This window comes from Staurois parvus, unplaced genomic scaffold (assembly GCF_062004578.1).
Source record: "Staurois parvus isolate SC_StPar_1 unplaced genomic scaffold, SC_StPar_1.0 ptg000092l, whole genome shotgun sequence".
In the NCBI taxonomy this organism is placed as follows: Eukaryota; Metazoa; Chordata; class Amphibia; order Anura; family Ranidae; genus Staurois; species Staurois parvus.
The window spans coordinates 2,119,943-2,544,981 of record NW_028317888.1 but is presented as its reverse complement, the minus strand read 5'-3'; the positions used below and the strand labels follow the sequence as shown (position 1 = coordinate 2,544,981).

At 46.8% G+C, this 425,039-nt stretch overlaps 6 protein-coding genes and 1 pseudogene across 6 annotated transcripts; 1 reads left to right on the top strand and 6 right to left on the bottom strand.

Annotated features, from left to right (window-relative positions):
• Positions 1-38,297: 38,297 nt before the first annotated feature.
• On the top strand, positions 38,298-406,353 carry LOC149468115 (uncharacterized). The gene is given in 6 exon segments (XM_089670677.1): positions 38,298-39,410; positions 98,564-99,777; positions 261,793-262,771; positions 305,304-305,828; positions 319,714-320,147; positions 405,157-406,353. Coding segments are annotated over 6 exon segments (5,424 nt in total). The 5' UTR covers positions 38,298-38,335.
• LOC149468121 (uncharacterized) lies at positions 58,000-59,275 on the bottom strand. The gene has a single exon (XM_089670616.1). The coding sequence runs from the start codon at positions 59,260-59,262 to the stop codon at positions 58,195-58,197; it is 1,068 nt and encodes a 355-aa protein (XP_089526742.1). The 5' UTR covers positions 59,263-59,275; the 3' UTR covers positions 58,000-58,194.
• LOC149468120 (uncharacterized) lies at positions 109,033-138,963 on the bottom strand. Its single transcript, XM_089670639.1, has 2 exons — positions 137,723-138,963; positions 109,033-111,331 (listed from the first exon to the last, which is right to left on the bottom strand). The coding sequence occupies exons 1-2, from the start codon at positions 138,931-138,933 to the stop codon at positions 110,266-110,268; spliced, it is 2,277 nt and encodes a 758-aa protein (XP_089526765.1). The 5' UTR covers positions 138,934-138,963; the 3' UTR covers positions 109,033-110,265.
• Positions 143,697-149,180, bottom strand: LOC149468119 (uncharacterized). The gene is made up of 3 exons (XM_089670646.1): positions 148,950-149,180; positions 148,664-148,870; positions 143,697-143,759 (listed from the first exon to the last, which is right to left on the bottom strand). The coding sequence occupies exons 1-3, from the start codon at positions 149,178-149,180 to the stop codon at positions 143,697-143,699; spliced, it is 501 nt and encodes a 166-aa protein (XP_089526772.1).
• LOC149468118 (uncharacterized) lies at positions 174,776-176,542 on the bottom strand. The gene has a single exon (XM_089670645.1). It carries the CDS (start codon positions 176,540-176,542, stop codon positions 175,310-175,312), a length of 1,233 nt encoding a protein of 410 aa, XP_089526771.1. The 3' UTR covers positions 174,776-175,309.
• On the bottom strand, positions 241,717-243,172 carry LOC149468117 (E3 ubiquitin/ISG15 ligase TRIM25-like; annotated as a pseudogene).
• On the bottom strand, positions 330,213-345,635 carry LOC149468116 (uncharacterized). The gene is made up of 2 exons (XM_089670644.1): positions 344,686-345,635; positions 330,213-332,760 (listed from the first exon to the last, which is right to left on the bottom strand). The coding sequence occupies exons 1-2, from the start codon at positions 345,574-345,576 to the stop codon at positions 331,183-331,185; spliced, it is 2,469 nt and encodes an 822-aa protein (XP_089526770.1). The 5' UTR covers positions 345,577-345,635; the 3' UTR covers positions 330,213-331,182.
• Positions 406,354-425,039: the final 18,686 nt, after the last annotated feature.

Here is a 425,039-nt window from a genome sequence, read left to right as displayed (position 1 = left end):
GCAGAGTCTGAAGACGGAGATGAAAGGTTTGGAGGACGTCATGAAGCAGCGGCAGAGTCTGAAGCCGAAGATGAAAGGTTTGGAGGACGCCATCAAGAAGCAGCATAATTTGGTGAAAGCGCTGAAGGAGAAGAGTGGAGCTTTCAAAGAAAAGTTCCGGAATGAGGAAAGGTTCCAGAAAATGAAGGGAGACACCAGTAAAGATCCAGCATTGGCGGTGGCAGTACGGGTGGAGAGCGAGGAGGGGGTCCTGGATGCTGCCCCTGCTATCCCATCCACCTCAGGATCTGCTTCACCAGAGGAAAGGTCAGCCTCTGCCTCCCTCCCTCCCCAGCAAGCTAGAGGAAGAGCACAGGAGGTAGAGGAAAATGGTGGAGGGCTGCTAAAATTTATTAATGAAATGGAGTCTCCCCTAAGTGGAAGAACCTTCTGGTTTTCCGAGGTTTCTGCGGATGAGGATGACGGTGAAGACTCTGTACCTGGTCCTGTAAAGGAGAAAAAAACAGAAAAGCCGCGCTTTATTAAAAGTGACAGTTTGGACTCCAGTATGGACAGCCATGTGCACAGCAGAGTTTTGGAGGGAAATCCTCCTGTGTCTGCACAGAGCTCTGCAGGGAAGATGGCTGCTGTGCCTGCAGGACTGCACTCTGCTGGGACTGGGAATTCAGTGACTGAGGACTCTGCTGGGGGGAAGGTAAAGGTGGGATCTGACATTATTTCTGGACAATCGTTGCTGACAGGGGCGGACTGACAACTCATGGGGCCCCCGGGCAATAGGGGATCATGGGGCCCCTGTGTCCTTGCCCAAACTTAAAAAAGCCTATGAAAAAGGTACCAGGGGCATCTCATGGGGCTCCCTACTGACCCCGGGCCCTCAGGCAGTGCCTGAGTTTTCAAATGGTCAGTCCGCCCCTGGTTGCTGTTGGCTGCAAATGCAGAAGAAAATGGTGGAGGGAAGTTGTCAGCTGCACTATGAAAGGTGTTGCTGAAACCCAGGGGAGAGTGATCAGGAGTGGAAGGCTTTGCCTAAGAGGAGTATGTTGGGGGAGATAGGAGCATCTGGTGTGAGTGGGTCTGCTGGGAGCAGTAGTGCCACGAGTGAAAGGAAACATGTAAATGATAAAAGTGCTTGCAATGCTGGAAAGGGGAATACATGTGTGTTGGTGGATGGAGTGACTGCTGCTGCCTCTGATGGTAGTTTGCAGAGCGGGGGTTCTGAGATTCCTGCAACCAAAGGGCAGGGTGAAGCTTTAAGGTCTGATACATCTAATGCTGCAAATAAAAATAAGCTCTGGCTGGGAGGAGGGGGTCACATCATTCTGTCAGCTCTGGGGGGAGGTCTGCTGCAGGTCTGCCATCTGCACCCCTATCCTTCAAGAGGCAGAATGTGGTACAGCTCAGGTGGGAAGGTGGGGGTGCTCCCCCAGTCAGGAAGTTGGTGGTGGACAGGATTTTGGTGATGGGTTTTAAGGCTGATGACATCTTTGCTTTGATCAGCCCTGTAGGATCCTATGAGTATGACCTGTCCTTTGTGTGCCCCGAGTCTCTGGATATATTCTGGGACAAGTTTGAACATGTATATAGGGGTCTGCCGGAGTGGAAGGGACTCATCCCAAAACTTGTCTCACGCCAACCTCTAGTTAAGACGGTCACCATCCTAGTACAGAATGAGTCGATTCCTTCTGCTGACTTGGCTGTCTGGCTGAGGAGATTTGGGGAGCTACTGACCCCTTTGAAGAAGATTGTGGATGAGAGGGGGATATGGACTGGTAGGTGGTCGGTGCAGATGACGTTGTACAGTTGTGACCAAAATTATTCAACCCCCACTGAAATTGAGTGTTTTGGCCAGTTTGACATTGCTTTTGATCATTCAGTCATCTTGCTTACATTTACATTAAAGAGGCACTTGTAGGTCAGACAAATATAACATAACAGTTATAATGAAATAACCACAAATGTCTTTTCTGTGCTCACAGCATTATCAGTTTTATTCAACCCCCAAGTGACATTCAATCTTAGTACTTAGTACAGCATCCTTTTACAGTTATAACAGCTTTTAAACGTGAAGCATAGCTTGACACAAGTGTCTTGCAGCGATCTACGGGTATCTTCGCCCATTCTTCATGGGCAAAGGCCTCCAGTTCAGTCACATTCTTAGGCTTGCGCACTGCAACTGCTTTCTTTAAGTCCCACCAGAGGTTCTCAATCGGATTTAAGTCTGGTGACTGCGATGGCCACTCCAAAATGTTCCAGCCTTTCCTCTGCAACCATGCTCTAGTGGACTTGGAGGTATGCTTGGGATCATTGTCCTGTTGAAAGGTCCAACGTCTCCCAAGCCTCAGGTGTGTGACGGACTGCATCACGTTTCCATCCAATATCTCCTGGTACTGAAGAGAATTCATGGTACCTTGCACACGCTGAAGCTTCCCTGTACCTGCAGAAGCAAAACAGCCCCAAAGCATGATTGACCCTCCACCATGCTTCACAGTAGGCAAGGTGTTCTTTTCATCATAGGCCTTGTTCTTCCTCCTCCAAACATAGCGTTGATCCATGGGCCCAAACAGTTCTAATTTTGTTTCATCAGTCCACAGAACACTATCCCACAACTTTTGTGGTTTGTCCACATGGCTTTTGGCATACTGCAGTCGACTCTTCTTATTCTTTGGAGACAGCAAGGGGGTACGCCTGGGAGTTCTGGCACGGAGGCCTTCATTACGCAGTGTGCGTCTTATTGTCTGGGCTGAAACTTCTGTACCCACATCTGACAAATCTTTTCTCAGTTCCTCAGCAGTCACACGGGGACTTCTCTCCACTCTACGCTTCAGGTAGCGCACAGCAGTCGAAGTCAGCATCTTCTTTCTGCCACGACCAGGTAGCGTTTCAACAGTGCCCTTTGCCTTGAATTTGCGAATGATGCTTCCTAAGGTGTCTCTTGGTATGTTTAACATCTTTGCAATCTTCTTATAGCCATTGCCCTTCCTGTGAAGAGAAATCACCTCTTCTCTTGTCTTCCTGGACCATTCTCTTGCCTTCACCATGTTTGTAACCACACCAGTAAATGTCTAGAAGGAGCTGAGTATCACAGTCATTTTAAAGCTGCCTAATTGGTGCTTATTATGCTTGATTGCTGCTCGGTGACATCCACAGGTGTTTTCAATACCTGATGGAAAGCACCTGTATGAACCTCTGTTCTTCAGAGTGGTAGTCTTTAAGGGGTTGAATAATTGTGGCAATGAAGAAACCACATAAGAACCATTTACTACTGTATTACATAAACAATTGATGTCATTTTAGTTGCATTTGGGTAGTTACAACGTCCTTGTAGGATTTGATTCTGAATACAATTCCAAATGTACACTATAGTCCCTAAACCCCTTTACAGCATTGGGGGTTGAATAATTTTGGTCACAACTGTATGTGTGTGGGAATGTGGTCCAGCATCTGCCCTCCTCAGCCTTCATTGTGAAGGAATAGTATTGTCATGTTCTACCCTGAACAGCTCAAGCTCTGTAATAAGTGTGGTTCTCGGGGTCACTTCGCCTCCTCATGTCCAGAGATGAAGTGCTCTCTATGTCAGGATCTGGGGCATCTGGTTCTGAGGGTCACTTTGCCTCCTCATGTCCAGAGATAAAGTGCTCTCTATGTCAGGATCTGGGGCATCTCTTTCTGAGGGTCACTTTGCCTCCTCATGTCCAGAGATGAAGTGCTCTCTATGTCAGGATCTGGGGCATCTGGCTAAGGATTGTAACATCATCAGGTGCAATCTGTGTGATAAGGTCGGCCATTTGTACAACCGGTGCCCTGAGGCCATGCATAACCAGTCAGCTTTGGTGGAATAATTATTTTGTCTGGACATGGAGGAGGCAGAGGAGAGGGGGTCCCCAATGTCTCTGTCCCTGTGGTCCCAGTGTCTGATGATCCATCTAATATGTCATCTCCTTGTGTTGTGCCCCCTGAGTCAGTGTCCATGGATGTTGTGTCTGATCCTCCTGTGTCAGTTTCCCCAGAGGTAGTGGGGGCTGTGGAGGAAGCTGGACCAAAGTGTATGGTTGCATCGACCCCCGCTTCCCGGCATCTGAGGGTCAGAGGGCATGAGGCGCTGGAGGGTGGAGTGGATGATGGTAGGGGTGTTGGGGTGAAGGTTGAGGTGAGTGGAGAGAGTGGAGAGAGTGGGGTGGATGATATTGTGGGTGATGGTGGAAGGAAAGGGGAGGGGGCTTTGCAGTGTGGGTTGTCAAATGATGATATGGAGTGGTTGGAGGTGAAAAGGAAGTCTGGGAAAAAGAAGCGGAAGAAGGATGTGCCTGTACCTTAACCTGGGAGGGTGGAGGTGTCAAATACATTTGATGTGTTATCTGAGGTGGAGGATGAGGGATCTTCGGGTAATGAGTCTCTGGTTTCTATTGAGGAGGAATCATAGAGGACACTGAAGCATGTAGGGTCTCCAACCAGGGAGGGGGTAAGAAGGCTAAGAATTGTATACCTAAATCATCAAGGAGTTCCTACTCCTTTGAAGGTGGCGACCATTAATGTCGCCAGCATAAAATCAGTAAGCGCTCGTAACATGGCCTTATTTTTGCTCAGCAGGTTTGATACTGATCTTTTCTTTTTGCAAGAGACCAGGTTGTCTAGTTTGGCAGATATTTATATGGTGAAAAATGAGTGGAAGCGTGGCCCCTCCTTCTGGTCTCTTGCGGCCGAGTCTTACACTGGAGCTATGGTACTTTTTTCCGGCATGGTAACCTGTCGGCGGATTATTGAGGTAGAAATGGGGAGATGCATGGTCTTAGACGTCTCCATGGGGGGGCAGGACCTGCGCCTGATTAACATCTATGGGCCCCAGACAAAATGAGACAGGAAATTCCTCTTCATGAAGATCAAGCCTTTCCTTTTTACAGCCCAGCAAGTTGTCTTCGGTGGTGACTTTAACACCGTCACTAGGACTAAGGACATGAAAGGTCCCGGAGTCAGGCTGGACTGTGACGGCTAGAGAGGCAGGTCTGGTTGATGTGCACATTCATTGCTTCCCAGGTGACATGGGATTCACTTTTCAGTGAGGTGCTAGTCAGAGTAGAATAGATAGGTTTTTTTAAAGGGGAACTCTGCCTTCTCTGCACCAGTGTGTCAGGCGGTGGAGTTTTCCGATCACTGTATTCTGTCTGTGACTCTGAGTGGCCCCGATGCACCACCTAGGGGGAGAGGTACCTGGAAGCTTAATTCGGCACTCCTGGGCGATGAAAAGGTTAGTCAACCCTTTGAGGATTTTTTTCAGGCAGAGGTATCAATCATGGACGTTTGCAGCAGTAAGTCCGAGTGGTGGGAGCTTACAAAACGAAGGATCGTTGGGTTTTTCAAGGCCATAGGAAGAAATAAACAGCTTGATAAGTATGTCACCTACCAGCGTCTGTGACGGAATCTCAATAGGCTTGTCTCAAATAATGGAGATCCAGAAGCGATCTCTGAGGTTAAACTCTTGCTCAGGCGGTGTCAATATGACAGGCATGCCTCTTTGGTTCTGGAAAGGGATTATGGGAAATATCACTCGCCCGACCCTTACCAGGACTGCAAACAAGGTAGAGCAGTTAAGTCAGTTGTAGGCCTGGTTGACAGTACGGGTTCCATGACAAAGTCCAAGTTGGGGATCCTGGAAACCTCCAGGTCATATTATGCTGACCTCCTGGGTAGGAGGGACCTCGATCGGGCGAGCATGTTGGGTTTTCTGGACTCTACTCCAGGACTGGGAAATGGAAGTTCTCTTGTGAGTTTGACAGAGGACATCACGGCAGATGAGTTGGTTAAAGCTATTGATCAGCTTGCCATTAAGAAGTTGCCTGGGCCAGACGGATTGACAGCCAAGTTTTATAAGCACTTGAAGGTTACTCTGGCCCCGTATTTGGTGGAAGTTTTTAATGGCTGTCTGAGAGAGGGTTCGCTCTCTCCCTCCATGCGACAATCTGCAGTGATTCTTCTGTCAAAGGGTAAGGATTCTTTGAGATTTGAGAATTGGCGGCCCATTAGCCTTCTCAATGTTGATAGGAAAATACTGGCAAAGATCGCTTTCAGGCTTTTATCGGCTGTTGCGGGCAATTTACTTTCTCGCCATCAGCACTGTTCGGTTCAGGGTACAAGCATTTTTTCAAGTTACAAGTTAGCTGTTCGGGAGGCCCTGGAGCGGTGCAGGGCTGCAGGCTGGGGAAAGTTCCTGCTGGCATCGGATCAAGCCAAAGCTTTTGATCAAGTCAATCATGAGTACCTTTGGCTGCTTCTTGGCAAGTATGGCCTGGAGGGGGGCTTTATTGATTGGCTATAGACTTTATACAGAGGGGCTGAAAGCTTCATGCTTGTAAATGGTTGGTTTAGATGGCCCTTTGAGGTTGGCTCAGGTGTGCGTCAGGGGAGTCCTTTGGGTCCTCTGCTATCTGCGTTCTCAATCGATCCCTTTGTTCGGAGGTAAGAGAGCAGACCGTTGTGTGGAGTTCCTTTGGGCATTCCTGGGGAGCCCCCTCTTAGGGTCTTGGCCTATGCTGATGACATGTCTGTTTTCATCTCTGGGATGCAGGAGGCAGAGGAGGTGGTCTCGGTGATGGAACAGTATGCTGAGGCATCTGGCTCAAAGATCAATCAGGATAAGAGTGAGGTTTTCTGGATGGGAGAGGAAGGCAAAGGCTTTATCCTTTCAGATGCCTTCCCAGAGCCCCAGCAGGAAATTAAAGTTTTAGGCATCAGATTTGGTCCCGGTGATTACGGCCTTGCAAATTGGGTAAGCAGGCTACAAGATGCCGATGCCAAGGTGGCCAGCTAGAAGGATTGGAAACTCTCTTACAGGGAAAGGATTGACCTGATTAAAACTTACCTGATCCCGGTATTTCTGTATGTCAGCTTTGTCTGTGTTTTGCCAGTGTCTCTCTATGCGAGGATCTACAGTTGTTTCTTCCAGCTGTTATGGGGGCACAAACTGAACCTCATTAAGAGGTCTGTAACCTACCTTCCCAGGTGGATGGGTGGCCTAGGTATGGTCAACCCAGTGGTTTTCTTTTCTCTGATGTTTTTGAAACATAATTTTGGTAGAATGCTGGCACAGGAACCACCTGGGTGGGTTGGTATTTTTCAGTCCTTGTTTAGGCCTTTTCTGTGGAGCTGGGAGAATGGTGGGCCAGTAAAAAGCCTGAGGGTCCAACATGGTAAGCTCCCGGCTTATGTTGCCCCATGCCTGAAAATGCTTCGGCAATGGCTAGTGACGGTGGAGAAAATTAAGTCTCTTCCTAGGAAGGTCCTGAAGAGGAGGATTGTTGAATCTGCTTTTAGCGAGCCAATGGCCTTGAGGGATTGCCCAGGCCCGGTTATGAGGGAGGGTCTGCATTTGATGAATCTGGAGAGAATCCCTTTAAAGTTTCAGGATTTGGCCTGGCTCTTGTTCCATGGCAGACTCTATGTGAAGGGCAACCTGAAGCATCACTCTTCGGAGAACCGTGGTTGTCCAAGAGTGGAGTGTGGTGGGTTTGAGGATACAATGGACCATTTCTTGCTTCAGTGCTTCTTTTTTCTTGCTTCAGTGCTTCTTTAACATAGAAGTCTACAAGCGGGTGGGGTCCTGGGGATCCCTTTCCTTTCCCTCTTGAGTTATGTGGAGTGGTCTTACAATGCCTTTCAAACTCACCAGGACTTTGATTTTGAGACACTTTTTCTAGTTAGCCTAGTAGTCCATTACATGTGGAATGCGCTGTGTCAGGTTTCATTTCGCAAAAAAGTCCTTCCTGTCGAGGGGGTGGTGAACAACATTCTGGGTGAGGTTGGGAGGATTTGGGGTCTTGAGAAGGACAGGTGGTGGCCGGGAGCCTGGACAAAGGTGTGAAGGAATGTCAGGTCCCCGTAGCTGCTGTCTGTCAGTCTCTGGGAGCGTGGCTTCTCTTTCTGTCCTTTCACGTCCCCTAGATTTTTGTAAGATCAGAGTTTTGAAAAAAGGCTGCATGCATGGGATCGATGTTTAATCGTTTCTTAGCCTGAGGGGGGGTTTAGATGATGGTCGGGTTTGTTAAGGTGCAATATAAAGATAATAATATTAATAATAATATTACAATTTGGTTCTGTTTTGTTTTTTTTTTACCGGCAAAAAACAATTTGTTTTCTTTGCTGAAGTAAGCTGTTTTTGTTTAAATATATATGTTTTTATTATGTTGTTTGTAAGATTTTTATTAAACAAAAATTGACACTCCAGCAGGTGATGCTGTTCTGCAAGGTGCTGCTGTTCTGCAAGGTGCTGCTGTTCTGCAAGGTGCTGCTGGCTCGCTCTGCTGTGGGGTCAGCCAGGACTGACTCCAATCCTGGGACTCTCCCTCTGGATTCTCCCCAGCCATGATGGAAGAAGCTGGGGAAGATCCAGAGGGACTGAGGCCTAAGCCGCATGGTCAAGTTGTCATGGATCCTGGGCTTGGCCCTATGCAGGGCAAGTCCTTACCAGCTTCCTAGGACAGAGTGGTGAACAAACTTCGCCATATTACTAAGGAGGAGCAGGCGCTTGCTGTCCTGAAAGCAGAATTCAGGAAAAGAAAACTCTGCATGGTAAGACCTGGAGCAGTAAGAGGCAAGACTCCAAGCTGAAGTCTCTGGAGGAGGCATTGATGAAGCAGGAGAATTTGGTGGCCTCTCTGACAGAAAGCAGCGGAGCATTCAGAGAGAAGTATGAGAATGAGGAAAGGTTCCAGCAGATGAAGGAGAGTGCTTGTGCCAGTACCAGCCAGGGGGTGGATACCACAGCAATGGTGATGGAATGGATGGGGGATAAGGAAGTGGTTTCACATGCTGTCCTCATTACTACCCCAGTCTCAGGATCCATCACATCTAAGTCTGAATCTGCCCCCTCCCTCCCCAGCAGCCTGGGTCATCTCAGGAGGAGGTTGAGGAAAATGGTGGATTGCTGCAAGTCATTGAAGAAATGGAATCTCCCTTGAGTGGCAGGAACTTCTGATTTTCCACTGACTTATCCGATGAGGAGGAGGATGTCGTCCCTCGGCCTGTAAGGGAGAAAGTTGTGGAGAAATGATAGTTTGTTAAGCCTGGTCAAGATGGCGGCAGGGCTACAGTGTCTGCTGATGGAGGACATGCTGGAACTCTTACAGGTCAGGAAAATGCTGCTGAGGAAGTGCCTATGGAGAGTCTCTCTCGGTGTGGTGGACTTTCCAGTGATTACTGCTACAGAGAAAGAGACTGTGTCTGCTGACAGACCCTTGTAATCAGCAAGGAAAGCAAGAGGAAGGCAGGAATCCTGATAAAGAGGTTCCTGCTGTCTGTGAGAACAAGGAGAAAGAGTCCCTCATGGACACTAAGTCTGCAGAGCAGCAGTGCCGTATGGACACTAAGACTGTGGAGCACTAATGCAGCAAGTGTTTTTTCTGGACAGAGGACTGCTGGTAATTGTGGTTCTTCTGGGAGTATGGTATGCAGGACTGCTGGAAGGGAGGAGGGAGGATCAGGTGGTGGGTAATCTGCTAGTAAATGTGCCTAAACCTGGCAATTCTGTGTCATCTGTCCTGGGTAGGAGCTATGCTAAGGCTGTGTCAGGACAAAGTCATGCTGTTGCTGGAAGGGAGCCAGTTGCAGGTCTGTCATCTAATGCACCCTCTTCTTTTGAACTGTTGAGTCAGTTAGGGGGACCCCAAACAAGACCTTTCAGATGAGATTGTGAGTTCAAAATGATAAAGAAAGGTGCAGTCCAATCAGATCCTTCTATGCTGCACAGCAAGCTTGGAGTTAAATGGATGTTATCATCATGTGACTCCTCCAAACTAGAACAAACAAGAGATCCCTGGGCTCAATCCCAACAGCTAGTGCATGCATTTATCAGGTGCTAAAGGGGTGTAACCACATATTAACACCAGAAATTCTGAGTGGCCCTCTGCACACTGCTATATACCCTTTCCAGCAAACTTTGCAAAATAGAGACTTGTGGTCATCCGCCATGACAGTTGCTGGTTCAGACTGGTTTGACCACAAGATGCTTTTCTTAGACTTGAAACAGGAAGGCAGACGGTTAGTTCCCCGAGTGAATGCTTACGTCACAGGCACAAACTTCAAACCACATTTCCTGCTGAAAGCAAACGGCAAAGTGCATTAAAAGCTCTTTTTTTAAAAAATGACAGTATATATGTTTACAAGAACCTTCATTGTTAGACCCCAATATTTCTAGTCAAAACGCAGGAATTTGGAACAGATCAGGTGGGAAGGAGAAGGTTTTCCACCTATCAGGAGGGCGGTTGTGGACAGGATCCTAGCCATGGAATCCTAGCCAGTCCAATGGGTTCCTATGAATATGATTTGTCATTTGTGTGTCCAGAATCACTCCATCTGTTTTGGGAACTATATGAGCACATGAATAGGGGTCAGCCGGACTGGAAGGGGCTTGTCTCCAAGGTGATATCATGGCAACCCTTGATTAAAAATGTGATTATTCTGACTAGGAATGGATCTATACCCCCGGAGGATTCATGGGTCTGGTTGACGAAGTTTGGGGAAATGTTGTGTCCCTTAAAAATGATTGTGGATGATAGAGGAATATGGACGGGTGGATGCTCGGTGTGGATGATAGAGGAATATGGATGTGTGGATGGTTGGTGTGGATGATAGAGAAATATGGACATGTGGATGATAGAGAAATATGGACAGGTGGATGATAGAGGAATATGGATGTGTGGATGATAGAGAAATATGGACGTGTGGATGATAGAGAAATATGGACGTGTGGATTAGAGATGAGCGAATTTTTCAAAAATTCGATTCGCCTGATTCGCCAAATTTTCCGAAAAAATTTGATTCGATTCGAATTTATTCGCTGCAAATTTAACTTATAAAAGGGTGTTTCTAGGCTTCAGAGAGCCTTTATATTAGTGCAGAACACTGTACCTGTAATTTAAATGCCCTTGGAGTCTGCTGGGGAAGAGAAATAATACTGTCACTCAGTATGACATGCAGATGAGTGCCGTCGATCTTAGAATCACCGCACACTTCACTCATTTGGGCAGTCACGGGGCCAAAGAAGAAGAAGGAGAAGAAGGAGAAAAAGAAGAAGAATGAAAAGAAGAAGAAGAAGAAGAATGAAAAGAATGAAAAGAAGAAGAAGAAGAAGAAGAAGAATGAAAAGAATGAAAAGAATGAGAAGAAGAAGAAGAAGAATGAAAAGAATGAAAAGAAGAAGAATGAAAAGAATGAAAAGAAGAATGAAAATAAGAAGAATGAAAAGAAGAAGAAGAATGAAAAGAAGAATGAAAAGAATGAAAAGAAGAATGAAAATAAGAAGAATGAAAAGAAGAATGAAAAGAATGAAAAGAAGAATGAAAAGAAGAATGAAAATAAGAAGAAGAATGAAAAGAATGAAAAGAAAAATGAAAATAAGAAGAATGAAAAGAAGAATGAAAAGAATGAAAAGAAGAATGAAAATAAGAAGAAGAATGAAAAGAAGAATGAAAAGAATGAAAAGAAGAATGAAAATAAGAAGAATGAAAAGAATGAAAAGAAGAATGAAAATAAGAAGAAGAATGAAAAGAAGAATGAAAAGAATGAAAAGAAGAATGAAAAGAAGAAGAAGAATGAAAATAAGAATGAAAAGAATGAAAAGAAGAATGAAAATAATAAGAAGAATGAAAATAAGAATGAAAAGAATGAAAAGAAGAATGAAAATAAGAAGAAGAATGAAAAGAAGAATGAAAAGAATGACAAGAAGAATGAAAAGAAGAATGAAAATAAGAAGAAGAATGAAAAGAAGAATGAAAAGAATGAAAAGAATGAAAATAAGAAGAAGAATGAAAAGAAGAATGAAAAGAATGAAAAGAAGAATGAAAAGAATGAAAAGAAGAATGAAAATAAGAAGAAGAAGAATGAAAATAAGAATAATTCCAGTAAAGCAAAAAGTGTTTCTGCAGAGTTCCTCTATTTCTGACAGTTCTCTGACAGTTCTTTCACATTTACAGCGATTGAAACATTGTATCTATTTGTTTCCTAATAAAAACATCTGTATCCTAAATGGAAACAAATACATACAATGTTTCAACCGCTGGAAATGTGAAAGAACTGTCGGACAGCTGTCAGAAATAGCGGAGCTCTCTGCAGGGACATCTTTGCCGGCTGTAGAAGGGATGAAAACGGCCGATCAGGAAAAATTCGATTCGACCATCCGAAGTTGGCAAAAATTCGGATTCGCTGCGAATCGAATTTTTCCTGAAATTCGAAACAAATTCCACTTCGCCTGATTCGATTCGCTCATCTGTAGTGTGGATGATAGAGGAATATGGACGGGTAAATGGTCGGTGTGGATGATAGAGGAATATGGAAAGGTGGATGCTCGGTGTGGATGATAGAGGAATATGGAAAGGTGGATGCTCGGTGTGGATGATAGAGGAATATGGATGGGTAAATGGTCGGTGTGGATGATGGAAGAATATAGACGGGTGGATGCTCGGTGTGGATTATGGAGGAATATAGACGGGTGGATGGTCGGTGTGGATGATGGAGGAATATAGACGGGTGGATGCTCGGTGTGGATGATGGAGGAATATGGACAGGTGGATGGTCAGTGTGGATGATAGAGGAATATGGACAGGTGGATGCTCGGTGTGGATGATAGAAGAATATGGATGTGTGGATGCTCGGTGTGGATGATAGAGGAATATGGACGAGTGGATGGTCAGTGTGGATGATAGAGGAATATGGATGGGTCGATGGTCGGTGTGGATGATGGAGGAATATAGATGGGTAAATGGTCGGTGTGGATGATGGAAGAATATGGAGGGGTGGATGGTTGGTGTGGATGATGGAGGAATATGGACGGGTGGATGGTCAGTGTGGAAGATAAAGGAATATGGAAGGGGAATGCTCGGTGTGGATGATAGAGGAATATGGGCGTGTGGATGGTTGGTGTGGATGATAGAGGAATATGGGCGTGTGGATGGTCGGTGTGGATGATAGAGGAATATGGAAGGGGAATGCTCGGTGTGGATGATAGAGGAATATGGGCGTGTGGATGGTTGGTGTGGATGATAGAGGAATATGGGCGTGTGGATGGTCGGTGTCGATGATAGAGGAATTTGTACAGGTGGATGGTTGGTGTGGATGATAGAGGAATATGGATGGGTAAATGGTTGGTGTGGATGATGGAAGAATATGGACGGGTGGATGGTCGGTGTGGATGATGGAGGAATATGGACGGGTGGATGGTCGGTGTGGAAGATCGAGGAATATGGAAGGGGGATGGTACGTGGCAATGAGGTTGAGAGTGTATGGGAATATGGTCCAGTATTTTCCCTCCTCTGCCCTTATTGGTAGAGATTGGATTACTGTCTTCTACCCTGGACAGTCTAATCTATGCCATAAACATGGAGCCAAAGGATATTTCTCCTCCTGTCCAGAGTAGAAGTGCTCTTTGTGTCAGGACCTGGGACATCTGCCAAGAGACTGTAAGATCATTAGATGTAACTTGTGTGATCAGATTGGTGACCCTTATAACCAGAGCCCCGAGGCTATGCACAATAAGCCACAGTTAGTGGAGGAGTTCTTCCACCTGGATAGGGAAGAGTCTTAGTTGGCTGAGGTTGTACCAGGGGACCCTAGTGTCTCTGTCCCATCAGAATCTGTGTGTGTGAGGCCATCTGAGGTGTCAGTGTCCCCCCAGTCTGTGGTTCCCCAGTCAGTGTCAGAAAGTGTGGTTGACAAGTCTGTCTAAACTTGTTGGTTCTCCTAGAATAGTGAAGGGTGCTGGACCAGCACGTATGGTGGCACCGACCCCTCTTCCTCGGCATGGCAGAAATGCAGCTGGAGGTCAGCAGATGCCGAGGGGTGGAGTGAGTGATGGAATTGATGATAGTGGTGGGAAGGGGATGAAGCTGGCTGGTGTAGAATGCTCGGTGAATGATGTGGAAGGTGCGGTCAATGATGTGGAAGGTGCGGTGAATGATGTGGAAGGTGCGGTGGGTGATGGGGGGGTTGACAGAGGATATCCTGAGGGGTGGGAGGGAAGGGGTACTGCCATCAGGACTGTCAAATGAGGATAAAGAATGGTTGGAGGCTAAAAGAAAAATGGGTAAGAAGCAGAGGAGGAGGAAAGATGTCAGTGTTCCGGAACCAATGAGGGTGGAGGTGTCAAATGCTTTTGAGGTGAAGGGTGAGGGTTCTTCAGTGATGAGTTGGTGGTTTCCATGGAGGAGGAATCACAGAGGACACTGAAGCGTGTCGGGTCTCCAGGTAGGGAAGGGGGTAAGCAGGCTAAGAAACGTGTACCTCAATCATCCTGATGGCGGTTCCTACTCCTTTGAAGGTGGTGACCATTAATGTCTCCAGCATAAAATCAGTAAGTGCTCATAACATGTTTTTTTCTGTTATTTGCTGATGTGAGCTTGTTTGTTTGTTTTTTTATATATGTATAGATTTATTTTATTTTTTTGTATATATGTAAGTACGGTTTTATTAACAAGCTTTATTTTGCAAGATTTTAAATTAAAAAAAATGTACACTCTAATTATTATTATTATACAGTATTTATAAAGCGCCAATAGTTCGCTCAGCGCTGTACATTACAATGGGAGACAATACATGAGACAGTACAGTAACAATACAATATGATACACGAGGGGTTCGAGGGCCCTGCTCCTTGGAGCTTACAATCTAGGACATTGTAATGTCCCCCCCAGTCACACACTATTGTTACACATTTATATAGCTCTGACATATACTGTAGTGCTGCACATTGCTGTATGTAGATTGCTGGAGAAGACCGGTGCAGAGTTCATTGTGTGAGTCAGTGATCTCCAGCTAAAGGATGTCACTCAGCCAATGTCACCACTAACAGCTATGTATAGGGCAGCCATAAGAAATTTTGAGGCCCCTTACACAGCTTTAGACCTGGGTCTCCCCAGGCCTGACCACCAACATTCCCCAGGGCTCACCCACTGGCCATCCCACCCAAGTCCTTCTGTGCACCCACTTTTATTTTACCACTCTTACAACCTAATATATCCTCCTTTCCATGTCCTTCTTCTTCTCTACTCCCATCTCCTCTTCCTCTACTCCCATCTCCTCTTCCTCTAGTCCCATCTCCTCCTGCTTCAGTCCCAACTCCCCTAATCCATGTCCTCCTCCTTCTCCATCCCATGTCCTCCCCCTCCTCCTCCTCTTCCAGTCTCATCTCCCATATCCCATGTCCTCCTCCTCCTTCTCTACTCCCATCTCCTCTTCCTCTAGTCCCATCTTCTCCTGCTCCAGTCCCGAATCCCCTATCCCATGTCCTCCTTCTTCTTCTCTACTTTCATCTCCTCTTCCTGTAGTCCCATCTCCTCCTGCTCCAGTCCTGACTCCCCTATCCCATGTCCTCCTCCTTCTCCTCTACTTCCATCTCCTCTTTCTGTAGTCCCATCTCCTCCTGCTCCAGTCCCAACTCTCCTAATCCATGTCCTCCTCCTTCTCCATCCCATGTCCTCCCCCTCCTCCTCCTCTTCCAGTCTCATCTCCCATATCCCATGTCCTCCTCCTTCTCTACTCCCATCTCCTCTTCCTCTAGTCCCATCTCCTCCTGCTCCAGTCCCGAATCCCCTATCCCATGTCCTCCTCCTTCTCTACTTTCATCTCCTCTTCCTGTAGTCCCATCTCCTCCTGCTCCAGTCCCAACTCCCCTAATCCATGTCCTCCTCCTTCTCCATCCCATATCCTCCTCCTCTTCCAGTCTCATCTTCCATATCCCATGTCCTCCTCCTCCTTCTCTACTCCCATCTCCTCTTCCTCTAGTCCCATCTCCTCCTGCTCCAGTCCCGAATCCCCTATCCCATGTCCTCCTTCTTCTCTACTCCCATCTCCTCTTCCTCTAGTCCCATCTCCTCCTGCTCCAGTCCCGAATCCCCTATCCCATGTCCTCCTCCTTCTTCTCTACTCCCATCTCCTCTTCCTGTAGTCCCATCTCCTCCTGCTCCAGTCCCGAATCCCCTATCCCATGTCCTCCTCCTACTTCTCTACTTTAATCTCCTGGGAGGCAGCACCTGTATGAACACAGCTGCCGCTCATTATTCTTGGATTCCTTTGTAGCCTCAGCTGCACTGCTGATGAATAAACAGGAGACAGAGGCTTTTGTTGATTCATAAATTGAAGCCTAGGAAATCCAGCTTACTATGCTCAGTTCTCAGTGAACACATGAGCAAACATTACCAATCACACACTGTGTCCATTCATTCACTAAAAGAAGGGGCTGGTAAAGGACATATTTAGCGGCCTTTACCACCGTTCTCCATCCTGACAGGTGCTCCTGTGTACCTGCAGCTGCTGGTGCGACAGGGAATGCAGAAGAGCTGCTGGGTGGGGGGTCACACAAAAGGGAATTTGAAGTGTGCAAGACAAGGGGGGGGGATCGGTGCAGAAGGAGGGGGCTACTATAGGAACTATGCCCTGTGTGTCTCTCCCTCCAGCAGCTGAAAGGGAGAGGGGGAGACACCAGCTTTCTGCTGCTGCAGAGAGCTGCACAGGGCATGGTTCCTGTAATGAACCCCCACTGAGCCGATCCTCCTCCCAGTTTGGACCCTCCTGTGTGCCCAGGTCCCCTACAGGTGGAGCAGTGGTACCCCCCTGGGTATGTAGTCTGGTGCAGGACAGCCCCCACAGCAACATTCCCCCCTCATACAAGTAGAGGTGTCAGGACTGTTCTACAGGAGATATGTATCTGGTATATATGTGGGATGACTGGAGGTGTAACAGACTCATATCCCAGGAGTATGATGGGACTAAAATGGGACAAAATTCTGGATCTTTTCTGGTCTGTCTCCCGTATTTCAGTACATATGATGATGGTTTGCCCGCCCCCGTAGCTCTTGCTGGCCATCTATTGGAGGACAAGGAGGAATTGTGAATCCCCAGAGCAGATCTTCCCTGAAATATCCCTCACAAGTCCATGTAAACCAGTGCTGAGCACTTTTAAAGGGGCACTCCAGAGCAAACATATGTGGTGGTTTGAAGTGGTGAAGAATTTGCACTTTACAGGCACCAGTGTTGATACAGCTTTGGGATGCATTTAAATATTGGACACTTCATTTTTTGGTGAATTTTTTGCTGGCATTGTTTATTGCTTTGTTTTATGAGTGACACGGACATTTCTTATTCTAGCACTTTTATTTGTAATTTTGTGATTAATCAAATTTACTACAGCACTACATATTCTACATTTCCACATTGGGGTGTATTTACTAAAGCTGCTTCACTCAGAAAGTCGTGCACTTCTGCACAGAAACCAATCAGCTTCCAGCTTTTTATTGCTAAAGCTTCAATGAACAAGCTGAAGGTAGAAGCTGATTGGCTGCCATGCACAGCACCACCAGATTCTGAGTGAATGGACTTTAGTAAATAAACCCCATTGAGCTGTGTGACCTTTCTGACGTCTTTGACATCACAGTATTGCATTTAGCACCTCTTTTATAATCAGCATATGGCCATGTTTGGTATATCGCCGATTGTTTACTGTGGAAGGATTTCTGAATATATTGACACTTTATAGGTGAAGTGCTGCACAACATTTGTTTTGGATTTCTAATCGTATGCTATTGGTCAGTCTGCCATCTACTAGGATTCCCTGACAGGGTTGTCACTCCATCTGTAAATACATGGACACTTTATAAAATCCATCATTGTTACATCTGTCTGTGACTGTCCAAGAGAAGTGATCCCACCACAAATATGCTGACGTTTGTCACTGACAGTAGATGCAGCAGGAAGGAAACAGCCGGAAACTGCCAATGTGACCAGGAAGGGGAGACCAAAGGGTTAACTAAGGTGACAGCTGAGCCGCCTCCTGCTGCCGACTGCCATTGGGTGCCACTGAAACGCAACCTTTCCCAAGACCACCACATTTGTCTGAGAAACAAATGTCGCAGCTGGGTGTAGAAGGAGCCAAGCTGGCCGGAGAAGCAAAGCAATTTGATTAGAAGGTAATCTGGAGAATGGTCACTGGGGAGGGATATTTGCAGCAAGGGCACCCCCACCTCTCCCAATTCTCTTTCCGCTCCCTCTCTTTCTTTATCGCTCTTCTCCTTTCTTCTCTCTCTTCTGTCATCTCTCTCCTCCATCTCCCTCCTCCATCTCTCTCCCTCCTCCTGCATCTCTCTCTCTCCCTCCTCCTACATCTCTCTCTCTCCCTCCTCCTACATCTCTCTCTCCCCCCCCCCTCTCTCTCTCTCTCTCCCTCCCTCTTCCATTTCTCTCTCTCGCCCTCCTCCATCTCTCTCTGCATCCCTCCTCCTCCATCTCGCTCTCATCCTCCCTTCTACATCTCGCTCTCACCCTCCATCCTCCTCCATCTCGCTCTCACCCTCCATCCTCCTCCATCTCGCTCTCATCGTCCCTCTTCCACCATCTCGCTCTCTCCATCCTCCATATCTCTCTATCTCCTTCCCTCCTTCTCCATCTCTCTCACTCCTTCCTTCCCTCCTTCTCCTCCATCTCTCTACCTCCCTCCTCCATCTATTACCCTCCCTCCTCTATCTCTCTCTCCCTCTCCTCTCCATTTCTCTCTCCCTCCCTTCTTCTCAATCTCTCTCTCCCTTTTTCTCCATCGCTCTCTCTTCCTCCTCTGTGGCTCTCTCTCTCTCTCCCTCCCTCCTCTGTCGCTCTCTCTCCCTCCCTCCTTCTCCATCTCTCTCCCTCCCTCCTCCCCCATCTCTCTCCCTCCCTCCTCCTCCACCTCTCTCCCTCCCTCCTCCTCCATCTCTCTCTCTCTCCCTCCCTCCATCTATCTCTCTCTTTTATTTCTCTCCATCTCCTTTCTCTCCTGTCTCTATCTCATAATTCTTTCTTCTCTCCTCCTCTATCTTCTGTCTTTCTCTATTTTGTCCTCTCGCTCTCCTTTCTCTTCTCTCCCCTCTCTCTTCTCTCTCCCCTCACTTTATTTCATATCTCTCATAATTCTCTCTCCCTATTTATTTTGTCTTTCTCTCCCTATCTTCTCTCTCTCCTCCCTCCTCCTCTCTCTTCTTTCTCTCTCTCTCTTTCTCTCTCTCTACCTCCCTTTTCCATCTTTCCTCTCTCCCCCCTCCATCTCTCTCCCTCCCTCCTCCTCCATCTCTCTCTCTCTCCCCCTCCCTCGCCCCTCGTCTCTCTGGCTCCCCCCTCTCCCTCTCTCTCTCCCTCTCTCTCCCCCCCATCTCTCTCTCCCCCCTCTCTCTCTCTCTCCCCCCTCCCTCCCTCCCTCCTCTATATCTCTCCCTCCTCTATATCTCTTCCTCCTCTATATCTCTCCCTCCTCCATAGCTCTCCCTTCCTCCTCCATAGCTCTCTTTCACCCTCCCTCCTCCTCCATCTATTACACAACCTCCCTCCTCCTCCATCTCTCTCTTCTCTCTCCCTTCCCCTCCATCTCTTCTCTCTCCATCCCATCTCCTCTATCTCTCTCACCCTCCTTCCTCATCATCTCTCGCTCTAACCCTTGCGCCTCTTCTCTCGCTCTCTCCCTCTCCTCCTCCATCTCTCTCTGTCCCTCCTCCTCCATCTTTCCCCCTCCCTCCTCCTCCATCTCTCTACCACAACCTCCGTCCTCCTCCATCTCTCTCCCTCTCTTCTCCTCCATCTCTCTCCCTCACCCTCCCCCCTCCTCCATCTCTCTCTCACTGTCCCTCCTCCTCCATGTTTCTCCCTCCCTCCTCCTCCATCTCTCACTCACACCCTCCCTCCTCCTCCATCTCTCTTTCACAACCCCCCTCCTCCTCCATCTCTCTCCCTCCCTCCTCCATCTCTCTCCCTCCCTCCTCCATCTCTCTCTCTCTCCCTCCCTCCTCCATCTCTCTCTCTCCCTCCCTCCTCCTCCATCTCTCTCCCTCCCTCCTCCTCCATCTCTCCCCCTCCCTCCTCCTCCATCTCTCCCCCTCCCTCCCCCTCCATCTCTCCCCCCTCCTCCTCCATCTCTCTACCACAACCTCCCTCCTCCTCCATCTCTCTCCCTCCCTTCTCCTCCATATCTCTCTCTCACCCTCCTCCATCTCTCTCTCTCTCACCCTCCCACCTCCTCTATGTCTCTCCCTCCCTCCTCCTCCATCTCTCACCCTCCCACCTCCTCCATGTCTCTCCCTCCCTCCTCCATCTCTCACCCTCCCTCCTCCTCCATCTCTCCCTCCCTCCTCCTCCATCTCTCTTTCACAACCCCCCTCCTCCCCCATCTCTCTCCCGCCCTCCTCTTCCATCTCTCTCTCGCTCTCCCTCCCCCCTCCTCCATCTCTCTCCCTCCCTCCTCCTCCATCTCCCTCCCTCCTCTTCCATCTCTCTCTCCCTCCCTCGTCCATCTCTCTCTCTCACCCTCCCTTCTCCTCCATCTCTTTCTCTCACCCTCTCTCCTCCTCCATCTCTCTCTCCCTCCCTTCTCCTCCATCTCTCTCCCTCCCTCCTCTTCCATCTCTCTCTCCCCCCCTCCCTCGTCCACCCCCCCTCTCTCTCTCTCTCTCCCCCCTCCATATCTCTCTTTCACCCTCCCTCCTCCTCCATCTATTGCACAACCTTCCTCCTCCCCCATCTCTCTCTTCTCTCTCCCTTCCCCTCCATCTCTTCTCTCTCCTTCCCATCTCCTTTTCTCTCTCTCTCACCCTCCCTCCTCTTCCATCTCTCTCTCTCTCTCTCTCACACCCTCCCTCCTCCTCCATCTCTCTTTCACAACCCCCATCCTCCTCCATCTCTCTCCCTCCATCCTCCTCCATCTCTCTCTCCCTCCCTCCTCCTCCATCTCTCTCTCTCCCTCCCTCCTCCTCCATCTCTCTCCCTCCCTCCTCCTCCATCTCTCTACCACAACCTCCCTCCTCCTCCATCTCTCTCTCTCACTCTCCCTCCTCCTCCATGTCTCTCCATCCCTTCTCATCCATCTCTCTCTCTCACCCTCCCTCCTCCTCCATCTCTCTCACCCTCCCTCCTCCTCCATCTCTCCCCCTCCGTCCTCCCCCATCTCTCTCTCACCCTCCCTCCTCCCTCATCTCTCTCTCTCACCCTCCCTTCTCCTCCATCTCTTTCTCTCACCCCCCCTTCCCCATTTCTCTCTCTCCCCCTCCCCCCTCCTCCATTTCTCTCTCCCTCTCTCACCCTCCCTCCTCCTCCACCTCGCTCTCTCTCACCCTCCCTCCTCCTCCATCTCGCTCTCTCTCATCCTCCCTCCTCCATCTCGCTCTCTCTCACCCTCCCTCCTCCTCCATCTCGCTCTCTCTCACCCTCCCTCCTCCTCCATCTCACTCTCTCTCACCCTCTCTGTTCTTTCTCTTTCTCCCTCTCTCTGTCTCCTCTCTCTATCTTGTAATTCTTTCTTTCTTTCTTTTTGTCCTCTCTCCTCTCTTTTTCTCCTCTCTCTTGTAATTCTCTCTTCTCGCGCCCTATTTCTTTTACCTTTTTCTCCCTATCTCCTCCCCCCCTTCTCTCTTTCTCACCCTCTCCCATGCCATTCAATCTCTTCTAATTTTCTTCTCTCCCCCTCTCTCTTCTCTCTCTCTCCCACCTCTCTCTTTCTCTCTCTTCCCCCTCTCCCCCCCCCCTCTTCTGTTTCTCTCTCCCCCTCTCTTGTCTTCTCTCTCACCCACTTTCTCTGGATCTCCTCTTCCCCCAACCTTCCTCTCTCTCTCCTCACTCTCTCTCCCTTGCCATTCACTCTGTCTTGAAATGTTCTCTTCTCTCCCCCCACCTCTCTTTCAATCTCCTCTCTCCTTCATTTTTAAATGAGCTTTATTGGCAGGACCAAATAACATTTTAACATTGCCAAAGCTGTTTGTATGGGAAGGGGGAGGGGATAAGGGGCAGTATAAGGAGGTATAGGGGAGGGGATAAGGGGCAATATAAGGGGGTATAGGGGAAGAGTCCACGTAAAGGATTTTTATGTCCTCAGTGTTTCCTGTCCCTCTCAGTCTATGGCATGCTGTCACATGTTGTGCTGCCATTTCCATCATTGGCTCCTCTTCTCCCGATAGAACTCTGGAAGTGAAGTCGGGGATGAGAGTGGAGAGTCTCTGGAAGTGAAGTCGGGGATGAGAACGGATAGTCTCTGGAAGTGAAGTTGGGGATGAGAGCGGATAGTCTCTGGAAGTGAAGTTGGGGATGAGAGCGGAGAGTCTCTGGAAGTGAAATCTGGGATGAGAGTGGAGAGTCTCTAGAAGTGAAGTCGGGGATGAGAGCAGAGAGTCTCTGGAAGTGAAGTCTGGGATGAGAGTGGAGAGTCTCTACAAGTGAAGTCGGGGATGAGAGTGGAGAGTCTCTAGAAGTGAAGTCGGAGATGAGAGCGTAGAGTCTCTGGAAGTGAAGTCGGGGATGAGAGCGTAGAGTCTCTGGAAGTGAAGTCGGGGATGAGAGCGGATAGTCTCTGGAAGTGAAGTCTGGGATGAGAGTAGAGAGTCTCTAGAATTGAAGTCGGGGATGAGAGTGGAGAGTCTCTAGAAGTGAAGTCGGGGATGAGAGCGGAGAGTCTCTGGAAGTGAGTGTCCCTCACTGATGAGTACTTGGAGCCCTGTAGCAGGGAATGGTCCTCGTCCTCTGGGACCCTCTGGTCACATGACTGGAAGAAGAGGTGATGGACCTTACACCATGAAAGAGTGTCCTGATCATGTCTATGTACAACCTTTCCCCGAGCCGTGCTGTGTAAGCTGGAACCAAAGCCATGTCTAAGGGCCAATTCACACCATTCCTCCTTCCTTCTTTGTTTTGTACTAGCTTTACTTGAAGTGTAAAAAATGTACAATTCATTCCCTGCAATGTCGGCGGATGCAATTTGGTGTGATTCCTGACATTGCAGTGCCATGTGGGATGGTGTACTGCGATAAATTGCAGAATGTCTACATTGTATGGCAGCACCTTGCAGAGCAGGCTTAGGCTGAACTTCAGTGTGAATGGGACAAATAGAAAACAGCTGTTCCTGTGTGTCCCTGTGGTGACAGCCATTTATAATTCAGTGTCACGGACCAAACACACACCCATGGCAACTAGATAACTGAGGCGTGGTCCGTGACTGAGATAAAGAGGGAATGAGGGGGACTTTGAGCATATAAGACTGGCTGTGATACGCTTTCACAGCCTGCACTACCCCTGATCACCACTAGAGGGAGACTACTTCAATCCAGCTGGCTGACCACACACAGGCAGATACAAATCTTTTATACAATCTGGTGGACTCTAAGGGTTGGGGAGCAGTCTAGCAATTAGCACACCCTTCCAGGATTCCTCCAGCTATCTTACAAGCTAGAACCCCGGTGTTAATCACTGTTCCACTGTCCACACCCCCCCACACCAGACACAAAACAAATGGTAACCCGCCATACTTATCCCCCTCACCCCTTTTGCAAGCTCATGTTTGCCCACTGTGGTGCACATGGAGTTTGGCATGGATGCAGCACAGGACGTACATATACATGATAGGTGGTACATACGTGTGACATATTTGATTCTACACATGCACATGTCTTCCCTGGCCACGGTGTACCGTTCACACAGATTTTATACCGTGTCCTTTGTGTGTTTCACTGTTTTGACAAAGACTTGTGTACGTGTATTGTCATCCATCGTTATCATTCATTCATAGACTTCTATGCTTGTTGTGGGTGGTACTCATTGATGCTGTCCCTGCCTCTGTGTGAGGAGGTGACAACCCGTCTGCAGCACTTTGACTCGATATCCGACCATTTATAAAGAGGTTACAGACACTGTGCAGGCAGGCTCTGAGGAAGGGGCAAGTCCCCGAAACGCGTTAGTCTATTGGAGGCCCAGGGATCCTGTGGGGATCACCACATTACTGGATATCACTGGATATTGCTTTTCTTTATTATGAGCTTTTACATCATTGTTGTCTGTGAGTATATCAGTATCTGCTACTTTTATTAAATGTCATTTAGGTAATGCACTAGGCCGGTGCACCCTCTGTATGTTTCTTTGTATCTGTCATTCTGCTATAGGCCGGGTGGGATGCAATTCATTACATGGGACACTGTACAGGTTCTATATGTAGTCTGGGGGTCCCTGTGGAAGTCCATGTGTGGACATGTCTACCTATGATAAATGACAGGCTAAACCCACCTGGAAACCTGGGGACACTGTACAAGTTCTATATGTAGTCTGGGGGTCCCTGTGGAAGTCCATGTGTGGACATGTCTACCTATGATAAATGACAGGCTAAACCCACCTGGAGACCCGGGGACACTGTGCAAGTTCTATATGTAGTCTCGGGGGTCCCTGTGGAAGTCCATGTGTGGACATTTCTACCTATGATAAATGACAGGCTAAACCCACCTGGAGACTTTCTCCACACCTGGAGTGTGCTGAGTTCTTGGAGAATGTCTACACAGTGTTTCCAGATTGGCTTTATCACCCCAACGAGCTCGCTCCAGTTCATGGATGTCATCATTATGTTTGGAGGATCTCACCAGTCAGGAGCCTTTCCTGTCATCCTACATGTTCCCTTCTGAGGATTGTTCTATCCTTCCAAACAAATGTATGAAATCATGGATGAGTCCTCCTTCTATGTGATCTAGAAGATCTTCAATCACAATGTCTTTATGGATGAAGTGGATGGCCCAGTTTATATATTATTTATTGCTTTACAGCTTTATTCCCTCCAGGATTCATTCTTTATTTATAGAACCATTCAAGGAAGTGTTCTTACTTTGAGAGATCTCCACCACCATTCCTCTGTGACCATTACATCCTTGTCATTTATGTCTAACATCTTCATTATGATGGATTGATAGATATTGTTATGCTTTAGAATGTATTTTTGCATTTTTTTTTACCCAAAGGATCAGTTTTGGAGGTCTCTGTTTTATTATGTATACCTTTGTTTTTATCTTGTGTTCTGTGTCTTTAAGACTTTTCTATATGTAAAAAATATCTTTGTTAAACATTTGGCTGCATAATAGTTTTATTTAATTTATTTATTTTTAATTTTGGAACTTCTGTGGTATCCCTGTAAGGTAGATACAATGCTGGAATGTTTATTATGGGACGTTTCTCGGGGCTGCGGTTACTCTAAACTCGACAAGATGGTGATCCCATTTCTATGGAATACAGACAGGAAGTGATGTCAGGTATAAACGGGAAGTTCCGGATGAGAGGTGAGGCAGGAGGAAGTAGAGAGGAGATGTTGCTGGAAGTGGCAGCAGAGGAGGTAATAAGAAGTTAATTTCTATTTACACCCAGTAACCCCCCTGTAACGGAAGCGTAGGCAGGACAGAGCACACGGGGAAGATGGGGAACACACAAAACTTTATTGAAGCAACAAATTGACAGACACTCAATAGGGAAATGGCAGGGAGGGTGATGTGTGCGCAAACCAGGGACGATTCCAGGCACGGGGGCTCTTCAGCGAAAGGCAGGCAATTTCCCCCCCTAGGCTTGGGGCCTCAGCCGGGCTCTCTCCGTGACTGGACAGCGGATTGGAGACTCGGGCAACAGGTGGCAACCTACCACTGGGCAGGGGCCTCAGGCAACATGCGGCAACCTACCACTGGGCAGGGGCCTCGGGCAACAGACGGCAACCTACCACTGGGCAGGGGCTTCGGGCAACATGCGGCAACCTACCACTGGGCAGGGGCCTCGGGCAACATGTGGCAATCTACCACTGGGCAGGGGCCTCGGGCAACATGCGGCAACCTACCACTGGGCAGGGGCCTCAGACAACAGACGGCAACCTACCTGTCAGGGCAGGGCTGTGGAACGGACAGGTAGGCCTAGTGGCAGGGTAACGCACTGGCTGACGACAACCACCATCAACAGACCGAAGTCCCTCAGGGCGCGGAGTCTAAGTCCCAGGCTGCCCTTCACCAGGGCCCCTGATGGTGGGGATGGACTTGATGCAGCCAGGAACCAGGTCGCGGCCCCTGAGACACCCCAGCTGCGGTAATGGCCGCCGCCAATGGCGTGTAGCTGGTGAGAATGACAATAGCGGAATCAGGCAAGCCGGGTCGACAACAACGGGACAAAACGGTACAGAACAGTAGACAGAGAATCACAGGTCACGGGCCGGGTTCAGCAACGGAAGGTCAGATCAAAGGAAAACACAGAGAATGGTCTTAATCACAAGCCGAGTCAGATACCAGAAGAGTCACGAGCGTATACACAGAGCTGTAGCAAGACAAAGACACAAGACACAAGTGCAAAGAGCATGTGCGGCCCACAGGCTTATATGTCATCAGCCACACCCCTCTGGGGGATGGACCTCAGAGACCTGAAGGCATAAAAGGATTCCCACCATGCACAGCAGAATCCAAGATGGACGCCAGCACATGGAGTAACATAACCTCAGGGAAAAGGTAGGACCTTGACACTACCACTGGGCAGGGGCCTCGGGCAACCTACCACTGGGCAGGGGCTTCAGGCAACAGGCGGCAACCTAATACTGGGCAGGGGCCTCGGGCAACATGCGGCAACCTACCACTGGGCAGGGGCCTCGGGGATTCAACGGGACTCTAGCTGTGGAGGCTGGCCACAGCACAGCTCCCACCCAGCTTTCTAGGGTCATTGGGTTCACAGGGACTCAACGGGTAGCGATGGCTCAAGTACTCAGGGGCACCACAGGTAGCTATACTCCGGGCATGCCATCAGGACACGGGTGGTCAGTGCACACACAGCGGGGCGGTTCGGAACACGGGTGGTCGGTGCACACACCAGGGACAGTTTGGAACATGGGTGGTCGGTGCACACAACAGGAACAGTTCAGGACACGGGTGGTCAGTGCATACAGCGGGGACAGTTCAGGACACAAGTGGTCAGTGCACACAACAGGAACAGTTCAGGACACGGGTGGTCAGTGCGCACAACGGGGACAGTTCAGGACATGAGTGGTTGGTGCACACAGCGGGAACAGTTCAAAACACAGGTGGTCGGTGCACACAGCGGGAACAGTTCAGGACACAGGTGGTCGGTGCACACAGCGGGAACAGTTCAGGACACAGGTGGTTGGTGCACACAGCGGGGACAGTTCAGGACACTCACGGTAAGCAGCTTGCAGACCCTCAGCGGCAGGCGGCTCCAGACAGGGACGACCAGCGGTCAGCGTTCCAGGGACAACCAGCGATCAGCAGACAGCAGCAACTCCCAGGGCACTCAGCAGCAGACAGCCTCCAGGGACACGCAGCCACGGATAGTATGCAGGCTCCCTCAGCAGCAGCTCCCAGGGTACTCAGCAGCAGACAGGGTGCCCAGTAGACAGGCTTACGGACTGGCAGGGTCTCAGCTGTGGGGTCTGACCTTTGAGGAGAAGGCTCATGCAGAGCTGTGGAGACTCCCAACCCTGGGGTATTGCAGAGGGCTACAGTCCTGACCTTTTGGGGGTCTGCAGAGTGTGCAGGGGGGATGGCTGGGCAGGCTCGGTCCCCCTCACCCGAGCCTCCCAACATCTTTCTGGGAGCAAGAAGATTCTAGCCGCATGGCCAGGAACAAAAGGGGAAGGCTGCTTCCTGTGTGGGTCTCTTGAAGATCATGTGGGACGCGGCTAGGTTGCCTCGGCAACGGCTGACCCAGCCCTGTCCATGGAAGCCCCACAGACCTTCTAATGTACAAGGGGGAAGGGAGGGGTGGAGGGATATGGCGGGGGATGGGAGAGGCACTGGCAGTCCGTGACACCCCGTCATGTCCATCCTCTTCCTCCATAGTCATGTCTGTCCTCTTCCTCCATAGTCATGTCTGTCCTCTTCCTCCATAGTCACGTCCGTCCTCTTCCTCCATAGTCACGTCCGTCCTCTTCCTCCATAGTCACGTCCGTCCTCTTCCTCCATAGTCACGTCCGTCCTCTTCCTCCATAGTCACTGTGACGTCTTTTATCTCCAGCAGATGATGATACACACATATATAGTGTGGGAACCCAGATGAACCCCTTCAGGGGCAGAACATTCCCCCACTTCCGGGGCCGGAACATTCTCCTCATTGTGGAGATAAATTCTAGTAATATGGTCCTCTAAACAAACAGCACTGACAATAAATAGACAAGACAAGGACCATCCTGACCATACATGGCCTACAAAGGGCAATGATGACACTACACAGGCAGCCAATGGGCAATCATTACACTATGCAGCCAACACAATGATGGAGTGCCGGGGTCAGGAGTATGGAGCATAGAGCCCCTTACATTGCTGGTCAGGAGGAAGGAAACATTCCCCAGCCTGCCATGAAGAATATGTTCAATCATTGGTGTCAGAGGGAGGGAAATACTGGGGGTTCTGAGAAAAGTAGAGGAGCTAAGAGGTCTCTCAGGGGATACTGAGGATGAGAGACTTTAGGGCCCCTAATGGGGCAGTGGAGCTCAAGGGCTTTGAGGGGGTAGAGTAGCTGAAGGAATCTGGGTGGATAGGGTTGGTGGGGAGAAGGGCTCTGAGGGAAGAAAAGGTTGTCAGGCTCAGGGGGACTCTGAGGTAGAGAGGGGGGCTCTTGGTGATTGCTCTCCCACCTGTATTTACTTTCCAGACCTCCTTACAGAACTCCTACCAGGAAAGGAAGGTGACCATCTCACTGGTAATATTTTCCAAGATACCAAGTGGAATGAAGGAGGGCAGTGCTTCACCCCTTGGTGAGCACTTGTTCCTACAGGAGGTCTGTTGGTACATTATTGACTAAAATGTAGTCAGGGGATCAGTTCTATACATATTCAGGAGACACTCCAATACCTTCCCATGACACAGGCTCTGGCAGTGCCCGGTGCTGGAATTCAGAGCTCCAGGAACCCACCACCACTTTGTACAATGTCCTGTGTACTACAGTATACTTGGCAATGAAGAGAACTAACCCCTCCCTTCTGCTATTCTCCTCCGACCCACACTGGGTTGTAATTGGAAGGAAGAGAACAGACTCCTCCCCCACAGCTATCTACTCCACCAGTAGCAACCTCCTGCTATCCAATCCAATCCCTTCTCTTATTGCAGAGAGTGACAGTGACCTCACTCCTGTCAGTCAGCAGGCTGCCAATTATCCTCATTAGCTGCTTCAGTGAAAAGTCAACAAATTCCCCTTCCTGGACATCATGATGACCAGACATTGATCTCATAGCACAGCACTGCCTCAGAGCAAGTCATAGGAAGGATCGTATTTATCATTCCTTGTCTGCAGATCTAAAACTCATCAAAACCAGTTCAGAGACCAAACAAACCCAACAGAGAAAAGGGGATTTCTGATATGGCAGAAAAATGGGGTCCCGGGACTTCCAAGATGTAGTAAATACTAAAATGTTCAGACTAAATGTTTTCCCATGGGGAGAGTAGTTCTGAAATGTCCAGCAACCCTCCTATTCCCCCCTCACATCCACATCCTATTATTGTGTGACCAATACCATCCAAATCATTCTTACTTTCATTTCCCAAAGTTATCCGTCTACAAGGAGACCTGTATAGATCACATGATGGCACCAATGAGGATGGAGGAGGACCGGAGTCACATGACTGAGAAGATACTAAACCTCACCCTGGAGATCATCTACCTGCTGACCGGAGAGGTGAGGAGGATTCTGGGAGGTCACATGACATCTCTCTCATCTCTATTAATAAAACACAGACCTGACCGGAGAGGTGAGGAGGATTCTGGGAGGTCACATGACATCTCTCTTATCTCTACTAATAACACAAAGACCTGACCGGAGAGGTGAGGAGGATTCTGGGAGGTCACGTGACATCACTCTGATCTCTATTAATAAAACACGGACCTGACCGGAGAGGTGAGGAGGATTCTGGGAGGTCACATGACATCACTTATCTCTATTAATAAAACACAGACCTGACCGGAGAGGTGAGGAGGATTCTGGGAGGTCACGTGACATCGCTCTCATCTCTACTAATAAAAAATGGACCTGACCGGAGAGGTGAGGAGGATTCTGGGAGGTCACGTGACATCACTCTGATCTCTATTAATAAAACACGGACCTGACCGGAGAGGTGAGGAGGATTCTGGGAGGTCACATGACATCACTCTGATCTCTATTAATAAAACACGGACCTGACCGGAGAGGTGAGGAGGATTCTGGGAGGTCACATGACAACACTCTGATCTCTATTAAAAAAAACACAGACCTGACCGGAGAGGTGAGGAGGATTCTGGGAGGTCACATGACATCACTCTTATCTCTATTAATAAAACACAGACCTGACCGGAGAGGTGAGGAGGATTCTGGGAGTCTAACATGATATTCCTATTGGTTCCTCAATACAGAGATTTCCTCTTCTGAAGTCAGGTGATCATATGACCATCACAGTGCCTCCATGTGACTCCCTAAACCCTGAGAGACACAACATGCAGAAGATTCTAGAAGTCACCAAGAAGATGATGGAGCTGCTGACAGGAGAGGTGAGCGGTGCCGGGAATTCTGGGACATTCTCCAGTAACAGACAAGGGATGTGTCTGGATGGTGACTGTATCATTGTGTGTGTCAGGTTCCTATAAGGTGTCAGGGTGTCACTGTCTATTTCTCCATGGAGGAGTGGGAGTATTTAGAAGGACACAAGGATCTCTACAAGGACGTCATGATGGACAATCAGCCGCCCCTCACATCACCGGGTAAGAGGAGACTTTATTGTAAAGGAGAGAGCAGTACGGAGGATCCACCTAGATCCCCCATCATCTGATAAACACATAGAAACAATGGATTCAGTCAGTGTGTGTGTTTCCTACAGATGGATCCAGTCATGGGAACCCACCAGAGAGATGTCCCCGTCCTCTGTATTCCCGGGATTCCACACAGGAAGGTCACACCATCCCTCACCATCATCAGGTAGATGATTGACAATTATTGGTAGTTGTGATTTATACACAGCATGTTTGTTACAATGAATGTTTTATTATATCTGTATTCCCGGGATTCCACACAGGAAGGTCACACCATCCCTCACTATTACAAGGTCGGTGGGATGGAGAATCTAGAACATGGACATGTGATGATGATGTGTGGATTTTTTATGTGGCCTTACATTTTACAGATGATATTTTCTTTCATTTCCTTGATTTAGAGTGGAGATCCAATCGATATAGAATTTGAGGTGAAAGCAGAAGAAGAAGAGGCGTATGTGAGGGATGATCAGCAGTCTATGGAGGAGGATGGAATAACGGGGACATTTATAGAGGAGGACACTCCTACAGAGATCAGCACAGGTGGGTCATGAACACTAAATCCATTCCTCCACCCATACTGCTCACTGATTGGTCCAGAGTAGGGCGGGGACTGGGTGATATCAGCCTGTAATCCCCTGGTCACTTTCCTGAGCTGTGTTCCCCGTCCTGTATTCCTGGATTTCTCTCGGATAATCTTCCTTCTCTGTGCTGCAGACACAATTTATGTCTCTAGACTGGATTTATGGAGGTTCTGGGGTTCAGCTGGCAGCAAAATGTTCATTTTTTCTATAAGCATTGCATAATGTAGGCACCCAGGACATGTGACTGGGGTCTCCTGCCTTGTGCCTGACTCCTCCAGGGGACCTTCTCTGTTATCTGCTGGCTGTGCCGGGTGGAGGGATATGTCTGTAGTGTCTCAGACCCAAGTCACTGAGTGCAGTCTCAGGAGATGGGAGACAAGCAACCCTTTAAGGACCTTTAATTAATGAATAACAATATTATGAGTCCTGACCCCTGCACTATATACTCTGTTGTACATTACATACTCCTGACCCCTGCACTATATACTGTATGTTGTACATTACATACGCCTGACCCCTGCACTATATACTCTATGTTGTACATTACATACTCCTGCCCCCGGCACTATATTCTCCCTGTTGTATATTACATACTCCTGACCCCTGCACTATATACTCTGTGTTGTACATTACATACTCCTGACCCCTGCACTATATACTCTATGTTGTACATTACATCATCCTGACCCCTGCACTATATACTCTGTTGTACATTACATACTCCTGACCCCTGCACTATATACTCCATGTTGTATATTACATACTCCTGATGTCTGCACTATATACTCTATGTTGTATATTACATACTCAAGACCCCTGCACTATATACTCTGTGTTGTACATTACATACTGCTGACCCCTGCACTATATACTCTATGTTGTACATTACATACTCCTGACCCCTGCACTATATACTCTATGTTGTACATTACATACTCCTGACCCCTGCACTATATACTCTATGTTGTACATTACATACTCCTGACCCCTGCACTATATACTCTATGTTGTACATTACATACTCCTGACCCCTGCACTATATACTCTATGTTGTACATTACATACTCCTGACCCCTGTACTATATACTCTATGTTGTACATTACATACTCAAGACCCCTGCACTATATACTCTGTTGTACATTACATACTCAAGACCCCTGCACTATATACTCTGTTGTACATTACATACTCCTGACCCCTGCACTATATACTCTATGGTGTACATTATATACTCCTGACCCCTGCACTATATACTCTATGTTGTACATTACATACTCCTGACCCCTGCACTATATACTCTATGTTGTACATTACATACTCCTGCCCCCGGCACTATATACTCCCTGTTGTATATTACATACTCCTGACCCCTGCACTATATACTCTGTGTTGTACATTACATCATCCTGACCCCTGCACTATATACTCTGTTGTACATTACATACTCCTGACCCCTGCACTATATACTCCATGTTGTATATTACATACTCCTGATGTCTGCACTATATACTCTATGTCAGGGGTGGGCAAACTTTTTGACTTGAGGGCCGCAATGGGTTCATATATTGGACCCGGGGGCCGGACCAAGAGTAGATGAATGATGTGTATGTGTCATCCATAGTAAGTATAGTAATATTCCCCCATAGTAAGCATAGTAATTAATCCCCCATATAGTAATTCATCCCCCATAGTAATTCATCCCCCATATAGTAATTCATCCCCCATATAGTAATTTGTCCCCCATATAGTAATTCGTCCCCCATATAGTAATTCGTCCCCCATAGTAATTCATCCCCCATATAGCAATTCATCCCCCATATAGTAATTCATCCCCCATATAGTAATTCATCCCCCATAGTAATTCATCCCCCATATAGTAATTCATCCCCCATATAGTAATTCATCCCCCATAGTAATTCATCCCCCACATAGTAATTCATCCCCCATATTAATTCATCCCCTATATTAATTCATCCCCCATACAGTAATTCATCCCCCATATAGTAATTCATTCCCCATATAGTAAGTCCCCCATATAGTAATTCATTCCCCATATAGTAAGTCCCCCATATAGTAATTCATTCCCCATATAGTAAGTCCCCCATATAGTAATTCATTCCCCATATAGTAAGTCCCCCATATAGTAATTCATTCCCCATATAGTAAGTCCTCCATATAGTAATTCATTCCCCATATAGTAAGTCCTCCATATAGTAATTCATTCCCCATATAGTAAGTCCTCCATATAGTAATTCATTCCCCATATAGTAAGTCCCCCATATAGTAATTCATTCCCCATATAGTAAGTCCTCCATATAGTAATTCATTCCCCATATAGTAAGTCCCCCATATAGTAATTCATTCCCCATATAGTAAGTTCTCCATATAGTAATTCATTCCCCATATAGTAAGTCCCCCATATAGTAATTCATTCCCCATATAGTAAGTCCTCCATATAGTAATTCATTCCCCATATAGTAAGTCCTCCATATAGTAATTCATTCCCCATATAGTAAGTCCCCCATATAGTAATTCATCCCCCATATAGTAAGTCCTCCATATAGTAATTCATCCCCCATATAGTAAGTCCTCCATATAGTAATTCATTCCCCATATAGTAAGTCCTCCATATAGTAATTCATTCCCCATATAGTAAGTCCCCCATATAGTAATTCATCCCCCATATAGTAAGTCCTCCATATAGTAATTCATTCCCCATATAGTAAGTCCTCCATATAGTAATTCATTCCCCATATAGTAAGTCCTCCATATAGTAATTCATTCCCCATATAGTAAGTCCTCCATATAGTAATTCATTCCCCATATAGTAAGTCCTCCATATAGTAATTCATTCCCCATATAGTAAGTCCTCCATATAGTAATTCATTCCCCATATAGTAAGTCCTCCATATAGTAATTCATTCCCCATATAGTAAGTCCTCCATATAGTAATTCATTCCCCATATAGTAAGTCCTCCATATAGTAATTCATTCCCCATATAGTAAGTCCTCCATATAGTAATTCATTCCCCATATAGTAAGTCCTCCATATAGTAATTCATTCCCCATATAGTAAGTCTCCCATATAGTAATTCATTCCCCATATAGTAAGTCCTCCATATAGTAATTCATTCCCCATATAGTAAGTCCTCCATATAGTAATTCATTCCCCATATAGTAAGTCCTCCATATAGTAATTCATTCCCCATATAGTAAGTCCTCCATATAGTAATTCATTCCCCATATAGTAAGTCCTCCATATAGTAATTCATTCCCCATATAGTAAGTCCTCCATATAGTAATTCATTCCCCATATAGTAAGTCCTCCATATAGTAATTCATTCCCCATATAGTAAGTCCCCCATATAGTAATTCATCCCCCATATAGTAAGTCCTCCATATAGTAATTCATCCCCCATATAGTAAGTCCTCCATATAGTAATTCATTCCCCATATAGTAAGTCCCCCATATAGTAATTCATTCCCCATATAGTAAGTCCCCCATATAGTAATTCATTCCCCATATAGTAAGTCCCCCATATAGTAATTCATTCCCCATATAGTAAGTCCCCCATATAGTAATTCATTCCCCATATAGTAAGTCCTCCATATTGTAATTCATTCCCCATATAGTAAGTCCTCCATATAGTAATTCATTCCCCATATAGTAAGTTCCCCATATAGTAATTCATTCCCCATATAGTAAGTCCCCCATATAGTAATTCATTCCCCATATAGTAAGTCCCCCATATAGTAATTCATTCCCCATATAGTAAGTCCCCCATATAGTAATTCATTCCCCATATAGTAAGTCCTCCATATAGTAATTCATTCCCCATATAGTAAGTCCCCCATATAGTAATTCATTCCCCATATAGTAAGTCCCCCATATAGTAATTCATTCCCCATATAGTAAGTCCTCCATATAGTAATTCATTCCCCATATAGTAAGTCCCCCATATAGTAATTCATCCCCCATATAGTAAGTCCTCCATATAGTAATTCATCCCCCATATAGTAAGTCCTCCATATAGTAATTCATTCCCCATATAGTAAGTCCCCCATATAGTAATTCATCCCCCATATAGTAAGTCCTCCATATAGTAATTCATCCCCCATATAGTAAGTCCTCCATATAGTAATTCATCCCCCATATAGTAAGTCCCCCATATAGTAATTCATCCCCCATATAGTAAGTCCTCCATATAGTAATTCATCCCCCATATAGTAATTCATCCCCCATATAGTAAGTCCTCCATATAGTAATTCATCCCCCATATAGTAAGTCCTCCATATAGTAATTCATTCCCCATATAGTAAGTCCTCCATATAGTAATTCATTCCCCATATAGTAAGTCCCCCATATAGTAATTCATCCCCCATATAGTAAGTCCTCCATATAGTAATTCATCCCCCATATAGTAAGTCCTCCATATAGTAATTCATCCCCCATATAGTAAGTCCTCCATATAGTAATTCATCCCCCATATAGTAATTCATCCCCCATATAGTAAGTCCTCCATATAGTAATTCATTCCCCATATAGTAAGTCCTCCATATAGTAATTCATTCCCCATATAGTAAGTCCCCCATATAGTAATTCATCCCCCATATAGTAAGTCCTCCATATAGTAATTCATCCCCCATATAGTAAGTCCTCCATATAGTAATTCATCCCCCATATAGTAAGTCCCCCATATAGTAATTCATCCCCCATATAGTAAGTCCTCCATATAGTAATTCATCCCCCATATAGTAATTCATCCCCCATATAGTAATTCATCCCCCATATAGTAAGTCCCCCATATAGTAATTCATCCCCCATATAGTAAGTCCTCCATATAGTAATTCATCCCCCATATAGTAAGTCCTCCATATAGTAATTCATCCCCCATATAGTAAGTCCTCCATATAGTAATTCATTCCCCATATAGTAAGTCCTCCATATAGTAATTCATTCCCCATATAGTAAGTCCCCCATATAGTAATTCATTCCCCATATAGTAAGTCCTCCATATAGTAATTCATCCCCCATATAGTAAGTTCCCCATATAGTAATTCATTCCCCATATAGTAAGTCCTCCATATAGTAATTCATTCCCCATATAGTAAGTCCCCCATATAGTAATTCATCCCCCATATAGTAAGTCCCCCCTGTGTCACTTACCTTTGCTCCGCGCGTTCCTCTCGTATTCCCGCGCCGTTCTGGTCTTCAGGGAGGACTGTGAGAGAAGAGTTCGTCACGCTGCCCCGCCTACATCCTGGCTGCCCCGCCTACATCCTGACAGCTGCAGAGTCCTGACGCCCGAGAGGAGGGAGGGGGCGGCCATCCGAGAGGGGGGGCGGCCATCCGACAGGAGGGGAGTGGGCGCCCGGCACACAGGAGACCCGCATCTAAGTTTGTAAAGAGCCGCGGCTTGCCGACCACTGGCCTTGCGGGAGCCTAGCTCCGCGGGCCGGATTAAAAGGTCCGCCGGGCCGTATACGGCCCGCGGGCCGTAGTTTGCCCATTGCTGCTCTATGTTGTATATTACATACTCAAGACCCCTGCACTATATACTCTGTGTTGTACATTACATACTCAAGATCCCTGCACTATATACTCTATGTTGTACATTACATACTCCTGATGCCTGCACTATATACTCTATGTTGTACATTACATACTCCTGACCCCTGCACTATATACTCTGTTGTACATTACATACTTCTGACCCCTGCACTATATACTCTATGTTATACATTACATACTCCTGACCCCTGCACTATATACTCTATGTTGTACATTACATACTCCTGACCCCTGCACTATATACTCTATGTTGTACATTACATCCTCCTGACCCCTGCACTATATACTCTATGTTGTACATTACATACTCCTGACCCCTGTACTATATACTCTATGTTGTACATTACATACTCAAGACCCCTGCACTATATACTCTGTTGTACATTACATACTCAAGACCCCTGCACTATATACTCTGTTGTACATTACATACTCCTGACCCCTGCACTATATACTCTATGGTGTACATTATATACTCCTGACCCCTGCACTATATACTCTATGTTGTACATTATATACTCCTGACCTCTGCACTATATACTCTATGGTGTACATTACATACTCCTGACCCCTGCACTATATACTCTATGTCTTACATTACATACTCCTGACCCCTGCACTATATACTCTGTCTTACATTACATACTCCCGACCCCTGCACTATATACTCTATGTCTTACATTACATACTCCTGACCCCTGCACTATATACTCTATTGTACATTACATTCTCCTGACCCCTGCACTATATACTTTATGTCTTACATTACATACTCCTGACCCCTGCACTATATACTCTATGTTGTACATTCCATACTCCTGACCCCTGCACTATATACTCTATGTTGTACATTTCATACTCCTGACCCCTGCACTATATACTCTGTTGTACATTACATACTCCTGACCCCTGCACTATATACTCTATGTTGTACATTACATACTCCTGACCCCTGCACTATGTACTCTGTTGTACATTACATACTCCTGACCCCTGCACTATATACTGTATGTTGTACATTACATACTCCTGACCCCTGCACTATATACTCCATGTTGTACATTACATAGTCGTGACTTCTGCTCTTCCCCTCCCCCCACTGCTATATATACACATAATATGCATTCTCTTTTGTTACACCCATTTCCTCCCAGCTGGACATTTTATATCGGATGATGTGATTGGAGCACAGACTTTTACATGGTGATAATAATGTGATAACATCATCCAACTTTGGACCCTTAAACAGAAAGTGATAATGAGGGAGGAGTCAATACCCCAATGATGGTGGTCTTCAGGATCAGTCCAGTCTTCATCTTGGTTGTTCTCCCCCCATCCTCACTCTCTGACCTCTGGTGGGGCTCAGCCCCGCTGTTCTTCATGACTAAATCATGGAATAAATAAGGAAGTGCAGTACTTCTTGTGTTGGGAAGATGGCGATGAGTGATAGAGGGGGTGGGGACCCTCGTCCTATAATCCCCTCATCACTGTCCCTCCTATAAAAGACAGTTCTGGTTGTTTCCTCACTCTCTGACTAAGGTCCATGAATAAAGAAATGACCTGGTAGGAGATCAGAGGAGCCATTTCCTAGTTCCCTTGAGGGTGGAATTGTAAGCTCCTCAGAGACCAAGCTGCCTGATGTGGGCGGAGTCCTGGTTTGGGGGAACCAATCAGCTCCTGTCTAGTAATCCTCTTTGTCTTTGTATTTTAGTCCATGGCCGGGAGATGAGGAAAACCTCCGAGGATTGTCTCACTTTGTCTCCAGACTGGAAAGTAGAAGATGAGGACATCACACAGTATAGTCCAGGAGAAAACCCGGCTCCCTCCAATGTCCATCTGGCACCACCCAGTGTAAATGGACCATCGGATTCCTCGTATCCTGAGGAACCTCAGAGTGTGCGGGACCGGACCGGCCTTCCAACAGAGAAGAAGTTTTCCTGTACTGAGTGCGGGAAGGGTTTTTGTTATAAATCCAGACTTAATGTGCATAAAAGATCTCACACAGGGGAGAAGTCGTATTCCTGTCCTGAGTGCGGGAAATGTTTTTCACGACTGTACTATCTTCACACACATCAGAGATTTCACACTGGGGAGAAGTCATACTCCTGTCCTGAGTGTGGGAAATGTTTTTCAGTGAAGTCCACACTTCATCAACATCAGAGATCTCACACGGGGGAGAAGCCATATTCTTGTCCTGAGTGTGGGAAATGTTTTTCCCTGAAGTCCAATCTTCATAAACATCAGAGATCTCACACGGGGGACAAGCCGTATTCCTGTTCTGAGTGTGGGAAATGTTTTTCAGTGAAGTCTAAACTTCATCAACATCAGAGATCTCACACGGGGGAGAAGCCATATTCCTGTCCTGAATGTGGGAAATGTTTTTCACAGCAGTTCAGTCTTCATCGACATCAGAGATCTCACACGGGGGAGAAGCCATATTCTTGTCCTGAGTGTGGGAAATGTTTTTCCCTGAATTCCAATCTTCATAAACATCAGAGATCTCACACGGGGGATAAGCCGTATTCCTGTCCTGAGTGTGGGAAATGTTTTTCACGGAAATCCAATCTTCACACACATCAAAGATCTCACACGGGGGAGAAGCCGTATTCCTGTCCTGAGTGTGGGATATGTTTTTCACAGAAGTCCCATCTTCACACACATCAGAGATCTCACACAGGAGAAAAGCCATATTCCTGTCCTGAGTGTGGGAAATGTTTTTCACGGAAATCCTATCTTCACACACATCAAAGATCTCACACAAGGGAGTAGCCGTATTCTTGTTCTGAGTGTGGAAAAGGTTTTTTAGAGATGTCCTGTCTTCATACAGATCAGAGATCTCACACGGGGGAGAAATCACTTTCCTGTCCTGAGTGAGGGAAATGTTCCTCACTGAAGTCCTGTCTTCCTGTACATCAGGGGTCCCACACAACCCTGGAGGTGTATTGGTGCCTTGAGTGCGGGAAATGTCTTCTAGATGAATGTTGCTGGACATCCCAGCTCTCATGTGGGGAAGAAGCACACCCTGATATACACCTCAGATATACTCCATGGCTGATCTTCATCATGGAAGAAACAGTTGATAAGGAGATGAGAGGCCCCCAAAGACATGGATGAAGTGTGGGACCGGGTTGGCCATTGATAGCAGGAGAAGAATAAAAATGTAGTCCTGACCTAGAGCACTGGGCTGACTTTTCATTGGGGTGCAGCCTACAGTGAAGGAAATGTGTATTTGCTCCCCTGCTGATGTTGAATGTTCGCCCCTCACAAAGAAATGATCGGTCTAACAATGGAATGTTCGGTGTAACACTGAGAGACAGAATAGCAACAAATTCAGCAGAAATGCGTCTAACAAATGATGACTGATCTGCATGTTCATGAGGGAAAGAAGGATTTGATCCCCTATCATTCAGCAGGATTTCTGGCTCCCAGGTGTCTTTCATACAGGTAACAAGCTGAGATTAGAAGCAGTCTCTTAAAGGGAGTGCTGCTAATCTCATTGTGTTACCTGTATAAAAGACACCTGTCCACAGGAGCAATCAGACCATCAGATTCCAAACTCTCCACCATGGCAAAGACCAAAGAGCTGTCCAAGGATGTCAGGGACAAGATGGTAGACCTACACAAGGCTGGACTGGGCTACCAAACTATGGCCAAGCAGCTTGGTGAGAAGGTGACAACAGTTGGTGCAATCATTCACAAATGGAAGAAACACAAAACAAGTGTCAGTCTCCCTAGGTCTGGTGCACCATGCAAGATCTCACCTCGTGGAGTGTCAATGATCATGAGAACAGTGAGGAATCATCCCAGAACTACACGTGAGGATCTTGTCAATGATCTCTAGGCAGCTGGGACCACAGTCACCAAGAAAACAATTGGTAACACACTACGCCGACAAGGACTGAAATCCTGCAGTGCCCACAAGGTCCCTCTGCTCAAGAAAGCACATGTCCAGGCCCATCTGAAGTCTGCCACTGAACATCTGAATGATGCAGAGGAGGACTGGTGGGAAGTGTTGTGGTCAGAGGAGACCAAAATCCAGCTCTTTGGCATCAACTCAACTCGCCGTGTTTGTAGGAGGAGGAATGATGCCTATGACCCCAAGAACACCATCCCAATTGTGAAACATGGTGGTTAAAACATTCTGCTTTGGGGGTGTTTTTCTGCTAAGGGGACAGGACAACTGCACCGCATCAGAGGGATGATGGACAGGGCAATGTACCATCTAATTTTGGGTGAGAACCATCTTCCCTCAGCCAGGGCATTGAAAATGGGTGCTGGATGGGTGTTCCAGCATGACAATGACCCAAAACACACGGCCAAGGCAACAAAGGAGCGGCTCAAGAAGGTCCTGGAGTGGCCTAGCCAGTCTCCAGACCCTAATTCGATTTAAAATCTGTGAAGGGGGATGAAAGTTTGAGTTGCCAAACATCAGTCACCAAACCTCTGCCAAGAAGAGTGGGCCAAAATCCCTCCTGAGATGTGTGCAAACCTGGGGGCCAACTCCAGGAAACGTCTGACCTCTGTGATTGCCAACAAGAAATTTGCCACCAAGTACTAAGTCATGTTTTGTGAAGCGGATCAAATCCTTATTTCCCTCATCAACATGCAGATCAGTCATCATTTGTTAGAATAGCAACAATAAATTCAGCAGAAATGCATCTGTCTCTCAGTGTTACAATACACCGAACATTCGATTTAGATCGATCATTTCTTTGTGAGGGGCAAACATTCAACATCAGCAGGGGAGCAAATACGCATTTCCTTCACCGTATGTCTACATATGGGGTCTGGGTAGAGGGGATCCACCGGAAAATATTTCTACTCTTTGATTTTCTGCAAATCGTTTCTGTTTTCACTTTGAAGGGCGATATTATGTGTGGTTTGTAAAAGGGATTGACCCAATAGTTACCACCCCACTTAGAGAATAGATGAACTAATATGACCAGCATTCATTCAGCCATGTCACATGTTGGGATCTTTTCATACAGTGATTTCCTATGATCATTGGCTCCATCTAGTGGCCATAATGTATTGGAATTGTTTTTTCTGATTGAGGCATTTTGGAACCAATACCTCACTATGGCCACTAGATGGAGCTGACGATTATCGGAAATCAGTGTTTATTAAAATATGGCCAGAATTTGTCACGGCTCCCCAAATGTATTTTTAGTTTACTATATTAGGGGTGGTGTCATACAAATGCTGGAGATCACACTCATACATTTATGAGCACAGTAGTTATTAATGAACATACATTGAATAAAACCTAAGGATTAAACCAACCATTGATTTTAAACAAAAAAAAACCCTATTTGTCCTTAGATGGTGCTAAAAATCAGTAATTAGCTCCACCTACTATATGAAAGGGTTAATAGTTCACTCACTTTTGCTTTGTGCCTACTAACTGGTTTGTTGTACATACAAGATGTTCCCGTGGGATGTGAATGCTGGTATCTATGCACACATTTCTTGTTTATAGAAATCACAGAAGTCACTATCCTGTTGTATTTTTGTTATGACGTGCCGTGGAGTAGTTTACTGAAATCTCTATTCTGTATTCTGATTGGTGCTTTATGGAAACCGCCTGAAATATGCCGCATTCTCATTTATTACTTAAAGCTTGATGAATAATAAAGAAGTCACATTTTGCATCACACATCTAGATGTCTGACTTGTATTATTCCCAAAGTACTTTGAACTGGATGTTTGTATGGAGGAGGAGGCCGGCATAAATTGATGTTCCTGACAGAAGTGGTGTCAGAAGTGGGATAGGATCGGCCATCGGAGGTAGGTGAGCATTTGTTGTCTTCCTTTCCCCTGATCGCCCCCTATCTCCACCAAGTTTCTGTGCTGCGGTAGCATGAGCAATTGTCCGCTGGAGCTTTGGGAGCTCGCGGGGTTAAACAGAACCTAGGTTGATGTATAAGAAATGTGTGTATGTCCTCCATACAATCATACAGAGTAGTGTGTTCAGTGATTATGTACGCTTGTAACTAGAGAAACTGTTCAGTAGATGTATTCTAAGTCTCTGTAGGACTGTGAGACGCCCCATCTACTCAGCGAGGAGATTTCTCCATTGACCTGGGATAGGTGAAAGCATGGTGACAGTCTGAAGGAGTCACAATAGGGGTGTACCTGTCCAGGTGATTTTCAGCCTTGAAGCACTTGTGCAGTTGAGGAGAATTTTGTCGGAGCTCTACGTGAGTTCAGTCCAGCTTCACCCGGCACAAAGAGTCATCACTGGGAGAGAAACACATAGGCCAGCTCACATAATATTGCTTCTTTGCTTTGCAGTGATGATGGGAAACTCCCAAGGTAAGGGGAAGTACCCAGACCCTCCAGAGCCACCGTGTAAAGTATTCAGAGGAAGAAAACTGTTAAAGAAATTTACTAAGGAAGACGGATCAGCTCTAGAAAAATCCCAACTACCAGCTAATGAGACATGTAAAGAATATGTTGCCAGAGTGTCACCTTGGGATTGTTGTCTTGTCCCATGAGTGGACAGCTTGGTGGGGTGGAGTTCAACCATGGGTAGTGCCAGTCCTTTTCCCAGAGATGGGGACAATGATGATTTTCACATGGATATGATAAAGGGGATATGTTTAGGGGATAAAACTGACTTTCCCTATTTTGGTCCAGATCCTGAGTGGGATATGAAATATATGAGAGGGGGAGCATTGAATTGGTTGAAGTATGCCCAGGATATAAGTACCCGACACCAATCCCTTCTGCCCCAGTAGCTAAACAGACTCATAATCCTTTTTTTGCCACTTCTTTGATGCCTGCCACTGCGCTTCCTGATTATATTCAGCTGTATCCTCTGTTCACTAAGGATGAGGATTATTTGTTGTCTCGGAGGAGAAACGCATTACATTCTGCCCCAGCCCAAGAGCCCCCACCGTCTCACACTGATGAAAGAGGCCATTTGGCAGTGATCAGTGGTGATGTGGAAGACTCTTAGGCCCTGATTTACTATTGTGCCTGGGTGCATATTCGTGGGCGAATGCCCAATTTTAATGAGCGACTGTCTACTTTTACCCCACAATGTGATTTACTATTGAGCAGCGTCCATAAGTAGACGCCAAATCGAATTTACTAACGAGACACACGCCCGGAATCAGACTCACAAAGCAGACTTGCTAAGAGGTATGTCTAACACCATGAAAAATCACTGCAGAGACGTTCACTTTGAAATTTGCTTTGCCAAATATCAGGACTTCACTTTAAACAATATCTGCCATTTCAAAAAAAAATTAAAATGTGTTAAAAGTAGTTTTTTTCAAGCAAATCAACACAGTAAAAAACTAGATGCCTGTGCAGTGTCTTTGTCTAATATAAATGCGCATGTGCAGAACACATTTTAGACGTCCTCTGTGGGCGCTTGCTTTTTAGCCACTGCTCAATAGTAAATCTCAGTGTGGATTCCTCTGACAGCCGGCACTCGGTCACGTCTCCTGTGTGTGGAGTCCTCTGACAGCCGGCACTCGGTCACGTCTCCTGTGTGTGGATTCCTCTGACAGCCGACACTCGGTCACGTCTCCTGTGTGTGGAGTCCTCTGACAGCCGGCACTCGGTCACATCTCCTGTGTGTGGAGTCCTCTGACAGCCGACACTCGGTCACGTCTCCTGTGTGTGGATTCCTCTGACAGCCGGCACTCGGTCACGTCTCCTGTGTGTGGAGTCCTCTGACAGCCGGCACTCGGTGGCGTCTCCTGTGTGTGGATTCCCCTGACAGCCGGCACTCGGTTGCGTCTCCTGTGTGTGGAGTCCTCTAACAGCCGGCACTCGGTCACGTCTCCTGTGTGTGGAGTCCTCTGACAGCCGGCACTCGGTCATGTCTCCTGTGTGTGGAGTCCTCTGACAGCCGGCACTCGGTCACGTCTCCTGTGTGTGGATTCCTCTGACAGCCGGCACTCGGTCACGTCTCCTGTGTGTGGAGTCCTCTGACAGCCGGCACTCGGTCATGTCTCCTGTGTGTGGAGTCCTCTGACAGCCGGCACTCGGTCATGTCTCCTGTGTGTGGAGTCCTCTGACAGCCGGCACTCGGTCACGTCTCCTGTGTGTGGAGTCCTCTGACAGCCGGCACTCGGTCACGTCTCCTGTGTGTGGAGTCCTCTGACAGCCGGCACTCGGTCATGTCTCCTGTGTGTGGAGTCCTCTGACAGCCGGCACTCGGTCACGTCTCCTGTGTGTGGAGTCCTCTGACAGCCGGCACTCGGTCACGTCTCCTGTGTGTGGAGTCCTCTGACAGCCGGAACTCGGTCACGTCTGGTATGGATATTAAGGGGGAACTCCATGCTGAAATTTAAAAAATAAAAAACAGCGGGGGTCCCCCTCAATATCCATACCAGACCCTTATCCGAGCATGCAGCCCGGCAGGTCAGGAAAGGGGGGGGATGAGCTAGCGCCCCCCCCTCCTGAACCATACCAGGCCACATGCCCTCAACATAGGGGGGGTGCTTTGGGGCAGGGGGGCTCCCCCCCAAAGCACCTTGTCCCCATGTCGATGAGGACAAGGGCCTCTTCCCCACAACCCTGGCCGGTGGTTGTGGGGGTCTGCGGGTGGGGGGCTTATCAGAATCTGGAAGCCCCCTTTAACAAGGGGGCCCCCAGATCCCGGCCCCCCCTATGTGAATGAGTCTGCGGTATATGGTCCCCCGACTCGTTCACAAAAAAACTAAGTGTGGTGTAAAAAAACACAGTACAGGGTCTTTGACAAGTCCTTTATTTAAACAATGTCCCCCGAAGTAGATCCAACGTCGATCACGGCGGCGACCCGAATAAAGAAAGAAAAAAGTTCCGCTCCCGTCGGAGGCTTCCAGCCTTGTGAAAAAAAGGCTAGCTGACAGTTCTTAAACAGGTTAGGGGCGGGGCCAGCCGGGCACATCATCCCCGCCCCTTACCTTTTTGAGAACTGTCACCCTGTCTCTCCACTGAGGCTAACTAGCTGAATGCAGGAGACAGTCTGACAGTTCTTATATATAGGTATGGGGCGGGGCCAGCCGGGGACATCATCCGAGTGACCCGCCCCATGTCACATGCTTGCTGTTCCCGACTGGCCCCGCCCCATACCTATATATAGGAACTGTCAGACTGTCTCCTGCATTCAGCTAGTTAGCCTCAGTGGAGAGACAGGGTGACAGTTCTCAAATAGGTGAGGGGCGGGGATGATGTCCATGGCTGGCCCCGCCCCTAACCTGTTTAACAACTGTCAGCCTTTTTTTCACAAGGCTGGAAGCCTCCGATGGGAGCAGAACTTTTTTTCTTTTTTCGGGTCGCCGCCGTGATTGACGCTGGATCTACTTTGGGGGGCATTGTTTTAATAAAGGACTTGTCAAAGACCCTGTACTGTGTTTTTTTTACACCACACTTTGTTTTTTTGTGAATGAGTCGCGGGACCATGTACCGCAGACTCATTCACGTAGGGGGGGGGGGGCGGGATCTGGGGGCCCCCTTGTTAAAGGGGGCTTCCAGATTCTGATAAGCCCCCCGCCCGCAGACCCCCACAACCACCGGCCAGGGTTGTGGGGAAGAGGCCCTTGTCCTCATCGACATGGGGACAAGGTGCTTTGGGAGGCCCCCCCTGCCCCAAAGCACCCCCATGTTAAGGGCATGTAGCCTGGTATTGGTTCAGGGGGGGGGGCGCTCGCTCGACCCCCCCCCCCTTTCCTGACCTGCTGGGCTGCATGCTCGGATAAGGGTCTGGTATGGATATTGAGGGGGTCCCCACGCTGTTTTTTTTTTACAATTTTGGCATTGAGTTCCCCCTTAATATCCATACCAGACCTGAAGGGCTTGGTATGGATGGGAGGGGGGACCCCACGCTGTTTTTTTTATTATTTATTTAATTCACAGAAACAATTTAAAATTCAGCTGTCAGTGGGAAACCCCGATGACAGCTGAAACATTCCTTCTGTCCCAGCAGAGAGCTCCGCTATTATATTTGACATTAAAAAGTATAGAGAATGCAACATTGTATCCATTTGTATCCATTCCGGATATAGATGTTTTTATTCGGATACATATAGATACAATGTTGAAACCTTTATACTTTTTAATGACAAATATAATAGCGCAGCTCTCTGCCGGCCATAGACGGGGCGAAAATCAAAAATTTTTTTTACCATTGGTGGTAACGTCGGCCCATTGAACAACCGATTTTTCATTTTTATTCTTTTTTTTAAAAAACGGTCAGTTTTCGCCCCATCTATGGCCTGCATTTTTCTTTTTCTTCTTTTTTTTTTTTTATTCTTTTTCATTTTCTTCTTCTTTTTCTTCTTTTTCTTGCAGGTCATGGCTCATGTGCAGATTTTTTATCTGTTAAAAGATCAGCCAATTTGCTGATCATTGCAGCTAAAATCGGCGGATCTGTAAAATTGGCCGATTTTTATCCAAATATACCAATTAAAAAAGTGGCAAAATCCCCAAAAATGGCTGACCAATTTACCCCAGTAACGGCCCGAAAATCACCCGATTTTTTTTTTGGACGATTTTAGACCCATCTAAAGCAGGCCATAGATGGGTCTAAAATCGGCAGATTTTTCTGCCGAAAAAAAAAACTAACGATTTTTGGGCTGTTAGTGGGATAATTGGTCAGCCATTTTTTGGGATTTTGGCACATTTTTTTTATCAGTAAATTTGGAAAAAAAATTTCCAACTTTACTGATAAACAAAATATGCTAAAATCCCGAAAAATGGCTGACCAATTATCCCACTAACGGAAGAGGCCCTTGTCCCCATTAACATGGGGACAAGGTGTTATGGATTTGGTAAAATGCCTATTTCGTTTCCTATTGAATATATATATATACGCTATTTCTATAAGTTTTATAAATATTTACTTTTATACTTTAATACTTTAATACTATTTCTTTTCACATATTTATAAATGTTTAGCATGAATATATATGCTGTGTGAATATTTTCTGCCTGCTGGGCTTTGTGGTACTTTAAGAAATCCTTGCTTAAGAAATATTTGCTCACAGGAACAGACCCCCTACCATCGTGTGATTTGGAAGACAAAAGAATGTTTTTCTCTTTTTAAGATAAGACTGAAGAAGATCACACCTATACCATGACGGAGATTGTTTTCGTGTAAAGTGACCAATCAAAGACTAATATAATGCTTATGCTGTTATCACGTGATGTTCGCATCATTTTTCATATATAAACTCACGGTTTTATTTCAATAAATTAGAGAGAAGTTTTCACAGACCAAACGTGTCAGTGTGAGTTTCTTCATGTGCGCACATTCCAAAAGCTGGCCAGCATCATAAATTAGGACAGGAACAGATAAGCACTGGACAATTTAAGTCCAATACTAAATCATCTGGTGCCGAGAAACCCGGGAATTCTGGGTAATGAACCTGCAGCCAGCCGACATCAAAAGGCATTAAGTGTCAGTCAAACTGGACAGACTGGAGATTGATCACCTCTGGTGCATGGTAAGATATATTTTGCTATCTTACCATTGCTTATCCTGTCTTTGTTGTTGATTCATACCTGTGCCTAGTACGGCTGCTAAAGGTCACTAAAAGCAGGTAACCTTGCTTGCCCGAAGTTTATTTAAATATACCTGCATGTGCTTATCTGTTACCTGGGTTTCTGTTGTGTGTGTTTTTTATGTATCAGTCTTGAGGTGGAAGAGGAGTGGACCTACTGAGGGTTTTGACACATAATTTCTCTGGGTGTGTGGTAACCTTGTGTGTTGACCACAAGAGAGGAGGTGTCGGGTTACGCGTCACTGTAGTGTGACGGCGGGTTGCCGTAACTGTTTGTGTGGGTTACGAAGAGTTACTCAGTGATCTGTACTCTAGCCCACCAAGATAGACTGATATGTCATGTCCTAAATGTGTGTCTGGTTTAATGTTTGCCATTCATGAAGACGGTTGGGGTTTGTTAAGGGTTAAAGAGAAAGGATATAGTCAGGAATTGTTAGGATGTCATCCTCTGTTTTCTGATTTGCCTGAAGTGTTAGTTTTCCACCTTAATGTGCATTACCCTGTAAGGGGGGGTATTGGGAAATCAATTCAGCAGATAGAAGCAGAGGCGAGAGAGGGGGGGCATAGTATAGAAAGGTGCCCCTGCCAATTAGAACAGCTGGAAGATTGTGAACAGAGTGAGCAGCAGCCTGTGAAGAGTCTTGGGTTTCTGTTAGGAAGGACCAGAGACAGGAGGAGATGGGTCAGAAGCTGATGAGACCCCTAGAAAGGAATGTTAGCACGTGACCTGGTTGCACAGAGGGAGGGGGAGCAGTATGTTAAGGAACTAGTTAAGTTAGAAAGTATATGGAATCAAAGATAAAGAATGGCGAAGAAAAAAAAAAAAGAAAAGAGGAGAAAGATGTCTTAGTTGACAAATATTTGCTGAAAACAGCAAGAAGCTTGGTATAATGTAGCCAAAGTTATCCACAAAGAGTAGTGGACAGAACAGGTATTGCTACAGGAAAAAAAAAACAAAAAAAACAAAAACTGTTTATGTGTACCATTAATGTGTTAAATATTGAAAAGGATTACTGGCATGTGATATTGTAAAGAAGGGAGAAGGAAGTGAAGCAGTTAAAAAGTTATCTAAAGTAGCAAAAGTTTGTAAGCTGAAGGTCAGGACTGGCATACATCATTGTAGGAACAGAGAGGAATGTTATGTGAAAAAGGTTTGCTGAACGTGACAGAAGCTTGGTAAAAAAAAAAAAACTGTAAAAGCGTTGCATAAAGGATAGTTGGAAGAAATTCAATAAAATGGCGATTGTATAATGTATCATAAAAGTGAAAATGGAATCCCTATGATGATAGAATTCAGGACAAAGGAGGGCAGGGACAGCCCTGCCCTTTTGTCTAACGCCTACTTTATTCCCATAATCCCAGCCCTGCCCAGTACACTTCCTGCTAGCAGCCATCTTGCTACACCTGTGTTGTCATTTCCTGCCCTGCCCAGTACACTTCCTGATGGCAGCCATCTTGCTACACCTGCTTTGTCCCTTCCTGCCCAGCCCAGTACACTTCCTGAAGGCAGCCATCTTGCTGCTCCTGCTTTGTCCCTTCCTGCCCAGCCCAGTACACTTCCTGGAGGCGGCCATATTGGTACACCAAATTAGACAAATGGAAGGCCAACGCCTCGAGTGAGCCGCCTCTACCCAGTGTGTCCGGTCTTACAAGTCAATGGTACATTCTACGTAGCACCGGATGTGCTGAGCAGAATCCAAAGTTGTTTATGGTCCACAGGACCCGAAGATATTGGACGTTTAAAAGGTACCCCCAATTATGGTGGAACTGAAGCCTGGAGCTCCCCTACCCAGGAAACCACAGTACCCACTGAAACCAGCGCAATCCAAGGCAATTTCGAAGCAGGTCAAGTCCCTTGTGGTAAACTGTGCACGCATACCTTGTACCTCTCCATGTAATACACTTTTGTTCCCGATAAGAAAAGAAGACACCCAAAGGAGAACCAGAGAAGTACAGGATGGTACAGGACCTCCGAGCAGTGAATGAAGCCACTGTCTTAGAGACACCTATCGTTCCAAATCCCCACACTTTACTCACAGGGGTACCTCCAACAGCAAAGTATTTCACCGTGTATCTTCCCTGCAGATATTTCTTCATTTTTTTATCCATGAGGGGCGGCAATACACCTGGGCAGTTATGCCACAAGGGGGCGCAAAATTTCCTGAGCCAGTTTGCCAAAGCCATGACCACCATACTGGGCACGTGGCAAAAGGAACATTCGGCAGTGGTCCTTCTTCAATATGTGGATGACTTTTCCTCTGTGCTGATGACCTGCCCACGGCTGAAGAAGCCTCAGAGAGTTTACTATGTTACTTGGCACACCAAGGCTGTAAGGCTTCTAAACCGAAGTTGTAATGGTGCTCTACAACAGTCGTGTTCTTGGGCCACTGCCTCTCACATGGAACAAGGCATCTTACGGAGGAAAGAGTTAAGGCCATCCAGAACTTGCCACTCCCTTTAGGCCAGAAGCCACTCCATGCCTTTCTTGACCTCATATCCTACTGTAGGTCATGGATTCCTGATGTTTCTTGGTTTATGCAACCACTCTACGATGCTCTCAAGTCTGAGCCCTTCCATCTGTCCGAAGAGGCCGCCTCCAACTTTTTGGCTCTAAAACGCTTACTTTCTTCAGCCCCAGCCCAAGGTCTACCAGACTACGAGAAACCTTTCAAACTGTTCGTGTCTGAACGCCAAGGCCATGGCACAGGAGTATTGGCCCAGACCCACGGAAACTGCCTACGACCTGTAGGCTACTACTCATGCCGTTTGGACCCAGTGGCTAGAGGAGCACCCTCGTGTCTGCGTGCAGTTTTTGCTGCTCCAGCTCTGCTGGATAAGACCTCTGATATCGTACTGGGACATGAACTTGTTCTTCTGGCACCGTATGCCATTGCTGCCATTTTAAACCAAGTCCAACCTAAACATTTCTCCACAACGAGGCATCTTAGACTACAGTGTTCCCTCCAATTTCCTGATAATGTCACTCTCCTGCGTTGCCAAACCCTGAATCCGGCCACTCTCCTCCCAATTGCTGAGGGGGGTAATGAAGGTAATGCAGAAAGTGGAGAGGATGATGGAGCCACTGAGCCTCATAATTTTCTTGAAGTGATGAAAATGGAAATCTTCCATCTCCCCACAGTGAGTGAAACACCACTGCAGGACCCAGACTTCACCTTTTTTGTTGATGGTTCCAGATATGCAGACGATGGAGGCAAATATTATACAGGATTTGTGGTCACTACTGCAGACACAGTCCTACAGGCAAGAGCCCTATCGCCAGCAATATCTGCACAGGGAGCTGAATTTCAAGCACTTACAACAGCATGCCAGATGGTGGAAGGAAATGGGCCAATATCTACACAGACTCCAGATATGCCTTTGGGGTGGCCCATGACTTTGGACCCACATGGAAGGCAAGAGGATTTATGACTGCGGCAGGTACGTCCAAAAGACATGGAGCAGCCATTGGACAACTGCTGGAAGCACTCCTTCTACCCATTCAAGTGGCTATTCTGAAGGTAAAAGCTCATGGGAAATTAAACTCTTCAGAAGCCAAAGGCAATAATCTGGCGGCAAAACGAGCGGCCATGGGATCACCAGAAATGGAAGGAGAGGTGACCGGAGAGTGGGAACCAATATTCACCTTACAGACCATACCTGTGGACAGAAGCTACCTCAAGGAATTCCAAGAAGCAGCAAGTTCAGAAGAAAAAGAAAGCTGGAGATGGAGAGGAGCTATTCTCAAAGACGGTCTGTTTGAGTGCAACAAGAGGCTTTGTTTACCCAAGAATATGTTTCCAGCTGTAGTCCAGTGGGCACACGGAGCAGCCCATCTGTCAAAGAGCCTCATGAACTCTTTTATCAACAAGTACGATATAGCGCCTGGAATCACCACATTGACGAACAATTTTTGCAGAACATGTGCCATCTGTCCAAAAATGCAATCCGGGACGCACAGAGAAGACACTACAGAAACACTTGGCCAAACCCCTATACCCTTTTCATAGGATACAAATTGACCATATCCAGATGCCAAAGAGTGGGTGGTTGAGTACACCCTAGTGGTGTTGGACATGTTTTCCAGTTGGCCAGAGGCCTTTGCTGTAACTAACATGACTGCTAAAACAACTGCGAAGAAACTCCTCACTGAGGTTGTATGCAGATATGGGCTTCCAAAGGTGATAGAGAGTGACCAGGGCCCCGCCTTCACAGCTTCAGTAAGCAATGAAATATGGGCGGCATTAGGAGTCACTCTGGCGTTCCATACCCCCTATCACCCCCAAAGTAGTGAAAAAATAGAAAGAATGCTAAAAAATGGCCCAAGAGACTGGCATGAGTTGGCCAGACAGTCTGTTTATTGCCCTATTTAGTGTCAGATACACACCAAGAGGAGAACACTCCCTATCCCCTTATGAGATTTTGTTTAGCTCAGCCCCCAGACTTGGTTGTTATTTTCCAGAACAGTTGCAATTACAATGTGATGTGTTAACTGATTATGTGACTGTATTATCACGTGAATTAACCCGTATCCATGTCCAAGTGTTTTCTCCATTCCAGATTCTGAGTCAGATACAGGAACTCACAGCCTATTACCCGGAGATTGGGTATTAGTAAAGACATTTATGAGGAAACATTCCCTTGAGCCAAGATATGATGGTCCATTCCAAGTTCTGCTGACCACAGCCCCTTCTGACAAGGTGGCCAGGAAGAACACTTGGATACACGCCTCCCACTGCAAGAAAGTCCCGAACCCTGAGGGAAAGGCGTCATCTACACCATGACAACTATGTTGTATATCCTTTTTCTAATGAGTCTGACAGAGGCTCAACAGGTGGATATCACCGAAATATAGGTGACACCACTATATTTTGGTACAACTCATCCAACACTCATGTAGCTATTTACACCTTTGATTTCTGTAGTATAGATCCCATGTGGTGCTATGACCATAATCTATATGATCTTGACACAACGAGCATGTTCCGATAGTAGTGACCAGGTATACATATGTGTCATGGATGATTACTGGGGACCAAAAGATTAGAATAAGATTGGAAGGGATTTGGACTGGTGAGTATGCCCTTGCAAAGGTCATTATGCCTCTCCACATCCTAGCAGAAAATACCCCTGACCCAACGCCTGGCCGTAGGAGGAAACGAAAAGCTCCTTCTGGTAGTTTTGACCCACATGTGTATATAGATGCCATTGGAGTCCCAAGGGGGGTGTCTAATAAATTTAAAGCCAGAGACCAAGTAAAGCAGGCTTCGAATCCCTGATTCCCATGATAACTGTTAATAAAAATGTAGATTAGATAAATTACATATACTACAACCAACAGAGGTTTGTGAATTACACCAGGGATGCCCTCCAAGGAATCGTTGACCAGTTAGCCCCTACATCCTACATGACATTCCAGAATAGAATGGCTCTGGACATGATTCTAGCAGAAAAAGGAGGTGTCTGTAAAATGATAGAAGGAACCGGAACATGTTGTACATATATTCCTGACAATGCTGGCTCGAATGGTAAGGTTACTCTGTCTATGAAGAAATTGGAAGATCTGTCAGTTGAGTTGAAAAAGAATTCAGGGATCACAGACTTGTGGGATCAATATTTCAGTTGGATGAGTGGGTGGCAAAAGATACTTGCCCAAATAGGGGTAACTGTACTAATAATTCTGATTCTCCTGGTCCTGGTTGTATGCTGTGTTATACCATGTGTGAGGAAATTGATGAGCAAAGCTGTAGACAACAGAACACCTACCTTCCTGAACCAAGAGCAAGAGGATCTCCATATGATAGATGAAGAAAAACCTTATACCCCATTACGGTCCCTCTCCGCCAATAGTAATCTCACAATTTTGTAGGGATAGCATCTGACTTCCTTATGTACAAAGTCTGTGGCAAGGGGGGTGATGAAATAGTCATCACCTGTCTAACGTGCAGCATAAAAGAGTTCCAAGGTACATAAGGACAGATGAGCGAGGTCTTATAGGGACAGATGAGCGAGGTCTTATAGGGACAGAGTAAAATAGTCATTTTAATTGGGGACTGTGATGGATTTGGTAAAATGCCTATTTCATTTCCTATTGAATATATATATATACGCTATTTCTATAAGTTTTATAAATATTTACTTTTATACTTTAATACATATGTTGTGTGAATATTTTCTGCCTGCTGGGCTTTGTGGTACTATAAGAAATCCTTGCTTAAGAAATGTCTGCTCACACACACAGACCCCCTCCCACCGTGTGATTTGGGAAACAAAGAATGTTTTTCTTCTCTATGAGATAAGACTGAAGAAGATCACACCTATACCATGACGGAGATTGTTTTCGTGTGGAAATGACCAATCAAAGACTAATATAATGCTTATGCTGTTGTCACATGACTCTCGCATCATTCTGCATATATAAGTTCACTTTCTCATTATAATAAACTAGAAGTATTCATAGACTGAACTTGTGTGTCAGCGTGAGTCCCTTCCAATGTGCGCACATTCCAAAAGCTAGCGTCATAAATTAGGACAGGAACAGATAAGCACTGGATGATTAAGTCCATGACTAAAACACTCGTATAGGGATTGCAGTGTTTGTATAGGGATTGCAATGCTCGTATAGGGATTGCAGTGTTTGTACAGGGATTGCAGTGCTCGTATAGGGATTGCAGTGCTCGTATAGGGATTGCAGTGCTCGTATAGGGATTGCAGTGCTTGTATAGGGAATGGGAATAAAGATATACATGCCACCATTTTTCCATATAGTAAGATGGCGGATTCGATTTCTTGCCCATGATGTGGGACAGAATATAAGGAACCACCTCTCAGACATCTTGATCCCGTGTGAAAAAGTCCAGGAAGTGACAAAACACATTGGGACACGCAATGTCTAACGCACTCACGCAAAACCGGAAGTGTGGTGGTGGCCATTTTGGAAGTGGGAACATGCGGTTCTCTATACATAGGACTACACCTGAGCTGTTCTGAATGCTGGAAGCTGATATTCTTCAATTGTAATGTAAGATATTCAATAAATATTGACTTCTGTTACTATATAGCGCTGATTGTCTCCTATCTCACCTGATGAGGAATATGGAAGAGTGCCAACAGGAACATTAGGAAGCCTGGAGAGTGCGACTATCCCCTGAAAGCCTGTGATTTATTTCCAGAGGGGAATGATCCATTGTTGCACCAGTTGGAGGAGAGCTTTTTAATTGTTCACTATTATTGAGTTTGTAGTGCTCACTATTAGAGATTTGGGTTATTCTCCATTCTCACTATTTGGAGGTGATCACGTTTCATGGTTTGGACTTGGAATGGTCACTCTTCTGATTCTTGTCACGAGTGTATTTACATATTCAGAGATTGATATATTGGTAGAGGAATTGTTTTTTCACGTGTGAGCTCACGGTATGCAGTTGGCATGATACACGGTTCTTTCACTATTTTACATGTATGTTCAGTATAAAGGTAATACACTATCAGAAGTTTATTTTTTTGAGGTTCATGAAGAATTTTGGAATTTCCATACTGGATGATTAAAGATGATACGAGTTTGCTTTGGAATTTGGAAAGACATCTTTACAGAGACATTTTGGACATTTATTTTTTGGGACATTTAGTTTGATATATAATTTTTTGGGATTTTTAATTTTATTTTACAATTTATTTTTTTATTTTATTGTATATTGGGATAGATTCATCTATGTTTAAAGAAGAGTTTAGTTACATGTTCATTCATGTACCGTATTGCATGACCGCGCAATTGTCAGTAACACAAGTGCAGCGCTGTATAGTAAAACAATGGTGTAAATTCCATTATCTCTCCCATAGTTTGTAGACGCTATAACTATCACACAAAGCAATCAATATACACTTATTGGGATTTTTTACCAAAAACATGGAGCAGAATACATTTTGGCCTAAATTTATAACTAACTTTAAGTTTACTATATATTTTTATAGCCAAAAGTAAAAAATTTTTTTTTTTTTCAAAATTTTTGGTCTTTTTTTGTTTATAGCGCAAAAAATAAAAAGCGCACAGGTCATCAAATACCTCCGACAGAAAGCTCTATTTGTGTGAAAAAAAGGACATAAATTTCGTTTGGGTGCAGCATTGCATGACCGCGCAATTATCAGTTGAACTAGTGCAGCGCCGAAAGCAAAAAGAGGTCTGGTCAGGAAGGGGGGTAAATCCTCAGGAGGGGGAGGGGTTAAACTCTCCGGTATCTTCCCAACTATAGAAGTTACACTAACAGCTCTATAATTACTTGGGAAAGATTTTGTCCCCTTTATAAATATTGGCCCCACATTGGCCTTACACCAATCCAGTGGTACTATGCCAGTCATTAAAGAGTCCCTAACAATGAGAAACAATGGCTGTGAGATGACAGAGCTGAATTCTGTAAGGCCCCGTGGGTGTCTGCCATCCGGTCCAGGGGCTTTATTCACCTTTATTCTGTATAAATATTTCTGGATCATATCAATTGTGAGCCAATGTGGATCATCTGGGGGGTGTCAGTACCACCCCCCATTATGGACAAGAGCCCCCCCATGCTCCTTTGTATACACAGAGCTGAAGAAGGGATTTCATACATTGTCCTTCTCTTTGTCCCCCCCCCCTCTAGATGGTTCTGTAAAGGGCCTACATGCTGGGACCGGACCTTTCTACTATTCATATATTGGAGGAATGTTTTGGGGTCGTCCTGATATCTTTCTGTCGTTTGTTTTCAGTTTTTGCCTTTATTTCCTTTTTGCATCTTCTGTTCTATTCTTTGTAATGTGTAAACGATGATCGCGTTCCTTCATTGTTATATTTAATAAAAGCTCTTTTCTTATTATCTATAACTTTTGTAACTTTGGCCGTAAGCCACATAGGTTGGATTTGTAGCCTTTTATACTTGTTGCCCATGGGAATATATTTTGCAGTGCAGTCACATACAGTCTTTTTGAAGAACTCCCATTTCTGTGTTGTGTTCATTGTGATGCCAATATTCCCTCCCAGGGATATTAGCTCTCTTAAAGTTGAGCGTTTTTATTTTCCCGTATGTGCTCGCTGTTTACAGCTAACAATAAATGAAATCATGTTATGGTCACTGCTACCCAGATGTTCTTTTATATGGACATTCGTAATAAGCTCTTCATGGTTTGAGATGACTATGTCCAGTAGAGCATCATTCCTAGTTGGGGCCTCTATGAACTGGACCATAAAATTGTCCTGTAGTAAGTTTATTTATTTTTGCCCTTTAACTGTTCCTGCAGTACCATTACTCCAGTCACTTTCTGGGTCGTTACCATCCCCCATTATTATCACTGTCCCAGCCCTTGCAGCCCTTTCCATCTGTGTGAGGAGCTGAGTCTCCACCTCCTCATTAACACTGGGAGGCCTATAACAAACTTCAATGATGACCTTTGTAGTACCGCCCCCCATGTGCAGTTCCACCCATAATCCTTCAGCCTCATCACACTCTCCATCAACTAGGTCCTCTTTCACACTCGCTCTGAGATCACTTCTCACATAGAGACAGACACCACCACCTTTCCTATTTCCCCCGTCTCTCCGAAAGAGAACCTAGCCAGGAATATGAATGGCCCAGTCATGTGAGGAATGAAGCCAAGATTCAGCAATACCAATTCAATCCTAGTTCTCTTCATGCACCAAACCTTCCAACTCACCTATTGTGCTGGGCACACTTCTGGTATTGGGGAACAAACACTTTCATTCACTGACACCTTATCCATTCACCGACACCTTGTCCATTCACTGACACCTTGTTCATTCACTGACACCATGTTCACACGGATTTTGTGTATCTTTTATTTTCCTACAAATGCTACCAATTCCACTGGTTGTTTGTAACATGGGAACCTTCTTATCATCTGCCATAGCCCTCCCCCCATTCCATCCCCTAGGGGTATTGACCCCTGTCTGATCTGTCTACCTCTTTATAATCCCAGATGTACAGGAAGACAGGACTTCAGTGAGGAACATTTCCCTCACTCTGGACAGGAAAGTGGCTTCACCCCCATGTGAGTTCTCTGATGTCTGTAAAGATTGGACTTATCTGAAAAACATTTTCCACACTCAGGACAAGAATATGGCTTTTCCCCCGTGTGAGATCTTTGATGTGTGTAAAGATGGGACTTCACTGAAAAACATTTCCCGCATTCAGGACAGGAATATGGCTTCTCTCCCATGTGAGATCTCTGATGTCTGTAAAGGCTGGACTTCAATGAAAAGCAATTGCCACACTCAGGACAGGAATACGGCTTCTCACCTGTATGAAATTGCTGATGTCTATAAAGATTGGACTTCTGTGAAAAACATTCCCCACACTCAGAACAGGAATACGGCTTCTCTCCCGTGTGAGATCTCTGATGTCTGTAAAGGCTGGACTTCAATGAAAAGCAATTGCCACACTCAGGACAGGAATACGGCTTCTCACCTGTATGAAATTGCTGATGTCTATAAAGATTGGACTTCTGTGAAAAACATTCCCCACACTCAGGACAGGAATACGGCTTCTCCCCCGTGTGAGATCTCTGATGTGTGTAAACATTACACTTCACTGAAAAACATTTCCCGCACTCAGGACAGGAATACGGCTTCTCCCCTGTGTGAGATCTCTGATGCTTGCAAAGGTAGGACATCAGTGAAAAACATTTCCCACACTCAGCACAGGAATATGGCTTCTCCCCCATGTGAGACCTTTTATGCACATTAAGACGGCATTCATAAAGGAAACCCTTCCCGCACTCAGTACAGGAGAATGTCTTCCCTGTTGGAAGGCCGGCCTGGTCCCGCACAGTCTGAGGTTCCTCAGGATATGAGGAATCCGATGGTCCATCTACACTGGGTGGTGCCGGATGGACATTGGAAGGAGTCGGGTTTTCTCCTGGACTATACTGTGTGATGTCCTCATCTTCTACTTTCCAGTCTGGAGACAAAGTGAGACAATCCTCGGAGGTTTTCCTCATCTCCCGGCCATGGACTAAAATACAAAGACAAAGAGGATTACTAGACAGGAGCTGATTGGTTCCCCCAAACCAGGACTCCACCCACATCAGGCAGCTTGGTCTTTGAGGAGCTTACAATTCCACCCTCAAGGGAACTAGGAAATGGCTCCTCTGATCTCCTACCAGGTCATTTCTTTATTCATGGACCTTAGTCACAGAGTGAGGAAACAACCAGAACTGTCTTTTATAGGAGGGACAGTGATGAGGGGATTATAGGACGAGGGTCCCCACCCCCTCTATCACTCATCGCCATCTTCCCAACACAAGAAGTACTGCACTTCCTTATTTAGTCCATGATTTAGTCATGAAGAACAGCGGGGCTGAGCCCCACCAGAGGTCAGAGAGTGAGGATGGGGGGAGAACAACCAAGATGAAGACTGGACTGATCCTGAAGACCACCATCATTGGGGTATTGACTCCTCCCTCATTATCACTGTTTAAGGGTCCAAAGTTGGAGGATGTTATCACATTATTATCACCATGTAAAAGTCTGTGCTCCAATCACATCATCCGATATAAAATGTCCAGCTGGGAGGAAATGGGGGGAACAAAAGAGAATCCATATTATGTGTATATATAGCAGTGGGGGCAGGGGGGAGAGCAGAAGTCATGACTATGGAATGTACAACACAGAGTATATAGTGCAGGGGTCAGGAGGATGTAATGTACAACATAGAGTATATAGTGCAGGGGTCAGGAGTATGTAATGTACAACATAGAGTATATAGTGCAGGGGTCAGGAGTATGTAATGTACACTATATAGTATATAGTGCAGAGGTCAGTAGCATGTAATGTACAACAAAGTATATAGTGCAGGGGTCAGGAGTATGTAATGTACAACATACAGTATATAGTGCAGGGGTCAGCGGTATGTAATGTACAACATAGAGTATACAGTGCAGGGGTCAGGAGTATGTAATGTACAACATAGAGTATACAGTGCAGGGGTTAGGAGGATGTAATGTACAACATAGAGTATATAGTGCAGGGGTCCGGAGTATGTAATGTACAACATAGAGTATATAGTGCAGGGGTCAGGAGGATGTAATGTACAACATAGAGTATATAATGCAGGGGTGAAGAGTATGTAATGCACAACAGAATATATAGTTCAGGTGTCAGGAAAATGTAATGTACAACATAAAATATATAGTGAAGGGGTCATGAGAATGTAATGTACAACATAGAGTATATAGTGCAGGGGTCAAGAGAATGTAATGTACATCATAGAATATACTGTGCAGGGGTCAGGAGTATGTAATGTACAACAGAGTATATAGTGCAGGGTCCAGGAGTATGTAATGTACAATATTGTGAGGGGAGTGACTTTGGGTGGGGGGCACAGCCTCCTTTGGAGTGGTGGGGAGACCCCTGCTGCAGCTCCCCATATCCCTCTTATGTGTAAATCACCCTGTGCCTGTTAGGCGTACAGGGTGGAATGTCCTAGTATTGTGTAGACATGTATAGGTGGGGTGTGGGGGTTGTTCATTGTTTACTGTCATGTGGTTTCTCCATTGTTCTATTGTGTCTTCCTTGACAGCAAACTATTATGGGATGTATGTGTTCCTGTATTGTCTATTGCCACATGGTGTATCCCATTTTTCTATTGTGTGTGTATTGTCTACTGCCACATGGTGTATCCCATTGTTCTATTGTGTGTGTATTGTCTACTGCCACTGGGAGTATCCCATTGTTCTATTGTGTGTGTATTGTCTACTGCCACTGGGAGTATCCCATTGTTCTATTGTGTGTGTATTGTCTACTGCCACTGGGAGTATCCCATTGTTCTATTGTGTGTGTATTGTCTACTGCCACATGGTGTATCTCATTGTTCTATGGTGTGTCTTGGTTTGGTGGGGGGTGTTTCCAGCAGCCCTTCCCCCTGATGGGATGGCCTGCTGATGTGTTTCCTGTTACTGGTTGTATTTCCCCGCCCTGTGTATATCTTGTGTTTGTGTTAAAATAAAGCAGTCTCACTTCCTGTCTTAAGAAGAGTCTGGTGCTGTCTATTTCCTGTATGGTCAGCGGTGGTGTCCATGGATAATGTTCGGACAGGGAAGCGAGAGTCTAACGGAAATACCTTAGCGCATTCAGGGTCCGGTTCCGTTACAAATATAAATTATACAGTATATATAAAGTGTAAATGTGAACGCAATATTAAAAGTGGAAAAAAAGCAGCCAGCATATAAAGGTAAAACCTCAACACCTTAAAATGATAAATAGAAATAAATATGCAGCGCTAAAAACATATATCTTATAAAGGTAAGGGGGGCGCATGCGTGACCAGGACAGGTGATGGCCGTGTTCCTCTGAGGCTCCCTGCTTCCCTGGCCTTAGCGACTCACCCATGGCTCAGCGTCGGCCTCCGAGCGTCCCTGGGTGAGTCACCTCAGCTTTGCACCCGGCCCCCACGATAAGGGAAGAGACAATGGGGAAGATCGGGCGCTGGAAGCCCCCCTCTCGCCGAGTGACCCGCGGCCATCCCTGCTGTAGCGGTTCCTCACCAGGCTGCAATCCCCGGCCTCTATTACAGCTGAGACCCGGAGAACGAGCTCCGGGCCCCCAGTGGTGGCCGGAGGTACTGCAGCCACCAGCTCTACAGTGCAGCCAGCATCCCCTGCATCCCCACGGTCCCCTAACCCCCAGATGAAGGATCCCGAGCCCCTGACACTGGTAGGGGGGGCAATAGAACACCCTTCGTTGAGCCATCCTCCCACTGTTCCTTCCACTCCTCACTCCTCATCTTCTCTCACGGTGTTTGCGTTGGAGGAAAAACGTCAAGTTTTTTTACGCAACATTACCGCCTCTATATCCACCGAAGTGGGCAAATTGGCTTTGGATCTTCGAGGGGAAATAGCTCAGATCGGTGAGCGTGCGGATCAATTGGAGAACAAATTTGATGAATTGGTGCAATATGTCCATGTCTGTCAGGGCAGGAACGATGGAATGGGCAGGCAGGCCTATGGTACGGTCACGCTGCGACTGACGACAGCCACTACCCACAGACCAGAGTCCCTCAGGGCGCGGAGTCTAAGCCCCAGGCTACCCTTCACCAGGGCCCCTGATGGTGGTGATGGACTTGACGCAGCCTGAGACCAGGTCGCGGCCCCCGAGTGACCCCAGCTGCGATAACGACTGCCGCCAATGGCGTACAGCTGGTGGGAGCTAGATGGGAACACGAGTAGAGTAGTCAGACAAGCCGGGTCAATAACAATGGAGCAGACAGTACTAGACGGTAGGCAAAGAAGACTCAGGTCACGGGCCGGGTTCAACAACGGGAGGTCAGATAAAGGGTTAACGCAGAGAGTAGTCTTGTCCAAGCCGAGTCGGTTACCAGGAGAGCAATGGGAACAACACAAGAGCTTGCAACAGGGCAACATACAGGACACAAGTGCAGAGCACACTTGCAGACAGCAGGTTTAAATGTGCTCAACCACACCCTTCTGAGGAGGAGCCGCAGAAGCCTGAAGGCATAAAGGTTCCCACCATGCTTTGCAGAAAACCAAGATGGAGGCCAGCTCATGGAGATGCACAGGCTCTGAAGAAAGGTAGGACCTTGGCAGTACCTCCTCCTCAAGGGCCCCTCCCCCTCCGTGGCTCCACAAAAGGTTTCTGAGGAAATCGGGCGTGAAAAGCGCGGAGGAGGGCAGGAGCATGAACATCCGCGGAAGGAACCCAGGAACGTTCCTCGGGACCATAACCATGCCAATGGACCAAAAACTGTACCCGACCGCGGACAAACCGAGAATCCAAGATGCGGCTCACCTCATACTCCTCATGACCGTCGACCCTGATAGGACGAGGACGAGGCAGAGAGGCAGTAAAGCGATTACAGATCAGAGGTTTCAACAGGGATACGTGGAAGACATTGGAGATGTGCATCCCAGGAGGAAGAGCAAGGGCATAGGCAACCGGGTTCACCCTGCGAAGAATGCGGAAAGGACCAACAAAACGGGGGGCCAGCTTTGGTGTGGGCACCCGAAGCTTGAGGTTGCGAGTGGACAACCACACCCGATCTCCGACCTGGTATGAGGGAGCGGGCAACCGTCTACGATCAGCCTGGAGCTTCTGGCGCTGTGCTGAGTCCTTCAAGGACCTCTGAATCTGCCCCCATGAGGAGCGCAGAGCAGCCAGGTGGTTATCCACAGCCGGAATGTCCTGTGGAGAGAACAACTCAGGCAATACAGCGGGTTGGAACCCATAGTTGGCCATGAAGGGGGACATCCCAGAGGAGGAGTTGACAGCCGAGTTTCTCGCAAACTCTGCCCATGGCAGGAGATCGGCCCAGTTGTCCTGATGATCCGATATATAGCAACGAAGGAATTGTTCCAGGGCCTGGTTGGAACGCTCCGCAGCCCCATTGGACTGAGGGTGGTAGGCCGAAGAGAAGGAAAGCTCGATACCCAACTGGGAGCAGAAGGCGCGCCAGAACCTGGACACAAACTGGCTCCCACGGTCCGAGACAATCACCTTGGGCAACCCGTGCAAGCGAAAGATCTCCTTGGCGAAAACCGTAGCCAGTTCCTGTGCAGTCGGCAATTTCTTGAATGGAACGCAATGGCACATCTTAGAAAAACGATCGATCACCATAAGAATGACCGTATGACCTTGAGACGCAGGAAGATCCACAATAAAATCCATTCCCAGGTGTGACCAGGGACGCTCCCCATTGGGAATGGGTTGCAGAAGGCCCAATGGAAGGTGCCGAGGAGATTTATTCTGGGCACAGACCGAACAAGCTGCTACATATGAGGCGATGTCGGAACGGAGAGATGGCCACCAGAATAACCGAGAAACGACCCAGGACAATTGGTTCCTACCAGGATGACCGGCAGTCTTGGCATTATGGTAGGTACGTAGCAAGCGGGTACGCAATCCCTCAGGTACAAAACATCTTCCAGCAGGTCTCTCAGGGGGAGCGTTAGTTTGAGCCGCCAAAATCTGCTCCCCAAGGGGAGAAGTCAGGTTGGTACGAATGGCAGCCAGGATCTGGTTTGGAGGAATGACCGAGGTCGGCTCAGTGTCCTCCCTGGACAGCTCAGAGTATTGCCGCGACAAGGCATCAGCCCTGACATTCTTGGAACCAGGCAAGTAAGAGACCACATAGTTAAAACGTGACAAAAACAGAGCCCACCTGGCCTGACGGGGTGTCAACCTCTTAGCCTCCGAGAGATATGTGAGGTTCTTGTGGTCAGTGAGAACTAGGACCGGGACCACAGAACCCTCAAGCAGGTGCCTCCATTCCTTGAGAGCCAGAATAATGGCCAACAACTCCCTGTCTCCAATCTGGTAGTTGCACTCTGCAGAGGAAAGCTTCTTGGAGTAGAACCCACAAGGAAGTAGGGGTCCCTCGGGTGACCGACGCTGGGACAAGAGGGTGCCTACTCCTGTCTCAGATGCATCAACCTCGAGAACAAAAGGCAACCCAGGATTGGGATGAGACAGAATTGGGGCCGAAGTGAAGGCGGCTTTCAGAGCCTTGAAAGCTGAGATGGCCTCGGGTGACCACTCGTGAGGATTACTGCCCTTCTTGGTCAGATCTGAGAGAGGCTTTGCCAATGTGGAAAAGTTCCTGATAAACTTCCGATAATAGTTGGCAAATCCCAAAAAGCGCTGAATGGACCGAAGACCACTGGGAAGAGGCCACTGCAGAACCGCTGAAACCTTCTCAGGGTCCATAGAAAAACCCATCGGGGAAATGATGTAGCCTAAAAAGGCAACCTGGGATTGGTGAAATTCACACTTCTCGAGCTTACAGAAAAGCTCGTTTTCACGTAACCGTTGCAGCACCCGCTTAACATCCTGGATATGAGTCTCCATAGACGCAGAGTAAACCAGGATGTCGTCCAAGTAAACCACCACGCACTGCTGCAACAAGTCACGTAAGACATCGTTAATAAACTCCTGAAAGACCGCGGGTGCGTTACACAACCCAAAGGGCATAACCAGGTATTCATAGTGGCCGGTTCTGGTGTTGAACGCGGTCTTCCACTCATCGCCCTCCTTGATCCGTACGAGGTTGTAGGCAGCCCTAAGGTCGAGCTTAGTAAAGACCGTTGCTCCCTTGAGGCGGTCAAACAACTCGGTGATCAACGGAATAGGATAAGCATTTTTAATCGTGATCCGATTGAGACCCCTAAAATCAATGCAGGGTCTCAGCTCACCTCCCTTCTTTTTCACAAAAAAAAACCCAGCTCCTGCTGGAGACGTAGACTTGCGAATGTGCCCCCGGGAAAGCGCATCCGCAACGTATTCCTCCATGGCCTGATTCTCTGCCACCGAAAGAGGATACACCCTGCCACGCGGAGGAGTAGCACCAGTTTGTAAGGTTATGGCACAATCGTATGGACAATGAGGAGGCAGAGCACCGGCGCGCACCTTGTCAAACACGTCCAGGTACTCCCCATATTCAGTGGGCAGCACAGAGTCCGAGGAGGTGCACAGCACCTTAACCGGACCACGGATGCAACCAGCCCCACACCGTGGTGACCATGAGAGAATCTCGGCCGATCGCCAATCAAAGGTCGGATTGTGCCTCTGAAGCCAGGGATAGCCCAAAACCACGGAGTAGTGCGGGGAAGAAATTACCTGGAAACAGGCCAATTCCCTGTGAACAGCCCCAATAGCTACCTCCACCGGCAGGGTCTCGTGGGTAACCTGCGATGGCTGCAAGGGCCTGCCATCTATTGCCTCGAGAACCAATGGAGTCTCTCGAGCCTGCAGAGGAATGGAGTACTGGGCCGCAAATGAACTGTCCATAAACAAACCGCCAGCCCCAGAGTCTACCAGCGCCTGGGCCGTCACCGAGCCTCCTGCCCAAGAGAGGACAACGGTGATAAGCGGTTTATCTTTACGGGAAACCGGGGACGAGGAAACTCCACCCAAGATCTGCCCCCGACAGGATCTCAGGTGCGGGCGTTTCCCGGACGGACCGGACAGGACTGCCGAAAATGCCCCCCGAGTCCACAGTACAGGCAGCGACCCTCCCGACGCCGAGAGGCCCGCTCCCCCTCGGAAAGGCGAGCAAACCCCAGCTGCATGGGCTCACTACCAGACAAACCATCCCCAGGAGGCGTGGGAGGAGAGGGAGGAACGGGTGGGACAGAAAACGTAGGCGCCAAACGGTTAGGAGGCCTCCGCAGCCGCTCCTTAAATGAAGGCCTCTCTCTGAGCCTGGTGTCAATCAAGATTAGGAAGGAGATGAGTGCCTCTAACTCCACAGGCAGTTCTTTGGCTGCGATCTCGTCCTTCAACGCATCAGAGAGACCATGAGAGAAAGCAGCCACTAGAGCCTCATTGTTCCAACCCACCTCTGCCGCCAAAGTACGAAATTCGATGGCGTACTCGGCAACGGTTCGTGAACCCTGATGCATGGACATGAGCAATTTGGCAGCAGAAGCGGAGCGAGCGGGTACGTCGAATACCGTACGGAAGGAGGCAACGAAACAGGTAAACACGTGAATCACCGGGTCATTCCTCTCCCATAAGGGATTAGCCCAGGCCAAGGCCCTATCAGAGAGCAGCGAGATTAGGAAGCCCACTTTTGCCCTCTCAGTAGGGAAAGCGTGAGGTATTAATTCAAAGTAAATCCCCACTTGGTTAAGAAAACCACGACACTGACTCGGTTCCCCCCCAAAGCGCTGAGGAAGAGGGGCAGAACCAGTCATACCTCTGGGTACCGCGGGTTCCGCAACAGATGCAGAGGTAGGTGCAACAACCGGAGCAACAGTGGGAGAGTCCACCGGAGTAACAACTGACCTAATAGCCCCAGGGGTAAGGTGCGCTGTGCATGCAAGCAGAGCCTGCAACGCCTGAGCGAACTGATCCAACAAGCGATCCTGTTGGTCAAGTCTGGCGAGTAACATAGGGATCGAAGGCGTACCTGCACCGTCAGGATTCATGGCACTTGTGTAATGTCAGGGCAGGAACGCTCGAATGGGCAGGCAGGCCTATGGTACGGTCACGCTGCGACTGACGACAGCCACTACCCACAGACCAGAGTCCCTCAGGGCGCGGAGTCTAAGCCCCAGGCTACCCTTCACCAGGGCCCCTGATGGTGGTGATGGACTTGACGCAGCCTGAGACCAGGTCGCGGCCCCCGAGTGACCCCAGCTGCGATAACGACTGCCGCCAATGGCGTACAGCTGATGGGAGCTAGATGGGATCACGAGTAGAGTAGTCAGACAAGCCGGGTCAATAACAACGGAGCAGACAGTACTAGACGGTAGGCAAAGAATACTCAGGTCACGGGCCGGGTTCAACAACGGGAGGTCAGATAAAGGGTTAACGCAGAGAGTAGTCTTGTCCAAGCCGAGTCGGTTACCAGGAGAGCAATGGGAACAACACAAGAGCTTGCAACAGGGCAACATACAGGACACAAGTGCAGAGCACACTTGCAGACAGCAGGTTTAAATGTGCTCAACCACACCCTTCTGAGGAGGAGCCGCAGAAGCCTGAAGGCATAAAGGTTCCCACAATGCTTTGCAGAAAACCAAGATGGAGGCCAGCTCATGGAGATGCACAAGCTCTGAAGAAAGGTAGGACCTTGACACCCCTGTACACTGCCCAACTGATTCCTTTACACTCTTCTGCTGACCTCCCATCCTGTGCCCTACTGACCCCTGTACACTGCCCAACTGATTCCTTTACACATTTCTGCTGACCTCCCATTCTGTGCCCTGCTGACCCCTGTACACTGCCCAACTGATTCCTTTACACTCTTCTGCTGACCTCCCATCCTGTGCCCTACTGACCCCTGTACACTGCCCAACTGATTCCTTTACGCTCTTCTGCCACCTTCTCATCCTGTGCCCTGCTGACCCCTGTACACTGCCCAACTATTGCCTTACACTCTTCTGCTGACCTCCCATCCTGTGCCCTGCTGACCCCTGTACACTGCCCAACTATTCCTTTACACATTTCTGCTGACCTCCCATCCTGTGCCCTGCTGACCCCTGTACACTGCCCAACCGATTCCTTTACACTCTTCTGCTGACCTCCCATCCTGTGCCCTGCTTACCCCTGTACACTGCCCATCTGATTCCTTTACACATTTCTGCTGACCTCCCATCCTGTGCCCTGCTGACCCCTGTACACTGCCCAACCGATTCCTTTACACTCTTCTGCGGACCTCCCATCCTGTGCCCTGCTTACCCCTGTACACTGCCCATCTGATTCCTTTACACATTTCTGCTGACCTCCCATCCTGTGTCCTGCTGACCCCTGTACACTGCCCAACTGATTCCTTTACACTCTTTTTCTGACCTCCCATCCTGTGCCCTGCTGACCCCTGTACACTGTCCATCTGATTCCTTTACACATTTCTGCTGACCTCCCATCCTGTGCCCTGCTGACCCCTGTACATTGCCCAACTGATTCCTTTACACTCTTCTGCTGACCTCCCATGCTGTGCCCTGCTGACCCCTGTACACTGCCCAACTGATTCCTTTACATTCTTCTGCCGACCTCCCATCCTGTGCCCTGCTGACCCCTGTACACTGCCCAACTGATTCCTTTACACTCTTCTGCCGACCTCCCATCCTATGCCCTGCTGACCCCTGTACACTGCCCAACTGATTCCTTTACAGTTTTCTGCTGACCTCCCATCCTGTGCCCTGCTGACCCCTGTACACTGCCCAACTGATTCCTTTACAGTTTTCTGCTGACCTCCCATCCTGTGCCCTGCTGACCCCTGTACACTGCCTGTAAGGAAATATGTCTTATTAACTGGCATACATTTTGTATAATGCCTCCATTTTTAGATGTGTGAACAGTTATTTTGTTTTTGTAACTTCTCTCTTGTTTCCTTAGATTAGTTTCATTTCTGTAAAAGGAACTACCTTATGCTGTATGGTATCCCTCAACTATTTGCACTTTCTGTTCTTCACGTAACTATATTGATAAGAATGGAATGTTTCATTGGTCATCCTGAGATTAAGCCACGCCTACTGAGTTCTGTATAACTGTTCTTGTCATGCATCAAACTTTCAGAGATTTAGCTTGCAGACTTCGGTGTCAGAGCTTTATTTCTCCTAGGCCTGGTGGGTAAAATAATGTGGACAGGGGGCTCAGACATAGGTTGAATCCTTGCAATCTGGTTTCGGGAAGTGGGATTAAAGGTGTGGATGGTCAGGTAAGCTGAGCCAGTCTTAGTTTTACCTGGATTGTCCCCCTTTAAAGACCCCGGGATAGTAGCCCAAGTTTCCATTTGAGATTGTTGGATCTCACGGAGGGTCTTTGAGGTGGGTCCTCAAAGGGAATTCAGAGATTTTGGAACCTATGGGGAAATATTTCCAAGGCAGGTATAATTGTGAATTCACAGGAGTCCTCATTTATTTTTGCCATTGTAGAAGTATAAGTGCTTATTTGCTGCATGTTAAGAAACTGTTAAGTAGTACTTTGTGTTACAGTACAGGGATATTACAAGGGCCGTACTTTTAAGTGTGAAATTCCTGAAATGTTGAGAAGGCTTTGTAGGTGTTACAGCCTCTCCACTTCAGAGAATAAGTACTGATACTGTAATATTTATTGCTTTGCCTAACCGCTGATTTTTGCTTTAAGCAGGTATATCTAAGGTGAGAGATCTACCCAAAGCTTGTGCATAAAGTGTTAAGTGATATTGCTGAAAAAAAAAAAAAAAGAAGAAAAAGACAAAATATCCTGAATTGTCTAGGATAACTTGTAAGGAGTATGTGATAACAGTATACGGGATGAAGTATCTGAAAGCAGCAGGTTTTCACTGGCTGAAATATGTGTCTGGTTACATTCCAGAGCACAGTAATTTGAATCTCCACTCTTAACCCCCCCACGGTCGGCTCCGACAAGTTATACAAAAGTATATTCAGCTTTGCCAAAAAGGGAGGATGATTTTTTTTTCTCCTCAGACCTTCAAGGACAGACCATCACAATCTCCCTTAGTTCAGGCAGAAAAACAGAGTCCTGATAGTACAGAAGTGAGGGGTATAGAAGGGAGGGGAAGAGAAGAGGGAGGAGGAGAAGAGAGCCATACCAGACAAAACATGAAATTAACCACATGCTGCCCAGCCACTGTAGAAATACAATGGCAGGGTGGCACAGCTGGGCAAAACCACATTTTAAAACCAGGTAGGGGCACGCGCGAGGCACGCCGCTGCCCTACCTGTCCCGCCGATCACAGCCGCAGTTGTCAGTCGCCGGGTCACAGCCGGTCATTACCGGCTATCTCCCGGCGATTAGCGGCAATCAGTGACAGAGAGCACAGCTGCAGTAGCTGTGCTTTCTGTCAGTTCCCTGACAGCTCCTGACACGCTGATCGGGACAGAAGAGTTTCTCTCTCTCGATCAGCGTGTCCTGTGCAGTACACACCCCGCCCCCTAGTAAAACACTCCCCTCACACAGTTAACCCTTTCACTGAATAATAAACTTAACCCCTTCCTCCCCAGTGCCATTAGTACAGTGTCAGTGGGTTTTTTTTTGCACTGATCACTGTATTAGTGTCACTGGGGATGTCAGTGACCCCAAGTCAGTTCCCCCCCAGTGTCAGAATGTCCGCAGTCCCGCCATAAGTCGCTGATCGCCGCCATAAGTCACTGATCGCCACCATAAGTCACTGATCACCACCATAAGTCACTGATCACCACCATAAGTCACTGATCACCACCATAAGTCACTGATCACCACCATAAGTCGCTGATCGCCGCCATAAGTCACTGATCGCCACCATAAGTCACTGATCACCACCATAAGTTGCTGATCGCCACCATAAGTCACTGATCACCACCATAAGTCACTGATCACCACCATAATTCGCTGATCGCCGCCATTATTAGTATTAAAAAAAATTAAAAATCCCAGTATTATTCCCGCCATTTGTAAACACTATAACTTTCACGTAAACCAATTAACCACTTGCCTACCAGGCACTTATACCCCCTTCCTTACCAGGCCAATTTTCAGCTTTCAGCGCTGCCGCACTTTGATTGACAATTGCGCGGTCATGCAACATTGTACCCATATGAAATTTTGATCATTTTTTTCTCACAAATAGAGCTTTCTTTTGGTGGTATTTAATCGCCACTGGGCGCTTTACTTTTTGCGCTATAAATTAAAAAATGTGCAAAAAATTTGAAAAAAAAAAAAAAGTTTATTTGTTTCTTTTATAAAATTTTTCAAACAGGTATTTTTTCTCCTTCACTGATTTGCGTTGATGAGGCGGCACTGATGGGCACTGATAGGCGGCACTGATGGGCACTGATAGGCAGCACTAAAGGGCACTGATAGGCAGTACTAATGAGGTGGCACGGATAGGCGGCACTGATAGACAGCACTAATTAGGGGTCACGGATAGGCGGCACTGATATGCAGCACTGATAGGCGGCACTGATAGGTGACACTGATGATGGGTACTGATAGACGGCACTGACTGGCATCACTTCTGGGCACTGACTGGCGGCACTGACTGGCACAACCCTTGGGCACTGACTGGTGGCACTGACTGGCAGCACTGCTGGGCTGCACTGGTGGGTGGCACTGGTGGGCAGCACTGGTGGGTGGGCACAGGTGGGTGGCACTGGTGGGCACAGGTGGGTGGCACTGGTGGGTGGGCACAGGTGGGTGGCACTGCTGGGCACATGTAGGTGGCACTTCTGGGCACAGGTAGGTGGCACTGCAGAGTGGCACAGGTGGGGGCACTGCTGGGCACAGGTGGGGGCACTGCTGGGAATGGGTGGGCGGGGCTAGTGGGCGCACTGCTGGGCGGAACTTGCGGGTGTCACTGCTGGGCACCGATCATCAGGGCACTGATCATCAGTGCCCTGATGATCGGTGCCGATCCCCGCTCTGACAACTGCCGGTTCTCGGCAGTACTTTCCTCACGATCTGACAGCGTGAGGAAAGTGCAGCCGAGAACCGGCACTTGCATTTCCCTGTGATCAGCGTGTCATTGGACACCGCTGATCACGTGGTAAAAGGCCGGTGGGATCGGCCTTTCACCACATCACGTGATCAGCTGTGTCCGTAGGACACAGCGATCACGGAGATCGCCGGGTGCGCGCCCCCTGGGGCGCGCAATAGAGCGCGTTCTGGGAGGACGTCATATGACGTCCACTCAGAACTGGCCGGCCGCGGTGAAGCCGTCATTCGGCTATGCGCGGTCGGCAAGAAGTTAATTTACACGTATTGGGTTTTTTTTTTAGCAAAGACATGTCGCAGAATGCATTTTGGCAGAAATTTATGACTAAATTTGATTTTTAAATTTTTTTTTACTGGACATGTTTTATAGCAAAAAGTCCAAAATATTGTTTTTTTTCCTCAAAATTGTCAGCTTTTTTTTATAGCGCAAAAAAAAAACGCACAGGCGATCAAATACCACCGAAAGAAAGCTCAATTTGTGTGAAAAAAAGGATGTAAATTTCATTTATGTACCGTATTGCATGACCGCACAATTGTCCATTAAACTAGCGAAGTGCTGTATAGCAAAAAAATGGCGTAAATTGCAGTATCTATCCCATAGTTTGTAGACGCTATAACTTCACACAAAGCAATCAATATACACCTATTGGGATTTTTTTTACCAAAAACATGGAGCAGAATACATTTTGGCCTAAATTTATAACTAACTTTGAGTTTACTATATATTTTTTATAGCTGAAAGTAAAAAATATTGTTTTTCTTCAAAATTTTTGGTCTTTTTTTGTTTATAGCATGAAAAATAAAAAGCGCACAAGTGATCAAATACCACCGAAAGAAAGCTCTATTGGTGTGAAAAAATGGATGCAAATTTTGTTTGGAAGCAGCATTGCATGACCGCGCAATTATCAGTTGAATTAGTGCAGCGCCGAGTAGCAAAAAGAGGCGTGGTCATTAAGGGGGGTAAATCCTCAGGAGGGCAAGTGGTTAATAATTGATGGAATTTTGGGATATGAAATGGACTCCGGGTTTGACTGGACAAAGGGGCCTAAAATATATGTTCTAGTTGATCCTGGAACCCAGGCAGCCACTCATGTATGGCTGAAGTAAGACATTAAGAGAAAGGTGTGATAGTAGGTGACAGCCGAGATGGACAGAATATGGAAGAGTAGGAAATTGTTAGCAATTGCTGTAGTTTGTAAGCAAGGGACAAAAGAGACGGTGACAGAGAATGGGAAAAGACTGAGGAATGTTTGGAAGGAAGAAGCTGGGATGGATATGGTTAGTGCAGAAATGGGCATTATATATCCAAACCTTGATGGCGGGATTTAGATTTGAAGTTTTGCTGTTGGTAAGACGGCCTATTTCAAACTGGACAGAGATGGATTCAGGTACATTTGAAAAACAAGTGATGGAGAAAGACGCCGCTGGATGTTTTGAGGTCTCCAAATTTACTAAAAAAGCACATTTTCAGGGGTTACAACATAGTTCTAATCCTATAGAATGAGGTAGCAACAGAAATAGGGGACAAGAGTAGAATGTGAACCTTCAGATGGTATCACTGGGACATGTGCCAAAACCTGGGAAACACCCCCTTTGAGTATTTCAGACTCTCACAGGAAAGGTTTCATAGTGAAACATTCTTTCAAAATCTTATCAGGATGCCCTATGAATTTGCTAGGCAGAGATCTGTTGGGAAAATTCAAGGCCACAATCAGAGTAAGTGAGAAGGGAGTGGTGCACATGGAGTCACCTCACTGTTTTGTGAGCATGGAAGATTTAGACAAAGTGAAGTCTGTGCCAACAGTAAACTAGATGTATATTAACTACAGTAAACTAGATGGTATATTCCCTGTACACCTTACAAGGCCAGACTCAAACCTGGAGTTGGTCCAGTATATCAAAAGCAGTATCCTTTGTCACAAGGAGATTGATGGTACTTACTGTTTAGTGCAAGATCTCAGGGCCATTAACAATCTCATTATTCCAATTGCACCCATCGTCCCAGATGTGCCTTCATGGATTACCTCTATTCCACACGATACACAATATTATACTGTGATCGATATAAGCAAAGTTTTTTTTATTCCGTCCAAGTTGACGAAGAGACACAACTACTGTTAAATTGTATTCTGGCCAACAGTTAACCTGGGCCAGATTACCCCAAGGCTACGTGAATTCTCCAGCTGTATATTCCATGGCCCTCCAAGAATCCTTAAAGGGTTGGGCACCCCACCATGGTTACACGTTGCTCAAGTACGTGGATGACATTATTTTGTTTATCCAACAGGGAGGCTTGTAGGCAGGACAGTATATCTCTGTTAAATTTTCTGGATACAAAGGGACACAAGGTGGCAAGGCATAAGGTACAATGTTGTCAAATTCAGTGGATTACTTGGGTTTCACTTTGTCACAAGGCACCAGAATGGTGAATCAGTCCAGGATCCTAGTCATTACAGGTCTGCCCCACCCAAAAACTAAAAAGGAAATGTTCTCCTTCCTTGGTATGGTCAACTATTGTTGCCAATGGATACCTGACTGCTCCCATTGTGACAACATACTCAGGCAGCACACTAAGGCTGAGGCTTCAGACCTTACTGAGTGGGACGAAGTATCCACCAATGCCTACCAAATCTTGAGGTCCTCGCTAGTTTCCTCTCCTGCTCTGGGTTTTGATGTTTAGTTTCATGTGTATGCTCATGATAATTGTAAAACCATGATGGTTGTGGTCACTCAGGATCATGGAGGACACATGAGGCAAGTAGCCCATTTTTCAAAAGTAGTGCCAAGTCCGGTACAAGGCATGTCGGCATGTCTGAGAGCCCTGGCCATCAGTGCCATGGCAGTAGAGGACTTAATGAGTGTGACTCTGGGACATAAAACCATCCTTCATATTGCACATCATGTTCTGCATGTCCTTAAGAACCTCACTACGCAGCACATGACAGCACAAAGGGAAAGTGGTTATGAAGTGATTTTGACATAAACTGCTAATTTGGAAGTGAAATATGCAGGTTCTAATTCTGGTCCCTTAGATATGCTATAGTTTGCTAGGGATAAAAGGTGAAACTGATAATCCCCCGAGGAACATGATTGTGTTCAGGTAATACATGAGGATACCACTCCCAGAATAGACATACAACAAAAAGGGTTGACAGTAGATGCAAATGATCTAATGCCAAAGGGAGGTATAACAGGACTCCCACGTCACAGTGCACAGTTCTGTGGCATAGGACATTGGGGTTGACAGGTAGTGAGAGATGAAATAAAGAAAAGATTTTTTGTAAAGGAAGTCATCCCTCGATGAGGATGTCTGGTAGGTATAGACTTGGACATAGGACCAACATTTATTTCAAAGGTTACACACAAGGTAACCAAACTGATGAGCATTGACTGGAAGTTCCACATACCCTACCATCCACAGAGTTCTGCTCAGGTAGAATGGGCAAATAGGACCCTGAAGGAGAAACTAAGGAAGGTAACAGGTGGGGCATTAAAGGGATGGGAGGTTTATCTGCCAGCTGTTCTGGTTGAGATGAGGATGACACCTAATAAAATCACCAAATTTTCCTTTTTGAAATTTTTTATGGGCTGCCATTCCCCCCCCCCCCCCCTTTGACAAGAGGTCCTTTGGTAGTTATGCCAGGAAATTTAGATATATCCAGGAATTGATTAGGGTGTCCAATGGTGTATACGGTGATGTCTCTCTTTTGTTCTCTTTTTTTTCCCACAGATAATCCAAACCACCCGTACAAGCCAGGAGATGGGGTAGTGGTTAAGGACCTTCACAGACACAAGACCACAGATCCACCATACGGAAAACCTATCATAGTGATGGCTGTGATGAGAACTGCAGTTCTGACTGCTGATCCAAAAGTCTGGATCCCAGAACCACCAAAGAACCAAGAGCAACAGATGGAGCAAGAAAAGGAGACAGACCTGTAAACACCCTCCAATTTTCAGGATGCTGCTTCATCCAGAGACAGCCTGGAAGAATTTTCTTTTGATTGGTTGTCTCTCAGTGATAACTTTTTCAGTGGCTTACTGGGCTAGTCACTGCTACTATCACCAAGATGAATGGCCACCAATCTGTGGCCACAACAGTAAGACTGTGAATGACAGCGGACTAATAAAAAAGAGCAGAAAAGATCATTGACTGAAAATATGTCACTATTGAAATGTAAGTATAGGTATGCCATGCTCTCGGGATTCGAGAGTTGTTGGGTTTGCAGTATACTCCACCCTGAAACTATGAACATTCCTTTGTATGCGGCACCAAAAAATGTGACGTCAATGTTTATTGGTAATTTGAGTATCATCCTCACAAATGTTACTACAAGGCCGAAATCTGAAGTGTTGGGAGTTATGATGGAACCTGAATGGTGTTTTTATTTAGGCAATTAATCAAATGAAGGAAATAATTTTGTAGTCAGTCTAAATTGAATGTCAATGGGAAGGAACCTGAGGACGGTGACTTTGTACAAGTAAACACTACTAAGAATAGATATCAAAAAAACTACATAGGAAACATAACTACAGGTGCTTCTTTAATGTTGAATTTGAATGACCAAGTTGTGTGAATCTGCTGCTGATTATGAGTGTTGTACATGGATACATAACACGTCTGCTGGGATCCCAGACTACTATGAAGTCATTGAGAATCATAGAGAACAGGTAAATGTTTTACAAGCTTGACGGTTTAAAAAAGTAGACATGCCGATTTTGTTATGTTTTTTACTAATATGTATGATGTTGCTAAATATTGCATGTGCATTTGTAACATGTTTTTAAAGAACTTGGATTAATATTGGAAACAATAACTGTGAAACTTGATGTGTTGTCACTATGGCCCTGATTCACTAAGACTTGAGTCTACTATCAGACTCTGACCATTCAGGCAGACTCAGTTCAATCAATCAAGACCTGTCAGTCGTCTGAGCGGCATCTAGCAATTCCATAGACGAACGTCTACTTTGCTATTAGTTAATGTGGAATTGCGTCTGGCACATATTAAGGTGCAATACCGGATATGTCCGCTAGATGGCGCACAAGCGCGGGCTTTGTAGCATTGGCGTTTTTGTGTTAGCAAAAGAGAATACTTAGAATAATATACAGTCATGGCCGAAATTGTTGGCACCCTTGATATTTCTCCAGGAAATCATGTATTTCTCACGAAACGTATTGCATTAACACATGTTTTGCTATACACATGTTTATTCCCTTTGTGTGTATTGGGACAAAACAAAAAAAGGGAGGAAAGAAAGCAAATTCGACATAATGTCACACAAACCTCCAAAAATGGGCTGGACAAAAGTATTGGCACCCTTTCACAACTGCGGATAAATAAGAATGTTACAAGCATGTGATGCTCCTGTAAACTCACCTGGGGCAAGTAACAGGTGTGGGCAATATAGAAATCACACCTGAAAGCAGATAAAAAGGAGAGACGTTCACTTAACCTTTGCATTGTGTGTCTGTCTGTGCCACACTAAGCATGGACAACAGAAAGAGGAGACGAGAACTGTCTGAGGACCTGAGAACCAAAATTGTGGCAAAATATCAACAATCTCAAGGTTACAAGTCCATCTCCAGAGAACTAGATTTGCCTTTGTCCACAGTGCGCAACATTATCAAGAAGTTTGCAACCCATGGCACTGTAGCTAATCTCCCTGGTCGTGGACGGATGAGGAAAATTGATGAAAGATTGCAACGCAGAATAGTCCGGATGGTGGATAAGCAGCCCCAAACATGTTCCAAAGACATTCAAGCTGTCCTGCAGGCTCAGGGAGCATCAGTGTCAGCGCGAACTATCCGTCGACATTTAAATGAAATGAAACGCTATGGCAGGAGACCCAGGAGGACCCCACTGCTGACACAGAGACATAAAAAAGCAAGACTACAGTTTGCCAAAATGTACTTGAGTAAGCCAAAAGCCTTCTGGGAAAACGTCTTGTGGACAGATGAGACCAAGATAGAGCTTTTCGGTAAAGCACATCATTCTACTGTTTACCGAAAACGGAATGAGGCCTACAAAGAACAAAACACAGTACCTACGGTAAAATATGGTGGAGGTTCAATGATGTTTTGGGGTTGTTTTGCTGCCTCTGGCACTGGGTGCCTTGACTGTGTGCAAGGCATCATGAAATCTGAGGATTACCAAAGGATTTTGGGTCGCACTGTAGGGCCCAGTGTCAGAAAGCTGGGTTTGCGTCCAAGATCCTGGGTCTTCCAGCAGGACAATGACCCCAAACATACGTCAAAAAGCACTCAGAAATGGATGGCAAAGAAGCGCTGGAGAGTTCTGAAGTGGCCAGCAATGAGCCCAGATCTAAATCCCATTGAACACCTGTGGAGAGATCTTAAAATTGCTGTTGGGAAAAGGTGTCCTTCCAATAAGAGAGACCTGGAGCTGTTTGCAAAGGAAGAGTGGTCCAAAATTCCGGGTGAGAGGTGTCAGAAGCTTATTGATGGTTATAGGAAGCGACTGATTTCAGTTATGTTTTCCAAAGGGTGTGCAACCAAATATTAAGTTAAGGGTGCCAATACTTTTGTCCAGCCCATTTTTGGGGTTTTGTGTGACATTATGTCATATTTGCTTTTCTGCCTCTGTTTTATATTTGTTCCAATACATACAAAGGGAATAAACATGTGTATAGCAAAACATGTGTTAATGCAATACCTTTTTTGTGTGAAATACTTGATTTTCAGGAAAAATATCAAGGGTGCCAACAATTTCGGCCATGACTGTAATTAGTGCATCTATATTATAATTTTTTTTTTTTTGCTGTTTCTCCAAAATGATCAGACAACTAATGCATTTACTAATGAATGTCATACATTCTATTTTTAAATGTTAAACATTTTCACCCTTATATCTCAAATAATTTGGAATGTTTTATAATTTTATAATAATAATGTGTAATAATTTGGAATAAGTTCCCAATATAATGATATAGTGTCAGGGCTCCGGGTATGACCAGAGGTATGTGAACTGACGCAGGGAAACGCAGGCTTCAGATATGTTATAACAATATAATTTATTGACACTAACAATACATAAATGCAGTGCAATACTAAAACATAACACAGTGTAAACAAACCAAACCACCCACAGATAACAATACATACAATGCAAGCGAAGTCAGGCAGGCCGGGTCAATAACAATCGGGCAGGTAGGAACAGGAGGAGCAGGCAGAGAGTAGTCAGGTCACGAGCCGGGTACAGCAACTAACGGGCAGGTAGGTACAGGGGGTCAGGCAGAGAATAGTCGGGGTCACAAGCCAGGGATCAAACAGGAGAAGTCAGCAGAGGTCCGGATCAGGCAGGGTCAGCAACAAATCAGTCAGACAGGGACAGGAACAGGAACAGGGATGCACGTAACAAGATCCAGGGGCCCAGGAAAAACACACACCAACGCACAGACTGCAGGTCTGGCCATCCCTTAAATACACCTGCATAATCAGCTTCAGGTGTTTGGCTGGCTGCAGGGTTGAGTCTCTGATTGCTGAGAGCACCCGCTGGCCAGCCCTGGTACTGCAGCCCACAAGGCAGGTGAGTCCCACCATTACTGGCAAGTCCATTCCTGACAGTACCCCCCCTCAAGGAGCGGCCTCAGGATGCTCCAAACAGTCCTAGCTGGGCAAAATGTTCCACCGCCCGGGTCTGGTAACTGGCGGGATATCAAAGACTGGCACATCGGGCTGGACTCCGGGCAGCGGCACATCGGGCTGGACTCTGGGCAGCGGCACATCGGGCTGGACTCCGGGTAGCGGCACATTGGAGCTGGACTCCGGGCAGAGGCACAACGAGCTGGACACCGGATCACCAGGCGGAGCAGCAGGCACCGGGCCACCAGGCGGAGCAGCAGGCACCGGGCCACCAGGCGGAGCAGCAGGCATCGGGCCACCAGGCGGAGCAGCAGGCACCGGGCCACCAGGCGGAGCGACAGGCATCGGGCCCCCAGGCGGGGCGGCGGGCGCCGGGCCCCCAGGCGGGGCGGCGGACGCCAGGCCCCCAGGCAGAGCGGTGGGCACCGGGCCCCCAGGAGGGGCAACAGGCATCGGGCCCCCAGGCAGGGCGATGGACCCCCCGGCGGGGCGACGGGCATTGGGCCCCCCAGCGGAGCGGCGGGCGCCGGGCCCCCAGGAGGGGCGGCAGGCACCGGGCCCCGAGCGGAGCGACAGGCACCGGGCCCCCGAACGGAGCAACAGGCATCGGGCCCCCAGGCGGGGCAGCGGGCCCCCAGGTGGAGTGGCGGGCGCCAGGCCCCCAGGAGGGGCGACAGGCATCGGGCCCCCAGGCGGGGCGACAGGCATCGGGCCCCCAGGCAGGGCGACGGGCGCCGGGCCCCCAGGCAGAGCGGCGGGCGCCGGACCCCCAGGAGGGATGGCAGGCACCGGGCCCCCAGGCGGAGCGGCGGGCACCGGGTCATCAGGCACGACAACGGGCATTGGGTCACCAGGCATCAGGTCATTTGGCTCGCCAGCGGGCACCGCGTCATCTGGCAAGGCAGTGGGCACCGAGTCACCAGGCACGACAGTGGGTTCCGAGTCAACTGGCATGACCACGGGCACTGGGTCAGACATTGGATCGTCTGGCTCGACAGCGGGCATTGGGTCACCAGGCATCAGGTCATTTGGCTCGACAGTGGGCACCGCGTCATCTGGCAAGGCAGTGGGCACCGAGTCACCAGGCATGACAGTGGGCTCTGAGTCAATTGCCATGACAGCGGGCACCAGGTCATCAGGTACCGGATCGTCTGGATCGACAGCGGGCACCGGGTCATCTGGCGTTGGATCGTCTGGCTCGACAGCGGGCATCGGGTCACCAGGCATGACAGCGGGCACTGGGTCACCAGGCATCAGGTCACTTGGCTCGCCAGCGGGCACTGCGTCATCTGGCAAGGCAGTGGGCACCGAGTCACTAGGCACAACAGTGGGCTCCGAGTCAACTGGCGTGACCGCGGGCACTGGGTCAGACATTGGATCATCTGGCCCGGCAGCGGGCATCGGGTCACCAGGCATGACAGCGGGCACCTGGTCATCTGGCGTTGGATCGTCTGGCTCGACAGCGGGCATCGGGTCACCAGGCATGACAGCGGGCACTGGGTCATCAGGTACCGGATCGTCTGGATCGACAGCGGGCATCGAGTCAACTGGCCTAATAGGATCATCAGGCTGGATCAGTTCATCAGGCTGAATGGAGGCATCAGGCTGAATGGAGGCATCAGGCTGAATGGAGGCATCAGGCTGGGTAGAGGCATCAGGCTGGGTAGAGGCATCAGGCTGGGTAGAGGCATCAGGCTGAATTGTGGGCGCTGAGGCACCAGGCTGCACCACGGAAGGCAGGTTCTCAGATGGGAGACTGACCGGTTTGGATACTTACAGGATGGTATTGGTTGGAAAGAACTTTCGCCTTTTCCTGGTTTTAGTTACCGGAGCACTGTAAGTAAGCGCAGGTTTGTAAACGGATGGAGCAGCTGGAGACAGAGAAGAGCTGGAGGATGGAACAGGGGAGGGAACAGTTGCTACAGAGGGCTTCTTTACAGGGTTAAAGGCAGGATAGGTGCAGCGAGTGGGAACAGAGGACTGATATGTGGTAGATAGCAGGGTATACTGGGCTGTAACTGGAGGTGCTGTTGGGAATGCAGGAATAGAGCTTTGAAGGAATAGGTTAGAAGCAGGACTGGGTCTTTGTAAGCTGACTGAGGCTGGGTGCAACAAGTCTGACCATGTCTGCAGTATGGGTTGAACAAAGCTCAGTTTACACAAAGCCTGTCTGACCAAAGACTGCACTGCGTTTATACAATCTCTTAGTACCTGTGGTGAACATGCAGAATAATGCTCCAGAAAGTAATCCACATCATCCTCTAATAACCACAACAGGGACTCTACCTGGTCTGCACTAAATGGTGGCAAAAATTCATCCCTGCATTCGGGGGAACCAGATGAAACCAACTCAGCACAAACCTGAATCAAAGGCTGCACCTCAGAGAACTCTGTGCCCTGATCTACTAGAACATGAGCGAGCCGTATACATTCTAGCAGTTCATCCCGGGGATACTCCTTCAGAGTCTGATAAGCATACTCTCTGTCATCAAAAACCAGCAAAGGGAGCCCCCTCTGCCCCAAAGCACTCCCCTATGTTGAGGGCATGTGGCCTGGTATGGTTCAGGAGGGGGGGGTGCTCATTTGTCCCCTCCCTTTCCTGACCTGCCAGGCTGCATGCTCAGATAAGGGTCTGGTATGGATATTGAGGGGGTCCCCATGCTGTTTTTTTTTTTTTATTTTGGCGTGGAGTTCCCCCTTAATATCCATACCAGAACTGAAGGGCTTGGTATGGATGAGAGGGGGGACCCACGCTGTTTTTTGTTTTTTTTTTATTGCGGACCTTTATTTTTACATTCAGCTGTCAAAATAAATATTATCTAGACCTTCGAAATAAGTAAAATCATTACAGAAATAATTATAAAGGATAAGAAACAAAAATAGAATCACTAGAACTAAGGAAATCTAATTAGATTACATGAAGATATGCCGAGTGCTGTTTATTAAACACAATAGATGCGACCGAGTGCCGGCTGTCAGAGGAATCCACACACAGGAGACGCGACCGAGTGCCGGCTGTCAGAGGACTCCACACACAGGAGACGTGACCGAGTGCCGGCTGTCAGAGGACTCCACACACAGGAGACGTGACCGAGTGCCGGCTGTCAGAGGACTCCACACACAGGAGACGTGACCGAGTGCCGGCTGTCAGAGGACTCCACACACAGGAGACGTGACCGAGTGCCGGCTGTCAGAGGACTCCACACACAGGAGACGTGACCGAGTGCCGGCTGTCAGAGGACTCCACACACAGGAGACGTGACCGAGTGCCGGCTGTCAGAGGACTCCACACACAGGAGACGTGACCGAGTGCCGGCTGTCAGAGGACTCCACACACAGGAGACGTGACCGAGTGCCGGCTGTCAGAGGACTCCACACACAGGAGACGCCACCGAGTGCCGGCTGTCAGAGGACTCCACACACAGGAGACGTGACCGAGTGCCGGCTGTCAGAGGACTCCACACACAGGAGATGCGACCGAGTGCCGGCTGTCAGAGGACTCCACACACAGGAGACGTGACCGAGTGCCGGCTGTCAGAGGACTCCACACACAGGAGACGTGACCGAGTGCCGGCTGTCAGAGGACTCCACACACAGGAGATGCGACCGAGTGCCGGCTGTCAGAGGACTCCACACACAGGAGACGCCACCGAGTGCCGGCTGTCAGAGGAATCAATACACAGGAGACGTGACCGAGTGTCGGCTGTCAGAGGACTCCACACACAGGAGACCCCACCGAGTGCCGGCTGTCAGAGGAATCAATACACAGGAGACGTGACCGAGTGTCGGCTGTCAGAGGAATCCACACACAGGAGACGCGACCGAGTGCCGGCTGTCAGAGGACTCCACACACAGGAGACGTGACCGAGTGTCGGCTGTCAGAGGACTCCACACACAGGAGACGTGACCGAGTGCCGGCTGTCAGAGGACTCCACACACAGGAGACGCGACCGAGTGCCGGCTGTCAGAGGAATCCACACACAGGAGACGCGACCGAGTGCCGGCTGTCAGAGGACTCCACACACAGGAGACGCGACCGAGTGCCGGCTGTCAGAGGAATCCACACACAGGAGACGCCACAGAGTACCGGCTGTCAGAGGAATCCACACACAGGAGACGCGACCAAGTTCCGGCTGTCAGAGGACTCCACACACAGGAGACGCCACCGAGTGCCGGCTGTCAGAGGACTCCACACACAGGAGACGAGACCGAGTGACGGCTGTCAGAGGAATCCACACACAGGAGACGCGACCGAGTGCCGGCTGTCAGAGGACTCCACACACAGGAGACGTGACCGAGTACCGGCTGTCAGAGGACTCCACACACAGGAGACGTGACCGAGTTCCGGCTGTCAGAGGACTCCACACACAGGAGACGCCACCGAGTGCCGTCTGTCAGAGGACTCCACACACAAGAGATGTGACCGAGTGCCGGCTGTCAGAGGACTCCACACACAGGAGACGTGACCGAGTGCCGGCTGTCAGAGGACTCCACACACAGGAGACGCCACCGAGTGCCGGCTGTCAGAGGAATCAATACACAGGAGACGTGACCGAGTGTCGGCTGTCAGAGGACTCCACACACAGGAGACGCCACCGAGTGCCGGCTGTCAGAGGAATCAATACACAGGAGACGTGACCGAGTGTCGGCTGTCAGAGGAATCCACACACAGGAGACACGACCGAGTGCCGGCTGTCAGAGGAATCCACACACAGGAGACGTGACCGAGTGTCGGCTGTCAGAGGACTCCACACACAGGAGACGTGACCGAGTGCCGGCTGTCAGAGGACTCCACACACAGGAGACGCGACCGAGTGCCGGCTGTCAGAGGAATCCACACACAGGAGACGCGACCGAGTGCCGGTTGTCAGAGGACTCCACACACAGGAGACGCGACCGAGTGCTGGCTGTCAGAGGAATCCACACACAGGAGACGCCACAGAGTACCGGCTGTCAGAGGAATCCACACACAGGAGACGCGACCGAGTTCCGGCTGTCAGAGGACTCCACACACAGGAGACGCCACCGAGTGTCGGCTGTCAGAGGACTCCACACACAGGAGACGCCACCGAGTGCCGGCTGTCAGAGGAATCAATACACAGGAGACGTGACCGAGTGTCGGCTGTCAGAGGACTCCACACACAGGAGACGCCACCGAGTGCCGGCTGTCAGAGGAATCAATACACAGGAGACGTGACCGAGTGTCGGCTGTCAGAGGAATCCACACACAGGAGACGCGACCGAGTGCCAGCTGTCAGAGGACTCCACACACAGGAGACGTGACCGAGTGTCGGCTGTCAGAGGACTCCACACACAGGAGACGTGACCGAGTGCCGGCTGTCAGAGGACTCCACACACAGGAGACGCGACCGAGTGCCGGCTGTCAGAGGAATCCACACACAGGAGACCCGACCGAGTGCCGGCTGTCAGAGGACTCCACACACAGGAGACGCGACCGAGTGCCGGCTGTCAGAGGAATCCACACACAGGAGACGCCACAGAGTACCGGCTGTCAGAGGACTCCACACACAGGAGACGCCACCGAGTGCCGGCTGTCAGAGGACTCCACACACAGGAGACGTGACCGAGTGCCGGCTGTCAGAGGAATCCACACACAGGAGACGTGACCGAGTGCCGGCTGTCAGAGGACTCCACACACAGGAGACGCGACCGAGTGCCGGCTGTCAGAGGAATCCACACACAGGAGACGCGACCGAGTGCCGGCTGTCAGAGGACTCCACACACAGGAGACGCGACCGAGTGCCGGCTGTCAGAGGAATCCACACACAGGAGACGCCACAGAGTGCCGGCTGTCAGAGGAATCAATACACAGGAGACGTGACCGAGTGTCGGCTGTCAGAGGACTCCACACACAGGAGACGTGACCGAGTGCCGGCTGTCAGAGGAATCCACACACAGGAGACGTGACCGAGTGCCGGCTGTCAGAGGACTCCACACACAGGAGACGCGACCGAGTGCCGGCTGTCAGAGGAATCCACACACAGGAGACGCGACCGAGTGCCGGCTGTCAGAGGACTCCACACACAGGAGACGCGACCGAGTGCCGGCTGTCAGAGGAATCCACACACAGGAGACGCCACAGAGTGCCGGCTATCAGAGGAATCAATACACAGGAGACGTGACCGAGTGTCGGCTGTCAGAGGAATCCACACACAGGAGACGCGACCGAGTGCCGGCTGTCAGAGGACTCCACACACAGGAGATGTGACCGAGTGTCGGCTGTCAGAGGACTCCACACACAGGAGACGTGACCGAGTGCCGGCTGTCAGAGGACTCCACACACAGGAGACGCGACCGAGTGCCGGCTGTCAGAGGACTCCACACACAGGAGACGCGACCGAGTGCCGGCTGTCAGAGGAATCCACACACAGGAGACGCGACCGAGTTCCGGCTGTCAGAGGACTCCACACACAGGAGACGCCACCGAGTGCCGGCTGTCAGAGGACTCCACACACAGGAGACGCGACCGAGTGCCGGCTGTCAGAGGACTCCACACACAGGAGATGTGACCGAGTGCCGGCTGTCAGAGGAATCCACACACAGGAGATGTGACCGAGTGCCGGCTGTCAGAGGACTCCACACACAGGAGACGTGACCGAGTTCCGGCTGTCAGAGGACTCCACACACAGGAGACGCCACCGAGTGCCGTCTGTCAGAGGACTCCACACACAAGAGATGTGACCGAGTGCCGGCTGTCAGAGGACTCCACACTGAGATTTACTATTGAGCAGTGGCTAAAAAGCAAGCGCCCACAGAGAACGTCTAAAATGTGTTCTGCACATGCGCATTTATATCAGCCAAATAAGCTGCACGGGCGTCTAGTTTTTTACTGTGTTGATTTGCTTTAAAAAAACTATTTTTAACACATTCTTAATTTTTTTTGAAATGGCAGATATTGTTTAAAGTGAAGTCCTGATATTTGGCAAAGCAAATTTCAAAGTGAACGTCTCTGCAGTGATTTTTCATGGTGTTAGACGTGCTTCTTAGCAAGTCTGCTTTGTGAGTCTGATTCCTGGCGTGTGTCTCGTTAGTAAATTAGATTGGGCGTCTACGTATGGACGCTGTTCAATAGTAAATTTTGTTGCGGGGTAAAAGTAGACGGTCGTTCGTAAAAATTAGATGTTCGCCCACGGATATGCACCCAGGCACAATAGTAAATCAGGGCCTCAACGTCTCCTATGATTGTTTGGGATGCTTTGAAAGCATATATTAGAGGCACGTGTATCAAAGACATTTCCAGAATGAAGACTAACTCCAGACAATGGGACGTTGAGGCCGGCCAATCTGTAACTAAGGCAGAACAAGCCTATCTTAGCAATACCAACCCTGATACAGAGAGGGGGTGCTTGCGGCACAACAGTTTTTACGCACTGTCCAACTTCAGCATGCTGAAAATAAAAATTTTTTCCTTCTCAAGCCTTGAGGAGGGGGAAAAGTCGGGTCATATTTTCGCAATCATTGCAAAAGCTCAGTAATCATCTTCTCATATCTTTTCTTTAAAACGCTCTACTCTCCCAAAATGTCTTCGGATGACTCTAGCATGCGGGAGTTTTTAACACTTCCTCAACTTACTATTCATCAAAGGCAAAAGCTTAATACACCACTCACTCCTGAAGACTTGCAGATGGCTGGAGCTTCATACCCCAATTCCAAGGCTTCCGGTGGAGATGGGCTGCTGATGGAAATTTACAAATCTTTTGGGGGAATACTTCTACCTGAACTACTTAAAATACTCCAGGTGGCATTGGAACAGAACTCCCTCCCCATGTATGAGGCAATAATAGTCGTACTTGAAGCTGGGGAGGGACCCAACCTTAGCAGAATCCTACCGGCCCATATCGCTATTGACCTCAGACCTCATAATTATTACTGAAGTACTGGTGACCAGACTGACTAGGGTTATCTCTACACTTATTCACCCGGATCAGTCGGGCGATTTTGTCTCCCGATGCTGCTAAGGTGTTTGGCAGTGTAGAATGGAGATACCGTTGGCAAGTCCTTGTGAAATGTAACCCTGGGGGACACTTTCATTTCGTGGATTCAATGATTCTATCGTGCCCCGTCGGCCCGCATTCGGGTTAACAATGCCCTGTCCATCTCATTCACACTAGGCAGAGGGACACGGCAGGGCTGTCCTCTCTCCCCGCTGTTATTCGCTATAGTGATAGAACCTCTGGTGGCTGCCATTGGAGAGGATCCGGGTAAATGGTTTTTGTAGAGGAGAGCAGATGGAGAAAGTAGCGTTCTATGACGATGACACCCTTCTGTTTTTGGGTGATACATTTGCGTGTCATTGACACACCTAATGACATTAATCAGTGAATTTGGCTCCTTCTCCGGCTTCTCAATAAATTGGGATAAGTCCACCCTTCTCCCACTGGACACCCTTACACATCCCATACCACCTGAAGCTGCGCAGATTGAAATAGTGGCCTCCTTTTATATATCTGGGTATTATCATTCACCCCACTCTATCGAATATACAGATCTAAACTGACCTCCATTAATTAAAACATTTCAACAGAAAACAACTAGCTGGACTAAACTCCCTCGATCCGTGGTAGGGAGGTGTAACTTCATCAGAATGATCTGGGCCCCTCAATGACTTTATATTCTGCACAATGCCCCTGTTTGGATTCCTATACGGATCTTTAGAAGATTTGATATGGTGTTTGGCTCCTTAATCTGGTGGATGCCACGCCTCGGAATAAACTAGAAACTCTACAGGAGGCTAAAAGATATGGGAGGCCCTGAGGTTCCCAATCCTTCTCTTTATTATATTGTGGCCCAGTTACAACACTTTCCAGCCTGGCAGGACAATCCACACCCAGACCCGGTCAGTTCACTTCTTCTAGGGATTGTGTCCACAGATCATTTAGTGGAATGCCTGGAAGCAGGTGAGTTCAAAGCCCTAGCACAGTTCCCCACTCTAGCACTGATTGACAGAATTTGGAGCAAGGCCAAATATTATTTCCAATCTCAAGGTTTTACCACATTCACACGTATCCTTAATAACCAGAACTACCCGGAGCTTCTTAAACTGGAGGGGGTGATCTCAGTGGAAAGAGTGTCTTGAGTGGGGGAGGGGTGACAACACTAAGGGAGAGAGTGTCTTCAGAAGGGGAAGGGTGTCCCCAGTGCAGGAAAGGAGGGGAAGGGGTGTCTTCAGAGGAAGAAAAGAGAGGAACGGAGTATCTTCAGTGGAGAGGGTGTCTTTAGTGGGGGAGAGGTGTCCTCTATGGGGGGAGAAAGGGGGTGTTCTTAGTGGAGGAGGGGGAAGGGTTTTTTGGGTAAATGACACCAGATCAAAGTCCTCCTGAGAAGTTCCTAAAAAGACAACTGTCTTGTCTATGTAAAAAGATAGCTTTAGCTGAATCTTAGAAAGCACAGCTTATTATGCGGGGGGGGGGGGGGGGTAGGAGGTAAACTGACCCCGGCTTTGTTTGTGGACAGGGAGGAGTTCAATGGTCTGTTTACACAAGTCCTAAACAAAAGCTCCATTGTTCTCGGAGTTTCATTTCTCCAGAAGGAAGAAGCTGCTCTGGCTGTACAGATCACACAGGTGGAGTCTACACTGCAGTCTGCATTGTCAGCCGAGCAGCTGAAGGAGTCCAACATCTAACCGTCTACTAATCAGGCGTACTCTTGGAGCACCACCTACACAAGACTCACCTCGTCCATCTAGACTGCTCACTAGAGCTTCTTCTACAGCCTCTGACCCATCACTTCCCTCCTCTGCTGGAGGCACATTATTAGAATCTATAGAAGGACAACACCGGCCTCGTATTGTCCATCAGAATCAAGGAAACAGCAGAGATCTGGCCACAGGGGAGGTAGGAAACATCAACGCTGCAACAACAAGGGATCTCCCACTCATCCAACCATCCCAACAGATGATTCATCATCAACAGAAATAGATGGAATTCTCACCTTCTCCTCAGCTGGACTGACATCGGGTAAGATGGACCTTCTGGGGAAAGGTTGGGGCTTCAGCCCTAAAGGTATCATGAAGAAGTTTTTGTTGGCTCAGGACTTGTATAGATGTCTCAGGAATATTAGATTGAAGGGACATTATTCTTGGAGAGGTGATATTGAGGGATCATCTGTAGTCACATCACTGAGTAGGTCTGTCTGAGGTTGACAGACAAAATGGAAGTTTCCACCACCCACTACATATGCAGCAGCAGAAATGTTTCTTCATTTGGATGATAAAGATAGTAAAGTATGACAGTCTATAATCAGGAACTCTGGGGTCATATCCTAATAATGGGACCATTGAGGAGAAAGGTGCATTGCCATCATTAGCAGCAAGGGGAGATATAACATTGAAGCCAGCTGATATGGGGGATGGGTGGTCATTATGGACACAGCATGTGATGACAATGAGACACTGGAGAGTGCAAAGTCTGGTGCAGCTCTGCATAGGAACCAATCAGCTTCCAGGTTTTATGTCAAAGCTTAATTGAACAAGCTGAAGTCAGAACCTGATTGGCCCCCATGCACAGCTGCCCCAGATTTTGCACACTCCAGTTTTAGTAAATCAGCCCCATTGTGTCCATCTGAGATGGTTTGTGCCAGATCCCGGGTTGTGGGTTCCATTCAGTACAATGTCTTTGAGTTCTCTTGCTAGTTGACTGCCCCCTTGTTAGTTGAGGTGTTTGTAGTCATAGAGGTGTTGGGTCATGATGGAATGATGTTGTGTCAGGTGAATGGTAGGCTCTGACCTGGTTTTATCTGCCAGCTCTGTGTTGATTCGCTGAGTTTTCTATTGTTTGTTATGTCCATCCTTGGAATTAGGGAGGACAGTATGATGTTGGAGTGAGGACATTTTTGTTGTGCGGTCTCTGTTAGTTGTAATAGTTTATTCTCAGAGGCTTCCTTTTGTCCCTGGAGGATGTTTGGGTCGGTGTGTATGATGATATGTTTGGGTCGGTGTGTATGATGATATGTTTGGGTCGGTGTGTATGATGATATGTTTGGGTCGGTGTGTATGATGATATGTTTGGGTCGGTGTGTATGATGATATGTTTGGGTCTGTGTGTATGATGATATGTTTGGGTCGGTGTGTATGATGATATGTTTGGGTCGGTGTGTATGATGATATGTTTGGGTCGGTGTGTATGATGATATGTTTGGGGTCGGTGTGTATGATGATATGTTTGGGTCGGTGTGTATGATGATACGTTTGGGTCGGTGTGTATGATGATATGTTTGGGTCGGTGTGTATGATGATATGTTGGGGTCGGTGTGTATGATGATATGTTTGGGTCTGTGTGTATGATGATATGTTTGGGTCGGTGTGTATGATGATACGTTTGGGTCGGTGTGTATGATGATATGTTTGGGTCGGTGTGTATGATGATATGTTTGGGTCGGTGTGTATGATGATATGTTTGGGGTCGGTGTGTATGATGATATGTTTGGGTCGGTGTGTATGATGATATGTTTGGGGTCGGTGTGTATGATGATATGTTTGGGTCGGTGTGTATGATGATATGTTTGGGTCGGTGTGTATGATGATATGTTTGGGGTCGGTGTGTATGATGATATGTTTGGGTCGGTGTGTATGATGATATGTTTGGGTCGGTGTGTATGATGATATGTTTGGGTCGGTGTGTATGATGATATGTTTGGGTCGGTGTGTATGATGATACGTTTGGGTCGGTGTGTATGATGATACGTTTGGGTCGGTGTGTATGATGATACGTTTGGGTCGGTGTGTATGATGATATGTTTGGGTCGGTGTGTATGATGATATGTTTGGGTCGGTGTGTATGATGATATGTTTGGGTCGGTGTGTATGATGATATGTTTGGGTCGGTGTGTATGATGATATGTTTGGGTCGGTGTGTATGATGATATGTTTGGGGTTGGTGAAATACGGATCATTGATGACTCCTATCGCTTGTTCAGTTGTTGAACTTGAATTTTGTTGTCTCTTGTTCCTGGGAAGAGCCGTTTGGTGTTTAGATATTTCCCATTTGAGTCTATTAATAACAATAAGAATCCGGAGTTTGTTGGCTGTTCTTGTGGTTTGATGATTGTTTGTTTGTAGGGATGGGCTTCATGTTCCAGTTGAACCTAAGTTTGATTTGAACATGGGCCGTTCGTGTGTTCGGCAAACACAAAAAGTACGGGTGTTCAGTGGGCTGTTTGCCCACCATGCCCCACAATGCAATGCGCCCTGACAGTGCATTGTGATTGGACAAAGCAATGCACCTAACCACAAGTCAGGTGCAATACTTTGACCAATCACAGTGTGTGGTGATGTCACAAGGGGGCGGGGTATATAAAAACTGTTGTCATGGCCCCAGCTGTCAGACAGCCAGGAGCCAGTGTCGCAAGCGGAGCTTTTTTTCCCCCTTTTTTGGGTAGCGGTGGTGGCGGCATCGTGATTGATGTTGCATCTACTTTGGGGGACATTTTGTTTTAAATGTTTATTTTTAATAAAGGACTGGTCAAAGACTTTGTCCTATCACTTTTTACACTACACTTTTTTTTGTGAATGGGTAGCAGTATCATATACTGCCAACTCCTTCACATAGGTGGGGGGGCAGGATCTTGGGGTCCCCTTGTTAAAGGGGGCTTTCAGATTCCAATAACCCCCAGGCTGCAGACCCCCACAACCACAGGACACGGTTGTGGGAAAGAGGCCCTTGTCCCCATCAATATGTGGACAAGGTGCTTTGTGGGGCTCCCAACCCAAAGCACCCCCCCATGTTGAGGGCATGTGTCCTGGTATGGTTCAGAAAGGGGGGCGCTCACCACCCCTTTCCTGACCTGCCAGGCTGCATACTCAGATAAGGGTCTGGTATGGATTTTGGGGGGACCCCCATGCCATTGTTAACCAATAGCCATCCGGCCAATAGCTGTTTGATGGCCAGGAAAAGGCTGTAGATTTCCAGGTGGAAGCCATATGGCGTCCTCCCACACATGCACAGTTTTCGCACTTGCAGAGCGCACAGCAGCGCAATCTTTCACTGGCTGTGTACCTCGAACATAGCCGATGACAGATCTGAGTACCAGCCCCCGTTGCTGATACCATGTGACCTGTTGTGACCAATCACAGCAGGTCACATGACAGTTGTATACAATGGATGGCTTCATTCATGCCATCCATTGTATACTAGTGTGTCTAGCTGTGAATGGTCACAGCTAATCACATGCACATATCATGTGATTAGCTGTGGCCAAATTACAGCTAAGCACAAAAAAAAAAAACCCTGAATGAATCGATGTCATTCAGGTAAATGCTTGTTTATAGCAAAGTAATTCTTTGCTATAAGCAAATTGTGTAAGAAAAAAAAAAATACTGATCACTTCCCCAAAGTAGTACAATGTTACTATAGTAACATTATACTACTTTGGACATAGTGAAATATAAAAAAAAAAATAATAAAAAAGAAAAAAATGTAATAAAAATTTAAAAATAATAATAAATATATATATATATATATTTTTTTTTTTTAATACTGTCACCAGTCAGTGTCCCTGATCACCGCCATGCCAGTTATATGATGACGCTGTACTGCACTGGTGACAGGATGTAAAAAAAAATAGTGAAAATCATTTTTTTAAATTTTTTCATTTTCCGAAAAATTCTGACAAAAAAAATACAACTTAAAAAAACTCGCCATGCCTCTTATGAAGTACATCGGACTGTCTACTCTGCAAAAAGGGGTCATTTGGGGGATATCTGTACTGTCCTGACATTTGGGGGATATCTGTACTGTCCTGACATTTGGGGGATATCTGTACCGTCCTGACATTTGGGGGATATCTGTACTTCCTGACATTTGGGGGATATCTGTACCGTCCTGACATTTGGGGGATATCTGTACTGTCCTGACATTTGGGGGATATCTGTACCGTCCTGACATTTGAGGGATATCTGTACTGTCCTGACATTTGGGGGATATCTGTACCGTCCTGACATTTGGGGGATATCTGTACTGTTCTGACATTTGGGGGATATCTGTACTGTCCTGACATTTGTGGGATATCTGTACCGTCCTGACATTTGAGGGATATCTGTACTGTCCTGACATTTGGGGGATATCTGTACCGTCCTGACATTTGGGGGATATCTGTACCATCCTGACATTTGGGGGATATCTGTACTGTCCTGAAAATTGGAGGATATCTGTCCTGTCCTGACATTTGGGGGATATCTGTACTGTCCTGACATTTGGGGGATATCTGTACTGTCCTGACATTTGGGGGATATCTGTACTGTCCTGACATTTGGGGGATATCTGTACCGTCCTGACATTTGGGGGATATCTGTACTTCCTGACATTTGGGGGATATCTGTACTGTCCTGATATTTGGGGGATATCTGTACTGTCCTGACATTTGGGGGATATCTGTACCATCCTGACATTTGGGGGATATCTGTACTGTTCTGACATTTGGGGGAATATCTGTACTGTCCTGACATTTGGGGGATACCTGTACCGTTCTGACATTCTTGGACCTCAAGAAATTAGATTGGCTGTCAGTACTTCAGGATTGATCAATATTCAGATCTATACCATAGTTTGTAAACTCTATAACTTTCCTACAAACTAAAAAATACATCCTAATTTGGGTTATTTTCACCAAAAACATGTAGCAGAATACATCTCGGCCTAAATTTATGAAGAACAATTATTTATTTGCAAACTTTTATAACAGAAACAAAGAAAAATGTGTTTTTTAAAAATGTTTGGTCTTTTTTTGTTAATTTAGCAAAAAAATAAAAACCCCAGCGGTGATTAAATACCACCAGAAGAAAGATCTAGTTGTGTGAAGAAAATGATAACATTTTAGTTTGGGTACAATGTTGTATGACAGCGCAATTGTCATTCAAAGTGTGAGAGCGCTGAAACCTGAAAATTGGCCTGGGCAGGAAGGGGGTAAAAGTGCCCGGTATGGAAATGGTTAAAAAAAAAAAATTGTCATGGAAGGTTCCTCTCAAATTCCATACCAGTCTCGATGGGCTTGTTTTTTTTTAATTGCTGGGCAGTGCTGACAATTCTTTTGACTTTCAGCTGCCATCGGGGAGCCCCACTGACACCAGGAACATGAATGAATGTCTCACTACTAAAATACTGCGTGACTTCATCATAGAACTCATGCCGGATATTAGTAACTGAGCGGTATCTTCATACTCAGATGCGGTAAGACACCTCTCAGTTCTTTGTGTTCGACATTTACTGTAGAACATTCTGTAGGTTCAGATGTTTGACCGCGACCTGAACAGGGGGGTGTTCGGCCATCACTATTTGTGGTCTCAGGATTAGTAGAGTTGTCTTGGCTATTGCTGGTCTTTGTCTTGTTACATTTCGGAAGCTGATTGGTCTCACCGGTCTGTTGTTCCTTGATGGGTACTTTGTGTAAATCATCCTCTTTGATTCTCTTTCCTGATTGTTGAGCTCCATTTGTATCTTTGGTGTCATTATCTCTTCCCTCAGTTGAGGGTTTTCTTGGTGTAATTGTTACATTTTAGACTGAATTTCTAGGATAGATCTGTGGGGGTATTTTTAGTGTTTTTAGCTCTTCTCTCAGCTTCTCATTTACATTTTTGTCACCTGTTTTTGAAGTTTTTCTTTTAATTGAACAAAGTCTCTCCCTAGCTGAGATTAAGCTTGCAATTTTTGGATCCTTAGATGTACTTTCTGAACGTACCTGCAAATCGAATCCAAGCATTCTGGTTATCAACTCATACTCCCACCAGGCATGGATTGAGCAGGTGAACTCCATAATAATACATGAAAACCTAACTTCTCCTAGGAGACTTATGGCTCTCTGGCAGAACTGGCTGGATACTCCGGTACTCACTCCCCATACTTCATTTGTCATAGGTTTTTATAGGTTTAACTTTTTTAGGCCCCTAAAAATGTACCCTACTAAATGGTAACTACATTGGAGGCCGATACTTGGTGTATGATCCTGTAGACACAGGCCTACTTGAACGGAGTCAGCTCTCTATGTATGTACTGGGGAGAGTTACTTGCCATGTACAGGTGAATTGTTCTACGTTGCTTCTTATTTCTCTTTTCATTTGTTTATAGAAAGTAAAAGTGACACCAGAGACAAAGCAAGTTATTGTTCTGTATGATCTGTAACATTGCCACAACTGCTTATACATTAGAATGTATGACTCCATTGTCTGGGCTGAATGTTGGATATACTGTGTGCACTTAAAAACTTAAATAATACAATTTAGTTGAATTAAAAAAAAAATTATATATATATATACAGTGGGGATCGAAAGTTTGGGCACCCCAGCTAAAAATTTGTATTAATGTGCATAAAGAAGCCAAGGAAAGATGGAAAAATCTCCAAAAGGCATCAAATTACAGATTAGACATTCTTATAATATGTCAACAAAAGTTAGATTTTATTTCCATCATTTACACTTTCAAAATAACAGAAAACTAAAAAATGTCGTCTGCAAAAGTTTGGGCACCCTGCAGAATTTATAGCATGCACTGCTCCCTTTGCCAAGCTGAGACCTGCCAGTGTCATGGATTGTTCTCAATCATCGTCTGGGAAGACCAGGTGATGTCAGTCTCAAAGGTTTTAAATGCCCAGACTCATCTGACCTTGCCCCAACAATCAGCACCATGGGTTCTTCTAAGCAGTTGTCTAGAAAACTGAAACTGAAAATAGTTGACTCTCACAAAGCTGGAGAAGGCTATAAGAAGATAGCAAAGCGTTTTCAGATGCCAATATCCTCTGTTCGAAATGTAATTAAGAAATGGCAGTCATCAGGAACAGTGGAAGTTAAAGCAAGATCTGGAAGACCAAGAAAAATATCAGACAGAACAGCTCGCAGGATTGTGAGAAAAACAATTCAAAACCCACGTTTGACTGCACGATCCCTCCAGAAAGATCTGGCAGACACTGGAGTTGTGGTACACTATTCCACTATAAAGAGATACTTGTACAAATATGGTCTTCATGGAAGAGTCATCAGAAGAAAACCTCTTCTACGTCCTCACCACAAAAATCATCGTTTGAACTTTACAAATGAACATATAGACAAGCCTGATGCATTTTGGAAACAAGTTCTGTGGACCGATGAGGTTAAAATTGAACTTTTTGGCCGGAATGAGCAAAGGTACGTTTGGAGAAGAAGGGGCACAGAATTTAATGAAAAGAACCTCTGTCCAACTGTTAAGCATGGGGTTGGATCAATCATGCTTTGGGGTTGTGTTGCAGCCAGTGGCACAGGGAACATCTCACGAGTAGAAGGAAAAATGGATTCAATGAAATTTCAGCAAATTTTGGATGGTAACTTGATGCCATCTGTGAAAAAGCTGAAGTTAAAGAGAGGATGGCTTCTACAAATGGATAATGATCCTAAAAACACCTCAAAATCCACGGGGGATTACATCAAGAGGCGTAAACTGAAGGTTTTGCCATGGCCTTCACAATCTCCTGACCTCAACATCATTGAAAATCTATGGATAGACCTTAAAAGAGCCGTGCGTGACAGACAGCCCAGAAATCTCAAAGAACTGGAAGACTTTTGTAAGGAAGAATGGGCAAAGATACCTCAAACAAGAATTGAAAGACTCTTGGCTGGCTACAAAAAGCGTTTACAAGCTGTGATACTTGCCAAAGGGGGCAGTACAAGATATTAACTCTGCAGGGTGCCCAAACTTTTTCAGATGCCATTTTTTAGTTTTCTGTTATTTTGAAAGTGTAAATGATGGAAATAAAATCTAACTTTTGTTGACATATTATAAGAATGTCTAATCTGTAATTTGATGCCTTTTGGAGATTTTTCCATCTTTCCTTGGCTCCTTTATGCACATTAATACAAATTTTTAGCTGGGGTGCCCAAACTTTCGATCCCCACTGTATATATACAAATGATGATGTACATATGCTTTCTATATATATAACACAGGTGTCAAACACCTGTATCCAGATCCTGCCCTCTAAGTTATTTCATGTGGCCCTTGCACCTCTCCTACAGGTACCCCCTTGTCTCCTCCCCCACCTTGTCTCAGGAGTCGGCAGCAGAGAGGAGAAAAGAACTCCTCTGCCAAATCCTGCACCTCTCAGTGCAGCTGCAGCATCCCCTCATCTCCACCTCCCTTGGTCTCAGCATTCAGCAGACTCTGGTAATTGAGTCAACTCCTCCTCTGGTCCTCCTCCAGACCCTGCACTTTCTGCTTTCCAGCTCTGCCCCCAAAGGATATGCACAGTGATGTTAGGGAGGGTGTGGGGTTCTTGGCATCTGATGTAATGGGGGGGTGAGGTGCTCGGACATCTAGTCTTAAAGTTACAACTGGCCCTTTGAGGACAACCATAATGCTGACACAGCCTGCGATGATATATAAGATATATTTAATAATGATCATTAAAAATAAAAACTAACTTTAGCCCTTTTATATAGAATTCTGATTTTTTTTTTTTTTTTTGTACAGGTGGATTGATGAACCACGTTTTTGGTCATGCTGGTCTTCGTGAATACAACTCAGTCACATGGGAAACCAAACGTCTGGGTGTCTTAATTGACTGAATGTTTTTATTGCAGTTCACTGGAGGAGTCACACAGGACACAAGTCATATCCGTGTTCTAAATGTCATAAGTGCTTTGGGTCCTCTTCAACACTGATCCAACCTCAGAGGACAACATGAGAAAAGTCATTTCAGTGTTCTGGAAGTGACAATTGCTTTACAGTAAAGTCCAACCCATTTATACATAAGAGGAGTCATTTCAAGCTATTTCTTGTTTGGAACGTAACAAAGATTTTACAATGGAGGCAAAACATATCACACACCAGAAGGTTCACACTGGAGAGAAGCCATATCAGTGTTCTGAATGTGACAAAGCTTTTACAAGGAAGTCACATCTTATCAGACACCAGAGGATTCACACTGGAGAGAAGCCATATCAGTGTTCTGAATGTGACAAAGCTTTTACATGGAAGTCACATCTTATCAGACACCAGAGGATTCACACTGGAGAGAAGCCATATCAGTGTTCTGAATGTGACAAAGCTTTTACATGGCAGTCACATCTTATCATACACCAGAGGGTTCACACTGGAGAGAAGTCATATCAGTGTTCTGAATGTGAAAAAGCTTTTAAAGGGAAGACAGATCTCGTCATACACCAGAGGGTCCACACTGGAGAGAAGCCATATCAGTGTTCTGAATGTGAAAAAGCTTTTAAAGGGAAGACAGATCTTGTCATACACCAGAGGGTTCACACTGGAGAGAAGCCATATCAGTGTTCTGAATGTGACAAAGCTTTTACATGGAAGTCACATCTTATCAGACACCAGAGGATTCACACTGGAGAGAAGCCATATCAGTGTTCTGAATGTGACAAAGCTTTTACATGGCAGTCACATCTTATCATACACCAGAGGGTTCACACTGGAGAGAAGTCATATCAGTGTTCTGAATGTGAAAAAGCTTTTAAAGGGAAGACAGATCTTGTCATACACCAGAGGGTCCACACTGGAGAGAAGCCATATCAGTGTTCTGAGTGTGACAAAGCCTTTACACAGAAGTCAAATCTTATCATACACCAGAGGATCCACACTGGAGAGAAACCATATCAGTGTTCTGAATGTGACAAAGCTTTTACAAGGAAGTCACATCTTATCAGACACCAGAGGATTCACACTGGAGAGAAGTCATATCAGTGTTCTGAATGTGACAAAACTTTTACACGGACATCAAGTCTTAACACACACCAGAGGATTCACACTGGAGAGAAGTCATATCAGTGTTCGGAATGTGACAAAGCTTTTACACAGAAGTCACATCTTATCAGACACCAGAGGATGCACACTGGAGAGAAACCATATCAATGTTCTGAATGTGACAAAGCTTTTTTAACCAAGAAAGAGCTTATCATACACCAGAGGGTTCACACTGGAGAGAAGTCATATCAGTGTTCTGAATGTGATAAAGCTTTTACATGGCAGTCATATCTTATCATACACCAGAGGATCCACACTGGAGAGAAACCACATCAGTGTTCTGAATGTGATAAAACTTTTACACAGAAGTCAATTCTCATAGCACACCAGAGGGTCCACACTGTAGAGCAGCCACATCAGTGTTCTGAATGTGATAAAACTTTTAAACGGAGAGGAAACCTTGTCATACATGAGAGGGTTCATACTGGAGAGAAGCCATATCAATGTTCAGAATGTGACAAAGCTTTTACAGGTAATGCCGGGCTAATCTATCACCAGAGGATTCACAAGCTTGAGCTGCATAGAGGAAACTCCAGAGAAAAAAGGGGCAATATTAAAAAAGTCACAGCTGTCCCATTAGGTTCACAGGCCCAATGTCTTCCCACAAACTAAGGAAGACATGATGCTACTTAAAAAAAAATCTTTGAACAAACAGGACTCTAATGATCAGATTCATTGGTTTTAGTGCTTATGTCCATCATAAACACAGCTAGAAGGCCTGTGAATATTTTACCTTTGGACATTTCTTCAGACAAGCAGCAATGACTGAACTGTATTCCTCATCTTTCTCATCTTTATCCTTTTTTATGGAGCATTGACTGAACATGTAATTCATTTTCATCATTCACTAACTGAGCTATGTTCCCATGTGTTTTCTTCATTGCCAGAATCTGACCAACCAATACATGACCAACAATGCCTCAGTACCAGAGTCTAGGATGGGGTCCAATGTCTTCTTGCCAAGCCTCTGAAACCTCATTAGGAGAGTCCATTCCAGGTTCTTTTGAGAACTGATACATCATAAGCTAGGCTTGAGGGCTCCAGCTAAGCCCACCTTGTCCACACCTCCCATTACATGTACCACCTCCTCTCCCATGATCAATGCCTCCTTTCCATGTTCCATCTCCTCTCATGGATGACATCTTTGCAGACAGGTCTGTAGCTGAGATACCAGCCAGATAGAGGTCTCTGTTTGGTTAGAGAGTAACTTCTTAAGCTGGTGTAGGCCTTCCAACACTGAGTTAATGCTGTTTTAGGGGATGTATTCAACAGTACCACCTACTCCCAGCTGGCCACTTATGTTTCATCTGGTTTTCTCAAAAGGGATTCTATCAGGTGAAGATTGGATGTCTTTGTTATCTTTTTTTTCTGTCCAGCTATTGCTCATCTCCATAAACTATTCACACGGTACAACTGCAAGAGATCTGAACTTACAAAGTGCTAAGTGTGCGGTCATATTCCTACCACTTCTTCTGGGAGACTGAAATTCCTCTTATTGGGGTTCACTTTAATGACTCTGAATGAACGGGTCCCTTTTTGGGGCAAAGTTTGCAAAGAGCGCTAATTATTCCTGGAAATGCTAAGACATCGGCACTAAAGTGTAACAATGGGCAAAATCAATAATTACATAAATGGTGCAATCTGTCATTAGCATAAACGTTTTATGTTTTTCCAAGTCTCCCCTTGTAACATTTTTATTACCTGTTGACCCTCCCAGTAGATCTGATTTTTTCTGCTTCCTGTAGAAGGCCAAGCTATTTGGCAAAAATGAAAGTTAGGGGGGTTGGGAAACACCATATAACACTGCTGGGGGTGCTTACAACTGTCATCTTCCATTCATATGGTGGGTTGAACCTAATAGAAATCCTGTTGCTGTAACTGCTGTAGAAGCGTTAGCTGAAGTTGGACTTTACTTGTGTATCTTACTTATAATCTATCTAAGACTTCCCTGTACAGGGTGACAACGCTGCTGTGTAATGTTCCTGCAGACTGATCAGGGTTTTCACCCTGTTACAGAAGGTGAGAAATAACAGATCTACAGACAGGACCAACAGATGATACAACTATGTTGCAGAGGGAACTCTGGGAATGCTAATGACAGATTGCATTACACATTCAGTTAGCAGACTTCCTGCTGTTGGTCTGATGTTTGAATTGTGTTCTGATATTTACTGTCCTGCTGTAAAAGGTGTAAATGATTGCCCACATGTTTCCTGTATAGCAGGGACTACAAACTCATATCAGGAATATTAGGATGGGTACTTACCCGAGGGGGTCACCTTTTTGGATTTGGAAGAAACATTTCACATGGTTTCTTTCCATTAATGACACTGACAAAGGGAGTTTCACTTACTTCACTAACAATAGGAGAGCCAATCACAGGCCAGTACCATTTCATGGTTTCTCAATGTAATTGCAGAATGTTTAATCCCCATTGGTCCAATGGATTCCTAGTCCTTCCAGATAACATTTGCTTCTTGTGTAGAAGGAGCACCCTAAAATGTCTTCCCTTCAATTCCACCCATAGCTTTACTTGAGGTTATGTTGCCCCTCCCCCCATATCTGTAAGGGAAAGCCTCAATTTCTCCCAATACTCCCCTGGCCTTCCAGTGAGAAGAAACATTTTCTATGGATTGGAGCTGCTTTATGCAGTGAGCCCTTCATAGACGGGATGGGGAATCTAAGATAAGTAAGATGGACCGGAGTACTGGAGTCATGGATCAGATAACCAATGACACCATTGATGTTATTGCAGAGCTGACAGCAGAAGTGGCTCCACCACCTAAGGTGGTGTCACAGGACTGCTTGGCAGCTGACTATCTCTTGGCAGACCAAGGTGGAGTCTACAAACTGGTGTCAGATAGAGAGTGTTGTACATTTATATTAGATAATGAGGATCTCAGAAGGGGATATCTACACAAGGTAAAGGAGTTCCAACAGGAACCTGGGTGGGAGGAGGTGGGATCCAATGTTTTGGATGGGTTTAGTTGGAACCTGGTTGAGTAATATGGTGGGTTTGCGTCTTAAGCCATTAGTCGCTATCATAGTTTTGATTTGGAAATGTTATATATTGCTGTATTTTCTTTCACTGCCAGAGTTTATTTTGCTTTTGTTTTTAGTTATATTCACATTTTAGGCCATATGATTAGTTAAACCCCAAACATTTCTTTTATTATCTGAAAGCAGAGACTCTGGAGAATATAATGGTGGTAGTTGCCATTTTTCATGTCACAGAATATTAGTACAGCTGTTTATCAAATACATATTTTCTGTAAAAAAGATAACGTTAGTGCACAAAGAACACAATATATGACCCAATTTGTTTGGTGAAATATAAAATATGGGTTTGGCATCAAGTATATAGATACCAAACATGTCAAACTTTACAAATTGTGCGTACTTGTGAAATGGTGACAAACTTCAGAACCAAAAATTGTTCAAAGATGACGCTTTAAGAGCCTTTATAGGTTATCAGTTCAGATAGTTATCCGTGAACGATGGCCTCAGAATGATTGTTCTCACTCTCGCTTGTGCAATGATATGTAAAATGTGTCGTGTGATTTGTTTTGTGGGTTTTTATTCTTATAGTGTTACTTAAATTTTTTTCATCTCTCTCTTCACTTAACATGGCTTCTATCAGATAGGGGGTTGATAGCTCCCCGTGATACATATTTCTGGTCACAGGTCCTCTTTAAAGAGACATCAGAACATTATTAGACCCCCAATGTCACCTCTGTACCCCAAGAAAGATGGTCAAGCACAGATCATGCCTAATCAGCTCCTTCCCAAACCATAGTGACTGGAGTATGACAGCGCTGAACCCAGAAGTGACATAATCTCCCACATCCAACATCCATTCACTGAAGGGGAGATCAGAGATCAGATGTTTGCTGATCTCCTCCTGCTCTCACCACTGACACCCACCATGCCTGTCTTGGGCTTGCAGGAGGGACAGCTGAGCCCAGTATACATGGCGGGGGGGGACCTTCAGTGCGGCTGAATCACTTCCACCAGAAAGCCGACAGTTGGCCTAACAAATGTAGACAACCCCCGGGTGCTGTAGCTATAAGGCCGTGCTGCTGCTGATGTAAACCTTACATTGGCCGGAGTGAAAGGGTTCCAGTAATGTACATCTGCCAAATCTGTATCTGAGGAGACCATAGAAGCAGCATTAGAAAGAAATGTGAGCATGGCTTCAGTCAGGCGATGGTCCTGGTGGTCATGGTCTTGTTCTCCATCAGGTCCTCTCACCTTGTAGATGGTGACATGGTCTTGTTCTGTGGGAATGAGTAGGAGGGGCTCGGGGTTCTCTTGTACCCAATCAGCTTGTTATGGATAAAAGATGAAAGTGTCTTCTGGGAATTTACAGGGATTTGGATGTTTAGAGGGTCACATAAGTGGGCGGGGCTGGTATTAATGAGGGGTGTGTCATATGTTAATCAGTTTCTTAGCAAATATTATATAAATGGTATAAATAGATCCTTGAAATGTAAACAATCTATCTCTTTTCTTCTGTTGTTAAAGTGTCACATATATATGATTAATAAAGTTGAATTATAATTTCATCACACAATACCGTGGTCTGGGTTCTTCTACAACACATCCCCCCAAACATGTCCTCTTCCAGTTATAGGGGTCTGGTGGAATAGGACACCAGCTGATGGTATCTCTTAGGCCCCTTGTACATGGGGGGTCCAGTCCCTGTGGGTGCAATGCTGGCATTATAATACACCTGGTAGGCACAGGTACAGCATCCAGCCCCGCTGCCTGCAGCCTGTCAAAGTCTACACTACAGCTGGACGGGGCTCAATGCTGCACCACGTTTACCTCGTGTTTAGGGCGCTCCATGTTCAGGGAGAAATGACCGCCATCCTGATCAGACAAAGCATAAAGAAGATGTAGGCAGGTGCAGTCTGCTTCTTCTACTGTAGGGGGCCCCCAACCAGGGTGACATCCCAGCCTGGAGAGGAAGTCGGGGGACACTTGGTTTCTCTGTGGTTTCCCGGTTCCTGGAGACTGTGTGGAATGAAGGGGTCCATGGAGTCCTGGAGACATTTTTAATTTTTTTGTTTACATGTTTTAAAAGCCATTTATACCTTAAAATTACTGAAAACCCCCAAATATTATATATATTTCTTCACAACAGCAGACACACTAGAGGATAAATTGTTAGTAGTTCTGGTGTTTTATGTGTTTTATTATTTTACACAATATTAGTGCAATGATTTATGAAAGGTACAATTTCAGTTAAAAATACAGCAGATGAGAATTCAGAGAAAGCTCCACCCTCATTCATTTTCCACCCATCAAGGCTCTCACTCCAGTTACCCAGTCATCGTGGGCATGATTTCCTTGACATCCATCATTGGTGTCACTGAGATAAAATAAGCCCCATTGTTGGTGTCAGTGAGATAAAATAAGCCCCATTGTTGGTGTCAGTGAGACAAAATAAGCTCCATTGTTGGTGTCAGTGAGATAAAATAAGCCCCATTGTTGGTGTCAGTGAGATAAATAAGCCCCATTGTTGGTGTCAGTGAGATAAAATAAGCCCCATTGTTGGTGTCAGTGAGATAAATAAGCCCCATTGTTGGTGTCAGTGAGATAAATAAGCCCCATTGTTGGTGTCAGTGAGATAAAATAAGCCCCATTGTTGGTGTCAGTGAGATAAATAAGCCCCATTGGTGTCAGTGAGATAAAATAGGTCCCATTGTTGGTGTCAGTGAGATAAAATAAGCCCCATTGTTATCAGTGAGATAAAATAAGCTTCATTGTTGGTGTCAGTGAGATAAATAAGCCCCATTGGTGTCAGTGAGATAAAATAAGCCCCATTGGTGTCAGTGAGATAAAATAAGCCCCATCGTTGGTGTCAGTTAGATAAAACAAATGCCATTGTTGGTGTCAGTGAGAATAAAGTTTACCCCCAGCCCAGCATTGGTGGTCAGTGGTGGTACTTACCTGATCCCACCCTCCCTCTGCCTCTCTGCTGATGTCACAATTATACTTTCACTGTAGGAAAGGAGATGCCGGCTCCCAGCAGTCGGGTATAATTGCAGTGCCTGGTGATGGAACCCAGAGAGTGTTCCGGAGTCATCACCTCACTGCCACTCTGAAGAGTCCTGGAACCAACAAGTCATGGACATGAACATTCCAGAACACTTGGAAACAACAACAAGGTTCAAACTATGAGACATTTCTTAGAGCTGCAGTTCCTCTGAGCTCCACCACATGGTGAGCACCCTTCTACCCAGACAGGAAGTGATACCAGTTACAGACAGAAAGTGATGACAGGTACAGATGGGAAGTGATGTCAGGCACAGATGGGAAGTGATGTCAGGTACAGATGGGAAGTGATGTCAGGTACAGACAGAAAGTGATGCCAGGTACACATGAGAAGTGATGTCAGGTACACATGAGAAGTGATGTCAGGTACACATGGGAAATTATGTTAGGTACATACAGGAAGTGATGTCAGGTACAGACAGGAAGTGATGTCAGGTACAGATGGTGATATAGGTATAGACAGGAAGTGATGTCAGGTACAGACAGGAAGCTCTGGGTGAGAGGTGATTCAGGAGGAAGTAGAGAGGAGACATTGCTTTGTCTCCCAACAGACAGAAGATGTCAGTAATGAGGCTCCACCTGATGCTGGCTGCTGGGAAGGTATATAATCCCCCCGTAGTTTTCATCAGTGCCTCAGTGTTCTGCCTGTGAGCCGCTTCCCTGCTGGATCCTGCGTCCTGTATCTTGTATACTTTCCCCTGATTCTGGTTTCCTGCATCCTGTTCCCCCGTCTCTACTCCCCTGATTACTAGTCCTGGGTCTGCCCGGTGTATGTCAGCTTCCCTCCATTGTACACAGTGTATTATAGTCAGGTTGTTGGGTTGGTTATTTGCTGTCACATTTATTTGTCACTTTTGCTTTGTTTATGGTCTGAGGGTGTCGTGTCCATTAGTAAACTCCTCTTAAAGCGATTGTAAAGGCAACATTTTTTTTCTTTTAAAACAAACATGTCATACTTACTGCTGTGTGTGATGGGTTTGCACAGAGCAGCCCGGATCCTCCTCTTCTCAGGTCCCCCACAGGCGCTCCTGGCCCCTCCCTCCTGTTGAGTGCCCCCACAGCAAGCAGCTTGTTATGGGAGCGATTTAGTCCGGACTAAGTGTCCGATGATTATCTGTTCCTGTCCTAATTAATCATGCTAGCTCTTTAGTGCACACATATGAAGAAAGCCACACTGACACACGTTTAGTCTGTGAAAACTTCTAGTTTATTGGAATGAAAAAGTGAGTTTATATATACAAGATAATGCAAGGGTGGTGAGCAGTGTTACTGGGCTACGTATACGCTTCTAATTGGTCATGTCCATACGAGGCAAACTTCCTTCACGGCTCGTGGGGATCTCCTCTTAGGTGTTATCTTGGAAAGAAAATATTTTTGTTCTTCAAGTTCACTCGATGGGAGGGGTTGCTGAGCAGCCACTTTTTGAGCAAGGATTTCTTAAAGTACCACAAAGCCCAGCAGGAAAAAGATATACACACAACATATATATATATTCATACAAAGCATTTAGAAAAATAAAAAGTATAAAAGTAGATATGTATAGAAAAATGTAATTATTCAACAGGAAACCAAATAGGCATTTTACCATATCCATCACAGGGGCATCCAAGCAGGCTCGAGAGCGAGCCACTGCTCTGTGTCCACAGAGTCCCCTCTCCCTCCTCCTTGGCTCACTGGATGTGATTGACAGCAGCAGGAGCCAATGGTCCCCAGACTGCTGAGGATCTTGTGCACATTGCTTGATCGGGATGGGGCTCAGGTGAGTATTGGGGGGGCTGCACAGAGAAGGGTATTTACCTTCATATATAGAATGCATGGAGGTAACAAACCTCCTGACTTTACACCCCCTGTAATCACACTCCTCCTACTCCGTATTATTCCACATTTCTTAGGCATAGCCCACCGATCTGGTCTTCCCGGCTGTCGCTGGATACCTGCATTCCTTACAAGGGTTTATATTCCTCACCAGTGTACTCTGTATACCGGGCTGTATACCACAAAATCCTGACCATTGTACTATGCATGCTGGGCTGTATATGACATACTCCTGACTACTGCACTCTGTACACAGGCCTAAGATATAATCCTGACCACTGCGCTCTGTACACAGGGCTGTATATGATATACTCCTGACCACTGCACTCTATACACAGGGCAGTTTATGACATGTTCCTATCCACTGCACTCTGTACACAGTGCTGTATATGATATATTCATGGCCACTGCACTCTGTACACAGGGCTGTATATGATATATTCATGGCCACTGTGCTCTGTACACAGGGCTGTATATGATATACTCCTGACCACTGCACTCTGTACACAGGGCTGTATATGACATACTCCTGACCACTGCACTCTATACACAGGCCTAAAATATAACACTGACCACTGCACTCTGTACACAGGGCTGTATATGATATACTCTTGACCACTGCACTCTGCACACAGGGCTGTATATTATATACTCCTGACCACTGCACTCTACACAGGGCTGTATATGATATAGTCCTGACCACTGCACTCTATACACAGGGCTGTATATGATATAGTCCTGACCACTGCACTCTATACACAGGGCTGTATATGATATACTCCTGAACATTGCACTCTATACACAGACCTAAGATATAAACCTGACCATTGCACTCTGTACAAAGAGCTGTACATGACAGGTTCCTGGCCTCTACACTCTGTACACGGGTCTAAGATGTACTCCTGACCACTGCACTCTGTACACAGAGCTGTATATTATGTGCTCCTGACCACTGAACTCTGTATGATGGGCTGTACATGACATGTTCCTAACCACTACATTCTTTTTTGCTGAGCCGTGTATGACATGTTCCTGACCGATGACCACTTCTAAATGCTGGGCTGTATAAGACATGATCTTACCCACTGTGCCCTGTACATGACATACTACTTCTGACTACTTCACTCTGTATAGGGACTGTATATCATATACTCCTGACCACTACATTCTGTATACTGGGATGTAAATCACATACTCCTGACCACTGCACTTTGTACTCTGGGATGGAAATCATATACTCCTGACCACTACACTCTGTACTCTGGGATGAAAATCACATACTCCTGACCACTACACTCTGTACTCTGGGATGGAAATCACATACTCCTGACCACTACACTCTGCACTCTGGGATGTAAATCACATACTCCTGACCACTACACTCTGCACTCTGGGGTGTAAATCACATACTCCTGACCACTACACTCTGTACTCTGGGATGTAAATCACATACTCCTGACCACTGCACTCTGTACTCTGGGATGGAAATCACATACTCCTGACCACTGCACTCTGTACTCTGGGATGGAAATCACATACTCCTGACCACTGCACTCTGTACTCTGGGATGGAAATCACATACTCCTGACCACTGGACTCTGTACTCTGGGATGTAAACCACATACTCCTGACCACTACACTCTGTACTCTGGGATGTAAATCACATACTCCTGACCACTACACTCTGTACTCTGGGATGTAAATCACATACTCCTGACCACTGCACTCTGTACTCTGGGATGTAACTCCTGACCACTGCACGTTGTTTGCAGGGCTGTATGAAGTAGTCTCCTGACCCCTGCACTCTGGGCCATTATTCATGGTGAACCAGAGACTGGATGACCTGTAAAGGCTTGTAAAGTGTCTCCTGTGAGAAATGTTTGGGCCCCAAAGATCCCCATCATGGCCCCGACACACACAATTCTTTTCACTCAATAAATTCTTTTTTATAGTTTTACTTCTAACAAGATTGTAATCATAGAATCAGGAAATAACAAAGGAAGGAATCTGATTGGTCGGGAAGATCCCTTGTCTGGAATGTGGGGGCGGAGTCATTATTATTGGTGTACAATACAATACACAACGTGTTCCATTATTATAACAAAGTATTGTAGAAAAGATCCCAACATGTGACATGGCTGAATGAATGCTGGTCATAGTAGTTCATCTATTCTCTAAGTGGGGCGGTATCTATTGGGCCAATCCCTTTTACAAACCACACATAATATCGCCCTTCAAAGTGAAAACAGAAACGATTTGCACAAAATCAAAGAGTAGAAATATTTTCCGTTGGATCCCCTCTACCCAGACCCCATATGTAGACATAGAACAACAAGCTGTGTTCCCTCTCGTGCCGCACTCCTCCAACCACCCAAACCCACACAGAAGCCAAGGGAAATAATGAGAGGAAAGTTCCCCCCTAGTTTGGGGCGGAGTTCTCCTTCCCTCCTGTTGGGGGATGGGAGAAGGATGGACTGAAGACAGAGAGACGCTTCGGGGTCACCACTGTTCTGTAGAGCCTTGAAATGAAGGACATCAACTTCAGAAGTTCTTGTTGTCTGTGTAAAGTTCCCCGATAACGAGATCTGGGCTCTCCCGGCTTCTAGCTCTGTAACCCGCTATATCAGTATCAGGAAACGCAACTCCGACACCCAAGAAGGGCTGAAGTTGTGTCCTTCATTTCCAGGATCTACTGACCACTCTGCACCCCGACATTTACTGCACTTTATCCATGTCTTTGGGGGCCTCTCATCTCCTTATCAACTGTTTCTTCCATGATGAAGATCAGCCATGGAGTATATCTGAGGTGTATATCAGGGTGTGCTTCTTCCCCACATGAGAGCTGGGATGTCCAGCAACATTCATCTAGAAGACATTTCCCACACTCAAGGCACTAATACACCTCCAGGGTTGTGTGGGACCCCTGATGTACAGGAAGACAGGACATCAGTGAGGAACACTTCGCTCACTCAGGACAGGAAAGTGGCTTCTCCCCATGTGAGATCTCTGATGTTTGGAAAGACTGGACCTCTGTGAAAAACATTTCCCACACTCTGGACAGGAATATGGCTTCTCCCCCGTGTGATATCTCTGATGTTTGTAAAGATCATACTTTCGTGAAAAGCATTTCCCGCACTCAGGACAGGAATACGGCTTCTCCCCTGTGTGACATCTCTGATGTGTGTGAAGACTAGACTTGTCTGAAAAACATTTCCCGCACTCAGGACAGGAATACGGCTTCTCCCCTGTGTGACATCTCTGATGTGTGTGAAGACTAGACTTGTCTGAAAAACATTTCCCACACTCAGGACAGGAATACGGCTTCTCCCCTGTGTGAGATCTCTGATGTGTGTGAAGACTAGACTTGTCTGAAAAACATTTCCCGCACTCAGGACAGGAATACGGCTTCTCCCCCGTGTGAGATCTCTGGTGTGTGTAAAGATTGGACTTCTCTGAAAAACATTTCCCACACTCAGGACAGGAATATGGCTTTTCCCTCGTGTGACATCGCTGATGTCTGTGAAGACTGGACTTATCTGAAAAACATTTTTCACACTCAGGACAAGAATACGGCTTCTCCCCCGTGTGAGATCTTTGATGTGTGTAAAGACTGGACTTCTGTGAAAAACATTTCCCACACACAGTACAGGAATATGGCTTCTCCCCTGTGTGAGATCTTTGATGTTTGTAAAGACTGGCCTTCTCTGAAAAACTTTTCCCGCACTCAGGACAGGAATACGGCTTCTCCCCCGTGTGAGATCTCTGATGTGTGTAAAGACTGGACTTCTGTGAAAAACTTTTCCCACACTCAGGACAGGAATATGGCTTCTCCCCCGTGTGAGATCTCTGATGTGTGTAAAGACTGGACTTCTGTGAAAAACTTTTCCCGCACTCAGGACAGGAATATGGCTTCTCCCCCGTGTGAGATCTCTGATGTATGTAAAGATAAGATTTTCGTGAAAAACATTTCCCACACACAGGACAGGAATATGGCTTCTCCCCCGTGTGAGATCTTTTATGCACATTAACATGGTATGTAGAACAGAACCTCTTCCCGCACTCAGTACAGGAGAAGCTCTTCTCTTTTGGAAGGCCGGCCCGGTCCTGCACAGTCTGAGGTTCCTCAGGATACAAGGAATCCGATGGTCCATCTACACTGGGTGGTGCCGGATGGACATTGGAGGGAGCCGGGTTTTCTCCTGGACTATACTGTGTGATGTCCTCATCTTCTACTTTCCCGTCTGGAGACAAAGTGAGACAATCCTCGGAGGTTTTCTTCATCTCCCGACCATTGGCTAAAATACAAAGAGGATTACTGACAGGAGCTAATTGGTTCCCCCAAACCAGGACTCCACCCACATCAGGCAGCTTGGTCTCTGAGGAGCTTACAATTCCACCCTCAAGGGAACTAGGAAATGGCTCCTCTGATCTCCTACCAGGTCATTTCTTTATTCATGGACCTTAGTCAGAGAGTGAGGAAACAACCAGAACTGTCTTTTATAGGAGGGACAGTGATGAGGGGATTATAGGACGAGGGTCCCCACCCCCTCTATCACTCATCACCATCTTCCCAACACAAGAAGTACTGCACTTCCTTATTTAGTCCATGATTTAGTCATGAAGAACAGCGGGGCTGAGCCCCACCAGAGGTCAGAGAGTGAGGATGGGGGGAGAACAACCAAGATGAAGACTGGATTGATCCTGAAGACCACCATCATTGGGGTATTGACTCCTCCCTCATTATCACTTTCTGTTTAAGGGTCCAAAGTTGGAGGATGTTATCACATTATTATCACCATGTAAAAGTCTGTGCTCCAATCACATCATCCGATATAAAATGTCCAGCTGGTAGGAAATAGATGTAACAAAAGAGAATCCATATTATGTGTATATATAGCAGTGGGGGGAGGAGGAGAGCAGAAGTCAGGAGTATGTAATGTACAACAAAGTATATAGTGCAGGGGTCAGGAGTATGTAATGTACAACATAGAGTATATAGTGCAGGGGTCAGGAGTATGTAATGTACAACATAGAGTATATAGTGCAGGAGTCAGGAGTATGTAATGTACAACATAGAGTATATAGTGCAGGGGTCAGGAGTATGTAATGTACAACAGAGTATATAGTGCAGGGGTGAGGAGTATGTAATGTACAACATAGAGTATATAGTGCAGGGGTCAGGAGTATGTAATGTACAACACAGAGTATATAGTGCAAGGGTCAGGAGTATGTAATGTACAACATAGAGTATATAGTGCAGGGGTCAGGAGTATGTAATGTACAACTTAGAGTATATAGTTCAGGGGTCAGGAGTATGTAATGTACAACATAGAGTATATAGTGCAGGGGTCAGGAGTATGTAATGTACAACATAGAGTATATAGTGCAGGGGTCAGGAGTATGTAATGTACAACATAGAGTATATAGTGCAGGGGTCAGGAGTATGTAATGCACAACATAGAGTATATAGTGCAGGGGTCAGGAGTATGTAATGTACAACATAGAGTATATAGTGCAGGGGTCAGGAGTATGTAATGTACAACAGAGTATATAGTGCAGGGGTCAGGAGGATGTAACGTACAATATAAATTAAACAGTGTAATGTTCATAACTCATAATATTGGTATTCAGTAATCAGTGGAAGATTAAATGTTTACTGTAGACAAGTTGCAGAGATCCCACACCGCTGCCTCCCATCTCCTGAGACTGCACTCAGTGACTTGGGTCTGAGACACTACAGACATATCCCTCCACCCGGCACAGCCAGGAAATAAAAGAGTAAGAAACCCTGGGAGAAATGTTCTGGCAGAGATTTTACTAGATCTGATACATGGTAGAAGACCCAATACACATGTCCCAGGTCATCCAACACATATGTTGAACATCAACATTTTTGCCTCCAGCTGAACCCCAGAACCTCCATAAATCCAGTCTAGAGACATAAATTGTGTCTGCAGCACAGAGAAGGAAGATTATCCGAGAGAAATCCAGGAATACAGGACGGGGAACACAGCTCAGGAAAGTGACCAGGGGATTACAGGCTGATATCACCCAGTCCCCGCCCTACTCTGGACCAATCAGTGAGCAGTATGGGTGGAGGAATGGATTTAGTGTTCATGACCCACCTGTGCTGATCTCTGTAGGAGTGTCCTCCTCTATAAATGTCCCCGTTATTCCATCCTCCTCCATAGACTGCTGATCATCCCTCACATACGCCTCTTCTTCTTCTGCTTTCACCTCAAATTCTATATCGATTGGATCTCCACTCTAAATCAAGAAAATGAGAGAAAATATCATGTGTAAAATGTAAGGTCACATAAACAATCCACACATCATCTTTACAAGTTCATGTTCTAAATGCTCCATCCCACCAACCTTGTAATAGTGAGGGATGGTGTGACCTTCCTGTGTGGAATCCCGGGAATACAGAGGACGGGGACATCTCTCTGGTGGGTTCCCATGACTGGATCCATCTGTAGGAAACACACACACTGACTGAATCCATTGTTTCTATGTGTTTATCAGATGATGGGGGATCTAGGTGGATCCTCTGTACTGCTCTCTCCTTTACAATAAAGTCTCCTCTTACCCGGTGATGTGAGGGGCGGCTGATTGTCCATCATGACGTCCTTGTAGAGATCCTTGTGTCCTTCTAAATACTCCCACTCCTCCATGGAGAAATAGACAGTGACACCCTGACACCTTATAGGAACCTGACACACACAATGATACAGTCACCATCCAGACACATCCCTTGTCTGTTACTGGAGAATGTCCCAGAATTCCCGGCACCGCTCACCTCTCCTGTCAGCAGCTCCATCATCTTCTTGGTGACTTCTAGAATCTTCTGCATGTTGTGTCTCTCAGGGTTTAGGGAGTCACATGGAGGCACTGTGATGGTCATATGATCACCTGACTTCAGAAGAGGAAATCTCTGTATTGAGGAACCAATAGGAATATCATGTTAGACTCCCAGAATCCTCCTCACCTCTCCAGTCAGGTCTGCGTTTTTATTAATAGAGATAAGAGTGATGTCATGTGACCTCCCAGAATCCTCCTCACCTCTCCGGTCAGGTCTGTGTTTTATTAATAGAGATAAGAGTGATGTCATGTGACCTCCCAGAATCCTCCTCACCTCTCCGGTCAGGTCCGTGTATTATAGAGATGAGAGTGATGTCATGTGACCTCCCAGAATCCTCCTCACCTCTCCGGTCAGCAGGTAGATGATCTCCAGGGTGAGGTTTAGTATCTTCTCAGTCATGTGACTCCGGTCCTCCTCCATCCTCATTGGTGCCATCATGTGATCTATACAGGTCTCCTTGTAGACGGATAACTTTGGGAAATGAAAGTAAGAATGATTTGGATGGTATTGGTCACACAATAATAGGATGTGGATGTGAGGGGGGAATAGGAGGGTTGCTGGACAGGGAAGAACTACTCCCCCCATGGGAAGACATTTAGTTTGGACTGTTTAGTGTTTGATGCATATTTGAGGTCCCGGGACCCTCTTGTCCATCCAGATCAGAAATCCCCTTTTCTCTGTTGGGTTTGTTTGGTCTCTGAACTGGTTTTGATGAGTATTAGATCTGCAGACAAGGAATGATAAATACGATCCTTCCTATGACTTGTTTGCTCTGAGGCAGTGCTGTGAGGTCAATGTCGGCTCATCATGATGTCCAGGAAGGGGAACGTGATGACTTTTCCTGGCTAATCAGGATAATTCTGTCTCTTCCCTCCAATGACAGCCTAGTGTGGGTAGAAGGAGGACAGCAGGTGGGAGGGGTTTGGTTACCAAATATACTGTAGTATCCAGGACATTGTACAGAGTGGTGGTGGGTTCCTGGGGCTCTGAATTCCAGCACCGGGCACTGCCAGAGCCTGTGTCATGGGAAGGTATTGGAGTGTCTCCTGAAGATGTTCAGCACTGATCCCTGACTACCTTTTAGTCAATAATGCACCAACAGACCTCTAACAATAAGTGCCCACCAAGGGGTGAAGGATTGTCCTTCTTCATTCCACTTGGTATCTTGGAAAATAATATATGACCGGTGAGATGGTAAGAAGGTGAAGGTTGTCTTCCTTTCCTGGTAGGAGTTCTGTAAGGAGGTCTGGAAAGTAAGTGCAGGTAAGAGGACAATCAGAGACCAGGAGCCCCCTCCCTACCTCAGAGTCCCCCTGAGCCTGACAAACCTTTCTTTCCTCAGAGCCCTGCTCCCCACCAACCCTATCAAAGACCCAGATTCCTTCAGCTACTCTACCCCCTAAAAGCCTTTGAACTCCACTACTCTCTCAGGGGCCCCAATGTTTTCCATCCTCAGTAACCCCTGAGAGACCCCTCAGCTCCTCTACTTCCATCAGAATTTCCCTCCCTCTGACACCAATGATGGAACATATTCATGGCAGGCTGGGGAATGTTTTCTTCCTCCTGACCAGCAATGTAAGGGGCTCTATGCTCCATACTCCTGACCCCGGCACTCCATCATTGTGCTGGCTGCATAGTGTAATGATTGCCCATTGGCTGCCTGTGTAGTGTACCAACTGTTCACTGTCTGCTACCCCTCTTTGCCAATCCCTCCACTGGCTTCCACTCACCCAACGAAATATACCCAAAATAATAACAACTTACAAAGCCATGCACAACTCTGCCCTCCGCTGCATCTCCAACCTGGCCTCAAAATATCAACCAAACCGCTCTCTTCAATCCTCCCAAGACCTTCTACTTTCTACTTACCGTGTCACCTCCTCCCATGCTCGCCTCCAGGACTTCTCCTGAGCTTCTCCAATCCTATGCAACTCCCTACCACAATCTGTCCGGCTGTCTCCCAATCTATCCACCTTTAGACGATCCCTGAAAACCTCTTTAAAGAAACCTATCCTGCTTCTTCTTAGTAAACTGCCATTTATTTCCTCCATCAGCTCCTCCCCCCACAGCTATTACCTTTTGTATCACTCAACCCTTCCTCCTAGATTGTAAGTTCTCAGGATCAGTTTCCTCTGGGACCAAATTGTATTGTAACTGTAATGTCTTCCTTCATTTTGTACAGCACTGCGCACACTGTTGGCGCCATATAAATCCTGTATAATAATAATGATTGCCCATTGGCTGCCTGTGTAGTGTCATCATTGCCCTTTGTAGGCCATGTATGGTCAGGATGGTCCTTGTCTTCTCAATTTATTGTCAGTGCTGTTTGTTTAGAGGACCATATTACTAGAATTTATCTCCACAATGAGGAAAATGTTCTGGCCCCGGAAGTGGGGGAATGTTCTGCCCCTGAAGGGGTTCATCTGGGTTCATGGAGGAAGAGGACGGACGTGACTATGGAGGAAGAGGACGGACGTGACTATGGAAGAAGAGGACGGACGTGACTATGGAGGAAGAGGACTGACGTGACTATGGAGGAAGAGGACGGACGTGACTATGGAGGAAGAGGACGGACGTGACTATGGAGGAAGAGGACGGACGTGACTATGGAGGAAGAGGACGGACAAGACTATGGAGGAAGAAGACAGACACGACTATGGAGGAAGAGGACGGACACGACTATGGAGGAAGAGGACGGACGTGACAATGGAGGAAGAGGACAGACATGATTATGGAGGAAGAGGATGGACATGACTATGGAGGAAGAGGACGGACATGATTGGGGGGTTACTGGGTGTAAATAGAACATAACAGCTTATTACCTCCTCTGCTGCCACTTCCACCGTCTACTCACCACTTCATATGGTATGGAACTTCTTGTCTTTATTCCAGATGACTTCCTGTCTCTGCCTGACATCACTTCCTGTCTCTGCCTGACATCACTTCCTGTCTGTGTTCTACAATAACTTCCTTTCTGGATAGAAGTGAGATCACCACCTTGTGGATCTCAGAGGAACTGCAGCCCCAAGAAACATTAAAATATCCATTCCTGTGGTTTCCATGAAAGATCAAAAATAACTAAAAAAAAAATCTGAGAAAAAAATAAATCTAGCTCTTATGCAACCAACTATTTATTTTCCAATATTTTTATTGAAGTTTTTTCAAGTTACAGAAAATGTAATAGACAAGTGTCATGTTATAAGGTATGAAATCTCCCCAACAAACAGGCGGATGAATAAACAACAGACATCCCGCAGGGAAGCAGGAAATGTGTGCAATAATGACTGGAGACGTCACATAGAACATTCCCAGCATTAAGTCCACCTTGTACAGGGGAAGCAATAATAGGAGACATATGGATCACACAGAGCATTCATCATACACACCACACATAGTGCACAACACATACAACATGGAACTACACTAGCACCAGAACATGGGAAATAAAAGAGACAGCAGAAAGGAAGAAAGGAGGGTAACAGTAATGAGAGGAGAGGGGAGGGGATGAGGAGGAGAGAGGAAGGGGGGAGGAGAGGGGAGGGGAGAGGAGGAGAGGAGAAGAGAAGAGAGAGGAGGAGAGGAGAGGAGAGGAGAGGGGAGGAGGAGGAGGAGAGGAGAGGGGAGGAGGAGGAGAGGAGAGGGGAGGGGAGGGGAGGGGAGGGGAGAGGAGAGGAGAAGAGAGGAGAGGAGAGGAGAGGGGAGGAGGAGGAGGAGAGGAGAGGGGAGGAGGAGGAGAGGAGAGGGGAGGGGAGGGGAGGGGAGAGGAGAGGAGAAGAGAGGAGAGGAGAGGAGAAGAGAGCCAAATCAGGAAGTACTAGGGCACGGAGATGTATGGAGTCCACGGATCCCATGTTTTATCACACATGTTGGTATTATGATGTAAAACACAGGTGAGTCTGTCGTTAATCAGGATCCAATCTCATTTGTTGTGAACATATTGAAGCGGAATAATTGATCTCTTCTAATATTCAGCAATAGTGATTCTCGCTGCTAACAGCATAGAAGTAAGATGCTTAACCCCTCGCCTACCGGGCACATATTCCCCCTTCCTGACCAGGCCAATTTTCAGCTTTCAGCACTGTCGCACTTTGAATGACAATTGCGCGGTCATGCAACATTGTACCCATATTAAACTTCTACCATTTTTTTCACACAAATAGAGTTTTCTTTTGATGTTATTTACTCACCGCTGGGGGTTTTATTTTTTGAGCTATAAACAAAAAAAGCACACATTTTGAAAAAAAAGGTTTTTTTTTGTTTCTATTATAAAATTTTGCAAACAGTTAATTTTTCTCCTTCACTGATGTGTGCTGATGACACTGCACTGATAGGCAGCACTGATGTGCAGCAATGATAGGCAGCACTGATGGACAGCACTGATGGGCACTGATGAGGTGGCACAGATAGGCAGAACTTATAGGCGGCACTGATGATGATGCACTGATATGCAACAATGTTGGGCACTGATAGGAAGCACTCATAGGCACTGAGAGGTGACACTGATGGGTGGCACTGACTGATGGCACTGCTGAGCACTGATGAGTGGCACTGCTGGGCATCAATGGTGGGCACTGATGGGCACAGGTGGCTAGCACTTCTGGGCACTTGTGGGCGGAACTGCAGGGCACAGGTGACTGGCACTGCTTGGCACTGATCATCAGGTCACTGATCATCAGTGCCCTGGTGATCGGTGCTGATCCCTCCTCTGACAATTGCTGGTTATCAGCAGTACTTTCCTCATGCTGTGACAGTGTGAGGAAAGTGCAGCCAATAACTAACAACTGCATTTCCCGGTGATCTGCTGTGTCATTGGACATGGCTGATCACGTGCTAAAAGGCCGCTGTGATTGGCCTTTTACCACATCATGTGATCAGCTGTGTCCATAGAACACAGCAATCATGGAGATCGCAGAGTGCGTGCTCCGGGGGCGAGTGGGAGGGCATCATATGATGCCCTTCCAGAACCGGCCGACTGAAGTAAAGCCGTCATTCGGCTATCTGCGATCAGCAAGTGGTTAAGGGTCTTTTTTGGTACTGTAAGTGGAAATTTATGGAAGAGGGCCATTTCCGGGGCCCTACCAACATTAACCCCCATCACCCTATAGATAAGGTTAAACATGCAGATCCAAAATCTAGTAACTATCAGACATTGCCACCTAACGTGGAACATGGAACCCATCTGGCTGCAACACTGAAAGCATATTGGTGAGGCAGAAGGATGGTCCTCGCCGTCTGAGTTGGGGCCCGGTACCATCACAATAGTTTTATAGTTTGCTTCAATTCAGGTAGTAATGATGGAATCTTTAGATAATTCCAGGGCTATGTCTTGCCAATCAGATAGATCATAACTAACATTCTGGTCCCGTTCCCATTGATCCATATAGGGGAGTTTACAGTTTGGATCAGCAAGAAGGGCGTACACCACAGAAATACGACCTCTAGAGAGATTTGTATGCTGACAGGAAAGTTCAAAACTGGTAAGAATGGGCGCTCCATCTAGTAAAACAATTTTCAAGTAGATAAAAGTGGCAATTTGATTATATCTGAAAATTTATGTATAATATCTTCTATCGTTCCACACAAAACGAAGCACCTCTGCCTGTAGGAGCCGCAGCTCGCGTCTCAGAATTGGTACCGATAAGGTCCAAAAGAAGTATAATATTCGAGTTAAAAAGGTCATTTTAATAGAGCTGATCCTGCCAAACCAAGATATAGAGTAAGCAGCCCAACGATGAAGATCTTCCCGAAGTCATTTGAAAAGAGGGGGATAGTTTGCTCGGTATAATAGGGTCTCAATTGAGGCCGTCAAATTAACCCCCAAATAGGGTAAGGAGTTGCTGAAAGTCATGTAGAGTTTGAAGCCGTTGCTCCATTGAAGAAGGTAACAAAACATTAAGGGCTATCGTTTTATGAGAATTTAGAGTCAGCCCAGAAAGTTCAGAGAAGTGACTCAAGAGAGACAATAGATTAGGTAAAGTGGCCAGAGGGGATGTAACATACATGAGAACATCATCAGCAAATAAAGAGCATTTATGTTTCTGATGACCACAGGGGACCCTGTGGATTCCGGCATGAAAGCAGATCGCCATAGCTAAGGGTTCTATTGTCAAAGCAAAAAGCAGTGGGGAGAGTGGGCAACCCTGTCTAGTGCCACGTCGAATTTGGAACACAGGGGATCTGTAACTTCTAATGGACACTTGACCTGAGGGGGTGTTATATAATGACTTCAAAAGCACAAGAAACGCAGCACAAAATCCAAAAGCTCGCAAAACAGTAAACAAATATTCTCAAGTTAAGCTATCAAAAGCTTTATGGAGTTCCAAAGAAAGAATCAGCAATTCCCAAGAAAGAGGGGCATCCCAATTAGAGCGAACAGCAGAAATCAAAGCTACGGACCTTCAAATCTGATCTAACATTTGGCAATCTGACCTGATTGGTCTTTGTGAACATACTGCGCCAAAAAGGAATTAAGATGCAGGGCCAAAAGTGTTGTCAATATTTTCAGGTCGCAATTTATTAGCAAAATAGGCTGATAACACTGTTAAACAGGTAAAAAGTTTTGGGCATAAAATTAGCTAATCTTACATAATTTTGGGGTGCTGAAAACGAAAATGACCCTAAAAAATGTTGATTGGCTCTAGTTTCCATGATATATTCACCCATCTAATGACGTAAGCCATTCAAAATTATGATGCAACTTCAGCTGCATATTGCGCAATTGATACTGGTGACCAATAGAAAATGTCATGTATACTGAGATGATGCAATATTAGCCTTTAATTGCATCACTTCACTGCATAAAAGCTGCAGTATCTGTAGCTGATTGTAGTTCGGCAGTGTCTTTACATTTCGTTTTATGTGTATATAGGCTACTCAGTAATGCCTCGAACTTGTGTGAATAAAGCAGATAATTTCTGCTATATCTGCGGTGAAATAACTTTTATCTCACAAAAAAGGAAGATAACAGGAATGATTAAGAAAGCCTACAACTTGTATTTTGGCTGCAAGATAGGAGACCAGGACAAGAGCTGGGCACCACATATATGCTGCAATTCTTGTGGGACGGCACTGGAGCAATGGTTGAATGGAAAAAAGGCATCTATGCCTTTCGCTGTGCCAATGATTTGGAGAGAGCCAACAGATCATGTTAGTAATTGTTACTTTTGTATGGTGCCTCCAATTGTAAAAGGGCTAAATAAGAAGAAAAAGTTATCTGTGCACTATCCAAATATTCCATCGGCAATACGTCCAGTTCCTCATGGAGAGGGGCTACCAATTCCTAAAGCACCAGAATCCTTCGTGGTTGAGTCAAGTGAGGAAGAACCTGAAGCGTGTCGTCACGTGCAGTTGTAAGAGATAGCCCTTTCCTCGAATACAAGAGAAAAGCCAAGAGAAGCAAAACCGACACAAACTGAAGACAAAACTAGTGAGAATCCTAAGTATTAAAATGATTCAACTTAGCTTATGGCTATAATTTTTCTTGGTAATCCTATGCAATATATTATGCCATTTAGGCTTTGTTATGTAGTCATATCACTTGCTTTATATTTGTGGAAAGACATCTATATAATTATTGTGCATTATGTAGTCATTACGCCTATAGTAGAAAACTTTCCGTTAACAGAAAAACTAGAGCCAATTGACAAATTTTATTGTTATATTTGAACTCAGAATGTGAAATTCATTAAGAAATGGATCCTTTTGTTTCCAAAACTGGCAAAAAATAAAAATTTGTTGAACAGTGATTAGTGACATCCAAATCTCAATTCAGTATTAGAGATGGATTACTGATAAGAACATCCAAAAATGGTGTCCAACAATGGGGGTCCCCACTATATGTAGAGGACTCAGGTTACAACATCTCATTACACAGAGCATTGAGGTCGGCTTGTAAGTTGGAGACATCCTGTAAGGACGTTATTCCCCGGCACAGCTTGGTGTCATCTGCAAAGACTGGAATGGGATTTATAATCTCACACCCCATATTGTTTATATATATATTAATAAGTAAGGGGCCCAACACTGATCCCTGGGGTACCCCACTAATAATACTGAGCCTTGGGGTACCCCACTAATAACTCCTGAACCTTGGGGTACCCCACTAACACTGAACCCTGGGGTACACCACTAATAACACTGAACCTTGGGGTACACCACTAATAACACTGAACCTTGGGGTACCCCACTAATGACACTGAGCCTTGGGGTACCCCACTAATAGCTCCTGAACCTTGGGGTACCCCACTAATAACACTGAACCTTGGGGTACCCCACTAATAACACTGAACCTTGGGGTACCCCACTAATGACACTGAGCCTTGGGGTACCCCACTAACACTGAACCCTGGGGTACCCCACTAATGACACTGAACCCTGGGGTACCCCACTAATCACACTGAACCTTGGGGTACACCACTAATAACACTGAACCCTGGGGTACCCCACTAATAACACTGAGCCTTGGGGTAAACCACTAATAACTCCTGAACCTTGGGGTACCCCACTAATAACACTGATCCTTGGGGTACCCCACTAATAACACTGACCCTTGGGGTACCCCACTAATAACACTGAACCCTTGGGTACACCACTAATAACACTGAGCCTTGGGGTACCCCACTAATAACACTGAACCCTGGGGTACACCACTAATAACACTGACCCTTGGGGTACCCCACTAATAACACTGACCCTTGGGGTACCCCACTAATAACACTGAACCCTTGGGTACACCACTAATAACACTGAGCCTTGGGGTACCTCACTAATAACACTGAACTTTGCGGTACCCCACTAATAACACTGAACCCTGGGGTACCCCACTAATAACACTGAGCCTTGGGGAACCCCACTAATAACACTGAACCCTTGGGGTACACCACTAATAACACTGACCCTTGGGGAACCCCACTAATAACACTGAACCCTTGGGTACACCACTAATAACACTGAACCCTGGGGTACACCACTAATAACACTGAGCCTTGGGGTACCCCACTAATAACACTGAACCTTGGGGTACCCCACTAATAACACTGAACTATGGGGTACCCTGCTAATAACACAGCCTTGGGGTACCCCACTAATAACACTTAACCTTGGGGTACCCCACTAATAACACTGAACCCTTGGGTACACCACTAATAACACTGATTCTTGGGGTACCCCACTAATAACACTGAACCCTGGGGTACACCACTAATAACACTGATCCCTGGGGTACCCCACTAATAACACTGAACCCTGGGGTACACCACTAATAACACTGAGCCTTGGGGTACCCCACTAATAACACTGAACCCTTGGGTACACCACTAATAACACTGATCCCTGGGGTACCCCACTAATAACACTGAACCCTGGGGTACACCACTAATAACACTGAGCCTTGGGGTACCCCACTAATAACACTGAATCCTGGGGTACCCCACTAATAACACTGAACCTTGGGGAACCCCACTAATAACACTGAACCTTGGGGTACCCCACTAATAACACTGACCCTTGGGGTCCCCCACTAATAACACTGAACCTTGGGGTACACCACTAATAACACTGAGCCTTGGGGTACCCCACTAATAACACTGACCCTTGGGGTACCCCACTAATAACACTGAACCCTTGGGTACACCACTAATAACACTGACCCTTGGGGTACCCCACTAATAACACTGAACCCTGGGGTACACCACTAATAACACTGAGCCTTGGGGTACCCCACTAATAACACTGTACCTTGGAGTACACCACTAATAACACTGAACCCTGGAGTACACCACTAATAACACTGAACCCTGGGGTACCCCACTAATAACACTGAACCCTGGGGTACACCACTAATAACACTGAGCCTTGGGGTACCCCACTAATAACACTGAACCCTTGGGTACACCACTAATAACACTGATCCCTGGGGTACCCCACTAATAACACTGAACCCTTGGGTACACCACTAATAACACTGATCCCTGGGGTACCCCACTAATAACACTGAACCCTGGGGTACACCACTAATAACACTGAGCCTTGGGGTACCCCACTAATAACACTGAATCCTGGGGTACCCCACTAATAACACTGAACCTTGGGGAACCCCACTAATAACACTGAACCTTGGGGTACCCCACTAATAACACTGACCCTTGGGGTCCCCCACTAATAACACTGAACCTTGGGGTACACCACTAATAACACTGAGCCTTGGGGTACCCCACTAATAACACTGACCCTTGGGGTACCCCACTAATAACACTGAACCCTGAGGTACACCACTAATAACACTGAGCCTTGGGGTACCCCACTAATAACACTGAACCCTGGGGTACACCACTAATAACACTGAACCCTGGGGTACCCCACTAATAACACTGAACCCTGGGGTACACCACTAATAACACTGAACCCTGGGGTACCCCACTAATAACACTGAACCCTTGGGTACACCACTAATAACACTGACCCTTGGGGTACCCCACTAACACTGAACCCTTGGGTACACCACTAATAACACTGAGCCTTGGGGTACCCCACTAATAACACTGAACTTTGGGGTACCCCACTAATAACACTGACCCTTGGGGTACCCCACTAATAACACTGAACCCTTGGGGTACCACACTAATAACACTGAACCCTTGGGTACACCACTAATAACACTGACCCTTGGGGTACCCCACTAACACTGAACCCTTGGGGTACACCACTAATAACACTGAGCCTTGGGGTACCCCACTAATAACACTGAACTTTGGGGTACCCCACTAATAACACTGACCCTTGGGGTACCCCACTAATAACACTGAACCCTTGGGTACACCACTAACACTGAACCCTGGGGTACACCACTAATAACACTGAGCCTTGGGGTACCCCACTAATAACACTGAACCTTGGGGTACCCCACTAATAACACTGAACCCTGAGGTACCCCACTAATAACACTGAACCTTGGGGTACACCACTAATAACACTGAACCTTGGGGTACCCCACTAATAACACTGAACCCTGGGGTACCTCACTAATAACACAGCCTTGGGGTACCCCACTAATAACACTTAACCTTGGGGTACCCCACTAATAACACTGAACCCTGGGGTACCTCACTAATAACACAGCCTTGGGGTACCCCACTAATAACACTTAACCTTGGGGTACCCCACTGATAACACTGAACTTTGGGGTACCCCACTAATATTGACCCTTGGGGTACCCCACTAATAACACTGAACCCTTGGGTACACCACTAATAACACTGAGCCTTGGGGTACCCCACTAATAACACTGAACCTTGGGGTACACCACTAATAACACTGAACCTTGGGCTACACCACTAATAACACTGATCCCTGGAGTACCCCACTAATAACACTGAACCCTGGGGTACCCCACTAATAACACAGCCTTGGGGTACCCCACTAATAACACTGTACCTTGGGGTACCCCACTAATAAAACTGAACATTGGGGAACCCCACTAATAACACTGAACCTTGGGGTACCCCACTAATAACACTGAACCTTGGAGTACCCCACTAATAACACTGAACCCTGGGGTACCCCACTAATAACACAGCCTTGGGGTACCCCACTAATAACACTTAACCTTGGGGTACCCCACTGATAACACTGAACTTTGGGGTACCCCACTAATATTGACCCTTGGGGTACCCCACTAATAACACTGAACCCTTGGGTACACCACTAATAACACTGAGCCTTGGGGTACACCACTAATAACACTGAACCTTGGGGTACACCACTAATAACACTGAACCTTGGGCTACACCACTAATAACACTGATCCCTGGAGTACCCCACTAATAACACTGAACCCTGGGGTACCCCACTAATAACACAGCCTTGGGGTACCCCACTAATAACACTGTACCTTGGGGTACCCCACTAATAAAACTGAACATTGGGGAACCCCAATAATAACACTGAACCTTGGGGTACCCCACTAATAACACTGAACCTTGGGGTACCCCACTAATAACACTGAGCCTTGGGGTACCCCACTAATAACACAGCCTTGGGGTACACCACTAATAACACTGAACCTTGGGGTACCCCACTAATAACACTGAACCATGGGGAACCCCACTAATAACACTGAACCTTGGGGAACCCCACTAATAACACTGAACCTCAGGGTACACCACTGACACCCCCAGACCATTCAGAGTATGAATCATTAACCACTACTCTCTGAATAAGATCTTTTAGTCAGTTTTCTATCCATTTACATTCAGATTTTTCCAGCCTGTAGACTTTACCTTACACATTAGCCGTGTGTGGGGAACTGTGTCCAAGTATACCACGTCCACCGCCACCCCTCTGTCTAAGTATACCACGTCCACCGCCACCCCTCTGTCCAAGTATACCACGTCCACCGCCACCCCTCTGTCCAAGTATACCACGTCCACTGCCATCCCTCTGTCCAAGTATACCACGTCCACCGCCACCCCTGTGTCCAAGTGTACCACGTCCACCGCCACCCCTCTGTCCAAGTGTACCACGTCCACCACCATCCCTCTGTCCAAGTGTACCACGTCCACCGCCACCCCTCTGTCCAAGTGTACCACGTCCACCGCCACCCCTCTGTCCAAGTATACCACGTCCACCGCCATCCCTCTGTCCAAGTATACCACATCCACCGCCAACCCTCTGTCCAAGTATACCATGTCCACCACCACCCCTCTGTCCAAGTATACCACGTCCACCGCCACCCCTCTGTCCAAGTATGCCACGTCCACCGCCACCCCTCTGTCCAAGTATACCACGTCCACCGCCACCCCTCTGTCCAAGTATACCACATCCACCGCCATCCCTCTGTCCAAGTATACCACATCCACCGCCAACCCTCTGTCCAAGTATGCCACGTCCACCGCCACCCCTCTGTCCAAGTACAGTTGTGTCCAAAATTATTCAACCCCCAATGCTGTAAAGGGGTTTAGGGACTATAGTGTACATTTGGAATTGTATTCAGAATCAAATCCTACAAGGACGTTGTAACTACCCAAATGCAACTAAAATGACATCAATTGTTTATGTAATACAGTAGTAAATGGTTCTTATGTGGTTTCTTCATTGCCACAATTATTCAACCCCTTAAAGACTACCACTCTGAAGAACAGAGGTTCATACAGGTGCTTTCCATCAGGTATTGAAAACACCTGTGGATGTCACCGAGCAGCAATCAAGCATAATAAGCACCAATTAGGCAGCTTTAAAATGACTGTGATACTCAGCTCCTTCTAGACATTTACTGGTGTGGTTACAAACATGGTGAAGGCAAGAGAATGGTCCAGGAAGACAAGAGAAGAGGTGATTTCTCTTCACAGGAAGGGCAATGGCTATAAGAAGATTGCAAAGATGTTAAACATACCAAGAGACACCTTAGGAAGCATCATTCGCAAATTCAAGGCAAAGGGCACTGTTGAAACGCTACCTGGTCGTGGCAGAAAGAAGATGCTGACTTCGACTGCTGTGCGCTACCTGAAGCGTAGAGTGGAGAGAAGTCCCCGTGTGACTGCTGAGGAACTGAGAAAAGATTTGTCAGATGTGGGTACAGAAGTTTCAGCCCAGACAATAAGACGCACACTGCGTAATGAAGGCCTCCGTGCCAGAACTCCCAGGCGTACCCCCTTGCTGTCTCCAAAGAATAAGAAGAGTCGACTGCAGTATGCCAAAAGCCATGTGGACAAACCACAAAAGTTGTGGGATAGTGTTCTGTGGACTGATGAAACAAAATTAGAACTGTTTGGGCCCATGGATCAACGCTATGTTTGGAGGAGGAAGAACAAGGCCTATGATGAAAAGAACACCTTGCCTACTGTGAAGCATGGTGGAGGGTCAATCATGCTTTGGGGCTGTTTTGCTTCTGCAGGTACAGGGAAGCTTCAGCGTGTGCAAGGTACCATGAATTCTCTTCAGTACCAGGAGATATTGGATGGAAACGTGATGCAGTCCGTCACACACCTGAGGCTTGGGAGACGTTGGACCTTTCAACAGGACAATGATCCCAAGCATACCTCCAAGTCCACTAGAGCATGGTTGCAGAGGAAAGGCTGGAACATTTTGGAGTGGCCATCGCAGTCACCAGACTTAAATCCGATTGAGAACCTCTGGTGGGACTTAAAGAAAGCAGTTGCAGTGCGCAAGCCTAAGAATGTGACTGAACTGGAGGCCTTTGCCCATGAAGAATGGGCGAAGATACCCGTAGATCGCTGCAAGACACTTGTGTCAAGCTATGCTTCACGTTTAAAAGCTGTTATAACTGTAAAAGGATGCTGTACTAAGTACTAAGATTGAATGTCACTTGGGGGTTGAATAAAACTGATAATGCTGTGAGCACAGAAAAGACATTTGTGGTTATTTCATTATAACTGTTATGTTATATTTGTCTGACCTACAAGTGCCTCTTTAATGTAAATGTAAGCAAGATGACTGAATGATCAAAAGCAATGTCAAACTGGCCAAAACACTCAATTTCAGTGGGGGTTGAATAATTTTGGACACAACTGTATACCATGTCCACTGCCACCCCTCTGTCCAAGTATACCATGTCCACCGCCACACCTCTGTCCAAGTATACCATGTCCACCGCCACCCCTCTGTCCAAGTATACCATGTCCACAGCCACCCCTCTGTCCAAGTATATCACATCAACCGCCACCCCTTTCTCCAAGTATACCACGTCCAAAACCACCCCTCTGTTCAAGTATACCACGTCTACCGCCACCCCTCTGTCCAATTACACCACATCTACCGCCACCCCTCTGTCCAAGTACACCAAGTCCACCGCCACTTATCTGCCCCAGTATACCATGTCCACCGCCACCCCTCTGTCTGAGTATACCACGTCCACTGCCACCTCTCTGTCTGAGTATACCACACCCACTGCCACCCCTCTGTCCAAGTATACCACGTCCAGCGCCACCCGTTTGTTCAAGTATACCACATCCACAGCCAGCCCTCTGTCCAAGTATACCACGTCCACAGTCAACCCTCTGTCCAAGTATACCACGTCCACCGCCAGCCCTCTGTCCGAGAATACCACGTCCACCGCCACCCATCTGTCCAAGTATACCACGTCCAGCACCACCCCTCTGTCCAAGTATACCACGTTCAGTGCCTCTCCTCTGTCCAAGTATACCAGGTCCACCGCCACCCCTTTTTCCAAGTATACCACATCCACCCCCACCCCTCTGTCCAAGTATACCAAGTCTACAGCCACCCCTCTGTCCAAGTATACCACGTCCACCGCCACCCCTCTGTCCAAGTATACCATGTCCACAGCCACCCCTCTGTCCAAGTATATCACATCCACCGCCACCCCTTTGTCCAAGTATACCACGTCCAAAACCACCCCTCTGTTCAAGTATACCACGTCTACCGCCACCCCTCTGTCCAATTACACCACGTCTACCGCCACCCCTCTGTCCAAGTACACCACGTCCACCGCCACTTCTCTGCCCCAGTATACCATGTCCAACGCCACCCCTCTGTCTGAGTATACCACGTCCACTGCCACCTCTCTGTCTGAGTATACCACACCCACTGCCACCCCTCTGTCCAAGTATACCACATCCAGCGCCACCCCTTTGTCCAAGTATACCACATCCACAGCCAGCCCTCTGTCCAAGTATACCACGTCCACAGTCTACCCTCTGTCCAAGTATACCACGTCCACCGCCAGCCCTCTGTCTGAGAATACCACGTCCACCGCCACCCCTCTGTCCAAGTATACCACGTCCAGCAGCACCCTTCTGTCCAAGTATACCACGTCCAGTGCCACTCCTCTGTCCAAGTATACCAGGTCCACCGCCACCCCTTTTTCCAAGTATACCACATCCACCCCCACCCCTCTGTCCAAGTGTACCAAGTCTACAGCCACCCCTCTGTCCAAGTATACCACGTCCACTGCCACCCCTCTTTCCAAGTATACCACGTCCACCGCCACCCTTCTAGCCAAGGTTTTGCTCACCTCCTCATAAAAAGAAATCAGATTTGTGTGAAAACTTCTGTCTTTCATGAATCCACTACAATCCACTACAATTTGGTAATGGATAAATGGGAGGAAGAGTGAATCTATGACAAATGGCCAGAGATGGCGCTGTACAGGCGATACATTGATGATATTATCATAATATTGAATGCCATCTATGAACATCTGAATAATTTTATTGAACAGATCAATAATAATATGTATGGTTTAACCGCATGCCACCCAGCCACTGTAGAAACAAGGTGGCAGGGCGACACGACTGGGCAAAACCACATTTTAAAACATGTGTTTTTAAAACAGGTAGGGGGTGCACGCGAGGCCGCAGATGTCAGTCGCCAGGTCACAGCCAGTCGTTACCGGCTATGTCCCGGCAATCGGCGGCAATCGCTGACAGAGAGCACAGCTGCAGTAGCTGTGCTTTCAGTCAGTTCCCTGACAGCTCCAGGACACGCTGATCAGACAGAAGAGTTTCTCTCTCCCAATCAGCAGCATTCCCTGCAGTACACACCCCCGCCCCCTAGTAAAACACTCCCCTCACACAGTTAACCCTTTCCCTGAATAATAAACTTAACCCCTTCCTCCCCAGTGCCATTAGTACAGTGTCAGTGATCACTGTATTGGTGTCACTGGGGATGTCAGTGACCCCAAGTCAGTATCCCCCAATGTCAGAATGTCCGCCGCAGTCCCGCCATAAGTCGCTGATCGCCGCCATAAGTCCCTGATCGCCGCCATAATTCGCTGATCGCCGCCATAAGTCGCTGATCGCCGCCATTATTAATATAAAAAAAATAAAAATCCCAGTATCTTTCCCGCCATTTGTAAACTCTATAACTTTCACGTAAACCAATTAATTTACACGTATTGGGTTTTTTTTTAGCAAAGACATGTCGCAGAATGCATTTTGGCAGAAATTTATGACGAAATTTGATTTTTACATTTTTTTTTACTGGACATGTTTTATAGCAAAAAGTCCAAAATATTGTTTTTTTTCCTCAAAATTGTCAGCCTTTTTTTATAGTGCAAAAAATAAAAACCGCACAGGCAATCAAATACCACCGAAAGAAAGCTCAATTTGTGGGGAAAAAAAGGATGTACATTTCATTTATGTACCGTATTGCATGACCGCGCAATTGTCCGTTAAACTAGCGCAGCGCTGTATAGCAAAAAAATGGTGTAAATTGCAGTATCTATACTACAGTTTGTAGACGCTATAACTTTCACACAAAGCAATCAATATACACTTATTGGGATTTTTTTTACCAAAAACATGGAGCAGAATACATTTTGGCCTAAATTTATAACTAACTTTGACTTTACTATATATTTTTTATAGCTGAAAGTAAAAAATATTGTTTTTCTTCAAAATTTTGGGCCTTTTTTTGTTTATAGCGTGAAAAATAAAAAGCGCACAGGTGATCAAATACCACCGAAAGAAAGCTCTATTTGTGTGAAAAAAAGGACGTAAATTTCATTTGGGTGCAGCATTGCATGACCGCGCAATTATCAGTTGAATAAGTGCAGCGCCGAGTAGCAAAAAGAGGCGTGGTCAGGAAGGGGGGTAAATCCTCTGGAGGGCGAGGGGTTAAGATTTACGGTAACTAGCGATCTGAATCAGATTCATTTCCTTGACCTCATATTATATAAAAGCGATGGTGAAATTTTGACTAAAACTTTTTTCAAGGAAGTTGATAAAAATAGCTATATTCCTGCAATTAGTGGACACCATCCTAGATGGCTTCACAATACACCTAGGAGCCAATTTATGAGAATGAAAAGAAGTTGTAGTGAAAACAGACTATATCAATCAAACAGATATTATTATTGACAGATTTGTGGAGAAGGGATATGAGAGGCCTTTTCTTCTTAAAGAAAGAAATTTAATTAATGAAAAAAATAGAGAGTCCCTTTTGAATAATAAGTTATCTAAGGAATTTGAGAACAATATCAGCTTTATTACCAATTTTAATATGCAATATCGTAAGGTTGAAAGAGGTTTTAAAAAATATTGGCCTATTTTGTGACAAGATGATACCTTAAAGAAAATTATTCCTAAAAAAACAATATTTGTCTATAGGAAAAATAGGTCATTAAGGACAAGAAGAGCCCAGAATGTTATAGACCCCCCTAAAAGAGTAGAGTTATTTCCAGATTTAAAAGGTTTCTTTTATTGCAACAACTGTATATGTTGCAGAACAGTACGCAGAGTCAAAGAAAAATCTTTAATTCGTTTTGTTCTAATAAAGAATATAAAATCAATTCCCTGATTCCTTGCAATTCAACCCATGTAGTTTATATCCCAGAATGTCCGTGCCACCTTCCATACGTGGGGCGGACAGGGAGATGTCTTAAAACTAGAATAGCTGAACATATTGCCAATATAAAAAAGGGTTTCGAAAAACACAGCGTTTTGAAGCATTTTAAGATGAAACATAATTGTGATCCGAGTTTATTAACCTTTTATGGTATTGATTTGGCTAAATCCCATTGGAGGGGCACGGATTTAATTAATAATATTTCCAAGAAAGAAACTTATTGGATTTATGAATTGAATGCTCTTAAACCCAATGGAATGAACGTTGATATTGATCTTAATTGTTTTCTCACTAATTTTTGACGTTTGTTTTTATTTTGATTTTTTTATGCCATTTTTTGCGATATTTTATATTAAGTTCCCCTAGTCCCCTTTCTTTTCTCTTTTCATAAGATATTTTTTCATGAGTTGTTCCCTTTATTTTAGTATTTTTATTTTATTTATTGTATTAGAGTTCCCCTTAATTATTATCTATCCTTGTTGAATAGTATTACAATCCTTTTCATTTTTGATCAGAATTCTCTTTTAGTATCTATTTGACACTGCCACGTTAAATGTTTTTTTTTTTTTTAATGTTTCTTTATCATGTTTATGTTTTGTATAGATATTTTTATATACATTCTTACGTTAGATATATTAGGTTTTTGTTTAGATAGGTGTGCAGAGACATCAACGTGCATTACAAGATACATGTGTTTATGTTGAATGAAGATTTTCCTTTAATGACACATGTATCTATTTTGTTACTGTCTCCCAAGATGTTTATGTCCCCAATGATCTTTTATCTGCTTATATTGAATTCATGTTTGTTATTTACCACATTGTTACATTTTACCCATCTATTGTATCCATTTGTTTACATGACAGATTGTTGTTTTGGGATAGGATTGCTTGCTCAGTCTGCTCTCATTAGTCACCAGCTGTCAGTCTGGTGCAGTGAATATTTAATGAACAGCTGACGTCTCACATCCATCCGCTCCGTGAGGACGTCGATGACGAAATGCGTAGGGTGGTGCCTTTGGATGTGATGTTCAGAACACTCCTGGTCTGTTTGCACGTTGCATGTGCATGTTTAGCTGGGTCTGAGTAGCTTGTATTCATCACACACGCTGTTTATACTGGTGTCAGTCTGGACACCTTGCTTGGAAGTGCATTTCTTCATTAAAGTTTGATGCCTTTTAAAACATACTGCACCGTGATTGGTCACTTTTTTCTTTCGAGTGACGGTCTGATCATCTCTCAGTTTGGATACTAAATCACCTTTGCAGTGGATTTTCAGCTTTGCAGCACATCATCTGTTGGAGTTCATCCCTCATTTCATCAGGGCTGCTGTCAACATAATATTTATTTCTCCCAGAGTAACAAGTACTATATGCTGGTTTTTCAACAATCAGCATATTACTCTGGGGAGTTCTATTTAACCATTTTTGGTGGTGGATTCATGCGGTGAATTATTATTTTGGACATTATTTATTATTTGAACTTTTGGAATTTTTTGTTTTTGCTGGATTTTATTTTGATTTAATATATTGTTTCTTATTGTTGTGTTAAATTTTTTGTATGTATTTAAGCGCAACCTATATTTTTTTGAAGTTCATGAATCCATGCTGTCTGTGGCTTACAATATTTGTTTCCAGCAAGAACTCCTCTCTGTGGTCTTTTATTAAACTCTCCAGTATCTTCCCAACTATAGAAGTTACACTAACAGGTCTATAATTACTTGGGAAAGATTTTGTCCCCTTTATAAATATTGGCCCCACATTGGCCTTACACCAATCCAGTGGTACTATGCCAGTCATTAACCCCTTCCATACCGGGCAATTTTACACCTTCCTGCCCAGGCCATTTTTCAGGTTTCAGCGCTCTCACACTTTGAATGACAATTGCGCGGTCATACAACATTGTACCCAAACTAAAATGTTATCATTTTCTTCACACAACTAGAGCTTTCTTTTGGTGGTATTTAATCACCGCTGGGATTTTTATTTTTTGCTAAATTAACAAAAAAAGACCAAAAATTTTGAAAAAAACCCACATTTTTCTTTGTTTCTGTTATAAAAGTTTACAAATAAATAATTGTTCTTCATAAATTTAGGCCGAGATGTATTCTGCTACATGTCTTTGGTGAAAATAACCCAAATTAGGATTTATTATTTAGTTTGTAGGAAAGTTATAGAGTTCACAAACTATGGTATAGATCTGAATATTGATCAATCCTGAAGTACTGACAGCCAATCTAATTTCTTGAGGTCCAAGAATGTCAGAATAGTACAAATATCCCCCAAATGACCCCTTTTTGCAGAGTAGACAGTCCGACGTACTTCATAAGAGGCATGGCAAGTTTTTTGAAGTTGTATTTTTATGTCATAATTTTTCGGAAAATGAAAAAATTTAACAAAATTTTTTCACTATTTTTTTTTTTACATACTGTCACCAGTGGAGTACAGCGTCATCATATAACTGGCATGGCGGTGATCAGGACACTGACTGGTGACAGTATGAAAAAAAAAAAAATATATATATTTTTTTAATTTTTTTTAATTTTTTTATTATATTTAATTTTTTATTACTTTTTTTTATTTTTTTAAGATTTTTTTTCATATTTTACTATGACCAAAATAGTACAATGTTACCATAGTAACACTGTACTACTTTGGGGAAGTGATCAGTATTTTTTTTTTTTTTACACAATTTGCTTATAGCAAAGAATTACCCTGCTATAAGCAAGCATTTACCTGAATGAAATCGATTCATTCAGTTTTTTTTTTTTTTGTGCTTAGCTGTGATTTGGTCACAGCTAATCACATGACATGTGCATGTGATTAGCTGTGACCATTCACAGCTAGGCACTAGTATACAATGGATGGCATCATGAATGAAGCCATCCATTGTATACAACTGTCATGTGACCTGCTGTGATTGGTCACAGCAGGTCACATGGTACCAGCAACGGGAGCCGGTACTTGGATCTGTCATCGGCCGTATCCGAGGTGCACGGCCGGTGACAGATCGCACTGCTGCGCCGCTCTGCATTACCGCAAACGGCGCATGTGCGGGAGCACGCCAAATGGCGTGCACCCGGAATGAAGAGGCACATCTGAAGCCGCCAAACGGCCATTGGCCGGGCGGCTAATGGTTAAAGAGTCCCTAACAATGAGAAACAATGGCTGTGAGATGACAGAGCTGAATTCTTTAAGGCCCCCGTGGGTGTCTGCCATCCGGTCCAGGGGCTTTATTCACCTTTATTCTGTCTAAATATTTCTGGATCATATCAATTGTGAGCCAATGTGGATCATCTGGGGGGTGTCAGTACCACCCCCCATTATGGACAAGAGCCCCCCCATGTTCCTTTGTATACGCAGAGCTGAAGAAGGGATTTCATACATTGTCCTTCTTTGTCCCCAGTCACCCCCTCTAGATGGTTCTGTAAAGGGCCTACATGCTGGGACCGGACCTTTCTACTATTCATATATTGGAGGAATGTTTTGGGGTCGTCCTGATATCTTTCTGTCGTTTGTTTTCAGTTTTTGCGCCTTTATTTCCTTTTTGCATATTCTGTTCTATTCTTTGTAATGTGTAAACGATGATCGCGTTCCTTCATTGTTATATTTAATAAAAGCTCTTTTCTTATTATCTATAGCTTTTGTAACTTTGGCCGTAAGCCACATAGGTTGGATTTTTAGCCTTTTATACTTGTTCCCATGGGAATATATTTTGCAGTGTGGTCACGTACAGTGTTTTTGAAGAACTCCCATTTCTGTGTTGTGTTCATCGATGCCAATATTCCCTCCCAGTCTAAGTCTTGGAGAGCGGCTCTCAGCCTTGGAATATTAGCTCTCTTAAAGTTGAGCATTTTTATTTTTCCTGTATGTGCTCACTGTTTACAGCTAACAATAAATGAAATCATGTTATGGTCACTGCTACCCAGATGTTCTTTTATATGGACATTCATAATAAGCTCTGCATGGTTGGAGATGACCAGGTCCAGCACAGCATCATTACTAGTTGGGGCCTCTATGAACTGGACCATAAAATTGTCCTGTAGTAGGTTTAAAAACTTTTGCCCTTTAACTGTTACTGCAGTACCATTACTCCAGTCACTTTCCGGGTAGTTACCTTCCCCCATTATTATCACTGTCCCAGCCCTTGCAATCTGTGGGAGGAGCTGAGTCTCCACCTCCTCATTAACACTGGGAGGCCTATAACAAACTCCAATGATGACCTTTGTAGTACCGCCCCCCATGTGCAGTTCCACCCATAATACTTCAGCCTCATCACACTCTCCATCAACTAGGTCCTCTTTCACACTCGCTCTGAGATCATTTCTCACACAGAGACAGGCAACACCCCCTTTCCTATTTCCCCCGTCTCTCCGAAAGAGAACCTAGCCAGGAATATGAATGGCCCAGTCATGTGAGGAATGAAGCCAAGATTCAGCAATACCAATTTAATCCTAGTTCTCTTCATGCACCAAACCTTCCAACTCACCTATTGTGCTGGGCACACTTCTGGCATTGGGGAACAAACACTTTCATTCACTGACACCTTGTTCATTCACTGACACCTTGTCCATTCACTGACACCTTGTTCACACGGATTTTGTGAATTTTTTATTTTCATACAAATGGTACCAATTCCACTTGTTGTTTGTAACATGGGAACTTTCTTATCATTTGCCATAGCCCTCCCCCCATCTTTCCCCATTCCACCCCCCAATAAGTACTGACCCCCGTGTGATCTGTCCACCCAGTTATAATTGAATTCTCCCTCCCCCCTCCATCCTAGATTATATACTCCTCCAGACTTCCCATAAACCCCTCCCCCAGCATAGCAGACCCCCTTCCATTTAGGTGCAGACCATCTCTAGTATATAGGCTGCACCCCAATGAAAAGTCAGCCCAGTGCTCTAGGTCAGGATTCCATTTTTATTCTTCTCCTGCTATCAATGGCCAACCCAGTCCCACACTTCATCCATGTCTTTGGTGACCTCTGATCTCCTTATGAACGGTTTCTTCCATGATGAAGATCAGCCATGGAGTATATCTGAGGTGTATATCAGGGTGTGCTTCTTCCCCACATGAGAGCTGGGATGTCCAGGAACATCCATTTACCGCACTCAAGACACTAATACACCTCCAGGGTTGTGTGGGGCCCCTGATGTACAGGAGGACAGGACTTCAGTGAGGAACATTTCCATCACTCAGGACAGGAATACGGCTACTCCCCCGTGTGAGATCTCTGATGTCTGTGAAGATGGGACTTATCTGAAAAACCTTTCCCGCACTCAGAACAGGAATACGGCTTCTCCCCTGTGTGAGATCTCTGATGAATGGAAAGATGGGACCTCACTGAAAAACATTTCCCGCACTCAGTACAGGAATACGGCTTCTCCCCCGTGTGAGATCGTTGATGTATGTAAAGAATGGACTTCACTGAAAAACATTTCCCACACTCATGACAGGAAAATGGCTTCTCCCCTGTGTGAGATCTTTGATGTGTGGAAAGATGGGCCTTCTGTGAAAAACATTTCCCGCACACAGGACAGGAATGTGGTTTCTCACCTGTGTGAGATCGCTGATGTGTGGAAAGATTGGATTTCTGTGAAAAACATCTCCCGCACTCATGACAGGAATACGGCTTCTCCCCCGCGTGGGATCGCTGATGTGTGTAAAGATCGGACTTCTGTGAAAAACATTTCCCGCACTCAGGACAAGAATACAGCTTCTCCCCTGTGTGTGATCTCTGATGTTTGTGCAGAATGAACTTCTGTGAAAAACATTTCCCACACTCAGGACAGAAATATGGCTTTTCACCCGTGTGAGATCTCTGATGTTTGTAAAGACTGGACTTCTGTGAAAAACATTTCCCACACTCAGGACAGGAATACGGCTTCTCCCCCGTATGAGATCTCTGATGTTTGTGAAGATCGGACTTAACTGAAAAACATTTCCCACACTCAGGACAGGAATATGGCTTCTCCCCTGTGTGAGATCTCTGATGTGTGTAAAGATGGTACTTTTGTGAAAAACATTTCCCACACTCAGGACAGGAATACGGCTTCTCCCCCGCGTGAGATCTTTTATGCCTATTAAGACGGGATTTATAACGGAAGCTCTTCCCGCACTCAGTACAGGAGAAGCTCTTCCCTGTAGGAAGGCCGGCTTGGTCCCGCACAGTCTGAGGGTCCTCAGGATACGAGGAATTTGATGGTCCATCTATACTGGGTGGTGCCGGATGGACATTGGAGGGAGCCGAGTTTTCTCCTGGACTATACTGTGTGATGTCCTCATCTTCTACTTTCCAGTCTGGAGACAAAGTGAGACAATCCTCGGAGGTTTTCCTCATCTCCCGGCCATGGACTAAAATACAAAGACAAAGAGGATTACTAGACAGGAGCTGACTGGTTCCCCCAAACCAGGACTCCGCCCACATTAGGCAGCTTGGTCTCTGAGGAGCTTACAATTCCACCCTCAAGGGAACTAGGAAATGGCTCCTCTGATCTCCTACCAGGTCATTTCTTTATTCATGGACCTTAGTCACAGAGTGAGGAAACAACCAGAACTGTCTTTTATAGGAGGGACAGTGATGAGGGGATTATAGGACGAGGGTCCCCACCCCCTCTATCACTCATCGCCATCTTTCCAACGCAAGAAGTACTGCACTTCCTTATTTAGTCCATGATTTAGTCATGAAGAACAGCGGGGCTGAGCCCCACCAGAGGTCAGAGAGTGAGGATGGGGGGAGAACAACCAAGATGAAGACTGGACTGATCCTGAAGACCACCATCATTGGGGTGTTGACTCCTCCCTCATTATCACTTTCTGTTTAAGGGTCCAAAGTTGGAGGATGTTATCATATTATTATCACCATGTAAAAGTCTGTGCTCCAATCACATCATCCGATATAAAATGTCCAGCTGGGAGGAAATGGGGGGAACAAAAGAGAATCCATATTATGTGTATATATAGCAGTGGGGGGAGGGGGGAGAGCAGAAGTCAAGAGTATGTAATGTACAACATAGAGTATATAGTGCAGGGGTATGGAGTATGTAATGTACAACATAGAGTATATAGTGCAGGGGTCAGGAGTATGTAATGTACAACATAGAGTATATAGTGCAGGGGTATGGAGTATGTAATGTACAACATAGAGTATATAGTGCAGGGGTCAGAAGAATTTAATATACAACACAAAGTATATAGTGCAGGGGTCAGGAGTATGTAATGTACAACATAGAGTATATAGTGCAGGGGTCAGAAGAATTTAATATACAACACAAAGTATATAGTGCAGGGGTCAGGAGTATGTAATGTACAACATAGAGTATATAGTGCAGGGGTCAGAAGAATTTAATATACAACACAAAGTATATAGTGCAGGGGTCAGGAGTATGTAATGTACAACATAGAGTATATAGTGCAGGGGTCAGGATAATGTAACGTACAATATAAAATATAAAGTGCAAGGGTCAGGAGGATGTAACGTACAACAGAGTATATAGTGCAGGGGTCAGGAGTATTTAATGTACAACAAAGTATATAGTGCAGGGGTCAGGAGTACATAATGTACAACAGAGTATATAGTGCAGGGGTCAGGACTCACAGTATTAGTATTCTGTAATCAGTGGAAGCTTAAATGTTTACTGTAGACAACATGTAGAGGTGATCTGGGATTAAACCATCATGAAACACATTAGATTGGAGGTGAGCAAATCCTTGGGCGGAGGGGTGGCGGTGGACGTGGTATACTTGGGCAGAGGGGTGGCGGAGGATGAGGCCTGCCTCACCACCAGCCCCCACACAACTCCTACGACCTCCCTCCTCCTCTATCCTACGCTCCCTCACCAACATCTTTAATCTTTCCCTCTCTACTGGTGCATTCCCCTCCCCTCTGAAACATGCACACATCACTCCCATACTCAAAAAGCCCTCCCTGGACAACCTTAGACCCATCTCCCTGCTGCCATTTACATCCAAACTCCTAGAGCGCTTAGTCTACAATCGCCTAAGCGCTCACCTCAATGATAACAACCTCCTCGATCCCCTACAGTCTGGCTTCTGTCCCCTACACTCCACTGAAACTGCCTTACTTAAACTCTCCAACGACCTGCTAACCGCCAAAGCTAATGGCCACTATTCAGTGCTCCTACTCCTTGACCTCTCTGCAGCTTTTGACACAGTCGACCACCCCCTCCTCCTTAATAAACTACACTCCCTTGGCATCAGAGACTCCGCTCTCTCCTGGCTCTCATCCTACCTATCACAGCGCTCCTTCAGCGTTACCTATAATGCTACCACCTCCCCCTCACTCCCCCTCTCTGTTGGGGTCTCAAGGCTCTGTCCTTGGACCCCTTCTCTTCTCCATCTACACCTCCTTCCTTGGCCAACTCATACACTCCCATGGATTCAACTACCACCTCTATGCTGACGACACACAAATCTCTCTCTTTACCTGTTGCCTCACCCCCTCGGTCTCCGCCCAAATCACCCACCTACTGAAAGACATATCAGACTGGATGTCACTCCACTTCCTTAAACTGAACCTTTCCAAAACAGTCTTCCCCCCAGCCCACACACCCCCCCCCCCCCACTGACTTCTCCATCACGTCCAACAATGCCACCATCAAACCCGCCCCGCAGGCCAGAGTACTTGGTTTTATTCTGGACTCCAACCTATCCTTCCAGCCCCAAGTCCAATCTTTAACAAACTCATGCAGACTCCACCTCCGCAACATCGCCAAAATCCTCACGTTCCTAACCTCAGAAACCACTAAACAGCTCATCCACTCCCTCATCATATCACGACTCGACTACTGTAACTCCCTCCTCACTGGCCTGCCTCACCACAGGCTATCCCCACTTCAATCAATCCTGAATACGGCAGCCAGACTCATTCACCTTACCAACCGCTCAGTATCCGCCATCCCCCTCTGCCAATCCCTCCACTGGCTTCCAATTGCCCAACGGATCAAATTCAAAATCCTAACACTGACGTACAAAGCTGTCCACCATACTGCCCCAAACTACATCACCAACCTAATATCCAAGTACCACCCAAAACGAACTCTCCGCTTCTCACAAGACCTCCTTCTCTCTAGTTCCCTGGTCTCCTCCTCCCATGCCCACCTCCAGGACTTCTCCAGGGCATCACCCATCCTCTGAAACTCCCTGCCCCAACCCATAAGCCTATCACCTACTCTCCTCTAGGCGCATCCTGAAAACCCACCTCTTCAGGGAAGCCTACCCTGCCCTCACCTAATTGCTGATCTCCTCCTCTCTTCCTACCACTCCAATACCCATAGCCACTTCCTCCTGTACCACTATCCCCTCCCTCCTAGATTGTAAGCTCCAAGGAGCAGAGCCCTCGAACCCCTCGTGTATCTCATTGTATTGTCGCATGTATTGTCTCCCATTGTAATGTACAGCGCTGAGCGAACTGTTGGCGCTATATAAATACTGTATAATAATAATACATGGACAGAGGAGTGGACGTGGTATACTTGGACAGAGGGATGGCTGTGGAATACTTGGGACAGAGGGGTGATGGTGGATGTGGTATACTTGGACAGAGGGGTGGCGGTAGACGTGGTATACATGGACAGAGGGGTGGCGGTGGATGTGGTATACGTGGATAGAGGGGTGGCGGTGGATGTGGTATACATGGACAGAGGGGTGGCGGTGGATGTGGTATACATGGACAGAGGGGTGATGGTGGATGTGGTATACATGGACAGAGGGGTGGCGGTAGACGTGGTATACATGGACAGAGGGGTGGTGGTAGACGTGGTATACTTGGATAGAGGGGTGGCGGTGGACGTGGTATACTTGGACAGAGGGGGGCGGTGGACGTGGTATACTTGGACAAAGGGGTGGCGGTGGACGTGGTATACTTGGACAGAAGGGTGGCGGTGGACGTGGTATACTTGGACAGAGGGGTGGCGGTGGACGTGGTATACTTGGACAGAGGGGTGGCGGTGGACGTGGTATACTTGGACACAGTTCCCCACACACGGCTAATGTGTAAGGTAAAGGAAAATCCGAATGTAAATGGATAGAAAACTGGCTAAAAGATTGTATTCAGAGAGTAGTGGTTAATGATTCATACTCTGAAGGGTCTGGGGTTGTCAGTGGGGTACCCCAAGGTTCAGTGTCATCAGTGGTATACCCCAAGGTTCAGTGGTATTAGTGGGGTACCCCAAGGTTCAGTGTCATCAGTGGTGTACCCCGAGGTTCAGCATCATTGGTGTACCCCAAGGTTCAGTGTTATTAGTGGTGTACCCCACAGTTCAGTGTGATTAGTGGGGTACCCCAAGGTTCAGTGATATTAATGGGGTACTCCAAGGTTCAGTGTCATCAGTGGTGTACCCCAAGGTTCCGTGTGATTAGCCGGTACCCGCCCGGCCTATGGCCAGATGGTGGCTGGGCGAGCACCTCGTTCCTCTGGGTGGAAGCCATATGGCATCCTTCCAGACATGCGCAGTTTGCATGCCCGCAGAGCCGCACTGTAAGCCATGTACCAGGGTGGGCTCCCCAGGATACAGTGAAGTCACGAACGAGGAAAGCAACCCCAACACCAGCTTTTGCCACAACAGAATTTTACTTAGATGTGGCAAATAAACACAACCACAAATGCTGGGAACATACAATAAATTTACATACACCCAGCCCAGAGGCTGAGACCCTTGTGCTGCACAGCACGGCGCCTCCTGATGGATGAAGGTAGAAAGTGTAGTAATTTACCTACTGGGGGCACAACTAAGCTGCCACACCTTACCTGTTATTACCCTACAGAGCAGGAATCAGTGTATGGGGGTACGGTATGGGCTAGCCTGCGGTGCAGCACAACAGCTTACAATCTTACACAAATCTACAGTATTCCCCCTCCCATAACTGGTCCTGTAGCACGTCCATGAGTATTCCTTCTGAGCAAAACACCAGTCTGGCTTGAGTTTGTAGGATTTTATCAGCTCGCCAATCTAAAATGTCACTTTAAGTTGTGGAGTCCTTCCAATGATCAATAACAACACTTGTAGCCTGACACAAACAGAGACCCTAACTTACTATAGGCCTGTCTCAGTCCTATAGGCGCCAACACTGAAATGAGATGCGTGCACAATCTTACCGACCCGGGTCTGCTTTGCATCCGCTGGTGACTCTGAACAGAACAAACGTCTCTTCAACAGGCATGCAATGTCATCAGCAGTACATGTTGCTTTGCTCCTCTGTCCTCATCAGCTTCCGGGCAGCAAATCTTTCTTTCTTTGAACAGGGTTAGCGTCTTCAACACCATCAGCTTCACTCAAGTGAATTTCTGATTACAGAGGGCCATCATCACAGCTGGATGGCAACGGATTCTCAAAGTCACTCAGCCATCTTCTCTCTCTCAAGCATGGCTGCTCTCCTCTCCTTCCCCTGCTCACTCTCCAAGTCCAAAACCCCACCCCTTCATGAACATAGAAGTCTCTATGCAGTCTGAGGCTGCTACAATAAACAGTGACATCTTGTGGCTCAACTGCAGAATGTCAGTCAGAACATTTTTAATTCACCTCAATCAGTGTTCAAACAATGAAAGCAGTTTCCCCATCTCACAGCGCAGCGGCACGATCTGTCACTGGCCGTGTACCTCGGACACAGCCGGTGACAGATCTGTGTAAGTACCATGTAAGTACCATCCGTTGTAAGTACCATGTGACCTGCTGTGACCAATCACTGCAGGTCACATGATAGTTGTATACAATGGATGGCTTCATTTTCTTCCCAAAAGAAGACCAAACATTTTGAAAAAAAAACACGTTTTTCTTTGTTTCTGTTATAAAAGTTTGCAAATAAATAATTGTTCTTCATAAATTTAGGCCGAGATGTATTCTGCTACATGTCTTTGGTGAAAATAACCCAAATTAGGATTTATGATTTAGTCTGAAGGGAAGTTATAGAGTTCACAAACTATGGTATAGATCTGAATATTGATCAATCCTGAAGTACTGACAGCCAGTCTATTTTATTAAGGACCAAGAATGTCAGAACGGTACAGATATCCCCTAAATGTCAGGACAGTACAGATATCCCCCCAAATGTCAGGACAGTACAGATATCCCCCAAATGTCAGGACAGTACAGAAATCCCCCAAATGCCAGGATGGTACCGATATCCCCCAAATGTCAGGACGGTACCGATATCCCCCAAATGTCAGGACGGTACCGATATCCCCCAAATGTCAGGACGGTACAGATATCCCCCAAATGTCAGAACAGGACAGATATCTCCCAAATTTTAATTTGGGTACAGTGTTGTATGATCGCGCAATTTCATTCAAAGTGTGAGAGCGCTGAAACCTAAAAATTGGCCTGGGCAGGAAGGGGGTAAAAGTGCCCAGTATGGAAGGGGTTAGTGGGGTACCCCAAGGTTCAGTGTTATTAGTGGGGAACCCCAATGTTCAGTATTATTGAGGTACCCCAAGGTTCAGTGTGATTAGCGTTGTACCCAAAGGTTCAGTTAGCGGGGTACCCCAGGGTTCAGTGTAATTAGTGGGGTTCACCAACGTTCAATGTCATTAGTGGGGTAACCTAAGGCTCAGTGTGATTAGTGGGGTACCCCAAGGCTCAGTGTGATTAGTGGGGTACCCCAAGGCTCAGTGTGATTAGTGGGGTACCCCAAGCTTCAGTGTTATTAGTGGAGTAACGCAAGCTTCAGTGTTATTAGTGGGGTACCCCAAGGGTCAGTGTTATTAGTGGGGTACCCCAAGGTTCAGTGTTATTAGTGGGGTACCCCAAGGCTCAGTGTTATTAGTGGGGTACCCCAAGGTTCAGTGTTATTAGTGGAGTACCCCAAGGTTCAGTGTTATTAGTGGGGTACCCCAAGGTTCAGTGTGATTAGCGTTGTACCCAAAGGTTCAGTTAGCGGGGTACCCCAGGGTTCAGTGTAATTAGTGGGGTTCACCAACGTTCAATGTCATTAGTGGGGTAACCTAAGGCTCAGTGTGATTAGTGGGGTACCCCAAGGCTCAGTGTGATTAGTGGGGTACCCCAAGGCTCAGTGTGATTAGTGGGGTACCCCAAGGCTCAGTGTTATTAGTGGAGTAACGCAAGCTTCAGTGTTATTAGTGGGGTACCCCAAGGTTCAGTGTTATTAGTGGGGTACCCCAAGGGTCAGTGTTATTAGTGGGGTACCCCAAGGTTCAGTGTTATTAGTGGGGTACCCCAAGGCTCAGTGTTATTAGTGGGGTACCCCAAGGCTCAGTGTTATTAGTGGGGTACCCCAAGGTTCAGTGTTATTAGTGGAGTACCCCAAGGTTCAGTGTTATTAGTGGGGTACCTCAAGGTTCAGTGTTATTAGTGGGGTACCCCAAGGTTCAGTGTTATTAGTGGGGTACCCCAGGGTTCAGTGTGATTAGCTGGTTCCCGCTCGGCCTATGGCCAGATGGTGGCCGAGCGAGCACCTCATCCCTCCGCGTGGAAGCCATATGGCATCCTTCCAGACATGCGCAGTTTGCATGACCGCAGAGCCATGCAGCGGCAGGATCTGTCACCGGCCATGTACCTCGGACACGGCCAATGACAGATCTGTGTAACGGTCCCGTTGTAGGTACCATGTGACCTGCTGTGACCAATCACTGCAGGTCACATGACAGTTGTATACAATGGATGGCTTCATTTTCTTCCCAAAAGAAGAACAAACATTTTGAAAATAAAACACGTTTTTCTTTGTTTCTGTTATAAAAGTTTGCAAATAAATAATTGTTCTTCATAAATTTATGCCGAGATGTATTCTGCTACATGTCTTTGGTGAAAATAACCCAAATTAGGATGTATTATTTAGTCTGAAGGGAAGTTATAGAGTTCACAAACTATGGTATAGATCTGAATATTGATCAATCCTGAAGTACTGACAGCCAATCTAATTTATTGAGGTCCAAGAATGTCAGGACGGTACAGATATCCCCCCAAATGTCAGGACGGCACAGATATCCCCCCAAATGTCAGAACAGTACAGATATCTCCCAAATGTCAGGACGGCACAGATATCCCCCAAAATTTTAATTTGGGTACAGTGTTGTATGATCGCGCAATTTCATTCAAAGTGTGAGAGCGCTGAAACCTAAAAATTGGCCTGGACAGGAAGGGGGTAAAAGTGCCTAGTATGGAAGGGGTTAGTGGGGTACCCTAAGGTTCAATGTCATTAGTGGGGTACCCCAAGGCCCAGTGTCATTAATGGGGTAGACCAAGGCTCAGTGTTATTAGTGGGGTACCCCAGGGTTCAGTGTTATTAGTGGGGTACCCCAAGGTTCAGTGTTATTAGTGGTGTACCCCAAGGTTCAGTGTTATTAGTGGTGTACCCCAAGGTTCAGTGTTATTAGTGGTGTACCCCAAGGTTCAGTGTTATTAGTGGGGTACCCCAAGGTTCAGTGTTATTAGTGGGGTACCCCAGGGTTCAGTGTTGGGCCCCTTACTTATTAATATATATATAAACAATATGGGGTGTGAGATTATAAATCCCATTCCAGTCTTTGCAGATGACACCAAGCTGTGCCGGGGAATAACGTCCTTACAGGATGTCTCCAACTTACAAGCCGACCTCAATGCTCTGTGTAATTGGGGGGCTATGGGGCCAATGAGGGCTAATGGTGATAAATGTAAGGTTCTGCACTTGGGGGGGCTAAGAATATACATCATACATACTAGGGGGGTACAACTGGGGGGGTCAATGGTGGAGAAGGATCTGGGGGTTCTGGCAGATCACATGCAATGCAAGCTGCGGTTTCAAAACTGAGCAAAATCCTCTCTTGTATTAGGAGAAGTATAGACTCCAGAGAGAGATATCACCCCCCTCCCCCACCCCGGTACAAATCATTAGTAAGACCTCATCTGGAATATGCAGTTCAGTTTTGGGCTGCAATTCACAAAAAGAACATTGGGGAACTGGAGGAAGTACAGAGAAGGACAACCAAACTGATACGAGGCATGGAGGAGATCAGCTATGAGGAAAGATTAGAGGAACTGAATGTATTCTCTACTGAGAAGAGGAGATTAAGGGGGGATATGATCTCCATGTATAATACATAAGGGGGGGGATATGATCTCCATGTATAATACATAAGGGGGGATATGATCTCCATGTATAATACATAAGGGGGATATGATCTCCATGTATAATACATAAGGGGGGGATATGATCTCCATGTATAATACATAAGGGGGATATGATCTCCATGTATAGTACATAAGGGGGGGTTGCTGTAGGAAAGTCCTGGATTCTTTCTTGGATACACAGAATATAACTGGATATAACATTTATAGGGAAAGTTGATCCAGGGAATATCCGATTGCCTCTCAGGGGGTCAGGAAGGATTTTTTTCCCCTGCAGGAGCAGATTGGATCGTGCTTTGCTGGGTTTTTGCCTTCTGGTGGATCAGCTGTGGGTGTCGGATTATAATTTTTAATGGTACAACTAGATGGATGTCTTTTTTCAGCCAGACTAACTATGTAGGTCCCACACCGCTGCCTCCCATCTCCTGAGACTGCACTCAGTGACTTGGGTCTGAGACACTACAGACATATCCCTCCACCCGGCACAGCCAGCAGATAACAGAGAAGGTCCCCTGGAGGAGTCAGGCACAAGGCAGGAGACCCCAGTCACATGTCCTGGGTGCCTACATTATGCAATGCTTAAAAATCAACATTTTGCTGCCAGCTGAGCCTCAGGACCTCCATAAATCCAGTCTAGATACATAAATTGTGTCTGCAGCACAGAGAAGGAAGATTATCCGAGAGAAATCCAGGAATACAGGACGGGGAACACAGCTCAGGAAAGTGACCAGGGGATTACAGGCTGATATCACCCAGTCCCCGCCCTACTCTGGACCAATCAGTGAGCAGTATGGGTGGAGGAATGGATTTAGTGTTCATGACCCACCTGTGCTGATCTCTGTAGGAGTGTCCTCCTCTATAAATGTCCCCGTTATTCCATCCTCCTCCATAGACTGCTGATCATCCCTCACATACACCTCTTCTTCTTCTGCTTTCACCTCAAATTCTATATTGATTGGATCTCCACTCTAAATCAAGGAAATGACAGAAAATATCATCTGTAAGATATAAGGTTACATAAAAAAAAACTCCACACATTGTCTCCATGAGTTCATGTTGTAGATGCTCCATCCCACCAACCTTGTAATGGTGAGGGATGGTGTGACCTTCCTGTGTGGAATCCCGGGAATAAAGAGGACGGGGACATCTCTCTGGGGGGTTCCTGGTATTAGGTGGCTCCATCATATCCTTGTGTCCTTCTGAAAACTCCTCCATCACTCCATACTCCTCATCCTCCTCTTTATACTCTTCTGTAACAACAATATTATAATCCTCAAGGATTCCACTCTGAAAGATATAATAAAACATTCATTGTAACAAACATGCTGTGTATAAATCACAACTACCAATAATTGTCATCATCTACCTGATGATGGTGAGGGATGGTGTGACCTTCCTGTGTGGAATCCCGAGAATACAGAGGACGGGGACATCTCTCTGGTGGGTTCCTGGTATTAGGTGGCTCCATCATATCCTTGTGTCCTTCTGGAAACTCCTCCATCACTCCATACTCCTCATCCTCCTCTTTTATCTCTTCTTTAACCTCAACTTTAGGATCTCTCAGGTTTCCACTCTGAATATATAATAAAAATGACATCAATGGTAACAATGCAGATAATGTACAGATCCTAATGATACTATCAGTGATTGTTCCTCATCTACCTGATGATGGTGAGGGATGGTGTGACCTTCCTGTGTGGAATCCCGGGAATACAGAGGACGGGGACATCTCTCTGGTGGGTTCCCATGACTGGATCCATCTGTAGGAAACACACACACTGACTGAATCCATTGTTTCTATGTGTTTATCAGATGATGGGGGATCTAGGTGGATCCTCCGTACTGCTCTCTCCTTTACAATAAAGTCTCCTCTTACCCGGTGATGTGAGGGGCGGCTGATTGTCCATCATGATGTCCTTGTAGAGATCCTTGTGTCCTTCTAAATATTGATATGTATCATCAACATGTGTGTATCATCATCTGCTGGAGATAAAAGACGTCACAATGACTATAGAGGAAGAGGACAGACATGACTATGGAGGAAGAATGTCAGGGAGCGTGGAGCCAGGCACACAAGGAGGTGCAATTAAAGGTAGGTTTATTATACAAACACAAGACAGAGTCTATGCAAGTCAAACAGCAACAGCGGATGACTTGATAGGACAGTAGCCAGGAAGGATGGTCGCCAGATCTGGGGTCAGAAGCCAGGAAGGATGGTCGCCAGAGCTGGGGTCAGAAGCCAGGAAGGATGGTCGCCAGAGCCGGGGTCAGAAGCCAGGAAGGAGTCTTGCCAAAGCAGAGTCGGTATCCGGGAGAGCAATGAGAAACAAAACAGGAGCTTGCTGCTGTGCAACAGACAGGACACGAATGCAATGGACAGCTACAAACAGCAGACTTAAATGTGATAAGCTGCCACCTCCTGGGAGGAGCCGAAGAGGGCTGAAAGCATAAAGGATCCCACAATGCTTTGCAGACACCTAAGATGGATGCCAGCACATGGAGCAGCACAAGCCCTGAGGAAAGGTAGGACCTTGACAGTAACTCCTCCTCAAGGGCCCTCCGTGGCTCAACATAAGGCTTCTGGGGAAAGCGGGCGTGAAAAGCGCGGAGGAGGGCAGGAGCATGAACATCCGCGGAAGGAACCCAGGAACGCTCCTCGGGACCATAACCACGCCAATGGACCAGGAACTTCACCCGACCGTGGACAAACCAAAAGTCCAGGATGCTCATACTCCTCATGACGGTCAACCCGGATAGGATGAGGACGAGTCGGAGAGGCAGTAAAGCGATTACAGACCAGAGGCTTCAACAGGGATACGTGGAAGATATTGGAGATACGCATCCCAGGAGGAAGAGCAAGGGCATAGGCAACCGGGTTCACCCTGCGGAGGATGCGGAAAGGACAAACAAAACGGGGAGCCAGTTTCGGTGTGGGCACCCAAAGATTGAGGTTACGAGTGGACAACCACACCCGATCTCCGACCTGGTATGAAGGAGCGGGCAACAGTCTATGATTAGCCTGGAGCTTCTGGCGCTGAGCTGAATCCTTCAAGGACCTCTGGATCTGCCCCCATGAGGCAGGCAGGGCAGCAAGATGGTTATCCACAGCCGGAATGTCCTGTGGCGAGAAAAACTCAGGCAATACAAAACGGGTTGGAACCCATAGTTGGCCATGAAGGGAGACATCCCGGAGGAGGAGTTGACAGCAGAGTTCCTCGCAAACTCTGCCCATGGCAGGAAATCAACCCAATTGTCTTGATGGTCTGAGATATAGCAGCGAAGGAATTGTTACAGGGCCTGGTTGGAACGCTCCGCAGCCCCATTGGACTGTGGGTGGTAGGCCGAAGAGAAGGAGTGCTTGATGCCCAACTGGGAGCAGAAGGCGCGCCAGAACCTTGACACAAACTGGCTCCCACGGTCCGAGACTATCACCTTAGGCAACCCATGCAAGCAAAAGATCTCCCTGGCAAAAACCATAGCCAGTTCTTGCGCAGTCATCAATTTTCTTGAACGGAACACAATGGCACATCTTGGAGAAACGATCAATGACCAAAAGAATGACCGTATGGCCTCAAGACGCAGGGAGGTCTACAATATAATCCATGCTTAGGTGTGACCAGGGATGCTTCCCATTGGGAATGGGTTGCAGAAGGCCCAATGGAAGATGCCGAGGAGATTTATTCTGGGCACAGACAGAACATGCCGCTACATATATGAGGAGATGTCGGAACGGAGAGATGGCCACCAGAATAAATGAGAAATGACCCAGGACAACTGGTTCCTCCCTGGATGACCGGCAGTCTTGGAGTTATGGTAGGTATGCAGCAAGCGGGTGCGCAATCCCTCAGGTACGAAACATTTACCAGCCGGTCTCTCAGAGGGAGCATCAGTTTTAGCCGCCAAAATCTGCTCCCCAAGTGGAGAAGTCAGGCTGGTACAAATGGCAGCCAGGATCTGATCCGGAGTTATCACCGAGGTCGGCTCAGGGTCCTCCCTGGACAGTTCAGAGTATTGCCGTGACAAGGTATCAGCCCTGACATTCTTGGAGCCAGGCAAATAGGAGACCACATAGTTAAAACGCGACAAGAACAGAGCCCATCTGGCCTGATAGGGCGTCAACCTCTTAGCTTCCGAGAGATACGTCAGGTTCTTGTGGTCAGTGAGAATAAGAACTGGAACCCAAGAACCCTCGAGCAGGTGCCTCCATTCCTTGAGAGCCTGAATAGCCAACAACTCCCTGTCTTCAATCTGGTAGTTGCATTCTGCAGAGGAAAGCTTCCTGGAGTAGAACCCACAGGGAAGTAGGGGTCCATCTGGTGACCAAACGTTGAGACAGGAGGGCGCCTACTCCCGTCTCAGATGCATCAACTTTGAGGACAAAAAGGCAACCCAGGATTGGGATGAGACAGTATCGGAGCCGAAGCGAAGGCGGATTTCAGAGCTTCGAAAGCGGATGACCACTCGTGGGGATTACTGCCTTTCTTGGTCAGATCTGAGAGAGGCTTGGCTAGCGTGGAGAAGTTTCTGATAAACCTCCGATAATAGTTGGCGAATCCCAAAAAGCACTGAATGGACCGAAGACTACTGGGACGAGGCCACTGCAGAACCGCCAAAACCTTCTGAGGGTCCATGGAAAAACCCACAGCGGAAATGATTTAGCCCAAAAAGGCAACCTGGGATCTGTGAAATTCACACTTCTTGAGCTTACAGAAAAGCTCCTTCTCACGTAACCGTTGCAGCACCCGCTTAACATCCTGGATATGAGACTCCATAGACGCAGAGTAAACCAGGATGTCGTCCAAGTAAGCCACCATGCACTGCTGCAACATGTCACGAAAGACATAATTAATGAACTCCTGAAAGACCGCGGGCATGTTACACAACCCGAAGGGCATCACCAGGGATTCACAGTGGCTGGTTCTGGTGTTGAACGCGGTCTTCCACTCTTCGCCCTCCTTGATCCGTACGAGGTTGTACGCAGCCCTAAGGTTGAGTTTAGTAAAGACCGTTGCTCCCTTGAGGCAGTTGAACAACTCGGTAATCAACGGAATTGGGTAAGCGTTCTTAATCGTGATTCAATTGAGACCCCTAAAATCGATGCAAGGCCTCAATTCACCGCCCTTCTTTTTCACGAAGAAAAAGCCAGCTCCTGCTGGAGAAGTAGACTTGCGAATGTGCCCCCGGGAAAACGCATCCGCAACGTACTCCTCCATGGCCTGATTCTCCGCAACTGAAAGAGGATACACCCTGCCATGAGGAGTGGCACCAGGTTGTAAGGTTATGCCACAATCGTATGGACGATGAGGAGGCAGAGCACCGGCACGCACCTTGTCAAACACATCCAGGTACTCCCCGTAGTCAGTGGGCAACACGGAGTCCGAGGAGGCACAAAACACCTTAAACAGGTCCACGGATGTAACGGGCCCCACACTGTGGAGACCACGAGAGAATCTTGGCCGACTGCCAATCAAAGGTTGGATTGTGCTTCTGAAGCCAGGGATATCCCAAAACCACTGAGTAGTGCAGGGAAGATATTACCTGGAAACAGGCCAGCTCCCTGTGAACAGCCCCAATAGCTACTTCAACCGGCAGGGTCTCGTGGGTAACCTGCGACGGTTGCAGGGGCCTGCCATCTATCGCCTCGAGGACCAATGGAGTAACTCGAGCCTGCAGAGGAATGGAATACTGAGCAGCAAATGAACTGTCCATAAAGAACCCGCCAGCACCAGAGTCTACCAACGCCTGGGCCATCACCGAGCCTTCTTCCCAATAGAGGACAACGGTGATTAGCGGTTTATCTTTGCGGGGAAACCGGGGACGAGGAAACTCCACCCAAGATCTGCCCCCGACAGGATCTCAGGTGCGAGCGTTTCCCAGAAGGACCGGACAGGACAGCCAAAAATGCCCACCGAGACCACAGTACAGGCAGCGACCCTCCCGACGCCGAAAGGCGAGCAAACCCCAGCTGCATGGGCTCACCGCCAGACAAGCCATCCCCAGGAGGCGTGGGAGGAGAGGGAGGAATGGGTGGGACAGAAAACATAGGTGCCAATCGGTTAGGAGGCCTCTGCAGATGCTCCTTAAAGTGAAGACCTCTCCCTGAGCCTGGTGTCAATCAGGATTAGGAAGGAAATGAGTGCTTCAAGCTCCACAGGCAGTTCTTTGGCTCCAATCTTGTCCTTCAATGCTTCTGAGAGACCATGAGAGAAAGCAGAGACCAGAGCCTCATTGTTCCAACCCACCTCTGCTGCCAGGGTACGAAATTCTATGGCGTACTCGGCAACGGTTCGTGATCCCAGATGCATGGACATGAGCAGCTTAGCAGCAGAGGCAGAGTGAGCAGGCACATCAAATACCTTACGGAAGGGGGCAACAAAACCGGCAAACTCGTGAATCACAGGGTTATTGTTCTCCCATACAGGATTTGCCCAGGCCAAGGCCTTGTCCGAGAGCAGCGAGATTAGGAAGCCCACCTTTGACCTCTCAGTAGGAAAAACGTGGGGTATCAATTCAAAATATATGCACACTTGGATAAGGAAACCCCGACACTGACTCGGCTCATCCCCAAAGCGATGTGGAAGGGGGGCTGAACCAGTCATACCTCTGGGCACCACAGGTGCGGAGGTAGGCGCAACAACCGGAGCAACAGCGGGAGTGACCACAGGAGTGACAACCGGCCTAATAGCACCAGGAGTAAGGTGCGCTGTGCGTGCAAGCAGCGTCTGCAAAGCCTGAGCGAACTGATCCAAAAAGAGATCCTGCTGATCAAGTCTGGCAACCAACATAGGGAGCGAGGATGTACCTGCACCGTCAGGATTCATGACATTTGTGCAGTGTCAGGGAGCGAGGAGCCAGACACAAGGAAGTGCAATTAAAGGTAGGTTTATTATACAAAAACAAGACAGAGTCTATGCAAGTCCAACAGCAACAGCGGATGACTTGATAGGACAGAAGCCAGGAAGAATGGTCACCAGAGACGGGGTCAGAAGCCAGGAAGGATGGTCGCCAGAGACGGGGTCAGAAGCCAGGAAGGATGGTCGCCAGAGCCGGGGTCAGAAGCCAGGAAGGATGGTCGCCAGAGCCGGGGTCAGAAGCCAGGAAGGATGGTCGCCAGAGCCGGGGTCAGAAGCCAGGAAGGATGGTCGCCAGAGCCGGGGTCAGAAGCCAGGAAGGATGGTCGCCAGAGCCGGGGTCAGAAGCCAGGAAGGATGGTCGCCAGAGCCGGGGTCAGAAGCCAGGAAGGATGGTCGCCAGAGCCGGGGTCAGAAGCCAGGAAGGATGGTCGCCAGAGCCGGGGTCAGAAGCCAGGAAGGATGGTCGCCAGAGCCGGGGTCAGAAGCCAGGAAGGATGGTCGCCAGAGCCGGGGTCAGAAGCCAGGAAGGATGGTCGCCAGAGCCGGGGTCAGAAGCCAGGAAGGATGGTCGCCAGAGCCGGGGTCAGAAGCCAGGAAGGATGGTCGCCAGAGCCGGGGTCAGAAGCCAGGAAGGATGGTCGCCAGAGCCGGGGTCAGAAGCCAGGAAGGATGGTCGCCAGAGCCGGGGTCAGAAGCCAGGAAGGATGGTCGCCAGAGCCGGGATCAGAAGCCAGGAAGGAGTCTTGCCAAAGCCGAGTTGTTATCCAGGAGAGCAATGAGAAACAAAACGAGCTTGCTGCTATGCAAAAGACAGGACACAAATGCAATGGACAGCTACAAACAGCAGACTTATATGTGATAAGCCGCCACCTCCTGGAGGAGGAGCCGCAGAGGGCTGAAAGCATAAAGGATCCCACAATGCTTTGCAGACACCTAAGATGGATGCCAGCACATGGAGAAGCACAAGCCCTGAGGAAAGGTAGGACCTTGACAAAGAGGACGGACATGACTATGGAGGAAGAGGACGGACATGACGGGGGGTTACTGGGTGTAAATAGAACATAACATCTTATTACCATTTTATGACTGTAGTCTCTGCCTGGTCTGTGCTTGAGAATCATCCCCCCCCATTCATGTGATCCTTATCAGTTCCTAATTGGGGCAGAGATGAGTGCTCATTTGGCCATCTCCCTAGAAATTTAGAACAGCTTATGGGGGGAGATCACTGATGGGGGGGGGGGGGGGACAGTCACTGATGGGGTGCTGCTTTTGAGTGAGTGCTGCGTTGATGGAGTACTAAGAAGCAGTTGAACTAAAGCAGAACTCATGCACTGAAACATAGATACAAGAAACTCTCCTGCATGCTGGACAGACTGCAAGCAAACACCCCGGGAAACATCTCCTACAAGTCTGAGTCCCACTCCGTGTACCTTTTATTATGTCCCCTCTACTCCTCCTTTCATATTACTTTCCTGCGTTCTCAAAATCTCACTTCTTTACCCCTCTGCTCCACCCCAAAACTTGTACATCTCCCCCTCACTGCTACCATCTCCCTACTACTGCTCTCATCACCTCCTGCTGATACTTCACTCACCTGCTGACCCAAACACCAGGACTGGAAGACATGTGCGCTCGTGTACATCCCGCTCCCATCTTACTTTCTGCACCCTCCTTCTCCTAACATCTGGGGATATCTCCCCAAACCCTGGTCCTCCAGTATCTCACCCCCACACCAGGCACCCTCCTTCTTCTCCTATCCTCTGGGGATATCTCCCCAAACCCTGGTCCTCCAGTATCTCACCCCCACACCAGGCACCCTCCTTCTCCTAACCTCTGGGGATATCTCCCCAAACCCTGGTCCTCCAGTATTTCACCCCCACACCAGACACCCTCCTTCTCCTAACCTCTGGGGATATCTCCCCAAACCCTGGTCCTCCAGTATCTCACCCCCACACCAGGCACCCGCTTTCCTCCAGGAATAGCCGCAATCCCCTCAATTTAATATCAGTCCCCCGTGCTCCCAAAAACCACCCTCCCTTTTTCTTGTGTGCTCTGGAATGCCCGCTCTGTCTGTAATAAGCTCACCTCTGTCCATGACCTTTTTGTCTCCCGCTCCCTTAACCTACTAACAATTACAGAAACCTGACTCCAAGCAGCAGATTCTGCTTCCTGTGATACATATGTGACATGAGTGTATAGGATGTATGGATGAGAAGTGATTGACACTCAACTGTCATAATGCTAACAATTATAACCATTAGATGGGTAACTGGAGTTCAAAATAACATGTTGGAAGTGTACATTAAACCAGTTAAAACCAGTTGAAACCAGAGATGTGGCTGATATTCACCAGATGTGCATTCCATCAAAATAGGTAACTACGCGTGATGGCACAGCCGATCACGCGTTGACTCTAACTACTCCGCAGAATCATACATGACGTTATATAACCAGGAGATACTGCGCATGGCAGTAGATAAAGTCATTCCAAACTATGTATATAAAAGACGGGGGATTCTAGGGGAATTTGGGACTCATTGAAGATGCGGCAGACGTGCCTTGCGGTGATTTCCCGGATTCCCCTTTGCTGACTGTTGGAGTCCCCCAGTCACTGGGCAGTGGGTGATGCTACAATATCCGGTGATGTATTGATGCTTTATTCTTGCTATAATATGATCTAAATATGATTTGCTATTCTGACAATTCTTATGTTATTATACTAACAGAACTTATTCAATAAATCATGTTTTGCTTTAATATTTATTAAACCTAATCCGTATATTAGTGAGCGATTGTAGTAGTGTTAAAAACACTTTGTTTTGAGGCAAAACACTTCCACCGCAGCACTTCCCTATGGAGGCCTCACCCGGACCCACTCACCCAGACCCAGTAGTCAGAAAGGTGGTGGGGTTGGTTTACTTCTATCCCCACTGAGCACCTTTCAAGTCCCCCCTAACCCTCCCTCTCTATCCTTCTCTTCTTTCCAGACTCACTGCATCCGGCTGTTTTCTCCCATTTCTCTGAGGATTGCAGTGATCTATCGGCCTCCTGGACCCGTGTCCCGCTTTCTTGATGATTTCTCCGCCTGGCTACCCTACTTTCTCTCCTCTGAAATACCCGCTATCATTCTCTGAGATTTTACCATCCCTGTTAATGTGAACAACCCGGCTACATCCCAACTCTTCAACATAACCTCATCTTTTGCATTAGCACAATGTATACCGTCCTCCACTCACTCTGATGGGAATACATTAGACCTTGTTTTCTCCCATCTTTGCACTCCCTACAACCTCACAAACACCCCCTTTCCTCTCTCTGATCACAATCTCATCACCTTCACAGTCTCCTCATCTTCAAACACCTATCCCTCCAAGCAGCCAACAATTACCCACAGAAACCTTCACAACTTGAACCCGGCTCCTTTCCACTCTGCAACTGACCAACTCTATGACAGAATCTCTCCCCTGTCCTGCCCTGACCTGGCCACTGCTGTCTATAACAGTTCTCTATCATCCGCACTGGACTCACTTGCTCCTCTAACAACACGAAGCATCAAGCCCATCAGACCATTACATCTGTGGCAGAATGACAACACCAGACATTTTAAACGACATAGTCGTGCATTGGAGCGATTGTGACATAAAACCAAATCCCAGCAAGCATTCACCTGATATAAATCTGCTTTCTTCACATACAATTCCTCCCTCCATGCTGCCAAACAAGACGACTGTCACTCTCATCAATACCTTGTCATCCAGTCCTCGTCGTCTCTTCTCTACTTTTAACTCTCTACTTTCTCCACCTCCACCCAGTACCTCACTCACTGCTCACGAGATTGCAAATAATTTCAAAAATAAGATTGATGCAATTTGTAGGGACATCACCACTGCACAGACATCCATCCCACTTAGCATACCTTATACTAAACCTCCCTCAACACTTTCCTCTTTTGACCTCGCTACTACTGAAGAGGTCACTAAGGTTTTCTCAGAAGTCTGTCTCACCACCTGCCCCCTGGATCCTGTCCCCTCACAACTACTGTGCTCACCCTCTTCTTCCATCCTATGCTCCCTAACTCACATTTTCAATCTTTCCCTCTCTACTGGTGCCTTCCCCTCCCCTCTAAAGCATGCACACATCACTCCCATACTTAACAAGCCCTCCCTGGACCCCACCAACCTGAACAACTTAAGACCCATCTCCCTGCTGCCATTTACCTCTAAACTCCTAGAATGCTTAGTCTACAATCGCCTGAGCTCCCACCTCACTGACAACAACCTTCTTCACCCTTTACAGTCTGGCTTTCGCTCACTACACTCCACTGAAACTGCCCTACTAAACCTCACTAATGATCTACTAACTGCTAAAACCAATGGCCACTACTCCATACTAATACCAACCAATGGCCACTACTCCGTACTCATCCCAACCAATGGCCACTACTCCGTACTCATCCCAACCAATGACCACTACTCCGTACTCATCCCAACCAATGGCCACTACTCCGTATTCATCCCAAACAATGGCCACTACTCCGTACTCATCCCAAACAACGGCCACTACTCCGTACTCATCCCAAACAACGGCCACTACTCCGTACTCATCCCAAACAACGGCCACTACTCCGTACTCATCCCAAACAACGGCCACTACTCCGTACTCATCCCAAACAACGGCCACTACTCCGTACTCATCCCAAACAATGGCCACTACTCATCCCAAACAATGGCCACTACTCCGTACTCATCCCAAACAATGGCCACTACTCCGTACTCATCCCAAACAATGGCCACTACTCCGTACTCATCCCAAACAATGGCCACTACTCCGTACTCATCCCAGCCAATGGCCACTACTCCGTACTCATCCCAGCCAATGGCCACTACTCCGTACTCATCCCAGCCAATGGCCACTACTCCGTACTCATCCCAGCCAATGGCCACTACTCCGTACTCATCCCAGCCAATGGCCACTACTCCGTACTCATCCCAGCCAATGGCCACTACTCCGTACTCATCCCAGCCAATGGCCACTACTCCGTACTCATCCCAGCCAATGGCCACTACTCCGTACTCATCCCAGCCAATGGCCACTACTCTGTACTCATCCCAGCCAATGGCCACTACTCCGTACTCATCCCAGCCAATGGCCACTACTCCGTACTCATCCCAGCCAATGGCCACTACTCTTACTACTTAACCTCTCTGCGGCTTTTGATATGGTTGACCATCCTCTCCTCCTCAAAAAACTACACTCTCTTGGCCTCTGCTCTCTCCTGGTTCTCCTCCTACCTATCGCAGCGCTCCTTCAGTGTTACCAGTAACTCTGCCTCTTCCGCTTCACTCCCTCTCTCTGTAGGGGTCCCTCAAGGTTCTGTCCTTGGACCCCTTCTCTTCTCCATCTACACCTCCTCCCTTGGTCACTTGATAAACTCCCATGGCTTTAAGTACCATCTCTATACTGATGACACACAAATCTATCTTTCTACCCCTCACCTCACCCCTTCAGTCTCCTCCTCACCTCACCCCTTCAGTCTCCTCCTCACCTCACCCCTTCAGTCTCCTCTCGCATTACTAACCTACTAAGTGACATATCATCATGGATATCACTCCACTTCCTCAAACTCAATCTTTCCAAAACTGAGCTCTTAGTATTCCCTCCAGCCCGTGACCCCCCCCCCCCCGACTTCTCCATCAATATCAATAACACAATCATCAGTCCCTCCCCTCATGCCAGGGTACTAGGTGTAATCCTAGACTCCCATCTGTCCTTTCAGTCCCAAATCCAATCACTGTCCAAATCTTGTAGACTTCACCTCCGCAACACCTCCAACCTCCACAACATCTCCAAGATATGGTGGTTCTTAACCTCAGAAACTACTAAGCAACTTATTCACTCCCTGGTTATCTCTCTCCTTGACTATTGTAACTCCCTCCTCATTGGCCAACTCATCACAGGCTATCCCCTCTTCAGTCTATTATGAATGCTGCTGCAGACTCATCCACCTTACTAACTGCTCCATATCTGCCACCCCTCTCAGCCAATCCCTCCGCTGACCTCCACTCAGTGTCCTCCACCCCCTCTGCCAATCCCTCCGCTGACCTCCACTCAGTGTCCTCCACCCCTCTCTGCCAATCCCTCCACTGGCCTCCACCCCTCTCTGCCAATCCCTCCACTGGCTTCCCATTGCCCAATGGATAGAATTCAAAACATTAACAATAACATATAAAGCCATTTATAACTCCACCCCAAATTACATCACCGATCTCATCTCTAAATATCACCCAAACCATCCTCTCAGCTCCTCGCAAGATCTCCTACTCTCTAGCTCCTTTGTCTCCTCCTCCCATACTCATCTCCAGGACTTGTCCAGAGCTTCCCCCATCCTCTGGAACTCTCTACCCCAATCTATCAGACTATCACCTACTCTGCTCACTTTTAGGCGATCTCTGAAAACCTATCTCTTCAGGGAAGCCTATCCTGCCCTCAGCTAATAATGGAATCTTCTACTCCTCCTACCAGTCCATCCCCCACAGTTACAACATTTTGTACTACTAGCCCCTCCCTCCTAGATTGTAAGCTCCCAGGATCAGGCCCTCCTAACTCTCTTGTATTGATCTGTATTGTTGCTGTATTGTCTCCCGTTATATTGTAAAGCGCTGAGAAAACTGTTAGCACCATAAATCCTGTATAATAATAATTACCTCCTCTACTGCCATGTCAAGCAACCTCTCCGATCTCCTTCAGACTGCACGGAACTTCTTCTCTTTATTCCAGATCACTTCCTGTCTGTTCCTGACATCACTTCCTATCAGTACCCGACATCACTTCCTGTCTGTATTCCATAGAGAAGTCCTGTCTGGGTAGTAGAAATGAGATCACCATCTTGTGGAGTTCAGAGGAACTGCAGCCCCAGAATGTCCCATCCTTCATATGAGAGAGAGAGAGAGCGAGAGAGAGAGAGAGAGACTACCCAGAATGTCCCATCCTTCATATCAGAGAGAGACAGACTACCCAGAATGTCCCGTCCTTCATATCAGAGAGAGACAGACTACCCAGAATGTCCCGTCCTTCATATCAGAGAGAGACAGACTACCCAGAATGTCCCGTCCTTCATATCAGAGATCAAGACAGACTACCCAGAATGTCCCGTCCTTCATATCAGAGATCAAGACAGACTACCCAGAATCTCCCATCCAGGGGCGGACTGACCATTTGGAAACTCAGGCACTGCCCGAGGGCCCAGGATCAGTAGGGGGCCCCATGAGATGCCCCTGGTACCTTTTTCATAGGCTTTTCTTAGTTTGGGCAAGGGCACAGGGGCCCCATGATCCCCTATTGCCCGGAGGCCCCATGAGTTGTCAGTCCGCTCCTGCTCCCATCCTTCCTATCAGAGAGAGACAGACTACCCAGAACGTCCCGTCCTTCCTATCAGAGAGAGACAGACTACCCAGAATGTCCCGTCCTTCATATCAGAGAGAGACAGACTACCCAGAACGTCCCGTCCTTCCTATCAGAGAGAGACAGACTACCCAGAATGTCCCGTCCTTCATATCAGAGAGAGACAGACTACCCAGAATGTCCCATTCTTCATATCAGAGACCGAGACAGACTACCCAGAATGTCCCATCCTTCATATCAGAGACCAAGACAGACTACACAGAATCTCCCATCCTTCCTGTCAGAGTGAGACAGACTACCCAGAATGTCCCGTCCTTCATATAAAAGAGAGAGAGTCAGACTACACAGAATGTCCCATCCTTCATATCAGACAGCCAGGCAGCTCTTGAAGGCTGGTAGGAAAGAACCCTAAGAGTACCTAAGGGTTTGACTAGAAGAGGAAAAAGTGCCAAGACACCTCCACAGGGGTAAGCAGAGAGAAGAAATATGGCACAACCCATATGGTGCACAAAACACCAGCAGGTCATAAGGATGCACAGGGACCCATGTGCCTAAACACCCATCGGTGCCTCTAAGCAAAACTGCCTACATCTAATCACAGAACATGGTCCAACAAAGCATCCTCAGCTGAGGAGAGGGGAATGGGGGGAAGGGATCCTAGATTGTCTACCTGATTAGGAACAGGAGCAAGGGAAGGAGTCTGGAGGAACTGCACATCGGTCATCAAATGAGAACTTACCCTCCAGTGACCAGGTCCCACAAAGGTCTCCAGGCAGACTCCCTACCTGCTGGGTGAATTAGCAGCAGGACCCAAGCATGATCTTCTTGCTGACAATGTGGAGAGCACAGGGCCATCCAGCAATTAAATCTTCCTGCCAGGTGGGAAATCAACAGCTTTTAGGTACTGAATCAGAAGAGAACCAGATGGCAAATTCTTATCTCCGAAGAGGACAGCATAGTGAAACGTAACACTCTCAGTGCAGTACAGCATAGGGACTAGGCCACTAGGCCTGCCACAGGGAAAACTCCCAGACCTTTCCATAGCGGAAGACTCTTCAACATGTGAGGGATTTCCAGTGGAGCTCAGGTCAGAGTACCAAGTCATGGAGGGGATGCTTGATGAGACGGGAACTGTTCTCAGGAAACAGATTGGAGCCCCAAGACTTTCATGGTGAAGGGAAGAAATACCCCTTTCATACAAAAAGGGAGACAGGTAATATCTAGAAGTACTTAGTCTAGAGAGACCATTTTTCATGTTTTGCCCCAAGTTCAGGCTCCCAGGCATGAGGGATTGATGACAAGGACCGAGTTACAATTGAAAAAGGGAGTCTAACTTATGAGCGTAATCCCTTGGCACCCTACACACCCTGAAAGATGAGGGAGGGAGAATGATCCTGACTTATAATGGGAGGAATTAGAACCCTAAAGCACAGGTGTCAAACTGATGACCCTCCAACTGTTGCCAAACTTCAAGTCTCATGAGACATTGCAAGATTGACAGTTACAAGCATGACTCCCAAAGGCAGAGGCATGATGGGACTTGCAGTTTTGCAACAGCTGGAGGGCCGCCAGTTTGACACCCCTGCCCTAAAGGAAATGAGCAACCTTGCCCAACAGTGACCTTTAAAAAACCCAAGGCCTGGAACAAAAGGCTGATTCTCCAGATGACGGGTAGTACATCTATAAGGTTTGAAACAACCACGTTAAATCTGTGTCCACTTCAGGAGACTGCAATGACCCCAACCAGAGGTAGACTGTTGGAATTCTCAGATACAGTGACAAGGTCAACATGGCCAACATGAATAGAAGTTTAAGGCCAATCACAGACATAATCTGCAGGGGACCATTTAGAGCCTTTCAGGGTAGAGTGCACCGATATCTGAGCAAAAACAGCCAGAAAGTCCAAAGGGGAGACTGAGGTCCCTGTGGACATGGGGGATACCTTGGCCACACACGAGAGAGCTTTGATAGACTTCAATAAAGATGATCCAGTGACAATAGGGGTCCAAGGTTCTGAATTACAGGTGACAATTCCTTCTGGGAAGGAAGCACTCTAGGACTATAAGCCGTGTTCATCCTTGGCAGTGGTACAGTCCTGGCTGTCTTAGTGAAGACATGGTGTGTTTGCACAGTGGTAATTCAACTAGGCCCAATGTGAGGCAAGGTTTTAAGTCTCATAAACCCAGGCAGCTTGGGCTGAGGGTTTCAGGTGGCCGGGGGTGACCAAGTCATTGTAGGCAGGGAGATCCATGTGATGCTTCAAGAGCAACGGCAGAATGATGCTTCCTCCAAGTTGAATAGAGAGAAAGAGAAGTCAGAGCTCCACCCAGTGAATGCCATCAGCACTTGATTCCTCATCCTTAACTCTTAGTGGTGGGAAATTTAAAAATGGTGGCCATCAATGAGGTAGCTCCCAGTGCTTTATCACAACTGGCTCTGCTCACTAAGTTATTCTTCAAAGACAGGATCAGACCTGTGACCGCAGCACAACTCTGGACCCGAAAGCACTCCTTAGCTAACTAAAACAGTACACCCTGGCCTGGAGAGCACCAGAATGAAAAGCCCAGTGCCCAATGGTTACATTCCAGGCTAGTCTCACATGTACAGTCCAGGAGGGTCTGGCCTCAAAAGCTAGTGCTGAGAAAACACTGATCAGGATAGCTGATCAAGATCATCTGAGTTCACCAAAGAACCTTGATAGATTGATTGATGTCACCAAGGAACCTTGATTGATTGAAATAACCAAGGAACCTTGATTGAGGTCACCAAGAAACCTTGATTGATTGAAGTCACTAAGGAACCTTGACTGAGGTCACAAAGAAACCTTGATTGATGTTACCAATGAACCTGCCACGGTCTGGGTCAGGTTCAGAGACCAGTTGCTACAGCAGTTGTAAGGCTTACCTGAAACCAGCAGGATTGGTACACCAGCGGCCCACCCTGGGCATGACAGAGGCTCACCTGAGGTGCGGGGTCTAAGCATCCACCGGTCTTCCCCAGAGCTCCTAATGGTGGAGATGGATTTGGCTGCGTGTGAATGCCAGGTCGCAGATCTCAGGATCACCCCACCAGGGAATGAATAGGCTGGAAACCAAAAGCGGATCAAACAGTTCAGGGATCAAAAAAGAAGCGGAGTCAGTCACAAGCCAAGGGTCGGTCACTAATGGTAGTAGATAGGATGAGGCAGAATCGTAGTCAGTAGCACGCCAAAGGTCGATAACGTAGATGAAGACGGCAGCAGGAACAGTAAGTGGGATATTGGCTGGGAAGGCACAATAATCTGGCAAAGAGGAAGTGCAGAGGAATGGCTTATATAGGAAGTTCATGGGAGGAGCAAGGAGTTAAAGGTTCAAGAGAAAACAGGGCCAAGGCAGGATCATCCAAAGAATTGTCAAGGGAGCTGTCCAGAATTCCAGGTGGCTCAGTGAGAAGAAACATTGTCTCTCACTGCAGAAGGCCCAGGTTCGATCCCAGGCTCTGACAGTACTCCCCAACTCACAGGACATCCCCTGGACGTCTTAGGACCAGGCTTGTGTGGAAACCTCTGGTGGAATTCTCTTGTTAGTCTAGGAGCATAAACATTTTCCTCAGGCTCCCAAGAATTTTCCTTTTGCCCATATCCTTCCCATTGGACAAGATATTGCAACTTTCCTCTAAACCACCTAGAATCAAGAATCTTCTCCACCACATATTCTTCTTCACCCTGTACCTCAACAGGTGGAGGAGGTAGAAGAATTCTTCCAGAGAAAAGGATTGTCGTGAAATGGTTTGAAAAGCGATACATGAAAAACCGGGTGAATCTTCATACTGTCGGGAAGTTTTAAGCGAAAGGTGACTGGGTTGATCTGAGCAGAAATCTGAAAAGGACCCACAAACTTTTGACCCAGCTTAGCAGATGGCACATGTACCTTCAATTTCTTTGTTGATAACCAAACTTTGTCACCCACATGAAACGGCAGTTCTCTCCGGTGTCTGTCAGCCGTCTTTTTGTAATATTCCTGAGCTTCCCTCAAAGTCTCAATCAATTTCTCCTGAATCTCCTGCAATGTAGTTAGTCTGTTGGTAACAGCAGGAATTGGAGTTGTGATAGGGAGATCAGGAATAAAAACTGGATGGTAACCGGTGTTTAAGTAAAAAGGGACTTTGAGAGGTGGAACTATGTTTAGAATTGTTGTATGCAAACTCTGCAGTGGGAAGACAGTCCACCCAGTCATCCTGAAGATAAGTGACAAAGCATCGAAGATACTGCTCCATTGTTTGATTAGTTCTCTCAGTCTGACCATTAGACTGGGGATGAAAAGCAGAGGACAGATTGATTGTAACACTCAAGGCTGAGCAAAAGCTTTTCCAAAATTTTGAAGTAAACTGCACAACTCTGTCAGACACCACATCATCAGGGATTCCATGCAGTTTAAATACTTCTCGAACCATTAGTTCTGCAGTCTGTTCAGCAGTGGGCACCCCCTTCACTGGAACAAAATGGGCCATTTTTGTGAGACGGTCAACCACCACCAAAATGGTGGTCTTTCCTTTTGAGGGAGGTAAATCCACCACAAAATCCATAGAAATAGACCCCCATGGTCTCGATGGAACAGGGAGTGGCTGAAGCAACCCCAAAGGAGAGGCTCGGGGAGTTTTATTGTGTGCAAAGGTCAAGCATGAGGCCACATAGCGTTTGACATCCTTCCTGTACCCCGGCCACCAAAAGGAACGTGACAACAGTTCTTCAGGTCTTAGTAACTCCAAAATGCCCAGCAAGTTTGGAATCATGAACCAACTTGAGAGCTTCCACCCGAACAGACTCAGGTACATAAAGATGATGTCCTTGAATCCAAAAGCCATTCTTGTACACCAGGTTCATGTCCCTAGGAGGATCATTGAGAAGTGGGTCATTCTCATACCCCTCTTTGAGAAGACTCAAGAATGTCTTTGCACTTGTGGCCCCTAGGAAGTTCTTTTGTGTTAGGATAGAACATTCGGAGTTGCCCTCCAGGGAAGGCTTGGACAGCATCCTTGATAAGGCATCAGCCTTACCATTCCTCGATCCCGGTCGATATGATATAATAAAATTAAATCTGAAAAAGAATAGAGACCAGCGAGCTTGTCTAGAAGACAATCTCTTGGCCGAACAAATAAATTCCAGATTTTTATGGTCAGAGCAGATGCCTCCATTCAGAAAAGGCTTCCTTAATTGCCAGTAACTCTTTATTCCCAATGTCGTAATTTCTTTCGGCTGAGGACATCAAACGGGAAAAGAAGGCACAAGGATGAAGCTGCATTTTTCCACCACTTCACTGAGACAGTATCGCTCCCACGGCAGAATTGGAGGCATCCACTTCCACTATAAAGGGTAGTTCAGGATCAGGATGTACCAAGATTGGTGCAGAAGTGAAAAGAGTTTTCAGTTTTTCAAACACAGCTTGTGCCTCAGAGGTCCACATGAAGGGTACCCCTTTCTTTGTAAGCTGTGTGATTGGAGCTATCACTCTAGAAAAGTTTCTTATAAATTTTCTGTAAAAGTTGGCAAACCCGATGAAACGATGAATTTCCTTAACATTTCCAATTGCTGACCAATCTACCACTGCTTTGATTTTCTCGGGATCCATGCTCACGCCCTCTGGAGAAACGATATAGCCTAAGAACTGGATCTGGGTCTGTTCAAACTCACATTTCTCCAATTTAATGTAAAGTCTATTTTTCCTTAATCTTTCAAAAACTGTGCAAACATGTGTGCGGTGCTCCTCCCAATTATCGTAAGAGATAAGGATATCATCCAGATAGGCAATCACAAATTGGTCCAACAGATCACGAAAAACATTGTTGATAAAATGCTGAAACGTTGCAAAGTCCAAGTGGCATTGTAGCAAACTTGCTCATCAGAGATGGACGTGGAGTTCCCCTGTTTTATTTGAAGTATTCCTCAATCCTTTATTCCCTACCCCCTCCCTTCATGAGAGGCACAGGGACAGATGTGTAAGTGTTAAAAGTTGCTGGCAGACTGGAGCAGCAGGGGGTCCAGCACTACAAAGCCGACAGCAGACTCTCTGTCCAAGGGACCTGTTTGATTTCACACCTCAGGGAAGGATGGCAGAACCTTCTCAAGAGTTCAAGGCGTTCCCCAGAAGCACAAACATGATAACATTTTTAACAGATCTGGTTTTCCCATTTCATATCATGGATTATGACAGATGTTGGTTCTAATTCAGAGTTCGCTCGACTGACCCCTCCCTAAACAGCGTATTGGTCAGTTACTCAGAGCCATTTCCCCTGCTGGGGGACTTTTAAAAACTCAGGCTAACAGGCCTAAAAAAAAAAAGCTAAAGAGATCTCCTAATTTTAACATCCTAACAGCAGGAGATCAAAGACCCTTCGCTCTGCAACTTAGATCTGCTTACCTTAAGGCTGAACATGACAAGTAACTTAACCTTTTAACTTCTCCCTGTTATCTCTTTGCTGTGCTACTTTCTATATATATACAGTTGCAAGAAAAAGTATGTGAACCCCTTGGGATTACGTGGAGTTTTGCATGAATTGGGCATAAAATGTGCTCTGAACGTCATCTAAGTCACAACAATAGAAGAACACAGTCTGCTGAACATAATACTACACAAACATTAGATGTTGCCATGGTTTAATTGCACATAACATGTAAACATTCACAGTGCAGGGAGTAAAAAGTATGTGAACCTTTGGACTTAATAACTGGTTGACCCTCCTTTGGCAGCAATAACCTCAACCAAACGTTTCCTGTAGTTGCAGATCAGACCTGCACAACAATCTGGAGTCATTTTGGACCACTCCTCTTCACAAAACTGTTTCAGTGTAGCAATATTCTTGGGATGTCTGGTGTGAATCGCTCTCTTAAGGTCATGCCACAGCATTTCCATCGGGTTGAGGTCAGGACTCTGACTGGGCCACTCCAGAAGGCGTATTCTGTGCTGTTGCAGCCATTGTTTTGTTGAATTACTTGTATGATTTGGGTCATTGTCCTGTTGCATCCCCCATCCTCTGCGGAGCTTCAGTTGGCGGACAGATGGTCATACGTTTTCCTGCAAAATGTCTTGATAAACTCTGAAATTCATTTTCCCATCAATGACAACAATCCGTCCAGGCCCTGAGGCAGCAAAGCAGCCCCAAACCATGATGCTCCCTCCGCCATGTTTCACAGTGGGGATGAGGTTTTGATGTTGGTGTGCTGTGCCTTTTTTCCTCCACACATAGTGTTGTGTGTTCTTCCCAAACAACTCAATCTTGGTTTCATCTGTCCACAGTATATTCTGCCAGTAGTGCTGTGGAACATCCAGGTGCTCTTTTGCAAACTTCAAACGTGCTGCAATCTTCTTTTTGGACAGCAATGGCTTCCTCCGTGGTGTCCTCCCATGTACTCCATTCTTGTTTAATGTTTTCCTTATTCATCTTACCGTTCGATCAACAACTGCTGCTAGACTCATACACCTTACCAACCGATCAACGACTGCTGCTAGACTCATACACCTTACCAACCAATCAGCGACTGCCGCTAGGCTCATACACCTTACCAACCGATCAGCGACTGCCGCTAGACTCATACACCTTACCAACCGATCAGCGACTGCTGCTAGACTCATACACCTTACCAACCGATAAGTGACTGCTGCTAGACTCATACACCTTACCAACCGATCAGTGACTGCCGCTAGACTCATACACCTTACCAACCGATCAGTGACTGCTGCTAGACTCATACACCTTACCAACTGATCAGTGACTACTGCTAGACTCATACACCTTACCAACTGATCAGTGACTACTGCTAGCCCCACCAACCGATCAGCGACTGCTGCCCCTCTCTGCCAATCCCTTCACTGGCTTCCACTAACCCAACATATAAAATTCAAAATACTAACCACAACTTACAAAGCCATCCACAACACTGCCCCCAGCTACATCACCAACCTCAGCCACAGATACCGCCCAAATCACCCACTCCGCTCCTCCCATGATATCCTCTTCTCTAGCTCCCTCATCACCTCCTCCCATGTTCTCCTCCAGAGCCTCTCCCATCCTATGGAACTCCCTACCACAGTATGTCTGGTCAGTCCCCACCCTGTCTGCCTTTAGGTGATCTTTGAAAACTCACTTCTTCAGGGAAGCCTACCCCACCTCCACCTAAGAACTGTACTTGAATCACCTCCACCAGATCATCCCTTCTGTATCACCTCCCCCTTCCTTCAGATTGTAAGCTCCTTGAGCCGGACCCTCCTATTCCTTCTGTACTGAAATGTATTGTAATTGTACCACCCCCCTTATATTGTACAGCGCTGAGCAGACTGTTGGCGTTATATAAATCCTGTATAATAATAATCATATACTCCTGACCACTACACTTAGTTTGCAGGGCTGTATATAATAGTCTCCTGAGCCCTGCACTCTGGGACATTATTCATGATTAACCGTAAACTGATGACCTGTAAAGGCTTTTGAAGTCACCTATGAGAAATGTTTCATCGTTACACCGACACACACAATTTTTTTTTCTACTCTTTATTATATTTTTACTTTTAACAAGATTGTAATCATAAAATCAGAAAATAGTAAAGGCAGAAATCCGATTGGTTAGGAAGATCCCTTGTCTGGAATGTGGGGGCGGAGTCATTATTATTGGTGTACAATACAATACACAACGTGTTCCATTATTATAACAAAGTATTGTAGAAAAGATCCCAACATAGAAAATGGGGGAAAGGAGGAAATAAAGGCGGATATGAAGGGGAATCTGTGTACGGGGAACACCTTAACAATCACCACCATTTTATTCTCCAGGGCCTCTGATGTCACAGAATAGATGTTTGGGGGTTTATCTCATCTTCAGGACCAAAATCTGCATTTTCCCATGTGTGCAAAATCATGCAAAAACAGCTCTGGCAGTGAGAGGGTTAATGTGGGCTAGATGGGATCCCTCTGCTGGGGTGACATTAGAGCTCCCCCTAGCTGAACCCGGCCCCCCTCCACTCAGCTGCCGACCGCCTACACGACAGAATCCTTCCACTGTCATGTCCTGACCTAGCCACTAACACGTACAACGACTCACTATCAGCTACCCTAGACTCTCTGGCACCCCTAACCACACGCTACATCAAACCCAGACCGCTCCAACCATGGCAGAACGACCACACTAAATGCCTCAAACGTCGCAGTCGTGCGCTGGAGAGACTATGGCGCAAAACCAGGTCCCCCCGTTCATTCTCCCTCTACAAATCTGCCTTCCTCACTTACACCTCCTCCCTCCACGCCGCCAAGCAGGCTTACTTCGTAAACCTGATTAACACCCTCTCCACCTGCCCTCGCCGACTCTTCTCCACCTTCAACTCCCTGCTCTCTCCCCCCCCTCCTCCACTCAGTACCTCACTCACCGCCCACGAGATTGCCACTCATTTCCACAATAAAATTGATGCTATCCGTCAGGACATAGTCAACTCGCAATCTACCTCCCCACCTAGCCTCCCCCCCCTATCTCCCCCTCATCTCTTCCCTCCTCTGACCTCGCAACCGCACTGCCCCCCTCCACACCCAAGACCCCGCTTACCGTAACCCCACCAGCTCTGCACTCCTTCAGCCCCGCTACCACTGAGGAAGTCACCAGGGTCTTCTCTGAAGCCCGCCTCACTACCTGCCCCCTAGACCCTATCCCCTCTCGACTCCTCCAGTCACCCCCCTCTTCCCTCATCTGCTCCCTCACCCACATCTTCAATCTCTCCCTCTCTACCGGCGTATTCCCCTCCCCCTAAAGCATGCGCACATCACCCCCATACTCAAAAAGCCCTCCCTGGACCCCTCTGACCCAAACAACCTCAGACCCATCTCCCTGCTGCCACTCACTTCCAAACTCCTGGAGCGCTTAGTCTACAACCGCCTAAGCGCCCACCTAACTGACAACAACCTCCTTGATCCACTACAGTCCGGCTTCCGTCCCCTACACTCCACCGAAACCGCCCTCCTCAAAATCACCAATGACCTACTTACCGCCAAAGCCAAAGGCGACTACTCTGTCCTCCTCCTCCTAGACCTCTCCGCGGCCTTCGACACAGTTGACCACCCCCTCCTCCTTAATAAACTATTCTCCCTTGGCGTCAGAGACACCGCTCTCTCCTGGTTCTCCTCTTACCTATCCCGACGCTCCTTCAGCGTTTCCTACAATGGTGCCACCTCCCCTTCCCTCCCCCTCTCTGTTGGGGTCCCCCAGGGCTCTGTCCTTGGACCCCTTCTCTTCTCCATCTACACCTCCTCCCTTGGCAAACTCATACACTCCCACGGCTTCAACTACCATCTCTATGCAGATGACACTCAAATTTACCTCTCCACCCCTCACCTCACCTCCACTTTCTCCGCCCGCATCACTCACCTCCTAAACGACATCTCTGACTGGATGTCGCTCCATTTCCTCAAACTCAACCTCTCCAAAACCGAGCTTCTCGTCTTCCCTCCTGCCCGCGCCCCCCCCCCCATCCTATCCATCACTACTAACATCACCACCATCAATCCCGCCCCGCAAGCCAAAGTCCTTGGGGTCATTCTGGACTCTAACCTCTCCTTCCAACCTCATGTCAAATCACTCACAAACACATGCAGGCTCCACCTCCGCAATATCGCCAAAATACGCACCTTCCTTACCCCAGACACCGCTAAACTACTTGTGCACTCCCTGATTATCTCACGCCTTGACTACTGCAACTCCCTCCTCACCGGCCTACCCCAGTGCAAACTCTCCCCGCTTCAGACCATCCTGAACTCAGCTGCCAGACTCATCCACCTCACCAGCCGCTCCACCTCTGCCACCCCCCTCTGCCTCTCCCTCCACTGGCTCCCTATCGCCCAACGCATCAAATTCAAACTACTCACTCTGACCTACAAAGCCATTCACAACACTGCCCCTAACTACCTCACCGACCTGATTCCCAAGTACCACCCTACCCGTACCCTTCGCTCTTCACAGGACCTCCTTCTATCTTGCTCCCTGGTCTCCTCCTCACACGCACGTCTGCAAGACTTCTCCAGGTCCTCCCCCATCCTCTGGAACTCACTACCCCAATCCATCAGACTGTCACCTTCCCTCCTCACCTTCAGGCGCTCCCTGAAAACCCACCTCTTCAGGGAAGCCTACTCCACCCTCACCTAACAGCCGTTCTTCATTCCTCCTACCACTCCATCCCCCACAGCCACTTCCTCCTGTACCACTACCCCCTCCCTCCCAGATTGTAAGCTCGAAAGAGTAGGGCCCTCTTACCCCTCGTGTGCTGTTCGTAGCTGCTGTAATGTTTCATGTACTGTCCCCCCTTCTATTGTACAGCGCTGAGCAAACCCTTTGGCGCTATATAAACTCAATGTAATGTAATAATAATGTAAGCTGCAGCCTGGTAATAACATTGCTGGGAGGTCTATTCATTTCTCTGCTCCATACTTCCCGTCTTTATAGAAACGTCTCCTGACATTTGGGGGTCTATTCATAGAATGTGTAGAACCATTCACCTGGTGAAAGTGCATGTCCATTCCTCCTGTGTGAATGGGGAATGGTGAATGTTAGGAGTCTATTTGCTGAGCGGGATGAATATTTCCCATTGATTTCAAATGAAACATGTTGCCCTTGTACACTAGGTGGTGCTGATTACTATGATACTTAGCGCCATCTAAAGGCCAAATGAGGAATTTTGGGTTTTCTATCAATGATTGGATTAATGATATGGTTTTATTTATTTATGTTCTTCAACTCATAAATGTATGAGAGTGATCTCCAGTATTTGTATGACACCCCCCCTCACATAGTACACTAATAATATGTTGGGGGTGTGATCTCCGGTATTTGTATGACACCGCCCCTCACATAGCACACTAATAATATGTTGGGGGGGTGTGATCTCCGGTATTTGTATGACACCGCCCCTCACATAGCACACTAATAATATGTTGGGGGGGTGATCTCCGGTATTTGTATGACACCGCCCCTCACATAGTACACTAATAATATGTTGGGGGTGTGATCTCCGGTATTTGTATGACACCGCCCCTCACATAGCACACTAATAATATGTTGGGGGGTGTGATCTCCGGTATTTGTATGACACCGCCCCTCACATAGTACACTAATAATATGTTGGGGGGTCTGATCTCCGGTATTTGTATGACACCGCCCCTCACATAGTACACTAATAATATGTTGGGGGGGTGTGATCTCCAGTATTTGTATGACACCCCCCCTCACATAGTACACTAATAATATGTTGGGGGTGTGATCTCCGGTATTTGTATGACACCGCCCCTCACATAGCACACTAATAATATGTTGGGGGGGTGTGATCTCCGGTATTTGTATGACACCGCCCCTCACATAGTACACTAATAATATGTTGGGGGGTGTGATCTCCGGTATTTGTATGACACCGCCCCTCACATAGCACACTAATAATATGTTGGGGGAGGTGACAAGCATGTGTCCAGCCGTGACAAATTATTGCCGTATTTAATAAACTCAGTGACTTCTTTATAATCGTCAGCTCCAACTCCAAAATGCCTCACTCAGGAAAAACAGTTCAATACCGCATTATGGCCACTAGATGGAGCCAATGATCATAGGAAATCACTGTATGAAAAGATCCCAACATGTGACATGGCTGAATGATTGCTGGTCATTTTAGTTAATCTATTCTCTAAGTGGGGTGGTATCTATTGGGCCAATCCCTTTTACAAACCACACATAATATCGCCCTTCAAAGTGAAAACAGAAACGATTTGCACAAAATCAAAGAGTAGAAATATTTTCCGGTGGATCCCCTCTACCCAGACACCATATGTAGACATAGAACAACAAGCTGTGTTCCCTCTCGTGCCGCACTCCTCCAACCACCCAAACCCACACAGAAGCAAAGGGAAATAATGAGAGGAAAGTTCCCCCCTAGTTTGGGGTGGAGTTCTCCTTCCCTCCTGTTGGGGGATGGGAGAAGGATGGACTGAAGACAGAGAGACGCTTCGGGGTCACCACTGTTCTGTAGAGCCTTGAAATGAAGGACATCAACTTCAGAAGTTCTTGTTGTCTGTGTAAAGTTCCCCGATAACGAGATCTGGGCTCTCCCGGCTTCTAGCTCTGTAACCCGCTATATCATTATCAGGAAACGCAACTCCGACACCCAAGAAGGGCTGAAGTTGTGTCCTTCATTTCCAGGATCTACTGACCACTCTGCACCCCGACATTTACTGCACTTCATCCATGTCTTTGGGGGCCTCTCATCTCCTTATCAACTGTTTCTTCCATGATGAAGATCAGCCATGGAGTATATCTGAGGTGTATATCAGGGTGTGCTTCTTCCCCACATGAGAGCTGGGATGTCCAGCAACATTCATCTAGAAGACATTTCCCACACTCAAGGCACTAATACACCTCCAGGGTTGTGTGGGACCCCTGATGTACAGGAAGACAGGACTTCAGTGAGGAACATTTCCCTCACTCAGGACAGGAAAGTGGCTTCTCCCCCGTGTGAGATCTCTGATGTTTGGAAAGATGGGACTTCTGTGAAAAACATTTTCCACACTCAGGACAGGAATATGGCTTCTCCCCCGTGTGAGATCTCTGATGTTTGTGAAGACTAGACTTGTCTATAAAACATTTCTTGCACTCTGTACAAGAATATGGCTTCTCCCCCGTATGAGATCTCTGATGTGTGTAAAGATTGGACTTCTGTGAAAAACATTTCCCGCACTCTGGACAGGAATACGGCTTCTCCCCTGTGTGAGATCTCTGATGTGTGTAAAGACTGGACTTCACTGAAAAACATTTCCCGCACTCAGAACAGGAATACGGCTTTTTCCCTGTGTGAGATCTCTGATGTGTATAAAGATTGGACTTCCATGAAAAACATTTTCCGCACTCAGAACAGGAATATAGCTTTGTCCCCATGTGAGATTTCTGATGTCTGGAAAGATTGGTCTTCTTTGAAAAACATTTCCCACACACAGGACAGGAATATGGCTTCTCCCCCGTGTGAGATCGCTGATGTGTGTAAAGACTGGACTTCACTGAAAAACATTTCCCGCACTCAGGACAGGAATACAGCTTCTCCCCCGTATGAGATCTCTGATGTGTGTAAAGATGGGATATCTGTGTAAAACGTTTCCCACACACATGACAAGAATATGGCTTCTCCCCCGTGTGATATCTCTGATGTGTGTGAAGACTGGACTTCCGTGAAAAACATTTCCCACACTCTGGACAGGAATACAGCTTCTCCCCCGTGTGAGATCTCTGATGTGTGTAAAGATTGGACATCTGTGAAAAACATTTCCCACACTCAGGACAGGAATACGGCTTCTTACCCGTGTGAGATCTCTGATGTCTGTAAAGATGGGACTTCACTGAAAAACATTTCCCGCACTCAGGACAGGAATATGGCTTCTCCCCCGTGTGAGATCTTTCATGCACATTAAGACCAGATTTAGAACAGAACCTCTTCCCGCACTCAGTACAGGAGAACCTCTTCCCTGTTGGATGGCCGGCCCGGTCCCGCACAGTCTGAGGTTCCTCAGGATACGAGGAATCCGATGGTCCATCTACACTGGGTGGTGCCGGATGGACATTGGAGGGAGCCGGGTTTTCTCCTGGACTATACTGTGTGATGTCCTCATCTTCTACTTTCCAGTCTGGAGACAAAGTGAGACAATCCTCGGAGGTTTTCCTCATCTCCCGGCCATGGACTAAAATACAAAGACAAAGAGGATTACTAGACAGGAGCTGATTGGTTCCTCCAAACCAGGACTCCGCCCACATCAGGCAGCTTGGTCTCTGGGGAGCTTACAATTCCACCCTCAAGGGAACTAGGAAATGGCTCCTCTGATCTCCTACCAGGTCATTTCTTTATTCATGGACCTTAGTCAGAGAGTGAGGACACAACCAGAACTGTCTTTTATAGGAGGGGCAGTGATGAGGGGATTATAGGACGAGGGTCCCCACCCCCTCTATCACTCATCGCCATCTTCCCAACATCATTGGGGTATTGACTCCTCCCTCATTATCACTTTCTGTTTAAGGGTCCAAAGTTGGAGGATGTTATCACATTATTATCACCATGTAAAAGTCTGTGCTCCAATCACATCATCCGATATAAAATGTCCAGCTGGGAGGAAATAAGTGTAACAAAAGAGAATCCATATTATGTGTATATATAGCAGTAGGGGGAGGGGGAGAGCAGAAGTCAGGACTATGGAATGTACAACATAGAGTATATAGTGCAGGGGTCAGGAGTATGTAATGTACAACATAGAGTATATAGTGCAGGGGTCAGGAGTATGTAATGTACAACATAGAGTATATAGTGCAGGGATCAGGAGTATGTAATGTACAACATACAGTATATAGTGCAGGGGTCAGGAGTATGTAATGTACAACACAGAGTATATAGTTCAGGGGTCAGGAGTATGTAATGTACAACATAGAGTATATAGTGCAGGGGTCAGGAGTATGTAATGTACAACAGAGTATATAGTGCAGGGGTCAGGAGTATGTAATGTACAACATGGAGTATATAGTGCAGGGGTCAGGAGTATGTAATGTACAACATAGAGTATATAGTGCAGGGGTCAGGAGTATGCAAAGTACAACACAGAGTATATAGTGCAGGGGTCAGGAGTATGCAACGTACAACACAGAGTATATAGTGCAGGGGTCAGGAGTATGCAACGTACAACACAGAGTATATAGTGCAGGGGTCAGGAGTATGTAATGTACAATATAGTGTATATAGTGCAGGGGTCAGGAGGATGTAATGTACAACATAGAGTATATAGTGCAGGGGTCAGGAGGATGTAATGTACAACATAGAGTATATAGTGCAGGGGTCAGGAGTATGTAATGTACAACATAGAGTATATAGTGCAGGGGTCAGGAGGATGTAATGTACAACATAGAGTATATAGTGCAGGGGTCAGGAGTATGTAATGTACAACACAGAGTATATAGTGCAGGGGTCAGGAGTATGTAATGTACAACATAGAGTATATAGTGCAGGGGTCAGGAGGATGTCATGTACAACATAGAGTATATAGTGCAGGGGTCAGGAGGATGTCATGTACAACATAGAGTATATAGTGCAGGGGTCAGGAGTATGTAATGTACAACATAGAGTATATAGTGCAGAGGTCAGGAGTATGTAATGTACAACATAGAGTATATAGTGCAGGGGTCAGGAGTATGTAATGTGCAACATAAAGTATATAGTTGGGCAAAAAAGTATTTAGTCAGCCACCAATTGTGCAAGTTCTCCCACTTATAAAGATTAGAGAGGCCTGTAATTGGCATCATAGGGAGACCTCAACTATGAGAGACAAAATGAGAAAACAAATCCAGACAATCACATTGGCTGATCTGGAAAGAATTTATTTGCAAATTATGGTGGTAAATAAGTATTTGATCACCTACAGGGGTCAGGAGTATGTAATGTACAACATAGAGTATACAGTGCAGGGCTCAGGAGGATGTAATGTACAACAGAGTATATAGTGCAGGGGTCAGGAGTATGTAATGTACAACATAGAGTATATAGTGCAGGGGTCAGGAGGATGTAATGTACAACATAGAGTATATAGTGCAGGGGTCAGGAGGATGTAATGTACAAGTTATATAGTATCAGGGTCAGGACTCTCAGTATTAGTATTCTGTAATCAGTGGAAGCTTAAATGTTTACTGTAGACAACATGTAGAGGTGAGCTGGTATTAAACCATCCTGAAACAGGTTAGGTTGGAGGTGAGCAAATCATTGGACAGAGCGGTGGTGGTGGCTGTGATATACGTGGACAGAGGGATGACTGTGGACGTGGTATACTTAGACAGAGGGGTGGCAGGGGATGTGGTATACTTGGACAGAGGATTGGCGGCGAAAGTGGTATACTTGGACAGAGGAGTTGCTGTGAACGTGGTATACTTGGACAGAGGAATGGCTGTGGATGTGGTATACTTGGACAGAGGGGTGGTGGTGGACGTGGTATACTTGGACAGAGGGGTGGCGGTGGACGTGGTATACTTGGACAGAGGGGTGACGGTGGACGTGGTATACTTGGACAGAGGGGTGGTTGTGAACGTGGTATACTTGGACAGAGGGGTGGCGGTGGACGTGGTATACTTGGACAGAGGGGTGGCGGTGGACATGGTATACTAGGACAGAGGGGTGGCGGTGGACGTGGTATACTTGGACAGAGGGGTGACTGTGGATGTGATATACTTGGACAGAGGGGTGACTGTCGACGTGGTATACTTGGACAAAGGGGTGGCTGTGGACAAGGTATACTTGGACAGAGGGGTGGTGGTGGACATGTTATAATTGGAGAGAGGAGTGGCTGTAGACATGGTATACTTGAACAGAGGGGTGGAGGTGAACATGGTATACTTGGATAGAGGGATGGCGGAGGACGTGGTATACTTGGATAGAGGGATGGCGGTGACCGTGGTATACTTGGACAGAGGGGTGGCGGTGAACGTGGTATAAATAAAAGTAAATAAAAGAAATGAGCGCTGCATTTCTTTTATTTATGTATTTTGGGACTTTTATGTGTTTTCCTATATGTTCAGCTGCTTTGCATTGTATATGAGCGCTTACTATATACTATTATTCCCGGTGAACGTGGTATACTTGGACAGAGGGGTGGTGGAGGATGCAGTATACTTGGACAAAGGGGTGGTGGTGGACGTGGCATACTTGGACAGAGGGGTGGCTGTGGATGCAGTATATGTGGACAAAAGGGTGGCGGTGGACGTGGTAAACTTGGACAGAGGATTGGCAGTGGACGTGGTATACTTGTACAGAGGGGTGGCTGTGGACGTGGTATACTTGGACAGAGGGGTGGTGGGGGGTGTGGTATACTTGGACAAAGGGGTGGCGGTAGACGCGGTATACTTGGACAGAGGGGTGGCTGTGAACGTGGTATACTTGGACAGAGGGGTGGTGGGGGGTGTGTTACACTTAGAGAGAGGGGTAGCGGTGGATGTGGTATACTTGGACAAAGGGGTGGCTGTGGATGCTCTATACTTGGACAGAGGGGTGGCTGTGGACGCGCTATACTTAGACAGAGGGGTGGTGGTGGATGTGGTATAATTGGACAGGGGGGTGGTGGAGGGTGTGGTATACTTTGACAGAGGAGTGGCTGTGGATGACGGTATACTTGGACAAGGGGTAGCGGTGGATGTGGTATACTTCGACAAATGGGTGGAGGTGGACATGGTATACTTGGACAGATGGGTAGCTGTGGATGCAGTATACTTGGACAGAGGGGTGGCAGTGGACGTGGTATACTTGGACAGAGGGGGGGTGGGGGGGGTGGTACACTTAGACAGAGGGGTGGCGGTGGACGTGGTATACTTGGACAAAGGGGTGGCAGTGGACGTGGTATACTTGGACAGAGGGGTGTATGTGAACATGGTATACTTGGACAGAGGGATGGCGGTGGATGTGGTATACTTAGACGGAGGGGTGGCGGTGGACGTGGTATACTTGGACAGAGGGGTGGCGGTGGACGTGGTATACTTGGACAGAGGGGTGGCGGTGGACGTGGTATACTTGGACAGAGGGGTGGCGGTGGACGTGGTATACTTGGACAGAGGGGTGGCGGTGGACGTGGTATACTTGGACAGAGGGGTGGCGGTGGACGTGGTATACTTGGACACAGTTCCCCACACACGGCTAATGGGGTGGAAAAATCTGAATGTAAATGGATAGAAAACTGGCTGAAAGATCATATTCAGAGAGTAGTGGTTAATGATTCATACTCTGAATGGTCTGGGGGTGTCAGTGGAGTACCCAAAAGTTCAATGTTATTAGTGGGGTACCCCAAGGTTCAGTGTTATTAGTGGGGTACCCCAAAGTTCAGTGTCAACATTGGTGTACCCCAAGGTTCAATGTTATTAGTGGGGTATTGCAAGGTTCAGTGTTATTAGTGTATTAGTAGTGTACCCCAAGGTTTAGTGTTATTAGTGGGGTACCCCAAGGTTTAGTGTTATTAGTGGGGTACCCCAAGGTTCAGTGTTATTAGTGGGGTACCTCAAGGTTCAGTGGGATTAGTGGGGTACCCCAAGGTTCAGTGTTATTAGTGGGGTACCCTATGGTTCAGTGTTATTAGTGGGGTACCCCAAGGGTCAGTGTTATTAATGGGGTACCCCAGGGTTCAGTGTTATTATTGAGGTACCCTATGGTTCAGTGTTATTAGTGGGGTTCCCCAGGGTTGAGTGTTATTAGTGGGGTTCCCCAAGGTTCAGTGTTATTAGTGGGGTTTCCCAAGGTTCAGTGTTATTAGTGGGGTACCCCAGCGTTCAGTGTTTTTAGTGGGGTACCCCAAGGTTCAGTATTAGTGGGGTAACCCAAGGTTCAGTGTTATTAGTGGGGTACCCCAAGGGTTCAGTGTTATTAGTGGTGTACCCCAAGGTTCAGTGTTATTAGTGGGGTACTCCAGGGTTCAGTGTTATTAGTGGGGTACCCCAAGGGTTCAGTGTTATTAGTGGGGTACCCCAAGGTTCAGTGTTATTAGTGGTGTACCCCAGGATTCAGTGTTATTAGTGGGGTACCCCAAGGTTCAGTGTTATTAGTGGGGTACCCCAGTGTTCAGTGTTTTTAGTGGGGTACCCCAAGGTTCAGTGTTATTAGTGGGGTACCCCAAGGGTTCAGTGTTATTAGTGGGGTACCCCAGGGTTCAGTGTTATTAGTGGGGTACCCCAAGGGTTCAGTGTTATTAGTGGGGTACCCCAGGGATCAGTGTTGGGCCCCTTACTTATTAATATATATATAAACAATATGGGGTGTGAGATTATAAATCCCATTCCAGTCTTTGCAGATGACACCAAGCTGTGCCGGGGAATAACGTCCTTACAGGATGTCTCCAACTTACAAGCCGACCTCAATGCTCTGTGTAATTGGGGGGCTATGGGGCCAATGAGATTTAATGTTGATAAATGTAAGGTTTTGCACTTGGGGGGGCTAAGAATATGCATCATACATACTAGGGGGGTACAACTGGGGGGAGTCAATGGTGGAGAACTATCTGGGGGGGGTCAATGGTGGAGAAGGATCTGGGGGGGTCAATGGTGGAGAAGGACCTGGAGGAGTCAATGGTGGAGCAGGATCTGTTGGGGTCAATGGTGGAGAAGGATCTGGGGGACAATGGTGGAGAAAGATGGGGGGTCAATGGTGGAAAAGGATCTGGGAGGGTCAATGGTGGAGAAGGATCTGGGGGGCAATTGTGGAGAAGGATCTGGAGGGGTAGGGGTCAGTGGTGGAGAAGGATCTGGGGGGGTCCATGGTGTAGAAGGATCTGGGAGGGTCAATGGTGGAGAAGGATCTGGGGGGCAATTGTGGAGAAGGATCTGGAGGGGTAGGGGTCAGTGGTGGAGAAGGATCTGGATGGGTCAATGGTGCAGAAGGATCTGGGGGTTCTAGTAGATCACAAGCTTAATAATGGCAGCAATGAAAAGCTGCGGGTTCTAAAGCGAGAAAAATCCTCTCTTGTATTAGGAGAGGTATAGACTCCAGAGAGAGAGATATCACCCCCCCTCCCCCCGGTACAAATCATTAGTAATACCTCATATGGAATATGCAGTTCAGTTTTGGGCTCCAATTCACAAAAAGAACATTGGGGAACTGGAGGAAGTACAGAGAAGGGCAACCAAACGGATACGAGGCATGGAGGAGATCAGCTATGAGGAGAAATTAGAGGAACTGAATGTATTCTCTACTGAAAAGAGGAGATTAAGGGGGGGATATGATCTCCATGTATAATACATAAGGGGGGATATGATCTCCATGTATAATACATAAGGGGGGATATGATCTCCATGTATAATACATAAGGGGGGATATGATCTCCATGTATAATACATAAGGGGGGATATGATCTCCATGTATAATACATAAGGGGGATATGATCTCCATGTATAATACATAAGGGGGGATATGATCTCCATGTATAATACATAAGGGGGGATATGATCTCCATGTATAATACATAAGGGGGGGATATGATCTCCATGTATAATACATAAGGGGGGATATGATCTCCATGTATAATACATAAGGGGGGATATGATCTCCATGTATAATACATAAGGGGGGATATGATCTCCATGTATAATACATAAGGGGGGATATGATCTCCATGTATAATACATAAGGGGGGATATGATCTCCATGTATAATACATAAGGGGGATATGATCTCCATGTATAATACATAAGGGGGGGATATGATCTCCATGTATAATACATAAGGGGGGATATGATCTCCATGTATAATACATAAGGGGGGGATATGATCTCCATGTATAATATATAAGGGGGGATATGATCTCCATGTATAATACATAAGGGGGGATATGATCTCCATGTATAATACATAAGGGGGATATGATCTCCATGTATAATACATAAGGGGGATATGATCACCATGTATAATACATAAGGGGGATATGATCTCCATGTATAATACATAAGGGGAGGATATGATATCCATGTATAATACATAAGGGGGGATATGATCTCCATGTATAATACATAAGGGGGGATATGATCACCATGTATAATACATAAGGGGGGATGTGATCTCCATGTATAATACATAAGGGGGGATATGATCTCCATGTATAATACATAAGGGGGGGGGGATATGATCTCCATGTATAATACATAAGGGGGGGGGGATATGATCTCCATGTATAATACATAAGGGGGGATATGATCTCCATGTATAATACATAAGGGGGATATGATCTCCATGTATAATACATAAGGGGGGATATGATCTCCATGTATAATACATAAGGGGGGATATGATCTCCATGTATAATACATAAGGGGGGGGGATATGATCTCCATGTATAATACATAAGGGGGGGGGATATGATCTCCATGTATAATACATAAGGGAGGGATATGATCTCCATGTATAATACATAAGGGTGGATATGATCTCCATGTATAATACATAAGGGGGATATGATCTCCATGTATAATACATAAGGGGGATATGATCTCCATGTATATTACATAAGGGGGGATATGATCTCCATGTATAATACATAAGGGGGGGATATGATCTCCATGTATAATACATAAGGGGGGATATGATCACCATGTATAATACATAAGGGGGATATGATCACCATGTATAATACATAAGGGGGGATATGATCTCCATGTATAATACATAAGGGGGGATATGATCACCATGTATAATACATAAGGGGGGATATGATCTCCATGTATAATACATAAGGGGGATATGATCACCATGTATAATACATAAGGGGGGATATGATCTCCATGTATAATACATAAGGGGGGATATGACCTTCATGTATAATACATAAGGGGGATATGATCTCCATGTATAATACATAAGGGGGATATGATCTCCATGTATAATACATAAGGGGGGGATATGATTACTATGTATAATACATAAGGGGGATATGATCTCCGTGTATAATACATAAGGGGGGATATGATCTCCATGTATAATACATAAGGGGGGATATGATCTCCATGTATAATACATAAGGGGGGGATATGATCTCCATGTATAATACATAAGGGGGGATATGATCACCATGTATAATACATAAGGGGGATATGATCTCCCTGTATAATACATAAGGGGGATATGATCTCCATGTATAATACATAAGGGGGGGATATGATCTCCATGTATAATACATAGGGGGGGGATATGATCTCCATGTATAATACATAAGGGGGATATGATCTCCATGTATAATACATAAGGGGGATATGATCTCCATGTATAATACATAAGGGGGATATGATCTCCATGTATAATACATAAGGGGGGATATGATCTCCATGTATAATATATAAGGGGTGGGGATATGATCTCCATGTATAATACATAAGGGGGGATATGATCTCCATGTATAATATATAAGGGGGATATGATCTCCATGTATAATACATAAGGGGGGATATGATCTCCATGTATAATACATAAGGGGGGATATGATCTCCATGTATAATACATAAGGGGGATATGATCTCCATGTATAATACATAAGGGGGATATGATCACCATGTATAATACATAAGGGGGATATGATCTCCATGTATAATACATAAGGGGGGGGGGATATGATCTCCATGTATAATACATAAGGGGGGATATGATCTCCATGTATAATACATAGGGGGGGATATGATCTCCATGTATAATACATAAGGGGGGGGATATGATCTCCATGTATAATACATAAGGGGGATATGATCTCCATGTATAATACATAAGGGGGGGATATGATCTCCATGTATAATACATAAGGGGGGGATTGCTGTAGGAAAGTCCTGGATTCTTTCTTGGATACACAGAATATAACTGGATATAACATTTATAGGGAAAGTTGATCCAGGGAATATCCGATTGCCTCTCAGGGGGATCAGGAAGGAATTTTTTCCCCTGCAGGAGCAGATTGGATCGCGCTTTGCTGGGTTTTTGCCTTCTGGTGGATCAGCTGTGGGTGTCGGATTATAACTTTTATTTTTAATGGTACAACTAGATGGATGTCTTTTTTCAGCCAGACTAACTATGTAACTATGTAGGTCCCACACCGCTGCCTCCCATCTCCTGAGACTGCACTCAGTGACTTGGGTCTGAGACACTACAGACATATCCCTCCACCCGGCACAGCCAGCAGATAACAGAGAAGGTCCCCTGGAGGAGTCAGGCACAAGGCAGGAGACCCCAGTCACATGTCCTGGGTGCCTACATTATGCAATGCTTAGAGTAAAAATCAACATTTTGCTGCCGGCTGAACCCCAGAACCTCCATAAATCCAGTCTAGATACATAAATTGTGTCTGCAGCACAGAGAAGGAAGATAATCCGAGAGAAATCCAGGAATACAGGACGGGGAACACAGCTCAGGAAAGTGACCAGGGGATTACAGGCTGATATCACCCAGTCCCCGCCCTACTCTGGACCAATCAGTGAGCAGTATGGGTGGAGGAATGGATTTAGTGTTCATGACCCACCTGTGCTGATCTCTGTAGGAGTGTCCTCCTCTATAAATGTCCCCGTTATTCCATCCTCCTCCATAGACTGCTGATCATCCCTCACATACGCCTCTTCTTCTTCTGCTTTCACCTCAAATTCTATATCGATTGGATCTCCACTCTAAATCAAGGAAATGAGAGAAAATATCATCTGTAAAATATCAGCTCACATAAAAATATCCACACATTGTGTCTATGAATCCATGTTCTAGATGCTCCATCCCACCAACCTTGTAATAGTGAGGGATGGTGTGACCTTCCTGTGTGGAATCCCGGGAATACAGAGGACGGGGACATCTCTCTGGTGGGTTCCTGGTATTAGGTGGCTCCATCATATCCTTGTGTCCTTCTGAAAACTCCTCCATCACTCCATACTCCTCATCCTCCTCTTTATACTCTTCTTTAACATCAATATTATCATCCCCGAGGATTCCACTCTGAAAGATATAATAAAACATTCATTGTAACAAACATGCTGTGTATAAATCACAACTACCAATAATTGTCATCATCTACCTGATGATGGTGAGGGATGGTGTGACCTTCCTGTGTGGAATCCCGGGAATACAGAGGACGGGGACATCTCTCTGGTGGGTTCCCATGACTGGATCCATCTGTAGGAAACACACACACTGACTGAATCCATTGTTTCTATGTGTTTATCAGATGATGGGGGATCTAGGTGGATCCTCCGTACTGCTCTCTCCTTTACAATAAAGTCTCCTCTTACCCGGTGATGTGAGGGGCGGCTGATTGTCCATCATGACGTCCTTGTAGAGATCCTTGTGTCCTTCTAAATACTCCCACTCCTCCATGGAGAAATAGACAGTGACACCCTGACACCTTATAGGAACCTGACACACACAATGATACAGTCACCATCCAGACACATCCCTTGTCTGTTACTGGAGAATGTCCCAGAATTCCCGGCACCGCTCACCTCTCCTGTCAGCAGCTCCATCATCTTCTTGGTGACTTCTAGAATCTTCTGCATGTTGTGTCTCTCAGGGTTTAGGGAGTCACATGGAGGCACTGTGATGGTCATATGATCACCTGACTTCAGAAGAGGAAATCTCTGTATTGGGGATCCAATAGGAATATCATGTTAGACTCCCAGAATCCTCCTCACCTCTCCGGTCAGGTCTGTGTTTTATTAACAGAGATAAGAGTGATGTCATGTGACCTCCCAGAATCCTCCTCACCTCTCCGGTCAGGTCTGTGTTTTATTAATAGAGATGAGAGTGATGTCATGTGACCTCCCAGAATCCTCCTCACCTCTCCGGTCAGCAGGTAGATGATCTCCAGGGTGAGGTTTAGTATCTTCTCAGTCATGTGACTCCGGTCCTCCTCAATCCTCATTGGTGCCATCATGTGATCTATACAGGTCTCCTTGTAGACGGATAACTTTGGGAAATGAAAGTAAGAATGATTTGGATGGTATTGGTCACACAATAATAGGATGTGAGGGGGGAATAGGAGGGTTGCTGGACATTGAAGAACTACCCCCCCCCCCATGGGAAGATATTTCATTTGAACTGTTTAGTATTTGCTACATCTTGGAGGTCCTGGGACAATCTTGACCTGCTGCATCAGAAATCCCCTTTTCTCTGTTGGGTTTGTTTGGTCTCTGAACTGGTTTTGATGAGTTTTAGATCTGCAGACAAGGAATGATAAATCTGATCCTTCCTATGACTTGTTTGCTCTGAGGCAGTGCTGTGAGATCAATGTCAGCTTATCATGATGTCCAGGAAGGGGAACTTGATGACTTTTACCCAGAGTTGCTGACTTTGATAGCCAGAACTCCAGCTGCAAGGCTCCAATCTCCAGCAGCCTGCTGACTGACAGGAGTGATGTCACTGTCACTCTCTGCAATAAGAGAAGGGATTGGATAGCAGGAGGATGGTGCTGGTGTAGTAGAGAGCTTTGGGGGAGGAGTCTGTTCTCTTCTCTCCAATGACAGCCCATTGTGGGTAGGAGGAGAACAACATAAGGAAGGGGTTAGAGCCATGGTTAGTTCTCTTTGTTGCCAAATATACTGTAGCATCCAGGACATTGTACAGAGTGGTGGTGGGTTCCTGGGGCTCTGAATTCCAGCACCGGGCACTGCCAGAGCCTGTGTCATGGGAGGTATTGGAGTGTCTCCTGAAGATGTATAGCACTGACCCCTGACTAATTTTTAGTTGATAATGCACCAACAGACCTCCTGTAGGAACAGGTGTCCACCAAAGAGGGAAAGACTGCCCTCCTTAATTCCACATGACCGGTGAAGGTTGTCTTCCTTTCCTGGTAGGAGTTCTGTAAGCAGGTCTGGAAAGTAAATGCAGGTGGGAGAGCAATCACCAAGAGCCCCCCTCCCTACCTCAGAGTCCCCCTAAGCCTGACAACCTTCTCTTCCCTCAGAGCTCTGCTCCCCACCAACACTATCAAACCAGATTCCTTCAGCTACTCTACCCCCTCAAAGCCCTTGAGCTCCACTACCCCTTAAAGGACCTAAAGTCCCTCATCCTCAGTAACCCCTGAGAGACCCCTCAGCTCCTCTACTTCCCTCAGACCCCTCAGTATTTCCCTCCCTCTGACACCAATGATGGAACATATTCTTCATGGCCGGCTGGGGAATGTTTTCCTCTCCTGAGCAGCAATGTAAGGGGCTCTATGCTCCATACTCCTGACCCCGGCACTCCATCATTGTGTTGGCTGCATAGTGTAATGATTGCCCATTGGCTGCCTGTGTAGTGTCATCATTGCCCTTTGTAGGCCATGTATGGTCAGGATGGTCCTTGTCTTGTCTATTTATTGTCAGTGCTGTTTGTTTAGAGGACCATATTACTAGAATTTATCTCCACAATGAGGAGAATGTTCCGGCCCCGGAAGTGGGGGAATGTTCTGCCCCTGAAGGGGTTCATCTGGGTTCCCACACTATATATGTGTGTATCATCATCTGCTGGAGATAAAAGACGTCACAGTGACTATGGAGGAAGAGGACGGACGTGACTATGGAGGAAGAGGATGGACATGACTATGGAGGAAGAGGACGGACGTGACTATGGAGGAAGAGGACAGACATGACTATGGAGGAAGAGGACAGACATGACTATGGAGGAAGAGGACGGACGTGACTATGGAGGAAGAGGAAGGCCATAACGGGTGGGTTACTGGGTGTAAATAGAACATAACATCTTCTGCTGACCTCCTATCCTGTGTCCTGATGGCCCCTGTACACTGTCCATCTGATTCCTTTACACTCTTCTGCTGACCTCCCATCCTGTGCCCTGCTGACCCCTGTACACTGCCCAACTGATTCCTTTACACTCTTCTGCTGACCTCCCATCCTGTGCCCTGCTGACCCCTATACACTGCCCAACTGATTACTTTACACTCTTCTGCTGACCTCCCATCCTGTGCCCTGCTGACCCCTGTACACTGCCAAACTGATTCCTTTACACTCTTCTGCTTACCTCCCATTCTGTGCCCTGCTGACCCCTGTACACTATCCAACCGATTCCTTTACACTCTTCTGCTGACCTCCCATCCTGTGCCCTGCTGACCCCTGTACACTGCCCAACTGATTCCTTTACACTCTTCTGCTGACCGCCCATGCTGTGCCCTGCTGACCCCTGTACACTATCCAACCGATTCCTTTACACTCTTCTGCTGACCTCCCATCCTGTGCCCTGCTGACCCCTGTACACTGCCCAACTGGTTCCTTTACACTCTTCTGCTGACCTCCCATCCTGTGTCCTGCTGACCCCTGTACACTGCCCAACTATTCCTTTACACTTCTGCCGACCTCCCATCCTGTGCCCTGCTGATCCCTTTACACTGCCAACTGATTCCTTTACACTCTTCTGCTGACCTCCCATCCTGTGCCCTGCTGACCCCTGTACACTGCCCAACTGATTCCTTTACACTCTTCTGCTGACCTCCCATCCTGTGCCCTGCTGACCCCTGTACACGCCCCTACTGATTCCTTTACACTCTTCTGCTGATCTCCCATCCTGTGCCCTGCTGACCCCTGTACACTGCCCAACTATTCATTTACACTATTCTAATGACCTCCCATCCTGTGCCCTGCTGATCCCTTTACACTGCCAACTGATTCCTTTACACTCTTCTGCTGACCTCCCATCCTGTGCCCTGCTGACCCCTGTACACTGCCCAACTGATTCCTTTACACTCTTCTGCTGACCTCCCATCCTGTGCCCTGCTGACCCCTGTACACTCCCCTACTGATTCCTTTACACTCTTCTGCTGATCTCCCATCCTGTGCCCTGCTGACCCCTGTACACTGCCCAACCTATTCCTTTACACTCTTCTGCTGACCTCCCATCCTGTGCCCTGCTGACCCCTGTACACTGCTCAACCGATTCCTTTACACTCTTCTGCTTACCTCCCATCCTGTACCCCGCTGAACCCTGTACACTGCCCAACTGGTTCCTTTACACTCTTCTGCTGACCTCCCATCCTGTGCCCTGCTGACCCCTGTACACTGCCCAACTGGTTCCTTTACACTCTTCTGCTGACCTCCCATCCTGTGCCCTGCTGACCCCTGTACACTGCCCAACTGACTCCTTTACACTCTTCTGCTGACCTTCCATGCTGTGCCCTGCTGACCCCTGTACACTGCCCAACTGATTCCTTTACACACTTCTGCTGACCTCCCATTCTGTGCCCTGCTGACCCCTGTACACTGCCCAACTGATTCCTTTACACTTCTGCCGACCTCCCATCCTGTGCCCTGCTGACCCCTTTACACTGCCCAACTGATTCCTTTACACTCTTCTGCTGACCTCCCATCCTGTACCCCGCTGACCCCTGTACACTGCCCAACTGGTTCCTTTACACTCTTCTGCTGACCTCCCATCCTGTGCCCTGCTGACCCCTGTACACTGCCCAACTGGTTCCTTTACACTCTTCTGCTGACCTCCCATCCTGTGCCCTGCTGACCCCTGTACACTGCCCAACTGACTCCTTTACACTCTTCTGCTGACCTCCCATCCTGTGCCCTGCTGACCCCTGTACACTGCCCAACTGATTCCTTTACACTCTTCTGCTGACCTCCCATCCTGTGCCCTGCTGACCCCTGTACACTGCCGAACTGATTCCTTTACACTTCTGCCGACCTCCCATCCTGTGCCCTGCTGACCCCTTTACACTGCCCAACTGATTCCTTTACACTCTTCTGCTGACCTCCCATCCTGTGCCCTGCTGACCCTTGTACACTGCCCAACTGATTCCTTTACACTCTTCTGCTGACCTCCCATCCTGTGCCCTGCTGACCCCTGTACACTGCCCAACTTATTCCTTTACACTGTTCTGCTGACCTCCCATCCTGTGCCCTGCTGACCGCTGTACACTGCCCAACTGATTCCTTTACACTCTTCTGCTGACCTCCCATCCTGTGCCCTGCTGACCCGTGAACACTGCCCAACTGATTCCTTTACACTCTTCTGCTTACCTTCCATCCTGTGCCCTGCTGACCCCTGTACACTGCCCAACTGATTCCTTTACACTCTTCTGCTGACCTCCCATCCTGTGCCCTGCTGACCCCTGTACACTATCCAACCGATTCCTTTACACTCTTCTGCTGACCTCCCATCCTGTGCCCTGCTGACCCTTGTACACTGCCCAACTGATTCCTTTACACTCTTCTGCTGACCTCCCATCCTGTGCCCTGCTGACCCCTTTACACTGCCCAACTGACTCCTTTACACTCTTCTGCTGACCTCCCATCCTGTGCCCTGCTGACCCCTGTACACTGCCCAACTGATTCCTTTACACTCTTCTGCTGACCTCCCATCCTGTGCCCTGCTGAACCCTGTACACTGCCCAACTGATTCCTTGACACTTCTGCCGACCTCCCATTCTGTGCCCTGCTGACCCCTTTACACTGCCCAACTGATTCCTTTACACTCTTCTGCTGACCTCCCATCCTGTGCCCTGCTGACCCCTGTACACTGCCCAACTTATTCCTTTACACTGTTATGCTGAACTCCCATCCTGTGCCCTGCTGACCCCTATACACTGCCCAACTGATTACTTTACACTCTTCTGCTGACCTCCCATCCTGTGCCCTGCTGACCCCTGTACACTGCCAAACTGATTCCTTTACACTCTTCTGCTTACCTCCCATTCTGTGCCCTGCTGACCCCTGTACACTATCCAACCGATTCCTTTACACTCTTCTGCTGACCTCCCATCCTGTGCCCTGCTGACCCCTGTACACTGCCCAACTGATTCCTTTACACTCTTCTGCTGACCGCCCATGCTGTGCCCTGCTGACCCCTGTACACTATCCAACCGATTCCTTTACACTCTTCTGCTGACCTCCCATCCTGTGCCCTGCTGACCCCTGTACACTGCCCAACTGGTTCCTTTACACTCTTCTGCTGACCTCCCATCCTGTGTCCTGCTGACCCCTGTACACTGCCCAACTATTCCTTTACACTTCTGCCGACCTCCCATCCTGTGCCCTGCTGATCCCTTTACACTGCCAACTGATTCCTTTACACTCTTCTGCTGACCTCCCATCCTGTGCCCTGCTGACCCCTGTACACTGCCCAACTGATTCCTTTACACTCTTCTGCTGACCTCCCATCCTGTGCCCTGCTGACCCCTGTACACGCCCCTACTGATTCCTTTACACTCTTCTGCTGATCTCCCATCCTGTGCCCTGCTGACCCCTGTACACTGCCCAACTATTCATTTACACTATTCTAATGACCTCCCATCCTGTGCCCTGCTGATCCCTTTACACTGCCAACTGATTCCTTTACACTCTTCTGCTGACCTCCCATCCTGTGCCCTGCTGACCCCTGTACACTGCCCAACTGATTCCTTTACACTCTTCTGCTGACCTCCCATCCTGTGCCCTGCTGACCCCTGTACACTCCCCTACTGATTCCTTTACACTCTTCTGCTGATCTCCCATCCTGTGCCCTGCTGACCCCTGTACACTGCCCAACCTATTCCTTTACACTCTTCTGCTGACCTCCCATCCTGTGCCCTGCTGACCCCTGTACACTGCTCAACCGATTCCTTTACACTCTTCTGCTTACCTCCCATCCTGTACCCCGCTGAACCCTGTACACTGCCCAACTGGTTCCTTTACACTCTTCTGCTGACCTCCCATCCTGTGCCCTGCTGACCCCTGTACACTGCCCAACTGGTTCCTTTACACTCTTCTGCTGACCTCCCATCCTGTGCCCTGCTGACCCCTGTACACTGCCCAACTGACTCCTTTACACTCTTCTGCTGACCTTCCATGCTGTGCCCTGCTGACCCCTGTACACTGCCCAACTGATTCCTTTACACACTTCTGCTGACCTCCCATTCTGTGCCCTGCTGACCCCTGTACACTGCCCAACTGATTCCTTTACACTTCTGCCGACCTCCCATCCTGTGCCCTGCTGACCCCTTTACACTGCCCAACTGATTCCTTTACACTCTTCTGCTGACCTCCCATCCTGTACCCCGCTGACCCCTGTACACTGCCCAACTGGTTCCTTTACACTCTTCTGCTGACCTCCCATCCTGTGCCCTGCTGACCCCTGTACACTGCCCAACTGGTTCCTTTACACTCTTCTGCTGACCTCCCATCCTGTGCCCTGCTGACCCCTGTACACTGCCCAACTGACTCCTTTACACTCTTCTGCTGACCTCCCATCCTGTGCCCTGCTGACCCCTGTACACTGCCCAACTGATTCCTTTACACTCTTCTGCTGACCTCCCATCCTGTGCCCTGCTGACCCCTGTACACTGCCGAACTGATTCCTTTACACTTCTGCCGACCTCCCATCCTGTGCCCTGCTGACCCCTTTACACTGCCCAACTGATTCCTTTACACTCTTCTGCTGACCTCCCATCCTGTGCCCTGCTGACCCTTGTACACTGCCCAACTGATTCCTTTACACTCTTCTGCTGACCTCCCATCCTGTGCCCTGCTGACCCCTGTACACTGCCCAACTTATTCCTTTACACTGTTCTGCTGACCTCCCATCCTGTGCCCTGCTGACCGCTGTACACTGCCCAACTGATTCCTTTACACTCTTCTGCTGACCTCCCATCCTGTGCCCTGCTGACCCGTGAACACTGCCCAACTGATTCCTTTACACTCTTCTGCTTACCTTCCATCCTGTGCCCTGCTGACCCCTGTACACTGCCCAACTGATTCCTTTACACTCTTCTGCTGACCTCCCATCCTGTGCCCTGCTGACCCCTGTACACTATCCAACCGATTCCTTTACACTCTTCTGCTGACCTCCCATCCTGTGCCCTGCTGACCCTTGTACACTGCCCAACTGATTCCTTTACACTCTTCTGCTGACCTCCCATCCTGTGCCCTGCTGACCCCTTTACACTGCCCAACTGACTCCTTTACACTCTTCTGCTGACCTCCCATCCTGTGCCCTGCTGACCCCTGTACACTGCCCAACTGATTCCTTTACACTCTTCTGCTGACCTCCCATCCTGTGCCCTGCTGAACCCTGTACACTGCCCAACTGATTCCTTGACACTTCTGCCGACCTCCCATTCTGTGCCCTGCTGACCCCTTTACACTGCCCAACTGATTCCTTTACACTCTTCTGCTGACCTCCCATCCTGTGCCCTGCTGACCCCTGTACACTGCCCAACTTATTCCTTTACACTGTTATGCTGAACTCCCATCCTGTGCCCTGCTGACCCCTGTACACTGCCCAACTGATTCCTTTACACTCTTCTGCTGACCTCCCATCCTGTGCCCTGCTGACCCGTGAACACTGCCCAACTGATTCCTTTACACTCTTCTGCTTTCCTTCCATCCTGTGCCCTGCTGACCCGTGAACAATGCCCAACTGATTCCTTTACACTCTTCTGCTTTCCTTCCATCCTGTGCCCTGCTGACCCCTTTACACTGCCCAACTGATTCCTTTACACTCTTCTGCTGACCTCCCATCCTGTGCCCTGCTGACCCCTGTACACTGCCCAACTGATTCCTTTACACTCTTCTGCTGACCTCCCATCCTGTGCCCTGCTGACCCCTGTACACTGCCCATCTGATTCCTTTACACTCTTCTGCTGACCTCCCATCCTGTGCCCTGCTGACCCCTGTACACTGCTGAACTATTCATTTACACTCTTCTGCTGACCTCCCATCCTGTGCCCTGCTGACCCCTGTACACTATCCAACCAATTCCTTTACACTCTCCTGCCACCTTCTCATCCTGTGCCCTGCTGACCCCTGTACACTGCCCAACTGATTCCATTACACTCTTCTGCTGACCTCCCATCCTGTGCCCTGCTGACCCCTGTACACTGCCCAACTGATTCCATTACACTCTTCTGCTGACCCCCCATCCTGTGCCCTGCTGACCCCTGTACACTGCCCAACTGATTCCTTTACACTTCTGCCGACCTCCCATCCAGTGCCCTGCTGATCCCTTTACACTGCCAACTGATTCCTTTACACTCTTCTGCTGACCTCCCATCCTGTGCCCTGCTGACCCCTGTACACTATCCAACTGATTCCTTTACACTCTTCTGCTGACCTCCCATCCTGTGCCCTGCTGACCCCTGTACACTGCCCTACTGATTCCTTTACACTCTTCTGCTGATCTTCCATCCTGTGCCCTGCTGACCCCTGTACACTGCTCAACCGATTCCTTTACACTCTTCTGCTGACCTCCCATCCTGTACCCTGCTGACCCCTGTACACTGCCCTACTGATTCCTTTACACTCTTCTGCCGCCCTCCCATCCTGTGCCCTGTTGATCCCTGTACACTGCCCAACTGATTCCTTTACACTCTCCTGCTGACCTCCCATCATGAGCTCTGCTGACCCCTTTACACTGCCCAACTGATTCATTTACACTCTTCTGCTGACCTCCCATCCTGTGCCCTGCTGACCCCTGTACACTGCCCAACCAATTCCTTTACACTCTTCTACTGACCTCCCATCCTGTGTCCTGCTGACCCCTGTACACTGCCCAACTGATTCCTTTACACTCTTCTGCTGACCCCCCATCCTGTGCCCTGCTGACCCCTGTACACTATCCAACCGATAACTTTACACTCTCCTGCCACCTTCTCATCCTGTGCCCTGCTGACCCCTGTACACTGCCCAACTGATTGCATTACACTCTTCTGCTGACCTCCCATCCTGTGCCTTGCTGACCCCTGTACACTGCCCAACTGATTCCTTTACACTCTTCTGCTGACCTCCCATCCTGTGCCCTGCTGACCCCTGTACACTGCCCAACTGATTCCTTTACACTTCTGCCGACCTCCCATCCTGTGCCCTGCTGACCCCTTTACACTGCCCAACTGATTCCTTTACACTCTTCTGCTGACCTCCCATCCTGTGCCCTGCTGACCCTTGTACACTGCCCAACTGATTCCTTTACACTCTTCTGCTGACCTCCCATCCTGTGCCCTGCTGACCCCTGTACACTGCCCAACTTATTCCTTTACACTGTTCTGCTGACCTCCCATCCTGTGCCCTGCTGACCGCTGTACACTGCCCAACTGATTCCTTTACACTCTTCTGCTGACCTCCCATCCTGTGCCCTGCTGACCCGTGAACACTGCCCAACTGATTCCTTTACACTCTTCTGCTTACCTTCCATCCTGTGCCCTGCTGACCCCTGTACACTGCCCAACTGATTCCTTTACACTCTTCTGCTGACCTCCCATCCTGTGCCCTGCTGACCCCTGTACACTATCCAACCGATTCCTTTACACTCTTCTGCTGACCTCCCATCCTGTGCCCTGCTGACCCTTGTACACTGCCCAACTGATTCCTTTACACTCTTCTGCTGACCTCCCATCCTGTGCCCTGCTGACCCCTTTACACTGCCCAACTGACTCCTTTACACTCTTCTGCTGACCTCCCATCCTGTGCCCTGCTGACCCCTGTACACTGCCCAACTGATTCCTTTACACTCTTCTGCTGACCTCCCATCCTGTGCCCTGCTGAACCCTGTACACTGCCCAACTGATTCCTTGACACTTCTGCCGACCTCCCATCCTGTGCCCTGCTGACCCCTTTACACTGCCCAACTGATTCCTTTACACTCTTCTGCTGACCTCCAATCCTGTGCCCTGCTGACCCCTGTACACTGCCCAACTTATTCCTTTACACTGTTATGCTGAACTCCCATCCTGTGCCCTGCTGACCCCTGTACACTGCCCAACTGATTCCTTTACACTCTTCTGCTGACCTCCCATCCTGTGCCCTGCTGACCCGTGAACACTGCCCAACTGATTCCTTTACACTCTTCTGCTTTCCTTCCATCCTGTGCCCTGCTGACCCGTGAACAATGCCCAACTGATTCCTTTACACTCTTCTGCTTTCCTTCCATCCTGTGCCCTGCTGACCCCTTTACACTGCCCAACTGATTCCTTTACACTCTTCTGCTGACCTCCCATCCTGTGCCCTGCTGACCCCTGTACACTGCCCAACTGATTCCTTTACACTCTTCTGCTGACCTCCCATCCTGTGCCCTGCTGACCCCTGTACACTGCCCATCTGATTCCTTTACACTCTTCTGCTGACCTCCCATCCTGTGCCCTGCTGACCCCTGTACACTGCTGAACTATTCATTTACACTCTTCTGCTGACCTCCCATCCTGTGCCCTGCTGACCCCTGTACACTATCCAACCAATTCCTTTACACTCTCCTGCCACCTTCTCATCCTGTGCCCTGCTGACCCCTGTACACTGCCCAACTGATTCCATTACACTCTTCTGCTGACCTCCCATCCTGTGCCCTGCTGACCCCTGTACACTGCCCAACTGATTCCATTACACTCTTCTGCTGACCCCCCATCCTGTGCCCTGCTGACCCCTGTACACTGCCCAACTGATTCCTTTACACTCTTCTGCTGACCTCCCATCCTGTACCCTGCTGACCCCTGTACACTGCCCTACTGATTCCTTTACACTCTTCTGCCGCCCTCCCATCCTGTGCCCTGTTGATCCCTGTACACTGCCCAACTGATTCCTTTACACTCTCCTGCTGACCTCCCATCATGAGCTCTGCTGACCCCTTTACACTGCCCAACTGATTCATTTACACTCTTCTGCTGACCTCCCATCCTGTGCCCTGCTGACCCCTGTACACTGCCCAACCAATTCCTTTACACTCTTCTGCTGACCTCCCATCCTGTGCCCTGCTGACCCCTGTACACTGCCCAACTGATTCCTTTACACTCTTCTGCTGACCCCCCATCCTGTGCCCTGCTGACCCCTGTACACTATCCAACCGATAACTTTACACTCTCCTGCCACCTTCTCATCCTGTGCCCTGCTGACCCCTGTACACTGCCCAACTGATTGCATTACACTCTTCTGCTGACCTCCCATCCTGTGCCATGCTGACCCCTGTACACTGCCCAACTGATTCCTTTACACTCTTCTGCTGACCTCCCATCCTGTGCCCTGCTGACCCCTGTACACTGCCCAACTGATTCCTTTACACTTCTGCTGACCTCCCATGCTGTGCCCTGCTGACCCCTGTACACTGCCCAACTATTCCTTTACACTCTCCTGCTGACCTCCCATCCTGTGCCCTGCTGACCCCTGTACACTGCCCAACTGATTCCTTTACACTCTTCTGCTGACCCCCCATCCTGTGCCCTGCTGACCCCTGTACACTATCCAACCGATAACTTTACACTCTCCTGCCACCTTCTCATCCTGTGCCCTGCTGACCCCTGTACACTGCCCAACTGATTGCATTACACTCTTCTGCTGACCTCCCATCCTGTGCCTTGCTGACCCCTGTACACTGCCCAACTGATTCCATTACACTCTTCTGCTGACCTCCCATCCTGTGCCCTGCTGACCCCTGTACACTGCCCAACTGATTCCATTACACTCTTCTGCTGACCTCCCATCCTGTGCCCTGCTGACCCCTGTACACTGCCCAACTGATTCCTTTACACTCTTCTGCTGACATCCCATCCTGTGTCCTGCTGATCCCTGTACACTGCCCAACTGATTCCTTTACACTCTTCTGCTGACCCCCCATCCTGTGCCCTGCTGACCCCTGTACACTGCCCAACCGATTCCTTTACACTTCTGACGACCTCCCATCCTGTGCCCTGCTGATCCCTTTACACTGCCAACTGATTCCTTTACACTCTTCTGCTGACCTCCCATCCTGTGCCCTGCTGACCCCTGTACACTGCCCAACTGATTCCTTTACACTCTTCTGCTGACCTCCCATCCTGTGCCCTGCTGACCCCTGTACACTCCCCTACTGATTCCTTTACACTCTTCTGCTGATCTCCCATCCTGTGCCCTGCTGACCCCTGTACACTGCCCAACTATTCATTTACACTATTCTAATGACCTCCCATCCTGTGCCCTGCTGACCCCTGTACACTGTCCATCTGATTCCTTTACACTCTTCTGCAGACCTCCCATCCTGTGCCCTGCTGACCCCTGTACACTGTCCATCTGATTCCTTTACACTCTTCTGCTGACCTCCCATCCTGTGCCCTGCTGACCCCTGTACACTGCCCAACTGATTCCTTTACACTCTTCTGCTGACCTCCCATCCTGTGCCCTGCTGACCCCTATACACTGCCCAACTGATTACTTTACACTCTTCTGCTGACCTCCCATCCTGTGTCCTGCTGACCCCTGTACACTGCCAAACTGATTCCTTTACACTCTTCTGCTTACCTCCCATTCTGTGCCCTGCTGACCCCTGTACACTATCCAACCGATTCCTTTACACTCTTCTGCTGACCTCCCATCCTCTGCCCTGCTGACCCCTGTACACTGCCCAACTGATTCCTTTACACTCTTCTGCTGACCTCCCATGCTGTGCCCTGCTGACCCCTGTACACTATCCAACCGATTCCTTTACACTCTTCTGCTGACCTCCCATCCTGTGCCCTGCTGACCCCTGTACACTGCCCAACTGATTCCTTTACACTCTTCTGCTGACCTCCCATCCTGTGCCCTGCTGACCCCTGTACACTGCCCAACCAATTCCTATACACTCTTCTACTGACCTCCCATCCTGTGTCCTGCTGACCCCTGTACACTGCCCAACTGATTCCTTTACACTCTTCTGCTGACCCCCCATCCTGTGCCCTGCTGACCCCTGTACACTATCCAACCGATAACTTTACACTCTCCTGCCACCTTCTCATCCTGTGCCCTGCTGACCCCTGTACACTGCCCAACTGATTCCATTACACTCTTCTGCTGACCCCCCATCATGTGCCTTGCTGACCCCTGTACACTGCCCAACTGATTCCTTTACACTCTTCTGCTGACCTCCCATCCTGTGCCCTGCTGACCCCTGTACACTGCCCAAATGATTCCATTACACTCTTCTGCTGACCTCCCATCCTGTGCCCTGCTGACCCCTGTACACTGCCCAACTGATTCCTTTACACTCTTCTGCTGACCTCCCATCCTGTGCCCTGCTGACCCCTATACACTGCCCAACTGATTACTTTACACTCTTCTGCTGACCTCCCATCCTGTGTCCTGCTGACCCCTGTACAGTGCCAAACTGATTCCTTTACACTCTTCTGCTTACCTCCCATTCTGTGCCCTGCTGACCCCTGTACACTATCCAACCGATTCCTTTACACTCTTCTGCTGACCTCCCATCCTCTGCCCTGCTGACCCCTGTACACTGCCCAACTGATTCCTTTACACTCTTCTGCTGACCTCCCATGCTGTGCCCTGCTGACCCCTGTACACTATCCAACCGATTCCTTTACACTCTTCTGCTGACCTCCCATCCTGTGCCCTGCTGACCCCTGTACACTGCCCAACTGATTCCTTTACACTCTTCTGCTGACCTCCCATCCTGTGCCCTGCTGACCCCTGTACACTGCCCAACCAATTCCTATACACTCTTCTGCTGACCTCCCATCCTGTGTCCTGCTGACCCCTGTACACTGCCCAACTGATTCCTTTACACTCTTCTGCTGACCCCCCATCCTGTGCCCTGCTGACCCCTGTACACTATCCAACCGATAACTTTACACTCTCCTGCCACCTTCTCATCCTGTGCCCTGCTGACCCCTGTACACTGCCCAACTGATTCCATTACACTCTTCTGCTGACCCCCCATCATGTGCCTTGCTGACCCCTGTACACTGCCCAACTGATTCCTTTACACTCTTCTGCTGACCTCCCATCCTGTGCCCTGCTGACCCCTGTACACTGCCCAACTGATTCCATTACACTCTTCTGCTGACCTCCCATCCTGTGCCCTGCTGACCCCTGTACACTGCCCAACTATTCCTTTACACTCTCCTGCTGACCTCCCATCCTGTGCCCTGCTGACCCCTTTACACTGCCCAACTGACTCCTTTACACTCTTCTGCTGACCTCCCATCCTGTGCCCTGCTGACCCCTGTACACTGCCCAACTGATTCCTTTACACTCTTCTGCTGACCTCCCATCCTGTGCCCTGCTGACCCCTGTACACTGCCCATCTGATTCCTTTACACTCTTCTGCTGACCTCCCATCCTGTGCCCTGCTGACCCCTGTACACTGCTCAACTATTCATTTACACTCTTCTGCTGACCTCCCATCCTGTGCCCTGCTGACCCCTGTACACTATCCAACCAATTCCTTTACACTCTTCTGCCACCTTCTCATCTTGTGCCCTGCTGACCCCTGTACACTGCCCAACTGATTCCATTACACTCTTCTGCTGACCTCCCATCCTGTGCCCTGCTGACCCCTGTACACTGCCCAACTGATTCCTTTACACTCTTCTGCTGACATCCCATCCTGTGCCCTGCTGACCCCTTTACACTGCCCAACTGATTCCTTTACACTCTTCTGCTGACCTCCCATCCTGTGCCCTGCTGACCCCTGTACACTGCCCAACTGACTCCTTTACACTCTTCTGCTGATCTCCCATCCTGTGCCCTGCTGACCCCTGTACACTGCCCAACTGATTCCTTTACACTTCTGCCGACCTCCCATCCTGTGCCCTGCTGATCCCTTTACACTGCCAACTGATTCCTTTACACTCTTCTGCTGACCTCCCATCCTGTGCCCTGCTGACCCCTGTACACTGCCCAACTGATTCCTTTACACTCTTCTGCTGACCTCCCATCCTGTGCCCTGCTGACCCCTGTACACTCCCCTACTGATTCCTTTACACTCTTCTGCTGATCTCCCATCCTGTGCCCTGCTGACCCCTGTACACTGCCCAACCTATTCCTTTACACTCTTCTGCTGACCTCCCATCCTGTGCCCTGCTGACCCCTGTACACTGCTCAACCGATTCCTTTACACTCTTCTGCTTACCTCCCATCCTGTACCCCGCTGAACCCTGTACACTGCTCAACTGGTTCCTTTACACTCTTCTGCTGACCTCCCATCCTGTGCCCTGCTGACCCCTGTACACTGCCCAACTGGTTCCTTTACACTCTTCTGCTGACCTCCCATCCTGTGCCCTCTCTGACCCCTGTACACTGCCCAACTGACTCCTTTACACTCTTCTGCTGACCTCCCATGCTGTGCCCTGCTGACCCCTGTACACTGCCCAACTGATTCCTTTACACTCTTCTGCTGACCTCCCATTCTGTGCCCTGCTGACCCCTGTACACTGCCCAACTGATTCCTTTACACTTCTGCCGACCTCCCATCCTGTGCCCTGCTGACCCCTTTACACTGCCCAACTGATTCCTTTACACTCTTCTGCTGACCTCCCATCCTGTACCCCGCTGACCCCTGTACACTGCCCAACTGGTTCCTTTACACTCTTCTGCTGACCTCCCATCCTGTGCCCTGCTGACCCCTGTACACTGCCCAACTGGTTCCTTTACACTCTTCTGCTGACCTCCCATCCTGTGCCCTGCTGACCCCTGTACACTGCCCAACTGACTCCTTTACACTCTTCTGCTGACCTCCCATGCTGTGCCCTGCTGAGCCCTGTACACTGCCCAACTGATTCCTTTACACTCTTCTGCTGACCTCCCATCCTGTGCCCTGCTGACCCCTGTACACTGCCCAACTGATTCCTTTACACTTCTGCCGACCTCCCATCCTGTGCCCTGCTGACCCCTTTACACTGCCCAACTGATTCCTTTACACTCTTCTGCTGACCTCCCATCCTGTGCCCTGCTGACCCTTGTACACTGCCCAACTGATTCCTTTACACTCTTCTGCTGACCTCCCATCCTGTGCCCTGCTGACCCCTGTACACTGCCCAACTTATTCCTTTACACTGTTCTGCTGACCTCCCATCCTGTGCCCTGCTGACCGCTGTACACTGCCCAACTGATTCCTTTACACTCTTCTGCTGACCTCCCATCCTGTGCCCTGCTGACCCGTGAACACTGCCCAACTGATTCCTTTACACTCTTCTGCTTACCTTCCATCCTGTGCCCTGCTGACCCCTGTACACTGCCCAACTGAATCCTTTACACTCTTCTGCTGACCTCCCATCCTGTGCCCTGCTGACCCCTGTACACTGCCCAACCGATTCCTTTACACTCTTCTGCTGACCTCCCATCCTGTGCCCTGCTGACCCTTGTACACTGCCCAACTGATTCCTTTACACTCTTCTGCTGACCTCCCATCCTGTGCCCTGCTGACCCCTTTACACTGCCCAACTGACTCCTTTACACTCTTCTGCTGACCTCCCATCCTGTGCCCTGCTGACCCCTGTACACTGCCCAACTGATTCCTTTACACTCTTCTGCTGACCTCCCATCCTGTGCCCTGCTGAACCCTGTACACTGCCCAACTGATTCCTTTACACTTCTGCCGACCTCCCATCCTGTGCCCTGCTGACCCCTTTACACTGCCCAACTGATTCCTTTACACTCTTCTGCTGACCTCCCATCCTGTGCCCTGCTGACCCCTGTACACTGCCCAACTTATTCCTTTACACTGTAATGCTGAACTCCCATCCTGTGCCCTGCTGACCCCTGTACACTGCCCAACTGATTCCTTTACACTCTTCTGCTGACCTCCCATCCTGTGCCCTGCTGACCCGTGAACACTGCCCAACTGATTCCTTTACACTCTTCTGCTTTCCTTCCATCCTGTGCCCTGCTGACCCGTGAACAATGCCCAACTGATTCCTTTACACTCTTCTGCTTTCCTTCCATCCTGTGCCCTGCTGACCCCTTTACACTGCCCAACTGATTCCTTTACACTCTTCTGCTGACCTCCCATCCTGTGCCCTGCTGACCCCTGTACACTGCCCAACTGATTCCTTTACACTCTTCTGCTGACATCCCATCCTGTGCCCTGCTGACCCATTTACACTGCCCAACTGATTCCTTTACACTCTTCTGCTGACCTCCCATCCTGTGCCCTGCTGACCCCTGTACACTGCCCAACTGATTGCATTACACTCTTCTACTGACCTCCCATCCTGTGTCCTGCTGATCCCTGTACACTGCCCAACTGATTCCTTTACACTCTTCTGCTGACCCCCCATCCTGTGCCCTGCTGACCCCTGTACACTGCCCAACCGATTCCTTTACACTTCTGACGACCTCCCATCCTGTGCCCTGCTGATCCCTTTACACTGCCAACTGATTCCTTTACACTCTTCTGCTGACCTCCCATCCTGTGCCCTGCTGACCCCTGTACACTGCCCAACTGATTCCTTTACACTCTTCTGCTGACCTCCCATCCTGTGCCCTGCTGACCCCTGTACACTCCCCTACTGATTCCTTTACACTCTTCTGCTGATCTCCCATCCTGTGCCCTGCTGACCCCTGTACACTGCCCAACCTATTCCTTTACACTCTTCTGCTGACCTCCCATCCTGTGCCCTGCTGACCCCTGTACACTGCTCAACCGATTCCTTTACACTCTTCTGCTTACCTCCCATCCTGTACCCCGCTGAACCCTGTACACTGCCCAACTGGTTCCTTTACACTCTTCTGCTGACCTCCCATCCTGTGCCCTGCTGACCCCTGTACACTGCCCAACTGGTTCCTTTACACTCTTCTGCTGACCTCCCATCCTGTGCCCTGCTGACCCCTGTACACTGCCCAACTGACTCCTTTACACTCTTCTGCTGACCTCCCATGCTGTGCCCTGCTGACCCCTGTACACTGCCCAACTGATTCCTTTACACTCTTCTGCTGACCTCCCATTCTGTGCCCTGCTGACCCCTGTACACTGCCCAACTGATTCCTTTACACTTCTGCCGACCTCCCATCCTGTGCCCTGCTGACCCCTTTACACTGCCCAACTGATTCCTTTACACTCTTCTGCTGACCTCCCATCCTGTACCCCGCTGACCCCTGTACACTGCCCAACTGGTTCCTTTACACTCTTCTGCTGACCTCCCATCCTGTGCCCTGCTGACCCCTGTACACTGCCCAACTGGTTCCTTTACACTCTTCTGCTGACCTCCCATCCTGTGCCCTGCTGACCCCTGTACACTGCCCAACTGACTCCTTTACACTCTTCTGCTGACCTCCCATGCTGTGCCCTGCTGACCCCTGTACACTGCCCAACTGATTCCTTTACACTCTTCTGCTGACCTCCCATCCTGTGCCCTGCTGACCCCTGTACACTGCCCAACTGATTCCTTTACACTTCTGCCGACCTCCCATCCTGTGCCCTGCTGACCCCTTTACACTGCCCAACTGATTCCTTTACACTCTTCTGCTGACCTCCCATCCTGTGCCCTGCTGACCCTTGTACACTGCCCAACTGATTCCTTTACACTCTTCTGCTGACCTCCCATCCTGTGCCCTGCTGACCCCTGTACACTGCCCAACTTATTCCTTTACACTGTTCTGCTGACCTCCCATCCTGTGCCCTGCTGACCGCTGTACACTGCCCAACTGATTCCTTTACACTCTTCTGCTGACCTCCCATCCTGTGCCCTGCTGACCCGTGAACACTGCCCAACTGATTCCTTTACACTCTTCTGCTTACCTTCCATCCTGTGCCCTGCTGACCCCTGTACACTGCCCAACTGATTCCTTTACACTCTTCTGCTGACCTCCCATCCTGTGCCCTGCTGAACCCTGTACACTGCCCAACTGATTCCTTGACACTTCTGCCGACCTCCCATCCTGTGCCCTGCTGACCCCTTTACACTGCCCAACTGATTCCTTTACACTCTTCTGCTGACCTCCCATCCTGTGCCCTGCTGACCCGTGAACACTGCCCAACTGATTCCTTTACACTCTTCTGCTTTCCTTCCATCCTGTGCCCTGCTGACCCCTGTACACTGCCCAACTTATTCCTTTACACTGTTATGCTGTACTCCCATCCTGTGCCCTGCTGACCCCTGTACACTGCCCAACTGATTCCTTTACACTCTTCTGCTGACCTCCCATCCTGTGCCCTGCTGACCCGTGAACACTGCCCAACTGATTCCTTTACACTCTTCTGCTTTCCTTCCATCCTGTGCCCTGCTGACCCGTGAACAATGCCCAACTGATTCCTTTACACTCTTCTGCTTTCATTCCATCCTGTGCCCTGCTGACCCCTTTACACTGCCCAATTGATTCCTTTACACTCTTCTGCTGACCTCCCATCCTGTGCCCTGCTGACCCCTGTACACTGCCCAACTGATTCCTTTACACTCTTCTGCTGACCTCCCATCCTGTGCCTTGCTGACCCCTGTACACTGCCCATCTGATTCCTTTACACTCTTCTGCTGACCTCCCATCCTGTGCCCTGCTGACCCCTGTACACTGCTGAACTATTCATTTACACTCTTCTGCTGACCTCCCATCCTGTGCCCTGCTGACCCCTGTACACTATCCAACCAATTCCTTTACACTCTCCTGCCACCTTCTCATCTTGTGCCCTGCTGACCCCTGTACACTGCCCAACTGATTCCATTACACTCTTCTGCTGACCTCCCATCCTGTTCCCTGCTGACCCCTGTACACTGCCCAACTGATTCCATTACACTCTTCTGCTGACCTCCCATCCTGTGCCCTGCTGACCCCTGTACACTGCCCAACTGATTCCATTACACTCTTCTGCTGACCCCCCATCCTGTGCCCTGCTGACCCCTGTACACTGCCCAACTGATTCCTTTACACTTCTGCCGACCTCCCATCCTGTGCCCTGCTGATCCCTTTACACTGCCAACTGATTCCTTTACACTCTTCTGCTGACCTCCCATCCTGTGCCCTGCTGACCCCTGTACACTGCCCAACTGATTCCATTACACTCTTCTGCTGACCCCCCATCCTGTGCCCTGCTGACCCCTGTACACTGCCCAACTGATTCCTTTACACTTCTGCCGACCTCCCATCCTGTGCCCTGCTGATCCCTTTACACTGCCAACTGATTCCTTTACACTCTTCTGCTGACCTCCCATCCTGTGCCCTGCTGACCCCTGTACACTATCCAACTGATTCCTTTACACTCTTCTGCTGACCTCCCATCCTGTGCCCTGCTGACCCCTGTACACTGCCCTACTGATTCCTTTACACTCTTCTGCTGATCTTCCATCCTGTGCCCTGCTGACCCCTGTACACTGCTCAACCGATTCCTTTACACTCTTCTGCTGACCTCCCATCCTGTGCCCTGCTGACCCCTGTACACTGCCCTACTGATTCCTTTACACTCTTCTTCTGATCTTCCATCCTGTGCCCTGCTGACCCCTGTACACTGCCCTACTGATTCCTTTACACTCTTCTGCCGCCCTCCCATCCTGTGCCCTGTTGATCCCTGTACACTGCCCAACTGATTCCTTTACACTCTCCTGCTGACCTCCCATCATGAGCTCTGCTGACCCCTGTACACTGCCCAACTGATTCATTTACACTCTTCTGCTGACCTCCCATCCTGTGCCCTGCTGACCCCTGTACACTGCCCAACCAATTCCTTTACACTCTTCTACTGACCTCCCATCCTGTGTCCTGCTGACCCCTGTACACTGCCCAACTGATTCCTTTACACTCTTCTGCTGACCCCCCATCCTGTGTCCTGCTGACCCCTGTACACTGCCCAACTGATTCCTTTACACTTCTGCCGACCTCCCATCCTGTGCCCTGCTGACCCCTTTACACTGCCCAACTGATTCCTTTACACTCTTCTGCTGACCTCCCATCCTGTGCCCTGCTGACCCTTGTACACTGCCCAACTGATTCCTTTACACTCTTCTGCTGACCTCCCATCCTGTGCCCTGCTGACCCCTGTACACTGCCCAACTTATTCCTTTACACTGTTCTGCTGACCTCCCATCCTGTGCCCTGCTGACCGCTGTACACTGCCCAACTGATTCCTTTACACTCTTCTGCTGACCTCCCATCCTGTGCCCTGCTGACCCGTGAACACTGCCCAACTGATTCCTTTACACTCTTCTTCTTACCTTCCATCCTGTGCCCTGCTGACCCCTGTACACTGCCCAACTGATTCCTTTACACTCTTCTGCTGACCTCCCATCCTGTGCCCTGCTGACCCCTGTACACTATCCAACCGATTCCTTTACACTCTTCTGCTGACCTCCCATCCTGTGCCCTGCTGACCCTTGTACACTGCCCAACTGATTCCTTTACACTCTTCTGCTGACCTCCCATCCTGTGCCCTGCTGACCCCTTTACACTGCCAACTGACTCCTTTACACTCTTCTGCTGACCTCCCATCCTGTGCCCTGCTGACCCCTGTACACTGCCCAACTGATTCCTTTACACTCTTCTGCTGACCTCCCATCCTGTGCCCTGCTGAACCCTGTACACTGCCCAACTGATTCCTTGACACTTCTGCCGACCTCCCATCCTGTGCCCTGCTGACCCCTTTACACTGCCCAACTGATTCCTTTACACTCTTCTGCTGACCTCCCATCCTGTGCCCTGCTGACCCGTGAACACTGCCCAACTGATTCCTTTACACTCTTCTGCTTTCCTTCCATCCTGTGCCCTGCTTACCCCTGTACACTGCCCAACTTATTCCTTTACACTGTTATGCTGTACTCCCATCCTGTGCCCTGCTGACCCCTGTACACTGCCCAACTGATTCCTTTACACTCTTCTGCTGACCTCCCATCCTGTGCCCTGCTGACCCGTGAACACTGCCCAACTGATTCCTTTACACTCTTCTGCTTTCCTTCCATCCTGTGCCCTGCTGACCCGTGAACAATGCCCAACTGATTCCTTTACACTCTTCTGCTTTCCTTCCATCCTGTGCCCTGCTGACCCCTTTACACTGCCCAATTGATTCCTTTACACTCTTCTGCTGACCTCCCATCCTGTGCCCTGCTGACCCCTGTACACTGCCCAACTGATTCCTTTACACTCTTCTGCTGACCTCCCATCCTGTGCCCTGCTGACCCCTGTACACTGCCCATCTGATTCCTTTACACTCTTCTGCTGACCTCCCATCCTGTGCCCTGCTGACCCCTGTACACTGCTGAACTATTCATTTACACTCTTCTGCTGACCTCCCATCCTGTGCCCTGCTGACCCCTGTACACTATCCAACCAATTCCTTTACACTCTCCTGCCACCTTCTCATCCTGTGCCCTGCTGACCCCTGTACACTGCCCAACTGATTCCATTACACTCTTCTGCTGACCTCCCATCCTGTTCCCTGCTGACCCCTGTACACTGCCCAACTGATTCCATTACACTCTTCTGCTGACCTCCCATCCTGTGCCCTGCTGACCCCTGTACACTGCCCAACTGATTCCATTACACTCTTCTGCTGACCCCCCATCCTGTGCCCTGCTGACCCCTGTACACTGCCCAACTGATTCCTTTACACTTCTGCCGACCTCCCATCCTGTGCCCTGCTGATCCCTTTACACTGCTAACTGATTCCTTTACACTCTTCTGCTGACCTCCCATCCTGTGCCCTGCTGACCCCTGTACACTATCCAACTGATTCCTTTACACTCTTCTGCTGACCTCCCATCCTGTGCCCTGCTGACCCCTGTACACTGCCCTACTGATTCCTTTACACTCTTCTGCTGATCTTCCATCCCGTGCCCTGCTGACCCCTGTACACTGCTCAACCGATTCCTTTACACTCTTCTGCTGACCTCCCATCCTGTGCCCTGCTGACCCCTGTACACTGCCCTACTGATTCCTTTACACTCTTCTGCTGATCTTCCATCCTGTGCCCTGCTGACCCCTGTACACTGCCCTACTGATTCCTTTACACTCTTCTGCCGCCCTCCCATCCTGTGCCCTGTTGATCCCTGTACACTGCCCAACTGATTCCTTTACACTCTCCTGCTGACCTCCCATCATGAGCTCTGCTGACCCCTGTACACTGCCCAACTGATTCATTTACACTCTTCTGCTGACCTCCCATCCTGTGCCCTGCTGACCCCTGTACACTGCCCAACCAATTCCTTTACACTCTTCTACTGACCTCCCATCCTGTGTCCTGCTGACCCCTGTACACTGCCCAACTGATTCCTTTACACTCTTCTGCTGACCCCCCATCCTGTGCCCTGCTGACCCCTGTACACTATCCAACCGATAACTTTACACTCTCCTGCCACCTTCTCATCCTGTGCCCTGCTGACCCCTGTACACTGCCCAACTGATTCCTTTACACTCTTCTGCTGACCTCCCATCCTGTGCCCTGCTGACCCCTGTACACTGCCCAACTGATTCCTTTACACTTCTGCTGACCTCCCATGCTGTGCCCTGCTGACCCCTGTACACTGCCCAACTATTCCTTTACACTCTCCTGCTGACCTCCCATCCTGTGCCCTGCTGACCCCTGTACACTGCCCAACTGATTCCTTTACACTCTTCTGCTGACCCCCCATCCTGTGCCCTGCTGACCCCTGTACACTATCCAACCGATAACTTTACACTCTCCTGCCACCTTCTCATCCTGTGCCCTGCTGACCCCTGTACACCTCCCAACTGATTGCATTACACTCTTCTGCTGACCTCCCATCCTGTGCCTTGCTGACCCCTGTACACTGCCCAACTGATTCCATTACACTCTTCTGCTGACCTCCCATCCTGTGCCCTGCTGACCCCTGTACACTGCCCAACTGATTCCTTTACACTTCTGCTGACCTCCCATCCTGTGCCCTGCTGACCCCTGTACACTGCCCAACTGATTCCTTTACACTCTTCTGCTGACCTCCCATCCTGTGCCCTGCTGACCCATTTACACTGCCAACTGATTCCTTTACACTCTTCTGCTGACCTCCCATCCTGTGCCCTGCTGACCCCTGTACACTGCCCAACTGATTCCTTTACACTCTTCTGCTGACCTCCCATCCTGTGCCCTACTGACCCCTGTACACTGCCCAACTGATTCCTTTACACTCTTCTGCTGACCTCCCATCCTGTGCCCTGCTGACCCATTTACACTGCCAACTGATTCCTTTACACTCTTCTGCTGACCTCCCATCCTGTGCCCTGCTGACCCCTGTACACTGCCCAACTGATTCCTTTACACTCTTCTGCTGACCTCCCATCCTGTGCTCTGCTGACCCCTGTACACTGCCCAACTGATTCCTTTACACTCTTCTTCTGACCTCCCATCCTGAGCTCTGCTGACCCCTGTACACTGCCCAACTGATTCCTTTACACTCTTCTGCTGACCTCCCATCCTGTGCCCTGCTGACCCCTGTACACTGCTTTGCAAACTGCTGACCCTATCCTCCACCCCCTGAAATTTTATAACTGCACCCCCACATCAGACTGGCTAGACCCGGCCCTGGTTTGTAAGTCTAAAAATACCTTGTTCCATGCGGTGGAACCCCTGTGTGTGTCTGTGTGTGATTTCTATTCTCTATTCCCAGAGCCCTGGATATTCTGCTTTCCCGAGGAAGACATTGAAACATTTTGTGAAGTTGTCCACCTTCTCAGCGAACTCTTCTAATCTATGGAGGGGACCAAACAGATCTACATACAAAGATCCGAACACACAACGATCGAATAACCCCAACAATACCAAATACTCACCAACTCCTAATCCTCTTCTCTTCTACATGACAGCTGGAGGGGGTTATGGGGGCCGAATCAGCCTCTCCCCGGTATAGGGAGGTGAGATGACTACAGGTTTGTGCTAAAGGGACTGAAATCTGCTGACATTTCCCGTTATGGGAATTCCACAATAACAGCCGAGTCCTTATCACTGTCAGCAATGTGTATGTGTAATATCCCTCCCCCTGTTCTACCGGCCAATCACATACCACGAAGGACTATTTCCTCATCATTTCTGTTCTCTACAAACCCCGAAAGAGAAATCTCCAACCTAGACACCTTCCCAGCCAGAAATCTTCATCTACAAAGACATTTCTACTGAACCAGAGGAGCTTACACTCTAATGTTCCCTCCCCCACAGTCACATCAGTCTCTGTACCAGAGCAGCTTACACACTAATGTCCCCTCCCCCACAGTCACATCAGTCTCTGTACCAGAGGAGCTTACACTCTAATGTCCCCTCCCCCACAGTCACATCAGTCTCTGTACCAGAGGAGCTTACGCTCTAATGTCCCCTCCCCCACAGTCACATCAGTCTCTGTACCAGAGGAGCTTACACTCTAATGTTCCCTCCCCCACAGTCACATCAGTCTATGCACCAGAGGAGCTTACACTCTAATGTCCCCTCCCCCACAGTCACATCAGTCTCTGTACAGAGGAACTTACACTCTAATGTCCCCTCCCCCACAGTCACATCAGTCTCTGTACCAGAGGAGCTTACACTCTAATGTCCCCTCCCCCACAGTCACATCAGTCTCTGTACCAGAGGAGCTTACACTCTAATGTCCCCTCCCCCACAGTCACATCAGTCTCTGTACCAGAGGAGCTTACACTCTAATGTCCCCTCCCCCACAGTCACATCAGTCTCTGTACCAGAGGAGCTTACACTCTAATGTCCCCTCCCCCACAGTCACATCAGTCTCTGTACCAGAGGAGCTTACACTCTAATGTCCCCTCCCCCACAGTCACATCAATCTCTGTACCAGAGGAGCTTACACTCTAATTTCCCCTCCCCCAGTCACATCAGTTTCTGTACCAGAGGAGCTTAAACTCTAATGTCCCCTCCCCCACAGTCACATCAATCTCTGTACCAGAGGAGCTTACACTCTAATGTCCCCTCCCCCAGTCACATCAGTCTCTGTACCAGAGGAGCTTACACTCTAATGGTCCTCCCCCACAGTCACATCAGTCTCTGTACCAGAGGAGCTTACACTCTAATGTCCCCTCCCCCACAGTCACATCAGTGTCTGTACAGAAGTGCTTACACTCTAATGTCCCCTCCCCCACAGTCACATCAATCTCTGTACCAGAGGAGCTTACACTCTAATGTCCCCTCCCCCCACAGTCACATCAGTCTCTGTACCAGAGGAGCTTACACTCTAATGTCCCCTCCCCCACAGCCACATCAGTCTCTGTATAGAGGAGCTTACACTCTAATGTCCCCTCCCCCACAGTCACATCAGTCTCTGTACAGAGGAGCTTACGCTCTAATGTCCCCTCCCCCACAATCCCATCAGTCTCTGTACCAGAGGAGCTTACACTCTAATGTCCCCTCCCCCACAGTCACATCAGTCTCTGTACCAGAGGAGCTTACGCTCTAATGTCCCCTCCCCCACAGTCACATCAGTCTCTTTACCAGAGAAGCTTACGCTCTAATGTCCCCTCCCTCACAGTCACATCAGTCTCTTTACCGGAGGAGCTTACACTCTAATGTCCCCTCCCACACAGTCACATCAGTCTCTGTACCAGAGGAGCTTACACTCTAATGTCCCCTCCCACACAGTCACATCAGTCTCTGTACCAGAGGAGCTTACACTCTAATGTCCCCTCCCCCACAGTCACATCAGTCTCTCTACCGGAGGAGCTTACACTCTAATGTCCCCTCCCACACAGTCACATCAGTCTCTGTACCAGAGGAGCTTACACTCTAATGTCCCCTCCCCCACAGTCACATCAGTCTCTCTACCGGAGGAGCTTACACTCTAATGTCCCCTCCCCCACAGTCACATCAGTCTCTCTACCGGAGGAGCTTACACTCTAATGTCCCCTCCCCCACAGTCACATCATTCTCTTTACCAGAGGAGCTTACACTCTAATGTCCTTTCCCCACAGTCACATCAGTCTCTTTACCAGAGGAGCTTACACTCTAATGTCCCCTCCCCCACAGTCACATCAGTCTCTGTACCAGAGAATCTTACACTCTAATGTCTTCTCCCCCACAGTCACATCAGTCTCTTTACCAGAGGAGCTTACACTCTAATGTCCTTTCCCCACAGTCACATCAGTCTCTTTACCAGAGGAGCTTACACTCTAATGTCCCCTCCCCCACAGTCACATCAGTCTCTGCACCAGAGGAGCTTCCACTCTGCACCAGAGAGGTTGTGTTGCAGGTGCTCTCCCTCTCCAGACACTAGGGGGCCAGGCCTGCTCGCCTGGCCCCAGAAACATGGCCTCTTCTGGGCTAGGCTCAGACCATGCTCCCCCTGAGGGACCCAGCTTGCCTTCCCATACTTCACCAGCACCTGAAGACCTTGGCTGTGGCCCTAAAAGTGGGGAATCCCTCCCTGTTTTTAGAGAGCGGGTTGCTGATTATCTGGTGAGAATCGCAAAGGAGGAGGAAAAGTTGGTGAGTCTAAAAACTGACTACAAGAAAAAGAAAGTTCTCCATGACAAGTCATGGAGCAGCAAGAGGCAGAGCATGAAGCCGGAGATGAAGGGTTTGGAGGACGTCATGGAGCAGCAAGAGGCAGAGTATGAAGCCGGAGATGAAGGGTTTGGAGGTCGCCATTAAGAAGCAGCAGAATCTGGTAAAGACGCTGAAGGAGAAGAGCGGAGCTTTCAGAGAAAAGTTCCGGAATGAGGAGAGGTTCCGGAAGATGAAGGGAGACTCCGGTAAGGATCCAGCATCGGCGGTGGCAGTACGGGTGGAGAGTGTGGAGGGGGTCCTGGATGCTGCCCCTGCTATCCCATCCACCTCAGGATCTGCTTCCCTGGAGGAAATGTCAGCCTCTGCCCCCCTCCCTCCACAGCAAGCTGGAGGAACAGCACAGGAGGTAGAGGAATATGGTGGAGGGCTGCTAAAGTACATTGAGGAATTGGAGTCTTCCCTAATTGGAAGAACTTTCCGTTTTTCTGAGGACTCTGAGGATGAAGATGACGGTGAGGACTCTGTACCTGGTCCTGTAAAGGAGAAAAAAACAGAAAAGCCGCGCTTTATTAAAAGTGCCATTTTGGACTCCAGTGTGGACAGCCATGTGCACTGCAGTGTTTTGGAGGGAAATCCTCCTGTGTGTGCACAGAGCTCTGCAGGGAAGATGGCTGCTGTGCCTGCAGGACTGCACTCTGCTGGGACTGAGGACTCTGATACCAGGAACCCTGTGACTGTGGACTCTGCTGGGGGGAAGGTAAAGGGGGGATCTGAGACTATTGCTGGACAACCTCTGCTGATGGCTGCAAATGCAGCAGAAAATGGGAGGGAAATTGTCAGCAGCACTCTGAAAGGGGTTGCTGAAACCCAGGGGAGAGTGACCAGGAGTGGAAGGCTTTTGCCTAAGAGGAGTATGTTGGGGGAGGGGGAGACAGGAGCATCTGGTGTGAGTGGGTCTGCTGGGAGCAGTAGTGCCACGAGTGAAAGGAAACATATGGATGATAAGAGTGCTTGCAGTGCTGGAAAGGGGAATGCCTGTGTGTTGGTGGATGGAGGGACTGCTGCTGCCTCTGATGGTGGTCTGCAGAGCGGGGGCTCTGAGGTTCCTGCAACCAATGGGCGGGGTGCAGCTTTAAGGTCCACTACATCTAATGCTGCAAATAAGACCTATGCTGGGGCTCTGGCTGGGAGGAGGGGGTCACATCATGCTGTCAGCTCTGGGGGGAGGTCTGCTGCAGGTCTGCCATCTGCACCCCTGTCCTTCAGGAGGAGGAATTTGGTGCAGCTCAGATGGGAAGGTGGGGGTGCTCCCCCGGTCAGGATGTCGGTGGTGGACAGGATTTTGGAGATGGGGTTTAGGGCGGATGACATCTTCGCCTTGATCAGCCCTGTAGGATCCTATGAGTATGATCTGTCCTTTGTGCGCCCCGAGTCTCTGGATATATTCTGGGAGAAGTATGAACACATGTATAAGGGTCTGCCGGAGTGGAGGGGACTTGTCCCAAAGGTTGTCTCACGCCAACCTCTAGTGAAGACGGTCACCATTCTAGTACGGAATGAGTCCATTCCTTCGGCTGACTTGGCTGTCTGGCTGAGGAGATTTGGGGAGCTACTTGCACCCCTGAGGAAGATTGTGGATGAGAGAGGGATATGGACTGGTGGGTGGTCGGTGCAGATGAGGTTGTATGTGTGTGGGAATGTGGTCCAGCATCTTCCCTCCTCAGCCTTCATTGGGAAGGACAGGATTGTGGTGTTCTACCCTGGACAGCCCAAGCTCTGCAATAAGTGCAGTTCTCGGGGTCACTTCGCCTCCTCATGCCCAGAGATGAAGTGCTCTCTATGTCAGGATCTGGGGCATCTGGTTCTCGGGGTCACTTGGCCTCCTCATGTCCAGAGATGAAGTGCTCCCTATGTCAGGATCTGGGACATCTGGTTCTCGGGGTCACTTCGCCTCCTCATGTCCAGAGATGAAGTGCTCCCTATGTCAGGATCTGGGGCACCTGGCTAAGGATTGTAATATCATCAGGTGCAATCTGTGTGATAAGGTTGGCCATTCCTACAACCGGTGCCCTGAGGCCATGCACAACCAGTCAGCTTTGGTGGAAGAGTTTTTTCGTCTGGACATGGAGGAGGCAGAGGAGAGGGAGGCTGTGCCAGGGGTCCCCAATGTCTCTGTCCCTGTGGTCCCAGTGTCTGATGGTCCCTCTAATGTGTCATCTCCGTGTGTTGTGCCCCCTGAGTCAGTGTCCGTGGATGTTGTGTCTGATCCTCCTGTGTCAGTTTCCCCAGAGGTAGTGGGGGCTGTGGAGGGAACTGGACCAATGTGTATGGTTGCACCAACCCCCCCTCCCCGGCGTCGGAGGGTCAGAGCGCGTGAGGCGCTGGGGGGTGGAGTGAATGATGGTGGGGGTGTTGGGGTGAAGGTTGGGGGGACTGCTGTGGTGAGTGGAGAGAGTGGGGTGGATGATGTTGTTGGTGATGGTGGAAGGGAAGGGGAGGGGGCTTTGCGGGCCGGTTTATCAAATGATGATATGGAGTGGTTGGAGGCAAAAAGGAAGTCTGGGAAGAAGAAGCGGAAGAAGGATGTGCCTGTACCTGACCCTGGGAGGGTGGAGGTGTCAAACACATTTGAAGTGTTATCTGAGGTGGAGGATGAGGGATCTTCAGGGGATGAGTCTCTGGTTTCCATGGAGGAGGAAACACAGAGGACTATGAAGCGTGTAGGGTCTCCAAGTAGGGAGGGGGGTAAGCAGGCTAAGAAACGGGTACCTCGATCATCCTGATGGCGGTTCCCACTCCTTTGAAGGTGGCGACCATTAATGTCGCCAGCATAAAATCAGTAAGCGCTCGTAACATGGCCTTATTTTTGCTCAGCAGGTTTGATGCTGACATTTTCTTTTTGCAGGAGACCAGGTTGTCCAGTTTGGGGGATGTTCATATGGCGAAGAAGGAGTGGAGGCGCGGCCCCTCCTTCTGGTCTCTTGCGGCCGAGCCTTACACTGGAGTTGCGGTACTTTTTTCCGGCATGGTAACCTGTCGGCGGATTATTGAGGTAGAAATGGGGAGATGCATGGTCTTAGACGTCTCCATGGGGGGGCAGGACCTGCGCCTGATTAACATCTATGGGCCCCAGACAAAATGGGACAGGAAATGCCTCTTCATGAAGATCAAGCCTTTCCTTTTTACAGCCCAGCAAGTTGTCTTCGGTGGTGACTTTAACACCGTCACTAGGACTAAGGACAGGAGAGGGACCGGAGTCAGGCTGGACTGTGACGGATTTTTTTTAAACAAAATAGCTAGAGAGGCAGATCTGGTTGATGTGCACATTCATTGCTGCCCAGACGACACGGGATTCACTTTTCAGAGAGGTTCCAGTCAGAGTAGAATAGATAGGTTTTTTTTAAAGGGGAACTCCGCCTTCTCGGCACCAGTGTGTCAGGCGGTAGAGTTTTCCGATCACTGTATTCTGTCTGTGACTCTGAGTGGCCCCGATACACCACCTAAGGGGAGGGGTACCTGGAAGCTGAATTCGGCACTCCTGGACGATGAGAAGGTGAGTCAATCCTTTGAGGATTTTTTTCAGGCACAGGTATCAATCATGGACGTTTGCAGCAGTAAGTCCGAGTGGTGGGAGCTTACAAAACGAAGGATCGTTGGGTTTTTCAAGGCCATAGGAAGGAATAAACAGCTTGATAAGTATGTCACCTACCAGCGTCTGCGGAGGAAGCTCGATCGGCTTGTCTCAAATAATGGAGATCCAGAAGCGATCTCTGAGGTCAAACTCTTGCTCAGGCAGTGTCAATATGACAGGCATGCCTCTTTGGTTCTGGAAAGGGATTATGGGAAATATCACTCACCCGACCCTTACCAGAACTGCAAACAAGGTAGAGCAGTTAAGTCAGTTGTAGGCCTGGTTGACAGTACGGGTTCCCTGACAAAGTCCAAGTCAGGGATCCTGGAAACCTCCAGGTCATATTATGCTGACCTCCTGGGTAGGAGGGACCTCGATCGAGCGAGCATGTCGGGTTTTCTGGACTCTACTCCAGGACTGGGAAATGGCAGTTCTCTTGTGAGTTTGACAGAGGACATCACGGCAGATGAGGTGGTGAAAGCTATTGATCAGCTTGCCATGAAGAAGTCGCCTGGGCCAGACGGATTGACAGCCGAGTTTTATAAGCACTTTAAGGTGACTCTGGCCCCATATTTGGTGGAGGTGTTTAATGGCTGTCTGAGAGAGGGTTCGCTCTCTCCCTCCATGCGACAATCTGCAGTGATTCTTCTGTCAAAGGGTAAGGATTCCTCGAGAATTGAGAATTGGCGGCCCATTAGCCTTCTCAATGTTGATAGGAAGATATTGGCAAAAATTATTTTCTGGCGTTTATCGTCTGTTGCGGGCAATTTACTTTCTCGCCATCAGCACTGTTCGGTTCAAGGAAGAAGCACTTTTTCAGCGGTGTTAGCTGTCCGGGAGGCCCTGGAGCGGTGCAGGGCTGCAGGCTGGGGAAAGTTCCTGCTGGCATTGGATCAGGCCAAAGCTTTTGATCGAGTCAATCATGAGTACCTATGGCTGCTTCTTGGCAAGTATGGCCTGGAGGGGGGCTTTATCGATTGGCTAAAGACCTTATACAGAGGGGCTGAAAGCTTCATGCTTGTGAATGGTTGGATTGGACGACCCTTTGAGGTTGGCTCAGGTGTGCGTCAGGGGTGTCCTTTGAGTCCTCTGCTATATGCGTTTGTAATCGATCCCTTCATTCGGAGGTTAGAGAGCGGACCGTTGTGTGGAGTTCCTTTGGGCATTCCTGGGGAGCCCCCTCTGAGGGTCGTGGCCTATGCTGATGACGTGTCTGTTTTCATCTCCGGGACGCAGGAGGCAGAGGAGGTGGTCTCGGTGATGGAACAGTATGCTGAGGCATCTGGCTCAAAGATCAATCAGGATAAGAGTGAGGTTTTCTGGATGGGAGAGGAAGGCGAAGGCTTTACCCTTCCGGACGCCTTCCCAGAGCCCCAGCAGGAAATTAAAGTATTAGGCATCAGATTTGGTCCCGGTGATTACGGCCTTGCAAATTGGGTAAGCAGGCTACAAGATGCCGATGCCAAGGTGGCCAGCTGGAAGGATTGGAAACTCTCTTACAGGGAAAGGATTGACCTGATTAAAACTTACCTGATCCCGGTATTTCTGTATGTCAGCTTTGTCTGTGTTTTGCCAGTGTCTCTCTATGCGAGGATCTACAGTTGTTTCTTCCAGCTGTTATGGGGGCACAAACTGAACCTCATTAAGAGGTCTGTAACCTACCTTCCCAGGCGGATGGGTGGCCTAGGTATGGTCAACCCGGTGGTTTTCTTTTCTCTGATGTTTTTGAAACATAATTTTGGTAGCATGCTGGCAGAGGAACCGCCTGGGTGGGTTGGTATTTTTCAGTCCTGGTTTAGGCCTTTTCTACGGAGCTGGGAGAATGGTGGGCCAGTGAAAAGCCTGAGGGTCCAACATGGTAAGCTCCCGGCTTATGTTGCCCCGTGTCTGAAAATGCTTCGGCAATGGCGAGTGACGGCGGAGGAAATTAAATCTCTTCCTAGGAAGGCCCTGGAGAGGAGGGTTGTTGAATCTGCCTTTAGCGAGCCATTGGCCTTGAGGGATTGCCCAGGCCCGGTTATGAGGGAGGGTCTGCGTTTGATGAATCTGGAGAGAATCCCTTTAAAGTTTCGGGATTTGGCCTGGCTCTCGTTCCATGGCAGACTCTATGTGAAGGGCAACCTGAAGCATCGCTCTGCGGAGAACCGTGGTTGTCCAAGAGTGGAGTGCGGTGGGGTGGAGGAGACGATGGACCATTTCTTGCTTCAGTGCCCCTTCAATATAGAAGTCTACAAGCGGGTGGGTGGGGCTCTGGGGATCCCTTTCCTTTCCCGCTTGAGTTACGCGGAGTGGTCTTACGGTGCCTTTCAGACTCACCGGGATTTTGATTTTGAGACACTTTTTCTAGTTAGCTTAGTAGTCCGTTACTACACGTGGAATGCACGGTGTCAGGTTTCCATTCGCAAAAAAGTCCTTCCTGTCGAGGTGGTGGTGAACAACATTCTGGGTGAGGTTGGGAAGATTCGGGGTCTTGAGAAGGACAGGTGGCGGCCGGGAGCCTGGACAAAGGCGTGGAGGAATGTCAGGTCCCCGTAGCTGCTGTCTGTCAGTCTCTGGGGGCGTGGCTTCTCTTTCTGTCCTTTCACGTCCCCTAGATTTTGTAACATCAGATTTTTGAAGAAAGGCTGCATGCATGGGATTGATGTATGGGATGAATGTGTGGGATCAATGTATGGGGTGAATGTTTAATCGTTTCTTAGCCTGAGGGGGTGTTTAGGTGACGGTCAGGATTTGTTATTTTGCTGAAGTAAGCTGGTTTTGTTTAAAAATACATATTTTTATTCTGTATATATGTAAATATGATTTTTATGATGTTTTTTGTTTGCAAGATTTTAATAAACAAAAAATTTACACTCTAATGTCCCCTCCCCCACAGTCCCATCAGTCTCTGCACCAGAGGAGCTTACACTCTGCACCAGAGAGGTTGCTTGTGCAGTTGCTCTCCCTCTCCAGACACTAGGGGACCAGGCCTGCTCGCCTGGCCCCAGAAACATGGCCTCTTCTGGGCTAGGCTCAGACCATGCTCCCCCTGAGATTCCCAGCTTGCCTTCCCATACTTCAGCTACACATGAAGACCTTGACTGTGGCCCTAAAAAAGGGGAATCCCTCCCTGTCTTTAGAGAGCGGGTTGCTGATTATCTGGTGAGAATTGCGAAGGAGGAGGAAAAGTTGGTGAGTCTGAAAACTGACTACAAGAAGAAGAAAGTTCTCCATGATAAGTCATGGAGCAGCAAGAGGCAGAGTATGAAGCCGGAGATGAAGGGTTTGGAGGACGTCATGAAGCAGAGGCAGAGTATGAAGCCGGAGATGAAGGGTTTGGAGGACGTCATGGAGCAGCAAGAGGCAGAGTATGAAGCCGGAGATGAAGCGTTTGGAGGACGTCATGAAGCAGAGGCAGAGTATGAAGCCGGAGATGAAGGGTTTGGAGGACGTCATGAAGCAGAGGCAGAGTATGAAGCCGGAGATGAAGGGTTTGGAGGACGTCGTGAAGCAGCGGCAGAGTATGAAGCCAGGGATGAAGGGTTTGGAGGACGTCATGAAGCAGCAAGAGGCAGAGTCTGAAGCCGGAGATGAAGGGTTTGGAGGACGTCATGAAGCAGCAAGAGGCAGAGTCTGAAGTCGGAGATGAAGGGTTTGGAGGACGTCATGAAGCAGCAAGAGGCAGAGTATGAAGCTGGAGATGAAGGGTTTGGAGGACGTCATGGAGCAGCAAGAGGCAGAGTATGAAGCCGGAGATGAAGGGTTTGGAGGACGTCATGGAGCAGCAAGAGGCAGAGTATGAAGCCGGAGATGAAGGGTTTGGAGGACGTCATGGAGCAGCAAGAGGCAGAGTATGAAGCCGGAGATGAAGCGTTTGGAGGACGTCATGAAGCAGAGGCAGAGTATGAAGCCGGAGATGAAGGGTTTGGAGGACGTCATGAAGCAGAGGCAGAGTATGAAGCCGGAGATGAAGGGTTTGGAGGACGTCGTGAAGCAGCGGCAGAGTATGAAGCCAGGGATGAAGGGTTTGGAGGACGTCATGAAGCAACAAGAGGCAGAGTCTGAAGCCGGAGATGAAGGGTTTGGAGGACGTCATGAAGCAGCAAGAGGCAGAGTCTGAAGTCGGAGATGAAGGGTTTGGAGGACGTCATGAAGCAGCAAGAGGCAGAGTATGAAGCCGGAGATGAAGGGTTTGGAGGACGTCATGGAGCAGCAAGAGGCAGAGTATGAAGCCGGAGATGAAGCGTTTGGAGGACGTCATGAAGCAGAGGCAGAGTATGAAGCCGGAGATTAAGGGTTTGGAGGACGTCATGAAGCAGAGGCAGAGTATGAAGCCGGAGATGAAGGGTTTGGAGGACGTCGTGAAGCAGCGGCAGAGTATGAAGCCAGGGATGAAGGGTTTGGAGGACGTCATGAAGCAACAAGAGGCAGAGTCTGAAGCCGGAGATGAAGGGTTTGGAGGACGTCATGAAGCAGCAAGAGGCAGAGTCTGAAGTCGGAGATGAAGGGTTTGGAGGACGTTATGAAGCCGGAGATGAAGGGTTTGGAGGACGTCATGGAGCAGCAAGAGGCAGAGTATGAAGCCGGAGATGAAGGGTTTGGAGGACGTCATGGAGCAGCAAGAGGCAGAGTATGAAGCCGGAGATGAAGGGTTTGGAGGACGTCATGGAGCAGCAAGAGGCAGAGTATGAAGCCGGAGATGAAGGGTTTGGAGGTCGCCATTAAGAAGCAGCAGAATCTGGTAAAGACGCTGAAGGAGAAGAGTGGAGCTTTTAAAGAAAAGTTCCGGAATGAGGAAAGGTTCCGGAAGATGAAGGGAGACTCCGGTAAGGATCCAGCATCGGCGGTGGCAGTACGGGTGGAGAGTGAGGAGGGGGTCCTGGATGCTGCCCCTGGTATCCCATCCACCTCAGGATCTGCTTCCCTGGAGGAAATGTCAGCCTCTGCTTCCCTCCCTCCACAGCAAGCTGGAGGAACAGCACAGGAGGTAGAGGAACATGGCGGAGGGCTGCTAAAGTACATTGAGGAATTGGAGTCTTCCCTAATTGGAAGAACCTTCTGCTTTTCCGAGGATTCTGAGGATGAAGATGACGGTGAGGACTCTGTACCTGGTCCTGTAAAGGAGAAGAAAACAGAAAAGCCGCACTTTATTAAAAGTGCCAGTTTGGACTCCAACATGGACAGCCATGTGCACAGCAGTGTTTTGGAGGGAAATCCTCCTGTGTGTGCACAGAGCTCTGCAGGGAAGATGGCTGCTGTGCCTGCAGGACTGCACTCTGCTGGGACTGTGGACTCTGATACCAGGAACCCTGTGACTGTGGACTCTGCTGAGGGGAAGGTAAAGGGGGGATCTGAGACTTTTGCTGGACAATCCCTGCTGATGGCTGCAAATGCAGCAGAAAATGGTGGGAGGGAAAATGTCAGCAGCACTCTGAAAGGTGTTGCTGAAACCCAGGGGAGAGTGACCAGGAGTGGAAGGCTTTTACCTAAGAGGAGTATGTTGGGGGAGGGGGAGACAGGAGCATCTGGTGTGAGTGGGTCTGCTGGGAGTAGTAGTGCCACGAGTGAAAGGAAACATATGGATGATAAGAGTGCTTGCAATGCTGGAAAGGGGAATGCCTGTGTGTTGGTGGATGGAGTGACTGCTGCTGCCTCTGATGGTAGTTTGCAGAGCGGGGGCTCTGAGGTTCCTGCAACCAATGGGCGGGGTGCAGCTTTAAGGTCCACTACAACTAATGCTGCAAATAAGACCTATGCTGGGGCTCTGGCTGGGAGGAGGGGGTCACATCATGTTGTCAGCTCTGGGGGGAGGTCTGCTGCAGGTCTGCCATCTGCACCCCTGTCCTTCAGGAGGAGGAATTTGGTGCAGCTCAGATGGGAAGGTGGGGGTGCTCCCCCGGTCAGGAAGTTGGTGGTGGACAGGATTTTGGAGATGGGGTTTAGGGCGGATGACATCTTCGCCTTGATCAGCCCTGTAGGATCCTATGAATATGATCTGTCCTTTGTGCGCCCCGAGTCTCTGGATATATTCTGGGAGAAATATGAACACATGTATAAGGGTCTGCCGGAGTGGAAGGGACTTGTCCCAAAGGTTGTCTCACGCCAACCTCTAGTGAAGACGGTCACCATTCTAGTACGGAATGAGTCCATTCCTTCGGCTGACTTGGCTGTCTGGCTGAGGAGATTTGGGGAGCTACTTGCACCCCTGAAGAAGATTGTGGATGAGAGAGGGATATGGACTGGTGGGTGGTCGGTGCAGATGAGGTTGTATGTGTGTGGGAATGTGGTCCAGCATCTGCCCTCCTCAGCCTTCATTGGGAAGGACAGGATTGTGGTGTTCTACCCTGGACAGCCCAAGCTCTGCAATAAATGCGGTTCTCGGGGTCACTTCGCCTCCTCATGTCCAGAGATGAAGTGCTCCCTATGTCAGGATCTGGGGCACCTGGCTAAGGACTGTAATATCATCAGGTGTAATCTGTGTGATAAGGTTGGCCATTCGTACAACCGGTGCCCTGAGGCCATGCACAACCAGTCAGCTTTGGTGGAAGAGTTTTTTCGTCTGGACATGGAGGAGGCAGAGGAGGGGAAGGCTGTGCCAGGGGTCCCCAATGTCTCTGTCCCTGTGGTCCCAGTGTCTGATGGTCCCTCTAATGTATCATCTCCTTGTGTTGTGCCCCCTGAGTCAGTGTCCGTGGATGTTGTGTCTGATCCTCCTGTGTCAGTTTCCCCAGAGGTAGTGGGGGCTGTGGAGGGAACTGGACCAATGTGTATGGTTGCACCGACCCCCCCTCCCCGGCGTCGGAGGGTCAGAGCGCGTGAGGCGCTGGGGGGTGGAGTGAATGATGGTGGGGGTGTTGGGGTGAAGGTTGGGGGGACTGCTGTGGTGAGTGGAGAGAGTGGGGTGGATGATGTTGTTGGTGATGGTGGAAGGGAAGGGGAGGGGGCTTTGCGGGCCGGTTTATCAAATGATGATATGGAGTGGTTGGAGGCAAAAAGGAAGTTTGGGAAGAAGAAGCGGAAGAAGGATGTGCCTGTACCTGACCCTGGGAGGGTGGAGGTGTCAAACACATTTGAAGTGTTATCTGAGGTGGAGGATGAGGGATCTTCAGGGGATGAGTCTCTGGTTTCCATGGAGGAGGAAACACAGAGGACTATGAAGCGTGTAGGGTCTCCAAGTAGGGAGGGGAGTAAGCAGGCTAAGAAACGGGTACCTCGATCATCCTGATGGCGGTTCCCACTCCTTTGAAGGTGTCGACCATTAATGTCGCCAGCATAAAATCAGTAAGCGCTCGTAACATGGCCTTATTTTTGCTCAGCAGGTTTGATGCTGACATTTTCTTTTTGCAAGAGACCAGGTTGTCCAGTTTGGGGGATGTTCATATGGCGAAGAAGGAGTGGAGGCGCGGCCCCTCCTTCTGGTCTCTTGCGGCCGAGCCTTACACTGGCGTTGCGGTACTTTTTTCCGGCATGGTAACCTGTCGGCGGACTATTGAGGTAGAAATGGGGAGATGCATGGTCTTAGACGTCTCCATGGGGGGGCAGGACCTGCGCCTGATTAACATCTATGGGCCCCAGACAAAATGGAACAGGAAATGCCTCTTCATGAAGATCAAGCCTTTCCTTTTTACAGCCCAGCAAGTTGTCTTCGGTGGTGACTTTAACACCGTCACTAGGACTAAGGACAGGAGAGGGACCGGAGTCAGGCTGGACTGTGACGGGTTTTTTTTAAACAAAATAGCTAGAGAGGCAGGTCTGGTTGATGTGCACATTCATTGCTGCCCAGACGACACGGGATTCACTTTTCAGAGAGGTTCTAGTCAGAGTAGAATAGATAGGTTTTTTTTAAAGGGGAACTCCGCATTCTCGGCACCAGTGTGTCAGGCGGTGGAGTTTTCTGATCACTGTATTCTGTCTGTGACTCTGAGTGGCCCCGATACACCACCTAAGGGGAGGGGTACCTGGAAGCTGAATTCGGCACTCCTGGACGATGAGAAGGTGAGTCAATCCTTTGAGGATTTTTTTCAGGCACAGGTATCAATCATGGACGTTTGCAGCAGTAAGTCCGAGTGGTGGGAGCTTACAAAACGAAGGATCGTTGGGTTTTTCAAGGCCATAGGAAGGAATAAACAGCTTGATAAGTATGTCACCTACCAGCGTCTGCGGAGGAAGCTCGATCGGCTTGTCTCGAATAATGGGGATCCAGAAGCGATCTCTGAGGTCAAACTCTTGCTCAGGCAGTGTCAATATGACAGGCATGCCTCTTTGGTTCTGGAAAGGGATTATGGGAAGTATCACTCGCCCGACCCTTACCAGAACTGCAAACAAGGTAGAGCAGTTAAGTCGGTTGTAGGCCTGGTTGACAGTACGGGTTCCCTGACAAAGTCCAAGTCAGGGATCCTGGAAACCTCCAGGTCATATTATGCTGACCTCCTGGGTAGGAGGGACCTCGATCGAGCGAGCATGTCGGGTTTTCTGGACTCTACTCCAGGACTGGGAAATGGCAGTTCTCTTGTGAGTTTGACAGAGGACATCACGGCAGATGAGGTGGTGAAAGCTATTGATCAGCTTGCCATGAAGAAGTCGCCTGGGCCAGACGGATTGACAGCCGAGTTTTATAAGCACTTTAAGGTGACTCTGGCCCCATATTTGGTGGAGGTGTTTAATGGCTGTCTGAGAGAGGGTTCGCTCTCTCCCTCCATGCGACAATCTGCAGTGATTCTTCTGTCAAAGGGTAAGGATTCCTCGAGAATTGAGAATTGGCGGCCCATTAGCCTTCTCAATGTTGATAGGAAGATATTGGCAAAAATTATTTTCTGGCGTTTATCGTCTGTTGCGGGCAATTTACTTTCTCGCCATCAGCACTGTTCGGTTCAGGGAAGAAGCACTTTTTCAGCGGTGTTAGCTGTCCGGGAGGCCCTGGAGCGGTGCAGGGCTGCAGGCTGGGGAAAGTTCCTGCTGGCATTGGATCAGGCCAAAGCTTTTGATCGAGTCAATCATGAGTATCTATGGCTGCTTCTTGGCAAGTATGGCCTGGAGGGGGGCTTTATCGATTGGCTAAAGACCTTATACAGAGGGGCTGAAAGCTTCATGCTTGTGAATGGTTGGATTGGACGGCCCTTTGAGGTTGGCTCAGGTGTGCGTCAGGGGTGTCCTTTGAGTCCTCTGCTATATGCGTTTGTAATCGATCCCTTCATTCGGAGGTTAGAGAGCGGACCGTTGTGTGGAGTTCCTTTGGGCATTCCTGGGGAGCCCCCTCTGAGGGTCGTGGCCTATGCTGATGACGTGTCTGTTTTCATCTCCGGGATGCAGGAGGCGGAGGAGGTGGTCTCGGTGATGGAACAGTATGCTGAGGCAGGAGGTGGAGGAGGTGGTCTCGGTGATGGAACAGTATGCTGAGGCATCTGGCTCAAAGATCAATCAGGATAAGAGTGAGGTTTTCTGGATGGGAGAGGAAGGCGAAGGCTTTACCCTTCCGGACGCCTTCCCAGAGCCCCAGCAGGAAATTAAAGTATTAGGCATCAGATTTGGTCCCGGTGATTACGGCCTTGCAAATTGGGTAAGCAGGCTACAAGATGCCGATGCCAAGGTGGCCAGCTGGAAGGATTGGAAACTCTCTTACAGGGAAAGGATTGACCTGATTAAAACTTACCTGATCCCAGTATTTCTGTACGTCAGCTTTGTCTGTGTTTTGCCAGTGTCTCTCTATGCGAGGATCTACAGTTGTTTCTTCCAGCTGTTATGGGGGCACAAACTGAACCTCATTAAGAGGTCTGTAACCTACCTTCCCAGGCGGATGGGTGGCCTAGGTATGGTCAACCCGGTGGTTTTCTTTTCTCTGATGTTTTTGAAACATAATTTTGGTAGCATGCTGGCAGAGGAACCGCCTGGGTGGGTTGGTATTTTTCAGTCCTGGTTTAGGCCTTTTCTACGGAGCTGGGAGAATGGTGGGCCAGTGAAAAGCCTGAGGGTCCAACATGGTAAGCTCCCGGCTTATGTTGCCCCGTGTCTGAAAATGCTTCGGCAATGGCGAGTGACGGCGGAGGAAATTAAGTCTCTTCCCAGGAAGGCCCTGGAGAGGAGGGTTGTTGAATCTGCCTTTAGCGAGCCATTGGCCTTGAGGGATTGCCCAGGCCCGGTTATGAGGGAGGGTCTGCGTTTGATGAATCTGGAGAGAATCCCTTTAAAGTTTCGGGATTTGGCCTGGCTCTCGTTCCATGGCAGACTCTATGTGAAGGGCAACCTGAAGCATCGCTCTGCGGAGAACCGTGGTTGTCCAAGAGTGGAGTGCGGTGGGGTGGAGGAGACGATGGACCATTTCTTGCTTCAGTGCCCCTTCAATATAGAAGTCTACAAGCGGGTGGGTGGGGCTCTGGGGATCCCTTTCCTTTCCCGCTTGAGTTACGCGGAGTGGTCTTACGGAGCCTTTCAGACTCACCGGGATTTTGATTTTGAGACACTTTTTCTAGTTAGCTTAGTAGTCCGTTACCACACGTGGAATGCACGGTGTCAGGTTTCCATTCGCAAAAAAGTCCTTCCTGTCGAGGTGGTGGTGAACAACATTCTGGGTGAGGTTGGGAAGATTCGGGGTCTTGAGAAGGACAGGTGGCGGCCGGGAGCCTGGACAAAGGCGTGGAGGAATGTCAGGTCCCCGTAGCTGCTGTCTGTCAGTCTCTGGGGGCGTGGCTTCTCTTTCTGTCCTTTCACGTCCCCTAGATTTTGTAACATCAGATTTTTGAAGAAAGGCTGCATGCATGGGATTGATGTATGGGATGAATGTGTGGGATCAATGTATGGGGTGAATGTTTAATCGTTTCTTAGCCTGAGGGGGTGTTTAGGTGACGGTCAGGATTTGTTATTTTGCTGAAGTAAGCTGGTTTTGTTTAAAAATACATATTTTTATTCTGTATATATGTAAATATGATTTTTATGATGTTTTTTGTTTGCAAGATTTTAATAAACAAAAAATTTACACTCTAATGTCCCCTCCCCCACAGTCACATCAGTCTCTGCACCAGAGGAGCTTACACTCGAATGTCCCCTCCCCCCTTATTCACATCAGTCTCTACCAGAGCAGCTTACACTCTACTGTCCCCTCCCCCACGGTCACATCAGTCTCTGTACCAGAGGAGCTTACGCTCTAATGTTCCCTCCCCCACAGTCCCATCAGTCTCTGTATCAGAAGAGCTTACACTCTAATGTCCCCTCCCCCACAGTCACATCAGTCTCTGTACAGAGGAGCTTACACTCGAATGTCCCCTCCCCCACAGTCACATCAGTCTCTGTACCAGAGGAGCTTACACTTTAATGTCCCCTCCCCCCCAGTCACATCAGTCTCTGTACCAGAGGAGCTTACACTCTAATGTCCCCTCTGCCACAGTCACATCAGTCTCTATATCAGAGGAGCTCACGCTCTAATGTCCCCTCCCCCACAATCACATCAGTCTGTAGTGACTTTTGGACTATTTATTAAGAAAAATGATATTATCCCAAAAAGGAAATTCTAAGCTGACTCTTATGGGTTAAAATAGTTGATGAACTTCAGGTGACCTTCCAGGAAGCCACCATAAACCATGAGTGGAGGAGATCTGTGTGACATACAATGGGGACCAAATCCACTATGTGAGGCCTGCAGATGATCAAACACAAGATACCGTACAATGACAATGGTGGACTGAACCTTAGTGACTCTGGTTCTCACAGGACCTCGCAGATGATCAAACACAAGATACCGTACAATGACAATGGTGGGACTGAACCTTACTGACTCTGGTTCTCACAAGTCCTCACAGATGATCAAACACAAGATACCGTACAATGACAATGGTGGGACTGAACCTTAGTGACTCTGGTTCTCACAAGACCTCGCAGATGATCAAACACAAGATACCGTACAATGACAATGGTGGGACTGAACCTTAGTGACTCTGGTTCTCACAAGTCCTCACAGATGATCAAACACAAGATACCGTACAATGACAATGGTGGGACTGAACCTTAGTGACTCTGGTTCTCACAAGACCTCGCAGATGATCAAACACAAGATACCGTACAATGACAATGGTGGGACTGAACCTTAGTGACTCTGGTTCTCACAGGACCTCACAGATGATCAAACACAAGATACCGTACAATGACAATGGTGGACTGAACCTTAGTGGCTGGTTCTCACAAGACCTCGCAGATGATCAAACACAAGATACCGTACAATGACAATGGTGGACTGAACCTTAGTGACTGGTTCCCACAAGACCTCGCAGATGATCAAACACAAGATACCGTACAATGACAATTGTGGGACTGAACCTTAGTGACTCTGGTTCTCACAGGACCTTGCAGATGATCAAACACAAGATACCGTACAATGACAATGGTGGGACTGAACCTTAATGACTCTGGTTCTCACAGGACCTCTCAGATGATCAAACACAAGATACCATACAATGACAATGGTGGGACTGAACCTTAGTGACTGGTTCTCACAAGACCTCGCAGATGATCAAACACAAGATACCGTACAATGACAATGGTGGACTGAACCTTAGTGACTCTGGTTCTCACAAGACCTCTCAGATGATCAAACACAAGATACCATACAATGACAATGGTGGGACTGAACCTTAGTGACTCTGGTTCTCACAAGACCTCTCAGATGATTAAACACAAGATACCATACAATGACAATGGTGGGACTGAACCTTAGTGACTCTGGTTCTCACAAGACCTCGCAGATGATCAAACACAAGATACCGTACAATGACAATGGTGGGACTGAACCTTAGTGACTCTGGTTCTCACAAGACCTCTCAGATGATCAAACACAAGATACCGTACAATGACAATGGTGGACTGAACCTTAGTGACTCTGGTTCTCACAAGACCTCGCAGATTATCAAACACAAGATACCGTACAATGACAATGGTGGGACTGAACCTTAGTGACTCTGGTTCTCACAGGACCTCGCAGATGATCAAACACAAGATACCGTACAATGACAATGGTGGGACTGAACCTTAGTGACTCTGGTTCTCACAAGTCCTCGCAGATGATCAAACACAAGATACCGTACAATGACAATGGTGGGACTGAACCCTAGTGACTCTGGTTCTCACAAGACCTCTCAGATGATCAAACACAAGATACCGTACAATGACAATGGTGGGACTGAACCTTAGTGACTCTGGTTCTCACAGGACCTCGCAGATGATCAAACACAAGATACCGTTCAGTGACAATGGTGGGACTGAACCTTAGTGACTCTGGTTCTCACAAGACCTCTCAGATGATCAAACACAAGATACCGTACAATGACAATGGTAGGACTGAACCTTAGTGACTCTGGTTCTCACAAGACCTCGCAGATGATCAAACACAAGATACCGTACAGTGACAATGGTGAACTGAACCTTAGTGACTCTGGTTCTCACAAGACCTCGCAGATGATCAAACACAAGATAACGTACAATGACAATGGTGGGACTGAACCTTACTGACTCTGGTTCTCACAAGACCTCGCAGATGATCAAACACAAGATACCGTACAGTGACAATGGTGGACTGAACCTTAGTGACTCTGGTTCTCACAAGACCTTGCAGATGATCAAACACAAGATACCGTACAATGACAATGGTGGGACTGAACCTTAGTGACTCTGGTTCTCACAAGACCTCGCAGATGATCAAACACAAGATACCGTACAATGACAATGGTGGACTGAACCTTAGTGACTCTGGTTCTCACAGGACCTCGCAGATGATCAAACACAAGATACCGTACAATGACAATGGTGGGACTGAACCTTATTGACTCTGGTTCTCACAGGACCTCGCAGATGATCAAACACAAGATACCGTACAATGACAATGGTGGGACTGAACCTTAGTGACTCTGGTTCTCACAGGACCTCGCAGATGATCAAACACAAGATGCCGTACAATGACAATGGTGGGACTGAACCTTAGTGACTCTGGTTCTCACAGGACCTCGCAGATGATCAAACACAAGATGCCGTACAATGACAATGGTGGGACTGAACCTTAGTGACTCTGGTTCTCACAGGACCTCCCAGATGATCAAACACAAGATACCGTACAATGACAATGGTGGACTGAACCTTAGTGACTCTGGTTCTCACAAGACCTCGCAGATGATCAAACACAAGATACCGTACAATGACAATGGTGGGACTGAACCTTAGTGACTCTGGTTCTCACAGGACCTCGCAGATGATCAAACACAAGATACCGTACAATGACAATGGTGGGACTGAACCTTACTGACTCTGGTTCTCACAGGACCTCGCAGATGATCAAACACAAGATACCGTACAATGACAATGGTGGGACTGATCCTTAGTGACTCCGGTTCTCACAGGACCTCGCAGATGATCAAACACAAGATACCGTACAATGACAATGGTGGGACTGAACCTTAGTGACTCTAGTTCTCACAAGACCTCACAGATGATCAAACACAAGATACCGTACAATGACAATGGTGGACTGAACCTTAGTGACTCTGGTTCTCACAGGACCTCGCAGATGATCAAACACAAGATACCGTACAATGACAATGGTGGGACTGAACCTTTCAAAACCTTGTGAGAAAAATGAGATCTGTAAAATACTCACCATGCCTCTTTTTAAATTTCTTTGGGTGTCTACTTTCCAGAAAGGGTTCATTTGGGGGGGTCTGGTGCTATCCTGGCATTTCAGGACCTCCAAAACTGTGATAGGTAGTGAGGAGGTGAAATGAGGAACTTACGAACCTTTAGGCTTTCAAAGTGGTCACTGGATTTCAGGCTCCTGTATGTGGCTAGGCTCCCAAAAAGTCTCACACATGTGGTACCCCCATACTCGATAGAAGTAGCAGAATGTATTTTGGGGTGTAAGTCCACATATACCCATGGCTCATGTGAGAAATAAATCATTTAAATGACAACTTTGTGTAAAAAAAAATGTTTTTGTCATTTTCCAAAAACTAGTGGAACAAAAAAAAAACCTTCCATGAACTCAATATATCTCTCAGCAGATAGCTTAGGGTGTCTAATTTCCTAAAAGGGGTCATTTGAGGGTGTTTGTACTGTCCTGGTATTTGAGGGTGTTTGTACTGTCCTGGTATTTGGGAGTGTTTGTACTGTCCTGGTATTTTAGCACCTCAAGAAATGTGATGGGCGGTCAGAAAGTAAAAGCTGCGTAAATTCCATTATCTATCCCATAGTTTGTAGACGCTATAACTTTCACACAAAGCAATCAATATACACTGATTGGGATTTTTTTTACCAAAACATGGAGCAGAATACATTTTGGCCTAAATTTATAACAAACTTTGAGTTTACTATATATTTTTTATAGCCAAAAGTAAAAAACATCCTTTTTCTTCTAACATTTTGGCCCTGTTCTTGTTTATAGTGTGAAAAATAAACATCGCACAGGTGATCAAATACCAATGAAAGAAAGCTCTATTTGTATGTAAAAAGGACATAGATTTCATTTGGGTGCAGCATTGCATGACTGCGCAATTGTCAGTTGAAATAGTGCAGCACCGAACAGCAAAAACAGGAAGGGGGGTAAATCCTCAGGATGTCCAGTGGTTAAATATATTTTAAAAATATTCTTCCAAAATATATTGACATATACTTGAAATACTGCAATGTTGGTCATATTCAGTATATTTCAAAATATATTTCAATATATATATATATATATTGTATGATGTAATGCATTTGTATTACAAAATATAGGAAAAATATTTTTAAAAATACATTTACATATATACTGTATGCCTTTGTAAATTTTAATCTACATTTTTGGAATGCATTTATAAATATATGTAAACATATATGCTAAAATTACTTTTTTATATGTTAAAAAATTCTGAAGAATATATGTTTAATTTATTTTGGAATATATAAAAAAAACTCATTTTAACATGCAGCATATATATACGGCCAAAATTGTAGTATTTCAAATATATATCAAAGTATTGGGAAGAATATTTTTAGAATATATTTAAATATATCTTACTTCCATGTGGGTATGAAGTCTTTAGCTGTTAATCTTCCCCTCATATACAGATTAATACCTGCTGGAGGGATTTCTGATTTTTTGACCAAACATCTTATCATGAAAATGTTAATTGCTGAAATGGACAATTGTTTCCCACCCTGGTCACCCAGGACAGGACAGTATACTATTGTCCATTGGACCCATTACCATTTCTCTCATTACAGTCACACAGATACAGTTTGCCTTTTAAATAGAATTAGCACCAGAATAGTCCCCATAGTCTATCACTCTTCAGGAATTCCCTTTTAATATGTAAATGGACTTGTCACCAGTCTATGCATGGATATTCAGGAATGTGTGTGTGTATGTATGTATATATATATATATAGGTAAACATACATATATGTACACACAGTACAAAGTAAAATTGTTACTTTTGCATGTACTCTTTTTATTTCTTATAAAATTTGTTCCTGTTTATTCATTTTTCCTTTTTTATTATTTATTTCCATTACTTATATAGCGTCATCAATTTACGCAGCTCTTTACATATATATTGTACATTCACATCAGTCCCCACCCCTCAAGGGACATGACTGTTGGACTTGCAGAATCCCGAGGCTAATACTTACCTACCCCCTTTAAAACACCACCACCCCTTCAAAAACCTTCCCTCTCCCCAAATAAACACGCAACTCACTTTTGGTGTAAAACCGGCCATAGCAGCCATTTATTTAACATAACTCAACATAATATTTTATTACATTACCACCCGGGTCCGAGGTCTCTGAAGGCACCATTACTCCCATCACCAACTCGGCTGTATCTATTACTCAATGAAAGGCCCCCAGCCGCTACTACACCGCCTCGGGGACAATACTACTGTTACTTAACCCAGATACAGCCAAATTAACTCCCACATTACCAATATGACCTTTTATTGGGAAGGGACACCCATACCTACGATGGGCCCAACCCATAATTCCTCAACTTGTCACTCCACCACCGCCTTCAAAGACCCATCGACCCCTGCCACAGCACACGAGTGTGAACCCTTACACTCGTGTAGCCCGCCACACACGTAATCCACGCTGGATACCATCCTGCAGGCCCAAGAACCACAGATCAATCCCAACTGCATTAAGATGCACCCCATCCGAGCGCAAATACCGCCAGGACTCCTCCTCCAACTCCCTATGACGGACTGCTAGGCCACCATTCCTCACCACAAAACGCGCCACCTCCTTATTCACCTTAACTCGAGCCCTATTAATTTTTTCAACGGAGCGGGCCATCCGCCAATAAGCACGGGCCACTATGTCCGAGCATACCAGCACTGTGCCCGGGAAAAAGGACCGAATCCGCAAAAAATCAAACTTAATGTCCCGGATAACCTCCCGCATGGAGCGCAACCCGAGATCATTACCCCCCACATGCAATACCAAAACATCTGGAGGCCGGTCCAAACGGGAATAGTGATGAATTTCCGGGACCACCCTGGACCACAACATTCCCGGCACTCCAAGCCAACGAAGCCTAGCCTCCCCCCTCTCAAATCCCAGTTGCCGACCCTCTGGACGAACATCCGCCCTCTTAGCCCCCCAAAAAACATATGAATGGCCCAAGATCCATACCAAGCAGCCTTCGGAACCTGCAAAGAAACACACAAAAGAAGGGAGGAGGTAGAACCTTCACCACAAAGGCCCCCACAAAACAAACAAAAACACAGAGTTAACAAAATACAAGTACCACAGAGACCAACACAACAACACCAAAAACTCTTATTTTTTTTTTTTTTTTTTAACTCACAAGAACTGAGGACGCACATACAACTTGAACCTATCCGAATCCCACCGCCCAATCCGACGAACCACTTGATCACCTAAACCCCAGCGGGCGGCCTCCGTAGCTGCCCCAATGCGAAACGAATGAGACGAGTAATGTTCCACACCCAACCCGGCAGACTGCAAACACCGTTTAAACACTGCCCCAAATTGGAATCGAGACAGAGCCATCCCATTCGTATGCAAAAAGAAAACCCCAGGAAGGTCAGGTCTCACCTCGAGAAATTCCCTAACCGCCCGTACCGGACAAATCCGAGAACTCGGAATCTCAGCCAATTCCACCCAGGTACCCCGACCCAAACGGTCCGTTTTTGACTTGCGCAGAAAAATTCGCACCCCACTACCCAACAAGACCACCTCATCTACGGCCAAACCACCCTCGCCCCACTTAGTCCGACTCACCAACTCCCCAACCCGAAAGGCCCCAAAAATTGCCAGCACAAAAGCCGCACGGAACAAAATCACCTCATACAACGAGGAACAAATACAATCCAACTGGCCAACCACCACTTGAAGAACCTCAAAAGAAACCGGCCGTCTAGAATCAGGGATGGAACGGCCTTTTCTGTACCCCCGCATAGCCTGCCGAACAAGGAAATCCTTTGTCACGTCACGACCCCCCGCCAGTTTTAAATGAAAAGCCAACCCCGCCAGCTTGCGAGACATCAAAGTTGCGGAAACACCCCTTTCAAAATTCCTGCCGATGAAATAAAGCAGGAGGCATAGGGCATCATCCACCCCTAAACCACCCCCCACCTCACTCACCAGCTCCAGCCATTCCCGCCACACCTTCTCATAGAAAACCCAAGTGGACGCGCAAACTGACGTCTGAATCAAGGCCGCTGAAGAGGCAAGGCAATGCTCCACAAGTGATCCGGACAATCGATACCGCGTTGCTCCGCTTCTGGTGCCAACCGACGGAATCTGTCCCACTGAAAACGAGATAGAGCATCAGCAACGGGGTTATCCACGCCCGGAACATGTACAGCCGAAATAAAACAATTGAGACCCAAACAGTCCAAAACCAACCGCTGCAACATACGAACCACCGGCCGAGACGTGGCCGAAACACGGTTAATGGCATGAACCACGCTCAAATTATCACAATGAAAACGAATCCGTTTATTCCGGAAAACAGCACTCCACAAAGAAACAGCTAAAACGATGGGGAAAAGCTCCAGTAATGTCAGATTGCGCAACAGTCCTTCCTCCCGCCATTGCAAAGGCCACGAACCCGCACACCACTGACCCTGAAAATAGGCCCCAAAACCGGCCGAGCCCGCCGCATCCGTAAAGAGTTCCAAATCAAAATTGGACACGACCCCATCCAACCAAAGTGATCTTCCATTATAGGAATCGAGAAACGACCTCCATACCCCCAAATCATCCCGTAGCTCACCTCGCAGCCGAACCCTGTGATGCGGGGCCGCCACACCAGCCGTGGCCGCCGCCAAACGCCTGGAAAATATACGCCCCATGGGCATGATGCGACAAGCGAAATTTAACTTGCCTAGTAACGACTGCAATTCCCGAAGCCGAATCTTCCTGCACTGACCCACCGAACTCACCAACCCCCGGAGCTCCCTCAATTTATCCTGCGGCAAACGACATTCCATGGCTTCAGTATCAACAATAATTCCCAAAAAACACAATTCCGTTGTCGGACCCACCGTCTTATCCGAAGCCAAAGGAACGCCAAAATGCTCAAACACATGTTCCACCGTGCTCAGTAGCGACGCACAGATGGAACTACCCGGAGGGCCAATACACAAAAAATCATCCAAATAATGGATGACAGATGCGAGCCCAGAAACATCCCTAACCGCCCATTCAAGAAAAGAACTAAAAGTCTCAAATAGAGAACAAGAAATGGCGCAGCCCATAGGCAAGCAACGATCAACAAATATGCACCCCTCCCATTTGCAACCCAGCAATCGGAGACAACTAGGATGCACCGGCAAAAGGCGAAACGCCGCCTCAATATCAGTTTTTGCCAACAGGGCACCCCGACCAAACCGCCGCACCCATGAAATCGCCGCGTCAAAAGAAGTGTAGGAAACAGAACACAAACCTGGGTCAATAGCATCATTGACCGAACCCCCCCGCAGATGAGACAGGTGATGAATGAGTCTATATTTATTAGGCTCTTTTTTGGGAACAACACCCAGCGGCGAAATTACCAAATTAGGCATAGGGGGGTCCACAAACGGGCCAGCCATACGACCCAAGGACACCTCCTTGTCAATTTTCGCCCTGATAACCTCCGGATGCAACTGCGCCGACTTCAAATTATCCGCCGCTGGAGGAACTACCGCCAATAGACAGGGGATCAAAAAACCTTCCGAAAAACCCCGCCGCAACAGGGTCGCCGCCGCCTGATCAGGGTACCGCTTTAAAAACGGCAACATCCTTCCTACCCTCACCGGCGACTTCCCTTTTTCCAGTGTCACCACCTCTCCCCCGCCCTTGCTTGAAACACCGGGACAATGTATGGGCCCCCCCACAACCCGAGCACTCATGACGGAATCGGCAGCCGGATCCAAACCTGCACGATCCCTCATTAAACTGCCAGCAATAGCCCTTTCTAAGCACGGCCGGCTGCGCAACCGTAGCTGCACTTCCGGCCCCCCCCTGAAAGGGATGAGCCGTGGTCCTCACGGGAGTCATGAGTTTCATCCACAGCCCGATATCTTTATGGTCCCACCGCAAAGATGGCCTAACCGCCATACGCCATACGCTGACGAAACTGCTCGTCATAACGTAACCACGCGATGCCCCCATAAACCCTCTGAGCTTCCCCTATGGCATCCAAGTAACAAAAAAGTGGGGAACAATGCTCAGGCGACTTCTCTCCAATAACGCTTGCCAAAATGGCAAATGCCTGAAGCCAATTAGAGAACGAGCGGGGAATCAAACGATATCGCCGCTTTTCTTCCTACTCCCTCTTACCCTCATCTGGCCGAACTTTATCTAAGTTGAATTTCTCCAACGGTAATAAAGAAAATATTTCCACATACTCGCCCCCCCTTCACCTCCGGCTTCAGATGAGCCCCCAAGGGCCCCTCGAAGCACACATAAACCTCGCATTTTGCAGCGTCTGCCAAACGCACACCATCACACCCCGTAACCCCTTTATCTCCACCGTCAACCCCAGCGTGATCCGCCGCCGCTTCCCCCCTCAGAGCCTCAGAACCAGAGCTAACAGAACCCACCACCGCCGATCGCACTGCGGCCGCGACTGCAGAGACCTGCGGCCCAGCCACCGTAAACACCTGCGGGGGGACCCCAGCAGCTTCGCATCTACCACCCCCGGGGCCGACACCGCTCCCTGATGCCGCACCTAGCATTCCCGACCAAGCAGCCAAAGGTGGCGCCGAAGTCCTAGCGACCAACCCCGCCTCACAACGAGCCAACACTTCCCTGAAACCGGACAACATCATACCGACAACACCATCAGCCCCCGGGGAACCCCCCAAAGACCCCACGTTAAGCCCTGCAGCCCCAAACCCCCTCTCCGCCAAAACAGAAATGCCACTCCCCTGGTCCCGAAACCCCTCAAACAGAGAGACTAAAGAAGACAAAGAAACAGCCCCTGAATTTAACTCACCAGGCTGCAGTCGTTCGCCGGGACCCACAGCCGCCAATCCAGATCCAGGCAGAGATGAATGGACCGCATCTTCCTCAGAACCGCTGAGCTCCCCTTCGGATCTCCGCTCCGCATCCACCGGATCCCAGGCCGCACTAGGCCTCGCTCCGGGCTCTTCACCGGCTCCTGGGTCCGGTCGGCACACTGAACGGCTGGCAGCATCCACCGCACCAGAGCCCAGAGCCGCCCGATCATTCCTCCCACGCTGGGCTCGCTGGGAAGCAGCCGAAGCCCCAACCGACAGGGGGCCTTCTCCTGCTCCTGAAGCATTGCGGTGCAGAGGGGTGACCTCAGCACCCCCCGCCCCCCCTCGAGAGGCTCGCTGGGCCACCAAGACACGCCCAGCAGCCGCAGGCTGATCTCCAGCAGAAGGTCTCCTCCCAGCTCCCGAGCCCAGCTGGCGCCCGGGAGTGACGTCATCAGGCCCCGCCCACCTCTCGCTCCGCCGACTTCAGGGAGGCCCGCTGGGCGGCAGAGGGGAGCCCAGCAGCCGCAGGCCGGTGAGGGAGATGTGGATCCCCGGCTCCAAAGCCCGGGCCGAAAACAGGGGCCATGTCATCACCGGCTGCCGGCCCAGAGCTCCGAGACGCTAAGCCCCGCCCACTACGTGCTCGAACCGCACGCAAAGATGGCCCCGACCTCGTGGTCCCGGCCTGTGATGAGGCGGCACCCTCCTGGGCCCGCCGTGAATCCGGAGAGCCCGATCCTCTGCTCCTAGGGGACGCTGACCCAGTCCCCGCCGAAGGCCGCCCGCCACTCCTCCCACGCCGGGCTGCCACCGCTGTAGGCCCGGAGCCTGCAGGGCCAGCCGCATGGTCCAGACTAAGAGGTGAGTTGGCTGGGGAGCGGGTGGTGGTAGATGTGCTCCTGCCAGGGGTCCGCCAGCGACGAGGATTCCTCCCAGCCCTCCCCGGAGAAGCAGGCCGACGCTTCACCGGCGGAGCTGGAGGGTCCCCTAAGGGGCTCCCAGAACGGCGCAGAACCCTAGCTGTCCCCTCTGGGCTAAAGCGCACCGGAGGCACAGACCGCCGAGCACGTGTGCGCCCAGTAGAAGGGCCTGGTGACGCGGGCCTGGGGCCTTGCAGCATGTCTGACAGCCTCTCCCTTAACCACCCTGAGCCATTGGCTTCAGCTGCCGCCCGCAATTGGGATAGCATCCCGTCCAAGTCACTCATGGCCTAGTATTTTTTTCCCGCCGCAGGTACCAGCAAAAGAAGAAACCACCTCCGTGATGGCACAAGCTCCGACTGACTCCGACAAGACACAACCCCCCAATTCAAAACCTGCAAGACCACCCACAATGCTGCCTACACCAATCAAGTAAGTAACCACCCCCCATCCCCATTTCCTTGCCAATACTCCACCCAAATTACACTCTCTGCCTCGTCTGCACGCCCCAGTCATGCTGGCCCTCCCTTATACTTTGCTCAGTCCAGGCCCTGACTTACAATCTAAAGTCCTTAACTTACATTCATACTATATTAGGGCCAATTTTAGACAGGATTCAATTAACTTGCCAGCTTGTCTTTGGAGTGTGGGAGGAAACCGGAGTCCCAGAGGAAACCCATGCAGGCACAGGGAGAACATGCAAACTCCAGGCAGGTGATGCTGTGGTTGGGATTTGAACCAATCATCCTTGTGCTGCCAGGCAGAAGTGCTAACCATTTAGCCGCTGTGCAAATATTTTTTATTAAATGCAACAACAAAAAAAGAGTGAAAATACCATTAAAAATTGTTCCTATTTATTCATTTTTCTTTTTTTTATTAAATGCAACAAAAAATGAATTTGTATGTACTCTCTATTTTTTTTCAAATTCTTTATTTATAGAGACAATTCCACACTCACAGAGCAGTTCAATATTTCCAGAGTACACAGATTAGAAATGGGTAACATCCCCTATGCAGAAAAGTCATCTTGCAAAATACAGTCAAAGGTATAAACTTTAACACTGTACTCTTTATTTTTAATAAAATGTGTTCCTATTTGTTCATTTTTCTTTGTTTTTTATTGAATTCAACAAAAAAAACACTGTCAGATTTTTTTCTACATCTGTGCACCATTGTGCAGATTTCCCTTCACTTCTTGTGTCAGCCAAACAGGAAGTGAGAGAAAGTTCTTCCAAATTAAGGAAGTTCCTTGGGAACCACCAGAACAAGCGTCCCCATTGGAAGATTTGTCTAGACTAGATATTTCCCATCTCCCTTCAAGCCAATGATATAGATGAATGCCAAACACCCAACGCAGCATAGAGGGGCTCGGTGAAGGTGGCGGTGAAGGTGTGGAGATGACGGATGGGGATACTATAACAGAGCTCGGTCTCATTATCGTCATGCACCACTTTATACCTTTTACCCCTCCTGACCAAAGCCCAGGACACATCATTATATCCAATCAAGGAGTAAAGCCGGCCCTGTCTATACTGTTGTAGCACATCCCGATTCTCCAGTTATTGGATCTATGGACATCTACTTCCCAGTAATGTCTCCCTGAGAAGAAACTTCGGCTGCCTAAAACTTGATAAAAATCCATAAATCTCTCCTCGGTATATGAGCGATGCCGGTATTCTCTCAACTGGGTTGCAGTCGTCTTGTCAGAAGAGATGCATATATTAATATGAGCTGTGTCCTCATCCAATAAAATGTCTACAGCTTTCTGAATATAGACCCCCCCCAATGACACCAGTGATTAGATCTGATAAACCTGTGCTGATCATATGGAAAATCACCCCCACATCCAAATCCCTTCCATCATGTCTCTCTGTGTCCTCCTCATCTCCATCCTCAGTATCACACCAGTCACCTGTGTCTGATTGCTGTAGAACAGTCAATGGATCCATCTTGGGTTTCATCTTCCTGGACAGCTCCTCCATCTTGAATTCCAAGCTGTGGATCAGATCATCAATGGGGCTTAAGATCCGCTCTGCCTGCCTGGAGATCTCACGCAGGACTTTCTTCTTCAGGTCTTCCTGACGTCTCCTGAGATCTCTGAACAGGACAGTGACACTCTGTTTCACCATCTGCTTTGTCTTGTACTTTCCCCTGAGTTCCTGCAGACTCCGGACTCTTTTTCTGTTTTCTCTCTTTTATTAATCAGTTTGTAAAGATAGATTGTCATGTTCCTCTTCTTTAAAAAGACTTCCTGCAGTGTCTCCACCTGGTGTCCCTGATGTTCTCCAATTATAAAGCAGGAGGCACAGAAGCAAGTAGAGTCCTCAATGCAGTAATACTCCAGGGTCTTCTTATGGACGGAGCATTTCCTGGTCTCTGGGGTGGTGGTGGGGTCACACAAGACGTGTTCTGGTGACTTGTGGTGGACTCTCAGATGGATGTCACATAGAGAAGCCTCACAATGCAGGCAGGACTTCACAGCAGGTACAGAGGTGTGGACACAGTAAGTACAGGAGACACCGGTCTTCTCTTGATCTTGTGGTGGAGACAGGAAATGCTGAGAGATGTTACTCAGAGTTATAATTGTGTACGGTGAAGGTCTCTCCTGGAACTCTCCCCTGCTGAATATCCTCCGGACTCCTTCTGTGTATCCAAAACATGATCGATGCAGACCCGGCAGAAGCTGTGTCCACATTTCAAGATGACAGGATCCGAATAAATGTTCAGGCAGATGGAACAATCCAGCAGAGCTCTCACATCGGAGGACGCCATCGCTGATAGAAGACAGAGAGATCAACAAAGCTCCTTATCTCCAGAACCAATTGTTCAAGTGAGGGAGGTTCCTCCACAGAGCAAGGCTGAGAATTTGTGAGCACAAAGGAAATGCAAAGCTCATAAAACAGCTGAAAGACAACTGGAAAAAAAATCAATGATCCCAAAAAGATAAACAAAACAGTGGAAGCTCAGCCAGGACTGGTTCTCTTTGATCACCTCCCCCCAGGCCAATTCTCACACTTACACATACCAGTAAAAAGTAGCTTTTTTTTGCTAGAACATTACTCAGAACCCCTAAATATTAGACAGTTTTTGAAAGCGGAGACGCTGGAGATTAAAATGTTGGGTGTTGCAATTTTTGTAAGGTGAACTATATTTGCGCTGACATTTTTAAAACACAGTTTTTTTGGGAAAAAAGCACACTTTAATGAATTTTAGTGCACACAGACATAATAGAATGCCCAATTTTTGTGGTAAACTATAAAAGATGATGTTATGCTGAGTAAATAGATACCCAACATGTCACTTTTTACAATTGCACATGTCCGTGGAATGGAGACAAACTACAGTATCTACAAGTCCTCCACAGGCAACGCTTTAACAGCCTTTCCAGGTTACCGGCTTGGAGTGACACAGGAGATCTGGTGCTAGAATGATTACGCTCACTCTGATGTTTGCACCGATATCTCACATGTGTGGTGCGATTGCCGCTGCCGTATGCTTGTGAGACTTACATGTGCGTTCGCATTTGTGCGTGAGCATGGGGAGGGTGCTCTAAATTTGTATTATTTTATAATTTATTTAAAATTTTATTTATATTTATTAATTTAATATTTTATTATGTATTTTATTTTTTTTAAATACATTGTCCCTTTACATTTTTTCTTTATCGACTTTATTGCTATCACAAGAGATGAACAATATCCCTTGTGTAGCATGGGCCATGCCAGGTCCTCTTTATGGAGAGCTCTAGGCTCTATTAGACCCCAAATCTCTCGTTAAAATTGAATTTATATTTATTAATTTAATATTTTACTAAGTATTTTATTTTTTAAAAATACATTGTCTCTTTACATTTTTTTCTTTGATCAACTTTATTGCTATCACAAGAGATGAATAATATCCCTTTTGATATCATAGGCCATGACAGGTCCTCTTCATGGAGATCCTTAGGCTCTGTTAGACACCATATCTCTCCGCTGGCCTCCAAAGCATCTGATTAAATGGAGATTGGTTTGTCGGATGCGATATCAGCCGGTAATGGCTTGTGAACCACAAACTGAAACCGGAAGTGACACAATCCTCACCATTTCTGGTTTCCTATATGAGGGGAGGCAGGTATGGATGAACATGCCTCTCCTAAGCACACTGAACGGCAATGATCCCTGGCCCCCTGATCGTCGGGAGAGCCCAGTAATGGTGGAAGGGAGCAGCCAGAGGAAGACCCCCATCCACGCTCTGTAAAAGTGATTGGGTGGCTGTATAGCTGCTTGGATCACTTCTAAAAAGGTGGCCATAGATTGGTGGAAAAATTGCTCAAAAGTTCATTTGAAAGCCTCAGTCATTTGCCTTTCTAAATGTGTTTGGGCTCATAGCTACTCTCAAAATGCAAAGATTTATGTCAAACCCCCCCTCCCCCAAAATGCTGGAAATGCCTGGAAGGCGACGTGTGTGAAGTCACTTTTGGGTCACCTTCTCTAGCATAGCCAAGCAGCAATGTATGGCATCGCAATACATTGAGTGGATCCCAGAGGAGACATTGGGGATATTTTAGACCCTGCATGTCTCAATAAAGAGAACCTGTCACCTAAAAATCATCACATTAAGGGACTTTGAGTTCCCTATGGAATGAAAAAAAAGTTATTTTTTTTTTTTTAAAGGAAAAAATAAAGTTACACCCAAGCACACAACATACCCACCAAACAATTTTGAGCCGCACATATACACATGTACGAACATAAACGCACATATTATTATTATTATACAGTATTTAGCGCCAATAGTTCTCTCAGCGCTGTACATTACAAAGGGGGACAGAACATGTGACAGAACAATACCAATACAATGCAAAACATGAGGGGATCGAGGGCCCTGCTCTTTGGACCTTACAATCTAGGAGGGAGGGGATAGTGGTACAGGAGGAGATAGCTGTGGGGGATGGAGTGGTAGGAAGAGTGGAGGAGGTCGGTCAAGTTAGCAGGGGGTAGGGTAGGCTTCCCTGAAGAGGTGGGTTTTCAGGGTGCGCCTAAAGGAGAGGAGAGTAGGTGATAATCTGATGGGTTGGGGCAGGGAGTTCCAGAGGATGGGTGACACCCTGGAGAAGTCCTGGAGGCGGGCATGGGACTAGGAGACCAGGGAACTAGAGAGAAGGAGGTCTTGTGAGGAGCAGAGTGTGCATTCTGGGCGGTACTTGGATATTAGGTCGGTGATGTAGTTCGGGGCAGTATGGTGGACAGCTTTATACGTCAGTGTTAGGATTCTGAATTTGATCTGTTGCCAATCGGAAGCCAGTGGAGGGATTGGCAGAGGGGGGTGGCGGAAATGGAGATGTTGGAAAGGTGAATGAGTCTGGCAGCCGTATTCAGGATGGACTGAAGCGGGGATAGCGAGCGGCGAGGCAGGCCAGTGAGGAGGGAGTTGCAGTAGTCGAGTCGTGATATGATGAGGGAGTGGATGAGCTGTTTAGTGGTTTCTGGGGTTAGGAATGTGCGTATTTTGGCGATGTTGCGGAGGTGGAGTCTGCATGAGTTTGTTAAAGATTGGACTTGGGGCTGGAAGGATAGGTTGGAGTCCAGAATGACACCAAGTACTCTGGCCTGCGGGGCGGGTTTGATGGTGGCGTTGTTGGATGTGATGGAAAAGTCAATGGGGGGTGGGGTCCGGGCTGGGGGGAATACAAGAAAATCGGTTTTGGAGAGGTTCAGTTTAAGGAAGTGGAGCGACATCCAATCTGATATGTCGCTCAGCAGGTGTGTGATTCGGGCGGAGACCGAGGGGGTGAGGTGGGGGGTTGAGAGATAGATTTGTGGCATAGAGGTGGTAGTTGAAGCCATGAGAGTGTATGAGTTGGCCAAGGGAGGAGGTGTAGATGGAGAAGAGAAGGGGCCCGAGGACAGAGCCTTGAGGGACCCCAACAGAGAGGGGGAGTGAAGGGGAGGTGGTAGCATTATAGGAAATGCTGAAGGAGCGTTGTGACAGGTAGGATGAGAGCCAGGAGAGAGCAGAATCTCTAAGGCCAAAGGAAGTGTAGTTTTTTGAGGAGGAGGGGGTGGTCGACTGTGTCGAAGGCCGCAGAGAGGTCAAGGAGTAGGAGCACTGAATAGTGGCCATTAGCTTTGGCGGTTAGAAGGTCGTTGGAGAGTTTGAGTAAGGCGATTTCGGTGGAGTGTAGGGGACGGAAGCCAGACTGTAGGGGATCGAGGAGGTTGTTGTGGTTGAGGTGAGAGCATAGGCGGGTGTAGACGAGGCGCTTGAGGAGTTTAGATGTAAAGGGGAGCAGGGAGATGGGTCTGAGGTTGTTCGGGTCATTGGGGTCCAGGGAGGGCTTTTTAAGTATGGGGTTGATGTGTGCATGTTTCAGAGGGGAGGGGAAAGTGCCTGAGGAGAGGGAGAGATTGAAGATGTGGGTGACGGAGCGTAGGATGGAGGGGGAGGGAGGTCGTAGGAGTTGTGAGGGGATAGGGTCGAGGGGGCAGGTGGTGAGGCAGGCATCAGAGAGGATCTTGGAGACTTCCTCGATGGTGGTAAGGTCAAAGGTGTGGAGTGTTGGGGGAGCTTCAGTATGAGGAATGTAGGGTGAGGTGGAAGTGGAGGTCAGAGCAGTGGTGGGGCCGTGGGAGAGGGGTGATGAGGGGGTGGCTAAGGGAGGGGGAACGGGGTTGGAGGGAGTTTGAGCAGCGACGAAGTCCCTGCGGGTTATGTCGAGGGGGAGGGGGGATGAGGGGACAGGTTGAGAGGGCGTGTGAGTTGCGGCGATGTCCTTGCGAATTGTGTCAATCTTGCTTTTGAAGTGATTGGCAATCTCAAGGGCGGTGAGTGAGGTGCTGGGTGGAGGTGGGGGTGGAGAGAGTAGAGAGTTGAAGGTGGAGAAGAGTCGGCGAGGATTGGAGGAGAGGGTCTTGATGAGGGTCAGGAAGTAGGCTTGTTTGGCTGCATGGAGGGATTAGGTGTAGGTGCTGAAGGCAGATTTGTAGCGGGTGAAGGCTTGTTGGGATTTGGTTTTGCACCATAGTCACTCCAGGGCACGACTGTGTCGTTTGAGGGTTTTGGTGTGATCAGTCTGCCAGGGCTGGAGTGGTCGGGGTCTGATGTTGCGTGTGGTTAAAGGCGCTAGTGAGTCAAGGGCTGTTAACAGCGCGTTGTTGTACTCCGTAGGAGAGTTCAGCAGGGGAGGTAGAGTCAGTGGGCAGGATCCAGGTTTTCGTGATAGCTAGGAGGTTGAGGGAGCGGGAAACAAAGAGGTCGTGGATGGTGGCAAGTAGAGATGAGCGAATTTTTCAAAAATTCGATTCGGCTGATTCGGCGAATTCCAGGAAGAAATTCGATTCGATGCAAATTAATTCGCTACAAAGTTAACTTATAAAAAGGGTTTCTAGGCTTCAGAGAGCCTTTAAATTAGTGCAGAACACTGTACCTTTAATTTAAATGCCCTTGGAGATGAGGAAGGAGAAGGAGAAGGAGAAGGATGAGAAGAAGGAGAAGGATGAGAAGAAGGAGAAGGATGAGAAGAAGGAAAAGGATGAGAAGAAGGAGAAGGAGAAGGATGAGAAGAAGGAGAAGGAGAAGGATGAGAAGAAGGAGAAGGATGAGAAGAAGGAGAAGGAGAAGGAGAAGGATGAGAAGAAGGAGAAGGAGAAGGATGAGAAGAAGGAGAAGGAGAAGGATGAGAAGAAGGAGAAGGAGAAGGATGAGAAGAAGGAGAAGGAGAAGGATGAGAAGAAGGAGAAGGATGAGAAGAAGGATGAGAAGAAGGATGAGAAGAAGGAGAAGGATGAGAAGAAGGATGAGAAGAAGGAGAAGGATGAGAAGAAGGAGAAGGATGAGAAGAAGGATGAGAAGAAGGAGAAGGATGAGAAGAAGGAGAAGGATGAGAAGAAGGAGAAGGATGAGAAGAAGGAGAAGGATGAGAAGAAGGAGAAGGAGAAGGATGAGAAGAAGGAGAAGGATGAGAAGAAGGATGAGAAGAAGGATGAGAAGAAGGATGAGAAGAAGGAGAAGGATGAGAAGAAGGACAGTTCTGTGACAGTTTCTGTCTATTTCTGACAGTTCTGGGACATTCACTCCATACAGCGGTTGAAACATTGTATCTATTTGTTTCCATAAATGACATTCTGCAGATACACTTAGAGGAGCTCTGCAGATACACTTTTTGCCGGCTTGGAATTATTCTTATTTTCATCCTACTTCTTCTTCTTCATCCTCATCCTCATCCTCATCCTCTTCTTCTTCTTCTGAGGATGAGGATGAAGAAGAAGAAGTAGGATGAAAATAAGATTAATTCCAAGCCGGCAAAAAGTGTATCTGCAGAGCTCCTCTAAGTGTATCTGCAGAATAGAGGAACTCTGCACATACACTTTTTGCCGGCTTGGAATTATTCTTATTTTCATCCTACTTCTTCTTCTTCTTCTTCTTCATCCTCATCCTCATCCTCATCCTCTTCTTCTTCTGAGGATGAGGATGAAGAAGAAGAAGAAGAAGAAGTAGGATGAAAATAAGAATTCCAAACCGGCAAAAAGTATATCTGCAGAGTTCCTCTATTTCTGACAGTTCTCTGACAGCTTCTTCACATGTACAGCGGTTGAAACATCTGTATCCTAAATGGAAACAAATAGATACAATGTTTCAACCGCTGTACATGTGAAGGAACTGTCAGAGAACTGTCAGAAATAGCGGAGCTCTCTGCAGGGACACTTTTGCCGGGTGATCGGGAAAAATCCGATTCGCGCACCCGAAGTAGGCAAATATTCGGATTCGCCGCGAATCGAATTTTTCCTGAAATTCGTATCGAATTCCGGTTCGCCTGGTTCGATTCGCTCATCTCTAGTGGCAAGCTTGTTGCACACCGATCGGGCGTTCAGGAGTGCACATGAAAACGGGGGGGGGGAGATTTTAGGGAGCAGGGGGACAGATACTAAGTTGCGGGGGTTGCGGCAGGACATGGAGGCAGGAGGGTGTTGTGCAGGTGAGGGAGGTGGTGGAGGGCCAGGATTCGGGGAGATGTCCCCCGCGGCTAGGAGGAGGAGAAGGGTGAGAAAGGTGGCATGGGAGCGGGATGTGCAGGAGCGTGAGAAACTACTAGTGGAGTTGTTTGTGTCAGTGTGAGAGTGGAGTAATAGGAGGAGGTGGTGGGTGCCTACATATCAGGGCGCCTACACGTGAACATCGATTGTGATACACGTTACATTCACCGTGCACACTGTAGTGACAGCAATAATTCTAGCGCCAGACCTACTCCATAACGTTAAGCAGATTGGGACTTAGACCCCGCGCCCTGAAGAACCCCGAGCTGTGGGTTGCTAGAGACTCTGCCAGGCGGTGCATGACCGATATCCCCCAAATGTCAGGACGGTACAGATATCCCCCCAAATGTCAGGACGGTATAGATATCCCCCAAATGTCAGGACAGGACAGATATCCCCCAAATGTCAGTACGGTACAGATATCCCCCAAATGTCAGGACGGTACAGATATCCCCCAAATGTCAGGACGGTACAGATATCCCCCAAATGTCAGGACGGTACAGATATCCCCCAAATGTCAGGACAGTACAGATATCCCCCAAATGTCAGGACGGTACAGATATCCCCCAAATGTCAGGAGAGGACAGATATCCCCCAAATGTCAGGACAGTACAGATATCCCCCAAATGTCAGGACAGTACAGACATCCCCCAAATGTCAGGACAGTATAGATATCCCCCAAATGTCAGAACAGTACAGATATCCCCCAAATGTCAGGACAGTACAGATATCCCCCAAATGTCAGGACAGTATTGATATCCCCCAAATTACCTCTTTTTGCAAAGTAGACAGTCCGACCTATTTCATAAGAGGCGTGGCAAGTGTTTTGAAGTTGTAATTTTTTGTCATATTTTTTCAAAAAATGAAAAAAAATAAAAAAAATTATTTGCACTATTTATTTTTTTACATACTGTCACCAGTGCAGTACAGTGTCATCATATAACTGGCATAGCGGTGATCAGGGACACTGACTGGTGACAGTATGAACAAAAAAATTATACTTTTTTTATTTTTTTTATTAGTTTTAATTTTTTATGACACTTTTTTTCTTTTTTTTAGATTTTTTTCATATTTCACTATGACCAAAGTAGTATAATATTACCATAGTAACGTTGTACTACTTTGGGGAAGTTATCTATATATATATTTTTTTTACACAATTTGCTTATAGCAAAGAATTACTTTGCTATAAGCAAACATTTACCTGAATGAAATCGATTCATTCAGAGTTTTTTTGTGCTTAGCTGTGATTTGGCCACAGCTAATCACATGACACAGCTGGGCTGTGATTGGCCCAGCTTGTGCATGTGATCACTGTGACCATTCACAGCTAGACGCACTTGTATACAATGGATGGCGTGAAAGGAAGCCATCCATTGCATACAACTATCATGTGACCTGCTGTGATTGGTCACAGCAGGTCACATGGTACTGGCAAAGGAGCACATATCTGTTATCAGCCGTGTCCGAGGTACACGGCTGGTGACAGACTGCACCACAGCGTTGCCCTGCGGGCATGTGCAATACACTCTCCGGGAAGGACGCCATATGGTGTCCACCCGGAGGGACGAGTTATTCGCCTGGCCACCATCTGGCTATAGGTTGGGCGGCAACGTGTTAATCTGGAGGGAATGATCTCAGTGGAAAGAGTGTCTTGAGTGGGGGAGGGGTGACAACACTAGGGAGAGAGTGTCCTCAGAAGGGGAGGGGGAAAGGTGTCCCCAGTGCAGAAAAGGAGAGAGAGGGGTGTCATCAGAGGAGGAAAAGAGAGGAAGGGAGTATCCTCAGTGGAGAGGGTGTTTTTACTGGAGAAAGGGTGTCCTCTGTGGGGGGGGGGGGAGGGTGTTCTTAGTGGAAGAGGGGAAGGGTTTTTTTTGGGTAAATGACACCAGATCAAAGTCCTCCTGAGAAGTTCCTAAAAAAAAAACTGTCTTGTCTATGTAAAAAAGATAACTTTAGCTGAATATTAGAAAGCACAGTGTATTCCAAGGTGGCTAGGAGGTAAACTGACCCCAACTTTGTTTGCCTACAAGGAGGAGGACAATGGTCTGTTTGCCTACAGGGAGGAGTTCAATGGTCTGTTTACACAAGTCCTAAACAAAAGCTCCATTGTTCTCCGAGTTTCATTTCTCCAGAAGGAGGAAGCTGCTCTGTCTGTACAGATCACACAGGTGGAGTCTACACTACAGTCTGCATTGTCAGCCGAGCAGCTGAAGGAGTCCAACATCTAACCGTCTACTAATCAGGCGTACTCTTGGAGCACCACCTACACAAGACTCACCTCGTCCATCTAGACTGCTCACTAGAGCTTCTTCTACAGCCTCTGACCCATCACTTCCCTCCTCTGCTGGAGGCACTTTATTAGGATCTATAGAGGGACAACACCCACCTCATATTGTACATCAGAATCAAGGAAACAGCAGAGATCCGGCCACAGGGGAGGTAAAAAACATCAACGCTGCAACAAGGGATTTCCCACTCATCCAACCATCCCAACAGATGATTCATCATCAACAGAAATAGACGGAATTCTCGCCTTCTCCTCAGCTGGACTGACATCGGGTAAGATGGACCTTCTGGGGAAAGGTTTGGGCTTTAGCCCTAAAGGTATCATGAAGAAGTTTTTGTTGGCACAGGACTTGTATAGATGTTTCAGGAATATTAGATTGAAGGTACATTATTCTTGGAGAGGCGATATTGAGGGATCATCTGTAGTCACACCACTGAGTAGGTCTGTCTGAGGTTTACAGATAAAATGGAAGTTTCCACCACCCACTACATATGCAGCAGCAGAAATGTTTCTTCATTTGGATGATAAAGATGGTGACGTATGACAGTCTATAATCAGGAACTCTGGGGTCATATCCTAATAATGGGACCATTGAGGAGAAAGGTGCATTGCCATCATTAGCAGCAAGGTGAGATATAACATTGAAGCCAGCTGATAAGGGGGGATGGGTGGTCATTATGGACACAGCATGTGATGACAATGAGACACTGGAGAGTGCAAAGTCTGGTGCAGCTCTGCATAGGAACCAATCAGCTTCCAGGTTTTTTGTCAAAGCTTCATTGAACAAGCTGAAGTCAGAACCTGATTGGCTCCCATGCACAGCTGCCCCAGATTTTGCACACTCCAGTTTTAGTAAATCAGCCCCATTGTGTCCATCTGAGATGGTTTGTGCCAGATCCCGGGTTGTGAGTTCCATTCAGTACAATGTCTTTGGGTTCTCTTGCTAGTTGACTGCCCCCTTGTTAGTTGAGGTGTTTGTAGTCATAGAGGTGTTGGGTCATGATGGAACGATGTTGTGTCAGGTGAATGGTAGGCTTTGACCTGGTTTTATCTGCCAGCTCTGTGTTGATTCGCTGAGTTTTATATTGTTTGTTATGTTCATCCTTGGAATGTCCATCCTTAAATCTGATGAGGCCAATATGGCGGTCAGAGCAGCCGCATGACCCAGAGCTCCGGTCGCCCCCAAACTCCATCTAACTCCCACCAGCTAAACTGACTTAAAAGCGGCCACCCCGACCCTCCTTGACCCCCCCTGTACCTGGAGAGGGAGTGGTGCCACGTGATCCACCACTGTGCCCTATCCGCCACCTCTGCCTCGCTGGTCCCATCACCACGTGGCCCGAATCTCTGCCGCCATGCTGGTCTCATCACCACATGGCCCGGTTCTTTGCCGCCGCCGTCACCGCTGGCCACATCCAAGCTCCTCGGGCCCTAGACACACCAGGAGAGGGGAAGCCACCGCCCTCTAAGAAGTGAAGCCGCTGCCCAAGCCTCCACGGTGCCTGTCCCTGCAACCCCGGCCCGGCCTCCCGAATCCACCGGCCCTCCAGACAAACCACCCACAACCTGATTAGCTGCACACAAGCAGCCTGCATATAAGCTACCACCGGGTAGCAGCAGGCAGGGGGCAAGCATTGGTGCCCCCCAGCCCTACCTCTGCCACCAGGACCCTATAACTGCCCAGGACTAGTGCAGCACTCCAGCACCCAGCCTCGCATGGCCTGCTGTGGCCCACCAAGGCGCACCCCCCATGACACCTACAGGGAGCCTGCATGGCAGCACCACCACCCGCACGGCCACCACCACCAAAACGGGCCACTGAGAACCAGGACGCCTCCTCTCCAGCCAGAGGGGTTAAAGACACTTCCATCACCCCCACCCTGTGAGGGAAATCCACCACCACCAAAATGGACAGGTTAAGCCACCACCACCAACTCAGCACCCCTGCTCCCCACCATGTGCTACAAAGCCGCCCCCGTGCCCCACCACCGCACAACCCCATGGTCCATCATGTGAGCCTGCCATGCGGCCTACAGCACATGCCGGGCCCTACAACACCTACAGGTGCCAGACCCTGCCACTCCCACAGACGCCGGACCCTACGGCACCCACTAACGCTGGCACACAGCGCCCACAAGCACAATTGAGAGAAGGCAAAACTGCCATCACCTCCGGGATGCTGCCACACCACCGTTTTTCTCCACAATGAGGGGAAGCTGCCATCACCCCCAACAAAGCTGCCACCACAAACCCAGGGGATACCACTAGAACCTAGAGGGCCACAGGAGCACACAAGGCTCCAAGGAAACCACAGTCAACCCACACACCAGCACCACCACCCTGGGACTTCCACCTGGACCCTGAACCCTGCCAAGCATGTCTCCGCAGGAGCACACGCAAGTTGCAGCCACACATCACTCCTGACCTGATCACCCTGACAGCACTCACACCGACCCCAACCCAGCTCAACCCAAAGGACAAGTAACAGCCGCACAACGATCCAGATCCGTCCACCCAGGGACTACTCACACCAACCCCCATCTCTGCTCGACCTAAAGACACGAACCCTTGATGTAAGACACCACAACAAGAGACCCCACTGCTCACCAGACTGTCTACAATCAAGCGCCCCTGGAAACCATCCACCCTCACCCATTCCCCCTCCTTACTCCCCTACACCCCAGCTACTAGAAGCCACAGCAACAAGATACGCCACTGCACACTGGACTATCGACAGCCAAGCCTCCCACCACTCCTATCTGCCACCCTTAAATGCCTCTTCCACTCCTTCTCATATTCCTCTCCTCCGTTCCCAAAATCTATTCTCTATATCACTCTGCTCCTCCCAGACAATTGTATATTGTGTCCTCACTGCTTCCTTCGCCCCTCTACGGCACCCACCACCTCCTCCTAACACTCCACCCTCCCACAGACCCGAACACCTCCACTGGCAGATTTGCTCACTCCTGTACATCCCGCTCCGATGCCACCTTTCTCACCCTTCTTCTCCTCCAAACCTCCGGGAACATCTCCCCGAACTCTGGCCCTCCACCACCTCGCTCACCCACACAGCACCCTCCCACTTCCATGTCCTGCCGCAACCATCGCAACTTAGTATCTGTCCCCCTGCTTCCTAAAACCACCCCCCCCCCCCCATTTTCATGCGCACTCCTGAACGCCCGATCGGTGTGCAACAAGCTCACCACCATCCATGACCTCTTTATTTCCCACTCCCTCAACCTCCCAGCGATCACGGAAACCTGGGTCCAGGCCACTGACTCTACCCTCCCTGCTGCGCTCTGCTATGGAGGTCTCACCTGGACCCACTCACCCAGGCCCAACTGTCATAAAGGTGGTGGGGTTGGTCTGCTCCTGTCACCACAGAGCACCTTCCGAGTCCTCCCAAACCCCCCCTCCCTATCCTTCTCCTCCTTCCAGTCCCACTGCATCCGACTATTCTCCCCAACCCCCCTGAAGGTTGCCGTTATCCACTGGCCTCCTGGACCTCTATCCTGCTTCCTGGATGACTTTTCCTCCTTGTTACCATTCTTCCTCTCCTCCGAGCTACCCACCATCATCCTTGGGGATTTCAACATCCCTGTCAACGTTGACAACCCGTCCACATCCCATCTCTTCCACTTAACCTCCTCCTTTGCACTTGCACAGTGTGTACAATCCACCACCCACTCTGACGGAAATATCCTGGACCTTGTCTTCTCCAACCGCTGTGCTCCCCACAACCTCACAAACTCCCCCTTCCCTCTCTCTGACCACAACCTGATTACCTTCTCTATCTCCTCGTCCTCCAGTGCCTACCCCTCCAAATGTCTTACCACCACCAGTTGCAACCTCTGCAACCTTAACCCTGCCCCCCTCCACTCTGCAGCTGATCAACTCCACGACAGCATCCTCCCCCTGTCCTGCCCCGACTTGGCTATGACTGCCTATAACAACGCTCTATCAACAGCCCTTGACTTACTAGTGCCTTTAACCACACAAAACATCAGACCTCGACCGCTCCAGCCCTGGCAGAATGATCACACTAAATCTCTCAAATGATGCAGTCATGCCCTGGAGCGACTATGGCACAAAACCAGATCCCAACAAGCCTTCTCCCTCTATAAATCTGCCTTCCACACCTACACCTCCTCCCTCCAGTCCACCAAACAAGCCTACTTCCTGACCCTCATCAAGGCCCTCTCCTCCCATCCTCGCCGACTCTTCTCCACATTTAACTTCCTACTCTCTCTGCCCCCACCTCCACCCAGTTCCTCACTCACTGCCCTTGAGATTAGTGCAATTACTTCAAAAACAAGATTGACACTATTCACAAGGACATTGCCACAGCTCACACTCCCTCCAAACCTTCGACCTTACTACCATCGAGGAGGTCTCCAAAGTCTTCACTGATGCCCACCTCACCACCTGCCCCCTTGACCCTATCCCCTCACAACTCCTACAACCTCCCTCCTCCTCCATACTACGCTCCCTCACCCACATCTTTAATCTCTCCCTCTCTTCCGGCACATTCCTTTCCCCTCTGAAGCATGCACACATCACCCCCATACTTAAAAAACCCTCTCTGGATCCCAATGACCTGAACAACCTCAGACTCATCTCCCTGCTTCCACTCACATCCAAACTCCTCGAGCGCTTTGTCTACACTTGCCTAAGCTCTCACCTCAACGACAACAACCTCCTTGATCCCCTACAGTCCAGCTTCTGCCCCATACACTCCACCAAAACTGCCCTATTCAAACTCTCCAATGACCTCCTAACAGCCAAATCCAATGGCCACTATTCTGTACTCCTACTCCTGGACCTCTCCGCAGCCTTTGACACAGTTGACCACCCCCTCCTCCTCAAAAAACTACACTCCCTCGGCCTCAGAGATTCTGCTCTCTCCTGGCTCTCATCCTACCTATCACAATGCTCTTTCAGCGTTACCTATAATGCTACCACCTCCCCCTCACTCCCCCTCTCTGTTGGGGTCCCCCAAGGCTCTGTCCTTGGGCCCCTTCTCTTCTCCATCTATACCTCCTCCCTGGGCCAACTCATACACTCTCACAGCTTCAACTACCACCTCTATGCCGATGACACACAAATCTCTCTACCCCTCACCTTACCCCCTCAGTCTCTATCCAAATCACCAACCTACTGAACGACGTATCAGACTGGATGTCACTCTATTTCCTTAAATTGAACCTCTCCAAAACTGAGCTCCTTGTCTTCCCCCAACCCACACACCACCCCCTACTGACTTCTCCATCACATCCAAAAATTCCACTATCAGACCCGCCCCGCAGACCAGAGTATTTGGTGTCATTCTGGACTCCAACCTTTCCTTTCAGCCCCATGTCCAATCATTAACAAAGTCGTGCAGACTCCACTTCCGCAACATCGCCAAAATATGCACGTTTCCAACCCCTGAAACCACTAAACAGCTCATCCACTCCCTCATCATATCAAAACTCGACTACTGCAACTCCCTCCTCACTGGCCTGCCTCGCCACAGGCTATCCCCCTTTCAGTCTATCCTGAATTTGGCAGCCAGACTCATTCACCTTACCAACCTCTCCGTTTCCGCCACCCCCCTCTGCCAATCCCTCCACTGGCTTCCGATTGCGCAATGGATCAAATTCAAAATCCTAACACTGACGTACAAAGCTGTCCATAATACCACCCCAAACTACATCATACATACACCTAATATCCAAGTATCACCCTTCACGCACTCTCTGCTGCTCTCAAGACCTCCTTCTCTCTAGTTTCCTGGTCTCCTCCTCCCATGCCCACCTCCAGGATTTCTCCAGGGTGTCACCCATCCTCTGGAACTCCCTTCCCCAACCCATCAGACTATCACCTACCCTCCTCTCCTTTTAGCATGCCCTGAAAACCCATCTCTTCAGGGAAGCCTACCCCACCCCCTGCTAATCTCCCTACCTCCTCCACTCTTCCTACCATTCCATCCCCCACAGCTACAGTATCTCCTGTACCACTTTCCCCTCCCTCCTAGATTGTAAGCTCCAAGGAGCAGGGCCCCCTCATGTATCACATTATATTGTGTTGTATTGTTACTGTTTTGTTTGTTGCTTGTTCTGTCCCCCTTTGTAATGTACAGTGCTGAGCGAACTGTTGGCGCTTTATAAATTCTGTATAATAATAATAATTAGGGAGGACAGTATGATGTTGGAGTGAGGACATTTTTGTTGTGTGGTCTCTGTTAGTTGTAATAGTTTATTCTCAGAGGCTTCCTTTTGTCCCTGGAGGATGTTTGGGTCGGTGTGTATGATGATATGTTTGGGTCGGTGTGTATGATGATATGTTTGGGTCTGTGTGTATGATGATATGTTTGGGTCGGTGTGTATGATGATATGTTTGGGTCGGTGTGTATGATGATACGTTTGGGTCGGTGTGTATGATGATACGTTTGGGTCGGTGTGTATGATGATACGTTTGGGGTTGGTGTGTATGATGATATGTTTGGGTCGGTGTGTATGATGATATGTTTGGGTCGGTGTGTATGATGATATGTTTGGGTCGGTGTGTATGATGATACGTTTGGGTCGGTGTGTATGATGATATGTTTGGGTCGGTGTGTATGATGATACGTTTGGGTCGGTGTGTATGATGATACGTTTGGGTCGGTGTGTATGATGATACGTTTGGGTCGGTGTGTATGATGATACGTTTGGGTCGGTGTGTATGATGATATGTTTGGGTCGGTGTGTATGATGATATGTTTGGGTCGGTGTGTATGATGATATGTTTGGGTCGGTGTGTATGATGATATGTTTGGGTCGGTGTGTATGATGATATGTTTGGGTCGGTGTGTATGATGATACGTTTGGGTCGGTGTGTATGATGATACGTTTGGGTCGGTGTGTATGATGATATGTTTGGGTCGGTGTGTATGATGATATGTTTGGGGTTGGTGAAATACGGATCATTGATGACTCCTATCGCTTGTTCAGTTGTTGAACTTGAATTTTGTTGTCTCTTGTTCCTGGGAAGAGCCGTTTGGTGTTTAGATATTTCCCATTGGAGTCTATTATTAACAAAAAGTATCCGGAATTTGTTGCCTGTTCTTGTGGTTTGATGATTGTTTGTTTGTAGGGATGAGCTTCATGTTCGACTTGAACCTAAGTTTGATTTGAACATGGCCGTTCGTGTGTTCGGCAAACAGAAACGGTACGGGCATTCAGTGGGCTGTTTACCCTGACAGTGCATTGTGATTGGACAAAGCAATGCACCTAACCACAAGTCAGGTGTAATACTTTGACCAATCACAGTGTGTGGTGATGTCACAAGGGGGCGGGGTATATAAAAACTGTTGTCATGGGCACAGCTGTCAGCCAGGAGCCAGCATCGCAAGCGGAGCTTTTTCCCCCCTTTTTTGGGTAGCGGTGGTGGTGGCATCGTGATTGATGTTGGATCTACTTTGGGGGACATTTTTTAAAATGTTTATTTTTAATAAAGGACTTGTCAAAGACTGTCTCCTATCATTTTTTACACTACACTTTTTTTGTGAATGGGTAGCAGTATCATATACAGCCTACTCATTCACATAGGTGGGGGGGTGGGATCTTGAGGCCCCCTTGTTAAAGGGGGTTTCCATATTCCAATAAGCCCCCAGGCTGCAGACCCCCACAACCTCAGGCTACGGTTGTGGGAAAGAGGCCCTTGTCCCCATCAATATGTGGACAAGCACCCCCCCATGTTGAGGGCATGTGGCCTGGTATGGTTCAGGAGAGGGGGTGCTCGCCTCCTGATATGGATTTTTGGGGGACCCCCATACCATTTTTAAAAAAATGATTGGCATAGAGGGTTCCTCTCAAAATTCATACCAGTCTCAAAGTGCTTGGTGTGGATGAGAGGGGGACAACAAGTTTTTTTTTTTTTTAATTGTTGGGCAATGCTGACAATTCTTTTGACATTCAGCTGTCGGCAGGAAACCCCACTGACACCAGGAACATGAATGAATGTCTCACTACTAAAATACCGCGTGACTTCATCATATAACTCATGCCGGATATTAGTAACTGAGCGGGATCTTCATACTCAGATGTGGTAAGACACCTCTCAGTCCTTCATGTTTGACATTCACTGTAGAACATTCTGTAGGTTCGGATGTTTGACCGCGACCTGAACAGGGGGGTGTTCGGCCATCACTATTTGTGGTCTCAGGATTAGTAGAGTTGTCTTGGCTATTGCTGGTCTTTGTCTTGTTACATTTCGGAAGCTGATTGGTCTCACCGGTCTGTTGTTCCTTGATGGGTACTTTGTATAAATCATCCTCTTTGATTCTCTTTCCTGATTGTTGAGCTCCATTTGTATCTTTGGTGTCATTATCTCTTCCCTCAGTTGAGGGTTTTCTTGTTGTAATTATTAAATTTTAGATCGAATTTCTAGGATAGATCTGGGGGGGTGTTTGTGTTTTTAGCTCTTCTCTAAGCTGCTTATTTACATTTTCTCACTTGTCTTTGACATTTTTCTTTTAATTGAACAAAGTCTCTCCCTAGCTGAGATTAAGCTTGTAATTTTTGGATTTTTAGATGCACTTTCTGAACGTACCTGCAAATCGAATCCAAGCATTCTGGTTATCAACTCATACTCCCACCAGGCATGGATTGAGCAGGTGAACCCCATAATAATACATGAAAACCTAACTTCTCCTAGGAGACTTATGGCTGTCTGGCAGAACTGGCTGGATACTCCGGTACTCACTCCCCATACTTCATTTGTCATAGGTTTTTATAGGTTTACCTTTTTTAGGCCCCTAAAAATGGACCCGGCCAACTGTACCCTACTAAATGGTAACTACATTGGAGGCCGATACTTGGTGTATGATCCTGTAGACACAGGCCTACTTGAACGGAGTCAGCTATCTATGTCTGTACTGGAGAGAGTTACTTGCCATGTACAGGTGAATTGTTCTACGTTGCTTCTTTTTTCTCTTTTCATTTGTTTATAGAAAGTAAAAGTGACACCAGAGACAAAGCAAGTTATTGTTCTGTATGATCTGTAACATTGCCACAACTGCTTATACATTAGAATGTATGACTCCATTGTCTGGGCTGAATGTTGGATATACTGTGTGCACTTAAAAACTTAAACAATACAATTTAGTTTAATTTAAAAAAAAATATTATATATATATATATATACAAATGATGATGTACATATGCTTTCTATATATATAACACAGGTGTCAAACACCTGTATCCAGATCCTGCCCTCTAGGTTATTCCATGTAGCCCTTGCATCTCTCCTGCAGGTACCCCCTTGTCTCCTCCTCCACCATGTCTCAGCAGTCGGCAGCAGAGAGGAGAAAATAACTCCTCTTCCAAATCCTGTACTTCTCAGTGCATCCCCTCATCTCCGCCTCCCTTGGTCTCAGCATTCAGCAGACTCTGGTAATTGACTCCACTCCTCCTCTGGTCCTCCTCCAGACCCTGCACTTTCTGCTTTCCAGCTCTGCCCCCAAAGGAGGTGCACGGTGATGTTAGGGTGGGTGTGGGGTTCTTGGCATCTGATGTAATGGGGGGGGGGGGTGAGATGCTCTGGACATCTAGTCTTACAATTACAACTGGCCCTTTGAGGACAACCATAATGCTGACACAGCCTGCGATGATATATAAGATATATTTATTAATGATCATTAAAAATAAAAACCAACTTTAGCCCTTTTATATAGAATTCTGATTTTTATTTTTTTTGTACAGGTGGATTGATGAGCCACGTTTTTGGTCATGCTGGTCTTCGTGAATACAACTCAGTCACATGGGAAACCAAACGTCTGGGTGTTGTAATTGACTGAAAGTTTGTATCGCAGTTCACTGGAGGAGTCACACAGGACACAAGTCATATCCGTGTTCTAAATGTCATAAGTGCTTTGGGTCCTCTTCAACACTGATCCAACCTCAGAGGATAACAAGAGAAAAATCATTTCAGTGTTCTGGAAGTGACAATTGCTTTACAGTAAAGTCCAACCCACTTATACATAAGAGGAGTCATTTCAAGCTATTTCTTGTTTGAAACGTGACAAAGATTTTACAATGGAGGCAAAACATATCGCACACAAGAAGGTTCACTCTGGAGAGAAGCCATATCAGTGTTCTGAATGTGACAAAGCTTTTACGTGGAAGTCATATCTTATCATACACCAGAGGGTTCACACTGGAGAGAAGTCATATCAGTGTTCTGAATGTGACAAAGCTTTTGCACATAAGTCAAGTCTTATCACACACCAGAGGATTCACACTGGAGAGAAGTCATATCAGTGTTCTGAATGTGACAAAGCTTTTGCACATAAGTCAAGTCTTATCACACACCAGAGGATTCACACTGGAGAGAAGCCATATCAGTGTTCTGAATGTGACAAAGCTTTTTTAACCAAGAAAAAGCTTATCATACACCAGAGGGTTCACACTGGAGAGAAGTCATATCAGTGTTCTGAATGTGGCAAAGCTTTTACACAGAAGTCATATCTTATCACACACCAGAGGATTCACACTGGAGAGAAGTCATATCAGTGTTCTGAATGTGACAAAGCTTTTACACAGAAGTCAAATCTTACCACACACCAGAGGATTCACACTGGAGAGAAGCCATATCAGTGTTCTGAGTGTGACAAAGCTTTTGCACATAAGTCATATCTTATCATACACCAGAGGGTTCACACTGGAGAGAAGTCATATCAGTGTTCTGAATGTGGCAAAGCTTTTACACAGAAGTCATATCTTATCACACACCAGAGGATTCACACTGGAGAGAAGTCATATCAGTGTTCTGAATGTGACAAAGCTTTTGCACATAAGTCATATCTTATCACACACCAGAGGGTTCACACTGGAGAGAAACCACATCAATGTTCTGAATGTGACAAAGCTTTTGCACATAAGTCAGATCTTATCATACACCAGAGGATTCACACTGGAGAGAAACCACATCAGTGTTCTGAATGTGATAAAACTTTTAGACAGAAGTCAATTCTCATAGCACACCAGAGGGTCCACACTGGAGAGATGCCATATCAGTGTTCTGAATGTGACAAAGCTTTTACAGGTAAGGCCGGGCTAATCTATCACCAGAGGATTCACAAGCTTGAGCTACATAGAGGAAACTCCAGAAGAAGGGGCAATATTAAAGAAGTCACAGCTGTCCCATTAGGCTCACAGGCCCAATGTCTTCCCACAAACTAGGGAAGACATGATGCTACTTAAAAAAAAAAAACTTTGAACAAACAGGACTCTAATGATTGGATTCATTGGGTTTAGTGCTTATGTCCATCAGGAACACACCTAGAAGGCCTGTGAATATTTTACCTTTGGACATTTCTTCAGACAAGCAGCAATGACTGAACTGTATTCTTCATCATTCTCATCTTTATCCTTTTTTATGGAGCATTGACTGAACATGTAATGCATTTTCATCATTCACTAACTGAGCTATGTTCCCATGTGTTTTCTTCATTGCCAGAATCTGACCAACCAATACATGACCAACAATGCCTCAGTACCAGAGTCTAGGATGGGGTCCAATGGCTTCTTGCCATGCCTCTGAAACCTCATTAGGAGAGTCCATTCCAGGTTCTTTTGAGAACTGATACATCATAAGCTAGGCTTGAGGGTTCCAGCTAAGCCCACCTTGTCCACACCTCCCATTACATGTTCCACCTCCTCTCCCATGATCAATGCCTCCTTTCCATGTTCCATCTCCTCTCATGGATGACAGCTTTGCAGGCAGGTCTGTAGCTGCGATACCAGCCAGATAGAGGTCTCTGGTTAGAGAGTAACTTCTTAAGCTGGTGTAGGCCTTCCAACACGGAGTTAATGCTGTTTTAGGGGACATATTCAACAGTATCACCTACTCCCAGCTGACCACTTATGTTTCATCTGGTTTTCTCAAAAGGGATTCTATCAGGTGAAGATTGGATGTCCTTGTTATCTTTTTTTGTTTTGTCCACTATTGCTCATCTCCATAAACTATTCACACGGTACAACTGCAAGAGATCTGAACTTACAAAGTGCTAAGTGTGCGGTCATATTCCTACCACTTCTGGGAGACTGAAATTCCTCTTATTGGGGTTCACCTTAATGACTCTGAATGAACGGATCCCTTTTTGGGGCAAAGTTAGCAAAGAGCACTAATTATTCCTGGAAATGCTAAGACATCGGCACTAAAGTGTAACAATGGGCAAAATCAATAATTACATAAATGGTGCAATCTGTCATTAGCATAAACGTTTTATGTTTTTCCAAGTCTCCCCTTGTAATATTTTTATTACCTGTTGACCATCTCAGTAGATCTGATTTTTTCTGCTTCCTGTAGAAGGCCAAGCTATTTGGCAAAAATGAAAGTTAGGGGGGTTGGGAAACACCATATAACACTGCTGGGGGTGCTTACAACTGTCATCTTCCATTCATATGGGGGGTTGAACCTTATAGAAATCCTGTTGCTGTAACTGCTGTAGAAGCGTCAGCTGGAGTTGGACTTTACTTGTTGTGTGTCTTCCTTATAATCTATCTAAGACTTCCCTGTACAGGGTGACAACGCTGCTGTGTAATGTTCCTGCAGAATGATCAGGGTTGTCACCCTGTTGCAGAAGGTGGGGAAATAACAGATCTACAGACAGGACCAACAGCTGATACAACTATGTTGCAGAGGGAACTCTGGGAATGCTAATGACAGATTGCATTACACATTCAGTTAGCAGACTTCCTGCTGTTGGTCTGATGTTTGAATTGTGTTCTGATATTTACTGTCCTGCTGTAAAAGGTGTAAATGATCGGCCACATGTTTCCTGTATAGCAGGGACTACAAACTCATATCAGGAATAGTAGGATGGGTACTTACCCAAGGGGGTCACCTTTTTGGATTTGGAAGAAACATTTAATTCCATTAATGGCACCGACAAGGGGAGTCTCATTTACTTCACTAACAATAGGAGAGCCAATCACAGGCCAGTAACATTTCATGGTTTCTCAATGTAATTGCAGAATGTTTAATCCCCATTGGTCCAATGGATTCCTAGTCCTTCCAGATAACATTTACTTCTTGTGTGGAAGGAGCACCCTAAAATGTCTTCCCTTCAATTCCACCCATAGCTGTACTTGAGGTTATGTTGCCCCTCCCCCATATCTGTAAGGGAAACCTCAATTTCTCCCAATACTCCCCTGGCCTTCCAGTGAGAAGAAACATTTTCTCTGGATTGGAGCTGCTTTATGCAGTGAGCCCTTCATAGACGGGATGGGGAATCTAAGATAAGTAAGATGGACCGGAGTACTGGAGTCACAGATCAGGTAACCAATGACACCATTGATGTTATAGCAGAGCTGGCAGCAGAAGTGGCTCCACCACCTAAGGTGGTGTCACAGAACTGCTTGGCTGCTGACTATCTCTTGGAAGACCAAGGTGGAGTCTACAAACTGGTGTCAGAGAGTTGTACATTTATATTAGATCATGAGGATCTCAGAAGGGGATATCTACACAAGGTAAAGGAGTTCCAACAGGAACCTGGGTGGGAGGAGGTGGGATCCAATGTTTTGGGTGGGTTTAGTTGGAACCTGGTTGAGTAATATGGTGGGTTTGCTTCTTAAGCCATTATTTGCTATCATAGTTTTGATTTTGAAATGTTATATATTGCTGTATTTTCTTTCACTGCCAGAGTTTATTTTGCTTTTGTTTTTAGTTAAATTCACATTTTAGGCCATATGATTAGTTAAACCCCCAAACATTTCTTTTATTTTCTGAAAGCAGAGACTCTGGAGAATATAATGGCGGTAGTTGCCATTTTTCATGTCACAGAATATTAGTACAGCTGTTTATCAAATTTGTTTCTGTATAAAAAGATAATGTTAGTGCACAAAGAACACAATATATGACCCAATTTGTTTGGTGAAATATAAAATATGGGTTTGGAATCAAGTATATAGACACCAAACATATCAAACTTTACAAATTGTGCGTACTTGTGAAATGGTGACAAACTTCAGTACCAAAAATTGTTCAAAGGTGATGCTTTAAGAGCCTTTATAGGTTATCAGTTCAGATAGTTATCCGTGAACGATGGCCTCAGAATGATTGTTCTCACTCTCACTTGTGCAATGATATGTAAAATGTGTCGTGTGATTTGTTTTGTGTTTTTTAAAATTTTTATAGGGTTTAATTTTTTTTCATCTCTTTCTTCACTTAACATGGCTTCTGTCATATAGGGGGTTGATAGCCCCCGTGATACATATTTCTGGTCACAGGTCCTTTTTAAAGAGACATCAGAACATTATTAGACCCCTAATGTCACCTCTGTACCCCAAGAAAGATGGTCAAGCACAGATCATGCCTAATCAGCTCCTTCCCAAACCATAGTGACTGGAGAATGACAGCGCTGAACCCAGAAATGACATAATCTCCCACCTCCCACATTCATTCACTGAAGGGGAGATCAGAGATCAGATGTTGGATGATCTGCTTCTGCCCTCACCACTGACACCCACCATGTCTGTCTTGGGCTTGCAGGAGGGACAGCTGAGCCAGGAATACATGGTGGGGGGAGGACCTTCAGTGCGGCTGAATCACTTCCACCAGAAAGCTGACAGTTGGCCTAACAAATGTAGACAACCCCCGGGTGCAGTAGCTATAAGGCCGTGCTGCTGCTGATGGAAACCTTACGTTGGCCGGAGTGAAAGGGTTCCACTAATGTACATCTGCCAAATCTGTATCTGAGGAGACCATAGAAGCAGCATTAGAAAGAAATGTGAGCATGGCTTCAGTCAGGCGATGGTCCTGGTGGTCCTGGTCTTGTTCTCCTTCAGGTCCTCTCACCTTGTAGATGGTGACATGGTCTTGTTGTGTGGGAATGAGCAGGAGGGGCTCGGGGTTCTCTTGTACCCAATCAGCTTGTTGTGGATAAGATGAAAGTGTCTTCTGGGAATTTACAGGGATTTGGATGTTTAGAGGGATACATAAGTGGGCGTGGTTTGTGTTAATGAGGGGTGTGTCATATGCTAATCAGTTTTTTAGAATAGATTATATAAATGGTATAAATAGATCAACAATTTATCTCTTTTCTTCTGTTGTTAAAGTGTCACATTTAATAAAGTTGAATTATAATTTCACCGCACAATACCGTGGTCTGGGTTCTTCTACAACACATCCCCCCAAACATGTCCTCTTCCAGTTATAGGGGTCTGATGGAATGGGACACCAGCTGATGGTATCTCTTAGGCCCCTTGTACATGGGGGGTCCAGCCCCTGTGGGTGCAATGCTGGCATTATAATACACCTGGTAGGCACAGGTACAGCGTCCAGCCCCGCTGCCTGCAGCCTGTCAAAGTCTACACTACAGCTGGACGGGGCTCAATGCTGCACCACGTTTACCTCGTGTTTAGGGGGCTCCGTGTTCAGGGAGAAATGACCGCCATCCTGATCAGACAAACCATAAAGAAGATGTAGGCAGGTGCAGTCTGCTTCTTCTACTGTAGGGGGCACCCAACCAGGGGGACATCCCAGCCTGGAGAGGAAGTCGGGGGACACTTGGTTTCTCTGTGGTTTCCCGGTTCCTGGAGACTGTGTGGAATGAAGGGGTCCATGGAGTCCTGGAGACATTTTTAATTCTTTTGTTTACATGTTTTAAAAATAATTTCTACCTTAAAATTACTTAAAACCCCCAAATATTATATATATTTCTTCACAACAGCAGACACACTAGAGGATGAATTGTTAGTAGTTCTGATGTTTTATGATTTTTATTATTTTACTCAATATTACTGCAATGATTTATGAAAGGTACAATTTCAGTTAAAAATACAGTAAAGTTAATTTCTGGGACATAAATGTAATTTATTATCTAAGGTTTCAGTAAAATATAAAAGATACATTTCCCCGCCCTGAATATAATGGGATCCCACATAACAGTCGCTGTTCATATTCAGAATTCCTTTCTTACAATGGGATCTTGTGTCCGGATAAAATCTTTTATAGATCCCTTGTGACATTGTGTTCTCATTGTAAAATCCTAGATTTGTAAATCTGTTGCTGATATTTATAATGGTTTTGTCCAGAAAAAGAATGGAGTGATGTGGAGAGATGGAAACATATGTATAGATGAGAGATTGGTCTGTTGACTCCCCAGAGCTCCTTTCCATGAGAGATGTTTGTTTCCCCCCCAGAGCTGAACAATGGTACGTTCCTGAATGGCCAGGCTGCTGGTTTGTTGAATCCAGAGTCTTCATACAAGATGCCTCCACAGTGTACATTGATGGGGCTGGGAAGGCTGGTACATGTTGTTCATTTGCTCCGGGTGCAGGAGATAGGACAGAATCCCATTGTTGCCGGGTGTCCTCGCTTTCCTCAATTCTGTACTCACTTCATTTACAAAAGCAAACTCTGTGAGTGGAGAAGGTGATTGTGTCCGGCTGGAGCTCAGACCTGACAGGGACTCGGGATTTTGGGCCTCTTACGTCTAAGACAAATATAGTCTGAGTTGGAGAGAAGATAAAATATCATTTCTTCTCAGAGACATTCTGAGGGGTTTTCCACACTTTGTAATTGCTGACAATTCTTTTGTGGACATTCAGCTGTCAGTGGGGAAACCTGCCGACAGATGAGGAGTCATCGGTTAGGGGTGTGACCGCCTGATTTCCAGCCAATCATTAACAACCAGATATATTTCACACAGAATTCAGATCAGTCCATCAATTGTCAGCAGATGAGAATTCAGAGAAAGCTCCACCCTCATTCCTTCTCCACCAATCATGGATCTCCAGTTACCTAGTCACCGTGGGCATGATTTCCTTGATATCCATTGTTGGTGTCAGTGAGATAAAATAAGTCCCATTGTTGGTGTCAGTGAGATAAAATAAGCCCCATTGTTGGTGTCAGTGAGATAAAATAAGCCCCATTGTTGGTGTCAGTGAGATAAAATAAGCCCCATTGTTGGTGTCAGTGAGATAAAAATAAGCCCCATTGTTGGTGTCAGTGAGATAAAATAAGTCCCATTGTTGGTGTCAGTGAGATAAAATAAGCCCCATTGTTGGTGTCAGTGAGATAAAATAAGCTCCATTGTTGGTGTCAATGAGATAAAAAATGCCCCATTGTTGGTGTCAGTGAGATAAAATAAGCCCCATTGTTGGTGTCAGTGAGATAAAAAATGCCCCATTGTTGGTGTCAGTGAGATAAAATAAGCTTCATTGTTGGTGTCAGTGAGATAAAATAAGCCCCATTGTTGGTGTCAGTGAGAATAAAGTGTACCCCCAGCCCAGCATAGGTGGTCAGTGGTGGTACTTACCTGATCCCACCCTCCCACTACCTCTCTGCTGATGTCAGAATTATACTTTCACTGTAGGAAAGGAGATGCCGGCTCCCAGCAGTCGGGTATAATTGCAGTGCCTGGTGATGGAACCCAGAGAGTGTTCCGGAGTCGTCACCTCACTGCCACTCTGAAGAGTCCTGGAACCTGCCAGACATGGACATGAACATTGGAGAACACTTGGAAACAACAACAAGGTTCAAACTATGAGACATTTCTTGGAGCTGCAGTTCCTCTGAGCTCCACCAGGTGGTGAGCACCCTTCTACCCAGACAGGAAGTGATGTCAGGTACAGATGGAAAGTGATGTCAGGTACAGACGGGAAATAATGTCGGGTACAGATGGGAAGTGGTGTCGGGTACAGACAGGAAATTATGTCTGGTAGAGGCAGGAAGTGGTGTCAGGTACACATGGGAAGTGATGTCAGGTACAGATGGGAAGTGATGTCAGGTACAAATGGGAAGTGATGAAAGGTACATACGGAAAGTGATGCCAGGTACAGATGGGAAGTGATGTCAGGTACAGATGGGAAGTGATGCCAGGTACAGATGGGAAGTGATGTCAGGTACAGACAGGAAGTGATGTCAGGTACATACAGGAAGTCAGGTACAGATGGGAAGTGATGCCAGGTACAGATGGGAAGTGATGTCAGGTACAGACAGGAAGTGATGTCAGGTACAGATGGGAAGTGATATCAGGTATAGACAGGAAGTGATGTCAGGTACAAATGGGAAGTGATGTCAGGTACACATGGGAAGTGATGTCAGGTACAGACAGGAAGTGATGTCAGGTACATACAGGAAGTCAGGTACAGATGGGAAGTGATGCCAGGTACAGATGGGAAGTGATGTCAGGTACAGATGGAAAGTGATGTCAGGTACAGATGGGAAGTGATATCAGGTATAGACAGGAAGTGATGTCAGGTACAAATGGGAAGTGATGTCAGGTACACATGGGAAGTGATGTCAGGTACATACAGGAGGTCAGGTACAGATGGGAAGTGATGTCAGGTACAGACAGAAAGTAATGCCAGGTACAGATGGGAAGTGATGTCAGGTACAGATGGGAAATTATGCCAGGTACAGACGGGAAGTGATGCCAGGTACAGACGGGAAGTGGTGTCAGGTACAGACGGGAAGTGATGTCAGGTACAGATGGGAAGTGATGTCAGGTATAGATGGGAAGTGATGTCAGGTACAGACAGGAAGTGATGTCAGGTACAGACAGGAAGTGATGTCAGGTACAGACAGGATGTGATGTCAGGTACAGACAGGATGCTCTGGGTGAGAGGTGAGTTGGAAGGAAGTGGAGAGGAGACATTGCTGTGTCTCCCAGCAGACAGAAGATGTCAGTAATGAGGCTCCACCTGATGCTGGCTGCTGGGAAGGTATATAATCCCCCCCTGTAGTTTTCATCAGTGCCTCAGTGTTCTGCCTGTGAGCTGCTTCCCTGCTGGATCCTGTGTCCTGTATCTTGTATACTTTCCCGATTCTGGTTTCCTGCATCCTGTTCCCCCCATCTCTGCTCCCGATTACTAGTCCTGGGTCTGCCCGGTGTATGTCAGCTTCCCTCCATTTGTACACAGTGTATTATAGTCAGGTTGTTAGGTTGGTTATTTGCTGTCACATTTATGTGTCACTTTTGCTTTGTTTATGATCTGTGGGTGTCGGAGGGTGTCGTGTCCATTAGTAAACTCCTCTTAAAGCGATTGTAAAGGCAAATTTTTTTTTCTTTTAAAACAAACATGTCATACTTACTGCTGTGTGTGATGGGTTTGCACAGAGCAGCCTGGATCCTCTTCTTGGGTCCCCCACAGGTGCTCCTGGCCCCTCCCTCCTGTTGAGTGCCCCCACAGCAAGCAGCTTGTTATGGGAGTGATTTAGTCCGGACTAAGTGTCCGATGATTATCTGTTCCTGTCCTATTTAATCATGCTAGCTCTTTAGTGCACACATGAAGAAAGCCACACTGACACACGTGTAGTCTATGAAAACTTCTAGTTTATTGGAATGAAAAAGTGAGTTTATATATACAAGATAATGCAAGGGTGGTGAGCAGTGTTACTGGGCTACGTATACGCTTCTAATTGGTCATGTCCATACAAGGCAAACTTCCTTCAGGGCTCCTGGTGATCTCCTCTTAGGTGTTATCTTGGAAAGAAAATATTTTTGTTCTTCCACAAAATCCTGACCATTGTACTATGCATGCTGGGCAGTATATGACATACTCCTGACCACTGCACAATATATACAGGGCAGTATATGACATGTTCCTGACCACTGCGCTCTGTACACAGGGCTGTATATGATATACTCCTGACCACTGTACTCTATACACAGGGCTGTATATGACATACTCCTGACCACTGTACTCTATACACAGGGCTGTATATGATATACTCCTGACCACTGCACTCTATACACAGGGCAGTTTATGACATGTTCCTGACCACTGCACTCTGTACACAGGGCTGCATATGATATGCTCCTGACCACTGCACTCTATTCACAGGGCAGTTTATGACATGTTCCTGACCACTGCGCTCTGTACACAGGGCTGTATATGATATACTCCTGACCACTGCACTCTATACACAGGGCTGTATATGATATACTCCTGACCACTGCACTCTATACACAGGGCAGTTTATGACATGTTCCTGACCACTGCGCTCTGTACACAGGGCTGTATATGATATACTCCTGACCACTGCACTCTGTACACAGGCCTAAGATATAACACTGACCACTGCACTCTGTACACAGGGCTGTATATGATATACTCTTGACCACTGCACTCTGTACACAGGGCTGTATATGATATACTCTTGACCACTGCACTCTATACACAGGGCTGTATATGACATACTCCTGACCACTGCACTCTATACACAGGGCTGTATATGATATACTCCTGAACATTGCACTCTGTACACAGACCTAAGATATAAACCTGACCATTGCACTCTGTACAAAGGGCTGTACATGACATGTTCCTAACCACTGCACTTTTTTTTCTGAGCCATGTATGACATGCTCCTGACCGATGACCACTTCTAAATGCTGGGCTGTATAAGACATTATCTTACCCACTGTGACATACATGACATACTACTTCTGACTACTTCACTCTGTATAGAGACTGTATATCATATACTCCTGACCACTACACTCTGTACTCTGGGATGTATATCACATACTCCTGACCACTACACTCTGTATGCTGGGATGGAAATCACATACTCCTGACCACTACACTCTGTATGCTGGGATGGAAATCACATACTCCTGACCACTACACTCTGTATGCTGGGATGGAAATCACATACTCCTGACCACTACACTCTGTACTCTGGGATGGAAATCACATACTCCTGACCACTACACTCTGTACTCTGGGATGGAAATCACATACTCCTGACCACTGCACTCTGTACTCTGGGATGGAAATCACATACTCCTGACCACTACATTCTGTACTCTGGGATGGAAATCACATACTCCTGACCACTACACTCTGTACTCTGGGATGGAAATCACATACTCCTGACCACTACACTCTGTACTCTGGGATGGAAATCACATACACCTGACCACTGCACTCTGTATTCTGCAATGTAAATCACATACTCCTGACCACTGCACTCTGGAATGTAACTCCTGAGCACTGCACGTTGTTTGCAGGGCTGTATGAAGTAGTCTCCTGACCACTACACTCTGTACTCTGGGATGGAAATCACATACTCCTGACCACTACACTCTGTACTCTGGGATGTAAATCACATACTCCTGACCACTACACTCTGTACTCTGGGAGGTAAATCACATACTCCTGACCACTACACTCTGTACTCTGGGATGTAACTCCTGACCACTACACTCTGTACTCTGGGATGTAAATCACATACTCCTGACCACTACACTCTGTATTCTGGGATGGAAATCACATACACCTGACCACTGCACTCTGTATTCTGGGATGTAAATCACATACTCCTGACCACTGCACTCTGGAATGTAACTCCTGAGCACTGCACGTTGTTTGCAGGGCTGTATGAAGTAGTCTCCTGACCACTACACTCTGTACTCTGGGATGGAAATCACATACTCCTGACCACTACACTCTGTACTCTAGGATGGAAATCACATACTCCTGACCACTACACTCTGGGATGGAAATCACATACTCCTGACCACTGCACTCTGTACTCTGGGATGGAAATCACATACTCCTGACCACTGCACTCTGGGATTGAAATCACATACTCCTGACCACTGCACTCTGTACTCTGGGATGTAACTCCTGACCACTACACTCTGTACTCTGGGATGTAAATCACATACTCCTGACCACTACACTCGGTATTCTGGGATGTAAATCACATACTCCTGACCACTGCACTCTGGAATGTAACTCCTGAGCACTGCACGTTGTTTGCAGGGCTGTATGAAGTAGTCTCCTGACCACTACACTCTGTACTCTGGGATGGAAATCACATACTCTTGACCACTACACTCTACTCTGGGATGGAAATCACATACTCCTGACCACTACACTCTGGGATGGAAATCACATACTCCTGACCACTGCACTCTGGAATTGAAATCACATACTCCTGACCACTACACTCTACTCTGGGATGGAAATCACATACTCCTGACCACTACACTCTGGGATGGAAATCACATACTCCTGACCACTACACTCTGTACTCTGGGATGTAAATCACTTACTCCTGACCACTGCACTCTGGAATTGAAATCACATACTCCTGACCACTACACTCTACTCTGGGATGGAAATCACATACTCCTGACCACTACACTCTGGGATGGAAATCACATACTCCTGACCACTGCACTCTGGAATTGAAATCACATACTCCTGACCACTACACTCTACTCTGGGATGGAAATCACATACTCCTGACCACTACACTCTGGGATGGAAATCACATACTCCTGACCACTACACTCTGTACTCTGGGATGTAAATCACATACTCCTGACCACTACAATCTGTACTCTGGGATGTAAATCACATACTCCTGACCACTGCACGTTGTTTGCAGGGCTGTATGAAGTAGTCTCCTGACCCCTGCACTCTGGGCCATTATTCATGGTGAACCAGAAACTGGATGACCTGTAAAGGCTTGTAAAGTGTCTCCTGTGAGAAATGTTTGGGCCCCAAAGATCCCCATCGTGGCCCCGACACACACAATTCTTTTCACTCAATAAATTCTTTATTATAGTTTTACTTCTAACAAGATTGTAATCATAGAATCAGGAAATAACAAAGGGAGGAATCTGATTGGTCAGAAAGATCCCTTGTCTGGAATGTGGGGGCGGAGTCATTATTATTAGTGTACAATACAATACACAACGTGTTCCATTATTATAACAAAGTATTGTAGAAAAGATCCCAACATGTGACATGGCTGAATGAATGCTGGTCATATTAGTTCATCTATTCTCTAAGTGGGGTGGTATCTATTGGGCCAATCCCTTTTACAAACCACACATAATATCGCCCTTCAAAGTGACAACAGAAACGATTTGCACAAAATCAAAGAGTAGAAATATTTTCCGGTGGATCCCCTCTACCCAGACCCCATATGTAGACATAGAACAACAAGCTGTGTTCCCTCTCGTGCCGCACTCCTCCAACCACCCAAACCCACACAGAAGCCAAGGGAAATAATGAGAGGAAAGTTCCCCCCTAGTTTGGGGCGGAGTTCTCCTTCCCTCCTGTTGGGGGATGGGAGAAGGATGGACTGAAGACAGAGAGACGCTTCGGGGTCACCACTGTTCTGTAGAGCCTTGAAATGAAGGACATCAACTTCAGAAGTTCTTGTTGTCTGTGTAAAGTTCCCCGATAACGAGATCTGGGCTCTCCCGGCTTCTAGCTCTGTAACCCGCTATATCATTATCAGGAAACGCAACTCCGACACCCAAGAAGGGCTGAAGTTGTGTCCTTCATTTCCAGGATCTACTGACCACTCTGCACCCCGACATTTACTGCACTTCATCCATGTCTTTGGGGGCCTCTCATCTCCTTATCAACTGTTTCTTCCATGATGAAGATCAGCCATGGAGTATATCTGAGGTGTATATCAGGGTGTGCTTCTTCCCCACATGAGAGCTGGGATGTCCAGCAACATTCATCTAGAAGACATTTCCCGCACTCAAGGCACTAATACACCTCCAGGGTTGTGTGGGACCCCTGATGTACAGGAAGACAGGACTTCAGTGAGGAACATTTCCCTCACTCAGGACAGGAATATGGCTTCTCTCTGTATGAGATCTCTGATGTCTGTAAAGATCAGACTTTTGTGAAAAACATTTCCCGCACTCAGAACAGGAATACGGCTTCTCACCTGTGTGAGATCTTTGATGTGTGTAAAGATTGAACTTCCGTGAAAAACATTTCCCACACTCAGGACAAGAATAAGGTTTCTCCCTCGTGTGACATCTCTGATGTGTGTAAAGACTGGACTTCTGTGAAAAACATTTCCCGCACTCAGGACAGGAAAATGGCTTCTCCCCCGTGTGACATCTTTGATGTTTGCAAAGATATGACTTCTCTGAAAAACATTTCCCGCACTCAGGACAGGAATACGGTTTCTCCCCCATGTGCAATCTCTGATGTGTGCAAAGATGGGACTTCTGTGAAAAACATTTCCCGCACTCAGGACAGGAATACGGCTTCTCCCCCGTGTGAGACCTCTGATGTATGGAAAGATGGGACTTACATGAAAAACATTTCCCGCACTCAGGACAGGAAATCAGCTTCTCCCCTGTGTGAGATCTTTTATGCACATTAAGATGGAATTTAAAACGGAAACATTTCCCGCACTCAGGACAGGAATACGGCTTTTCCTCTGTGTGAGACATTTTATGCCTATTAACAAGGAATTTTGAATGGAAACATTTCCCACACTCAGTACAGGAGAAGCTCTTCCCTGTTGGAAGGCTGGCCTGGTCCCGCACAGTCTGAGGTTCCTCAGGATACGAGGAATACGATGGTCCATCTACACTGGGTGGTGCCGGATGGACATTGGAGGGAGCCGGGTTTTCTCCTGGACTATACTGTGTGATGTCCTCATCTTCTACTTTCCAGTCTGGAGACAAAGTGAGACAATCCTCGGAGGTTTTCCTCATCTCCCGGCCATGGACTAAAATACAAAGACAAAGAGGATTACTAGACAGGAGCTGATTGGTTCCCCCAAACCAGGACTCCACCCACATTAGGCAGCTTGGTCTCTGAGGAGCTTACAATTCCACCCTCAAAGGAACTAGGAAATGGCTCCTCTGATCTCCTACCAGGTCATTTCTTTATTCATGGACCTTAGTCAGAGAGTGAGGAAACAACCAGAACTGTCTTTTATAGGAGGGACAGTGATGAGGGGATTATAGGACGAGGGTCCCCACCCCCTCTATCAGGGGTCAGGAGTATGTAATGTATAACACAGAGTATATAGTGCAGGGGTCAGGAGTATATAATGTACAACATAGAGTACATAGTGCAGGAGTCAGGAGTATGTCATGTACAACATAGAGTACATAGTGCAGGGGTCAGGAGGATGTAATGTACAACATAGAGTACATAGTGCAGGGGTCAGGAGTATGTAATGTACAACATAGAGTATATAGTGCAGGGGTCAGGAGGATGTAATGTACAACAGAGTATATAGTGCAGTGGTCAGGAGGATGTAGTGTACAACATAGAGTATATAGTGCAGGGGTCAGGAGTATGTAATGTACAACATAGAGTATATAGTGCAGGGGTCAGGAGTATATAATGTACAACATAGAGTACATAGTGCAGGAGTCAGGAGTATGTCATGTACAACATAGAGTACATAGTGCAGGGGTCAGGAGGATGTAATGTACAACATAGAGTACATAGTGCAGGGGTCAGGAGTATGTAATGTACAACATAGAGTATATAGTGCAGGGGTCAGGAGGATGTAATGTACAACAGAGTATATAGTGCAGTGGTCAGGAGGATGTAGTGTACAACATAGAGTATATAGTGCAGGGGTCAGGAGTATGTAATGTACAACATAGAGTATATAGTGCAGGGGTCAGGAGTATGTAATGTACAATATAGAGTATATAGTGCAGGGGTCAGGAGGATGTAATGTACAACATAGAGTATATAGTGCAGGGGTCAGGAGGATGTAATGTACAACATAGAGTATATAGTGCAGGGGTCAGGAGTATGTAATGTACAACATAGAGTATATAGTGCAGGGGTCAGGAGGATGTAATGTACATCAGAGTATATAGTGCAGTGGTCAGGAGGATGTAATGTACAACAGAGTATATAGTGCAGTGGTCAGGAGGATGTAATGTACAACATAGAGTATATAGTGCAGAAGTCAGGAGTATGTAATGTACAACATAGAGTATATAGTGCAGGGGTCAGGAGGATGTAATGTACAACAGAGTATATAGTGCAGTGGTCAAGAGGATGTAGTGTACAACATAGAGTATATAGTGCAGGGGTCAGGAGTATGTAATGTACAACATAGAGTATATAGTGCAGGGGTCAGGAGTATGTAATGTACAATATAGAGTATATAGTGCAGGGGTCAGGAGGATGTAATGTACAACATAGAGTATATAGTGCAGGGGTCAGGAGGATGTAATGTACAACATAGAGTATATAGTGCAGGGGTCAGGAGTATGTAATATACAACATAGAGTATATAGTGCAGAAGTCAGGAGTATGTAATGTACAACATAGAGTATATAGTGCAGGGGTCAGGAGGATGTAATGTACAACAGAGTATATAGTGCAGTGGTCAAGAGGATGTAGTGTACAACATAGAGTATATAGTGCAGGGGTCAGGAGTATGTAATGTACAACATAGAGTATATAGTGCAGGGGTCAGGAGTATGTAATGTACAATATAGAGTATATAGTGCAGGGGTCAGGAGGATGTAATGTACAACATAGAGTATATAGTGCAGGGGTCAGGAGGATGTACTGTACAACATAGAGTATATAGTGCAGGGGTCAGGAGTATGTAATGTACATCAGAGTATATAGTGCAGTGGTCAGGAGGATGTAATGTACAACAGAGTATATAGTGCAGGGGTCAGGAGTATGTAATATACAACATAGAGTATATAGTGCAGAAGTCAGGAGTATGTAATGTACAACATAGAGTATATAGTGCAGGGGTCAGGAGTATGTAATGTACAACATAGAGTATATAGTACAGGGGTCAGGAGGATGTAATGTACAACATAGATAGTGCAGGGGGCAGGAGTATGTAATGTACAACATAGAGTATATAGTGCAGTGGTCAGGAGTATGTAATGTACAACATAGAGTATATAGTGCAGGGGTCAGGAGTATGTAATGTACAACATAGAGTATATAGTGCAGGGGTCAGGAGGATGTAATGTACAACATAGAGTATATAGTGCAGGGGTCAGGTGGATGTAATGTACAACATAGAGTATATAGTGCAGGGCTCAGGAGTATGTAATGTACAACATAGAGTATATAGTGCAGGGGTCAGGAGTATGTAATGTACAACATAGAGTATATAGTGCAGGGGTCAGGAGTATGTAATATACAACATGGAGTATATAGTGCAGGGGTCAGGAGTATGTAATGTACAACATGGAGCATATAGTGCAGGGGTCAGGAGTATGTAATGTACAACATAGAGTATATAGTGCAGGGGTCAGGAGTATGTAATGTACAACATAGAGTATATAGTGCAGGGGTCAGGAGTATGTAATGTACAACAGAGTATATAGTGCAGGGGTCAGGTGTATGTAATGTATAACATAGAGTATATAGTGCAGGGGTCAGGAGTATGTAATGTACAACATGGAGTATATAGTGCAGGGGTCAGGAGTATGTAATGTACAACATGGAGTATATAGTGCAGGGGTCAGGAGTATGTAATGTACAACATAGAGTATATAGTGCAGGGGTCAGGAGTATGTAATGTACAACATAGAGTATATAGTGCAGGGGTCAGGAGTATGTAATGTACAACAGAGTATATAGTGCAGGGGTCAGGTGTATGTAATGTATAACATAGTGTATATAGTGCAGGGGTCAGGACTATGTAATGTGCAATATGAATGTAGAACCCCTCTGACACCCCAAAGGCAGGATGGCACCTCCAAAGGTCAGGGGTGCTCACCCCAGGGCCAAGTCCATGGGTAAAATACGGGAACTGAGAAAGGATATTGGGCACCAATCACTTTTGTCTTTTTAAAGTTTTATTTAGAAGGGTTGGGGAGGTGGGGGTTAGGGGACCCAGATATCATGACAGATCACTGACAGACTCTGCAGATCAATGTCCAGCCTCACAGTGTCAGAACCTTTAAGCCGACTGAATGACTCTGTAAACACGTTCCCAAATGTCAGTGCGTCCTCCAAGAGAGACCCGGGTCCTTCTGAGAGACCAGCCTTCTTCATGGCTCTCTCCTCCCCTGGGTCTCCTCCTTGGCACAGCTTCCTCCAGACCAGACAGGACAGCCTCAGGACCACTTCACACATTAGGTCCCAAAACAGGCTATTGGGCCTAACAGCAGAGCTCCGTCCAGCAGCACCTCCCTAGACCTCAGCCCATGGAAAGAGCACATGGTCTGGCCCAAATATTTATTTCCTGCCCCGGCATGCTCCAGGGGCATAAACCTTCTACTGGATTGGCTGAAGAAAATATAAACATTAACTTAACCCATATTAAACACAAAGAAAACATTTATTATATTGCAGCTTACCGATTCTGAGATGTGATGGCTGCATTAGTTTTCTTCTATATTCATCTGGTGATCTAGCCAGTAAATCTGTTTTATAAAAACTTTACAGCAGAATGTATCAGTTCCAGGGATGAGGCAGACCACTTACCACTGACAGGGGGCTTACAATGAGCACCTTTTATTCATTCATGTGAAACTTTTATCCCAAAAGGAAAAAAAAACTGTTTGATGTAACTGATTATGAAGTGTGAACTGGAGTTTGACTTCAATTAGTTACTGTTTTTATATCTGCTAATACATCTAACACTCCCCTCCCCCCAGACTGACCATGCTGCTGTCTCCACGGTGGGGGCGCTCTAATACAGAAGGTGTGTTACTGGCCAGATCACCAGGAGAAAACAGGGAAAAAAGCCAAAGAAAAGGAATGCAGCCGCCACACCCAATGATTGGTAAGCTGCAATATGGGACATTTGTGGTCTAATATCCCTTTAGTTTGGTTGGTGAAATCTCATCCTATGTCCAGTGATAGCAGTGACATCTACTGGCCACAGTGAGACATCACAAGACAACCTAAACTTAGGGAGAAACCAAGTGAAGAACTATACAATCAGCCTGAGCCAAGTACAGCCCAGCCACAAACTAAACCCACATAGTACCTCTATTCAGGACAAGGGGGGCGATACTAATAAATAGTGTAAGGATCACATCAAATTGGTGTTTAGTAAATAGAGATCACTTACAGTGGTTGTAACCCTCAGACATGGAATATGAACAAAGAATATCCCTCTACAGTGTGTACTTGTCTCAGTCCAGAGCACAAAGTGTCATTTCTGTCTGCTGTCTCCTTCCTATACAATCAGCATGAGTCACTTCTGACAAGTCTTCCTGACACCAAGAGAAAAAGTATGATAAGGGAGGAACTCCAGCACACAGCCTGTGATTGACAGCCTCAGCTATGTTCCTGTGTGAAGGGGGTGTGTCCCTTCCCTCCAATCATCTCTCAGAGCTCACTTTACTGAGCTCTGCAGAATGTGACCAGCTCTCTGCTCCTTTTTTTCTGACTTCTCAGACAAGCTGTATAAATTCTGGACTTTGAACAGATGTAGAGAAGAGAGGGCTGAAGATAAAAAGGTACAACGTATGTAGGAGGATTTGTTTCATCTCTGTGTATCACCTGAGGCCAGTCATTGCACTGGATATATGGAAAGTTTATAACCACACCGCTGCCTCCCATCTCCTGAGACTGCACTCAGTGACTTGGGTCTGATACTATACAGACATATCCCTCCACCCGGCACAGCCAGCAGACAACAGAGCAAGGAACCCTGGGAGAAATGTTCTGTCAGAGATCTTGGACATGTCTATGTCCACAGACATCTATGGTGAAAATTAACATATTTCTGCCAGCTGAACCCCAGAACCTCCATAAATCCAGTCTAGAGACATAAATTGTGTCTGCAGCACAGAGAAGGAAGATTATCCGAGAGAAATCCAGGAATACAGGACGGGGAACACAGCTCAGGAAAGTGACCAGGGGATTACAGGCTGATATCACCCAGTCCCCGCCCTACTCTGGACCAATCAGTGAGCAGTATGGGTGGAGGAATGGATTTAGTGTTCATGACCCACCTGTGCTGATCTCTGTAGGAGTGTCCTCCTCTATAAATGTCCCCGTTATTCCATCCTCCTCCATAGACTGCTGATCATCCCTCACATACGCCTCTTCTTCTTCTGCTTTCACCTCAACTTTTATATACATCAGATCTTCACCCTAAACCAAGAGAATGAGAGAAAATATCATCTGTAAAACATGAGCTTCAATATTGTGGCATCACATAAAAAATCCACACATTATGTCCACAAGTCCATGTTCTAGAAGCTCCGTCCCTCTAAAGTGTCTTCTTATCGGTGATGGGAAGGGTGGGGGGTGATGTGTCCTTCTAAATACTCCCACTCCTCCATGGAGAAATAGACAGTGACACCCTGACACCTTATAGGAACCTGACACACACAATGATACAGTCACCATCCAGACACATCCCTTGTCTGTTACTGGAGAATGTCCCAGAATTCCCGGCACCGCTCACCTCTCCTGTCAGCAGCTCCATCATCTTCTTGGTGACTTCTAGAATCTTCTGCATGTTGTGTCTCTCAGGGTTTAGGGAGTCACATGGAGGCACTGTGATGGTCATATGATCACCTGACTTCAGAAGAGCAAATCTCTGTATTGAGGAACCAATAGGAATATCATGTTAGACTCCCAGAATCCTCCTCACCTCTCCGGTCAGGTCAGTGTTTTTATTAATAGAGATCAGAGTGATGTCATGTGACCTCCCAGAATCCTCCTCACCTCTCCGGTCAGGTCTGTGTTTTATTAATAGAGATAAGAGTGATGTCATGTGACCTCCCAGAATCCTCCTCATCTCTCCGGTCAGGTCAGTGTTTTTATTAATAGAGATAAGAGTGATGTCATGTGACCTCCCAGAATCCTCCTCACTTCTCTGGTCAGGTCTGTGTTTTATTAATAGAGATAAGAGTGATGTCATGTGACCTCCCAGAATCCTCCTCACCTCTCCGGTCAGCAGGTAGATGATCTCCAGGGTGAGGTTTAGTATCTTCTCAGTCATGTGACTCCGGTCCTCCTCCATCCTCATTGGTGCCATCATGTGATCTATACAGGTCTCCTTGTAGATGGATAACTTTGGGAAATGAAAGTAAGAATGATTTGGATGGTATTGGTCACACAATAATAGGATGTGGATGTGAGGGGGGAATAGGAGGGTTGCTGGACATTGAAGAACTACCACCCCCATGGGAAGATGCTTATTTGGGACTGTTTAGTATTTGCTACATTTTGGAGGTCCCGGGACCCTCTTGACCTGCAGGATCAGAAATCCCCTTTAATCTGTTGGGTTTGTTTGGTCTCTGAACTGGTTTTGATGAGTTTTAGATCTGCAGACAAGGAATGATAAATCTGATCCTTCCTATGACTTGTTTGCTCTGAGGCAGTGCTGTGAGGTCAATGTCGGCTCATCATGAGGTCCAGGAAGGGAACTTGCTGACTATTGGCTGGAGTTGCTGGATAATCAGGACAATTGGCAGAACTCCGGCTGCAAGGCTCCAATCTGTGGCAGCCTGCTGACTGACAGGAGTGATGTCACTGTCACTCTCTGCAGTATGAGAAGGGATTGGATGGGATAGCAGGAAGATGGTGCTGGTGGAGTAGAGAGCTGTGGGGGAGGAGTCTGTTCTCTTCCCTCCAATGACAGCGCAGCGTAGGTAGGAGGATGGCAGGGGGTAGGATCTTGTTTTTTTTATTGCCAAGTATACTGTAGTACACAGAACATTGTACAGAGTGGTGGTGGGTTCCTGGGGCTCTGAATTCCAGCACCGGGTACTGCCAGAGCCTGTGTCATGGGAGGTATTGGAGTGTCTCCTGAAGATGTTCAGCACTGACCCCTGACTACCTTTTAGTTGATAATTCACCAACAGACCTCCTCTAAGAACGAGTTCCCACCAAGGGGTGAAAGACTTCCCTTCTTCATTCCACTTGGTATCTTGGAAAATGTTATTTGACCAGTGAGATAAGAAGGTGAAGGTTTCTTTCCTATCCTGGTAGGAGTTTTGTAAGGAGGTCTGGAAAGTAAGTGCAGGTGGGAGGACAATCGGAGACCAAGAGCCCCCCTCCCTACCTCAGAGTCCCCCTGAGCCCAACAACCTTCTCTTCCCTCAGAGACATGCTACCTGCCAACCCTATCAACCCAGATTTCACCATCTACTCTACACCCTCAGGGGTCCCAAAGTCTCTCATCCTCAGTACCCCCTTGGAGGCCCCTCAACTCCCCTTCATCCCTCACACCCCTCATTTTTTTCCTCCAACACCAATGATTGAATATATTTTTCATGGCAGGCTGGGGAATGTTTTCTTCCTGGTAGAGAAGAAAAATCAGTCCGGCCGCACATCTGATAAAATCACCTTTATTTGGACATATTCAAACCAGACCCTCCACAATGTACAAAAGAGGGAACATAGCACTTCAGTGGTGATTACTCTTCATTCATTTGGAATGTATTCTTCCTCTTGAGCAGCAATGTAAGGGGCTCTATGCTCCATACTCCTGACCCCGGCACTCCATCATTGTGTTGGCTGCATAGTGTAATGATTGCCCATTGGCTGCCTGTGTAGTGTCATCATTGCCCTTTGTAGGCCATGTATGGTCAGGATGGTCCTTGTCTTGTCTATTTATTGTCAGTGCTGTTTGTTTAGAGGACCATATTACTAGAATTTATCTCCACAATGAGGAGAATGTTCCGGCCCCGGAAGTGGGGGAATGTTCTGCCCCTGAAGGGGTTCATCTGGGTTCCCACACTATATATGTGTGTATCATCATCTGCTGGAGATAAAAGACATCACAGTGACTATGGAGGAAGAGGACGGACGTGACTATGGAGGAAGAGGACGGACGTGACTATGGAGGAAGAGGACGGACAGGACTATGGAGGAAGAGGACGGACGTGACTATGGAGGAAGAGGACAGACATAATGGGAGGGGATTACTGGGTGTAAATATGAAATAACATCTTATTACCTCCTCTGCTGCCACTTCCACCAACGTCTCCTCTTATTTCTGCAACATGTAACTTCCTGTCTTTATTGCAGATCACTTCCTGTCTGTACCTGACATCACTTCCTGTCTGTACCTGACATCACTTCCTGTCTGTATTCCATAGAGACTTCCTGTCTGGGTTTAAGTGAGATCACCACCTTGTGGAGTTCAGTAGAACTGCAGCCCCCCAAAATGTCTCATAATAACAATTCCTGTATAATATATACCTTACAGGTCTACCACAGAAGATCAGAAGAACAGAAGAAAAAATAAATCTAGATCATTTGCAGCCAACTGTTTAATAAAGATATTTTATTACATAAATAAAAGTCTTAAAGACACGGAATACAAGTTAGAAAAAAAGGTAAAGGTGAAACAGATCCCTCCGAAATGTATCTTTTTGTTGAAGAAAATGCAAAACTACATGCTAAAGTATAAAAATATCTATCAATCCACTCATAATGAAGATGTTAGACATAAATGACAAGGATGTAATGGTCACAGAGGAATGGTGGTGGAGATCTCTCAAAGTAAGAACACTTCCTTGAATGGTTCTATAAATAAAGAATGAATCCTGGAGGGAATAAAGCTGTAAAGCAATAAATAATATATAAACTGGGCCATCCACTTCATCCATAAAGACATTGTGATTGAAGATCTTCTAGATCACATAGAAGGAGGACTCATCCATGATTTCATACATTTGTTTGGAAGGATAGAACAATCCTCAGAAGGGAACATGTAGGATGACAGGAAAGGCTCCTGACTGGTGAGATCCTCCAAACATAATGATGACATCCATGAACTGGAGCGAGCTCGTTGGGGTGATAAAGCCAATCTGGAAACACTGTGTAGACGTTCTCCAAGAACTCAGCACACTCCAGGTGTGGAGAAAGTCTCCAGGTGGGTTTAGCCTGTCATTTATCATAGATACAAACACACTGTAACCGGGATGGATCACTATGCCATTTGCTCTCTTTTTTAGTCTGCTGGCATAGCTGTGTCCAAATTCGATAGATCTGTACCTATGATCCGCTGTGCTTTATTTCTCCTCCCGAGACCGACACTTCCTATCCTCCATCCTACAGCCATCATACTACACTGCAGTGTGGATGGCAAGAATACTCTCCATGGTGCAATGATAGAAATTGACCAGAATTCCTGGACACCAAAACACCAATCATATGAATGTGGAACTCTTTGGCGTAATCCTCTTTGGACATACTGCAAAAAGTTCTGCAATGCCTTCTCTTCTCACCTTGGAACTCCTATCTGAAGATATCAGCCTGTAAACTTGTACACAAAGGGCATTTACTCTGTCAAAGATCTGCTGAACAACACTTACATAAGAACGTTTCAGGATCCCAGCCTCACTTATTTTCCGGACCAGAAAGACTTCTACAAATTCCTCAGAATTAGACATATGCTACCTCACCTGCACTGGTGTGAGAACACTCAGCCCATGGGCCTCATAACACTCTTCAACAGCTCTACACCTTCCAGCTCCCATCTCTCTACCTTCTACCACCTACTCCAAAAACAAACTCATACAACCAAACTCCCAATGATGGGATTCTGGAAATCGGAACTTTAATTCTCTATCCTTTGAAAAAAAAACAAAACTATATTTTCTCATTTCTGTTATAAAAAATATCCAATAAACTCAAATTTTGTCATAAATTTAGGCCAACATGTATTTTGCTATATGTCTTTGGTAAAAAAAATCCCAATTACTGCATATTAATTGCTTTGTGTGAAAGTTATATCATCTACAAACAATCTATGGGATGGATACTGGAATTTACACAGCTTTTACTTTCTGACTGCCATCACATTTTTTGAGGTGCTAAAATACCAGGATAATACAAACACCCTCAAATGACCCCTTTTTGGAAAGAAGACAGCCTAAGCTATCTGCTGAGAGGCATGTTGAGTCCATGGAAGATTTATTTTTTTTCTAAAAGTTTTTTTTTTACACAAAATTGTCACTTTAATGACATATTGCTCACACAAGCCATGAGTAAATGTGGAATTACACCCCAAATACATTCTGCTACTTCTACCGAGTATGGGGGTACCACATGTGAGATGTTTTGGGAGCCTAACTACATACGGGAATGTAACGGAAGCGTAGGCAGGACAGAACCCACGAAGAAGATGGGAAACACACAAAGCTTTATTGAACTCTGAAAGACACTCAATCAGGACAGTTCATGGCACTCCGTGACATGCAGCTTGTAGGGACACCCACGGTAAGCGGGCTCACGGGGACTCAAGGGGACCTTGGCTTTGGCGTCTGGCCTCAACACAGTGTACTAGGGACAACAGGCTCACGGGGACCCAATGGGACTTTAGCTGTGGAGTCTGGCGTAGCACAGCTCCCACCCAGCTTTCTAGGGACATCGGGCTCACGGGGACTCAACAGGACTCCAACTGTGGAGTCTGGCCTAGCACAGCTCCCACCCAGCTTTCTATGGACATAGGGCTCACGGGGACTCAACGGGACTCCAACTGTGGAGTCTGGCCTAGCACAGTTCCCACCCAGCTTTCTAGGGACATCGGGCTCATGGGGACTCAACGGGTAGCGATGGCTCAAGCACTCAGGGGCATCACAGTTAGCTATACTCTGGGCACGCCATGGGATGGTTCAAGTAAGGGTAGTCTAGGCGTGTAGTAGGGGCAGTTCATGACCCGGGTGTCTGTGCGCACAACAGTGACAGTTCAGGACACAGGTGGTCAGTGCGCACAACAGGGACAGTTTAGGACACGGGTGGTCGGTGCACACAACAGAGACAGTTCAGGACACGGGTAGTTTGTGCGCACAACAGGGACAGTTCAGGACACAGGTGGTCAGTGCACACAACAGGGACAGTTCATGGCTTCTAGGGACACTTACGATAGGTGTCTTGCAGGTGCTCAACAGCAGGCGGCTTGCAGAGGGATAGGCGACTTGCAGATGCTCAGCAGCAGGCAGCTTCCAGGGAACAAAGCGGTCAGCAGGCAGTATAGCTTCCCAGGGGCCCAACGATCAGCAGACAGGATGGCTTCCCAGGGGCCCGATGATCAGCAGATGGGATGGCTTCCCAGGGACCCAGTTATCTGCAGACAGGACAGCTTCCCAGGGACCCTCAGCAACAGACGGCGGCCCTCACAGTGGCCAGCTTCTCCAGTGCCCAGCAGTCAGCAGCAGGGGTCCTCGTAGCAGCCAGGAACAGTAGCGGGAGTCATGGCCATGGGGTCTGACCTTTGAGGAGGGGGCTCATGCAGAGCGCTCAGCAGGGATGCCTGCAGAGGCCCGGGCCCCGCCCGGACCTCCCACAACCGCAGTGGCCCAAGGGACAGCAGCAGGAGTCATAGCCGTGGGGTCTGACCTGTGGTGAGGGGGCTCATGCAGAGCACACAGTGGGGATGCCTGCAGAGGCCCGGGCCCCACCCAGACCTCCCATGACCACGGTGGTCCCAGGGACAGCAGCGGGAGGAAGAGAGCAAGCCTGGTCTCAAGCTGGCCTTTTAAAAGCTGTGTGGGATGCTTCCAGGTTGCCCCGGCAATGGCCAGCCCAACGCCGTGTTGCCGGGCAATGAGGCACGCCCCTTGACAGTGGCCACACTCTTGAGAGCTTTTGTCTGTCTGAGAGTGCAGTCGCGGGAAACTCTCGTGCCCTGCACTGCACTCACCAGGGGTGTGCAGCGCCGGGTTAGCGGCCCCGCACCAGAATCCCTCAGTGGGGTGTCACTTCTCTCTGTCTATATGTCCATAGAGGTGTGAGGTCCGCCACAGGGGTCACTTCCTTCTCATCCTGCGCAGCCTGCCTTCACAGGCTGCGTGAGGATGTGAGGAGGTGACAAGGGGCAGGGGGGTGAGGTGACCCCCCTCATCCTGTGCAGCCCATCTTCAAAGGCTGCAACAGGATGAGGAGAGGGTGAGGGGACACGGGAAAGACACAGGCACCGGGGGGGTTTGGACAAGGAGCAGGCACTCCATAACAGGGAGCCTGAAATCCAATGATCCCTTTGAAAGCCTGAAGGTGCATAACTTCCTCATTTCACTTCCTCACTACCTATCAGTTTCGGGGGCCCTGAAATACCAGGATAGCACCAACCCCCCAAATCACAGGTCTGATATACAGGTTTGACCCCATATCTGGCCAGCTTATTGGGGAGAAATAGTTTGAATGCAAGGTGGCCTAAAAAATTAATGAGGGACTCATCAACACAGATTTTTTTGGTGGGGAGTATAGATATCTGCACATTTTTGGATAAGGTGATTTACAAGGGGACAAATTTTGTAGAGCCGGTCAAATTCAGGGTCACCCCAAGGATGACAGAGTGTATTGTCATTGAAATGCGTAAATCGCATTATATTCTCATATCTATGCCTGGCCATGGCAGCAGAGAACACGGCATATGATGAATCGGGTCTGTGGACAAATACAACCGCAATTAATTTTTCTTATTAATGCCCATATGGAGGCTTAGGCCCAAAAAAAACTTAAATTCAGAAACTGTAATAGGTTTCCATGCGAACAGTCTGGCAAGGTTTAAATTTGGGTTGGTGGTGATAAACTGTTGTGCATATAAAATGCTTTGATCCACAATCAATGCATAGAGCTCTTCCGTGAAAAACAGCTCCAAAAAATCAAGGGGAGGAGTTAAATTTGCTGTTTCCACCTGAATTCTGGGTTGGGCAGTGAATTGGGGAAGTACGGGTGCTGCAGAATTTGTGGGCTGCCAATCAGGATTTGCAAGCACATCCGGAAGGATACTAGGGGCTCTACGGGCCTGTGTGCAAATTTTTGGTGGCAGCGGGACACTACTTGTGCTCACCACCCCACCAGCTTGTACTGCACTTATGGGACTCGCCATGTCACCAAGTGATACTGCAGTGCTGGTATGTGAAAGACCAGGATGTACTAGGCAGCTGGTGATTGCCATTTCACCAAAAGGTAGTGCGGCACTAGTACTGGCACTCTGCTGCATATGAGAGTCATCATGCGTTTGTATCACCTCAGAACCTGAGAAACGGGGTTGGGTACACCTGACCTTAGCAGGGACCTCTTCTCCGTCATCTGAGTGATCTGTCAGGGTGCCGCTGCTGTCTACAGATTCGTATTCTGAGCCTGATTCTGTCAGGGAGTCTTCCCTTTCGCTCTCACCTGACATGCTCAGAATCCTGTAGGCCTCGTCACTAGAGTACCTTTGCTTGGACATTTTGGCCACTAAATTTATAGGTACCTAGTGCGACTCACGGGAAAAAGAGCGCCTGGCTGTCAGGGACTGCTTGAACCGCTACGAAAAATTTACCGACAAGTGCTAACAGAGATCAGGCCTGATTCTGCCAACACTACGGTTTTGTGTGTAATATATCAAGTGACAGTTATCTACTGACACTGCACTTGCTGGGGGAGAAGGGGGGGCGTAGGGGATAAAGGCAGGTGTTGGCAGGTGCCGGGGCTGATCCCGCTAACACTGCATTTTTGGGGATACTATAGTAGTGTAAACGCTGGTATCTAATCAAAGATATTGATCCGCTCAGACACTATACTAGCAATGGAGGTTTAGAGTGCAAGTGAGCGTGTTCCTGGCAATAAAGGGGTCAAATGTGATTACTGGTGTACTAGCGGCAATCTGACGCTATCTGGGAGGGGCGCTAACTGACACTAATGCTATCTGAAGTCACCAGTGACACTAATACAGTGATCAGAAAAATCTGTTCACTGTAATCAATGACACTGGTGACAGGGCAGTGAAGGGGTAACTGGGGGGCCGATCAGGGGGTTAAATGTGACCTAGGTGTGTTCTAACTGTGGGTATGTGCTGTTTTACTTACGATTTGTATGTCTTCTCTCTCTGGGAAGGAATGTGTCCAGGCAGAGAAGAATGACATAATTTCCTGTCCTCTGTAACTGTCAACAAAGGACAGGATAGGACAGGGACCGATCATCCGATTTCAGCCGGACATCACTGGCTGAAACTGAATGATTGATCCCTCAGGGATCAAATGGTGACAGCCGCGAGTTGGCGGGGGCGTGCGTACACCCCCCCTGCCCGAGAAAAACCTTGGGAGTGTGGAGCACGTTTTAAAAAAAAGCCGTGCCACCCTGCCACCATTTTAATGCAGTGGCTGTTCGGCAAGAGGTTAGGGGACGTTTATCGGGGCTGCAGTTCCTCTAAACTCCACAAGATGGGGATCACATTTCTACTACCCAGACAGGACTTCTCTATGGAATACAGATAGGAAGTGATGTCAGGTACAGTCAGGAAGTGATGTCAGGTACTGATAGGAAGTGATGTCAGGAACAGACAGGAAGTCATCTGGAATAAAGACAGGAAGTTCCATATGGTGTGAAGCAGATCGGAGACATTGGTGGATTTGGCAGCAGAGGAGGTAATAAGATGTTATGTTCTATTTACACCCAGTAACCCCCCCGTCATGTCCGTCCTCTTCCTCCATTGTCACTGTGATGTTTTTTTTTATCTCCAGCAGATGATGATACACACATGTTGATGATACATATCAATATTTAGAAGGACACAAGGATCTCTACAAGGACGTCATGATGGACAATCAGCCGCCCCTCACATCACCGGGTAAGAGGAGACTTTATTGTAAAGGAGAGAGCAGTACGGAGGATCCACCTAGATCCCCCATCATCTGATAAACACATAGAAACAATGGATTCAGTCAGTGTGTGTGTTTCCTACAGATGGATCCAGTCATGGGAACCCACCAGAGAGATGTCCCCGTCCTCTGTATTCCCGGGATTCCACACAGGAAGGTCACACCATCCCTCACCATCATCAGGTAGATGATGACAATTATTGGTAGTTGTGATTTATACACAGCATGTTTGTTACAATGAATGTTTTATTATATCTTTCAGAGTGGAATCCTCGGGGATGAGAATATTGATGTTAAAGAAGAGTATAAAGAGGAGGATGAGGAGTATGGAGTGATGGAGGAGTTTTCAGAAGGACACAAGGATATGATGGAGCCACCTAATACCAGGAACCCACCAGAGAGATGTCCCCGTCCTCTGTATTCCCGGGATTCCACACAGGGAGGTCACACCATCCCTCACCATCATCAGGTAGATGATGACAATTATTGGTAGTTGTGATTTATACACAGCATGTTTGTTACAATGAATGTTTTATTATATCTTTCAGAGTGGAATCCTCGGGGATGAGAATATTGATGTTAAAGAAGAGTATAAAGAGGAGGATGAGGAGTATGGAGTGATGGAGGAGTTTTCAGAAGGACACAAGGATATGATGGAGCCACCTAATACCAGGAACCCACCAGAGAGATGTCCCCGTCCTCTGTATTCCCGGGATTCCACACAGGAAGGTCACACCATCCCTCACCATTACAAGGTTGGTGGGACGGAGCATCTAGAACATGGACTCATAGAGACAATGTGTGGAGTTTTTTTTTTTTGTGACCTTATATTTTACAGATGATATTCTCTCTCATTTCCTTGATTTATTGTGGAGATCCAATCGATATAGAATTTGAGGTGAAAGCAGAAGAAGAAGAGGCGTATGTGAGGGATGATCAGCAGTCTATGGAGGAGGATGGAATAACGGGGACATTTATAGAGGAGGACACTCCTACAGAGATCAGCACAGGTGGGTCATTTATTATTATTATTATTATTATACAGGATTTATGGCGCCAACAGTTTGCTCAGCGCTTTACAATATAATGGGAGACAATACAGCAACAATACAGTTCAATACAAGAGGGTTAGGAGGGCCTGATCCTGGGAGCTTACAATCTAGGAAGGAGGGGCTAGTGGTACAAAAGGTAGTAACTGTGGGGGATGGACTGGTTGGAAGAGTAGAAGATTCCAGTATTAGCTGAGGGCAGGATAGGCTTCCCTGAAGAGAGAGGTTTTTCGGACATTGCCGAAAGTGGGCAGAGTAGGTGATAGTGTGATAAATTGGGGTAGAGAGTTCCACAGGATGGGGGAAGCTCTGGAGAAGTCATGGAGACGAGCATGGGAGGAGGAGACAAGGGAGCTAGAGAGCAGGAGGTCTTGCGAGGAGCGGAAAGTACGGCTTGGGTGATATTTGGAGACAAGATTGCTGATGTAATTTGGGGCAGAGTTATAAATAGCTTTATACGTTATTGTTAATGTTTTGAATTTTATCCATTGGGCAATGGGAAGCCAGTGGAGGGATTAGCAGGGAGGGGTGGAGGACACTGAATGGAGGCCAGTGGAGGGATTGGCAGAGAGGGGTGGAGGACAATGATTGGAGGCCATTGGAGGGATTGGCAGAGAGGGGTGCAGATACAGAACGGTTAGTAAGGTGGATGAGTCTGGCAGCAGCATTCATGATAGACTGAAGAGGGGATAGCCTGCGATGAGGTCGGCCAATGAGGAGGGAGTTACAATAGTCAAGGTGAGATATAACAAGGGAGTGAATAAGTTGCTTAGTGGTTTCCGAGGTTAGGAACGGGCGTATCTTGGAGATGTTGCGGAGGTGAAGTCTACAAGATTTGGACAGTGATTGGATTTGGGACTGAAAGGACAGATGGGAGTCTAGGATTACACCTAGTTCCCTGGCATGAGGGGAGGGACTGATGGTTGTATTATTGATCTTGATGGAGAAGTCAGGGGAGGGGGCACGGGCTGGGGGGAATACTAAGAGCTCAGTTTTGGAAAGAATGAGTTTGAGGAAGTGGAGTGACATCCATGCCGATATGTCACTTAGTAGGTTAGTAATGCGAGAGGAGACTGAAGGGGTGAGGTGAGGAGGAGACTGAAGGGGTGAGGTGAGGAGGAGACTGAAGGGGTGAGGTGAGGAGGAGACTGAAGGGGTGAGGTGAGGAGGAGACTGAAGGGGTGAGGTGAGGAGTAGAAAGAGAGATTTGTGTGTCGTCAGCATAGAGATGGTACTTAAAGCCATGGGAGTTTATCAAGTGACCAAGGGAGGAGGTGTAGATGGAGAAGAGCAGGGGCCCAAGGACAGAACTTTGAGGGACCCCTACAGAGAGAGGGAGTGAGGAGGAGGCAGAGTTATTGGTAACACTGAAGGAGCATTGGGATAGGTAAGAGGAGAACCAGGAGAGAGCGGAGTCTCGAAGGCCAAGAGAGTGGAGTTTTTTGAGGAGGAGTGGATGGTCAACCATATCAAAAGCTGCAGAGAGGTCAAGTAATAGGAGTATGGAATAGTGGCCATTGGTTGGGATGAGTACGGAGTAGTGGCCATTGGTTTTAGCAATTAGTAGATCATTAGTGAGGTTTAGTAGGGCAGTTTCAGTGGAGTGTAGAGAGTGAAATCCAGACTGTAAAGGGTCAAGAAGGTTGTTGTCAGTGAGGGAGGAGCTCAAGTGATGTATTATACATGGAGATCATATCCCCCCCTTATGTATTATACATGGAGATCATATCCCCCCTTATGTATTATACATGGAGATCATATCCCCCCTTATGTATTATACATGGAGATCATATCCCCCCTTATGTATTATACATGGAGATCATATCCCCCCTTATGTATTATACATGGAGATCATATCCCCCTTATGTATTATACATGGAGATCATATCCCCCTTATGTATTATACATGGAGATCATATCCCCCCCCTTATGTATTATACATGGAGATCATATCCCCCCCTTATGTATTATACATGGTGATCATATCCCCCCCTTATGTATTATACATGGAGATCATATCCCCCTTATGTATTATACATGGAGATCATATCCCCCTTATGTATTATACATGGAGATCATATCCCCCTTATGTATTATACATGGAGATCATATCCCCCCTTATGTATTATACATGGAGATCATATCCCCCCCTTATGTATTATACATGGAGATCATATCCCCCCTTATGTATTGTACATGGAGATCATATCCCCCCTTATGTATTGTACATGGAGATCATATCCCCCCTTATGTATTGTACATGGAGTTCATATCCCCCCTTATGTATTATACATGGTGATCATATCCCCCCCTTATGTATTATACATGGTGATCATATCCCCCCTTATGTATTATACATGGAGATCACATCCCCCCTTATGTATTATACATGGAGATCACATCCCCCATTATGTATTATACATGGAGATCATATCCCCCCCTTATGTATTATACATGGAGATCATATCCCCCCTTATGTATTATACATGGAGATCATATCCCCCCTTATGTATTATACATGGAGATCATATCCCCCCTTATGTATTATACATGGAGATCACATCCCCCCTTATGTATTATACATGGAGATCACATCCCCCCCTTATGTATTATACATGGAGATCACATCCCCCCCTTATGTATTATACATGGAGATCACATCCCCCCCTTATGTATTATACATGGAGATCACATCCCCCCTTATGTATTATACATGGAGATCACATCCCCCCTTATGTATTATACATGGAGATCACATCCCCCCTTATGTATTATACATGGAGATCATATCCCCCTTATGTATTATACATGGAGATCATATCCCCCTTATGTATTATACATGGAGATCATATCCCCCTTATGTATTATACATGGAGATCATATCCCCCTTATGTATTATACATGGAGATCATATCCCCCCTTATGTATTATACATGGTGATCATATCCCCCTTATGTATTATACATGGAGATCATATCCCCCTTATGTATTATACATGGAGATCATATCCCCCCTTATGTATTATACATGGAGATCATATCCCCCCTTATGTATTATACATGGAGATCATATCCCCCCTTATGTATTATACATGGAGATCATATCCCCCCTTATGTATTATACATGGAGATCATATCCCCCCTTATGTATTATACATGGAGATCATATCCCCCTTATGTATTATACATGGAGATCATATCCCCCTTGGGATTTTTAATATCAGACCCTATATTGTTTTAAATATATTATTAAGTCGGGGTCCCAACACTGAACCTTGGGGTACCCCACTAACCCCTTCCATACCGGGCACTTTTTTCCCCTTCCTGCCCAGGCCATTTTTCAGGTTTCAGCGCTCTCACACTTTGCATGACAACTGCGCGATCATACAACATTGTACCCAAAGTAAAAATTGGGGGATATCTGTACTGTCCTGACATTTGGGAGATATCTGTACTGTCCTGACATTTGGGGGATATCTGTACTGTTATGACATTTGGGGGATATCTGTACTTATCTGACATTTGGGGGATATCTGTACCGTCCTGAAATTTTTTGGGATATCTGTACCATCCTGACATTTGGGGGATATCTGTACCGTTCTGACATTTGGGGGATATCTGTACCGTTCTGACATTTGGGGGATATCTGTACCGTCCTGACATTTGGGGGATATCTGTACCGTCCTGACATTTGGGGGATATATTTACCGTCCTGACATTTGGGGATATCTGTACCATTCTGACATTTGGAGGATATCTGTACCGTCCTGACATTTGGAGGATATCTGTACCGTCCTGACATTTGGGGGATATCTGTACCGTCCTGACATTTGGGGGATATCTGTACCGTCCTGACATTTGGGGGATATCTGTACCGTCCTGACATTTGGGGGATATCTGTACCGTCCTGACATTTGGGGGATATCTGTACCGTCCTGACATTTGGGGGATATCTGTACCGTCCTGACATTTGGGGATATCTGTACCGTTCTGACATTTGGAGGATATCTGTACCGTCCCGACATTTGGAGGATATCTGTACCGTCCTGACATTTGTGGGATATCTGTACCGTTCTGACATTTGGGGGATATCTGTACCGTTCTGACATTTGGGGGATATTTGTACCGTCTTGACATTTGGGGGATATATGTACTGTTCTGACATTTGGGGGATATCTATACTGTTCTGACATTTGGGGGATTTCTGTACTGTTCTGACATTTGGGGGATTTCTGTACTGTCCTGACATTTGGGGGATATCTGTACCATTCTGACATTTGGGGGATATCTTTCCCGTCCTGACATTTGGGGATATCTGTACCGTCCTGACATTTGGGGGATATCTGTACTTATCTGACATTTGGGGGATATCTGTACCGTCCTGAAATTTTTTGGGATATCTGTACCATCCTGACATTTGGGGGATATCTGTACCATCCTGACATTTGGGGGATATCTGTACCGTCCTGACATTTGGGGGATATCTGTACCGTCCTGACATTTGGGGGATATATTTACCGTCCTGACATTTGGGGATATCTGTACCATTCTGACATTTGGAGGATATCTGTACCGTCCTGATATTTGGGGGATATCTGTACCGTCCTGACATTTGGGGGATATCTGTACCGTCCTGACATTTGGGGGATATCTGTACCGTCCTGACATTTGGGGGATATCTGTACCGTCCTGATATTTGGGGGATATCTGTACCGTCCTGACATTTGGGGGATATCTGTACCATCCTGACATTTGGGGATATCTGTACCGTTCTGACATTTGGAGGATATCTGTACCGTCCCGACATTTGGGGGATATCTGTACCGTCCTGACTAGAGATGAGCGAAGTATTCAAAAATTCGATTCGACTGATTCGGCGAATTCGTGGACAATATTCGATTCGAGTCGAATATATTCGCTGTGAATTTAACTTATAAAAGGGTGTTTCTAGGCTTCAGAGAGACTTAATATTAGTGCAGAACACTGTACCTTTAATTTAAATGCCCTTGGAGTCTGCTGGGGAAGAGAAATAATACTGTCAGTCAGTATGACATGCAGATGAGTGCCGTCGATCTTAGAATCACCGCACACTTCACTCATTTGGCCAGTCACGGGGCCAAAACCAGAGTGTGGAGCCACAGTGTGGCGGTGGAGGCAGCAGCAATGGGAGGCCATACAGCAACCTATGACAAAATGGAAACCAGCAGGACTGTGAGGAGACCTGAAAGTGGCACATGGCAGAGTGGGAGCAATGGGAGGCGGTACAGGGACCCATGTCACACTGTGGACCCAGCAGCAGCGTGACCAGGCGGTACGGGGGCCCATGGCAGATTACAGGCCTGGCAGCAGCAATTGGAGGCCCGTAATCTGTCAGCACCCTATGACAAAAAATGGAACACACCAGCAGTGTGTGAGGAGACCTGAAAGTGGCACATGGCAGAGTGTGGCGATGGAGACAGCAGCAATGGGAGGCCGTACAGGGACCCATGAGAGACTCTGGACCTGGCAGCAGCATGAGGAGGCGGTATAGGGGCCCATGGCAGATTAGGGGCCTGGCAGCAGCTATGGGAGGCCCGTAATCTGCCAGCACCCTATGTCAAAAAATTCAACACACCAGCAGTGTGAGGAGACCTGAAAGTGGCACATGTTTGGGGCATGATTCATGGCGGATTTAGTCAGTTGTGTCAGGAACTGGTGGTTTGAAATCCAGACTAATCCACGAATGATTCATTTTCACAAACGTGAGTCTCTCCACACTTTGGGTGGACAGTCGTGTCCTCCGCGGAGTTACAATACCTCCTGCCGCACTAAACACGCGCTCCGATGCCACGCTACTGGCCGGGCATGACAGCCTTTCAAGGGAAAATTCAGCTAGTTGGGGCCAAAGGTCAAGTTTTGTTGCCCAGTAGTCAAGGGGATTGTCTACCTCGGTTGGCAGGGTGCTGTCCAAGTAGGCCCAAGCCTGTTGTTTGAGGTCCTGCTCCAGGTCCACCTGATGCTGCTGCTGCTGCGGCTGGTTAGTAGTTTCCTCACTGCGCTGGTGAAGAAAGCTACTCATCATCGACTGCAGACTGAGGCAGCCGCTGCTGGTGGAGCTGCCACTGCTCCTACCACCCCACCCCTCCCCTGCTGCCATGGCAGCGGAACACGAGCGCACAGGGCCCACAGTGTCTGAGGATGGACGTTGGCGCAGAAAGGCAGAGACCAACTGACTACATAGGTGGTTTTTATAGTACGTTATTTTGGCCTCCCTCTCAGCAGGTGTGAAAAAGGCCACCATTTTTGAACGGTAGCGAGGGTCCAACAAGGTGGACAGCCAAAAGTCATCCCTCTGTCTGATGGTTATTATTCGGCTGTCGCTACGCAAGCAAGCGAGCATGCTATGGGCCATTTGTGCCAAGGAATGCGAGGGACTCCCTGCCTCCATCTCCACAGCATACTGCCACGGTGCGTCTGGGTCCTCTGTCTCCTCCTCCTCTACCAGATGCTCCTGCTCCTCCACTCCTGTCCACTGAGTGGAAAAACCACCCATTTCACTCAATAATTCCTGAGCACAAATGTCCTCCTCTACCTCCTCCTCTTCTTCCTGTCCTGCCCCCACAGGGGTCATGTGGCGTTGAGATCTGTGCGCCACGTCTACCGCACCCTGACCAGCCATTGTTAACAGCATTTGTTCCAGGACGTGCAACAGAGGAATGATGTCGTTCATCCCATAGTCCTGCCGACTCACGAATAGCGTGGCCTCCTCAAAGGGCCTGAGCAAGCGGCAGGTGTCACGCATGAGCTGCCAATGGCTGACATCGAAGTTACACAGGGGAGTACCTTTATCCGCTTGTAACATCAGGAAATCGGTGATGGCCTTTCGCTGTTCGTAAAGGCGGTCTAACATGTGTAGGGTTGAATTCCACCTTGTTGCAACGTCGCAGATCAGGCGATGCTGTGCAATTCCGTTCTGCCGCTGCAGCTCAAGGAGGGTGTGCTTTGCGGTGTAGGAATGGCTGAAATGCATGCAAAGTTTACGTGACATTTTAAGGATGTCTTGCAGTGGGATGGTGGATTTTAGGAACCGCTTGACAACCAGATTGAACACGTGAGCCATGCATGGCGCATGGCACAACCTTCCTTGACGCAGAGCAGACACCATGTTCTTTCCGTTGTCGGTCAACATGGTTCCGATTTTCAGTTTGCGCGGAGACAGCCATCTGTCGATTTCTCTGTTCATTACACTGAGAAGTTCCTCCCCTGTGTGACTACGTTCGCCTGGACCTGGCAGCAGCATGAGGAGGCGGTATAGGGGCCCATGGCAGATTAGGGGCCTGGCAGCAGCAATGGGAGGACCGTAATCTGCCAGCACCCTATGTCAAAAAATTCAACACACCAGCAGTGTGAGGAGACCTGAAAGTGGCACATGGCATGAGAGACTGTGGACCTGGCAGCAGCATGAGGAGGCGGTATAGGGGCCCATGGCAGATTAGGGGCCTGGCAGCAGCTATGGGAGGCCCGTAATCTGCCAGCACCCTATGACAAAAAATGGAACACACCAGCAGTGTGAGGAGACCTGAAAGTGGCACATGGCAGAGTGTGGCGATGGAGACAGCAGCAATGGGAGGCCGTACAGGGACCCATGACAGACTCTGGACTTGGCAGCAGCATGAGGAGGCGGTATATAGGGGCCCATGGCAGATTAGGGGCCTGGCAGCAGCTATGGGAGGCCCGTAATCTGCCAGCACCCTATGTCAAAAAATTCAACACACCAGCAGTGTGTGAGGAGACCTGAAAGTGGCACATGGCAGAGTGTGGCGATGGAGACAGCAGCAATGGGAGGCCGTACAGGGACCCATGAGAGACTCTGGACTTGGCAGCAGCATGAGGAGGCGGTATATAGGGGCCCATGGCAGATTAGGGGCCTGGCAGCAGCTATGGGAGGCCCGTAATCTGCCAGCACCCTATGTCAAAAAATTCAACACACCAGCAGTGTGTGAGGAGACCTGAAAGTGGCACATGGCAGAGTGTGGCGATGGAGACAACCCACCGACTGTTTTGCTCGCTGCCAAGCTGCCACCCTCTTCTCCTGATGATGCGGAAGCAATAGCCTGATGACGACGAGGCTGCCAAGTGCGATCAGCCTCATCATCATCAATTAGGGTCTCCGCCTCACTACTAGCCCCCTCGGCTGCGTGTGGGTCAGGAGACAGACCTGTCTCTAGACCGGCTACCGAGCCACTCTCCTCGCCACTACTTCTTCGCCTGGCTGCTGAAGAGGTCGGATGTCTCCCCCCGTTCCTGACCGCCCTCTGTTAGCTCTTCCTCACTGTACTGGATGACACCGGGAGCACTAGCCTCTGGCTGCGAATAGTGCTGCCTCGACCCCTTTCTCTGCTGCCACGTCTGCTCGCTCCTAAAACATTGCCTCCTCTGCCACTCCTCTGCATGTTGTCTGACATACTCTTTAATTCAACGATTCTGTGTCCCTGAGTAACAATTCTGTGTCCCTGAGTAATGTTTCTGTGGCCCTAAGTAACAGTTCTGTGTCCCTCAGTAACAGTTCTGTGTCCCTCAGTAACAGTTCTGTGTCCCTCAGTAACAATTCAGTGTCCCTCAGTAACAATTCAGTGTCCCTCAGTAACAATTCTGTGTCCCTGAGTAACGTTTCTGTGGCCCTGAGTAACGTTTCTGTGGCCCTCAGTAACAATTCTGTGTCTGTCCCTGAGTAACAATTCTGTGTCTGTCCCTGAGTAACAATTCTGTGTCCCTGAGTAACAATTCTGTGTCTGTCCCTGAGTAACAATCCTGTGTCCCTCAGTAACAATTCTGTGTCTGTCCCTGAGTAACAATTCTGTGTCCCTCAGTAACAATTCTGTGTCTGTCCCTGAGTAACAATTCTGTGGCCCTAAGTAACGTTTCTGTGGCCCTCAGTAACAGTTCTGTGTCCCTGAGTAACGTTTCTGTGGCCCTAAGTAACAATTCTGTGGCCCTCAGTAACAATTCTGTGTCTGGCCCTGAGTAACAATTCTGTGGCCCTAAGTAACGGTTCTGTGGCCCTCCGTAACAATTCTGTGGCCCTCAGTAACAATTCTGTGTCTATCCCTGAGTAACAATTCTGTGTCTGTCCCTGAGTAACGTTTCTGTGGCCCTCAGTAACATTTCTGTGGCCCTCAGTAACAATTCTGTCTGTCCCTGAGTAACAATTCTGTGTCTGTCCCTGAGTAACAATTCTGTGTCCCTCAGTAACAATTCTGTGTCCCTCAGTAACAATTCTGTGTCCCTCAGTAACAATTCTGTGTCTGTCCCTGAGTAAGAATTCTGTGTCTGTCCCTGAGTAACGTTTCTGTGGCCCTAAGTAACATTTCTGTGGCCCTCAGTAAAAATTCTGTCTGTCCCTGAGTAACAATTCTGTGTCTGTCCCTGAGTAACAATTCTGTGTCTGTCCCTGAGTAACAATTCTGTGTCCCTCAGTAACAATTCTGTGTCCCTCAGTAACAATTCTGTGTCCCTCAGTAACAATTCTGTGTCCCTCAGTAACAATTCTGTGTCTGTCCCTGAGTAACAATTCTGTGGCCCTAAGTAACGGTTCTGTGTCCCTGAGTAACGTTTCTGTGGCCCTAAGTAACAATTTTGTGGCCCTCAGTAACAATTCTGTGTCTGTCCCTGAGTAACAATTCTGTGGCCCTAAGTAACGCTTCTGTGGCCCTCAGTAACAATTCTGTGTCCCTCAGTAACAATTCTGTGTCTGTCCCTGAGTAACGGTTCTGTGTCCCTCAGTAACAATTCTGTGTCCCTCAGTAACAATTCTGTGTCTGTCCATGAGTAACAATTCTGTGGCCCTAAGTAACGGTTCTGTGTCCCTGAGTAACGTTTCTGTGGCCCTAAGTAACAATTCTGTGGCCCTCAGTAACAATTCTGTGTCTGTCCCTGAGTAACAATTCTGTGGCCCTAACTAACGTTTCTGTGGCCCTAAGTAACAATTCTCTGGCACTCAGTAACAATTCTGTCTGTCCCTGAGTAACAATTCTGTGGCCCTAAGTAACAGTTCTGTGGCCCTCAGTAACAATTCTGTCTGTCCCTGAGTAACAATTCTGTGGCCCTAACTAGCGTTTCTTTGGCCCTAAGTAACGATTCTGTGGCCCTCATTAACAATTCTGTGTCCCTGAGTAATGCTTCTCTGTCCCTAAGTAACGTTTCTCTGTCCCCAAGTAACGTTTCTGTGGCCCTAACTCTGTCCCTAGTACAGAGCGGTCTGCCTCTCTTGAATGACTGGAGGCAAATGAAGAATTCTAAAATGGCCGCTATTTATAGCTCGACCATTACACAGTGCTGGCTGGCTGGCTGCTGATTGGCTAATGCGATCACATGTCATTAAGGAATGCATTATGGGTCAGCGCGCCTTGTCTGCGCGCCTTCCCAGACATCCCCGCTCCGTCGCCGCACATGTCCGCCGCCATTTTAGGAAAAATTTCGATTCGCGCGTCCGAAGTAGGCTATTTTTCGGATTCGGCGCGAATCGAAAATTTTCCAATATTCGACTCGAATTCCACTTCGCCTACTTCGATTCGCTCATCTCTAGTCCTGACATTTGGGGGATATCTGTACCCTCCTGACATATTTGGGGGATATCTGTACCCTCCTGACATTTGGGGATATCTGTACTGTCCTGACATTTGGGGGATATCTGTACTGTCCTGACAATCTTAGACCTCTAGAAATTAGATTGGCCTTCAGTACTTCAGGATCGATCAATTTTCAGATATCTCCCATAGTTTGTGAACTCTATAACTTCCCTTCAGACTAAATCATAAATACTAATTTGGGTTTTTTTCACCAAAGACATGTAGCAGAATACATCTCGGCCTAAATTTATGAAGAACAATTATTTATTTGCAAACTTTTATAACAGAAACAAAGAAAAACGTGTTTTTTTTTTTTTCAAAATTTTTGTTTTTCTTTTGGGAAAAAATTAAGCCATCCATTGTATACAACTGTCATGTGACCTGCACTATATACTCTATATTGTACATTACATACTCCTGACCCCTGCACTATATACTCTATGTTGTACATTACATACTCCTGACCCCTGCACTATATACTCTATGTTGTACATTACATACTCCTGACCCCTGCACTATATACTCTATGTTGTACATTACATACTCCTGACCCCTGCACTATATACTCTCTATTGTACATTACATACTCCTGACCCCTGCACTATATACTCTATGTTGTACATTACATACTCCTGACCCCTGCACTATATACTCTATGTTGTACATTACATACTCCTGACCCCTGCACTATATACTCTGTGTTGTACATTACATCCTCCTGACCCCTGCACTATATATTCTATGTTGTACATTACATACTCCTGACCCCTGCACTATATACTCTATATTGTACATTTCATACTCCTGACCTCTGCACTATATACCCTGTTGTACATTACATACTCCTGACCCCTGCACTATATACTCTATATTGTACATTACATACTCCTGACCCCTGCACTATATACCCTGTTGTACATTACATACTCCTGACCCCTGCACTATATACTCCATGTTGTACATTACATACTCCTGACCCCTGCACTATATACTCTATGTTGTACATTACATACTCCTGACCCCTGCACTATATACTCTATATTGTACATTTCATACTCCTGACCTCTGCACTATATACCCTGTTGTACATTACATACTCCTGACCCCTGCACTATATACTCTATATTGTACATTACATACTCCTGACCCCTGCACTATATACCCTGTTGTACATTACATACTCCTGACCCCTGCACTATATACTCCATGTTGTACATTACATACTCCTGACCCCTGCACTATATACTCTACGTTGTACATTACATACTCCTGACCCCTGCACTATATACTCTATGTTGTACATTATATACTCCTGACCCCTGCACTATATACTCTATGTTGTACATTACATACTCCTGACACCTGCACTATATACTCTATGTTGTACATTACATACTCCTGACCCCTGCACTATATACTCTATGTTGTACATTACATACTCCTGACCCCTGCACTATATACTCTATGTTGTACATTATATACTCCTGACCCCTGCACTATATACTCTATGTTGTACATTACATACTCCTGACCCCTGCACTATATACTCTATGTTGTACATTACATACTCCTGACCCCTGCACTATATACTCTATGTTGTACATTACATACTCCTGACCACTGCACTATATACTCTATGTTGTACATTACATACTCCTGACCCCTGCACTATATACTCTATGTTGTACATTACATAGTCCTGATTTCTGCTCTCCCCCTCCCCCCACTGCTATATATACACATAATATGGATTCTCTTTTGTTCCCCCCATTTCCTTCCAGCTGGACATTTTATATCGGATGATGTGATTGGAGCACAGACTTTTACATGGTGATAATAATGTGATAACATCCTCCAACTTTGGACCCTTAAACAGAAAGTGATAATGAGGGAGGAGTCAATACCCCAATGATGGTGGTCTTCAGGATCAGTCCAGTCTTCATCTTGGTTGTACTCCCCCCATCCTCACTCTCTGACCTCTGGTGGGGCTCAGCCCGCTGTTCTTCATGACTAAATCATGGACTAAATAAGGAAGTGCAGTACTTCTTGTGTTGGGAAGATGGTGATGAGTGATAGAGGGGGTGGGGACCCTCGTCCTATAATCCCCTCATCACTGTCCCTCCTATAAAAGACAGTTCTGGTTGTTTCCTCACTCTCTGACTAAGGTCCATGAATAAAGAAATGACCTGGTAGGAGATCAGAGGAGCCATTTCCTAGTTCCCTTGAGGGTGGAATTGTAAGCTCCTCAGAGACCAAGCTGCGTGATGTGGGCGGAGTCCTGGTTTGGGGGAACCAATCGGCTCCTGTCTAGTAATCCTCTTTGTCTTTGTATTTTAGTCCATGGCCGGGAGATGAGGAAAACCTCCGAGGATTGTCTCACTTTGTCTCCAGACTGGAAAGTAGAAGATGAGGACATCACACAGTATAGTCCAGGAGAAAACCCGGCTCCCTCCAATGTCCATCCGGCACCACCCAGTGTAGATGGACCATCGGATTCCTCGTATCCTGAGGAACCTCAGACTGTGCGGGACCGGGCCGGCCTTCCAACAGGGAAGAGCTTCTCCTGTACTGAGTGCGGGAAGAGGTTCAGTTCTACATACAATCTTAATGTGCATAAAAGATCTCACACGGGGGAGAAGCCATATTCCTGTCCTGAATGTGGGAAATGTTTTTCAGAGAAGTCCAGTCTGCACAAACATCAGAGATCTCACACAGGGGAGAAGCCGTATTCCTGTCCCGAGTGCGGGAAATGTTTTTCACTGAAGCACATTCTTTACATCCATCAGAGATGTCACACGGGGGAGAAACCGTATTCTTGTCCTGAGTGTGGGAAATGTTTTTCAGAGAAGTCCCATCTTTACAGACATCAGAGATCTCACACGGGGGAAAAGCCGTATTCCTGTCCTGAGTGTGGGAAATGTTATTCATTGAAGTCCAGTCTGCACACACATCAGAGATGTCACACAGGAGAGAAGCCGTATTTCTGTCCTGAGTGCGGGAAATGTTTTTCAGATAAGTCCAGTTTTTCCAAACATAAGAGATCTCACACGGGGGACAAGCCGTATTCCTGTCCTGAGTGCGGGAAATGTTTTTTAGATAAGTCCCATCTTTACACACATCAGAGATCTCACACAGGGGAGAAGCCGTATTCCTGCCCTGAGTGTGGGAAATGTTTTTCAGTGAAGTCCAGTCTTTACAGACATCAGAGATCTCACACAGGGCAGAAGCCGTATTCTTGTCCTGAGTGAGGGAAATGTTCCTCACTGAAGTCCTGTCTTCCTGTACATCAGGGGTCCCACACAACCCTGGAGGTGTATTAGTGCCTTGAGTGCGGGAAATGTCTTCTAGATGAATGTTGCTGGACATCCCAGCTCTCATGTGGGGAAGAAGCACACCCTGATATACACCTCAGATATACTCCATGGCTGATCTTCATCATGGAAGAAACAGTTCATAAGGAGATCAGAGGTCCCCAAAGACATGGATGAAGTGTGGGGCCGGGTCGGCCATTGATGGCAGGAGAATAATAAAAATGAAGTCCTGCCCTAGAGCACTGGGCTGACTTCTCATTGGGGTGCAGCCTATATACTAGAGATAGTAATAACAGAGTGCAGCGCTAAAAGATAAGTGCAAAAGGCAAATAGTCCGTAGTTGTTAACTGGATATAAATATATAGTCCCAAGAAATAACTGATGAAGACCAGGAAGCAATGGAAAGAGTGCGCACTCACCGGACGCGCACGGAAAATGCGCGTAAATAAATGTCTCCAGGAATCCTAAAGTAGATGGAGAGGGTGAATTCCAATCTTTGGATCAATCAGCCTGGGAAGATGTATCAGAGATCCGGAGGTCCCCTTAAGGTTGGTATAATTATCAGCCAGATTCCAAGAGCTCCGTCCCTCTGGTAGTAATAGATGAGCACTACAGGAATCCTGCAAATGGATTTAGCTCCCAATGGGAACCAAAAAACAAGTGCCCATAGTGTAGTATTTTAAAAAAGAGATTTATTGAATAAAATGACAAGCAGGGTAGTAAGGCTGTGTACAGTACATATATGAAAGCAGAGTACGCAGCAATGATACTGACCCTGAGTTAAAATGGCCGCGGGGCTGTCTCGTGGCTCCGGGCAGAAGATGACGTCATGCTCTGTCGGTTCCTCCTAAGGCCTTTCGTGCCCAAGCACATCATCAGAGGGGATACCAACCAGAGCATGACAGACGTCCATCTGATTTATTCCGAATAGCGGCACTCGCCCATGCGCAGTACGGCGCCGCCATTTTGCCGAAGTCTATGGAATGCGCATGTGCGGCTCCATAGACGCCGTTTTGCCATAGGTAAAACACATATGCAGTTCCTGATAAAAAACGGTTGTTACCAACATAGAATGGTACAACCAGGACCTAATAACGTTACATCAGAGGCCAAATGGAGTTAGAAATTGCTGAATAATGTTAAATATAATAGGTGGGTAAAGTGACAAACCCATAAAGATACCGTTCAATATCCTAATGATAGTCAGGATTATTATACTCTGCATTACGGCAAAAGGGCACAAGAGGGCGCTAACTCCCATCGGAATAAAGCACTGATATTAAAATATATTGCAGAAAGAACCAACCAATTTAGTGGTTGTAAAAATAATTAAATACATGAATGTTACATAATATATAATATATAGTAAAAAATAGATTACCAATATCAGGATATGTTATGCAATTTCCTAAATAATCATAATGAGACTAAATATAAAATCGATAAAAAATAAAAAATTAAAATAGTATAAATGAGACGTGGAGAAAATATATAACAGGCATCATGGGATATTTAAAAAAACCTATAAGGCGAACGATGTATAGCTTATTATTAATCAATTGTTTGCAATAAAGCAGTTGACATCAATTTCTATATTGTGTCCTAGTGGGTGTAAGGTACCCAGTTCATACACCCACTTGGTTTCTGCTTGTGACACTGCACGCACTTTGTTCATGCCTCTCCAGTGTGGAGTAATGATATCAATGGCCGTAAACTTAAGCGAGGTAGGATCTTGATTGTGGTAGATCCTATAATGATTTGATAGGGCATGGTCCCTGTATCCTTTTTTAATATTGGATACATGCTCGCGTAAACGACCACGTAATCTCCTAGTGGTGCGACCCACATACTGTTTTAGACATGGGCATTGTAGTAAGTACACTATGTACCTACTATTACAAGAAATAAAATGCCTTATAGTATATGTTTTACCCGTAACATGTGAATTAAATGTATTTACCCTGCGTTTCCTGGTATCATCACATTAACAAATAACGCACCTGTTACATGGATGAAAACCCGTTAGATCGGCAAATAATTTTACACTTTTAGGGGGGTCAATGACATTAGGTGCCAGACTGTGTCTCATGGAAGATGCTCTCCTAAACACAATTTCTGGTTTATCTGGCAGAACGTTACTCAAAATTGGATCAGTTTTAAGAATATCCCAATTCTTTTTTATTATTCTGCTGATAGATCTATGCTGTATTGAAAACGTTGTAACGAATGGGCAAACTTTTCCTTGTATAGGTCTGGTACTATTCTGTAGCATTACATTCCTATCAATATTAGCTACATTGTTAAGAGTGTTTACCAGGGTATTATCATCATATCCTTTTTCAAGGAATCGACTTTTCAAAATATTGGCCTGAGAATGGTATACCTCTAGATCTGTACAATTTCTCCTAATCCTCATGAATTGACTTTTAGGTATATTAGCCAACCAGTTAGGGTGGTGACAACTGTTGGTAGGGATATAGCTGTTTCGATCCGTGTTCTTGAAGAAAGATATGGTTATAATCTTTCCGTCCATGTTCATGAGTGTTAGATCTAGAAAATTTATCTCTTGTTTACTGTAAGAGTAAGTGAGGTGAATATTTAATTGGTTGTTGTTCAGGGTCCCAAAGAAGTTAATTAGAGATTCCTCATTACCATTCCATACCAACACAATATCATCTATATATCTTTTATAAATAGTCAATTCCGGCCATTCTCTAGCATATATCAAATCTTCCTCCCACCTTGACATAAACAGGTTAGCGAGACTGGGGGCAAACTTTGCCCCCATGGCCACTCCCTTAATCTGCAGGTAGTGGGTCTTATTGAACCAGAAATAGTTTTTCATCATGGCAAAATCCAATAACCGCAAAATGAAATCTTTCTGTACAGTGGGTACAGAGCTGTAATGTGTCAGATAAAAGTCAGCGGCCTCCATTCCATCACAGTGGTTAATATTAGTATACAGTGAAGTTACATCCGCTGTAACTAAAAATGTGTCTGGAGAAATATTAACATTGTTGACAAGGTTCAATACTTGCTTGGTGTCCTTTAAGTAAGACGGTGTCTGTATAACCAATGGCTGCAAAAAGAAATCGATGTATTCTCCAATTTTTGAGCACAAAGACCCAATACCACTAATTATAGGGCAACCTGGTGGTTTAATGGGGTCTTTGTGGATTTTAGGCAATATGTATAAGATGGGTAGTTTAGGGGCAACTGGAATCAGAAAAGCCTTCTCTTTCTTATTTAGTATGTGATTATCATACCCATAATTAATGATGTCTTTAAGGGACCGTTTGTAGCTGGTAAGAGGGTCCTTTGCTAGTGGGACGTATGTAGTCCGGTCTTTCAGAATATTTTCGACTTCTGCTATATAGTCAGTCTTATTGAGTACCACCACCCCTCCTCCTTTGTCCGCTGGTCTTATTACAAGATCTTTCTTTTCCAAAAGTGATCTCATGGTTTTAAAATCTCCTGATCCATCAAATGGCCGCTTAACGGATAAGTTGCCCAATTCTTTAAGAACTTTATCTTTAAAAATATTAACATGAGAATTGGTTTGTGGAGGGGGGTTGAAAGTGGAAGCATTCCGCAAATTAGAATGTGTAAAGTTATCGTAAGTGGTGATATTATTATTAGGACGATTAGCAAAAAACCTTTTTATAGATAGTTGCCTGGCGAATTTATGTATATCCATGTATACTTGAAATTTATTCAGTTTACTGGGAGGGGCATATTTAAGTCCCTTATCAAGCAACCTAAGTTCATCATTTGTAAGTTCTATATTGCTGAGGTTAAATAGCCCTATACCCGCTACATCTTTCTTTTCTTGTTTGTGTCTATTTGTCCTCCTCCCTCCCCTCTTTCCTCTGTAGTGTTTCTTCATTTTCGTGCATTGCCATTCCCTAAAAAAGGCTGTCGTGAATTATTCCGATTAGGATTCTGAGGATTAGTATTTCTATTGGGAGTCATAGGAGGTGCCTGATAGCCATAAGAATGATTAGGAGGTGCCTGATAACCATGCGTTTGATTATTCCATCTTGGACCTTGCCGATATTGTCCATTATGAGATGGTTGTGTCTTTCTATTATTATTATGTTGGCGTGGAGGTGGGTAATAGGGATGGTCATACTGGCGTGGAGGTGGATAGTAAGAAGAGTTGTCCCCATTAGGCCTCTGGAAGTTATCTTGTCGCTGAAAACCATTTCTCTTGGGAGTATGCGTATGTGTATATGCCGGTGTATACATAGTAGGGTGCCAACGGGAACCAATATTTTCATCATATGGTTCATATAGAGGTTCAAATCTATTGTAGGTGTTAATATTATAATGTTGAGTCTTTTGGTTATCAGCATGATGAATAGGTCGAGGTACAGAACCTGAAGTATTGGGTCTAGGATTAGTAATAGTTTGTGCTGGTTGGATCTCCTTGTTTTGCCAATTAAATACACTATGTTCAGAATAATCTTTATGATCCCTCTGGTATTTTTTCCTTTTCTTTATTTTCTGTTCTCTTTCTACTCCTTCCAGATGTGTTTTAAGTCTGTCTGATTCTATTTTATATTTCTCATTTTCTTTATATGGCATAAGTTTTTCACGCACTAGATTAATTTCATTGTCAAGATTTGTTAATTTCTTCTTTTTCCTCAAAATGAGAAATTTAAGCAGATCTATACCAGCAGCATTGAAAAATTGGTACCATTCCAAATGCCCTTTATTATCATCTGAATCAGGGGGGACATCCCATCGTAGAGATCTTGGCACCATCTGTTCTTTTACATATTTATCTAGAAAAGATATATCCCATAATGTTTTTATTTCAGCTGTGGTGAGATTTTTAAGGTGCAGAAAGAGACCTTTAAGGTCATCACTGTCACTGTCAATAGTAAAGAAATCCTCAGATAATACTGTCCTAGATAATCTGAGATCAAATATATCTCCCATCTTAAATAGTGATAGACAAATTTATTACAATTGAATATAGAAAAGAGCCGCTACAACTTAGCACTGGATATATAGAAACGGATAAGAATGTTATAAAGTGAGCGCTCTTAACCAAGCAGCTAGCACTAAAGGTAATCACAGTATACCCATAAAAAGCGGAATAGTAATAACAGAGTGCAGCGCTAAAAGATAAGTGCAAAAGGCAAATAGTCCGTAGTTGTTAACTGGATATAAATATATAGTCCCAAGAAATAACTGATGAAGACCAGTTATTACTATTCCGCTTTTTATGGGTATACTGTGATTACCTTTAGTGCTAGCTGCTTGGTTAAGAGCGCTCACTTTATAACATTCTTATCCGTTTCTATATACTAGAGATGGATTGCACCTAAATGGAAGGGGGTCTGCTGTGCTGGGGGAGGGGTTTATGGGAAGACTGAAGGAGTATATAAACTAGGATGGAGGGGGGAGGGAGAATTCAGTTAAAATGGGGTAGACAGATCAGACATGTCAGTACTTATTGGGGGGTGGAATGGGGGGAGGGCTATGGCAGATGGTAAGAAGGTTCCCATGTTACAACCAGTGGAATTGGTACCATTTGTATGAAAATAAAAAAATACACAAAATCCGTGTGAACAAGGTGTCAGTGAATGAAGGAGGTGTCAGTGAATGGACGAGGTGGCGGTGAATGAACAAGGTGTCAGTGAATGAAAGTGTTTGTTCCCCAATGCCAGAAGTGTGCCCAGCACAATAGGTGAGTTGGAATGTTTGGTGCATGAAGAGAACTAGGATTGAATTGGTATTGCTGAATCTTGGCTTCATTCCTCACATGACTGGGCCATTCATATTCCTGGCTAGGTTCTCTTTCGGAGAGACGGGGGAAATAGGAAAGGGGGTGGTGTCTGTCTCTATGTGAGAAGTGATCTCAGAGCGAGTGTGAAAGAGGACCTAGTTGATGGAGAGTGTGATGAGGCTGAAGTATTATGGGTGGAACTGCACATGGGGGGCTTTACTACAAAGGTAATCATTGGAGTTTGTTATAGGCCTCCCAGTGTTAATGAGGAGGTGGAGACTCAGCTCCTCCCACAGATGGCAAGGGCTGGAACAGTGATAATAATGGGGGATGGTAACAACCCGGAAAGTGACTGGAGTAATGGTACTGTGGGTGTAAACACAAAACAACCCCTCCTGCCCTCTATGGCCCAGAACAAGGGTGGATAGATGGACCCGGAACTTGAAGAAATTCCCCACCAAGGCATCAAAGGTTGTGCGGCTCTAAACAGGGCTGGGGAAGTCCCACCAATACTGGAAAGTGAAACAAAAAGCGCACCAACCTTGTGCATTACCTCAGTAAAATGTGATTTTATTGGATGTGAAAATATTCTCACAGAGAAGTATCAGAAGCGTGTAAAGTCCTTGGTGAGACTTGACCAATCAGAGACCAGCGCGAGTCTAAACACGAGGGAAGTTTCTCAGAGTCGACGCGTTTCGAGTCCCTTCTTCATCAGAGCTGACTTGGCAATGACAGCCCTCTTCAATATATAACAAAATAAATCTGTGACTCCTAAACTAAATCCCACCAAAAAGTCACACTTTCTCCCCAGAAAGTACAATATAATAAAATAACTTTTTGTGTAAAATTCAAATACAATTAAAATTAAAATAATTAAAAATGATCACCAAATACAATCATAAAATGTCCAATTCAAATGTGTCCAACAAAATCCAAAAGTCCAAATTCCAGACTTCCATCCAGTAAGAAGGATAATAATCCTAATTGTTCCACCAAAAACCTCAAAACAAAGAAATAAACTATATAGTGCATTCCCCTTCTATACATAAATATCCTCTAATTCCTGCAAATCACAAACATTCAAAAATGTGCAAAAACACAAAAAAATATATATATATATAATACACAAATTGTGACCACTCCGTGACCATTCCAACACTGTGTGCGCTCCGTGTCCGTCCCAACACTGTGTGCGCTCCGTGACCGTCCCAAGACAGTGTGCGCTCCGTGACTGTCCCAACACTGTGTGTGCTCCGTGACCGTCCCAACACTGTGTGCACTCTGTGACCGTTCCAACACTGTGTGCGCTCCGTGACCGTCCCAACACTGTGTGCGCTCCGTGACCGTCCCAACACTGTGTGCACTCTGTGACCGTTCCAACACTGTGTGCGCTCCGTGACCGTCCCAACACTGTGTGCACTCTGTGACCGTTCCAACACTGTGCATTCCGTGACCATTCCAACACTGTGTGCGCTCCGTGACCGTCCCAAGACAGTGTGCGCTCCGTGACTGTCCCAACACTGTGTGTGCTCCGTGACCGTCCCAACACTGTGTGCACTCTGTGACCGTTCCAACACTGTGTGCGCTCCGTGACCGTCCCAACACTGTGTGCACTCTGTGACCGTTCCAACACTGTGTGCGCTCCGTGACCGTCCCAACACTGTGTGCGCTCCGTGACCGTCCCAACACTGTGTGCACTCTGTGACCGTTCCAACACTGTGCATTCCGTGACCATTCCAACACTGTGTGCACTCCGTGACCGTTCCAAGTTCCAACACTGTGTGCACTTCGTGACCGTTCCAACACTGTGTGCGCTCCGTGACCATCCCAACACTGTGTGCGCTCCGTGACCGTTCCAACACTGTGTGCACTCCGTGACCGTCCCAACACTGTGTGCGCTCCGTGACCGTCCCAACGCTGTGTGCGCTCCGTGACCGTCCCAACGCTGTGTGCACTCCGTGATCGTTCCAACGCTGTGTGCACTCCGTGACCATTCCACCGCTGTGTGCACTCCGTGACCGTTCCAACACTGTGCACTCCATGACCGTCCCAACACTGTGTGCGCTCCATGACCGTCCCAACACTGTGTGCACTCCGTGACCGTTCCAACACTGTGTGCACTCCGTGACCGTTCCACCACTGTGTGCACTCCGTGACCCAACAAACAATAATATTTGTACGCTTATTCAATACTATGGAATGAAAACTCCTCCCATTCCTTCATTTCCGGGAAGAGACTTCCAAGGTCCTCACAAAGATAAGAACACTCTTTTAGACGGATCACCAAGGCAACGGGACACATTTATCAGCAACTTACATCTGAAAAAAGGAACTTCCAGCTCTTTCAGTAGCTCTCTAATATACCCAGCAATCAATGGCTGAAAACCATATGTTTCACACCAACAAAATGGCCGCGGTGACACTTCCGGTTAGCGTGTGTGCGTCTTGACGTCACATCCCCTAACGTGTTTCGTCTCTTCCGGACTTCATCTGAAGGGATACGGACGTCTCTTCAGACGCTCTTTTCTTTGAATGCCTCTCAATAGCCGGAGGCCATGTCCGCCATTCTCAATAAGGGCAAAACCGTCCTTATAAGTTCCTTTCTCAAACGCATTTTAAACAACTATGTAACAAACCTTTCTGGATCGGTAACAACCTCATCACATGATAGGAAACATAGACATTAGCCACACAGAAAACATGAAATCACATGAATTATAGAACATCCTCTTCTCAGCCCAAAACGTTCCGTTACATATATACCTCCATATATCCTATACCATATAGGAGACATTCCTGGATCTGGCAGCAGAGGAGGTAATATGCAGATTAACCCCTTCAGGGGGAGGAGTTGATGTTAATATATTTGCTCCCAAAGCTGGCCTACATGGTTCAGTTTTATCGTTCAGCCAGCGGGATGACCATAAAAACTGAAGTGATTCCCCCATCCACACATTGGAGGTGGATGGGGGAATCCTCCCCGCTGCACTCTTGTATTCTGACAATGGGGGGACTCCTCCACTCTCAGAATACACGGATGAGCACTGAAGCTATTGGCTGCAGCCGCTGGGGGAGTGGCTTTTATCCGGCAGTGGCCACACATGGATGGAAATGTGAGCGATCCCTGCTGAACCAGCTGAATTTCCATGGATCTATGGTCACCTTCAGTGACTTCCTCCCCTCCCCCTCATCTCCTTCATGATGGAAGTCATGCTGAGATCATCTCCCATTGGCTGAGCAATATTCTCATTTGTCTCTCAGCTCCTTCTTGCTATTCCTCGTCCTGCCTGTTGTTTCCTTGGATTGATTTTCTGTGTAGTGACCCCGGCTTGGTCTCTTGGATGCGCTCGTCTGTTGCTTGCCCTGACCTTTCTCCTGATTCCTGGATCTCCTCCTCATCTCTCCTCCATATCCTCTTACACAGCTTTTCTCCACACCTGCAGTGACCCTGGGGGGAGGAAACTTGGCACCAGCACGCCGCCAAATCCATCCCCACCATTAGGGGCTCTGGAGACAATTGTCTGCTATTTACACTCCGTTCCTCCGCACGTCACCTGATCACATGACAGCTTACTTCCACAGATTCCGGACAGATTTCTGGATGGTAAAGGTCAAAGTTCACTCTTCAGTTTAGGAGAGGTAGGACCCAGGAACAAGGATTTGGTTTGCATGGGAGCCTCATATAGAGGACCCCTCAAATCTCCCCATCCAAATGTCCCTCCATCCAGAGTCTATATGTCCTATGACATCACACTGACCTCACAGCTCCTCCTCCCAATGTCCCTCCATCCAGAGCCAGAGAATCCTATGACATCACACTGACCTCACAACTCCTCCTCCCAATGTCCCTCCATCCGGAGTCAGAGAATCCTATGACATCACACTGACCTCACAGCTCCTCCTCCCAATGTCCCTCCATCCAGAGTCTATATGTCCTATGACATCACACTGACCTCACAGCTCCTCCTCCCAATGTCCTTCCATCCAGAGTCAGAGAATCCTATGACATCACACTGACCTCACAGCCCCTCCTCCCAATGTCCCTCCATCCAGAGTCAGAGAATCCTATGACATCACACTGACCTCACAGCTCCTCCTCCCAATGTCCCTCCATCCAGAGTCAGAGAATCCTATGACATCACACTGACCTCACAGCTCCTCCTCCCAATGTCCCTCCATCCAGAGTCAGAGAATCCTATGACATCACACTGACCTCACAGCTCCTCCTCCCAATGTCCGTCCATCCAGAGTCAGAGAATCCTATGACATCACACTGACCTCACAGCTCCTCCTCCCAATGTCCCTCCATCCAGAGTCAGAGAATCCTATGACATCACACTGACCTCACAGCTCCTCCCCCCAATGTCCCTCCATCTGAATTTTCTGATGCTCTTAGGATGTGGGGTCCCTTGGTATCCTCACATGTAAAGTGGGACTGTTGGTCCTGCGTTGTATGTAATGACATCAGAATGCTGCAACAAGCCTATACCCTGCGTAGTGTGGGGGTCCTGTGGGGGGAATTATACCTCAGCCTGAAGTGGGGCTTTAATAAAATGGAGACCTGAATGGAGAGGTGAGGAGGATTCTGGGAATATCATTTGATGTGACTATTTGTGTTCAGATGTAGAGTTTTCCTCCTGTGAAGTCTGGAGATCATATGACATCACATTGCCTCCACCTCCCTCCCTGATAGAAGAGAGAAAGAAGAAGAAGATTCTAGAAGTCACCAGAGAGATCACTGAGCTGCTGACAGGAGAGGTGAGCGGTGCCGGGAATTCTGGGACATTCTCCAGTAACAGACAAGGGATGTGTCTGGATGGTGACTGTATCATTGTGTGTGTCAGGTTCCTATAAGGTGTCAGGGTGTCACTGTCTATTTCTCCATGGAGGAGTGGGAGTATTTAGAAGGACACAAGGATCTCTACAAGGACGTCATGATGGACAATCAGCCGCCCCTCACATCACCGGGTAAGAGGAGACTTTATTGTAAAGGAGAGAGCAGTACGGAGGATCCACCTAGATCCCCCATCATCTGATAAACACATAGAAACAATGGATTCAGTCAGTGTGTGTGTTTCCTACAGATGGATCCAGTCATGGGAACCCACCAGAGAGATGTCCCCGTCCTCTGTATTCCCGGGATTCCACACAGGAAGGTCACACCATCCCTCACCATTACAAGGTTGGTGGGGCAGGGAGCATGGACTTGGGACAATATATGGAGTTTTTATGTGAGCTTATATTTTACAGATGACCTCTTCTATCATTTTCTTGGTTTAGGGTGAAGATCTGATAGATATAGAATTTGAGGGTAAAGCAGAAGAAGAAGAGGCGTATGTGAGGGATGATCAGCAGTCTATGGAGGAGGATGGAATAACGGGGACATTTATAGAGGAGGACACTCCTACAGAGATCAGCACAGGTGGGTCATGAACACTAAATCCATTCCTCCACCCATACTTGTCATGCTTCCCTTCACATTGATCCAGCACCGGGTTTTGCCTCCTGTCCGTGTTGCTCGGGTTCCTGCCTATCCCCCCTGAACCTAGGTATTATCAAGTCTTTGTACCTGTGTGTTAGTGTTCCAGCAACGTGTCTTCATGTGGAAGCCGCACCCCTCTGGTTCCTGTGGTGTTCACTGCTGCTTGAGTATTCCCATATTCTGTGTGCTGTTTGATCCTGTCTTTGTTCTCAGTGTTTTCCCTCTGGCTGTGCAGTTATATTCCCTTTGGTTTCTGTCCGTGGATCCCCTCATTTCCTGTTGCTGTGTGTGTCCTTCTCAGCATTGTTTCCTGTTGTTTGCCTGCAGCCCTTTCCATCTTGCTGAGTCTCTCTCTGCACCATTGCTCAGCATCCCTCCCTCTCCTGCACTTTACACGTGTTCCCTGCATCCTCTCCCCCGGAGCCCCTTCCTAGGTTGCTGCAGTAGGTGACCTTGGTTCCTGGTATCCTGTGTGTACCGCGTGTCCTTCCAGCATGCTATTTGGTTGCACTGTGCCTGCATGGGTGTGTTAGAGAGCCGCAACCTGGGGGCTGCCATGCAGCACAACATCCACCCCTCCAGTGGCTCTGGTGAAGACCGGATGGCCCCTTAGATCCTACGACTCTTGTGTGCGGTCACACTGCTCCTGTATATGTGAGGACCGGTACCCAGGTACACCTGTTTAGTTGTTTCCACTGGCCCACTATAGATCCTGAGGTTACAGTCCCAGGTGGTCTTCTCCTCTGATCGTGACAATACTGCTCTCTGATTGGTCCAGAGTAGAGTAACCACTGCAATATCAGCACATGGGACACAATATATGTATCTAGACTGGATTTATATCGATTCTGGGGTTCAGCTGGCAGCAAAGTGTTCATCTTCTCTCATAGGTGTTGCTCTACCTAGGCACTTCGGGCATGTGTCTTGGGGTTCTTACCAATGGCCGGATCTAGCAAGATCTGATGTCTGCTGGCTGTGCTGGGTGGAGGGATATGTCTGTAGTGTCTCAGACCCAAGTCACTGAGTGCAGTCTCAGGAGATGGGAGGCAAGCAACCCTTTAAGGACCTTTAATTACTGAATAACAATATTATCAGTCCTGACCATTACACTATATAATTTATATTGTACATTACATACTCCTGACCCCTGCACTATATACTCTATGTTGTACATTACATACTCTTGACCCCTGCACTATATATTCTATGTTGTACATTACATAGTCCTGACCCCTGCACTATCTACTCCATGTTGTACATTGCATACTCCTTACCCCTGCACTATATACTCTGTTGTACATTACATACTCCTGACCCCTGCACTATATACTCTATGTTGTACATTACATACTCCTGACTCCTGCACTATATACTCTATGTTGTACATTACATACTCCTGACCCCTGCACTATATACTCTATGTTGTACATTACATAATCCTGACACCTGCACTATATACTCTATGTTGTAGATTACATACTCCTGAAACCTGCACTATATACTCTGTTGTACATTACGTACTCCTGACCCCTGCACTATATACTCTATGTTGTACATTCCATACTCCTGACCCCTGCACTATATACGCTATGTTGTACATTACATACTCCTGACCTCTGCGCTATATACTCTATGTTGTAGATTACATACTCCTGACCCCTGCACTATATACTCTATGCTGTACATTACATACTCCTGACCCCTGAGCTATATACTCTATGTTGTACATTACATACTTCTGACCTCTGCGCTATATACTCTATGTTGTACATTACATACTCCTTACCCCTGCACTATATACTCTATGTTGTACATTACATACTCCTGACCCCTGCACTATATACTCTATGTTGTACATTACATACTCCTGACCCCTGCACTATATACTCTATGTTGTACATTACATACTCCTGACCCCTGCACTATATACTCTATGTTGTACATTACATACTCCTGACCCCTGCACTATATACTCTATGTTGTACATTACATAGTTCTGGTTGTTTCCTCACTCTCTGACTAAGGTCCATGAATAAAGAAATGACCTGGTAGGAGATCAGAGGAGCCATTTCCTAGTTCCCTTGAGGGTGGAATTGTAAGCTCCTCAGAGACCAAGCTGCCTGATGTGGGCGGAGTCCTGGTTTGGGGGAACCAATCAGCTCCTGTCTAGTAATCCTCTTTGTCTTTGTATTTTAGTCCATGGCCGGGAGATGAGGAAAACCTCCGAGGATTGTCTCACTTTGTCTCCAGACTGGAAAGTAGAAGATGAGGACATCACACAGTATAGTCCAGGAGAAAACCCGGCTCCCTCCAATGTGCATCCGGCACCACCCAGTGTAGATGGGCCATCAGATTCCTCGTATCCTGAGGAACCTCAGACTGTGCGGGACCGGGCCGGCCTTCCAACAGGGAGGAGCTTCTCCTGTACTGAGTGCGGGAAGGGTTTGCGTTCTAAACATGGTCTTAATGTGCATAAAAGATCTCACATGGGGGAGAAGCCGTATTCCTGTCCTGAGTGTGGAAACTGTTATTCACATATGTCCAATCTTTACATACATCAGAGATCTCACACGGGGGAGAAGCCGTATTCCTGTCCTGAGTGCGGGAAATGTTTTTCAGATAAGTCTAATCTTTACAGACATAAGAAATTGCACACTGGGGACAAGCGACATTCCTGTCCTCTGTGTGGGAAATGTTTTTCACAGAAACCCCATCTTTACATACATCAGAGATCTCACACTGGGGAGAAGCCTTATGCCTGTTCTGAGTGCGGGAAATGTTTTTCACAGATGTCCCATCTTTACACACATCAGAGATTGCACACTGGACAGAAGCCGTATTCCTGTCCTGAGTGTGGGAAATGTTTTTCAGGGAGATCCGGCCTTAACACACATCAGAGATTTCATACAGGAGAAAAGCCATATTCTTGTTCTGAGTGCGGGAAATGTTTTTTGCAGAAGTCTGATCTTTACAGACATCAGAGAACTCACATGGGGGAGAAGCTACTTTCCTGTCCTGAGTGAAGGTAATGTTTTTCACAGAAGCCCTATCTATATAAACATCAGAGATGTCAAACAGGGCTGAAGTCACTTTCCTGTCCTGAGTGAGAGAAATGTTCCTCTCTGAAGTCCTGTCTTCCTGTATATCAGGGATCCCACACAACCCTGGAGGTGTATTAGTGCCTTGAGTGCGGGAAATGTCTTCTAGATGAATGTTGCTGGACATCCCAGCTCTCATGTGGGGAAGAAGCACACCCTGATATACACCTCAGATATACTCCATGGCTGATCTTCATCATGGAAGAAACAGTTCATAAGGAGATCAGAGGTCCCCAAAGACATGGATGAAGTGTGGGACCGGGTCGGCCATTGATAGCAGGAGAAGAATAAAAATGGAGTCATTACCTTTCATTGGCTGAATACATTTTTTTTAAACATTCTATATTGAGTTTTCTACAGAGATATACAAAGAAGCAATATGTCTGGGGTGAAAGAGGAGACGAGTAGCTCATACTTCTTGCCATGACTTCTGAATAAAAGATAAATCACAGTAACCAATGAAATAATTATAATCTCTCCAATAAAGAAAGAGGAAGGAATCTTCTGGCAGGAACTGACCTGGAGGTGTGACCGGGTGTGATACCTGATCAGAAAACATGGATGGACTCTCTCCTGAGACTTTGTTCCCAACTCCAATAAGTGAGAGGAGCAGAATGTCATAATGTTCCTAGATGTCATGATAAAGCCAAGGAAGTAAGGTTCGGCCATGAGTGCGCACAGACACATCAGGAGAGCAAAAGAATGACAACGTCATGAACCAGAAAACCAAGGTATACACGGCCAGATGGGGAGCAAGTAACACCTGTTATGTATGCGTGTCCTCAATGCGTGTTCCATACACAGCTGTCTGATCTCTACAATGTAACCACCTTCACCAACCCATCCATAGAAGTAAAAGAAGACAACATAGAGGATTGCTCCAAGGGTGTACAGTTGTGTTCAAAATAATAGCAGAGTGTTGAAAAAAGTGACTAAAGCTGAAAATCCTTCTAATAGCTTTTATTTCCATCCACACAAATGCATTGGGAACACGACACATTCTATTCCAAATCAAAACATGAAGAAAAATACATCAAATTTGTGTTGTTCCTCTAAAAAAATGGAAGAAAAAATATTAGACGGTTCAAAAAAATCTGTGTTTTTATTCTTCTTTACAAACTCAAACATTCACTATAGAAACTGAGAAATGTTTGAAGATTTTGCTTTCCTTTGAATGACTTCATGAATATTTGGTTGTAGTCGCACTGTTTCTGAGAACTGCTGTACATCTGTGTTGCATGGAGTCACCCAACTTCTGGCCCCTGTGATCAGGTATTCCAGCCCAGGATGATTGGACCACATTCCACAGTTCTTCTCTATTTCTTGGTTTTGCCTCAGAAACTGCATTTTTGATGTCACCCCACAAGTTTTCTATTGAATGAAGATCCGGGGATTGGGCTGGCCACTCCATAACGTCCATCTTGTTGGTCTGGAACCAAGATGTTGCACATTTACTGGTGTGTTTGGGGTCGTTGTCTTGTTGGAACACCCATTTCAAGGGCATTTCCTCTTCAGCATAAGGCAGCATGACCTCTTCAAGTATTCTGATGGATTCAAACTGATCCATGATCCCTGGTATGCGATAAATAGGCCCAACACCGTAGTATGAGAAACATCCCCATATCATGATGCTTGCACCACCATGCTTCACTGTCTTCACAGTGTACTGTGGCTTGACTTCAGTGTTTGGGGGTCGTCTGACAAACTGTCTCTGCCCACTAGACCCAAAAAGAACAATCTTACTTTCATCAGTCCACAAAATGTTGCGCCATTTCTCTTTAGGCCGGTCAAGGTGCTCTTTGGCAGATTGTAACCTCTTCAGCACACGTCTTTTTCCCAACAGTGGGACTTTGTGGGGACTTCTTGCAGATAGCTTGGCTTCACATAGGCGTCTTCTAATTGTAACAGTCCTCACAGGGAACGTCACACCTTCTTTCATCTTCCTGGAGCTGATTGTTGGCTGAGTCCTCACAGGGAACGTCACACCTTCTTTGATCTTCCTGGAGCTGATTGTTAGCTGAGTCCGCCCCATTTTGGCTATTCTTCTATCCATTCAAATGGTAGTTTTTCGCTTTCTTCCATGTCTTTCAGGTTTTGGTTGCCATTTTAAAGCATTTGCCATCATTTTAGCTGAGCAGCCGATCATTTTCTGCACTTCTTTATATGTTTTCCCCTCTCCAATCAACTTTTTAATCAAGGTACGCTGTTCTTCTGAACAATATCTGGAACGACCCATTTTCCTCAGAATTTCAGAGAGAAATGCACTGTAACCAGCATGTACAACATTTGCTGCCTTCCTTCCTTAAATAAGGACAATAATTGCCACCTGTTCTGTCAAACAATGAATGACCTCACTAATAGAACTCCACACTGCTATTATTTTGAACACGCCCCTTTCAATGAGTGATTCAATGACACAGAATCAGCAGCATGCATGTCATGACTGTCGGGTCTGTTGGATTTCTATGACTCTACTACACCTGCTAGGAAATTATTTGCCATGTAGAAATATCATTTCTACCAAAAACAGTGATTGATCCGGTTAGTGATGTCTGGCTGCTATTATTTTGAACACAACTGTAAGTGTTGCTGCAATAAAAGTGTCCCATCTATTATGGAAAGTCTGACTGAGGCTTGGTTGTTGAGCTCCATGTCTAACTTCTCTCTGTAAATCAGAAGACGTAGATCTTTTTAGTGTCTGTGATGGTGGGGGACAAGGCGATAGTCCATTTCTTAGGAGTAGCCCTGTGGGCCACCAGGAAACATAATAATATCAACTGCAAGCTCCTGCGGGATTTGTGGATGTGGGTTTTCTCAGCTGAATGGAGAGTTGTAGCAGAACTGAAGAGTAGAAGAACTGGGTCCATGGGGAGTGAGCAGCCACAAACTCCTGAGATGTAGGCTAACACTTGTTCCCAAAAGGTTGAGATGCGGGGCCATTCCTGAAATCGGTGGAAGAGAGAGGGCGGTGCTCACTATATAGTGGATTTGTGGAGAGTTCTTAGTGGATAGAAATGGGATGATGGCCCCATGGAAGAGCTTACATTGAGACTCTCCAGGATTCATTCACCACAAGCCTTTGCACTTTGTTCTATCCTTCCAGTATGTTGCCCACCAGGTTCTCTCCCGGTATGACCTTGCTCCAAGATTTCACAGATGTGGGATGTAGAGGTTTAGTAAAGAGAGAGTGTAAAGGTCGATAGATGTCAGATATAGAGTATTTCCATTCCTGTAGGAAGCGATCAGATATGGAAGTTTGAAAACATTGTTGCTTGGCTGGGCAGCACCAGTTTATACAACCTGAGAGGTGTAGGTAGTAGAGAGAGGGATGGCTTGGCAGGGCATAAGTTGATGCAAGGGTTGGGAAAGATTTCAAAGTTCCTGATAGTTCAAATATGCGTCATACAGGGAGGCAACGCAGGAGAGCCCCTTAGAACTCCAAATGTTGAAAGCGGCATATTGAACAGCTTCTGGAAACATTGGATTGCCTCTTATGGACAAATATTGGGAGACATGGGGTGACAGGCCCAGTTTGCTCTGTATGTCCCTCCATGTAAGAATCAGATCCCGTATCAGAAGGTTGTGTTGAATACTTGTGGGGAACAATTGTATTTTGTAATGCAGGAGTGCAGCTAAGTCATATGGTTGCCTCACTGCCAACTCCAAATCATAATTGGTGTATGAGGAAGCCTGAAGTATCCAATCTGTCCCTATACACAATAAACAGGCAAGGTCATACAATCGAATATTGGGAAAGTTTGCTCCACCCTTTTTTTTTTCTCCCCCTGTTTAAGCAGGAACCAAATTGTTTGAAGAGGGTACAATAGGAGAGCAAAGCTCACCATTTTGAACAGGTGGCATCCCCCAAAAAGCGATAGGAGAAGGTACATCCATGTTTCCATCTCATTTCCTATTTTAGATATCAGTGGAGGGTAGTAATGATAGACCGAGGATGGCTCCTTCCCTATCGTAATGCCTGAATATGTGATCTGAACATTTTCTACGTGGAAGAGAGACTGCTGGGCCCAGGGAGGGGTGTTGGTTTGAGATAAGGAAAGTATTCCACTCTTAGCAGAATTGATTGGAAGGCCAGAGCACTGTAGGCAGCTTGTGAAGACCTGATGGAGAATGTGAATATCTGCCACAGGATCCGCCATAAAAAATATCATCAGCAAATAGGACTACACAGAGTTCTTCTTGACCTGTCTGAATCCCATGTATTGGGGCTCTGGAGGAAAGGTAACGGGAGAAAGGTTCCAGGGCAAGGTTGAAAAGAAGAGGAGAAATGGGGAAATCCTGGTGAGTACCCTTCGTGCAGCAATATTTCACCTGATATGAGGCCTGCAGCTACCACCCTGGGTGAAGGTGCAGAATCCATACTGCTGAAAAGCCATCAGAAGAACCAGAGCAAGCCAATGATAGCTGACATTATCCAAGGCTTTTTCAGCATCCAATGTAATAATAGCTCGATCCTCAGACGGGTGTACCTTGTCTTGTTCCAGCTCTGAAATAACTTTCCGAATGTTGGAAGCCACTGGTCTACCATTAATAAAGCCAGCCTGGGCAGTATGGATAAGGGAGGGTAATACTGCAGCCAAGAAGGATTATTATTACTATTTCAGAGAGTATTTTAGTGTCCACATTTAGGAGGGATACGGGTTGGTACGACCTCGGTTCAGTTGGGTCCTTGCCCTTATTCAAATCAATTTTATATAGTCTTGGTGACCCATCAGAATTTGTGGGCCCCCCTCCCAAACCTTGTATATACTGTCAGTAGCTGAGGGATGAAGAGAGTCCATCATCATATAAAATGCTGGTGTGTAGCCATCAGGACCAGGTGATTTCCCACTAGGTAAGCCTTTAATCACCTCAGACCCTTCCTTTAATGAAATAGGGGCATTTACAGATTGCAGGTGGGAGGGGCCAATAGTGAGTAAATGAAGTGAGTCTAGGAATTTTGTGGTCACCTCAAGGTCTTGGATCTAGATCTAGAGTGGCACAAATATCTTCCGGTATTTTATTGGTTTCTTCTGGGGAGGAGACAAGGGCAGCAGAAGTATCCTTTAGGGAGGCTACATGAGTTGGTTGGAAAGACCCTTTGCTTACCCACCTTATCACCATATTTACACAATTAAATAAATAAAAGGCTTGGCAGCTTCCCAGAACAAGTGTGGGTCACATTGATGGGATTCATTAGTGGTGGTGTACTCTAGCCAAGCATCGCTACCAGTGTGTATGAAGTCCACCTTACATGTCAGATAGGAAGGAATTCTCCAAATATTTGGGGGGCCTGTGGTTCGAGGGTCTGCCAAAGAAACAGAGGTGGGGCTATGGTCTGATATAATCAAGTCGTGTATGGCCATATGATGGACATGAGGTAAAAGGGAAGCGCTGCAAAAACGATAGTCTAGCCTGGCAAATGTGAGAATAGAAAGTAAACTCCCTGTCTGTGGGGTCCGCCAGTCACCAGGGGTCCAATAATCCCATGGCAGAAATCACCTGTGCTAATGGTGTAGAAGAGCCAGTAGACACCTTTGCATGGGTGGACCTTGTGTTGACCTGTCCTCTCTATCATTTACTACTGTGTTAGTCTCCTCCATCTATCTAATGTATACTGGGATTATGCAACATCCAATCAGCTGCAGCATTACAGAAGGGTCTGCCAGGGAGTTGGGGGCATAGACATTGGTGAGTTGGAGATCCTTATTGGAGATCTGCAAGACCACGGTAGCCATACGTCCCATATCATCGTTGCACTCAGAGATGAATTCTAATGCCAGGTTTTTGTGGATTACAATGAGCACCCTTGCCTTCCGTCCTACTACTGCTGGACCTAGCGCCTGAGCCACCCACAACCTTTTCATTCTATGAAAGTCTTCTGCTTGTAAGTGTGTCTCCTGCCGGAGTGCCGGACCCGTTCACAACCACTTCAAGTGCCTCAGCATTTGTAATTGTTTAGCAGGGAGCGTAGCTGCATATGATGAGCTGTAGAAAGGGATATGGCTCCTATAATTACTTTCACAAGCTTCAGGCGGTGAAGTGAACAGGAAAAAACACAAAGTAATCATTATTAAATAACAAAACTGAATATAAAAGCTGTAACCATCATAGTGCATGGACTTCACTATTTTCATATTTAACTTGGTATAGCTTCCTCCCACTGAGAAAGATACAACGTGACCATGTGACAGCAGGAAGGTAAATACACGGCTCAAAAAAATTGAAAGGAAGACTTTTTAAGTGTTTTTTTTTTAGAGTTTAGCATCAAGTCCATGAAACTCCTGGGATATTGATCTGGTCAGGTAAGTTGCAGAGGGGGATGTTCATCAGTTTCATCTGCTTTGGTGTTATTTAACAGCAGGTGCACTAGATGGGCATCAATGAGACGACCCCAAAAACAGGAATGGTTTTAAAGGTGGCCACTGACATTTTTTCCATACTCATCTTTTCTGACTGTTTTTCACTAGTTTTGCATTTGGCTAGGGTCAGTGTCACTACTGGTAGCATGAGGCCATACCTGGACCCTACAGAGGTTGCATAGGCACTGCAACTCCTTAAGGATGGCACATCAATACCTGTCATTGACAGAAGGTTTGCTGTGTCTCCCAGCGCAGTCTCAAGCATGGAGGAGATTCCAGGAGATGAGAGCATGGAGGAGATTCCAGGAGACGAGAGCATGGACAAGATTCCAGGAGACGAGCATGGATGAGATTCCAAGAGACAAGAGCATGGAGGAGATTCCAGGAGACGAGAGCATGGAGGAGATTCCAGGAGATGAGAGCATGGAGGAGATTCCAGGAGACAGGATCATGGAGGAGATTCCAGGAGACGAGAGCATGGAGGAGATTCCAGGAGATGAGCATGGAGGAGATTCCAGGAGACAAGAGCATGGAGAAGATTCCAAGAGACTAGAGCATGGATGAGATTCCAGGAGACAAGAGCACAGAGGAGATTCCAGGAGACAAGAGCATGGAGGAGATTCCAAGAGACAGGCAGTTCCTCTAGGAGAGCTGGACAGGGCCGTAGAAGGTCCTTAACCTATCAGCAGGACTGGTATCTGCTCCTTTATGCAAGGAGGAACAGGATGAGACCTGCCAGAGCCCTACAAAATGACCTCCAGCAGGCCACTGGTGTGAATGTCTCTGACCAAACAATTAGAAAGACTTCATGAGGGTTGCCTGAGGGCCCAACATCCTCTAGTGGGTCCTGTGCTCACTGCCCGGCACCATAGAGCTGGATTTACATTTGCCATTGAACACCAGAATCAGTAGGTTACAAATATATTTCTATATCATTATCATATCTCCTCTGAAGGTCTCGTCTCCAAGGAGAATACGTTTCATGTTTGTAGTCATTCCTCATAACTGAGGTCTTCCAGCCCCTTTATTAGCTTTGTTACCCTTCTCTGGACTTTCTCCAGTTCCAGCACATCCAACCTGAGGACTGGTGACCAGAACTGGACGCCATACTCCAGATGTGTCCAAACCAGCATTTTGTAAAGTGGGAGAATTATCGTTTTATCTCCGGAGTAAATTCCCCTTTTGAATTCATGCTGATATTCTGCTGGCCTTGCTTGCTGCGGCTTGGTATGCATGCTATTGCTGAGTCTGTGATCCACTAGGACCCCCAGATCCTTCTCCATCCTCGATTCCCCCAGAGGTTCATCCCTTAGCGCAATGGTGGGCAACTGTGGCCCTCCTGCTGTTGCAGAACTACAAGTCCCATCATGCCTCTGCCTCTTGGAGTAACTGTCAGTCTTCCCATCAGCCTTTGCCTCTGGGAGTCATGCTTGTAACTGTCATCTTGCAATGCTTTGTGGGACATGTAGTTCCACAACAGCTGGTGGGCCGCAGTTGCCCACCCTTCCCCTAGTGTGTAGCTTGCATTCATATTTTTAGCCCCCAAGTACATTTTGGTACATGAAACCTCCTTTGCCATGTAGTTGTCACCCCTTTATTTTATTGAAACGTTTCTATATCCTGTGGTGAAGGTTTTGCTCTGCTTAGCTTTGTATTGTCAGCAAACACTGAGACTGAACTATTTATACCGACCTCTATATCATTTATGAACAGAATTGGACCCAGAACAGAGCCCTGGGTACCCCACTTATAACTCAGACCATTCAGAGGTACATTTATCACCACCCTTTGTACGGGCCCCAGTAACCAGTTTTCTCTCCATGTACATACACTATCCTCAGCACCAACATGCCTCAATTTGTGGATTAAACATTTATGGGGTATCGTGTCAGATGTTTGGTGAAGTCTAGATACACTACATCCACGGGGGTTCCTTTATCCAGGTTACAGCTCATCTCCTCATAGATTGTTAATAGGTTGGTCTGACAAGAACAATCTTTTTTCATAAATCCATCCTGGTTACTACTAATGATATTATTTTCATCAGCAAATTCTTGGGTATGGTCCCTTATCATCCCTCCAATAGTTTACAAACTATTGATGTTAGGCTGACTGGCTTAGGGTTTCCAGATATGTATCTCGGCCCTTTCTGGAATACTGGAACCACGTTAGCTTTTCACCAATCTGCTGCCACCATTCTGGTCAGTAAGCTTTCCTAAAGATGAGGAATGACTGTCTATCAATGACCTGGATACATTCCTTGAGGACTTTTGGGTGTTAGCCATCTGGTCCTGGTGATTTGTTCACATTAAGTTTTTCTAGACTTTCTAGTCTTTTGTAAGAGATCACTACACTAACCACTGATAAAAGGGAATCCTTCCCCAATCAGTCACAAATGTAAGGGATCGCTATACCGACCACTGATATAGGGGGATCCTTCTCCTATTGGTCACAAATGTAAGGGACCACTACACCAACCACTGATATAAGGGGATCCTTCTCCCATTGCTCATCAATGTAAGGGATTACTACACTGACCACTGATAAATAGGAATCCTTCTCCAATCAGTCACAAATGTAAGGAACCACTGCTCTGACCACTGATATAAGGGAATTCTTCTCCTATTGGTTCCCAATGTAAGGGACCACTACACTGACCACTGATATAAGGGGGTCCTCCTCCCATTGGTCACCAATGTAAGGGATCACTACACTGACCACTGATATAAGGGGTCCTTCTCCCATTGGTCACCAATGTAAGGGACCACTACACTGACCACTGATATAAGGGGGTCCTTCTCCCATTGGTCACCAATGTAAGGGACAAATACAATGACCACTTGGGATGATCTCTGGGTTTAGTTGTCGGAGAGTAGGGATGAGACGACAGTACAAACCAAACTTTGCCTGTTCCGGTCCCGTGTTTTGCAGGAGCCGATCATCACATATAGAAGAGACATTTCTACCACTTCTATATATAACAGCTTCCCGCTGTCACTGGTGCCTGAGGAAGACATGGATGGGTACAGCGGCCACACCCCCAGGAATCAGTGATGTCATTGGGAATCCCTGCCATGTAAGGAAGGGGGCAGGGATAGCAGTGACATCACTGACCAAATATGGTCACTGGTCACATTTGGGTAATGAGGTCCCACCATCCCTGTCCCTTCACTTATGTAGATGATGACAGTTTAGGGAGCTGTCATTGGGCTGGTGCTATTGTCGGGTACTATATACCCCATACTCATTCACATGGGGGGACGGTATATGGGGGCCCCTTGTTATTAAAAGGGGTTTCCAGAATCCAATATGACCCCCACCCACAGATCCCCACAGCCACCAGCCAAGGAGACAAGGTGCTATACCTGGGGGAATCCCCCCTGGTAAGGTGACCCCCATGTTGTGGACATGTGGCCTGGTATGGATCAGGAGGGGGGGCACACTACAGCCCCCCTCTGCACTCTGTATGGTGGGCTGTATATGATATACTGCTGACCCCCGCACTCTGCGCGTTATTGAAGGGTGTGAGGTGTCACCGAGGAGCAATGTTCTATATTGAAGTTTGCCGTCATTGCACCGACACACACAATAGTTTTTGTTCAATAAATGTTTTATTATAATTTTACATTTAACAAGATTGAAGCATAAAAATCAGGAAACAGTAAAGGAAGAAATCCGATTGGTCAGGAAGATCCCTTGTCTGGAATGTGGGGGCGGAGTCATTATTATAGGTGTACAATACAATACACAACGTGTTCCATTATTATAACAAAGTATTGTAGAAAAGATCCCAACATAGAAAATGGGGGAAAGGAGGAAATAAAGGCGGATATGAAGGGGAATCTGTGTACGGGGAACACCTTAACAATCACCACCATTTTATTCTCCAGGGCCTCTGATGTCACAGAATAGATGTTTGGGGGTTTATCTCATCTTCAGGACCAAAATCTGCATTTTCCCATGTGTGCAAAATCATGCAGAAACAGCTCTGGCAGTGAGAGGGTTAATGTGGGCTAGATGGGATCCCTCTGCTGGGGTGACATTATAGCTCCCCCTAGCTGCAGCCTGGTAATACCATTGCTGGGAGGTCTCTTCATTTCTCTGCTCCATACTTCCCGTCTTTATAGAAACGTCTCCTGACATTTGGGGGTCTATTCATAGAATGTTTGTATAGCAATTCCCTCAGTGAGAGTTCATGTCCATTCCTCCTGTGTGAATGGGGGAACCAATGTTATTAGGATCACATCTGAGCTGCTGGAATGTCTTCCATTGATAGAAAATACATTGAAAACTTCTTCTGCCATCAATGGCCAACCCGGTCCCACACTTCATCCATGTCTTTGGGGACCTCTGATCTCCTTATGGACTGTTTCTTCCATGATGAAGATCAGCCATGGAGTATATCTGAGGTGTATATCAGGGTGTGCTTCTTCCCCACATGAGAGCTGGGATGTCCAGCAACATTCATCTAGAAGACATTTCCCGCACTCAAGGCACTAATACACCTCCAGGGTTGTGTGGGATCCCTGATGTACAGGAAGACAGGACTTCAGAGAGGAACATTTCCCTCACTCAGGACAGGAAAGTGGCTTCTCCCCCGTGTGAGATCTCTGATGTTTGGAAAGATTGAAGTTACTTGAAAAACATTTCACACACTCAGGACAGGAATATGGCTTCTCCCCCGTGTGCGATCTCTGATGTGTGTTAAGATGGGACTTCTCTGAAAAACATTTCCCGCACTCAGGACAGGAATACGGCTTCTCCCCTGTGTGAGATCTCTGATGTCTGGAAAGATTCGACTTATCTGAAAAACATTTCCCACACTCAGAACAAGAATATGGCTTCTCCCCCGTGTGAAATCTCTGATGTGTGTAAAGACTGGCCTTTTGTGAAAAACATTTCCCACACTCAGGACAAGAATATAGCATCTCCCCTGTGTGAGATCTCTGATGTGTGTAAAGATTGGCCTTTTGTGAAAAACATTTCCCACACTCAGTACAAGAATATAGCTTCTCCCCTGTGTGAGATCTCTGATGTGTATGAAGAATGGACTGCCGTGCAAAACATTTTCCACACTCAAGACAGGAATATGGCTTCTCCCCCGTGTGAGATCTCTGATGACTGTAAAGATAGGACTTGTCTGAAAAGCATTTCCTGCACTCTGGACAGGAATACGGCTTCTCCCCTGTGTGAGATCTCTGATGACTATGAAGTTTGGTCTTGTCTAAAAAACATTTCCCACACTCAGGACAGGAATATGGCTTCTCCCCTGTGTGACATCTTTGATGTCTGTAAAGATCGGACTTCACTGAAAAACATTTCCCGCACTCAGGACAGGAATATGGCTTCTCCCCTGTGTGAGATCTCTGATGTGTGTAAAGATTGGACTTCACTGAAAAACATTTCCCGCACTCAGGACAGGAATACGGCTTCTCCCCTGTGTGAGATCTTTCATGCACATTAAGCTCTGATTTACGCCAGAAACCCTTCCCACACTCAGGACAGGAATACGGCTTCTCCCCCGTGTGAGATCTCTGATGCCTATGAAGTTTGGACTTGTCTGAAAAAATTTTCCTGCACTCAGGACAGGAATACAGCTTCTTCCCTGTGTGAGATCTTTCATGCACATTAAGCTCTGATTTATGCCGGAAACCCTTCCCACACTCAGAACAGAAAAATAGATTCTCCGCCGTGTGAGATCTCTGATGTGTGTAAAGATTGGACTTCATTGAAAAACATTTCCCGCACTCAGGACAGGAATACGGCTTCTCCCCTGTGTGAGATCTCTGATGTAAGTAAAGATTGTACTTCACTGAAAAACATTTCCCACACTCAGGACAGGAATACGGCTTCTCTCCTGTGTGAGATCTTTTATGCCTATTAAGTTGGGATTTATAATGGAAACATTTCCCGCACTCAGTACAGGAGAACCTCTTCCCTGTTGGAAGGCCGACCCGGTCCCGCACAGTCTGAGGTTCCTCAGGATACGAGGAATCCGATGGTCCATCTACACTGGGTGGTGCCGGATGGACATTGGAGGGAGCCGGGTTTTCTCCTGGACTATACTGTGTGATGTCCTCATCTTCTACTTTCCAGTCTGGAGACAAAGTGAGACAATCCTCTGAGGTTTTCCTCATCTCCCGGCCATGGACTAAAATACAAAGACAAAGAGGATTACTAGACAGGAGCTGATTGGTTCCCCCAAACCAGGACTCCGCCCACATCAGGCAGCTTGGGCTCTGAGGAGCTTACAATTCCACCCTCAAGGGAACTAGGAAATGGCTCCTCTGATCTCCTACCAGGTCATTTCTTTATTCATGGACCTTAGTCAGAGAGTGAGGAAACAACCAGAACTGTCTTTTATAGGAGGGACAGTGATGAGGGGATTATAGGACGAGGGTCCCCACCCCCTCTATCACTCATCGCCATCTTCCCAACACAAGAAGTACTGCACTTCCTTATTTAGTCCATGATTTAGTCATGAAGAACAGCGGGGCTGAGCCCCACCAGAGGTCAGAGAGTGAGGATGGGGGGAGAACAACCAAGATGAAGACTGGACTGATCCTGAAGACCACCATCATTGGGGTATTGACTCCTCCCTCATTATCACTTTCTGTTTAAGGGGCCAAAGTTGGAGGATGTTATCACATTATTATCACCATGTAAAAGTCTGTGCTCCAATCACATCATCCGATATAAAATGTCCAGCTGGTAGGAAATGGGGGGAACAAAAGAGAATCCATATTATGTGTATATATAGCAGTGGGGGGAGGGGGGAAAGCAGAAGTCAGGTCTATGGAATGTACAACATAGAGTATATAGTGCAGGGGTCAGGAGTATGTAATGTACAACATAGAGTATATAGTGCAGGGGTCAGGAGTATATAATGTACAACATAGAGTATATAGTGCAGGGGTCAGGAGTATGTAATGTACAACATGGAGTATATAGTGCAGGGGTCAGGAGTATGTAATGTACAATATTAATTATACAGTGTAAGGGTCAGGACTCATAATATTGGTATTCAGTAGAACATTAAATGTCTACTGTAGACAAGTTGCAGAGATCCCACACCGCTGCCTCCCATCTCCTGAGACTGCACTCAGTGACTTGGGTCTGAGACACTACAGACATATCACTCCACCCGGCACAGCCAACAGCCAGCAGACCACAGAGCAAGGAACCCTGGGAGAAATGTTCTGTCAGAGATCTTACTAGACCCGGGCATGAGGAAGAAGACTCAAAGCACACACCCCAGGTGCCTAGGTCTAGTAACACTTATGGTGAAAATGAACATTTTGCTGCCAGCTGAACCCCAGAACCTCCATAAATCCAGTCTAGATACATAAATTGTGTCTGCAGCACAGAGAAGGAAGATTATCCCAGAGAAATCCAGGAATACAGGACGGGGAACACAGCTCAGGAAAGTGACCAGGGGATTACAGGCTGATATCACCCAGTCCCCGCCCTACTCTGGACCAATCAGTGAGCAGTATGGGTGGAGGAATGGATTTAGTGTTCATGACCCACCTGTGCTGATCTCTGTAGGAGTGTCCTCCTCTATAAATGTCCCCGTTATTCCATCCTCCTCCATAGACTGCTGATCATCCCTCACATACGCCTCTTCTTCTTCTGCTTTCACCTCAAATTCTATATCGATTGGATCTCCACTCTAAATCAAGGAAATGAGAGAAAATATCATCTGTAAAATGTAAGGTCACATAAAATATCCACACATCGTCTCTATGAATCCATGTTCTAGATGCTCCATCCCACCAACCTTGTAATAGTGAGGGATGGTGTGACCTTCCTGTGTGGAATCCCGGGAATACAGAGGATGGGGACATCTCTCTGGTGGGTTCCTGGTATTAGGTGGCTCCATCATATCCTTGTGTCCTTCTGAAAACTCCTCCATCACTCCATACTCCTCATCCTCCTCTTTATACTCTTCTTTAACATCAATATTATCATCCCCGAGGATTCCACTCTGAAAGATATAATAAAACATTCATTGTAACAAACATGCTGTGTATAAATCACAACTACCAATAATTGTCATCATCTACCTGATGATGGTGAGGGATGGTGTGACCTTCCTGTGTGGAATCCCGGGAATACAGAGGACGGGGACATCTCTCTGGTGGGTTCCCATGACTGGATCCATCTGTAGGAAACACACACACTGACTGAATCCATTGTTTCTATGTGTTTATCAGATGATGGGGGATCTAGGTGGATCCTCCGTACTGCTCTCTCCTTTACAATAAAGTCTCCTCTTACCCGGTGATGTGAGGGGCGGCTGATTGTCCATCATGACGTCCTTGTAGAGATCCTTGTGTCCTTCTAAATACTCCCACTTCTCCATGGAGAAATAGACAGTGACACCCTGACACCTTATAGGAACCTGACACACACAATGATACAGTCACCATCCAGACACATCCCTTGTCTGTTACTGGAGAATGTCCCAGAATTCTCGGCACCGCTCACCTCTCCTGTCAGCAGCTCCATCATCTTCTTGGTGACTTCTAGAATCTTCTGCATGTTGTGTCTCTCAGGGTTTAGGGAGTCACATGGAGGCACTGTGATGGTCATATGATCACCTGACTTCAGAAGAGGAAATCTCTGTATTGAGGAACCAATAGGAATATCATGTTAGACTCCCAGAATCCTCCTCACCTCTCCGGTCAGGTCTGTGTTTTATTAATAGAGATAAGAGTGATGTCATGTGACCTCCCAGAATCCTCCTCACCTCTCCGGTCAGGTCTGTGTTTTATTAATAGAGATAAAATGATGTCATGTGACCTCCCAGAATCCTCCTCACCTTTCCAGTCAGGTCTGTGTTTTATTAATAGAGATGAGAGTGATGTCATGTGACCTCCCAGAATCCTCCTCACCTCTCCGGTCAGGTTTGTGTTTTATTAATAGAGATGAGAGTGATGTCATGTGACCTCCCAGAATCCTCCTCACCTCTCCGGTCAGCAGGTAGATGATCTCCAGGGTGAGGTTTAGTATCTTCTCAGTCATGTGACTCTGGTCCTCCTCCATCCTCATTGGTGCCATCATGTGATCTATACAGGTCTCCTTGTAGACGGATAACTTTGGGAAATGAAAGTAAGAATGATTTGGATGGTATTGGTCACACAATAATAGGATGTGGATGTGAGGGGGGAATAGGAGGGTTGCTGGACATTTAAGGATTACTCCCCCCATGGGAAGACATTTAATCTGGACTGTTTAGGGTTTACAAATTTTCAAGGTCCCGGGACCCTCTTGACCTGCTGCATCAGAAATCCCCTTTTCCCTGTTGGGTTTGTTTGGTCTCTGAACTGGTTTTGATGAGTATTAGATCTGCAGACAAGGAATGATAAATATGATCCTTCCTATGACTTGTTTGCTCTGAGGCAGTGCTGTGAGGTCAATGTCGGCTCATCATGAGGTCCAGGAAGGGGAACTTTCTGGCTGGAATTGCTGGATAATCAGGATAATTGGCAGAACTCCGGCTGCAAGGCTCTAATCTCCAGCAGCCTGCTGACTGACAGGAGTGATGTCACTGTCACTCTCTGCAGTAAGAGAAGAGATTGGATTGGGTAGCAGGAGGATGGTGCTGGTGGAGTAGAGAGCTGTGGGGGAGGAGTCTGTTCTCATCTCTTCTATGTGTGGGTAGGAGGAGGACAGCAGGGGGAAGGGTTTGATCTCTTAGTTGCCAAGTATTCTGAAATTTCCAGGACATTGTACAGAGTGGCAGTGGCTTTTTCTGGCTCTGAATTCCAGCACCGGGAACTGCCAGATTCTGTGGTATGGGAAGGTATTGGACTGTCCGCCCATTAAGCATTAATGCTATGCATACAGACCTCCCCAAGGACCAAGTGTCCTTCTTTGTTCTATTCTGTGTCTTGACCAGTGAGATGGAGAGGTGAAGACTCCCTACACGTGCTGGCAGGAGTTCTTTAAGGAGGTCAGAAAAGTAAGTGAAGGTGGGGTGGGAGGACCATCAGAGACCAAGAGTTCCTATGAGCCCTAAAGCCCCCTCTTACCTCAGAGCCTTGCAGCCTGAATACCCCCTCAGAGGCCCCCACAGTCCTTCAGCCCCACTAACCTCTCAGAGTTGTTCAGCCCTATTACTTCCTAACAGGCTCCCAAAGTTCTTCAGTTACTCCTCCTCCTCAGAGGTCCCAGAGTCCTTCAGATGCTGTAACCTTCACAGGATCCAGAGTTCTTTAGTCCCACTACCTCCTCAGAGACCCCTCAGCTCCTCTACTTCCCTCAGACCCCTCAGTATTTCCCTCCCTCTGACACCAATGATGGAACATATTCTTCATGGCCGGCTGGGGAATGTTTTCTTCCTCCTGAGCAGCAATGTAAGGAGCTCTATGCTCCATACTCCTGACCCCGGCACTCCATCATTGTGTTGGCTGCATAGTGTAATGATTGCCCATTGGCTGCCTGTGTAGTGTCATCATTGCCCTTTGTAGGCCATGTATGGTCAGGATGGTCCTTGTCTTGTCTATTTATTGTCAGTGCTGTTTGTTTAGAGGACCATATTACTAGAATTTACCTCCACAATGAGGAGAATGTTCCGGCCCCGGAAGTGGGGGAATGTTCTGCCCCTGAAGGGGTTCATCTGGGTTCCCACACTATATATGTGTGTATCATCATCTGCTGGAGATAAAAGACGTCACAGTGACTATGGAGGAAGAGGACGGACGTGAATATGGAGGAAGAGGACGGACGTGACTATGGAGGAAGAGGACGGACGTGACTATGGAGGAAGAGGACGGACGTGGCTATGGAGGAAGAGGACGGACGTGACTATGGAGGAAGAGGACGGACGTGACTATGGAGGAAGAGGACGGACGTGACTATGGAGGAAGAGGACGGACGTGACTATGGAGGAAGAGAACGGACGTTACTATGGAGGAAGAGTACGGACGTGATTATGGAGGAAGAGGACGGACGTGACTATGGAGGAAGAGAACGGACGTTACTATGGAGGAAGAGGACGGACATGACTATGGAGGAAGAGGATGGACATGACGGGGGGGATACTGGGTGTAAATAGGAAATAACATCTTATTACCTCCTCTGCTGCTACTTCTGGTAACATCTATTTTATACTTCAAAACCATCTGGAACTTCCTGCCTGACATCACTTCCTGTCTGTCTTCCATAGAAAAGTCCTGCCTGGGAAGAAGTGAGATCACCACCTTCTGGAACTCAGAGGAACTGCAGCCCCGAGAAACATCTGTAAGGCTCTGTTCACAGCTTTGTAGTTTGCTTTTTGCAGTGCTTGTCGCAGTTCATTTTGCATTTTTGCTATGTTTGTAAGGGAGAATGTCACCAGCACACCGAGGATCACCAATACGGGGCCAAAAGTTTTACTGAAGGATCACATAGTTACAGCAAGGCAATGTATCGGAGTCTCGCAGGACCCCTTCATCAGGCATGTGACGGAGGAGTCATGCGAGTCTCTGAAACATTGCCTTGCTGTAACTATGTGAACGTTCATTAAAACTTTTGGCCCCATATTGGTGATCCTCGGTGTGCTGGTGACATTCTCCCTCGCTGATTCTGTTCTGTTCCAGCCGACGGTCGCTGCAGCACCCACTTATACACACCACCATTTATACACAGAACATGTGCGTTTGGATTGTACACTTGCATGTTGATACGTTTGTGATGCGTTTTTACTGAGTTTTGCGTTTTGTTCAGCTCTTTTTTTTTTCAAAGTGCATTTTTTTTTTTTGCTGGGCAGAATAAAAATGCAAAAACACACTACCATACATTTCAGCAGATTCTCCATTGAACTCTATTATAGCAAAATGCTGCTTTTTGCTTTTAAAAAAGTCCTGGGCCCTTTCCAAAAACACAACTCAAAAACGCCTAAATGTGAACGTGTCCCATAGGAAGCCATGTTAAGTTGTGTGTTTCTGAAAATAAAAAGTACTAACATACACGCTGGTGAGAATGGAGCCTGAATAATCATTCCTGTAAAATATCTGCCTTACACGGCTACCAGGGAAATTCATATATAACACAAGATAAGGAAGAACAAATCATTCTAGCTCTTATGGAACCAACACTTTAACAAAGATATTTTATTACATATAGAAGACAAATTAAAACACATTCCCTCTGAAATCAAATTTTTGGTGAAGAAAATGTAAAAATACTCTTTAATGCATAAAAATATCTATCAATCCACTGATAATGAAGATGTTAGACATAAATGACAAGGATGTAATGGTCACAGAGGAATGGTGGTGGAGATCTCTCACAGTAAGAACACTTCCTTGAATGGTTCTATAAATAAAGAATGAATCCTGGAGGGAATAAAGCTGTAAAGCAATAAATAATATATAAACTGGGCCATCCACTTCATCCATAAAGACATTGTGATTGAAGATCTTCTAGATCACATAGAAGGAGGACTCATCCATGATTTCATACATTTGTTTGGAAGGATAGAACAATCCTCAGAAGGGAACATGTAGGATGACAGGAAAGGCTCCTGACTGGTGAGATCCTCCAAACATAATGATGACATCCATGAACTGGAGCGAGCTCGTTGGGGTGATAAAGCCAATCTGGAAACACTGTGTAGACGTTCTCCAAGAACTCAGCACACTCCAGGTGTGGAGAAAGTCTCCAGGTGGGTTTAGCCTGTCATTTATCATAGATACAAACACACTGTAACCGGGATGGATCACTCTGCCATTTGCTCTCTTTTTTAGTCTGCTGGCATAGCTGTGTCCAAATTCGATAGATCTGTACCTATGATCCGCTGTGCTTTATTTCTCCTCCCGAGACCGACACTTCCTATCCTCCACCCTACAGCCATCATACTACACTGCAGTGTGGATGGGAAGAATACTCTCCATGGTGCAATGATAGAAACTGACCAGAATTCCTGGACACCATAACACCAATCATATGAATGTGGAACTCTTTGGCGTAATCCTCTTTGGACATACTGCAAAAAGTTCTGCAATGCCTTCTCTTCTCACCTTGGAACTCCTATCTGAAGATATCAGCCTGTAAACTTGTACACAAAGGGCATTTACTCTGTCAAAGATCTGCTGAACAACACTTACATAAGAACGTTTCAGGATCTCAGCCTCACTTATTTTCTGGACCAGAAAGACTTCTACAAATTCCTCAGAATTAGACATATGCTACCTCACCTGCACTGGTGTGAGAACACTCAGCCCATGGGCCCCATAACACTCTTCAACAGCTCTACACCGTCCAGCTCCCATCTCTCTACCTTCTACCACCTACTCCAAAAACAAACTCATACAACCAAACTCCCAACGATGGGATTCTGGATATCGGAACTCTAATTCTCTATCTTTTGGGAAAAAAAACAATATTTTCTCATTTCTGTTATAAACAATATCCAATAAACTCAAATTTTGTCATAAATTTAGCCCAACATGTATTTTGCTATATGTCTTTGGTAAAAGAAAAATCCCAATAATTGCATAATAATTGGTTTGTGTGAAAGTTATATCATCTACAAACTATGGGATAGATAATGGAATTTACACAGCTTTTACTTTCTGACTGCCATCACATTTCTTGAGGTGCTAAAATACCAGAATAGTACAAACACCCTCAAATGACCCCTTTTTGGAAAGAAGACACCCTAAGCTATCTGCTGAGAGGCATTTTGAGTCCATGAAAGATTTATTTTTTTTCCACAAGTTTTTTTTTGTACACAAAATTGTCACTTAAATGACATATTGCTCACACAAGCCATGGGTATATGTGGAATTACACCCCAAAATACATTCTGCTACGTCTACCAGGTATGGGGGTACCACATGTGAGACTTTTTGGGAGCCTAGCTACATACAGGGGTATGAAATCCAATGACCACTTTGAAAGGTGCATAACTTCCTCATTTCACTTCCTCACTACCTATCACAGTTTCGGATGCCCTGAAATACCAGGAAAGCACCAACCCCCCCTCCCCAAATCACAGGTCTGATATACAGGTTTGACCCCATATCTGGCCAGCTTATTGGGGAGAAATAGTTTGAATGCAAGGTGGCCTAAAAAATTAATGAGGGACTCATCAACGCAGATTTTTTTGGTGGGGAGTATAGACATCTGCAGATTTTTGGTTAAGGTGATTTACAAGGGGATGAATTTTGTGGAGCCGGTCAAATTCAGGGTCACCCCGAGGATGACAGAGTGTATTGTCATTGAAATGCATAAACACATTATATTCTCATATCTACGCCTGGCCATGACAGCAGAGAACACGGCATATGATGAATCGGGTCTGCGGACCAATACAACCGCAATTCATTTTCCTTAGTAATGCCCATGTTGAGGGTTAGGCCCAAAAAAACCTTAAATTCAGAAACTATAATAGGTTTCCATGTGAACAGTCTGGCAAGGTTTGAATTCAGGTTGGTGGTGATAAACTGTTGTGCATATAAAATGCTTTGATCCGCAATCAATTCATACAGATCTTCCGTGAAAAACAGCTAAAAAAAAATCAAGGGGAGGAGTTAAATTTGCTGTGTCCACCTGAATTCCGGGTTGGGCAGTGAATGGGGGAAGTACAGGTGCTGCAGAATTTGTGGGCTGCCAATCAGCAAGCACACCCGGAAGGATACTAGGGGCTCTAGGGGCCTGTGTGTGAATTTTTGGTGACTGCGGGACAATACTTGTACTCACCACTGCACCAGCTTGTACTGCACTTATGGGACTCACCATGTCACCAAGTGATATTGCAGTGCTGGTATGTGAAAGACCAGGATGTACTAGGCCGCTGGTGATCGCCATTCATGCGGCATTCTGCTGCATATGAGAGTCATCATGAGATTGTAACACCTCAGCACCCTGGGAATGGGGTTGGGTATGCCTGACCTTAGCAGGGACCTCTTCTCCATCATCTGAGCGATCTGTCAGGGTACCACTGTTGTCTACAGGTTCATATTCTGTGGCTGATTGTGTCAGTGAGTCTTCCCCTTCACTCTCATCTGATATGCTCAGAATCCTGTAGGCCTCTTCACTGGAGTACCTTTTGCTGGACACTAAATTTATAGGTACCTAGTGCGATTCATAGGAAAAAGAGTGCCTGGCTGTCAGGGACTGCTTGAACAGCTCAAAAAATTTACTTGCAAGTGCTAGCAGAGATCAGGCCTGATTCTGTGAACACTGCGATTTTGTGTGTAATGTATCCTGTGACAGTGACCTACTGACACTGCACTTGCTGGGGGAGAAGGGGGGGGGGAGCGTAGGGGCTAAACACAGGTGTTGGCAGGTGCCAGGGCTGATCCCGCTAACGCTGCATTTTTGGGGACGCTATACTAATGTGAACGCTGGTATATTTCTGATCTGATCAAAGATTTTGATCCGCTCAGACACTATACTAGCAATAGAGGTTTATTGTGTATGAGTGTGTTCCTGGCAATCAAGGGGTTAAATGTGATGACTGATGTACTGACGGGCAATCTGACGCTATCTGGGAGGGATGCTAACTGACACTAATGCTATCTGAAGTCGCCGGCGACACTAATACAGTGATCAGCAAACAACCTGTACACTGTACTAATGACACTGGTGACAGGGCAGCGAAGGAGTTAACTGGGGGGGATCAAGGGGTTAAATGTGTCCTAAATGTGATTTTACTGTGTGTGTAGTGCTTTTACTCACATGGATCTGCTTTCTTCTCTCTCTGGGACGGAATGTGCTCAGAGAGAGAAGATGTCATCATTTCCTGTACCTGTATAATGGAAACACAGGTACAGGAAGATCTCTGATAGAGCAGGGATCGATCATCAGATATGAACATCACTGGCCTGAATCTGATGATTGATCGGTCAGGAACTGAATCACGGCAACGGCAGGTTGGCGTGTGCACATGTGCCCCCCTGGCAACTGTGGGAGCATGAATCACATATATATATATACATATACACATGATTTTGTGCAGGGAGTCCGCACTGTAGAAGTATTTCTATTATAGGGAGGACTTAAAGCGGTTAAGGAAATCTCGGCGCTGTATTTCTATTTGTTGACATTTTTGCACATTTATATGAGTATGTTTAGGTGTGGGCAGCATTTTTTCAGTTGAATTCACTGATAAGTTGGTTTATTGATTGTTGATCACCTTTTTTAGCTGCTTGTGGGAATACTTTGTATTATTTGTGCTCCTCTTCACTAGTGTACCTTTCCAGTTCCTGTGTTTATAAATATGGACACAGGAAGATTTCTGATTCTGTACAGGTGATCAGCAGGTCCAGGTGATCAGCAGGTCCAGGCCAGAAATCATTGGCCTGGACCTGATAATCGGCTTGTGTTGTACTGAATGACAGCACAGTCAGGGCGGTGGGCTCACACGTGTACATGTACTGTATGTGATCTGGAACAGAGGGGCTGCCCTGCCGCAGTATAAGTGTGGTGGTCGGTCCTGAACTGGGTAAAGTCAGATTGTTTTCTGATGATCTTTTACTTACTTTGGTCCAACCCAACACCTCCCTGCCAGTCCTATTCTCTGTACTCCATACATTTCCCTTTCCTCTGTAAAACAGAATGATAGATTCCTTGGCCCACCTCCTACCTGGATTATTTGGGCATTCATCTCCCTCGCTCGTACAACACACTCCATGAGGCCAACTACATCCCCACTTTCCAATACTTGAGAGTCCTACTTCTGTCCTGGACTCATCTTCACCTCTCCTGGATGGGGAGGATCAGTGATGGAAAATTGGCAATTTTACCAAAACTCCTTTACTTATTCCGTACTCTTCCCCATCCCCACCGATCCCCATCTCCTCCTATACTCTGAAATCTTTTTTAAAATCAGGTCTTGTGATTCAACTGAGCAGACAAAGGGCCACGAATCCCAAGACATGCTATGTATATACATAAGGAACAAGGAGGTTTGGGTGTTCCAAATGTTACTAAATATTTCTTGGTGCCCAGATTACCCCACTAACCCCCCTTTACACTACAATACATGGCTCCTTATGGGCTGACTTAGAAGCATTGCTCTGTTCTCAAACTTCTCACCATTCACTCCCATGGAGTCCTCCTAAATCCAGACCTACGTCTATCAGCCTCTTGATGGGTCACACACTCTGCACTGGGGGCTCTAATAAATATTCCAGGAACTTCATATCCCCTCACTTGGCTCTCTGTCCTCTTTTGGGTGATCCTAAAACGGTTACAAACGTTCCTAATCTGCGCTCTCCCCGGAACCCTCGGTACATCTTAATGCATTTGCAGCCCCCGGGCCTCACAAGTTCCCAATATAATTGTCACACATTCCATACCCTGGACTTTGTCTGCCCTTGTACTACATAGCTGGGGGGAGATCTAGAGGAGATTGTCCAATCAGATTGTATAGGAAGGTATTATAATGAGGGAGGTGTGGTCCCAAGCGGTGAACACGCCCTGTCACACCCCCTTCTGTGATGCAACAAGGAAGTGAAGGCTTCTGGGATGTGGCCTACAGGAAGTGAATGCTAAGATATCATGGACAGGAAATGATGCAATCTGAAAATCCGTTCCAACGATCCAATAAACTGACAGACAAGTGATGGTCCTGTGGATGAGGGGAGAGGAAAGCCCATCGGGACGGCCGGGCCAGAGACGGCATCAGAGAACGCTTCTGTGTATTATGGGAGGGAAATTCTGCCCAAAAAGGGGAACTTCTCCTTCAAGTATGGACCAAACTGGTCACGTCTGGGTGAATGACGGCTCATTCAGTCAACAATTTATAGACTCAGCCAATCACAGGGCAGGACTCCATTGTTCTTTCTCCATTCTTCTCCTGCCATCAATGGGCAACCTGGTCTCACACTTCATCCATGGCTTTGGGGACCTCTGATCTCCTTATGAACTGTTCCTTCCATGATGAAGATCAGCCATGGAGTATATCTGAGGTGTATATCAGGGTGTGCTTCTTCCCCACATGAGAGCTGGGATGTCCAGCAACATTCATCTAGAAAACATTTCCCGCACTCAAGGCACTAATACACCTCCAGGGTTGTGTGGGACCCCTGATGTACAGGAAGGCAGGACTTCAGTGAGGAACATTTCCCTCACTCAGGAGAAGAAAGTGGCTTCTCCTCTGTGTGAGATTTCGTATGCCTAGAAAGATTGAAGCTCCTTGAAAAACATTTCTCAAACTCATGATAGGAATACGGCTTCTCCCCCGTGTGACATCTCTGATGTTTGTAAAGACTAGACTTGTCTGAAAAACATTTCCCGCACTCAGGACAGGAATAAGGCTTCTCCCCTGTGTGAGATCTCTGATGTACATAAAGACTAGACTTCTGTGTAAAACAGTTCCCACACTCAGGACAGGAAAATGGCTTTTCACCCGTGTGAGATCTCTGATGTCTGGAAAGAACGGACTTCTCTGAAAAGCATTTCCAGCACTGAGGACAGGAATACGGCTTCTCCCCCGTGTGATATCTCTGATGGCTGTAAAGACTGGATTTATGTGAAAAACATTTTCCACACTCAGAACAGGAATATGGCTTTTCCCCCGTGTGAGATCTCTGATGTGTGTAAAGATGGGACTTCTGTGAAAAACATTTCCCGCACTCATGACAGGAATTTATTTTTTCTCCTGTGTGCAGCTTTTGATGTATGACAAGATGTGATTTTGATACAAAACATTTCCCGCACTCAGCACAGGAATATGGCTTCTCACCTGTGTGAGATCTTTCATGCCTATTAAGTCTGGATTTATAACGGAATCCTTTCCCGCACTCAGTACAGGAGAAGCTCTTCCCTGTTGGAAGGCTGGCCTGGTCCCGCACAGTCTGAGGTTCCTCAGGATACGAGGAATCCGATGGTCCATCTACACTGGGTGGTGCCGGATGGACATTGGAGGGAGTCGGGTTTTCTCCTGGACTATACTGTGTGATGTCCTCATTTTCTACTTTCCAGTCTGGAGACAAAGTGAGACAATCCTCGGAGGTTTTCCTCATCTCCCGGCCATGGACTAAAATACAAAGACAAAGAGGATTACTAGACAGGAGCTGATTGGTTCCCCCAAACCAGGACTCCGCCCACATCAGGCAGCTTGGTCTCTGAGGAGCTTACAATTCCACCCTCAAGGGAACTAGGAAATGGCTCCTCTGATCTCCTACCAGGTCATTTCTTTATTCATGGACCTTAGTCAGAGAGTGAGGAAACAACCAGAACTGTCTTTTATAGGAGGGACAGTGATGAGGGGATTATAGGACGAGGGTCCCCACCCCCTCTATCACTCATCGCCATCTTCCCAACACAAGAAGTACTGCACTTCCTTATTTAGTCCATGATTTAGTCATGAAGAAAAGCGGGGCTGAGCCCCACCAGAGGTCAGAGAGTGAGGATGGGGGGAGAACAACCAAGATGAAGACTAGACTGATCCTGAAGACCACCATCATTGGGGGATTGACTCCTCCCTCATTATCACTTTCTGTTTAAGGGTCCAAAGTTGGAGGATGTTATCACATTATTATCACCATGTAAAAGTCTGTGCTCCAATCACATCGTCCGATATAAAATGTCCAGCTGGTAGAACAAAAGATAATCCATATTATGTGTATATATAGCAGTGGGGGGAGGGGGAGGGGGAGAGCAGAAGTCAGGACTATGGAATGTACAACATAGAGTATATAGTGCAGGGGTCAGGAGTATGTAATGTACAACATAGAGTATATAGTGCAGGGGTCAGGAGTATGTAATGTACAACATAGAGTATATAGTGCAGGGGTCAGGAGGATGTAATGTACAACATAGAGTATATAGTGCAGGGTCAGGAGTATGTAATGTACAACATAGAGTATATAGTGCAGGGTCAGGAGTATGTAATGTACAACATGGAGTATATAGTGCAGGGGTCAGGAGTATGTAATGTACAACATAGAGTATATAGTGCAGGGGTCAGGAGTATGTAATGTACAACATAGAGTATATAGTGCAGGGGTCAGGAGTATGTAATGTACAACATAGAGTATATAGTGCAGGGTCAGGAGTATGTAATGTACAACATGGAGTATATAGTGCAGGGGTCAGGAGTATGTAATGTACAATATACAGTGTAAGGGTCAGGACTCATAATATTGGTATTCAGTAATCAGTGGAATATTAAATGTTTACTGTAGACAAGTTGCAGAGATCCCACACCGCTGCCTCCCATCTCCTGAGACTGCACTCAGTGACTTGGGTCTGAGACACTACAGACATATCCCTCCACCCGGCACAGCCAGCAGACCACAGAGCAAGGAACCCTGGGAGAAATGTTCTGTCAGAGATCTTAATAGATCTGGACATGAGGAAGGACACCCAATACACACACCCCAGGTGCCTAGGTCTAGTAACACTTATGGTGAAATGAACATTTTGCTGCCAGCTGAACCCCAGAACCTCCATAAATCCAGTCTAGATACATAAATTGTGTCTGCAGCACAGAGAAGGAAGATTATCCGAGAGAAATCCAGGAATACAGGACGGGGAACACAGCTCAGGAAAGTGACCAGGGGATTACAGGCTGATATCACCCAGTCCCCGCCCTACTCTGGACCAATCAGTGAGCAGTATGGGTGGAGGAATGGATTTAGTGTTCATGACCCACCTGTGCTGATCTCTGTAGGAGTGTCCTCCTCTATAAATGTCCCCGTTATTCCATCCTCCTCCATAGACTGCTGATCATCCCTCACATACGCCTCTTCTTCTTCTGCTTTCACCTCAAATTCTATATCGATTGGATCTCCACTCTAAATCAAGGAAATGAGAGAAAATATCATCGGTAAAATGTAAGATTTATGATTGTGACATCACACAAAATCCACACATTGTCTCCCTTTACAGAAGCAGATCACATGTGATATGTCGGTACATTTCCCCTAAATACCGCATGCCATCCTGAAACTGTCCATTTCCTATCCCGTGTTGCGGTATTGACCACAAACACTGAACATGCTCAGTAAATACCGCATGAACAGGCGTTACATTCACAGAAGGAAATAAAGAATGAAATGCATGCGGTCATTAATTAGTGGTGGAGACATGCGGCATTCAGGAAATGTGTACTGCTTGGGAAAGAGTGGGCGGCCGCTGGCATCCTTAACAACCAGTAAACAACATGGTTGTTAGGGAGCGAGCGGCCGCTGCGTCCTAACCAACCGATAAATTAAAAAAAAAAATTACCGGCAACAAAATATTAAGAAAATGTTGTAAGGTCCCCCCCCCTGGGGTCTGGTAAGGATTTTGAGGTGGACCCCTTGCCTAAATGAAAGAAACACATACCAGACCCCTATCTGAGCATGCTGCTGGCAGGTCAGGAAAGGGGGGGATGAGCAAGCGACCCCCCTCCTGAAACATACCAGGCCACATGCCCTTAACATGGAGTGGATGCTCTGGGGCGGGGGGGTTTTGCTCCCCCAGAGCACCTTGTCCATGTTGATGGGGACAAGGGACTCTTCCCCACAACCCAGGCTAGTGGCTGTGGGGGTTTGCAGGCAGAGGACTTACAAAATGTAACAAGGGGGCCCTCAGATCCCTCACCCCATGTGAACGAGTATGGGGTACATGGTACCCCTAATTATTCACCCCCAAAAAGTATTCTGTTAAATAGACAGCAGGCAGTTTTTGACAAGTCCTTTATTAAAAAGCAAAACTAAAGCAAAATGTCCCCCCCGGTGTAGATCCATCATCAATCACGATGCTCGCTGTCACCGCTGACTCGGAAAGAAAAGCTCCGCTCCCAATGAAGACTCCCCTCTGTCTGACAGCTCTGCTACCTCCTGCCACTAAATATACTGAGGGACGGTGCCACTCGGTGATGTCACTGACCGGGGTATGTTGTATTGGTGATGTCACTGACCGGGGCATGTTGTATTGGTGACGTCACTGACCGGGGCATGTTGTATTGGTGACGTCACTGACCGGGGCATGTTGTATTGGTGACGACACTGACCGGGGCATGTTGTATTGGTGACGTCACTGACCGGGGCATGTTGTATTGGTGACGTCACTGACCGGGGCATGTTGTATTGGTGACGTCACTGACCAGGGCATGTTGTATTGGTGACGTCACTGACCGGGGCATGTTGTATTGGTGACATCACTGACCGGGGCATGTTGTATTGGTGATGTCACTGACCGGGGCATGTTGTATTGGTGATGTCACAAGAAGGCAATGACAGTGAGTATCGTGATTGGATCATCGATGGATCTACATCAGGGGGATATTGTTCTTTATTTTTGTTTTTTCAAAAATGACTTCGTTTTTTCTTAAACTACTTTTTTTTGGTGAATGAATAGGGGTACTATGTACTCTATACTCATTCACATTGTGGGGGGCCGGGATCTGGGGGCCTCCATGTTAAAGGTGACTTCTAGATTCCAATATGCCCCCCACAACCACTGGCCAGGGTTGTGGGGAAGGACCCTTGTCCCCATCGACATGGGGACAAGGTGCTTTTGGGAGGATAGAGCGCCCCTGCCCTGAAGCACCCACCCCATGTTGAGGGTATGTGGCCTGGTATGGTTCAGGAGGAAGGTGGGCACTCACTAAGGGTCTGGTATTGATTTTGGAGGGGAAACCACGCCTTTATTTTTATTATTTTGGCATCGGGGATCCCCTCAAAATCCATACCAGACCTGTCACAGCTGTCAGCGGGGAACTTGGTGGCCGTCCGCTCCTTGTTTACTGGTTGCTGAGGACACTGGCGGCTGCCCTCTCCTTAACAACAAGCTATTTCCAAGTGTTGCTATGGACACCAGTGGTAAATTACCCGCAGGCTTCACTACTAAAAAACAGAATGCAGCATCTTACTACATACTGGGATACGGGAAGATACCGCTTTGTGATTGGAGCCCATAGTCTCTACAAGTCCATGTTCTAGATTCTCCATCCCACCAACCTTGTAATAGTGAGGGATGGTGTGACCTTCCTGTGTGGAATCCCGGGAATACAGAGGACGGGGACATCTCTGTGGTGGGTTCCTGGTATTAGGTGGCTCCATCATATCCTTGTGTCCTTCTGAAAACTCCTCCATCACTCCATACTCCTCATCCTCCTCTTTATACTCTTCCTTAACATCAATATTCTCATCCCCGAGGATTCCACTCTGAAAGATATAATAAAACATTCATTGTAACAAACATGCTGTGTATAAATCACAACTACCAATAATTGTCATCATCTACCTGATGATGGTGAGGGATGGTGTGACCTTCCTGTGTGGAATCCCGGGAATACAGAGGACGGGGACATCTCTCTGGTGGGTTCCCATGACTGGATCCATCTGTAGGAAACACACACACTGACTGAATCCATTGTTTCTATGTGTTTATCAGATGATGGGGGATCTAGGTGGATCCTCCGTACTGCTCTCTCCTTTACAATAAAGTCTCCTCTTACCCGGTGATGTGAGGGGCGGCTGATTGTCCATCATGACGTCCTTGTAGAGATCCTTGTGTCCTTCTAAATACTCCCACTCCTCCATGGAGAAATAGACAGTGACACCCTGACACCTTATAGGAACCTGACACACACAATGATACAGTCACCATCCAGACACATCCCTTGTCTGTTACTGGAGAATGTCCCAGAATTCCCGGCACCGCTCACCTCTCCTGTCAGCAGCTCCATCATCTTCTTGGTGACTTCTAGAATCTTCTGTGTCTTCTGTCTTGTAGGGATCAGGGGTGGAGGTGGGGGGATAGTGATGGGATTCTGGATTCTCAGGGATCTTGTGGTCATACGATGAGATCTCCTTCTGGTGTCATTGTCGGTAGATTTCTTCATGACTCCTGTACAGTTCTGTGTGATACAAAGATAAATCTCACTCTCCCATAATCCCTCCCTTCTATGGTCAGCTCTAGATTTATTCTCCAGGGATTGGCCACAATGTGCCGACTCAGCAAAGGACAGACATCTCCATCCAATGATATGATGACAATGGGGTCAGATTTATAGCTCCTTCTAGAAGTCATATAATAGAGTCACTAATGGTTTACTAGTAAGGCTCACTGACCCACCAGGAAATGTCACCCATGGATTTAGTGGTCAGTGGGCGTGGCATGCTGGTAATCATGGGTCTCCTTGATTGGACTAAAGCTGAGATTGTTCTCTTCTATAACCAATGCCGCCATCTTGTTCTATAACCAAATCTCATAGAGTCCGGACACTTTATGTATTCATAGTACTTGTGTGGATGTCGTTATTGATTACAGAACATCAGAAGACTTCAAGTGACTCTGAATCCCTCCCAGTGTACAGCCAAGTCAGATTTAACCCCTTCATTACACTCACCTCTCCAGTCAGCAGGCTGAGGATCTCCAGGGTGAGCTTCAATATCGTCTCATTCCGGGGAAATTCCTTCCTTACAATCTTCACAAAACCCAAAGTCTGCTGATGGTCCATCATGACGTCCTTGTAGAGATCCTTGTGTCCTTCTAAATACTCCCACTCCTCCATGGAGAAATAGACAGTGACACCCTGACACCTTATAGGAACCTGACACACACAATGATACAGTCACCATCCAGACACATCCCTTGTCTGTTACTGGAGAATGTCCCAGAATTCCCGGCACCGCTCACCTCTCCTGTCAGCTGATGGACCATCATGGTGGTCAGTTCCAGAATCTTCTGCTCTTTCTCCCTCTCAGGTATCAGAGAATGAGATGGAGGCACCATGGTGAGGCTCCGGGTTCTGCTCCATCCTCCTGAGATTGGCTCCCCACTAGACTTCTTCTTTACAACATAATCCTACAGATCAGGAGACAAATAAAACAATATCAACCACCTGACATCATCTAAATGTGTGCAAAAATAAAATGGTCTATTGACCAGAATAGACAAGAGTGATGTCATGTGACCTCCCAGAATCCTCCTCACCTCTCCGGTCAGGTCTGTGTTTTATTAATAGAGATAAGAGTGATGTCATGTGACCTCCCAGAATCCTCCTCACCTCTCCGGTCAGGTCTGTGTTGTATTAATAGAGATGAGAGTGATGCCATGTGACCTCCCAGAATCCTCCTCACCTCTTTGGTCAGTGTTTTTTTAATACAGATCAGAGTGATGTCATGTGACCTCCCAGAATCCTCCTCACCTCTCCGGTCAGCAGGTAGATGATCTCCAGGGTGAGGTTTAGTATCTTCTCAGTCATGTGACTCCGGTCCTCCTCCATCCTCATTGGTGGGGTCATGTGATCTATACAGGTCTCCTTGTAGACGGATAACTTTGGGAAATGAAAGTAAGAATGATTTGGATGGTATTGGTCACACAATAATAGGATGTGGATGTGAGGGGGGAATAGGAGGGTTGCTGGACATTGAAGAACTACTCCCCCCATGGGAAGACATTTTGTTTGGACTGTTTAGTGTTTACTACAATTTTGGGGTCCGGGGCCCCTTTTCTCTGTTGGGTTTGTTTGGTCTCTGAACTGGTTTTGATGAGTTTTAGATCTGCAGACAAGGAATGATAAATCTGATCCTTCCTATGACTAGTTTGCTCTGAGGCAGTGCTGTGAGGTCAATGTCGGCTCATCATGCAGGGATGGTCACTTTACATCACCCGACGCCCGGGATATGTAGTTCTGGGGGCCGGGCAAGTATTGTGTTTAATCTTTATCCCTGCTGAGGGCAAGCCGCAGGGCTCTCCTTTCAGGTGCCAGCCTCTGACACCCCGTGTGTGTGAACCTCTCCTGTACTTACTATGCTTTCCCGGCTCTGCTTGCCCATCTGTGGGCCCGGGTCAGCGGGTGTCGGAGGGTAGAGGGGACGGAGGAGAGCGGACACGTTCACTCCCTTCTTGTCCTGACCCAGAAGTGACGTTATGACAGATTTCCCGACCATCGAGGCCGGCAAAGAATGTAATGCGGTGCGATGTGCTCTACATTACATCCAATGGAGTACAGGGGAACATTGGGGGTCTTTTAGACCCTGGATGTCTCAATAAAGAGAACCTGTCATCAAAAGTCATCACATAGAGGACTTTGTCCCATTAAGTAAAAATGCTTTTTTTTAATTGTAAAGAATTAAAGTTACACCCAAGTACATAACTCCTACCCCCCACCCCCACATATATGCACACCCAAACGTAAGAGCACACGCTGGAGGGCCTACACGTGATAACATTGATTGTGATACACGTTACATATCGCCGGTCACACCAGAATGAGAGGATAATTCTAGGAGCAGACCTCCTCCGTACTCTATACTGATGACCTAGAAGGGGCTATAAATGTGTCACCTATAGATAATACCGGGGACTAAAGGTTGTCACCATTTCAGCACACACAACTTAAGGTTTGACATGTTGGATATCTATTTACTCGCTGCAACCTCGGCTTTTATATTTTTACACATAAATGGGTCATTTATTGCTTTTTGTGCCCTGAAATCAGCTTAAGTGTATTTTTTAGTGAAATTTGGCATTTCCTAGACTTTGTGATAATATTTTGTGACATAAAAAATTAGAACTGCCGCTATTTTATTCTCTAAAGTCTCTACTTTCAGAAAATCGATATTTGGGGGGTTTTGTGTCATCTTCAGGATAAAATGATTTTTTAAATGTGCAAAAAAGGCTCTGAGAGTGAAAGGAGGAAGGATAAGCCGGACACTCCCCTTTCCTGAGGAGCAGCCAATCGGTTCTCATTACACTGCAAGGTCTCTCCCCTCCCTGCTAGTCCCCGGGTGCGGTGCTGGAGACAGGTGGGGGAGGGGAGGAGGAGATAAACAGAACAATGTTACACATATTACACATTTAAGTTGCTATAAAGCCCCTTTCATTGCTTAAACCCCCCAACATTCCTAAAAGAGCCTCAGATTTATATACATTTGTTGTAAATAGGAAATTACATCTTATTACCTCCTCTGCTGCCACTTCCACCAACGTCTCTGATATACTTTTTCCCGCCTCACCTCTCATCTGGAACTTCCTGTCTGTGCCTGACATCACTTCCTGTCTATACCTGACATCACTTCCTGTCTATCCTTGACATCACTTCCTGTCTGCATTCCATAAAGACTTCCTGTGTGAGTATAGGTGAGATCCCCACCTTGTGGAGTTCAGAGGAACTGCAGCCCCGAGATCCATCCCATAATCCCCCTTCCTGTATAATATGTACCTTACAGGGATACTACGGGAGATGAAACATTACTGAATAAAGGAAGAAGAAATAAATGTAACTCTTATGTAACCAACTGTTCAACAAACATCTCTTATTACATATAGAAAAGTCTTACAAACACAGAACACAAAATACAAATGTATAGCTAATGAGAGCGATCCCGCCAAACCTGATCCTTCTGGGGGGGACAATGCAAAAATATATATCAATCCACTCATAATGACATCATCTTCTGGGAGTGTCTGCACATCCATCCATTTCATACACATTTCATTGTCTCAACGGATCTCCTGCAGCCTATTAGCACCCATTTCCCTCTCTATGTCTCAGCGGATCTACTGCAGCCTATTAGCACCCATTTCCCTTTCTATGTCTTAGCGGATCTCCTGCAGCCTATTAGCTCCCATTTCCCTTTCTATGTCTCAGAGGATCTCCTGCAGCCTATTAGCTCCCATTTCCCTTTCTATGTCTCAGCGGATCTCCTGCAGCCTATTAGCTCCCATTTCCCTTTCTATGTCTCAGCGGATCTCCTGCAGCCTATTAGTGCCCATTTCCTTCTCTATGTCTCAGCGGATCTCCTGCAGCCTATTAGCTCCCATTTCCCTTTCTATGTCTCAGCGGATCTCCTGCAGCCTATTAGCACCCATTTCCCTTTCTATGTCTCAGCGGATCTCCTGCAGCCTATTAGCGCCCATTTCCCTCCCTATGTCTCAGCGGATCTCCTGCAGCCTATTAGCACCCATTTCCATCTCTATGTCTCAGCGGATCTCCTGCAGCCTATTAGCTCCCATTTCCCTCTCTATGTCTAAGCAGATCTCCTGCAGCCTATTAGCTCCCATTTCCCTCTCTATGTCTCAGCGGATCTCCTGCAGCCTATTAGCTCCCATTTCCCTTTCTATGTCTCAGCGGATCTCCTGCAGCCTATTAGCTCCCATTTCCCTTTCTATGTCTCAGCGGATCTCCTGCAGCCTATTAGCGCCCATTTCCCTCCCTATGTCTCAGCAGATCTCCTGCAGCCTATTAGCACCCAGTTCCCTCTCTATGTCTCAGCAGATCTCCTGCAGCCTATTAGCTCCCATTTCCCTCTCTATGTCTCAGCGGATCTCCTGCAGCCTATTAGCACCCATTTCCCTCCCTATGTCTCAGCAGATCTCCTGCAGGGTATTAGCACCCATTTCCCTTTCTATGTCTCGGCAGATCTCCTGCAGCCTATTAGCTCCCATTTCCCTCTCTATGTCTCAGCGGATCTCCTGCAGCCTATTAGCACCCATTTCCCTCTCTATATCTCAGCAGATCTCCTGCAGCCTATTAGCACCCATTTCCCTCTCTATGTCTCAGCGGATCTCCTGCAGCCTATTAGCACCCATCTCTATGTGACACATTACAACAAGCAGTCACAAAGGTAAATGTAAAATAAAAGCAGAGAGGGAGAGAAGGCTGATAAAGCAGCTCATCGATGAGAGGTACATAAGAACATACAATGTCAATACAAAACAGTGACATGGCCATCAATCACAAACGATCGGAGCAGACAGATCGGTGTCATAGGTGTCCCGTGGGTCCTGAACTGCCTCCAGCGCAGGGACAGTAGCAGGGTGTAAAGCAGGTAGGTACTCCAACTTTCTCATTTCTGCTCTGACCTTCATCAGTGCCGGTAACATGGGGGACATAGAAGACAGCCAATGCATGGGAATGGATCTCCTGGCTGCCCTCAGAATGGAGGTGGAAAGTTTCCTCGCACATTTAGAGATGTTGTGGTGGTTTATGTAAGGATATATATTATTTATAAAGGGCGTGTCCCTTTCCCTTAGATGAAATATTACAGTGCCTCCAGCCGTTAAAATACGGCAAATATTTAGTAAACCAATAAATTGGACACCTTGATAATTTGATCACCACTTATTATTATACCTTGAATTCTTTTAGCCAATATGATTTCGTACCATACACACAAAATTTGCCTTATAATAGATAAATATAAAAATTTATTTATGTACAAAAATTATATATATATTAACACAAAACACAAAAGACTGGTGATAAATGAATATTGGTACACACAATCAAAAATATATCCTACCAATGTAAGACACACTAATAATGTCTCTAACTAATTACATCAATCACAAATTTTAATGATATGATATTTATTAAATTTATTAATAATTAATAATTTCGAATATCTCAAAGGTTATATTCTTACACGCCGTGGCCATAGGCTTGCAAGAAGTAAGCCCTTGATATATGATACTCTGGTTATTAATATTCAATAAATTATGAAATATGGAAAAATTTATAATATGGCAATCAACAATTTTTTTAACAGTAACACAGTATCTGACTACATATATCTAACTATCCAATATTGTTGTAATACACTACGGTAATTTTTATGATTCTACACAACAGAGAAAGTAATGAATACAAATCAAATAAACATCTCACCACACCCGGACGTCAGACTAGGCAGCTCTCCCGTGGATTTAGCTGGCAGTGGAACGCCTTTAGACTGATATATAGGCAAGTGATAGATTCAATAGGGGAGAATGTAGGAAGTTATAAGTTTAGAGGTTTAAAGTTTTAGGAAGTTTGAAAAGATGGAAGAGTAGTTATTTCAGCAGAGATCTTCTTCAGATGTCAGGTCTTTCCATGAGGTCTTATGAGGGTTCTTCTTTTTCATGAGGTTTTTTTTATGTTACAGCACATGGGCTTTTTATATCCACTAGTCCATTGTTCTAAGATACCTTCCCACCAGGCTTCCTGATTGGCTAGTTGAGAAATGTGTGTACATAAGCTATTTCTCACCTGCCCGCCAGGTGGCGGTCATGTATCACAGAACAATGTGAGCATTTGAGATGACTCATACCTTGGGTGGAATCTTCAGGTAATTTCAGGAATAAAATATACGGCTCTATCCAGATATAGCAGTGATCATACCTATGATATTCTAAATAGGGACCATGGAATATAGGTGTATATTCGGTTATTCCTCCTTGAAGTATCATCCTGTTTGTTTCCTGATAAGACATGTAACTAATGCTAGTTTATAATACATCTTACTTCCCATCATCTCAATACTCAAGTTAGTGATATATAGTTCCCATTGCTGAGTATTTAGTGGTGTTTAAAGTCTATGACATCTTATTCATAATCTGTTTTTGTAGTACATTTTTGTAATGATATACAGTGAACTTTTAAACTTAAATGTCCTGAATTTCACCCCTTGGTTTCAGCATCAACATTTCCTCTGTTGTAGGGAAAAAATCTCTGTTTGCCTAGCCCTTGTATCGGACTCATAGTAAACAATTGTTAATGCTTTCACCCTTGGTGAACAATAGTAGATAGTAATAGTTTCAGAGGTTTGTTGGTTCATCACACTCTACAGGTTTTGGTTAAGCTTCCAAACAGTTGAGTTCCCGTCTCATTATTGTTGAAATGTTTACAAGTCAGAGTCCTATGTGTTTGACTTTCTGTAGATGCATTCTTCTCACTTCCATATACAAATAGTCCTTGTTGACAGTTTAAACATCCCATTGTCTTGGAAAAGTCTTAATTCCCTGTTCTCTTCATTTCTTTAACTAGAATTCTTGAAGGTTTAACCAAGACAAAATTAACTCTTAACATCCGGTTCTGCTGAGCTGTTTACTATATAACCTTATATCTTGATAAAAGTCATATTTTTGACATGATTCCAAAAGCCCACAACAAAATCCCCCTTTGTTTTTGGGGTACAGGCACGTGTATAGGGGTGTCTGTATCGAAAAACATGAGTGAGGCTTTTGGCTAGGGTGATTGTTCGTCTTCTCCGGTGAAGGGAATGAAATAATAAAAAAAAAATTTCCGATGATAAAATGGCAGCGGTCATGCTGGTTGTTCCTCAACTTGACTCGGCGTCTTTAGATGGACACTTCCGATGACGATCCTGGTCTTGTGATGAGGCCGGCCTGGCCTGGCACATCCACCTTGGGGTCCATGGGTCCTCCGCACGACGGATCTCTTAGACGGTCTCCTAGGCGGGTCTTTTCCTCTGGACTGGCCCTTGGTGGCCTTGGACATCAGGTTATCGTCTCCGGATCGATCTCTGGCATCTGGTCTTTCCCACAGGACATTATAGCTTCCTTCTAGGGTCCGGTCATTGACACCTCCGATCGCCGGTCTGGTCATAGTCTGGGCCTTCCTTTCTAAATTATTAAAATGAACAGTTTAAGTATGGGATATACATAAAATTATGTTACTGGATCCTGTAAGGCAAAAGATGAATTATATGTTTAAAGGAAGTTTAAGAATGAGCTCAATATCTCCAGATAGGAATTGGTGGGTTCAGTCTTCCAACAACTGCAATTGAGACTTCGGATGGCAAGCACGTAATTGATTGATGTGCACCCATCTATCACTGATTTCACCATACCGTGTCACCTGCAATTTATATGCGACCGGAGAGATTTTATCAATGATAGAGAACGGACCTTTCCAAGATGGAAGGAATTTCCGTTCCTTGATCTGGTCTCTTGCAAAGTTGTATAGATAGACCTTGTCACCAATCTCATATTCCTTCTTGGAGGTTTTGAGATCATAGTATGTCTTAGCACTAGTTGCAGCTCTTTCCAAATTTCGCTGGGCAAAGGCAAAAGCATATTGCAGATGTTTACGTAAATCCTCTATGTACTGGTGTGTGGTGGTAGCATTGATCAAATTTTGATCTGTAGTGCGATACAATAAGTGCTGGGGCAGTACCATCCGTCTACCTGTCATCAGTTCAAAAGATGACATTTTTGTAACTGTATTCGGAGTAGCCCTCAACGCCATCAGGACCAGCGGGAGTTTGACATCCCAATCTTTACCTGTTTCCTTAACAAATTTCTTAAGGACATTAACGATGGTCTGATTGTATCGTTCTACACCACCACTAGAGGCTGGCCGATAGGCGATATGCAATTTCCTTTTAACCCCCAAAATTTTCCACAATTTGGCCATCACTTCGCTAGTGAAGTGCGATCCTCTATCAGACTCTATCCTCTGAGGTAAACCAAAACGAGAAAATACATGATTTATTAGCAATGCAGCACATGTCTCGGAGCTATTATTTGGTGCTGGTATACATTCGACATACTTGGTGAATAAACATGTAACTGTTAACATATACCGATTTCCTCGTGAAGATTTTGTTACTGGCCCAATAAAATCCATCTGAAGGTCTGACCAAGGCATACATATCCCCCTCTTCTGGAGAGGTGCTCTGTGAGTTGGCTTGGTAGGTTGAAATTGGGGACATATTAGGCAACCTTGGCAGTATTCCTTCACATCACGTAACATATGAGGCCAGTAGGCATAATCCCGCAGGATCTCATACGTGATCTTCTCTCCACGATGACCGGAAGTGGGAGCATCATGGGCATGCTGTAGCATCAAACCTCTAAATTTAAGTGGGACGACCCATTGTTGTACGCCACCCTTTGAGGTTCGTATCAACAATCCCTGGTATAAAGAGAATTGGGATTTGGATTTCATTAAGATACGTAAATCCTCCTTCCCACTATATACTTCCTTATTTATGGGATTTTGGTTGGGATCTTCTATATGACTATAAAACAAGCCAATTATTGGGTCTTCTTTTTGGGCAGTAATTAAATCCTCACTAGGAGAATCGTGACTCCACTGTAATGCATTCGGATCACCAGCTGTTCTGGCCTGTTGCCTGGTGACAGCTTCAATCTGTACGGTACCTAAAAATTGGTCAATGTCTATCAGTTCACCGGTGATTGCCCCTTCCTTGGCTAGAGAATCGGCCAGATCGTTCCCTTCTTTCTCGGCACCTAGAACCTTGGAGTGGCCTTTGGTCTTCTTGAAGTGCAGGGTGAGATCATTGGACCTTACCAGTTCATCGATGTGACAAAAGAGCTTACCATGTTTCACGGGTTTGTGATTACTCTTGTTCATGTTGTTTCGCTTCCACCTAGGGAAATACTCCACAAAACTATTCCTGACGTAATTGGAATCGGTTATGATGGCACACTCTCTGATGTTGAACTCTATAGCCATCTCAACTGCTCTAAGAATTGCAGTAAGTTCAGCAACCTGACTGCTTTTTGGTCCAAGTTTGTATCCCACAGAAATTGGGGTGACACCTTGGGTCCAAACGATTCCAATACCTGCCACTAGTTGGAGCTGTTCCCCATCCTTGTGATGAAAAGCACAACCATCCACATATACACACGGCAGTTGTTTACAGTATTCTTCATCATAAACCTTGTAGGGAGAGAACAGTTGTTCTTCCAGAAAGTCAGTGTCCGGGGCCTCCATAGCAGGCGTAGTTGCGGAACAATCATGGAGCTCGGCTAGGCCCTGGGCTACTGGACTTTCCTTGTTCTGTTTGTACCGAATTTCAAGAGGCCACCCTTGCAAAGACAAAGTCCAAGCAGTGATGCGGCTATTAGACACATTTCCTCCCTTGATACGTTCACTCTTTAAATACTGTAAAGGCTGGTGTGCCGTTTCAACAATGATTCTCTCTCCCTGAATGTAACTGCGGAAATTCTGTAATGCCCACACGGTGGACAATAGAGCTTTTTCACAGTCACTGAACTTTACTTCAACCGGGGACAAAGTTTTACTGGCATAGGCAATCACCTTACTGACATCATCACGTTTCTGGTAAAGAACAGAACTCATACTTACCTGCGTAAACCCTGTCTCTAGATAGAAATTTTTACCCCCTTCGGGATATCCGAGACACGGCGCTTGTGTGAGACGTTCCTTTAATTCCTTCATGGCGTCCTCCTGTTTCTTACCCCACGACCATTCGACATCCTTCTTCAGTAGGTGAAGCAGTGGCTTGCTTATCTCGGCGTAATTGTCAATAAACTTACGCGAGTAGTTTACCATACCTAGGAATGATCTCAATTCTTTAAGGTTAGTAGGGACTTTACAGTTCAGAACCGCCTCAACTTTCTTCTTTTGTGGGTTCAAACCTTCAGCAGTAACTTCATGGCCTAGGAAGTTTACCTTCGTGCGACACCACTGGGCTTTTTGTAAGGACAGTTTTACTCCTGCTGCTTTTAATTGGCCCAGGACATGCCGAAGTTCTGTAATGTGTTTGGCCATATCAGTACTTTTGATCAGGATATCGTCCACATATGCCAACGTCCCCCTTTCGAAGGCGTCTGGCATGGCCTTGTGCATGAACACAGCAAATTCATGTCCGGAATTTATGAATCCGAAAGGCATTCGTACCCAACAATATTGTCGATTCCCAAAACTGAAGGCCAGTTTGTATTGGTCTTCCTCACTCACCTTTATGGTCCAATACCCCTGTGCACAATCCAAAGCTGTGAAAACTTGGGATCCTTGGAGCTGGGCGAGACACTGGTCTATGTATGGGACTGGCCATCCTGACATGTACACACGTTTGTTCAGCTGACGGAGATCAGCGCATAAACGCCATTGTCCATTGGGTTTTAAAATACCCAGGATCGGGTGGTTGTAGGAGCTGTGGATGGGCCTAATTATACCCCTTTCATGTAACTTCCTGATAATCTCAGCTAGAGATTCATAGGAAGCTAATGGTAACCTATACTGTCTTACGAATACTGGTGGGGCATCTGGATCTGTTTGGATCCTAGCGATGTGTAGGTCAGTAGTCCCACAATCGTAAGAATCCTTGGCAAAGATCTCTTGGAATTCAAGGAGAAGCTCTCGGAGCAATTGTCGGTCGAGATCACTGGCACACGCGTCGGCGAGGGCCACCATCTCTTCCACTAACTCCTTGAATCCAGGAAAGCTTTCCGGCTGACCTATCTCATATGCCTCTTCAAGTTTCGTGGTGAGGTCATTGGGTATGTGATGTGTGTGTGTGTTCTCCTGCCATCCAGGTTCTTTGGGGTACTCTTGTTCTTTGATTGGGTGATCAAAGACAATTGATGTCTCTTCGATTCGACAGGTGCCATCTTTAGAATCGAATGGATAAATGGACTCTATGGTGAAAATACCCTCTGGTAATGAATGGAATGTTTGTTCAATTAATTGTTCCTCCGACAAATATTCATCGGGGATGAGTCCAATCACCTGGTTAGTAACCCCAAAGGTATAATATTCAGTCTCTACCGCTAGACCAATAAGGGTCTCTTTGGGTAAGACGATGTCCTGATTGGACAGATTATGTACGTAAATGTACATCGGGGATTGATGTGTGTTGACTAGGGGCGTGTGTGTAATGTTCAGTCCCTCCCCCTGCATTTTATGGGAGAGGCATACTAATGCATCTGACCCCTTCAGTCTATGTCCCTTTTTAACTTGGATGGGGAGTATGAAATTATTTATGCCCTTAGGAATTGTAATCTTTTGGGCTACCTGGACTTCAACAGCATAAGGCATCTGTTGCTGGGATTTTAAAGCTAAGTCCAGATTTTGGTATTTTTCGGGGTCCCCCTTTAGTCGACTCCATAAACAGTCATTAATTAGGTCGACTTGCATTGCAAAGCGATGTAATATATCGTTGCCAAAATAAATTTTAGTTTGGGGATTATCCAAGACTAGGAACACATGGGTGGCTGTTTTGTTTCCTACAGTGACGTTTAAGAGACACCTAGCCATTGAATTGTGATCATCAGAGTCATCAAGGGAGTCTGAAATCCAATGACGCTGAGGTGTGGAGAAACGGATCATTTCCATTTCGGTCAGGTGTTTTATCAACCCATGGCTTACAAAGCTGTGTTCCTGTCTCAAATCTAGTTTGGCATATTTTGACCTATTAAGACCATTTATCCGGATGGGGATAAACAAGTCGCTGTTAACCCTTTCAATACCTGTCAAGAATTGGGTGTGATCTCCCCCTTTTCTTGGTTTATCCTCCTGATGAAAAGATATCGTAAGGATGTCATCTTGGAGGGAAATATCTTTGATTTTATCTTGGGGAATTCTAAAAATGTGTTCCTCATCTCTTCTGATAGGGTTACAGTCATCAGGTTTGATAACCGTTACATCAGGAAGTTGGCTGTTCCTGAAATGGATTTCTAATGATCCAGGCCTTTCTTCCACCAGGTGGCAGTGTTGTCGGGAATGGGGAGTTTTAAGTTTCCCATATTTAATTGGGGTATTTACCTGTGACCACAGGACTTGGTTCACACAATCAACTATGGTGTTCAGCCTTTTTAGGAAGTCCATCCCAATTATCATGTGGTGCTGTGATATGCTAGCAATGATGATGGGGTGTCTCAGTTCCTTATTACCCAGTTTCAGTTTAAGCCAGGCGGTACCCATGACTTGTAACGGGTCTCCACCTACACCAATCAATGAGCTGTCAAAACTTTTAAGTCTTGGCTTGGTGGGCATGACATTCGCCACTTTGTCAAAATGCTCCTGTGACATGATGGTTGCTTGGGATCCAGTGTCTATTAAGCCGACAATCGAAAGATCACTGGCATCCTGCACCTGCACCGTGGCATAATATCTCCCATCAGATTCAGTCAGCTCACACATGAAATTAGTGTGGTTGAAGATCTGTGGGCCCTTCAATAACATGTGACTGGCTCTTATCTCACCGCATGTGGTGGACACATTACCCTTATCCTCCCTGGTGGGATTCTTGGACTGTCTCAAGACAGAAGCACAACTAGAAGTTGGTGCTCCGTCTGGCTTGTCAATCCCGACGACTTCCGATGCCGTGACTATATTAGGGGCAATAGATGGACACTGAAAAACAGGAGAATCATTAATAACCAACAACTGGTCCCCCTTTGCCTGAGAACTAGCTTCTCCATTAGTAGGCGTGTCAGGGACGGGGCACACATCTCCTGTCATTTGACTCAGTGTCCTCCCCTGTTGGTTTAAGGCTTGGTTGCCTGTTAATTCTGTGACCCTTGGTTGGTCACAGGAGCTGCTCCTAAAAAAGGATTGGATGGAAATTGAGTGACAAGCCTGTCCATCTGTTCAGCCATTTTGCTGACCTGTGCCTCTATTTGTCCAATACGCTCAGAGGAGTCATTCTGTTGATTCTCCCTCTTCTTATACTTGCGCTTGTATTTTGGACGAGACTGGTAATGAGACTCAGAGTCAGAACTACTGCTCTGGTCCCGACGCCATTGTTCTCTCTGAGGTTTTGGGGTCTCCCTGTTATTAAAGGGAGCCTGGGGTACTGTATCCCCCCTTTGAGCCTGAGGGTGTTCTTGGCGTGGAGGAAATCTTTGGAAATCGGAGTTTTTATTAAAATTGGGATTCTTATTGTAATTATGGGGCCTGTTGAAATTGGGGTTCCCATAAAAATTCCCATGTTGGTTTTGGCGAGGATAATAGAACCTCTGAGGATACCATGGACTCCTTTGGTTCTCATCACTGTACTGGCCCTTACCATACTTTTTATTCTTCTCACTTCCACTACCGTAGTTCCCTGGCTTTTGTCTATCCTTTCTCACCCACTGGTTTTGGGGTGCAAAGTTATGGACCTCCTTCACTTGCTGGGCTTGAGGTACAAATCTAGGGGAACCATTGGTTTTACCCCCACGGACTACTTCCGCATATGATTTCTTCTCTGCCTGCACATTTGGATTTGGAGGGGAAACGGTAGTGGCTGCTACTATCTTGGGGCTATTTTTAGGTTCTCTTTTTATCCCGCCCTCACTGGACTGTTGGATCGAGAATAAATAGTCACTCTCTCTTACCAACCAATCAAGAGAGCATCCCTTTCTGTAATCCTTTGCAAGTCCCAATTTTATGTAAGCAGGTAATGCTTCATAGAATAGTGTCTTGAATTCTGGCTGGTTAGGATTGGGATCCTTTTCAGCCAGGAAATAGGCATTTCTGAGGACAGCCAGAAATTCTGCAGGGCTTTGGTGAGGACCACACTTTAAATTGTAGGCCGCAGCCTTGGCAGAGGTTACAGTTTTATAAGGCCCAAATTCCATGTGGCACTTATGTTTAACCTCTCTCCAGGACTGATTGGAATAGGCCCTCAAGGTCTCAAAGAATTGCCGGTATTTCTCCTCAAACACCCATGGCAGCAATTCTATTTTGGTGTGGTCATCTCTAATGCCCAGAATCTCTAACGTCTGTTCATATGTTTTCATGTGTTCGGTGATTTCAAGGGACCCTTTCTTAGAAAACATAGGAACAGTGTCCTTCAGGAACTTAATGACCTTTGGGGTGTCATATCTCCTGAATGACCCCTGGGGTTTCCCTTCCTGCCTATATGAAACCTCATATCTTTCTTCAGAGCGCTCTGGAGTGTATCTTGAAAGCTTAGGAGGTGACCTATATTCTGACCCTGACTCACTATCAGATATTTCGCTGTGATGCGGGTATCTCCGCTCATCAGCCTCTGGCTTGACTGGGTTGGTCCGTCTTTGGACCCCAGAATTTATTTGGGCCGTCAACCTTATAATCTGCTCCTCCAGAGTTTTCTGCTCAGATTTTATCAAGGTAAGTTCTGACTGGTCATGCTTATCCCCTGGGTGAACTTTAATTTTGACAGGAGATAACCTCTCTGATCTGAAGTACTCCACCTCATCTTTTAAGTCCTGATACTTCTTTTGAAGTTGTTTTAATTCCTGAAAGTTTCTTTCATATAGGTCCTGAGCACTTCGAAAGTCTCCGACCAATCTATCATAATGTTTCTCGGATTCGTCTAAACGAATACCGGCATGACCAAGCTTCCCTTTCAAAGACTCAATGTCCTGATTTTTGCTTTCTAACAAGAGGCGGGCCTCTGACAACTCTTCCCTTAGAATCCTGGTCTGCTGGGCAGCTCCAGCGGTCATGAACCATAACATGGGCCAAGCTTCTAGGAGAAGTCTGTCACGGCCTCTATCACTTTCTGCTCCAGCAAATGCCATTAAAAACCCAACAACCTGGCCCTTTTGGTTAAACAGGTCCTCAAAGGTGCCCATGGCCTGCTCTTTCTCTTCATCCACAAATTCATTATTGCTATCCCCCAAATTCAATTTCTTGCGGAGATAATTTATTACTTCATTTTCAACATACTTCTGCCAAGCACCGGCAGCTTTCCGAGCTGGCTTCATAACTTCCTGCTCAATGCCTTGAGCCGCCATATTTTCCTCGTTATGCTTGGAAGAGGTGGATCCGTGATTACTGGATGCCATTTTGATACAAAATATATGTTTGATAAAGTGTACAAATATACAATCACCAGTGCGTTTTGTGTTATGGTACGATTTCTATGGCTCTCAGCAGCGCCTCCAAATTTATGTTGTGGTGGTTTATGTAAGGATATATATTATTTATAAAGGGCGTGTCCCTTTCCCTTAGATGAAATATTACAGTGCCTCCAGCCGTTAAAATACGGCAAATATTTAGTAAACCAATAATTTGGACACCTTGATAATTTGATCACCACTTATTATTATACCTTGAATTCTTTTAGCCAATATGATTTCGTACCATACACACAAAATTTGCCTTATAATAGATAAATATAAAAATTTATTTATGTACAAAAATTATATATATATTAACACAAAACACAAAAGACTGGTGATAAATGAATATTGGTACACACAATCAAAAATATATCCTACCAATGTAAGACACACTAATAATGTCTCTAACTAATTACATCAATCACAAATTTTAATGATATGATATTTATTAAATTTATTAATAATTAATAATTTCGAATATCTCAAAGGTTATATTCTTACACGCCGTGGCCATAGGCTTGCAAGAAGTAAGCCCTTGATATATGATACTCTGGTTATTAATATTCAATAAATTATGAAATATGGAAAAATTTATAATATGGCAATCAACAATTTTTTTAACAGTAACACAGTATCTGACTACATATATCTAACTATCCAATATTGTTGTAATACACTACGGTAATTTTTATGATTCTACACAACAGAGAAAGTAATGAATACAAATCAAATAAACATCTCACCACACCCGGACGTCAGACTAGGCAGCTCTCCCGTGGATTTAGCTGGCAGTGGAACGCCTTTAGACTGATATATAGGCAAGTGATAGATTCAATAGGGGAGAATGTAGGAAGTTATAAGTTTAGAGGTTTAAAGTTTTAGGAAGTTTGAAAAGATGGAAGAGTAGTTATTTCAGCAGAGATCTTCTTCAGATGTCAGGTCTTTCCATGAGGTCTTATGAGGGTTCTTCTTTTTCATGAGGTTTTTTTTATGTTACAGCACATGGGCTTTTTATATCCACTAGTCCATTGTTCTAAGATACCTTCCCACCAGGCTTCCTGATTGGCTAGTTGAGAAATGTGTGTACATAAGCTATTTCTCACCTGCCCGCCAGGTGGCGGTCATGTATCACAGAACAATGTGAGCATTTGAGATGACTCATACCTTGGGTGGAATCTTCAGGTAATTTCAGGAATAAAATATACGGCTCTATCCAGATATAGCAGTGATCATACCTATGATATTCTAAATAGGGACCATGGAATATAGGTGTATATTCGGTTATTCCTCCTTGAAGTATCATCCTGTTTGTTTCCTGATAAGACATGTAACTAATGCTAGTTTATAATACATCTTACTTCCCATCATCTCAATACTCAAGTTAGTGATATATAGTTCCCATTGCTGAGTATTTAGTGGTGTTTAAAGTCTATGACATCTTATTCATAATCTGTTTTTGTAGTACATTTTTGTAATGATATACAGTGAACTTTTAAACTTAAATGTCCTGAATTTCACCCCTTGGTTTCAGCATCAACATTTCCTCTGTTGTAGGGAAAAAATCTCTGTTTGCCTAGCCCTTGTATCGGACTCATAGTAAACAATTGTTAATGCTTTCACCCTTGGTGAACAATAGTAGATAGTAATAGTTTCAGAGGTTTGTTGGTTCATCACACTCTACAGGTTTTGGTTAAGCTTCCAAACAGTTGAGTTCCCGTCTCATTATTGTTGAAATGTTTACAAGTCAGAGTCCTATGTGTTTGACTTTCTGTAGATGCATTCTTCTCACTTCCATATACAAATAGTCCTTGTTGACAGTTCAAACATCCCATTGTCTTGGAAAAGTCTTAATTCCCTGTTCTCTTCATTTCTTTAACTAGAATTCTTGAAGGTTTAACCAAGACAAAATTAACTCTTAACATCCGGTTCTGCTGAGCTGTTTACTATATAACCTTATATCTTGATAAAAGTCATATTTTTGACATGATTCCAAAAGCCCACAACAGAGAGACCCGAAAAGGTAGACCCAACAGGAAGTAAATGGGCTCAAAAGGGACAGGAGCCCACAGAAGTAACCACAATGGGGTAAGGACCTCCTCCAAAAGGGCGCAATGGACCGGCAATCCCAAAAAATGTGGAAAAGAGTGTCAGTTTCCGTCCCACAACACCAGCAAACAGAAGAAACATTCAGGTTACTATCATGGAGAACCTCAGGGGTCCGATACCAAAACATGGGGGTCTTAGAAGGATTTTCTGTACACATTACACACACAGAAGATTTAGAAGAGGCCCCCCAAATCCTACTCCATTGATCCAACCCAATATCACATTGAAGGAAACGGGACCATTTACACATATAAAGGGGAGAACCAATAGAAAAAGGGCGACATCTACAAGCAATGTATACGTAGCGGAAATGATGTCCCGGTGGTGTGGGCCTTGGAGGCAGATATGATCTAAAGAGGTAGGTTGTTCAAGAGTCAGAGAAGAGGCTTTGGGGGCAAAAATGTGTTGTATCTGTAGATAAAATACTGATGGGGTGGAATGCGAGCAGCTTTTTGAACGTCGGAAAGAATTTAAGGTTGTGAATTACGGGATTGACCAAATGTCACAATTGGAATAGATTAGCCTCAGCCCAAGGATGGACTCGACCAATGGCCAGACTATCTGGGAGACTTGGATTAAAAATGATGTTGGTCAAGGGGGAACACTTAGAGCCTAGGATGAATCTAACCCTACAACTCCTCCATATAGACAACATAAACTGCATGGGTCCTAATATGAGAGGAGAGGTAGTGCGGGCTGTGACAAAATAAGTCCCCCTCATTCCCTCTTTACACCAAGTCATGGCCAGACGTGCACGCCTCGGTTAGCTAGTCGCTGTGGGCGTGTGCATGTGGGTGGGATCTGTGACAGCCTCTGATGACTCCTCTGTCATCCAATAAAGCTGATGGACCTCTGATGTCTTCCTTGTCCTACAATGAAGCTGATGGACCTCTGATGTCTCCCCTGTCCTCTGATGAAGTTGATGGACCTCTGATGTCTTCCTTGTCCTACGATGAAGCTGATGGACCTCTGATGTCTCCCCTGCCCTCTGATAAAGCTGATGAACCTCTGATGTCTCCCTTGTTCTACAATGAAGCTGACGGACATTTTGATATCTCCCCTGTTCTCAGATGAAGCTGATAGACCTCTAATGTCTCTCCTGTCATCTGATGAAGCTGATGGACCTCTGATGTCTCCCTTGTCCTCCAATAAAGCTGATGGAACTCTGATGTCTCCCTTGTCCTACAATGAAGCTGATGGACCTCTGATGTCTCCCCTGTCCTTTAATGAAGCTGATAGACCTTTGATTTCTCCTCTGTCCTCTGATGAAGTTAATGGACCTCTGATGTCTCCCCTGTCTCCAATGAGGCTGATGGACCTCTGATGTCTGCCTATCCTCTGATGAAGCTGATGGACCTCTGATGACTCCCCAGCCCTCTGATAAAGCTGATGAACCTCTGATGTCTCCCTTGTTCTACAATGAAGCTGATGGACATTTTGATTTCTCCCCTGTTCTCAGATGAAGCTGATAGACTTCTAATGTCTCTCCTGTCATCTGATGAAGCTGATGGACCTCTGATGTCTCCCCACAACGTGCTGTCAACAGCCCTTGACTCACTAGCGCCTTTAACCACACGCAACATCAGACCCCGACCGCTCCAGCCCTGGCAGACTGATCACACCAAAACCCTCAAATGACACAGTTGTGCCCTGGAGCGACGATGGTGCAAAACCAAATCCCAACAAGCCTTCACCCGCTACAAATCTGCCTTCTACACCTGTACCTCAATGCAGCCAAACAAGCCTACTTCCTGACCCTCATCAAGGCCCTCTCCTCCAATCCTTGCTGACTCTTCTCTACCTTCAACTCTCTACTCTCGCCACACCACCTCCACCCAGCACCTCACTCACCACCCTTGCGATTGCCAATCACTTCAAAAACAAGATTGACACAATTCACAAGGACATCGCCACAACTCACACGCCCTCTCAACCCGTCCCCTCTCACACAGCTATCCCCTCATCCCCCCTCCCTATAACTCTCAGGGACTTCGTCGCTGCTCAAACTCCCTCCAACCCCGTTCTCCCTCACTCAGCTACCCCCTCATCACCCCTCTCCTTTTTCCCACCACTGCTCTGACCTCCACTTCCACCCCACCCTACATTCCTCATACTGAAGCCCCCCCAACACTCCGCACCTTTGACCTTACTACCATCGAGGAAGTCTCCAAGATCTTCTCTGATGCCCGCCTCACCACCTGCCACCTCGAACCTATCCCCTCACAACTCCTACGACCTCCCTCCCCCTCCATCCTACGCTCCCTCACCCACATCTTCAATCTCTCCCTCCCCTCCGGCACTTTCCCCTCCCCTCTGAAACATGCACACATCACCCCCATACTTAAAAAGCCCTCCCTGGACCCCAATGACCCGAACAACCTCAGACCCATCTCCCTGCTCCCATTTACATCCAAACTCCTCGAGCGCCTAGTCTACACCCGCCTAAGCTCTCACCTCAACGACAACAACCTCCTCGATCCCCTACAGTCCGGCTTCCGTCCCCTACACTCCACTGAAACTGCCTTACTTAAACTCTACAATGACCTGCTAACCGCCAAAGCTAATGGCCACTATTCAGTGCTCCTACTCCTTGACCTCTCTGCGGCCTTCGACACAGTCCACCACCCCCTCCTCCTCAAAAAACTACACTCCCTCGGCCTCAGAGATTCTGCTCTCTCCTGGCTCTCATCCTACCTTTCACAACGCTCCTTCAGCGTTACCTATAATGCTACCACCTCCCCCTCACTCCCCCTCTCTGTTGGGGTCCCTCAAGGATCTGTCCTCGGGCCCCTTCTCTTCTCCATCTACACCTCCTCCCTTGGCCAACTCATACACTTTCATGGCTTCAACTACCACCTCTATGCCGACGACACACAAATCTATCTCTCAACCCCCCACCTCACCCCTCGGTCTCAGTCCGAATCACACACCTACTGAGCGACATATCAGACTGGATGTCGCTCCACTTTCTTAAACTGAACCTCTCCAAAACCGAGTTTCTTGTCTTCCCCCCAGCCCGGACCCCACCCCCCATTGACTTCTCCGTCACATCCAACAATGCTACCATCAAACCCGCCCCACAGGCCAGAGTACTTGGTGTCATTCTGGACTCCAAGTCCAATCTTTAACAAACTCGTGCAGACTCCACCTCCGCAACATCACCAAAATCCGCACGTTCCTAACCCCAGAAACCACTAAACAGCTCATCCACTCCCTCATCATATCATGACTGGACTACTGCAACTCCCTCCTCACTGGCCTGCCTCGCCACAGTCGATCCTGAATACGGCTGCCAGACTCATCCACCTCACCAACCGCTCCATCTCCGCCACCCCCCTCTGCCATTCCCTCCACTGGCTTCTGATAGCGCAACAGATCAAATTCAAAATCCTAACACTGATGTACAAAGTTGTCCACCATACTGCCCCGAACTACATCACTGACCTAATATCCAAGTACCATCCACCATGCACACTCCGCTCCTTACAAGACCTCCTTCTCTCTAGTTCCCTGGTCTCCTCCTCCCATGCCCGCCTCCAGGACTTCTCCAGGGTGTCACCCATCCTCTGGAACTCCCTGCCCCAACCCATCAGATTATCACCTACTCTCCTCTCCTTTAGGTGCACCCTGAAAACCCATCACTTCAGGGAAGCCTACCCCACCCCCTGCTAACTTGCCGACCTCCTCCACTCTTCCTACCACTCCATCCCCCACAGCTATCTCCTCCTGTACCACCATCCCCTCCCTCCTAGATTGTAAGCTCGAAAGAGCAGGGCCCTCGATCCCCTCATGTTTTGCATTGTATTGGTATTGTTCTGTCACATGTTCTGTCCCCCTTTGTAATGTACAGCGCTGAGCGAACTATTGGCGCTTTATAAATACTATATAATAATAATAATCCTCTGATATCCACCAGTCAATGTTCACTAAAGGAAGGGGAGATCCATGAGCGAATGCTCACTCCAGGAGGGAGAAATCCAGGAGTGAACGTTCACCATGGGAAGTGGAAATCCAGGAGTAAATGTTCAATGAAAGAAGGGGAGATCCAGGAGAGAATGTTCACTAATCTCCCACCCCTCTAACAGGCATCACCCCCTGTGCCGATCCTAGGTGTGCCTGGAGGAGAGCAGAAGGATGACTCTCTGTGGTGTCAGACTTCTCCCTTCTAACCCCCGACACCACAAGCCCAATAGGCAAACACTGCGCCCAACTGATGCTTCATAGCTACTTTCCAAGGTAGAGCTATTCCCTCCCACACCATGCAATATAGAGGCCTGAATACGCATGCGCGTGCCCGTATGGCACCAGTAACTTCAGTCTCTTGGTAACAGGATGAATGTTGGGGTCTTCAGCGAGACACTTTCATTGGTGCACTTACACTCCTATGGTAAAGTATCATTGTAATCCCGTGGCAGGATTTGTATAGCAAAGCAAACACTGTGTCTGTATAGCAGGACCATCTACACAACCCAGTGCCTGGTGAGTATGGGAGAAGTGTCATGTCTCTGTGTGCCGTGTTCCTGTCATCTGCCAGGGGGCAAAATCCCTCTCACCAGATCCTGGGACTAAGGCCCAAACCATGGTCCTGGAAATGACCGGCTCCTGTGGTCACCTCACGATGAGCCCTTCACACTGTCGGTGTAGGCACTGTACTGTAGGCCACATCTCTCAGGTTGGATGTTCCCTGACTGATGCAGATACCTAAACATGGAGTGAACTGACCCTGAGCACTTCTCTGCCAGGTCCAGACTGTCTCCTGCCACATGCAGACTGCCTCCCCTCAGGAAAAACAAGATGGAGTCCTTCACTCTGCTCTCACTAAGCATGCTGGTCTCTGTAGTTCCATCCCTCATATCAGCCTATCAGGCCATTTCTGTTCAGGACTGCATATCCCACAATGCTTTGCAGCTGCACCTCCTGCTTGAGAAAGTCCCTGTCATTGGCTCCTTTAATACCTCTTCTGATTGGCTCTCTCTGTATTACAGTCTGAGAGGAGAAGGGAGGGGCTGAAATCCCTGACTGCCTTGTGTGTATCCAGTGCCAGTGTCAGATTTCACAGGAGATGCCAGTCAGCAGGTTACAGCAGTCACAGATAGGAGTCATTTCCTCCCCTACACAAGGATCTACAGTCCATACACACCCAGCACAAGGCCGGGGCCACACTACCAGACGCTTCTCGGGGCTGCAGTTCCTCTGAGCTCCACAAGGTGGGGATCTCACGTCTACCCACACAGGAAGTGATGTCAGACATAGACAGGAAGTGATGTCAGGGATAGACAGGAAGTGATGTCAGGTACAGACAGGAAGTTCCGGGTGAGAGCTGAGTTGAGAGGAAGCAGAGAGGAGATGTTGCTGGAAGTGGCAGCAGAGGAGGTAATAAGATGTTATTTTCTATTTACACCCAGTAACCCCCGTCATGTCCGTCCTCTTCCTCCATAGTCATGTCCGTCCTCTTCCTCCATAGTCATGTCCGTCCTCTTCCTCCATAGTCATGTCCATCCTCTTCCTCCATAGTCACTGTGATGTCTTTTATCTCCAGCAGATGATGATACACACATATATAATGTGGGAACCCAGATTAACCCCTTCAGGGGCAGAACATTCCCCCACTTCCAGGGCCGGAACATTCTCCTCATTGTGGAGATGTGTCACCTTCTCACCTCATCAGTCTATACCAAAGGATTATACCACTTTTAAAATTGGCGGGGGATGGAGAATCCTATGACATCACACTGACCTCACAGCTCCTCCTCCCAATGTCCTCCATCCAGAGTCAGGGAATCCTATGACATCACACTGACCTCACAGCTCCTCCTCCCGATGTCCCTCCATCCAGAGTCAGAGAATCCTATGACATCGCACTGACCTCACAGCTCCTCCTCCCAATGTCCCTCCATCCAGAGTCAGAGAATCCTATGACATCACACCAACCTCACAGCTCCTCCCCCCAATGTCCCTCCATCCAGAGTCAGGGAATGCTATGACATCACACCAACCTCACAGCTCCTCCCCCCAATGTCCCTCCATCCAGAGTCAGGGAATGCTATGACATCACACCGACCTCACAGCTCCTCCTCCCAATGTCCCTCCATCCAGAGTCAGAGAATCCTATGACATCACACCGACCTCACAGCTCCTCCCAATGTCCCTCCATCCAGAGTCAGAGAATCCTATGACATCACACCGACCTCACAGCTCCTCCCCCCAATGTCCCTCCATCCAGAGTCAGGGAATGCTATGACATCACACCGACCTCACAGCTCCTCCCCCCAATGTCCCTCTATCCAGAGTCAGGGAATGCTATGACATCACACCGACCTCACAGCTCCTCCTCCCAATTTCCCTCCATCCAGAGTCAGAGAATCCTATGACATCACACTGACCTCACAGCTCCTCCCAATGTCCCTCCATTTGGCTCCTTTCTTTTTATTCTATGGTATTAGGATGTGGGGACCCTTGGCATCCTCATAAGCAAAACAGAACTGTTGGTCCTGCGTTGTATGTAATGACATCAGAATGCTGCAACAAGCCTATACCCTGCGTAGTGTGGGGGTCCTGTGGGGGGGAAATTATACCTCAGCCTGAAGTGGGGCTTTAATAAAATGGAGACCTGAATGGAGAGGTGAGGAGGATTCTGGGAATATCATTTGATGTGACTATTTGTGTTCAGATGTAGAGTTTTCCTCCTGTGAAGTCTGGAGATCATATGACATCACATTGCCTCCACCTCCCTCCCTGATAGAAGAGAGAAAGAAGAAGAAGATTCTAGAAGTCACCAGAGAGATCACTGAGCTGCTGACAGGAGAGGTGAGCGGTGCCGGGAATTCTGGGACATTCTCCAGTAACAGACAAGGGATGTGTCTGGATGGTGACTGTATCATTGTGTGTGTCAGGTTCCTATAAGGTGTCAGGGTGTCACTGTCTATTTCTCCATGGAGGAGTGGGAGTATTTAGAAGGACACAAGGATCTCTACAAGGACGTCATGATGGACAATCAGCCGCCCCTCACATCACCGGGTAAGAGGAGACTTTATTGTAAAGGAGAGAGCAGTACGGAGGATCCACCTAGATCCCCCATCATCTGATAAACACATAGAAACAATGGATTCAGTCAGTGTGTGTGTTTCCTACAGATGGATCCAGTCATGGGAACCCACCAGAGAGATGTCCCCGTCCTCTGTATTCCCGGGATTCCACACAGGAAGGTCACACCATCCCTCACCATCATCAGGTAGATGATGACAATTATTGGTAGTTGTGATTTATACACAGCATGTTTGTTACAATGAATGTTTTATTATATCTTTCAGAGTGGAATCCTCGGGGATGATAATATTGATGTTAAAGAAGAGTATAAAGAGGATGAGGAGTATGGAGTGATGGAGGAGTTTTCAGAAGGACACAAGGATATGATGGAGCCACCTAATACCAGGAACCCACCAGAGAGATGTCCCCGTCCTCTGTATTCCCGGGATTCCACACAGGAAGGTCACACCATCCCTCACCATCATCAGGTAGATGGGGAGCAATCACTGATAGTATCATTAGGATCTGTACGTTAGAATAAAATGTACAAAGCGAGTGCTATCCAGTCAGCAGCTAAGCACTGAATGTAACCAACATAAACCTTACAATAGAATCAATAAAATAGTGCAGCGCTAAAATAATGATTCAGATGAAAGGGAGGTAAAAATAAACAATAAATAATAAAATTTGATGTAAATAAACAATATATGTGAACACACTTAAAAAATTCAAATGGAGACTAGTTATCAGCTTAGCACAAAGGTAACTAGATAAAACCTTTAAATGAACATAAAGTATATAAGTGCAGTACTCACACTAAATAAATAAATATGACATATAGTTCGTATCAGTGACTGAAAATATACAACTATAAATATATGGGGCAAATAATTTGTGTCAGTGACTAGATAGTGCCCATATAGTCCCAAAAGCTTCAATTGGTGCTTGTGCTTGTGGAAACAGAAGAAATGCGCACTCACCAGATGCGCAATATTAGTGCGTGTTATATCTTATATCCTGGTGTCATCAAGGTAGTCATCTGAGCCAGTTGTGGAAAAAGGCTTCCTCTCAAGGTGGATGGGTCCTCGGACTTTAAATGTTGATGATCCAGGGGTGTCCAGAGTTCCCCTTAAGGGATAGGTGGGTGCAGCTCACAAGGGTTAACTGGAGGTTCCTTCTCTGGAGGTAATGAACTGGTACTGGGCGTCGTCCCCAAATAAAGATGGCCACCGGAGCTCCATGATGCTCCGATGGCGTGACATCACGGCGTGACTTGGCTCCTCCTTACACGTTACGTGCGCACGCACATCATCAGACGAAGATACCATTGGCGCCATGACGTGACATAAGTCTTTAAATAGGCAGAATGGCGCATGCGTATCAAGCCGGCGACATTTTGCTGAAGCCTAAACAGATTGCTTACTCTTGTGCGCTGATGCGCCATTTTACTAGAGGTTTTTTATATAGATAAAAAGAGTATGTACATTTGTTCTTTTATGCGGTATATTACCTTCAATTCTAAATGTCAAAAGAGTATAATATATTAAAAACTCCTAATATATTAAAATATATTGGTGATGCAGGTGTGTTAATGCTTTATATGATTAGATAAACCATTTCAGATGTCAAAGGTATAGCACTTATATGAGTGTTGGAAGTGATTGCTCTACATTAAAAATTATTGATCAACTGTTGTATATTAATATCAATAAAGGATATTAATAATTAATAAGTAAAAGAAATAAAAAGTTGTATAAGAATATCAGCAAAATCATAATAAAAATATAATAAAGTCAAATAATGATACCATTAAAACACCTTTTGTATTCAAATAATAAAATAAGTAAAATATATACTGGTGTCCATTATAGTAAAATTATAAATAATTATATTATTATATAAAAAAAAATTTTAGAACAAAAAATGGACATCAGAAGGATTTGGCAAAAGATCCGATGAGTGTTAACGAATGTACTAAGACTGAAATCACATATGATATGAATATAACAGTATTGTAAGAATAATACATAAAAATTTAAATATTTATGCTAAAAGCACACATTAAAGAATGTTCAAATGAAATTAACTATTATCGATAAAACAATTAACATCTAACTCAATACTGAGTCCTGCCGGGTGCAGGGTACCTAACTCGTAAATTTGTTTGGTCTCCAGTTGGGATACTGCCCGAGTCTTATATGTCCCTCTCCAGTGCGGGATGATAGTATCTATCCCTATAAACATAAGTGAGGAGGGATCTCTCTTCTGATATCACCTATAATGTAAGGAGAGGGAATGCTCCTTATATCCTTTTTTAATATTATAAATGTGCTCCGGAGACGGTCCCTCAACCTTCTCGTGGTACGACCCACATACTGTTTGGAGCATTCTAATAGATAGACTACATATTTCCTATTGTAATAAAAGATGTTAAAGTGAGCGCGACTTAAATGCAAAAAGTGTATCAATGTGTATACACAAAACCGTTAGTGAGCAGCTGATACACCGAAAAGGTAACCAAGTAAAACCTCCAAAACAAACATATATAATAGATAAATGGTGCAGCGCTAAAAACTAGAGTACAGTTTATACACACAATATATATAAACATGCATGATATCACTCTGAGGGTGATCAATAAATACAAAAGTTCAGTGTAATAGTGCGGATCATGGAAAGATCCCAATTCAAGGTGAATGGACGTCCTGATCCAAGGTGTGATGGTAGGTGTGATCACACAAATAGGTGGAAAACGCACTCACCAGATGTGCGTTTAATATACGCGATATGTAATCCTGCGTCACCAGGCCATAAAACGATCATCAGATCCCAGATCAGATTGTACCCAGATCACCATCTCAGTTCCACAGAAGTGAAGTCATCTGAAACCGCTACCAGGTATCACCACCAGGGTCCTGAGTCCTCCAGATGGGCACTGCGAATGATAGCACTCACACAGAGTGCCCAATAAGAGACCTCATAGCGTGATACTGCTTTAGATGCTTTTATTCAGGGTTGGTTGGTGTGGGGTACATACAAAAATAGACCAAAAAGTTACTGACCATATGCATTCCTAGGTGGTTAGGTGTCCTGCTGCTGCTGCTGCCCCCCTGACGCGTTTCGTGCGATGCACGTATTCATAGGGTCCAGGGCTGGCCAGGACATCCTCATCAGTGCTATTTATAAATGTGAATGGCAAATTTGCCTAATACGGCCGCCATTTTCTCGGCTATCCGCGCATGCGCAGAACGCCGGCGTCGTCTTCCCACGCTACTGCGCATGCGCGAGCGTTCGACGCCATTTTGTCGTGGATCGCGGATGCGATCTACAGCAGGAAGTCTCCTACAGTGCGGCGCCATTTTGTTGGCAGTGTAAAGGAATAAAGGAGCAGTATTAACTGCTCAGGATTTATACAGCCAAAAAAACCTTTACAAAGGCATCCCTGTGCAAACTGAGAAGAGAGATTGCTCACACTCCTAGGATCAGATTCAGTGCACAGGGGATATTCTTTAGGAACCAATTATAAATAAGAAGACATGGAAGTAGCTCAGGGTTATATATATATATATATATAAATATATATATAAAAAACTATATATTATTACATAAACTCCATTCTATTTTGCTGAAATCCAATCCGGTCAGGGACTAAATCAGCATAAATATTCTCTATTAATATACAAATATAAATAGCACTAAAATATATGGTCAGACAGAAATGCATAAATACAATATATGTGTACAATTTATATTAGTAATTAATGTTTATAAATATATATGAAAACATATGGTCAAAAACTTCAATACAATCCAAAATCTCATCATTACATAATAAAAACATGATTAAAATAATATGGTACTAGATCCATATATCACAATGAATATTTAATATTGACTATTAAAAACTAAAAATTAAAAAATAAAATTAAAAACGCCAGTTAAAAAACGTCTTAAAAACGATGACGGGAAATGAGAAGAGACACTTCATTAAAATAATGATAACAGGAAATTGGCCCGATTATTGTATGCTAATAACATGTGTATGGTTATATTCATAATAATATGATATTTAATCCTAAAATGTTCATAGTAGTTCAAGTAAAAAACTATATATATCTGTATGGACCCAAAAGGGTAGGAATACTTCATCCTTCTGTTATCTATTGTCTAAAAAGCAATTTAGATCGAAATCTATATTCAATCCCTTGGGGTGCAAAGACCCAAGTTCATAGATCCACCGCGATTCGAGCTGAGATACCGCCCGTTTTCTGTTTGTTCCTCGCCAATGGGCATTTACAATGCCTATGCCCATGAATTTGAGTGACGAGGGATCGCTATTGTGATGGATCTTATAATGCTGTGATAAGGAGTGATCTTTGTATCCCTTTTTGATGTTATTAACGTGCTCCTTCAGTCTGTCTCTAAGGCGTCTAGTAGTACGCCCGACATATTGGAGGTTGCACGGACATTGGAGCAAGTATACCACGAATCTACTAGTACAAGTTATAAAATCATCCATGTCATATTGTTTACCTCTTGTTGTGGAAATAAAATAATTGCTCTTATTAGTATATTTACTGCATCGACAGATAACACATTTTCTGCAGGGATGAAATCCTTTTAAATTAGTGAACATAATAGTATTTTTGGGTGGATCAACTATATTGGGGGCGATCTTATTTCTGAGCGATGTCACTCTTCTGAAAATAATTTCAGGTTTCTCCGGCAATAGTGTATTTAATATTGGGTCCGATTTCAGAATCCCCCAATTTTTATTGATAATACTCGTGATTTTTCTGTGTTGTAAAGAATAATTTGTAATAAACGGACATATTTGCTTTGATTTTTGTTTAGGAATGTTGTTTAACAACGAACTTCTGTCCGATTTACCTATGGTATCTATGGTCTGATCAAGGGTGGGGCCATCATACCCTTTTTGCACAAATTTATCCTTAATTACCTTAGCCTGTTTATAATAGGTCTCCACATTGGTGCAATTACGCTTGATCCTGGAGAACTGACCTTTTGGTATATTACGTAACCAAACTGGATGGTGACAGCTATCAGTTGAAATATAGCCGTTTCTGTCCGTTAGTTTGAAATAGGTTTCAGTCATTATTTTACCGTTATAATTTATTAATACCAGATCCAGAAAATTAACACTAATATGACTGTATTCAAACACGAGCTTGATGTTTAAAGAATTAAAATTCAAGGTGGTAAAAAAGTTTAAAAGGGCTTGTTCCTCACCATTCCATATGAGGAGGATGTCATCAATGTATCTACGATAAAAAGAGAGCTCGGGCCAGTCTCTCGCGTAGATGACATCCTCCTCCCATCTGGCCATAAACAGATTTGCTAAGCTGGGGGCAAACTTTGCCCCCATGGCCACGCCCTTTTCTTGCAAATAAAAGTTGTGGCCAAACCAAAAATAGTTCCTCGTCATCGCAAAGTCTAATAAAGTTAAAATAAAATTCTTATGCGAATCAGACATATGTATAAAATCACAATTTTTTAAAAAGAAATCAACAGCCTCCATCCCATCAGAATGTTTTATGCTTGTGTACAAAGATGTTACATCTGCCGTAACCAAAAAAGTACCTTTATCTATAGTGATGTTACTAATGTCTTGGAGTACTTGCTTTGTGTCTTTCAAATAGGCAGGAGTCCTTATGACGAGAGGTTGCAAGAAATGGTCAATATACTCGCCTACTCGTGAACATAAGGACCCAATGCCACTTATTATAGGCCTCCCTGGGGGATTAGTGGGATCCTTATGGATTTTTGGTAATATGTACATGACCGGAAGTCTGGGTGCTGTAGGGCAAAGGTAAAGTTTTTCTTTTTTATTTAGGATTCCTTCAGTATATCCTTTATTAATAATGGATGTGAGTTCTTTTTTATATTCTCTAAGCGGAAAAAATTGTGATTTTATACATATGTCTGATTCGCATAAGAATTTTATTTTAACTTTATTAGACTTTGCGATGACGAGGAACTATTTTTGGTTTGGCCACAACTTTTATTTGCAAGAAAAGGGCGTGGCCATGGGGGCAAAGTTTGCCCCCAGCTTAGCAAATCTGTTTATGGCCAGATGGGAGGAGGATGTCATCTACGCGAGAGACTGGCCCGAGCTCTCTTTTTATCGTAGATACATTGATGACATCCTCCTCATATGGAATGGTGAGGAACAAGCCCTTTTAAACTTTTTTACCACCTTGAATTTTAATTCTTTAAACATCAAGCTCGTGTTTGAATACAGTCATATTAGTGTTAATTTTCTGGATCTGGTATTAATAAATTATAACGGTAAAATAATGACTGAAACCTATTTCAAACCAACGGACAGAAACGGCTATATTTCAACTGATAGCTGTCACCATCCAGTTTGGTTACGTAATATACCAAAAGGTCAGTTCTCCAGGATCAAGCGTAATTGCACCAATGTGGAGACCTATTATAAACAGGCTAAGGTAATTAAGGATAAATTTGTGCAAAAAGGGTATGATGGCCCCACCCTTGATCAGACCATAGATACCATAGGTAAATCGGACAGAAGTTCGTTGTTAAACAACATTCCTAAACAAAAATCAAAGCAAATATGTCCGTTTATTACAAATTATTCTTTACAACACAGAAAAATCACGAGTATTATCAATAAAAATTGGGGGATTCTGAAATCGGACCCAATATTAAATACACTATTGCCGGAGAAACCTGAAATTATTTTCAGAAGAGTGACATCGCTCAGAAATAAGATCGCCCCCAATATAGTTGATCCACCCAAAAATACTATTATGTTCACTAATTTAAAAGGATTTCATCCCTGCAGAAAATGTGTTATCTGTCGATGCAGTAAATATACTAATAAGAGCAATTATTTTATTTCCACAACAAGAGGTAAACAATATGACATGGATGATTTTATAACTTGTACTAGTAGATTCGTGGTATACTTGCTCCAATGTCCGTGCAACCTCCAATATGTCGGGCGTACTACTAGACGCCTTAGAGACAGACTGAAGGAGCACGTTAATAACATCAAAAAGGGATACAAAGATCACTCCTTATCACAGCATTATAAGATCCATCACAATAGCGATCCCTCGTCACTCAAATTCATGGGCATAGGCATTGTAAATGCCCATTGGCGAGGAACAAACAGAAAACGGGCGGTATCTCAGCTCGAATCGCGGTGGATCTATGAACTTGGGTCTTTGCACCCCAAGGGATTGAATATAGATTTCGATCTAAATTGCTTTTTAGACAATAGATAACAGAAGGATGAAGTATTCCTACCCTTTTGGGTCCATACAGATATATATAGTTTTTTACTTGAACTACTATGAACATTTTAGGATTAAATATCATATTATTATGAATATAACCATACACATGTTATTAGCATACAATAATCGGGCCAATTTCCTGTTATCATTATTTTAATGAAGTGTCTCTTCTCATTTCCCGTCATCGTTTTTAAGACGTTTTTTAACTGGCGTTTTTAATTTTATTTTTTAATTTTTAGTTTTTAATAGTCAATATTAAATATTCATTGTGATATATGGATCTAGTACCATATTATTTTAATCATGTTTTTATTATGTAATGATGAGATTTTGGATTGTATTGAAGTTTTTGACCATATGTTTTCATATATATTTATAAACATTAATTACTAATATAAATTGTACACATATATTGTATTTATGCATTTCTGTCTGACCATATATTTTAGTGCTATTTATATTTGTATATTAATAGAGAATATTTATGCTGATTTAGTCCCTGACCGGATTGGATTTCAGCAAAATAGAATGGAGTTTATGTAATAATATATAGTTTTTTATATATATATTTATATATATATATATATATAACCCTGAGCTACTTCCATGTCTTCTTATTTATAATTGGTTCCTAAAGAATATCCCCTGTGCACTGAATCTGATCCTAGGAGTGTGAGCAATCTCTCTTCTCAGTTTGCACAGGGATGCCTTTGTAAAGGTTTTTTTGGCTGTATAAATCCTGAGCAGTTAATACTGCTCCTTTATTCCTTTACACTGCCAACAAAATGGCGCCGCACTGTAGGAGACTTCCTGCTGTAGATCGCATCCGCGATCCACGACAAAATGGCGTCGAACGCTCGCGCATGCGCAGTAGCGTGGGAAGACGACGCCGGCGTTCTGCGCATGCGCGGATAGCCGAGAAAATGGCGGCCGTATTAGGCAAATTTGCCATTCACATTTATAAATAGCACTGATGAGGATGTCCTGGCCAGCCCTGGACCCTATGAATACGTGCATCGCACGAAACGCGTCAGGGGGGCAGCAGCAGCAGCAGGACACCTAACCACCTAGGAATGCATATGGTCAGTAACTTTTTGGTCTATTTTTGTATGTACCCCACACCAACCAACCCTGAATAAAAGCATCTAAAGCAGTATCACGCTATGAGGTCTCTTATTGGGCACTCTGTGTGAGTGCTATCATTCGCAGTGCCCATCTGGAGGACTCAGGACCCTGGTGGTGATACCTGGTAGCGGTTTCAGATGACTTCACTTCTGTGGAACTGAGATGGTGATCTGGGTACAATCTGATCTGGGATCTGATGATCGTTTTATGGCCTGGTGACGCAGGATTACATATCGCGTATATTAAACGCACATCTGGTGAGTGCGTTTTCCACCTATTTGTGTGATCACACCTACCATCACACCTTGGATCAGGACGTCCATTCACCTTGAATTGGGATCTTTCCATGATCCGCACTATTACACTGAACTTTTGTATTTATTGATCACCCTCAGAGTGATATCATGCATGTTTATATATATTGTGTGTATAAACTGTACTCTAGTTTTTAGCGCTGCACCATTTATCTATTATATATGTTTGTTTTGGAGGTTTTACTTGGTTACCTTTTCGGTGTATCAGCTGCTCACTAACGGTTTTGTGTATACACATTGATACACTTTTTGCATTTAAGTCGCGCTCACTTTAACATCTTTTATTACAATAGGAAATATGTAGTCTATCTATTAGAATGCTCCAAACAGTATGTGGGTCGTACCACGAGAAGGTTGAGGGACCGTCTCCGGAGCACATTTATAATATTAAAAAAGGATATAAGGAGCATTCCCTCTCCTTACATTATAGGTGATATCAGAAGAGAGATCCCTCCTCACTTATGTTTATAGGGATAGATACTATCATCCCGCACTGGAGAGGGACATATAAGACTCGGGCAGTATCCCAACTGGAGACCAAACAAATTTACGAGTTAGGTACCCTGCACCCGGCAGGACTCAGTATTGAGTTAGATGTTAATTGTTTTATCGATAATAGTTAATTTCATTTGAACATTCTTTAATGTGTGCTTTTAGCATAAATATTTAAATTTTTATGTATTATTCTTACAATACTGTTATATTCATATCATATGTGATTTCAGTCTTAGTACATTCGTTAACACTCATCGGATCTTTTGCCAAATCCTTCTGATGTCCATTTTTTGTTCTAAAATTTTTTTTTATATAATAATATAATTATTTATAATTTTACTATAATGGACACCAGTATATATTTTACTTATTTTATTATTTGAATACAAAAGGTGTTTTAATGGTATCATTATTTGACTTTATTATATTTTTATTATGATTTTGCTGATATTCTTATACAACTTTTTATTTCTTTTACTTATTAATTATTAATATCCTTTATTGATATTAATATACAACAGTTGATCAATAATTTTTAATGTAGAGCAATCACTTCCAACACTCATATAAGTGCTATACCTTTGACATCTGAAATGGTTTATCTAATCATATAAAGCATTAACACACCTGCATCACCAATATATTTTAATATATTAGGAGTTTTTAATATATTATACTCTTTTGACATTTAGAATTGAAGGTAATATACCGCATAAAAGAACAAATGTACATACTCTTTTTATCTATATAAAAAACCTCTAGTAAAATGGCGCATCAGCGCACAAGAGTAAGCAATCTGTTTAGGCTTCAGCAAAATGTCGCCGGCTTGATACGCATGCGCCATTCTGCCTATTTAAAGACTTATGTCACGTCATGGCGCCAATGGTATCTTCGTCTGATGATGTGCGTGCGCACGTAACGTGTAAGGAGGAGCCAAGTCACGCCGTGATGTCACGCCATCGGAGCATCATGGAGCTCCGGTGGCCATCTTTATTTGGGGACGACGCCCAGTACCAGTTCATTACCTCCAGAGAAGGAACCTCCAGTTAACCCTTGTGAGCTGCACCCACCTATCCCTTAAGGGGAACTCTGGACACCCCTGGATCATCAACATTTAAAGTCCGAGGACCCATCCACCTTGAGAGGAAGCCTTTTTCCACAACTGGCTCAGATGACTACCTTGATGACACCAGGATATAAGATATAACACGCACTAATATTGCGCATCTGGTGAGTGCGCATTTCTTCTGTTTCCACAAGCACAAGCACCAATTGAAGCTTTTGGGACTATATGGGCACTATCTAGTCACTGACACAAATTATTTGCCCCATATATTTATAGTTGTATATTTTCAGTCACTGATACGAACTATATGTCATATTTATTTATTTAGTGTGAGTACTGCACTTATATACTTTATGTTCATTTAAAGGTTTTATCTAGTTACCTTTGTGCTAAGCTGATAACTAGTCTCCATTTGAATTTTTTAAGTGTGTTCACATATATTGTTTATTTACATCAAATTTTATTATTTATTGTTTATTTTTACCTCCCTTTCATCTGAATCATTATTTTAGCGCTGCACTATTTTATTGATTCTATTGTAAGGTTTATGTTGGTTACATTCAGTGCTTAGCTGCTGACTGGATAGCACTCGCTTTGTACATTTTATTCTAACGTACAGATCCTAATGATACTATCAGTGATTGCTCCCCATCTACCTGATGATGGTGAGGGATGGTGTGACCTTCCTGTGTGGAATCCCGGGAATACAGAGGACGGGGACATCTCTCTGGTGGGTTCCCATGACTGGATCCATCTGTAGGAAACACACACACTGACTGAATCCATTGTTTCTATGTGTTTATCAGATGATGGGGGATCTAGGTGGATCCTCCGTACTGCTCTCTCCTTTACAATAAAGTCTCCTCTTACCCGGTGATGTGAGGGGCGGCTGATTGTCCATCATGACGTCCTTGTAGAGATCCTTGTGTCCTTCTAAATACTCCCACTCCTCCATGGAGAAATAGACAGTGACACCCTGACACCTTATAGGAACCTGACACACACAATGATACAGTCACCATCCAGACACATCCCTTGTCTGTTACTGGAGAATGTCCCAGAATTCCCGGCACCGCTCACCTCTCCTGTCAGCAGCTCAGTGATCTCTCTGGTGACTTCTAGAATCTTCTTCTTCTTTCTCTCTTCTATCAGGGAGGGAGGTGGAGGCAATGTGATGTCATATGATCTCCAGACTTCACAGGAGGAAAACTCTACATCTGAACACAAATAGTCACATCAAATGATATTCCCAGAATCCTCCTCACCTCTCCATTCAGGTCTCCATTTTATTAAAGCCCCACTTCAGGCTGAGGTATAATTTCCCCCCCACAGGACCCCCACACTACGCAGGGTTTAAGGAATTCTGATGTAATTATACACAACGCAGGACCAACAGTTCTGTTTTGCTTATGAGGATGCCAAGGGGCCCCACATCCTAAGACCATAGAATAAAAAGAAAGGAGCCAAATGGAGGGACATTGGGAGGAGCTGTGAGGTCAGTGTGATGTCATAGGATTCTCTGACTCTGGATGGAGGGAAATTGGGAGGAGGAGCTGTGAGGTCGGTGTGATGTCATAGCATTCCCTGACTCTGGATAGAGGGACATTGGGGGGAGGAGCTGTGAGGTCGGTGTGATGTCATAGCATTCCCTGACTCTGGATGGAGGGACATTGGGGGGAGGAGCTGTGAGGTCGGTGTGATGTCATAGGATTCTCTGACTCTGGATGGAGGGACATTGGGAGGAGCTGTGAGGTCGGTGTGATGTCATAGGATTCTCTGACTCTGGATGGAGGGACATTGGGAGGAGGAGCTGTGAGGTCGGTGTGATGTCATAGCATTCCCTGACTCTGGATGGAGGGACATTGGGGGGAGGAGCTGTGAGGTTGGTGTGATGTCATAGCATTCCCTGACTCTGGATGGAGGGACATTGGGGGGAGGAGCTGTGAGGTTGGTGTGATGTCATAGGATTCTCTGACTCTGGATGGAGGGACATTGGGAGGAGGAGCTGTGAGGTCAGTGCGATGTCATAGGATTCTCTGACTCTGGATGGAGGGACATCGGGAGGAGGAGCTGTGAGGTCAGTGTGATGTCATAGGATTCCCTGACTCTGGATGGAGGACATTGGGAGGAGGAGCTGTGAGGTCAGTGTGATGTCATAGGATTCTCCATCCCCCGCCAATTTTAAAAGTGGTATAATCCTTTGGTATAGACTGATGAGGTGAGAAGGTGACACATCTCCACAATGAGGAGAATGTTCCGGCCCTGGAAGTGGGGGAATGTTCTGCCCCTGAAGGGGTTAATCTGGGTTCCCACATTATATATGTGTGTATCATCATCTGCTGGAGATAAAAGACATCACAGTGACTATGGAGGAAGAGGATGGACATGACTATGGAGGAAGAGGACGGACATGACTATGGAGGAAGAGGACGGACATGACTATGGAGGAAGAGGACGGACATGACGGGGATTACTGGGTGTAAATAGAAAATAACATCTTATTACCTCCTCTGCTGCCACTTCCAGCAACATCTCCTCTCTGCTTCCTCTCAACTCAGCTCTCACCCGGAACTTCCTGTCTGTACCTGACATCACTTCCTGTCTATCCCTGACATCACTTCCTGTCTATGTCTGACATCACTTCCTGTGTGGGTAGAAGTGAGATCCCCACCTTGTGGAGCTCAGAGGAACTGCAGCCCCGAGAAGCGTCTGGTAGTGTGGCCCCGGCCTTGTGCTGGGTGTGTATGGACTGTAGATCCTTGTGTAGGGGAGGAAATGACTCCTATCTGTGACTGCTGTAACCTGCTGACTGGCATCTCCTGTGAAATCTGACACTTGCACTGGATACACACAAGGCAGTCAGGGATTTCAGCCCCTCCCTTCTCCTCTCAGACTGTAATACAGAGAGAGCCAATCAGAAGAGGTATTAAAGGAGCCAATGACAGGGACTTTCTCAAGCAGGAGGTGCAGCTGCAAAGCATTGTGGGATATGCAGTCCTGAACAGAAATGGCCTGATAGGCTGATATGAGGGATGGAACTACAGAGACCAGCATGCTTAGTGAGAGCAGAGTGAAGGACTCCATCTTGTTTTTCCTGAGGGGAGGCAGTCTGCATGTGGCAGGAGACAGTCTGGACCTGGCAGAGAAGTGCTCAGGGTCAGTTCACTCCATGTTTAGGTATCTGCATCAGTCAGGGAACATCCAACCTGAGAGATGTGGCCTACAGTACAGTGCCTACACCGACAGTGTGAAGGGCTCATCGTGAGGTGACCACAGGAGCCGGTCATTTCCAGGACCATGGTTTGGGCCTTAGTCCCAGGATCTGGTGAGAGGGATTTTGCCCCCTGGCAGATGACAGGAACACGGCACACAGAGACATGACACTTCTCCCATACTCACCAGGCACTGGGTTGTGTAGATGGTCCTGCTATACAGACACAGTGTTTGCTTTGCTATACAAATCCTGCCACGGGATTACAATGATACTTTACCATAGGAGTGTAAGTGCACCAATGAAAGTGTCTCGCTGAAGACCCCAACATTCATCCTGTTACCAAGAGACTGAAGTTACTGGTGCCATACGGGCACGCACATGCGTATTCAGGCCTCTATATTGCATGGTGTGGGAGGGAATAGCTCTACCTTGGAAAGTAGCTATGAAGCATCAGTTGGGCGCAGTGTTTGCCTATTGGGCTTGTGGTGTCGGGGGTTAGAAGGGAGAAGTCTGACACCACAGAGAGTCATCCTTCTGCTCTCCTCCAGGCACACCTAGGATCGGCACAGGGGGTGATGCCTGTTAGAGGGGTGGGAGATTAGTGAACATTCTCTCCTGGATCTCCCCTTCTTTCATTGAACATTTACTCCTGGATTTCCACTTCCCATGGTGAACGTTCACTCCTGGATTTCTCCCTCCTGGAGTGAGCATTCGCTCATGGATCTCCCCTTCCTTTAGTGAACATTGACTGGTGGATATCAGAGGATTATTATTATTATATAGTATTTATAAAGCGCCAATAGTTCGCTCAGCGCTGTACATTACAAAGGGGGACAGAACATGTGACAGAACAATACCAATACAATGCAAAACATGAGGGGATCGAGGGCCCTGCTCTTTCGAGCTTACAATCTAGGAGGGAGGGGATGGTGGTACAGGAGGAGATAGCTGTGGGGGATGGAGTGGTAGGAAGAGTGGAGGAGGTCGGCAAGTTAGCAGGGGGTGGGGTAGGCTTCCCTGAAGTGATGGGTTTTCAGGGTGCACCTAAAGGAGAGGAGAGTAGGTGATAATCTGATGGGTTGGGGCAGGGAGTTCCAGAGGATGGGTGACACCCTGGAGAAGTCCTGGAGGCGGGCATGGGAGGAGGAGACCAGGGAACTAGAGAGAAGGAGGTCTTGTAAGGAGCGGAGTGTGCATGGTGGATGGTACTTGGATATTAGGTCAGTGATGTAGTTCGGGGCAGTATGGTGGACAACTTTGTACATCAGTGTTAGGATTTTGAATTTGATCTGTTGCGCTATCAGAAGCCAGTGGAGGGAATGGCAGAGGGGGGTGGCGGAGATGGAGCGGTTGGTGAGGTGGATGAGTCTGGCAGCCGTATTCAGGATCGACTGTGGCGAGGCAGGCCAGTGAGGAGGGAGTTGCAGTAGTCCAGTCATGATATGATGAGGGAGTGGATGAGCTGTTTAGTGGTTTCTGGGGTTAGGAACGTGCGGATTTTGGTGATGTTGCGGAGGTGGAGTCTGCACGAGTTTGTTAAAGATTGGACTTGGAGTCCAGAATGACACCAAGTACTCTGGCCTGTGGGGCGGGTTTGATGGTAGCATTGTTGGATGTGACGGAGAAGTCAATGGGGGGTGGGGTCCGGGCTGGGGGGAAGACAAGAAACTCGGTTTTGGAGAGGTTCAGTTTAAGAAAGTGGAGCGACATCCAGTCTGATATGTCGCTCAGTAGGTGTGTGATTCGGACTGAGACCGAGGGGTGAGGTGGGGGGTTGAGAGATAGATTTGTGTGTCGTCGGCATAGAGGTGGTAGTTGAAGCCATGAAAGTGTATGAGTTGGCCAAGGGAGGAGGTGTAGATGGAGAAGAGAAAGGGCCCGAGGACAGATCCTTGAGGGACCCCAACAGAGAGGGGGAGTGAGGGGGAGGTGGTAGCATTATAGGTAACGCTGAAGGAGCGTTGTGAAAGGTAGGATGAGAGCCAGGAGAGAGCAGAATCTCTGAGGCCGAGGGAGTGTAGTTTTTTGAGGAGGAGGGGGTGGTGGACTGTGTCGAAGGCCGCAGAGAGGTCAAGGAGTAGGAGCACTGAATAGTGGCCATTAGCTTTGGCGGTTAGCAGGTCATTGTAGAGTTTAAGTAAGGCAGTTTCAGTGGAGTGTAGGGGACGGAAGCCGGACTGTAGGGGATCGAGGAGGTTGTTGTCGTTGAGGTGAGAGCTTAGGCGGGTGTAGACTAGGCGCTCGAGGAGTTTGGATGTAAATGGGAGCAGGGAGATGGGTCTGAGGTTGTTCGGGTCATTGGGGTCCAGGGAGGGCTTTTTAAGTATGGGGGTGATGTGTGCATGTTTCAGAGGGGAGGGGAAAGTGCCGGAGGGGAGGGAGAGATTGAAGATGTGGGTGAGGGAGCGTAGGATGGAGGGGGAGGGAGGTCGTAGGAGTTGTGAGGGGATAGGTTCGAGGTGGCAGGTGGTGAGGCGGGCATCAGAGAAGATCTTGGAGACTTCCTCGATGGTAGTAAGGTCAAAGGTGCGGAGTGTTGGGGGGGCTTCAGTATGAGGAATGTAGGGTGGGGTGGAAGTGGAGGTCAGAGCAGTGGTGGGAAAAAGGAGAGGGGTGATGAGGGGGTAGCTGAGTGAGGGAGAACGGGGTTGGAGGGAGTTTGAGCAGCGACGAAGTCCCTGAGAGTTATAGGGAGGGGGGATGAGGGGATAGCTGTGTGAGAGGGGACGGGTTGAGAGGGCGTGTGAGTTGTGGCGATGTCCTTGTGAATTGTGTCAATCTTGTTTTTGAAGTGATTGGCAATCGCAAGGGTGGTGAGTGAGGTGCTGGGTGGAGGTGGTGTGGCGAGAGTAGAGAGTTGAAGGTAGAGAAGAGTCAGCAAGGATTGGAGGAGAGGGCCTTGATGAGGGTCAGGAAGTAGGCTTGTTTGGCTGCATTGAGGTACAGGTGTAGAAGGCAGATTTGTAGCGGGTGAAGGCTTGTTGGGATTTGGTTTTGCACCATCGTCGCTCCAGGGCACAACTGTGTCATTTGAGGGTTTTGGTGTGATCAGTCTGCCAGGGCTGGAGCGGTCGGGGTCTGATGTTGCGTGTGGTTAAAGGCGCTAGTGAGTCAAGGGCTGTTGACAGCACGTTGTGGGGAGACATCAGAGGTCCATCAGCTTCATCAGATGACAGGAGAGACATTAGAAGTCTATCAGCTTCATCTGAGAACAGGGGAGAAATCAAAATGTCCATCAGCTTCATTGTAGAACAAGGGAGACATCAGAGGTTCATCAGCTTTATCAGAGGGCTGGGGAGTCATCAGAGGTCCATCAGCTTCATCAGAGGATAGGCAGACATCAGAGGTCCATCAGCCTCATTGGAGACAGGGGAGACATCAGAGGTCCATTAACTTCATCAGAGGACAGAGGAGAAATCAAAGGTCTATCAGCTTCATTAAAGGACAGGGGAGACATCAGAGGTCCATCAGCTTCATTGTAGGACAAGGGAGACATCAGAGTTCCATCAGCTTTATTGGAGGACAAGGGAGACATCAGAGGTCCATCAGCTTCATCAGATGACAGGAGAGACATTAGAGGTCTATCAGCTTCATCTGAGAACAGGGGAGATATCAAAATGTCCGTCAGCTTCATTGTAGAACAAGGGAGACATCAGAGGTTCATCAGCTTTATCAGAGGGCAGGGGAGACATCAGAGGTCCATCAGCTTCATCGTAGGACAAGGAAGACATCAGAGGTCCATCAACTTCATCAGAGGACAGGGGAGACATCAGAGGTCCATCAGCTTCATTGTAGGACAAGGAAGACATCAGAGGTCCATCAGCTTTATTGGATGACAGAGGAGTCATCAGAGGCTGTCACAGATCCCACCCACATGCACACGCCCACAGCGACTAGCTAACCGAGGCGTGCATGTCTGGCCATGACTTGGTGTAAAGAGGGAATGAGGGGGACTTATTTTGTCACAGCCCGCACTACCTCTCCTCTCATATTAGGACCCATGCAGTTTACATTGTCTATATGGAGGAGGTGTAGGGTTAGATTCATCCTAGGCTCTAAGTGTTCCCCCTTGACCAACATCATTTTTAATCCAAGTCTCCCAGATAGTCTGGCCATTGGTCGAGTCCATCCTTGGGCTGAGGCTAATCTATTCCAATTGTGACATTTGGTCAATCCCGTAATTCACAACCTTAAATTCTTTCCGACGTTCAAAAAGCTGCTCGCATTCCACCCCATCAGTATTTTATCTACAGATACAACACATTTTTGCCCCCAAAGCCTCTTCTCTGACTCTTGAACAACCTACCCCTTTAGATCATATCTGCCTCCAAGGCCCACACCACCGGGACATCATTTCCGCTACGTATACATTGCTTGTAGATGTCCTTTTTCTATTGGTTCTCCCCTTTATATGTGTAAATGGTCCCGTTTCCTTCAATGTGATATTGGGTTGGATCAATGGAGTAGGATTTGGGGGGCCTCTTCTAAATCTTCTATGTGTGTAATGTGTACAGAAAATCCTTCTAAGACCCCCATGTTTTGGTATCGGACCCCTGAGGTTCTCCATGATAGTAACCTGAATGTTTCTTCTGTTTGCTGGTGTTGTGGGACGGAAACTGACACTCTTTTCCACATTTTTTGGGATTGCCGGTCCATTGCGCCCTTTTGGAGGAGGTCCTTACCCCATTGTGGTGACTTCTGCGGGCTCCTGTCCCTTTTGAGCCCATTTACTTTCTGTTGGGTCTACCTTTTCGGGTCTCTCTAAATGTGCGAGGAAACTTTCCACCTCCATTCTGAGGGCAGCCAGGAGAACCATTCCCATGCATTGGCTGTCTTCTATGTCCCCCATGTTACCGGCACTGATGAAGGTCAGAGCAGAAATGAGAAAGTTGGAGTACCTACCTGCTTTACACCCTGCTACTGTCCCTGCGCTGGAGGCAGTTCAGGACCCACGGGACACCTATGACACCGATCTGTCTGCTCCGATCGTTTGTGATTGATGGCCATGTCACTGTTTTGTATTGACATTGTATGTTCTTATGTACCTCTCATCGATGAGCTGCTTTATCAGCCTTCTCTCCCTCTCTGCTTTTATTTTACATTTACCTTTGTGACTGCTTGTTGTAATGTGTCACATAGAGATGGGTGCTAATAGGCTGCAGGAGATCCGCTGAGACATAGAGAGGGAAATGGGTGCTAATAGGCTGCAGGAGATCTGCTGAGATATAGAGAGGGAAATGGGTGCTAATAGGCTGCAGGAGATCCGCTGAGACATAGAGAGGGAAATGGGAGCTAATAGGCTGCAGGAGATCTGCCGAGACATAGAAAGGGAAATGGGTGCTAATACCCTGCAGGAGATCTGCTGAGACATAGGGAGGGAAATGGGTGCTAATAGGCTGCAGGAGATCCGCTGAGACATAGAGAGGGAAATGGGAGCTAATAGGCTGCAGGAGATCTGCTGAGACATAGAGAGGGAACTGGGTGCTAATAGGCTGCAGGAGATCTGCTGAGACATAGGGAGGGAAATGGGCGCTAATAGGCTGCAGGAGATCCGCTGAGACATAGAAAGGGAAATGGGAGCTAATAGGCTGCAGGAGATCCGCTGAGACATAGAAAGGGAAATGGGAGCTAATAGGCTGCAGGAGATCCGCTGAGACATAGAGAGGGAAATGGGAGCTAATAGGCTGCAGGAGATCTGCTTAGACATAGAGAGGGAAATGGGAGCTAATAGGCTGCAGGAGATCCGCTGAGACATAGAGAGGGAACTGGGTGCTAATAGGCTGCAGGAGATCTGCTGAGACATAGGGAGGGAAATGGGCGCTAATAGGCTGCAGGAGATCCGCTGAGACATAGAAAGGGAAATGGGTGCTAATAGGCTGCAGGAGATCCGCTGAGACATAGAAAGGGAAATGGGAGCTAATAGGCTGCAGGAGATCCGCTGAGACATAGAGAAGGAAATGGGCACTAATAGGCTGCAGGAGATCCGCTGAGACATAGAAAGGGAAATGGGAGCTAATAGGCTGCAGGAGATCCGCTGAGACATAGAAAGGGAAATGGGAGCTAATAGGCTGCAGGAGATCCTCTGAGACATAGAGAGGGAAATGGGATCTAATAGTCTGCAGGAGATCTGCTGAGACATAGAAAGGGAAATGGGTGCTAATAGGCTGCAGGAGATCTGCTGAGACAATGAAATGTGTATGAAATGGATGGATGTGCAGACACTCCCAGAAGATGATGTCATTATGAGTGGATTGATATATATTTTTGCATTGTCCCCCCCAGAAGGATCAGGTTTGGCGGGATCGCTCTCATTAGCTATACATTTGTATTTTGTGTTCTGTGTTTGTAAGACTTTTCTATATGTAATAAGAGATGTTTGTTGAACAGTTGGTTACATAAGAGTTACATTTATTTCTTCTTCCTTTATTCAGTAATGTTTCATCTCCCGTAGTATCCCTGTAAGGTACATATTATACAGGAAGGGGGATTATGGGATGGATCTCGGGGCTGCAGTTCCTCTGATCTCCACAAGGTGGGGATCTCACCTATACTCACACAGGAAGTCTTTATGGAATGCAGACAGGAAGTGATGTCAAGGATAGACAGGAAGTGATGTCAGGTATAGACAGGAAGTGATGTCAGGCACAGACAGGAAGTTCCAGATGAGAGGTGAGGCGGGAAAAAGTATATCAGAGACGTTGGTGGAAGTGGCAGCAGAGGAGGTAATAAGATGTAATTTCCTATTTACAACAAATGTATATAAATCTGAGGCTCTTTTAGGAATGTTTGTGGCTTTAAAAAAATGAAAGGGGCTTTATAGCAACTTAAATGTGTAATATGTGTAACATTGTTCTGTTTATCTCCTCCTCCCCTCCCCCGCCTGTCTCCAGCACCGCACCCAGGGACTAGCAGGGAGGGGAGAGACCTTGCAGTGTAATGAGAACCGATTGGCTGCTCCTCAGGAAAGGGGAGTGTCCGGCTTATCCTTCCTCCTTTCACTCCCAGAGCCTTTTTTGCACATTTAAAAAATCATTTTATCCTGAAGATGACACAAAACCCCCCAAAATATCGATTTTCTGAAAGTAGAGACTTTAGAGAATAAAATAGCGGCAGTTCTAATTTTTTATGTCACAAAATATTATCACAAAGTCTAGGAAATGCCAAATTTCACTAAAAAATACACTTAAGCTGATTTCAGGGCACAAAAAGCAATAAATGACCCATTTATGTGTAAAAATATAAAAGCCGAGGTTGCAGCGAGTAAATAGATATCCAACATGTCAAACCTTAAGTTGTGTGTGCTGAAATGGTGACAACCTTTAGTCCCGGTATTATCTATAGGTGACACATTTATAGCCCCTTCTAGGTCATCAGTATAGAGTACGGAGGAGGTCTGCTCCTAGAATTATCCTCTCATTCTGGTGTGACCGGCGATATGTAATGTGTATCACAATCAATGTTATCACGTGTAGGCCCTCCAGCGTGTGCTCTTACGTTTGGGTGTGCATATATGTGGGGGTGGGGGGTAGGAGTTATGTACTTGGGTGTAACTTTAATTCTTTACAATTAAAAAAAAGCATTTTTACTTAATGGGACAAAGTCCTCTATGTGATGACCTTTGATGACAGGTTCTCTTTATTGAGACATCCAGGGTCTAAAAGACCCCCAATGTCTCCCCTGTACTCCATTGGATGTAATGTAGAGCACATCGCACCGCATTACATTCTTTGCCGGCCTCGATGGTCGGGAAATCTGTCATAATGTCACTTCTGGCTCAGGACAAGAAGGGAGTGAACATGTCCGCTCTCCTCCGTCCCCTCTACCCTCCGACACCCGCTGACCCGGGCCCACAGATGGGCAAGCAGAGCCGGGGAAGCATAGTAAGTACAGGAGAGGTTCACACACACGGGGTGTCAGAGGCTGGCACCTGAAAGGAGAGCCCTGCGGCTTGCCCTCAGCAGGGATAAAGATTAAACACAATACTTGCCCGGCCCCCAGAACTACATATCCCGGGCGTCGGGTGATGTAAAGTGACCATCCCTGCATGATGAGCCGACATTGACCTCACAGCACTGCCTCAGAGCAAACTAGTCATAGGAAGGATCAGATTTATCATTCCTTGTCTGCAGATCTAAAACTCATCAAAACCAGTTCAGAGACCAAACAAACCCAACAGAGAAAAGGGGCCCCGGACCCCAAAATTGTAGTAAACACTAAACAGTCCAAACAAAATGTCTTCCCATGGGGGGAGTAGTTCTTCAATGTCCAGCAACCCTCCTATTCCCCCCTCACATCCACATCCTATTATTGTGTGACCAATACCATCCAAATCATTCTTACTTTCATTTCCCAAAGTTATCCGTCTACAAGGAGACCTGTATAGATCACATGACCCCACCAATGAGGATGGAGGAGGACCGGAGTCACATGACTGAGAAGATACTAAACCTCACCCTGGAGATCATCTACCTGCTGACCGGAGAGGTGAGGAGGATTCTGGGAGGTCACATGACATCACTCTGATCTGTATTAAAAAAACACTGACCGGAGAGGTGAGGAGGATTCTGGGAGGTCACATGGCATCACTCTCATCTCTATTAATACAACACAGACCTGACCGGAGAGGTGAGGAGGATTCTGGGAGGTCACATGACATCACTCTTATCTCTATTAATAAAACACAGACCTGACCGGAGAGGTGAGGAGGATTCTGGGAGGTCACATGACATCACTTATCTCTATTAATAAAACACAGACCTGACCGGAGAGGTGAGGAGGATTCTGGGAGGTCACATGTCATCACTCTGATCTCTATTAATAAAACACAGACCTGACCGGAGAGGTGAGGAGGATTCTGGGAGGTCACATGACATCACTCTTGTCTATTCTGGTCAATAGACCATTTTATTTTTGCACACATTTAGATGATGTCAGGTGGTTGATATTGTTTTATTTGTCTCCTGATCTGTAGGATTATGTTGTAAAGAAGAAGTCTAGTGGGGAGCCAATCTCAGGAGGATGGAGCAGAACCCGGAGCCTCACCATGGTGCCTCCATCTCATTCTCTGATACCTGAGAGGGAGAAAGAGCAGAAGATTCTGGAACTGACCACCATGATGGTCCATCAGCTGACAGGAGAGGTGAGCGGTGCCGGGAATTCTGGGACATTCTCCAGTAACAGACAAGGGATGTGTCTGGATGGTGACTGTATCATTGTGTGTGTCAGGTTCCTATAAGGTGTCAGGGTGTCACTGTCTATTTCTCCATGGAGGAGTGGGAGTATTTAGAAGGACACAAGGACCTCTACAAGGACGTCATGATGGACCATCAGCAGACTTTGGGTTTTGTGAAGATTGTAAGGAAGGAATTTCCCCGGAATGAGACGATATTGAAGCTCACCCTGGAGATCCTCAGCCTGCTGACTGGAGAGGTGAGTGTAATGAAGGGGTTAAATCTGACTCGGCTGTACACTGGGAGGGATTCAGAGTCACTTGAAGTCTTCTGATGTTCTGTAATCAATAACGACATCCACACAAGTACTATGAATACATAAAGTGTCCGGACTCTATGAGATTTGGTTATAGCACAAGATGGCGGCATTGGTTATAGAAGAGAACAATCTCAGCTTTAGTCCAATCAGAGAGACCCATGATTACCAGCATGCCACGCCCACTGACCACTAAATCCATGGGTGACATTTCCTGGTGGGTCAGTGAGCCTTACTAGTAAACCATTAGTGACTCTATTATATGACTTCTAGAAGGAGCTATAAATCTGACCCCATTGTCATCATATCATTGGATGGAGATGTCTGTCCTTTGCTGAGTCGGCACATTGTGGCCAATCCCTGGAGAATAAATCTAGAGCTGACCATAGAAGGGAGGGATTATGGGAGAGTGAGATTTATCTTTGTATCACACAGAACTGTACAGGAGTCATGAAGAAATCTACCGACAATGACACCAGAAGGAGATCTCATCGTATGACCACAAGATCCTCGAGAATCCAGAATCCCATCACCATCCCCCCACCTCCATCCCTGATCCCTACAAGACAGAAGACACAGAAGATTCTAGAAGTCACCAAGAAGATGATGGAGCTGCTGACAGGAGAGGTGAGCGGTGCCGGGAATTCTGGGACATTCTCCAGTAACAGACAAGGGATGTGTCTGGATGGTGACTGTATCATTGTGTGTGTCAGGTTCCTATAAGGTGTCAGGGTGTCACTGTCTATTTCTCCATGGAGGAGTGGGAGTATTTAGAAGGACACAAGGATCTCTACAAGGACGTCATGATGGACAATCAGCCGCCCCTCACATCACCGGGTAAGAGGAGACTTTATTGTAAAGGAGAGAGCAGTACGGAGGATCCACCTAGATCCCCCATCATCTGATAAACACATAGAAACAATGGATTCAGTCAGTGTGTGTGTTTCCTACAGATGGATCCAGTCATGGGAACCCACCAGAGAGATGTCCCCGTCCTCTGTATTCCCGGGATTCCACACAGGAAGGTCACACCATCCCTCACCATCATCAGGTAGATGATGACAATTATTGGTAGTTGTGATTTATACACAGCATGTTTGTTACAATGAATGTTTTATTATATCTTTCAGAGTGGAATCCTCGGGGATGATAATATTGATGTTAAAGAAGAGTATAAAGAGGAGGATGAGGAGTATGGAGTGATGGAGGAGTTTTCAGAAGGACACAAGGAGATGATGGAGCCACCTAATACCAGGAACCCACCAGAGAGATGTCCCCGTCCCCTGTATTCCCGGGATTCCACACAAGAAGGTCACACCATCCCTCACTATTACAAGGTTGGTGGGATGGAGAATCTAGAACATGGACTTGTAGAGACTATGGGCTCCAATCACAAAGCGGTATCTTCCCGTATCCCAGTATGTAGTAAGATGCTGCATTCTGTTTTTTAGTAGTGAATCCTGCGGGGAATTTACCACTGGTGTCCATAGCAACACTTGTAAATAGCTTGTTGTTAAGGAGAGGGCAGCCGCCAGTGTCCCCAACAACCAGTAAACAAGGAGCGGACGGCCGCCAAGTTCCCTGCTGACAGCTGTGACAGGTCTGGTATGGATTTTGAGGGGAACCCCGATGCCAAAAAAATAAAATTAAAGGAGTGAGTTCCCCTCCAAAATCAATACCAGACCCTTAGTGAGTGCCCACCTTCCTCCTGAACCATACCAGGCCACATATTCTCAACATGGGGTGGGTGCTTCAGGGCAGGGGCACTCTGCGCCCCCAAAAGCACCTTGTCCCCATGGCGATGGGGACAAGGGTCCCTTCTTCACAACCCTGGGCAGTGGTTGTGGGGGGGCTTTGGGTGGGGGACTTATTGGAATCTGGAAGCCACCTTTAACATGGAGGCCCCCAGATCCCGCCCCCCCACAATGTGAATGAGTTTAGAGTACATAGTACCCCTATTCATTCACCAAACAGTGTAGTGTAAAAAAAAACACTGGAATAAATTTTTGACAAAACAAAAATAAAGAACAATATCCCCCTGATGTAGATCCATCGATGATCCAATCACAATACTCGCTGTCATCGCTGAAAAAACAAAGCTCCCCTCCTGACATCTGACAGCTTTGTCGCCTCCCACTTCTAAATAAACTAAGGAATGCTACTACCCTGTGACATCACTGGGTGGCCTTGCCCTCTTGTTACGTCACCAATACAACATGCCCCGGTCAGTGACGTCACCAATACAACATGCCCCGGTCAGTGACGTTACCAATACAACATGCCCCGGTCAGTGACATCACCGAGTGACACCGTCTCTTAGTATATTTAGTGGCAGGAGGCAGCAGAGCTGTCAGACAGAGGGGAGTCTTCATTGGGAGCGGAGCTTTTCTTTCCGTGACAGCGAGCATCGTGATTGATGATGGATCTACACCGGGGGGGACATTTTGCTTTATTTTTCTTTTTTAACTAGTAGCCGACCGCAGATAGCCGAATGACGGCTTCACTGCGGCTGGCCAGTTCTGGGTGGACGTCATATGACGTCCCCCCAGAACGCGCTCGGGCGCGCACCCGGCGATCTCCGTGATCGCTGTGTCCTACGGACACAGCTGATCACGTGATGTGGTAAAAGGCCGATCCCAGCGGCCTTTTACCACGTGATCAGCGGTGTCCAATGACACGCTGATCAGAGGGAAATGCAAGTGCCGGTTCTCGGCTGCACTTTCCTCACGCTGTCAGATCGTGAGGAAAGTACTGCCGAGAACCGGCAGTTGTCAGAGCGGGGATCGGCACCGATCATCAGGACACTGATGATCAGTGCCCTGATGATCGGTGCCCAGCAGTGCCACCCGTAAGTTCCGCCCACCTGTGCCCAGCAGTGTGCCCACTAGCTCCGCCCACCTGTGCCCAGCAGATCACCCACCTGTGCCCAGCAGTGCACCCACCTGTGCCCAGCAGTGCACCCACCTGTGCCCCTCTGCAGTGTCACACACCTGTGCCCAGAAGTGCCACCTACCTGTGCCCAGAAGTGCCACCCACCTGTGCCCACCCACCAGTGCCACCCACCTGTGCCCACCCACCAGTGCTGCCCACCAGTGCCGCCCAGCAGTGCCACCAGTCAGTGCCCAGGGGTTGTGCCAGTCAGTGCCACCAGTCAGTGCCCAGCAGTGATGCCAGTCAGTGCCGTCTATCAGTACCCATCATCAGTGTCACCTATCAGTGCCGCCTCATCAACGCACATCAGTGAAGGAGAAAAAATACCTGTTTGAAAAATTTTATAATAAAAATTTTTTGCATTTTTTTTATTTATAGCGCAAAAAGTAAAGCGCCCAGTGGCAATTAAATACCACCAAAAGAAAGCTCTATTTGTGAGAAAAAAATGATCAAAATTTCATATGGGTACAATGTTGCATGACCGCGCAATTGTCAATCAAAGTGCGGCAGCGCTGAAAGCTGAAAATTGGCCTGGTAAATAAGGGGGTATAAGTGCCTGGTAGGCAAGTGGTTAATAAAGGACTTGTCAAAAACTGCCTGCTGTCTATATAACAGAATACTTTTTTGGGGCGAATAATTAGGATTACCATGTACCCCATACTCATTCACATGGGGTGAGGGATCTGAGGGCCCCCTTGTTACTTTTTGTAAGTCTCCTGCCTGCAAACCCCCACAGCCACTAGGCTGGGTTGTAGGGAACAGTCCCTTGTCTCCATCAACATGGACAAGGTGCTCTGGGGGAGCAAAGCTCCCCCCCCCGCCCCAGAGCATCCACTCCATGTTATGGGCACGTGGCCTGGTATGTTTCTGGAGGGGGGGGTCACTTGCTTGTCCCCCCTTTTCTGATTTGCTGTGCTGCATGCTCAGATAGGGGTCTGGTATGTATTTCTTTCATTTTGGCAAGGGGCCCCCTTTCAAAATCCATACTAGACCCCCCAAGGAGGGAATCCTACGCCATTTTCTTAATATTTCCTTGCTGGTAATTCTTTTTTTTTAGATTTATCGGTTGGTTTGGATGCGGCAGCCGCTCGCTCTTTACCAAGCAGTACACATTTCCTGAATGCCGCATGTCTCCACCACTAATTAATGACCGCATGCATTTCATTCTTTATTTCCTTCTGTGAATGTAACGCCTGTTCATGCGGTATTTACTGAGCGTGTTCAGTGTTTGTGGTCAATACCGCAACACGGGATAGGAAATGGACAGTTTCAGGATGGCATGCGGTATTTAGGGGAAATGTACCCACATATCACATGTGATCTGCTTCTGTGAAGGGAGACAATGTGTGGATTTTGTGTGATGTCACAATCATAAATCTTACATTTTACAGATGATATTTTCTCTCATTTCCTTGATTTAGAGTGGAGATCCAATCGATATAGAATTTGAGGTGAAAGCAGAAGAAGAAGAGGCGTATGTGAGGGATGATCAGCAGTCTATGGAGGAGGATGGAATAACGGGGACATTTATAGAGGAGGACACTCCTACAGAGATCAGCACAGGTGGGTCATGAACACTAAATCCATTCCTCCACCCATACTGCTCACTGATTGGTCCAGAGTAGGGCGGGAACTGGGTGATATCAGCCTGTAATCCCCTGGTCACTTTCCTGAGCTGTGTTCCCCGTCCTGTATTCCTGGATTTCTCTCGGATAATCTTCCTTCTCTGTGCTGCAGACACAATTTATGTATCTAGACTGGATTTATGGAGGTTCTGGGGTTCAGCTGGCAGCAAAATGTTGATTTTTACTCTAAGCATTGCATAATGTAGGCACCCAGGACATGTGACTGGGGTCTCCTGCCTTGTGCCTGACTCCTCCAGGGGACCTTCTCTGTTATCTGCTGGCTGTGCCGGGTGGAGGGATATGTCTGTAGTGTCTCAGCCCCAAGTCACTGAGTGCAGTCTCAGGAGATGGGAGGCAAGCAACCCTTTAAGGACCTTAAATTACTGAATACCAATATTATGAGTCCTGACCATTACATTATATAATTTATATTGTACATTACATACTCCTGACCCCTGCACTATATAATCTATGTTGTACATTACATACTCCTGACCCCTGCACTATATTCTCTATGTTGTACATTCCATACTCCTGACTTCTGCACTATATACTCTGTGTTGTACATTACATACTCCTGACCCCTGCACTATATACTCTATGTTGTACATTACATACTCCTGACCCCTGCACTATATACTCTATGTTGTACATTACATACTCCTGACCACTGCTCTATATACTCTATGTTGAACATTCCATAGTCCTGACCCCTGCACTATATACTCTTTGTTGAACATTCCATAGTCCTGACCCCTGCACTATATACTCTATGTTGTACATTACATACTCCTGACCCCTGCACTATATACTCTGTTGTACATTACATACTCCTGACCCGTGCACTATATACTCTGTTGTACATTACATACTCCTGACCTCTGTACTATATACTCTATGTTGTACATTACATACTCCTGACCCCTGCACTATATACTCTATGTTGTACCTTACATACTCCTGACCCCTGCACTATATACTCTGTTGTACATTACATACTCCTGACCCCTGCACTATATACTCCATGTTGTACATTACATACTCCTGACCCCTGCACTATATACTCTATGTTGTACATTACATACTCCTGACCCCTGCACTATATACTCTATGTTGTACATTACATACTCCTGACCCCTGCACTATATACTCCATGTTGTACATTACATACTCCTGACCCCTGCACTATATACTCCATGTTGTACATTACATACTCCTGACCCCTGCACTATATACTCTATATTGTACATTACATACTCCTGACCCCTGCACTATATACTCTATGTTGTACATTACATACTCCTGACCCCTGCACTATATACTCTATGTTGTACATTACATACTCCTGACCCCTGCACTATATACTCCATGTTGTACATTACATACTCCTGACCCCTGCACTATATACTCTATATTGTACATTACATACTCCTGACCCCTGCACTATATACTCTATGTTGTACATTACATACTCCTGACCCCTGCACTATATACTCTATATTGTACATTCCATACTCCTGACTTCTGCTCTCCCCCCTCCCCCCACTGCTATATATACACATAATATGGATTCTCTTGTTCCCCCCATTTCCTCCCAGCTGCACATTATATATCAGATGATGTGATTGGAGCACAGACTTTTACATGGTGATAATAATGTGATAACATCCTCCAACTTTGGACCCTTAAACAGAAAGTGATAATGAGGGAGGAGTCAATACCCCAATGATGGTGGTCTTCAGGATCAGTCCAGTCTTCATCTTGGTTGTTCTCCCCCCATCCTCACTCTCTGACCTCTGGTGGGGCTCAGCCCCGCTGTTCTTCATGACTAAATCATGGAGTAAATAAGGAAGTGCAGTACTTCTTGTGTTGGGAAGATGGCGATGAGTGATAGAGGGGGTGGGGACCCTCGTCCTATAATCCCCTCATCACTGTCCCTCCTATAAAAGACAGTTCTGGTTGTTTCCTCACTCTCTGACTAAGGTCCATGAATAAAGAAATGACCTGGTAGGAGATCAGAGGAGCCATTTCCTAGTTCCCTTGAGGGTGGAATTGTAAGCTCCTTAGAGACCAAGCTGCCTGATGTGGGCGGAGTCCTGGTTTGGGGGAACCAATCAGCTCCTGTCTAGTAATCCTCTTTGTCTTTGTATTTTAGTCCATGGCCTGGAGATGAGGAAAACCTCTGAGGATTGTCTCACTTTGTCTCCAGACTGGAAAGTAGAAGATGAGGACATCACCCAGTATAGTCCAGGAGAAAACCCGGCTCCCTCCAATGTCCATCCGGCACCACCCAGTGTAGATGGACCATCGGATTCCTTGTATCCTGAGGAACCTCAGACTGTGCGGGACCGGGCCGGCCTTCCAACAGGGAAGAGGTTCTCCTGTACTGAGTGCGGGAAAGGTTTCCATTATAAATCACATCTTAATGTGCATGAAAGATCTCACACGGGAGAGAAGCCATATTTCTGTTCTGAGTGCGGGAAATGTTTTTTAGATAAGTCCAGTCTGTCCAAACATCAAACATCTCACACGGGGGAGAAGCCGTATTCCTGTCCTGAGTGTGGGAAATGTTTTTCAAGGAAGTTCAGTCTTCACATACATCAGAGATCTCACACGGGGGAGAAGCCGTATTCCTGTACTGAGTGTGGGAAATGTTATTCAAGTAAGCCCAGTCTTAACACACATCAGAGATCTCACACAGGTGAGAAGCCACATTCCTGTCCTGAGTGTGGGAAATGTTTTTCAGACAAGTCCAGTCTTCATAAACATCGGAGATCTCACACGGGGGAGAAGCCACATTCCTGTCCTGAGTGTGGGAAATGTTTTTCAGACAAGTCCAGTCTTCATAAACATCGGAGATCTCACACGGGGGAGAAGCCGTATTCCTGTCCTGAGTGTGGGAAATGTTTTTCAGACAAGTCCAGTCTTCATAAACATCATAGATCTCACACGGGGGAGAAGCCGTATTCCTGTCCTGAGTGTGGGAAATGTTTTACACAGAAGTCCTATCTTTACAATCATCAGAGATTTCACATGGGGGAGAAGCCGTATTCATGTTTTGAGTGTGGGAAATGTTTTTCAAGGAAGTGCAATCTTTACATGCATCAGAAATCTCACGCAGGGGAGAAGCCAAATTCCTGTCCTGAGTGCGGGAAATGTTTTTCAGATACAGCCAAACTTCATTTACATCAGCGATCACACACGGGGGAGAAGCCATTTTTCTGTCCTGAGTGCGGGAAATGTTTTTCAAAAAAGTACAATCTTCATATACATCAGAGAACTCACACGGGGGAGAAGCCGTATTCCTGTCCTGAGTGCCCGAAATGTTATTCAGATACGTCCAGTCTTCATAGACACAAGAGATCACACATGAGGGAGAAGCCGTATTCCTGTCCTGAGTGCGGGAAATGTTTTTCACAGAAGACTGATCTTCACAGACATCAGAGATTTCACACAGGGGAGAAGCTGTATTCCTGTCCAGAGTGCGAGAAATGTTTTTTATGCAAGGTCTTGCTTCACACACATCAGAGATCTCACACTGGGGAGAAGCCGTATTCCTGTTCTGAATGCGGGAAATGTTTTTCACAGACGTCCAATCTTTACAGACATCAGAGATCTCACACGGGAGAGAAGCCGTATTCCTGTCCTGAATGCGGGAAATGTTTTTCACAGAAGTCCAATCTTTACCAACATCAGAGATCTCACATGCGGGAGAAGCCACTTTCCTGTCCTGAGTGAGGGAAATGTTCCTCACTGAAGTCCTGTCTTCATGTACATCATGGATTCCACACAACCCTGGAGGTGTATTAGTGTAGGAAATGTCTTCTAGATGAATGTTGATGGACATCCCAGCTCTCATGTGGGGAAGAAGCACACCCTGATATACACCTCAGATATACTCCATGGCTGATCTTCATCATGGAAGAAACAGTTCATAAGGAGATGAGAGGCCCCCAAAGACATGGATGAAGTGTGGGACCGGGTTGGTCATTGATGGCAGGAGAAGAATAACAATGGAGTGCTGGCCTAGAGCACTGGGCTGACTTTTCATTGGGGTGCAGCCTACAGTGAAGGAAATGTGTATTTGCTCCCCTCTGATGTTGAATGTTCGCCCCTCACACAGAAATGATCGGTCTAACAATGGAATGTTCGGTGTAACACTGAGAGACAGAATACAACAACAAATTCAGCAGAAATGCGTCTAACAAATGATGACTGATTTGCATGTTCATGAGGGAAAGAAGGATTTGATCCCCTATCATTCAGCAGGATTTCTGGCTCCCAGGTGTCTTTCATACAGGTAACAAGCTGAGATTAGAAGCAGTCTCTTAAAGGGAGTGCTGCTAATCTCATTGTGTTACCTGTATAAAAGACACCTGTCCACAGGAGCAATCAGACCATCAGATTCCAAACTCTCCACCATGGCAAAGACCAAAGAGCTGTCCAGGGATGTCAGGGACAAGATGGTAGACCTACACAAGGCTGGACTGGGCTACCAAACTATGGCCAAGCAGCCTGGTGAGAAGGTGACAACAGTTGGTGCAATCATTCACAAATGGAAGAAACACAAAACAAGTGTCAGTCTCCCTAGGTCTGGTGCACCATGCAAGAGCTCACCTCATGGAGTGTCAATGATCATGAGAACAGTGAGGAATCATCCCAGAACTACACGTGAGGATCTTGTCAATGATCTCCAGGCAGCTGGGACCACAGTCACCAAGAAAACAATTGGTAACACACTACGCCGACAAGGACTGAAATCCTGCAGTGCCCGCAAGGTCCCTCTGCTCAAGAAAGCCCATGTCCAGGCCAGTCTGAAGTCTGCCACTGAACATCTGAATGATGCAGAGGAGGACTGGTGGGAAGTGTTGTGGTCAGAGGAGACCAAAATCCAGCTCTTTGGCATCAACTCAACTCGCCGTGTTTGGAGGAGGAGGAATGCTGCCTATGAGCCCAAGAACACCATCCCAACTGTGAAACATGGTGGTGAAAACATTCTGCTTTGGGGGTGTTTTTCTGCTAAGGGGACAGAACAACTGCACCGCATCAAAGGGACGATGGATGGGGCAATGTACCATCAAATCTTGGGTGAGAACCTTCTTCCCTCAGCCAAGGCATTGAAAATGTGTCGTGGATGGGTGTTCCAGCATGACAATGACCCAAAACACACGGCCAAGGCAACAAAGGAGCGGCTCAAGAAGAAGCACATTAAGGTCCTGGAGTGGCCTAGCCAGTCTCCAGACCTTCGTCCGATTGAAAATCTGTGGAGGGAGCTGAAAGTTTGAGTTGCCAAACATCATCCACCAAACCTTAATGACTTGGAGAGGATCTGCCAAGAGGAGTGGGCCAAAATCCCTTCTGAGATGTGTGCGAACCTGGGGGCCAACTCCAGGATACATCTGACCTGATTGCCAACAAGGGATTGGCCACCAAGTACTAAGTCATGTTTTGTGAAGGGGATCAAATCCTTCTTTCCCTCATGAACATGCAGATCAGTCATCATTTGTTAGACGCATTTCTGCTGAATTTGTTGTATTCTGTCTCTCAGTGTTACACCGAACATTCCATTGTTAGACCAATCATTTCTGTGTGAGGGGCGAACATTCCATTGTTAGACCGATCATTTCTGTGTGAGGGGCGAACATTCAGCATCAGCAGGGGAGCAAATACACATTTCCTTCACTGTATATGCTAGAGATGGTCTGCATATAAATGGAAGGGGGTCTGCTGTGCTGGGGGAGGGGTTTATGGGAAGGCTGGAGGAGTATATAAACTAGGATGGAGGGGGGAGGGAGAATTCAGTTTTAATGGGTAGACAGATCAGACGGGTCAGTACTTGTTGGAGTTACAAACAACCAGTGGAATTGGTACCATTTGTATGAAAATAAAAAATACTCAAAATCCGTGTGAACAAGGTGTAAGTGAATGGACAAGGTGTCGGTGAATGGACAAGGTGTCGGTGAATGAACGAGGTGTCGGTGAATTGACGAGGTGTCGGTGAATGAACGAGGTGTCGGTGAATGGACAAGGTGGCGGTGAATGGAGAAGGTGTCAGTGAATGAAGAAGGTGTCAGTGAATGAAAGTGCTCACCAATGCCAGAAGTGTGCCCAGCACAATAGGTGAGTTGGAAGGTTTGGTGCATGAAGAGAACTAGGATTGAATTGGTATTGCTGAATCTTGGCTTCATTCCTCACATGACTGGGCCATTCATATTCCTGGCTAGGTTCTCTTTCGGAGAGACGGGGGAAATAGGAAAGGTGGTGGTGTCTGTCTCTATGTGAGAAGTGATCTCAGAGCGAGTGTGAAAGAGGACCTAGTTGATGGAGAGTGTGATGAGGCTGAAGGATTATGGGTGGAACTGCACATGGGGGGCGGTACTACAAAGGTCATCATTGGAGTTTGTTATAGGCCTCCCAGTGTTAATGAGGAGGGTGAGACTCAGCTCCTCCCACAGATGGGAAGGGCTGGGACAGTGATAATAATGGGGGATGGTAACGACCCGGAAAGTGACTGGAGTAATGGTACTGCGGGTGTAAACACAAAACAACCCCTCCTGCCCTCTGTGGCCCAGAACAAGGGTGGATAGATGGACCCGGAACTTGAAGAAATTCCCCACCAAGGCATCAAAGGTTGTGCGGCTCTAAACAAGGCTGGGGAAGCCCCACCAATACTGGAAAGCAAAACAAAAAGCGCACCAACCTTGTGCATTACCTCAGTAAAATGTGATTTTATTGGATGTGAAAATATCCTCACAAACAGAGAAGTATAACACGCGTGTAAAGTCCTTAGTGAGACTTGACCAATCAGAGACCAGCCGAGTCTAAACACGAGGGAAGGTTCTCAGAGTCAGGCTGACGCGTTTCGAAGGGAGTCCCTTCTTCATCAGAGTTGACTTGGCAATGACAATCCTCTTCTATATATACCCTGGGACAGAGGTTGGACCCTCCCACTTGGGTTGGGCAGTCTCCGGAAAGGAGGAGGGACAAAGGTGACATCACAACATGCTCACACAACCAACAATACATTAAACATCAAAAGGTATAGTAAGAGACATTAGAAACATTCACCGGCATTAAAGCTGTAAGAAACGCAGGGCAGTGTAATATATACATGAGGAGGTCATATAGTCTGTGTATATATATATATCCCCATATAATAAATAATGACATATTGGGAATGCTGCATTGGGGTTCATGGGGATAATATTGTTGGATCAGCACAATGTATAAAAAGTAAAAATTAATGAATTGAATCCATAATTCCTTTGGATAAAAGCCTGCTGGTTCCTCAATTGTTGGCTTCTTTCCATGGAGATAAATGTGAACACAAAGTAGGTATACACATACATTTCAATGGCAGCCAGAATGTCCTTGCTTTGTGTGGGCTGTCAGTGGGGTCATTGGGCAGATCTTTGTCTTTAGATGTATGGAGTATTCATGAGTAGTGTTACTATACTGGCAGCAGAGGGAGATCAAGTGCTGCCATTGCCAAATATGGCTTCTGGAGGTGAATTGGAACACATGCCAATAGGTGCGTGGCTGTGGAGGCGTATGTGCAGTGAGGCGGTGACACACTGGAGTAGTCATGGAGATGGGCCTCCAACAGGCTATCGCACATGCGCAGTGAGGCGACGGCACGCTGGAGTAGTCATGGAGATGGGCCTCTGACGGGCTATCGCACATGCGCAGTGAGGCGGTGGCACGCTGGAGTAGTCATGGAGATGGGCTATCGCACATGCGGAGTGAGGCGACGGCACGCTGGAGTAGTCATGGAGATGGGCCTCCAATGGGCTATCGTACATGTGCAGTGAGGTGACGGCACGCTGGAGTAGTCATGGAGATGGGCCTCCGATGGGCTATCGCACATGCGCAGTGAGGCGACGGCACGCTGGAGTAGTCATGGAGATGGGCCTCCGACGGGCTATCGCACATGCAAGCCAAAGTCAGCTTATCATTTACCTAGTGGAGTGCACTCCGGACATCCCGGAAGGACGGCTGTGAGATGTGTTCCAGCCATGGCTGTAAAGTTGGACATCTCCCTACAACTCTTGGGACAGATAGCCTGCATGTGACCTCGCTGTCTTCATCTACAGCATCAAGTCTGGGGTGCTCTTCCTTTATTTATATTATTATTATTATTTTTATATTATTATTATTATTTATATTATTCCACCTGTTTTCCAAACCAAGAGATCCTCCCCTAAACCTTGGGGTGTTGGTGGGATTGACCTGAGCCTTTACATAGTTAACAGGGTAGATCCTTGATGAATTTGCATCTTGCATCACGCCTGTCCCAGATTTGTGTTCTACTCCTAGCGCTCTGGGTCACACTCCTTAGAAACAGACTATTAAATTCTCACAGGTCATTCCCTTGGAGAATGTCAAAAGAAAGTCCTGCCATTACCCCAACAGAAGTAATTCCCTGTAGAATTCACCTCACAGTTATCAATGATGGTCAGGAAAGCACCTGTATCACAGAAACCAAGGACTTTTTGTACATCTATGCAGAGCTCCTGTAACTGCTGCTGCCTTATCTTGGGGTAAGTGGCTGGACTCCATAAACTCCTAGAAGGGCACCAGTTGTTGGAAGCATCAATTCACTTTGAGATGGTGAAAGGCTCTTTCCTTCTGGCACCAGAGTTACACTGGGATCAGGGCAGGTGTTTTGATTCTGGGGAGGGTGAAGTTCCTTGGGCATCTAGCCTGGAGATGCCTGGGTTTTCCACATCTGTAGCATGGGTGGTCCAAGGGTGACCAGAGGGCTGGGGTTGGAGTGGCATTTCTTCAGAAGCTTGGTACATATCCACATAGTGCACCAGCATGGGAGAGGTGGACCTCAGAGTCTTTTTCTAACAGGGCAGCTGGCCTGGCAGTGACCGGTTTGTCCACAGCCAAAGCAGAGTCTCTCTGTAGAGATAATGTTAGTGGATCAAATTATCCTCCCAGCACTTCAATTGTGTCCCTAAGCCAACCGCTTCCATACCGCAAAGTGATGTCCTGCTGGAAAGAGCATTAATAACCATGTGGCCCTCAGATGAAAAGCCATCCCATGGATACTTTTGTAGTTTTGCTGCTGAACTGGGACATGTACCTTGCAGAGGCATGTTGAGGCCTCTTGCTGGTACATGTTTGGAAGGGGCAGGGGTTGTAGTGGAGGGCACAAATATTTTTTTATGTGTTGTTTGTTGAAGCACAGACAGCATTGTGTCCTGTAGCTGGATAAAGCCAGATGGGCCAGCAGCAGGTTTGGATGCTTAAGGCTTGGCTGAATTCAAAGGACAATATAATAACCCTATGCTGGCAGAAAGGCTCAGACGTTTCTGAGTTTACTTCTGTGATGGACACACAGGACTGAGGGCTGCATGTCTTCCTAGAAAGAGGTTACCTGGTGCACAGAGTTGCTGAGACAGATAGCTTCCTGTACACTGGGACTCTGCTCTACTCTCTGATCTTCTGGCAACTTCTATCTGTGTGGTCCAGATGCTGCGGCCAGGACACACAGCCTTCTGAGGACCCGTGATGTGCATATGAAGAACCTCTGCCCACCAGACCTCCTGTTCCCTGCCAAGCTGCCTGGACTTCTGTTGACTGGTGAGTCCCTGAACCTATGTTGTGTCTATTGTTGCTCATCCCTCATAGTGCCTGGACTCTGGACTAAGTGGCTGCTGGATCTGATTGCTGCAGTTTGCCAGTCTGTACCCTTGATGTGCCATACCATGCTGCCCTGGTCTCTGCCCTGTGCTTGAAACACCCCACTTGTCTGTCCAGTTCCCTATACTGTGCTGACTTAGTCCCTTGTCTGTCCAGATCCCTGCCTTGTGCTGGACTAAACCACTTGTCTGCCCGGATCCCTGCCCTGTGCTGGACTAAACCACTTGTCTGCCCGGATCCCTGCCCTGTGCTGGACTCAACCACTTGTCTGCCCGGATCCCTGCCCTGTGCTGGACTAAACCACTTGTCTGCCCGGATCCCTGCCCTGTGCTGGACTCAACCACTTGTCTGCCCGGATCCCTGCCCTGTGCTGGACTCAACCACTTGTCTGCCCGGATCCCTGCCCTGTGCTGGACTCAACCACTTGTCTGCCCGGATCCCTGCCCTGTGCTGGACTCAACCACTTGTCTGCCCGGATCTCTGCCCTGTGCTGGACTCAACCACCTGTCTGCCTAGATCCCTGCCCTGTGCTGGACTCAACCACTTATCTGCCCGGATCCCTGCCCTGTGCTGGACTCAACCACTTGTCTGCCCGGATCCCTGCCCTGTGCTGGACTCAACCACTTGTCTGCCCGGATCCCTGCCCTGTGCTGGACTCAACCACTTGTCTGCCCGGATCCCTGCTGTATCAGCTGGATTTGACCCTTGCTATATCCTACCCTGGTCCGCCTAGATCCCTGCCTAGTGTGCTGGACTTAACCACTGCTATGCTGTATTCACCCTGTGGGCTGGGTACATTCCCCTTGCCATACCGTCTGGTGGCCTGGTGTACTGGTTCTCCATTTTGCTTGGCCATCGTACATGGACTATCTATGTGGTATTACATTGCTACCTGGTGGACTATTTTGTTGTGCTGTGTCTTGTTATCCGTAATCTGCCCTCACATTCCCCAATATACCCCCGTATGTCGGGTTTTGTGTGATCTGCCCTGTGTGCTCTCTCTCTGCACTTCTAGTTTATCACTAGTGATGGGGTGAACACCCTCCGGTTTAGTTCATGGTAGAACATTCGAACAGACCAAAAGTTCGCCGCCAACATCGAACCTATGGGAATCGAACTTGCAAATTGAAAAGTGCACATTTTGAAGGATGATATGCTAGGTGTCAGCAATAAAAGTGGTATGGGGACTCGGGTGCTGCCCTGATGGACATGAATCAGTGGAAAAAAAATTCTAATAGTACAGTTTTTAAAGGGGCAGTTATTTTTCATTGCTTAAAGTAAAAAAAAAAATATATTCATTTAAATATCATGCCTGGGGGTCCCTTAAACTACCTGCAAAGTTGCACATCTGTACAATGTATAGAACCTGCTACAGCAGGACTGACACCGTAACCCTTCAGTTATTCTTGATGAGTGCAGGATTGGACCCGGCTCTAAAAATTCTAACTATATGTAATGCACCTCTCATACAGGTATAGAACAATGTGGCCTTCAGTGTTGATGGTGCCTGAACACTGTGTCCCCTCACAGTTACTATTGCTGGGTGCACTCATGGGCCCTGCAGTTAAAAACTGTTAAAAATTATAGAAAAATTATCCAGGATTGATTCATGTTGATAAATGTCAGCTGGTCAGCGGAGTCTGTGGACAGACGCACTCTTATCCATCACAAAACCTCCAGCAGCACTGAATGTCCGTTCAGAAAGCACGCTGGATGCCAGTACCTCGATGGCATATTGAGCAAGTTCTGGCCAGTGATCCATCCTCAAGACCCAGTAACCCAGTGGATGCTCAGTTGGAAAGGTCTCCAAGTCTGCACTTGCCCCTAGATAATCCTGCACCATATGATGCAGACCCTGCCGATGGGTGCTTAAACCTAACATCCCTGGGTGCTGAGGACTAAAGAACTGTTTAATCGGTCAGCTGGCCGCCTTCTCCACCGCTCTTCCTTTGACAGAATGAACCCTCAGAAACACGTTGTCCAGGAAATGGTGACCTCCCAGTGTCTGGAAAGGTGTTACACAATTTCAAGGCATCCTCAGGATGTTTCATCCTCTGCTCCCTCTGGGAAGACTGGATGAGCTCTGCACCTTGACCCTTGTAACGTGGATCAAGAAGGGTTGCCAACCTGTAAAGATCTCGCAGACACTTTGAGGAAATCTTGAAAATGAAAGATGTACACACAGTGCGCTGGTTATGCAGCAAAGTCGAGGCCTTGTGTGCTTTTCTGCAACACTGGAAGACAGTAGGGAGCCATTGTGAGCAGATATCATCTGAGGGATCATGTGAATCTGCTAAAGTTAAAGGCATCCTGAAAGACCTGAAACAGATGACGTTTGTGAAACTTTTGCATTTCCTATTCGATTTTTCTAGCAAGCTGAAACCTTTGTCAGAGGGTCTTCAGAACAAGGAACTTATGATCTGTCAGGTAAAAAACAAACTAGAACAAGCAGTTAAAACTCTTCAGGATCTTTCTGATGGGAAAGGAAAAAACGAACTTGAATTTCTTAGTAAGTTTACAGAAGATGGAAAACGACATGGGCTGCAGCTGACCAACCTTCAAGCTGGTGACAGAATTTCAGTCTATAGGCCAATCTGTATTGGCCAAAGCAGAAAGAGATTTCATTTTGAGGCTTTCCTCGTTCTCCTCAGATATTGTACAATCTGTCCATATATTGAACAGCGTGTCTTGGCCAGACAAAGCTCACATCCCCAACTTTGGATGGACTGAGTTGCACAGAATTGCAAAACATGTTTTTGATAATCAGTTTGAAGACAACATTGAGCTGTTAGAAGCAGAGTGGGCTGACCTCAAACTCTTCATTCCAAATGGACTCATTTATTGAGACTCTGAAAAGATTGAATCAGCAGAAAGAAAGATTCAGCAACATACTCCCTCTGATCAGTTTCTGTGCCGTACTTCCCCCAACAACCGCCTCATGTGAACGTGGCTATAGCTACCAAATCAGAATAAAGACGGTCTATCGTTCATCACTGACACGGGAGACTTTGGATGATCTTCTGATGATTGCTGTTAATGGACCACCACTAAAAGATTACAATCCACACACAGCCATTGAAGTGGTATTTTGTATCAGAAAGGGGACGTTACACAAGTCTTGGTCCTGCTGTACAATGAAAACCATAGCAAACCTTGATGTGAAACTGGCTTCCTACTGCTTTTTGGCATCCAAAAAAAAATCATTTTTTGGTGTGTTTTTTTTTCATGAAATAGAATGCAATCCGCACACAGCCATTGAAGTGGTATTTTGCATCAAAAAAAAGGGTATTACACAAGTCTTGGTCCTGCTGTACATCACAAACCATGGCTGCTCTGTTACAATGGTTACTATTGTTATGCCATGTTTTTTGGCATCTAAATAAGCACTTCTTTGTTTATTCTTAATGCACTACTTCTCTAAGCTCTCTTTTAATAAGATGCTGGAGATATAAAATGCAAAATGTTTACTATTGTTATTTATGTTTTTTGGCCATCAATAGAGGCACTTTTTTCTTTTTTCTTAATGCCGCACTTCTCTAAGGTCTCTGCTGGAGATAAAAAATACGTGTTTACAGTAATTATTATTCCATGTTTTTGGCATCAAAATAAGCACTTTTTCTTATGCTACACTTCTATAAACTAAACTTACATCTTTTAAAAGAGACTTTACTGCAGTTACTAAAGATGCCGGAGATAAACAAAACAAATACAAAATGTTCACTGCAGGTTTAAAGCTGTAAAACTTGATATTTTGATTGCCCCCTATTGCTATTGCTGTGATGTTTAAATTGACATAATAAAGTTATAATTGCAGTTTTTTTATATTTTGGACTCTTTATTCTAAAGAAAAATGTAATTTCATAAGTTTTAAGGGGGTGTGGTTGGGGGCAGGGCTAGGGACAGGGTTGGGGGATGGGCTGAGGGTGGGGTTGGAGGTGGACCTGGGCAAGGTTGGGTGGGGCAACTGGTGGAGAGTAAGGATTGTGCCTGGCTAGTAGGTCTAGACTCAAAATGGTTTAGCTGGATGTATACAGTATATATATGACAAGGTAGACTACTTCATGTAACATTACATCTTCATCTCAGATTGTAAGCAGATTGGATTGGCCTGTGTATGGGATTCCAGATCAAGTCATGGCAAGGTACACGTTGAGCGTTGAATATCTGGCTGTAGAGAGATCACGGGGGGGATTTGTATATCTGTTGTCACATGTTGCTGAGTTACTGATTTCTTACACGACATTTCCAGACAGTTGGATGTAATTCATTAATATTTGGAAGTAATTGCTGGCTTGTATTTCTCCCCATTATTGTGGATTAGATCATTGTACTGTTATCTTGTATTGTTTATTATTTATCATCACCTATTAGATTTCATCCCCATTTTGTACTGATTTATATTATTAATAAATATATATTTTTGCACATTATTGCGTTTTATTTTGTCTTCCAATTATCACAAATACAGAACTGGGATGTCGGTTACTTTGTGAGAATTAGTAGGGAATCTCCTTCATTCCAGATCCCGCCTGTTTCCATGAATTGTATACGGATTATTTCCTCACAGATAAAGTTCTGACAATTTGTACCGTTCTGGTGTTTTTGGTCCTCAGAAATGAGATCTGCCGTCATCAGACATGATGGATTTTCAGACATCTATCCCATAGTTTGTAGACTCTATAACTCTCCTACACACTGAATCATAGACACTGATTGGGGTTATTGTACCCAAGAAATGGCGCAGAATACACCTTTGTCTACATTTATAAGGAAAGACCATTTATTTGTAAAAACAAGAAAAAATGGTAAAAAGTGGTGTTTAAATACCACCAAAATAAATATCTATTTGTGTGAAAAAAATGATAACAATATAATTTGGGTACAATGTTGCATGACTGTGTAATTGTCATTCAAAGTGTGAGAGTGCTGATAGTTACCAGTCGGCCTGGGCAGGAAGGGGGTGGAAGTGTCCGGTATACAGGAGGTAGAAATATTTATTTTTAAACAGACCTCTAAGTGTTTGTGAAATCTCCCACCACAAAATGTACTCAGCCAATCACAGGGCAGGACTCCATTTTTATTCTTTTCCTTCCATCAATAGCCAACCTGGTCACACATTTCATCCATATCTTTGGGGACCTCTGATCTCCTTATGGACTGTTTCTTCCATGATGAAGATCAGCCATGGAGTATATCTGAGGTGTATATCAGGGTGTGCTTCTTCCCCACATGACAGCTGGGATGTCCAGCAACATTCATCTAGAAGACATTTCCCGCACTCAAGGCACTAATACACCTCCAGCGTTGTGTGGGACCCCTGATGTACAGGAACACAGGACTTCAGTGAGGAACAATTCTCTCACTCAGGACAGGAAAGTGGCTTTTCCCAATTGTGAGATCTCTGATGTGTGTAAAGATTGGATCTATGTGAAAAACTTTTCCCACACTTAGAACAGGAATATGGCTTTTCCCCCGTGTGTGATCTCTGATGTATGTGAAGATTGGATATCTGTGAAAAACATTTTCCACACTCAGAACAGGAATATGGCATCACCCCCGTGTGAGATCTCTGATGTATGGAGAGATGGGACTTCCGTGAAAAACATTTCCCGCACTCAAGACAGGAATACGGCTTCTCCCCCGTGTGTGATCTCTGATGTCTGGAAAGACTGGACTTCACTGAAAAACATTTCCCGCACTCAGGGCAGAAATATGGCTTCTCCCCCAAATGAGACCTCTGATGTTTATAAAGATTGGATATGTGTGAAAAACATTTTCCACACTCAGAACAGGAATATGGCATCACCCCCGTGTGAGATCTCTGATGTGTGGAAAGATGGGACTTCAATGAAAAACATTTCCTGCAATCAGGACAGGAATACGGCTTCTCCCCCGTGTGTGATCTCTGATGTCTGGAAAGACTGAACTTCACTGAAAAACATTTCCCACACTCAGGACAGGAGAACCTCTTCCCTGTTGGAAGGCCGGCCCGGTCCCGCACAGTGTGAGGTTCCTCAGGATACGAGGAATCCGATGGTCCATCTACACTGGGTGGTGCCGGATGGACATTGGAGGGAGCCGGGTTTTCTCCTGGACTATACTGTGTGATGTCCTCATCTTCTACTTTCCAGTCTGGAGACAAAGTGAGACAATCCTCGGAGGTTTTCCTCATCTCCCGGCCATGGACTAAAATACAAAGACAAAGAGGATTACAAGACAGGAGCTGATTGGTTCCCCCAAACCAGGACTCCGCTCACATCAGGCAGCTTGGTCTCTGAGGAGCTTACAATTCCACCCTCAAGGGAACTAGGAAATGGCTCCTCTGATCTCCTACCAGGTCATTTCTTTATTCATGGACCTTAGTCAGAGAGTGAGGAAACAACCAGAACTGTCTTTTATAGGAGGGACAGTGATGAGGGGATTATAGGACGAGGGTCCCCACCCCCTCTATCACTCATCGCCATCTTCCCAACACAAGAAGTACTGCACTTCCTTATTTAGTCCATGATTTAGTCATGAAGAACAGCGGGGCTGAGCCCCACCAGAGGTCAGAGAGTGAGGATGGGGGGAGAACAACCAAGATGAAGACTGGACTGATCCTGAAGACCACCATCATTGGGGTATTGACTCCTCCCCCATTATCACTTTCTGTTTAAGGGTCCAAAGTTGGAGGAAGTTATCACATTATTATCACCATGTAAAAGTCTGTGCTCCAATCACATCATCCGATATAAAATGTCCAGCTGGGAGAAAATGAGTGCAAAAGAAGTAAGGCCAATGTAATGTACAACTTATATAAGATACAAAAGTTAGGACTCAGTACAGTACGGTATTAGAATGATGTAATCCACAACATAGAGTATATAGTGCAGGGGTCAGGAGTATGTAATGTACAACATAGAGTAGATAGTGCAGGGGTCAGGAGTATGTAACATACAGCATAGAGTATATAGTGCAGGGGTCAGGAGTATGTAATGTACAACATAGAGTATATAGTGCAGGGGTCAGGAGTATGTAATGTACAACATAGAGTATATAGTGCAGGGGTCAGGAGTATGTAACGTACAACAGAAAGTATATAGTGCAGGGGTCAGGAGTATGTAATGTACAATATAGAGTATAGAGCGCAGGGGTCAGGAGTATGTAATGTACAACATAGAGTATATAGCGCAGGGGTCAGGAGTATGTAATGTACAACATAGAGTATATAGTGCAGGGGTCAGGAGTATGTAATGTACAACATAGAGTATATAGTGCAGGGGTCAGGAGTATGTAATGTACAACATAGAGTATATAGTGCAGGGGTCAGGAGTATGTAATGTACAAAATAGAGTATATAGTGCAGGGGTCAGGAGTATGTAATGTACAACATAGAGTATATAGTGCAGGGGTCAGGAGTATGTAATGTACAACATAGAGTATATAGTGCAGGGGTCAGGAGTATGTAATGTACAATATAACTTATACAGTGTACGGTTCAGGTCTCATAATATTGGTATTCAGTGGAACATTAAATGTTTACTGTAGACAAGTTGCAGAGATCCCACACCGCTGCCTCCCATCTCCTGAGACTGCACTCAGAGTAAGTATCTCTGGGAGAATTGTTCTGTCAGAGATCTTGCTAGACCCGGTCATGGGACAGAAGACCCAAATCACATGCCCCCGGTGCTTAGGTCTAATAATGTCTATGGTGAAAATCAACATATTGCTGCCAGCTGAACCCCAGAACCTCCATAAATCCAGTCTAGAGACATAAATTGTGTCTGCAGCACAGAGAAGGAAGATTATCCGAGAGAAATCCAGGAATACAGGACGGGGAACACAGCTCAGGAAAGTGACCAGGGGATTACAGGCTGATATCACCCAGTCCCCGCCCTACTCTGGACCAATCAGTGAGCAGTATGGGTAGAGGAATGGATTTAGTGTTCATGACCCACCTGTGCTGATCTCTGTAGGAGTGTCCTCCTCTATAAATGTCCCCGTTATTCCATCCTCCTCCATAGACTGCTGATCATCCCTCACATACGCCTCTTCTTCTTCTTCTTCTTCTGATTTCACCTCAACTTTTATATCTATCAGATCTTCAACCTAAAACAAAACAATAATAGAAGAGCTCATCTGTAAAACATAAACTCCAATATTGTGATATCACATAAAAAACAATCACTTCTGTGAGACCATATTCTAGATTCTCCATTCCACCAACCTTGTAATGGTGAGGGATGGTGTGACCTTCCTGTGTGGAATCCCGGGAATACAGAGGACGGGGACATCTCTCTGGTGGGTTCCTGGTATTAGGTGGCTCCATCATATCCTTGTGTCCTTCTGAAAACTCCTCCATCACTCCATACTCCTCATCCTCCTCTTTAAATTCTTCCTTAACAACAATATTATAATCCCCGAGGTTTCCACTCTGAATATATAATAAAAATGACATCAATGGTAACAATGCAGATAATGTACAGATCCTAATGATACTATCAGTGATTGTTCCTCATCTACCTGATGATGGTGAGGGATGGTGTGACCTTCCTGTGTGGAATCCCGGGAATACAGAGGACGGGGACATCTCTCTGGTGGGTTCCCATGACTGGATCCATCTGTAGGAAACACACACACTGACTGAATCCATTGTTTCTATGTGTTTATCATATGATGGGGGATCTAGGTGGATCCTCCGTACTGCTCTCTCCTTTACAATAAAGTCTCCTCTTACCCGGTGATGTGAGGGGCGGCTGATTGTCCATCATGACGTCCTTGTAGAGATCCTTGTGTCCTTCTAAATACTCCCACTCCTCCATGGAGAAATAGACAGTGACACCCTGACACCTTATAGGAACCTGACACACACAATGATACAGTCACCATCCAGACACATCCCTTGTCTGTTACTGGAGAATGTCCCAGAATTCCCGGCACCGCTCACCTCTCCTGTCAGCAGCTCAGTGATCTCTCTGGTGACTTCTAGAATCTTTTTCTTCTTTCTCTCTTCTATCAGGGAGGGAGGTGGAGGCAATGTGATGTCATATGATCTCCAGACTTCACAGGAGGAAAACTCTACATCTGAACACAAATAGTCACATCAAATGATATTCCCAGAATCCTCCTCACCTCTCCATTCAGGTCTCCATTTTATTAAAGCCCCACTTCAGGCTGAGGTATAATTCCCCCCCACAGGACCCCCACACTACGCAGGTCAAGGAATTCTGACGTCATTACACACAACGCAGGATCTACAGTTCTGATTTGCTTATGAGGATGCCAAGGGTCCCCCACATCCTAAGACCATAGAATAAGAAGAAAGGAGTCAAATTATTATACAGGATTTATATGGCACCAACAGTGTGCTCAGCGCTGTACAAAATGAAGGCAGACATTACAGTTACAATACAATTTGGCAGCAGAGGAAGCAGAGGGCCGGCTTGTTAGAGCTGACAATCTAGGAGATCATTCCTTCATGTCTAATACATTTTTAATTCCATCTGTTCCATGTTACATGTCAGTGATGGTGATGTCACAGTGTCCATGGTAACCCCACGGGGCCATCCAGTCTTGTTGTTTCTACTATGTTAGCCTTCAGTTCCATCCTTTCCCAGATATCTTCATTTATGTCCTTTTCTAGCTCTCCTGTCCCTGATGCCAGTTACCTACAAACCAGTTTTGATGCCAAACTTCCATTTAGGATTTGCCAGTCTTTGGTCTACAATGCCATTTTAGTCATCTGAATTATTTTAGTTTTAGTCGTATTTTAGTCGACTCAAATAGTTTAGTCAACAAAATGAACACGGCTTGAAACTGCAGCCGAGGGCCGGAAACAGCCCTTTGCTTGCCTTTATCTAGCCCCTGGGGCACTATTCCCCCCATTGACACCAATGATGGGGCATCATTTCTGACTCTTACACCAACAATAGATCACTATCCCCCCCCACCAATACCACCGATGGGGCACTATTCCTTCCACTGACATCAACCACAGGTCACTAGTCCCCCAATGACACCAATGATGGAACAGTTTACTTCCACTGATGCCAGGATGTTTTCTACTATCACTGTCCACAGTCAGACCCCCTGAAGTCTGAAGACAGTAAACTGGCCCTTTGTTTAGAAAGTTTGGAGACCCCGCTATATGATATCATTTTATCGGTCATTCCTAGAGGGACATTAGGAGGAGGGGCTGTGAGGTCAGTGTGATGTCATAGGATTCTCTGACTCTGGATGGAGGGACATTAGGAGGAGGGGCTGTGAGGTCAGTGTGATGTCATAGGATTCTCTGACTCTGGATGGAGGGACACTGGGAGGAGGAGCTGTGAGGTCAGTGTGATGTCATAGGATTCTCTGACTCTGGATGGAGGGACATTGGGAGGAGGAGTTGTGAGGTCGGTGTGATGTCATAGGATTCTCTGACTCTGGATGGAGGGACATTGGGAGGAGGAGCTGTGAGGTCGGTGTGATGTCATAGGATTCTCTGACTCTGGATGGAGGGACATTGGGAGGAGCTGTGAGGTCAGTGTGATGTCATAGGACATATAGACTCTGGATGATAGGGACATTGGGAGGAGGAGCTGTGAGGTCAGTGTGATGTCATAGGATTCTCTGACTCTGGATGGAGGGACATTGGGAGGAGGAGCTGTGAGGTCAGTGTGATGTCATAGGATTCTCTGACTCTGGATGGAGGGACATTGGGAGGAGGAGCTGTGAGGTCAGTGCGATGTCATAGGATTCTCCGACTCTGGATGGAGGGACATTGGGAGGAGGAGCTGTGAGGACTGTGTGATGTCATAGGATTCTCTGACTCTGGATGGAGGGACATTGGGAGGAGGAGCTGTGAGGTCAATGTGATGTCATAGGAATCTCTGACTCTAGTTGGAGGGACATTGGGAGGAGGAGCTGTGAGGTCAGTGTGATGTCATAGGACATATAGACTCTGGATGGAGGAACATTGGGAGGAGGAGCTGTGAGGTCAGTGTGATATTTTAGGATTCTCCATCCCCCGCAACTAATAAAAGTGATATAATCCATTAGTATAGACTGATGAGGTGAGAAGGTGACACCTCTCCACAATGAGGAGAATGTTCCGGCCCCGGAAGTGGGGAAATGTTCTGCCCCTGAAGGGGTTAATCTGGGTTCCCACACTATATATGTGTGTATCATCATCTGCTGGAGATAAAAGACGTCACAGTGACTATGGAGGAAGAGGACGGACGTGACTATGGAGGAAGAGGACGGACGTGACTATGGAGGAAGAGGACGGACGTGACTATGGAGGAAGAGGACGGACGTAACTATGGAGGAAGGGGACGGACGTGACTATGGAGGAAGAGGACGGACGTGACTATGGAGGAAGAGGACGGACGTGACTATGGAGGAAGAGGATGGACATGATGGGGGGGTTACTGGTTGCAAATAGGAAATCTCTTAGATTGTAAGCTCCAAGGAGCAGGCACTCAAATCCCTCTTGTATTGATCTGTATTGTCTCCCGTTATATTGTAAAGTGCTGAGAAAACTGTTGGCGCCATAAATCCTGTATAATAATAATAACAACATCTTATTACCTCCTCTGCTGCCACTTCCACCAACGTCTCCTCTCTGCTTCCTCCTGCCTCACCTCTCACCCAGAACTTCCTGTCTGTACCTGACATCACTTCCTGTCTGTACCTGACATCACTTCCTGTCTGTCTTCCATAGAGACTTCCTGTCTGGGTAGATGTGAGATTCCCACCTTGTGGAGCTCAGAGGAACTGCAGCCCCGAGAAGCGTCTGGTAGTGTGACCCCGGCCTTGTGCTGGGTGTGTATGGACTGTAGATCCTTATAGAGGGGTCACCTCCACTCCCACCAAGGGGGACAGAATTATATGACTGCCTAGTCCAGCCTTTCTCAGTCAGGGTTCCTCCAAAGGTTTCTCGGGGCTCCTTCAGCAATGAACAATTCCTGTGTGAATCTGTCAGATTACAAGTCCCCATTATCTGGGTAAGGGGGTGTCAATCATCGCACGTCGCTGACATTTATAAATCTAGAGCAGAGTATGAAATGTTCTGCAGATGACATTTCCCTCCCGGATTCCTTCCCCCAGACCCCACAGTACATAGCGCCCCCTCCTGTATTGTGGGGGGACTCTGGAAATGAAGTTTTATCGGCAGCTCAATGTGTGTCATTATCGGTCACTCTGCTGTCACCCCATCCGGTGCTCTCCCAGGTTTGTGTTAGTAGAAGAACATCATGTGACCGTGTATTCCTGGAACTCTTCACACTCAGCCGATGCGGGGCCGCTGCATTGTCCTGCTTGTTGCATTTTTGCTGCAGGTTTGGTGTGGTAAGAAAACGCTCCAAGAACGCCCCTCCCCATTGAAATCAATGGAAACCGCCGCAGAACAAACCAACAATGCCCCCACGGTGAGGGTTTGGTGCGGATTTTGAGTCACATGATCTTTAAGAAGTGCAATGCAAACACGGTAAAAACATGGCAGAAATGCAGCAAAAAGTCATACGTGTCCCGCGGATCAGTGTGGGAGGAGCCTTCATGTCACTTTTGTTGCAGCACATTCTACAGTGAGAATGGAAACAATTCATAACCCCTCCCCCACCTCAACAAAACGCATCCCAGACTCCTACACACTGCAAAACCAGCTCTGGCAGTGAGAGGGTTAATGTGGGCTAGATGGGATCCCTCTGCTGGGGTGACATTAGAGCTCCCCCTAGCTGCAGCCTGGTAATAACATTGCTGGGAGGTCTATTCATTTCTCTGCTCAATACTTCCCACCTTTATATGAGCAGAAAATGAATGGAATAGTAAATCTAATCATAATCCCGCCCCACAGAGTACTGCTCACAAAGTCCCGCCCCCAC

Bases quoted from the DNA above. Each gene is read 5' to 3' on its own strand.
- LOC149468119 (XM_089670646.1), bottom strand. From the start codon at position 149,180: ATGTCATTTTTATTATATATTCAGAGTGGAAACCTGAGAGATCCTAAA. The intron at 148,871-148,949 runs GTAGATGATGAC...TATATCTTTCAG, and splicing joins CCATCCCTCACCATCATCAG to AGTGGAATCCTTGAGGATTA. The intron at 143,760-148,663 runs GTTGGTGGGATG...CCCTGTTCAAAG, and splicing joins CCATCCCTCACCATTACAAG to AAAGAAAGATTTGCTGCCCG.
- LOC149468116 (XM_089670644.1), bottom strand. From the start codon at position 345,576: ATGAGGAAAACCTCCGAGGATTGTCTCACTTTGTCTCCAGACTGGAAA. The intron at 332,761-344,685 runs GAGTGAGGGAAA...ATTTTAGTCCAT, and splicing joins AGAAGCCACTTTCTTCTCCT to GGCCGGGAGATGAGGAAAAC.
- LOC149468118 (XM_089670645.1), bottom strand. From the start codon at position 176,542: ATGAGGAAAACCTCCGAGGATTGTCTCACTTTGTCTCCAGACTGGAAA.
- LOC149468120 (XM_089670639.1), bottom strand. From the start codon at position 138,933: ATGTGGGCGGAGTCCTGGTTTGGGGGAACCAGTCAGCTCCTGTCTAGT. The intron at 111,332-137,722 runs GTAGCCGTATTC...TGTGCATAAAAG, and splicing joins CAGAGATCTCACACGGGGGA to ATCTCACACGGGGGAGAAGC.
- LOC149468121 (XM_089670616.1), bottom strand. From the start codon at position 59,262: ATGTGGGTGGAGTCCTGGTTTGGGGGAACCAATCAGCTCCTGTCTAGT.